The 576,716-nt window shown below is 37.8% G+C and overlaps 1 protein-coding gene, 1 non-coding gene and 1 pseudogene across 3 annotated transcripts; all 3 read left to right on the top strand.

Annotated features, from left to right (window-relative positions):
• The first annotated feature begins 103,995 nt into the window (after window positions 1–103,995).
• On the top strand, window positions 103,996–553,614 carry TMTC2 (transmembrane O-mannosyltransferase targeting cadherins 2). Of its 2 annotated transcripts, XM_003259608.4 has the most exons (12): window positions 103,996–104,753; window positions 275,256–275,826; window positions 313,750–314,578; window positions 347,958–348,072; window positions 382,853–382,938; window positions 383,401–383,585; window positions 385,062–385,140; window positions 403,890–404,011; window positions 448,617–448,698; window positions 468,996–469,110; window positions 479,885–479,948; window positions 550,963–553,614. In XM_003259608.4, exons 1-12 carry the CDS (start codon window positions 104,671–104,673, stop codon window positions 551,140–551,142), a joined length of 2,511 nt encoding a protein of 836 aa, XP_003259656.1. In that variant the 5' UTR covers window positions 103,996–104,670; the 3' UTR covers window positions 551,143–553,614. The 2 variants fall into 2 exon arrangements, with proteins under 2 accessions (XP_003259656.1, XP_030675755.1); XM_030819895.1 differs by lacking the exon at window positions 275,256–275,826.
• On the top strand, window positions 439,741–439,843 carry LOC115837115. The gene has a single exon (XR_004032149.1). It is a non-coding gene; the product is annotated as a U6 spliceosomal RNA (small nuclear RNA).
• A 15,980-nt stretch (window positions 553,615–569,594) lies between the features above and the next one.
• On the top strand, window positions 569,595–570,449 carry LOC100581117 (annotated as a pseudogene).
• Window positions 570,450–576,716: the final 6,267 nt, after the last annotated feature.

The raw sequence follows: 576,716 nt of genomic DNA, 5'->3' as shown, positions 1-576,716 counted from the left end.
TTTGAATTGCTTTGAGGACAGTGGTAAGAAACTAGAAACAGAGAGGACAATTAGGACACCAAGAGAGGAACTGACAAGGTACTCTGGGCATTTTCATGGAAGATCTTTCATGAGAAAACTCTAAAAACAGAATGTGAGGGTGATAATATAGTGGATAATTTTAAGACTGTCTACACAGCATCCCTGTTCTGGGAATTTCTTCTCATCTCAGTCCATTTTGGTTAGCACAGGAGCTATTATGATTGTATTGTCTTTGAGTGCCTTAACTTTAAATTGTGAATCTTAAAACTTCTCAGTGCTCATGTTTCTAGCTACATGTGTAAAAACACAGACATAGCCAACTGATTGAGAGAGAAAGGCAAAGGCATAAAAATGTAAAAGAAAAGACATAGAAAATAGAGAGAGCCCTGAGCAATGGTATTCTGGAAAATATTTAACAAGCAGTTCTCCAGTTAAAAAAAAAAAAGATCTGATTGTTGCATTTGCCAATTTCTTTGGTGGAAGTTTTACTACCATGGCTAATTTGAAACTACTATCGTGATGTCACTGAACATAATTTGGGAAGAGATTCCCATTAGCACATCATTATATGGCATTGCCAACACACAAATGCAATAAATGTAAATAAATATGAAGAGCACAGAACACAGATAATAGTAAATATAAAATAGATAAGATTAACATTAGTAATAGGAAAATAATTAGGAAACAGTGAGCCTTGATTATTTAGTACCTAAATTTAGTACCTAAATAATATTATTTACTTAACTGTAAGTTTGTATGATTTAATTTTTAATAATGGCTGTGTCTTACAACCAGCTCACAAAATTTATTAATTTAACAAGTGACTCTGGTGAGCTGGTAAGGCTGGTTCTTGCATAACGATAGTCCTGATGGACTATCCATGCTTGGTTTTAGTTGCCTCTGAAGCTCAGCAACCCTATTTTTGTCCTTGGAATATTTGAATAGCTGAGTGTCTTTATAATAAATCCCTTTTTTCCTCTATCTCTCTGTATATATTCTTCTCCCACTCTCTCTTTCTCATTAAGTATGTAGTTTTTGTTAGATTTTGGTTATTAGTTACAGTTTTCTAGTAGGAGTTAATTCTCATTACAATTTTAGACATAGCAGGAGAAGAAAAATATACAGAAGAAATCATTAATAGAACTTTCCTTTAACCAATTCTTTGAGTAGAGTATTGTGGTTAATATTTTGATATAAACCAACTTCAGTTTCTTCATTTTTGCTTATATGGATTATTCATCTCACACCATCCAGGCAACCACAACAGTTCTGCTTATAAATGCCCTCAGAGCCAGAGAGAATACAACAGAGAAGAAGTCATTGCTTATCTTTGAGGTTCAAATTTGACTTTGACCAAGTCCATGGCATAAGAAATAGTCTTGAAAGCAAGGCTTCCCCAGTATATTAATAGAAGCCAGGCTTTTTTGAATGATAAAAGGTTTTAATGATCTCCAAAGTCTGCGATTCTTAAAGTTATCAGAGCACAGTATTTATTCATTAATCAGAAAACGAAGAAAATATATGATGATGTAAGAGCAATTTCCCATCTCAAAAAGATAGGAAAGTTTGACTATTACTAGTAAGGGAGAATCACTTTAAAGACATGGCTAGAGGCTTGACGAAGGCTGAAGGGTCCCACATTTCAGGAATGGGATGGTGGAGTGAGAAGCAGCACGATGTAAGCTGTCATAATTGGGGCCGGGTGCAGTGGCTCACGCCTGTAGTCCCAGCACTTTGGGAGGCCGAGGTGGGTGGATCACCTGAGGTCAGGAGTTTGAGACCAGCCTGGCCAACATGGTGAAACCCCATCTCTACTAAAAATACAAAAATTAGCCAGCCGTGGTGGCACGTGCCTGTAATCCCAGCTACTCGGGAGGCTAAGGTGGGAGAATTGCTTGAACCCAGCAGGCGGAGGTTGCAGTGAGTGGAGATCCCGCCACTGCACTCCACACTCCAGCCCGGGCCACAGAGAGAGACTGTGTCTCAAACAAAACAAAACAAAACAAAACAAAACAAAACAAAAACCTGTAATAGAAACCCAACAAATATTTGGGAGTCTCTTAGAATAGAAAAGACCACAAGCTTCTTCAAGGTACTACTGGAAGTTTTGAACATAATCCCTGAGCAGTACGGCAGAATGATTGAGGAAACCGTACCAATGGCTGGATCTAAGAACATCCTCATAGATTGTTGAGCCTCAAGAAGACAGGAAATGTCAAAGACTGCAGACCAGAAGAAGCCTAGTAGTAGGGAAAAAAGATTCAAGATTTATATTCTTATCAAACAGAGGCTACTGCAGTGCTGAGAATCTGTTAGACACATTGACGTACACCCAGAGGTGCACAGGAAGAACAGAAGGTGAGACTTGGGGGCAGGGTACAGTGGCTCACACCTGTAATCCCAACACTCTGGGAGGCTGAGGTGGGAGGATCACCTGAGGTCAGGAGTTTGAGACCAGCCTGGGCAACATAGGGAGACCCTGTCTATACCAAAAAAAAAAAAAAAAAATTAGCCAGACATGAAGGCATGTGCCTGTGGTTCCAGCTATTTGGGAGGCTTAGGTGGGAGGATCACTTGGATCTGGGAAGTTGAGGCTACAGTGAGCCATGATTGTGACACTGCACTCCAGACTGGTCAATAGAGTGAGATCCTGTCTCAAAAAAAAAAAAGATGAGACGTGGATCAGGGATGCTAACTTGCTAGTACTGTCATTGCTACTATAAATAAGCTGTCAGGAAATTAAGTACCTCTACAGAGACCAGGAGAAGAGAATAGAGGTGAGAAACAAAGTCTGAATTGACTGTGTAACCTCAAGGTAACATTTCACAGTGATTGAGTTCTCCTGAATTGGCAAGATTTTATTATCTACCTTTAGCAGACACAGGTCTTATTAACAAAGTTGCATTGTGTTGTGTATAGAGAAACTTTAAAAGATTTCCTTCTCACACCTGAATTTTTTCCAAAATAATTTAAGTACTTCCCACTGGGAATTCTTGTTCTAGTTTCAGGTTAGAAACAGGAGTATAATAATTTGAGATTTGTAGCCTAACTATTCCTTGCCCCATTTTCTAGCCTGAAGTCTAAGATAAAAAGTAAAGTCAGAACATGACCAAAGTACATTGATTAGTTTGTCCATGGGATTTACCAGTTCCTGTGGGGCAATATTCTTTTCATATAAATATATAAGACCCATAAATAGTTGTCATGACAACAGTTTTTTATTTCCAATTCTGATATATTCAGCAGCACTTGAAGATTAAGTTTAAAGTGAATTTTAGATTTTGTACATTCTAAACATCGTAATCTGAATCAACAGGTGTCGTTTAATAAAAAATGCAGCAATTGTTAACATTTTTAAAGGAAATAAATAAAGGAGAAAAGAATCACCTATGGAGCTTATGAAAATCAAGGTTTCTGGACTTCATCCTCAAAGATTCAGAATCAGTGAGTCTAGGATGACCTCAGGAATGTTTATATTAAAAAGTAGCTGTCTCAGGTAGTAGTTTTACAAAGAAAGGAACCAACTCTACCAATCTAAGCACAAAAAGAGTTTTAGACAGATTGGAAATAGTTCATAGAATTTTTAAATAAACTGAAGGAGTAGATTGTATAAAGGACAAGCACTAATAAATTCAGGTGATCTAAGTATCAGGAATTAGTTTAGAAAATTAAATTACACTTTTATTCAGTCTTGTCTCAGTTTCTGAAGATTCATGCTCCAGGAAGATAGCATCTGATAGACAAAATTTGGGTCATATGCCAGAAGAAGCCAAGACAACAGACTTGACTGGCAGCCCCATAAAAGGGGAAAGGTAGCTCCCCAAACTAAAAGTAAGAGCTATTACCAGATAAATGAAGATTTGATGATAGGGAAGAAAAACCACAGTTGTTCATCACAGTATCTGGGTAACTCAGATGCGATAATGATAATAACATGATCAGAAATTGCCACGAGAGATTTAACGATGATGTCTGTACTGGCTTCTGAGGGCTGCCATGACAAGTGACTGCAAAGTAGATGCTTAGAACAACAGAAATTACTCTCTCATGGTTCTGGAAGCCAGGAGTCTGAAATCAAGATATAGGCAGGGCTGTGCTTCCTCCAAAGCCTCTAGGGAAGAATCCCTCCTTACCTCTTCCAGCTCCTAGGGGCCAGAGGCCTTCTTTCATGTAGGACTGCATAACTCCAATCTCTGGCTCCATCACGCATGACCTTCTCCCCTGCTTCCCTGTGTCTCTATCTCAAATCCCCCTCTGATTTTCTCTTATAAGAGCACTTGTCATTGGACTGAGGGTGAACCCTAAATCCAGAGTGATCTCATCTTGAGATCCTTAATTATATCAGAAAGGTTATTTTTTCAAACTAAGGCCACATTCACAGTTTCCAGAGATTAGGACAAGGATTTATCTTTCTGGGTCCACCATTCAACCCACTATCATGTCCTTAAAGACTTTTAAGTTTATATAATAGGTTTCAAGGGTGATATAATACATAACACGTTAAATATGAAATCAAGGTAAATTGTAATAAGTACTAAATAACATTTTTAAAGGATTTTTAAAAATATGTATGTGTGTGTGTATATGTGTGTGTGTGTGTGTGTGTGTGTGTGTACACATATACATTTATAAGTACTTCCCACTGGAAATTCTTGTTCCAGTTTCAGGTTAGAAACAGGGGTTTCTAACTAATGTGATTTCATACACATTAGAAACACACACACACACACACAAAAAAAAACTTTGGAAGCTGGAAAGTGGCAAATATGATCAATCAATTAGGTTGGTGTAAATATTTTAGCTGAAGGAAACACAAACACTGGATAATCTGATCAGAAAATTAATTATTAAAGGATATTGAGTAGTTTATACAGTCTCCAGAAAGACGGAGAGTGAGACTCAGAAACCAGCATCAACAACATGCCATGGAACTGATCTCATGAGCAAACCATGTCCCCATCCACCTCTATTCCGCAATTGGGCACAGGTGGCCATGCCTTATTGGGCATTGTCCCCACAAACTTTTTTTTGAAGCATCAATGATTTCGCCATTTTTCCACCCAAGCTTCACCACAAATTGGTTGTTTGTTCTTGCTTCAACTTTAGCAGAATAGAATAGAGGCTATTTTCAAACTGATGTTTTATCCTTCTTAGTACCTCAAACTAGACATTGCTCAGACATCTTATAACATGTTCGTACAAGTTTATTTTAGTATAAAACAATTTTGAAATCCATGTGTAGTTGTTTTTAAAATATATTTTCCATGAACTTTTTGAAGGCCCCTCAAATGGATATCAATAGCCTCTGAGTTTGTTTTATTGTTATAGCAGCAATGAAAAATGTATACAGCCAGCTTCAAGAACATTTCATTAGATCATGGAACTGAGCTCAGAATCTCTCAGCATCCTATTTCGTTGGAGTCTGTATTAATCCGTTTTCATGCTGCTGATAAAGACACACCTGACACTGGGCAATTTACAAGAGAAAGAGGTTTAATGGACTTACAGTCCCACGTGGCTGAGGAGGCCTCACAGTATGGTGGGAGGCAAGGAGGGCAAGTCACGTTTTACATGAATGGCAGGAGGCAAAGAGCTTGTGCAGGGGAACTTCTTTTTATAAAACCATCAGATCTTGTGATACTTACTATCATAAGAACAGCCTGGGAAAGACCTGGCCCCATGACTCAATTACTTCTCACTGGGTTCTGCCCACAACATGGGAATTCAAGATGAAATTTGGATGGGGACACAGCCAAACCATACCAGAGTCTGTCTCTTCCTACAGACAGATTATGCAGTGAGGTTCCACTTGCAGCAATAAAGCCAGGTCCCTTCTCTGTTCCCACTCTGGATTTCTTGCTTCACTCCCTCTGACTCTCTTTCCCATGTACCTGACAAAATAATGAGTGGAAAGGTAGTTTATTCTATGCTACGAAGTCATGAGATGGACTGGCCAGAATTTTGAGGCTCTGACTGGAAAGTGAAAAGATGTGACTGCTCACTTTCTCAACCAAAGTCTTGAACCTCTTAAGAAATAAAGAATTGGGGACAGGTGCAGTGGCTCACACCTGCAATCCCAGCACTTTGGGAGGCCGAGGTGGGTGGATCACGTGAGGTCGGGAGTTCGAGACCAGCCTGACCAACATGGAGAAACCCTGACGCTACTAAAAATACAAAATTAGCTGGGCATGGTGGTGCATGCCTGTAATCCCAGCTTCTCGGGAGGCTGAGGCAGGAGAATTGCTTGAACCCAAGAGGCGGAGGTTGCAGTGAACCAAGATTGCGACATTGCACTCCAGCCTGGGCAATGAGAGCGAAACTCTGACTCAAAAAAAATAAAAATAAAAAATAAAATAAACAATTGGCAGATAAAGAAAATAGATGTCTCCTTTATTCAGAAGTGAGATTCAAAATATTTAATAATCTCTATCATGATATAAATTAATTTATAAGTCAATGTTTAAAATAGCACTTCTTACATTTTCTAAATAAACAATATGTTGTAAAATGCTAAATAATGATAACCTGTAATGCAAATCATTAATCAAATAATTCTAATAATTTCCAAATTATAGTTTGTTTTTTATAAATTGTTGATGTAATCTTTTGTTTAACAGAGTTGTAAAAAGCTAAGTATTTAAGCTTAGCATCTAAGCTATAATCTTGGAGTGCCATCAACCTCTTTGATTTCTCTATTGAAGTTACATTCAATAGGTGAAATGTAATTTAATAAGTAGAAAGTATCTCTTAATATCTATTACATTTTTCATGGTACTGCTCTGTCGGATTCTCTTGTTGAAATAATTGCCATTAATTTTTTACAAAATTTTGGTCTCTGGATGCTGTGAAAAGCTTTAAATAATCTGTATGTAAATATAAATTAATATATAAATAAATATGAAAGTATATTCCCTTTATTATGTGAATTTATCTGAAAGTTTTATATATACAATATCTATTATTGGCTGAGTCACAAAATAATTTATTAAGATATTTATTTAGTAGGGTTAATTTTATTGATTTTTTTTCCATATCAATCCAAAGAGTTTTGCAAAATTTATGTGGATAATTTTTAGGATTAAATAAATTAAAAGTCTTGTTTTTCTTTAGTTATAAAAATAACAGTTGTATTTTCATTTATGGACATTACTAATCTCTATTAAGATGATAGTTTTTATTTCAAGTAGTATAATTTTTTATATTTTTATATCATTGGCTTCACTTTCAGTTTTCTGTATTTAGTTTTATATTTTCATCATTTTTATTATCAGTCAGCTTTTATAACTCTAATGTATTTTTTCTTGTAAAAAATCACACTGGATATTTACACAACAGATCACACTGGATTTCTGTTAGACTATCATTTATTAAAGCCAAATCCTTATAAACATTTTATTTTACAAATTTTCAAACAGTCGCATTTCACAATTTCCAATAAATAAATAAATAAATAAATAAATAAATAAATAAATAAATCACATTTTTGCAGCCTCAGCACCAAACATTGCCTACTGAAGTCCAAATATTCTTCCAATTTTCATTATTTTAACTCCAGGAATTTTTCTCCAAAGTTTATTATATATATGGGAGCAAATAAAAGCTTATAAAGAAAATACTCAGTGATTTGTATCATCCAGTGATAATTGAATACAGCGACTGACACAGTGCTAAGTTAAAACATCTGGGAATGTTTCTAAAATTTTGCCTGAAATGCTCAGATTTCTCTGTAGTATTCTTCTAACATTATCTGCACAAAATCCAGTGAGATTTTTCTGTAAGTTTTCTAATCGAAACTATTTTTCTCAAACAATAGCAATAAAATCAGATGTGTTATTTTAGTTGTTGTTCTTTATAGCTCTATTAGATCAACAAATACAGAATGATCTAATTCATAAATCTTAAACTTTAATTAAACTAGTAAAAGTTTTATTTATAATAGTTTAAACTTCCTTACTAATTCCAGAATTTTATAACTTTATTGCCTTAATATATGTTTTTTGAAAAGTATTAACTCATTTCTATAGATGAATGTTTTGTACCCAGAGAGACCATAAACCTAGATTGCAATCTTAAGCTCTGTTTGAAATTTTTCTTTCCACAAAGTTATATTAAATAGTTTATTTTTTTTTTATTTCAATAGTTTGGGGAACAGGTGGTGTTTGGTTACATGTATAAGTTCTTTAGTGGTGATTTCTGAGATTTTGGTACACTCGTCACCCAAGCATTGTACACTGTACCCAATGTATAGTCTTTTATCCCTCACCCTCCTCCTACCCTTCCCCCAAATCCCCAGAGTCCGTTGTATCATTCTTACGCTTTTGTGCCCTCATAGCTTAGCTCTGACTTAGAAGTGAGAACATACGATGTTTGGTTTTCCATTCCTGAGTTACTTTACTTAGAATGATTGTCTCCGACTACATGCAGTTGCTGCAAATGCCATTATTTCATTCTTTTTTATGGCTGAGTAGTATTCCATGGTATATATGTATGTGTGCGTGTATATATATATATATATATATATATATATATACACACACATATATGTATGTATGTGTGTGTGTATATATATATGTATGTGTGTGTATATATATAGATAGATATATATATAGATATATAGATATATCACATTTTCTTTATCCACCCATTGATGGGCATTTGGGTTGGTTCCATATTTTTGCAGTTATGAATCGTGAATTGTGCTGCTCTAAACATGCATGTGCAAGTGTCTTTTTCATATAATGACTCTTTTCCTCTGGGTAGATACCCAGTAGTGAGATTGCTGGATCAAATGGTAGTTCTACTTTTAGTTTTTTAAGGAGTCTCCATACTGTTTTCCATAGAGGTTGTACCAGTTTACATTCCCACTAGCAGTGTAAAAGTGTTCCCTTTTCACCACATCCATGCCAACATCATCAGTAGTTTATATCTGAAAATATTTGACTTTTTAAACTATGTAGTAGATGGTGTTAAAAATTCTTATGACACTTTCCAAGATTTTTCATTTTCTTTTTTGATACTATTTGACAAAGTTTCTGCAGTTTGTTTTTCAGTATTTCAAATGTTTTATTTTGTGAAACTCATGTGCATTTCAATGTTATCTTTATAGATAATTGCAAGTTTAAGTTTCTTTATTTGAATCAGAAGCTTTAGCCAAATATGAATATGGTTTTTGAGAAATGTAGTATTGAACACTTTTAACTGGAATAACACAATCTTGACCACAATTTGCCTCAAAATTTACATCACTAACAATAATTTAAAAGCAAATTGTTTTTTTTCCATTGGGTATGTATATTATTTGCTTAATTTTGTACTACTTCTTACATAGTATTAAAGATATTCCAGGGTGTTCTAATTTTTGTAGTTTCAGGTTGTGATTCAATATTAATGTCATTTCTTCTTGACTATTCTACAGATTCGAGAATGTAGGTTTATAAAAGATAAAATTTGCATTAAGAAGTTTAAACTTCGGGATCTCTTAAATTTTGGTGTTCACTTAAATTATTTTATTGCAGATTCTTGAATCTCAGTATCTCAAAATGCTACACACTTTCTACTTACATTAGAATTGCAACACAATAACAATAAAACCAAAGTAAAAATTAGACTATTTGGAAGCAGTAGCAATTAATGTAAAGACAATGAAAACTGATACAGAGTACCTTGTGAAGATTTTGCAACACAGCCGCAATGCCTACTCTCACTTGGGCTGAACTGGCTACAAAGAATTTTCAGATATCACTATGAAAGAAGCATGACTCATCAGCTTGAATTATTGAGTTCATCATTTTATTTATATTATTAATATCTCAACTTATTGTAGTTACCACTATACTGTTTACAAAACATATACACAAGTATTTTGTTATTTTAATAACTGTTATAGTCATACCAGTGTGTTTCTGCTGAATACCCACCCAGTGTTTCTTACTGATAAAGGTGACATTGGAGAATATGGCATAGGTTTGTTGCAAAAAACCTTACATGGAACATCACACTTAGACAAACTTAGCCAACCAGACACTGCCAGTATGTGAACACTGCAGGCCACCCATAGAGGGTTTGTGGGGATTTCTGAAGTTAACTTTAAGAAACTCAATGTGTGTAGGAGACAGCATAAGAGCACCCAGCTCCTAGGAAGAAGACAGAAAGAGAATGAGATACAAATCCTAATCCCAAATTATCAATTTACCTGGTCACTTCACCTCCACTGTGGAAGAATGAACCACAGCATGGAAAGCTGTCACACATGTTACACTAATGGATGTCCCTCCTCTTAGAGGGATACAAGAGGGAAGGGGCAAGAAATATTTCCCTTGCAATGTTGCTCAGAATTGTGTGCTCTCCTCCATTTGCATGGAGCCTATGACCAAGTAGTAGTGTCTGTATTTCCCACAGGGGACAAATTTATCCAGAAAGTCCTGTTCTCAATTTCAAGTGACCACTGTCTTAATAGCACCACTGCTCCTTGGAGTGACCACTAGGAATGCTGGTAGCCAAAGTATATTTGGTCCTTCGATGTTCTGAAATTTTTCAGAACAATATATTAATTCAATAACTCCAAGGACATTCTCCCCCAAGGGCGGAAATGTATTTTCTTTTATTATTATTATTATTATTTTACTTTAAGTTCTAGGGTACATGTGCACAGTGTGCAGGTTTGTTACATATGTATACATGTGCCATGTTGGTGTGCTGCACCCATTAACTCGTCATTTACATTAGGTATAACTCCTAATCCTCCCCCCACCCCCCACTCCATGACAGGCCCTGGGGTGTGATGTTCCCCTTCCTGAGTCCAAGTGTTCTCATTGTTCAATTCCCACCTATGAGTGAGAACATGAAATGTTTGATTTTCTGTCATTGCGATAGTTTGCTCAGAATGATGGTTTCCCAAATTTGGGGAAGAGGATAGACATCCAGATTCAAGAAGTGCAAGAGGTCCCAAATAGGTTGAACATAAAGAGGTCTACACTGAGACACATTATAATTAAATTATCAAAAATTAAAGGCAAAGAAAGAATTTTGAAGGGAACAAGAGAAAAGCAACGCATCATATTTAAGGGGAAACCCATAAGACTATCAACAGATTTCTCAGCAGAAATCTCACAGGCAAAGAGAAGGTAAGATGATATATTCAAAGTACTAAAAGCAAAAATTACCAAACAAGAACGCTATACTCAGCAAAACTATCTTTTAAAAATTAAGGAGAAATAAATTTTTTTTCCATACAAACAAAACCTGAACAAATTAATCACCACTAAACGTGCCTTACAAAAAATGCTTTAAAAAGTTTTTCAGGTTGAAATGAAAATACACTGAACAGCAATATAAAAGCATAAATCTCCTGGTAAAGGTAAATATATGGACAAATTAAGCATAATGTAACAATGTAATGGTAGTGTGTAATTTATTTTTTATCCTAATATAGATAAAAGTTTGGTACTGGATAAACAATATAAAAAGATGCAAACTCAGACTACAAGAACACAAAACAAGGGAGTAAAAGTACAGAGATTTTGTTTGAGATTAAAGGAAGCTGTTACCAACTTAAAATATATGGCAATAACTTTAACATATTTTATGCAATCCTCAAGGCATCTACAAAGAAAAAGTTATAATAGATACACAAAATATAATGAGAAAAGCAGCAGAACAAATCACTACAACAATTTCAGATAGCAAAGGAAGACAGTAAGAGAGGAAGAGAGAGGAAGAAAACCACAAAGCCAACAGAAAATCATTAAGATGGCAATAGTAAATCCTTGTCTATCAATAATTACTTTAAATGTAAATATATTAAACTCCCCAATCAAAAGACATAAAATGGCTGAATGGATTTTAAAAGAACAAGATTCAGCAATGTACTGTTTATAAGAGACTTACCTTAGGTCTAAGAACTCACGTAGTCTGAAAATGGAAGGATGGGAAACATATTCCACGCAAATGGCAACCAAAGAAAGCAGAGGCAGCTACACTTATATTAGACAATGTAGACTTTAAGTTAAAAACTGTCTCTAGGGACAAAGAAGACATAACAATTACAAATATATTTATGTATATTTGAGAGCATGAGAGCACCTAAAAACATGAAGCAAATATTTACAGATCTGAAGGAAAATTGACAGCCATAAAGTAATAGTAAGAAACTTTAATACATCATTTTTAATAATTGATAGAATGTTCAGAAAAAAATAACAGACTTGAATAATTCTATAGACCAAATGGGCCTAACAAACATACACAGAACTTCCCACCCAATAGCAGAAGAATGCACATTATTCTAAAGCGAACATGGAACATTCTCTAGGCTAGAGCACAGGTTAGGTCACAAAATAAGTTGTATAACAAATTTAAGAAGATCAAAATCATTCCAAGTATCTTTTCTGACCACAATGGAATGAAACTAGCAAACAATCATAGGAAGAAAATCAGAAAATTCACAAGTAACTGGAAACTAAACAACATATTCTTTAGCAACCATTGGGTCAAGAAGATCAAAAAGAAAATCAAAAGGAAATTTTTTTTCCAGATAAAATATAGTATTTTTCTTTTCTTTTCTTTTATTATTATTATACTTTAAGTTTTAGGGTACATGTGCACAATGTGCAGGTTTGTTACATATGTATCCATGTGCCATGTTGGTGTGCTGCACCCGTTAACTCGTCATTTAGCATTAGGTATATCTCCTAATGCTGTCCCTCCCCCCTCCCCCCACCCCACAACAGTCCCCGGAGTGTGATGTTCCCCTTCCTGTGTCCATGAGTTCTCATTGTTCAATTCCCACCTATGAGTGAGAACATGCGGTGTTTGGTTTTTTGTCCTTGCGATAGTTTACTGAGAATGATGCTTTCCAGTTTCATCCATGTCCCTACAAAGGACATGAACTCATCATTTTTTATGGCTGCATAGTATTCCATGGTGTATATGTGCCACATTTTCTTAATCCAGTCTATCGTTGTTGGACATTTGGGTTGGTTCCAAGTCTTTGCTATTGTGAATAGTGCCACAATAAACATACGTGTGCATGTGTCTTTATAGCAGCATGATTTATAGTCCTTTGGGTATATACCCAGTAATGGGATGGCTGGGCCAAATGGTATTTGTAGTTCTAGATCCCTGAGGAATCACCACACTGACTTCCACAATGGTTGAACTAGTTTATAGTCCCACCAACAGTGTAAAAGTGTTCCTATTTCTCCACATCCTCTCCAGCACGTGTTGTTTCCTGACTTTTTAATGATCGCCATTCTAACTGGTGTGAGATGGTATCTCATTGTAGTTTTGATTTGCATTTCTCTGATGGCCAGTGATGATGAGCATTTTTTCATGTGTTTTTTGCTGCATAAATGTCTTCTTTTGAGAAGTGTCTGTTCGTGTCCTTTGCCCACTTTTTGATGGGGTTGTCTGTTTTTTTCTTGTAAATTTGTTTGAGTTCATTGTAGATTCTGGATAATAGCCCTTTGTCAGATGAATAGGTTGAGAAAATTTTCTCCCGTTTTGTAGGTTGCCTGTTCACTCTGATGGTAGTTTCTTTTGCTGTGCAGAGGCTCTTTAGTTTAATTAGATCCCATTTGTCAATTTTGGCTTTTGTTGCCATTGTGAAAAATGGCTAAGTAACTTCCCCAGGATCATATAGCTGGTAAATAACAACCAGAATTTAAATCCAGTGCAGCAGTATTCAAAACACCATGAACTTACAACTAAGCCCTAGTAATATAATGGTAGATCTACAGGTATTTAAGTAATATTTATTTTAATTTTGCAGTTTATTTTCATATTTTGGAGCTGATGCATTTTTTCAAGCATTAAAATGTTTCATAGTCCCTTATATGACAGCATATAGTTCATTTGTTCTGTTCCCAGAGCCCCTAGTAAGTAAAACAATAAATACATCATGTTATTTTTACTTACCTGTTTCCCTTTCTAGACTGTCAGTTTTATGTCTCTCAAAGTAGTCAAATGCTTTACACAGAGAAGCACTCATAAGTGTTTAACAAGGTCAATCTGAAGAGCAGTGGTAGACGGGAGAATAACTTCAACTGAATCAGTTGTTAAAGACAATGATGCAATGATGGTACAGCCTGATATTTAGAAGAGGGAAGTGTAGTAAAGAAATGGCCAATTAATTAATCATGCAGTGATAAGAAAGGAGTGTGGTTATAAAGCCAATGGCAGGGACATGCCATTTGGAGATGCTCCAAAATCAGACCTAGACATTCAATGGCAGGGCTATATTTAATATTTTCCTAGAGAAATTCAGGAAAAGAACAGATAATTTCAAAGGATTACCAACAGGCAGATGATCATAATTAACATCTCTCAAAAGGTTATATATCCCTAACATTTTATTGTCACATCACATGCTTTAAAATTTATATTATTTTTAAAATTTACTGAAATTTTAGTTCATAATTGTATCATGTTAATTATAAGTGTTTCATTGACCCCATGAAATGTTATAAATTAGACTATGGTCTTTTCATGTATTTGAAGCCACATCTTATATCTTCTTAAAAATGTTTTCTCTAGAAGTATCTTTGTGGTGTTCTCTGTATTTCCTGAATTTGAATGTTGGCCTGTCTTGCTAGGTTGGGGAAGTTCTCCTGGATAATATCCTGAAGAATATTTTCCAGCTTGGTTTCATTCTCCCTGTCACCTTCAGGTACACCAATCAAGCATAGAGAATACCACAAAGATACTCCTCAAGAAGAGCAACCCCAAAACACATAATTGTCAGATTCAACAAGGTTGAAATGAAGGAAAAATTGTTCAGGGCAGCCAGAGAGAGAGGTTGGGTTACCCACAAAGGGAAGTGCATCAGACTAACAGAAGATATCTCAGATAAAACCCTACAAGCCAGAAGAAAGTGGGGGTCAATATTCAACATTTTTAAAGAAAAGAATTTTCAACCCAGAATTTTATATCCAGCCAAGCTAAGCTTCATAAGCAAAGGATAAATAAAATCTTTTACAGACAAGCAAATGCTGAGAGATTTTGCCACCACCAGGCCTGCCTTACAAGAGCTCCTGAAGGAAGCACTAAACATGGAAAGGAACAACCAATACCAGCCACTGCAAAAACATACCGAATTGCAAAGATCATCGACACAATGAAGAAACTGCATTAACTAACGGGCAAAATGACAAGCTAACATCATAATGGCAGGATCAAATTCACATATAACAATACTAACCTTAAATGTAAATGGACTAAATGCCCCCAATTAAGAGACACAGACTGGCAAATTGGATAAAGAGTCAAGACCTATTGGTGTGATGTATTCAGGAGAAACATCTCACATGCAAAGATACACATAAGCTCAAAATAAAGGGATGGAGGAATATTTGCCAAGCAAATGGAAAGCAAAAAGAAAAAGCAGGGGTCAGAATCCTACTCTCTGATAAAACAGACTTTAAGCCAAGAAAGATCAAAAGAGACAAAGTAGGGCATTACATAATGGTAAAGGGATCAATGCAAAAAGAAGAGTTAACTATTTTAAATATACATGCACCCAATACAGGAGCACCACATTCATAAAGAAAGTTCTTAAAGACCTACAAAGAAACTTAAACTCCCACACAATAATAGTGGGAGACTTTAACACCCCACTGTCAATACTAGACAGATCAACGAGACAGAAAATTAACAAGGATACCCAAGACTTGAATTCAGCTCTGGATGAAGCAGACCTAACAGACATCTACAGAACTCTCCATCCCAAATCAACAGAATATACATTCTTCTCAGCACCACATCGTACTTATTCTAAAATTGACCACATAATTGGAAGTAAAATACTCCTCAGCAAATGCAAAAGAATGGATATCATAACAAACAGTCTCTCAGACCACAGTGCAATCAAATTAGAACTCAGGATTAAGAAACTCACTCAAAACCACACAACTATGTGGAAACTGAACAACCTGCTCCTAAATGACTACTGGGTAAATAACGAAATGAAGGCAGAAATAAAGATGTTCTTTGAAACAAATGAGAACAAAGACACAATGTACCAGAATCTCTGGGACATATTTAAAGCAGTGTGTAGAGGAAATGTATAGCACTAAATGCCCACAAGAGAAAGCGGAAAAGATCTAAAATCGACACCCTATCATCATAATTAAAAGAACTAGAGAAGCAAGATAAAACAAATTCAAGAGCTAGCAGAAGACAAGAAATAACTAAGATTTGGGCAAAACTGAAGGAGATAGAAACATGCAAAACCCTTCAAAAAATCAATGAATCCAGGAGCTGGCTTTTTGAAAAGATCAACAAAATACATAGACCTCCAGCCAGACTAATAAAGAAGAAAAGAGAGAAGAATCAAATAGACACAATAAAAAATGATAAAGGGGATATCACCACTAATCCCACAGAAATACAAACTACCAACAGAGAATACTATATGCAACACCTCTGTACAAATAAACTAGAATACCTCTATGCAAATAAACTAGCAAATCTAGAAGAAATGAATAAGTTCCTGGACACATACACCCTCCCAAGACTAAACCAGGAAGAAGTCGAATCCCTGAATAGACCAATCACAAATTCTGAAATTGAGGGAGCGATGAATAGCCTACCAACCAAAACAAGTTCAGGACCAGACAGATTCACATCCGATTTCTACCAGAAGTACAAAGAGGAGCTGGTACCATTCCTTCTGAAACTATTCCAAACAATAGAAAAAGAGGGAATCCTCCCTGACTCATTTTATGAGGCCAGCATCATCCTGATACTAAAACCTAGCAGAGAAACAACAAAAAAAGAAAATTTTTGGCCAATATCCCTGATGAACATCAATGCAAAAATCCTCAATAAAATACTGACGAAACAAATCCAGCAGCATATCAAATATCTTATTCACCACGATTAAATCGGCTTCTTCCCTGGGATGCAAGGCTCGTTCAACATATGCAAATCAAAAAACGTAATCCATCACATAAACAGAAACAATGACAAAAACCACATGTTTCTCTCAATAGCTGCAGAAAAGGCCTTGGACAAAATTCAACACTGCTTCATGCTAAAAACTCTCAATAAACTATGTATTGATGGAACCTATCTCAAAACAATAAGCGCTATTTATGACAAACCCACAGCAAATATCATACTGAATGAGCAAAAACTGGAAACATTCCCTTTGAAAAATGGCACTAGACAAGGATGCCCTTTCAACACACCTATTCAACATAGCATTGGAAGTTCTGGCCAGGGCAATCAGGCAAGAGAAAGAAACAAAGGGGATTCAATTAGGAAAAGAGGGAGTCAAATTGTCTCTGTTTGAAGATGAAATGATTGTACTTTTACAAAACCCCATCATCTCAGCCCCAAATCTCTTTAAGCTGATAAGAAACTTCAGCATAGTGTCAGGATACAAAATCAATGTGCAAATATCACAAACATTCCTATGGACCAATAGCAGATAGCCAAATCATGAGTGAACTCCCATTCACAATTGCTACGAAGAGAATAAAATACCTAGGAATACAACTTACAAGGGATGTGAAGGACCTCTTCAAGGAGAACTACAAACCACTGCTCAAGGAAATAAGAGAGGACACAAACAAAGGAAAAACATTCCATGCTCAGGGATAGGAAGAATCAATATCATGACAATGGCCATACTGCCCAAAGTAATTTATAGATTCAATGCTATCCTTATGAAGCTACCATTGACTTTCTTCACAGAATTAGAAAGGTACTTTACATTTCATATGGAACCAAAAAAGAGCCCACGTAGCCAAGACAATCCTAAGCCAAAAGAACAAAGCTGGAGGCATCTCACTACCTGACTTCAAACTATACTACAAGGCAACAGTAACCAGAACAGTGTGGTGCTGGTACCAAAACAGATATATAGACCCATGGAACAGAACAGAGGTCTCAGAAATAACACCACACATCTATAACCATCCTACCTTTGACAAATCTGACAAAAACAAGCAACAGGGAAAGGATTCCCTATTTAATAAATCGTGTTGAGAAAACTGGCTAACCATATGCAGAAAGCTGAAACTATATCCCTTCCTTACACCTTATACAAAAATTAACTCAAGATGGATTAAAGACTTAAATGTTAGACCTAAAACCATAAAAACCCTTCTAGAAAACCTACCCATACCATTCAGGACATAGGCATGGGCAAGGACTTCATGACTAAAACACCAAAAGCAATGGCAACAAAAGCCAAAATTGACAAATGGGATCTACTTAAACTAAAGAGCTTCTGCACAGCAAAAGAAGCTATCATCAGAGTAAACAGGAAACCTACAGAATGGGAGAAAATTTTTGCAATCTATCCATCTGACAAAGAGCTAATATCCAGTATCTACAAAGAACTTAAACAAATTTACAAGAAATAAAACAACCACATCAAAAAGTTGGCAAAGGATAATAACAGACACTTCTCAAAAGAAGACATTTACGCAGCCAACAAACTATGAAAAAATCTCATCATCAGTGGTCATCAGAGAAATGCAAATCAAAACCACAATGAGATACCATCTCATGCCAGTTAGAATGGTGATCGTTAAAAAGTGAGGAAACAACAGATGCTGGAGAGGATGTGGAGAAATAGGAATGCTTTTACACTGTTGGCAGGCATGTAAATTAGTTCAACCATTGTGGAAGACAGTATGGCATTTCCTCAAGGATTTAGAATTAGAAATACCATTTGACCCAGCAATCCCATTACTGGGTATAGACTGAAAGGATTATAATCATTCTGTAAAGATACATGCACATGTATGTTTATTGTGGCACCGTTCACAGTAGCAAAGACTTGGAACCAGTCCAAATGCCCATCAGTGATAGACTGGATAAAGAAAATGTGGCACATATATACCCTGGAATACTATGCAGCCACAGAAAAGGATGAGTTAATGTCCTTTGCAGGGACATGGATGAAGCTGGAAACCATCATTCTCTTGTGTTAGAACAGAAAACCGAACACCACATGTTATCACTCATAAGTGGGAGTTAAACAATAAGAATACATGGACTCAGGGAGGGGAACATCACACACTGGGACCTGTTGGGGGTGGAGGGCTACAGGAAGGATAGCATTAGGAGAAATACCTAATCTAAATGATGGGTTGATGGGTGCAGCAAACCAAACCACCATGGCACGTGTATACCTATGTAACAAACCTGCACGTTCTGCACATGTACCCCAGAACTTAAAGTATAATAATAAAAAAAAAGGCTGAGTGCAGTGGCTCACGCCTGTACTCCTAGCACTTTGGGAGGCCAAGACCAGCAGATCACGACGTCAGGAGATCAAGATCATCCTGGCTAACATGGTGAAACCCCGTCTCTACTAAAAATACAAAAAAATTAGCTGGGCATAGTGGCGGGCATCTATAGTCCCAGCTACTCAGGAGGCTGAGGCAGGAGAATGGTATAAACCCAGGAGGTGGAGCTTGCAGTGAGCCGAGATCATGCCATGCCCTCCAGCCTGTGCAACTGAGCGAGACTCCATCTCCAAATAATAATAATAATAATAAAAGAACCATGCAGACATATTGCCTGGATTTTCACCACCCAACACAAATGTGCTCACCTTCCCTTGGGTGAGACCACGCAGGCACAACATGCAGCTCAGGATAAGTTTTATTGAACTTTTACAGAGCTAGTTAATTAATTTATTTTAAAAAATGAGCCTGAAAACTTTAATTTTATGTTATGCAGTCATTAAAATCATTTTTTAAAAGTTGATCTTATAGACGTAGAGAGAACAGTGGCCACCAGAGGCTGGGAAAGTAGAGTGGAGTGGGAAAGAGAAGAGGTTGGTCAATGGGCACAAAGCTACATCTAGGTAGGAGGAACAAGCTCTGGAGCTCTGCTGCACAGCGTGGAGAGCATAGTCAAAGACAGTGTACCATACGCTTCAGAGTAGACAGAAAAGAGGACCCTGAATGCTCTTAGCACAAAGAAAGGATAAGGTAATGGACATGAGGCAATGGACATGCCAGTCACCCCAATCTGGTCACCATACAATGTATACATGGATTGAAACGCCACATGGCACTCCATGAGCATGTACAATTTTTTGCTTGTATTTTTAATTGATAGATAATAATTGTACATTTAATTGTATGGAGCACAGCCTGATAATACATACAACATGCAATGACCAACTCTAGGCAACCAGCACATTCATCACCCCAATCCCCTCTCATCTCCCCATGTTGGGTATACCCAAAATCTGTTCCCCCATCCTCTGGAAAATACATGGTAAAATGTCATTAACTATAGTCAACCCACAGTGCCATAGAACACCAGAACCCATTCCTCCCATCCAGCTGCAACCCTGCATCTACCAGCCAAACTCTGACCACCTCTCTTTCCCCTTTACCACCTCTCCTTCCTCCCTACCCATCCCATCCTCTAGCAACCACTATTCTACTCTCTACTTCTATGAGATGAACCCCTTTAGCTTCCATATATGAGTGAGAACATGTGGTATTTGTCTTTCTATGCCTGGCTTATTTCAGCTCCAAGCTCATCCATGTTGCCTCAAATGACAGAATTTCATTCTTTTTTATGGCTGAATACTATTCCGTTACCTATATCTTTTGAATTTAAAAGGTAATGTTAGAAATATTTTGGTTACTTTGTTAGAGGAGCCAGTGAAATTCAATAACTAAATCAATTCAAAAAATATTTACTAAGCTATAACTATGTGCTTATCATTAGCACAGAAGTAGGGAAATATACTTCTTACTATTTCAATGGGTGAAAATAAATGTATATTCCATTTAGTAAAATAGCAACGTTGAGCAACATACTGTTACTACTTATATGAGTGATATAGAAAATAAGGACCATAAAAGAATGATTATCAGTCTGGAGTGAAATTATTAAGAAAGATTCCCCTGGACAGAGCAACTTTTAAGTATTTTTAAGCATGTCAATTTTAAAGCCCTAAAGACCTGGATTCACACCAATACCGGCCATCTATTTTCTTTGTGAGTTTGTGACAGTTACTTCGTATCTCAAACCTCAGTTTCCTCACCCATGAAAGAAAAATGATAGTCACTTTTTGAGTTATGGTGAAGATTCAAATGAGAAAATTATTGCAGAGCAACCAATACAGGGTCAGTCTCATTCTAACTTATCTAACTCATTAATGATGTTGTCATAAGAGTCAAAGTAGTAATCATTGGTGTAGTCACAATCTTAGTTGTAGTACGAGTCATGGTACTCTTAACAGTAATTGCCGGAGTTGTGGTACAGGTATCAACAAAGTGTAGAGGAGAGAATACTCTAATGGTGGCAACAGAATGAACAGAGATTAGGAAACAATTACGAGTGTTTTGTTTTTAGATCAATGAGATTACCTAGTTAAAGTGTTTAAATGATTGGAGACTAGTGGGAAATAAAACTGTATAAGTAATTAAGGATAAATTGCAAATTATTAAGGCCCGTAATGTTTTTCTTTGTTGGGATGAGAGTGAGTGAGTAATCACCCATTACCCTTAACAATTTTTGGTTGACATTGTGATGCACATACCTGGCTGGATAAGATAGAGTGTAGGATATTATCTTGAATTGAATAAAAGGAATAGAGTATTGGGGTGTATTTTTTGTTCTCTGTCATTAAGTACTCAAAAGAATAAGAAATAACCCAAAGTAATTTAGGCTTAGTATGCAGGGATACTCTCAACCCTTTGAAAGGGCCTTGGCAAGTATTTCCTCTTATTATTCATGATATCTCCAAATCTCCTTTGGTTCAAAAAGGTTTCTGAGGGGGAAAATAATCTGTAAAAAAGCAAGGTTCACAGGGAGCTGAAAGTGTCTAGCCTAGTTAACAAGTAACTTTATGCAAAATAACTTTCACACTAATAAGGAGCTTTCAGATGCAGCCAGCAGTGGTTGCCATGCTACCAAAAGTAAGCTCTAGTGTGTTTTCAGTTATTTTTGCTTTGGGAGTATTTTGTGCCATGTGTGCCCCAAGGAAGAACCAGGCAGTCAAGCCTGGGCTGGGTTGTTTAGTTCTCTGGGAAAAGAAGAAATGAGCAGATCACTGCCCAGGGCAACAGGGCTCATTAGGAGACAAAGTTGACAGGTGTTTGCTCTCTGAAAAGAGCAGTAGCTGTAGAAAAACTCAGCCGTGGTGGTTTTCAATAACATAAAAGCTGTTAGTGCAAGGAAGAGGAGGGGGAGACAGAGCAGGCTGAGAAGGCAGCATACAAATAGGATATCCAAATATGCCTATTTGTCTAGGACTAAAGGTTTCTAGGCACGTGGGACTTTCAGTTTTAAATCTGGGACAGTCCTGAACAAATTGGGATAGTGGTCATCCTAAGAACAAAGTCAGCCTATTTTCTGTGCAGACTAAAAGGCCATATACAACTGTTTACTAGACATAAAAGTACCAGCAGAGTACAGACACAATGCACCAACCTTGTGCTTAAATCACAAGCCATCAATGTGTAAAATCATAAATGGTCCATCCAAAGTCCCCAGTTGCTTCCTGCAAGTGAATAGAAAGATATTTATTATTTAACAAATATATACTGATGAGTAGTAATGAAGCTAAGACAATATTCAAGAACATAACAATGTTTGGTCTTAGAATGTTCTTGATCTTAACAAAATTGCCCTCAATCACTGCTTCCCAAGTTACTGAGAGTGACTCAGTTTTCCTTTTTCCTTTCTCAACAGTAAAGCTACCCCTCCTTCAGCAGGACTATGAAAGCAGTGCTTTATTTGCTAAACTAGGAAGCTGCCCTACAGTTGTCGCCTTCAGAACCAGCCACTTCTGCCATGTTCTATACCTTCAAAGTGGCTATTTCCAAATTGCTTCTCTTTTCATAGAACACATTCCTGACTCAAAGTTTTGCTTGAGATCGTCTAGTTGGTGAAACTTCAATCATATATGAAATCCTAACTGCAAGGTAGTCTAAGAAATGTGTAAGCTTTCTGCACGTTCTTTGGGGTTGGAAAGCATTTCAGTTGAGCCAATCCACAGCTTGCACCACTGACTGCCTTTACTTCAGTTTTCCATAGTTACGCACATGGTCAAAAACATGCATTGTAATTTGAGTAGATCCATTTTGAGATAATAGAATCCTCAGGTCATTTTATTTAAATAAGAGAGGTTCTTATCCTGAGCATATTCTAAAATAATTCTTTTGCTTGGTGCTAGTGTGTTCTCATGAGTTGTGAGGGGTAGAAGCAGCTAAAATTCTCCCTCTATGATATATTACGCATTTGGTGACTTCAATGATCATCTTCCCCCTCTCTATTTGGTTGAACTTTGGATATGTCAAATCCAAATTTAGGTAGAGATCAGGCCTTCTGGAACACAATAACACATTCCTAGTAACCATAGACATTTGCTACTGGTAAGCAAAAACTCAAGAAAAGAAAACACAATTGTCTGTGGTTAAGTGGAAAGTTTTCACATTGTCCAAAGAGCTTTGCAATTCTTTGACTAGGCAATTGCCTTGTTAGAGGCATCGCTCTAAAGAAAGAACAGAATGATTTCTTTTTTTTTTTTTCTGAGAATATGAAGACCATCATGGTGATGGAGAAAATACATATATATTTAAGTTGATTGACAGTTTTCATTTTGAGCAGGAACATACATTTGAATGACATCTTAAATCAGGGTTAAACTTGACAATGAATAGGATTAATTAGGCATCTCCAGTCAAAAAACACAGGAAGTCAAAAATTTTTTAAGTTATGCATATCTTCCAGGTAATGAATTTCGATGTAATGTATTATCAATTTAATTATGTGCTCACGCATTTTTTTCCTTAAATTCAAAGGAGTTCAGCATTTAGGAATAATGATTCTACAATGCAATGGCTCTTGACTGCATGTAAATGATATATGATTGTTCCATAAGACCCTCATACCAGGTGCAAATGACAGACACAACAGGCATGATGACAGACAGAGGGTTCTTATAAATAGCAACACAAGGGTTAATGTATTAAGGGTTTCAGCATCCACAGCTGTTTCCCTTCAGCTGATATGACTGAGCTGCTTTGTTAATAGACCCTATAATACCATCTCTGATTATGTTACTTTGTTTCTCTACTGCATTTTTTAGAATCAGGTTGATCTAGCAAGGAAAAAGGGCTGTAAAAGACTCTGATGAAACCTAGAAAGATGTCAGATTCAATGGCGTTTGCTAGGTGCTGTGCTTTTCACTTATGGTTGCTTTAATCTAAATGATTCTGCCTGATGAACACAAAGTTCCCCAAGTGTTATTTTTGCTGTGGAGTGAATGAATTTTTATTTCAGACCTGCAAAACATATGCTTCAATTGAATTTTTCAGTGGCACAGGCTTTGTTCAGGGATTTGAGCCAGATCATTTTCATCAGACTGATTGTACTTATGACAGATTATTTGAGTCTATTCATGTTCCACTATTTGATACCATGCATGCTGATGTGATCTCTAGGTGGGCAATTCTATGGCCATAGAAACCTGGGTCAACAGTCTAACAATAGCATACTTCTCTCTGGGTGCATAGCTGAAGTGTGTTGATTCACCACCACCAGCTGGTAGAAGCTCTTTACATACCTAGGAAAGCACTCTTGTATTCACAATGGCATAAAATACAGAATCAACTTCAAAATTTAAAAGCTGCATTTATTGTCAGCTAGTTAGTAGAAAAAAAAGCCTAATATATCACAAGTTGACTAAAGTAAATTATAATACGACCTACTAGATGTTGATGATTCAATGACATTTCCCATTAACTGGTGATGAGCTCTTTCTTACTAGTTTTATCAAGGTAATATAATGAGGAGGATGAATCCCTCTGAGATAAGGCTTTGTGAAGGTAAGCAAAAAAAAAAAACTACATTCTGAAATCTTATAAGCACATTTATTATTCTTTCCTCAATCAATTATATGTTTAAATTAATGAAAACACCCAAAAATATTGTGCTAGAGTTTATGATGTAGGATTCATTTCAATAATCTGAATTCCAATAAAAATTAAAATTTGAGCTCAGGAATTTTGAAATATTAAGAAATTGTATGTTCAGTGGTACCTGTGGGATGGCTGATGAATTGAAGATCTGTGAGGATATCTGTTTCCAATTATAGAATCTTAGTGGCTGGAATTATGCCAATTGAAACTAAGTTTAAATAGTTACTTTGCATCACACCAAAATATGCATTTAGTATTTTTAGGAGTTATGAGGAAATTTGAACTTCTGGTTTACACTAAACTCAGAAAGAATTAATCTAAGATAATAATTTCAGTTTTACAAAACCATTTGACCCACTGTAGTCGGTTTGTTCCTAATAGTTAGCTTCTTTATCTGCAAATCTCTTCATGACCAGTAGAGTACCAACCTACACTAAGATTTTTTTACTAACTTCAACCTGTCAAAATCAGAACTCATTATCTTCCTCTCTAAAGAGCATTCACACCCTGAATTCCCTAGCCTGGTGAAAGCTGTCCAAGTCAGAAACCAGAATGTTGTCTCTGATCTCTCCCTTGAATTCCTCTGCCACCTACAATCTATCACAAAGTCCTATCCATTCTACTTCTTAAAGATACCTTTTTAGTCTACACATTTCTCTTGAAACCAGTGCCTCCACTCTAGTTCACCAACATGTGCTGCTGAATTTGAGTCACAACCGCTTTATGTGTTTCCTTGCTTCCAGTATTTATTTTATCCACTTGATTTTCCATACCCCAACCAAAGGAACTTTTGCAAAATTCAGATCTGCTACTGTTCTATTTAAATCCCTTCACCAACTTCCCATTTTTTTTAGGACAGGGTCTGAAGTCATTGTAGAACGAAAGACCTCCATCCTAACCTTCTATCTTTCCTTTTCCTACATGTACTGTGAATGTAAACTTTGGCCTCCAGAGTTTTGTCCAAACAATTCCATCTACACAGAACAGTCTTCTCCTCCCCTAGAATAACTTCCACTGGTTCTTCAGGGCTTTCAGGTATTTGGTTTATTATTTTTCTAAGAATTCATTTGTAACTCTTCTTCAAGCCCCAAGTCTAGGTCATAATGTGTCCTTCAATTGTATATCCACAGTTCTCTGTACATATTGCTCTGAAGACACTTATCACTCTGTATAGTAATTACCTATTTATCTGTCTGTCTTTGTCTATTTGATATAATCTGTCCAAGGAGAAAAACTTTATCTCCTTCTCTGTATAGCTCCAGGGCCTAAATATATCTCATACATAATAGATGTTTAATCAACATTTTTGCAATGAATTAATGGTGTGAAAATTGAATTGAAGCAATTTGCAGTATCTGATAATCTAAACTTCTTTAAAAGGCACTGTTTACACATAAAAGAGCAGAGCAATATAGATCCTTTGTACAAAGGATCTAGGAATAAATAGTGTCTACCTCTAAAAGTTTCCAATCTAAAATGAGACTGATTGCTAGGCATCCAAAATTTCGTACTTGATGACAATGACATCTATGAAAGAAAGATATATAAAATGAAGTTAAATATATCTAACCAACAGGTAGCATGAAGCTCAGAAGGAGACCAATAAGAACGTTATTAGATAATAACATCAGGGCAATCTGAGTTCATGTCTGGGGCTCTGTAATTTACTAGGCATGTGACCTTAAGCAAATTATTTAATCTCTCTTCTCATAAAACTATAATGGTTCCTACTTCATGGGTTATAGTTAGAATTAGCATCAATAATATGTATGCAGTATTCTCAATGTCTATCAAAATTCTCAATAAGTGGTATTTACATTATATCACTCTAATTCTAGTACCTAGCACATAATAGGTGTCCATTAAACCTTGAATAAACGTTTAAGAAGAATGATTAAGACAAAGTGTTGGCCAGGTGTGGTGGCTCACGCCTGTAATCCCAGCTCTTTGGGAGGCTGAGGCTGGTGGATGACCTGAGGTCAGGAGTTAGAGACCAGCCTGACATGGTCTCTAACTCCTGGAGTTAGTAGAGATGGAGAAACCCCATCTCTACTAAAAATACAAAATTAGCCGGGCATGGTGGCACATGCTTGTAATCCCAGCTACTCAGGAGGCTGAGGCAGGAGAATCACTTGAACCTAGGAGGCAGAGGTTGTGGTGAGCTGAGATTGCATGCTCCAGCCTGGGTAACAAGAGCAAAATTCCATCTCAAAATATATATATATAGGCTTGCACAGAATGATAAAGTTGGTATAACACGACAAGATGGTGAGCAATCACTTAATAACGTCCTTTAGAGAAAGACAAGCCTCTATTCTGGGCAATGTCTTATGATGACTGAGAGTAAAGCATTTTTTCGGATCTCCACATAAAATTGCAAAAGTTATCAATATGTTTACCATTAATATCAATGGGCATATTTGAAATTCTCATTTTAAAACATTTTCCAACAATTTTTCATAATTCAAAAGTGTGAAAATCAGAGAAAATTTTAAATACAATAGAGTGCCTAAATAATTCTGGAGTTGAAGGAAAGGAATACACCCAAGAGTCTAACCATATAATACACAAATTTCTCATAAAAGAAATATACTCCTTTCTTAAAATATACTCAGCAAACTCTCTGTACTTCCATTCAGTCCCAGACATTGCATGGGTATTAAGAACATAAAAAGGTACACTAAACTTTCTTCTTTGCAGCAACTAACAATTACTTCTCAGAGATGGACAGATATGCTGAGAAGCAATGCAATGGTAATGAATTCCATCATATAATTTTATACAGGTGAGCTGTGCTATAATGGAGGTTTGTGTCCCTTGAAAATTCATACGTTGAAACATAATCCTCAATCTGTTGGTATTAAGAGGTGGAGCCATTAGCAGGTGATAAATTATGAGGGCTCTCTTGAATAGGGTTAGTGCCCTTATAAAAGAGGCTTAAGAGAGCTTGTTCATCCTTCAGTCATGTGGGGACACATAGAGGGTACCATCTTTGAGGAATGGGGTCTCACCAGATGTAAATCCACGCATTTGCATTGATGCATTGATCTTGAACTTCCTAACCACTAAAACTGTAAGAAATAAATTTTTGTTATTTTTAAGCCACCCAACTTATGGTATTTTTGTTATAGCATCCCGAACAGACAAAGACAAGCTGAGACAACCATAGGGAAGAGTTAGGAAAGACTTTCCTTAGCAGATTACTCCTTAGTGGAGTCATAATGTTATACAATGTTGTGAATGCATCTGAAGTAAAGGTACTGTAGGCAGAAGAAAGATGAAAATAGTATAGTGTGTATGAGTGCTACAAACTGTATAATGTTGATGGAGTGGCAAGAGATGAGGCTAGAGAACAGGCAGAGGCTAAAGCCTGGAAACCCTCAAATGGCATGTTAAGAATCCCTGACTTTATTCTGAAAGCAATAGAGAGCAATGAAGTGTTTTTTGCATGGGAAGGATGCCAAGAACATATGTGCATCTTAGATAGAGCATGTGTTTTCTATACTAAATACAGAAGAGGTTAGAAGCTTCCTCCTCTCCATTCCAATAGGAATTTATACATAACTCTTATTCACATTGTTAAAATGTTTTGCGACTATAATTGCATGTCTTTCTTTTGTTAGATAAGTGGTCCCCAAAACTGAGTGTGGAAGAGAATCACCTACACTGGAAGAGCTGTTAAAACACATATTATTGGGCGAAATGGGAAGCCTGAGAATTTGCATTTCTAACAAGTTCTAGGCTGATGCTAATGATATTTGTCCTTGACCACCTTATAAAAACAACTGCTTTAGACTATGATTTTGTCTTATTTATCTTTGTTTCCCAAACATCTAGTTTAATGTCTGGTATTTAGTAGGTACTCATTAACTATTTTCAAACAAAAGAATAGAGGAATGAGAAAATTCCAAGTACAGGGGAAATAAATGCATTAATCCAAATGATTCTTTCTCCTCTTTTTTTTTCTTCTTCTTCTTCTTATTATACTTTACATTTTAGGGTACATGTGCACAATGTGCAGGTTTGTTACATATGTATCCATGTGCCTTGTTGGTGTGCTGCACCCATTAACTCGTCATTTAGCATTAAGTGTATCTCCTAATGCTGTCCCTACCCCCTCCCCCCAGCCCACAACAGTCCCCAGAGTGTGATGTTCCCCTTCCTGTGTCCATGTGTTCTCATTGTTCAATTCCCACCTATGAGTGAGAACATGCGGTGTTTGGTTTTTTGTCCTTGCGATAGTTTACTGAGAATGATGGTTTCCAGTTTCATCCATGTCCCTACAAAGGACATGAACTCATCATTTCTTATGGCTGAATAGTATTCCATGGTGTATATGTGCCACATTTTCTTAATCTAGTCTATCATTGTTGGACATTTGGGTTGGTTCCAAGTCTTTGCTATTGTGAATAGTGCCGCAATAAACATACGTGTGCATGTGTCTTTATAGCAGCATGATTTATAGTCCTTTGGGTATATACCCAGTAATGGGATGGCTGGGTCAAATGGTATTTCTAGTTCTAGATCCCTGAGGAATCGCCACACTGACTTCCACAATGGTTGAACTAGTTTACAGTCCCACCAACAGTGTAAAAGTGTTCCTATTTCTCCACATCCTCTCCAGCACCTGTTGTTTCCTGACTTTTTAATGATCACCATTCTAACTGGTGTGAGATGGTATCTCATTGTGGTTTTGATTTGCATTTCTCTGATGGCCAGTGAGTATGAGCATTTTTTCATGTGTTTTTTGGCTGCATAAATGTCTTCTTTTGAGAAGTGTCTGTTCATGTCCTTTGCCCACTTTTTGATGGGGTTGTTTGTTTTTTTCTTGTAAATTTGTTTGAGTTCATTGTAGATTCTGGATATTAGCCCTTTGTCAGATGAGTAGGTTGTGAAAATTTTCTCCCATTCTGTAGGTTGCCTGTTCACTCTGATGGTAGTTTCTTTTGCTGTGCAGAAGCTCTTTAGTTTAATTAGATCCCATTTGTCAATTTTGGCTTTTGTTGCCATTGCTTTTGATGTTTTAGACATGAAGTCCTTGCCCATGCCTATGTCCTGAATGGTATTGCCTAGGTTTTCTTCTAGGGTTTCTATGGTTTTAGGTCTAACACGTAAGTCTTTAATCCATCTTGAATTAATTTTTGTATAAGGTGTAAGGAAGGGATCCAATTTCAGCTTTCTACATATGGCTAGCCAGTTTTCCCAGCACCATTTATTAAATAGGGAATCCTTTCCCCATTTCTTGTTTTTGTAAGGTTTGTCAAAGATCAGATAGTTGTAGATATGCGGCATTATTTCTGAGGGCTCTGTTCTGTTCCATTGATCCATGTCTCTGTTTTGGTACCAGTACCATGCTGTTTTGGTTACTGTAGCCTTGTAGTATAGTTTGAAGTCAGGTAGCGTGATGCCTCCAGCTTTGTTCTTTTGGCTTAGGGGATTGACTTGGCAATGCGGGCTCTTTTTGGTTCCATATGAACTTTAAAGCAGTTTTTTCCAATTCTGTGAAGAAAGTCATTGGTAGCTTGATGGGGATGGCATTGAATCTATAAATTACCTTGGGCAGTACGGCCATTTTCATGATATTGATTCTTCCAACCCATGAGCATGGAATGTTCTTCCATTTGTGTGTATCCTCTTTTATTTCATTGAGCAGTGGTTTGTAGTTCTCCTTGAAGAGGTCATTTACATCCCTGTAAGTTGGATTCCTAGGTATTTTATTCTCTTTGAAGCAATTGCTAATGGGAGTTCACTCATGATTTGGCTCTCTGTTTGTCTGTGATTGGTGTACAAGAATGCTTGTGATTTTTGTACATTGATTTTGTATCCTGAGAGTTTGCTGAAGTTGCTAATCAGCTTAAGGAGATTTTGGGCTGAGACAATGGGGTTTTCTAGATATACAATCATGTCATCTGCAAACAGGGACAGTTTGACTTCCTCTTTTCCTAATTGAATACCCTTTATTTCCTTCTCCTGCCTGATTGCCCTGGCCAGAACTTCCAACACTATGTTGAATAGGAGTGGTGAGAGAGGGCATCCCTCTCTTGTGCCAGTTTTCAAAGGGAATGCTTCCAATTTTTGCCCATTCAGTATGATATTGGCTGTGGGTTTGTCATTGATAGCTCTTATTATTTTGAGATACATCCCATCAATACCTAATTTATTGAGAGTTTTTATCATGAAGGGTTGTTGAATTTTGTCAAAGGCCTTTTCTGCATCTATTGAGATAATCATGTGGTTTTTGTCTTTGGTTCTGTTTATATGCTGGATTACATTTATTGATTTGCATATGTTGAACCAGCCTTGCATCCCAGGGATGAAGCCCACTTGACTGTGGTGGATAAGCTTTTTGATGTGCTGCTGGATTCGGTTTGCCAGTATTTTATTGAGGATATTTGCCACAATGTTCATCAAGGATATTGGTCTGAAATTCTCTTTTTTGGTTGTGTCTCTGCCAGGCTTTGGTATCAGGATGATGCTGGCCTCATAAAATGTGTTATGGAGGATTCCCTCTTTTTCTATTGATTGGAATAGTTTCAGAAGGAATGGTACTAGTTCCTCCTTGTACCTCTGGTAGAATTCGGCTGTGAATCCATTGAGTCCTGGACTCTTTTTGGTTGGTAAGCTATTGATTATTGCCACATTTCAGAGCCTGTTATTGGTCTATTCAGAGATTCAACTTCTGCCTGGTTTAGTCTTTAGAGTATGTATTTGTCAAGGAATATATCCATTTCTTCTAGATTTTCTAGTTTATTTGCGTAGAGGTGATTGTAGTATTCTCTGATGGTAGATTGTATTTCTGTGGGATTGGTGGTGATATCCCCTTTATCATTTTTTATTGCGTCTATTTGATTCTTCTCTCTTTTCTTCTTTGTTAGTCTTGCTAGCAGTCTATAAAATAAAGGGATGGAGGAAGATCTACCAAGCAAGTGGAAAACAAAAAAAGGCAGGGGTTGCAATCCTAGTCTCTGAAAAAATAGACTTTAAACCAACAAAGATCAAAAGAGACAAAGAAGGCCATTACATAATGGTAAAGGGATCAATTCAACAAGAAGAGCTAACTATCCTAAATATACATACACCCAATACTGGAGCACCCGGATTCAAAAAGCAAGTCCTGAGTGACCTACAAAGAGCCTTAGATTCCCACACAATAATAATGGGAGATTTTAAGAACCCGCTGTCAACATTCGACAGATCAACGAGACAGAAAGTTAACAAGGATATCCAGGAATTGAACTCAGCTCTGCACCAAGCAGACCTAATAGACATCTACAGAACTCTCCACCCCAAATCAACAGAATGTACATTTTTTTCAGCACCACACCACACCTATTCCAAAATTGACCACATAGTTGGAAGTAAAGCTCTCCTCAGCAAATGTGAAAGAACAGAAATTATAACAAACTGTCTCTCAGACCGCAGTGCAATCAAACTAGAACTCAGGATTAAGAAACTCACTCAAAACCACTCAACTACATGGAAACTGAACAACCTGCTCCTGAATGACTACTGGGTACATAACAAAATGAAGGCAGAAATAAAGATGTTCTTTGAAACCAATGAGAACAAAGACACAACATACCACAATCTCTGGGACACATTCAAAGCAGTGTGTAGAGGGAAATTTATAGCACTAAATGCCCACAAGAGAAAGCAGGAAAGATCCAAAATTGACACCCTAACATCACAATTAAAAGAACTAGAAAAGCAAGAGCAAACACATTCAAAAGCTAGCAGAAGGCTAGAAATAACTAAAATCAGAGGAGAACTGAAGGAAATAGAGACACAAAAAACCCTTCAAAAAAATCAATGAATCCAGGAGCTGGTTTTTTGAAAAGATCAACAAAATTGATAGACCGCTAGCAAGACTAATAAAGAAGAAAAGAGAGAAGAATCTTTCTCCTCTTAAATAGACATTACCCAAGATGATAAAAGTATATATGTTAGTAAAATTGGGGAAGAAAACATAAAGAGGAATAATAATCATGGTAGAGAGCTCAGTGAGGATACTTAAGACTTCCATTTTCTTTCCATTGCTTATGTAAATAGAATAGCTTTGCACACACCATTTTACTTCCCATAATGCTTTATCTGTGCCTTAGTTGGATGATTAAGTGACCATTAGCAATACTTCATTGAATAGGCCCTTTGAAAAATGTCTTAGAAATAACTTATTTGTATAAAGCCTATTAAATTTAACTTTGATATAAATTGAATACTGCAAATGGAATAAAAGTTACAAATGCACTACAGCAAAAATTCACTTGCATCATGCCTGTAAATTCTTTTCTATTTGATAAATTATCTTACAAAGAAACTCTATATTCATTGTGCACTGACAATGCTATGCTTCATATATAAATGCTTCACAGATTGCACTTCACATGGATGGATTCTCTTCTGTTTCAAAGGGTGAAGGACCCATGCTTGGAGTTTCTTCTTCCAGGAAGGGTCATGTTTATATCAAGCTATGTACCTTTATTTTCTCACATTATACACAGTGTCTGAAGTTTCAAGAAGACACGACTGCTTCTTTGTTGCTATATGTAGTTGGAATTTGTGACTTGGTTAAGGATAAAACCTGATTACCCTCTAGTATATTATAACTACCTAAAATCAATGCAGAGATACAATGCCATCTCTAAATTAAAATATTTCTTAGCAAAAATTTAAATATCCTATTAGTTATTGGTATACATTTGCCTATAACATTAGAATTCAGGAAAAAAAACTGCCTGAAATTTGATCTGCTCAATATGTACCCATCCTAGTAACAGAAAGTCCAACTCAGTTTGTTTCCAAAAGATGCTTCCTGTTTCCTCAAGATTATTAAAGAACACAGGAGCTTGTAAAATACAGAAAAAAGGAAGACTTTCAGTCTTTAGTCCATCCTATGGTTTGAATGATTATGTCTCCCTCCAAAATTCATACTGAAACTTTATTTCCAATGCAATAGTATTAAGAGGCAGGGCTGTTAGGAGGTGGTTAGACCATGAGGGCTTTTTGCTTGTGAATAGGATTGAGGCCTTTATAAAAGAGGACTCACATTCCACTTAAGAACTGGGACAAGACAAGGATATCCACTCTTACCATTCCTATTCAGTATAGTACTGAAAGTGCTAGCCAGAGGAATTAGGCAAGAAAAAGAAATAAAAGGCATTCAAACAGGAGAAGGAGAAGTCAAACTATCTCTCTTCACTGACTATATGATTCTATACTAAGAAAACCCTAAACACTCTGACAAAAGACTGTTAGAACTGAAATAATTTCAGCAAGATTTCAGCATACAAAATAAATTTACAAAAATCACTCGCATTTCTATACATCAATAACATTCATGTTGAGAGCCAAATCAAGAATGCAATCCCATTTACAAATAGCTACAAAAAATAATCCTACAAATATGTCCAACCAAGGAGCTGAATGATCTCTACAAGCAGAACTACAAAACATTGCTAAAAGAAATCACAGATAACACAAACAAATGGAAAAAACATTCTATGCTCATGCATTGGAAGAATCAATATTGTTAAAATGGACAAACTGCCCAAAGCAATCTATAGATTCAATGCTACTCCTATTAAACTACCAATGTCATTTTTCTCAGAATTGTAAAAAAATTATTGTAAAATTCAGCCAGGTGCGGTGGCTCATGCCTATAATCCCAGCACTTTGGGAGGCCAAGGCAGGTGGATCATGAGGTCTGGAGATGGAGACCATCCTGACCAACATGGTGAAATCCTGTTTCTACTGAAAATACAAAAATTAGCTGGGTGTGGTGGTGTGCACCTGTAGTCCTGGCTACTCGGGAGGCTGAGGCAGGACAATCGCTTGAACCTGGGAGGCAGAGGTTACAGTGAACCAAGATCATGCACTGCACTCCAGCGTTGTGACAGAGCAAGACTCCATCTCAAAAAAAAAATTATTCTAAAATTCATATGGAGCCAAAAGAGAGCCAAACCACAAAGCAATCCTAAACGAAAAGAACAAAGCCAGAAGAATCACATTAGTTGGCTTCAAACTCAAAGGTTACAGTAACCAAAACACAGCATGGTACTAGTACAAAAACAGACATGCACACCACTGGAACAGAATAGAGAACACAGAAATAAAGCCACACACTCACAACCATCTGATCTTCAACAAAGTCAACAAAAATAATTCAGTAAATGGTGCTAGGACAGCTGGCAAGACATATGCAGAAGAATGAAACTGTACTCCTACCTTTCACTATATACAAAATAAACTCAAGATGGATTAAAGATTTAAATGTAAGATCTCAAACTATAAGAAACTGAAAAGAAAACCTAGGAGACACCATTCTAGACATCAGCCTTGGGAAATAAACAGCTTACAGAATGGCAGAAATAAACAGCCTACATAATGATAGAAAATATTCACAAAATATGCATCCAACAGAGGTCTAAAATCTAGAATCTACGAGGAACTTAAACAATTGAACAGGCAAAAAATAAACCCCATTTAAAAAATAGGCAAAAGACATGAACAGACACTTCTCAAAAGAAGACATGCAAGTGGCCAACAAACATATGAAAAAGTGTTTCACATCACAAATCACCAGAGAAATGCAAATCAAAACCACAATGAGATACCATCTCACACTCGTCAAAATGACTATTATTAAAAAGTCCAAAAACAACAGATGTTGATGCAGCTACAGAGAAAAGGGAACACTTATATGCAGTTGGTGGGAATGTAAATTAGTTCAGCTGCTGTGGAAGGTGGTTTGGAGGTATCTCAAATAACTTAAAACAGAAATACCATTCAACAAAGCAATCCCATTACTGGGTATATACCCAAAAGAAAACAAATCATTCTACCAAAAAGATATATGCACTCACGTGTTCATCACAACACTATTCACAATAGCAAAGACATGGAATCAACCTAGGTGCCCATCCATGGTGAACTGAATAAAGAAAATGTGGCATATATACACTGCAGAATTCCATTCTGCTATGTTTAAAAAGAGAAATCATGTCCTTTGCTGCAATATGGATGCAGCTGGATGCCATTATCCTAATCAAATTAACACACAAGCAGAAAACCAAATACTGCATATTCTTACCTATAAGTGGAGGCTAAACATTGGGTACTCACGGCCATAAAGATGGCAACAATAGACATCGGGAACTACTAGAGGAGGCAGGAAGGGAGGGAGTAAAGGGTTGAAAAACTAACTCTGGGTACTATGCTCAGTGCCTGGGTGACAGAATCATTCATACTCCAAACCTCAGCATAATGCAATATACCCAGGCAAAAAAACTGCACATGTACTCCCTGAATATAAAACAAAAGTTGAAAATAATGAGTAAAATAAAATAAAAGGATTCACACAGCCTTTGGCACTTTTGCCCTTTTACCTTCTGCCACATGAGGACACGGCATTCAAGGTGCCACCTTGGAAGCAGAGACCTGGCTGTCAGGCACCAGACCTGCTGGCACCTTGATCTTGGGCTTCCCAACCTCCAGAACTGTGAGAAATAAATTTCCATGACTTACAAATTACCCAATCTCAAGTATTTGTTATAGCAGCACAAACAAAACTAAGACAGTCCATAATGTGTATCACTGAAATGCTTATTTTCCAAGTCACTCAAGAGGAGCGAAAAACCATCTCCCCCTAACAGCATCCAAATATGCCAAGCACAATCACAGACCCTGAGCATCTGTGGCACTGTCCTTCCATTTCCATTCTGAGGTTCTAATACTGCCATCACCAAACTGACCCCCAACTACATCCCTTAAGTCCAAGGGAATACATTCTACCTCCTTAGGTTGTATTACTCACTTCTTCCCCTGCTAGAATCACCAGCTTTAATCCAACTCTCTACCTAATCACCCCAGGTTATTTCTTTGATGGGCGTAACTCTCTATAACAAAGTTTAATTTGTCATCTAGTTAGTTTTCCTTTCTCAGCCAAGACTTTCAACATATCTACATCAAACTTACTTCAACCTGGATTAGTGCAATGGTCTCCTAATAGCTTTCCTTACTGCCTCTTTCCTTTCAGTGATTCTTTCACATTTTCTAGCTAATCTTCTGGAAACATGTAACTGATTATTTTAGAACAGAGTAAGCAAACTATGACAAGATGCACAGGCCAAATATGACCCATTTCCTCTTTTTTTTTTTTTTTTTTTTTTTTTTGAGACAGAGTCTCGCTCTGTCACCCAGGCTGGAGTTCAGTGGCGTGATCTTGGCTCACTGCAAGCTCTGCCTCCCGGGTTCAAGCCATTCTTCTGCCTCAGCCTCCTGAGTAGCTGGGACTACAGGCACCCGCCACCAGGCCCAGCTAATTTTTTGTATTTTTAGTAGAGACGGGGTTTCACCGTGGTCTCAATCTCCTGACCTCATGATCCACCCGCCTCGGCCTCCCAAAGTACTGGGATTACAGGTGTGAGCCAACATGCCCAGCCCATTTCCTCTTTTTTTAAACCACTCTCAAACCCAGAATTGTTTTTACATTTTCAATGATTGCAAAAATCAAAAAAGAATATTTCCTGAGATGTGAAAAATGTGAAATTAAAATTTCAGCATCTATAAATACAGTTTTATTGGAATACAGCCATACTCATTTATTTATATATCATCTGTGGCTGTTTTTGTACTACAATGGCAGAGTTGAGTAGTAGAGACCATATGGCCTGCAAAACCTAATATATTTACTATCTGGCCTTGTATGAAAAAGGTGTGCCAACTCTTACCTTACAGCACTGTTGGAAAAACATCAATGAACCATAATAGATAGTTTGAAGTGGAGATCTTCCCCATGAAGTGACCTTATTATTACTATATATTTTAAAATCTACTGAACTATTATTAAGCTACTTTAATAATAGGGTTTAACAATCCTATCAGATTAAATAATCTTATTATTAACATTTATTTATTCATCCCTACCTTTACCTTTCCTCTGGCTTTCACACATCCTCAATACCCAATTCTCTGGTCACTAGTCCTTACCACTACAAAAATTATCCACTTTGTTTTTCTTTTTTGACATTTATTTTAGAATCAGCTCCAGTTTTTAAATTTTTACCACTGCTGTTTATTTTTATTCTCCCACTTGTCTGTCTTATTTTCATTTATCTTTTAGTTGCAATATTTGTTTTCATCACCTAAGTTCCGTTCCTTCCTCATTTGACACTAGGATCCCAATTTTGGTTTCTCCATTTACACTTATTTGGCATGAGTGCTAACTCCACCACCTGTAGGCTCCAAGGCTAGAGCACCTGCTTTAGGCTAATTCAATCTGTGCATTCTATCCCCTTAGTCATAGTGAGTGCTTCATCGATGATTACACTCAAGCCAGGCAAATCAGAATCAATAAGTTTCAATTCCAGAACTTTTGTCCTTATTTGATGTTAGTTTCTCTTAACCTCTCACCTGGAGGATAAAGTAGAACCAAATGTAAATATGAAATCGCTAGGAGAGGCCAGGCGCGGTGGCTCAAGCCTGTAATCCAAGCAGTTTGGGAGGCCGAGGCGGGTGGATTGCTTGAGGTCTGGAGTTCAAGACCAGCCTGACCATCATGGTGAAACCCTGTCTCTACTAAAAATACAAAAATTAGCCAGGCATGGTGGCAGGTGCCTGTAATCCCAGCTACTCAGGAGGCTGAGGCAGGAGAATCACTTGAACCCGGGAGGCAGACGTTGCAGCCTGGGCAACAGAGTGAGATTCCATCTCAAAAAAAGAAAGAAAAGAAAAAAATCGCTAGGGGCTGGACTTAGGTGACTTTCTAGTGGCATTGAGTTTCAACTCAAGCCATGCCTGAAACTGGATGGCCCCTTGAACATCCCTGTTATTTCAGTTAAGATCTCAATATCATCACTTTTTGCTTGAACTGGTTTGGGTCAAGTATTCCACTACTTGGAACCAAAGGAATCCTAACTGATATCATATCTCGTTTTTCTCTAAGACTCATTACTATATCCCTGGAACATGCCTCTCTCCTAGCACATACGATGCACTCAATGTTTTTAAAGTTAATTAATTTTGTCTTCTTATGTTTCTTACCGGCTTAGATGTCAGATGTAAATGTCCCATCTCTTAAAGTTACTTTCCCACGGTACCTTCACTTCACCATGTTTTCCATTTCTGTGTTTTTGCCTTTTTGTTTGCCTTTGTGTTTTTGCCTGGCTTTGGGTGACTGACCATTTCCTGAATGCTTCCTTTCCCTGAACTTGATCTGTGATTGGTTCACCCTTAGTGATGGACGCACAAGGTTCTAGATGCTTTTTCTTTCAAACATGATTTTTTCATGTCTAGTGTCAGTGTTACATTCCTATTAAAGCTGTAAGATCCCTAATGTAAGAGCATGGACTTTGAAGTTAGGCAGCCCTAGATTAGAATCTTAGACTACAGCATAACACTCATTAGGCCTTAGCTAATCACAACTTCTCCTTCTAAATTGAAGGAGACTGTATCTATCTCAAGATGTAACAATGAAGGGAATATTGGTACAGATACTAGCATAATCACTGGTACATAGAAAGAACTCATATATAGTTTTATTATTGTGGTAAGAGATAAGCACTGCTTCATGTCTTGGATGCAAAATTATATTATGCATTTCAAATTTTGCAAAGAACTGGATTTTTTTTCTTAGAGAAGTGAGTGTTTTTAATTATTAAGAATGATTTTGAAAAGGAAAGTCTGATTCATTTCAGTTTCATTGTATCCACTCACTCTGGGTCATTTTGACATTGAGGATGATTAATGCACTTATACATGTAAATTAATATTTCAGGCTCTTGTGTGATATTGTAGGCTCTCAGATTCAAATAAGTTTCTACAAATATAAATAATATCATAAATTGAGCCTCAAATTATATAGATCTATATATGATTGATGCCTTATGAAAATACCTAGAAAAGTTTATTGCATTGGATACATTTCATGACTTTGGGTCCTCTTTTTCTTGCCTCTCGTCCCATACTTTCTTCTTTCTTCCTTTCTATAAACAATTTGAGGAAGCAGGCCTGGCAAATGCGTGACACAGAAATATTAGTTAAATTGCTTAGAAATGTAAAACATTCAGTAGTATTACTAAAACTTAAGAAATACTCTGCAGACCAGATCCAGCAAAAATTGAGCCTCAAAATTAATTCCCTGGGAATAAGGTTACCATTACTTCTGATCTGGAGCACCTATTCCACTGCTATATTTGTGGAAGACCAGATCAGCCATCCCAAACCACCTTTTCTTTCCAGCCACCATAGCGGAGATGAAGTTATGAGTCTTCTCCTTATGCCCATATCCAGCTGGATGTAAATATATGTAATATACAAATATTCCAAAACTAAAAGTTTCTATAGAAATTCTATTTTAAAGGAGACCACTTAAACATTTGCCTTTGAGGGTAATAAGTCTTACCAAATCGCTTGGCCAACTTGCATTAAAGCATATTTGTTATGTTTTTATGTATTATTCTTGCACTGTCTAATACTTGAAATGAAATCTGGATTCCTACCGAGGACTGTAGGAAAGGGCATATCCTGGTAACAAGACAGAGAACTGTTTTGGGGCTATGATGGTAGGGACTAGATAAAGTGCAGGAATATATTATTTATCATAAAGGGATCACTATCCCATTCACAAGGTTTCCTTCTGAACCAGGAACTAGCAAAAAGCAGACTGTAGAAAAGAGTGAAAATAGTTTAGTATTCAAGTAATCAATAGTCACCCTCAAGTACAGAAATGCCAAAGCTGACCAAAGTAGAAGTTAAATGCTATTTTCCATGAAATTTGCTGTGAAAATGATTTAGAAAATTGTGCAAATTATAGTTTGTACCCGTCGTTTATCTGCACTGCTATTTATATACCATTCTAAGACCAAATTATATTCCCTCTTACATCAACTCATTGATGTTTACACTCTCAAATAAGTGCTGGCTTCAAAAACCGCAAAGTTTAGCTTTGATTGTAAAAGAGCTGAGCTGTCTAAGAATGCTCTGTGTATGATGCATTCCTGAAATTCTCTATGATTTATTTGCTCTTACTTTATCCCAGTGACTGAATATTCTCTTCCTACTGGAGATACAACTGAAGTAGATATGATTTTTCTTTTACATGAGTAACTGTAACGATTATTCTCTACCAGTAGCTCAATCTCAAAATAATTGTATCCGGGTAATTGAGAATTGGCAAAGAATAAAGGAAATAGGAAGCTTTCAAAGGAAAAATAGATTTAAAAATCCCAGAATGTTTCTGGTTCTCTATTTTCACTTTGGATCCAATACAGAAATAAGATCCAGAATCCTATAAATGTTAGAACCCAGAAAATATTCATGGGCTCTGAACTTAAATCCTTTGACCTATTTCAAAAATAAATTTATACTCAATTTCATAAAGGATCAGACTGAGCTTGTTTAAAAAAAATCTCTGGAAAACTAAACATGAACTGGCCTTGGGAAAGTCAAGCCTCTCTAGGGCTTCACCACACTTCACGCAAGGTATTTTATTGACATACACACCTGTGTTTACTTCTCTTTCTCCCATATACTTTTTTTCCAAGCCAGATCTTTGTGCCAGCTTGCCAGAAAGGAGGTTTGTGTTAGAGGACAAAAAACAAAAGTTGCTTACAGACAACCTGGTTTCTGGCCTGTGGTTTTCTGGGGGAAAATATATTGAAGGAAGAGAGAAGTGGAGAGTGCTTTTGGTATACAAAGAGGAGAAGGAAAGAGAGTAAAGAGGGACAGAGAAAGTAAGAGCCAGTGTCAGGGATGATTGCAGTTAACAAGACCTAAAAGGGGAAGGGCTACGGAGCAGACTTGGAGAAGCTGTTCCTTGGGCCTGTGACACAAAGCATCAGCAAACTCATCAATGCTCGAACTTAGCATTGGAGCCACAGAGTCACCTGCCTCCAAATGTCCATACGAGCCTGCATGGTGATGTCCAACTCATTGAGTGTCCCTAGTCCCTGGAAAAATGCCTGCCCATTACTGAGTTCAATATTTGTTGAATGGATGAATATAAGCAGTGGAGAATGTGACGAACTGAAGCAGACCCTTTCATTTTGGGGATATTATATAAATTTATTGAAGTTTTGTGGATCCCAAGAAAGAGAAGCTCTACTCCACCTCAACCCCAAAATTAATAGTGATTTGCACTCCTGACCATTCTGGCAGGACAGAGTTTCAGAATGAAATTTAATTCGGTTTCTTTCACACTGAAAGTTTTGTAGTAAAATGCTTACCCATACAATGTATCTATGGAATATTCATGTCTATCCAGTATCCAGGAAAAGGTGATAGAAGGAAGGGTTCGCTGCAAGAAAGTCCCCAGAGACCCTTAACCTCCCTGGTAGTGGCAGCTCCAGAAATTTTATTGAGTCTTAGGGTTGTCCATCTACCTGGAGAAAGAGGTGAGATGGAATGTAAAGCTGCATTTGTATGGAATTTCTTGTAAGACTGAGAAAACATCTATTATGCATATAAAAATGTACAGAAGGGTTTGATGGACATGCGGAAGCGAGGTAAAATTCTCTCACGCCAAGCTTTGTGCCATCAGTGTTCCATTCTACATCAGGGAAGAGAGCACACACATCCTCAAACACAATCATAACCACAGTCATACACACTCAGGCATGTACAATGGAGTATAAACACTTTTATCCTGGATTTCTCATATTCTGTTATTTCAATGAAGCCCTGCTGAATTGGACTAATTAAGATTAAAACAATGTAAATTAGCTCATAGCTACTTTGAAGATATTTCTCAGGCTCCATCCATGGGTGGATAAGAATAAAAATAGAGTCCCCAAAATAGCTATGAATGACCACTTCTCAAGTATTTGAAATGTTTTATTCAACTGAATATATTACAAAATTTATCTCCACACTTATGAAATATTTTTATTGATAGGTAGCTCAAGTCATCATCTTAATAACCACAAATTCTTAACCTGAAATAAGTAAATGAATTTTCACGTGCACTACAATGTACAGAATAGCAAATGAAGGACTGAGAGTCAGCAAGTTCTAGAACCAAATATGACAATCTTCAACTTTTACTGTGATGTCAAATTCCTCAAATATCTATTGGAAAGTGTGTTTTTACATAGTTCATTAATAAAATCCACACTTTACCACACACATTCTGTTTAATTGAAAAATCCCAAAACCACTGAAAGAATTTATTTTATGCTATGCTCTTAGGTGATCTTCACTAAATTTAGGATCTCAGAATAAAATAGGGTAGCACCAGATAGAGAAAGCTAAGATTGCTGCACCACTGTCTCATAATCTCGGCTAATCTGTGGCTCTCTCTATCATATTAGGTAATAATTATGGGATGACAATTCATTGACATACATGTGTGCAAGCAATAGATAGGTATATTACATATGCTTGGGTTCAAAGGATGGAGAAAAGCCAAAGCTAGGGTATGAATCTGATATTTTCAAATAGCAATAACAAAAATTCAAAAGGGACATGCAATGGTATCTGCTTAAAATATATAGCCAAGTTTAGACATTCTGTAGTAGATCATACATACTTTTATGTGATATTTCGTTTCATAAAAAGAAATCTAAAACTCATTATAAATAGGAAGAAAAAGAAAAAAAGTGGCACGTGTAGCCCTACCAATCTAAATTCAAAGTTAATGTTTTGATGAATTTTCTTTGCATTTATATTCACAGTGTTTTTGACACGTTTGTACTTTATATATAATTACATTTTGTTTTTTTCATTTTCCACAATATTATAATCATTTTTGGTATTATTTATGCTTTTCATCACAGTTAATGGTTGAGTAATATTCCATTTATTTGATGTACTTTATACAACTATTCTCCTACAGTCATTCATAAAGATTGTTTATAATCTTTCACTGTCAAACAAAACTGAGATGGACAGCTTTGTGCATACATTTTTTTCCATTTTTAGGAATATTTCTTTAGAATTAATGACCAGTAATAAAATTATTAATCTAAAGGGCATGACCATTTGAAAACACTTGAGTCATACAAGGAAACTAATTTAAAAACAGTATAACCCAGGTTATATTGGGTTATATGACCCATGTTATATTGAAATTAGTTCTGAAATCAATTCCAGCTATGTGACATGGGCAAATTACTTAACCACTCTAAGAAAGGTTTCTCCCAAGGACTGGGAGGATTACATGCAATAACATTTATAAATCCACATAAAGACCACTGTATGATAACCACTCAAGAAATAAAAACTGTTATATTATACTTATAGGATTGTTTGGGAGGTCCTTTTTCACCTGGAACTAGGTATTATAATTCAAAAAAAATCTAATTTATTACATGATAGTAGTATGTCATCAAATTATCTTAAATATTTACTTTACAATTGTCTATTACCTACTGTGTTTTTCTGAATAACATCTACTCAGGTAAATTTATTCTAATTCTTTTATCAATTTTAATATTTTTAGACTTAAAAAAATACTTTTCCTCTGTCACATTTGTCAAAAATATTTTTTATTTTGGCTTTCATTTTAGTTTTAGTTTTTAACACACAATCTATTATTTTATTATTCTATTAAATTATTGTTTTCTTTGTTTTTTAAATTGCTTGTAACTTAGAAAAGCTTCCTACTCCACTCAAAGATTTGATATATATTCAATTGTTTGATTTCTTTTTTAGTGTAACATTTTAAAAAATCAATTACTATTAATTCACCTGGAATTTACATTGGTATGTATTATGGGGTGATTTAAAACATTTTATCAAAAATGTACATAAAATATTAATTGAAATACTATTGTTCTTGTTTATTTATGGGACCTATTTCATTGTATATTTATTTCTTATATAATAGTTTGTTAAACCAGGGGTCCCAAAACCCCAGGCCACTAACTGGTATGGGTCTATGGCCTGTTAGGAACCAGGCCACACAGCACGGGGTGAATGCTGGGAAAGTGAAAGAAGCTTCATCTGTATTTACAGCCACTCCCCATCACTTGCATGCGCTGAGATCTGCCTCCTGTCAGATCAGTGGTGGCATTAGCTTCTCATAGGAGCATGAACCCTATTGTAAACTGCATATGCAAAGGATCTAGGTTGCACACTCCTTATGAGAATCTAATGTCTGATGATCTGTCACTGTCTCTCATCACCCCCACATAGGACAATCTAGTTGCAGGAAAACAAGCTCAGGGCTTCCACTGATTCTACATTATGGTGAATTGTATAATTATTTCATTATATATCACAATGTAATAATAATAGAAATAAAGTGCACAATAAATGTAATCATCATGTAACCATTCCCCGCTTCCTATTTCATGGAAAAATTGTCTTCCACGACAGTGGTCTCTGGTGCCAAAAAGGTTGGGATTGCTGCTTTAGACTGTCTCTTCTCATATCGGCATTATTCTGTTTCACTTATTTTGGTTTTGAATGTACTCTACTGTCTGTTGAACTTAGATACCATGATGGTTAGTTCTTTTTTTCTTCATTTTTTAGCTATGTCCTCCCCACCTATTTCCCATGTGAACTTTATAAAACATTTAACAACTTCTAGAAATATAAATCCTTGGAATATTAAATGGATTTGTATTATATAATTATTTTGAAAAAAGATATCTTTATATCATTCAGTCTTTGCCTTTCAGTTTATGATGTCTTCACATTTATTCAAGTATTTAGCACTCCATAAACCTTATAGAGTTCTTTAAGTCATATATGTGTCATATTAAGATAATTTCTTCTTTCCCTTTCCAGCTCCCCTCTTTATTGTATTAACAGTAAATTAAATTTTGTCCTATTTTTGTTGTCTGCATTTTAGTTTTCTGATTTGTAAAATGCAAAGGGAAGGATGAGTCCTCTTGGATAAGAGCTTAATGAATCTCAGCACATAATAGGAGTTCACTAAAAACTGTTAAATAAATAGTTGAGTGAAAAGGAAATTCCTATTGAGTTTTAATTGTTGGAATGAGGAGAGAAAGGGAGGAACAGCCTATTATATAATTCCATTATTTCCACCTTGACTCCATCCCAACCTTACCTCTGTTGCCTAACGTGACCCCATCCCATCTTTGTACTCACCTCTACTTTCTGTCTTCACTTTGGATTTTAGATATATCAAAGAGGATCCCTCCAGTATTCACATGCTCAGAAACTATGTAGAATGAATATTGTCCATCCCCTTAACAATGAGCCAGATTATATCTTTTCCCTTTCCTCCTACTTGAAATTGAAATTCCATTACTTTCTCACTGTAGGAAGAATGTACAGCTTTCTACTAATTGTTCTGTGCTCCACAAACTAAAATATCAAAGGTTACTTTGATCCAGGCTACATTTCTCCTAACAAGACATTAGACAGGTGAATTGAGCTATTATTCTTAGTCCATAACAAATGTTTCATCACAGTTGCAGCTTTCCCCCTTCTTACATTGTTAAATTATAGCTCAGAATCCCCAGCTTTATAAGAGTCACGTATATCATAATAAGCTCTTGTATGAAAAATGTGCCATGACCTCTACTATTATGTTATGACTTCTAGAAAATTCTTGTGTAGGAATTGGGCAATCTTTCAAGATGAATTTCCTTATTATCCTATAGCTAGAAAATGTAATCAGTTAGCAGAGGCCTGGTGTCATCTGACCATTAAAATGTGATGCCTGAGGCTTTTAGCTTTGCTCATTGTCATCTTTTGATTCCTTTGTTAATACAGTTTGCCATTCAGGCTGCTTTGCTAATTATTGCAGACCATATTCCACTCCTACAAGATGAGTAAATATGCAATGCTTCACGGTGAAATGAAAAAAAAAAGAGCAAATTTGACCTTTCAACATTAGGATAAAATTGGAACAGATGACACAATAGGTCACTTCCAGCACAGGGACTGTACAGAGCCACAGGTACTGCACACCTATCCCTTTGTATAGGCTGCTATTTCTAAGGATCAACTATCACAGAATCCTAGGGTGCTTTGAATAGTGTACAGTTGACACCTGCAACACTGACTTCCTGAATGAATCTCTAGGACTGAATTTTGCCACTCTGCATTTAAAACAAACAAACACACAAACAACAACAAAAAAACCTCAAATGATTCTTATGAACATAAAGAAGGAATAACCACAGGTAAATATCATAACCTTACAGGTTCTTTTAAAAAGCTTTGTTAAAGGTCTTTGTTTTGTCTACATAACTTTTTGATCAAAAATGTTTGAAGATCACAATCTTATTTTTAGATTCAATTTATTGTTAACTCATTGATGATTTTCCTAACCTAGAAGGCAAGTATTTGTGCCATTCTACTTCTGTTAAAATTAATGGAATTTATTCACAAGCCTAACAAACAAATATTTAAAATATCATCGAATGCTAAGAGAAGAAAAATGCAATGTATTCCTTCTGTAACATACTTTCATGTCATGTGACCTCAGCCGGGATCTGACAATAGCTCAGCAATCTATTCATTTATTTGAAAGATGATCTAGTTCATTCTCCACAGCTGTTTCTGCAAACTGTTCCTTATGTCACTGAGCATCTGTTTCCTACTCCTATAGATCTGTGAAGACGATGGCTTTATAACATTAGTGCTTTCAACTTCTCGCTACCTCAATATTCTCTATATCATTGCATCTCCGTACATTGTGTGCATGAAAAAAAGGTGTCTTTCTTCTTTTCTAAGGGTGACCTGCCAAAATACCAAAACTTTGAGTCTTTTCTGACTTTTAAGAGAAGAATATGTGGGTTCCAGAAAGAATGATTCCCACTGCCCATAGGTAGATGGAGACAAGAGAGAGATGATAGGGAGTCCTAAGAATACTTGTAGGGTTGAAGGGTTGAAATGTCAAAGGAGTTCAGGCAAAAGGACAGGTGTGGATGAAAGGATTCCTAGAGATAAAGATGAATCACAAGATCCGGTATGTCAAGATTTGAAAGATTGAGACGACACCAAAGCCTGAAGCCATGGCATGAGAACAAAGCTGCAGTAGCTGAATTTGTAGACAAATGGTAAGAAATAGAAAATCAAGGATGTAAATAAATTTCAGTGAGAGAGCTACAGGAATCAAAGATGCTCAGTGTAAATTTTGCTGAAAGCTTTGTTGTTGTTGTTGTTGTTATTGTGACCAATAAGTTGTAGCTTCACTGTTTTTGGTTTTCTTTAGTGATTCCTGTTTTCATGTGATTGAAGAGTTATTTACATCTTACAAAATCTTTCTATCGACACCCTTGATCTCATCCTCTTCTGTCATTTCCAGGATGCTGCATCACATATATTTGCAAAATGTGAAGAGGATATTTATATAGGGGATATCTTCCTTTTGCCTTTTTTGGTATTGCATCCTAACTTTCCCTTGTACAATCTCTGACCCTGTCAATGTGGTTTGAACAAAATTGATCTCCATTCCTGGCTCCCAGGATGAGATTGTAACTTGAGGGTGGCCAAAGTGCCATATCACTCTGATCTAGTGATTGGTTCAAAAATGGTGCATTACTCAATTTGTGACAGTCAAAAAATCACAAGCTTCTGCACCAGGACTCTTTGAAGTCAATACAGACAAAGTAGAGCTGAAATATGGAGAGACAGAAACAAGATCCAATGACAATGTTTGACGCCTACACCTAGTTCTGTCTGAAACCTAGCCCTAACTTTTCTGTTACATGAGCTAATAAATTCCCTCCTTCATTTCGGCAAGTTTTTGGTGGGTTCATTAAAGTTTCAATAGAACATAATCTGACTAATGAAAATTAAAGTATGGTATAATCTCAATAAATAATCATGTGGCTACAGGGGATATATAGAGTCAAACCCCTTACAATAATATTATGATTCTGTGATTAGATTATTCTGGATTATGTAATGATCAAACCTCTGTCATTCAACCCGCACTTTTTTTGGCTTAAAATGCTTTTTCCTTCCTCTGATTGATACGTAGACTTTGCATAATTCTAGTTTTGATGCCATACCATTCATGAGAGACAACCTAACCTATATGGTTGTATCCTAAACTTTTTATTGATGCTCAATGTCTCTTATTGGAATTATTCTTCTCTCATTCTTTGTCCAGTTAGTGTGGGCAGTGTTGACCATACCCCAAACTCCAGGTTTGTGGAGTACATGACACAGACTAGGCCAATTGGAGATTACCCTGGAACTTGTGCCAGAGTTTTTTTAAAGAAGTGTCACTCCATTCTCTGGGATTTCTAGCTGTAAGTATATGCAAGTATAAAGTTGCCAGTGCATATTTTGAGGATGCTAAAGGCCTATATGAGATTGAGGTCATTATGGAGAAAAGCAAAACTGAAAGATGGAGGAAAGGGAGTAGTTTTATGGAGACATCTTTAAAGGATCCACTAAAGCCATCCTCATCTCTTAGATTCTCCAGCCACATGAACCAACAAATTTACTTTCTTTGCCTTAAACTGGCTTGAGTTGTTTTGTTTCTATTTTTGAGATGGAGTCTCACTCTGTTAACAGGCTGGATTGCAGTGGTGCCATCTCAGCTCACTGCAACCTCCGCCTCCTGGGTTCAAGCAATTCTCGTGCCTCAACCTCCCCCAGTAGCTGGGATTACAGGCACATGCCACCACACCCAGCTAATTTTTGTATTTTTAGTAGAGACAGGGTTTCACCACGTTGGCCAGGATGGTCTCGATCTCCTGACCTTGTGATCCACCCGCCTCAGCCTCCCAAAGTACAGGGATTACAGGCGTGAGCCACTGCACCCAGTCTGAGTTGGGTTTTTGATACGTGGAACCAAAATCTTGACTAACCATACATTGGCACGAAGATGTTGGTACTTACGGGTTAGTGTCAGCTGTCACAGATTCTGAAATCCCATCTCTCAAAATTAGCTGAGAAGATGTTAGTGACTGGCTGACTTCTCTGAAAATACCCTTGGTTGTCATGGTGATGGGGAGCAGATACTGAGAAGATTCTGAAATATGTTCATATAAAATCTGAGCTATGGTGGAAATGTATTTAACTCAGCTGTGGGAATGCTGCATTCATAGAACCCACTAAGATTCATGGAGATACACTAGTCTCAGATTGTTCACGTTGTTCAAGGAATCTAAAGGGACAGTGTTATTTAAAGAAGATGATAGACAAATTGGAACTTATGTCTCTGCTAATACTCAGTGCTTGGTGTCAAGTTTGGATACCCTCTCCACCCTAAATCTGAGACCAGTGTATCTCAGAGATCATACACATATTCTTTATGGTTTTTCCCCAACTTTGTAAATGAAAAGGCATAATACATAAGTAATAAGACTTGGCTTTTCGTAAGATTTCTTTCACATAGCTATCTATAGAACTCTTATTTAAAAGCTCAAAAGATGGATAATGGAGCAAGATGGCTGAATAGAAACTCCACCATTTGTTCCCCCAATGAGGACACTAACTTAACAACTATCTACACAAAAAAAGTACCTTCGTAAGAACCAAAAATCAGATAAGCACTCAGAGTACCTGGTTTTAACTTTGTATTACTTAAAGAGACACTGAAAAGGTAGAACAAACAGTCTTGAACCACTGATGCTACCCATCCTCCATCCCCTGGCAGCAATGGTGTAGTATGGAGAGTGATTTTGTGTGCTGGAGAGAGAGAAAGGAGGCAGTGCCAAAAATTGGGAGGCAATGAACTCAGGGCTGTCCTCTTATAGCAGAAAGTAAAGCCAGACCAAACTCAGCTGACATTCCCCATGAAGGGAGCATTTAAATCAGCCCTAGCCAGAAGTGAATTGCCAATCCCAGCTGTCAGAATTTGAGTTCCCACAAACATCACCACCATGGACTAAAAGGCTGTGGGGCTCTAAATAAACTTGAAATGTACTGTAGTCTCAAGGACTCTTACGCGAGTCTTAGTGCCGAACTCGGCCAGAGACAGTGGACTGCTGGCTACGTGACCCACAAAGACACCAGTTGGGGTGGGTAAGGGAGTGCTGGCATCACGCCTCCCCTAACAAGGCTGTCTAGCTCATGGCTCCAAAAGAGACTCTTTCCTTTCCATTGAGGACAGGAGAGGGAAGAGGAAAGAGGGCTTTTGATATAGTTTGGCTGTGTCCCCACCCAAGTCTCATCTTGAATTATAACTCCCACGATTCCCACATGTCATTGGAAGAACCCAGAGGGAGGTGATTGAATTATGGGGGTGGGTCTTTCCTGTGATAGTTCTTGTGATAGTGAATGAGTCTGATGAGATCTGATGGTTTTAAAAAGAGGAGTTCCCCTGCAGAAGTTCGCTTTGCCTGCCACCATCCATGTAAGATGTGACTTGCTCTTCCCTGCCTTCTGCCAGGGTTGTGAGGCTTCCCCAGCCATGTGGAATTTTAAGTCCAATTAAACCTTTCTTTTGTAAATTGCCCAGTCTTGGGTATGTCTTTATCAGCAGTGTGAAAACTGACTAATACAATTTTGTATTTCATATTGGATACCAGCTCAGCCACAGCAGGATAGGACATTGGTCAGAACTGTAAGGCCCCTGTTCCAGGCCCTACCTCCTAGACCACATTTCTAGACACACCCTGAGCCAGAAGTGAGTCAGCTACCTTAAAGGGAAGGACCCAGTCCTGGCAGGATTCATCACCTGCTAACTGAAGAGCCCTTGGCCCCTGAATAACCAATAGCAATACCCAGGTATTATGTCAAGGACCTTGGGTGAGACTCTAAGACTTGCTGGCTTCAAGTAAGACTCAGCACATTCCCAGATGTGGTGGCTATGGGGTGAGACTCCTGCTTGAAAACAACAAAGAGAAAAGTGAAAGGGACTGTCTTGTACCTTAGGTGCCAGCTCAGCCACAGGGGAGTAGGGCACTGAGTGTTCTCCTGGGTTCCCCAATTCCAGGACTTGACTGTTGGATGGCATTTCTGGACCTGCCGGCAGAGGAGCCCACTGCCCTGAAGGGTGAGATACAGGCCAGGCAGCATTCACCACAAGCTGACTAAAGAGCACTTAGGCCTTAAGAAAACATCGGCAGTAGTCTGGCAGTATTCCCCACGGGCCTGTAGTGGCAGTGGCAATGGGGTGAGCCTCGTCTGCCTTTGGAAAGGGGAGGAAAGAGTGAGAAAAACTGAATATTGTGGATTAAGTGCCAGCTCAGCCACAGTACAGCAGAACACCAGATAGACTTCTAAGGTTTTTGACTCTAGGCCCCAATTCCCAGATAGCACCTTAGGACACACTTGGGGCCTGGGGGAGCTTGCCACCCTGAAGGGAAGGACATAGGCCTGGCTGGCTTTGCTGTCTGCTGACTGTAGAGCCCCAGGCCTTGAACAAACACAGGCAGTAGCTAGGGAGTCATTACAGCAGGCCTTGGATGAGACCCAGTGTTGTGCTGCCTTCAGGTCTGACACAATGCAGTCACAGTGTTGGTGGCCATGGGGGTGCTTCTGTCACTCCATCCCTAGCTTCAGGGGGCTCATAACAGAGGAAGACTCTGTTTGTTTGGGGGAAAGTAAAGAAATAAAATAAGAGTTTCTGCCTGGTAATACAGAGAATTCTTCCAGATCTTGTCCAAGACCATCAAGGCAGTACCTCTACAAGTCTGAAAGACTTGGTTTTTCACTTGGCTGACACTATAGTGTTACTGGGCATAAGGTGCCCCCTAAAGCAGATACAGCTAGGATCACAATGCTCAAGTCCTTCTGATTATCTGGAAAGTCTTCCCAAGAAGGATGGGTGCAAGCAAGCCCAAACTGCAAAGACTACAATAAATACCTAACTCTTCGATACCCAGACACCAAAGAACATTGTGTTAGTTCTTTTTCATGCTGCTATGAAGAAAAAGCTGAGACTGAGTAATTTATAAAAGAAAGAGGTTTAATTGATTCACAGTTCTGCATGGCTGGGGAGGCCTCTAGAAACTTACGATCATGGTGGAAGGGGAAGCAAATACATCCTTCTTCACATGGCAGCAGGAGAGAGAAGTGCCAAGCAAAGCAGGAAAAGCCCCTTATAAAACCATCAGATCTCATGAGAAACTCACTCACTATCACGAGAACTGCATGGGGGTAACTGCCCCCATGACTCAATTGCCTCCCACAAGGTCTTTCCCGTGACACATGAGGATTATGAGAACTACAATTCAAGATGAGGTTTGGGTGGGAACACAGAACCTAACCATATCAAGAATCTACTAGCATCAATACCATCCAGGAAAACATGACCTCACCAAATGAACAAAGTAAGTCACCAAGGACCAATCCTGGGGAAACAGATATGTGACCTTTCAGACAGATAATTCAAAATAGTTGTGTTGAGGAAATTCCGAAAAATTCAAGAGGACCAATATATGACTTGGAGAAACAGATATGTGACCTTTCAGACAGAGAATTCAAAATAATGTGTTGAGGAAATTCAGAGAAATTAAAGAGAACACAGAGAAGGAATTCAGAATTCTATCTGATAAATTTAACAAAAAGATAGAAATAATTAAAAAGAATCAAGCAGAAATTCTGGAGCTAAAATGCAACTGGCATACTGAAGAACACATCAGTCTTAATTAGCAGAATTGATCAAGCAGAAGAAAGAATTGTTGAGCATGAAGACAGGCTGTTTGAAAACACACAGTCAGAGGAGATGAAACCAAAAAGAATAAAAAACAATGAAGTACATCTACAGGATCTAGAAAATAGCCTGGAAAGGTCAAATCTAAGAGTAATTTGCCTTACAGAGGCAGTAGAGAAAGATATAGGGGCAGAAAGTTTATTCAAAGAGATAATGACAGAGAAGTTCCCAAACCTAGAAAAGATATCAATATCCAAGTAGAAGAAGGCCATAGAACACCAAACAGATTCAGACCAAAGAAGCCAACCTCAAGGCATTTAATAATCAAACTCCCAAAGGTCAAGGGTAAATAAAGAATCCTAAAAGTAGCAAGAGAAAAGAAGCAAACAACATACAATGGAACGCCAATACGTCTGACAACAGACTTTTCAGTGGAAACCTTATAGGCCAGGAGAGAGTGATATGGCATATTTAAAGTACTGGAGAAAAAGCTTTTACCCTAGAAGAGTACACACAGTGAAAATATTCTTCAAACATGAAGGAGAAATAAAGACTTTCCCAGACTCCCCGCCACCCCACCACACACACACACAATGCTGTGGGATTTTATCAACAGCAGACTTGTTCTACAAGAAATACTAAAGGAAACACTTCAATATCAAAAAGAAGAGGACATTAATAAGGAATAAGTAATCATTTGCATTATTCTAACTAAAGTAAAGTAACCCAGTAATCAAAAACCAAACACCATATGTTCTCACTTATAAGGGGGAACTAACCTATGGGTATGCAAAGGCATACAGAGTGGTATAATGAAGACTCAGAAGTGGGGAAGGTGAGGAGGGAGTGAAAGATTTAAAAATACTATATATTGGCTACAATTTCCACTACTTGAGTGACGGGTGCACTAAAATCTCTGATGTCACCATTTTATGATTCATCTGTGTAGCCAAAAACCACTTGTTCCCCTAAAGCTATTGAAATAAAAAATAAAAACAAATTTATCCTAGTTCCCTAAAAATGCCCAACAATGATACTTTGAAATGAATATGAAATATCATTTGTGAAAACTCTGAGCTTCTATAGGGTTTAAATGTTGCCAAATTTCTTTGAACACCCAGACTGCTCATCTCATCTCTTTCATGTAAGAACACATCTAAGATGGTTTGTTTCTCTGTTAATCGCCTATTCAAATCAGTACTTACAACGAAAGCAATCATGATAAACTCTGAAATGTCATATATTTAGCAGGTAAATTTTTATGATATTATGATACAGAGGTATATTTTCATCATTTCCCCCTTTTTAAAGGAGTTTTTTAAAAATAACACTTCATCTTTTATAAAACAGCAATTATTAGGTTGGTGCAAAAATAATTGCTCTTTTTGCCATTACTTTTATTAGTAATGGCAAAGACTACAATTACTTCTGCACCAACGTAATATATCAGGAATTAAAGGACAAGTTTTGCTCTGGTTCTGCCACCAGGTAAATTTGGAGGAGTTACTTTACCTCTATGAGCCAGTATTTGCAGATACCAAGTACAGGAATTCAACAAGATGAGCTCTCAGGCCTTTTCCAAGTTTGAATCTATGCTTTCATGTAGTACAAATAATGCTTACAAAAGGAATTAGTAGATGATTAAATATTTTCCATATGCCATAGTAACAAAGATTAGCGTTCTAAAGCCACAAGGCAATCAAGTTATCAAAGCAAATGTTTTACTAGAGGAAAGATGTGAAAGAAAGTCTAAATTTACTTTGCTGGATGTTACATAAGCTACTTCTGGTAGATGTTTTTAATTCCTGGATTTGATAACACCACTAGAGGAATGGGTTTCTCAGCTACGTTTCTGCCAATAAAGCCTGACACAGACTTCACCACCACCCATGGTGGGCATAGTGAGACACTGTCCAGTTCCTCCCCAAGGAAGAACTTGCTGCCCAGCTGAGAAAAAGGAAGTCAGCTGCATGAAGACACCTTGCCTGAGTCACACCCTTTCTGTGGATAGTCTGCATTCCATGAAAAAGTAGGAGTCTGAAGGACCCTATAGGACCCTACAAAGACATTACATGTCCCAGAGCTCTCTGCTGAGTTGGTTCAGGCATTTTCTGGGCCTGTACTACAGTTTGACTTCTCTTTCTGCACAACACTGCTTTCTCACCTTTCTCTTGTCATGTGTTGATTCCTTATAATTACCTTGTACCCTAAACTCCATCTTAACATCTGCTTCCTTGGAACCCAGACTTGGACACATGTAATTATTTTAGAAATAATAAGTTAATGCTTATTTCTTTTAGCCATATGAAGAGAAAAATATGGGGAATAATGCCTACTTTAATATTTATAATGGGTTTTTTTCTGTAGTGGGTTTTTTTGTGTTTTATTTGGAGCTGGAGTCTCGCTCTGTTGCCCAGGCTGGAGTGCAGTGGCGCAATCTCGGCTCACTGCAAGCTCCGCCTCCCAGGCTCACGCCATTCTCCCCTCTCAGCCTCCCCAGTTACTGGGACTACAGGCGCCTGCCACCGCGCCCAGCTAATTTTTTTTGTATTTTTAGTAGAGACGGGGTTTCACGGTGTTAGCCAGGATGGTCTCGATCTCCCGACTGCATGATCCACCCGCCTCGGCCTCCCAAAGTGCTGGGATTACAGGCGTTAAGCCACCGCGCCCGGCCTGTAGTGGGATTTTTTTAAACTTTCCTGTATTTTTCTGTTTTGCTTTAATGTTTCAAAAACGACGAGCAAGCATAATTTTTTACCAAGAAATAAAGTCATCGAAAAATAAAAATAATAAATACAATATTGATAACATGATGGGGCAGGGAAGATAAGGGATGAAGATGTAAAAAGGGAATCAGCAGTAGATTTTAAATCAGAATTAAGCTGTATTTATTTCTGAATATAATTGCAACAGGAAACTTTTTAAGATTGCTGTCAGTTCTTCCCAATATTTTTATATCATGTTAGTTTACCTAATACTAAAGTACTTTGAAAAGTTACATGCACTGAAACAATTTACCAAAGTGTTAGATAATCACACACACAATGTTGCTATGGATTTGAAGATTTTAAAGTTTGACAAAATAGAAATTATTTCCTTTGTTTACAAATCAAATTTTGCCTGTGTTTGGAGAGGGCTCAGGTTGATAACTAGGCATATTCTACCCGTTGTGCCTACTAGTGTTCATTATACTGCACAGCAATAACTTACAGGACCTTATTTATCTCCTACATTTTACGGAAAGAGTTTCACAGAAGTAGACATTGGGATTATGTAGAACCTGCAGAAGTTTTCCTTAGACACATTTCAGGTGATGAAAGTGTTAGGATCGTTAGGATCATGTGTGATAACTGATAGTCAAAGGGGCTTCGAGGCCATGATCATGGTTTCTGTAGCATTCTTGTGCCCTGGATTTCCAGAATCTTCGCAGATTGGTGAAGTCTCAATCGACCCGGACCCATGTTCAGTATAGCGTCTTCTGAGGGGCTCTTCACTTGCCAAGCCATACATCGCCATTGGCAAATAAAATCCTTTGGTCTTAGATGGGAGTAAGAAGTGAAAATATCTCCTCAGTGCTATAGTGTAGAACTCCAGAGATAGTCATGTAAACAGCCCATCATCCAAACTTTTCTTTCCCGTTTCTTCACAGACATAATTATCAATGTAACCTTTCCCCTCTCTCCCTCTCTACAGAATGTCAAGGGCCATTTATAAATCAGATTCCCTCATGATGAAAACTTCTGTTCAAAACAACAAGAAACCAAAACAAACAAACAAACTTGTTCGAAATAACAGTTGATACATGGACATTCCTACTACAAATAAAGAATGCAAGTCATTCTTCATCTTCATTGTTATAGAATTTTTAGCTGCTCATTAAAAACAGACCAAGTTAGAAATTAAAGAAGACAAAACTAAATCTCACTAATTGAAATGGATAGCCCAGGGCAAGCATCCATGGTTAGAAACAGTTCACCTAAAAGCAGGATTTGTTAGTGTCCCACTGTAGCCGCATTTGCCAGGCTACAGCATTTATGGAACAGCTTCCTATCCTTACAAAAGTTAGATCCAAAATGTGCCTGGTGAGAAGGAATAGCAATAGCTCCAAGAAGTAGCATTCCAGAGCTCTGGAGTGTGTTTGAGATTTCAATTAAAAGTCCCTACGTGCCAGTGGATTTCTTCCAAGCACTGCCCTCTGGGCCCTTGCGCTATCCCAAACCAAGATAATGACCAGCCATCTATAGGGCTTTGTTTTCCGGGTGTGTTGTGAGACAATGGTATAATGAATGGCAAACTCAGCTGGTGCCAGAGCTCTGTCACACAAGCCTGGCATTTGGGAATCTGGTGTATTTACTCAGAGCAGCTGTGAAAGTTTGGAAAGACGTTCCAGTTTGAAGATCCATTAACCTCTGTGAAGAGCCACATTTTAGCAGCAACATTTAAGGGATAAATAGATGTTGAATCCTGTTGAGCCCAAGCCCAGATTGTGCTGGAAAGGAGTTGTGCTAAATAATATTCAAGGTCTCACAGATTCATGTGCTTCGAAGCTCACATTTTGAGAGGTGTTGGTAGTTATTGTGATAATGTCGTTAGAATGATTTTCTAATGCAGCACTTTGTTCTGTTATATATTTGGAGGAGACATTTTAAAAATGCCCTTCACTTAGTAGGTGCCTGATTTTTATATAAATGAGCAATTAGTTTTATAGTTATTGTGAACTATGATACAAAGACTGTGCCCCATTAATTTATATAACAAATACTTATTGGGCGCATATTATGCCAAGCAGCACATTGCGAGTCACTACAGATTTGGCAGTAAACAAAACAAAATCCCTGTTATCGTATTGTTGCACATAAACTGAAGTGTACTTCTATATAAGTTATAAGCCATGGGTATGTGAAAAATAGAAACTAGGATTTTTTAAATATTACTTAAACCCTTCATTTATTCGGACCCAGCCTATTCTAGCTTTTTCTTCTGGTATTCCAGTCAAACTAGACATTTCAATATAAAAAGTAAATTTCTCCTCTTTTCACTACTGAAATTTTACGCCTGTTCTTTCTTACTTCCAGAATATCATTATCTTCATCTTTAAATGTTCAAGATTTAGTCAACTATCAAGGCCTTATTGAAAACTGCCTGCTCTGTGTTTACCATCCCAATATCTGAAGCTAAAATGTTGTCATCTTCCTCTGAGCCATTATAGCAACTTGTTTGGACCCATTCTAGGTAAGTTTTACTTATTTGTATATGTCTTTTTATCATTTTCTTCTTCCTATCCTCTCAAACACTTCCAAAACCTCACATGTACATAATCATTGAGACCCAATAGGGGTTATCTCATTCTTTTGATAGGGATATCAAAATCTTTATGTATTAGTCTGAATCCTATGCTATCTAATCATTATATAAAACTTTAATTATATTAAAATTTTGTGTCATGGTTTGAGCAGGATTTGGGACCCTATATGACCCATTATTTACTATTGTCAGTCAAGATCAATCAAGAAGGCAAAGCCCACATCAGATAGTTTAATAATGGATGTACGAAGAGAAGATCTGTAAGAGATAGTGAGGCAGCCTGAATATAGCAATGGCAGGAGGCCCAAGGGAGGAGGTAAGGTTGACGGAGCCCAAAGCCAATGCCTCCTTGTAAGAGGCTGTCCACCAGGAGTCAGGACCACAGAGGGAGTAGCTATCTGATGAAAGTTGGAAGTACAGAGACTATGTGATTATTGCCGGACTTGCTACCTGAAGTGGAAAGGAAGGAAGGGAAAGAAACCTAGTTTCTTCCTTTGTCCCACACTTCAGTCTAGCCAGTTCCTCACACTGGTAGAAAGGAACCAGAAGAAAAAGGCGAGGAAGTGGAGAGTTGGCATGGTACAGTTACCTGCAACACAGAGCGAAACGTAGGAAGAATGGATAATGGAAGTTGGAGCAGTTAAATCATCAACACAGTCTGCTTAATCTATGATTGTCTGAAGTGGTTCCTAAATGACAGTGAAGAAGCAAGCTGGCTTCACTTAACCTCACAGAAAACCAAAAACAAACGCAGTTCTAAGATTGTGACCAGCAATATCCCAGAACTCAAATATGAGGAGGAGGCCGTTCCCAGGGCCACAGAGAAGTGAACAAACTTGAAGGCGATAAGAGAAACAGATCTCCATATCCATGATGCCAATCTGCCTGGCACCAAGCACGTGGAAAACTGTCCGCTGACTCACAATTTCTACACTGGGAAAAGTAAGACCAAGGTGAACAACTAGCTTCCCCACCATCTTGGTTTCCCTGGCAGGAGACCTGTTTCTACTTCCACTCATGAGACGCATCAGGAATGCCTGAAGGGAGAAATATCTCTGAGAACAAGAGACAAAGCGGGGTGGTGGGAGTATTCTTCCCGGCCTGAAAACTCTGCTCTGTCACTTGGCCAAAGGAGATGCCAAATCAAAGTGGCTGTTCAGCAGCACCGCACTGTAGGTGGTTTGTTACACTGGTCCCCAGGGCACGAACCCCTAGCCAGCCTTTTCATACTACTGGGATGTTCTCCTTGGTATCTTCTCCATTCCAGACAGGCTGCAATTGTTTACTAGAACTGGGCAAACCTGGACTTAAGGTGCCATCTAGTGATCAAAAGGAGGCAGCAACCTAGTGGAAAAAAGAAAAAGAAAAATAATCAACGGGTAAATTGAAAGCAAACATATCAAATAAAAATCAATACAAGCCAGACAGAGAACACTGGAATAAATAATCCTTCAGTGCAAAGATATAGATATACATCCACAAGAAACAACAAGCAGGGAAACGTGACTCCCCAAATGGACAAAGCACGAAACAATCCTCTGAACCTAATGAGATAGCAGTATGTGAACTCTCTAAGAATTCAAAATAGCAGTGTTTTTTGTTTTTGTTTTTGTTTTGTTTTTATTATAGTTTAAGGTCTTAGGTACATGTGCAGAATGTGCACTTTTGTTACAGGGGTATGCACATGCCGTGGTGGTTTGCTGCACCCATCAACCCATCACCTACATTAGGTATATCTCCTAATGCTATCCCTCCCTTAGCCCTGCACGCCCCAGCAGGCCCCGGTGTGTGATGTTCCCCTCCTTGTCTCCATGTGTTCTCATTGTTCAACTCCCACTTATGAGTGAGAACATGCAGTATTTGGTTTTCTGTTCCTATGATAGTTTGTTGAGAATGATGGTTTCCGGCTTCATCCATGTCCCTGCAAAGGACATGAACTCATTTTTTTTATGGCTCCATAGTATTCTATGGTGTGCATGCACCACATTTTCTTTATCCAATCTATCATTGATGGATATTTGGGTTGGTTCCAAGTCTTTGCTACTGTGAATAGTGCCACTATAAACATATGTGTGTATGTGTCTTTATAGTAGAACGATTTATAATATTTGGGGTATATACCCAATAATGGGATTGCTGGGTCAAATGGTATTTCTATTTCTAGACCCTTGAGGAATTGCCACACTGTATTCCGCAATGGTGGAACTAATTTAGACTCCCACAAACAGTGTAAAAGCTTTCCTATTTCTCCACATCCTCTCCAGCATCTGTTGTTTCCTGACGTTTTAATGATCGCCATTCTAACTGGCGTGAGATGGTATCTCATTGTGGTTTTGATTTGCATTTCTCTAATGACCAGTGATGATGAGAATTTTTTTCACATATCTGTTAGCTGCATAAATGCCTTCTTTTGAGAAGTGTCTGTTCATATCCTTTGCCCACTTTTTGATGGGGTTGTTTGTTTTTTTCTTGTAAATTTGTTTAAGTTCTTTGTAGATTCTGGATATTAGCCGTTTGTCATATGGATAGATTGCAAAAATTTTCTCCCATTCTGTAGGTTTCCTGTTCACTCTGATGATAGTTTTTTTTGCTGTGCAAAAGCTCTTTAGTTGAATTAGATCCCATTTGTCAATTTTAGCTTTTGTTGCCATTGCTTTTGGTGTTTTAGTCATGAAGTCTTTGCACATGCCTATGTCCTGAATGATATTGCCTGGGTTTTCTTCTAGGATTTTTAGGGTTTTAGGTCTTATGTTTAAGTCTTTAATCCATCTTGAGTTGATTTTTGTATAAGGTGTAAGGAAGTGGTCCAGTTTCAGTTTTCTGCATATGGCTAGCCAGCTTTCCCAACATCATTTATTAAATAGGGAATCTTTTCTCCATTGCTTGTTTGTGTCAGGTTTGTCAAAGATCAGATGGTTGTAGATGTGCGGTGTTATTTCTGAGGTCTCTGTCCTATTCCACTGGTCTATATATCTGTTTTGATACCAGTACCATGCTGTTTTGGTTACTGTAGCCTTGTAGTATAGTTTGAATAGCGTGATGCCTCCAGCTTTGTTCTTTTTGCTTAGGGCTGTCTTGGCTATGTGTGCTCTTTTTCGGTTCCATATGAAGTTTAAAGTAGTATTTTCCAATTCTGTGAAGAAAGTCAATGGTAGCCTGATGGGGATAGCATTGATTCTATAAATTACTTTAGGCAGTATGGCCATTTTCATTATATTGATTCTTCCTATGCATGAGCATGGAATGTTTTTCCATTTGTTTGTGTCCTCTTTTATTTCCTTGAGCAGTGGTTTGTATTTCTCCTTGAAGAGGTCCTTCCCATCCTTTGTAAGTTGTATTCCTAGGTATTTTATTCTCTTTGTAGCAATTGTGAATGGGAGTTCACTCATGATTTGGCTCTCTCTTTGTCTGTTATTGGTGTATAGAAATGTCTGTGATTTTTGCACGTTGATTTTGTATCCTGAGGCTTTGCTGAAGTTGCTTATTAGCTTAAGGAGATTTTGGGTGGAGACGATGGGGTCTCCTAAATATACAATCATGTCATCTGCAAACAGGGACAATTTGACTTCCCCTCTTCCTATTTGAATACCCTTCATTTCTTTCTCTTGCCTGATCGTCCTGGCCAGAACCTCCAATACTATGTTGAATAGGAGTGGTGAGAAAGGGCATCCTTGTCTTGTGCCGGTTTTCAAGGGAATACTTCCAGTTTTTACCCATTCAGTACGATATTGCCTGTGGGTTTGTCATAAATAGCTCTTATTATTTTCAGATACGTTCCATCAATACCTAGTTTATTGAGAGTTTTTAGCATGAAGCGGTGTAGAATTTTGTCAAAGGCCTTTTCTGCATCTACTGAGATAATCATGTGGTTTTTGTCACTGGTTGTTTATGCGATGGATTACATTTATTGATTTGCATAAGTTGAACCAGCCTTGCATCCCAGGGATGAAGCCAACTTAATCATGGTGAATAAGCTATTTGATGTGCTGCTAGATTCAGTTTGCCAGTGTTTTATTGAGGATTTTCGCCTCAATGTTCATCAGGGATATTGGCCTAAAATTTTCTTTTTTTGTTGTGTCTCTGTCAGGTTTTGGTATCAGGATGATGCTGGCCTCATAAAATGAGTTAGGGAGGATTCCCTCTTTTTCTATTGTTTGGAATAGTTTCAGAAGAAATGATACCAGCTCCTCTTTGTACTTCTAGTAGAATTCGGCTGTGAATCCGTCTGGTCCTGGACTTTTTTTGTTGGTAGGCTATTAGTTACTGCCTCAATTTAAGAACTTGTTACTGCTGTATTCATGGATTTGACTTTTTCCTGGTTTGGACTTCATAGGGTGTATGCGTCCAGGAATTTATTCATTTCTTTTGGATTTTCTAGTTTATCTGCATAGAGGTGTTTATAGTATTATCTGATGGTAGTTTGTATTACTATGGGATCAGTGGTGATATCCCCTATACCATTTTTTTATTGCATCTATTTGATTCTTCTCTCTTTTCTTCTTTATTTGTCTGGCCAGAGATCTATCTCTTTTGCTCATCTTTTCAAAAAACCAGCTGCTGGATTCATTGATTTTTTTGAAGGGTTTTTTCTGTCTCTATCTCCTTCAGTTCTGCTCTGATCTTAGTTATTTCTTGCCTTCTGCTAGCTTTTGAATTTGTTTGCTGTTGCTTCTCTAGTTCTTTTAATTTTGATGTTAGGGTGTCGATTGTAGATCTTTCCTGCTTTCTCTTGTGAGCATTTAGTGCTATAAATTTTCCTGTACTGCTTTAAATGTGTCCCAGAGATTCTGCTACATTGTGTCTTTGTTATCATTGGTTTCAAAGAACATCTTTATTTCTGCCTTCATTTCGTTATTTACCCAGTAGTCATTCAGGAGCAGGTTGTTCAGCTTCCATGCAGTTGTGTGGTTTTGAGTGAGTTTCTTAATCCTGAGATTTAATTTGATTGTACTGTGGTCTGAGAGACTGTTTGTTATGATATCCGTTCTTTTGCATTTGCTGAGGAGTGTTTTACTTCAAATTATGTGGTCAATTTTAGTATAAGTATGATGAGGTGCTGAGAAGAATGTATATTCTGTTGATTGGGGTGGAGAGTTCTGTACATGTCTATTAGTTCCACTTGGTCCAGAGCTGAGTTCAAATCCTGGATATCCTTGTTAATTTTCTGTCTTGTTGATCTGTCTAATATTGACAGTGGGGTGTTAAAGTCTCCCACTATTATTGTGTGGGAGTCTAAGTCTCTTTGTAGGTCTCTAAGAACTTGCGTTATGAATCTGGGTGCTCCTGTATTGGGTGCATATATGTTTAGGATAGTTAGCTCTTCTTGTTGCATTGATCGCTTTACCGTTATGTAATGCCTTTCTTTGTCTCTTTTGATCTTTGTTGGTTTAAAGTCTGTTTTATCAGAGACTAGGATTGCAACTCCTGCTTTTTTTTGCTTTCCATTTGCTTGGTAGATCTTCCTCCATCCCTTTATTTTGAGCCTATGTGTGCCTTTGCATGTAAGATGAGACTACTGAATACAGCACACTGATGGGTCTTGATGCTTTATCCAATTTGCCAGTCTGTGTCTTTTAATTGGAGCATTTAGCCCATTTATATTTAAGGTTAATATTGTTATGTGTGAATTTGATCATGCCATTATGATGCTAGCTGGTTATTTTGCCCGTTAGGTGATGCAGTTTCTTCATAGTGTCGATAATCTTTACAATTTGGTATGTTTTTGCAGTGGCTGGTACTGGTTGTTCCTTTCCACATTTAGTGCTTCCTTCGGGAGCTCCTATAAGGCAGGCCTGGTGATGACAAAATCTCTCAGCATTTTCTTGTCTGTAAAGGATTTTATTTCTCCTTCACTTATGAAGCTTACTTTGGCTGGATATGAAATTCTGGGTTATGAATGTTGAATATTGACCCCCACTCTCTTCTGGCTTGTAGAGTTTCTGCTGAGAGATCCACTTATAGTCTGATGGGCTTTCCTTTGTGGGCAACCCGACATTTCTCTCTGGCTCTCTTAACATTTTTTCTTTCATTTCAACCTTGGTGAATCTGACAATTATGTGTTTTGGGGTTGCTCTTTTTGAGGAGTATCTTTGTGATGTTCTCTGTATTTTCTGAATTTGAATGTTGGCCTGCCTTGCTAGGTTGGGGAAGTTCTCCTGGATAATACCCTGAAGAGTGTTTTACAACATGGTTCCATTCTCCCCGTCGCTTTCAGGTACACCAATCAAACATAGATTTGGTCTTTTCTCATAGTCCTATATTTCTTGGAGGCTTTTTTTTCATTCCTTTTTATTCTTTTTTCTCTAATCTTGTCTTCTCATTTTATTTCATTAAGTTGATCTTCAATCTCTGATATCGTTCTGCTTGATCGATTTGGCTATTGATACTTGCGTATGCTTCACTAAGTTCTTGTGCTATGTTTTTCAGCTCCATCAGGTCATTTATGTTCTTCTCTAAACTGGTTATTCTAGCAAGCAATTCATCTAACCTTTCTTCAGGTTGTTAGCCTCCTTGCATTGGGTTAGAACATGCCCCTTTAGCTCAGAGGAGTTTGTTATTACCCACCTTCTGAAGCCTACTGCTGTCAATTCGTCAAACTCATTCTCCATCCAGTTTTGTTCCCTTGCTGGCCAGGAGTTGTGATCCTTTGGAGGAGAAGTGGCATTCTGGTTTTTGGAATTTTCAGCCTTTTGTGCTGGTTTCTCCCCATCTTTGTGGATTTATCTACCTTGGTCTTTAATAATGGTGACCTTCGGTGGGGTCTTTGAGTGGACATGCTGTTCCTTTCTGTTTGTTAGTTTTCCTTCTAACAGGCCCCTCTGCTGCAGGTTCTGCTGGAGTTTTCTGGAGGTCCACTCCAGACCCTGTTTGCCTGAGTATCACCAGCGGAGGCTGCAGAACACCATAAATAGTGATGCAACTTCACCATAGTCTCTTGGACTATTTGTTATGAAGGTACCAACTGTCATACACTATAATGACACTCAAGCAGCCCCAGGACCCATATGGAAAGGCTGAAGCCCTGGGCCAACAGCCAACACTGACTTGCTAACCATGAAAATGAATAACCTTGACAATGAATCCTCCAGCACCAGTCAAGCCTCAGGGTGACTGAAGTGCCAGCAAAAAACTGACTAAGCAGGAGAAATCATTAGTGAGAAGAACCTGGCTGATCCCTTCCCAGATTTCTGATCCTCCAATTTCATAAGCATAATAACATTTGGGGACAATGATTATACACCATTACATAACTTGTGACTTGATTACTATTCTCATAATATTACTTAAAAGAGGAGTTTTTGAAGTTGATGTCTTAATAATGCTCATAACCCCCAACTCTAAGTACTTTGTAAGTGGCACACTACATTTCTTTCAAACAAATTACATTCTTTCTTATTATATACTTGAGAGGTGGGCATGGAAGGGCTTTTTAAATGAATTTTATTTTAAATTTGAAGAAATTAATGCTTAGAGTTTAAACAACAAGCCCAATTTTCCTTAGCTGGTTAGCAGCAAATCCAGGATCAAAACCCATGTCTTCCAGTGCAATCACTCCTGCTGCACATCGCCAGGAATTTTCAGCACTACATCAAGGCAAGAATAGAGACTTGGGGTCAGAGCTTTCTGTTGATCCTCAAAGTGTAGCATGTGTGTACCTGGATAATCCACATTTGTAAGTAAAGGATCAAATGAGACAACACAAGGTGCAGCTGTTGAAGCAGACCTATGGTAGATAACCAGGCAGGAGTCAGCTAAGGTTGTTACTATAAAAACAGAATACTACATACAACCACTTTTGTTCACTTCTCTGTCTACTAATACTTTCCAGACTCCAAAATTTAGACATCTTGAAAATCCAGCTGCAGCTTTTCCTTTCCAAGGATTTGGTCAAGATTATAGACATATGTGCTTGGAACGTCCTAATTCTGTGTGTTATAATGTGTTTTCCATTTTTGTTTTCACTGAAGACTCCTAATATCTAGAACAGTCCCACAGACTCCAAGACACTTAACACCAAGTCCTATTTGATAATAATGACATTCTTTTTCTCTGACAGGCCAAAATAAAAGTACACACCAAGATTTTTTGTTGGTTATTCATTTATTTTGCAAAAATGGAAATTTGCAATCTTTTCAATACATTTATTTTCATGTCCTCTATCACTCTCCAACTTATGTCCTGATTTGTTCCAAGTTCAACACTTTGGATTTCCCACCAGGTTGTGAAGTCCAGTGTAAATGATACACTCCTATTCCATTGCTTCTTCCTCCAAGGCCCTGAACCCTTTAATTATAGGAATAAATAGCAAGGCTAGCATTGGAGAGGGAAAAGTCATGAAATGATAGCTTGAAATGGTTTTTAAAAAGAGTAAGCCTTGGCCCAACCCCTTTACTTGGGAGAGTCAGCCTTTTTTTTTTTTTTTTGTCTAGAACAGTGATTCACCTCCTTACCTGCATATTAGAATCATTGTACAAGCACCAACTAATGTCCTGGGGTTCACCCTAGAGCAATGAAATTAATGGGATGGCATTAAGATATTCAACCAGTTCTCCAGGTAATTTTAAGATACAGCTAGAGTAGGGAGCATAAGTCTAAGGTATGGTTTTGGGGTTGCTTGAAAATGACAGAGATTCCTCATTTTCCTTCACCAGCTTGCTTTCTAATCATGATCTGCCTCTGACAATAAAAGGCACTATACTTTTAGATGACCAGGTCAGCCTCCTATGTATGCTTCATGGTCGGATCAGTACTGAGCAAGAGATAATCTTACATTTTCTACCTGGCCCTGAGGAATCTTGATCGTAAATGTTAGGACACTGTACAAATTTTACTGACTGTTTTTGCCTTCGTTTACCCCAGGTCTTGAGAGTAAAATTACCCAGCGAACACAGTATGTCTCATTCAACAGGCTGAGTGCAATGATGATAATAGCCCTACCCTATGTTAGTTGTAGCCACATTTTAGAAGTAATTGTCTTTAATGCTGCCCATGTTTTAACAATAGACAAGATATCATTATAAATGAAGTGCATTGTTGCTTTTAAATGGCTCCCATGTGCACGCTCTTGCTCCATCCTACTTACTTAATCCTGCCACTTACATGCCTGTATAGATCACTTTCTTATAGAAACTCCATATTCTCATAAAATTTCCTCTCCTGTGAGAAAGGCTTTAGGCCTTCTCCTAATCATCACATAAGTCATCAAAGCATTCACAGATCTATGTCATCATCCCGTTTGACTTGAAGCTCTGAAAGTAGTGATCTGTTTTTCATAACTCTCTGTATTCAAGTGACCATTACAGTAATCTGGGTGTAGTACATTTATTTTCATGTCCAGTAATCTGGACATGAAAATAAATGTATTGAAAAGATTGCAAATTTCCATTTTTGCAAAATAAATGAATACAATAATGGATGTTTCACAGGTGCATAAAATAAATGCATGCAAATGTCCTCTGTTTAATTTCCTCCTGTAAATGGGCAGTATTTCTCTATGCTGGAAAAAAGAAAGTCTGGATATAGAATGGCAAGACTATACAACAGATCCTTTTAGATATTGTGCCATTTTACAGAATTCAGGAGTAATGAACAGTAAAACTCCTTGAACTTTAAAATTATATAAGCTTCAGCTTCTAAATAAGTCAAAAGCATGAGAATGACAGAACTTTAAATGTAGCTGCCTTGAGAGTGCTATATTTACATGGTGGGCAAAGGTAGTTAACCTTGGCTTGTATGCCAGATTTCTTGGGTGAATTTAATATCTTGTATTGCCTATATTCATTTTGTTTTCCAATTTGTGTACATTGGATATATATTAGAATTAGGAATTTAAGTTATAAATATTTCTAATGATATCTGTTTTCTCTCTAAAAAATTACCTTACCTTTCATTTTTTTACATTTCATTCCACCCACATGTTCTGTGATGCTCAGAATAAATAGAGGTACTAATAGAGATCAAGCAGTGATTTATTATCTTATGTGTAGTTTCCCCTTAATATATTAAATTGAACCTCTTGGCAAATAATTATCAATTACTTTATTTGCTATGCCCATCAAAATCTCACTCGACCTGTTTAACAAACATAATAGAAAATTGATTTTTCTTTTTTATGAAAAAAAGATCAATAAAGATTAAATACAGGCTAAATAGATTGAATAATGATATTTGACTAACAGATACTAACTACTGAGAAAATGAATATGATATAGAGAGTTGTATAATGTAATAAAGATATCCCCAAATCCCTCCATATTTTGGCAATAATGATACTATTACAGAAAGCATAAATTCCCAACTAAAGGAAGACAACAGATGAAAAACTCTTTGTGCATTATGGTTAGTAGGATTATTTTTGTATACCTGTTCAAGGAAAACCCATTTTTTTCTGACAATAATCTGTTTAAACTGGATTTCTACAAAAAAATACTTTTTTTGTATTTCAGTAATGGAGAAAAAAAAGGCATGACCTTAGAACTTCTGTGGTTCTATGAAAAAGCTTATGAAAAAATCAATGGCTTTTCTTGTGCCTAGACAATAACACAGATTAATTTTTGTTTTAAATAGAGAATATCACACACACACACCATATTTTATTTTGCTTAAGGTATCCCTACAAATTTATTGAGTACTTATTGAGCAAGGGATTGGAGACAGTCAAAACACAAATAAGGTCTCCGCTCTCATAAATATATGTTCTATCTAGAGGAGGCAGAAAATAGACAAGTAATCAATTTGTAAATGAAATAATATTGCATGGCAGTGGGAGTTAAAACTAAAGTAAAAGCACAGAGTGTTGGGCAAAGGAATGCTATTTTAGATAAAATGTGAAATATTTTAAGGGGCTAGCATATAGGCAGAAACTAGAATGTTGACAAGAAGCTGGCCATGTAAAACTTGATGCAAAAGAAGCTTGCTTCAAGCAGGGGAACAGTGAATGTGAGAGCCAGCAGGGGGCTGGCTGGTTCACCACACAAATTATTGTTTATGATGTCTGTTTGAATGCCTTTTTGAATTAAAAAAGGAAATTACTGCTATAATCATCAAAGCATGACTTACTGACTAAATCAGTGAGTACCTGTCCTGAGAACAGTGACGATTTACATTTATTTGGCCACTTTAATTTTCATACACTTTAATTCAGCAGACAATTTGCAATTTTGTGTCTGACAAAATCTCCCCACAAAAAGTAGTATACAGATGAGGAAAAGCTTCTGATTTATCATTCAAGTCATTCAGGATCCAAATCACAATCTCCTCCCCTCCCAATAAAATAATATAACCACTTCACTGCACCGGCTGAGGGCTTTTCAGGACTGAGTCCATCTTACAATTGCCCATTTCAACAAGATTTGGCTGCCCACCATCTGCAGTACGCATTTTGTCATGAAAACAATGCCAATTGCACAACATCAAACAACATAACCGTGACAGTCATGGAAGGGAGGCCATATCCCCAACAACTACTAATAGAGCTTTTGTGCTGCTGTTAGAATTTTTCTTAAGGAAGATCACTTTCTAACATTAGAGCTGGAGACCATAACTCATTAACAAAATAAGAGATTCATTTGGTTTTGGTTAAAAATGAGATGAGAATGTGTTTTGAAGACATGAAAGGCTAAATTAGAAGGGGGAAAATGCAAATAACAACTGAAACCTACCTTCAAAAATAGTAGGCGAGCTGTCTCAGCAGGAAAATGGAAAACAACCAAGAACTAAGAATCAAAAGTTTTAGCACGGTTTCTGCTATTTACTCATTAATGTTTGTGCTTCTTTTAGATAGTAATACAAATGCAGAGATTATGGCATATTTCCTAGACAATAAGTGTGTTGTGACACACAAATAATGAATAGTAAAATGTGACTGAAACCTTCCTAAAACAGGAGAGCATCTGCACACCTTGATATTTCTGAATGGCTCAATTAATGAAAAGCAATTAATGGATATCTATATAAAGACACAGATTTATTATTTTAAAGAGGATACTTTCCCTTACTGTAATGAAAAACAAAGTTACTCTTCCCAGCAGAGGTCCTGCAAGGGTCTATAATTAAGGAGTGTTTGTAATTAGGACGATTGCATATGTGAAAAGTATTGTAGAGTAATTATAAACATTTAATTTTTTAAATGCATTCAATGTTTCCTTTATAATCTTTTAACACATTTGGTTTTGCATTTGGATACATTTAGCATCATACAAAAATAAACCCCAATGCCCATATTTTATCATTTTTGATCTTACCAATTTAAAAATGTCAAACACCATCAACATTTAGAATGGCTATATTTTAAGAACTAAAACTAGAAAGAATATAAGAATTATAAATATTGGAATTTCGAGGACTTTAAAATAATTCTTAAGGAGTATTCTTCTTAATGGCACTTAGTTCTCCTTAATTATCTCCTTAGTAGGCTCGACTATTGAACAAGACTCTCCAGCACATCCCAGGACACATAATGGCCACACTTATATTTTAGTTGTTATGGCTTTGACCTGCACATTCAAATTGCAGCCATGTTGGTGATACGGTTTGACTCTGTGTCTCCACCCAAATCTCATCTCAAATTATAATCCCCACATGTTGAAGGAGGGACCTGGTGGGAGGTGATTGGATCATGGAGGTGGTTTCCCCCATGCTGTTCTCATGATAGTGAGTGAGTTCTCCCAAGAGCTGATGCTTTTAAAGTATGGCACTTCCTCTCTCACTCACTCTCTCTCCTGCCACCTTGTGAAGGTGCTTGCTTCCCCTTCCCCTTCTGCCATGAGTGTAAGTTTCCTGAGGCCTCTTCAGCCATGCAGAAATGTGAGTCAATTAAACCTCTTTTGTTTATAAATTGTATCTTTATAGCAGTGTGAGAATGGACAAATAATAATTGGCATGCCCTTTCATAAATTTATATTTTTGCATATCCTGGTCCTTCTCTCTAGCCTACACTCTTAACTTCTTCATGTAGGGAATTCCTCTTCATTCTCTATGTCCCAACTTAAATAGTAACCATTTCTATATATTAAAATTAGCTTCTATCGAGTAGCTAATAAGTGCCAGGAATTAGGCTAAGCACTGTCCAAACATCATCTCATTTATTATTTACAATAAATCTGTGACATTTTCTAGATATGAAACTTCAATAAAGAGGTTAACACAAGTGCTTTCAAGCTATTTATAATAAAGGACCATTATTTTTATTTTTAATCTGTCATTGACTAAAACTTTTCTAAAATGTAGTAAAAATAAATAGCTAAAATCATGAAATTTAAAAGGCTATAAAAATACAAATTCAATTTATTATTAGCTTAAATAAACATAAAATTAATCAATCGGTTCTAAAGGTTTCTAGCTTTACATTTCTGTACTTTGTCATCACTGACTGATGGCAGACTTCTTTTATCAGCTCATAGCATACTTCTTTCACCTGCTCTTATCCGGGAACTATACTTTGAGTAGCACTGTTTAGCAACTTGTTACTCAGGTAGCAGATCAACATTATTTTGACTGCAAGGTTTTGTTCTGCACTTTTAATCACCAAGGCTTCTTTGTACATTTTAGGAACCTAAACCAGATTATCAATAGGCCCAAGCAAGAAATGCCTTTCTCAGACACCTTTTCACACTAAGGCTTACCTCATTTCCTGTCCTCAATCTGACCTTTCTGTGTATGACTGACAGTGGAAACACTAATGAATTATCAAGGAAACCCCACCCATCAGGGCGCGGTCCTATGACTCACCAGAACAAAGTAGTCCACTGTGCCTGCAGTGAAGTTATTCAATCTTAGATAATGCCACACGTGGAGCGTCAGGTTCCTCTCGTCAGGCCTCCTCCAGGGAGCTTTATGCCTACCAGTGTTTCCAGAATTCTTGATGATCTTCTTTTCAGATTTCCTGCAATCAGTGGCCTGAAAGTTTTACACCCACAACTCTGAGAATAAGCAATAATCTATAGCACTGGGCAGTTTTGAAAAAGGAACATTTCTCCCAAAGACAACCAAATCCACAGAGGCCAGGTTCTGCTAAAACGGACTCAATTAACATTTCCCAACAGAACAAATAACTTCTTAGACCGGAAACATCTGCATGCAAGTAATATCCCTGTCTTTCTTCAGCATAATGTGGGGACGTAGTTTTACAATTTCATCCCTTAAAGACTCATTGTGGTGTGTGTTTTTCCTCAAAAAATAAATGGGTGGTCTAGCTTAAAAGTAAATACGAGTGTCTAAAATTCAGACAACAAAAAATGTATGACACCATTTACTTTTTTTTTCCAAGTCATACTCACAGTTTAGAAAAATGCTAGTCCTGTTTCAGTCAGTCATTTTAATTCATAATTCAATATACACAGTCTATTTCAGAATTTTATAACTTGCTGTGAATACCAATTGCCCCTTCCCTTGAAATACCCCAAACCTAAAATAAACACTGGAATATATTTCTGATACATTTAACAGCGTGAGGAAGATTCATTGTAAGTTACATAGCTGAATATTATCACAGGAGAAAAGGTAAGTGAACAGATGCACCTAATCTGATGTGAGTCACTCGACCTGGCACTTCACAGAACCCTAAGTACATGTACTGAATGCTGCCCTCACCTCCCCAGTCATGACACATTTGCAGTGATGCAACGAGAAGGTTTATTCTAAAGTCAACTTCAAAATGCCTTAGGCTGGCAACAAATTATCATGTTGGTGGTTTCGGTAAGTGTGTAATATTTTAAACATTACATGTGTAGAGACCACCAACATGAAAATTTCTAAATGTTCTAGAATATTCTTCGTTGTTATTTTAATTACTTATTCCACTACCCAATTATGCCCAAATTGTTAGCCTAAACTTTTGCTTTTCTTCTTTTCTCTCCAGACAACTACCTCATGAGACCTAAATAATTCACTCTATTCATAAGAGGTCATTTCTCTGTTACCTGAGATGGATTTTCTAATTTGCAGGTTATCCATTCTTTATATTTTTCTCTTCTGCTTTGTGCCCTTTGCCATTTCAGTAATTGACTAATGTTTGCAAAGATCTAGAGGGAAGTGGGGAGAAAATGAAATCAATTGTGCTGTTTATTAGGGACCACGATAAAAGTTACTACTGAGGACAAAGGCTAAAGTAAGATTTTTCTATGCAATGCCTCCACGACACGAGCTATCTGAACACTGATAAACAGCACAGCAGTTTAGAATTGTCCTGAGGCAATTTTCAATTTTCTGGTTCTTTATAAGTAACTCTCTTTTCTATAGATATGCTTATTTAGGTATTTCTCTTGCATTTTCCCCTTTCAAGAGAGCAGACTTTCATTATTTTGTAGCAAAGATTTTTCGGTATTGATTCTAAACATTTTACCAGGACCTCACAAAACTTGTGTCTATATTGGATTACTTTGGACTTTCTAGTTGCAAATAATAAAATTTAACTTGTTAATTCAAGGTACGTATATTTATACACGTAGCTATATTTTATTTCTAAATATCTTAGTTGTAAGGCGTACTGAAGTGACCAAGATTTAATTCACCATAAAGGATACATGCAGCTTTCAGACCTTGCCCACAAATCTCCCCATGTGCTGCTCCAAGCTCTTTCCCCTCTACTGGCCTGATGTAGACAATGACAGGGGGAGGGGACCCAGAGATGGACAGAGTCCAGAGGAGAGTTATTTGGCTACTTGAGCAGCCTTCCTGGACAGTACCATGGGACTTCAATATCTATTTGCTACTACAGTCAAACTAATGGATGATATTGGAGATTTACTTTATAATTTATAATTAATTATATAAATATATGCAGTTATTCTTGTTACAAGCAATAAATCAGCAATAATAAATTGATCAATTTTAAAATAGGATATTGTCCAGCTGATTTCTAGTAGTTGTGCTCTACAAGCAGGGGAAAAATGTTTTAAATGACTTTTCTATAATTCATCCAGCTAAACTTTTAGGGAAGTTTCCTGCAATTAATTATCTTTAAGAATCGGACTCCCACATAATAAAACACAAATCTTAGACTTAAAATATTTGTTTTTTGAGGGGGAGCTGAGTCATACTTTAGCTTTCTTCCCAATAGTAGGACTTTAGCCCCTATTTTACGCACAAGGAGACTGTTTGTTTTCTGTTGCCACTGCAAAAAATTGCCATGCACTGAGTGTCTTAACATTACAGAACTGTATGATCTCACAGTTCTGTAGGTCAGAAGTCTGACCTGGGTCTCACTGAGCTAAATCAATGCATCCGCAGGCCTGCCTTCCTTTCTAGAGGCTCTATTGGAGAATCCATTTCCTTTGCTTTTCCAGCTTCTAGAGGCTGCCCATATTCCTTGGTTCATAACTCTCTTTCTCCAGCTTCAAAACTTGTAAAAGCAGCTTTGAAGTCCTCCTTATATAGCCTAACTCTGACCTTCTTTTCCACTTTTAAGTAGATTAAAATGTAGATAGTATGTCCAGAGTTTGTTCCTTCAGATGTTCAGATGTGTCCGGAGTTTCTTCCTTCTGGTGGGTTCATGGTCTCACTGAATTCAGGAGTGAAGCTGCAGACCTTCGCAGTGAGCGTTACAGCTCTTAAAGGTGGCACGTCTGGACTTGTTCATTCCTTCCGGTGGGTTCGTGGTCTCACTGGCCTCAGGAGTGAAGCTGCACACCTTTGCGGTGAGTGTTACAGTTCATAAACGTGGCACTTCCGGAGCTGTTCGTTCCTCCTGTCCAGAGTTGTTCGTCCCTCCCTGTGGGTTCATGGTCTCGCTAGCTTCAGGAGTGAAGCTGCAGACCTTCGCTGTGAGTGTTACAGCTCACAAAGGCAGCACAGACCCAAAGAGTAAGCAGCAGCAAGATTTATCATGAAGAGAAAAGAAAAAAACTTCCACAGCGTGGAAGGGGACCCGAAGGGGTTGCAGCTGCTAGCTTGGGTGGCCTGCTTTTATTCCCTTATCTGGCCCCACCCACATCCTACTAATTGGTCCATTTTACAGAGAGCCGATTGGTCCATTTTACAGAGAGCTGATTGGTCCATTTTGACAGAGTGCTGATTGGTGCGTTTACAAACCTTTAGCTAGACACAGAGTGCTGATTGGTGCCTTTACAATCCTTTAGCTAGACACAAAAGTTCACCAAGTCCCCACCTGCTTAGCTACACACAGAGTGCTGATTGGTGCATTTACAAACCTTTAACTAGACCCAGAGTGCTGATTGGTGCATTTACAATCCTTTAGCTAGACAGAAAAGTTCTCCAAGTCCCCACCTATCCCAGAAGCCCAGCTGGCTTCACCTCTCACTGGCACTCGCCATGGGACTTTGCGGCACCTAGCCTGGGCACTCCGGCAGCCTAGAGGGAGCTCATCCCCGATCAAGCCTAGCAGGCAGTGGCCAGCTTCGCAGAGTGCAGGGCCTCCGAGCCCACGCCCACCCGGAGCCCACTGTGGCGCAGTCCCAGCTCCCGCCTGCCCCTCTCCCTCCACACCTCCCAGCGAGCAGAGGGAGCTGGCTCCAGCCTTGGCCAGCCCCAGAGAGGGGCCCCCACAGCGCAGCAGCGGGCTGAAGGATTTCTTGAGCGTGGCCAGAGTGGACGCCGAGGCTGAGGAGGCGCAAAGAGCGAGCAAGGGCTGCTAGCACGTTGTCACCTCTCAGTAAGTCATAAGGAGCTGTCAGAGCTGGAGTTCTAATTAGTGTCTGTCCTAGCAATGTGCCAGCACACAGGGGAGGTGTTGGAGGTCATCTGAGCTGGTAGGATAAAAACAAGTATAACTCTCAGGGGGTATCTGCAAGAGAGCCCATGTCTTTGCAGCCACACAAAGGCAGTAAGAGCCATGGGCACACAAATAACAGGGAGTGTTTGTTTAAGAAGTTATGGGGCATGCAAAGTAAAGCAAAGAGGCAGACTTACCCCTGAGGTGGACAGTCCAGCAGGTGTGCAAGACCATTTCAGAACACACAGGGAAAAACAGGAGAATAGGCAGTGTGTGTTCTTGGGAAAGAGCCAATTTTAGTTGAAAAAGCAGAGGAAACCCCAGGCATTGCACAGTTTTAAGCTTTAGCATTACCATTCTCACAAGCCTTCTGTTTAGGAGGGCCTTTATCGCCTCAGTTTTACTTGGTGAGGACCCCAAGGTCCTTTCCACCCCCATGAGCCATCCATCAGGGTGACCTGTGAGATTAGCTTGAAGGAGCAGAGAAGAATCATTCTGGGAGTTGGTTAGTAAGCAGGAGAGTAAAAGGGGAGAAGAAAACCATGTATAGGGGAGTTAAATGCCTCCAGCCAAGGCAAGTGAAATGTAGAGGTGCCTTACCACTGGAGAACGTATCCTAGTCATATAGCACCAAAGTGTGTTAGTGTTGGAAGTTACCCGAGTCATACAGCACCAAAGTATGTTACTGGCGATGAATCCATATGGGTCTGCAGCAACCTCAATTCTTGCTTCCTCAGAAGAAAGAATTCAACTGAGGGGCATAAGGCACAGTTGAGAGACTGAGGCAAGTTTTAGAGCAGGAGTGAAAGTTTATTAAAAAGCTTTGAAGTAGGAAGAAAAGGAAGTTATTCCCAACAAAAGGAACTTGGAAGAGGGCCAAGCGGGCAACTGAAGAGATCAGATCCATGGTTTGACCTTTTGACTTGGGGTTTTACATGTTGACATTCTTCTGGGATCTGCATTACTTCTCCCCTGATTTTTTTTTTTCCCTTGGAGTGGGCTGCGCACGTGCACAGTGGCCTGCCAGCACTTGGAAGGGGAGCATGTGCAGTGTTTCTTGAAGTTGTACTGATGCATATTTGAGGTATTCTTCCTTTACCAGTTGAGTGTCCCTAGGAAGTATACCAGTTAAACTCCACCATTTTGCATCTTACTGCACATGCTTGAGCCCACTTGCTCAACTCCTGAGATCTTATCAGGAAGCTGCAAGTCACCAGTTTCAGGTTTTTTCCTGTCTACTGAAAGACTGGCTTTTCCTGGCGCTGGCTGCTACCAATTATTATTTTAGAGAGATATTAACAACTACCTGACCACCACCTGATGGTCACCTGACATTTCTGGTTGGTGGGGTGGGGGGGACCCTCTCCTGCCCTGCTCTTGCCTGACTAACTACCTACTGTAAGAGTGATAACTTTCCACTGTTACTGGTCTCTGGTCCTTCATCGTCCCTTGTTTGTTCTCCTCATTTGCTCCATACTTCTATTGAAGTTTTTCAACAAGTCTCTTCATTTGAAACAATCCTGTTTTCTGCTGGAATTCTGACAAACTATCGGGAAACAAATTTCTCAAAAAAAGAATTTTTATGTTTTGTTAGTGATAAACAGATCTCCAGTATAGGGTCTTTCTGTACTTTCATGTTTTTTTTTTTCTCTTCCTCTTATATTTTGTAGATTCCTCATAGAGATCAGAATTGTTGGTTCATTCATTCATTATTCAATATTTATTTGGAATGAAACAGGGATTTTGTTATATTGATGTGCAAAACAAACAATACTGGAGCTATTGCAATGGAGGTGGAGGGAGAGTCCTCAAATAATAACAAACTATGAAATTACAATCTGTCTTATCTGACGTATATGTATAAAGTAGAACATATTCCTCCTATCTAGTTGTAATTTTGTATCCATTAACCAATATCTAGTTATCCTCCTCTCCCACTCTTCCTCTATTCTATAAATATGTATTATCATATGTCAATTAAAGTAATAAATTTTAAAAGTAGAGGGAGCTGTGAGCATGAAAAGAGGGTGACTAACTGACTTTGGGGGAGAGGTTGATGGAAACTTCCTCCTGTGGTGATATACGTGCTGAGAGCAGAGTGGAGTGGGGAAAGAGAAAGCAGGTAGTGTGGTTAGATGAAAGATTCAAGCACTGTGCAGAATGTGCAAGGCCTTAAGCTAGATGGCTGAGAGCAAGGAGAATGGTAAAAGGTACTATGGCGAACAAGTCAGGAGCCAATTAACTAAAGATTTTGCATCTATGTCAAATACAATAAATATTTTGGTCATTGTATTAAGAGCTACTGGAGGCCATTGAATGACTTTAAGCATATGATTGACTTAAAAAAAAACTTGTGTTTTTAAATAATAACTGGCTGCCATGGAAAGGATGGTTTGTGAGAAAGCAGTAAGATATGAATCTAACAGGGTGGAAGATTTCTCATTCAGGCAAGTGATGAGGGTAGCCCGGACCAGGATGGACATAGTGGAGACAGACAAAAAGGGACAAATTTGGGAGTTTAAAATTGCCAGGACTTTATGAAAAACAGGATAAGAAAGAGGGAAATATCAAGAATGAGTTCTAAACTTCCAGCTTGGGCAACTGGATGAGGCCTTTCTGAGACAGAGACCATTGGAGGAAGTCCAGGTTTTGAGGGAGGGATGGCATATGTTTACTGTAAGATGTGCAGCATTGAAATAACTTTTAGGCTGGACACTCAAGTAGTTGAATCTCATAGACAGAGGCAGAAAGTTTCTGGCTGACATCTTGAGTGACAAGGAGGGAGAAAAGAATGAGATTGAAAGAGGATTTTTAAGAGGTTTAGAGTGTAATCGAAGTGGGCGTTGTGATTAATCCACGGGGCTTTGGATGAAATACGTCATGCGTTTTGAAACATTTATCAAAGGTTTTAAGAGCCCTTGAATCTCTGCTGCCCATTCCTTCACCTAAGTTGTGGTTATACTACCGTTTTCTAAAAGGAAATATTCTACTTCTCTTTTTCTGTTCCTATCTTGTTGAAAGAAATTAAGCAAAAAACGTCTTAATTTTTTTCTCATACTCCAAATAAAATATATTTCCATTTTTTAGTAATTGGTTATGAATTTAGTTATACAAATGATAGATTTTATTTATAAAATTTTTGAATAGAGGTTTTTTTTGTGGTGGCTCTTAATTTTGAGATGTCATGAATCTTTGAGAATCAGATGAAATAATGGACTCTAGTCTCAGAAGAAGGTAAATATGCCCACATGCAAAATTTTGGAACCAAAGTCATGAAGCCAGAGACCCCCCTTGAAGTCCATCATCTATCCAAAGATTCCCTAGAGATGGGAAAGTAAATCCTCTTACTTTAAAGGATCACAGAAAACGTGTTTGCTATTTTTATCTTAATTTTGGTAATACAGCAAATGGCTTTGATTTTGGATGCATTAGGTATTTTTTTAAAGACTTGAATTCCTGATATTTTACATATGTTTTGTTTCAGAACTCATGGCTTCTAATGGTTATATATTTTGATACTTTTCATGACATTGAGCTTCTCCACAAATGACACAATGGAAGATCAAAGAAGTTTTGAAGAGGGGAAAAAAGCAACGCTTGATTTCACAGTAACTATCTCTAGAGAGTAACTTTCAACCTGATAAATTTTTCCTTTGGCAACCAAATTATTTTTTCCTTGTGCACAAACACATTTATTTGATTTCCCCTTACTGTTTTCCCCAGGAGGAATACACTGAAACTAAGCTGCATAGGAAGTATGAGAAATCTTTTCTAGCCCTTTATCTAAAACATAACAGATTGTAAACACAGTAATGTAAGACATGCAAAATTAATGTCTCTACTTTTCCCATAATTTTTTAATAGCAACAATTCTTCCTTCTGACAGTCCCTTACTGAAAGTGCGAAGCCACTTTTTTTTATTGTGGGTTTTAGTTTTTGGCAGCCCATTTTATAGCAATATACTGAATGTATGCTAGCTTTCTAGCTGGAACGTTGTTGTATATATAGAAGATTCTTCAAAATGTGCATGTAGTCAGATTTGTTTTATTTAAAGTCAGTCATTTGGCTGTTCTGGCCGCTGATCCCAGGCCCCTGAGAATGGAGAAATTGATTACTGTGACCCATGCCTGGCACGCTGCAGGCCCTCATAAGTAATTGCTGCCACGAAGCAAGCCAAGCACGACACAGTGCTGGTAGAAAATCTAACTCCGCATTGCAGCAGCACCCCTGCTCTCACCCAATGTGAAGGGCAGCAGTCCGAGAAGCATCAGGTTGGTGAGACCGGCCTGCTTTGTAAACATTTCGTTAGAGGAAAGAAAAAAAAAATGAAGAGAGCAATATTTCCAACCCAAAAGCTGGGCAAAAAGGGTGGGAGAGGCTATCACAGAGTTGCCAAGCCAAGAGCTCACAATGATAGTAATAAAGGTAGTGGTTCACAGCGTGAAAGAGAAAACACAATAAACAGGACACAATGCTCCTGATGACATGCCAAGGATGTGCCAGATTCTAAATTTACCACCTAGATATGATAACCCAAAAGGAAGGACAAGGCTGAAGATTGTTAAATAGGTTTATAGTTTAAGTTTTTCTCAAATACGTGTTTTTGAAATCCTATGAGAGGAACATGCACAATGTTATTTCATTTTTTACATCTTTAGAATTGTCAGCAAGACAACTGCGGTTTTCTCGCACATGACAGTGGCAAGTATCAAATACAGATCCAAAACCATTTTCCTCTGTGGTTAGTTCTGAGGGATTATCACAAGGTAGTGGTCCCTGAGAATTTAAATATTAGGGAATTTTGAGACCAACACTTAGCACATCTAGGCATAGATATGCAAAGTTGCCTAAAGCAGTCTATTGCTCCAAGGTACAGATAGTGAGCAGGGAGGAAGGGATTCCCTCTGGGGATGCTGACATTAAACACTAATATTTCTGCAATACTACAGAGATAATTCAATTAGACCAGGGAGCCACTGATCAGACCTACAAGAACAGCAATAAAGAAAGAAACACGGCCAGGCGCAGTGGCTCATGCCTATAATCCCAACACTTTGGGAGGCCAAGGCGGGCAGATCACCTGAGGTCAGGAGTTCAAGACCAGCTTGGCCAACATGATGAAATCCCATCTCTACTAAAAATACAAAAATTAGCTGGGCATCCTGGCAGGCACCTGTAATCCCATCTACTCAGGAGACTGAGGCAAGAGACTCCCTGGAACCCATGAAGGGAATGTTGCAGTGAGCCGAGATCATGCCACTGCACTCCAGCCTGGGAGACAGAGCAAGACTGTCTAAAAAAAAAAAAGAAAAGAAAGAAAGAAGCCTATAATATTAACAATAGCTCATATTTATTGAGAATTTAACGTATGGAGCCTCAGTACTATTCAATCATCATACTTATCCAATTTTGTAAGTATCAGCATTTTTCCTATTTTACACATGAGAAGATTGAGACTTAGAGAAAATAAATAACTTGCTCTGTTCACACAAAGTAATAAAGTATGAGTTCTAATCCAGACTGTCTGGCTACAGGGTCCATTCAGATGTTGACACCGCACCGTGGAACCAGGAACAAAGACATCTGACTTCCAGCATTCCGTTCCTAATGCCTGCCCATTGTTACAAGGAGAGATACGCTTCAGGCAATCTTATCCTGGTGCCATGGTATCACAGTATATATTTCACTCATTATTTTTTGTTTACTGTTTTGACAAATACTGTTGCATACCTATTATGGGCAAAGCTGTGCAAAGCATTAGGATGCAAGAATGATGAGTAAAAATGATACAATTTTTTTCTGTCATGGAGCTTACAAATATAAAATGGCAATGGTGAGTCATGTTGTGAAGGATAGGTAAATGGGACTGTAAGAACCTAGACAGGGCAATTTGTCCAAGTCAGTGTGGCCCACAAAGGGTTCATTGAAGCAGCACTATTTGAACCAGATCTGAAAGATGTGCAGCAGCCAATTCCTTGAAGAGGAGATGGGTATGAGAGTATGATAGACAGGAGGAACATTATATACCAAGTTCTGTGCCTCTGCAGGTGCAGCAGATAAGAGAGGCTGAAACACCAGGTGGCTGGAGCTGTGGGGGTGCAGGGCTGCAGAGGAAGATAAAGCTGGAGAGGGGTACTCAGACCATGCAGAACCTCAAATGGCATTTAGAAGATTTGAATTCACTTATCCTAATAGCAGTGGGAAATCATTGCTGGTGGGTTCTGGGTGTATTAAATGTGAAGTGTTTTAAATGAAACATTATGGTTAAAATATGAAGAAAGAATTGGAAAATGAAAGCTTGGAGATCATTTAGAGGCATTTCTCATCAGTTGAGAGATGAGGGTGATTTGAACATGGTTATGTTGATGGTGATGGATGGAGGTGTAGAGGTTGGTGAGAGGTTTTAAAAGCTAGAATCAACAGAACTTGGAGAAGAATCAGCTAAAAGGGTAATAAGGGAGAAGACATCAAAGATGGCCTATAGGAGTCTATCTTATTTAGCCATACGAATGCAGTGCCATTTACTGAGACTGAGAACACTAGGAGAGATGGCTTTGAGGGGAAAGCTCCTGAGTTGGTTTGGGGGAAATATTTATTTTGAGATGCGTTTGAGACATTTAAGTGGAAATGTCAAATAGGTAGATGTATGGGATGAAACCCGGGGCAGAGGTTGGGGCTGGGGGATTCAAATTTGTGAGTCATCTGCTTCTATTCAGTGAGGTAAATTAAGTGTGTGGGTGAAATAGCCCGGGGAAAGCTACAGAGCGAGAAGAAGAGGGCCCAGGAGGAAATCTGGAGATTCATCTATTCCAACCCCGCTCTCTTTGATTCCTGCTTTCCAAGCACCTTCAGGTTCCAGGGCGATCTGATTGCAGGGAGAGAAAGCACACGTTCTGCAGATATCAGGTGTCCTTGTTCCTGTGGCAACCCACTCACAAAGGAGTTTCACAAGTTATTTCTGATAATGATGTAGATTCTTATGTACAGGTTCACATGAGGAGAGAGTGTGTGGATCGTGTGAATGAGACAGTTATATTTGGTGTTTTAAATGAATAGATTGGCATTCTGCTGCTGTCTCACTTTCATGCATTTCAGGTACAGTGAGTCAGTCTCTCAGAACTACGCAGGACAGTCTTGGTATCTTTTTTTCTCTCTCAGGGGGCCATATCCAGCCTGACTCTCCCTCCTACAGACACCACTTTTAGCCTCCATGCAATTTAGTTATTTTCATTTCTCAACTTTCAATCTCCATGAAACTAAAAGCAAGGTCCTGCTATCAAGTGGTTCCAAAGAGACTGGGACCTTGAGGAGGATGGGAATGGTTGGAAAGAGGCATTATGTGGTGTTCTAGGGAATCAACGTGGTTCGAATTAATAATTCGCAGTAAAGACCCAATTTAAGGTAGAGATTCTGAATTTTTAGAAAACCTGAACTGTACTGTTACATGACTTTCTTCCTCAAAACCAGGCAGTCAAGCCTTAATTTCTTATGCTCTCTAGATGCTCTTTTTGAGTGAAAAGCAGTTTATAGTTTAACACCTAACAGTGATTAATGTTTACAGTAGGAAAGCATAATGGAAAAATGTATGATATTTTGGTTCATACTTTTATTATTAAAGGCATTTTGGTTGCTAGTAAATGAACATGTGTTCACATCTCCATAATTATGTTCATATTTGGCGCATTTTGCTTTTCAGACCTTTTGTTTTGCTGTCATGTAATCAAATTATGTCTTATAAATAAAGTATAAATATAATAAGAGCAAATTTAGACAGGTTACTTAACCTTTTTGTGCCTCAATTTCCTCATCTCTCAAACAAGGACAATAATACCTAGAGAAGGGAGAAAACAATTTTCTCTCATTTTTTTTCACTCTCCTCACTTTTCTGCCTCAAAACAGACACTTCTCCCTCTTAGAGATTTTAGATTAAACCTTTCAGTTCTATTTTTCCCCCTTCTCACTGGCTTGTCCCCACAGGATGATAGCAATTTATATATTCTTACATTCAAACAGTGCCTGGCATTGTGCCTGGTACATGCTAGAAACAGGATTGAAGTACCAAATATATTAGGTTTTCTAGTTATTATCCTCAACTTGGTGCCTTAATTTTTTGTTTGTGTTTTGTTTTGTCTTTAACCATAACACACTGCCATTCTAGTCTCATTTATAGGTCTACAACATGTTCCATCAGGATGCTTAATTTTTAAATTTGAATTTAACATCACAGATTGTTCATAGATGATTCCTCACTTGGCCTCCATTACTTCCTTTTCTCTTTCTTTCTTTCTTTCTTTCTTTCTCTCTTTTTCTTTCTTTTCTTTCTTTCTTTCTTTCTTTCTTTCTTTCTGTCTGTCTGTCTGTCTTTCTTTCTTTCTCTTTCTCTCTGTCTTTCTTTCTCTCTCTCTTTCTTTTCCTTTCTTTCTGTCTCTTTCTTTCTTTCTCTCTCCCGCCCTCTTTCTTTCTTTTCCCCTTCCTTCCTTCCCTCCTTCCCTCCCTCCTTCCTTCCTTCCTTGGTTCCTTTCTTCTTCCTCCCTCCCTCTCTTCTCCCCTCCTTCCCCCCATCGCCTCTTTGGCTCTTTCTTTCTCTCTCTCTTCTCTCTCTCTCTTTTGTGACAGGGGCTTACTCTGTCACCCAGGCTGCTCTGCCACCAAGGCTACAGTGCAGTGGTGCATTAATGGTTCACTGCAGCCTCCAACTCCTGAGTAGCTTGGACCACAGGTGCGCACAACCATGCCTGGCTAATTTTTGTATTTTTTATAGAGACAGGGTTTCACTATGTTGCCCAGGATAGTTTCGAACTCCTGGGCTCAAGCAATCTGCCTGCCTCAGCCTCAAAAAGTGCTGGGATTACAGGAGTTCCATTTATTTCTTAGTTGATATTCAGCCTCGCTTAGAGAATACCTCTTGTGTCTTTAGTAGCCTGGAAACACTGACACAGATTTTTAAAGTTCTACTCATTCTGCTGAAAACCACCGTATCTTTAGATCATCCAGGGAAACATATGACTGTCTTCTGTGTCAATACTTCTGATGCTCTGACTGTCCTACCTGATCTCCTCCCCGCATGAAATCAAATCCTCATTATTCTGCCCACAGATTCTCTTGCTGATTTCCTGAGGATATCCCAACCAGCTCATTGGCTTAATTAATCACCACCAAACATTGGTCCCTGATATGGTTAGCTTTGTGTCCCCACCCAAATCTCATTTTGAATTATAATCCCCGTAATCCCCAGGTGTCGAAAGAGAGACCAGGTGGAGGTAATTGGATCATGAGGGCAGCCCCCTACCCCATGCTGTTCTCATGATAGTGAGTGAGTTCTCACAAGATCTGATGGTCTTATAAGGCTGGGCACTTCTCCTTCCTGCCCCTTGTGAAGAAGGTGCCTTTCTTCTCCCTCACCTTTCAACATGATTGTAAGTTTCCTGAGGCGGCCTCAGCCATGCTGAACTGTGAGTCAATTAAACCTCTTTCCCTTATACATTACCCAGTCTCAGGCAGTTTTTTTTATAGCAGTATGAAAACGGACTAATATAATCACCATGGATGTGTAGCTTGTGGAGCCATATGTTAACAGAATGATCTAAATCTCTTACATTTACACAGTGCTTCCAACTTCACAAAATAGTTTATCATCCATTATCTCATTTAATATCCAAATAAGCTCTGTGAGCAATTAACTCAGTTTCAAAATAAGCAAAGTAGGAATTTAAGAAGGTAAGCAACTTCTTCAAGATCGTCCACTTTGTAGGAGTTTGGGTGGCAACTCAGAAGTCCTGGTCCTATATAACAGCAGTCCCCAACTTTTTTGGCACAAGGGACCAGTGTTGTGGAAGACAAATTTTCCACAGACCAGTCAGGGCTGAGGGGGGATGGTTTTGGGCTAAAATTGTTCCATATCAGATCACCAAGCATTAGATTCTCATAAGGGGCAAGCAACCTAGATCCCTTGCATGTGCAGTTCACGATGGGGTTCACACTCCTATGAAAATCGAATGCCTCCACTGATCTGACAGTAGGCGGAGCTCAGGTAGTAATGCTTGCTAGCCTGCTGTGCAGCCCTGTTCCTAACAGGCCAAGGTACCAATCCATGGCCTGGGGGTTGAGGACCTCTGTTTTATAGAACGTTTATTTCCATTTAAGCCACATTTTCTTTGAAATTATTAAACAGACACATTTTCAAATCTTAGCTTTACTATTCTATTTACTTTTTCTGCCCTACAGTTTCTTCAACGCTGAGACAGGATTAATAGTATTGACCTCTCAGGATTTCTATCAATCAACCTGGCCCCCGGCAAGCATTTAATTATGTTAAAAGAAAGAACAAGAGACCAGAAGTAGAGGATTAAACTTCAGAGAGAGAAATGAAATGACTCTGAGATACTATCTTATGTTTTATTCTGGGTAATTTTTCATCCCAACCCTAGATCTAAGAAGGTTTCTAGGGCATTTGGCTGCCTTAAGAGGAGTTTGTAGATCGCCACTAAAACAAAAGTACCTGAAGACCACCAGCTCTACATGTGTAAACTCATAGATTAGAATAGGTCTGGTATCTCTAAGATTACAGGCCCATGGGATTAGTGGGGATTCTCAGTCATTTTCAACCCACTCTCTTGTAGTACCTGAAGGAAGTGATCTTAGAAAGATCTGAGAAAAAAATTGGTGGATTTGGAAGTTCAAACACTTGACTCTGAGATTTTGGCACCAATAAGATTCTTAGGCCCCAATCATGGTAGAAGGGCTGCCAACCTTCAAGAACTCATGACAGGATAAACCTGAAGCGCTCCACTTCCATTTTAGTGAGCCACATAAGATACTAGATTCTCAACAGGGGCCAGGAAAAGAGAGCAGGTTCCCACCATATAATTGAGTTTTAATCTCTAAACATTGCAGTGTGACAGTAACTGCTGCGGTTAGCTTTCTTTAAATTAATTAATGTAAAACAATGTGATGTTCCCTACACACCTTCTTTGGAGTACTACGATTCACATCCATTAAAGTGGCATCAGAGTGAGAGGGGAGAAAGGGAAGAGAGATTAATGCTAGTGATAAACCATAAAAAAAGGGGAGAAATCTGCGTATGAGAGACGGAAACAATGCCAAAATATGGCTGTAGAGTAAGAGGAACAGTTAAATGCCAATGGGAAAAATTTATAAATTTCCATTAATCTTGTTGCTATGGACTGAATATTTGTGTCTCCCCAAGATTCATTTGAAGTCCTAACCCCAAGGTTAAGAGTATTAGGAGGTAGGACTTTTGGAAAGCAATTAGGTCATGAGGACTCTGCCCTCATGAATATGATTAGTGCCCTTATAAAGGAGGCCCAAGGGGGCTGTCTTGCCCCTTCCATTACGTGAGGACCTGGGATCTATGAACCTGGAATGGGGCCTTCACAAAACGCTGAATCTGCTAGAGCCTTAGTCTTGAACTTCCCAGCCTCCAGAACTGAGAGGAATAAATTTTTGTTGTTGATAAGCCACTTAGCCTATAATGTGTTATAGCAGCCCAAACAAACTAAGACACTTGTTAACTCTCCTGAGGAATGGCATTATAACTTTCTGCATAATAGTCACCTACTGGACAACTATTGACAAAGTACCTTTGTTCTTAGAAGCTTGACTTAAGTGGTGCCATCCATCCATGGCAGAATGCCAGAGGGAAAATGATATTTACCTCATTCCTGTGTTCCTTAGTGATAGGAACCTTGTTATTTACTTACTGTTACACCCCCAACATCTTGCAAATAGAAAGTACTCAATAAACCTTCCCTGAACATAGGTTGGACCGAATAATTGAATGAATTCCGCTTTATAAAACCTTTGGAACTTCTCCTATAGATATTTCACTATTCACTAAACAGAGGTCCAGTTACTTCCACCAAGGTTTGTCTAAGAGAAATAAATGGGCCTAACCTCCCAATATCAATTTATATCTGTAATAATCAGATATTTCTGAAGCTGCATCTTACTCATTCTAAGTGATCATTGTTTACAAATCAAAACTCAGAAAATACAGATGAACTTTTATTTGCTTTAAAACAGTCAGCAGGACATAGAACACATAATCACTCTCCATGTGTTTCTTGATGATCGCATGTGAAATAACAAGGATCCTCCTTGTAAGCAATAGTTCAATTGTGTGCATCTGGTGGTAGAGAGAAAGAATGCATTGCCCTCTGGCTTATGGTTCCATTTTAGTAACTAAAAAATATATATAAAAATAGGAAGACTGTGTATAAATAAGTAACTGTAGCATATTTCTCTCTGCTGTTGGTACTCATCACTTTCTAATAGAGTTGACGATTTAACATATGGTGTTAAGTTGGACTTCATCATAGAAGCCAAGGTTTTCTTAAAAAAATCAATATTGAAATCTATTTTGTACTTTAAACTGACTCCTAGAAATAAATGCAGAAAAAGGAAGCAATAATTCAGTCCAGTAAGCACTAACTATGCAACCACTGTGTGCCTGCACTGTTTGGGGAATTTGTCTTTAACCATAAAAGGCAAAATTTTGTGTTTTTTTATCCCATTCAATCTATTTGAAAATTTTCAGGCTATTGGAAGTTTTAAAAATCTTGATGCTCAGTGTGGAAGTGGAGAAAAACGTCAAGCAATATGTGTAGCTTAAGTGGGGGCAAAACGCAGTTCTTATTTCTTCTCTGCCTGGGAATGGGAAAATAGACATAGATCATGTTATTATTTTTAAAAAAGGTAAAGATTATTTTGTGATCAGCATATTTATATGGAAGCAAATTTTTGGGTGTTTTACAAGGCAAGAATATGTATTAGGCAAAATAGCATCATGCTAACAAAAAGTGTTCAATATGTGGCTTTTGTGGTGCTGATTTTTAGATACACAGTACAACTGACAAAAGTAATCTCTTTTGTATTATCACCAAGAAGAGTAGGTCAGTCTATTCTAATTGGAATGTCTGGAAAATCTTAAAAACTCAAAATAAGTGTAATCAAGTTGCTTTTTGGCCAATTAATAGACAAGTTGAGGGAATATATTAAAATAAATGAAGAGCAGTTGAAAATACTTCAAAACGATGTGATCTCTCTCCTCTTCTCCTCCACCTTCCTCCTCCTCCTCCTCCTCCTCCTCCTCCTCCTCCTCCTCCTCCTCCTCCTCCTCCTCCTCCTCTTCTTCTTCTTCTTCTTCTTCTTCTTCTTCTTCTTCTTCTTCTTCTTCTTCTTCTTCTTCTTCTTTCTTCTTCTTCTTCCCCTCTCTCTCTCTCTCTCTCTCTCCCCCTCTCCCTCCCTCCCTCTCTCGTCTCTCCTGGTCACTGGGCTTTCAATTCTAACTCCGACATTGGTGATGGATAAGAGAGTGACTTTTCGTAGTTTCTCATGCATCAGAAGCAACAGCTGTTTTAACTGGCACATCAACGCGACCATTCCTGACAGGAAGTGCACTAGGACAATGAATGTAATCGAAGCTGCAGAATTTAGGGAGGCAGCATACCATTGACCAACTTGGAATGTGGCCAGATTTTTGCAGCTAATACTTCTTTCCAGAGAAAGGAACTCACTGCACAAAGTCATAACTTCATCTGGACTGAAGGCCTTTTCTCTCTGGCAGTTCTATCCCTCTCCTCTTAATGATATGCCATAGTTTAGAATTATTTTTTAAAGAAGTATCCAGCATGATATGTGAATGCCAACTTCTTTAAATGTATGTTTTGCTATTTTTACAGTTTATCAAACCAGATTTACACAAAATACCGAGGGAAAAATAAATAACAGAACAGATAAGGTAGTTGGGTAATGGTATGGTGAAAGGATTAAATAAACTGTTTTTATTTTACACATTAAAATTCTAAAACAGATCACTTGAGAACTGGACGACTTACAATTCCACTCGAGTGATGTGCATTTATGGAGCAGGTGTTATGAAAAGGACTGGAGCACGAAAGGAATGAAGCTGTCTTTCAACATTTTAATCTCAAGGGAAATCTTACAGAACCAACAGCATAGATGGATACTGAGTGAACAGATGACAAGTGGGGTTGCTCCATTCTCTGGAAAATATGATGATAAGAAACAGATTTCAGCTGTTCCTTAAATTTTTCCTCTACTGGATGACAAAGCTGCCAAGAAATGAGAATACACAGATTATGACACAAAAATAACTCCTCCACCTGTATCACATCCTGACAAGTCACAGCATTTCTTTGATTCAAGTGTAGGAGACCTACTCATGAAGAGAAATTATCTTCTCATATGAAATATTGTATTCCACAAAGGAATAAAGCAAAACAAATGAGTATTTCTGTGACATTCTTTAGCAATCAGTTTAAAATACCTCTTAACATCTGTAATCAGGGGTTCACATAAACACTAGCATAGAAGGTGGAATCCCACTTTCAAACAACACCACCATCACAACACAGACAGCAACAGCCAAAGCTAGGAGAAATTAAAGGCAAAGTTCTAATTACTTGAATTAAATACATATTATTTACTCTAATTTAAATACACATTATTTTTCAGCTCTTGTGATGCAAAATGGAACTTATGCCTGCTCCTAACATTTGTGGAGGCCAAGGCAACAATATAAAAGCAGGCCTATATAGTACCACATATCTTTTAAATTAAGTAAACAGATCTTTCCATTTAATGTGACAAATACACTTTCACAGCAAATCAGACAAAATCAGAAAGTATGTGTAAAGCTGTGTGTTTTACATGACTTAAATTTGGCAAAATACCAAAGCTGAATGAATTTAACGACTATTGCTTGTATTGGGTGTTTAGTTGATGGGCAAATGATGTCTTGATTAATCATACAGTTAACAACCATAATAAATATATTATTATATGTTACGGCTAATGATGTCTTGATAAATTATACAATTAACAATCATAGGCCGGGCGCAGTGGCTCACGCTTGTAATCCCAGCACTTTGGGAGGCCGAGGCGGGCGGATCATGAGGTCAGGAGATCGAGACCACGGTGAAACCCCGTCTCTACTAAAAAAAAAAATATAAAAAATCAGCCGGGCGTGGTGGCGGGCGCCTGTAGTCCCAGCTACTCGGAGAGGCTGAGGCAGGAGAATGGCGTGAACCCGGGAGGCGGAGCTTGCAGTGAGCCGAGATCGCGCCACTGCACTCCAGCCTGAGGGACAGAGCGAGACTCCGCCTCAAAAAAAAAAAAAAAAAAAAAAAAATCATAATAAATATATTATTATATGTTTTCTATAAAATTTATTTTCTTCATTTCAGCAAACTCATTAAATAGGTTTTTGAAATCAAGACTTTTACATATGTAATTTGTTTTCTTATAACATTAATGATCTAAAGAACTAAATATGTAATTATATTCAAAGTATACAGAATTTGAATATATTTTCATCAATAATAAATGTATGTAAAATGAAAACATTTTAATTATTTTGTTATCAAACAAAATTATGTCTTCTAAAATATTCATTAAAAGGTAGAATTCAAATTATAATTATTAAACGTAAGTACTTTAAAAAATTACTTAAATCTTATTAAATAATTTTATTAAAATAAATCAATTTATAGCTCTACTATTCAAGGTTCATGCAGTTGCCAATGTAAAGAATCAGTATCACACATTTTATTACTAGACCTACAAATACAAAGTTAAAAGAATGTCCTTCAGCTGCCATGTGTAACAGTTGAGAATAGCGTACTAAATCTGCAAGTACAGACAGAATCACGAATGGGGAACATATAAAGAAGAAAGGCACATTGGGACCTAAGCAGTACAATGTGGTTGAAGGTGCTGAAAAAATAGTTGCTGTGGAAGGAAAACCTACCCCAGCTGTTGGGTGACTTCATGAGGGAACTCTCTTGCAGTCCAGCATACAGAGTCCAAAGATGCCTGATGAAGTTGGGCTGATTCCAGCAGGTATGGCTATCCAAGGAGATGCAATCTGCTGGGTGGGAATACAGCCAAAGGAGCCCATAGGCATCAGGCTGTACTAGAAGTAAAGAGATGGATGGAACTGTGGTTTGAAGTGATATACAGCAGAACCTCCTCAAGTAGTCGGAGGGTCCAGGTAACAGAGCTCTACCTCCATAGACAAGCCTGTCAAAGCTAGGCAGGATGTCAGGGCCCCAGCCAAGTGGGCTTGGGTGCAGGGAAAAGCTCTGTATCCAGATGGCTTTGAAATAATTAGAGAAAACCAAAGCAGATGTCTGGATGTATACATAGATTCGCTCCATACAACTAGGGTGAGAGGAAAGCAATGATTCAGCAGGCAAATGATGGGGGTGAAACAGGAAGCATATGGACCCCTGGTCCCCTCCACTTGCTGATGGTGCAGATTTTAGGCTCTGGTGAAAACTGTTTCTGGTTTGGGTTGAGGTTGACTCTATATAGAAAGGTCATTAATTATTATAGGTGAGTGAAGCTAAGGAAGACATTGGCTGAACAATATTAAAATAGTTCCATGAGAGGGCAAATATTTTTAAAGTGTACATATGGGATTGGTAGGGAAATTATTTATTATTGGTTTAATCCATAGGTCCAACATATTGGTGAAAGCTAATTTAACTTTTGCTATGATGACATTTTGACCCAATATATATGGGTAAATTTGGCATTAAAGCATTATACAAGTTTTCATTGTTAATATCAGGTGAAAGGATATATAAAATCAATTTTGGAAAATATTTATCATACATATTAAGACTCTCGAAACTGCTATTTTCTATGAGTCAAAATGGGGCCCTGTGACTCTGCAATTACCTTAGTATGGACAGTTTTTGTGACAATGCTGAATGACTGAAATTGAGTATCACTTTTTAGTATCCAGTATAAAATAGATCTCTATTATGAGACTAAGCTGATCCATGGATCAGCTGTGTCTGTGAAAATGCAAATTTTTGAACACAAGATTTTAGAGGAAATATGAAGTATATTCTTTCAAGTCCAAAAAAGTATTCTAGATTAATTTTACATTCTGAAGATGACTTTCAATGCTTTCAGTAATACTGACATTGTACAGGATTTCAAAGAAAATTTTAGATTTGGAACATGGGCTTCAAGCGGCTGGCAAGCAACATGCAGCATTTGCTTGTCCTTACTGGCTTTTAAAATTCCAGATCAACAACTTTGTCTTTTTATGACACAAGAGACTCATAATCAAAGAGCCGAGACCACGGTGAAACCCCGTCTCTACTAAAAATACAAAAAATTAGCCGGGCGTGGTGGCGGGCGCCTGTAGTCCCAGCTACTCGGAGAGGCTGAGGCAGGAGAATGGCGTGAACCCGGGAGGCGGAGCTTGCAGTGAGCCGAGATTGCGCCGCTGCACTCCAGCCTGGGCGACAGAGCGAGACTCCGTCTCAAAAAAAAAAAAAAAAAAAAAGAACCGAGTAGTCATTTAGACTTGGGGGTCTGCACTTTATAAAATGGTAATAAGTGAATCAAAGGAAATCGAAATAATTTGTATTGATGTTTTTCCTAAAAAAGATCCTATTTTAAATAATATTTTAGCTCCCCTGACTGATCTAAACTAGGAAATCACTTAGGTGGAAGAATTTATTTTGCTGATATTCAGGAAAACACTTTGCTTTTAACTGTAGTTTAATATTATTTCCTGCTTACCTCCTTTAGATAAGAGCCAACATATCAGTCTCCCTTTAAAAACATATTCCTATTTCATTTAAATTATTCCCCCACTGGTCAGCTTATTGAAATAAGGGTTGGCATTACAGACATAAGCTGTAGTGTGTATTTTAAAAATATATTTAGTAGGGTTAACCAAAAAATACACAAAAATATTAATACTTAAGTCCAATGATATCTAAAAAAGACTGATAATGAAATGACATGAGTGTGTGCTCTGCCAGTACTTATTCATAGTCACCTAAAGTGATCTCCTAGCATCACTTTTTTTATTGCGGTAACAAAAATAACACATAAGATGAAATCTACCTTCTTAACAAAGTTTAAAGCATACTGTACAGAATTGTTAACTAATATACACATTGTTACACAGCAGATTTCTAGGAGTTTTTCCTTCCTGTGTGACTGAAATTCCGTACTCATTGACAGCACCTCCTCATTTCCCCTCCTTCCAGACCCCTGGCAACACTTCCAGTTGCCACTTTTAATGAATGATCCTTTATTTAATAGTCTGCATTTCTAGAATTCTTCATAAGTACCTATTCCCATTGTTATGAATTTTTGTTTTGAGTTGTTTTTACTAAATGATTGTTTCCAGAATCTTCAAAAGCTTTCCACGGATGACTAGCCATTTTTTTACTTCTTTGTTATCTGGTGTTTCTGTTATAAAACATAATTCTTAATTAGAAATTTTAATAAGATGAAGTGACAGAAAATGTAATTGGTACATCTTTGTGTATACATTGCATTCTTTAATCTCTGCATCTGACCTCAGGGTAAAAGGCTAATTTTATTCTGTCTACAAAATAGTCTGATAAGGTATTCCTTGATGTCTATCTGTGCATAATGGTGTCATCCCCCAGTTGGCTCTGAATACTAGTTTGTGAGTTAAGACTTCTAATAGTAGTAGTCCATTCCCTACCTGAATCTTAGCTTCTTAGTATTCTCTACAGGAATTTGCCACCACTAGTATGTATATCTTTTCTATTCCAAATTCTTTATATCCTGCCAAAACTCTAGACTTTGCCTTCATTTTTGTTTATGCAAAATCTAAACATGATTGTGTTTTTATGGTACACAGGTCTGTCTACTTCCATTCCATTTTCTCACAAAAAGCTCACCAGAGCAAAGAAGACCATTGACATTCTCCCAAAAGCTGTTCCCTCACCATATTACAAAGGGTTTAAAGAAGGAGAAAGCTACCATATCAAATCTTAAATTACCCTATCCTAAAAATGGTTCTCAATACTGTTAATAAGATGGACACTGTAAAAGACCTAAAAGGCTTTTGGAACAGGCAGACGTAATATAGAATCCTGGGTCATCGTTTGGTCATCGTGCAGTCAAGTTACATACTATTCTTGACTTTCAATTTTGTCATTTTAGACAAAACAATAATAATATCAATCTGAGCAATACTATCAATTCTCTATTGCGAGAATTAAGTTACATGCATATTTAAAGTACCTGACATGGTGCCTGTGCAGAGTAAGTGCTGAACACATATAAAGATCTTTCCTTTTGTGTTCTTACTTCAGAATCCTGACTTGTTTTAGCAGTGGCTAAGAGAGACTGTTAAGGAGATGAAGAGATTAGAAAAGACATTGCGTTCAAACAAGGTCTACATGTGGGCAGCCTGAGTGCTTAGCTTTAAGTAGAATTATTTGGGCAGATATTGACACGTGTACCCAGAGCCAGGTTAAAGGATGGGTCAGCTGATCTATTAGAGATACCAAGTCACCACTGGAATTAATTAGAGATATGGTGCATATGTGAATCCTTTTATGAGTGGCAAAGTGTAAAAATGATCGATCCCTTGAATTGCAACTCAGAACTACTCTGGGTCAGAATCAACCTATCTCCACAAGCTATTCTGAAGTATGCCCCTGTAAGTACATGGCCCCGTAAGTACTGCTCCTGCCACCAACCCTGAGACTACAGTCTGTAGTTGCTGTCAGCTGAAATGTTAAAACTGACTACAACACATGGTATATGATATTTGTCGAGAATCACTGATTTATATCTGAAGTTTAAACACTGATATGTTTCCGAAGATACTGTCTGGTTCTGAAACATTACAAAAGTAAAACTGAAGATAGAACATAAACCACAGAAAAATGAAAAATGTTTCGTAGGTATTAATATGCAAGAGATAGAGAAAGAGAGAGAAGAAAAAAATTAAGTGCTAGAAACTTGTAACTATATCCATTAAAATCACTTATCACTTGTGAATGCTGGTGACTAGTGCTGTCCACGTGACAGTACAGATATGAGTGATAATTTCAGATAAGTTAAAATATTATATTGCTTTTAATGCATATCATAAATTCCTCATTTTGAATATAAAGAGAAATACGTGTGGAACAAATACTTTAAGAATATTGATGAGAAGGGATGACACTCACATATTTGAATCCTACCCAGCCTGTTTTGCTAGTGGATATTTTAGACCATAGATATTTATTCTACTTTTTGTACAAAGAAACTCAGAGAACAGACATAATCACATTCATATATCTAAATGCCTACATACACATAATCACATACCTCCATATAAATATACTCAAGATATAAATAAATAAGAAAACAAGAGCCAAATGATAGGGACTTATAATAGCAAATGGAAATAAAATTTTAAGTGTTATAATTAAACAGCGTTTGGAAACAATTTTCAAAAAGAACAAAATTGTAGAAATTATACTACCCAACTTCAACACTTATAAAGGTGCAGTAATCAAGACAGTTTGATATTGGCATAAAAATAGACAAAATAATCAATAGACAGTATATATGCACAGAAATAGACCTACACAAACACACACACACACATACACACATACACATATATATACCTACATATGATATATATATATATATATATATATATATATATCAATTGACAAAGATGCAAAGGCAATTCAGTGGAGAAAACAGACTTTTTTAACAAATTGTGCTGGAACAAATGAATATCCAAGGATGAAAATTGACAAGCCTTTGAGCCTAGCAGTGGCATGTGATTAATGCAGGGAGCGGGTTGTAGAGGATGAGAGCTTCTGACACAGGTTCCCATTTGTGCTCAGCTTGGGACTGATGAATTCAATGTCTTCTTCATCATTTGTCCACTTCAATCCAAGGACTGACTCTGTGGAACTGACTACCAAGAAATAAATGTCTTTGCTTCAAATCAATCATTGCAGACAATCTATTTTATTAGTTTGTATATCTCAGGACAGATCTTTACAACACATATGAAGGTGACTTTGTGGTTTTGTGCATTAAGTTTTAAATGCTTTTGTAGAGCAAAATATGGAAAACTGAAAGAATAGGTTAGAAAGGACCAAAAAGGATGAAAGGAAGGACATTTGGAAAGAGAAACACAGGGCGGTGGAAGTCTATATGTAAGGCTACAAATATGCAATTCACTTATAATTACAAAAGAAAGTAATAATATTACAAATAATTTTTAATGAGGAACTTCATTAAATCTATCGCAAAAGATTTAAATACATTGATTTTGTCACCTATTATTAGATTAATAGGTCAAATTGCAAACAGACTTTCTAGTCATTTCAGAGGAATAATAAGTGGATTAAACATGTGAGGTGTGAATTTGTAGTGGGGTTTTTAACATGATAATATTTACTTCTGCAAATCTTTTATTTGGTTTTCCAAATTGTAATTTACATTAATACTTTCATTTTTTTGTTGGAGTGTGGATTAGGTTATTTATCCTTTTTTTTTTTTTTTTTTTTTGAGATGGAGTCTCCCAGGCTGGAGTTCAGTGGGGCGATCTCGGCTCACTGCAACCTCTGCCTCACAGGTTCAAGCGATTATCCTGCCTCAGCCTCCCGAGTAGCTGGGATTACAGGCGTATGCCACCACACCAGGCTAATTTTTGTGTTTTTAGTAGAGACGAGGTTTCACCATGTTGGTTAGGCTGATCTCAAACTCCTGACCTCCTGATCTGCCCGCTCTGGCCTCCCAAAGTGCTGGGATTACAGGCGTAAGCCACTGCGCCTCACCTATCCTATTTTTTGTATAATGGATACAGTGTATTGTATTAGAAAAAAATGTATATACATGAGTTGAATATATTTGTTATTAAAACTGTGTGCGTGTATATTTTATGGGGGAGAGTTTTTGTTATACGTAAGCATATAGTCTTTGCAGGTTTCTACACCAGATAGGGAAAAAATCAGGCAAAAGTGGTAGACCAAAAAGGCTTCCACAATATTCTATCCAAAATGATTTGAGGGAGCGTAGAGGAGAAAGATTAATTTAACCAAAGCATCGTGGCTGTACCCAGGAATTCTTGCTCCTGAGGTAGATCCTAAGTGGGATGAGGCCTTTTTGAATGGAAAAATAAGGAACAAGACTACTGGGTAGTGGTTGAAGCACAGACTTTTGGAATAAAAGACATAAGTTCAAATATTAGCACCACCACTGAGAGGCTGTTCGGACCATGAGCAATTTACTAAACTTCTCTGTGTCTCCTTTTCCTTATCTGCAAAATACAGATAGTAATGGTACCTACCTCCCTGTGCTGTTATGAGGATTAAATGAGATAATAAATATAAGGGGCTTAGTATGATGCCTAATACCTAGAAAAATGCTCAATAGCTGGTAGCCATTTTATAAATAAAAGCAGGTCACTCATGGGGAGCACAGAAGTTCATATCAAATGATTCAGGGCTAAAGCTTTGATCTGTGGGAGGATGCTGACAACTAACTGGCTGTTATATGAAATCCACCGTAAAACACAAGTGGTGTTGGTCAGCTGACAGCTTATGCTATTCTGTCTAATAAATTAGCCACTAGCCACATGTCACTAAATTTAAATTAATTGAAATTAAACAAAATTAAAAATGCAGTTCCTCAGTCACAGTAGCCACATTTCAATTGCTCAATGGCCACATGTAACTAATGAACAGTGCAACAGAAAATCACCTCTGCAGCAAGTTCTGCTGTCCAACACTGGCTTAAAAGTTTCATATGGGTTAAACATCAAGGCAACATTCATGAATAGCTGGTGAATTTAACTAATGTCCACATCAAAATTAATTTTCCTTAAAGAAACTGAGGCTTATCAAAATTTGGTTTCCCGATAGTCAGTGCAATTTTTCAAGCTGTTAGAGCATTCTTGATCACTGTTTATATCAGTGCATGTGAAGGCATTCAGAGAGATTCTATAAAGGAGGCTGTCCTTGCTTTTCTTGATTGAGTTTTTGAATTCTATCATTAGCCTTAACATCTCTGCAATTATTCATATCTGGTTATTAACATGTTATTTCTACACTCCTCCTCCTCCTTGTCTCCTCCCTCACCCCCACATTCTCAGACTTGGAAGCTGGGGAGACTGTGAGATTCTTAAAGTGATCATTATTTTCCTAGCAGCTGGTTCTTAACAGTCCCTGTTTTGAGACATAGGTGACAAGATCTGTTTCCGTGGCTGCCTTGTTCTACTTCTATTCCTAATGGATCACAAGTCTTGGGATAAAGTGATGTTATACATTGTAGTGTCTGCAGGGCAGCACTTTATGGTATGCTGGGAAGAATCTAAATGTAACATGTGTAGCCAATGCATTTACAGTCATTAGTTAACCAAGGCGCTCATGTGCCTGTTTCAGCTCCCTGACCCACATTTCATCCATGCTCTGCTGTTTTTCTCCTGCAGGGTTATTTCCTGAGTAAATCCCAGAGCTTATGAGTCCCCCAGCAGAGAGTTCTGTTCTGACCTCCCTAAACAGGCAGTTTCACCTGCTGGGCTAGTGTTTTTCTGCTTCTTAGTCAATCTGTTAAAATTTTAGCAGGAGATACTTGGATATCTTTTCAGAAAACATATGGAAGATTGTAATTATTTTGGCCCAGTACAGTTTTAGAATTGAGAGAGCAAGGAAGAGGCACAAATCTCCTGCTCATAAATAACCAAATCTGTGGGCACTTTAAAAAGCATTCTGTGCAGCAAGAGAATTTACGTGCCACATTTCACCCTTGGCACACTTTCTAAATGAATTGTTCAAAGAGAAGTTATATTAGGACAAATAGAAATGATGACCAGGACCAGATGTGGATTTTTCGTTAATATTTATGCAACACCCAAAGGGAAGATAGTATTGCACAATAAACTAAAAATGTCTTAGGCAAATAAGGAAATCTTTACCCTGAGGAACTGGCACTGCAAAGGTATGAATTATACAACAAAGGACTGAGAATGCAGAACAAATGCAGGGTAGGTCGGGGCTACTATAAAAAGGAATTCATTGAGGAAGTGGTGAGGTAGCAGATGTGTGGAGCCTACTTCAGGAAAATAAGGGCTTAGCGCTTTTTTGGCCAGTATTGTGTCTAAGGTAAAAAATTCAAGTCAGCCATCCTAATTTCCTTCATCTGTGGAGAGCAACAGTAGCTTTCAATAGAACATACACATATTCAGAACTGATGCTGCAACCTTACATCAAATAAGTACACCTTGATAAACTAAAAAGCTATGTCCTCAGATTTTAAATGATATCCAACAATAGTGATGACATCTTTAATCTGATTTTCCTCCTAAAGTTGTTCCAGGAAGGTAGAAAATTCAGGAATTGGCTGCTTCTCAGCCCTTGGAGAGCAATCTAAAAGAGACCATGGCTTAATGCTCTGGAAGGATATTGAAACCTACATTAAATTATAATAGAAAAATTAGTTAAAAGCAACTGGATTTCTCGAACACAGCTAGGTTTTCAGCGTTCCATTTATCAGGAAGGCAAGATGTGCCACTTTACAGCACATCTCCCAGTCACCTAGGCTTCCAATTCAGAGGTATTGGGAGTTGGGGAAAGGAGAAAAGGAGGAGATGGAGGAGTGTATAAAATTTATTTAAAACTATTGGAACCATGGCTGGGCGCAGTGGCTCATGCCTGTAATCCCAGCACTTTGGGAGGCCAAGGCAAGTGGATCACTTGAGGTCAGGAGTTCAAGACCAGCGTGGGCAACATGGTAAAACCCCTGTCTCTATTAAAAATACAAAAATTAGTCAGGCTTGATAGCACACACCTACAATCCCAGCTACTGGGGATGCTGAGGCAGGAGAATCGCTTGAGCCCAGGAGGCAGAGGTTGCAGTGAGCCAAGATCGGGCCACTGCACTCCAGCTTGGGTGACAGAGTGAGATTCTGTCTCAAAAAAAAAAAAAAAAATTAAAAAAAATTTAACTATTGGAACCTTAAAAATGAACACAGCTGTGGAAAAGGCTTACAAGCTTTTAGCATGTGGAACCCAAAGCTCTCTAATATTTTTACATATCTGAGTCCTCTTAATAACTGAAGAGAGCTGCCCATGTGACTCCCCATCACGGGTATTCCTGCAGACTTGATCTATTCTGAAAAATTGTGAACCTGCTCCCTTCCTCTCTCCTTGGTTAATACTTCACGATCTTTAACACTAACAACAAACAATAAATCAGTGATGAAAATTTTTGGATTTTCCAGCTGTTACATAGTTTCTCCTAAGCACATTTATTTTGTTCATTTATTAACAATCTTTTTAAAGTTTCTTCTCCATGTCCAGATGTTATAGGCTCTGGGTTGTATGTGGAAAACAAGACTGATGGGATCCCTGACTTCATGGAGCTTCCATTCAGTGGTGCTTCCAGATACTAATACATACTATGAAGAAACTAATACATGGTAGTTGGATACAGATTGATGGGGGAGAGCCTACTTTATTTCTGAGGTTATGCCATTTGAGCTAAGACCTGAATGGTGAGAAGGAGCTACAGAAGGTTTGAGGAGAAGAACCTCATGCAGCAGGAAGAGAAAGTGGTTAGTTCCTGAGAAAGTTGTCTATGTTGTACACATATGAACACAACATGTAGCGGGAGGGGTAGTCTGGGCTAAATGAAGGCTTGGCTGGCCATGGTAAGAATTAGTTTTATTAGCTGTACAACAGGAAGTTGTTGGACATTTAAAAATACAACAGGAAGTTGTGGAACATTTAAAAGTTGGGAATGTATAGGTTTTCAAAGGAAACTTCTGCCTAAAGTTAAAATCGGGGAAGGGAGGCATTGCAGCGGTAGAAGTATGGGGACCACTTAGAGGGCTACTGCATTTGTCCATGCAGGAGATGAGGGTAGCTGGGCTGTGGACTCAATTAGTAAAGATGTCATAGGATGTGTTTTGGAGGTAAATGTCCAGGTTTTTGTTAAGAAGTAAAATGAAACGAGGAAGCTAGAAAGCATAGTAATAATGATATACTAGCTAATACTTCTGTTGCACTTTCCTGGTCCCTTTTAGCTATTTTACATAGGTTAACTACTTTAATACTCATAATAACAGTACTCATAAGTACTATTATTATCACTGTTTCATAGATGAGAAAACAGAGTCACAAAGAGGTTGAGTGACTGGCCAAAGATCGCCCAAATAGTAATAGCAGAGTATGCACTCAAACTTAAACATCTGATCCCACAGTATGTGTTCTTCCTTCAGTGTTCTAGGACACCATATACATATTTTATATATACTATATATATCTCAGAATGTAAATGCATTGGGGAGACACAGAGCATCAGGATGGACTAACTGATATGATTTTCAAAATTTTCAAGTGAGCAAAGGTTATGGAGGAAAAGGGTAAAATATCAGTCCCTACCTGTAAAGATATAATTCTTTTTATTTTTGTTTACATATATTTGTCCAGGGCACAAAAAATGTGCTACTGCGGATGGCATAATAGGTATAATATTAATAAATATTCATCATTTTATCTGTGTGTATCCAATACAGATTTCTCAGATTTCCTTGTGAAATCAGGGAAATATGTAGCTTTGTTCTACAGAAGCCCAAACCACGGTATTTTCTTTCCAGGCCACTGCTAGACACCCAGGGGGCTCAATTTCTTGCCACAGTTTCCGGAGAGCTTGCTGGTTACGTGCTGCTCTTCGTTGGAACCAGTCGGCCCGCATGGAAAACAGACCTGTCTTCCACACTTTGTGGTTACTATGCAGCAGGGGGCGCTGCAGTAGTGTACATCGCGGTGCACCGGAGCCACTCTCCTGGCCAGAAAGGCGACAAGCCAGGAAGAGGCGTGTCAGGCAGCCCTGGGTCCTCTTTGGGCTTGCAACTTTAGTACCCAGAGCTTGTTCTACACAGACCATTCTACACCATATTTCACCATGTTGGATGCTTTCCATCCAGTCCTGCCTCCGAGCGGAAAGGAAAGGGCATTAGCTTCCCGCCTTACTAGGTTTAAGCATAGTACTGTACCGGCTTGCACTAGAGGTTTCTCTCCTGTGTTCTCAGGGTCAACCCGACAGTACCCCTGAAACCACGAAGGGGTCCCCGGGCAGTTGCTGCGGGTGTGTGTGTGTGTCTTTCTTTCCCTTTTTGGGGTCCTTTCTTTTTAACCTTACTGAAGGAGGAAACGTTTCTCTCCCTACACGTCTTTCCATTGACACTGGGGCCAACCGTAGGCTAAGAGCTGAAATCTCTCCTTCCGAAGTTGCCTCCAAGCTCCCCAATACTACCTCCTCCCGCCCCATCCAGTCTCACACACCGTGTGCGTGAGAGATCGCCCGTGTGTTTGTGACAACCGAAGCTGCAGCGGTCGCCAAACCTGTCCTTCCTCTCCGGGCTCAGAAGTCTCTCCAGCTGACCGGACTTACGCCTGGCAGCTCTTGGCACACACAGCGCTGTGGCTGAGATTTAGCCGTGCCAGGCGCTGCCAGGCAGCAGTGGGGCGACCGACCACCTCCTCGGCCTCCTTTCTCCCGGCTTCCCCTCCCAGGGCGCACTGTAGCTACTCCTTTGGGCTGTCTTCCAGCCGTCGCCCTTGGGTCCCGGGGGCTTTCCAGAGTGAAATCGAAGGTGAAAGAAACAAGAGGGCGGGAGGCTGGTAGGAGGAGCCTTCAGGCCGGGGAGGGTGGGAGGAGCCTCCAGCCAGCGAGGCAGGGTAGGAGGAGCCTTCCGGGAGGATCTGGGTGGAGAAAGGGGCTGGGCCAAGCCGGGATGGAGGGTTGGTCACGCAGGCGCGGGGGGCCGCGTCGAGAACCCCACGCGGGAGCTTCAGGAGTCTCCAGCCACCGCTTCTCACTTCACTGGAGAAGGGAGCTGGGGCTGGGGCTGGGGCCGGGAGGGAGCTAATAAACAGTGAATGTGCAGCAGCCGCCTTGGCGGCCGGAGTCCGCCCGAGCGACACCGGAGCAGTGCGCTCGGGAGGCGGCGAGGGGAGGCGGTTCGCCTTGTCCCTCCCACCCGCGCCTCTTTCTCTCTCTTCCTCCAGCTGGTCCCAGAGCCCGGCTTGGTCCGGTCCCTCTGCCCCTATCCCGCACCCTTCCACCTCCTCCGAGTCCCACTCCTCACCTAGGACGCCCCAAACTGCCATGGGTTAGGGTGGGGATCGCGACCCGCGCGAAAGACCAGCTCTGCGCTTCCGCCGGGGGACGCGGAGCCCAAACGCCGCTCACCGCTTGCGGGCGCCGGGCATGGGGTGTGTGGTGTGAGCCCGCACCCTGGGAGGACGCAGGAGCTGCGGAGCCGGGCGCGAGGAGGAGGAGAGGAGTCGTGGATTGGAAGGACCCGAGGGAGGGAGGGTGGGGAAGCGAGGGAAAAGTGAAGCTGGGAGGAGAAGGCGGCGGAAGGTGGAGATTGATGCTTCTGTTTTTTGTTGCCGCTGCTGCCCTCGCGCTGGGATCCGAGCCGGAGGGAAGGCGGTGGAGAGATGATTGCAGAGTTGGTGAGCAGCGCTCTGGGGCTCGCCTTGTATCTCAACACCCTGAGTGCGGATTTCTGCTATGATGACAGGTAAGGGGCCGAGAGGAAGGGGCGATGGGCTGCAGGGGGCACACTCCGCGGTGGCTCTGAAGCTTCCCTCTTTAAGGCTCAAAGTGCGTCTTGGAGGAACTGGTTCAGCACCTGACGGTTTAGTCGACACGTAAACATTAACACCTAAATCAAACACCGGGGACGTGAGCGCGCTGGGCGGGCCGAGGGAGTTTCCGCTCCTAGTTTGCAGCAGGTTCTCTCCCTTGCTTCTCGGCTGTTGGCAGACGCTTGAGTTTCTTAGCGGAAATCCCGGCAATTTGGGAAACTGTTTAATGAACGTATTAAATTAAAGTCTTAGGTATTCCTTGATGCAACAAAAGCACATTAAGTGATTTTACATCTGGGTTGGGAGGAAGCCGCTCCTCGATCCCTGATAGATCCTCCCTGTCCCGTTTCCTTTTATTGATGGGACACTTTTATTTCCCGAAGTTAAAACACACGTTTGATAGTTGCCAAAATTGTGCAAAGAGAGATCGTTCTCTGCTTTAACTTTCCCTTTTAACGTGTACAGACTTTTACTTTGAGCCAAAATAATGCTGCTGATGGTATCTCCCGCCGCCCTAGCCTCCTTCACCAATCCATTGGGCAGCACTTTATAAAAGCCTCGGCTTTCTCATTTCTGTTTGGGAGTTGTACATTAGACGTTAGTGGTTCTTTTGTACTAATTGGAGAAGAAGACGCCCCTAGAGACTGAAGTTGTCTTCTGCACTTCGGTTAGTTTGGGTGGCTAATGAGACCTGAACTGTGTTGTCAAAGAAACTGTATCGATTTCTGGAAAATGTCACCGTTGTGTTGGTGTCTTTACCTATCTTTTAAACGTTATTAGTGTTCAGAAAGTGATGAAAAGCCCCTATATCCATTAGGGAAAATTCCAATTTGTGTCCTTCCAGTGCCTTAATCTGATTACAATTAAAACAGATGCATAATTAAAATATATTAGGGATAACAGCACGCCTGGCTAAACTTATTAACCGTCCTGGGGTGTTTCATGCTCCATTGAAATTAAACCATCCAAAAAGTGAGCACAGATTTACTTTGACAGCTTTTCAGCAGCCTCTCTGGGCTATGGAAAGTGAATGGATCCCCAGGGTTAGGGCGAGGCAGTGAGTGCACTTAAGCAAAGTGGTTGACAGTGAGGGGAGGTGAAGGCAGAATCTTCTTCTCGTCGTAATTAGCCACATTCTGTATTCTCTGGTGTGCCCATTCTCCTGCTAAAAGCATCTTCACATCTCTGTTAAGAAATCACCTGATAATAGGTGCCAGAACATCCAGCAAACCTGTCTTAATGCATTTTATGTAGTGCCTATCAGAGGCTAGTTGATAGGGAACCACTGTTAGACATACATTTTTTCTTAACTTTTACGCAGCATACTGATTTTAGCAACTACACAGCATGCTCTGAGAAATGGTCTGTAGGAGTGAGGTAAATTTCTGGTCTCTCCAGTTTTGTGTAATGGTGCACCTGCTATTTCTGGCATATACGTGGAAAAAGCCCTTGTTTCCAAAGATGGGTTACTTTTCACTAAAACCAACTTGGGTCAGTGTGGGCAGTTACTGGCTCTGTTGGGGGCAGTTTGAACGGTAAGCATTTAAACCAAGAATATAGAGTTTATTTAAAAAAAGAAACTTACTATAATAATGCAACCTGTTGTAGAACACTGTGATAAATCAAGTATTCCTATTGTATGCCCTTGTTAATTGCTGTCTAATCCTTAAGAAAATACATATGAGAAGTAGCCATTCTTTAAAAATTAAAGTTAAATTTGGATATGCATTTTTCTATAGGTATAATTGTTCTGTGCTCTTGAGTCATCAGAAGTGTTAGGACTGGACTTTGTAACTTGGAAGAATGGTGTGAGTGTGATGATAAATTAGTTGTGCTTTGATGGTTGGCAGTTGTAAGTTTTTCAGATGCAGTAGGTCTAATGGAGTGTTAAAATTCATGACTTCTATCTTGTAGCTACATAGGTGAATTTAGTATGATTATTTGCCCATATCATTTTATTGATAGCATGCTCAATATGATGTCTAGATAGTATATACTGATATAATATTGAGGGCCTATAAGTGTGAATTATACTTTGCTACAATTTGAAAAGTGTATTTTACACCGATTTCTTAGCAGAACTGCATATGCCATCACATATTCTTAGAATGTGAAATCTTAAGAGCAGCAAACTTTGTTTTTATGTATCCTAGAAATTATGAGACACAAATAGGAGCACTGAACTTATTTGTTGTATGCACAGCCTGTTCAAGTGATTCATTGTGAAGTTACACTATAAATTGTGGCTTTTCTGATATATTTTCTATCTAACTACTGTAACTCACTGGTGTGTGAAGGGGAAGGAGAGCTGGGGAGCCAAGTGCAAACTGTAGGATGATGATAATTTGTTTATTTCCACTACTACATTTCAGATGCAAAGATTCATGTTTAAAACACTGCTTAAACTAGACCTATGGATTCTGCTGCCCTCCAGGAACTTTTGTGAAATACAGTTCTGTAAGGAGAGGCCAGTGCCGGAAGGGAAGGGAGAAGTGCTCAAGGGAGATGGCTATTATTCCTGACTTGCTTAACTAAATCATTATTGCTGTGGTACTTCTCAAAGTTATCATTTCTTTTAAATATAGTGATCGTTTACTTTATAAACTATATATAATTTCTTTCCATGTTTGATGTAGCTTGGTTGAAATTAAATGGTAACATGAAGCTTTCTTATAGCACAGTCAATTTCTCTATGGTAAAATTTAATATTTTGCAAGTGTTTCTGTGCTAAATTTAAGAATATGCCTCTGATGTGATGAAACAAACAGTGGAGGAGAAGAATTCACAGTATCTGATGAAAAAGGGTATGTGGTTTCAGCTTCATCCTCCCTCCCCTTGCTTTCAATCTAGTATTGAATCTTAAGTTGTGGTTAGAGGAAAACTGAAATTGACAATATGCAGTCTTTGCCAAATTTTAAGTTATGTTGTATGTGATTCCTTAAAGAATTTTCTCTTATTTTCTGGAGAAATTTGGTGTTTAGGTCAGTGGTAAAACTTCTCTGACCCAAAATTCTCTGCATTCTTACACATTTGTTGAGGATGACGTGGCATCATTTTTTTCTTATCCTTTTTAATAATACTGTTATGAATTTCTTATGGAGATAACACCATGAGAAGAGTCAGTTTACTTCAAAGCAGACAAAGGTAAACAAACCATAACTGTTCTAAACTTTAGAAGTCTGATTTCACTTAGCACATATCTTCTAATTGGTGACATGCCCTTTTTATACATAGACAAGTAAATAAGGTAATGCAACTTTTACATGCTTTAAATTCTCATATGAGTAAAATAATTTATTAGTTTGCAAAGACAATTTGCAGGTTTGGAAGTAGAAAATATATTTGTGATTCCTCTGAAAATTTATTTTCTTATTGCCCCTTTTGCATTTGTTAAACCCAACCAGAATCATTAATGTTACCTGTAGATCTCTTAGCTATTCCACTATGCAGTAATTTTTTGAAACTTGGAGAAACAACTACACAGCAGAAGTTTCTACTATGGAATTAAAATTACATCAAGCTCTTAATTCACTCCTAGTTAGCTTGTCATTTGGGTATAAATGGAAATCTCAGTTTTTATAAACACGAGTTAAATTTTTCTTTATAATGATTTTGATTAATATTATTTAAAATGAAGGAATGGAATTTAAGGCATATTAACAGTTTTCTTAAAACCTGCATTCTTTCTAAAGATATTGAACTATTATTTCTGCTTGATCTTTTAATGTTATTGTTAGTTTGGGTTTTTTGACCTGGTATGATAGGAATCCCTCGTGAAATAATCACTCTGTTAACTTATCTTTAAAAAGTTCTCTCTAATAGACTTGTCTTTGACCAATCTGAGATTGTTATCTTAAGATTCCAGCATGTGTAACTAGTGAAGGCAGGCCTGGTATTTAGTAAAAAGCATGTTTAGAAAGAATTACTGTATAATTAAGTAAGGGAGAAGCTCTCTTTGTATCAGTGGTTGTCTTATCAAGTTATTATAAGAAGCCACTGTAGACAGAACTATGGTCTTACTCTTCAGTTTCCTTCCCAGTTTTCACTGGAATACAAGTTAGAGTTTATAAATTATTTTAGGTGGCATTTTATTTTCTAGCTACGTTTTGATTGTTTAAACAAACCTATTTGGAAAAAGTTCGTTTTGCTCTTTTGAATAAGTATATCTTATCAGTAAATTAAAATTAGGTGAAGTCAGTATGAACTGCTTTACCTCCATTGAGCCTGTCACATGATGTTTATCATAGTAATTGACCCACATACAGGCATTGAATGGACATGTGCAAATGCCACAGGGAAAATTGCCATCTGTCTCTTAGTTGTTTTCATACACACATATACACACACACACATGCACGATGATTACGTTTACATTGGTGATTCTATGGGCTGTTGTTTTGTCATCTGCACTTAGTTCTTCAGTGTTAATGTGCCCCTGTTGTTAATACTGAATTCTCTTCTGCTATAATTTTGAAATAGCAACAACCTTTTGCATTCCAGCATGCATTAGGAGCATAGTTTGTCTTTCTAATCGTTTTGTTGCTGCTCAGCACACTAAAAGCACTTTTCAAAAACATGCCTCTGGTGGTACAACTTTTTTTCGTAGGCTAAAGGTGCGTTGTCTCTAAAGCAGGAACCTTTGTAATATTAGGAAAGGACGAAGTTTACCCTTAAGGCTCTTTGAAAAATCTGTGGCTGACAAATCTACTTTCTTATAACTTTATTATACTCATCTAAAGTGCTTTTAACACAGTAACTTTCATCTGTTAACCTTTCTGGTTCTCTCTTAGCAGTAGAGTATTGTATCAGCTTTGGATACTTGTTTTAATGGCTTCACAAAAGTGACAAGTGTGGCAGCCTCCAAGGAAAGGAACAGTGGGTTATTGAATGTAAAGACCTCTCCTCTATAAATAGCTGTCCTCATTTAGGAGCTCAGGTTTTTAAAAAAGTGGAGGGATATTTCAGCAGGACTGCATACCTTCTGTTTTTTGTTGGGTGAAAAAGGCATAATATTTTGAATAATTGCTGGTGTAATTACATACAGTACTAAATGATTTCTTTGAAGTTATGATTTGTATGTGCTTTTGAGGAATAAACTGTTACATTCAATAATTCACAAATTATGAATATTACTGCATATGAGCTTCTTTGTATATGTAGTGCATAGTACAACTACAGCACTGCTTACCTTGTTAACAAGCATCCCACAAAACATTGTGCTTTCTTACCTGTACTTTAGCAGGTACCATAAAGGGTTTGAATCAGAGCGTCTAATGATAGATCTATACAAATGCTGATAGGTTGACCTCTGGCAGGTGGAATTCCACTTGAATTTATCACTTTATTGTTACCTTTTAATTTTTTTACTCATGTTTATTTTTATTGATACTCATATTTAAAAACTTTCACTGGGACTCTGTTAGCTTCTTTTCCAAAACACTCACTCCTAAGATAAATGATTGGTACTTTGGCCTGGCCTTATTTCGGGTCTGTAGTTACTGGTGCTTCATTCATACATGTGGAAGCTTTGGAATGCCTCTTCCAAATGTCTCTTTCCTACTTGTTCGGGACAGTTGTTTTTCTTGGATGTCTGAACTCTTTGAGTTGACTAGATTTGCCTCAAATTGTCATAGGGATTCAAGATTTTTGCCTCAGAGGTTTTTGGCCATATTTTCAAGGCAGTTAGTTCCAAAAAGATGCAGTTCTTCTAAATTTCTGTCTCACCCTCTTCCTCTCTTTTTCTCCTCTCCGTTTACCTTTCCAGTTACATTTGTCAGGTTTTTTGATACTCAGGGTTTCTAGAACAAAAGGTGTGGCTGGGCGCGGTGGCTCACGCCTGTAATCCCAGCACTTTGGGAGGCCAAGGCAGGTGGATCGTGAGTTCAGGAGTTGGAGACCAGCCTGGCCAATATGGTGAAACCTCGTTTCTACTAAAAATACAAAAATTAGCCAGGCATGGTGGCGGGTGCCTGTAATCCCTGCTACTCAGGAGGCTGAAGCAGGAAAATCTCTTGAAACTGGAAGGTGGAGGTTGCAGTGAGCCAAGATTGCGCCACTGTACTCTAGCCTGGCCAACAAGAGTGAAACTCCATCTCAAAAAAAAAAAAAAAAAAGGTGTAAATGTTTGGGAGAAGCATTTTGGGATTGGTTTTTTGGGTTTATAACTTTGACTTTTTTTTATACAGGGAAATGGGAAACAAGTAAACCTATCTGTGTAAACCAGAGAATTTTGAGAAAGGCGAGAGGACCGAAATGATTGTTTTCAAGATTCCACATTAAAAGTTGATAGCATTTTTTAGAGTAGTTTATTTTATTTAAGGACATTTCATAAGTTCCGTTAATTTGAAAAACTAGAGATAATTGTTTTAAAGATGAGATAGAGAGGTTTTGATTTATTCATGTCTAAAAAAATTTATATGGAAAAAAGGTGAGAATTGAAAATATGAACTCTGGATTTAGATTCCATTTTATTGTGGAATTAAATGGAATTAAACATATATTTACTTTCCTTGAAGGTTATTCCTGTACCACATTGCTTGAGGGCAGTGCCACTGTATCCGTTTTAGAAGTACCTTAGTATTTGGCAGAGGAGATGCTGTTTGCTTATGATGATTCAATAAAAGCTTTTGTTTCTTGATTTCTTTGCAGGGGCATTTTGTGATGTTGCAGTGAGACATGGTATGAAGTGTGGCACAGCATGTAGTTATAGTCAAGGTGACTGGCTAAATTACATAATTTCTGAAATGAAACACACATTAGTGCCCTTGGAATAGCAGCTGTGTGCTAGGTATTATCAAATAAAATGTTTCTGTGAGGTCTTTGTCTTTGATGATTAATCATCATTTTTGTGAAATTTATTATAAAACTGTAATTATTCCACAGGAGGTTTAAGTTAAAATAAAAAACAGGTTCACTATAGCGATGTGATCATAGTTTGTTTAATTAGGAAACTATAAAAAATTGCCTTGCAGTAATGGAATTGATTGAGATTTGAAACTGAAAAGTTCACGACTTTTGATAATGAAAGTGCCTTTTTCCTAATTGTGATTCCAGAGATTATTGATTTCCTTAGAAGTAGAAAATTTTGACTGTACCAGCCTAGGAATTCTCACTTGACATCATTTAGAAGTATTTTAACTTCAAAGGATGTGTTATTTGCTGAAGAGTGGCCACTGGGGCGCAATATGGCTCTTGACATTTTGAACAGTGTTAAATGATGGGACTGAAGTATTTCAAACAGCCATGTTTCAACATTGTTTAAAAATCCGGTGGGAAGAATGGCAGTCCATATAACCCTGCATACTTGGAATTCTTTGGTTATTAATTTGAAGTGCAGTTCACAAATTTATTTCTTACATAATAAGTTTTTAAGATGAATAAGGCTAATAAAATTTTTACAGCTGTGTCTTGCGAAATTCTGTTTTCTTTTTTTGGTTGCTTATATGTATTCTATAAAGACACTGAAAGGATGCAAACTATTCTCTTGCTTTTTTTGTTTTTACGTTAACCTGTTAGGTCATAGATCTGTGTTAAGATCATTGTTATAAAGCATATTGTTACTGAGTTCTATCGTAAACCCAAAATTATAAACTGGTATGTTTTGAGAGAGGTAGATAAGTCAAAATACTTTGTGAAAAGTAAACATCTTGTTTTTGTTAATTTCCAGTTTGTTCCACAATGAAAGCATGTCTACCCAGTTTTCTTTTCTGTTAGTTGTGTCTCTTGGATTAAATGTGAGTCAATAAACTCTGGAGTAAGGCCGCTCCAGAGGGAACAAGGACTTACTGGTTGTCAGTGCATGTAGAAGTGACATCCCTGCAAATTGTGTCCTCTGTGGGGGGTGCTTTAGGTGGTGGCTATAGAGATTACATTCATAGGCTTGACTGCTTTTCTGTTTGGGGAGGATACTTGTCATTACAGAACCATTCCGAAGAAGGGGTTCTCAAAGTATGGCTGGCAGCTGCAATTAGCCTCTAGTGGCTCCTCTGGGACATTTCTCATGGTTTTGTAAATTGGTTTTTGGCTACTTCTGCCTTCCCATCTTCAGCTTTAAGAAAGTAAGCCTGTTGCCTTCAACTGTAAAATGTCTCAAGGTAGAATAGTTGGGTTCAAATGTTTTTTCAAGTATATTTCCTTTAGAACAAGTTCCTCCTCTCCTGCCCCAAATAATTAACTATACGACTGTTCTCCCAAAGCAATGGAAAAGATCTCATTTTGACAAAGCAAGCTGTTTATGACACATTTTCCAACTAGAAATTTGCAGAAGAAAAGTTCTCAAATGATGAAGAAGCTTAATCAGGCAAAAAGACATTTTTATTTGCAGAAATAGGCCCTTTAGAGGGAGGCAATTATTTATAGCTGATAGGAAAAACTGGTATACCTGAATTCGTTGGTAAACTTAAAATAGGAAGGTTATTCTTGTTATTCTAGTGAAAGAAAAAAAAATATGGTACTGACTTATGTCACAGATTTATATTAAAGAAACAAAGTTTTATACATTAAACCATTTTACAGGGATATATACTGATTTAACCAAAGAAAATGAATTTGAGATCTAATAAAAATCTTTTAAAGATACCAGTGTGCAGTTTGAAATCAACTATAGTGTAGCATGAATATCTATTTGAAATACCCAATTGAAATGACCACATTAATATTGCTTCCTTTCACCTCTATATTTAAGTTTAAATTTACTTTTTTTCTTTTATAAACAGTGGTGTTTTTTGGCTTTTGTTCCATATTGAACAGAGGATGAAATCAGTATTTCAAAACGTCTTGTATGTCATCAGGATAAATAATGTACTATTTCTAGGAGGGAATTACTGGTTGACCACTTTTCAATACACTCCTGGCATGATGTTGAGGATGCCTGTGGCTGGCAAGGAGTTTTAGACCTCGCCCTCTGCTAACTTGCCTCCCTGCTTTCATATGGACAATTGACTTTTTAAAAGTCTTTTTAAGTGCAGTTCAAATTCAAATTCCCAGTTGTTTGGAGCTAGAAGCATCTCCCTAAAGGGATGCTGAGGTGGCTTCTTGCCAGCTCTCTTTCTACTTACATATACACACACACACACACACACACATATATACATATATATACATATATGTATGTTTCCATTAATAGATCAGTGCTACCCAAACTTCAGCCTCTGTGGGAAACACATATGGGCTTGTTAAAAATGCAGATTTTGGCCGGGCGCAGTGGCACATGCCTGTAATCCCAGTACTTTGGGAGGCCGAAGCGGGTGGATCATGAGGTCAGGAGATTGAGACCATCCTGGTCAACATGGTGAAACCCCGTCTCTACTAAAATACAAAGAATGAACTGGGTGCGTCCCTGTAGTCCCAGCTACTCAGGAGGCCGAGGCAGGGGAATCGCTTGAACCTGGAGGGCAGAGGATGCAGTAAGCCAAGATCGCGCCACTGCACTGCACTCCAGCCTGGTGACAGCCTGTCTCAAAAAAAAAAAAAAAAAAAAAAAATGCAGATTTTGCATTACTGTTATTCCCACGTACAGCAGATGCTGCAAATTCACTGACCACACTTAGGGTAATAAGGCTGTAGTTCATTTAAATGTATTACAGATAAGCTATCTAAATTCCTGGATTAAAAATGGTTGAGTATAAGGTGTGCTTGTTATGGATATGACTTTAGCCAGTTTATTTAATCTATGTTTCATTTGTCTTATTTGTTCAACAATGGCATCTTTAAGTTGATCCTATGAGTTTGAGGTATTCAGATTTTGAAAAGATAGCTTGTTGAAATTCTAGGCGATGATCTCTATTTAAATAATGTCACCATCATATAAAACAATGTTATCTTCTTTGTAATATGACTGTGGGGACAGATATTGGATTCTCATTTTGACAAATAAACTGATACGCAGTTGCCTAGGGCTTATGCTCGAGTAGGTACTGATGCCTAAATGGAATCTCTAGAGTCAAGTGTCTTTATTGGTTTGTGCTTTTGTTGAACAACCCATTTTGAGGAAATGTGGTTTGCATTGCATGAAGACTTTATAGACTTCAGGCAAGCAGCAAAAATGAGGGTTTAGGCAGCTGAAAGTAGGAAAGATAAAAATTTGTTATTGATTATTATTAGTGACATTCAGGCACCAAGTGATGCTCTTCAGTGAAGGTATCTAAATAAGATTAGAAATGCTTCGGCCTGTATGACTTTTTAACCTGGTACACTTAAACCTTAGCTTTAAGGCACCTTGGGGGATTTCTGAATAGGTGAATGCACTATATCTGAAGTTTTAAAGTCCTGGTTAATAAAAACCTTTTTAAGGAACTTGTTGTAAAATGAGTTATACTTTTTCCTTTCTTTTTAAGATACTATATGTACTGTGTAGTAGAGGCAGGGTTGTGAACGAATGCTGGACTAAGATAAAAGATTACAGTTTTAGTCTTGGAATACCACTGTACTAGCTAAGTACTTGAGCTGCTCAGCTCTCATGAACTCAGTATTTTAATTGGTCAGGAAACAAAAATAATAATAGTAACTGCCAACCACAGAGTGAGACTCAAATGAAATAATATGATGAACGTTCTCTGGTTTTAAAAAGCTGCATGGTTATATACTTAGCTGTAGAGTGGTTGGACAAGGGGGCCGAATGACTTGGTTGATCACTGTACATTAAGTATAGCTGTCCCCGCTTATCCTTGGGGGATTTATTCCAAAAACCCCAGTGTATGCTTGAAACTGAGGACAGTACCAAACCCTGTATATAGTATAGTATGTTTTCCTCCATACATACATACCTATGATAAAGTTTAATTTATAATATAAAGTAGGCACAGTAAGAGATTAATAATAATAACTAATAACAAAATAGAACAGTTATAATATACAAGCACCACTGCTCTTGTGCTTGGAGTCCATATTAAATAAAATAAAGGTCGCTTGAACACAAGCACTGTGATACCTCATCAATTGGTCTGATTAACTGAGAGCTATTAAGTGATGAATGAGCAGGTAGTGTAGACTGTTGGATACACTGCATCAAAGGCTGATTCACATCCGGGGTGGGATAGGGCAGGATGGCATGCAATTTCATCATGCTACTCAGAACAATGTGCCCTTTACAACTTATGAATTGTTTATTCCTGGAATTTTCCTTTAATATTTTTGGACCATAGTTGACCATGGGTAACTGAAACCATGGATAAGGGGGAACTACTGTATCTCACACTCATCTCCCGTGAGAACAGAGCTATGCCCTACTTTGATGTTGTTGCTGGCTTTTTCACTTGGAGTCTGGTTGAGCCCCTGCCATCTGAGCTACTATTGCATGGCCTGCTCCATCCCCCATACACTGTTTCTGCTTTTACTCTCTATCCACTCTTGTGGCCGGCAGTTTCCAGTCTCATTACAAAAGCAGCTTTTGTTGTCTTCTATTTCTTTTCTGTTGCTTTTCCTATGTTTCTAGTCATTGTACACGAAGGCTTATTTTGAATAGGCATTCTGGCCAATCTGAGTACTTCTTTCCTTCTGCAGAGTAAACCGACCAATTACAGTGCATCTGGTATAAATAGTCTTTGGTACTTTGGTTCTGCTTGGCAGAGCATATTGTTACTGGGTACTCATGGTCTCTCTCTTCATTGACGACCCTTTTTCTTTTTGGAGTACGCTCATATTCAGAGTAGTTCTGGCAGTGTGGCGATTAGGAAAACTGTTTGTCGGATGAGTTGCAGTTTTCCTGCACCGATGTGTTTGCGTCAATCAGTTTTGTGTATCAAGAATTTGCAGTGAGTTTTGTTTAACACAGGTGCAGGGTGGCAACATGTAATAAATTAGCCTGGTGGTACATTTTGGATAACAATTATAAAAAATGTCTTTCAGAGTTTTTCAAACAACAAGGAGGCAAAGAGTAAAGATCACAGAATTTTGGAATCAGAGGTCCAGTGATCTAATCCCAGAACTATTAGAGCCAGCCCTCCACATACCTGGGTTCTGCATCCGTGGATTCAACCAACCATGGAGTGACAATATTTGAAAAACAAAAATTGTGTCTGTACTGAACATGTACAGATTTTCTATTGTCATAATTTTCTAAATATAGGATGACTATATTTATATAGTACTTATATTGTATTAGGTGTTGTAATCTAGAAATGATTTAAAGTATATGGGAGGATGTGCATAGGTTATATGCAAATGTGACACCAGTTTATATAAGGTCCTTGAGCATTGTGGATTTTGGTATCTGAGGAGGTCCTAGAACCAAGCTCCCCACTGATACCAAGGGGTGACTGTACGTGCTAATGGTGTTATTTTGATTGTGTTACTAAAACTCCTTTATCCTCTGTTCTCTCTTATATAGAATAAGAATAGCAATACTTGCTTAATAGAGTTGTTGGGAGAATTTAATGAGATAAGTTATGTAAAGTACTTGTAACCATACTAGTGTCTAGGATACTTACTAAATATTTCTTTTAAATTATTCATTAATGGTATTGTTGAATAGTTTAAAAATCACTATATAATAACGTCTGAAACTATTATAGGGCATTTAAAGATTTTTCATAAAAGCCAATATCCAAAATTTAAACTTACTTTTGATAATAACTTAGTATTTTGGGTAGATTTAGGGTAACTGAAAAGATTTCAGTGAGCTATAATAATTAGGTAATGATTTTGTCATTGAAATTTTATCCTGAATTTTAAGTTTGGAGAAGTGATGTTGAGGTTTTACCATTATACACACACACACACAGGCACCCATACAAGCATGCATGTACATATATGCAAATTTTGCCAATAAAGTATTTGCAGTGTATAGTTAATGAAATGTACATATGAAAAACATTGTTAGATGACTTCCATATTCTTTACCATGATTGACTTTCTTCTTTTAAATTAGATGATATTGTACCTAGGAGTATGTATTAGTCCATTTTCATGCTGCCATATAGAAATACCTGAAACTGAGTATTTTATAAAGAAAAAGAGGTTTAATGGACTCACAGTTCAACATGGCTGGGGAGGCCTCACAATCATGGCAGAAGGTGAAGGAGGAGCAAAGGCACGGCTTACATGGAGGCAGGCAAGAGAGTATGTGCAGGGGAGCTGCCCTTTATAGAACCATCAGATCTCGTGAGACTTTCACTATCATGCGAACAGCATGGGAAAAACCTGCCCCCATGATTCAATTACTTCCCACTGGGTCTCTTCCATGATAAGTGGGGATTATGGGAGCTACAATTCTAGATGAAATTTGTGTGGGGACACAGTCATACCATGTGAGAGTATATGCAAAGTTATGATTTTTTACCATATTGTAAGAATGATTCTATTCTACAGTATATATCTTAGGAAATGACATATCTTAAAAAATGAAAATACAGACTTAGTTTACAGACTTGGTTTGTATTGGAAAAGATTGTGCTAAATTGACAGCCCAAATCTCAGGAATACTTTTATGTACAGCTTGTTTTACAGTGAGCAGCACTGAATATAAAAGCTCTGTTTGAATCCTTTTCTGGGAAGCTCGTTTTCACTCATTCCTTCATACTCTCACCAGGACCTACAACTTGTATTACTTTATTTATAAGTAATTCTGCACTTACGAATATTAATCTTGGCCAGGCACCGTGGCTTACGCCTGTAATCCCAGCACTTTGGGAGGCCGAGGCGGGCAGATCACCTGAGGTTGGGAGTTTGAGACCAGCCTGACCAACATGGAGAAACCCCGTCTTTACTAAAAAAAAAAAAAAAAAATTATCTGGGTGTGGAGGCGCAAGCCTATAACCTCAGCTACTCGGAAGGCTGAGGCAAGAGAATCTCTTGAACCTGGGAGGCAGAGGTTGCAGTGAGCCAACATCGTGCCATTGTGCTTCAGCCTGGGCAACAAGAGCAAAACTCCATCTCAAAAAAAAAAAAAAAAAAAAAAGAGAAAAAGAATATTAATCTCTCTCCTAATTAAAACAGATCTTTTACATATTTAACATTTTTCTAGGGATTCCCTATATAAAGAAAATATGTATTAAACTGTTAACAATTTTTTCTTTCCTCTTCGCCCCCGTTTCCTTGAAAGAGATTTTTAACTCCCCAAAAAAACCTAAACATGCTGAAGGTGATCTACTACCGGAGGCAATAAGGCTTTCTCTTTAAAGTCAATGTGGTTCTGATTTCCCCTGCCCCCACCCCAGTCCCTTCTAGATTAAAACAGGTCACAGTTTTTTAACGATGGGTTTGGGTGTATTTGCTTAAGAAATACAGTTGAAATTAGCCATTTTGGAGTAATTCATAACGTTTGGAGTAAAACATTAGTGATATTGCCACACTTACAGTGGAAAATGAGCAAGTGAATACAATAAACCATATCAAACAAAGATATTTTACCTCAGCCACTATCATTATTCATTTCTTGTATGTTAACCTTATTCTCACTTGGAATGTTTACTCTGTTCCTACTGATAACTGAAGTCTAACAGCAGCAAGTGGAAAGCTCCTAGAAAGAACACTTTTGGTTCTTGTTGGATAGCAGCCTAGTTTTCTCTAATCCACATCTGTTCTCTGGAATATTTTTAGACTGTTCAGGTGAAAATTTACCCCATATCTTAATAAACCAAATTCTGTTACTGATGGGTTAAAAAAAATCAGTCATACTATTTTTAAGTTGTTAATGGGAAAACAAGTCAATTTTGCAGGATGGCTCTCAAGTCTATGGAATTAATTTATATTGGTGCAAGAAACCAACTGTTCAAGACTTTATTAAACATGCTTTCACCAGATGACTTTTAGAACTAAACAGAAGCAGCCAGGTGTGGTGGCTCACACATGTAATCTCATCACTTCAAGAGGCTAAGGGAGCAGGATTGCTTAAGCCCAGCAGTTTGAGACTGGCCTGGGCAACATAGTGAGATTCCATCTCTACAAAAAATAAAATAGCTGAGGCAGAAGGATCACTTGAACCTAGGAGTTCAAGACTAGCCTGGGCAACACAGGGAGACCCTGTCTCTATAAAAAATAAAAATTAGTTGGGCAGGGTGGTGCACGCCTATGGTACCAGATACTCGGGAGGCTGAGATTGGAGGATCACTTGGGCCTGGGAGATCGAGGCTGCAGTGAGCTGTGATTGCGCCACTGCACTTCAGCCTGGGTGACAGAGTGAGATTCTGTCTCAAAATAAATAAATAAAATAAAATAAAATAAAATAAAATAAAATAAAATAAAATAATAATTAGCTGGGCTTGGTGGCAGGTGCCTGTAGTCCTGGCTACTTTGGAGGCTGAGTGGGAGGGTCACTTGAGCCCAGGAGTTTGAGGTTACAGTGATAGTGAGCAATGATCGTACCACTGCACTCCAGTCTGGGCCAACAGAGTGAGACCCTGTCTCCAGAAAAGAAAAGAACTAACACAAGACTAGTAATTGGATTTTTCCACTTTGGAGTTGGATGGGAAGGTGTAGTTATCTATTATGAGGGGAGAAGTTTCGGTATGACATCTCTATAAATTAACTTTGGTGATACTGAGAGAAGTGGACTTGAAGAGGATTTTGCCTCTTCCTTGCTGATGATACAGTGCTTTCCTATTATGATATAGAGGAGGGATGATTCTAGGGAAAATTGGATTAACTTTTTCTTTGTGGGGAGAAAAAAGATGCACTGTAATGGAAGACAGATAGTTTCTTTCCTTTTTTTTTTTTTTTTTTTTTTGAGACAGAGTCTCGCTCTGTCGCCCAGGCTGGAGTGCAGTGTCGCGATCTCGGCTCACTGCAAGCTCCACATCCCGGGTTCACGCCATTCTCCTGCCTCAGCCTCCCAAGTAGCTGGGACTACAGGCGCCCGCCACCGCGCCCAGCTAATTTTTTGTATTTTTAGTAGAGACGGGGTTTCACCTTGGTCTCCATCTCCTGACCTCGTGATCCGCCCGCCTCGGCCCCCCAAAGTGCTGGGATTACAGGCGTGAGCCACCGCGCCCGGCCAACGATAGATAGTTTCAATGAGTATCTTTGTGAATTGGAACCAGAGCATCAAATAAGCTTTTGAGGTGACATTAAGACATGTTAGAATGGAAGTTCTCCAGATTCAACTGTCTATAGAAGTAGCTCTGTGGTATTTAGCCTCTAGGATATATTTTGATTATGTGCTGAATTTTTGGCATGTGTTATAAAATAGTGGCTTGTTTGTATTTTTTAAAATGGTATAATCATAGTAAATACCTTTATGTTTATCTTTATGTACTTAGTATTTGAGTTCAGATAATTTATTTTTTTATGGGAGGTGGGGTGGTTTATTTTTTAAATTGCAGTCCAAAGGAGTAATTTTGATGTTACATTGGACAGTTTATTCAGATACCACAAACTTTACAGATTTAATTAGATAGATAATGGATGATGTTAAAAACTAAGCAGCATCTTAAGTTTAAATTTTTATTTTTATTTCTTTTTCTGTCATCATTATTTAGGAAAACTGGTTGAAAATGAAGTTAAAAGATATTCTGTAAATCACAAGATTGGACAGAAATATTATTTACCTTAAAACTTTTTCTGAATAAAAATGTAAACATAAACCAGAACTCAGCCTGAATTTTTTTTTAAAGCATCTTTGGAAGCACATAAAAAAGTAGAGTAAATACATCGAATGTAGCTTACCTACTGCATTTGAAGAAAATCTTTTGTGTGTGTCTGTAAGCTATTTGTGTGTTTTGAAACAGTTTACCAGGATAGACTGAAATTGGTAGAAACAGGCATAAGTAACTCTGCAGTGGTAGTTGTATTGAAAACTGGAATGGTAGTCTCTTTCAAAATCTTGAAGAGATGGAAACTAATGAATCTTTTTTTTTTTTGTATAGTAGTATTTTTTTTGTTCACTTAAATAAAATTATTTGTACTTTAAGTTTTGTTCCAGGAAATTACTTCAGTTGTAGCTAATTTACTGGTATCTTTTACTAACAAATTTCTGTTCTGTATTAAGATTAGTATTAGAACGAAAAGGAGATGTATGGAAATTAAGAAAGCAACAAAAATTATAAGAAGATAATTGCCTTTATAAAGAAGTCATTATATGAAAAAGATACTTGCACACGCATGTTTATAGCGGCACAATTTGCAATGGCAAAAATATGTAACCAACCCAAATACCCATCAATCAACGAGTTAATAAAGAAACTGTGGCATATGCATATGATGGAATACTACTCAGCCATAAAAAGGAATGAATTAATGGCATTCGCAGTGACCTGGATGAGAATGGAGACTGTTATTCTGAGTGAAGTAACTCGGGAATGGAAAACCAAACGTCGTATGTTCTCACTCATAAGTGGGAGCTAAACCCACGAGTATGTAAAGGCATAAGAATGACACAATGGACTTTGGGAATTCAAGGGGAGAGGATGGGTAGAGGGTGAGGGATAAAAGATGTTGGGTGCAATGTATACTGCTCAGGTGATGAGTACATCAAAATCTCACACATCACCACTAAAGAACTCACTTGTGACCAAACACCATCTGTTCCCCAATAACCTACGGAGATAAAACAATTCAAAAAAAGAAAATTGTCCTTATATGCATGTCAAACAAAAGATTTAATTATATTTGGTAAGAACACTGTAGATTGTTTTGTAGTGTATTCTGAGAACTTATGTCAGAGGCCAGAAATGGCCATTGTTACCAGAAGTAATGGAAGGAAAGGAAAAGTAAGGATATGCTTACCATTTTAGGTAATCTGATTTCTGCATATTATAGTGTAAAAATATGATAATTCTATTCAAAATTTTGGAGAAACATTTGAACTTGGTTTATTTTAAATTAGGAAGTCAGCTTAAATAGGCATTGGCCTTTAATTTAAGAGTGTTAAGTCATTCTCATGTAGAAATGTGCTATCTCCCGAGAAAGCATCAATGTGGGATGCCTTCAGCTCATGTCATCCCCTCTTCCATTAGGAAGCATTTGTAAATGCTCAGCCGTGTTAGGAATCATGTTAGATATTGGGGGCAGTGACTCTGAAGAGGATGTGCGATATAATCTCAAAGAGCTTAGGGTCTGGTAGGGAGACAACCAAGCAAACAGATAGCTACTCTAAAATAGAGACATGCTTATGGCTTGAGTGAGTACATAAGAGGGGCACCCGACCCAGACTGGGAGGGAAGGAGGCGCTTGTGAGATGCTTATGCTTGAACTGACTCCTGAAGAACAAATAAGAATAGATTAATAAAGATGAGAGAGAAGGCTGGTGAGGTGGCTCCTGCCTGTATTCCCAGCACCCTGGGAGGCCGAGGTGGGTAGATCACCTGAGGTCAGGAGTTCAAGACCAGCCTGGCCAACATGGTGAAACCTTCTCTCTACTAAAAGTACAAAAATTAGCTGGGCTTGGTGGTACACGCCTGTAATCCTAGCCACTAGGGAGGCTGAGGCAGGAGAATCGCTTGAACCTGGGAACCTGGGAGGCGGAGGTTACAGTGAGCTGAGATTGTGCTACTGCACTCCAGCCTGGACAACAGACAACAGAGCAAGACTCCATCTGAAAAAAAAAAAAAAAAAAAAAAGATGAGAGAGAGGAATATTTGAGGAGAAATATGTAGGGAGAGAAAAGCTTGATGTCCAAGAAAAGGGAATAAAGCTGGAGGATAGGATGGAGGGAGGGAGAGAAGAGAGATGAGTTGATAGGAGCCAGATCACCAAGGGCCTTGGGTTCTCTGATAACATTTAAACAATTGTCTGAAGTGGGATAAAATCCAACACAGAAAAACAGGTAGCTATTATAGGATTATATTGGCTATATAGGATTATATAGGCTGTATCGGATTATATTGGAGGATTTGTATTGCCAGTGGTGATTAGTATTTTAAAAAGTTAAGAACAAAGATGAAAATAAATTTGGATATAGTAGAAATGAAAAGGTGGAGAAAACTTGACTTTATTTGGTAATTAGCTGAATGTGGAGGGTTAAGGGGAAAGAGAGGTTTAAGACTATTCTCAGATTTCTGTTGGACATGTGAGTAAAAAAGAAACACATATGTAGATCACTTTTGGGTGAAGGGAGATGGAAAAACATGCCTGCTTTCCTTAATGAGTGAGAGGAGAGGTGAGATGTCAGAACATCTCTGCTCACAAATGTGTGTTGTGTGGATGCTTCGGAGTTTGGCATGCCTACATTTGCTACTTTCAATTGGTGCTAAAACTTCGTCATTGCACCTTTATTTTTGCTGGCATATTATTTATTTTGATAATAAAGACTTGGTTATAAGTGATTGTCTCAATACCTTTGAGCTACTATTGTGTCCGGAATTAGTGGGTTCTTGGTCTCACTGACTTCAAGAATGAAGCTGCGGACCCTCACGGTGAGTGTTACAGCTCTTAAGGTGGCGCGTCTGGAGTTTGTTCCTTCTGATGTTCGGATGTGTTTGGAGTTTCTTCCTTCTGGTGGGTTCGTGGTCTCGCTGGCTCACGAGTGAAACTGCAGACCTTCGCGGTGAGTGTTACAGCTCTTAAGGCGGTGCGTCCGGAGTTATTCGTTCCTCCTGGTGGGCTCCTGGTCTCGCTGGCTCAGGAGTGAAGCTGCAGACCTTCGCGGTGAGTGTTACAGCTCATAAAAGCAGTGTGGACCCAAAGAGTAAGCAGTAGCAAGATGTATTGCAAAGAGCGAAAGAACAAAGCTTCCACAGTGTGGAAGGGGACCCGAGCAGGTTGCCACTGCTGGCTCGGGCAGCCTGCTTTTATTCTCTTATATAGCCCCACCCACATCCTGCTGATTGGTAGAGCCCAGTGGTCTGTTTTGACAGGGCGCTGATTGGTGCGTTTACCATCCCTGAGCTAGACATAAAAGTCCTCCACGTCCCCATCAGATCAGTTAGATACAGAGTATCCACACGAAGGTTCTACAAGGCCCCACCAAGCAGCTAGATACAGAGTGTTGATTGGTGCACTCACAAACCTTGAGCTAGACACGGTGCTGATTGGTGTATTTACAATCCCTGAACTAGACATAAAGGTTCTCCACGTCTCCACCAGACCCAGGAGCCCAGCTGGCTTCACCCAGTGAATCCTGCACCGGGGCTGCAGGTGGAGCTGCCTGCCAGTCCCGCGCCATGTACTCACACTCCTCAGCCCTTGGGTGGTCGATGGGACTGGGCACCGTGGAGCAGGGGGTGGCACTTGTCGGGGAGGCTCCAGCCGCACAGGAGCCCATGGAGGGGGTGGGAGGCTCAGGCATGGCGGGCTGCAGGTCTCGAGCCCTGCCCCGCGGGAAGGCAGCTAAGGTCTGGTGAGAAATCGAGCGCAGTGCCAGTGCGTTGGCACTGCTGGGGGACCCAGTACACCCTCCGCAGCCCCTGACCTGGGTGCTAAGCCCCTCCTCATTGCCCAGGGCCTGCAGGGCCGGCCGGCTGCTCCGAGTAGGGGGCCTGCCAAGCCCACGCCCACCCGGAACTCCAGCTGGCCCGCAAGCGCTGCTCGCAGCCCCAGTTCCCGCTCACGCCTCTCCCTCCACACCTCCCTGCAAGCTGAGGGAGCCGGCTCCCGCCTTGGCCAGCCCAGAAAGGGGCCCCCACAGTGCAGGGGTGGGCTGAAGGGCTCCTCAAGTGCCACCAAAGTGGGAGCCCAAGCAGAGGAGGCGCTGAGAGCGAGCGAGGGCTGTGAGGACTACCAGCACGCTGTCACCTCTCACTATAACAATATACCATAAACTAGGCAGCTTATAAGCAACAGGAATTCATTTCTCACAGTTTTGAAAGCTGGGAGGTCCAAGATCAAGGTGCTAGCAGATCTGGTGCCTGTAGAGGCCCCACTTCCTGGTTCATAGTGGCTTTCTTTTTGCTGTGTTGTTATGTGGAGGTCGGGGCAAGGGAATTCTCTGGGGCCTGTTTTCTAAGGGCATGAATCCCTTTAATGAGGATTTCATTCGGATGACCTAATCACCTCCCAAATGCCTCACCTCCAGATACCATCACATTGGGCATTAGGATTTAACATAGGAATTTTCAAGGACACACACATTGTGTTCTTGTCATTAGCAGTGACATGAGCACAATTGAGGAAAGGTGGAGCCTCTTGCTTGTCTGAACCAAAGAGCTCTAATGAGGCCATGAGGACTCTGTTTCTTTCTTCATCTCTTGATCCGGCTATGGTGATCTTCATGACCATTGGCAACCTAGAGTTTTCTCCCTAATTCTCTCTGAAGTGCTCTGTGGAGGACTTTAGGTATCCTGACTTGGGGAATGGTAGGGATACTTTGTCTAGGCCAAGGCCTTGTGCCTGCACTTACAGTCTGGCATATGAGTGGAAAGGAGGCAGGATTGTCTGTGTGACACTATAATGGAATAGGTTCACCACCAGGAAACGCACTCTGTTAGAAGGAAGGGCAAGGTATTCTTGGAAGAGGGGAGGATCACAGAGGTCCGTGAAACCTATGAAGTCCTCTTCTGTTCTACTCTCATTACCCTTGGCAATTTAAGTAGTATTCTTGGTTTCAACTCCATCATAAATGCAATATTTGAAATCATGTAGGCCCACAGAATTATGAGGTGGTCACCTATAGGAGATAGTTGATTCATATAGATATGCGTGCACACGCATGTGTTTGTGTTGGCTTATTATCTGTCTCGAGGGTGAGCATCTTGTGGGGCAAACTCACCCTGCAGTCTGTGTTTTTAAACCAGCCACACCCATTCATTTATGTGTTGTCTGTGTCTGCTTTCTCTCTACAATGTCAGGGTTTAGTAGTTGTGACAGAGACCTTGGGGCTTGCAAAGCCTAAAATATTTACTATCTGGCCCTTAACCGAAAAAGTTTGCCAACCCCTGATCTAAATGGAAACACATAATTTTAAAACTCTTCTGGCAAACTTACTGATCCCTGAGAGCACATCTGGACATTCTCAGGGGTTCTCCTACCACAGTTGAGAAACATAGGTCTACGATGTAATTGTTAGGAGTGAAAGCTCAAGGTCAGACTTAGAGATGTAAAACTTTACGGACTTCCCTTTCCCTGAGACCACACTACAGTGAGCACTGTGACTTTTGCAGAACTTGGCAAGCATGCTGCCTAGGAGACTATACTAGCAGTAAGTGACTAGATGGCATGGACCCCATGCTACTATAATCGTTACAGGTTTTGTCCCAACTAATCCTATCTGAGTGTGCTGGCGAGCAGTGATTTTCATGCAACTGTAAGTCTTTGTGTGCTGGTCCCATCAGCCCCCCGTCACGTGGTCCTGGCAGTCCTGTTTGGCCTGCAGGAAGTGCCTGCTGTTTCATCTCAGAATGGCTGCCTCTAGGATGCTCGAGTTGCTATTTGTTAACCTGGGCCCCCTCTGCCTCCTTAGCTGCAAGCCTGTGTTTCCAAGCAGTTGTTTCCCAGCTGTCTGTTGCTTTGTTACATTGTTTCAGGCTGTGCTTCAATGTGCTCTCCAAGTGTTTTGCTTGACCTCCCCATGGGTATCTGCCTTACTTTAGCTCAGTGCTAAGCAGCTCTTTGGTATTCTTCTGGTATCCATTTTTCTCATGTGGTCAGCCTACTGGTCCTGATTTTCTGTGATTGAGGTTTTGACACTTTTAAAGTGACTCTGCATCATTGCTTGGTTGTTGACAGCCTCGTCTTCATGCTTTTTTGTTCTTTGGGCTACCCAGGAGGCACCTTTGATAAAATGTCAGTAACAGACTGCTGTGATAGTTTTTTGTTTTTTTTTTTTTTCTTATTGGCAAGAAAAAGCCATGTTTTTGCCGTGATCTGGATTGCTATCTTCTGTACTTTTTGAGACTCCCCATTTGTCAAATGGTTGCAGTTTGAATGTGGTTGTCCTCAGGTAGGAAAGTCAGTGTCAGGACCCAGGATTGCCTACTGCAGAGTTATATCTGATTCTTACGTTTTTCAGGAATGTTGTTAATTTATGTAGCTAGAAATGTGAATTTTACAAAATAGTAACAATTGGCTTTTCAAAATCTGTAGCTGAAATGTTGGTTTGCAGATTTAAAATAATACATGGATTAATTGAGTGGAAAATGCTGCCTTGGATATGATTTTTAATAGTGAATTTGAAAAATGACTAATTTTATATGCATGTGAAATGAAATTGTAAGTCCTGACAAGTAAATGGAGTATGTTTTAGGCAACAGCTACCTGTACTTAAAAGCAAAACCCCAAAAACCTGCTCATTTGATTTTCAGTAAGAGTCTATTAAAAATTCTTAAATCAGAAGCCAGGTAGTAAACAATTTCTGTAAAAGCTGATTTTCAAGTGGAGACATTTTGACCTGGAGCTAGTGAATTCAATGAAAAAAACAAAAAACAAAAAAAGCTAAGAGAGACACATTATATCCAACGTATATTATAATACTTATTTAAAGGGTATCATAATATTCTGAGTTTGGGGAAAGTTCAATCCTAACGTTAATGTTCATGAGGAAATGTGTAATATTCATGCATTTCTATGCAATTCTCTACTTGCCACAAGCCAAAGAAGAAACAATCAATTTACAAATAACACAGAGGCAGTAAATTTGTTGGTGGTGATGCTAGCTAGGCCTATTGTAATTCCATAGTTCTGTAGTTTTTTTTTTCAACCTGCAAGTGGTGAATTGCTAATGTTGCTGGGAGCCAAAGATATGGTGATATGTGAAAGTGTCCAGGCAGCGCTTACATTGTGTAAGGCTTGGAGATATTTTGATGTCAGTAAAATACTTTATGGGAGTAATAGGAAAATGTGTACCGTCGAAATCATATCCAGAAAATTCAGAGGTTATGTTGAAGTTTACTTCCCAACTCACACTTGAGGTTTACAGGTTTTGCTTAGTGTGCTTAATCGAGACACAGTTCCTCTCTGGTGGGGGTTCATGTCTGTGTCCAGACATCTTGTTGGCTGTGCTCTAATCACAGTGATCATTTTGAGCTGTTGTTAAGAAAAACATGGCTTCCAACATAGATGCCTTGTTTTCTCCAACAAATATTTAAGCTATATTGCCACCTCCATTTTAGTTGTTTCTCTTTAGATCTGGCTGTCATAATTTACCTGTTTCGCTTCATCCAAGATGATTGCTGTAAACAGGCATAGGGTGCTGTCTTCCCTTCTAGGCAGCCCAGTAATTCCATCTCAGATCATTTCTAGTTACCTGTTGGATACTTACGTGAAGGTCTGAATAAATTATGATCATTATGAACATGATACATGAATAATGAATTAAAAGAAATATTTAAAAGTTTTATATTTTAACTCTCCAGAGAATAAGGCATTGAGAAAATGGGGTAAATATTTCTTGTTGAAGAGAAATGAAATATGGGTGAATCATTGACTACTGGGAGTCCTTGGGTTTATTCTCAAATCTTTCACTTTTTGGCAGTATTCTGGAAGCAAGTTAGTGACTTAACTGAAGCTCAGTTTGCACATATGTGAAGAGGACAGTAATTTCTGGTCTCATAGGTTGTTAAGAGCACGGAATGGAATCCAGTTCGGCTTCATCTATCTTTATTTTTCATGTAATCTGTCAGGCACCATGTTAACGGAATGTCGTGTGAATAATGAATCATATAGCCTCTGGGCTCAAGGATCTGACAAACCTACTGGACAGATATTACGTATTTTGGTTTCCTACATGACGTCCAAGTTTATGAATCTTTTGAATTCTTTCCACACAACCCAGGATGCAAACTTCTGATAAGACAAATGGATATTTACTAAGATCCTGTAAGAAACAAGGCAGAAAATTAAAGTCATTAGGAGTATAGAAATGAAAGATTTCTTGGGCTTTCACCTCTGTAAACTTGAGGAGTTTGGCTAAGTCAGTAGTTGGAAGTGTAGTAAGGTCAGAAGTCACCGTCAACTTCCATTAAATCCCAAAGCTTACAATTATTTAGTAGAGGATCACCTACGCTTAACAGAATGTTGGGATTTTGTTTGTTTGGGGTTTTGGTAAATAATTATATATATTCAGGGGTCTTAGTACTGGGTGGCTTATATAAGTCCAAAAATATGATTGTTAGCCTTGCCTTTTGATTAATAAAATGGGGGAAATATGTTGTTAAAAAAATGAAAAAGGGCAAGAAACTATTTGAAAACCAGGCATTGGGTTGAATTGGAAGTGAATACACTTCAAAAGGTCTGGGGAGAAAATATTAGAAACCACTGATTTGGATAATCTCTAATAGCTCTTTTAACTCTTACTCTTTTACCTAAATATCCTTGATATTTACAGCATATTAAAATAAATCTAATTTTCCAAGGATTCTGATGAAAGAAAAGAAAAAAAATGAAAACAGATGGACAATCTGAGAAGTAACTAGTGATTGATGGTAAATGTGGACAGTGCTTCAGAAAGGAAATGAAATGTTGTCTGCAGCAGGTAGAAGTGTGTAAATTTTTCCTTGACTTCAGAGCTAGAATCACTATGAGTGGTAGCATTTCAGAATCAGAAGAATGGAAAGCTCAATTGATTATCATCACACATAGGAGTAAAAGGAAAGGTTCACATTTTTATTGACAGCTCATTGAAAAGACAGCTCCTCTTAGAGAGAAGTGAGTTCTCCTCCTTCTTGTCGTTTCTCCTGCCACCTTTGCCCTCATAGAGCACGCTCTATCTTTATCTTCTTCCCTTTTCCCTCCTCCTTTCCTGCCTTTTCCTATCCTCCTTCTCCATTCTCTCCCCATTTCCTTTCTGTGCTCCCCCTCCTTTCTGCACTCACCTCCTTCACCTTTCACCTGTAGGTGACACCGAACTGGGGTTTAAGAAGAGCCACCTTGGCTGGGTGCAATGGCTCACGCCTGTAATCCCAGCATTTTGGGAGGCTGAGGCAAGTGGATCACAAGGCCAGGAGTTCGAGACCAGCCTAGCCAATGTGGTGAAACCCCGTCTCTACTAAAAATTCAAAAATTAGCTGGGCGTGGTGGCACGTGCCTGTAATCCCAGCTACTCGGGAGGCTGAGGTAGAAGAATTGCTTGAAACCAGAAGGTGGAGGTTGCAGTGAGCCGAGATCGCGCCACTGCACTCCAGCCTGGGCAAAAGAGTGAAACTTCGTCTCAAAAAAAAAAAAAAAAAGCCACCTCACAGAGTTGATGGCAGTGTAAAAAAGTAAAAGGATTTCAAATTGGAATTGTTGTATTTAATTTTAGGTATTTTCAGTGGATTATAATAGAAAAATGCTCTTAAATGTAGTAGAGTGCTTCATTATCAGAAAGGTACCCTGAAATTTGTGCCTGTCCTTTTTTTTTTTTTTTTCCTTTTTAAAAAACAAATGGTATTTGGGTCGTTTATTTCTATGCCAGTCTTTCAGATGTTTGTTGATTACTACCTATGAAGCATTTTCCTGTTACTTTTTGGAACCTGCTGTTCCTGATCTCCTTCAGGATAATGTGCTAGATAGCTAAGCTGGCTTCCACCTCCCTCATTTTCCTTCGCTTCCTCTCTTCCTGCTGAATTCAGGAATTGTGTTAGGGACTGTGAATTTTTTTTAAAAGGATAATTAAAATGTTGTCACATAACTCACATTCTAAAATTAGATATTAAAAAAAGTCAGTGGGGCTTTCCTCATAGAGACAAGGGAAGACCTTTACTGAGATTGCTTCTCAGTTTATTGGTCTTGATTTGTTTTTTGGCTCATGGGACTTGAACATAGGTAGGGTACAACTTCATTTACATAGAAGCCAAGAGAAAACTTCCTCTTGCTATCTCTAGGTTTGCTGAAAATCAGCTGACAAAAGGCAGATTAATAGAAAAGGCATACAAATCTGCCGGGCGTGGTGGCTCACGCCTGTAATCCCAGCACTTTAGGAGGCCGAGGCGGCTGGATCATGAGGTCAGGAGTTCGAGACCAGCCTGGCCAAGATGGTGAAACCCTGTCTCTACTAAAAATACAAAAAGTTAACCAGGCATGGTGGTGGGTGCCTGTAATCCCAGTTACTCAGGAGGCTGAGGGAGAGAATTGCTTGAACCCGAGAGGCGGAGGTTGCAGTGAGCCGAGACGAGATCACGCCACTGCACTCCGGCCTGGGGAACAGAACGAGACTCCATTTCAAAAAAAAAAAAAAGAAAAGGCATACAAATCTTTTAACATGCATAAGGGGAAAATCAGAGTGATTACACCGCCATGCAATGAGGTATGGATGTTTGTATCCCCTTTTTCTTAGGGGAAAAGGAGATGGGGAAGTGTGGATGATTTTAGGGGGATAGGAAATGATTTTTAGGGGAGTTCAGTGGGCTTGAAAAATATTCAGTGGTCTGGAACAAAGTCTGTTGGCCACGCAGAGCACACAGTGGTTTGCGACAAGTCTGTCCAGGTGTATTGACAGACTTCAGACTTTCTTCCTGCAATAAGAGTTCAGTGAATGAAAACTCAGAGAAGCAACCAGAGGTAGTTCTTTTCTTTGTTGGGTCTGGACTTTAGGCAGATAAGGAAACTTTAAAGAAGGACTTCATCTTCTGCCTTGGAAGAGAGAGAATTGAGAGACAGGATGGTGTGGGGTGGGATGGTGGGGATGGGGTAGGTATGTCAACCTTGAAGCTGCCTCTTCAGTTCAGCATGTCAAAGAACCATTTGGGATATTGGTTTCTGAGCTCTAACATTTAGAATATTTCACATTTTACAGTAGCTGCTGTAAAAGGTTCCCTGTGACTGTATCAGCCATGAGTCCTGTAGAAATCAGGTAATGACAACAGAAGCAATTACTTCCTTCTCCCCTCCGCTCATATTATCATCATCTACTTCTGTTATTTTCATTAGGAAGTAGTATATTAGATCATCCAATGTTATGTGAAATTGAAGAGGGATAAGAGGTGTTTTGATTCTTTTGCTTGGTTTTGGAAAACTTGTTGTCTAAATTGTTTCTTCTTTTTTGGGGTCAAATGAATCTAATTTTGAATGCAATCGGGAATTTTTCGATACATTTTTGATATATGGGCAAATGGCAACTTGATATGCTAGTTTAAATATTGTGTTCTAAAGAGCAAGCTTTTTATTTCTAGACATCTAGTCTTATTTGTGCCATCAGAGAGCTTGCTGGTAGCAGAATTAAAAATAATTATGCTATTACCAGTCAGTGGACACTTGTTAAGAGTTAGTGGTACATTCACATTAGTATGCTTGTCTGGTACATTGTTGCTGAGTGCCAGTTAAATGTAGGGGTGGACATATTGTCAGGTGCAGGGACTTATCACCAAATCTAAGTAATGTGTGTTTAAGATTGCACTATAGTCTACTATGTGTTACATCATTCACTAATAGAAAATGATAACATTGACACAGAAAGCCAAGACTTAGGGTTAGTGAAATGCTTATAAGCCTCTTCTGCTTCTAACATATAAGTACTGTATTGCTCTTTCTGCAATTTGTTGATACAGGGCTCTGCAGTGAGAAAGAAAAGTATATATAGAAGAGATAATACTTACCTGGTCCTGTAGAAATAAAACAGAAATAAAAACCTCCACATGTAAAGCATCACAAATCTTAAGGGTGGAAGCTGATAGGGTGATTTAGGGATGTTTGTACCAATGAGGAATATAAATCACCTCTGTCTTTGTGTGCCCAGAAGTTGAGGTCCTTCAAGCAGTTCTGTGATAGAATTCTTTCTCACATTCTGAACCTACTTCCAAGACAAATGTATTATCTGTTTGCTGATTTTACTTTTCAGGCAAAAGGTACTTTTTTTTTTTTTTTTTTAATCCTGGAGACAGAGTTTTGCGCTTGCCGCCCAGGCTGGAGTGCAGTGGTGCGATCTCATCTCACCACAACCTCCACCTGCTGGGTTCAAGCGATTCTCCTGCCTCAGCCTCCCAAATAGGTGGAATTACAGGTGCTCACCACCATGCCCGGCTAAGTTTTTATTTTTATTTTTTTAGTAGAGATGGGGTTTTACCATGTTCGCCAGGCTGGTCTTGAATTCCTTACTTCAGGTGATCCACCTGCCTCAGCCTCCCAAAGTGCTGGCATTACAGGTGTGAGCTACTGCACCCAGCCCGGCAAAAGGTATTTTTTATTTTTTGTACTGTAAGCGTCTTATCTTAGGCACTTAACTTGAACAAATAAAAACCAGCTCTTTAAAATATTCTAAACATTTGACAAATGCAAAGCAGGAAATCAATTATACAATATACTTTAAATTTTCAAGTTACCTCTATTATTTATCCAGAAGACATTCATTTAGTAAATTGTTTAGCACTGAGAATGGGTCAGGAATTTTGCTAGGTTTGAAGTTACAAATTGTTAGCTCAGTTTTTTATTTAGCTTCAATTATGTTGTAAAAAACCAAAGCAAAGCAAAACAGAACAAAATAAAGTCGCCAACAAATTAGTAGCCTAATTTCCTGTAATCAGGAAATTATTCCCTGACTCATATTTCCAGCTTTCTTAATTAAAAAAATTAAAAAGGAGTTGGCAACAGTGGTCTTATATTCATGAAACCAAGTAGCAGGAGCAAAAGAGTGCCTGCCCTCTCATTACCAGTTTTATAAATGAGAATCCATTTATGCCTGGTGTTCCATTATTGGAACACTAAGCTTATGGGAATTATTTATATCCTACTGCTCAAGGTCATTGCCAAGGTCTGATTTTTTACACACACAAAAATTGCAACCTCTGGCATAAATGGGTTAAGGAACACAGAATTAGGCAGTATCCACAAAGGCACAAAACTGGTTATTGGAGCTTGATTTGAAACTTCATCTAATCCAATTAAAAAGCAAAAACCAAAAAACTGCTCCATCTATTCTTTCACATGGCAGGGTATTGTGGAAGTTGCAAAACTAAGCAAGGCATGAACTAATATTAACTACATATGGAAATGCTAGAAATCAGTTAAACCTGAATTATACCTGTAGATCCTCATATCACCGTTGTAAATCCAGGCAGGGGTTTTAATTCCCAGGTTTCAGAAAGGGAAGCTGCAGAAGCCCAGAACATAATGTATTCATGGCCACAAATCTATTAAGTGACGAAGTCCATATTTGAACCCTGGGCCCCTGTGCCCTGGTGTTGGAGCTTTTGGGATACTGTGAACGTCAAGGGTTGGCTCACCATCTGAATACTAAGCCTGAACTCAGAAGATGTGTTTTTCTTATGTGTAGGTTGAAGCACATGACAGGGCCATTTTTGCCCATTAAGAATGAGCAAAAATTCATATGGTTCAATGGGTACTTCTAAAACATACCTATGCCCTATTATTTCTGATATGTTTTACTTTTATGTTTGTGGAAATTTAACTCCTCATAGGAAAATGGAAGTTGGTAGTATATTCTGTAAAATTCTAGGAAGTTTTAGGCAAGTTTATTAAGATTCATATAGAAATTGTGGATCCAAATAAACAGATTAGACATATGGACTTAGGATTTAGCCCTACAGATACCACATTCATGCCCATTCTATAATCTGTAGAGTTTAATTAATCCTATTGATTATAAAAATGAAGCAGTACTTTTCCCTTTTAACATATATATTCAGAAAACTGGGTGCTAGTATATAGAGCTTAATACAATTCTACAGCTTTAGATGATTATATATATAATATATAAAACATATTATATATAAAATATAAAATATATTATATATATTTACATATTTTTATATACATATAAATATATATATATATATTTCTTGAGACAGAGTCTCGTTCTGTCACCCAGGCTAGAGTGCAGAGGCACGATCTCAGCTCACTGCAACCTCCGCCTCCCAGATTCAAGCGATTCTCTTGCCTCAACCTCCCAAGTAGCTGGGATTACAGGTGCACACCACCACACCCAGCTAATTTTTGTACTTTTAGTACAGACGGGGTTTCACCATATTGGCCAGGCTGGTCTCTAACTCCTGACCTTGTGATCCACCCGCTTTGGCCTCCCAAAGTGCTGGGATTACAGCCAAGCCACCATGCCCAGCCTGGATGATTATATTTTAAATAAGCCTGAATCATTAAGCGCAGTTACAAAATAAGCAAAGACTGAAAATCAATAAAATATTCACTTAAAAATTTTAGTGACTCTTACTTTGCAGATGGTAGACTCTTGGGAAATAGTTATTAGTGAATAAGTGAAAATATCATGCAATACAGGTACAACTGTGAGCAAATGCCTTTTCTTTTTTTATACCTAATTACTCATGTAGCAATTTCCTTTGGGCATATGCCTGATTGAGGAAACATGATTCTATGTCTCTCTCTTTTTTTTTTTCATAATGTCATAGTGTAGGTGAAAGAGCACAGTTTTGGCCCCAAGTAACCTTGGATACATGTTCTGATTTCCTTGGTTTTCTAACTGTTGTGACCACAGGCAAGTTATGCATTCTCATAGATTCTTACTTAACTGCATAATGGAAATGTTTTCTGTATGCCATGAGAGTTTGAGATGAAATGTAAGTTCATGGCAAATAGTACAGGCTAGGCAAACAGTAGTCTTTACTAATTTATTTGTTTGTTGAAACTATTTTTATAATTAAATATTTGCAATTAAAGTGATTCCAATTTTGAAGTGTAATTATTCATTTAACTGATCTCTACACTTGCATATTTTCTGTTTTTTTGTTTCTCAGGAGGAGGAACAGGTTTATTGATACATAATTCACATATATACATTTCACCCATGTAAACTCTAAAACTCAATGGTTTTTAGTATATTCACAGGTCTCTGTGACTGTCTCTACAATGATTAGGATATTATAATCACTTCTAAAAGAAACCCTGTATCTTTTAGCTATCACCCACCTATACCTTCATGCCCCCAACCCCAGCCCTCTGCAACCACTAATATACTGTCTATATAAGTTCTCATGTTTTAGAATATTTTTGTAAATCGAATTATATGTGGTCTTTCATAACTGGTCTCTTTTACTTAGCAAAATATTTTTAAGGTTTATCATGTTGTAGCATGCATCAGTAGTTCATACCTTTTTATAGCCAAATACGATTCCATTGTATGAATATTAAACATTTTGTTTATCCATTCATCAGCTGATGGCCATTTGAGTTGTTTCCACCTGTTGGTGATTGTGGATGAATAGTACTGCCTTGAACAATATTTTACAAGTTTTTGCTTGAATACCTGTTTTTAATTCTTTTGGGTATATATGTAGCAGTGGAACTGCAGATAATATGATCATTATCTGTTTAACCATTTGAGGAGCTGCTGCACTGTTTTCCAAAGTGACTGCCTTATTTTACATTCCCATCAGCAGTGTTTGATGTCACCAACACTTGTTGTTATCTGTCTTTTTGATTCTAGTGAGTATGAAATGGTATCTCGTTTTATGTTTTCTTGATGATTAGTACTTTTGAACGTCTTTTCACATGTTTTCTTGTCATGTAGTTATGAATCTTGAATAAAGCAAAAAGCTCTAGATTTTGGCTTGTTTGTCTTGTCCAATTCTCAATGGCCAGGTTGAAAAAACATTTTATTTGGGTCTAGAAGACTCAGCAAAGAATGATGTCACAGATGTTTCTCACCTCTGCTGTGTTTTAGCTGTAAGTAGATCAAAAAAGGAAAGCAAGACTAGAACTAATTGCTCATCAAGAAAGGATTTACAAATGTAAGTGGTTCTGATACACATTTAAATTAGATTACATTTAACGATAGATTTTGTAAATGAAGTTAATTTGAAAGGGCACACAGTCATTGGGTTTAATCTGTGTACCTTCTAGTAAACAGCTATCATCCTTCCTCCCCCATCCAGTTTCTGGTAAATAAAAGTTATTCTTCTAGAAGAGTATTTACTTCCATGTTGCCCATACTGTCTGTCAGTGGCAGCTGTTGGGTAGGTTTATAAGGGGATGCTACCTGGTTAGGGACGAAGCTCACATTTATGCAATTTTCCTATGGACCAGAAAATATTGACAAAGGAGAAGGAAAAGTTAAGATTTTCTGCTTGTTTTTGCCCTTATAATAGTTTAATTTTTTTTTTAATTTTGCTTTTTTCTTTCTGAATTAAATTATGTTTTAGCCACTTGAAATACTAAAATTAAAAAATAAAACTAGAAATAAGACTTCTTTATTATAGTTGCTACTGAATAGAAACTGTCTCCCATTATGCAGTGAACCTATTGTCTGAAAAAGACCCACTACATCCAACCGTTAACTGAGATAATTTCTAAAAATAATGGAGTAAGAGCATAACTGACTAATTTAGCAAACTCCTTGACAAAAATTCCAAGTTCATTTTGGTGAGAGAAGGCAAAAATAGAGATTAAAATATGCACGCTATTTAAATATTTATGGAAAAGTCAGCGTCTTGCCCCGACTAAATTTCTGAGATTTCTGTAATAATATGTGTGACTATTTACGTAGCATGTAACCTTTTATTCTAAGTGTTTTTCCATTCACAATTGTGTTTGCCTCTTCGTGAGAACTATGTGATATAAATAGGGCAAGCAATATTATCTTCACTTTAGAAATGAAGAAATTGAGATCCTGAGATGACAGTGACCTACCTGAATCTGTCCTCTAGCAAGAATTAGAATCTGGGTCTTCTGACATCATCAGGGATTTTTCTCGCATACTCTGTGGACGTTTCACTTTTGTTGGATTGCTTCTGGAAGAACCGTAAGGTTTTTTTCTGTGTGTATTTTGTAAATTGTTCACCAGCTCTCCCATTTCTGCCATTATAAAGACATTCCTGATGAATTACGCATCAGCTTTTGACTTGAAAAATCAAAGGACTTGGATTTAAGTAGTATTTTCACACAGAAACATACTACTTCTTACTTGCCTTTCTTTTCCCCTAAAATTGTTTATGAAAGAATGATTTAAATACTAATGTGAGGTGGGCGTGGTGGCTCACTCCTGTAATTCCAGCACTTTGGGAGGCCAAGGCAGGCGGATCATGTGGTCCGGAGATCGAGACCATCCTGGCCAACACGGTGAAGCCCTGTCTCTACTAAAAATAAAAATAAATAATTAAAAAAAAAATTAGCTGGGTGTGGTGGCGGGCGCCTGTAGTCTCGCTACTTGGGAGGCTGAGGCAGGAGAATGGTGTGAACCTGGGAGGCGGAGCTTGCAGTGAGCGGAGATCCTGCCACTGCACTCCAGCCTGGGCCACAGAGTGAGACTCCATCTCAAAAAAAAAAAAAACAAAAAAAAAATTAGCCGGGCATGGTGGTGCACGCCTGTGATCCCGGCTACACGGGAGGCTGAGAAAGGAGAATCACTTGAACCTGGGAGGTGGAGGCTGCAGTGAGTTGAGATCATGCCACTGCATTTCTGCCTGGCAATGAAGCAAGACTGCCTCTCAACAACAACAACAACAAAATAAATACAAACATGAAATCTCAGAATGCTGCCACCTCAAGAATGCCTGATTTACTAAACAGAGAAATAGAGATAGTTTTAAAGAAAAAGTAGCTTCATTAACATTAAAAAATTCTGAGTCTTTCCCGTTGATTTTACTCAGTGTCAGTAAAATCTCTTAAGAAACAAAGTGGATTTCAACCTTTCTGCCTCAAGTTATCATCATTGGGATTTAACATGTTCCATCCAACTTTTCTGTGAAACTGTAGTTTTTTCATGGAAAAAATGTTTATTCATAGCTTCATAGTACCTAGCACAGAGCCTGACACATAGTAGGCACTCATTAATTACATTTATGCCACATCAATAAATTAGGATTCAGTTGATCATCATTTGACATAAAAGAGAAACATAATCACACAAGTAAAGAGACAATTTTAACTATAGTAATTATTGGCCCTCAGGCTCATAGTTCGGTGCCGGAGAGGGTTTGATCATGAGAGTGGTGCAATAAACCTACTCAAAACCAGGGACTCTCCTAGTGGGTGGAAAGCTTGAAGTGTAACAGTTTCTATTTCTTTTGATTTAGGAGCTCCAACTGCAGCTTTCTGAGCCCTGTTAGTTATGGTTATGCAAGGCCTCCTGAGACCTTGAGATCTTAAGATCTAATAAAGGTTTATTATCTCTCCCTTACCTGAAATGCTTGGAACTAAAAATATTTAGATTTTGGATTTTTTTGGATTTTGGAATATTTGCACATACATCATGAGATACTGGGGATGGGACCTATGTCTAAACATGAAATTCATTTATGTTTCATGTACACCTCATATACGTAGATTGAAAGTAATTTTATTTTTCTCTTGGGGATACTGAATAAACTGTACCTGCATTTTGACTATGACCTGTCACATGAGGTCAGGTGTGGAATCTTACACTTGTGGCATCATGTTGGCACTCAAAAATTTCAGATTTTGGAGCATATTGGATTTTAGATCTTCAGATTTGGTATGCTCAACCTATATGGCCTTTCCTGCATTTCCAAACCAAAGCATAGGCTAGAGTACATTCCAAAGCATCTAGGACTTCTGAAAACACACCTAGCCTGCTCTGTGTACTACAGGGCTGCTGGTGTGAGCAGAGTGTTGGCTTTCTAGCTAAAGAACCACCTGAGTTCCAGCCCCACTTTGTCAAAAGAACCACCTGAGATTCAGCCCCACTTTGTCACTTAATTTTTCTGACTTCTGATTTCATTGTCAGTAAAATTGGGGATACAAAGAACTTCTGGATTTGTTTGAAGAGTTAGTAATAATATATGCAAAATGCCCTGGGGAAAGAAATTTTGTCTGGTTTCTTTCTGACACAGCTCACGTTTGAGCATAGGACATTGAGACTGTGCAAGGCAAACTAGAAATTCAGAAACAATCATTTATTAACTTTGGAGCCCTAGATGTGAGTACCATGGCATGCATTAAGAATCTTTCATTACATTATGAGGAATGAAGGGAGATGTTGGTTTTAAATAGGAGGAACATAACAATTAATGCTGCTTATTAGACTTGTGATATAGTTTGGCTCTCTGTCCCCACTCAAATCTCATCTTGAATTGTAATCCCCACGTGTTGAGAGAGGAACCTGGTGGGAGATGATTGGATCATGGGGACTGTTTCCCCCATGCTGTTCTAGTGATAGTCAGTGAGTTCTCATGAGATCTGATGGTTTAAAAGTGGCAGTTCCCCTGATCTCTCTCTCTGTCTCTCCTACTGCCTTGTGAAGAAGGTGCTTGCCTCTTCACCTTCCACCGTGATTGTAAGTTTCCTGAGGCCTCCCCAAGCTTGAGGAACTGTGAGTCGATTAAACTTCTTTGTTTAAAAATTACCCAGTCTCAGGTAGTTCTTTATAGATGTGTGAAAACGGAGTAATACAAATTGGAAATGTGGAAAGAGACTTATAACCAGTTGTCAGGTTTATTCTCCATCATTCCGTCTTCTCAAAATAGGTTGGTGTGATTCTCTGAAAACATGGCCATTATTGAATAGTGTTATTGTCTTACATTTTGTTTCTTGTAGATAGCAATGTCAGTATACTTTTCTATAGAAAATATTATGTGACTTCATGACCTTGGTGACAATTTTACGTTTGTACAATAAACACATTTCTGCTGTGATGGATGATATGTGCAAACTGTAGGGCATCAGGCGATCAGGGGATGTGAATGTAATTGTAGGGATCACTGTAGGCTGATCACCTCACATTTTTGAGAGCTTTTCCTATTAATTTTCCAAAATTTCTGAGCATTCTTTTCTAGTGGTAGGAGAGTAAGATATTATAAATTTGATTTAGATTAAGAGGCCTTTCTCCTTTTTCAACAGTGTTGATTTTTAAAAAGTCTTAAAAAAAAAAAGTATCAGTAGAGAATATTTTTAGAAGACATCCAGATATCCAGGTTAGGAAGTGGAGGGTTAGGAGATACTTTTTTTTTCCTCCAAAAAGACCTTGCTAATCTGTATAATCAAAGTAAGTTTTCTTTTCACCCAGTCACCTTTCTAGACTTATTTTATATTTTCTGTCAGCTTCCTAATGCCTAAAGGAGTTTTTGTTAGATGTGAATTTATTTTTAATATTCATTTTTTATTGGACAGGTTGCTTTAGAAAATTGAAATTACAGTTTATAAATCACATTTTGGGATGGATAGTCTACAAGATTCTTATTTCCATTAATATTTTGATATCATAAAAAGAAAAATAAAATCCCAATTGATAATGGTGCACACTATCAACAAAGAGTCAAATTCTGTAAAATATTTGAAGGATTTATTCTGAGCCAAATATGAGTGACCATGGCCCATGACACAGCACACAGTCCTGAGAACATGTGACCAAGGTGGTTGGGGTGCAGCTTGGTTTTATACATATTAGAGAGGCATGAGATGTCAATCAAATACACTTGATAAATACATTGGTTTGGTCCAGAAATGTGGGACAGTTCGAAGCCAGGGGTGGGTGGGGCATCCAGGTAATAGGTAAATTTAAACATTTTCTAGTTTACAATGGGTGGGTTTGTCTAAAGACCTGGGATTAATAGAAAGGAAATGTTCGGGTTAAGATAAAAGACTGGAGACCAAGATTCTTTTGCAGCCTCATAGTGGCTGCCCTTAGAGAGGAGATGACAAATGTTTCCCTTTCACACCTTTAAAAGGTGCTAGACTCTCAGTTAATCTCTTCAAGATTGAGAGAGCTTGGAAGAAAATGATCTACTTATGTTAATAGACATTCTTTACAGATGCAAATTTTCGCCCCCGCAAAGGACCCCTTTGCAGGGCCATTTCAAAATAAGGCAAAGAAACGTGTTTTGGGGTAAAATATTTTGATTTTTTCTTTGTCACGTAATGTTATTCTAGAGTCAGACTGGAAAGTAAGCCGTGATATATAGGGTTAAATAAACCCATCTGATGAGAATTTATGATTTGTAGGGCATGACTCCCTTAGACCCCTCAGATAGGAATTTGGGCAAACTAAAAAAAATCAGAGTTTAGTTCTCAACACAGATTAAGATTAAAGACACAGGGTACATAATAGATGACTGAATAGTATGCATGAAGCATACCTACCAGATGATAATGAGATGGTAATGACACTTGTGGTTCTTTTTCCTAGCAAAAAGACATTCTTTGTGTTTTTCATATGTGCTAGGTATCAGGCTAGACACTTTACATATACTTTCTCCACCAGAGACTTTTCAGTGATGCTGGTAGGAAGGTTATGTTATTTGCTTATTTTACAAATAGGGAAATTGAAGCTTGGAGAAGTTAGAGATTTTCCTTTTGGTCACATAGCTGGAAAGTGGCAAAGCCAAGTCAGGTGCGGTGGCTCACGCCTGTAATCCTAGCACTTTGGGAGGCCGTGGCGGGTGGATCACAAGGTCAAGAGATCAAGACCATCTGGGCTAACATGGTGAAACCCCGTCTCTACTAAAAATACAAAAAATTAGCCGGGCGTGGTGGTGGGTGCCTGTAGTCGCAGCTACTTGGGAGGCTGAGGAAGGAGAATGGCGTGAACCCAGGCGGCGGAGCTTGCAGTGAGCCGAGATGGCGCCACTGCACTCCAGCCTGGGTGAGAGTGCGAGACTCCATCTCAAAAAAAAAAAAAAAAAAAAAAAAAATAAGAAAGTGGCAAAGCCAAGCTTGGAGCCGGAATAGAGTACTCTTAACCAATTCTACTATACTACCTTTGAATTGCTGTGTATCCTTAGAAAAGCCCCTTTTTTTTCCTGAGCCACAGTTGAGTGACCTGTTAAATAAGGAAAACTAGATGTTTTCTTTGTTCCCCTTCTAATTCTTATCTTTTGTGTTGGAACTTTAAAACTAATTGAAAAAAAAAAAAACAAAAACCAGAAAACTTATAACGTTTATTTTATTCTTTCTCCCATTATAGAAAATAGAAAAGAAGGAGAATTAAACCGTAATTCTACCACCTCAGTATAGAATCAGTCTTAACCTTTCTTCTAGTCTTTTTTCCTTTTCCGTGTATGTATCGATATATTTATTTTACTGAGATTAAAATTACATCACTTATATAACCATTTGTATTCTGCTTGTTGTCGGATTTTCATTATGATTCTCTGTTATTGGTGTGACTGAATCTTTTCCAGAGCTACCCTGACCCCTGACTGGAAAGGTTGGGATCATTCCCAAGACTAGAGGATTCATAACTTAAAATTTTCTTTTTTTTTAAGGCTGGGCATGGGGGCTCACGGTGGAGGGCGGATCACCTGAGGTCAGGAGGTTAAGACCAGCCTGGCCAACATGGTGAAACCCCATCTCTAATAAAGATACAAAAATTAGCCAGGCATGATGGCGTGGGCCTGTAATCCCAGCTACTCGGGAGGCTGAGCCAGGAGAATCACTTGAACCCAGGAGGTGGAGGGTGTAGTTAGCTGAGATTGCGCCATTGCACTCCAGCATGGGCAACAGAGTGAAACTGTCTCAAAAAAAAAAAAAAAATTCTTTTAAAATCCAACTTTCACTGGGAAACCCAGGTGTAGGGAAAGAGACCACTCCGTTATACAACTCCACTAGAAAGTACTACCAATTGAAGGATAGTCTAAGAAAGGCCAAAAAAAAAAAAAAAGAGAGAGAGGAGAAAAGGAAATGGCAGGTACTAGATAGCTGAACAGGTTATATCTGGTAAGCACTTTCATGTCTGTTATTTTGGTGTCTCCTTTTAACACTCTTGAGGTATAGTTTTGAGAGGGTAAGTCAAGGATATGAGTTTCCTTACATGGTGGCAGAGCCATGGCTGAATATGCAGTCTACCTCTCTTACACTGTTCTTCCTGTGGTACCAGGCAGTTTCAAGCATTTGCAATGCACGCATTAGAATTGCACGCATTAGAATAGCTGGGAATGGCAGGCCCCACTGCTGTTCCCCAACCACTGCTTACTTGGCTAGGTAGGGTGCCTGGTTCTCTGCTGGCCCTCTGCTTGTGAGAGCTTTGGTAATAGAGCTGAGTCCTATTCCGTTTTTTATTTTTGGTACCCCAGAGCCTGGTATACAAGAGGAGGAACTCGGTTACTTAAAATTAATTTATGATTATTTAAATTTCTTAGTTTTTATAAAAAGGTGTTTTTTTTGTTTTGTTTTGTTTTGTTTAATTGATGTTTCTCATTTGAAAAATCAAAAGTACCAGAAGGCTTTTAATGGAAAACAGCAGACCCATGCTGGGCGCAGTGGCTCACTCCTGTAATCCCAGCACTTTGGGAGGCCGAGGTGGGCGGATCACCTGAGGTCAGGAGTTTGAGACCAGCCTGGCCAACATGGTGAAATCCTGTCTCTACTAAAAATACGGAAATTAGCTGGGCATGGTGGCACGTGCCTGGAGTCCCAGTTATTCAGGAGGCTGAGGCAGGAGAATCGCTTGAACCCAAGAGGCAGAGGTTGCAGTGAGCCAAGATTGCGCCACTGCACTCCAGCCTGGGCAACAGAGCAAAACTCTGTCTCAAAAAATAAAAAAAAACAAAAAACAGCAGACCCTACCTCATCCACTCCGTATCTTATATAAAACATCCACTTTAATCTCTTGGGCTTTTCTTCTGCTATTGGAATAATAATAATAAGAGTGTGGTCTGGGGGTCACCCAGACTTGAGTTCTAGCTTTGGCACTTACCAGTATGTGCACTTCAAAAAGAAGTGGAGGTGCACATGCTTCTCTGTCCACGTTAAACAACATTGACTCTATTTAGACAGATTTGTGGGTGCTTTGTGACTACTGAGCATTCTGTTGAATCCATGCAGAGATTAGCACTTTTAGCACATTGTTTTGTACAGTTGTGTATCACATATTCTTTTTATTGAAGACACTAGTTTAAGAGTGAGGTAGTTAAGTAATCTCCAAATCAGATATAGTGGAATGAGAAAATAGGTTTGATGGAGCCATCTTGGAAAGAAAGTTGTGGCCGTACATCAATAACCTCTGCCTTATTGTGGGCTCCTGTCCTTTCGAATTCCAGTGGACACACTAGCAAGGCAGGATCTACTTGGAAATTGTGAGATACAATTTTCTAGAGAGGTAAAATCAAACAGGTATATGGATAGCTATTCTGCTTTTTCAAGTATGTAAGTCGTTTTGATTAATGTGTTTGCACATGGAAAACTATTGCATTCAGAGTAGCTAGCAGCTATTTCTAGTAGCTTGTGGAAAAGCAGACATCTTCAATAAGGTAATTATTTTAAATGCATCTGTAGCTATGTAATGTGCACATGTGTTTGTAATTACAGTTGGAGAATTTAGAATCAAGTGCCAGACTTACCGGTGTTTATACATTCAACAAATGAAAAAAAAATCGAGTATTGGCTGCTACCTTTACAAATGTGCATTGTCTTAGAGTCTGCAAAGCATACCACTTGATAGTTGTCACAACTTAAATTTGCTGCGTAATGTGTAGCACAAAAGGCTGTGCTGCATAACCTAACAGGCTTATCGCTGAACTGAGCAAATGTTTCTGCGTAGGTTGCCAACGTGGGGCTCCAGAGCGTCTGGCCCTGTGGTGGTAAGATTTGGCAAGTATGAATTTAGAGTTTTTTCTCATCTTTTAAAGAAAGAAAATTATACGTTAGTGAGTACAGTAATATTTTCAGTAAGTAGAAATAACATGCTGTCATGACATAATTTATGAGAAGTATTTAGTAGGCCATATACAAATTTTAGACCAGTGGGAATTTTTGGCTAGGAATTTATAGCTGTTTGTTCTTAACAAAACTGTAGGCATCAGAAAGCCGACATAGAAATACTTGATAGTTTACTTATCAATTTATTGAAAGTTTTAGGCTATTACTATAAATAATAGGCTTTATTTTAGGCAAAGTGAAGAAAAATACGGGATACAGCAAAAGTAATGTCTTCAATATACAGTCTAGTTATGTGTGTGTACTGCAATTAAACTGCTGTGTAATCAGCAACTAGTAAACCAAGTAAGTGTTTAGCTGACAAGGTTCAATTTTACATGGAATGGTTTGTGTGATAATTGACTAAATGGCTCTGACTTCAGTTCTTGGATCATGGTAATATATGCAAAAATAATATAGAGCCAATTCTTGATTAATAGGAAGTTTATCTAATTTGTAAGTCATGAGGGCTTTCCCTTTTCTTTCTCCTTGCTTGTTGTCTCTTTACCTGGCTTTGCTCACTTTCCTGTTAACGAGGGATGATGCTTAGACAAGGGAGAGTGATGGGAATTTATTTGGTCTAGATTTTGGCTAACATTTTTGGAAACTAAGAATTGTTAAAATGTTTTACAGGTATTATATTTCAAACAGAAGTAAGTACTTACGTATTTAAAAATTATTTAGCCTTCTTTACCAATTTCAAGTTGACTCCTGCCGTGTAATACCAGTTTTGGAAGTTTAAAATTCTGCGTCATACTTTATTGATTGATCTTCATACAGATTCTTATCAAAGTAAATGTCTCAGTGGGCTTATTTTACTCTGGCTACTGTTTTATTGAAGAATAGGATAACCTTTTTGCATTTTGGTTCTCATCATCTTTTTTTTTTTTTCTTTTTTTTGAGACGGAGTCTTGCCCTGTCGCCCGGGCTGGAGTGCAGTGGCGCGATCTCCGCTCACTGCAAGCTCCTCCTCCCGGGTTCACGCCATTCTCCTGCCTCAGCCTCCTGAATAGCTGGGACTACAGGCACCCGCCACCACGCCTGGCTAATTTTTTGTATTTTTAGTAGAGATGGGGTTTCACTGTGTTAGTCTCGATCTCCTGACCTCGTGATCCGCCCGCCTCAGCCTCCCAAAGTGCTGGGATTACAGGCGTGAGCCACCGCGCCCAGCTGGTTCTCATCATCTTTAAGGCTAAGGGAATGACTGAATATGGTAGCTATAGAAAGACAGATGAGGACTAATTTTGGTTTCCAGCTGTGTGGAAGTGTGGTTTAATCTGTATTTCTGTAGGTCACACAATTAAGTAATTTTATAGTTCTAATTTGAAACATCCTGGCATCTACCTAAAACACTGTTAGCTGGAGCTTAGAATATGATAAAGCACTGATTTCTCTTGGATGCTATCCAAATAAGGTTAATTGCCTTAAAAGGACCTTGTCGTAAGGGAGTTCCAAAGCTTGGAAACTAATACCAGCCTCATTGTTGGATGTTAGTGGGCTATATTTACATAATTACAACAATTATAGGCATTGACTAATATATAAGACATCTTTTTAAAGGTTTTTGATTTTGATTGTTCTTAGAGGGAAGATCTCTTTATTTTTTTCAAAATGTTTCATTTGTGAAATCCTTTCTCTATTCATAATGCATACGTAAATACTGGTAAGAAAGTCAGTTGAATAATAGAAATGATGCAATTAAGGAAAGCTGAATATTGGAAAAGATCATTTATTTTAAACCAGCTCAGTTATAAATAATTCATTGCTGTGAGGTGAGGGTATCGTATGTGTTTAAGGACATCAAAAATCATTACAGATTTTACTGCTATTTCAGTTCAGCAACATGCATTGAGTACCTGCTAGGTTACCAGGTATTGTGATAAATGTTTGGGATTCAAAGATAAATAAATACATAACATGCACACTAGCTCCTTTTTCTTGCAGTATTTAGGGCCCTATAGATGGTCAGCATTAAGCAGCTAATTCATGTAGTGTGATTTCAGTCTTTCGTGAATGTGTAGGGAGGGTGGGGGATCTTTCCTTCTGAGAACTACTTATGAACAGGCAGTCTAGATGATTAATTTTACTTCATTATCTTTCTTCTGTAAATGACATGCCTTTGACAGTATCCTTTGTAGAAGATAGAATTAGTTTCTAGTGGAAAGTTTCAGAGACTATGGTTTCTGTTGTTAAGCCAGCAGCAAAGGAAAAACTGGAAAACAGGACAATTGGAGTGAAGAGAAGTAAGGTACGTGGTGACACTGGAGATATTTTATCTAATATCTTTGTGGAGGATATAATGCTATCCTGTATCGAAATTTGTGTACTTCTCTATAGATTATAGAAAGATGGAGCATATTCCAGTAAATATCATATATTTACATAGCTGTGGAACTGGTCTTAGGAAATGTGTGTTCTTTCATCTGTGTGCCAGGATACAAAAAAGCAAGATTTAGTTCACAAATATTAATTGAGAGCCCATGGTAGGTGCAGGTCACTTCATTTTCATTATCATTGCTGTCAGTACTTTAAACCTTTGTTGAAGAACTAGTATGTGAATTCATTCATCTCTTCAGTGTCAACTCTGTGTTTATAATGTGCCTGGCCTTGGACAGATCACATCAGGGTATGTGAGTAAATCTCTAGGCCTTGGTAATAAGAAGCTTAGATGAAAAGATAATCGCCATGTTTGTGATATGATGAGGTTATACGTCGGTTGATGTATTAGTTTTCTATTGCTGCTTTAAAAAATTACCACAAGAGCGAGCAGGCTTGGCTGTATTCTCTGCTCAGGGTCTAATAGGGCTAAAGTCAAGGTGTTTACTGCTTCTTCTCTGGAGACCCTGGGAAAGGTCGGTTTCCAAGCTTTTCCAGGTTGTTGGCTGAATCTAGTTCCTTGTGATTGTAGGAGTGAGGTTCCTGTGTTCTTGCTGGCCATCACCAGAGGCCATGCTCTGTTATCAGAGACCATTCACATTCCTACTCACGTGCCAACCCTCCCCCCACCTTCAAACTAGCAGTGGTGTACATCCTTCTCTTGCTTTGAATCTCTCTGACATCTCTTCTGCCACCTGCCTAAGAAATTCTTTCCTTTGGAAGGGTTCATGGGGACCCTTTTGCCATAATCATAGGAGTAATACCAGGAGATGGAGATAATAAGGGTCATCTTAATATTATGCCTACCACAGTTGCTATTGGAAACAAGACAAGCACCAAAATCCAACTTGAGAGGTTTAAAAGTGAGATCCTGGAGGATGAAGTCCCTGAGATGCCGGGACATGTACTTGAATTAAAGTCTAGGTCTCTACTTACTTTCTTTGTTATTATTATCCAACCAATATTTACTGAGAACTTGTATTGGGGCCAAGTCACTGCACTGTCAGAAATTAAATTTCCGTAGTGATAATGTTGGGATGGTTACATATTTTTTTTGAAGATCTCTTATGAGAATTAGAAATAATAATGAAAGGGTCTAACAAAGAAGGGTGCTCAGTTAATACAGTTTGTATCAAGAGAGCCCACGTGGTATATTGGGAATAGTCTGAGATTTATTGCAGGTTAATTCACACATTCTATTCCTTATTCCACAGATACTTATTGAATTCTAAACCACAGGGCTGAGACTCAAATGAAGTGAGAGAGATACTTGCCTTGAGCACAGAATTTCAGGATGTGCCCCTCAAAACATCTATGTTTAAATCAAATCAATCATATGATAAAATAATATAAAGTTAATTTAGAAATCTACTATCAAATGCCAAAATAAACCAAATATCACAGTACAGAATCAGTAGCCACTTATGCTGAGCCATATTAGAGTCCGAGGGAAAAGGAAAAGTCAGTGATACTGATCTCATCTGTCTTTAATAGTTTTATACATTAATTTTGATTTTTCTTTTTTTTGAGACAGAATCTCGCTCTGTTGCCCAGGCTGGAGTGCAGTGGCATGATCTAGGCTCACTGCAAGCTCCGCCTCCCGGGTTCACGCCATTCTCCAGCCTCAGCCTCCTGAGTAGCTGGGACTACAGGCACCTGCCACCACACCCGGCTAATTTTTTGTATTTTTAGTAGAGACGAAGTTTCACCGTGTTAGCCAGGATGGTCTCCATCTCCTGACCTTGTGATCCACCCACCTCGGCCTCCCAAAGTGCTGGGATTAAAGGCGTGAGCCACTGTGCCCAGCCCCCCTAATTTTGATTTTTTAAAGATGTATTCATTTATCTTGGCCGGGTGCGGTGTCTCACAACTGTAATCTCAGCACCTTGGGAGCCTGAGTCAGGCGGATCATGAGGTCAGGAGTTCAAGACCAGCCTGGCCAACATAGTGAAACCCCGTCTGTATTAAAAATACAAAAAATAAAAAAAAAATAAAAAAATTAGCCTGGCGTGGTGGTAGGTGCCTGTAATGCCAGCTACTTGGGAGGCTGAGGCAGGAGAACCGCTTGAACCTGGGAGGCATAGGTTGCAGTGAGCCAAGTTCATGCCATTGCACTGCAGCCTAGGTGACAGTGCGAGACTCCGTCACACACACACACACACACACACACACACACTTATCTTGATTAATGAGTTTTAAATTTTGCTCCGGAGATGAATGCCTCCCTGACCTCATCCTACTCTTGTCCTGCTTACTTGATAGAAGACTTTGCTTTTTCCATTTAGGGACCATAGGAAGTGAGCAATAGGATAAAGAAGTTAAATAAACGGTACAGAAAATGTAATCAGAGTTGAATTTTGCTTGTAATATTATTTTGACTACATCTAAGTATTATTTTAGGTTGACATCCTAGCATTCTTCTCAATAGTTCTTCAGATTCCTCAGTTATTAAAATAATTATTAGCAATTTTCAAGATGATTAACTTTAAAAAAAAACAACATGTCCTATATTTAAAGTACAGAATTTCTTTTTATTTGGGAGTTACTTTAAACATCTTCCAGTATTCGTAAAGTCCCATTATCGTGTTCATGTAATAACACATCTGTCAGTTTTTACTTTTTTGTTTGATTCCGTTGTGATTTCAGTAGCTTTGTAATCATTCTTTTTAGCTATTGCATTCTATTATGCATGCTTTCCAGTAATGTAAGTGGTTAGGGTAATTGCAACCTAATATCGGAATGACTTTTTCATTTCAAACCTTTACTAAGTTGTGTTTTCCTTCCACAGCCTTGTCAGAGAGGGCTAAAATTTTCTATGGTCTGGGCATTATTCCCATGATGGATATCTAGTCCCATGATTGCTATATTATTGCTAGCATTTTAACATTTCTGAGAAGTACAAACCAAGATTGCCACTTGCTATTTTGAATGTATTTCAAATAATAGTCTTTATCTGAGAACAGATAGTTAGAAAAGGAAAATATTGGAAGCTTCTAGTTAATCAGAGGTGAAATGAAATCTCTAACATTAATGAATATCCCAGTTATAGAGCTTTTAAGACATAGTAGGTAAACTTAATCCTTTTCTTCCACCTTACAAACTGCTTCTTCTAACAAATGCCCTATTTGTATAAACTAATGTACCCATGATTCTTAAATCACATAAAATGTAAGCAACTAAAGATCAGTTAGAATTTATGACCAGTAAAATAAAAAGTCCATGAGGGAGATAGTGTTAATCAATCTGAGGGAATTATACTTCCATTTAGAAATTGTTATGAATAACTATAAGCATTAAATGACTAATGCCATGAGTGCTTTTCTTTTTTTTTTTGGAGGCGGAGTCTCGCTCTGTCACCCAGGCTGGAGTGCAGTGGCGCTATCTCGGCTCACTGCAATCTCCGCCTCCAGGGTTTACGCCATTCTCCTGCCTCAGCCTCTCCGAGTAGCTGGGACTACAGGCGCCCACCACCACGCCCGGCTAATTTTTTGTATTTTTAGTAGAGACGGGGTTTCACCATGGTCTCGATCTCCTGACCTCGTGATCCGCCCGCCTCGGCCTCCCAAAGTGCTGGGATTACAAGTGTGAGGAACCGCGCCCGGCCGAGTGCTTTTCTTTATACAATTTTAACTAGAATTATAAAATTGTGGTATCGTTTAAACTCTTTATCCTCAAACTTTCATCACATTGATGTAATTTAAATACCAGTTAGGTTTAGCAGTAATTTAGCCAAATGATTAATTCCATCCTACATTATGTTCAGCTAAACAGTCTTAACACTTTTTTTTTTTTTTTTAAATATCAGGTCTAAAGTGACACCACTGTGAGAGTAACGGTAATAATTAAAACTGTTACGTGCAGCACTGTTTAGAAATGAATTTGAACCTATATTCAAAGCATCTGCCTTGTGAGACTCAACAGTTCTGTTTACTGCTTTAAAGCAGCCACTCTGTGGGAAACTTTTAAAAATAGCCGCATTATTAATATATTTATTTAAAATGGCAGCCATCTCTATCAACCCCAGGAAGGGAGCAGGAAGTAGATGCCAGTATAAGCAACATAATAGGCTTGCAGTTTGGTTTTGTTTGTATACATTTTGTAAATAGTTCAGGAAATATAAATGAATAAGTAATCAGAAGTCAAAGAGTAAAATAACACAAAGCTTTCCCAGCTACAGGTTTGATTGTTTATACAGGAATTTGAGGTTGACTTAAATCTGTAATGCTCAAGCTTAACAATAGTAAGTCACAAACACCCCATTGAGCTTTGTTACATGCTTTTAAAAAGGAGAATATTTTATCTTTCTAATGCTGTTTCTAATGCCTAAATACCAGTGCCCAAAGGGAGACAGTTCCCTGATGTTGTTCTTCCAAGGACCACATTCTAAAGAAAGCTTTTTGGGCAGTGATATGGAATAATAAACGTATGCTGGGAGAAGGTAAGAGAGTCCATTGGGGTGGAAAAAAACTAAATTCTCTCTCAACTTTCTCATTAGTAATTTACTGGGCAGCATTGAGTTGCTATGGTACTTTTATTGTTGTCTCCCTTAGAAATTTCCAGTTGTTCCAAGGTAAACAAGATAGTGTAAGTCCTTTGGTCTAGTATAATTAGGCAATTTTTTTATTCTGTTCATTTGCAAGTTTGAAAAGGACCACTGGCAGAAACTAGGTGCTCCCTTAAATGACTATGCCAGGGCACCAATGTATATTTTATCTTCATTGTTCATAAAAGTGCATCTTTACTGATGATGAGTTGGGGATGTCATGAAGGATTGATTTGTATCCTGTAGTTTCAGCTACTTGATCAGACCTCTCTTCCTTCTGGTTAGCTAATTATTAGGACATTTCTTATTATTTTGATTATATAAGAAGAGTGATCTAGTGCCTTTTAAATTTTGTGATCACTTAATGACAGGGACATTTACATTCTAAATGAATGCACCAAGAGTTTAATAGTTACTTATACCTTAAAGAGACACAAATAATAGGTTGGCTCACATGTGTTCATTTTGGTTTTATAGTATTATTCAGGTGTTAGTGCTGTGTATGAGCTTAAGAACAGGAAACGTTCTCCTCTGAATCACTTGGAATAGATTGTCTTTGAACTAGTAAGAAAACGTGATAGTTAAAAATGCTGTCATTCATATGGAATGAGAATTCTAAATCGTTTGCCACCAAATATTTAAAAATTTTGAGGCAATAGTGGCAAACCAGAACCAAGTATAATTATTAGTTATTTTAATATCAACGGTAGTCATTTTTATCAGTGATGAAAAAAATTAATAAAATGTTATTTAATAATAATTCTTTCTAGTTAATGAAAAATGATACGTGGCTGGGTGTGATGGCTTACGTTTGTAATCCCAGCACTTTGGGAGGCCAAGGCAGGTGGATCACTTGAGGTCAGCAGTTCGAGACCAGCCTGGCCAACATGATGAAAGCCTATCTCTACTAAAAATACAAAAATTAGCCAGGTGTGGTGGCGCACACCTGTAATCCCAGCTACTCGGGAGGCTGAGGCAGGAGAATCACTTGAACATGGGAGGTAGAGGTTGCAGTGAGCTGAGATCATGCCACTGCATTCTAGCTTGGGCGACAGAGTGAGACTCTGTCTTAAAAAAGATACATAGAAAGATGTTTGATACATTCTTATTGTATGAATGAATGTGGCAGTGATTGTGAATATCATACTGCCAAACATTTTAAACAGTGCCAGAAAATGTGTTGGACACTTGAAGTTGAATAAGACACATCTCTAACCTATATAAGAGCTCAGATTTTCCAGCGTCTTTGTGAGCAGTTGTGGCCATATGATTTCGTTCTGGCTGGAGAAGAGATATATGTAACTTGATTGCTGTTGTTTCTTTTCCTGTTTCCCACTGGCTGAAATGCCAATATGATGGCTGGACCTAGATGGGCCAAAAAGCAGATGCGATGAGTTAAATACAGCAGAGCAACAAGGTACGTGGAGTATGGGTGCCTTATAATTAGGACTTGCCATTTCTAACACTGGACTATATATTTATGTAGATTGATGAAATTCCATCGTGTTTAAGTCACTTTTTGGAATTTCTATTTATTTTTATTTCTATTTATTTCTATAAGACATGTTACAATCATTGGTCAATAAACCAGACGTCTAAGTGAGTTGAATAATGAAAGAAAAGGCCATCTGTTAGGAATAGCTGGGTTGTAATTAAGGCAAGGGTTCAAGTTTATCTACCTTTATGTGGGTAGAACATGCTAGATAGGAACCCAGAAAGACTTTCAGATATAAATTTAGAGGAAAACAGAGTATTCTGGAGTTGACTATAGAACCAGTATTGTTGTTTACTACTCCATAAGCCCTAGTTTCTTAAACTATGAAAGTGTGATTGTTATAAAGATGAAATGGAACATGTATGGTAAATTGCTTTGCAAACCATACTCTGGGTAGTCAGTACGTTTGAACATATACATGTAATGGATGAAAGGAAAATGCAAATTTAAATTGCACTTCCTACTATCAATTGAATATGTATTCAGATGGGAAAGTTTATCCTCTGCTATTAATGAAAATTCTAGCAGATCCTCTGATTTTTCTGTTACTAGAAATCCTTATAATCCCTTTAAATTACAAATACAGTCTCATTTGGGAAATAAATCTTTGCCTCTGGTGTGCCTTGCTGTAGAAGGGAATCTGCATTCTGGAAAAGTGGGGTGTGATAGGTTTTCATTTGTTGAGCAAATATTTATTGAATACCTACTATGTAGCAGGCATAGTTCTAGGCTGGGAAACAATACAGCAAGTGACAAAACAGATAAATCCCTGCCTCTTGGAACATACTATCTAATGGCTACTTATTTCTTCCCGATCATTCCTTCTTCCATTTATTGGCTCCTGTCATGGACTCTTCAGAAATATAAGAATGGTGTGAAGGATCCGCAGGGAAGGTCTGTGTGTGTGTGTTGTGGATTTAAACTGATGTTATGTACTCTGACCCTAGCACATATCCAGAGCTGACTCATTTTCTTATGGGTGTGTCTCAAATTCATTAGAGCCTTCCCTGCTGGGATTCTCACCACAGCTCCCCTGAAGTATTTTGCTTTTCCCTCTGGCTAACACTTTCCCCTCAGCCCTTGGTTTTTTGGTTGTCTATGCCACAGACTTTCTCTATCTGTGACCCTCCCTCTCAGGAAGGATTCACAATGGCTCCATACCGGCTCTTCTTTCTGCCAAGTCTGTGAGTCCATGGAGAACAGTCGCCTACCTTTCTTTGACCTGCTCTCAGAAGGGGAAGCTAAAAGGCCTCTTTCATGCTGCCCAAGCAATCTGGTATTTCTCAGGTTAGAGATACCAGAAAAAGGTGTCTTCCAAACTCAAGCACAACATAGCCAGCTCTTGACATGGCCTCGAGCTCTCTGTCTTGACGTGAAGGAGGTGGCACTCATACCCCAGCGCTCCTCAGCCTTTATTACCTGTGACTTGTATACCCACTATATCAACAAGGGGTCATGTACTTTAGTGATACCCACTTTGAAATTTGCATTTTGGTTTGCACTTCCCTGTGAGTCTGACACTCGTCTCCTGAGGCCTCAGCCTAAACTCTTATTTTAGTATCTAGTTACACATACTTTTCAAATATAAAAGTTATTTGTATTTCATCCCAAGAGTGCTTTCCTGAGGTGGTTTGTTTGTCTGTTTTTTGTTGTTGTTGTTAAATACTTGACTAAGTTTCCCACAGCTCAGATGGTAGAGAAAAAGTCGGAGCTTTTTAGCCTTTTTTTTTTTTTTGTAGACAGAATCTCGCTCTGTCGCCCAGGTTGGAGTGCAGTGGCGTGATCTTGACTCAGTGCAACCTCCACCTCCCAGGTACAAGCAATTCTCCTGCCTTAGCTTCCTGAGTAGCTGGGATTACAGGCACGCGCCACCACGCCCGGCTAAGTTTTGTATTTTTAGTAGAGATGGGGTTTTACCATGTTGGTCAGGCTGGTCTTGAACTCCTGACCTCGTGATCAGCCCACCTTGGACTCCCAAAGTGCTGGGATTACAGGCATGAGCCACCACACGCAGCTGGTGCTTTTTAGCTTTTCAATTTACCAATCTGACCTTCTTTACCTACTAGATAGTAGTGAAGGAAACCAATGTGTAATCAAATAGAAGAAATTTCATCCACGACATGATTTAAATTGTAATTTGATGTAAAGTGTGGAGGCTGTAGTGTTTATCCTCCTGTCTGCTCTCCTTTAAGATGTCATGTATATGGGAGAGGAAGTGGGACACTGGATAGTGGGGAAGAGTGGTCCTTAGATCTATATGGAGTCCTTGGGATTCTTATTTGTTCCTGTGTCTGGCATTACTGGTATTACAGTGATCAAGAAGAGCAATGGCCAAGATGCAAGGAGTTCTGCTTTTTCCGTTGAGGAAATCTGGACACATTTCTTTGTTTGGATCCCAGTGCCCTTCTCCAAGTCATCATGTATATTTCTCAGCGTGAATGTCCTCTACCGGAGCCCATAAAAATTCTATGTTCACTGCGTACCATGTGGAGGCCTAGTATGGCCCAGGATAGTTGTCAGTGCCCTAATGCTTTGGGGCTTCTCCTAAGGCACATCCCTACTTATTGACTGCAGTACCATGGAATGTGACCTCAAGACCCTCCTGTGTCTGCATCCTTATGACCCAAATCCTTCAAGACAAACGGAGGCATGTCTTCATTTATTTCTTCCTGAAACTTTCCCTAGGTCATGCCATTCTTTTTTATGTCTTTAGCCTTGGAGCTAAGCTAAGAGACCTAAATGACAAAGGGGCCTAAATGAAGAAGTTTAAAAAAAAATGCTGTGTTATCTACAACATTTACATTATATGCCACCACTATATGGTAGCTAGGAACAGGTAGTAACTGTATAGTGTTCAAATGAGAGTAAATAAGAATTTAGTAGTTGCCTTCTAAACGAGGTGACTTCCCACTATATCCTGTATATTCTTTTTTTCTTTTTTTTTTTTTTTTAAGGTGCAGTTTCACTCTTGTCGCCCAGGCTGGAGTGCAATGGCGCATTCTTGGCTCACCGTGACCTCTGCCTCTCAGGTTCAATTGATTCTCCTGCCTCAGCCTCCCTAGTAGCTGGGATTATAGGCACATGCCATCACGCCCGGCTAATTTTTTTTTTTTGTATTTTTAGTAGGGACAGGGTTTCACCATGTTGCCCAGGCTGGTCTCGAACTCCTGACCTCAGGTGATCTGCCCTCCTCAGCCTCCCAAAGTGCTGGGATTATAGGCGTGAGCCACTGCTCCTGGCTATGTCCTGTATATTCTTCATTCCCTAGATCCAGTTCATTTTTATTAACACCACTTCACCGTCTCACCAAGATCGTATGATTTCATTGACTCAAGTTTTTAGCCACTCTAGTGCATCATGATTGTTTTCTACGTAGACAGTTGCCTTTCTGTGACAATTTTCATTGTGTTTATCTTATTTGCTGTCTTTGTTAGGAAATTTTTTCTGCAGTTGCAATAGTAGCTGTGTGGCTTTAGACATTGTTACTTATTTTCTGAGCTTTGATTTACCTTTTGGTAAATGAGGGTAATAATACCTGCATCACACAGTTATGAAGATTTAAATGAAAAAGCAGATATAGCTGGGCGCGGTGGCTCAGGCCTGTAATCCCAGCACTTTGGGAGGCCAAGGTGGGTGGATCACGAGGTCAGGAGTTCAAGACCAGCCTGGCTAACATGGTGAAACCCCATCTCTACTAAAAATACAAAAATTAGCTGGAAATGGTGGTGCGTTCCTGTAATCCGAGCTACTCGGGAGGCTGAGGCAGGAGAATTGCTTGAACTGGGACCTGGGAGGCAGAGGTTGCAGTGAGCCAGTATCACACCACTGCACTCCAACCTGGGCTACAGAGTGAGACTCCGTCTCAAAAAAAAAAAAAAAAAAAGAGCAGATATATGGCATTTAGTACTGTGTTAGAGAAGAACTGTCAAGTACTCAATAAATAATTTATTATTATTATTATTATTCCTTTTCATTGTTTCCCACAACCCACCTAACCTTTCAACCAGGCTGGTGGTGTTACTTTCCTTAACATTCCATGTCCAATTTTGATCTTGGTTCTCAGATTTGGCTTTTATACTATAATTTTTTGAGTGCCCTTCTTCCTCCTCTTTGGTTATTTAATTACTACCCATCCTTTCGAATCTAATGCAAGCCCTGTTTAACAAATAAATGCCTTTCTGATAGCTTTATTTTAAACTAATCTGCTCTTTCTTTTAGCTCCCTTAATACTACAGAAAATATGACTCTGTTGTCATAATGCATTGTGACTTATCTATTCTAGGGATATATTATATTTTGCACTTTTTCTCATTGTTTTCTATAGTTTTTCTGTGTTTTAATTTTTGCATGATGGTTGGTTGCTATACTTCTAAATGTCAGGTACAGGTTTCGGTCAGAAAGGAGTGGGAGTGCTGGGCGTGGTTGCTCGCACCTTTAATCCCTGTGCTCTGGGAGGCCAGGCAGGAGGATCGCTCGAAGCCAGGAGTTTAAGACTAGCCTGCGTAACAAAACGAGACCACAAGAAAAGTCTCTGAAATATATATTTTTAAAAATTAGCAGCTGGGCGCGGTGGCTCATGCCTGTAATCCTAGCACTTTGGGAGGCCAAGGCGGGTGGGTCGCGAGGTCTAGAGATGGAGACCATTCTCGCTAACCAACATGGTGAAACTCTGTCTCTATTAAAAGTACAAAAATTAGCTGGGCGTAGTGGCGCATGCCTGTAGTCCCAGCTACTCGGGAGGCTGAGGCAGGAGAATCGCTTGAACCCGGGAGGCGGTGGTTGCAGTCAGCTGAGATTGCACCACTGCACTCCAGCCCGGTTGACAGAGCGAGACTCTGTCTCAAACAAACAAACAAAAAACATTAGCTGGGCATGGTGGCACACGGCTGTTGTCCTAGCTATGTGCCAAGACATAACTGAGGGGCTGAAGCAGAGGATCACATGTTCAGGGCTGCAGTGGGCTGTGATTATACGACTGCACTCCAGCCTGGGTGACAGAGTGAGACTCTGATTCTAATAAAAAAAAAAAAAAGGGTGAAGGTGGCAAGGGGTGGACAGGGACACATCTGCCAGTTTTTTAAAAAATATTTTTATTTATAGAAATAACGTAAAGTTTTATGGACCTCTGGCCAGAAACCCTCCACTTAGATTTCTTTGCATGGAATTATGTCACATGTTGACCCCTCTCTGAAAGTTGCCTCTAGCAGGGGCTAGCAGAAGGTTGCTGCAGACAACCAACAGTATCCCACATACATAGTAAGCAAAAGCTTAAATAGCTACTTTCCCTATGGAAACTTCACTCTGAAAAAGCCCTCTACGTGTATCTTTCAGAAAATAACTTTTCAAGCTAATGAAACTACTAATTTAATTTCTAAAGGGAAGTTAATAGTTTTATTTGGGGGGAGGATTTTGATGCTTATTGGCTTTTCTTTGTTGTCAAAGAATGTATACAAAAGATATTGCTATTTCAGGTCTGGATTGAAGAACTCCTCAGAATATAAATCCTTGTTTTATTGCTGGAAGGAAAAAAGCAGAATAAGGCACCAGTTAGCATCTTGAAAGACACAACAAGGATTTATTTTCCCTTCTCTTCGTGAGTGTGCCCTTTGATTTTTTCATTCCTCAAGCAGAGCTCAGGCAACCCCAAATTAAAGCAGTTCAGGCCGTACAGCACATGATTACATCGTATCTGGCTGTTCTGGAGATGGACAGATAACAGTTGTTATAGAAAACCTTTTGTAGTGTCTGAAAAGACAACTGTCACAAAGAATGCTGTAACTCCCCTGTGTTACAAGGTAAAGTTAAATTAGATCAGCTGAGGTTCTTTACAGGTAGTGATCTCTTTAGTGGTATTTGAAATGTGTTGACTGAACAGAACTAGAGTGTCCTAAGTGAAGTTTCATTATCCCTGGGAGCCTGTTGTAAATGCCACAGTGTTGTGATGTATGTTTAACTAATTTCATGTTCTTTTGAAGCTGCTGTTCAGTAGCTTAAAATGTTCATTACCAGTAAACATTGTACATTAACAGACAAGAGCCAAGAGAAAACACCACTTACCCTTTGGTAATGGACAAATAGATAATAGTGGAAGATGATAATTTATTGTCTTTATGCAGGTGTCACATCAGCCTGCAATAGAACAGGATTATTTATGCTTTCAAAAAAATACCATTGTGCTTTTATGAGATACAGAGCAGGCAAATAGCTGCTAAAGAATAAATTATTTGAATTGGTATTAATGTGGTGACTTAATTCAGAGCATCTAGGGATATAATGCACATTTCTAACACCCCTCCCCTTTTTCTTAAATTCAAGAAGTACTGCAAAATGATTGAGACTTCAGAATTAGAAACTGTAGCAGAACGATTTGTTCTTTTATCCTGCTTTTTACATGGGCAGTTTGTTTGCTTATCAGCACTCTTCAAGGTGCTGATCCTAAATTGTCAGACCTATTGGTCCTGGCTGGAGAGAGCATTGTTTGCCTTATTTTGAGGGTGAAAGCATTATGGAATGCATTTAACAATTTTTATATAGAGGCCTTCATTTGTCTTAGAATTATTCAGTGATACAAAGAGCTTTCATAGCTGTTACTGGACACTAGAATACTAAGAACTGCATGTATATTTAAAAAATATTTTTGCCCATTTGCTCACTTACTCAGCTTTTGATTTGCATCTGGCATTTTTATATTGAAACAACTAATATCAACATCTGGTCCATAGGTTTAATAAAGCATGTCTTTTGAGTTAGGTATATATTTCATTTCTATCTCGAGTGCCAGGGCTCAATTAATAGTAGTATTTGGCACTGTGCATGCTTTTGTCTACTGGGAAGTATTTCATTTAACTGAACAGATATTTATGGGATGCATCATATTTCAGCACTTGTGTGTATAATGGGATACAAAGAAGACTATGGCTTTGAGCTTTGTGAGGGACACACACCCACATGAACCCTCGTTTCTCTGCCCCCCAACCCCCTCCAAAACACATTGTAGGCAGAATTCTAAAGAAGAGAACCTAGGGTCTTGTCCCCTGGCTGTTCAAACCTGAATCCAGGCGCTATTGCAAAGGGACTTTGTAGATATAATTAAAGTCCCAAATCAGTTGGCCTTAAGATATGGTGATTGTCCAAATGGGCATGACCCAGATGGATAAGCAAACCCTTCAGAGAGTTTTCTCTAGCAAAGGCAGAACAGGAAGCCAGTGATATGCAAAGCCTGAGAAGGACTCTACTCACTCTGCTATTGCCGGTTTGAAGACAGAGGAGGGCCAAATGAAAAGGAAATGTGGACAGCCTCTAGAAGCTGAGAGTGGCTCCTGGATGGCAGCCAGTAAGGAAATAAGGACATCAGTCTTGGAATAGCAAGGAAACGGAATTTGTCCAACAACTGGAATGAACATGGAAGTAGATTCTTCCTTAAAGCTTCCAGATAAGAACCCAGTCTGGCCATTACCTTGATTTTGGCTTTATGAGGCTCTAAGCAAGAGAACCCACCTGAGTTATTGCTGAGTTTCTGACCTACAGAACTGTGAGCCAGTGAGTTTGTTTTGTCCTAAGCCTCTACCATTGTGGGGACTTGTTATACAACGATGGCAAACTAATACACACACACACAGAGTGATCATTTCCTTTATACCAGGATATATGAGAGGTGCTAATTAATTTCAGTTTTCACGACCAAAAAGAAAAGGTTTAGATAACATTAACAGAATTTTAAATTTACTACAAATATCTTCGTTTTATACATGAGAAAATAGAAGTTCAGAGAAGTTAAGGTTTTGTCCAAGATTTTAGATCTGGCTGGTGGCAGAGCTGGGATAGAAGCTTGTCTCCTGATTCAAGGTTCAGCATTTTTGTAATTGTATCTCACTATGGTGCATAATGACTTCCAGCTTTAAATTGGAACCAAAGTGTAAAAAAGCTAAATAATGGTAATTTTTCTGTCATAGTGCCAAGTGTAATGAAGGAAAGAAATGGAAGAAAAAGGTAATTTCAGGAAAGCATTATTATTTTTTGTCTAAAGATTTTAGAGCATGGAATAGAGTGCATTGCTTTGACTTACTCATTAGGCAATATAGAAGCATTCATACCTTAAATGGAGTATTGTTCCTTCTAACAATATCGACTCACTGCTGAATTCTTCTAATGATGTTGCTATTATTTGGCGTATCATGGGAGTAGCTTTTTTACTTAAATACATTTAGCACTTTCTTTTTAGCACCCTCAGTGATAGCAACTATTTGATTGGGAGGATTAATATGATATTGTTTTCAATAGCTTATAGATAGTTCTAATGTGAAGAATCAGATTTGGTGATCATCCTGAATAATATAATAAACACCAGTTGGGCTAGTAGATAAGAAAATTGGGCTAGGTAATATAATCAAAAGAAAATACTGGTGTTGAGTATTAAGTTGGACTTTCTTATTTGTTTTCTAAATTCAATCTAATTAACCATAGTTTTTAAAAAAAGTTTAGGCCAGACGTGGTGGCTCACGCCTGTGATCCCAGCTCTTTGGGAGGCCGAGGCGGGTGGATCACGAGGTCAGGAGATGGAGACCATCCTGGCTAACAGGGTGAAACCCTGTCTCTCCTAAAAATACAAAAAATTAGCCAGGTGTGGTGGCACGCGCCTGTAGTCCCAGCTACTCGGGAGGCTGAAGCAGGAGAATTGCTTGAACCCAGGAGGCCGAGGTTGCAGTGAGCCGAGATCGTACCACTGCACTCCAGCGTGGGTGACAGAGTGAGACTGTCTCAAAAAAAAAAAAAAAAAAAAAGTTTAGAAGTCATTTTGGAGCAATGTTGGCATGACTGGAGTGAGTATCCCATCTCTTCTGGAGGTAGTTAAATACAATATGTGCTTTGGAGGGAATTGAATTCCAGCTTGGCAACTTACTAATGGTACGATTGTGTACAAATTACTTAATCTCTGCAGACCCCAGTTTCTTCATGTGTAACATAGAGACTAATAGTATTAACTTTATGCCTGTCACATAAGAGGTACTCCCTAAGCAAATGAACTGAGTGGATTAAATATATTAGTGGGGGCCGTATGCAGTGGCTCACGCCTGTAATTCCAGCCTGTAATTCTGGAGGCCAAGGTGGGTGGATCACCTGAGATCAGAAGTTAAAGACCAGCCTGATGAACATGGTGAAACCCCATCTCTACTAAAAATATAAAAAATTAGCAGAGTGTGGTGGCGCATGCCGGTTATCCCAGCTACTTGTGAGGCTGAGGCAGGAGAATCGCTTGAACCCGGGAGGCAGAGGTTGCAGTAAGCCAAGATCACGCCACTGCACACCAGCTTGGGCAACAAGAGCAAAACTCCGTCACAAAAAGAATCACACACACACACACACACACGTATGTATGTGTATATATGTATGTGTATATCTATATATATGTGGGTAAGCTTCTTAAATATAAGCCTAATATACATAGTTTGTGCTACGCATTGTCTGTCTCTTAAAATGTTATTTTTAGTGGTAGTTAAATGATATGTTCAGGTTTGATGAATGCGGGTAGCTTCTTGTTTTACTTGAACCCAATAAATAGAATTCCCCAGTGAATCTTATCCTTTGCTTATTTCACATTAAATCTGTGCATAGCACCTCTTTGACGGTGGCTCAGAGTATTTTTGCTGACAACTAGAGGAGTTAAAGTGGGTGGTTCTCTGTTTTTATAACCTTCTTTTCCTGCCTTGGGGACCCATGTTACACAGAATCACACTGGCTTCTCCTGAGTGTGCTGAACTCTTTTAATTTAGACTGCTTCTACTTTAGAAACTAATACTCACGCATTTGTATTTACACTGTGAGAAAACAAAATCCTTGCCCTCGTACACATACATTCTCATGGAAGACCTGGGCAGCAAACAATTTTTTTACTTGGTTGGTTCTCTCACCTGAGTTTAAAAATCTGGACACAGCTCCACTTTGTAGATTTGATGCTTTTTTTTTTTTAAATTTGGTATAAAAGCTGAACTGTGATTGTGAGACACAGCCTCAGCACAAAGAACTGAATGTCTTCATCCCTATTGGTCCAGGTGGACTCCTGTTCTCTTGGTCTCTTGCAGCCTTACTTGTTCTCTGGCTCCTCAGAGCAGATATAAGCAGCAGCAATGCTAGTGCTTCAGGAACAAGGGTAAAGATTGTGTTAACAGAGAGAAACTGTTTGTTTTTCTTTTCTTTTCTTTTCTTTTCTTTTCTTTTCTTTTCTTTTCTTTTCTTTTCTTTTCTTTTCTTTCTTTCTTTCTTTCTTTCTTTCTTTCTTTCTTTCTTTCTTTCTTTCTTCTTTCTTTTCTTTCTTTTCTTTCTTTCTTTCCTTTTTTTGAGGCGGAGTCTTGTTTTGTTGCCTGGGCTGGAGTGCAGTGGTGCCATCTCAGCTCACTGCAACCTCCGCCTCCCAGGTTCAAGCAATTCTCCTGCCTCCGCCTCCCGGGTAGCTGGGATTACAGGCATGCACCACCACCACACCCGCCTAATTTTTGCATTTTTCGTGGAGATGGGCTTTCTCCATGTTGGTCAGGCTGGTCTCGAACTCCTGACCTCAGGTGATCCGCCTGCCCCGGCCTCCCAAAGTGCTGGGATTACAGGCATGAGCCACTGTTCCCAGCCCATGAAACTTTGTTTTTCAATCCTGTTTTAAAGATGGAAGAGAAGGGTTCTCACAGAAAAAACATACAGTAGCCAATTCGGATATTTCTGTGATGGCTCAGTACATACTTATTTGTAGTTTTTTTTTCTCATTCCTTTAATTGTATTTAATTCAAATTTTGACGTTCCTCTTTTGTTTTATACCACTGGACTCTGAAAGTTTAATCTTTTTTTTTTAAATACAAAGAATGATTGATTTTAAATACTTTCTACAATGCTGACCAACTCAAGCAGCTTTCTATAGAAACTAGCATGCTTGTTTAAGATGAAGAGAAGAGATGGCCCTGGATATCTTTTCCTCATGTTTTTGAGAAGTGACCTCGGGTTTGGCATTTCTTAAGGGGCTTAAAGGATCTTGTTGGCAGTTGGCATTCTGCACTCTGTTCTCCCCACCCAGTACCTCCAGGGGATAGAGATTGCATCAGAAATAATCAAGTTGATTATTTGATGATAATAGCTGATGTGCAGAGACTTTTTTAAAAAACCTAACAGTGCTTTGTACGAACTGGCTCATTTAATTTTCACAATACTGTGAGGTAATAATAGCTATCGTCAGTCCTGTGAGCTATTATTATTAATCCTGACTTTATGTCTATTGTCTCTCCTTGTTTCAGACACTATACAAAGTGCTTTATAGGTATTATTTTTCTAATTCCTCACCAAAGTCTTCTGAAATACCCCACTAGAATATAAGCTGTATGAGTGTTATGACTTTTTCTTCTTCTTCTGGGCTAAATTCTGGGAGAGGATTTAGTATAATACCTACTGCAGGATAGGTGCTTAGTAAATAGTTATTGATTGAACAAATTCCAGTTTTTTTGAATGAGGAAACTGTTAAGAGAAGTTAAATAACTTGCCCAAGTTCAAGTGATGAAGCCGGGAATTACATCCAGGCAAGCGTGACTTCAGAGCCTGCAATCTTTATCTTTGTGTTATGAGAGTTATTTTTTCTTTGTTAACAAATTTCTGGGATAATGTTGAATTCTGAGGCAGAATGATGTGTTAAACTAGGTTTCTAAAATTAAATATATAAAGTTATTTTGGAAACTTCAAATTTTTGAAACTTGTAAATTGTCATTTAATGGGAAAGGTTTTAAGGTTTAAAATGGCTAATATTAAAGAAATCATGGGTAATGGTAATGTTGCTGGTTTATGGGAGGATTTGAAGGTATATGAGTATATTAACATTCATATGAATGTATGTGAATATTAAGATTCTCTGATACATTCAATGTTTGTAGTCTTTTTAAAGAAGGAAAATAGTGTGGAAAAAGTATCTGGAATTGTATGTTTTGTGGAATCTGAAATATTTTTTCCATATTTACGTATTTTGGATGGTTCTAGTTAAACAGTTTTGTGTTAAAGGATGAACAAAATGCCAAAGTATTTATAAAAGGAGTGTGTCAATTTATACTGCCTCTCGATCATTGTGAACATGTACTTTATTCGGACCAATATTACTGGCTAGTAGTATTCAAACGCATTGACATTTTTATAGGGGAAAAATGGCATTCCATTAGTAATTTGCAGTCTGTATTTAACATCTTCCCAAATAGTTGTTAAATAGATACATTATCCCTCTCCCCCATAGACTGTCAACTATGTTTTTATATTTATTGGAAGCTCCATTTTTTTTTTTTTTTTTTTTCTGAAGGCTTTCTCGTTACTTATAAGACTCTCAGGCTGGGTGCGGTGACTCACGCCTGTAATCCCAGCACTTTGGGAGGCCAAGGAGGGCAGATCACCTGAGGTCAGGAGTTTGAGACAGCCTGGCTAACATGGCAAAACCCTGACTCTACTAAAAATACAAAAAATTAGCCAGGTCTGGTGGCTGGCGCCTGTAATTCCAGCTACTTGGGAGGCTGAGGCAGGAGAATCACTTGAACTCGGGAGGCAGAGCTTGCAGTGAGCCGAGATCATGCCATTGCACTTCAGCCTGGGCAACAGAGCGAGACTCCATCTCAAAAACAAAACAAAACAAAACAAAAGAATCTCAGGGCTGGAGTTACCCTGAGTGACGATAGGGGCGCTGTTTATAGTCTTGGGAGCATAAACTGGGGAGTGGCGATTCTTTTGGTAAATTGGTTTAGAGACTTCATAAAGATCAACTACCACCTCCAGCAAATTAATCTTAAAATAGGCATGTATAGCTGCATAACATCATCATGTATCTTAGTGGACATGAGTAAACATCTAGGATGCAGAACTTTAAAGACAAGTGTGTGCTATATTTGGGGTTTGCTTTAAATAGGGACAATGAACTTCATAAATAATAATCAAGATTTTTAGGGAGCTAGGTTTAGCAACACATTGAGTCACATCTCTTCTGTCTTCTATTTATCCCTGCTCAGCTGTGCCATGGAGTAGCACAGCTGGCTTTAAAATATCCAACATCAGGTGTCACTGTCTTGCTTTTATTAGACCCCTAGGCTAAAATCACCTTGATCACTTGTTCCTGCTGTTCTCGAGGGCTGCTACAGTGAGAATTTCTCTCTCCTGGTCTTTTCATCATCTTTTTGAATGAGCACAGCTCTCTTAAGCCAATAAGATAGAAGTATACCCTGTTGACCTTGTGGCTTTTCTTTTCTGTTAAAGAAGCATTCAGGCAGATACCAGATATAGAAGGGGTACTTTCAGCTGCTCATCTTTTCCACTCATCACTTTTGCCCTCCTACCCTTAGGAGCCAGGTCATTCTCCGTAGGTGAGCTGTGTGAAATCTATTTTATAGACGTATACAAGGAGAAAATAATTTATTTCTGCAGTCTTCATATTGTCATGCCAGTATGCTAGCTGAAAACAAAATGGCTTTTTTTTTCTTTTTTTTTTTTTGAGGAAGAAGTTTTTTGGTTTTTTAGCAAAAGAGACTGACCATGTATAAACATTCTTTAAACTGTTTCCTCACTGTGGTTTTACTGTGTGGAGGGCTAAATTTTAAAAGTAAATATAATGTTATTATAACAATTTGCTTATTACCAGCAAGTTTTTAATATTGACCAATGTTTTATATATTGGATGGCTTAATGATTTTAACTGGAGAAAACTGATTAGAAAAATAGTTATTCACTTCTGTTTGCTGAACTGGAAAGAAGTCATAAAAAAAGAAAACTTCAGAAGCTGATTTTTTTCAAGGAAGATATGAGAATTTTAGATATGACTTGTGAAATTTAGGTCTCTCTCATGAGATTGCCAAAGGCACAGTTAAATTCTCTGGGAGGCCCAATTGATTATTGTGTAAAGCTGTTTAAATTTTCAAGGATCTTCTAAAATGCATTTCTAGTTTTTGATACAAAAGTTAATTGATTTCAAATGTCAGCTTGTGTCTTATGGTGATGAAAGTGGTTGACCCTCTTGGGGAAATACAGGTAAAAATAAAGCGTACTATATTAATTGGAAAACATTGATGGAGTTAGAGCTGTCATTGAGTGGATTCTCTACGGAGTCTTAGTAGGTCATGTTTTTCCAGGCATTGGAGCATTCTGGGATCCAACAGTTACATCTGTGAAGGGACAAATAAAGATGTCACCAGAATCAGGAGACTGAGATTTATGCCCAAAATTCCAGATGCTTTCTTGGGAGATACCCCAAAGAAATGATATCTACTAACATTTCTGCCTTTAGTTTATCAGAAAGAAGTCGAGAGAAGATCAGGAATAAGGCATTTCTTATAATAAGAGTAACTGTATTGTTTTTAAAGGCACTCCTTTCTTAGTGGCTTCTAGAAATATGTCATTGATTTTTCATACCAATAGTTTAATTCACTGAGTTAAGAAAACTGTTATTTTTAAAAAAACAAAACAAAACAAAACACAAAGAAAAACCCATGGGGTTTTGGGGCTTAAAAACTTTGTGTTATAAGAAGTATAATAGCTATGTTCTGCTGATTTATTTATATAACAAAACTTTTTAAATTAAATATTTGGATCGTAGGAGAGGTACTTGCCTTTAAAAAGTACTTCAGGCCGGGTGCGGTGGCTCGTTCCTGTAATCCCAGCACTTTGGTAGGCCGAGGCGGGCAGATCACTTGAGGTCAGGAGTTCAAGACCAGCCTGTTCGATGTGGTGAAACCCTGTCTCTACTAAAGAAGTACAAAAATTAGCCAGGTGTGGTGCTGGGCATCTGTAATCCCAGCTACTTGGGGGGCTGAGGTGAGAGAATCGCTTGAACCTGTGAGGCAGAGGTTGCAGTGAGCTGATATTGTGCCACTACACTCCAGCCTGGGGGACAGACCAAGACTCCATCTCAAAAAAATAAAAATAAATAAATAAAAAGTACTTCAGCTGAGGCAGTTCATGCAGTAGTGTATCTTTGGAATATGGGTAAGCACCCCTGAATTTACATGGCCTGGAAATTTTTTATATTTGATTTTCTCAAAGCACAGTACAACTGTACTCATCTCCTTGTGAAGAAATGTTTGAGGATGGGTTAAATGAACTGTAGAAAGCATCTCAGAAAAAGGTGTTATGCAAGGCATAATTATTTTCCCAGTGCTATCTGTGAGCAGCTTTCACCAATCAAAGCTTCCTTGAAATAGAGACTACAATCAAAGTTCATCTGTATACTATTGTATTTGGAGTACATGCCAACATTCCAACTTGAAGTCACTTTGAGGGAAAAGTTCTTCAAATTCATCAGTGTTGTGGGGAAATGTGATTTAAATTCTGATTACTGGAAGCGTTATTACAGAGGAGGTGGCAAGCAAGTGAGTTGAGCTGTTCCGGATGTCTGTTTCTTATTTGTTCTTTTAAGGTATTGCAAAGAAACTGATTGTGGTGTCTATCTGTTGCTAGTTCCTCTCCGGCATCAATTCCCATTTTCTTCTTATATTATAGTCTGGAATTTCCTTTGGGAAACCTCCTATATTCTCTGTCTGTGTAGTTCAAGAGGCACTGCTCACACCCCAACCCCTGCTGTAATCAAAAAGGGGTTCACCTGCTGCTCACAGTGACTAGGTGATGATTAATTAATCAAAATTGTTCAAATGAAATTCAGTTCCTGGCATTTTTGTTGAAATTATTTGAAAGAAGACTTTACTTTTTTCCCCTGGAGTTTTTTAGCCAATAATAAGCAAGATCGCTCATGTTTGAGAGGAAGCTTGGAGCTGGAGTTACAGAATCCTGAGGACCTAGTCTGAATACCCGATCAGTTAGGCAAGCCAGTGAACTCTTCTGCTTTGTGTAAACCGGTTTGAGTTAGATTTCTATCACTTGTAACTGAAATAGACGTGATTGACACACCTTTGTAAGTTTAGTGTCGGATCTGCTTTCACCCCAAGAGCTAACTTTTATTATATATATATCATTGATTTTTGTTGTGGTGGTGGTGGTTAGTATTTTTCTTAAAAAATAAAATAGGGGTTTTTATCATAATAAAAATAGAAATTACTAAATATAAAATGCTGTACTAGGAAAAAAAACCCCTCATATTTGTGCTCAAAGGTGACATCAGATGCCTGTGTCTAGTTTGGGAGTCAAGGTGACAGTACCTCATAAAATAAGTTGAAGGAACATTTCTTCTTTTTCTATTTTGTTGAATAATTTGTAATTACCTGTTCTTTGAATGTGTCATAAAATTATCTGTAAAACTATCTAATCATAGCTTGATTATCTCCTTAGTTTTTATTTGGGTATGTTCTACTTTGTTTTTCTAACTTCTTGAGTTGGATACTTAGTATATTCTCTTTGTTTACTAAAAAGCTTGTAAAATTATTTTAAAAAATCCTTGTCTCACAATTCTCCTCCTATCAATAATGATTTGAAAATTTTCCATGTATATGAAACACCTCCAAGGACAGATAATGTCCTTGATTAGCAGAGTAGCTGGGTTATTAACAGTCTGTTTCAAAGAGTTGAAGGGAAAAGCCTACATATTCTTTACAAAAAGAGAGGTTAGATGTGCTTGGGAGCAATCATCCTGCCAGTAAAGCTGCGTGAGGGTTTTACCTTACTGATGTGGCCTCCCTGCATTGGCAGGTATTACTGCTTCCAGATTTGGTCACAGCACGGGACAAAGAAATATACAGACCTCCTTCCTGCCTTTGAATAATTAGCATCAGCAGAGTATCCTGAATAGTGATCAGATATAAACAAAGCAAACAGATAGAAAACCTGGAGAGAGTTAGCTTTTAGGAATGCTTTAGAAATGATCACCAACTCTGTCAAATGTGGAGGCATTTGTGGATTTTGATAGTATTTATTTATTTATTTTGGCCTAGCAGCATTTACTTTTTTTGGAAGACATCCGCCCTGTACCACAAGTGATGTCCCTACTGGCTGTATATACAGATGGGCAACTACGATTCCAAATATCACACAGCTACAGTAGGGTTCACCCAAATGGAGCCCTTTGCCTCCAGGGTCTTTTTCTTCCTGTGAAGAAAATTTGAATCAGTGCTCTAGCAGTAATAATACAAATATTGCTATGTTAGAAGTACTTAAACCTCTATATTTTCTTATTCCAGGTGGTTTTCCTGAAATCAAACTCTGATTTCCAGGGATAAAAAGACAACACGTGAAAAACCCCTGTTATTCTCAGATTTGACATGACTTTCACTGTATAGATGGCTTTAACTCTATTTAATAGAATGTTCCTGTAAAGCTGAAAAGTAAGTGGATCCTGTTTTTGACATAGTGGTAGAACTTGCAGTTTAAATAATTCCACTGGGAATCTATTAGGAAGCAAATGAGAGCCTCCTCCAGAGACCTTTGAGACAGGCTTAAGGAAGCATTCCTCTGTTATTTGTTGTGCTTTGTTCGTCTGGTTCTAAGTCAAGATAAATATTGCTTCATTTGTATAGTTGTTTTCTTTTGCAATTTGCTCATGAGTGAAATCTCTTTAAAACGTTAACATTTGATTAAATATACTTGAATGCTTACAAAGAGTTTTTCATATAATTTATCTTGTTTATCTTTATAGCAACATTAAGGGGCCGGTAGATATTTATGTTCCTCTTGGTGAGTTCATTGAAGAGCAATCTGAGGCTTTATATAGGTTAGGAAATACACTTTTTATATTTTGGGAATCCAGCCTGTACAGTGCTTATTATCACCATTTCTACAGTTATGAGGTTACTCTTGAAGACAAGAAAATATTTATTAATGAATTTTCAAGTTACTCCTTATTTGTATATTTCTCTCTGCTTAATGCTACCAACATTTCCACTCTTTGGCATCAAGTGTTGATAATTCTTTTACTGTCTTCTGTGAATATCTCAAAACCACATGCAAATGCATGGTAAAATGCACATTTTGCATCTTGCAAAGGATGCAGGATTCCATGAAGTCAGGGAAAGTGGCTCAGTAAGATCTGCATTAACATATAAACCCCTAGGCAAATTGGTATGGCAGGATTGGATCAGGCAATTATCACCATAGATAATGACAAGAGAAGCCCTTCAAAAGAGTCTGATTGAAATATCAAAGGATTACATGAGACTCTTGGGAAATCAAAACCCTTGACTATTTTTGGCAGAAACAGTGTTTTTGTTCAGATTTTACTGTAAGTTGTATGAAGTAAGATTTGTGTGGTCCTGTTATCACTTAAGAAATATAAATTTTACCTTACATTTATAAAAGAATATGAATAACCTGAATATCTGTATACTTCTTCCAGATGTCATATTTCTGTCTCTACTATGAAAATCTGGAATTCTGTGTTTATTCCCCAGTTTTTTAAAAAGTAGTTTTACCCTATATGTATATATTCCTTTATTTAGATATGCATGGTTTTGAGCTTTATAAAAATGTTATTGATCTCTATAAAGCCTTCTATCATTTGCTTTTTAAAACTCAATATAATGTTTTAAAAAGTTATCTTTGTTGTAGTATGTAGCTCTGTTATATTCATTTGTACTGCTGTATAACATTCTACAATATGACTCACAATATCAAAAAATGGTGTGGATTCATGGAGTTTCTTATGTATTGCTGGTATGAGGGTAAGTTGGTATAAAACTTTGAAGAACAACTTGGCATTCACTTCTAAAGCCGTTTCTGCACTTCCATTCCTAGGCATAGATCCTGTATCTAGAGTTATCAATCTGAATTATAAATTTTGTAAAGTTATTCACAAAAGCACTTATTTTATAAGTGTAGTGTAGAATGTTAGATGTATGACCTATAATTAATTCCACTAATCCTCAGATAAAACTGTGGAATCATTTTCCTTTCAAACAGCAGTTTAAATTCAAACTGTATTATCCATTAGCATAAGAATAGCTTTTAACAATAATTAAAATCCTAATGGTATCATGAAATAATTTTAGTTTAGTTATCCTTTTGATGTAAATATTTATCCAGTGGGATAACCTGATTTGTTAAACATTTTATATGAATTTGATTTGAGAAATGCACAGCACCGTATAAATATATCACTGTAGGAGGCAGTGTAGCCATAAGGAAAACATACCAGATTGAGTGTCAAGAACTGGTGTCTATACGGTGCTTTACTGCACAAGCTTCATATGACCTTAATTTCTGAGCATCAGTTTCATCATTGGTTGAAAAAAAAAGAGATGACGGTATCAGACTTGCCTCACGGCTGTCTGTCAATTAAGTGAATTAGAAAATTATTTTCAATTATATAGTGCTGGGCAAGGTGAATGATTGCTATTATTGTTGTCATCACTGTTGTTTGAAGCACTGTGCTTTGGGAAGCAAATCTGGTTCGCATCTTTTGAACATTTAAATGAAGAGAATGTGTCTCAGTTCTCTAGTGTGTATTAAAACAGCCTTTTAATAAGAATGTTTTGAACCCTGCTCAATACCTGCACATGCTTTTGTTAATACATAAAATGACCAAGAAGCTGTCATAAGAATTTAAAGTAACATTTACCCCCATCTTTAAAATTTATCTTAAAAGAGTGATAAGATTCTAATTACAAATTTTGAACAGTTTATTTTCTCTCTATGAAAAATTTCCAAGAATGATACAAAAGCACTTTTATGTGAAGAGGATACACTGGAACATCGAGGTCTTGATCTCATTTTAGTAACTCTCTGATGTGATTAATTCATAAGCACTGAGTTGTAGCTCATTCCTTCTGGCAAAATTCCAGCACTTGATTGTTACCTTATAAACTTTTAATATGAGTAATTTTAAAAACTGCACTTGACTCTTGCTTTATGAAAAGCTGGAAATGTAAAAAGTTAAAAATGCTTGACAATTTTTCTGAGCTCTAGTAAGAAACAGTGGCTATGCCCTTTTATAGATGACAGCCCAAAGGCGAGTTTGTAAAACTATAAATAAATTGTAAAGATCTATGGAGCGCCAACTTGGATGGGTTAACGCCTATGGGTTAGAAACCCAGGAGTTAATGTTTAAAGTGATTTGGATAAATGTGAACATGTTTAAATCTTTAGTATTATTCCTTTAAGCCAAATGTGAACGACAGTATTTTAACAAAGTTTGGGTTACCTCAATAGCCTGATTTTTACAGACGTACTGTGTATCTCAAATTGTTAACTGATGAATGGATGGTGCTGCTGGATTATTTCCTGTGTTTCGTGTTTTCATTATTTTTAATTTCTTTGTTATTCAAGTTATACTATCACTTCTGTCCAAAGTTGGGTCTCAGGATTAGATTAATAAACTAACCAAGTAAATTTGGGAAGTATGACTAACTTACATAAAGAAAATAATTGGGGTTATTTTTTTTTTGTATTATTATTTTAAAATATGTAATCAGCACTTTTGAGAAGCTCTCATTTTGTTGAATCTCTAGGCAGACCTTTGTGGTTTCGCATCATCCTGGAAATTTTTTCTGGCAGTCATTTGACCAGGTCTTTCTATTTATACTCAGTGTCAAAACAACAACAACAAAAATGCATATGTATCCTCAGGTTTTTATTCAATGAATTATATTTTCTTAGTTTTAGGAGAATATTAAATTGTCTACTAAAATTATGCTTATTTGGCTTGCACTGTGCCCAGGGTTTTGTTTTGTTTTTTTTTTTTCTTAAAAGCTGTCAGTGGCAGATTTGTAGTTAGAAGCTAAGCATTTCACCAGAGAAAGACACATTTTAGCTTGAGAATGCAGTAAAGCAGGGGTCCCTAACCCCCAGGTCATGGACCAGTACGGGTCCATGGCCTGTTAGAAACTGGGCCACACAGCAAGAGGTGAACGGCAGGTGAGCCAGCGAAGCTTCATCTGTATTTATAGCCACTCGCCATTGCTCGTATTGCCCCCTGAGCTTGCCTTCCTGTGAGATCAGTGGTGGCATTAGATTCTCATAGGAGCGCAAACCCTGCTGTGAACTGTGCATGTGAGGGATCTAGGTTTCACACTTGTTATGAGAATCTAATGCCTGATGATCTGTCATTGTCTCCCCTCACCCCCAGATGGAACCATCTAGTTGCAGGAAAACAAGCTCAGGACTCAGGACTCCCACTGATTCTACATTATAGTGAATTGTATAATTATTTTATTATATATTACAATGTAATAATAATAAAGTACACAATATGTGTAATGCACTTGAATCATCCTGAAACCATTCCATGCTCCCAAGCTTGTGGAAAAATTGTCTCCCATGAAACTGGTCCCTTGTACCAAAAAGGCTGGGGACTGCTGCAGTAGAGAAAACAGTAAGGAGTGTGGGGTTTACTCTCAGATTTTGGTTTTTATTCTTGCTACTCAGGAGCAATGTGATCTTGATCAAGTTTGTTAACTTCTGAGTCTGCATTTTCTCACTCTGAAACCACAAAGTACCTCTTTCATTGGACTAAATGTTAAAGGAGATATGGATATAACATGCTTATTACCATTCAGCCCGGTATGTTACGATGCTTACTAATGGTTTGTTCTTAAGAGGCTTGTGGCTGGTCGGATAAGTGAAACTGCAGAGCAATGAGGGTGGGGATGAGTATAGTGTCAGTTGGGATGGAGATGGCTCATCAGGGAGACTCATATAATTCACGCCCACGGCCATCCAGTCCTCACAGATTCAAACAAGTATTTGCTTAAATTCCTGTCCCACGTATGGTGGGATTCTCTGTGGCCTTACCATCTATAGGGGTGCACACAAAACTCACATTTCTCTTAGCCACTGCCTACTATAAGTTTTTGCTGAGGTCTTGATCACTCTTACCCTTTGTGTCTCCTCCTAATGGTGTCTCTTTTCCACCCCTGGAACCCTGCTTGGCAGAAGTGACCTCCTTATTTCCAGGAGTCCCATTAATGCTGGTGCTGTGTACCCAGATTTCATGAAGGTTTTATGTCAGTGAGGGGTTTGCAGTGCAACCCAGCAATAACTTTAAACAGACCCTTAGAAATCTCACCTTCTTACAGCCGCTTAGCTATTGCTACTCTGGAAAATATTCATTGACTGTTTCTCTTTCTCTCCTTTCTTCCTTCCTTCTTTCCTTCCTTTCTCTCTCTCTCTCTCCTTCCTTCCTTCCTTCCTTCCTTCCTTCCTTCCTTCCTTCCTTCCTTCCTTCCCCTTTCCCTTTCCCTTTCCCTTTCCCTTTCCTCTTTTTTTTTTTTTTTTCCCACCAAGTCATGCTCTGTTGCCCAGGCTGGGGTGCAGTGGTGTGATCTCAGCTCACTGAAACCTCTGCCTCCTGGGTTCAAGTGATTCTCCTGCCTCAGCCTCCTGAGTAACTGGAATTACAGGCACATGCCACCACGCAAGGCTAATTTTTGTATTTTTTAGTAGAGGTGGGGTTTCACCATGTTAGCTGGGCTGATCTCAAACTCTTCAACTCGTGATCCACCCACCTCGGCCTCCCAAAGTGCTGGGATTACAGGTGTGAGCCACCACGCATGGCCGACTGTTTCCTTCTACTCTATCTGGAACCAGTTTTCTGGCACATTGCTGGGCATCATGTCTCCTCCTTAACTCACTCATCCCCTACCCCTCCAATGCTCATGCAGTTCTATTGTAGGGCCATTTATGTGTCTTTTCCCAATGCATCCTGTCGTCTACCATGTACATAATGCCAGCCTTGCCACCAAACAATTCTCTTCCTGAGAGAAATGCCATGGCCGCTTAACCTCTTTTTCCCCTTCCCTGTTATTCAAGTTATTTCCTTTGATGAGACTTTAGAGATCGAATATAAGAGATAAAGAAGAGAGAGTCAGCTGGATGCAGTGGCTCACGCCTGTAATCCCAGCACTTTGGGAGGCTGAGGTGGGTGGATCACAAGGTCAGGAGTTTGAGACCAGCCTGACCAATATGGTGAAACCCCATCTCTACTAAAAATACACACAAAAAAATTAGCTGGGTGTGGTGGCGCGCACCTGTAGTCCCAGCTACTTGGGAGGCTGAGGTAGAAGAATTGCTTGAACCTGGGAGGCAGAGGTTGCAGTGAGCCGAGATCATGCCACTGCACTTCAGTCTGCAGTCTGGGTGACAGAGCGAGACTCCATCTTAAAAAAAAAAAAAAAAATCAACAATGATACCAGAATTTCTAGACTGAGAGATTAGAAGAATAGTATTGCCTAAAATATAAGTGGGATGTTTATTCAAGGAGACTGACATGGTATACAGGGGACAGTAATCTGAATATTCTGAATCTCTGCCATATTTGGCATTTTCATGAGACTTGATCTAGAATAATCATCTTCATAAGATGTAGGTTAAAAAATGCAACTATGGAAGGGCAGATAAAATCCATTTGCTATTAATTGTGATTCCTCTAAGAAAGAGGAAGTGAAGTGAAGAAGCTAAGACAAAACAGTGTGCCTCTAGTGATCAATCATCAGGCAGATGTTTGTCAACTCTTCCAGGCTTCGGGAAGGATCATTTCAGGGGAGACACTTAGTCAATACCATTTTCTTTCTTTGGGGCATTTAGTTCATGAAAAACAGGAACCTGGGGGAGACACAGTAACTCTGTGCCTTTGCTATGTTCCAGGAAGCCTACAGTGGAAAGTGCATAGCCCATAGTGAGAAGGAGAGGGCCAAGTAAAATTTGAAGCATACTCTGCCCTGGGGTGATATTGGACATAGGTAGAAATTTGGAGCTTTTTAAGTATTAGCACTGAAAGCCCAGACACAGAGAAACTTCCAAGCCTTTAGGATCCAAAGCAGTCCTTTAACTGTGAAGCTGTCATGGGATCCTAGACCAGCAGAGCCCGGGCCGGGACTGGAACCTGTTTTATCTTGGCTTAAAATGGCAATACACGTTTTGGGCCTCACCCCAAAGAAGCCAGGTATGGTTAGAAATAAATGATGTTGAAACCCACTGAGTTTGTGAACATTTTTCAGTGTTTTCAGTGAAAACTCTTGTTTGATCATCTATCCCCAGCCCCTTTTAAAAAGTATTGTCTTTTAATACATAGATTCTTTATTCTTTTTCTTCTTTTCTTTTTTTGACAAATACTTTTTGAGCCCCAGTGATATGACTGGGTGAGAGAATGATGAATATGATAGCAAAGTACCTGTTTTTTTCTTTTTTTTTTTTTTTTTTTTGAGATGGAGTTTCACTCTTGTTGCCAAGGCTGGAGTGCAATGGTGCAATCTTGGCTCACCTCAACCTCTGCCTCCTGGGTTCAAGTGATTCTCCTGCCTCAGCCTCCTGAGTAGCTAGGATTACAGACATGTGCCACCACACCCAGCTAATTTTGTATTTTTAGTAGAGACAGGGTTTCTTGATGTTGATCAGGCTGGTCTCAAACTCCCAACCTCAGGTGATCCGCCCGCCTCGGACTCCCAAAGTGCTGGGATTACAGGCATGAGCCACCGCGCCCAGCCAGCAAGGCACCTGTTTTTGGGGAGTCATTAGTCTATTTGGGGGAAGGATAGAAATTGAGAACACCCAACATACTATCTGACATAGACTAAACACTTGATAGATATTTATTGAATGGATGATAGAGTAATATGTTACAGAAAGGTGCTTTGAAATGTGAAAGGAAATTAAATCTTGGGACCCCCAAACTCATTAAGCCAAAGGGAAATGTCAAGCTGAGAACTGGGTCACGCAAACCTGCCTCCCCTTTTTTGGTTCCTAAATAATGTGGCTGCAAGACTAAAACCTACATGCCTCCCCCATATTTTGCCCACAAGGAAATGCCTAGTGAGCTGCAAGATCTTTAAGGTGTTTCTGTTAAAATTTCACCATGGCAATGTAAATTGATAGCTTATCTTTACAGGTGCAGCCCCCACCCCCTCCACCCACCAGACACAAATGCGTATGATTGTTCCCCTGGCCTATTTTGTCTGTGTTATCTTATGTAAAATGCAGATTCCCTGCATTTTTCCTGTGCCCTATTTGTCTATGTCATCTTATGTAAAAAAAAAAAAAAAAAAATGCAGATTCATTTAGCCAGACAAAGCCATGAATGAGTATTTTTCCCTACCCCTCTCTTACATGAAAATTGTGTACTTTTAAATATCTCACCTTTTCCCCTTTAAAATTGGAGCCCTGAAAATCATCTTCAGAGAAAGGCATAGACCTGTCTCCCGGCGTGGTGTCCTTAACTTTGGCAAATAAACCTCCTAAAATGATTGAGACTTGTCTCATCATTTTTCTCGATTGACAGAGCTTAAGGGCAAAATGTGGTCTTTTAATAAAGTATCTTTAAGCATTTATGCTCCTGTAAAAGATTCCTCCATTGATATATCTGTTGGATTTTGTGAGAGAGCAGAGGCAAAGTCATATTTTCACTCTCTGCTGCCTTTAACAGAAAGCCTCCATTGAAAAAAGTGTATAGGCCAGGCATGGTGGCTCACACCTCTAATCCCAGCACTTTGGGAGGCCGAAGCTGGTGGAGTACCTGAGGTCAGGAGTTCGAGACAAGCCTGGCCAACATAGTGAGACCCTGTCTCTACCAAAAATACAAAAATTATCCGGGTGTGGTGGTGCATGCCTATAATCTCAGCTACTCCAGAGGTTGAGGCAGAAGAATCGCTTGAACCTGGGAGGCGGAGGTTGCAGTGACCCGAGATTGTGCCACTGCACTCCAGCCTGAGTGACACAGTGAGACTCCATCTCAAAAAAAAGTGTGTATGTGTGTGTATATGTATATCTGTATAGTTACCCATATGTTTTCTGCTTTCCCATGTTGATGTAAAGAATTCTGCTAATAATTTTCCTATAACTAAATGAATATTGCACCAGAGAATAAAACCAACATAAATACAGTATGATACATTAATATTCACCTAGAGTCTTTTGCAAGTAGTTTATTTTTGTACCTGTATTCATGAGTGAGATTGGGCTGTGGTTTTCTTTTTTTAAGCTGTATTTTTCAGGATTATGCTAGCATCATAAAATGATTTGAGAAGCTTTTATGTTCTCTGAAACATTTTCCATGACAGGAGTATTTGTCCCTTGGGTTTCTGTGAATTTATCTATGTAACCGTATTAGCTTGTTTCTCTTTAAAAGGTACTTCATTGACAACTTTCTATTGCTTTTGTGGCTACTGATCTGTTTAGCTTTATTTTTCTTCTTAAGTCATGTTTTTCTTTTTCTTTGGAGAGTCATTCATATCTTTGAGTGGTTAGAATTTATTAGGATAAAACAGTAGATAATGTTTTCTTACAACGTGAAAAGCCTTTGACATATTTTTGTTTGCGTCTCCTTTTATTATCAAGTTCTTCAGTTTATTTACTTCTCTTTAAAAGACCAGAGCTGGGTATGAAACATTTTCTCAAATTTTCGAAGGGTTATTGTTGTCAGGCTGTAGGCATCACAACCACTGGGGTGGCTGGTTTTAGGTGGTCAGTCCTGGATAGCACTCTTCCCGCTTGAGTCAGCACATTTTAATAATTCCCCCAAGTGGCCTTTCAGTACAGGAAATTCTGAGAACTGATCTAGAGGGTTCTATTTTTTGTAACACTTTTTCTTGGATGTATTAATCAGTTAGTTCTACCATGTTACTTTCTGTCTTTCTGTCTTCTATTCAGTTTGTGGCTCAGATTTTATATCTTAATTATTTTTTTCTTGTTTTTTTTCTAGCTTCTATGCTTGAATATCTGTTTAACTTTGTCTGCTTTACACTGTTTAGGGATGAAAGCATTTTGTTTTAAATTTGTGTCTTAATATTACTTGGCATAAAATATAGTCACTTTTAAAAAACTAACTATTATACTACTTGGCACAAAATATTGTCACATTTTTAAAAAATTAATTAACTAATTATTTATCTGTGGTTCTGACCTGTCAGCAACATAGGTGTTAATTTTATCATTTTTTTTTAGTATTCTGTATTTTTAGTTTTGACGTATTCACTTTTATCACTTAATAAAGTGATATTTAATTTCCCAATTTTTTGTTTGTACATTTTAAGTTAATTTACAGTTTTGATTCATTGTGATAAAAGAACAGCTTTCTTTTTAAAATATGCTGAAGGTTTTTCTGTTGTAATACATAATTATGTCTCCATAACACTAAAAGGAATATTAATTGTAATATTCAGATTTTCTGTATATCTATTTCTTTTATCTGTTTGAATGGACAAAGAATGAGTTATGTTAATATTTCCTACCCTGTTATGTTTCTTCATTTATTTATCTTTCATTGTATATGTTAATACTTTTTTTTTTCCCCCCGAGATGGAGTCTCTGTCTGTTGCCCAGGCTGGAGTGCAGTGGCATGACCTCAGCTCACTGCAACCTCTGCCTCCTGGGTTCAAGTGATTCTCCTGTGTCAGCCTCCTGAGTAGCTGGGATTACAGGTGCCCACCACCACACCTGGCTAATTTTTTTGTATTTTTAGTAGAGATGGGGTTAACCATGTTGGCCAGGCTGGTCTCGAACTCCTGACCTCAAGTGTTCTGCTTGCCTCTGCCTTCCAAAGTGCTAGATTACAGGCATGAGCCACCGCACCTGGCTGTTAGTACTTCTTTTTTTGCTACATGAAACCTCTCTAATTTGCAGGTTTTTCATTTATAATTTAAGGGTAATGCTTACTCCACAGATTTTAGTAATGCTGAGATGTCATGACAGAGTCATTCTTGACAGCCCTTGCATTTGCTCAGTAGAAAAGGGTGTATATATGTATGTGTTTCCCTCTTTCCTTCCTTTTTATCCCTCACCACCTCATATAGTTTGGCTCTATCCCCACCCAAATCTCATCTTGAATTGTTGCTCCCATAATCCGCATATGCCATGAGATGGACCCAGTGGGAGGTAATTGAATCATGGGGGCAGGCTTTTTCCCTTGCTGTTCTGGTGATAGTGAATAAATCTTCATGAGAACTGATGGTTTTATAAAAGGGCGGTTCCCCTGCACACAGTCTCTGGCCTGCTGCCATGTAAGACCTGTCTTTGCTCCTCCTTTGCCTTCTACCATGATTGTGAGGCCTCCCCAGCCATGTGGAACTGTGAGTTCATTAAACCTCTTTTTCTTTATAAATTACCCAGTCTTGGGTGTTTCTTCATAGCAGTATGAAAATGGACTAATACACTACCCATATACATTCTCTCATGTAGTTTTATGCTTTTGATGGATTTTTCCTTTTTTAAGTTATTTGAGAGGAATGCATCTTTTTTTTGTTTCACTAGTATCTACCTTAAATTTTTAAAAAACATAAACATACATTTTTCTATTCAATAATTTGTTTTTATAAGAAAAAGTACATTGATACCCACTTTTAAAATTCACAGTATTTACTCAATTTTGTTTCCTTTGATCACCATTCTCCCTGTGTTTTTATTTGGCATGTTATTATTTCCTTTTATGTTTACATATTTCTCTACTTATTTTTTTTATAAATTACTGGTACCATTTGCATTCTCTTTTATGACAGGATTGACAGTAGCTTTTTTTTTTTCATCTTGGTATTGGCTCTGTATGTGAAGGAATACTGTCTTTTTGTACAAACATGTGAGGGCTCTTTCATACCTGTCACTGTTCTCTATTTTAAATCATGAGTGAACAACTTGTGTGGTTATGTAATTCTTGAATTACAGTATTGCTTCCTTTTGGAAGGTTTGAAGCCAGTCTGATATTGCTCCCCATACTTTGTAGCTTTTTAATTTCTCTTTTTTGCTGCTTTTGAGATTATTTCTTAACTTCTTACACTTTAAAGTTGAACTAGGGTATGAATGGACACTGTGGCTTATGCCTGTAATCCCAGCACTTTGAGAGGCCAAGGCTAAGGATTGCTTGAGTCCAGGCATTTGAGACCAGCGTGGGCAACATAGTGAGACCCTGTGTTTACAAAAATAAAAAATAAAATTAGCTGGGCGTGGTGGCACACACCTGTGATCCCAGCTACTTGGGAGGCTGAGGTGGGAGGATCACTTGACCCAGGAAGTCCAGGCTGCAGTGAGCTGTGATCACACCACTGCTCTCCAGCCTGGGCAATGGAGTGAGACTCTGTCTCAAACAAAAAAAAAAGTTGAACTAGGATACGGCTGGATGTTGGTCAGTTTTTATTAATTTTGTTCTTTACTGAGTATTGGTTTCTCATCTTTCTACTCCATACATAGCTTTTCCTCCTTCTTCATCTGTTTTTGTCTTTTCTTTGGTACACCGGAGGTTTGTATTCTACCGATTGGTTCTGTTGTTTATTTCTTCTTACGAAAATTGAAATTCTGCTATTCTGAAATTTTCAACTTCAGTAAACCATTTCCTTAAAGAAGCCCAGCACCCTTAAATCCTGCTCCCTCCTCAGGTGATCCTCCTGTGCTCGTTTACAAAATCCTATTCTATTCTGTCGTGTCTCTTGTTCCATAGAGAAACAAAGATGAATTTAAGAATGTGCCATGGAATACTATGCAGCCATAAAAAATGATGAGTTCATGTCCTTTGTAGGGACATGGATGAAACTGGAAAACATCATTCTCAGTAAACTATCGCAGGGACAAAAAACCAAACACCGCATGTTCTCACTCATAGGTGGGAATTGGACAATGAGAACTCATGGACACAGGAAGGGGAACATCACACTCCAGGGACTGTTGTGGGGTGGGGGGAGGGGGGAGGGACAGCATTAGGAGATATACCCAATGCTAAATGACGAGTTAATGGGTGCAGGAAAACAACATGGCACATGGATACATATGTAACAAACCTGCACATTGTGCACATGTACCCTAAAACCTAAAGTATAATGATAAAATAAGAAAAAAATAAAAAAAAGAATGTGCTTCCTGAAACAATTCCTTTCAAAAGTGTTTGTTTTTCTCCATATTACTTTGTGTTTTAAACTTACTTATTTTTTTCCTGCTAACTCATCTTTGCCTATCAAGAGGTCTGCTCAGAGCAGTTTATCTCCCTTTCCTACAGGATAGCCAGGGGGCTTCTCCTCTCAGAAATTTACTGGAGCACTAATTGATAGACACCAACGCTACAGGTGAAAGATGCTAGAAGTTAAAAGGGAATCAGAACAGAAGATGGAGCTGCACAGAATCCAGCACAAGAGTTTGTGTCTGCTGTCGCACCCTCTGCGGTTGCATCTGTAGTGCCAGAGCTAATGTGGAGTGTCTGTGTTTTTGCTTTGACCATAACACCTGGTTTGTGCAATAGCTGTGTCTAATGCACGTTCTTATACTTCAGCATTTGACAGAAAGAAGAGGCCCTAAAACACTTCTGATTTTCTGCTTGTAAAAGAGGCTCTGTGAATGGTGGGCCTTCTAGCACAGCTGCTCTGAGTTATGCTAAATAGTGTGCGTCCCATCTTCCATGGCCTGTCCGCACTTCCAGCTCTCAGCCCTGCAAATTAAGATGCATTAGTGGAATTTTGCCAAACACCTTTTATTTACATCCCACAATGCTGGGGAGTTTTCTGGCAGTGAGTCTGGTTTTTTCGACTCTTCGTGTCTTTTAAAATTAGGTTCCATATTCAATATATACAGGAGAAATTCCTCAAGGTTTCTGGCATCTTGGTGGTGTGCTTCCTTAGTTTATAGTGTCGATGCAGGATTTTCTACAGCTGTATACTTATTGGTCATTACAGTTGGGGTTCCGAGAACCTATAGTGTTTTTTTCAGTTAAGGCAGAACCAAGTGAGAGGGAGATACAAGAATGATAGGGATCACACACTGCTTAATTATGATAAAGCTGTTTTGACTGTGGCAAGATTGTGACAATTGAGCATGCTAATGCTTTTTCCTTAATGAGGCTTCCACACCCAGTCGTAAGCAGTGTGGCTGCAGTCCTCTCCCAAAGAGAGAGCCTGTCTAGCTGCTATGTGGCCAAGACAGCATACCAAAACACACACTGTCTGCAGGCAAGCAAATCCCAAAGAGTGTCAAGGGCTAAGCCACATGCCTAGCTTAAGCCCCAGCTCACACATCTAGTATGTCTCTCCTTTTCCCTCAGGCGCATCAATTCAGTGGCTACGAGAATATAGCAATATTACTTTAAGAGCACCTTAAGATGTAAGTGGTAGGCCAGTCATGGTGGCTCACTCCTTTAATCCCAGCACTTTAGGAGGCCGAGGTGGGTGAATCACCTTAGGTCAGGAGTTTGAGACCAGCTTGGCCAACATAGTGAAACCCCCGTCTCTACTAAAAAAATGCAAAAATTAGCCAGGCGTGGTGGCAGGTGCCTGTAGTCCCAGAGACTCAGGAGGCTGAGGCAGGAGAATCGCTTGAGCCTGGGAGGCAGAGGTTGCAGTAAGCTGAGATCGTGCCACTGTACTCCAGCCTGGGTGACAGAGTGAGACTCTGTCTCAAACCAAAAAAAAAAAAAAAAAAAAAAAAGAAGATGTAAGGGGTAACTGCTGAACAATTATGACAACAAGCCACCAAGCTGTGTTCAAGCCATTATCTTGTCTGATGTTTCTGGACCATAAAAGTCAGAAGTGATGTTAAAGACACTTATTATTTTTATTTTGAAATGGAGTCTTGCTCTGTCGCCCAGGCTGGAGTGCAGTGGCACCATCTCGGCTCACTGTAGTTTCCACCTCCTGGGTTCAAGTGATTCTCCTGCCTCAGCCTCCTGTGTAGCTGGGATTACAGGTGTGTACCACCATGCCCAGCTAATTTTTGTATTTTTAGTCGTGACAGGGTTTCGCCATGTTTGCCAGGCTGGTCTTGAACTCCTGACCTCAGTGATCCACCTGCCTCGGCCTCCCAAAGTGCTGGGATTACAGGCATGAGCCACCATGCCCGGCCAAGACACTTATTTTTTATGGATATCTGAGTTTTGTTTTCTTTTAATATAGTTCTCTCACCCCTGAAAAACCAAGATGCCTATATTCTAAGTGACTTTTTATTGAAAATGATATATTTTACCTTAAGTATAAAACTCTACTACGAGAGTTTAATTTGTGTGTGGGTGCGAATCCCCATAGAATTTAAGTGTCTTTGAGTGATTTATTATGATACCCTTTATAAAATGTATAACTGCAAGTCAAACTGTGACTTTTACTTGAGTTTGCCTAGGAAACGATAAGCCTTCTAATCTGTGAATTTAGTATCCCATTTAATATAATATGACTGTGGTATATGGTTAGACAATTAAATTTCATAGACATGCATTGGATGATTCAATTTGCTTCTGGTCATTCTGAGTCTGTTGTTTATAAGAGTATCTCAAAGATTTAGGGTTTCAGATTTTCAAATATGTTTTACTCTGTTGCAGAAAATTAGAAGAACTGAGCACTCTATTTTATAGTTCAGTAGGATTTGTCCATCTATTTAAAGGTTCAGTAACTTTCTTAGAATCTAGCATGCCTAAGAAGATGCGTTGATTCTCAGAGCAAGTTAAATAGACTCAACCACTGACCTTACCCTGAGTAATCCTTCAGGTAATTTTATCTTTCATTTGTATAAGAAAAACCAGGGGGAAGATTGATTTGTCCCGAGCACTTAATCTCAATGAGTCTATCACTCTTTTATCACATAGCTCTACTTTATTTCATTGTGTGGATACAGGGTCTCCCTGTGTTGCCCAGGCCAGACAGGGACTTCTGGGCTCAAGTAGTCCTCCTTCTTCAGCCTCTGGAGTTGCTCGGATTACACGGTGTACTTAAAATATAACCTTTATGACTATCTAAAATTATCTTATTTAGTTGTTTCCTTGCTTATTATCTGTTTGCCCTATCAAAACTAAGTTCTCACAGAGCAAGTACCAAATGTCTCGATCAGCAAAATATTCCTAGCTAGGAACACAGTAAAGAGTTGTTGCAGGGTGCAGTGGCTCACGCCTGTAATTCCAGCACTTTGGGAGGCTGAGGTGGGCAGATCACGAGATCAGGAATTTGAGACCAGCCTCACCAACATGGTGAAACCCCGTCTCTACTAAAAGTACAAAAATTAGCCAGGCATGGCGGCGCTCACCTGTAATGCCAGCTACTCAGGAGGCTGAGGCAGGAGAATTGTTTGAACCTTGGAGGCAGAGGTTGCAGTGAGCCGAGATCACTCCATTGCACTTCAGCCTGGGCGACAGAGCAAGACTCTGTCTCAGGAGTTGTCAAATGCAAGCAAGTGAGTTTGCCTAGAGCCCTTATCCATTTGGGCAGAGGTCAGAAATCAGTCCCTTGCAGTATCTTACCAGAAAGCGTTTGTTTGATACCTTCAGTACCTTTTTTTTGTCTTTCAGTTAAATAAGAGAAACATTTATGAATTGTGTTTTAAATAATCACCTGAGATTCTGACTTCCCTTGAAAACTTAAGGCCTTATTACCATGTGGCACCATCAGCAGGAAGTAGATAATGCTGTCACTTATCAATTAAATGGGCCCCAGTTTTTTTTGTGTTTCTTTTAACTGCTTGGTCGCTGAAAGCTTTTGATTTGGTACCCTTGCTTTCAAACCAGTCCTTAATTTTATTATAACCAAGAATAAATAATGGTATAACTAGATGCAATCCTTTTAAATTTGATAACTATAATGTAAATTATATTGATATATGCATCAAAGTAATTCAGTAGGTCAGAAAGGTTATGCATAAATAACTAATGAACAATATAAAGAGATAAGTGCTATTTTAGTAGAATTCCATTTAACTTTTATGAATTTAAATATCTAGGATGTGTACCAAAGGGGTGGGGAGGGGAAGTAGGTAGGAAAGGAAGTAGGTAGATAGGAAGGAAAGTAGGTAATCAAGAAAGGAAAACAGTAGTGAGGGAGACAGGTGCCATTATATGGGTTCTGTCTATACCATGCCATATTTGCACTAGAATATGGGCAAATGAATCTTCTATTCTCATTAACTTTGTTCGTTAATGAGATCGTCTCATTAATCTTGTTCGTCTCATAGTAAGAGCACCTCCCTCTGATGCTGTCAGTTGGTTATTTAGATGTGTGTTGTTGTTTTTTTTCTTGTACCATGGCGCTTAACTGTAAATTTCCTGCTGCATTTGTTGTTTAACTGAATGAACAGGAATTTGTTTCCGGCTTGGGAGAAAAATGGGCTAGACTTAAGAGTTACTGTTTATCTTGATAAGGGATTCCAGAGAGTTATCTTGGCTAGACCAAAAGTTTGCCTTGCATGCTGAGCCAGCTTCATGCGTTTTATCTATGTGTACATTTAAATTGCTATGGCATACCAGAGGAAAAGGTTTTAACTTTTTTGTTTGTTTGTTTGTTTTTTTTGAGACGGAGTCTCGCTCTGTCGCCCAGGCTGGAGTGCAGTGGAGCAATCTCGGCTCACTGCAAGCTCCGCCTCCCGGGTTCACGCCATTCTCCTGCCTCAGCCTCTCCGAGTAGCTGGGACTACAGGCGCCCGCCACCACGCCCGGCTAATTTTTTGTATTTTTAGTAGAGACGGGGTTTCACCGTGGTCTCGATCTCCTGACCTCGTGATCCGCCCGCCTTGGCCTCCCAAAGTGCTGGGATTACAAGCGTGAGCCACCGCGCCCGGCAAGGTTTTAACTTTTAAGCTGCAGGATCTGGGACTGCTTTATAGAGGAGACAGCATTTTCAGTGGAGCCTTGAAAGACTGTGGAAGTACTGTTCTGTCTAATATTGTAGCCAGTAGCCACATGTGACAATTAAAATTAATGAAAAATTTTTTTATAATTCTATCTTCACTTACACTAACTACATTTCAAGAACCCAGTCAACTCTTGTGAGTAGTGGCAACGAATTTGGAAACTGTAAAACATTTCCATTATTGCAGAAAGTTCTACTGACAGCGCTGGTAGACATAGCAGTCTGCATCACAGCAGCAGGTAGAAAAAATGTTGGTTTCTGTAAAGGGGAGTAGTGAGTAGTTACCTTCTTAGAGTTAAGTATCCCTGTCTCTCTTCCTGGTCCACCATCCACCCCCTGGAATAAATTTAATTCTTTTTTTTCCCCTGGAACCAAAAGCTAAGCCAAATAATGCTACTTTCCCAAGAAAATTCTGGAATTTTACACCTATTTAAATTCTATGCTGGGTGCTTTTTTTAGCTAATGAACTGTGGAAATTATTTTGGTGTTGACACAAATGGGAAAGTAGCGTTGGAGTCGGGGGAGAGAGCTCTGTTTCCTAGGTATAAACGAAAAACGGATAATCATTAATTACTTTAGGAAATTGTCTTTCTACTTCCTTATTTACAAAGGTTTGAAAGGTATTTTTTGTGCTTAAATATGGTTTGGTATTTTGATGAATATGTAGTTTACAGTTTTTCTTCATAAAATTTATATGCCATGTTGTTTTTTTGATGGAAAATGGAGCCCAAGTGAAAATGTTATATGTTGCTTTGCTGCTTCTAAACTTTCTCCCGCCACTCTTCTTCTCACTGTTATTCCTGAGTTAATTATATTGGTTGTCACCAGTGACTACAGCTTCTATGTCTTTTTGGCAGTTTGAGAGTCTTGTTTCAAATTGTATATAGTCAAAAGCTTGGCAGTGATTTATTACTGCTCAACCTAATGTTCTTTTGATTGTATTGCAGTTTGTGATAAAATATGTGTTGATTTGTGATAAATAATTAATATTACTCAGACTGTTGGAGTTTCCTAGGTAGTGGTTTGTGTCCTGAGGACTAAAGAAAATTTGTCTAGCATGTAATTTATCCACAGCAAAATGAGAAATGATATTTCTCGCTCTGTCACCCAGGCTGGAGTGCAGTGGCGTGATCTCGGCTCGCTGCAACCTCTGCCTCCTGGGTTCGAGTGATTCTCCTGCCTCAGCCTCCTGAGTAGCTGGGATTACAGGCATGTGCCACCAGGCCTGGCCAGTTGTTGTATTTTTAGTAGAGACAGGGTTTCACCATGTTGGTCAGGCTGGTCTCGAACTCTTGACCTTGTGATCCACCTGCGTTGGCCTCCAAAAGTGCTGGAATTACAGGCATGAGCCACCACACCTAGCCAGTGATACTTCTTTAGCCAGGATATTAATGCTTGAGCCCTAAAGTGACTCCAGGAGCCCTTCCCCAACCATTTTCTTAAAGCAGAGGTAACTTTTTATTTTTTTCTTTTTTCTTTTCATTCTGGCAGTCCAGAGATGAGAACTTTAGGGAAGATTTTTTCTGTGTTGGAATGAAAAGAATAATCCCTCATTGTGGTATAAGCTATGTGTATGTATTTTTAAAATGTAATAATTTGATATAGTTTAGAATTGATATTGCCCTGCCAGTGGTCAGGAAGAATACTCATTCAAGATGTTTTAACTTTTTTCCCTCTATTATTTAAGAAATGAAGAACAATGAAGAGAAATAAAGAAAAGCTAATTTATTCAGCAGTTTACAGGTTGATGCTGTTACGTGTATGTATACATATGTATAGATATACGCACATATATACACACGTGTGTATATATGTACACGTGTACACAAATGTATCTGTGTATATATGTACGTATGTGTATCTGTGTGTATCTGTGTATATATGTACGTATGTGTATATGTGCGTATGTATCTGTGTATATATGTACGTATGTGTATATGTGCGTATGTATATATATGGTGCCAAAATAACAGTGACGTCAATGTGATAGAAGTTTATTTCTTGCTTATAAAATTTTTGTCTAATGTCCAGGTGTGGTGGCTCACACCTATAATCCCAGCACTTTGGGAGGCCGAGGAGGGTGGATCACCTGAGGTCAGGAGTTTGAGGCCAGCCTGGCCAACATGGTGAAACCCTGTCTCTACTAAAAATGCAAAAATTAGCTGGGCATGGTGGCATGCACTGTAATCCCAGCTACTCAGGAGGCTGAGGCAGGAGAGTTGCTTGAACTGGGGAGGTGGAGGTTGCAGTGAGCCGAGATTGCGCCACTGCACTCCAGCCTGGGTGAAAGGGTGAGACTCTGTCTCAAAAAAAAAAGAACAATTTTTTTTTTTTTTGTCTGGAGATGATAAAGTTCCTTTGAGCCATCCTTAAGAGCAGGCTTTCATCTCATATCTTAGATGCCTGCCATGCCTTCCAGCATGTCTCCAGTCTGGGCAATACAGAGGTGATGGGAGTGGTGGCACCCGCTTTTCTCTAAGGGCAAAACCTGAAAGCTGTGTTTATTACTTCTGCTGTCTCTCATTTGCTGCAGTTTGCTCACATGGCCACAACCAGCTGACAGGGAGGGTGAGAAACAGTCTTTAGGTATTCATGTCCTCAGCCCCAACTGAACATTGTATTCTAAAGGAATAAGGGGAAAAATCTATCAGGGACAAGTTGCTTCTGCCACAGATCAACTAATTGTGAGTGTTGCCATTGGTAAGATACCAAAATGTCATTAGTAAACCAGGGTTGATTTTACTATTAGTAACACAATTTAACCACAATGAAAAAAATTAAAGCAGGGGCTGCCTACTTTTTAGGTCCTTTGTGAAATAAAGATAGAAACAAGATTCCCGGCCAAGCACAGTGACTCACACCTGTAATCCCTGCACTTGGAGACCGAGGCAGAAGGACTGCTTGAGCCTAGGAGTTTGCAACTGGCCTGGACAACATAGCGAGACCTTGTCTTTATAAAAAATGAAAAAAAAATAGCCAGGCATGGTGTTGTGTGCCTGTGGTCTCAGCTATTTGGGAGGCTAAGGTGGGAGGATTGTTTGAGCCTGGGAGATAGAGGCTGCATTGAACTATGATTGCACCACTGCACACCAGCCTGGGGCAACAGAGTGAGACCCTGTCTCGGGGAGGGCGAGGGGAAGAGAAACAAGATTTCCATACTCAGCAATCAGGAGTGAAGCATATAGAGAGGAAACTATGTGAGACATGCAAATGGAAGTTAGGAGAGGGCATGTAAAGTAAGTAGAGCTGATTTTAGGCCTCATGAAATACATAGAGTTCTAAGTAACGAATAATGGTCACTGAAATTTTTCACAATCTCAAAAAGAAAAATATTTTTACTGGAGAATAAAAATGTTCTGCTTGAGGCCAGCCTTGGTCTCTAGTAGCAATAAAACCTGTGATATACAATGATGCTCATATTTCTTCCATTTTCAATAGCACTGTGGTAGGGAAAGTAAATGTACCAACTCATATCTAGTGAAAGGAGACAAAATTCTGCTCAGTTTCCTTTTATGCTTCGTTTGATTTTTTCTCTGACACATTTATAATTTTTTAGTTTCTTTAGTCTCTAGTTGAGGGCTTGGCAGATTTTCATTTTTTGAGAGGATCGTGTTCTTTCATTTTGAGAGGAAACATAATTTCCTCTCAAAGTTGTGCATGCATGGCTTGCCTGTGTGTGCACCCGTAAAACCCAATTTCTGGTTTTACCAAGAAAATCAGTTATGTATATGTATAGAGTGTCCCATTGAATTGAACCGTTATTGAGTTTCCGGTGATACCTACATAAATATTAATATTAGCTAACATATCTTAGGACTTTCTTGGCTTATTCATGTTAGCATTTTTGAAACTGCTTGCTTTATGTTTAGGTCACTTTTTTCAACATACATATGCTAAATGTAATGTAGCATGAACTAAAGAGAGGAAAAGGCCAACCTAGGCCTTCCTGATGGTTCCTAGATGTTACCAGCTGGTGTAGTGCTATAAGTAGTCCCCAGGGAATGGCAGACAAACATCCTGTGTCCACTCTGGGTATATGCCGGACTTTAGATTACCTGTGCATTTTATTTCCTGCTTGGTATTTAGTTTGGACACCAAAATCTACTAGGTAAATGAGTATCATACTAAACAAGCTTTAAAAGGTATACTTGGTCAGCCATGGTGGCTCTTCAGTGTAATCTCAGCACTTTGAGAGGCTGAGGTGGGAGAATCACTTGAACCCAGGTGTTTGAGACCATGCTGGGCAACAGAAAGATGTTGTCTCTAATGAAAAAAAGAATCTGGGTGTTGTGGCACGTGCCTCTAGTCCCAGCTACTTAGGAGGCTGAGGTGGGAGAATTGCTTGAGCCCTGTAGTGAGCTGTGATCACACCAGTGCACTCCATTCTGGGCAACAGAGTGAGAGCCTGTCTCAAAACAAAAATATTACTTTAGCTAGTGGTTGTGGCTCGCACCTGTAGTCCCAGCTACATGGGAGAATAAACTGGGAGGATTGCTTAAGCCCAGGATTTTGAGGCTGCCACAAGCCATGATCATGCCACTGTACTACAACCTGGGTGACACAGACCCCATCTCTAATAAATAAATAAATAAATAAATAAATAAATAAATAAATGAAGGTGTACCTTAAACTGCCCTGAAAAAGAAGCCAGCCAACACACTTTGATCTACCTGGTGCCCTGTTTGTCTGAGTTGCACAGCTCTAGGGGATACCATATTCATAGATTTTATTTACAGTGAAATCTGTGAAACCCCCATGGAGTTGAACATGAAGTCTCTGGTCACACCCTTGAATTTGCTATGTTAGTTATAGTATGCTATAGCTAGGATGACTTTATCATTTATTGTCCAAGCCAGAACACTTTTTAGAGTGAAAGGGGATAGATTTTGTAACCATAGTAGAATAGCGGGCATGAACTTGGACTCTTTTGGGAATATAGACATTTATAGTTCTTCTACTTATTGCAATCAATACAGGACTGGTTGGTTATTAAGATAGGTTAAATATGCTTTTCTCCTTAAAACATTTCTATTGGTATAGCAAGGGAGTAGAACAAATAGAATAAAAATGAAATATGCTAATAATGATTCTCTCTTTCCATATTGTTTAATTTCTAAAAGAAATCTTTAGAGGATGCGTTTCTTTTTCAGGGTATTTTTTGGCCATCTTTACAGAGGATTCAAAATGTTCCACTCTTTTATGTGTCCAAATCTAAGTTCCTCCAGCTGCTAAACTGTTAAACTTATATTGAATTCTAGTGAGGTTTTCCTAATAAAATGTTCTGGAGAGTATTAAATGTCTTTTAAAAATTCTTTAAATTTGAGGTTGCCTTGCTCACAAACTGCCAGTAGCAAACGTTTATATACCATCTCATTCCAAATGCCTATTCTTGGCTTTCCGTCTCTCTTTATACTAGCTCCATTTGCCATTCCTCAGCTGAAATTTTTGCTCTTGCAGATTCATCTCTTCAATGGCTCCTAAATTGTTGATGTTCATGCTTTGTTTCCATTGGTTTTCACCATGATTTGCCATTTTCTCTCTTTCTGCCTGCCCAGATGCCTCCCTTTCTTCCAAGGCCCCTGTCCTCTGCCTGCCCTCTTTGTGGGGGCCGTACCCCATAATCTAGTGACTCAATTTTATTTTCAGCAATTTGGGTATGTTATGAAACGTTTTTTTCACCCAGATACAAGGATTAAATTTGGTCATATATAAAGATTACTCTTTGAATTGTAAAATACTATGTAGATATTCTTCAGTATTACTCTAGTCTTTTATTTTTGCTCAGATTTTATTAGGGTCTGCTAATTATTTTATGTACAATAGTCTCACCTCTCCAACAATATCATATATAGCTTAAGGGCAGAGACCATATCTAAAGTTTCATTATTCTCCAATCATGACTAGAGATGTGATGAACATGGAGAAGCAAATAATTTATTTATTTAAATATTGAACATTTTATGTCTGTCCCCCATCTTCCCTGTTCTTCAATTTCATTCTTCTGACAAAGTTTGAAATAAGATTTGCTAAGTATTAAACTGGAAAGTTCTTTTTATTGTGGTTGTCAGTCAATTAAGAATTCTCATGGCTGGGCCCAGTGGCTCACACCTGTAATCCCAGCACTTTGGGCAGGCCAAGGCAAGCAGATCACAAGGTCAGTAGATCAGGACCATCCTGGCTAACACAGTGAAACCGCATCTCTACTAAAAATGCAAAAAATCAGTCGGACGTGGTGGCATGCACCTGTAGTCCCAGCTACTTAAGAGGCTGAGGCAGGAAAATTGCTTGACCCAGGAGGCAGAGGTTGCAGTGAGCCAAGATCGCACCACTGCACTCCAACCTGGGCGATAGAGCGAGACTCCGTCTCAAAAAAAAAAAAAAAAGGCTCGCACAGCCTGAAACTTAAAGGCTGAGTAGCTTTCTGGGCAAACAATAGTGGCAGAGGAGGGCATTCCAGACAGAGCATAACATATGCAAAGGCAAGGAATCCCAACGTCATGGCAGGGTAGAAAGTGTAAGGAAGTCTGAAATGGTTGAATGCGTGCTAGGTGATGATATCTAATGGTGGGGTCTGAAGTGGGAAAAGTTGGTGAGGGCAGAGGCTGATGGGCTTGCTGATGGAGAGAACTGAAGGATTTAGGCAGGGGATGTCAGGATATATTAAATAAATCATTCTGATGTCACTCATATAAGATAGCAAATAAGAATGTTTCATGCGATAAGCCTTTCAGGTGTAACTCACATTTATTGTAACTAGAAACTTGGGGCACAGCTGTACATTGTAAAACCTACCAAGATAAATTTATGATTAATATTTCTCTTATTGTATGATCAGCAAGTATAGATTAAACTGTAACCAAGAATAGTAAAGATGTGATAGTAGATGGCGTCTTTTCACAATTTAACTTAGTGTAGCTATTAAACAAAATAACTGTAGTTCTAGGCTGGGTGTGGTGGCGCATGCCTATGATCCCAGCACTTTGGGAGGCCAAGGTGGAGGTCAGGAGTTCAAGACCAGCCTGACCAGTATGGTGAAACCCTGTCTCTACTAAAAACTACAAAAATTAGCTGGGTGTGGTGGCACGCTCCTGTAGTCCCAGCTACTCGGCAGGCTGAGACAGGAGAATTGCTTGAACCAAGAGGCGGAGGATGCAGTGAGTCAAGATCGTGCCACTGCACTCCAGCCTGGGCAACAGAGCGAGACTCTGTCTCAAAAAAAAAAAAAAAAAATAGCCATAGTTCTCATGATGTTACATGCTAGAGTTATGGCATTGAGACTCATCCATTCGATTGCTACTTCAAGAGTAGGGGCTGTCCCTTTAAAGATGGATATTTTGTAGATTCCTTTTTGTACCATTTATTTGTAAATATTTAATTGCAGGAAAGATTATATTTTTACTAATTATCTGTTCTCAGTCTTTTCTATTTGCCTTTTAGCACGTCCACATCAGTTGTATAATTCAGTTGTTAATGCATTGAACAAAGCACAATATAAGATTTTTGCCAATATTTAATGCAAACTTGCATGCCTGCCGTGGATAATGTTACAGTGAATGAAAATACCTGGCTCATTTTCCTTATTAAATGAGGTTAACTGACCATTCTGATATCTAAGAAAAATAGCTTTCTCCAGCTTCAAATAGCAATAGCATACTTTATTTTTTCCCTTTTGCGAGAAACATGGAATAGATAACTTTCGGATAACTTCCCTAAAATATCAGAGCCATTGCTTCATTTTCACAACAGTAACCAGTTTTTTTTTTTTTTGGTTGAGTGTTTATGTTATGCAGACCTGATTAAACACATGCTATAAAATGTATCATACTGATACCTTGTGGTGTGAATATATTAAAAGCACAAGTAATATCATACAAGAGAAGTTCACAAAGTTAGTTTGCATGCTTCTTTGCTTCTTATGTCAAATGAAAAGAAAGATTAGGAAATGTGCTTTAAAAAGTCTCTTCATAAGCAATAACAAAAAAATGTTTGTGTCATGAGAAATTTGAACTAACACTTTGTTTGGTGGTAAAAATGTGTTTGTATTCTCAGAGGCAAATCTTAAAGAAGGCATGTGACACAAAATGTCAATTGTGTATTTAAATAAAAATGTCCTATATATTTTTACGATTGATTTCTCAACATGTAAGAAGTTTTTTGTTTTTTTTTTTTAATTTGGCTTAATGGGCTTTCTGGTTGCAAATATTTTTTGTTTTCTAGTTGCAGTGTGGTGTGGAAGAGTTTTTTTAATAGGGTTATGTCTCATGTTTTCGTTACAAAGACAACTTTTTATTTTAGAAAGCAGGGCTAGAATAATGAATGTTAGCTTTTATTTTGAGTTTTCTAAACTACAGTTTCTTTTTGAGTTATCTTGGAAAAATGTTGCTTTTGCAATTTTAGATATTTTTTGACCTAAACTGCATTGCTGATATAATAAAATCTCTTCCCATTCAGAGTAGCTGAAACTTTTTCCAAGATGGATTTGAGCAAAAGCAGGATTAAAAACAAGACAACAAACAAAATAGGACATGAGAGTATCGTTGATGAGTAGATCAAAATTAATAGGGGTCAAAATGCTGAAAATATATCTCTCAAACTTTTCAAAATCAAATTTCTGCAATTATCTTGCAGTAATTTGAAGAAGGAAGAATTTTTATTGCTAGGAGAATGGAAAAACCAACAGTCCTATAGTACATTTTAAGAAAAGGGTTCTTTGTCACATTTGAATAGAGTATGTGTGTGGAGTTTGCGCTTTTTTTTTTTTTTTTTTTTTTTTAGCAGAAAAAAATCTACAAGTTGGCAGTTGGTTGTACAGATTTCCTCTTTGTGGTGGAAATACTGGGATGTTGTGGGAGAAAACCGCTGCCCATCTTAACACAGATGCTAATTGTATTCTGTAATTCTTCTTGGTTGCCATTGCGATGTTCTTAGCTGCCTGTTATTTGTTGTTTCTCCAGGACAGAAGTGATTACTAATTACGTATCGTGCTACACTGAAGAAGTAGGCCATTTGGTTTTCTTTTCTTTTTCTTTCTTTCCTCTGTTATTGTTATTATTATTATTATTTTTTTTTTGGAGAGGAAAGTGAAAGGCAGCTTAGAGGTTTTAATGCTGCTGCTCATCTCTACATGCCTAGGCTGCTTCTCTAATTTGCATGGGTACCGTGGGCATTGTCCTGAGGGGCTGGGGTAGTTTGACCTCCTCTTTAGTTTAGTGACCCTTGTCATCTTGCTGTTCATTCCTGGGGCCTGTTTAATGCTAATTAGACCTTCAACCAGTTGCCGTTTACAACTGTGTGCTTTAGAAAGCAGGGCCTTCTCCAGAGACCACATTGGTGGTCTTAAGCTAAATTGGTAGAATTGAAGACCTCCCCCATCCCCAGAGAAAAGCCTCTTAACACTTCTATTTATTTAGAAATATGTAACAGTCACACCATTAACATAAATAAATAAACAATGAAGGACTGAATATTTGACTCTGATGCTTCCTAATGATGGCTGGATGCTCCTTAGGAAAACCTAACTTTGAAGACCTAAAAAAAGAGATCATCTCAGCCTCTCCTCCCACTGTGAACACTGGATAAAGATAGGGCAAGAGTGTTTAAAAAGAGAGGACAGTTAAATGGTCCCAGGTTAAGAAATATTTATATTATGTTTATGTACTGTTTGATTAAACTGATTGAACAAAAGGAAAAAAATCAGTGGACTCTATGTATGATATGTATCTGATTGTGCTAAATATAGGTCTCAGAATTGATTAGAGGCTTTATTCAGTAGACATTTTATCTTCATTTCAGCTGAGAGCTTTGCTGGCCTTCCTAGTGTTTGGATAAAGGAAGGAACAGGGACTCTAAACAGAGCTCTTTGGCCAATACTGTCTCTGATACTCCTCCTGCCTAATTTTATGGAAGTATTAACTGATGTTTGTACAAGTCAAAGATCTCACTCATGATCACTTTGGAGAGCTGATTACAAAGGCACATTCTGAAACAGAACTTTTGAGATCAGCGATTGGCATAGTCATTGAACCACTCTATCTCCAAGAAGAGGATAATGAAAATAAATCTGTGTCCTATGGACATTGATATTTTCTACCCTTTCTAGACTGAGTACAATGTGGATGGCTATTTGTGGCGTTATGTTTCAAGGCTTGTGTGATGCACAGTGCCTTTGAGTTACTTCTGAGTAGCCTCTTTATTTCTAATTTTGATAATGTGACATTTATTGCAATGAAATTAACAAAAATTATTGAATGTTCCTTTTGCACAGACGAGATACAGAGTTTATAGAGGGAAATGCCTTCATTTAGTCTTTCATGGGTATAATAAATATAATGTTGACAAGCTACTTTGCTTGATAAACTTGTTTATGTAGTTTCTTTCACAATGAAAACAGGGTACATTAGAATTTTTGATTAGAAATGCTTCAATTAAGGGCAAATGAGCTTGGATGCTAAATGGGTTTGAATAATCTCCTGGACTTTGAGGGAAATTCATAGGTATTAAAAAAAGCAAGTAGGGCTGGCCATTTAAATAGAAGTCCTCAGAACAATTCATAGTATTAGAAGATAAACGTATTTTTGTGTTGGTGCTGGGTAGGTTTTCAGCCTTTAAGTAATTTTTTTGTAGCTGTTTTTACAAGAAGGTATATGCCTGTGTGTGTGTGTCTCTGTGTGTGTCTGTGTGTGTCTGTGTGTGTGTGTGTCTGAGAGAGAGAGGTGGGGGGAGGCAGACAGAGTGCTTCTAAGCCTTCCTGAAGATCCTCCCTTGCCTCTTGTCTCCTTCTCATATAAAAAGGGGTTGGCTGGAGGCAAACCTTCCCTTTTGTTGCCATTGATCTGACACTAGGATATTTTGTAGTCCAGTGAGTAGAAATGTGTCCCAGCTGTAAGATTCTGATTGTGGATTTTTCTTCAGTAGGTTACTGATTTTTCTTTATGCCTAAATTCACATTCTTCTAAGTGGAGGATTTACATTTATGATTTCATCTGGGTTTAAAATCTAGCTGGAAGTATGGTTATGTGTTTAATGCAAATCCGGGGGAAGAGTGCTTCCTACTAAGTTGTCATTTCATGAAGAATTTAGCTTACTTATTTTCTCCACCATTTGAAGGATCCTCAAGGGGATGATTTTTTTCTCAAGGGTACAAGCTTCTGCAGTAAATGAAGCGAAGGAATGGAGGAGCAACTGGAGAGGGTGGGGAGGAGGAGGATCAAAGCAGCAATCAACCTCAAATGGTTCTCTCCTAGTGTTGGTTTGCTCAATTGTTGAAATATGGGATTGCACCTCTCTCTGCCTGCCATGTCCAAGATTGTGATACATGAGAATGTTTATAACAATACTCTACAAGTTGTAGAATGGAGTACACGGATGATGAGAATTCTGATTATAGCTATATTTTCCATTAATTATTAGCAGACATGAATATGTAGAGTGGGCCTGCTGTAAACTGGAGTAGTTTTTTTTTTTTTAACCAGTTCACATCATCATTCCAAAACACATGTATACTACATATATATTTAAAAATATACACAAATAATACTTGAATAATACATTTTGAATATTATAAGTCTAAAATAAATGGAAACCCAAATAATGTGACAGAAATAGAAGTTCCAGATATTTCTCCTATACCCCAGTTAATTATTTTGTGCAACTCTTTACTTTTTTGGTGTGTGGAAGCCCCTTTGAAAGGCATTGGCTAGGGGACTGTATCTTAGAGAAGGTGTGTTGGGAGAACCTGCATATTAAGTAGAAAGGATACATGAAATTGACATGGTGTATTATGGTTAAGTATATCTCCTACATGGAGTTGGGTATTAGGTCTCATGTAATTACTGTGATCTCATGGCCTGATACATCGGTGTTTCCTCCTACCTAGTAGAAAATAGAGGGGTACAATTTGATACTGGGGCCTGGTTTCCTGCTTTACTGCCAGTGGGAAAGCTGAAGTTGTGAACATTAAAAGGAAGCAAGACTTCTAGCTTTTCTCTTTCTCATTCACCTTAAAGCCACCTCTATTTGTAGGCGAAGTCTAACTTCCTTTTAACATCCGTCTTGAAGTCTGAAAGTAGTTGGGAAATGTGGGGTTAGTGTGTTGTCAGAGTAATTCCATACTTCATTTTCGTATTTGGGGGTTTTAATTTTTCCAGCGTATTTTCAACTGGAGTTAACAGCATATTAATTTTTTGGTGGAGAACAGTGGTTTTATTACAGAATTCTGCCCTGCAGCTTTCTGAGTTTCACTGATTTCCTTGCGTGTCTGTCTGTTTTTTGTTTGTTTTATTTTTGTTTGTTTGTTTGGTTTTGGTTCCAGCCATTTTAGAATTTTCAGAAAATAGCTTAGTTTACAATTTCTGTGTCTTTTTGTTCAGTTTCCAATTGGGAATAATAAGAGTGAACAACTGAAGGCTATTACCTGGCACAGAAGGGAAGAGACTTTTCTTAATAGTTTTTGCTTCTCTTAAAGATGTAGTCATGTATAGGATTCATAGAGATCCATGCCAATGGAAAAGAACTCAGTTTTACTTTGAGGCCTCTCTTTAGACCCGGAAGCTGCTGGGAATCTCTTGAGCCCTAAAACATTAGATGAGAAAGACTTAGAGGGAAAACTCCATTTTGCTTTGATACCAAAGGGATTGAGAAATGCAGTCGGGAAGGAATTTCCCTACCCTGTGCTTAATCCTGAGCCCTCTTATTCTTTCTGGTTTCAGCTATTTTAATTTTTAATCCAAAATAAACAACCCCCACCCCCCACAAAACAAACAAATCACAAAATAAAAACAAACCAGGGCATATTATTAGAGCACTGGAATGTGAGAATGTAACTTTTTCTTTTCTGTGTATCACATGACTTTTATTTAGTTTACCAAGTTGCTGGCAGTAAAGCTCTTTGTTTTCAAACAGGAAAATATATTTAGCAAAATGTATGTCCATTCATATTTGTCTGCCTGTTGTTGGACTGCATAATTTAAGCAGACTTCACAAGATAGGGCAGCAGCAAAAGGAATGGTTTATTACCACATTCATTCTCAAATCCCAAATGCCCTAAATAAAATAATGATATTGAAGGTTAAAATGGCAGTCTTTCACTATCTAACCTGATTTACAACCCTGAAACATGGTTCCCTTTGTCACTTTGGAATTCTCTAGTCTCCTTGATTCTAGGGACCATGATTCAGAGATTATCGTTGTTCATTAAAGGATTTCGTTCATTTCTGCAGATATTTGTTAAATAGCTGCTAAATGGGTGAAAGGCACTGGGTAGAAGTTTATGTCACCATCTCGATTTAAGTATGTTGAAATTCTAAGTGTGGCAAGACTACTTTGTTTTGTGTCCTTTTTTGATTTTTAGATTTCTTCCCATGTTCTGGCTGCTGCAGGGGCTACAGTCTTTTAAGTGTTTTTCATTGCCTGTCGAACAATACAGAAAGTTAACTGGCTCTGATTACCTGCTTTAAGTTTTGCTGATGTCTTTCTTTTCTTGATCTCCCTGTGTGCTATTGCCTTAGATTTCCTTTCCATTAAGAAGCCATAGAGAAAATCATCTAATATGTATCTGCATGGGTGCAAAGTGTTAGAAAAAAAAATGCAAGGAAACATCTTACTTTCTAGCTTCCTTCTTCAAAGGAATTATAATCTAGTTGAGAAATGATTGACACACACACCTGAAAAGATAAATGATTAGTCTCCCCTCCCCCAGTTTAAATAATGGTATAAGGCGATAATGGAAAGGTATCAAAAGGTATAGTACATTATATGTTGCCCAATAAATTACAATGGCTCTCACTGTTCAGAAGTGATTCTTTGTATTGTAGTCATTTTATTCACGTAGACATAGAGATCAGTGGTGCTGACTTAATTTTCTCCAATTTGTACTTTGAAAATTACTTCTCCAGCTGGTATTTTTTGATAGTGAAAAAATATATTTGATTAAATTGGGGGTAAAAAAATGAGCATCTGCCATTATTTTGAAGTAACACTGATGAATTAGTGTTAAATGTTTACTTTTTAGACTCTTATTACTGGGAATTCCTTGATTAGAACACTGCTTGGTACATCTCTTGCCTTTGTCTCCACAGTGATCTGGGCCTGGCGTCTTTGTAGAAAGTGTCTCCAGCTCCTTAGAGCTCTTAACAAGAGATTTTCCTTAGTCTTTGTTGGGGTACTGTGAAGTGGGAACCACTCCATGTACTAGGGGTCTTACAATAAAAGTTTTTGTTTTTGTTAGAACATTTTTACTCCTCAGCTATGCTGTAGTTGATTTATGTATATGGCATTTTAAAATAAATTCCTCATGCATACCTACTTTCTTATTACAAGCTAGAGAAAATGAAAAGTGTTTAATTATAGGAGCCTATATAACCATACAGTTTGTATTTAGCCCTAACACTATTTTGTTTGTTCAGAGAGCTTTGTCAGGCTGTTTCTCTCAAATACTATGTTTTGGTTGGGGGCTAGGTTTATATATTATAATTATCATACCCAATATGGAAACTGGTGAAACTTTTTCATATTTATATTTTCACTATCTACTAGACAAAGCAGTTTTTATCATTTTCTATCTTTCACGTTTTTTCTCCCAGAGTTAATTTTAGATGGTGTGAGTCTAATGAGGTGGCTAAGGGACATTATTTATGAAATGTCATTGGACTTATTTTCTGCGCTGAATTCCATTTTACATGTGGGATAGCTTGTTTGTTTTAACTATTTCTGAGTTGGAAAGGGGATATTTAAGGAATTGTTTGTAATGAGGTTTAGACTTTATTCTTGAAGGATTTGAAAAAAATATAGAACGTAGTTATATGTAAATGAATTTATATTTTTCCCTGAAATGTTTGCTAAATTTTTTCAGACAGTTGCTTAAGTTAGATTTACTTCTTAAAATCTTAATCCATTAAAATTATCTTTGACCTAATTCATTTTATGATGTCAGTATGGATTTGTATTTCTGTAATACTCTTAGCAGATTAAAAACAGGTATTAGAAATTAAATGTCCTGGCCAGACGCCATTGCTCACGCCTGTAATCCCGGCATTTTGGGAAGCTGAGGTGGGTGGATCACACAAGGTCAGGAGTTTGAGACCAGCCTGGCCAGCATGGCGAAACCACGTCTTTACTAAAAATGCAAAAAAAATTAGCCAGGCGTGGTGGTGTGTGCCTTTAGTCCCAGCTACTTGGGAGGCTGAGGCAGGAGAATCGCTTGAACCTGGGAGGCGGAGGTAGCAGTGAACCAAGCTATCACGCCATTGCACTCCAGCCTGGGTGACAGCGCAAGACTCCGTCTCAAATAATAATAATAATAATTTTAAAAAAGTAAATGTCCTTAGACCAACAGTAGGCTAAAATTTTCCTTCCTTACTTCATCTTGAGAATGTATGTCCTCTTTTAAGAACGTAGTTATGTGGTTTCCAAAAGTGGTATTTTGGTGTGAGATGAGAATAGACTTTCCAGTGTCCTTACATTTAAATGATTTCCTTACAAAACGTCTGTTAAGGATTTTCTTTAAAAAAGTCAGATCTGCTACCATATTTTAAATATGACTTAATAAAAGTATGTATTATTTTGGAAACATCTTTTAGGTAAAGTGCTTTTTATTTTGGGGGTAAGTTATAGCAATGCTATTTGAGTACAGAGATGATATTACAATACACCTTCTGACCCTTTATATAAATATTTAGAGTAAGGGAAATAAGTATTTTTCTACCAATGCAATGGAAATATTCAAAATTCTTACATCATTGCAACTATTGGTAACTACTAGTGAAGTTGAATTTAGATGGCACAAATTGAATTTTCATGGGCACATGATTTTTAACTTTTTACTGCAAGGTTTGGTAGCCTAGGAACAGCAATAAGAGCACAGTGGGGTTGCTTGAGTGGTGGGTTAGCAATGCTGGGTAAATATGTCTCTTCTCCCCACTTATATTTTGCATGTCTCTTTACCTTATTAAATTTGTTTAGTTACAATCTCCTAGAAGGATAAGAAAAAACTTACTACCTTACTTACCTTCCTCTCCCTCATAGCCTTCCCAGATCTTTTTCATGTTCAGGAGCTAATGTCCTGGTCTTTTCATCTCTGGAGAATGTATAATCACATCCTTAACATCTCCTTGCACTCACCTTAAGCACTGCCCTGCTCTTAGGTTCTTGGCCTACTCTGCTTTTCTTCTCTTTCCAGGGTGCTGAAGTTCTAAACTCCTGCAGCTTTTCTCTCTCTTCACTTTCAGAACCAAGAAGTTCTGAATGGACTTTTACAGGAAAGCCTGGCCTGGCGCAGTGGCTCAGGCCTGTCATCTCAGCAATTTGGGAGGCCAAGGCAGAGGACCACTTGAGCCCAAGAGTTTCAGAACAGCTCAGGCAACATAGGGAGACTCTGCCTCAAAAAATAAATAAATAAAAGAAAGGAAAACCTGTTACCTACTTCTGTCTGTCACCAGCTCCTCCTAACTCATTTAGGGGTGCTTCTTTGAGGTAATGCTTTTTAGAGGTGATTTGGCTTCCTTTTGCCAAATGGCTTCCTCAAGTCTCCAGATTCACCCTTTTGTCTTTTTGAAACCAGTGTCTGATATGTATGATAAAGTTAAATGGGTTTTCTAATCCTGTGAATTGCAGGTGTAGGAGGTGGAGCTTTGCCAAGCAATCATGACCATCTAGAACTGTGTCAGGGGTAAAAAGAGAATTGCAACCTGTGGGCTCTAATTGTGTGTATGCTGAATTTTAGAGGTTGTTAATAAACAGGGAGGAACAAATAGGCTTAAGTATACTATAATGGTTAAGAAACATTTAAAACAATATAAGCAGACACACGGATTGATGGGTTCTATAAATTAATATTACTGTGATGAATTAGCAACATGAACAATGGAAAGATTCATTAAACGAAGTTTGTCCTTTCATCTGGTATGATTAATATTTATTTGAAGTAAAATGCCACCCCTGATTTAAATTATATAGAAATATAGACTAATCCAGGCTCACTACTGGAATATGCAAACAATTCTGATTCATGTTCACCCCTGATGAAACAGTGAACTGTGAATAAAGGCAGAGAATCTAAAGAAACTTGTGTTATTAGTAATTTAGGAAGAATCCTAACTTATGGACATTTGGTTCATCTTCCCTCTTTGAATGTAACCTTGAATCTAGTGTAAGATCATGATAGGAATACATAGACTAAGAGTGTGCTTCATGCCCTTGGTTTGCCTTCTGTGTTCTATTATATTTGCTTTTCACATCTAACTGGTGAAGTAGGCAAGACAAGTACTATTATTGTTATCTTTCATTTTACAGAGGAGGAAGCGGCTCAGTAAAGATGAGTAAGCTATCTTGGCACAGTGGCTCATGCCTGTAATCCAATCACTTTGGAAGGCCAAGATAGGATGATTCCTTGAGGCAAGGAGTTGGGGCAACATAGTGAGACCTCATCTCTACAAAAACAAAAAATTAGCTGGGTGTGGTGGTGTGTGCCTGTGGTCTCAGTTACTTATGAGGCTGAGGAGGTAGGATGAGTTGAGCTCACAGGTTCCTTGCACCACACACTCTAGCTTGGGTGAGACCTTGTCTCTTCAAAAAAAAAAAAAAAAAAGATGGGTAAACTGTCCATGGCCATGTTGTCATGGACAGTCTTGTGCTTTCAGATGCTGAGCCCAGGGCTTTGAACCAAGGATTTCATTGCTGTAATTGTGAGGGGGTAGATTCGGCCTGTAGGAGTTGGTTCTCTCTGTTTACAGTTTACTGTCCCTCTTTGAGAGACTCAATATTTGAAATTTCTCACAATGCCAGTAATTTGTTTGACTTTGGTTTGGAATGTCATTTGATAGCATTTAAAAAAAAATTATTCTTATGAATTCTCTTCACAAGAAGAGGATATTGATTTTCCTGGGAAGAAGTGAATTGCTGGACCACACTCAATGCGTTTGAAAAATTTCTTCTTATGGCCGGGCGCAGTGGCTCACGCCTGTAATCCCAGCACTCTGGGAGGCCAAGGTGGGCGGATCGCCTGAGGTCAGGAGTTCAAGACCAGCCTGGCCATGGTGAAACCCCGTCTCTACTAAAAATACAAAAAATTAACCGGGCGTGGTGGTGTGTGCCTGTAATCCCAGCTACTCGGGAGGCTGAGGCAGGAGAATCACTTGAACCCGGGAGGTGGAGGTTGCAGTGAGCCGAGATCACGCCTTTGCACTCCAGCCTGGGCAATAAGGGTGAAACTGTGTCTCAAAAAAAAAAATGAAAAAAAGAAAAATTTCTTCTTTTGCTTACCTCCCTGCCTCTTTCCCTTTGAAAAAGAAATATTCAAACAGAATGTCGTAATTGCTGGGATGCTGTTGTGCCACTTTACCCCTGTTTAGGGGAGCCAGTTGAGTGAGCTCATCCATACCTTGAGTGACCTGGATGGGGGTGAGCATCATCTCTGGGCTTCTGTATTGTAGGACCAGATGCTTCTCCTTTCTGCTTTTCCATCATGGAAACATAGCTTATCTTTGACTATTCTTTCTACATGACTTCTCCTCTAATTAGTCACTACTTCGAGAAAAAGTATATTCCCATACCATGTAATTCCAATTCTTGAGCTTTTTTATCTTTCTATATTACTAAGATTTTCTATTTTTACTCATATAGCTGTAGGTCGTGACATCCCTACCTCCAAACCCTATTTTTGTTATCCTAGTTTTTTTTATTTATTTATTTTTACTTTGGACATTGCAGTAATCTCGTCTGTATTCTCTGCTACCAGTCCTAAATAAAATGTTATATATATTTCTAAAAGTTATGGAATGAATGGTGAAATTAAGGCAGGCAGATAGTCTCAGATATAAGAATCAGACCTAGCACTAACACAAGTGAGAGCTATGCTCTTTGTCACAGAAAAAGTGGTACAAAGGCTTTTCCTTCGGATAAATACCAACTTCAGAAGGGAAGGGATTTAGTAACACCACTGCAAGATAACTTTTCCATATATAATGTTATATATATTCATAAAATTATGTTGCTTTTCTACTTAAAAACCTCTGATTATTCTATAGGCCAGAAGTTCCTAAGTTATAGTCACTGAACCAGCAGCATCAACATCATTGGTAAATTTTTAGTAATGTAAATTCTCAGACACTACCCTAGACAAAGTGAATCAGAAATCTGTACTTTAGGAAACCTCCCAGTGATTTTGAGACACTTTTTGAGAATTACTGCTGTAGGTAACAAGACAAAGCATAGAGGACCTTGGGTAAGCTTTACCTCCACAGCCACTGCTTACGCTTTATCTTCATTGCTCTCCTGCCCCAACTGTTACCGTTCTAAGCTTCTTATCATTTTCAGAACATGACATGACATATACTTCCCTGCTCCGTGCTTTGCTGAGCTGTTCTGATTTAATCAAGAGTGTTTTTTTTTCTTACCCACCTGCTTGGGAAATTCCCACAGAAGCAAGAAGCAGCAAGGTAGAGGGGAAAGAGTGTGAACAGCCTTGAGTTAAAATCTGTTGACTGCGGTGTTGGGATGTGCCCACTTTTGCTTGGTTTTTCTTATCTGAATATGGGGCTAATGATACATTAGCATTATTATCAAGACTGAAAACAAAATGCTCTGTATAAAGCACCTATCTTTCTATCAATTAGAGTTCAGTACTGTAATTTTTTTTGAGGTGAAATTCACATAACATAAAATTTACCATTTTAAAGTGTATGTACATTCATGATGTTGAGCAACCATCACCTCTATCTATTTGCAAAACATGTCAACACCTCCAGAGGAGACTCTGTACCCATTAAACAGTCACTTTCTATTCCCTCTGCTCTCCTCATTGGGTTTTTTGTTTGTTTGTTTGTTTGTTTTAAATTGACAGAGTCTCGCTCTATCACTCAGGATGGAGTGCAGTAATGTGATCATGGCTCACTGCAGCCTCAACTTCCTGGGGTCAAGCAATTCTCCCATTTCAGCTCCCTGAGTAGCTGGGACAACAGACATGCATCACCACACCCAGCTATGTTTTATTTTTTTCCATTTTTTGTAGAGATGGAGGTCTTGCTATGTTGCTTCTGCTCGTCTTGAACTCCTGGCCTCAAATGATCCTCCCACCTTAGCCTCTCAAAGTGCTGGGATTCTAGGCCTGAGACACTGCACCTGGCCTCTCTGGATGTTACTTTACATTTTATTTTCACATGATACAGATTCTGGAGATGAATATTCTCATATTCATCTTTTATTTTTTTGAAGATATATAGTACTTGCCATCTAGTATGTGTACAGTTCTAGCTTAATTATGGTAAATTAAAATGTGCTGAAGATCTAAATCAGACCACAAAATGTGATTAATTTTTGCCAAAGAAAATTAATACATGTTGTCCAGGCATTCCTCTGAGATTTCTTAAAGTGTGCTATATTTTTATGTTTACTTTGTAAGGGCACCTTTTGATAGAATGAATACACACATATGCGCATAACCACTGCAGGGTTTAATTACACAATGGTAGTATGGCTATTTATTCAGAATTGTTTCCACAGTGTCCTCACTACCTATTTACACAAAGCTAACTGTTGCTGATGCAAGGGATAGAACATTATTTCCTTTTTTAGTACCTTTTGGTTCTTGGGTTCTTAAGATCTCAAAATAATATTTAACATTTTTAAAGGACTTAATACTTTTCGTCATGCTTTCATTTACATGTCCCATTTCATCTTTTTCTCAGGATAAGAAATCAAAATCAATTGACTCAGTCTTTTTTATTTTTTTCAAAATTAGAATAAATCTTCAGTTCTAAATGTAGGGACAGATTTACTTTGAAAATAGTAAGTTCTAAGAAGCATTATTTAATTAATGTTCATTGAGTTTTCCAATGACAAAATGCAAATATAATATTTCCCTAATATTTTATATGTGGAAGAACATGCTTTCATTATAAATGACTAGTGTTACTCTGTCAAATGACACTTGATTTAATTTTAAAAGTATTAGCTGTAATAAAAAATTAACAGCATGAGGAGTTGAAGAATTTTTAAATGCCTTCTTCCTGTGCTGTTAGAAATGACTTAGAAGCTATATAGTGTGGGGGTGGGAAGGGGAGTTTTCAAGTTGGAACACTGCAGCTCATTAGCATCTTTCAAACCCTAATGCTGTTTTGTTTCAGACAGATTTATTACACTGTCTTTTTCCCCAATTCACTGCAGCATGTGAAGGCTCAGTTGGAACAAACAAAAGAGATATATAACCTCTGAACCAATTAGCATAGCTTACAATGTTCTTAATAGGCTTATCTACTGTATATGCGACTTGAGAAAATGACTTAACTTTTATGCTTTCTTGATCCCTAGGGACGTTTTTCAGTATCAACTGCTTTGTGGCCCCAGTATGTGATTTTCAGCTTTCTGATAGAAGCCCTTCTTTACAATTTGATGGCTCCAGGGTGCTTCAGTCACTCACTTGTGACTGTTCACTTATTTGCACAGGCTCTGTTGATGCGTGAGAAGAGGGCACATGTGACTTGGTCCCGGGGCAGCCCGCTGGCCTCAGCCGGCATGTGGGACAGGGCGCAGGCCCGCAATTTGTTCAGCTAGTGTTGACTCCGGGGGTGCCCTCCTCTCTCACTCCTCCCCTCATCCTTTGTCCTCCCTCTTTTTACTGCTTGTCATTGGAATTTGGTTCGTCTTTTGTTCTTGAAAGGTATAAATGATGCATGTTTCCCCTCTTCCCCATCTACCAACTCACACAGAGAAAAAGGGCCTGTGTTGGGGGAAACACAAATTGAAGTATATTGTTAGTGACATTTCATAGAGCAGGCCAAGCTCTGCCCTGCATATTTATAGAATTTTGATTCCACAAACAAGTGAAGGACTCTAAATCTTGTGAATTTTGCTGGTTGTGTGTGTGTGTGTGTGTGTGTGTGTGTGTGTTTTATTTTTTAAAAGCATCTATGGTTCTATTTTGTGTTAGGTCAAATGAGGTATTTGCATTACCACCTCTTAAAAGGCTTCTATTATAAGCATATTAAAATGGTCATTACTCCAATTACCATAATCAATGATTTTCCAATTTGAGAAGGTGAATTTAACCACATCTTGAAAGTATATTTATTAAGAGAATAGAGTGTGAACCCGGAGAGACATGCCTTAGCTATTGACTGTTTGACTTTGGGAATGTTATCCAACTGATGTAAGTTGCAGTTTTGCCATTTGCAGAAAAGAAGTAGTTAGTTATCATGGGATCCTTGTGAATATTTATATAAATCTACCAATAGTCTCTGCCTTGTAATAACCACTCAAGAAAAGGTAGCAGTGATGCTAATAGAAATCCTTTGGAAAAATAAATAAAAGGAGGCTGGGATTCTAAGAGAGGTAAGCCAACATAGAAGAGTTCATCTGTGAATCACTTGAATCCGAAGTTGAGAAAATTGGCCCAGATGGTGGCTCATGCCTGTAATCCCAGCACTTTGGGAGGCTGAGGCAGGTGGATCACTTGAGGTCAGGAGTTCGAGACCAGCATGGCCAACATGGTGAAACCCCGTCTCTACTAAAAATACAAAAATTAGCTGGGCTTGGTGGCACGTGTCTGTAATCCCAGCTACTCGGGAGGCTGAGGTGGGCAAATCGCTTGAACCTGGGAGGCAGAGTTTGCAGTGAGCCGAGATCGTGCCACTGCACTCTAGCCTCCAGCCTGGGCAACAGAGTGAGATTCCATCCCAAAAAAAAAAAAAGAAGTTAAAAAAATTATATGATAAGACATCCTGTATATTCTGTATGTTATATCCACTATAGAAAACTCTCAGTCATATGTTGATATCATGGTCCTGTATTTAACCTAGTATTTGCATCTGAAGGGTAGAGATAGGTTTGCCTTAAAAGAACATTGGTTTCCACAGGTGCTATGGTTTGTTCACATGCCTTCCAAAATTCAGGTGTTAACAATATGATGTCAACTAGTATGATGACAATATGGTACTAAGAGGTGGGCCCCTTAAGAGGTAATTAGGCCGTGAAAGTTCTTCCCTGGTGAATTGGGATTATGACCCTTAAAAAAAAAAAAAGGCTTCAAGAGCACTCAACTAGATTGCCCTTCTGCCTTCCACCATGTGGAGACATGATGTTTCTCCCTTTCTGGGGATGCAGCAACAAGGCGTCATCTTGGAAGCAGAGAGCAGCCCTCACCAGACAACCACACCTGCCGGGACCTTGATCTTGGACTTCCTAGCTTGCAGAAGTGTGAGAAAATACATTTTTCTGTAAGTTATCCAGTCAGTCTCCAGTGTTTGGTTACAGAAGGACAAAGCAAACTAAGATAACAGTGGAGAACATGATTAAGTGATTTCCACTGCTTTGCTTTTATATGTTGTAGATTTAGGTTTATGAGTTATCAGCTCTTTTGGCTTTTCAGAGGTAGTAAGATGGGTTAGAATACCAGAACACCAGAAACTTAGAACAGGGCCAGCCACATAGATGGCACTCAGTGTGTGTATCTGAAGTGAGTATGAGCGGCCTCCCATGGGCCTTTTGAGTTGCTGGATTTTAATAAGATTGGGGTTGAGGTGGGGGTGGAGTTTTGGGAGGAGACTATTTGTAGCCAGGACGACCTGGCTGAATTCATTGCAGTCCTGTATTTCAGTGAAAGCACTGAGAACTACTGAGGGAAAAACATAGAGCTGGTTACTAAGGTATCTTGAAACAAGGCTGAAGAATGATTTGTATTTGCTGTAAAAATTAGTTCTGTAATAGACTGATACCCCAGCTGAAGGCTCTCATGGTAAATTGAGCCCTTTGGCTTCTTGTTTTAGTAGTGAAAAATTTCAAGAAAAGCTAGTGGCATTTACTCCAAAACAAATGAGTAATTATTTACAGTCTTTTACATGCATTTTAACTTACGCAACAGCCTCCTTTACGTTTTGGTGAAAATAATAAAAATAACTTTAGCCTATTCCAGCAGTTTAATGTAAGTAGTTGGTCTAAGAATAACTTCGTTATGGTGGTAAGCTTAGGGGAAAAGTATATATAGTGCATAACATATTTAATAAAGTTGTTCTAAGTGACAGCCTCCTCTTCAGCAGGAGGAGGCTTTGGCTGAACTGTGGTCGAAACTTCTGCCCGAGCCTGTTTCTTCTCAGGCTGGTTCTATTAAGCAGAGTGGTCTAGAGACCAAGAGCAGGTTGTATTGGGAGTCTGACTGGGATATAAGTGCAGTTCTGCAACTTACCAGCCACTGGTTATAACCTTGGTCAGGTCACTCAACCCCTCTAAGCCTCAGTTTCCCCAACTTTAAAATGGGGATATAAAAGTTCCTACTTCATATTTTTGTGAAGTTTTATTGAATTCATCTCATGAATAGATATAATGAGCTCAAAATAAAAGTTGGCTATAATAACAATTATTTAAGATATGTTTGTATAATATAAGACTAAATGTTGGTTCCTGCTGTGATTTATGTCAGAGGATCTGAAGTTTTTAGTTGCCTTTCCAATGCAGACTGTATTGTTCATACTTTACATTGTTTGTAGTATCATTATCTTTCCTGCCTTGCTTTCTGCGACACTGATTGCCATTTTAAAAAACATAATGGGTGTTCCACAAGTGATCTTGAAATTTTTATTTATACCACTGGAAAATGATTTGAAATATTTCCCATATAGCCTAGGTGTTACTGTTGTGAAGCAGTGTGTTGCTAATTACAATTTTAATAAAACTTGTGGGAGGCTGTCTTCACATTGTTTTATTCACAAGACAATTGTTACACTTCTGTAGCATAATGAATTGGACAATCACTGTTATGTACTTCAGAGAAATAGGCTTCCTTGTTGCTAAAGTGAATAGGCTGGCTGAATTTTACAGAGAAATGACCATGTAGCAGCACCTCTGGTATGGTCTCCTGACACATGGTGTTTTAGGAAGCACTGTTTTCTTCAAGTATCACAACATATGTTGGCTGCTGTGTATAATAAGGTCTAGGCAGACAAAAAAAGAGTCACTTCAAAAGCATATAAAAAAAACAGTATCTATTTTCTGAATTCTGAATTAGATGCTAAATCAATTTTAAAGATAATAGGCGCTGGTTTATCAAGCTTTCAATTATCTGACGGTGGTTTTCTGGCTTACTCATATATTCACTGCATGTTTTTGAAGGATTTTAGGTAGACAGAACCAGGACAGTATTAAGTCATTTTAGGCTCATGTGGGAAGATTAGATCATGCAATTTATATAAAATACTCTAAATCTTATAATTCCTAGGTACCACAAATGGCTCTAAAATTGCTTACAGAGCAGGTATTGTTTTGCTTTTATAGAGTAGTAATTTTTAATATAACCACCCTTATTTATTTATGTATTTACTTATTGAGACCAGTCCCACATCTGTCAACTGAAGGTAATAATAGTGTCTCTCTCACAGAGGATTGCTTGCAGAATAAATGAGACATTACTCTTAAAACCTTAACTGTAGTGCCTGGCCTAGAGGGTGAGCATATGAAATGACAGCCAGCAAGAAGGCAAACAAAAAGGTCCTGCTGCCTCTTGCAGATATTGGGAAACAGGCCTATTCCAGGGCTGAGGAAGACATTTGGCTCGTTACCTTGCAGTGTGGCTCACCTCTGCTAAAAGTCCTACTCTGTCATGATTCCTGCTCTATTCAGCTTGTGTGTCTGGACAGTTGTTCTCAGCACTGGGCACCCAGCTGGACACCAGACTGCTTTCTTCTCTTTCAAGCTGTTGCATTTATTGTGTTTTCAGAGCAGGACTCATATTTTTCTCATTAAAGTACATTATTGGAGGAAAGGGAGAAAAAGGTAAATGTCAGAATTTACTTAAGCTCCTGAGGTAGTAAATGCTATTTAACATCCTCCCACCACCAAAATTTGAGTTTTAGTGTTTCCACACTTAAGAGCTTGGAAATGTATGACTTACTGTCATTGATGAGATAATACAAATGACACCTCCACACTTTTTTTGCAGAGAGTAGGGAGACAATAGGGTTTGTCCTTGTCGATTTTTAACTGGTAGAGTCAAATCCTATAGAAACACACTTTTCCTGTTAGCATTTATTTGGAAATATGAAATGTGTTTGTGTGTGGCTTAGAGCTGTCTCTGTTGGTTGTACTTCATTATTAAACAACAAAGGGGGTTAAATCAGAAACACACATTGGCATGCTTAGTAAACATGTTAATGGAAGTTCAGAATACTAGCCTATAGTTTTGTAACTTTTATGTATTTGTTTCTCAACAGTATTTATTTATAACTTTTAAAAAGAAGGCAAGGGTTTTGACAACTTCCAAAATACTTGGCCATCATTTTTAAGGATCTCCTATATTCAAACTTATATAATAGGCCCCATGGGAGGATTTCAGGCATGGAATAAGGATGAGAGAAGCTTCTGTGTCTGGAATTGGTGGGTTCTTGGTCTTACTGACTTCAAGAATGAAGCCAAGGACCCTCCCGGTGAGTATCACAGTTTTTAAAGGTGGCGTGTCCGGGGTTTGTTCATTCCTCCCTGTGGGTTCATGGTCTCGCTGGCTCAGGTGTGAAGCTGCAGACCTTCGCAGTGAGTGTTACAGCTCGTAAAGACAGTGTGGACCCAAAGAGTGAGCAGCATAAAGTTATTGCAAAGAGTGAAAGAACAAAGCTCCCACAGCTTAGAAGCGGATCTGAGCGGGTTGCCTCTGCAGGCTCCGGCAGCCTGCTTTTATTCTCTTATCTGGCCCCACCCACATCCTGCTGATTGGTCCATTTTACAGAGAGCCAATTGGTCTGTTTCACAGAGAGCTGATTGGTCCGTTTTGACAGGGTGCTGATTGGTGCGTTTACAATCCCTGAGCTAGACATAAAGGTTCTCCCAAGTCCCCACCAGATCAGCTAGACACAGAGTGCAGATTGGTGTACCTACAAACCTTGAGCTAGACACAGGGTGCTGATTGGTGCATCTACAAACCTTGGACTAGACACAGAGTGCTGATTGGTGTATTCACAGTCCCTTAGCTAGACATAAAGATTCTCCAAGTCCCCACCAGATTAGCTAGATATGGAGTGTAGATTGGTGCATTGACAAACCCTGAGCTAGACACAGGGTGCTGATTGGTGTGTTTACAAACCTTGAGCTAGATACAGAGTGCTGATTGGTGCATTTACAATCCCTTAGCTAGACATAAAGATTCTCCAAGTCCCCACCAGACTCAGGAGCCCAGCTGGCTTCACCCAGTGGATCCCGCACGGGGGCGCAGATGGAGCTGCCTGCCAGTCCCACGCCATGCGCCCACACTCCTCAGCCCTTGGGTGGTCAGTGGGACTGGGCGCCGTGGAGCAGGGGGCGGTGCTCATAGGGGAGGCTCCGTGGGAGCTGGGGAGGGAAGTGGGGAAGGGGAGGGGGGAGGGGGGAGGGGGGAGTGGGAGGGATGGGGGGGCAGGGAAGGCTTAGGCATGGTGGGCTGCAGGTCCTGAGCCCTGCCCCATGGGGAGGCAGCTAAGGCCCTGTGAGAAATCGAGCACAGCAGCTGCTGGCCCAGGTGCTAAGCCCCTCACTGCCTGGATCCGCAGGGCCTGCTGGCCGTTCAGAGTGTGGGCCGCTGAGCCCACACCCACCCGGAACTGGCGCTGGCCCGCAAGCCCCATGCGCAGCCCTTGTTCCCGCCAGCGCCTCTCTCTCCATATCTCCCCGCAAGCTGAGGGAGCTGGCTCCAGCCTTGGCCAGCCCAGAAAGGGGCTCCCACAGTGCAACGGCAGGCTGAAGGGCTCCTCAAGCGTGGCCAGAGTGGGCGCCAAGGCTGAGGCGGCGCCGAGAGCGAGCGAGGACTAGGAGGGCTGCCAGCACGCTGTCACCTCTCACTTCCACTATAATAAGGGACATAAGACAATTGGGTAAAGACATTTGCCGGAATAGAACTAATTTCTAATTGGATAATTCAAGAAAACTTTTAGTTTTCATCCTTGAAAGATGAAATTGATTTTGACAAAATAGGGTAAAGGAGGAAGAATTCCAAGGAAAAGGCATGAGATATACAAAAGTGAATTGCTGGTTTGAAGAATTAAGTATAGGGATAATGTTGGAAAGACAAGAAAAGAACCGGTTGTAGAAGGTTGATGATAGCACACTAAGGAGTTTAGACTTTGTGGTAGAAAATTAAGAGTAACTCCTTTGAACAGGCTCTGCAGAAGAAAAGGCTAGTCTGGTAGCGTAGGATACTTAGAGATGCTCTGGTGATGGAGACACATTCAAGGAGCTTCTGTAGTATTCCTGGTTTGTAGTCGTGAGGGCTTGAATGTTATTAATGAAAGTCGGAATGTAGAGAGAATGACAAGATGTGTGACATTGTAAAAGTGTTATCACCAGGACTTAATGCATGTTAGAATATGAGAAGGAATCAAAGATGACTCCCATGTTTTGATCCAGGGTGTCTAGGAACACTGGGAGGCAAATGTAAAGAATACAAGAGGATGTTAAATTTTGGCTATGTCATCCTTAAGTGGCCGGTATGATATTGTATCCAGATGAATGCCTCACAAGGCAGCTGGAAATGTGAAAGACTTGGTGAGAGGAACAAATATTGGACTCATTCTCATTGACAAGACATCAAGACAGCTGAGTTTGTTACAGTAAGTAGCTAGCCAGGCAGGAGCTGGGCTAGAGGAGGCTCCCCACTCTCCACCCACCAGGAATATCAGGCGATCATCAGGTGATGGGTTCAGCAGTTATCACAAGGCCTCTCTAAAAATGAGGGTTGGCAGCCAGCACCAGGGAGAGGCAGTTTCCTGATGGGTCACAGTTGTTACATGAAAGTGATAATTGATCTCAGGTGCCAGGGAGAGAGGAGTTTCACAATAGATAAAAATACTTGAAATTGGTAATTGACAGCTCGGAAATTGGATGAGTGGGCTTGGGCATGCGCATTAAGAGACAAAATGGCAAGAGTATCACCTTCCAGAGGCATTCCACTGGAAAAGGGAAAAACGCTTCGGTTGAGCATGCATACACCTCCAGTAAACACACTGTGCATGCTCACCTCCCAAATGTTAGCAGGCCACCTGGCATGCAGGCAGCCCACCCCAAGGAAAGGATCACGGTAAAAGGGGCGCAAGACACCGGAGGTTATACCAACATATAAAACCCCAAATCAGAAGGTCAGACGCCGCACTTGACCTCCAAAGTTCTCGCTTGGGTCTCTTCCAAGTGTATGGTCTTTTGTTTCCTGTCTTAAAGCTTTTTAATAAACTTCCACTCCTACTCTGAAACTTGCCTTGGTGTCTTTTTCTGCCTTATGCCCTTCAGTGGAATTCTTTCTTCTGAAGAGGCAAGAATTGAGGTTGCTGCAGACCCCTATGGATTCATCTCCGGCAGTTCAGATATTCATCGCATCCCTAACAAGTTCAGTAACATGAATGCTATTTCAAAGAAAATAGGGTTAAAAACTTCAGGCTCTGGAGGAAGAACTGAAAAGAAGAGAGTAATGAGCTTCAGCGAGCAGAACGAGAAGTGCAGCGTCACAGAGTAGTACAGGAGAGAGCACGAAGAAGGCAATGCAGTAGTCAATAGCATGAAATGTTTTTGTGAGATTAAGGAGGTTGGTCACCTTTCAGAAAGAGAGGTTTTGGCTAAGAGTTTAGCGGCCTAGATCAAAGTAAATGGAGTTAAGGCATCTGTAAGTGTTCAGAAAGTGGAAACTGCTTTTATTGACTTCCTCTGAAAATTTCTAGAATTTCTTTGAAAAATCATGGTGTATTATTTCTGTTACCTAGAAACTTTTTCTGAAAGATAAATCTTGGGGCTTTTAACGGAAGAGGTGTTATGTCTTCACTTTTGGACTTTTTAAAGCAATGATGATTACATTTTTGTTTTAATAACAAAGGGTGGGCTTTGCAATAGGTGCTTAGATAAATATTTTTTTAATTGCTCTTTTGAAGCACCTTATCTCTTCTTAAATAGAAAAGGGCTTTCTACAAAAGCCTCAAGTGATTATTGACCAACTGATACCAATTTAAAATTGACATGTCAGTTTTCAGAAGGAGTAACTTTTTCCAGTATTGAATAGTGCAATGAGGCTTTGTTGCCCAGAAATTTCAAGTAACACTCAGTTTTCATAAGAAATCTTGCATTTGAAGTGACTGGAAGTTGATTTCCGTCACAACCATTAGCATATAACAGGCAGACCTAACTAAGACTGTACATGGGCCCTACGTAAACACAGTGGATTGCCCCTGTTAGAAATGCTTGTTCCCTGGTGCCATAAAGAAATAGCACTTGAACATAAATTTAATTTCCTCAGCAAGGCCATTTTTACTTTCTGTAGAAAGGGTACAATCTCTAGCAGTTTTGCCATGAGAGTACACTGAACAAAGGAGACAGGGTCATTTATAACATGACGGGTCCACCCTACTGCTGTGTCTGGGTTCCATTGGCTGGAACTGGACCTCACATTCTATATTTGTCCCTGTTGGCTAGCAACTTAGAACTTTTAAAAACAGGCAAAGGTAGAGGAGAACAAAGGAAGGAGGAAGTAACTTGTGGAATGCTGAGAAAGGTAAAAACACCTTCAAATAAGGAAGAGGAGCAAGCTATGACCTAATGCTTGCTTGGACCAGTATAAGCATGCCAGGACAAATATTTACGCGAAATTGTGGGAGCTAAGAACATAAAGTACATTGATTTATTTATTACGGGTAGCAGATATTTAAGAATGTTAGCACAGGTCTTTGAATAAATTTTGCTTCTAAGAGAAGTTATTATTTATTTCTAATTAGATGGGAGGAAAGTCTTTGAAGAGGAACCTCTACTTTTTACACCACTTAGTAAGTTTGCTCCCCTCCCCCTACTTTTTTTTTTTTTTTGAGACGGAGTCTCGCTCTGTCACCCAGGCTGGAGTGCAGTGGCGCGATCTCGGCTCGCTGTAAGCTCTGTCTCCCGAGTTCACGCCATTCTCCTGCCTCAGCCTCCCTAGTAGTTGGGACTATAGGCGCCTGGCACCACGCCCAGCTGTTTTTGTATTTTTAGTGGAGACGGGGTTTCACCCTGTTAGCCAGGATGGTCTTGATCTCCTGACCTTGTGATCCGCCTGCCTCGACCTCCCAAAGTGCTGGGATTACAAGCATGAGCCACCGCACCCAGCTGGCTTTTCCACTTTCTGAAAAAGCCCTTGGCCTTTCATTGCTGTCATCAGTGGTGCTATGTAAAATTTTTATTTTTTTAATTAACTCACCAAGTCTTTATTGAACATCTAGTTGGTGCTAGACACTCTACTCGTTCTGGGAATACTGAGATGAATGATACAGCTTTTATCCTTGATGATACAGCTCATATCCTTGAGGCATATGCAGTTTAGTAGGGGAGGCAGAGAAGCAGATAAATCAAAATTCAGACAGTGTGGGATATGACCAAGGTGCTGTGAAAGCATCTAGAGGGGAGGGAAGCACTGAGAGGAATTGGAAGGAAATCTTTTATTTTGTGGGTTGAGTTAAACATTGTTAGATGGCAGCAATCTAAGTGGTTCACAACTGACAAATGGTTCAGGAAATTTGTTTTCTTTACTGTTTTCTGCCAACTCTGACAGCATTTTTTTAAGACAAGAAAAAAAAAAATGGCTCAGTCACACAAGTACAGTAAACTTGAAATTACTTAAGTAGTAAGGAGTTATGACTGATACTCCATGGCAAACATAGTCAAATTTCTCCAACTTGCCCACAAGGACCAAAAAAGAATCAGATATGTTATTTGGCATTGTATTTATTTTATCCTTGGTATTTGGCATTTTTGTTTATTATCCAGTGGGGATAGATACGGAACGTGGATATACAGTTGACCTTTGAATAATGCACAGATTAAGGGCACCAAGCCCAGTGCAGTCGAAAATGTGCATATAATTTTTGACTCCCCAAAAACTTCATTACTGATACTATTGACTAGAAGCCTTACCGATAAGTTAATAAACACTTTTGGTATATGTATTATATACTGTTTTCTTAAAGTAAGTTAGAGAAAAATATTAACGGGAATATCTTAAGAGAGAAAAAAATATATTCATTGTTCATTAAATGGAAGTGGATCATCATAAAAGTCTCCATCCTTGTCTTCACATTGAGTAGGCTTCAGAGGAGGAAGAAGAGGAGGGGTTGGTCTTGCTGTGTTAGATGGTAAAGGCAAAAGAAAATCTGTATAAGTGGGTCCACACAGTTCAAACGTTTGTTGTTCAGGGTCAGCTGTATATACACCATTCTTAAGTACATGGATTGTGTACATATTTTGTCCAAGAAAATCTACCCGTGATTTTATGACTCCTAGCACAGAACCCTGTTGAGTTCAAAACAAGCTCCTAACATGTATGACTGACAGCTGTTTGAAGCAAACAGGAATTGATATGTTGATCTTTAAATTCTAACATTAATGGAAATATTCAGAAATATTCGGAGATATTAATGTGCTGTTCATTCAATATGACTTTTAAACCTGTGAGACATATATAAGGAAGTGCTTGTGTTCATTGTCAAATGATTTTTCACTTTATAAAGGGATTTACCCAGGGTTCCTTTAATTAGATAGTTTCACCCAGTGCATTTAATTGTTAGTTTCCAAACCATTAATTCCTTGACAGAAGACTGGAGAGGCAGACAGCTTAAACCAGAGTGTGAGGAACAAGCCTCTAAATTTTATTGTTTGAAATGGAGCAAAAAGAAGGGTAACTAGTTCCCTTGCATTCAGTGTCAGTTGTTGGGGAAATATTTCATTTTCATATCCTGTGTGAGTGCTACCTCTAGGAGATAAAGTAGGTATTTCAGTTTAAGTTTCTTCTGTGACTTACTGCACCAAATATGGATTTAGAAGCATCAGAGACAATGCATGACAGAGACAATGCGTGTTTCTAATGACTGATGGAAATAAGATCCCATAAATCTGTTTCTGTATCTTAGGTGAATTATATATGGTCTTTGAATGTGGGGCCAAATTGAATGAGGAAGCATCATGTGAGGTAGAATGTATCTGTACAGAAAGAGCTAACAAATAACAAAATATCCAGACTCATTTATTCTGGGATAGCATAAGTAGACCAGTGATCTAATACTACTACAATAGGTGATGCAGCCATCCTAATAGATAGATTTGAGATTTAGACTGGAAAGGAATAGTCTGAACAAGAGAGAGTTTATGAATTTAATTAATGTAGAACTTTAAGAAAATTAGATGGATGATTAGAAACAGAATCATCCAATTTATATTTGTAGCTACCTAAAAATTATTAGGCCTTTCTTATAATGGGCTTTAAAAATTTTTAGGTTTTGAGACTGTTTAATAATGATTTGGACAAATTTTAATTGGATGCAGAAATTGGCATCTCTAGATTCAGTTTTTAAAAAACTGAATCTTAAAAATCTTAAAAAAACTATTTAAAAAACAGTGGCTGCATCTCGGGGGATTAAAAAGCAATAGAGAATATTAATATAAGTTGAACCAAAATGTCATTAAAATTACAATTACCTCACAGTAAAAATTATTAGCTAAATTACCCAAAAACAACATGAATTTTTTTAAATGTTTCAGAAAAAGAAATATGGTGATATAATTAATGTACATGTATATTAAACTTTTTTCTTGAAGTTTTGTTATGCTGGCTTAAAAAATAGGAAACAGTATAATTTTATTGCTATATCGAATATAAGAAGGTGGTATGTTAACTACAATCAAATAACTTTTATTTATATAGTGCTTTGTAATTTTAAATGTTCTTTTATGTATATCATCTTATTTAATCTTTAACCAAGTAGTGAAGGAATTATTGCTGTCAGTTCGTAGGTATGGAAACTGAGCTGAAACATTAAATAAATTAATCATCAAGGATTATAAACCCTTAACACCTTTCATTTCTTCATCTGTTTATTATTCAGACATATATTGATCACCATTATATGCCAGGAGGCCCTCTATTGGTATTGGAAGCAAAATTTGTACTTGGATCTTTTGGTATCTACTCCAGTATTCTCCTGTCACTACTAGCTGCATCTCAAATGCAGTTCAGAATTATAGTTTAAGTGATAAGCCTTTTTACTGGACAGAGTTTGGGATTAGTTTTTATTTTGTAATAGATAAATAATATTTTTCTATTCTAACATTTTAATGTGTAGATTTTCTATAATCAGCCTTTTGTTTAAAGTATAAATTTGTATTGGCCAAAAGTTTTGTCCATTACTATATAAAATTACAATTAAATTCTTATATAATCTCTTTTTCCACTTGATATGGAAAAGATTCCTCTTTCAAGATTTCTTAGGCTTCTAAATCCATTGTTTGATTTTTTTTTTCTAGGAAAGAAGCTATCTCAATTGACTTTTTATTCTGAGTGAATGAAAATAAGATTCAGAAATTATTTATATAATCATATATTATTTATGTATCTATAGTATTTAGAAATAGTAAATAAAAACACTCATGGCAAAGAAACAAAGGATATTACCTCTAGTCACCAATAATATGCATTAGTCATAGGAAGAATATTCCAAATCTAGTTTAATAAATTGTTGTTGGTTATATACTGAGACTTATGCTAGGTTCTTCGTAAGATTTTTTTATAGAGAAAAATCTACAGATCTTGCATTGCATGTGATTATAACCTGGTTAGGAAGAGATACTAATAGCTCCATTACAAATTGGAGTGAAATATGTGTAACCAATTTCCTTGACTATACAGAAGACTGAATGCTTAAGTCCTCCGGGTACAGTTTTGTAGGGTAAAGGAGACAGTTGTATTGGGACTCATTTTAAAGGATGAGCAGATTTCTGCAGGGGAGATGGATATTTTGAGATTGCACACCAGAATTTTAAAAAGTGTTTAAACATACAGTATATAAGTATGTCTACAAATTGGATTTTTAAAAACCTTATTGGTGTTAGATATTCTCACAAATACTTAAGTCATTCATAATTTTCTCCTACTATTTACCTATCCTCCCTGGGATTGAGTACGTATTGGAGGCAGGAGCAGATTCTGTGTATGCAATAAGTCATTGCCAGTTGCCTGGAGCACAGTAGTTTTGGGACTAGAGTGTGAATGTGAGTTGGGATTCATATCAGGAATTACTAACGTACAAGAAATAATTATTTCTTACCATCTTCCCTTGACTAACGACTCTGAAAAGAAACATAGAAGAAACATCGTATTTGATACGTCCAGTATTTCATTAGCCGTTTTTTATTTGAAGGAAATACTTACGGTATGGGGTCATACACTTCGAATATTCTCCAAATTAGGCTGGTCCTTTCTGTATATAACATCTTAATCTCTCTTCATTTTAGAGGAGCTGAAATGCTGAGAATTTATATGCAGAATCTTTTTGTGGAGAAATTTAGATTGTTCTGGTCATGCATAATGATACTATTGTTTTGGATATGGAGAGAAAATGTTCATGATTAGAATCTATACATGCTTAATGAGAGAGAAGACTGAATTATAATCAGTTGCTTTTGCATACCAGTTTCTTTAAAAGCATAGAAAAAGTGGACTTTTTCTTTGCTGTGGTCAAAGGAAGCTTATACTGATTATTGTCAAATGTTAGATTTTGATTTTCTTTAAAACATAGTGGATGAGATTTTAATTTGCTTTTCTTGTAAAAGGCAAGGGTGCAGTGTTTATTTGAATTCCACATTACAAACTTTTATTTTTAAACAACAGAATTTTTAACAGAATTATTTTTATTTTTTATTATTTTTAAAATTATATTTAAAATTAAAATAATTTTATTATTTTTAACAGAATTATTAGAAAACAAAACAAACATTTTACATACAAAACTTTGACCCCAAAATTGGTTCTGTAAGATCCTCTTTCAAGTATGGGAAGTTTTGTATTTTCCAGCAAGGTTTTTATAAAACAGAAATTAACTGTTTTTCATTCACTTTATGCAGGAAATAGTTATTGTGCAGTGATATGGTTAAGCTCTGTGTCCTCACCCAAATCTCATCTCGAATTGTAATCCCCATAGTCCCCACATGTCAAGGGAGAGACCAGATGGAGGTAATTGAATTATGGGGGCTGTTTCCCTCATGCTGTTTCCATGACAGTGAGGGAGTCCTCACAATATCTGATGGTTTATTAAGGTGCTCTTCCCCCTTAGCTGGGCACTTCTCTTACCTGCTACCTTATGAAGAAGGTGTGTTGCTTCCCCTTCACCTTCCCTCACGATTGTAAGTTTCCCCAGTGATGCTGAACTATAAGTCAGTTAAATCTCCTTCTTTTGGCCAGGTGCAGTGGCTCACGCCTGTAATCCCAGCACTTTGGGAGGCTGAGGCAGGAGGATCATGAGTTCAGGAGATCGAGACCATCCTGGCTAACACAGTGAAACCCTATCTCTACTAAAAATATAAAAAAAATTAGCCAGGCGTGGTGGTCTGTAATCCCAGCTACTCATGAGGCTGAGGCAGGAGAATCACTTGAACCTGGGAGGCACAGGTTGCAGTGAGCCAAGATCGAGCCACTGCACTCCAGCCTGGGCAACAGAGCGAGACTCTGTCTCAAAAATAAATAAATAAAATAAAATCTCCTTCTTTTATAAATTACCCAGTCTTGGGCAGTTCTTTATAGCAGTATGAAAACATACTAATACAAGCACCTATTTTGTATTAGGCATTTTTCTAGTAATTGTGCTGCAGAAAGATCTGCCCTTGTAGAAATTTTATTCTCATTAATTAATTAGGTTTTGGCCAATTTCTTTTATATTTTACAATAATAGTATTAATTTAATTGCTCACCATACATACTTCTTAAGCCAATATTATGTGTAAATTCTAAGTAGTGTTGTCACAGAAAGAAATGGAAAAATCAGTACAAATGTATGTACAAGGAACATTGGGGAAAATTGTTTAAAGCTTTAGTATTTTCAAAGGATGGATCTGAAGTTTCATATATTTGCAAATCATTTTAGAAACTTAAATATAATTTAAATTACAACGATAAGAGCTGGTATAAGTTTTTCTGAATGAATGAGCCGTTTATACTATGAAAAGTATTTTTTAATATTAGATCCCTGCTTATAGGTAAAATTACTTTGTACATTTTTCAAGATTTATTTGAAGTTTTCTTTTCCATGCTCTCTTTCTTTTTTTGTTCTGAGATGGAGTCTCGCTCTGTCGCCCAGGCTGGAGTGCAGTGGCGTGATCTCAGCTCACTGCAACCTCACCTCCTGGGTTCAAGCAATTCTCCTGCTTCAGTCCCCTGAGCAGCTGGGATTATAGGCACCTGTCACCACACCTGGCTAATTTTTGTAATTTTAGTAGAGACATGGTTTCGCTATGTTGGCCAGGCTGGTCTCGAACTCCTGACCTCAGGTGATCCACCTGCCTCAGCCTCCCAAGGTGCTGGGATTACAGGCATGAGCCACATCTCCTTCTGAAGATATCTTAACACATCTGAAACTTTAAGAGAATGCTAGTACCATAATTTTTCTTTTTCAGTACTACTTTTCACTTACTGATACTTATTAGAAGTAAAATCAGTTATTGCAGTTGTCTCAGACTGTCACTGCATGTAATTTCAAATGCATGTAATGCAGTCACTGCATGTAATTTCAACTGTTTCTCTCTGTTATAGTGGTTGTATTGAATTGATTCATGAAAGCTTAAGTTCCTTGGGAATTAAAAAAAAAAATCCCATAAGAAGTAAGAAGTTTATTTTAAAGTAATGGCCCAACTGGAAATCTGCATGTCATAAAATTTGTCCATTTAATGGTAATGGAAGGCGTCAACTGACTTAGCCAACTTTTTTGAGTGGAAGGGTTATTTAAGGTGACATCTAATCAGTTTGAAATGTATATAGATCCAAAATGAAATGGAATTTTATTACATTAAACTGTTGGATATTTTCTGTATCATGTGGAATAGCTATAATAAAGACAGTTAAGATAGAATTATGGAAAGCATCTTTTACATGTGATAAAAGATGGTTTCTGTAGGTTTATTGAAATAATTGAGCACATTAGATTTTTATTTTTGACTAACTCGGTTTGTTTCTCTCCCTCTTCCATTTTCTTTTGCTCTTATTTTTTTTATGAAAATCTTGTAAGCTTATAGAAAAATATTGATAATTAACTATTTTTTAATGTAAGAAATATGACTGACCTTCAAACATGATTTGTAGGATTAAAAACAAATTTTTAAAAATCATAAAATCACTTAGAACAACCTCTATCCCTATAATAGCAACTTTCACTTTTGATTGTTAGATTTAACTGGTATATGTAATTTAGTTTTTTGCTGTCACACTGTGAATCCAGTTTTTAACAGTGATGAATTTTCAGAAATATATCAGACTAGTACTTTATATATGTATATATGGATCATTATGTTTATATAAATATTCCCCAACCTCACTCTAATAGTGTTTATCAGTATCTTTTTCTTTTAATATGTGTGAACTCAGCTATGTAATACTTATGCCAATATGTATAGTTTTAAATATTCTAGCATCTCTGGCAGATACTATTTTCTACTTGAATGCTTATGTTTATTTGGAACTCACTACTCTGTAACAGCAGCTGGTTATGTTCCTGGGCAGGTTTAATAGTCATTTTGTCATATTCAGTCAAAATGTTCTTCCTTTTACATTTTTCGTTAAGTCTTGCGAAGCCACACAGAAGTCAACTACTCTCTTTACCAAGTGCTAACCTTTTATATACTTTATGGGAATGATTCTATCCCTAAAGGTTTTCTCTTCTCAGGTTAAATATTCCATTTCCTTTGTTCAGGATTTTCTTATTTGGCCTTCTTTCTAAACCCTTAACCACTCTGCTCATTCTCTTCTTGGCACATGCTATTTAATCAAGGTGACATTTAAAATATGGTCCTCCACAGAGCACCACTATGAGTCTCCTACCTCCCTTGATCTATAAACTATATTTTTACAGTTTTGTAAGCTTTTTTGGCAGTCAGTTTATGATACTGGCGTGGGAAATTTCTTGCCTACCCTCCCTATCCTTTTAATCTGTATTTCCTTTATCTGTTTTATATATAGCAATATTTTTAACCAAAAACTTAAGACTGAGTTTTATATGTACTTATTGATTTCATGTTTATGGACTCATTCGTTTATGGTTAATTTCAACGAATACTTACTGAACTCCCATGTGCCAGATATTCTAGTAGGTGCTGGTAGAAAGTGGTAATCAAAGTATAGTACCAAACTTTTAAATTTCCTCTGGTTTTAATGTTATGTTTATGATACCCTCAGAGGGAACAGGGAATAATAATGAAGATGATAATGATAGCCAGAGATTATAGCGTGCTTAACAGGTGCTGGCATATTTACCTCTCACAACAATCCTTAAGTCGCAAGTACTATTCATTATTCCCATTTTGCAGATGAAGAAACCATGGCTTACTGAGATGAAGATACTTGCTCATGGTGAGGTCATGGATGGCAGAGCTAGCATTAGGTTCCAGTTAATCTGCCTGCAAAGTAAATTTTATTAACCACTCTGTTAAGTAAGAAACAAAGTGTTACTGAATTTGAAGTAAGGGAAAAAATTTGTTTTTCAGATGAATGACAAAGACTTCCTGGAGGAAATGGGCTTTGAAGAAGGGGAACTATCCATTCAAAAGAAACTCTCACCAGGAAGAGGCATAAAAGAATGAGGTGGAAAAGAACAAAGCACTAAGGGAGAATACTATTCGTGTAGTTTGGCTACATGGGGACAGACACATAAGGCATGTTGAGGAATACAAGATAGGAAAAAGATTAGAGACAGATTGTGGCGGACATCAAGTGCCATGACAAAATGAATGTATGTTGTTGGTTTTTGAGCAAGAATGTTGAGCATGGTCATCTCCTGCCTTAAAATTGTTATCTTGCAGTAGTATTCATGGAGGATTATAAAGGAAGCAGGTAGATAAGAGAGAAAAAGAACCAGAATTACCAATCATGATTAGAAGGAACAAAAAGGATAGATACAAAAGACAGGGTGTTGCTTAAATTGTTTGACTTTAAAACCAAATGAATATTGGAATAAGAAAGAAGTGGTAACTGAAAATCAAGACACTGGCAACAGAAATAGTCAGATGTGGTTGAGGAACATTATTTTAGGAAGATGAGGAATTGACCTTTACGCTGAGTTTGAAATACTACTGTGGAATCCAGATGGAATTATCTAATGAGCAGTTTGAGAATCAGTGCTGTAGCTCAGGGGAAAGTTGAAAATGGAGAAATAGACCTGATTTTAGCTGTGTAGACGGGAAAACTGAGATACATATGGAAGTAAACATACAGGTGCTAAAGAGGATGAGCGGGTGTAAACCATATGACATCAGGACATTGGAGGTACTGCTTCTAGGCTTGGAGATGACCAGTGGCATTTTCTGACAGTAGTGTGTGACAAACATCAGCTTGACTGTTTTCTTAAGGACTTTGTGTACAGTTTTCATGTAAGCTCCTGGTTCATGCATTTCTTTTTTTTTTTTTTTTTTTTTTTGGAGACAGAGTCTAGCTCTGTGGCCCAGGCTGGAGTACATTGGCACGATCTTGGCTCACTGCAAGCTCCGCCTCCCGGGTTCACGCCATTCTCCTGCACATTTATTTTTTTTTAATTTGTATGTATGTATGTATTTATTTATTTATTTATTTATTTAGAGACGGAGTCTTGCTCTGTCACCCCGGCTGGAGTGCAGTGGCGCGATCTCAGCTCGCTGCAAGCTCCGCCTCCTGGGTTCACGCTATTCTGCTGTTTCAGCCTCCCCAGCAGCTGCGACTACAGGCGCCCGCCCCCACGCCCGGCTAATTTTTTTGTATTTTTTAGTAGAGACTGGGTTTCACCGTGTTAACCAGGATGGTCTCTATCTCTTGACCTCGGCCTCCCAAAGTGCTGGGATTACAGGCATGAGCCACCGCCCCCGGCCTCTCCTGCCCATTTCTGAAATGTTTATACTTCATTCCTTGAGTAGGTCAACCTCAGACACTTCATTCCTAAAATCAGATGCTAATTCCATTATCCCTGCCAAAGTTTCAGATTTACTGTAACAACCAGGTCTTTGCCTTATTTTCATTCCCCTCATCACTCGGTTTAAATGCTTCATGGTCATTTCTTTGAACTCCTTTTTTTTTTTTTTTTTTTTGGTCAATCTGAAATACAAGTTTTACTGGCTCTCCTGATGCATATTTTTAAAGTTCTTTATCTCATTAGCATTTAGTGGCTCACAATTCTATGTATGCTTCACTGTCTGGTACCTCTACTACTGAGTTCATTGAGGTTGCTGTAAAGCAGTGCAATTTATCAGTTGTTGCAAAATGTAGCTTGACTTACATTATTTGGTAATGATTTTTGGGGGTTTCCTGTGTGATCTTCAGAGTCTTAGAAACCCATAGCCTAATATGCCTCTGGCAACCAAATTTGTACTGATTAGTGGTCAGATCATTATATTTAAAGGTAATCAGTATCATCTTCTTTTAAATAACCATGCTTTTAATTTTTACAAATTTTAAAGCAACAAATAAGGATTCCCTTGGGGCTTGATCTGACCTTACATTTAACATTTGAGGGGCAAGTATAGCTCCTCAGACATTTAGGGTCAATAACTGAATTCTCTATTATCCTTGAATTTTAAGGGAATTATAGCAGTCAATCCCATTGTGGTGTATTCGTGGAAATCCTTCCTTCAAGGTTTTTTTTTTTTTCTTTGAGGTGGAGTCTCGCTCTGTCGCCCAGGCTGGAGTGCAATGGCGCTATCTAGGCTCACTGCAAGCTCCACCTCCTGGGTTCACGCCATTCTCCTGCCTCAGCCTCCGGAGTAGCTGGGACTACAGGTGCCCGCCACCACGCCCAGCTAATTTTTTTTGTATTTTTAGTAGAGACGGGGTTTCACTGTGTTAGCCAGTATGGTCTCGATCTCCTGACCTCGTGATCCACCCACCTCGGCCTCCCAAAGTGCTGGGATTACAGGCGTCCTTCAAGGGTTATTGATGTTGGCATCTGCTCTACTGAAGATAAATACAGATTTTTTTATTCTTTTTTTTTTCTCCTTATTTTATCCCAGCAAGAAGTAGGAATGAAAGTTTGTAGGCCAAAACATTAACTGTCCAGTGAAGGTGTGACCCAGCAAATCTAAAGAACTCAATAAACTTCAGATTAACATGTTGAATCAATCTGAAAGATAATACTGTCCATTCTCTGGAAGGAATAATGGGCTTCCTTAACTTGTGTTACAAAGGATAAATCTTCACAGGTACATGGGTTGAGGGTAGAGTGGGACTGGTTTAGTCTGAGAAAGTCGTCTTTTTCCTCCCTCTATTTTGTAATGCTTCTAATAGACCTATTTAGCTTCACATCTCTCCTATAAGCAGATTATGTTTATCTTTGTATTTCTGTGATGGAGCATAGTACTTGATATAGTAGTGGGTATGTATTAAATAATATATAAAGGCATGAATGAGCAAACTTTGTCTAAAAAGAAGTTAAGGCCATTAACAAATTTTTGTTGAGTTGAATGTACTATTTTTTTTTCTAATTCTTCAGTTTAGAAATGAACAGTGAAGGTTCCTATTTAGAGAATGCTCTAAATAGTTCTCTAAATGTGTAGACCTCAGGATATTAGGAAAACCTAAATCATTTCAAAATGAACGTATATAATATTACCTAAAATTCATTCAGCAAAATTAAGCTTCACTTGTGAAAAATTCATTTAAAATTGAAGACATCCATTTGATACATACGTACAATACCACATATGTCCCTCACCCTAGAAATGGGCTCCGTTAACACTTGTTAATTCTTTGGGGGGCCACAGAGTTTTTAGGAGACTGCCAGGAAGTCTCCAAAAAAACTCAGAATTGGATTGTAACAGTGGTGATATTTTTGAAATGTTGTGGCCTTTGAGACGTAGCATGAGTTTGTAATAAGATAGAATATGTGTTTGCTATATCAGACTTCTATTATCTTCCCAAATGCATATGGAAGGTGTCTCCTTTACCTTGGGACCCACCAAAAACCTGCTGTTTTTACATCAAATAATATTAGGCAAAGATTATGAAGAGAGGAATTTTTTGGCCTATAGTGCTCTCTGAAAATGGAAAGGGCAGGCTTACAAGATAATAAACTTCCAATTACTGGAAATATTTATTAGAGATTGGAAAAATTCAAAAAGATTCTACATTAGAAGGAATATTGGATAAAATTTGTGTAAGCAAATAAAATTTCTGCTTATTCCAGTCTGCACTGTAGAAATAGTTTAGGCTGAATTGGTGAAAGAGAATATAGCACAGTATATGAACATAGGAACAAAACTCATAAAAGTCAGGAATTTTTCTTTCTTTCCTTTTTTTTTGAGATGGAGTTTCACTCTTGTCACCCAGGCTGGAGTGCCATGGCACGATCTCGGCTCACCGTAACCTTCGCCTCCTGGGTTCAAGTGATTCTCCTGCCTCAGCCTCACGAGTAGCTGGAATTACAGGTGCCCGCCACCACACCCTTGCTAATTTTTGTATTTTTAGGAGAGATGGGGTTTCACCATGTTGGCCAGACTTATCTCGAACTCCTGACCTCAGTTGATCCACCTACCTCAGCCTGCCAAAGTGCTGGGATTACAGGCATGAGCCACAGCACCCGGCTAGAATTTTTCTTTATTCTGTGAAAGTCTATTGGTTTTTGTTTTTGTTTTTTTTTTTACTTTTAACCTAGTATCTAAGAATTTTTCTACTTTTTCCTAAAGCCATTTTGTGTTTATTTTATTGTTATATAGTATTCTTCAGGAGTTCAGCCTATAGTTCAGTTGTTCTTTTTGGTACAGTTTGACCTATATCCTGTAATAATTCTTGAATGTTTTTCTGTAAGTGGAGTGACAGAAGGCCATTTCTGCTGTTAAAATCTGTTGCCCTTGGCAAAGGAATAAAAGGATCACTTTGTGTGTGTGTGTGTGTCAGTGTTTACTGCTGGGGCCTTGTTTGAATCATCTCCTTCAATGTTATTCATTAGGTCATTTGTCTTTAGTCATTAAACTTTGTCTTATTCCTCAGTAAGAGAAAGCACAGTGAGACCATAAAAGATGAACTGGCACTTCATTTACTCCATAATATGGAATTCACTGCTTCCAAAATGAAACCAAGTTGATTAGATGACCTTGATAACTGTTATCTTTTTAAATGTTGGATCAGTTGCCTTTTGCGTCTCTTCATTTTATCACCAGAAGGCTCAAGCTTGGTGGCACACACAATTTATTCTTGGCTGTGTATGTTGACCTTTGAGATAATGGAAAATTATTTTAGGGCTCTAGTTTCTATCTATCTCCTCTATCTTGGGTGGCATTTTCTGTATAGTACCAGGCAGCACCTTTTACTTTACACTTTAAAGGAAAGAATGAGCTACAGCTATGATTTTAAGATGGGAGTAAAATCTCTGTTCTTTCCCCCTGTATCTTATCATTTAGTGCTATATCTCATCTTTTCTACATGAAAATAGTTTTGCATTTTTGGACATGGAGCCTTACCATTTGGACTTCCCAGATCTATTTTTATTTCTTATTGCAGTACTTGCTGTGGAGCTGCTGACTGGTTATATATATTTTTATATTTTATCTATGGAAAAGCAGAATTCCAAATACTTCCAGATAATGCATATTATAAAAGAGTAATTTCTTTTGTCCTTGCTAATATTGTGTTATTTTCTTCTCAATATAAATTTTCCATGGTAAGTCTTTGCAAAATTAAAACTGTTTATTACTTATGGGAAGTCCAAAAAATGATGGATGGCTCAACTTTAATGCCTGCATGCTTCTCAAGCACATAACATTTTTGCCTGACTCTTTCCATGCACTTGACCACATGCCCTAGACCATGATTCAATAGAAAGGTTAATTGCAAGATTCTCTAGGTCATTGGTAGCAGTGAACATGGCTGTAGGTGAAGTATTTGTGTTTATTTCCCGTGTAAATGTAAAGGCATCCCCTCGTTTGATTGTGGAGATGACGAAGACTCTCTGAATCTCTCAAATACCTCGTATGGGAGTGCCTACTAATAGTTGCTTAATGAATACTCAACGATGTTAAATAGTTTTCTAGCATTTTCAGCCATCACATACTTACTTTCTCATGTTCAACCTATTAAAATTTTATGTTGACATGGGGCTTGTTCTGGAAACAGATCTGTTTTGAACCTTACTGACTACAAGCTAATTACAAGTTAATGTAATGTGAAAATAAAAAGTAGGTCACTTGAAGGCCAGATGGGCAGTGATAGACTTCATCTCTAATCCAAAATACTTGTAGTGGATAAGCTTTCTTAGCGCTATTGTGTATTTTTTTTCTGTTTTTAAATTTTGGTGTGAAAAGATAACTTATGGACTACATTTACAGTAGGTACAAAGTAAGGCCTACCTTTTCCTAATAATTAGTCCAGTGGGAATTCTACAGGGTTTAAGTAGATTTCACATAGATTTTAGAATTGTTTATATACATCCTAGATGAGAAGAAAATTCTAGATTGACAGCATCTGCAGTGTGGCTTAGAAATGACCATCTAGCCTCTGTTTCAATGTTTTCTTTGAAACGAAGGCTACTATTAGGACACAATTTCTGTCATTCTTGAACAGTTTTAATTTTTAGAAAACTTTTCTTTCAACTGAAAGATAATTTTTTGTTACTTCAACTCAAATTGCTCTTATAATGTTAACTTTTTATCAGATCAAACATTTCTAATTTTATAACTGTTTAGATAACATGGCTCTGAGATTCTTTTTTCTCTGGCATACTCACAGATAATCTCCAGTTTATCATGGCTCCTCTTGAAATGGGATATTCAGAACTAGACACTGTTCATGATCTCATAGTACTTTTTCTTTCTTTTTTTTTTCTTTTCTTTCCTTTTTTTTTTTTTTTTTTTTTTGAGACGGAGTTTTGCTCTTGTTGCCCAGGCTGGAGTGCAATGGCACGATCTCAGCTCATTGCAGCCTCTACCTCCCAGGTCCAAGCGATTCTCCTGCCTCAGCCTCTTGAGTAGCTGGGATTACAGGTGCCTGCCACCACACCCAGCTAATTTTCTGTATTTTTAGTAGAGACGGGGTTTCACCATGTTGGCCAGGCTGGTCTCAAACTCCTGAACTCAGTTGATTCACCTGCCTCGGCTTCCCAAAGTACTGGGATTACAGGTGTCCTGAACCACCGTGCCCAGCCCCTCATAGTACTTTGTAAGTGTATTAGTCAGGGTTCTCTACAGAGACAGAACTAATAGGATAGATGTGTATATAAAGGAGAGTTTATTAAGGAGTTTGACTCACACAATCACAAGGTGAGGTCCCACGATAGACCATCTGCAAACTGAGGAGCAAGGAAGCTAGTCCAAGTCCCAAAACCTCAAAAGTGGGGAAGCCGACAGTGTAGTCTTTAGTCTGTGGTCAAAGGACCAAGAGTCCCAAAGCTGAAGAACTTGGAGTCTGATGTTTGAGGGCAGGAAGCATCCAGCACAGGTGAGAGATGTAGGCTGGGAGAATAAGCCAGTCTAGTCTTTCCATGTTCTTCTGCCTGCTTTTATTCTGGCTGTGCTGGCAGCTGATTGGATTGTGCCCAGCCAGATTGAGGGTGAGTCTGCCTTTCCCAGTCCACTGACTCAAATGTTAATCTCCTTTGCCAACACCTTGCATCCTTCAGTGCAATCAAGTTGACATTCAAATATTAACCATCACACTGAGGAAACTATATTTCTTTCTTTCTTTTTCTTTTCTTTTTTTTTTTTTTTTTTTTTTTTTTTTTTTTTTTTTTTTTTTTTTTTTTTTTTTGAGACAGAGTCTTGCTACAACGCCCAGGCTGGAGTGCAATGGAGTGATCTCGGCTCACTGCAACCTCCTCCACCTCCTGGCTTCAAGCGATTCTCTTGCCCCAGCCTCCCGAGTAGCTGGGACTACAGGTGTATGCCACCACGCCCGGCTAATTTTTGTATTTTTAGTAGAGACAGGGTTTCACCATATTGGTCAGGCTGGTCTTGAACTCCTGACCTCAGGTGATCTGCCCGCCTCAGCCTCCCGAAGTTCTGGGATTATAGGCATGAGCCATTGTGCCCAGCCAGGAAACTATATTTCTGTGTTATATTTTTATTCACTCTAAGTTTGTATTAACTTTTACAAACGTACTATTGATCCTTAATTACCTTGCAAATAATTAAAACATTCACGTTTTTTTCCATTAACCCAGAAGTCCCTCATTCATTACTGGTGCAATTAATTTGTGGACCTGGATTCTATGTTTTCACAAAAAATTTCAAAAAATGAATTATGACTATTCTTTACAGGCAGGGTCTCCCTCTGTTGCCTAGGCTGAGTGCAGTGGTGGGAAGAACTCCTAGGCTCAAGCGATCTTCCTGCCTCCACTTCTGGAGTAGCTAGGACTATAGGTGCATGCCATTGTGCCTAGATAATTTTATTTATTTATATTTTTGGTAGAGAAAGAGTCTTGTGATGTTGTTAAGGCTGGTCTTGAGCTCCTGACCTCAAGCCATCCTCTTGCCTTGGTCTCACAAAATGCTAGGATTATAGGTATGAACCACAGTGCCTGGCCAATTCTAGGTTTTTATGATCAAGTACATTGAATATCACCTCATTTGTTTTGATCCTTTTTACTAGTCTGTTGAAAACTTTTTGAATCCTGACAAAGCAAATAGGGGAGTACCTTCTTAAATTTTATGCCATAAGCATCTCACGAAAGTCCTGGCCTAACCTTCTTTCTTTCTTTACCATTTAATTTTTCCGGAACTAAAAGATTCATGATGCCAAGTTTGTAAATACTGTTTTAATTATCAACTCATGTTGGTAATGACTAATGATAACATCTGCCTTTAAAATACGGTCTTCTATTTCTCATATGTTATTATGAGGAAGATGTTAACCTCATTTTACAGATAAGGAAAATGAGGCTTAGAAAGATTAAGTAACTTCATTTATATTTTCATTTGTTCAATAATATATTCATTCCAAATTACTGGATTCCCGCTATGTGATAGGTGCATAGGAGTTTATAATCCCAGCACTTTAGGAGGCCGAGGCGGGTGGATCACGAGGTCAGGAGTTCAAGACCAGGCTGGCCAAGATGGTGAAACCCCATCTCTACTAAAAATACAAAAAAAATTAGCTGGGCACGGTGACATGTGTCTGTAATTCCAGCTACTCTGGAGGCTGAGGCAGATAAGTGCTTAAACCTGGGAGGCGGAGGTTGCAGTGAGCCGAGATCACGCCACTACGCTCCAGCTGCCTGGGCGACAGAGCAAGACTCCATCTCAAAAAAAAAAAAAAAAAAAAAAAAGGGTAGGTGTGTCCTCTGCCTTGTATCTCTTGCAAGCTACTGTAAAAAAGCACTCCTTTACAATGGAGTATTATTCAGTGCTACAAAGAAATGAGCTATCAAGTGATAAGAAGACATGGAGGAACCTTAAATGCATATTACTAAATGAAAGAAGCCAATCTGAAATGACTACATATTGTATAATTCTAACTGTATGACGTTCTGGAAAAGGGAAAACTATGGAGGCAGTAAAAGATCAATGGTTGCTGTGAAGGAGGGAGGGATGAAAAGGCAGGGCACAGAGGATTTTTAGGGCAGTGGAACTACTCTGTGTGATATGTAATGGTGGATACATTTGCCCAAATCCATAGAATGTACAAGAATGAACTGTAAGGTAAACTATGGACTTTTGTGTAATAATGATGTGTGACTTCAGGTTCATCAGTTTTAACAAATGTACCACTATAGCCAGGATGATCATAGTGGGAAGCTTGTACATGTGAGGGGCAGGGAGTACATGGGAGCTCTCTGTTGAGTTTTGCTTTCTGCTAAAAGAAAGCAAAACTTTCTGCTGAGTTTTGCTGTCAACCTCATAGCTCTCTAAAAAATAAGTTATATTTTAAAAAGAATACCCTTATATAGCCTATATTTCTCCCCTTTTTTGGGGTGTGAGAAGGTTTACAAAGATTGAGGGCTTTATGAAATACCACACTAAAACTCGAATGCCTATAAGAAGGTGTCCCTTGCTATACAGGTCTTACTTAGCTTATCAGCCTGTGAAACCAAGTAAAATGTTCTTTTAGTGATTTTGTGGCAAACCTGATTTTCATTGAACATTTTTTTCAAATTCCCAGTAGCAAATGGAGATTTTGACAATGGTACTAAAAATAGGTGATATTTTCCTGAAATCATTTGATAAAAATACCTGTGACCATCTTGCTCTGGTGTAGTCATTTTGTGCTTCATATAGCTGGGCACGCTGCAGTACGTAGTATTCTCCACTTTCCACGTGGTAGATGGTAGTTTAGTCTGATGAAACAAATTTTCCTCCTCATCTCTTCACAGCCTGGGACTGAGCCACAGTCTGGCGGCAGGTATGGGAGAAAATGCTAGATAAGATGAAAAAGAGGATGGAGGGCATTTAAAAAAGCTTCTTTGAAAAGGTGTTAAGAGAAAGTGCTCGTATTCTGAGCACTTTTAACTTTCACTTTAGGATTCTTTAATGAGACTGAAATTAACCTGTGGTACTTCCTCTTCTGTTGTTTCTGGGAAGTGATGCAGTTCATAAATCAGTTCTATTATTAATATTATATGCTGAAACATTCATAAGTCAGTGGGAAATCTTTCTAAAACTTATTCCATATTTACCTTCATAATTGAAGTATATTGGATTTATCCTTTCACAGAACTTGGGACCACCATGATGGTCATTCAGTATTATATTTTGTGCTAATATGTACACACATTCAGGAGCTTGTATATGGATAGGAAATTTTTTCTCTACACAAAATGGCCCCAGAATGTTAGTTGTATGTTTAAAAAATATATTTAATTTTTTTCTTTCATAATTCACCTGCCAGGTGTTACTTTTGCTATTTATATGAGTACTGTGCTAGGCTTTTGCCCATTTCCTGATTTGTTAAATCTAATTTGCTATGGAATTAAAAATCAAAGTGTTTAGCTTGTTAGTATTTCTAAGTGTTAGTAGACAATTATTAGCATAGATGTTTTCTTTAGCTCAAAGAAGGACAGGTAAAAATCTATAATTAGGGAATATAAAATTAATTTAGGATTTGGACCTCTTTCTAATCCTTAGTTCACATATTGGCGGTCATTGATTATTTTTACAGAAAAACCCCACATAACCCTGTTCTTGAGAAAGGGAATGAATAGATATTATTTTATTCTTGTGTTCTAGTCCTAAATCTCTTCTGTACTTTTCTCTACCTTCTGTTCACCCCCTCCACCACAAAAAAATACAGACAGACAGGAAGAATAATGTGTATTAATTCCTTGTTGCTGGCCATTATTCCATTTTTTTTTTTTTTTTTTTTTTTTTGAGATGGAGTCTCGCTCTATCACCCATGCTAGAGTGCAGTGGTGCAATCTCGACTCATTGCAACCTCTGCTTCCCAGGTTCAAGTGATTCTCGTGCCTCAGCCTCTCAAGTAGCTGGGATTGCAGGCACCTACCACCAGGCCCAGCTAATTTTTGTATTTTTAGTAAAGACAGGGTTTCACCATGTTGGCCAGGCTGGTCTCGAACTCCTGACTTCAAGTGATCCACCCTCCTTGGCCTCCCAAAGTGCTGGGATTATAGGCTGAGCCACCGCGCCTGGCCTATTCCATTTCTTAAATAACATATATTTTGTATGGATCTTATAATGTATATTATAGAGACTTGAACTTTGAAGAAAGGGAACACAGTAATTTACCCAACAGCATAAACAGAGCATCAGCCCTCTTTGGCTGATGTGGTTTGGTGGTCAGGCTAATCAGAATGGGACCTTGCTATGCTAATAAAAATTTACACCATTCATTACAATAATTTGGTTCAGGATTATTATCTGTTCTTTTACCTACTGAAGTATCTGGCACTTAGCAGGTGCTTAGGTAAAAATGCGTTTAAATAAATAGAAATGAAATGCAATTTAGGCTGTTCAGATGAAAAATAATTTATATCACATTGTCAATATATGCAGAAAAGGTGTGATGCCAATATTTCATGTAAGAAAAAGATACAGAAGTTAACAGGAATTATATGCCTGTAACATTTAGTAAAATTAAATGGCCTGAGAAATTGCTGTTTAGTAGGATGTTAGAAATAAATGCTGTAGATGTGATGATTTGTAATCATGGAAATTAGCATTTGAATTTTAAGCTTTCTAGTTAAGTAAGGGGGAGGCTAATTTTCCATGGGAGTATTTTCAGGAAAGTCATCTATTAAACATATACATAGGCTGGGCACAGTGGCTTACGCGTGTAATGCACTTTGGGAGTCCGAGGCAGGCAGATGACCTGAGGAGTTCGAGACCAGCTTGGCCAACATAGTGAAACCCCATATCTACTAAAATTACAAAAACTAGCCTGGCATGGTGGCACGTGCCTGTAATCCCAGCTACTTGGGAGCCTGAGGCAGGGGAATCACTTGAACCCGGAAGTTGGAGGTTGCAGTGATCCGAGATCGTGCCACAGCACTCCAGTCTGAGTGACAGAATGAGACTCCGACTCAAAAAAAAAAGAAAAAAAAAGACATATGAGCAGATCAGAAGGCACTGTATGTTTTGTTGTGATTTAGGTCTTCCTTCCACAGAAGAGGTGACAAACTAAGAGGACTTCCTTAAATTGATTCCAAGTTGACATCCACAGTAAGTTTTATTTGAAAAAACATTTTTTGAGCTATGAGTACCACTGGAAATACAAAGTATTTATAATGGGACAAAAGCTGTTGGGAATGTGAGATGGAGTATCTGATGTTTTTATTTTCCTGCTGAACATGAATGGGAGAGCATGCAGGACTTCCAGATTCAGTCAGCCACAGGACTGGAGAGGATGAGCCAGTGCAGGGCCACGAGACACAGGGAACGATGAGGCTGTTTGTAAAATCGCTTTAGTTTCTCAATTCAGCCAAGTGTTTTCAGTTTTTTTGTAGAAGTTTTCCTTGTCACTGGAGCTTCCTTTTCTGCTTTTCACGTATTTTATAGGTAATTGCTTCCTTTTCTAATCTCTTCTCCTGTAGGCAGTATGTCTATTATTTCCGCAATGTGGTAGGGTGATGGAAAAACACCCTATCATAATGTAAAATAAAAAATCTCTCCCAAATATGTGTATGTATTTACATATGCCATATAAACATAATTATTGAAATAATCAAATGGGATACTTTTTAGAAGACTTAACTTTAAGAAACAAATTTTCCTGTAGTAAGAAGTTGCTTTTTCTATTTATGTGAGGTTTGACAGTTTTTTTTTTACTTTTCCTTTATGTCTTCTCAATGTGTTCACTCTGATAGGGAAAACACACCCACACACAGTGTCAGATTGCTGGAGATTAACTGAGTTCCTTCAATACCAGTAAACAAGAGAGTACACAAATTATTGCGAATGGAAAGTTTTACCATAGTTTCAAAAACTTATTTCAGAATGATGGTTGTAGTAAATTAAGGGGAGAGAGCAGGTGATGCTAGACTTGGATAAATTTATGCATATCAAGCTGATTTCCCAACTTCATGTTTAAAAAAGAATGTTTAAGTAAACTTACTAATCTATTCCAAAATATAATTTAAATGTCTTCATCCAGTGAAAGAAATTGGTAAAGGAGCACATATTTCTTTGTGGTTTGAGCTTTGACAACAGTATGTATATCTGGTACTCATCCTAGTGTATCTTTCCTTCTTATGGCGAGTTTAGATTAAAAGGGCAGTTACCACATAGAGGGGTATGTGGGAGCATACTGATGTGTGGTGTTCCTAGGTTAGAACCCATGAATACCATGTTGATATTCCAATAATGGCTTCACTATATGTGTAGTCTTTTGATTTTTAACTTTATGCTACTTTTTCATCTTTTATACTCTATGCCTCTGAAGATTCTTCTTGTTCCCTGCTAAGTTTAGAGTCCAAAGTATAATTTTAATGGTGTGCTTAAAAAAAAGATATTTTTAATTTTGCATTTCATTTTGAATCATCTACTCACATAAAAGGACTTGCAGAGATGGAGAGCCTCAATTATGTTCGTAAGTAATTATGCAGCAACATTTGCTTCAAATCATTACACATCTTCAGTGGGGGTAGAAAGTCTTTCTTAATTACTGGCTGGACTGATTTTTTCCCCCCTTGTTGAATGTATGTGGTCTCCCTGATGAGCTGTTTGAAATTCTGTGTGACATGAGTATGTAGCAGTCACTGTTGCTAACTGAGGATTGGAATGTCCTGTTGGTGACCAAATCTGTGAGACGCTTTCCAGCCCAATGCCTGGAGCCCTATCCATATTTGTGAAATATTAGTGTCTGAAATTTGTTCTTGTTTTCTCTTAAAATGTACTTATTAGATCAACATATTAAATCATGAATTTTATGTATCTATTTTAAAGCTTGAGTACATTTTAGAGAGCTCTGATTCTCTTACTGATTGGAAGGTAATGAGGATAAATGATTTGCACCAAGTATTTCTTAAAATTGCTGTTATTTTGACTTGAATTTGGCTCCCTGTAATTTTATTATGTGGAGAAATTATAATATGGGTAGGTCTAATATAAATAAATCATCATAAGGAATACAAGGAGTAAGATGTAAAACAAAGACATTGAAAGTGAGCTAACTATGATATCTGAATTAAGTAACTATGGTAAGCTGGTTTTGTTTTGTGTAGAGCTCAAAACCTCAAAGGTGCAATACCTACTTTTTCCTTCTCTCATGTAAGTGGAACAAGAGAAAAGTAAGTCACATCAGCCAAGCACCTACTCTTTGACAAGCAGTTGAGGAAAATTGGAAGAAGTTAAGGAAATGACCTGAGTTCATACAATTAGTAGGGGCCCAAGCTGAGAAAGGACTCATTCTTGCTGGCATTCAAGACTTTTATTGTTCTTTGCGTCAAATTATTACGGCCTAAGGGGGGAACATCTCTACAAGTTCTGTGAGTTTGAATAACCCAGGTTAAATTGTATCCTCGTATATTGTGAAAGAGTAGATCGAAGATCTAGAGTTTTGAAGAAGCTTCTTATGGGCCAGGATCAGCTAGTAATGATGTCTATGCTCAGTATGAGGATGAACATCTTCTCTCTTTTTTCTTTTCTTTTCTTTCTTTCTTTCTCAGAATCTCTCTCTGTTGCCCAGGCTGGAATGTGGTGGCATGATCAGGGCTCACTGCAGCAGCCTTGACCTCCTAGGCTTAAGTGATCCTCCCACTTCAGCCTCCCACGTTGTTGGGACTGTGGATGCCTGCCACCAAGCCCAGCTTATTTTTTTTTCTTTTTCTTTTTTCACTTTCTTTTCTTTTCTTTTCTTTTTTTTTGAGACAGAGTCTCGCTCTGTCACCTGAGCTGGAGTGCAGTGGCGCGATCTCGGCTCACTGCAACCTCCGCGTCCCGAGTTTAAGCAATTCTCCTGTCTCCGCCTCCTAAGTAGCTGGAATTACAGGCATGCGCCACCATGGCCAGCTAATTTTTGTATTTTTAGTAGAGCCTGGGTTTCACGGTATTGGTCAGGCTGTTCTCGAACTCCTGAACTCAGGTGATCCACCCGCCTCAGCCTCCCGAAGTGCTGGGATTACAGGAGTGAGCCACCGTGCCTGGCCCTTTTTCTTTTTTCTTTGGCTTTTTTTTTTTTTTTTTCTGAGGCAGAGTCTCACTCTGTCACCCAGGCTGGATTACAGTGGCGTGATCTCGGCTCACTGCAACCTCTGCCTCCTGGGTTCAAGCAATTATCCTGCCTCATCCTTCCAATTAGCTGGAACCACAGGCATGTACCACCATTCCTGGCTATGTAAAGATGGGGTTTCGCCAGGTGGGCCAGACTGGTCTTGAACTCCTGGCCTCAAGTGATGTGCCCACCTCAGTCCCCCAAAGTGCTGGGATTACAGGCATGAGCCACTGTACCCAGCCAGGATGAATATTTGAAATGCTCTTTGTTCTGTATGGCCTTCATAAACTCTTGAAAGAGATATTCTTTGTAAAATAGTCAAATAGTTAAGCCTTTCATGTGAGTGATAGACTTTGCTAGGTTGTTTAGAGGAAAAGAAACATCATAAAAGGTTTCTGTCCTTAAAATTTTTTTAATTAATTGGGGCATACTGGTAGCACTCATACTGTTAGCACTTGGACCATACACATAGTACCCAAATAATTACTAAATTGGGTCATGCACAGCACAGATTATAGGTGTGTGACTTAAGGGAAAAACCTATTTCGATATTAATGTAATAAAAGGAAATTCAAGAACTAATTATTTTCAGGGGCAATAACTTGGAAAGTTATGTATTGCTTAATATAGTGATTAAAATACAAGCAGAAGTGTTATTTATTGAAAAGTAGTAGTGCTCTTAGTACCCTTAACATGAAAATGGAAAAGGTAACTCGACACTGTTATAGAACTGAATTATAATAATGTGAGTATTTTGACTAATAAAGTGTTTAATGTGCAGACTGAAGTAACTAATGATGTTTTTCTAGTAGGTAGCAGCATTGTCCGTGTTAGGCAGTAAATCTTAAAACACTTTTAATTTCCTGAGTACGCTAAGGTTTTATCAGTCACCTTTAGTTTTTGTTGTTTTGTTTTGTTTACAACTGAGGAACCAGAAACATAATTGATTTACAAAGCTTTTCAGAGTCCTCACGAAAATTTATAATTGGAACTAAACCTACGTCCTAGTGCTTGAGTTACTTTCATGGTAACAATGTAGAAACATAGAGTACTGAAATTTGAAGAGGATTCAAAATCAGTTGTCCTTACCTCTCTATAATTTTATAGACAAAGCAAGGTCTTTTCTTACACAGCTTGTGAGTAGCGAATCCAGGATTATCTGTTAAGGTTTTGTTTGTTTGAATTTTGTTTTTAGAGTGGCTTTTCATTTTCATTTAAAAGAGAATTTACACCATCGAAATTGTTGGTTTTTGTGAATATCTTAAAAATATTTACAGTGAAGAGATCATTGACTTTAAGAAAAGAGGCATCAAAGTAATCCCACCTCTCTGATAGATACTAGTACCAATAAACATGCTATTAGCTAATTTTGGCAAATGTCACCCTTGATTAATCCATATTACTGTAAAAAGTTATATGTATACAATGTAATGCTGTTTATATATCATCATTCTTGCTGTGATAGGTGCTATAAGGGTAAACCAAGGAGACCTCATCTACTCATAAATGTCAGAGGGCTTCTGAAGTCAACTTGAAGCTAAACTTTGAAGGACCAGAGGGAGTCAACTAGGTGAAGGTGGGTGGGGTTGATAGGCAAGGATTAGCTCTAGAGGGTTTTTACAAAGGTACAGAGGGAGGTAAGAGCTCCTTAGCCTTGTGGGGAAAGATGAAAGTCATGTGTGGCTGGAGGTTCGATATTACGGGAAACGTAGTCTCAGATGTAGCCAGAAAGGTGAGCAGAGGCCAGATAATCCTGAACTATGTAGAGAATATTAAAGGTTCTCCTTTTTGTCCCAAGGGCAACAGGATGCACTTAAAAACCTTTTAAAGAATGGAATTACAAGATGAGGTTTGCCAGTGCCCTGAGAAAGCAAGCTTACATTTTTTTTTCTTTAAGGGGAATTTGTTTGGATTTTAAATGTTAAATTTAAATGTTAAATGCAAAATTGGAAAATTTGAAATGACATTTTCACAAATTAAACTGCATTGTCTCAAATTGAATTCTATTGTGTTTTTATAATTGTACCTTTGTGTTTCTGCCCAGCATAGTAGCCCTTAAAATGTTTATTGATCCTTGAACAAATCCTTAGTCCTTCCTTAGCCCACTCTTTCAGTGTCTCTGCAATGCAGGCGTAGCTGTTTTAGGGCCCCATTGGTGCACACTGTATCTTGCTGTTTAGTGTGAGAATAGTTTATTGGTGATACTGACACTAGTTTACAGATAGCTGGATACAATATTAGTAGAACATCAGCTATCAGTGGATTTTTCCCTGCAGAGCAATATGTCCTAGAAGCCTTTTCTTCTTACCATGACATCTTACCTGTCCTAATGGTCTCTTGAAGATATACTGTATGTCTTCAGTTTTGTTTTTCTGTTTAGTATATTTGGAAGACCAAACAATAGCTGTTAGTTTTATGCATTAAAAATACATGTGAAGTAAAAAATTATAAACAATCTAAATGTCAGGGCAATGGATTATGGAATCTTCATTCATTGGATTACTCTATAGTAGTTAATGAAAAAGTTACATAAATATAGATAAATCTTAGAAACCTATTGAGTAAAAATGCAAGTTTCAGAATGCTGCTTAGCTTATGTTTCAGTTAAGTTTTAAATGTATACCAAACAATACCATATATTTTACATGGAAAAATATTTAAGGAGTAAAAATATGAAATCACAGGTGGATAGTCCATATCAACTTCAAGATGGTGGTAACTTCTGCAAGGGAAGGTGAGGGAATAGATTTAGAGGTAGTTTAAAACGATATTCTCACTTCTAAAAGACAAAACATAGTTGAAATAAGTAACATGAAAATGGATATTTGTTCTGGGTGATAGGAGGTGTATGAGAAATATCAAATAAGTTTAACAAAACCCAGGATATTGCCATTGCTTTGACTTTGATGGCAAATGACAGCTAAAAATGGTTTAAACTATAATAAAGTTACTATATATCTAGAGAAAGGTGGCCTTCTGCCTTTCTTCTCACCTAACCATGATACCATGAGCTCCTCCTATGCGTCAGCAGTTTCTCTCCTATTTTCAAGGTGGCTGCAGCTGCAAACACCAAATTCTCAAAGCAGGTCACCCAAAATGGGAAGGGGAAAGAATGAGAGCCCTTTTTTCTCTTATTGGTGAGAAAGTATTTTGCAAAAGAGTACGTTATGTCTCATTGATCAGAGCTTCAGAGCATGGGCCAACTTTAATTATAACATACGGCCTGGCAGATCATAAGTAGTAAATAAATATTTGTTGAATGGGTCTGTCTTTAGCAAAGAGGAATGGGATTGCCATGATTGTTTTGGGAGGTTTCTTCTTGTGGGTGATCTTCATCTTTAGGCCAAACTCTTTGTTGATGCTGTTGTATTTTTCCTGAAATGGTCTCTAATACTTCGGGTAGACATCAGATTATTGGTGGTGGTGGTGGTGGTGTTTTAAAAAAGAGAGAGCTCAGAAATTATCAATGTCAATCCTTTAATTTTTCCCATATGTGAAAGTAGATGTTCAAACAGATTGTGGCACTGCTGACACTGGAACTCTGTCCTTGATTTCTGCTCCAGGGCTGGCTCTATGTATGTACATTCCTTTTCAAAGACTACAGAAAAATCACCAGTGCAGTGAATCTCGTTCAGGATTGTACGAAGAACTTTTGATGAGGCCGAAAAATGTGCTAAGAAAAGGTTTTGAGTAGTATAGAAGTCTTCTTTGCATTCCTTAGGATTATGTCGCTGACTAAAACCGGACTCATGGCTAGGTCTTGCCTTGACAGTTGATAGAAAGTGGGTTATACAGAACGTTTTATCTGTGAAATAGCCAACCATTACCATTTTGAAGTGATCTGAACATCTGTGTGAGCTTCTCAGGCTAGATAGTCAGGTTAGTAACCATTTCTTTTCATGGAATCAAACATGCTAGGTTTCTCTGATGATTTCCTTTTCCTGGCCTTCTAGCTGAATTCATTTGGCTGTGAAGTTAAAAAAAAAAAAATCCTTAAAATATAACTCTGCAAGCTAGTGGCTACTTAGTGAGATTTCTTGCTGAACTTGCTTCCTCATTCTCCCTTCCCTTCCACAGCTAGACTTTATGGACAAGTTTTTTTTTTTTTTTTTTGACATAAAGTTCCCGTTTTTAATTATGTGTGTAATTTCTTAAATAAAAGGAAACTTACAGTACACATTTTCAGACTGAATAAATATTATACTATTGTACACTGTTTCATCAAGTAATTATATTGTAAATCAGTATCTGAGTGAGGAGCATGGAGTACCTCTATGTTTTGTCCTGTGTAATAATTTGTCCTGCATTATTGTCTGGAGTGTATCTTCCATAATTCAAAAAAATTTCTTTGCAAAGCAGTGGTGACGTTTTATTAAACTCTTATTAATTTATAAGGCTTAGCCAAAAAACAAACACTGGAAGTCACAAATCTTCACTACAAATAAATTATGTGCCAGTGGCGACTACTAATTCAAAGCAGCTTTTGAATTCTAGCAGAAAGTTCTAAACTTCTCTGCATTATAGCCTTAACTTAATTTGTCATCCCAAGAAATAGCTGTTTTTTTTTTTTGTTTTTTTTTTTTGTTTTTTTTTTTTGAGATGGAGTCTCGCTGTCGCCTAGGCTGGAGTGCAGAGGCGCGATCTCGGCTCACTGCAGGCTGCGCCCCCGGCGTTCACGCCATTCTCCTGCCTCAGCCTCCTGAGTAGCTGGCACTACAGGCGCCCACCACCTCGCCCGGCTAATTTTTTGTATTTTTAGTAGAGACGGGGTTTCACTGTGTTAGCCAGGATGGTCTTGATCTCCTGACCTCGTGATCTGCCCGCCTCGGCCTCCCAAAGTGCTGGGATTACAGGCGTGAGCCACTGCGCCCGGCCAAGAAATAGCTTTTTTAAAAGGAGGAAAAAGGGACGGAAGACAGAGGGAAATGTAAAATAGATTAGTTTTGGGAAGCAAATATTTTAGATCCAGTTTTGCAGTCCCAGTTCCCTGTTGGTCCCACTTGCCATGGAAATTTAATGTAAAACTTAGGCCATGCCCATGAAAGGCACCATGCAAGAGATTTAGTACTACCCAAGTTCTATCCACGATGGTGTCAGACTAGCACAAAAATCAGTCTAATTGTAGTTAGGCATGGCTGCTTTCTCTCAGTGGAGAGTTTCTTTCTCCCTATGCATTTTTGTCGTCTTTTCCAAAATGTCAATAAACTTTATGGAGTAGAACATCTAATGTTGCCATACATTCTGGAGTGTTTTTTAATGACAAAGTTGTTTATTTTTTAAGGTAGCAAGATGGAAAATATTTTGTTTTACCATAGCATAATAAACCAATAAAACCAGCTGGACAAACATTTATCAACTGAAGTAGGTGCTAAAGCCAGGCGAGAATCCCAGTATGAAGCTCAATCATGTGTTAAGAGCCTTATTGCAGTTTATGGCAGAAATTTTCAGAATTACTTGTGAGGCTATAGAGAAGTATCAACTAAAACTAAGTCAAATAAAAAAGCTTCTATGTTTTAAAATTTCAGCAGTTTGGGCTCTGACAAGTCTATGCTCTTCAGGTTCTTTCTTGAAGAGATTGTGGAAGAAAAGCAATTAAACATATCTATTTCTTTTTCTCAAAATGCTTTATTCATTCAGTTGATTCATGCTCACAAAATGTGTAGTACATTGCCAAACAAGTCTGCAAGGAAAATAAAAATCCTAAATAAATCTGCCAAATATACAGCTGTTAATCTGTTAGCTAATTGGAATATTGACAAATGCAGTAATGCATTCAAGATTTTTTAGCTCAACTTTAAGAAACTATAATGTTGACCAGAGCACTATCTTGACACTCAAGGCTGTTATCCATTACATGAATAATTGGTTTCCAAAACGTGAGGCAAATATAGCCAAGTAAGTAGGAGGCCTGGGGAATGTTTTTCCATGGTCTTCTCTTAAACAAAACAAATAAACATAGCAATACCAGAACTGTACCAACATATGATAATTACCCAGTAGATCTCTTTAAAATGATTTTCAAAACTTAGAGATTTGAGAAAAAAATATCTAATTTAAAAACTTGTAGACTTTGGTAATTAAGAAGTTATAACTGTTTAAAGTGTGGCATGTGTGCTGTTGATTTTAAGGGATATATATATAACCATTTTAATATTTAAGAATTACTACTAGAAATATAATTAGCATGTCAGATTGCCCATGGATATTATTGCTAAGAACAAGGCAAAACATATTAACAATAAGGAAGTAAAAATGAGACAACTTACAGCAAGATATTAATTAGTAATACAATTGTTACATGAATGTGACAGATATCATAGAGGTTCTATATAGATGACTAGTATTTGGGGAACACTGGATTGTGATTATCCATCTTAGAGGTGCTGTCCTACAGAGAGAGAAAAAGGTCGAATCTTAAGAGTTAAGTGCCCTTGAAATTTGTCTATTGTAGCCCTTGTAACTCTATAACCTCTGTTTCTGAATATCCAGTAATGGAGAATTCGCTAAATTCCGACTTGGCAGCCTCCATCATCAGATATATCTCACAGCTATAGTTCCTTCAACATCTAGCTTTTAGTAATTCCCAGATCTCAGTCTTACCTAATGATAGGCAATGATAGGTACAGAATAATCCCTCTTCGCTGGATGGAATTTAGTAATTTAAAGACATTTATCATCCTCCTTTGTCCAAGTCACTGTTTACTGGATAAATGAGCCTCTCTTCTTCAGTAGTTCTCAAAATGACATAATTCCAAAGTGTCTGTGTCATCTTGGTTGCTATTTTGAATGCCTCCTTATTTTAAGGTATCTTTCCCAACGGTTCCCTAATCTTGGATGATTTACTTAATCATTCTGAAAAGAAGGATAGTAATTTAATTCCACAAACACTATGAGATGGAGAACTTGAGTTCTTCTGTAATAAATTATGTCACATAAACTGTAATTCATAGATATTTATCATCATTTTATTTTATTTTATTTTTTTGAGATCCAGTCTTGCCCTATCACCCAGGCTGGAGTGCAGTGGCGCTATCTCGGCTCACTGCAACCTCTGTCTCCCGAGTTCAAACAATTTTCCTGCTTCAGCCTCCTGAGTAGCTGGGATTACCGGTGTGTACCACCACGTCCAGCTAATTTTTGTATTTTTAGTAGAGACAGGGTTTTGCCATGTCACCCAGGCTGGTCTCAAACCCCTGAGCTCAGATTGATTCCCCAACCTTGGCCTCCCAAAGTGCAGGGATTACAGGCGTGAGCCACCACACCTGGCCTATTGTCATCATTTTAACTCGTAGCTGTTGTCACTATTAGCACTGATTATTATGTATGCTAAATAGAATACATAACAATACTGAGAAAATAAGGGTATAATATCTAATTGTAGACACTATAGCTTTTTGATTATCTATTGTATTTGTTTTCATGATGTCTAAGTTTGCACTGCATTTTGTTGTTGTTCTTGGTGACATCTCACTGACTCATTGACTCTTCCTTTCTCCTAAAATGTCCCAGTATTTTCCCATGCAAATGCTACTGACTCACATCTTCCTATCCTGTAGCTGCTAGATTTGGATCCAATTTTAGGTCTTAGGATCTAATCCTATTCCTATTAAACTTAGCTTTGTTTACTTCAGTTGGTCATTTAATTCCTTCAGGATCTTTTTAGATACTGGACCCTGTTAACCTAATCATTCCTCCCTGCTTAGAATAGAATCAACATTTTTTTCTTAAATTAGGCATTCTTTGCAATCTAATTTTTATTTACCTGATTATGAATGTGATGCATACTCCCTACGGAAATTGTTGGTCACTTGCTGGAGTTCTGTTGGAAACGCAATATTTAGGCAGTTCGCATTGATATGGACATTGCAGTTGGTAAATCGCTGTTGCTCCTTGCCCCTTGAGACTTTCCTCTTCCTTGACCCCCTTATGCCCTCACTTGACGTCACATAAACCTCCGCATGGTCCAGCTCATGGAAGTTTAATGCTGCGCATAGCAGAGGCCCTGTAAAGCCCTTCTCCAGTGCTGTGGCCAGTACCCGTTCTCTACTAGTTGTTAATATTTTGAATATCACCCCTGGGTATAACATTATATGAGTAAAATACAGTGTATGTGGGGCTCTAGCACCATGTTTCATGTTTTCCTTTGATAATCTAGCAGAAAATAAGAAATAGCAGTAATTTTTATTTACTTATATGCATATATAAAATAGTTGAAACTTCGTAACGCCTCTGGAGAATGGAGTAGCTTGTATATGTTAGTCAGGAAATGATTTTGATAATACTTTTAATGGGCTTGGTTAAGCCTAGCTAAGTGAGACACTTAGTGGCTTTCCAAAGATATCCACATCCTTATCCTCAGCACCTGTCAATGTGCTAACTTACATGACAAGAGCAACTTACAGATATGATTAAGAACCTTAAAATGGAAGATTATCCTGGATTATCTGGTTGGACCCAGCGCATTCACAAAGATCCTTATAAGGGAAAGAAGGAGGCTGGAGAGTCAGGGCCAAAGGAGGAGATGGGACAAGGGAAGTCCTGGTTGGAATGATGTAATCAATTTCTGGCTTCTAAGATGGAAAAATGGGCCCTGAGTGAAGGGATGCATGTGGCATCTATAAGCTGGAAAAGGCAAGGAACTAGATTCTCCCTTAGAGCCTCCAGAAGGAACACAGTCCTGCAAATGCCTTGATTTCAGACCACTGAAACCCATTTTGGACTTATGACCTCCAGAATAGAAGGATAATAACTTTGTGTTTGTTTATCACTAAGTGGATGGTAATTCATTACAGTAACAATAGGAAACTAACATAGATCAGTATCCATTTTGGGGGTCATAATTTAGCCCCTTTGCTAATAATTAAGATTATCTAGCTTTCATTCTTTTAACAAGAACTACAAGTAACAGGATAGAAAAAAAAAAAAAACAATTTGACCAGCCTTCATTCCTTCATCATTGCTGAGACAGGAAGATTTAGGACTTTGTGTAGTAGGTTGTTCTTTCTCCCAAGCCTACTCAAAATATTTTACTGCTAGTCTGCCATCACTTTTTTCCTTTTCATCCTCGAATTCATTTAGTTTCTAATTAGTATAGTATGGATATTAGTTATCAAGGACAAAATAAGACCATGTTAGATTAAAAATAGAAGTCCAGTTTTCCGAATGATATTTTGACAAAAACTCTGAAGCCTATTCTTGGAGCCTCTTATTGAGATATGATTTGGACATATGGTCTACTTTGTCATAACAGCAGCTTTTGTTCTTCACATGAATTATACTAGAAGCTGGCTTGCCATGGGTTTAACCATCTACTGAGGACCAGTTGATGCAAAACAATTACTAAGGCTGAAGTTCAGGAAATAAGATTGGATTTACAAATTAAATGATTTGATTCAATAAATGTGTACAATGGCTGGGCATGGTGACGTACATCTGTAGTCCCGGATACTTGGGAGGCTGAGGCTGGATGATCCCTGGAGCCCAGGCATTCAAATCTAGCCTGGGTAACATAATGAGACCCTGTCTCTGAAAAAAAAAAAAAAAAAAAAAGGTTACAATGATGACCTCTCAGGAGACTTAAAATATTCAATTAACTGTCTGTCATCCCAGAGTTGAATTCTGAAAGTAGAAAAATTATAAAGATTAATTTGGCATTATTGTAATTGTCTGTTTTTGAAGTTGCTATTTAAAGACTGTAAAGGCTTTTGGTCGATAGAAAAGTCAATAAATGCAGACTGCTCCATGATGAAATCTCTTCCATTGTGACAGCTTTCCAGTATGTTGTACTAATTTTGCATCATTTAGACCTTTTTAATATCAGTAGCTGCCAAAGAAATGGACCAAGGTGAATTGACTAAAACAAAGTTGTGCTGCTTTATTGTGTATTATTCTTTTAGGATTATCCATTTAATTATTTTAAATCAGTAAATTATACATGGGGGCAAATGGCTTCCCTAGTGCAGGGATCTTATGTTTGGAGATTATAGAGTAACAGAAGCAGCACTAGAACAGTAGTTCGAAGATGCAGTTTTTTCATAATTTTGCTACTTGCTATGAAATCTTGGTTGAAAGTCTTTATTTACATCACAGAAAAGATGGGAGAAAGCATTTGTGAGAACACATAATGTATATAAAAAAATACTTTGAAATCTAGAAAGTTCTTCACATACATTAAGTAATGGTAGTTGTTCTGCAAACTACCCTATCCTTCTTCTCCCCTCCCTTAGCCATTTTTGGGGTCCAGATGGGATCACAAGATAAGGCAGGCTGGTGCAACCAGTGCTCACTTATTGTGGGGACAGCATCAGTGTCATGTCATCAACACCCTGTGACAACTGTGGCTTTGTTATTCTGATGTTGAATTACTCTCCTATCATTTCCCTCCCTCAAAATGACTAATGCACCATAATCAATGTAAAAACAATGTTAGTCCCAGAATAGTTGTTTGTGAGCATAATGAGGATAATGAAACTCTTGTTTTGCTTGAAAGTTAGGCTTTTAGTTGAGTGCACTCCCTACTATGATGATCGTTTTCAGCATGTGGATCCCATTAAGCAGTGTTGGAGCTGGATTCACAGTTTAATGTGCTAACACTGCATCTGTTTCTACCGTGATGATAACACCTGGATCAGTTTATAACTTATGTAGAAGTTTAAGATGTGGTGTAGTTAATTTCTAAAACAACTGTTGATCTTTATATGTGTGAACCCCATGGTCTTTTACATTCCAGATGAATCCATTGCCATTTGAACATGTTTATACCTGTGTGTGCTTTCAGAGTGGGAAGTAAAAACACATGTCCTCTCTAGGGGCTTTATTTTCACTTAAATTCTTCTGCAGGGTGACAGTGATGAGCTTATTAATATTTTTTGTTGTTTTTTTTTGGAGATGAATAGGACGATGCCTTTATGGTGTACTTTTGTAACCTTTATTAAATCTTCATCTAAAATGAATTGCTGATGGATGATTTCCTTCCTGCTTTGTCAAAACACATGTATGTTCTCAGTCCAAGCCATTTATGATGCCATAAGTAAGTTATTGATTCCTCTTGGGAGCTGTGAAATGCCTGGGCATTAAAAATTAAAGAAAGGTGATTCTGTTACTGAGGCTGCATGCCTTATCTCTGTGGCTAGCTAAAAGCAGAGTGCCAGTTCACTGGAGCTTTGAAAAATGACTTTTCCCAATGACCTGCTGCCTTTTAAAGACAGCAGAGTTTGGAGTTCCTTTTTAAAGTGGTAAATGCCCTTAGAGAGTTGTAGTACAGTTTTATTCCCATTAGAAAGATTGAACTTCTCCCCAGGATGCCCTCAGAGGGGAAACCATTAGAAGATAGGACCACTATAACATTTGGGCATCCTATTCTGTTATTCTCCCCAAGGCAACTTTTAATGTTTTTCAATGTGAGAATCTATCTATTCTGAGTAGAGTGACCATAGTAAAGTGCAAGACATTCCCCTTTTTTCACAGGTGATCAGATTTCTGATCTTAGACTCTTCTAGGTTGTATTTTAGGCCATCATAAATTATAGCCAATTTACTCCCCACCTGTGTAGGGTTGACTTATATGAAGGGTGTATAGAGGGTACTTTCAAGTATTATGTTGACCTTTATTTTTATTAACAAAGATACAAGAGGTCTAACATTGTCCTGTTGTTTAGAAGTGGCCATCTTTAAAAACATAATAAAGTGTATAATTGGAAATGCCTGGCTAGTTCTTTTCCTAATTTGTGCAAGAAAAAATAGGCAGAAGACATTATGGTTGTTTTATTAGAATCGATTATCTTTAGTCAAGAAGATGTATCCAAGGTCAGCTTCTTTGGTAGTGTGCAACTGTCATCCTTCTGATGAGTCTGCTTCCCAAAATATCTTAATTAGGCTGTGAACAGTGATATAAGTCCTGTGACTTGTTTTTATTTTATGCTTATTGATCACCTCACTTAACCTTGCTGTCATCCATCTTTCCAGCTGAGTTTGGCTGCTGTGAACATCAGTCTTGTGCTCTTAGATTGGCTATTGGGCTTAATTTATGATTTATGCAAGCAAAATTTCAGATGGCTGCAGCGTGGGAGAGAGGAGCAAAGTCCTAGAGAATATGCAAAGAGAAAAGATAAATGATACCAGTTACTGCATGCTATATATAGGGGTATTGACCAACATTTCAGGAAAAAGTGCTCGCCTACAGCATCCAGGAAGGAGAGGCAGGTGCATCACTGTAACTGAAGCAGTCATTTGTGAAGCCCCTACTGTGCGTCATGCACTGTGCTTTGGAGTTAACCTAGTTACCTTATTTACTGCTCACCATAAACAACATTTTTTAGAAGAAAACCTGAATCCTAACAGCTAGTAAGTCCAAGAGGAATGATTTCAATCAAAATTTGGGAAACTCTAAAGTGTGTGTGTATGTGTGTTTAACACAATGTGGATTTGGGGAGTTGCTTCAGATAAGAGATGAATGTAGACTTTTGTTTTCTTCACATATTGGAGTAAAAAGTTAGACTGGTTGTTCTTAGATTTCTCTGAATGCCATCTTCCATTTTTATATTTAAATTTTACTTGTTCATGTTATGCCTTGTGAATTTATTTAATTAGCATGGTTACTTGTACGTAGAAAAAATATTATTTTATTGGCAGTGGCCAGGGTGACAGAAATTATGTTTATTGTGATGGTCACAATTGACTAAAAATGATCTCATGGTCCTGATTTTGGGATTTCTAGTCTTTGCAGAGGTTATCTGACGTAGTAGTCATAGACATGGAGAGCTAAAAAGGCACTGCGCATATACACCTGTTCCAAGTATATGAATTTGGGGTCAGCAAAAGGCTAAACTGTACCATTACTTGAGATTTTACTTTTGTTTTGTTTTGGTTTGTTTTGTTTTTCTTTGAGGTGGAGTCTTGCTCCGTTGCCCAGGCTGGAGTACAGTGGTGTGATCTTGGCTCACTTCAGCCTCCACATTCCAGGTTCAAGCAATTCTCCTGCCACATCCTCCTGGGTAGCCAGGATTACAGGTGCCCGCCACCACGCCTGGCTAATTTTTGTATTTTAAGTAAAGACGGGATTTCACTATGTTGGCCAGGCTGGTCTCAAACACCTGACCTCAGGTGATCCACCCGCCTCAGCCTCCCAAAATGCTAGGATTACAGGTATAAGCCACCATACCTGGCCAAGATTTTACTGTTCTTAAAGGGACATGCTGGTGCTTCCTAATTTATCTGTTCATAACTGAGATCTGAAAGAGCTGGTAGTTTTCACATAACATTTATCATATATGTGTATATATCAAGTGCCTGCTATGTGATTTATTTAAAGGGCTACAGAATAAAACATATTAGAGCTCCCTGAAATCTAATTTATTTCTTGATTATTAAAGTTTGGTCAAGAAATGATATCAAGATTAGAAAGTCCTACAGTATATATTAGGATGTCAGTAAATTTTAATGCTGGAGTTAATATCCCTCTCTCTCCCCTCATTCTTGGATGAAATATCTCTTGCCTTCCATGACAAATTAGAGAGTTGCTGGTGGTTTGCGGACCAAATGTTTGAGTACTTTGTGTAGGCTCATCTGTGTTAGTTTTAAATTAGAGTGTTTTCCTCCTTGCCTATCTGTTTTTCATCAGCGCTCGTATATCCGCGTGTCCGAAAAAACTCTGATTTAGCTGTGAGGCTGATTTTAATGTAGGGATGTCTGTGTACCCTGTCATCACTGGCAGCCCTGGTGAAACTTCCCATGTTTTGCATGTGTGTTGCTACAATATGTTCAAAGTCTGATCTTTCTCAGATGTATGTGTGTGTGTAACTATTTTATAGCTGAAAAGGGATGCAGGCAGCAAAGTCTCTGCCAGAATATGTTTTCTATTAAATTTTGTAATATGAAATTATAGGTTAGCGTTTGGCTCTCATAAAGCTGCCTTTTCTACCCGTCACTGCAAGACGACTAACACCTTCTTTTGACTCACGTTTTCCAAGATTCCTTGGTGTTAAAAGAAGACTTTCTTTTTGAAATGCAGAAATTAAAAGAATATGGTACAAAAGTGTTTTTTATAGCTTTATTGAGTCTTGAGGGCAGATATATGGATTCCAGACAAAATGCAATAATAGACTGGGATTTTACTTTCAAATCGTCTTGCAAACACTTCTCACTGGAGATTTATTGTACATGTGGAGGAACACAGGCTGCTTTGAAGGTTAAATGGAGTAGTTTGGAGAATGGTGTTCAAGTCCTTTCTGCCTCTTATTAAGTGTATGCACTTCTTTAATTAACTTAACCCCTCCAGCTTCAGTTTTCTAGTTTATAGCATTATTGAGGATAAATTGAGATAATGTGTGTGCTTTGTAAACTTTGTCAATCCCAATGTAAATATGATGTGGCACTAGTGTTTTATTGTGTCTGTTTAGTTAGCATTAATGCCTTGTTGTTGTATTGGCCCCATTGCGTGACTAAAAATTTTTTTTCCTCTGGTAGAGAATCTATACAAATTCTGGCAGAACTGGGAATAAGATACCTCTTAAAACCCTATTTACAATCACAAAGCAGTTCAACAAGTCATCAAAAACAGCACCAGACCTAGTATATATTGTAGAAATCAACAAAATTGATAGACCACTAGCAAGACTAATAAAGAAGAAAAGAGAGAAGAAACAAATAGACGCAATAAAAAATGAAAAAGGGGATATCACCACCAATTCCACAGAAATACAATTTACCATCAGAGAATACTACAAACACCTCTACGCAAATAAACTAGAAAATCTAGAAGAAATGGATAAATTCCTCGACAAATACACCCTCCCAAGACTAAACCAGGAAGAAGTTGAATCTCTGAATAGACCAATAACAGGCTCTGAAATTGTGGCAATAATCAATAGCTTACCAACCAAAAAGAGTCCAGGACCTGATGGATTCACAGCCGAATTCTACCAGAGGTACAAGGAGGAACTGGTACCATTCCTTCTGAAACTATTCCAATGGATAGAAAAAGAGGGAATCCTCCCTAACACATTTTATGAGGCCAGCATTGTCCTGATACCAAAGCCTGGCAGAGACTTAACCAAAAAAGAGAATTTCAGACCAATATCCTTGATGAACATTGATGCAAAAATCCTCAATAAAATACTGGCAAACCGAATCCAGCAGCACATCAAAAAGCTTATACACCATGATCAAGTGGGCTTCATCCCTGGGATGCAAGGCTGGTTCAACATACGCAAATCAATAAATGTAATCCAGCATATAAACAGAACCAAAGACAAAAACCACATGATTATCTCAATAGATGGAGAAAAGGCCTTTGACAAAATTCAACAACCCTTCATGCTAAAAACTCTCAGTAAATTAGGTATTGGTGGGACGTATCTCAAAATAGTAAGAGCTATCTATGACAAACCCACAGCCAATATCATAGTGAATGGGCAAAAACTGGAAGCATTCCCTTTGAAAACTGGCACAAGACAGGGATGCCCTCTCTCACCACTCCTATTTAACATAGTGCTGGAAATTCTGGCCAGGGAAATCAGGCAGGAGAAGGAAATAAAGGGTGTTCAATTAGGAAAAGAGGAAGTCAAATTGTCCCTGTTTGCAGATGACATGATTGTATATCTAGAAAACCCCATTGTCTCAGCCCAAAATCTCCTTAAGCTGATTAGCAACTTCAGCAAAGTCTCAGGATACAAAATCAGTGTACAAAAATCACAAGCATTCTTGTACACCAATCACAGACAAACAGAGAGCCAAATTATGAGAGAACTCCCATTCACAATTGCTTCAAAGAGTATTAAAATACCTAGGAATCCAACTTACAAGGGATGTGAAGGACCTCTTCAAGGAGAACTGCAAACCACTGCTCAATGAAATAAAAGAGGATACAAACAAATGGAAGAACATTCCATGCTCATGGGTTGGAAGAATCAATATCATGAAAATGGCCATACTGCCCAAGGTAATTTATAGATTCAATGCCATCCCCATCAAGCTACCAATGACTTTCTTCACAGAATTGGAAAAAACTACTTTAAAGTTCATATGGAACCAAAAAAGAGCCCGCATCGCCAAGTCAATCCTAAGCCAAAAGAACAAAGCTGGAGGCATCATGCTACCTGACTTCAAACTATACTACAAGGCTACAGTAACCAAAACAGCATGGTACTGGTACCACAACAGAGACATAGATCAATGGAACAGAACAGAGCCCTCAGAAATAATGCTGCATATCTACAACTATCTGATCTTTGACAAACCTGACAAAAACAAGCAATGGGGAAAGGATTCCCTATTTAATAAATGGTGCTGGGAAAACTGGCTAGCCATATGTAGAAAGCTGAAACTGGATCCCTTCCTTACACCTTATACAAAAATTAATTCTAGATGGATTAAAGACTTACATGTTAGACCTAAAACCGTAAAAACCCTAGAAGAAAACCCAGGCAATACCATTCAGGACATAGGCATGGGCAAGGACTTCATGTCTAAAACACCAAAAGCAATGGCAACAAAAGCCAAAATTGACAAATGGGATCTAATTAAACTAAAGAGCTTCTGCACAGCAAAAGAAACTACCATCAGAGTGAACAGGCAACCTACAGAATGGGAGAAAATTTTTGCAACCTACTCATCTGACAAAGGGCTAATATCCAGAATCTACAATGAACTCACACAAATTTACAAGAAAAAAACAAACAACCCCATCAAAAAGTGGGCAAAGGACATGAACAGACACTTCTCAAAAGAAGACATTTATGCAGCCAAAAAACACATGAAAAAATGCTCATCATCACTGGCCATCAGAGAAATGCAAATCAAAACCACAGTGAGATACCATCTCACACCAGTTAGAATGGCCATCATTAAAAAGTCAGGAAACAACAGGTGCTGGAGAGGATGTGGAGAAATATGAAGACTTACACTGTTGGTGGGACTGTAAACTAGTTCAACCATTGTGGAAGTCAGTGTGGCGATTCCTCAGGGATCTATAACTAGAAATAGCATTTGACCCAGCCATCCCATTACTGGGTATATACCCAAAGGACTATAAATCATGCTGCTATAAAGACACATGCACACGTATGTTTATTGGGGCACTATTCACAATAGCAAAGACTTGGAACCAACCCAAATGTCCATCAATGATAGACTGGATTAAGAAAATGTGGCACATATACACCATGGAATACTATGCAGCCATAAAAAATGATGAGTTCATGTCCTTTGTAGGGACATGGACGAAACTGGAAAACATCATTCTCAGTAAACTATCGCAAGGACAAAAAACCAAACACTGCATGTTCTCACTCATAGGTGGGAATTGAACAATGAGAACACATGGACACAGGAACGGGAACATCACACTCCGGGGACTGTTGTGGGGTTGGGGGAGGGGGGAGGGACAGCATTAGGAGATATACCTAATGCTAAATGACGAGTTAATGGGTGCAGCAAACCAACATGGCACATGGATACGTATGTAACAAACCTTCACATTGTGCACATGTACCCTAAAACCTAAAGTATAATAATAAAATAAAATAAAATGAAAATAATAATAAATGTTATAGGAAAAATAAGTTTGCAAAAAAAAAAAAAAAGAAATATGGCTTGTATGTGAAATATAGTTTTCCTGAAACTGAAAGATAAACAGTAGATAGCATATGTAGTAATATGGTACTGTCTGTATGGTATAGTAGGGCTTATTATTTTTCTAGGGCTGCCATAACAAACCACCACAGACTGGGTAGGATAAACAACGGAATCTTATGTTCTCACAGTTCTAGACTTTAGAAATCAAGATCACAGTGTCAGCAGGTTTGGTTTCTCCTGTGGCCTCACTCCTTGGCTTGCACATGGCCACATTCTTGCTGTGTCCTAGCATGGTCTTTCTTTTCTTGTGTGCAACTCTGGTGTCTCTGTGTGTGTCCAATTTTTTTTTCTTGGACACCAGTCCTATTGGATTAGGACCCACCCGAAATGCCTCATTTTAGCTTAACCACCTCTTTAAAGATCCTGTCTACAAATACAGTCACATTCTGAGGTACTGGGGATTAGGAGTTCAACATATGAATTTGGGGGTGGCAAGGCGGGACATGATACAGTGTGTGTGGCACATAACAGGGAGAGCAGTAGACAAAGAGCAGTGACAAAGAGTTAACTTCTTGTGTGTGCCGCTCTCATGTTTACTGACCCTAATAGTCTCGAGCAGAACTCTTATTTTCTTTCTTTTTTTTTGAGTCTCGCAGTGGCACGATCTCGGCTCACTGCAGTCTCTGCCTCGCGGGTTCAAGCGATTCTCCTGCCTCAGCTTCCCGAGTAGCTAGGATTACAGGTGCCCGCCACCACGCCCAGCTAATTTTTCTATTTTTAGTAGAGACGGGGTTTCACCATGTTGGCCAGGCTGATCTCGAACTCCTGACTTCAAGTGATCCGCCTGCCCTGACCTCCCAAAGTGCTGGGATTACAGGCATGAGCCACCGTGCCCGGCAGGACTCTTACTTTTAATGTCCACATCCATATCCACTTACAGTCATGATGAGGCTTGAAGAAGATCATGAACCTGAGTACATTTTATAAAATGTAAAAGGGTGATACAAATACAAGGTAGTATTATAACAGGAATACCTGTGAGGGATATATTGGCAACATGTAGAATATTTTAAGTACAAAAGGGTAAGGATTATTGCAAACATTTGGGTAAAATAAGTTTCTTGGCTATTCTGTATGGCTGCAGGAGTTCTGGGTAAAGAAAGGTGATTTGGGCCAGGCGTGGTGGCTCACGCCTGTAATCCCAGCACTTTGGGAGTCCGAGGCGGGTGGATCACTTGAGGTCTGGAGTTCAAGACCAGTCTGGCCAACATGGTGAAACCCCGTCTCTACTAAAAATACAAAAATTAGACGGGTCTGGTGGCAGGCGCCTGTAGTGCCAGCTACTTGGTAGGCTGATGTACGAGAATCGCTTAAACCCAGGAGGCGGAGGATGCAGTGAGCCATGATCACACGTCTGCTCTCCAGCCTGGGCGACAGAGGGAGACTCGGTCTCGGGGGGAAAAAAAAGTTGATGTGGTTAAGACTCAATTCAGAGAAGACAGGAAAGTATTAGGTGAGCAGATAAGCTAAACATCTGGATAATGCATCATGAATGTCTTTCCACTCCCAAGACTTCTTTTCATAGAGCCTGTTAGTTTCTCCTTTTAAAACTTTTTCCCCTTTTACTTTCCTGGTCTGGTAGTTTTCAGGCTGAGGAGTCAGTGGATTCACAAGCAGGTTCATAGCCAGAGGGTACTTTTCCTATTTACCCTAGGTGAAGATTATGACCCCTCAGGATGTGAATTTTTTTAAAGTAATATTTGAATAGTTGGAGGAAAATTGCCATGTGCTTTATCTGTTCTGAAATGTGTACAGCACATGCGTAAAGGCAAGTATTTTAACTGGGTGTATTCTTAGCTTGCCATGCCTGCATTCTTAGAGAGTACATTTGGATAATCAAATCCCTAGGCACAAAGATTATACCTTTTGTTCTGCAAAAGCACATAGACCAAGACCATGCACAAAATAGGTGTATGGGATCTGATGGTTATAGTTATGTTCTCTCTTTTAGAATCTAGTGTTCCAGCCCGGCACGGTGGCTCATGCTTGTAATCCCAGCACTTTGGGTGGCCAAGGCAGGCAGATCACGAAGTCAGGAGATCGAGACCATCCTGGCTAACACAGAGAAACCCCGTCACTACTAAAAAATACAAAAAATTAGCTGCACTTGGTGGCAGGCGCCTGTAGTCCCAGCTACATGGGAGGCTGAGGCAGGAGAATGGCTTGAGCCCAGGAGGCGGAACTTGCAGTGAGCCGAGATCGCGTCACTGCACTCCAGCCTGGGCAACAGAGTGAGACTCCGTCTCAAAAAAAAAAAAGAAAAAAAAAGAATCTAGTGTTCCATAGAGCTCATTCATTTTTGAAAGCATCAAACTTCATAAAAAAATGTATAATCTCATATTCATTCCATCCCTCAAAGTCAAACAGTAATCATGTTTTTAATATAGAAAAACTGTAAGGGGCCGGGTGCGGTGGCTCACACCTGTAATCCCAGCACTTTGGGAGGCTGAGGTGGGTGGATCACTTGAGGTCAGGAGTTCAAGACCAGCCTGGCCAACATGGTGAAACCCCATTTCTACTAAAAATACAAAAAGTTAGCTGGGAGTGGTGGTAGGCACCTGTAATCCTAGCTACTTGGGAGGCTGAGACAGGAGAATCGCTTGAACCTGGGAGGCAGAGGTTGCAGTGAGCCAAGATCATGCCACTGCTCTCCAGCCTGGGTGACAGAGCATGACTGTCTCTAAAATATATATATATATATATATATATATATATATATATATATAGAACTAGTCACACATTGCAACATACCACAAATCCTCAAGACCTTATTGTAGGGGAAACATAGTATTAGATGTAAAAATTTTAAAAATGAACTTTTTAATGTAGCTATGAGTTGATGAAAACCTACAAAATTGAAATTCATAAATTATGTAAACAGATGCGCTAAAGTGGTTCATGTATAGTACCTGATTTAACTTTTAGGTGTGAGAAAGCTTCACAATATCCCTTCTAGTTGTTTCTAATTTCAAATCTGGAAAATTAGAAAAAAGTTATTTTCATTAAGCTTTTAAATTGAGGCTCTGATACAGTGTAGTACAGTGAGAAGGAGGTGAGGTGTACTGAATTATTTTATGTTAGGATGTTCTGATATAGATATAGTGACCAAGTGATTATGTGAAAAATATTTATACTGTTTTTCATCATGCAAATTGCAAGTCTGTGAAAAGTAGCTCAAGTTGTTTCACTCATTATTTTAATCAGTGAAATTAAGTGCTTAGAGTGTGGTATTTCTGATATTTTTATGTTATATTAGTTTTTGCTTTAATTTCGCAAAATGCTTTTCATATAATAACATTTAAAAACATCACTAGGTAACTAAAGTTTTAATTATATGTGATAAACATTCTTTTAAATGGTTTATTAGTTTTCAGGGTCCCCTGTTTTTTGTGTTTTTTTTTTTTTTTTTGATATTTCCTGTAGAAATTGTGAAAATGACAGCATTGCTTTATCTGGGGAACTAAAGATATTTTTTAAAATATTTAGCCAACATTCTACTTCCTCATTTTCTCTTACTAAGAGAAAAGAGTGCTGGTGCTGTGGCTCACGCCTGTAATCCCAGCACTTTGGGAGGCCGAGGCAGGCCGATCACTTGAGGTCAGGAGTTCGAGACCAGCCTGGCCAACATGGTGAAACCCCATCTCTACTAAAAATACAAAAATTAGCCAGCATTGTGGCGCACACCTATAGTCCCAGCTACTTGGGAGGCTGAGGCAGGAGAATCGCTTGAACCTAGGAGGCGGAGGTTGCAGTGAGCTGAGATCATGCGACTGCACTCCAGCCTGGGCAACAGAACGAGACTCTGTCTTAAAAAAAAATAAAAATAAAAAAATAAGAAAGATTGTCTAGCTAAACTTCTTGACTTGAGATGAGAAGGAGCTTCCTCATCCATGGAAGCTCTATGAAAACAAATCTCCAACAGCTTGGGGGCTGAGTTTAGCTGCAGCTGGGGCCATTTTTAATCACAAGTTGACTTTTCTTTTTTCTTAGGGGCCTAGGGTTAGGGAGGGTTGCTGTGCATATATAGCTCATAAAATACCTTTATTGCTTATCGGAAAAACTCCTAAAGGGATGGAAGCGGGATCCTCTAAGAATATTCCTTTAGTTGGAAGCCTTAGCATTCGTAGAATTTTCTCAAAACCAGCAGTTATTCGGGGTCCCTGACCATTGGGTGCCTGACAACAGGCTCTTTAATGACTTCCTGTATTCTCTTTTCATTCAATATATGTGTGGTAACAATTTATTAAGTGCCAGCATTTATTAATGCTTACAAAGTCATCATTTTTGTCCATGAAAGTTTTACAATCTAGTAGGAAGAGATCAAGATAAAAACAAGCAAATCTGGAAGAGCGTTACCAGTGTAATGATAAACGCTTGTCCAAAGCATAGTGCCTTCCTTTACCCTAGGCACCTAGAAACCTAACACTGCCCCTAACAACCCAGCACCCCGCACTGTAATTTATTTGCCCTACCTTAATTTCCTACAGGAATCTGAAATACAGTGCTTATCCCCAAAGTAAGATGAGCTTTAGATGCATAGTATTTCTCTCATTCTCTTACCCTATTAGCCAAGTATTGCCATATTAACTGGAGCTTTCTAAATATAATGGCTTATCCCTAAAGAGGTACTCTGACGAAGGGATTATAGGTTAAGTGGCAAATGAGTGCCAAAGACATGTGGCTAAGCCAGTTAACCTGATGGTTTTTCACAGTTAATTATCATTGAGTGAGTAGAGGTTAGTGGCCTGAGTGAACCACTTTTAGATGAAAGTGATAATTCTCTACATACTTAAAACAATCTAGAATTTTCCAAAACAGTAAATGCAGTTTATCAGTACCAATCATCTCTAATTAGAATTTAATTTATTAACCCAGCAATCCCATTACTGGGTATATACCCAAAGGATTATAAATCATGTTACTATAAAGACACATGCACACGTATGTTTATTGCGGCACTATTCACAACAGCAAAGACTTGGAACCAACCCAAATGCCCATCAGTGATAAACTGGATTAAGAAAATGTGGCACATATACACGATGGAATACTATGCAGCCATAAAAAAGGATGAGTTCATGTCCTTTGCTGGAAACCATCATTCTCAGCAAACTATTGCAAGGACAGAAAACCAAATACCGCATGTTCTTACTCATAGGTGAGAATTGAACAATGAGATCACTTGGACACAGGGCAGGGAACATCACACAATGGGGCCTGTCAGGGGGTGTGGGACTGGGGGGAGGGATAGCATTAGGAGAAATACCTAATGTAAATGACGAGTTGATGGGTGCAGCAAACCAACATGGCACATGTATACCTATGTATCAAGCCTGCATGTTGTGTACATGTACCCTAGAACTTAAAGTATAATAATAAATTAAAAAATTTAGTTTATTAGATACATATTCAGTACTATGTATGTTAGGCTCCAAAAGATAAATAAGATGCCTTTTCAACTTCTGAGGAGTTAGCAATATATTGGGGAGATGAAGTTTCAAGACAATAAATGAATCAAACCTGAAGATAATTGAGAGATTCATGTCCAGCCAAATTCCTGTCCATCCCATGAAGAAGAATCATACATGACAGCGTACTGCCAGTTTTTCCTGCTGCTCCATCCTTCAAGCTTCATTCCATCCATACTTACTGTATTTTCAGATCTCAGACTTGCCACACTCTGTCCTGTCCCAGAGTCTTTGAAAATATTGACTGTTGGCCTGGAAGCATCGCCACAGTTTCCTTTCTCCTTCATTGAACTTTTTACATGTATGCAGATATGCTTTCCTCCTGGAAACTTTTGACCCTCTAAGACATTGGGCATCTGTTTTGTGTTCTCCCATACCAGTCATTATTTGTATTAGATAGTATTTATCATACTATAGGGAAACTCCTTGTACAATTATTTGCCTTGTCTACTTGGCTGAATATTTAATGTTAGGGGCTCTATTTTGCTCACCATTCCATTTGCAGTGTTCTTCACGGTGCCTTGCTTATAAATGAATGAATGAATAAAGGAATGAGTGAGTGATTTTCTTTGGACAGACGTTCCATTTTATTGGGCAGTGATTTTCAATAGAGACAGAAGAGGGAACGTTAAGATCACCTGTGTGCCATTTTCAAGGCATACATTTCTTCCCACTCCCGAAATATCTCCCATATATCATCCCATTTAAGATGCCTGATATTTGTAGCAAGCAGTCAGTGTTGTTAATGGGAGTGTGTCAATATTCAAAGTCAAAAGCCAGCATATTCTGCCACAATAACTAGGAAGGCTTTGAGAGGACAGTGGCTTTGCAAATGAGTATTGGTGGTTGAAGCATATTTGGAAAGATGTAATGGTAGAAGGAGAGTAATCCAGGTAGAGGGGGAAAATAAATGGCTTGAGTGGCAGCATAGAGGAAGGGAAGTTTGGCTGAAATTAGCATGCGTATGGAGAAGTGATGGGAGATTGGCCTTGAGGTCCTCAAGAGGAAGGCTGTGAATGCTGAGCTGTGAAGGCCGTTTATTATGGTAAGAAATAGGGCATAATGAGGGACCTTTGTGGAGAGGAGTGCTGGTGTTAGAGTTACATTTCAGGAAGTTTTTCTATCCATAGCATGCATAATGGATCAAAGTGGAAATGAAGGCAGGCAGGGATAGCTATTTAGTTCAGTTTAACAATATTTGTTGCATGCCTAAGGTGTGTTGGACACGGGGAGAAAAGACATAATTCCTTTCCAGAGGTGACCTATAGCCTAATGAAAGAAAGAGAAAAAATGATCAGGCAATTTTAATAAGCATGCTAAGCAATGCAGTCAAAAAATAAAGCAGGCCTGAATGAGGGTAAGAGAAAAGGTAAGTTAGAGGCAGATTCAAGGGAAACTTCTGAATTGAATTTTCTCTGAGGTCCTGAACAGCTTGAAAATATCCTTAACCAATTTAAAAATAGATATAGGAGCAAAACCATAAGAAGCTGTCATGTACAACCTTAATTTCACTGATGGAAGAATGATGATATTCAATGATGAGACTGTATGAAAAAGAGATGGTTTGTGGGGAAAATTAGTTTGGATTCAGACTTACTAAGCTTAAGGTACTGAAACTACCAATGTTACATGGGAATTACACAGTGCCATACTATTTAATACGCTTTTGGTTGCAGATGTCAGAATAGCAACTCAAGCTACTTTATGACTAAGAGGCATTTATTGGCTTATTTGACAGTATAGTACTGGCTTCAGGTATGAGTGGATCCCACTACACTAGGAATTGCCTTTATCTCCTTGATTTTGGTTCTTTTATCTTGGCTTCACCCTCAGGCTGACCCTGTCTTCAGGAAATTCTCAAGAAGCTCTAGGATTTTTAAAATCTCATTCTTAAAAGAAGATGCCTTTTCCTAGTAGATAGTTGGTACCATATTGACTCCTGCTGCCCTTGCTTGAACCTAAGTCAATTGTGTGGCCAGTGATGGAGGTGGGGAGATACAGTACATTAACCTTTCATCTGGGGGTAAGGGCAGTGTCATCCCACCCAGGTGGACTGAGAATAGATGTGGGCTATTCTTAAAAAGAAAACCAAGACACTGTTACTAAAATGAGGGGGTCTGCAAAAACATGTAGTGTCCATTGCACAATGCTATATAAATTCCAAGCATTTTAAGTTAACATTGCCTTGTTTGATTTTTAACATGACATTTTGTGAAAAGCGTCCTTAACATTATCTGCAAACCATAGGTATGGAAATGGAGCTTTAGAGAGGCTAACTCGCAAAGGCAGCACACCTAGTGTTAATAGAGGACCCTGGATTCCATTAATCTTTCTTCCATTCGAATGTGGATATCAAATGGACGGTTGGAAGTGTAGGCTCATGAGCAACACCCAGGCTAGAGTGGGTGGAGTCATATAATGGAGAAGTCATCCCTTGAGTTGCAGTTGTTGGATATGACCACCAAAGAGGTGGAAATTGTAGAGAAAAAGAAGGTCAGGGGATGGGACCAGGAGAGAAACAGCCACATTTGGGAGGATTAGAACAAGGTCCTCAAAAAGATAGGAAGAGAATGAGAAAAGTAATGAGAAGAGTAATGTGCTAAAGACTACCGTTATCACTTCATAAATGCTTATTGTCTTTTTCAAAGTACCAGGAAACTTAAAGGAATTTTTAGTGAAATATTCATGACCATGATCCACTGATTTTTGAATGCTATAAACATGATGAAAACAACACTGTGGGCCAGGCACAGTGGCTCAAGCTTGTAATCCCAGCACTTAGGGAGGCTGAGGTGGGCGGATCATGAGATCAAGAGATGGAGACCATCCTGGCCAACATGGTTAAATCCCATCTCTACTAAAAATACAAAAATTAGCTGGGCGTGGTGGCGTGCTCCTGTAGTCCCAGCTACTCAGGAGGTTGAGGCAGGAGAATCGCTTGAACTCGGGAGGCAGAGGTTGCAGTGAGCTGAAATTGCGCCACTGCACTCCAGCCTGAGTGACAGAGCGAGACTCCATCTCAGAAAAAAAAGAAAACAACATTGTGTTTGCGTTGATGGCTAGCGTCAGTTGTTTGGTGTTGATGATAATAATAATAGCTAACATGTGACCAGGTGCTGTGACTCACGCCTGTAATCCCAGCACTTTGGGAGGCCGAGGTGGGCAGATCACCTGAGGTCAGGAGTTCCAGACCAGTCTGGCCAACATGGTGAAACCCCATCTCTACTAAAAATACAAAAATTAGCCAGGTGTGGTGGTAGGCACCTGTAATCCCAGCTACTTGGGAGGCTGAGGCGGGAGAATCACTTGAACCCAGGAGGTGAAGGTTGCAGTGAACTGGGATCATGCCACTGCACTCCAGCCTGGGTGACAGAGTGAGACTCTGTCTCCAAGAAAAAAAAAAATAGCTAACACGTGTTACCTATGTTACATACTCACATTATATTGCATGTAATCATTTACTCTTCACAATGATCCTATAAGGCAAGTATAGTGCTCTCTAGTTTACAGTTGAGGAAACTAAGGTACAGAGAGGTAAAATAACTGTGTCTGCTGTCTCACAACTTTAGTGTATCCAGTTGACTACACAGTGGATTTTCTTAACTGCTGCATTGCCCTGGGCAGCACTGAAGCGGGGTGGGTTAACAAAGGCCAGTCTTTTTTCTTATCTTTCTTGCAAAGAACATTTCAACGTACTATTAATTTTTTTTTTTTTTTAATTTAAGTTTGGCCTTTGCTTTCTTTCACGTAGAACAATTGAAAGCATGTCAGAACAGCGCCATTTGATGTTGGAAGAATCTAAGTGTCATTCCTGCTCTGAAGGACTAATGGTCATCATTTACATGGGTGCTTATGACTGAAAAGGTCACGAGACAGAAAAAAAAAAAACAGCTGTGAGAGAAAGACACACAAGGACAGTTTAGGTGGCAGTGTCACATCATTCATCAGTTTTATAATAGCGTTGGCCTTTGTCAACATTTTCTAAAGGAAAAATCATAAGGCAACAAAAACAAAGAGCCACAAATGAACAAAACTGGACGCAGGTTAAGACTTCCTTGAAGACTTGAGAGACTATCTTTTTGCTTCAAAAAGACAGTTTCTTAGTCCTGTGTTCTCTAGGGAATTCTGCCAACAATTTTTTTTTTTCCCATATCTGCTGCTCTGAGTTCTTCCACCTTTCCTAGAGTGGAAAATATCCCGATTCCTTAGTGCCTTTCTGAATTTTCAACACCATTTCACGGAAGCAACCTCAGAAATTATATCAGCATGAAATTGTGTTTTGAGTCAAGGTGTTTCATTAGCTGTGAAATAGCAGAAGAGGTTTTACTATTTCTATTTTGGACTCATAGAAGAAAATGCAGATGGATCAAAATCTATTATGCTTAGGTTTGAATGACTCCCTTTTTCTTATTTTGCTGGAGGATTACTCAGATTCTATTAAGGCCACGTTGGTCTGTATCTTTCTTAATAGGATGTTGAGGTGGCGTAATGCATCCCTTATCACTGACTTGCATGTGTGACATGACTTGTATATTAAAGCCCAGTACGTTTTAGTCTCCCATATTTTTTATCATAATATTCACTGATTAAATAAAATCCTACTTAAGCAGATAACACACATCGGAGAATTTTATCATACTAATGTCTTCCTTAGTATAGTATGTTTTTCACATGGATGAGATATTCTTCTGCTCCTTCATTTTTGTTTTATTAACTATGTTTGTCTTTTTTTTTTTCCCCCATGTAAATTTAGGGCTGTGTTTCAAAGTTTTTTTTCTGTTTTTTTTTTGAGACGGAGTCTCGCTCTGTTGCCAAGACTGGAGTGCAGTGGCACGATCTCAGCTCACTGCAACCTCCACCTCTCGGGTTCAAGCAATTCTCCTGCCTCAGGCTCTCGAATAGCTGGGATTATAGGTGCCTGCCACCATGCCTGGCTAATTTTTGTATTTTTAGTAGAGATGGGGTTTCACCATGTTGGTCAGGCTGGTCTCAAACTCCTGACCACAGGTGATCCACTTGCCTCGAACTTCCAAAATGCTGGGATTACAGGCATGAGCCACCATGCCTGGCCTCAAAGTTTTTTTTCTCACAGTAAAATTATGAGATGTGTTAATTTTGTTCTTTGTGTTGAAACCCTCTTTGGTGGAGGGTCTTTGGATATAGTATATCTCGTGGCTGCTGTAGGCTGCTAGATTTATTGCTATAAAGATAAATTCCAGCAGCTTTGAACAGATTTTTTAATGGGTGTATTTTTTGTCAAAAAGCCTTTACAGAGTTGGTTATGGCATGGAACTAATAGCATGTAGAAATCCAGGTTTGGAAAAGATGATTCTTCATTCTTTGGGATCTGCTACAGAAAGGATGGAGTATTATTCTAAACAAAGTGTGCATCACAGTTTTTCTCACTGCCTCGACAAAGCCTTATCCCAGAATGCCTTGCCTTTGAGCTCTCCACTGCCCTGGCCTTGATGGTATGAGGGTTTCTGGATTGATATTAGAGAGATTTACATCAATATCTAGGTTAATGTCTAGGTGAAGCCTGGGTTTCATTCTGTATTGCTTGAAATAAGCTCTTTCTGAAAACACTCTTTGGCAGTTTGGCAGTTTTTTTTTTTTTTTTTTTTCATATTTCTTTTAAATTTTAATTATAACCCATCAAGTCTTAAGCAATTACTTCTGGGTAGACTCTTGATGAATGTCATAGCAGGGTGTTTTAATTTAATAGATCCAGAATAACATCTGGTTCTAATATTTTAAAAGCCAATTTATATGGAAATTTATTTAATACACAGTCAATACATGGAGACTTGCAAAAATCCAAATCAAAATGGAAAATCTATCTACTGTTCTGTAATAGGTCTTCTGTTAATAAAGGATTTTGCTTATGACTGGGTTCAACTGTTACTAGTTAACACTCAAAATATCAGTTTGGAAAAGGTAGCAACTTATTTCTCATACTGAAGAAATAGGAGGTAGTTAGCCCAGGGTCACTATGGTCTTTTGTAACAGAGACTAAGTTTCCCTCAATCTTACTGCTCTGCTCTCTGCATAATTTCTATTCCTAAGGACACCTTGTGGGCCAAGATGGCTGCTGGAACTCCAACCATTACATATGTGCTCCATTCAGCAGGAAGGAGGAGGGTAGGGGTGGAGGGGAAGAAGGCTAAGCTTTTCCTTTTAAGGACACTTTCTGGAGGTAGTAGACAAAAATTCGTCATATGATCATATTTAGTATGAAGGGAAGATAGGGAAATAAATTTTTTTCTAAATGACCACATGCCCAACTAAAAATTAAAGTTCATTTGTATGGAAAAGAGAGAGAATAGATATTGGGAGACAGTGAACCATCCCGGCCACATGGAGTAATTGAAGATTTTCACAGATCTTTTGCCTTTTTATTGAACATTTAGAAAAGTCAACTAGTTCTTATTAGTAGATAATATATGTATTATTATATGGATTAGCATGGTATTTGGCACATTGTATATAATCATCAACTTCTGATTGGCCTATTTTAATTCTAACCCCAAAATGCACCTAATTTCCTAGGTTATGGGTTAGGAAGACTTTAATAAGGGACTTTTCATAGATTGTATCCTAGTCTTTATATAATAATAACAGCAGCAGCTACCAGGGCAGAGAGATCATTTGCACTAGGGTGTCCAGAACACTCATGTATTTGTAAAGCACTATTCTCTGCATCTCTATATAGAAGATAAATGAACAATTATACATGTTTACTAAATGATTTCAAGGTAAAACTATTATCACAGAAACTGAAGCTCAGAGAAGTTAATTGGGAAGCAATCTAGAGAAGCAGTTGAAAACTATCATGCCTAGTCATTTGAACTCAACTAGAATACTAACTCAGTTATTTCCACTGGTGAGATCACCTTAGATGGGTTTCTTAATCTGTTGAATCTCCGTGATAGTTTGTTTTTGCAGTCAGGCAGCGAATGAAGGAGTTAGGACTCAGGAACGTTTTCCCTGAATCCAGGGTTTTTCCAACCTGCTTTTCGGTAATACTCGTGTGGAAATTTCTCTGATCACACCTGCCTCACAAGAGAAGGCAGAACTGGTGGAGGGTCTAGAGTTGAACATCATTAAGACAGTCTCCCACCACATAGTCTTTATCCACACAGATGCCCACAGCTCCTTAAAAAGCCCTGATATCAGACTAGGCAAGAGTTTTCTAGCTCTGGAGGTTCTCATTCCTGTGCCCTTACTAACTCATGTGTCTCTTATATGTTCTGTAAACACAGAGATAGGTTCACTAGGGATACAAAAAGACTCCAAATGCCACTCTGTTCTCTGGGAGGATAGTGGCACAGAGCCAGGATGTTCCAAACTGAATAATTTAATGCCACCTTCAATGTTTGTACCTTATCCACATATGTCAGTACTTTTGAGTCTTTAATCCGTTTCTTTATATTCACTTTTTAATTTTCAACAGCTTTATTCTGAGCCAGATAGCTAGGAAATCTAGCTTTGATATGGTAATGAAATTTACTTTCAAATAACCTTAACACAAATATAACCATTACAGTTTTTACAAAGTGCAGACATCTTTTTACATGTCCCCAGTAGTAGAGGGATCATATTTTGGGAAACCCAGAATAGTGGAAAGGGAATTAGCCATGAAGCTCTGTGTTACTGTTCTCAAGTTGTGTGACTCTGGGCCAGTTATTAATTAATCTTTCTGAACCACAAACTTTCTCACTTGAGAGATGTAGAGAATAATATCTACCTCATCAGTGTTGCTCTAAAGATTAAATGAGAAGATGTAGCCAAGGAGACCAGCATGGTGTTTGGCAGTATATCAGTTGTTTAGCAATTAGTAGGTCCTTCCTTCTTGAAGTCTGTTTGAAAATATCAGGCATGCAAATGGAAACCACCCTCAAAAGCAAGAAACAGTGAAGCACCATGAAGATTTCTATAGAGGATAGTAAGTCTCATGAAAGCTAAGAAGTGGGAAAGGCTGAAGTTTATTAGAATGCAGTAGGAAGGGAAACACTGGATAGGTGGAAAGCCATTCTTCCTAGTCTTTCCAGTTATCTGGGTCCTTATACTCAACACGTGGTCCAAGGACCATCAACATCAGCATCACCTGAGAGCTTATTGGAACGTGGAATCTCTCTCTGGCTTCTCCCCAGGCCTACTGAATCAGAATCTGCCGTTTAACAGGGTCGTCAGCTGATTTGTATGTATGAGAAGCACTGGGCACTGATATTCCCTGTAAAATTTATTAATTTATTTCTAGTAGGAGGCTAGTCCTTGCATCACCTGGGACTTGCTTCTTAATGCAGATTCTCAGGCCCAGCCTCGATCTGGAATATTCATTTTTAGCCAGTATGTCACATGATTTTCAGGGCAGTTGTTTGGCAGACTGCTACATTAAGGCTTAAACCAGTTGAAGAACTTTATTCTTCAAAGATATTTGCATTTCAACAAGGAAGGAAGCTCTTAAGGAAGAGAAAAACCAACGCTCACTGTGGTTTTAGTAAGCATTAAGGGGAGGACGTGAATTCATGTCCTGGAATTATATGTGCCTGGAATCCCATCACAAAGCCACATAGTAACAAAGCTTCTGAGAAAGGCAGTATCTTATCAATGTCATATTTTTTCTTTTTTTTTTGTATTTTACATTTGATTTTTTTTAACATTTTGTTTTTTAGCCGTGCTATCAAGACTAATCAGGACCTTCTCCCAGAAACTCCATGGACGCACATTTTCTACAATGATTTTTGGGGGACTCTTCTAACCCACAGTGGCAGCCACAAGTCCTACCGGCCACTCTGCACTCTTTCTTTTCGCCTGAACCATGCCATTGGAGGGTTGAATCCCTGGAGCTACCATCTTGTCAATGTCCTGTTGCATGCAGCAGTCACTGGTCTCTTCACAAGCTTCTCCAAGATCCTCCTTGGTGATGGATACTGGACATTCATGGCTGGCTTGATGTTTGCTTCTCACCCCATTCACACGGAGGCAGTGGCAGGAATCGTGGGACGAGCCGATGTCGGGGCCAGTCTTTTCTTTCTCCTCTCCTTGCTCTGCTACATTAAACACTGTTCTACAAGAGGCTATTCAGCCAGAACCTGGGGCTGGTTCCTGGGGACAGGACTGTGCGCAGGATGCAGCATGTTGTGGAAGGAACAAGGAGTGACTGTTCTCGCAGTTTCAGCAGTTTACGATGTCTTTGTCTTTCACAGGCTGAAAATAAAACAGATATTACCTACCATTTACAAAGTAAGTGATTGTTGGCTCTTGAATATTGGATTACTGAGTAATCTACTTGCTTACTCCTTTGCCACCATTTAAAAAGCAAATTTGTTCCTCTGCAAGCAGAATTTAAAATAAGTTCCTTTTTGATCTTCCGTAAGTGGAAGTGTCCTTTTGACCTTTGTACGAAGCAGGGTTTTAGTCACTGATTGTTTTACTTCTCTGGTTTCTTACTTTCATGATTTCAAGGTGGTAGAAGAATAATTTTGCCTTGTAAAGAATATGCACCTTTATTATTTATTGAGTTTTTATTTCTATATTTCTGCACAAATTGTCTATAACCTGATAAATTGTCTATAATGTGTATTTGTAAAAAATAACACGGCTGATAATAGAGCTTGATGCTAGACTTTACAGGGGAAATCCTCTGCCATTTGTTAATATTACTTTTCCTGAGTTGACTTTGGAAAACAATCCTTCCCTTTAGTGCACTGGGAAGTCAAATTCTTAAACAATGAATCATACTCACCTTTTCCTCGTGGTAGTGCATAAGAATAGAAGAGTCAAAACAGTAAACGGTTATGATTGAGTTTCTCCCTGTGGCCAATTAAGACCGTTGCCTTAGGGCATATTTGTTCTCCCGTATTACCTTAGTGGTATCCAGTACAAAGTTGTTTGAAGGCCACAGAAGCATTTTAGGATCCCCATACACTTGAAGAGACTGAGCAGTTTTCTAATAGAGCATTAAGGAGAGGGATTGAGGGGACGAGGCATCTTGAGAAACTGTCTGCCTTCCCATCTCCCCATCCTCCTTCACTCAGAATAAATTCACTGTTGCTTAGACTTTGGCGTGAAGACTGAACTGGGCCAGGGTTTGCAAACTTTGGTCATGTTTTAGGCAGGCTCCCGCCTATCTTTTGGATACAAGTGAGGAATTAAGGTTTTGGATACTTTGCTTTGAGAAAACTGTCAAGTTTTCCTAGTTTTGACCACTTTTTCACCATTGATTTCTAATTTTATTTAAAATTGAATTGAGAAGAAATTTAAAAACAAATTGAGGTAAGTGGATTTTGAAACATTTATTTTTTTTTAAATGCCCCCTTTTTTTTTCCACTTAAGAGGCAAGTGATCTCTGCTGTGCTTTTTCTCAGCTGGAAACCTAACCTTTTCACTTAGAGTATTAAGGGCTTAATGAAGTTCTTTTGTGATTTCAATTAAATGCTGAAACTTTAAAAGAAACTGGTTAGAATTTGATGCTTGAAAACTACATATGGTTTGAAAGTCAAGCTCTTAATTTCAAATCAATTTTAATTCTTTCAAAGAGATTTAGAGAGAGTAATTGTTTTCATCTAACACAATGTCATTGACAATAGCAAACTTTGTTTTATTAGAAATACAACTAAGAGAAGTGTAATTCATGCTCTTTGTCCTTAGGGAGGTTATGATGTATTTGAGGATGCAGGCTCAGTGCTGGCTGTTTCAGGACCTTGCATTAGTTGCCTGTGAAATATGGTGATTTCTTTTTCTTTTTGACATGGAGTCTCACACTGTCGCCAGGCTGGAGTGCAGTGGCGTGATCTCAGCTCACTGCTTCCTCTGCCTCCCAGGTTCAAGCGATTCTCCTGCCTCAGCCTCCCAAGTAGCTGGGACTACAGGCGCGTGCCACCATGCCCAGCTAATTTTTGTATTTTTAGTAGAGATGGGGTTTTACCATATTGGCCAGGATGGTCTAGATCTCTTGACCTCGTGATCTGCCCGCCTTGGCCTCCCAAAGTGCTGGGATTACAGGTGTGAACCACCGCACCCGGTTGTGATTTCTTTTACAGAATTTCCATCTTACCATCTCATAAGTTAGGGAATTATTTGGCTATGATGATTCAGGATTTGCTTGTAGGACCTTATGAAGTTCTCTGAGAAATTTACAGTCCTCTAAGCATATTTTCAAGGGCAGAGTTGCCCACTGCAGTACTCCTTCCTAGAAATATGTTCTATACAGTATTTGGGACATACTTATAATAGAAAATTAATCTTCGTTTCTCTGAAATTGAAATTTATCTGGGCATCCTGTATTTTATTTGTCAACCTCAATCATGTAACAGCTGCTTCAAAAATAAGAAATGCCACTAGCAAGGAACTCTTGAGACTAAAGAGTGTGAGGTTCCTCATGTTAAGAGAAAGGACTTAATACTGTTGAAGGTTCAGTGTCCTGAGAAGTTTTCAGATGGCTCTTTGCCCAGACTCTCTTGGCGACCACCGCTTGCAGGGCTAGGCAATGGCAGCAGCAAGGGTAGTGGTCGGGGCAGCAAGACTTTGTCTGATATTTTGCTATTCTATCGTAGCTCTTTCTGTCATTCTTAGGTTTGGGGCCAATGAGCTTAATAAGAACATTGGGGATAACACATTTTATAGATTTTTGTTGTTGTTGTTTTAAGACCGAATCTTGCCCTGTCGCCTAGGCTGGAGTGCAGTGGCATGATCTCAGCTCACTGCAACCTCTGCCTCCGGGGTTCAAGCGACTCTTCTGCCCCAGCCTCCTGAGTATCTGAGATTACAGGCATGCGCCACCAGGCCTGGCTAATTTTTGTATTTTTAGTAGAGACCGGGTTTCACCATGTTGGCCAGGATGGTCTTGATCTCCTGACCTCATGATCCGCACGCCTCAGCCTCCCAAAGTGCTGGGATTACAGGTGTGAGCTACCACGTCCAGCCCATTTTATAGATTTTTAAGGACCTGTAGGATCATCTTTGCCACTCCCTTCATTTCCACCTGGGGTGTGGAGAGCCAGAGATGTGTAGGTAACACAGAAAATGATGGAATCACTAGGACTGAAGCACACATCTCTGACTATCTAGTGATATCTTTACTACACTCTGATAGTTTGAGGAACAAATATAGGTAAAGTCAATTGACTGCCCAGTAGAAAGGAAACTAATATGGAATAGAATCTTAACTCACTTGGGCTGATTCCATGATCTGTTTCTTCATCTGGAAATGAAGGCAGCTGTAGTTCTCTCCTAGAGTTGTGAGGATTATTTGAAATTGTGGGGGTGTTCAGTGTGAGCTGAAGTGTCCAGTATTTGGATGATACCTAATACATATTAGTTGAAGTGAAAGAAGAAATGTCGATGGAAATTTTGATTCTTTATCTTTTGGCCTCTGCCTTCTTAAGATAAACTGCTAGTAGTCTTTATACATACAGTTGTTTGACAGCATGTGAAATAAGGACTGCTTAGTAATCGACCAAAGCTGAAGTAAGCAGATTTAAGCACAAACTTTCATCTAAAATCTCATGCTTGTGAGGCTTGTAAACACTGACATAGAATCCATATGAAAGTTATAGAAAATTCCATATTCTGTCTATAAAATATATAGATTTCTATGCCTGGGGTGAGTTAGAGGAGATTCTTTCTGAAGGAAGTAGTCTGAAAGGCTTTAGAAGATCCATTCAACCTTAAAAAATAATCATCTTAAATATCTTACCAATTAACTCTGCATGCTAGTTATCATGGTTTGCCAGATGAGATAAACTTCCTTGCCCTGTTAAAACATAACTTATATACAAATGGAAAAATGCGGTATACAAATGTTTAACCCTGTTACTCAAATTAGAGAGCAAGCTAAGTAATGAAAACCTAAAAATGGTGGCCCACTTAAAGCTGGAAATTATTAGGGCCAGAGGGGCAAGGCTCTTGGCTAAATCTGGCCAGTTTTGATTCCAGTTTACCTTTGTCTTAGGTGTTGCTTAAATTTGATTCTACATCCGCATGTAGTGATCAGACCAAAACTAACAACTCCATACTTCCAAACCATTTACGGAATTTGTCTTGAGAATGATTTCTGAGAATGGGAGTTTATATTCTGTTAAAGAATTTTGGTTCATCACCAAAAATGTTAGAAGACTCATGCAAATGATGTGCATGTCATCAGCCTTTTGCAATTTTACAAAGGAAATATGAAAGTTATATTTTCTTGATAAAATATATGGGAAACAGTAAGTTGTTGGCATGTAGTAGATATTTTATTTAGTATTTAATAAACAGTGTTTATATCTGCCAAGCAGTATTCTTAGTGTGCTAAAAATGTTAACACATTTAGCTTATGTAACAAATGCTCATTGAGATAAGTAATATGACTTACAAAATGATATGGTTGAATGCTGACAAACTATAATTTTGTCAGTGGTTAATTTTGTCAGAAAACATTAAGTATAAAATCTTCAGAAGTATGAATAAAAATCAGTGTTTTAGAATAGTCTTAGTTCTTAGCTTCAGGATTTAGTTTAATATATTTCTTACATTATCCTTGTCCTTCACCATACATCTGGCTTATAGTAGAAACTTAGTAAATTATTGAATTCACACAGTATTTACCTTTTAAAAATATGTGACTGAAATGTTAAAGTGAAGTCCTGTACTCTCCCCTTTATACAATGAGAATTTCATTCCTGAGTTAGTGGGGTCTGGAAGGTAGGGTTGGAAGACATGTATGTCAGAAAAATAAATTTTCTTGACCTCTCACTAAATGATTGTTTTAGCATTACTTAGATTACTTTCACTCACTTAGTTTTATGTGGTCAAAAAATAAGGGGGGAAAAGCCCTTGAAATACACTTAGCCTTGCAAATAAATACTAGACTTTTATCTGCCCACAAAATTTTTTACAAGCCTCTCATGACCGCAGGAGGTACATGGGTAATAAAATCAGTAAAAGCAACATTTTTCTTACCCAACATCAGTCATTGCTTGCCTAGTGGCCATTTTCTGTGCTTATTTAACATCTGTTAACTGTTTTAATGTGGAAACATCTCTTTCCCCTTTATTAGCCTCATAATCGCTTATTCAGTTACAGGTGGAAAATTTTAAAAACCTGAAAGTCAATGTAGCAATACTAATACTAGCCCAAGATAGTTTAGAAAAATGAAGCCCTTTTAGTTTGATGTCTTTAAAATTTCTCTAAAGATGATTACCTTGGTTTTGTTAAAGTTTATGTAGTTGGTTCCAAGATGTGCATTATCTAGGTAATCTCCTTTTCTTAAAATTAATTTTGTGACTCTGTTTCAATAAATAATATTGTTATATGGGAAAATTGGAGACACTGAGATTTTCCAGTCATCTCTTTCTAGAAATAATTTTCTTGTTTTAATGCTAAGCAGAATGTGAATGATGGAGGTTGCACATGGGCAATGAAGTTTACTTTTGTCTTATGTGTTGCTTAACTTGATTCTACATCCAGATAATAGTGTTCAGATCAAAACTAACAATCCCATATTTCCAAATCATTTATAGTAGGGTTTATCTTGAGAATAATTTCTGAGGGTGGGAGTTTATATTCTGTGAAAGATTTTTGGTTCATCACTGTCTGAACACTAAAGGTATTAAGTGTAGTGTTTCTGTACTTGTATTTTGTGTGGCTCTCTCTATAGAGAAGAGCATGCAAATAGAGATGCATAGCCTGCAGGTGTTTGCATATTGAATCCACGTGTGCTTTTTCAATTAGTTGCTGGGAATGGCTTTGATGGAACCTGTTATCATTTATGGCATTGTCCCTTTCGTTTTTAGACTAGGTTGTGGTTTTGCCTAAGTTGTGACCCCGCCATATCAATTGCATTGAATGAAATATGGTATATTTACTGTTTGTGATTTTCCATAGTCAACACCTGTGCCACTCTCCTCCAAGTAGTATTCCCACTTTTATGACCCCCTTTCCTTTCATTTGCCTTACACTTGACTTTGTGAGAATCCAGATATAGCAAGATGCTCTGATTCTGATCACAATATTTCTTAGCTTTATTGAAACTGTAGGGCTGTTTGTTAGGCACTTATGAATGAATTTGGATTTCCTCCCAGTAAACTTGTGGCATTTAATATTCATGACCTGTAGTACTATAAAACTTTGAACAGCTGCCAACTCTGCTAACCAGATAATACCACAAATAAAGTCAAGGTTCAAAAATATTTTACGATTCAAAAAGCAAAGATTAATAAGATATTGTATTCCTGCAGGCTGGCTCCCTTGTTCAGCTGATTTAAGGAGATTCTGTATTCCAGTTGCAGTTTAAGTTCAAGTTAAGTAATTTAAATTTGGGAATCTGACTACCATTGCAAGCATCTATAATGCTTGCATTACACACTGTTAATACTTGGAACAACAATCTATTCACAAATTTCATTAAAAAAATTCATCTTTGTGCCAAGCACTATATTAGGCGATGTGGGGATTCAAAGAGGAATCGAAAGGAACATGCCAGTATGCCAGGACTTTATAGAGTAGTATGAAGTCGAGAATAGTGCATGTAAATATAGAACTGAAATTCAAGCCGGGGAGTGGTGAGGGTTATAAGGGAGCCATTGAGAGTGGTGGGGGAGTTGAGAGGAAGGGGAGGTTACTTTTGGTTGAGGGGATCAAGAAATGCCTTCTGGAGCAGAGACGTTTGAGTAGAACCTTGCAGGGTAAAGATACAGGCATTTATAACTGGAGAGGTGAGGAAGAGTAAAGGGTACAGCATGAGCATTACAGAGAAGAAAACTCACAGAAAATTACTGGGTACCATGGAGCAGTTGTTTTGGCAGATACACAGAGGACATGGTTGATAGAGGAAAATGAGTCAGGAAAGGTAGATTGAGACCACCTGGTATGTATAGTGATATAGGGGCCTTCTGTGGTATATTGTGGCTCCCAAAATGTTGGGAAACAATGCATGGTTTCAAAATGTGCTCCTACATGTGCTTCCATGGCTTGTCCATGGAAGGAGCCTAGGGATATATGCAGGTCAGCTCCATGTGGCCACTCGGGGGTGGGGGGAGGGGGGAGAACTGTCCCATCTGTCTCCTAAACCTGAGGGAGGGTTCCTTTGGTGATGAGAATGAAAATTCTCCTGAAAGCTAGAGTTGAAGTTTTATATCTCATTCATATCAGTGTATGTCACATTCTTTTTTTTTTTTTTTTTTTTTTGAGACGAAGTCTTGTTCTGTCACCAGGCTGGAGTGCAGTGGCGCAATCTTGGCTCACTGCAACCTCTGCCTCCCGGGTTCCAGTGATTCTCCTACCTCAGCCTCCTGAGTAGCTGGGACTACAGGCACACACCACCACGCCCAACTAATTTTTTGTATTTTTAGTAGAGATGGGGTTTCACCATGTTGGCCAGGATGGTCTTGATCTCTTGACCTCGTGATCTGCCTGCCTTGGCCTCCCAAAGTGCTGGGATTACAGGCGGGAGCCACTGTGCCCAGCCTACATTTTTTATCATTAAATAAAAAATATTTATTTTCAGAAGACTAGTATTTTTATACTTTTTAACTGAATAATGTTTGGCATATTATTCTACAGTCCTCATAAGAGAAATGGAGGTCTTTGAAAGCTTTCTCAGCTGGGTACAGTGGCTCACGCCTGTAATCCCAGCACTTTGGGAGGCCGAGGCAGGCAGATCACGAGATTAGGAGATTGAGACCAGCCTGGCCAACATGGTGAAACCCCATCTCTACTAAAAATACAAAAAAAAAAAAAAAAAAAAAAGCCAGACGAGGTGGAGGGTGCCTGTAATCCCAGCTACTCAGGAGGCTGAGGCAGGAGAATTGCTTGGACCCAGGAAGGCAGAGGTGGCAGTGAGCCGAGATCACGTCACTGCACCCCAGTCTGGGCAACAAGGGCAAGACTCCGATAAAGAGTCAAGACCCATCAGTGTGGCCAGGCACTGTGGCTCATGCCTGTAATCCCAGCACTTTGGGAGGCCGAGGCAGGCGGTTCACAAGGTCAGGAAATCAAGACCATCCTGGCTAACATGGTGAAACCCCGTCTCTACTAAAAATACAAAAAAATTAGCTGGGCGTGGTGGCGTGCGCCTGTAGTCTCAGCTACTGGGGAGGCTGAGGCAGGAGGATGGTGTGAACCCAGGAGGCGGAGCCTGCAGTGAGCTGAGATTGTGCCACTGCACTCCAACCTGGGTGACAGAACGAGACTCTGTTTCAAAAAAAAAAAGACCCATCAGTGTGCTGTATTCAGGAGACCCATCTCACATGCAGAGACACACATAGGCTCAAAATAAAGGGATGGAGGAAGATCTACCAAGCAAATGGAAAACAAAAAAAGGCAGGGGTTGCAATCCTAGTCTCTGATAAAATAGACTTTAAACCAACAAAGATCAAAAGAGACAAAGAAGGCCATTACATAATGGTAAAGGGATCAATTCAACAAGAAGAGCTAACTATCCTAAATATATATGCACCCCATACAGGAGCACCCAGATTCATAAAGCAAGTCCTTAGAGACCTACAAAGAGACTTAGACTCCCACACAATAATAATGGGAGACTTTAACACCCCACTGTTGACATTAGACAGATCAATGAGACAGAAAGTTAACAAGGATATCCAGGAATTGAACTCAGCTCTGCACCAAGCGGACCTAATAGACATCTGCAGAATTCTCCACCCCAAATCAACAGAATATACATTCTTCTCAGCACCACACCACACCTATTCCAAAACTGACCACATAGTTGGAAGTAAAGCTCTCCTCAGCAAATGTAAAAGAACAGAAATTATAACAAACTGTCTCTCAGACCACAGTGCAATCAAACTAGAACTCAGGATTAAGAAACTCACTCAAAATCACTCAACTACATGGAAACTGAACAACCTGCTCCTGAATGACTACTGGGTACACAACGAAATGAAGGCAGAAATAAAGATGTTCTTTGAAACCAATGAGAACAAAGACACGGCATACCAGAATCTCTGGGACACATTTAAAGCAGTGTGTAGAGGGAAATTTATAGCACTAAATGCCCACAAGAGAAAGCAGGAAAGATCTAAAGTTGACACCCTAACATCACAATTAAAAGAACTAGAAAAGCAAGAGCAAACACATTCAAAAGCTAGCAGAAGGCAAGAAATAACTAAGATCAGAGCAGAACTGAATGAGATAGAGACACAAAAAACCCTTCAAAAAATCAATGAATCCAGGAGCTGGTTTTTTGAAAAGATCAAAAAAAAAAAAAGCTTTCTCCTGTGTCCCTTCTCCCAACCTTGATGAACAATGTTCAGATATTACTGTGAATGGCTACAAGTACAAAATACCTCTTTGTTTTGGACTGTTCCATACAGGAAGATAGAAAAAGAAAAACATTTTTAAAGGGTCCTTTTTACAGTACAGAATGAAATACTCTATCAGCACTGAATTTCAACCAGTTAACTCAATACTCCGTCAGTGAAAATGACACGCAAATTGGATCTTGTGATGAATAAATAATGAATCTCATTGAAATCTTGTATGCTCTTCTCATAACACTGTGTCTGGGATGCATATTACATCACTCAGCTCAATTTTCGATACCTGCTGCCTGGGGGAATCAAATTGACTGAGGGGGATCTGATGGGTATCAGGTTACTCATACTCAAGCCGGAATTTTCAATTCACAGAAAATGATGTGGTTTGCACAAATTTGAAATCCATTGTCATTACCTAGAAGTTCAGTTCCTGTCTTAAACGCTTAGAATGGTGGAAATGATAACTTAGTGTTGATTTATCAAATGAAATTTTATAGAAAGCCAGATTCCGTGAGTACATTAGAGATTCCTTAAAAGGCATGAATGGGGTGGGGTAGACAAAACTGACTTATGTCAAATGCATTGATGGTTCAAATACATTTGAAAGGTGATACTATGGTAAGTTTGCATAGGATTATAAGTTTTATTTTATTTTAAACAATCAGATTTTGTACTTAATCGTCATAGTATTTCTTTCTTCAAAAAGGATAATAAGAAATCAAAAGGGAAGAATAGCATCTTCGAAGTCAGTGATGATTTGGTGGTAGGAAGGTCAGTGTGCCCTTGTTCTCTGGGTTTGTCTTTACAATGCTGTAGTACCCAGATGGCTCCTGTATGCTCTGTTGGTCTGATTATAACTCTTGCATCAAGAGAAATAGCATGAATTCAGAATTTAATACATGTTTCTTCAGTAATTATGGTCTTGATTAGTGAAGTCAGTTTCTGTTCCAAAGGACAATTTCTTTCTTTCTCTATGTGTTGATTCATTTAATTTCAGGAATCAAATCAAATGCAGAGATCGTAATATTTCTCTTTGTTGTGATGGGGGATCTGTGTTGCCTATGTTTTGGTATGTTGTCAATTTTGCTTTTGATTACTGTAAATTAAAGAAAACAGTATGGATAACATGGGGAAAATGAAGGACACTTAAAAAGTAAATGACTTAGTTCTTACTTAAGGGAAGACATGGAAAATATATTCTGAATTCCCATCAAACTATTGCTAAATATAAAGTACAAATAAGTACTTTTAATATAGAGACCTTGATTTTATGCAGTATCATTTGTGGATATTTAAACATAATTCAATTTTCTGTATTTAAGAACTGATAAAAGATTATACCACGGTTTCACATGAATGATTTGAATACATTTCCATAACTTTTATAAAATGGAAAACTCAAAGTTACATGAAAACCTTATTTCTCCTAATTTCAAGATTCAAGTAAAAATTTGCCCATTTATGTGATCCACTATGTGTAGTTTCTTCTTAAGCTCTCATGACATATTGTAATAAAAGCTAAATATATTTAATATTGTGAAAAGAACTGCTGTTTACTTTGAATGACCATTTGGTATTTGGCTAATCTTTTCATGCAGAGATGCTTATAAGGCTATTGGGGAAAGGCCACTGGACTGGTGCCTGCAGATTTAGATTTAAATAGAAACTCGGTCATTTTCTAGCTGTGTGACCTTGGGGAAATTTATAAACTTCTTTGAACATCAGTTAAATGCCCTGTAAAATCAGGGATATAATATCTTCGCTGTTTTGTGTTAGGTATGAATATAGTAAATGTGTACTCTTTTGTCACGTCCCTGTCTTATAGCAGGTATCATCGTCAGCATTCTACTGCATTTTTGCAGCATTTTCAGTAATAGTGAGCTTTTTATCTGTCATTTTATGGAGCACTCAATTAGCATGGCTGCGGCTATTCTAGAACCATATAGACTAGTTAATGGAATGCATACTGAAATGTCAATCAGCAAAGAATGGAATGCTTGCTATCCTGTTCACCAGTGCTGATAATTGAAAGAAAGCTGAGGAAAAGCCTTTTTCAAGGTTAATTCTTCTGAACAACATGATTTAATAATTTATCTTTTGTTTGATTGAGATTGATAACAAGTACATATGCCAATTTTCCTCCATTGATAATATCTTGCCATCATCATCATCTCATACTTTCAGAGCCTGCTTTCTTTTCCCCTTTGGGCTCGGGAGGGTGCTGTTGCTTATATATCTGAAAATGGAGGGGAGACAGGTTTTTCTGTTTTCCTCCCCAAACCACCCTGTTTCCCATATATTTTCTTTTAGCAAGGTTTATTGTAGGGAGCAGTAGTTCAGTAACTGCAATAGCTTGCAGGGTTCAAGTCGCTCTTTTTTTTTTTTTTTTTTTTTAAAAAAAAGGAGGCACTGTTATCATCTGAAGGTTATTCTTCCCCAACCTGGCAGGCAATATTGTTGCAGCTGATCCCAGAATCTCTATATAATAAACCTTTTCAGGGAAACGTTGAGTCTGGCTTTGTTGTTGTTGTTCAGTGGTTTATTTTCCCACCTCCTGGAGCGACAACAGAAGGCAGAAAGTTTTGTCTTTAAAGCAATACTGTTTTCTGGCTCCCAAAAATATTTTGTGAACTATTTTGGACAACTTAATAACACTCAGACCAAATTATTTTTCAGAATCCTATATCTTGGTAACTTTGGCTTACTGAGACAAATCTATAGATAAAATTGGTTTTGGATTTCAGAAAATTCAATACATAAAAATATGATTTACTTGACAGATGATACATGGGGCGAGTGGCTGGGGTGACCATTTACTTTAAGAAGACTTGAGGATTCATCATGAGTTTTCTTTGAGTACACCAAACTTGGATGATCATCAGCTGCTCGTGGGGAAATTATTTTAGACTAGAGATGACAGCAGAAAACTGGAAGCTACCGAATAAGAATTTTTTGGTCTACTTACTTTTGTTTGTTTTTAAGGACTTGAGGGGAGAATTTGTGGAGAGGTGGCAGGAGGGAGACATTTTTAAAAAGCTCTCCCAGTGATTTTGATGAATAACTAGGTTTGGAACCCACTGATGTACATTGAGAATCTGATTCCCTCCTATAATGACATTAAATATTATAAAAATTTCACAAAAACACCAATATTTTTATAGCTGGAATGGTATACTAGAAACCATTTGTCCCATCACCACAGCACCCCCCTCTTAAAAGAATTTGAGGCCGGGCATGGTGACTCACACTTGTAATGCCAGCACTTTGGGAGGCCGAGGTGGGTGGATCGTGTGAGCCAGGATTTCGAGACCAGCCTGAGCAACATGGTGAGACCCCATCTTTACAATAAATATAAAAATTAGCAGCATGCAGTGGTGTGCACCTGTAATTCCAGCTACTTGAAAGGCTGAGGCAGGAGGATCACTTCAGTCCAGGAAGTGGAGGCCGCAGTGAGCCATGATTGCACCACTGTACTCCAGCCTTGGTTACAGAGTGAGACCCTGTCTCAAAAAAAAAAAAAAAAAGATTTTGAGGCCCACAAAAATTAGGCCCACGATCAGTTGAGAGGAGAGACAACGGTATATTCTAGGCTCTCCCAACCAGGTTGAATGCTTTTGTCACTGTAAACATATTTCTCTTTTAATGCTTAAAAAATTAGTTTATGGACATTTTCAGTTGGCCATTTGCACTTCAATTAGACTGGAGACTAGTATTGGACTTCCATGTACCTGTCACTCAAATTCATCATTAATTAATTACAATTCTGCTTTTTATTTCACCCTGGGTTCTTTTTTTCCTTTGTTAATAATTCCAAGCTTCCTCTTGAAATTGAGCTGTTGGTAGTTGTTTTTTGTTCCCTTCCTCCCAGGTTCCTCCTTCCTTCCCACCTCAAATAGCATCAGATAGGGTCTCCTTATTTGCATTTGTCATCCTAGTGCTCCAGCTTGATTTCAGCTCACATTCAAATGGAATGTTTGCTTCTGCAAATAACACAAGCTTAATGCAAAGAGACTAAAATCACAGTGTATTTTTCTTTCTAATTTGGTTAATTTCCTTTACTAACATGGTGTTACTGTTTGAAATAGTTTATCCCTCAGTAGAGGTCTCTTCTCTTCGATGCCAAACTTAAGATGGGTTTAGAAGTGGAGAATTAAAAGTAGGGCAGCTCGATCTCCACCTTCTATCAACTCTACACAGCACCACTGCACAAACTCAGGAGCAACATTTTAGTCATTAGCATTGGGCATATCATCTGTGTGTGTAGACATTCATCCTGTTACTTGTAACTCCAGAAATGCGGTGGGATTTTTAAAAAGGCCACTACTAGAGTCTTAAAGTTTCTTTGACCACAGAATATGACTTTAGTTTCTTGCTGTCTTGTGAATACTTGAATTGCTGGCAACCCTAATGTAAAAGTGAAAATGACTCCAAAACTGAACATATTTCAGAGGTAAAATAGCAAGAAAGGAGAAAATGTGGGGATGCCAATTGAAAAATGGGCTGGCTGAGTGAGAAAAGGGCTGAATTTAAGTTGTCAAAGCAGCAGCCTGAAGTTTCTGGTTCTTGGACAGGATAATTTGTAGTCTTTGATTCTCTTTCATTCTGCAGTATAATCTTCTCCCTGGCTGCTCTGACTTCCATATTGTTCAAGAGGAAGAGAAATAACCCATCTGAATTCACTAGCTTTCATTTGCATATACACACAGCTGGTGGTAATGAGAACCACCATTTATCAAGGCTTAGTGTGTGCTAGCAATGTGTCTTCTGTGCAATATTTTGTTCTGTTCTATGAAAGCATTAACCTCATCTACAGATGAGATACAGATAATATAAACTGAGGCTTATCAAGTGAAATAATTTGCCTAAGGATTCATAGATAGTATGCAGCAGAGAGAGAATCTCATCTCAAATATCTGACTCCAAAGCTCATGGTCTTCCTGTTATACTGTTTTTGTGCAATTTTAGTGAAAATGAAAGATCCAAGTAGTATTACAAAAGAAACAATGATTTTTTTTTTCACATTACTTGGCTTTGGGACCAATGCTCATTATCTACAGTAGCTTTGAATACAAGTAATCTGTACTTCCAGGTGCAAAAGCTAATTTTATGAGTGCTAAAAACACAATGATGGATATTTTCTCTCTGCCCCTAGCAAGTAGCAGACATGTATACAGTAACTGTGTAACTCTGTGCCAAGTGCTAATATAATTCCTTATGAAATGCTGGAGAAGCACAAGTGTCAGAAAAATTAATTTAGCCTGGTTAGGGAAGAGTCAGAGAGTGACAAAGTAGTGGTGTCTAAGTAGCTCTGCTCATCCGTGTGTGTGTGTGTGTGTGTGTGTTTAAGACCATTTCATGCATGTGTGTTTCATTTAGGTTTAGAATTGGTGTCCATTTTTTTTCTCCTCAGTGCCTCTCATGTGAGGAGAAATTTGTTATATTCATATTTATTTATTAATACATATGTACTGTTTTCTAAGTACCGACCTAGATGTTGAGGATAAAGTAGTGAAGAAAATAGACAAACACGTGCTGTCTCAGGATTTACATTTGTGTGGTAACCATTCTCCAGATAATATGTGCGGTAGCCATTCTCCAGATAATTTGTGCATTTATTATTTTTACTCCATATTACAAAAAAGTTGAACAACCCCCCCCAACACCCCGCAGTTGCCTAGTACTGCGTTTCAAAGGAAAAAAATAGCCAGATAATTAGAACATTAGATGAGTAATACTGATGGATGTGTGAATGTGTCTAGGCTCTAATTGGTTTGGAAGCCTCCCTGAGACCAGGGACTGGGCAGTCTTTTTCTTTGACATGCCTCTGTCCCAGAAGGGAAACAGGCATTGAGATCTTGGTATGCTGAGCTTGAACATCACATTGGCCTACAGGGGCATATCATTTCTACTGTGGCCTTGCCCTACATTTAACAGACTAAAAGGGGAGAGGCTTTGTGCATATACCCTGGAGGTTGGTCTTGACTAAGTTGACCTCTTATGTGCCCATGCATTTCACCTACTCTGCGTGGTGTTTCTCAAAAGCATGCAAGCAAGAATTATTTGGATTCAATTGACATTGAAGCATTTGGTTTGTTTCTGAATTTCATATTGCTGCATCATTGCTAATCAACCATATTATTTATGTGTTCTTGACAGGCATTGCTAATACAGGAAAATATTTCCCGCATTGCTTTATATGGGAAATAATGAGTCTGCATTACGGAGGTTCCTTGTAATTCAGATAAAATTTTTTCCTGCAAATTTCATAAAAAGTACAAAATTGCTTAGACTAATTAGCAATATTTTGATGTCCAGGAGTGTCCATGTGTCTAATGGTGTCCTAAATTGTGCAGACTCTCTTGTGTGGGTTGTAAAGATCATAAAGACTTTTGATATCTGAGCTTTCCTCTATTTATACAAAAAAGGCCTACATGTTCCCTGATTCAATATCCAAAACCATGAGGCCAGTCAGGTATGATTTTGATTTTTAAAAAATTACTATTCAAAGACAAAGTGCATAAACCCAGCATTAAATAACACTCCCAACATGGCAACACTTCACAATAAGAAACACTTAGTATTTCTGCAGGAAAATATATGAATATTTACAGTAACTGGAATAAATAAAAACTATAAATTGCCTCATGTCAGTTCAGGTCAGGCTTTTAGTTTTTAATACTTTTATTGAGATGTAATACACGTATCATAAAATTGACTCATTTAAAGAATGCAGTGTATTGATTTTGAGTGTATTCAAAGAACTTTTTTTTTTTTTTTTTTTGAGACGGAGTCTTGCTCTGTCACCCAGGCTGGAGTGCAGTGGCGCGATCTCGGCTCACTGCAAGCTCCGCCTCCCGGGTTCACGCCATTCTCCTGCCTCAGCCTCTCCGAGTAGCTGGGACTACAGGCGCCTGCCACCACGCCCGGCTAATTTTTTTGTATTTTTAGTAGAGACGGGGTTTCACTGTGGTCTCGATCTCCTGCCCTCGTGATCCGCCCGCCTCGGCCTCCCAAAGTGCTGGGATTACAAGCGTGAGCCACCGCCCCCGGCCAAGAACTTTTAACTATCACCATCAATCTTAATTTTATATTTTGGAATGGAATTAAGGATAGGGATTTTGGCCCTGTTTCAAAGATGTAGTGTGTATGTGTGTGTATTGTGTGTGTGTGTATGTAACTTTCCAAGTTTAACAGGATCTGTAGTGAAAAGTTTTGACCTTGAACCGTGTGGGTCAGTAAACCTGGTTAAAGTCTTGTGAAGACCCTGTTTTTTCACTTGTGCCTTTAATCCACTTAGCTGTCTATTTACTGTTCAACAAATTGGCACTGAAGTTTGAGTAATCAGGATATCTTCTTTGGGGTTGCGTGTGGGTCAGAATGGTTGGATTCTTAATTTGTTTTTTCAAAACTATGATAAATTGTAGGTCCCTACATAAATGCAATTTTCTGGAGTAAGAGTCTTACATTAGCATTTGATTGCTTTCTTGGCTGTATATTTGGTACATACGGCCCTTGATTTCTGAGTAACAGTGGTTTACAGTATAAATATGAATCTGGGTGCTTCTTTTTCTTTCCCATTTACTTGCCTAAGTGATGTTTTACAAATGCCTTGCATATGCAGCAGGAATTAGGTTGTATTTAAAATACAAAATTGTCTTGTTTCTAGCTTTGATGTGGAGTTTTATCAAATTATAAAGGTGACTGTAAAATTTGGGGTAAACCCAGTTTCCATTCTGTTACCTATTTGAAAAAGGAATCATTTTCAGACAAACCAAACATTTAAAGCAGGGAATGAATTTGGAATTTTTTTTATCCCTTTAAATAAATGGCCATCCTAAAATATGCCCAGCTTATTGCTTCCTAGAGGCAAATTCGCTACTGAACAACTTTAAAAGAGCAATCACATAAAGTTAATTATGGGAGAACGATTCTATAAAAATTTAATATGCTATTAAGACATTTGCTGATTTACATCAGATTTATATAAAAGTTGTTTGAAACTGCACCTTTGCGTCCAGCTGGTAGCCTTTTTCTAGATTAATTAAGTGAAAGCCTCTGAAAAATGTTAGACATTTGAGAGAAGTTGTGATTTCGGAGATAAAGGGAACATGCTGTGAAAAGTATGGCCATATGGCGTAATGACATAAACCCTGCAGTTCTAATCAGGAGGCCTGAGTTCTCACACAGGTTTTGCCACTACCTAGTTGTGTAATTGTGAACAACTCATTTAACCTCTCCAGGAGATTTTCCTAATATGGGCATTTCTGAGGATGCTTCAGGACCAAATTGCATTCTACTTGAATCATAATTTAAAAAATAATTTTACTGCTAAGCCGTTTTTGGGTAAAATCATAATTTCCTCTCTTTGAAATAATCTGATTGGAAAGATGGGTTTCTTGTGCAGATACTATGTTTTTCACTCATTTCTAAGAACAAAAGATTAAGTTCCAAAGTGCTTATGTGTTTTTGAAGGCCAGGTAATTTATTGCAAATTGTAATGGGCTATACGTTTTGTGTTTCACCTTTCAGAAGAATCTATTTACATTTAAAATAATATCTCCCTTTCTCCCTTTTATCATGAAGTTGTCTTTTCCATTCTTTTAAACTTAAATACAGTTAATACTTGATTATCTAAAATGCAGCCTCTCATGAGTCAATCCCACTTTCTAATTCTTAACAAATATAGAATAAAATAGGGAATTATGCCATTTTTACATTACCTGTATAATCATTTTATGCATATAATTAGAAATTGACTCTGATTCATTGTTCCGTGCAAGAAAAATAATGCTTTTTAAATACTGAAATTAATTTGACAAATAATTTGAAATTAATTTTTTTAATTATAGAGAAATTAAAAGAAAACCTAAAAAAAAATTGTTAAGTGCCATGCTTGATCCTCAATCTCAGAGGTCTGATACTTTCTCTGTAAAGGCCAGATAGTAAATGTTTTTTGCTGTGAGGGCCATATGGAGTTTACAACAATTACTGAGCTCTGCTGTTTATACTGCAGACAAAGAGTGTGGTTATGTGTTCTGGGCTGTAGTTTGCTGACTCCTGATCTTTCTAATAACTTACTTGCTGAACTCATGTGTGAGTAATTCAGGCTCTCCAAAGAGATTATGTTTAGGACAATGTATTTGTAGTAATATGAATCATTCCATTTCATACAAGTTGCATGCATTTTACAAAGGACTTTTATGTTCATTTTTACTTTTATCTGACTCTTTAACACTTCTGTCATGAGGATATTAATCTTTTACTTTAAAAATTATTGAATTAAATCATATGTGTGTGTATATATATATATAACTTTTACGGCTGAGGAAACAAATACTTAGAGCAGTATGATTTGCCCAGGCTGAGCCTGAGCGTGCAAGACCTTTACTCATTTTTCCTGCTCCATACTGTATCAGAGTACTAGTGAGCACATTGAGCAGGTATCTTTGATCCCACTTTGTGTCAGTGAAACTCCTTTACCCTAAAATTTTGAAAATGAGCTAAGTCAGAATTTAGCATTATGGCTATTCTCTGGATACTGAATTCATTCAAAATAATCAGACAAAGTAAACTTTGGTAACAATTACCCAATAAAGGAAGCCCAAGTTAAGCAGAAGGTGATTTCCAAGAATAACCACCTCTAGAAGTTCACAGCAGCTGTGAAAATATATCTTCAGTTGAAATTTAGCTTGTAGTGTTAGGGCACTTGAATTTTTTTAATCCTCTTTTTTACACACCAAATTATTTAGATATATTGAGCAGATTTATTTATTGCTCTTAGTAGAAAAGTTAAGCACTTCTATCATGAAGGAGAGCTCACACTAAAAAAAAAAAACAAAAACAGAAAACTGAGAAGTAAATCTTGTAGCAGTTTAGTATCTTTTTTCTTGACCAGGATTGTTGTTGGTGGTGTTGGTATTGGTAATGGTGGTGGTGGTGGTGGTAGTAGTGGTGGTGGTGGCAATGGTGCTTAGTATTCGTAATGGTGGTGGTGGTGGTGGTATTAGTAGTGGTGGTGGTATTAGTAGTGGTGGTGGTATTGGTAATGGTGGTGGTGGTGGTGGTGCTGGTGATGCTTAGTATTTGTAATGGTGGTGGCGGTGGTGGTGGTGCTGGTGATGCTTAGTATTTGTAGTGGTGGTGGTATTGGTAATGGTGGTGGTGGTGGTGGTGCTGGTGATGCTTAGTATTTGTAATGGTGGTGGTGGTGGTGGTGGTATTGGTAATGGTGGTGGTGGTAGTGGTGGTAGTGGTGTTGATGGGGTGGTAGTGTGTTTCTCACAGTGTTTACCTTCCTGGTGGATATGAAGTTATTGACTTTGGCAGTGAGTTCTGTGTTTTGTTTTAAGTCTTGGTGAGAAGTGCATTAGTGGTTGTGACGTATTTCAGCTGAGAGATAATAGAAAGTTTAATGATGTTAATATCTCTCTTCATGTCTGTCTGAAAATGGGCCATGTTTTTTCCATCCAAATGAAGAACACGTAGGGTGGTTGAATACCATTGGCTTTATTGGTTCAGAATTAAGAAAATGCTGGGTAATGAAATCTGAAAAGCTCAATGTGAATTTGACATTTTTTCCCTGTTTTTTAAACTCATCAGACCAAAATCTTAAATCCTAAATATTCCATAAATACATTCTAATAAGTATTGTTTAATTAGTCTTTTTAAGTATAACTTTATAATTGACGTTTTTCAAGGTTATTTCAGGTATTTTTCATTTTGTTTTGTTTTTTTTGCAACGATTTGTCATATTTACTTCTTTTTCTTGATCAGGCTGCTGGCTCTATGAGGCAGTATAATGCCTGCTGCTTTAACAGCAGTGTGACCTGGGAATCCTCATTTTACTTCTTCGTTTCCCCAATGTCCACGTCTCATACCTAGAGTTTTCTGATGATTAAATGCATTAATACATAGACATCTCTAAGTGCCCAACAGTCATCAGTTAATGTGAGCCTTTTTAAATAATTATCTGTTTTAAGAATGCTTTCCTTCTCTCCAAATTGGCCAATTTAAAAATATGTCATAAAGATCATATGTTTGGCTGTACCTGTGGTTACTAATTTTTTTTTAAATATCAAAGTTCATTGGAGAAATTGTAATGAAAGTGAATACTGTAATGCTGTTGTGTAATATTGCAAAGATATATTAGTCCATTTTTGCGTTGATCAAAGTTAAATTTTGTTATTTACTACAACAGTAAACTAGGAAGTGGCTGGATTCTTGAGAGATATTTAAAAATTAGATTAAAAATAACTTTCTCTCTGAAACCACATTCTTAAGTCACAGATTTCTATGCGATTATATAGGAGTTTCTCAAATCCCACAATTGCATCCTTTCCAAGTTACTGACAGTTGCTGTTTCAGGAATATCCTGTCTCTCATATCAGTAACCCCTTTGTTTACAAGTTATCCTAACACTTCAGCTTACCTCCTAAAGACCCCAGGAAGTGAAGTAGATATTTTAAGACCTTTCATTTAGAGCTGGAGATGCCCAGAGGAATTATGTAATTTTATTACTGTCATCTTGTTGTGGGCAACGTGCAAGTCTAATGATTCAAAATCTAGTCTTCCTGTCTCCTCTTTCTCCCTCTCTCATTTCCTCCCCTTACCTGTCCCTCTTTTTCTTCTGTCCTTCCTTAAAACACTATATTCTTCTCCTGTTCTTCATTGATTAAAAAGTGCCTTAAGGATAAGGAACTTGCCTTGGCTTCATAGTTCATGTATATTTAAAATATATTTGAAATTATTTCTACAGTAAAGGATGGTCCTTACTTGCCAAAGGAGCTTTAAATGTTTTACCATTGTTTTAATGCCCCAGTTAATACAGTACCCAGTGGAAGAAAAAACAAAATCAAACTATTAAAGAAACGAGGGACACCGACATAAAATGTGTAAGTTAAAGAAATGGAGAGCTACAATATCACCTAGACATGTATACTTTTAAAAATCCCAGAGTAAAGAACCCCCACTCTATATTGTTTTGTATAAGTACACAGACTACACAGATGAGATTGGGCTATTTGATCAACGTATTAAGATTCTGGTGTATCTAAAATTGCCCCCAGCCACTTTCAAGACTGTTCTCTTGGTTCATTGTTCTTTTGGTCATTCATTCAGTCATTTGCTCAATCATTCATATACCCATTCACCCATATGACATGATGCGTCTCTTCTGTGCCAGGTGCTGGTCTAGTTGCTATGGATAGTAAGTCAGTGAACAAAACATAGATAAATCCTTGCCTTTTCAGAACTGGTATTCTTGTGGGAGCAGTGAAACTCACTTCTGTAAGTGTGAGATAAGAAGATTAAGACTGTATGCTTAGTGTCACTTCGGGCCTCAACAACTTCAGATTTGACCTTTACAGTAGTTGATGTCTTTCATATGTGATACAAGTTATAAGACTGGTGAGCTTGGAGAAAGCAGGGATTAATGTAACCTGGAGAAACTGAATTGTTGTTGCAAGTCTTGCAGAGAAAATAGGATTGAAGCTGGAGGTAAAGAACATTTAAAATTGTGGCACTATTACGTGGATGGACGGGAGTTTGGTTTACAAATAGAATGATAAAGGGGGCAGTACCACGAGAGGATTTTGAAACAGTAAAGATATCAATGTCATTTAGGGAAATTCGAAGTTTAGATTGTAAAGATGGGCCAGATTTTGGACAGTTTTGAATACCCAGTTGAGGCCATTGGAATCTAAATGTTCTTGCTTTAGAGATTTATCATAGATTCTTGAAGAAGAGTAGTAATTAAAAATATAAATGAATGATCCAGGTGTGGTGCCATGTTCTTGTAGTCCCAGTTACTCGGGAGGCTGAAGGAGGAGGATCTCTTGACCTAGGAGTTCAAGGCTGGTCTGGGTAACATAGCAAGGCCCTGTCTCTAAAAATAAATAGATAATGAAAAATTAGAAACAAATGAACAAAGTGCCATTCCATGAGCACAAAGGAACATGGAATTTCTAGTCCTAGCTGTGATTGAATTGCTGTCTCTTGGCGAACACTTGCAACACATATAGACATCAATTTCCTCACTGCAGAATAAACATTGAGGAGATGTTCTCCAGCGTTCTGGATTTTATAGATACAAATTTTTGACCTCTTTGTCTCCTAGCATTGACCAATCTGTGGCTGTATGAACTTTTCCAGCAGGAGTTAATGGTCTCTTATATCAGTTATCACCTTGAAGTCAGGGTGAGAGCACTTTGATGAACAGAGGCCTGTTGAAGAACTGGACTTGGTGGGTATGAAGTGGGTATTGTAGGGTTTAGTGTGGTTTAAAGCAGTGGTCCCCAACCTTTTTGGCCATTTCGTGGAAGACAATTTTTCCACGGACTGGGCGGTGATAGTTTCCGGATGAAACTGTTCCACCTTAAATCATCAGGCATTAGATTTGCATAAGGAACACACAACCTAGATCCCTCACATGTGCAATTCACAATAGGGTTCCAGCTGCTGTGAGAATCTAATGCTGCTCCTTATCTGACAGGAGGCAGAACTCAGGTGGTAATGCCTGCTCACTGCTGACCTCCTGCTGTGTGGCTCAGTTCCTAACAGGCCATGGAGCAGGACTGGTCCATAGCCCAGGAGTTGGGGACCGCAGGTTTACACCATAGAACCCTGGACTTACAATCAAAGGACATAGCTTTTGGGTCCTAATTCTTCTACCCATTGGGTGGTGAGATTCTGAGTAACAACCTAGCCTTTCTGAATTCTACCTGCGTTTTTGTAAAACACGAATTCACAAAGTTTACAAACGTCACAATGTTTTAGAAAGGGCTACTTGAGATAATACATGTAAGGCACTCTGTAAAATGTTTAATAAACATTCATAATTAGCGTTGCCACTAGTAAACAATTTTCTCCACATCACATCCCAAAGTGAAATATAATAAGAGAACAGAATGTTTTCTAGGCACTGCTCTCCTTACTAGATGCCAGGACTTCATCTGGGAGGAATAAAGTGATGTAACAGGTGTTTAAATTCATTAGGCAATTATACACAGACCTCTTTCCTCATAATATCTGGTCTCTCACAGAAAAATATAATGGAACTTAATGTATCATTTGGATGACCTGCATTTGTTTAGATTGTTGAAGGAGCAAGAGACATGGGTTGATTTGAGATATAGATTCAGAATAGAACAAAACTGGATTTATTAAGAAATATGATCCTTACTGTAAAATTTCTGGTGTGTTTCATTTAGGAGTTGTTACAGAAACCTATTCAAGAGTGGAATTTCCTGATATTACATAAAAGGTAGTGTTTGAGTTAGAAGCTAAATAAAGCCTCTAGTACATCCTGTAATTTTTATTACTATCTGGTAATCAACATTTATAGCACAATGTTAAGACTTTTTATCCTTTGCTTTTATTAAGATTTGACTGGCCCATGGCATGAAGTTGCATGTGTCTTCTGCACTTCTGAATGTTGCTGGAGTTCACTGTTGCACTGAATGTGCCTAGCAGGGCACCATACAAGGGGACAAAGACAGCCAGTGCATTTGAACGAGGGCATGTTTAAGTAGGGAGTAAGAAGCCGGAGATTCCAGTCAGTTAACCGATCCCTTCCACTTCTTATTCCCCTTTGCTTAATCCGAATTTACTGAGTGCCAGACATGCATCTGGCAAAAACTTTTTGCTTGTCTCCCTGCAGGGTTCCAAGGGCCCTGAGCCAGTCAAAAAATGATCGACAGTTCAGTTAGGGAGAGTTCAGTAAACTACTAAACTACAACTGTTAAAGCAGACAGAATTCCCATTAGAAGAATGCTTTTTGGACCTAATCCAATGATAATAATCCATTAAAACAAGTTGTCTAATCTTATGAGTTAACATGAAAAGAGAAGTGGATGCAGGGTGAATTGCAAAATGTTTGCACGTGTAAGTTCAGTTTATTTAATTTTAAATAATTAGAGCATGGCAATGATTAGTGCTAATTGGAGCTGTGTCAGGCTGAAAGAATTATCCAAGTGTGTTTTGAAGACTCATGAGAGATTTTTACAGTAAATCTTATTTAACTCTAGAGTTTGTTTTATTGATAATGCTAAAACTCAAAGATATACATCTTAATGAAAAAAATACGAGATTTTAACACAACCTGAAATAATTTGAAAGTAGTACTATAATGATAGCTACAAAGGCTAGGCATGCTTTAAAAGATTAATGGGGAGTGTTTTAATGGCCATCAAAATAGGTATTTAGTAAATGTAAAATTCTGTTTTAAGTGACTTGAAGTAAGATCAAACTTTTGGGTTGTATTGAAGTCTTATTCAAATGGAGAATGAATACTGCAATGATTATATGGGTTTCATAGTTTGAGTACTTTTCTGTTTCAAAATCTTACTGTGAATTTGCGTATTAACTTTCCGACATTGTAATTTCCATTGACGATTTTAAAAGTCAGTATATGATCAAAATTTAATTTCAAATTTCACATTAAAAGACGGAAAGAAATAAATTAGAGCGATTACAATTACACAAAGATTTCATCTATTTAGATTGGTCACCACCAACAGGCTCCAAAAATTGCATATTTTCAAGTTGTTTTTGGCAAGAAGACGTTTTTAGAGAGTTATCGGAATAGAACCTGAATGAATTGAAAAACTTCTTAATATTTTCCTTCGTTCCCCAACATCTGATAGATTGCCACTTCACAGCCACGTTACTAATTTCTATGTCAACATAACATGAAATACTCCACTAGCTTATTACCTGTAAAGTTAGTATAATTTGAAAGTCACACTTTTGATGATTAATTCCAACTAATAAAGTGTGCATTTAAGAAGTGCTTAAGGGCCGGGCGCGGTGGCTCACGCTTGTAATCCCAGCACTTCGGGAGGCCAAGGCGGGCGGATCACGAGGTCAGGAGATCGAGACCACGGTGAAACCCCGTCTCTACTACAAATACAAAAAATTAGCCGGGCGTGGTGGCGGGCGCCTGTAGTCCCAGCTACTCGGAGAGGCTGAGGCAGGAGAATGGCGTGAACCTGGGAGGCGGAGCTTGCAGTGAGCGGAGATTGCGCCACTGCGCTCCAGCCTGGGCGACAGAGCGAGACTCCGTCTCAAAAAAAAAACAAAAAACAAAAAAAAAGAAGTGCTTATTTGATTGTACCAATATTAATTTGTGCTTTTAGAAAAGTTATTCCATTTATTTATAACAAGTATTGTTTCTAAGCCTACTATTTTACTTTTCAAGAAGATATTAACCGTCAGAGTAGTAAGATACATAGGTCTGAAAAATGACTCTTCATGAAAACTCAGATTATATTTTTCACCTTTTCCCACGTTACCCATCCCCAGACTCAATTTTTGTTTTTAAGATGTTTTTAAATAACTAGCCTTCGGGTACTGTTGATATCAGTACTTTACCCCTTCTCACATATCTTTCTATATTAAAGGGAGCAAACGAAATAGTACAAACCAAGAAAAATTTGGGATTAGAATTTTTTTTTCTATGATTCTACTAACCATAACTCGATCTGTTACTCTGATGTATCTGAAAATTTATAATGGCCTTTCGCTTATTCTGTTTTCTTTCATATGGGGGTGAGGGGAAGGGGATGACCCTCTTGCTTGCTTAGTAAACCCAGAATGTTCAACTCAGCTGGCCTTTTAAGGATTCTAATTCTGCTTGGTTTTGCTCTGAATTACTAACAGTTATGAAGCCCAAGTAAGTGCCACAGTGCTGTCTGGAAATTGCTGAATAGTTTAAAATCACTGGATATTGAAAGAAGAATTGTGAAACTGATGGATGCTTTCCTATGTGAAAACTTTAGTTTAAAAACTATAGTCTAGGATGCGTGCAGTGGCTCATGCAAGTAATCCCAGCACTTTGGGAGGCCGAGGCGGGCAGATCACAAGGTCAGGAGTTCGAGACCAGCCTGATCAACATCGTGAAACCCCGTCTCTACTAAAAGTACAAAAATTACCTGGGCGTGGTGGTACATGCCTGTGATCCCAGCTACTTAGGAGGCTGAGGCAGGAGAATCGCTTGAACCTGGGAGGTAGAGGTTGCAGTGAGTCAAGATTGCGTCACTGCACTCCAGATTGGGCGACAGAATGAAACTTGGTCTCAAAAAACAAAAAAAACAAAAAAAACTTACAGTGGCCTCAGTTGCCCAGTCAAGAAAATGAGCATTTTCTGAGTCAGTGTGGCATTTTGAGAAAAAAAGACAGTGTATGTGAGTTATGCCCAGATAAATGGCTGCATTTTTACCTGTGAGAAACAGTAAATAATAATTTGTCCATTTGACATTGAATTTACTATTTAAATTTAGTAGAAGACATAGTGTAATTATAGAGTTGGAGTATATTTCCATATAACAACGTTAAGCATTGAAATTATATGCTTATTAATGAACATCTATAAGACATGTATGTTTATTAAATTCTATTTGTATATATAATATAAAATCTTTTTCTTGCTGGTGTCTTTTGTGTTTTCATAGAAAAACTCCCACACTCATTAAATAGCTGTCTATTATGATATCTTTGAGAGAAGGCGGCTGTATCTTAGCCTCCCCACTGAGTGAAGTCTCATTATAATTTGTCTCTTTATGTTTCCAAAATGCTGGGCTCACATGCTTAACTCATTAATGAGACTGGAACGCATCTCATAATGGCTGGTTTGTCGCACTAAAGCCACACAGAGTTTAAAGAATGTTGCAGTTTAATCCATTGGCGCAGGAAATGCATTTGCAATGTAGTTGGCCAATTGGGGCAAGATTGATAAAAGAAAGTTCCTTTTCTAAATTCAGTTAATTTTGAGCTCACTTAATTTTACTTCTCCTCTCATTAGTTGTCTTCTTCTTAAAGAACAAGGAAAGGAGTTTCATAAAAAACAAAGTGTTTTCATAGTCAAGAGAAGTATCTTCTTTACTTTTGTTTAAAGCTTTTTTTGTTGTTGTTTCTCAGGTCACAAAGGATATTTTCTTCACATATTTTCTTCATAAAGCCTGGATTGTTTTGTGGCTAACCTGATTTGACCATAGCGCACTGCCTGGTGGGAAGTGTTAAACCTCTCATTCTAAGCTAAACAAGATTACTCTGAAAGCTGGCATTCAGGGGCTTGTTTTTAGCGTAATGGGTTAGGGGCTATGGCACACCCCTTGCAGTTCCACTAATTGAACTCTTTGGGTACTTCAGTTTCTAATAGTTAGCTCTAGAAGGGGCTTGCCATGGGTACGCAAGAAATTGCTCACTGCTTGATTTCCCCATGTTAGTTTAATGAGGAAGAATGGGTCACCATGCCAACCAAAACACCATAGCAATGGGTTTAGAGGCATCCTTCCTTGATACTTGCTTCCTATTTAGGGGTTTCTAATATACTGCAAATGCTATAGAGTGTCAGACAAAAACCAAATAGAATTTGAAATCAATGTGTCCTCTCGTACAATACATGTAAGTGACTATGTTGAGTTATCCTGAATTTTACTTCATTGTGTATTCAGACTTTTTTTGATTAATTTAGAAGGTAGCCAGGCACTTATGTTGGTCTTAATTTTCAGTTGTTAATTTTTCTTTGCTAGCAGTTTTCAGCTATTGATCTATCAAAGCTCATCTACATTTAATTTCATTTGGTTTCTAAGAGCTTTTATTCTACTGTAGTAACAACCATTTAAAAATTTATTTTTAGAATAGTTTTAGGTTTATATAAAAATTCAGAAAATAAGGCAAAGTTCTCATACACCCAGTTTCCCCTATTATTAGCGTCCTGCATTAGTATTGTGCATTTGTTGCAATTAATGAGTCAGAGCTGATACATTATTATATCAATAGTTATTCAGATTTTTTTAGTTTTTACCTAATGTCATTTTTCAGTTCCATGATGCCAGCTGGGATGGCACATTTATTTGTCATGTCTCCTTAGACTCTTGCATGTGACAGTTTTTCAGGCTTTTTTTGTTTATTTTCTGATTGAGACAGGGTCTTGCTCTGTTACCCACACAGGAGTGCAGTTGCACAATCACGGCTCACAGCAGCCTCAACCTCCCAGACTCAAGCAATCCTCCTTCCTCAGCCTCTCTTGTAGCTGGGACTACAAGCGCAAGCCACCACACCTGGCTGATTTTTGTACTTTTTTTTTTTTGTAGAGGTGGGCTCTTACTTTGTTGTCCAGGATGGTCTTGAACTGCTGAAGTCAAGTAATCCTCCCACCTTGGTGTCCCAAAGTGCTGGGATTGCAGGCGTCAGCTACCACGCCCAGCCAGACTTTGTTTTTGATGACTTTGACAGTTTTGAGGATTCCCAATTATATATTTAGCAATATGTCTTAACATTGGAATTTGTCTGATTTTTGTTTAAATGATTAATCAGGGAATAAGTTTTTTTATTTTTTTATTTGTTTTCTTTTTTTAGTTTTTTTTTTTTCTAATTTTCTTAAGTTTTTGTTTGTTGTTTTTGAGACAGAGACACTCTGACACCCATGCTTGAGTGCAGTGAGTACGGTGTCACTCACTGTAGTCTTGATTTCCTGGGCTCAAGCAATCCTCCTACCTCAGCCTCCTAAGTAGGTGGGAATACAGATGTATGCCACCATGTCTGGCTAAATTTTTTTTTTTTTTTTTCTGTAGAGATAGGATTTTATTATGTTGCCCGAGCGGGTCCTGAACTTTTGGCCTTGAGTGATTCCTCCCACCTTTGCCTCTTAAAGTGCTGAGATTACAGGTGTGAGCCATTGCTCCTGGCTGGGTATATGGGTTTTGAGAGGAAGAACATAGATGTAAAATAACATTTTCATCACATCATAACAAGGGTACATACTGTCAACACAACTTACCACTATAAAGCTGAACTTCATCACCTGCCGGTGATAGTGTTTTTCAGGTTTCTCCACTGTAAAGTTACTTTCTCTTCACATCTTCCCACCCACCCAGTTCATACTGTGCCTTTTGGACGGAAGTCACTATGCACAGACCACATCTAGGGAATGGGAATTATGCTCCCCTTTTTTGAGATTAGAGAATATATATAAATTATTTGGAATTCTTCTGCAAAGAAGTTTTGTTTCTTCTCTCATTTATTTATTTTTTGTTATCACTTATCAATATGGACTCATGAATATTTATTTTATACTTTGGGTTATAATCCAATACCACTTGACTTTTTTTGATGCTCAAATTCTTCCAGCTTTGGCCATTGGGAGCTCTTTAAGTGGGTTCCTGTGTCTCTTTCACACTTGGACATATCTGTATCAGTGTACTTTTACGTGTGTTTTGAGCACTTTCTCCCTTTCTGGCACTACAAGTTGCTTTAAGCTCATCTCGTATATTTTCTGTTCCAGTCCTAACATCAATCCATTTATCCAAGGAGCCCTGATACACTTTATTGGAAAATGGTAACAACCATTGAAGGAATAAATACAAAAAAATTTAAGTAAAATTCAGGAAAATATCTTTCAAGTATGATTAAATGAGAGACTAGATGATCATCTTAAGCTGTTATATGTTTAGCTGGAGATGTACTAATGCTTTCTGATGGATGCTTGAACTCAATGGGAAACATGATGGTGTACTATGGGTTTAAGTGGACAGAAGAACTCCTGATAATCTGAAATACTGAATATCTTAACATACTTTTTTATGCCCCTTAATCTTTAAATTTTTTCCTCACAAAGTCTGGATATGCCCACTCATTGAACCTCTCTTAATATCTTTTGAAATACCAAACATTATAAAACTCTTTAATCTTGTCTGTTAGTTGATGTGGGGGAAAAAACAAGTGTTTCTAATCTTGTAGACAGGATGATTATTAATAAGGAAACCCATTTGTCTTTTAAATGGAAACAGAACAACTATGACAACTTGATTATGATGAAACTTTGATTAATCACATGGATATTTTCTAGAAACAATTCCTAACCATACTTTCAGCCATGCATTCCTTCTTGTCACATGTTCAGAAATTATGCCTTTGAGGGGAGTATCCAGTGATAACTATTTTGGGAAGGAGGAGAGCTAAGAGAAATCCTATTTTACTGACATAAGAAAAGTGATGGATGGTGAATAGAAAATAGAAGGTGCTAGATTTTTGTTATGTCTGGATAGCCTTTTCTCTGTCTTATAACTTTCAGAAACTGATTTTTATCTACTTTATTATTACAACTACTATCATTGCCAAGGGCTTAATTTGGAATTAAATGAGCCTTATGCTTAAGTAATTTATTCTCGTTAGTTTGCCAAAATGTAGGTCTCATGATGGTTTTAATATTCTACAGCAGGATGTTTACATTTTGCTTTCATTGAGACTAAAATATTCCTTTTCAGTTTCATTTATGTCCCAGAAAATCTGAGGTCAGAAGACAATATCGAAGCTGCTGTTATTAATGACAGTTTTTCTTGCATAATAGAGAGGGGAGCTGTTATAGTTGAATTTTACTTTACTCTTATTTTTATTTATTTAGTCAAAGACCCCCATAGAAGGGAATAATTCACTACAGGCCTTCTGTAGAGCTATCACCACTAACTAATATAGTAGAGTCTTCTCATTGGCCTCTCCCTCATATTTCAGGTGATGTGTGGGGACGATTTTGATGTTTTCTGATAAATTTCACATTATTCACTCATTAAGCTATAGTTATGTACTTTCATTCCATTAGTGTGTCAAAAAACTAAGTTGTCAACCAGGAACCTTATACTGGCTGACTTTAATTCTATGATTTTCTATGTATGGCAGTTTCAGGACAAACCCTCTAAAAATTTTATAATTAGAAATATCTATTTTTGTTTATCAGAAAAGTGGGAATTAGAGCTGATTTCCTTTTTTATGTTAAATAACTTTAAAAATGAACATATTCGAATATCTTAAAAATTAGACTTTCGTGGTGGCTCATGCCTGTAGTCTCAGCACTTTGGGAGGCTGAGGCGGGCGGATCACCTGAGGTTGGGAGTTCGAGACCAGCCTGACCAACATGGAGACACCCCGTCTCTACTGAAAGTACAAAATTAGCCTGGTGTGGTGGTGCATGCCTGTAATTCCATCTACTCAGGAGTCTAAGCTAGGAGAATTGCTTGATCCCAGGAGGTAGAGGTTGCAGTGAGCCGAAATCGCACCATTGCACTCCAGTCTGGGTAACGAGCGAAACTCTGTCTCAAAAAAAAAAAAAAAAAATCATAAAATAAAAAATACAAAATTACACTTTCATAAGGCAGACCTATAATGTTTTGTGAACAACTAGGTGAATTAAAACATGAAGAAACCCTGTCCATACTGGTGTGAAATGTATCTGTAAATTTTTTGTTTGTACAGATGCAGTAATTTTCCCATTTATATTTATACTTTTACAACAAAGTTGTAGTTAGCAAAATGTTCCTCCAGAACATATGCTACTACTATAATGTGTGCTTTTCATGGAGAGAGGGAAACAGGCAGAAAATATGATGACATAAAGGTGAAAAGATCAAGTTTCTGTATGTAGTGACAACAAACTGCTTGAAAATGGTGACTCGGAGTTGTGTGGAATACTTTTGACTTTTTTTTTTAAGAGATGAGGTCTCGCTATGTTGCCAAGGCTGATCTTGAACTCTTGGGCTCAGGGCATCTTCCTACCTCAGCCTCCTGAGTAGTTGGGACTACAGGCTACTGTGCACAGCCAATTCTGTTAACTTTATGAGCCTTTGTGTGGGATATTGGGAGCTAGGACTTAGCATAATGGTATAAAATGTGTGAGAGAGAGATAGAAACTGACTTTTAAAAGTTTGAGGGTCAGACTTAGTTTAAGAATCATTTATTTGAATTCCTACAAATGTCAGACTCTGTGTTACCCTCTTGGGAGAGATGTGTCAGTTACAGCTTAGCTCTAGAAGAGAGTGTTTTGATATTGTATATCCCACTGCTGTACATTTTGTTTTTATATTATTTCCCATTGAATTTAAGAGATTTTCTCATAAAATTAAGGTAACAATTGCAAGATAAGTATATTAGAGCATGGAAAAATATTTTTAATCTTGAGAAGCAATTATAAAATAATAGCTTCAATAAATAACAAATACAGAAAAGTGTAGGAACTGGCCGTGCACGGTGGCTCACACCTGTAATCCCAGAACTTTGAGAGGCTGAGGTGGGCAAATCACGAGTTCAGGAGTTCGAGACCAGCCTGACCAACATGGTGAAACCCCTACTAAAAATACAAAAATTAGCCGGGCGTGGTGGCACACGCCTGTAATCCCAGCTATTGGAGAGGCTGAGGCAGGAGAATCACTTGAATGTGGGAGGCAGAGGCTGCAGTTAGCCGAGATCGTACCACTGCACTCCAGCCTGGGTGACAGAGTCTCCAAAAAAAGAAAAAAGTGTAGGAAATACCACATCAGTTATCTACTTGCCTATAACCAAAATTTAGATTTGTTAATATATTAATTGCATATTTTTAAAATCTAGTCAGTGTAAGTTTAGGTATGTCAAGTTGTCAAGCCTTTTAGTTTTTTTCAAATAAGCTTTTCAAATAAAGGGGAACCACACACAGATTTGAAGCCATCTTTTCTGTTATTCATGTACTTATCTCCCTACACTAGAGGTTTCCTCGTCTTGTGTTTGGTATAAATATTTCTAGACTTAAATAAAAAATCAAAGGCCTTTTGTACATATGTAAGCATTTGTGAAAATTTTCACAAAAATATTTTTAGAAAAATCCTTTTCTAATGCTCCCTGTCAAAGATCATACTTAGCTAATGTTAAGTACAATGATAATTAAACTAATGTTTAAATATCTCACACTTTGAAGTCTTATTTTCTTTGTATGAATTTTGCTAGTTTTAGCTTGCAAGTCTTTTGCATTGGGAGATTCATGCCTTATCTATACTTGCATCTGAGAAATACAAGTGTTAGGTCAGTTTGATACACCAAGCTGCAGATACAGAAATGCTAAAGTAAATTGTAGGGTCCCTTGACTCCGACTCCTAGTAGTAGCTTAGTAAAAATTTGCTAATTTGATTTAATCCATAAACCATAGCACAGGGACTAAATTAGAAATGAAAACCTTTTCCATGCTTTCTTTTATCTTGTTTTAAGGCCATCTCCACAAGAACAGTTGAGATGTTTTATTAAAAATTGGATTTGAAGAGATACTTGTTTTTTTATCAGAAGCTCATTTATATAGTTGATTTTTTTGAGACCAAGTTTGGCTCTTGTTGCCCAGGCTGGAGTGTAATGACGGGGCCTCGGCTCACTGCAAACTCTGCCTCCTGGGTTCAAGCGATTCTGCTGCCTCAGCCTTCTGAGTAGCTGGGATTACAGGCATGCACCACTACGCCTGGCTAATTTTGTATTTTTAGTAGAGATGGGGTTTCTCCATGTTGGTCAGGCTGGTCTCGAGCTCCCAGCTTCAGGTGATCCACCTGCCTTGGCCTCCCAACGTGCTGGGATTACAGGCGTGAGCCACCACGCCCAGCCTAGTTGACAATTTTTAATAAAATTTTATGAGAAAGCATCAGAGACACTTGAAAATTGCAGTTTCATACTTTGGCTTCTACTTTTTTTAATTTTTATTTTTATTTTAAGTTCCTGAGTATATGTGCAGGATGTACAGGTTTGTTACATAGGTGAATGTGTGTTTTGGCCGGTACTTTAAAAGTCATAGCAAATCACAACACTTTAGAAACTCTTCTACTTTAAACATTTTAAAATCAGCTTTACCTATTGGTTTAGTTTCCCTTTAAGAGTGTCACTCATCGGCCTGGGTAACATGGCAAAACACCATCTACAAAAAAATACACATGCACACGCCTGTGGTCTCAGCTATTCGAGAGGCTGAGGTGGGAGGGTTGCTTGAGCCCAAGAGGTTGAGGCTGCAGTAAGCCATGATTGTACCACTGCACTCCAGCCTGGGTGAGAGAGCAAGACCCTGTCTCGAAAATAAATAAATAAAAGAGTGAGTCATTTATTTCGTCCTTACAGAACTCACCATTAAGTTAGAATAAGTATATGAAAGCATTTCACTTCAGAACCGTAGTATCTTTTGATCTTAGTGACTGTCAGTTGTTCAAATGAGGGATTATATATGAAGATACTTTAAATGTGAAGTGCTACATAAATTAATGTTTGTTAGCATTTTATTACTTATGTTTTCTTGTTTTTATGTCATTTTCATTTTCTCAATACTTAGACATATAATATTTAACACTGAATAGTTTTCATTATTCATATCTTTATAATCCATTGTATTTAAATTTTCTTTTAGCATAATAAATGCAATAATATGACCACATCTGGAATCTCAATTTTATTTTGATAATTATTAAGATATAACAAATTATTAGAGATATTTCTACGAAAAATTAAAGAATAAAGTAGTTTTGCCTTGTTATGACATTTCTGTCTTTAGAAATAAAATAGAATTACGTCATTGTTAAGGCTAACTACTTCTGGAGTTTAATGACTAGCAAAGAAATCTGACCATGTTTCCTCCTTCGTGTGGCTCTCCTGTCCCTTGGCTTCTCTTCTTGCCTGATTACAGCTGTTTTTGTAATGCTTTCTGTCTCCCTCTCTACATCCCCAGTCACTTCCATCACAAGATATTGTAATAGAATGGTCTTAGGCACATTTTAAAAATGGGCTTTTGGTGCAAATTCAGAATTCAGTTGTCTTTCAAGAGCAGTCTTCTTTATCCATGATATCTTGTCTCCTTTATCTTTGCCAAATGGTGTTTCTCACTTGTATAATCTAAGAGTATGCAATTATGTGATTGATCGATCAAGTTATTACAAGTTCTTAAGCATAGTTTTGTGGTATTTTTCTTTCTAAAATCAAGAAATTTTAGAATTATTGCTGGGTAGAATTTCAGAGGAACAATGGAATGGTTTGCAAAAGTTATTCTTAGATGATAATGAGGCTTTGAAATATTTCACCAGTTTAAAAGTTAGATTGGTGGGCCAGTCACGGTGGCTCATGCCTGTAATCCCAGCACTTTGGGAGGCTGAGGCAGGCAGATCACAAGGTCAAGAGATCGAGACCATCCTGGCCAACATGGTGCAACCCCATCTCTATTAAAAACACAAAGAATTAGCCGGGCGTGGTGGCACGCGCCTGTATTCCCAGCTACTCAAGAAGCTGAGGCAGGAGGATCGCTTGAACCCGGGAGGCAGAGGTTACAGTGAGACGAGATCACACCACTGCACTTCAGCCTAGCGACAGAGCAAGACTCTATCTCAAAAAAAAAAAAAAGAAAAAGAAAAGAAAAAAGAGATTGGTGAGGCAGAATGTGATATTTCTCCCTCTACTATTAAAAATTCCATACAGCATTACGTGAATTAATCTTTTTTTTTTTTTTTTTTTGAGACGGAGTCTCGCTCTGTTGCCCAGGCTGGAGTGCAGTGGCACGATCTTGGCTCACTGCAACCTCTGCCTCCCAGGTTCAAGCGATTCTCCTGCCTCAGCCTCCCGAATAGCTGGGACTACAGGCACACGCCACCATGCCCAACTAATTTTTGTATTTTTAGTAGAGACGGGGTTTCACCATGTTGGCCAGGATGGTCTCGATCTCATGACCTCGTGATCCGCCCGCCTCGGCCTCCCAAAGTGCTGGAATTACAGGCGTGAGCCACCGTGTCCAGCCTACGTGAATTAATCTTAATCCAACATTTGACAAGGATGTTTTTAAAAACAAGTTAATGCTGTGAATTTGGCACTACTGTATCTGATATTAATGAATAATTCCACCTCTTAAAATTGTCTAATTTCCATCTGGTTGCTGTTTCTCATTTTCCTTATTTTACATGTTTAACTTCTAACCACCTATTCTTTTGCTTCTCTTATTTTATACTCAGAATTACCCCCTTTTAGATTTAAAAAAAAAAAAAAACTTTCATACTTTTGAAATGTAAAAATGGACATATCACCAAAAAGTGAGAAGGGAACCTTAAATGAATTACAAACTTTTTGTTTTGTTAGAGATATAAAAACTTCTAAGATCTTAAAAGTAAGATCTGAGTTTAAAATGAGGGAATAAAATAATTTGTGTTAAGAAGGACAGGGTCACCAGTTAGGAGGAGATTATTGTAGGAATCCCAGTGTTGGCACTTGGGACTAGTGATGACAGAAGAGATGGAGAGAAAAAGGACCGATTCAGGATATATTTGGATGTGAAAGTTGTGAAGACTTGATAATGAGTGGAATGTGGAGGGAAGGAAAGAGGCTATGAGGAAGAAACTGGTTACGTAGTATTACTATTTCCTGATGGTGACGATGATTGGAGGAGGAACTGTTTTATTTCCGTTGGGGAAGTATGAAGTCAGGAGTTCTACGTTGGGTATTTAGAGTTTGAGGTACCTAAGTGAATATGCCCAGTAGGCAACTGAATAATTGCCTATGGAGGTGAGGGAGGGTGAAGATACAGTCATTAGCATACATTAAGGACGTTTAAAATCATGAACCTTGTTGAGGATCATTAGGTTGAAGGTAGAGTGGAAAAGAGCATTCATAATTAGTTCTGTGGCTTCCAGCAATCAGGGTTGGTGTGGAGGAGGAGTCTGAGGAGCAGAGTCCAGTGTGGCAGTTGTATACAGTATGTAGACATTTTTTTCATAGAAGTTGTTCATGCTTAAGGTATATTGCTCTTTGTGGGTTGTTTTTAAAACTAAATATTTGGTGTATCCTTTGTAAGATTCTAAACTCCCTTCTGAATGTCATTGAGTAAGACAATTCTATACAACACCAGGATGTTTGCTGTAAAGAATGGCTTTACCATTGAACCATTAAGGTTGGGATATGGTGCCCATTTTAACCCTCCCCACTCTGCCTCTTTAGGACTTAGATTTTTAGATGTAACCTAAGTTTCCTTTTGGGGGAGAAGGACTTTGCCAGAAAATTAGCATTAACATGATGTCCTTTGACCCTCCTCACAATTTTTTGTTATTCTCTTGAAATAAGTTAGTTCATTATTAAAGAATTCATTTTTTTTTTATTTTTTATTTGAGTCAGAGTCTCACTCTATTGCCCAAGCTGGAGTACAGTGGTGCAATCTCAGCTCACTGCAACGTCTTTCTCCTAGGTTCAAGCTATGGTCCTGCCTCAGCCTCCTGAGTAGCTGGGGCTACAGGTGCACACCACCATGCTCAGCAATTTTTTTTTTTTTTTTTTTTTTTTTTTAGTAGAGATGGGGAGATGGGGTTTCACCACATTTGCCAGACTGGCTTCGAACTCCTGGCCCCAAGTGATCCACCCACCTCAGCCTCCCAAAGTTCTGGGATTACAGGGGTGAGCCACTGTGCTCGGCCTTAAAGTAATTTTATTTTTAAAAGCTGTCATCAACGTGAAAAATTTGGGATTCATGAGGAGTGTTTTTGAATGTCGGATGTCACTGATATGAGTGACAATATGGGGCAGCAGATAAAAGCCTGGTTTATAAATTCTTCAAGGACGGAATTCTTTAAGACAATGAAATGTGGACTGGCTTAGACATAGCTGCATGCCTTTACTCCCTTAGAGACAAGCACAAGAGTCCTGCCATACCACATATTTTTTGATATGACTGCTTTTTGTTTTTCTTCAAAATCTAAACCACGATAAAATGAAAGACAACAGTTATTAGGTGCCTTTATCTTATGCAGAGTGCTAAGTACTTTACATTGTGGTCCCCTTGTGACCTGACACGAATTCTGAGAGGGAAATAAATATATTGAACCCACTTTGTAGAGGTCACAAAATTGAAGCTTTGATTATTGGTATTTTAGAGAGAAAAAATAAGAAGAGATAATCAAAAAATATATACAAACTACGATTCCACATTCAGGTTTTTTTTGAGATTAAAATTTCTCTAGGCCTGCTTGAAAGGTGATGGACATCAAGTCATGTTTTGGAGACATCATGCTGTGTTTTTAACGGTCCATTTAAAAATGTATTTTATCTCTAAGTGTTAAGTGTTCCCATGCTGTACTGATAATGATCTTAATTTTTCCCTTCTCTCTTTTGGTTTCAGAGGAAGAACTTGTCGCTTTTCCTCAGCATTAGTTTGTTAATTTTCTGGGGGTCCTCCCTTTTGGGTGCCCGGTTATACTGGATGGGAAACAGACCACCAAGCTTTTCCAACTCGGACAACCCCGCTGCTGATTCGGACAGCCTCCTCACCCGCACGCTCACCTTCTTCTACTTGCCAACCAAGAACCTCTGGCTGTTGCTATGTCCGGATACCCTCAGTTTTGATTGGTCAATGGATGCTGTGCCTCTGCTCAAAACAGTTTGTGACTGGAGAAACCTACACACTGTGGCCTTCTATACTGGACTCCTCCTCCTTGCCTACTATGGTTTGAAGAGCCCGAGCGTAGACAGAGAATGCAATGGGAAAACTGTAACAAATGGCAAGCAGAATGCAAATGGACATAGCTGCCTTTCAGATGTGGAGTACCAGAACTCAGAGACTAAGTCCAGCTTTGCATCCAAAGTAGAAAATGGCATTAAAAACGATATATCACAGAGAACCCAGCTTCCTTCTACGGAGAACATTGTTGTTCTGTCTTTATCTTTGTTAATCATACCCTTCGTTCCTGCCACGAACCTGTTTTTCTATGTCGGCTTTGTAATTGCAGAGCGAGTATTATATATTCCTAGTATGGGCTTCTGCCTACTGATTACAGTGGGTGCTAGAGCCCTTTATGTCAAAGTCCAAAAGCGGTTCCTCAAGAGCTTGATTTTTTATGCTACAGCTACACTAATTGTTTTTTATGGACTCAAGACTGCGATCAGGAATGGAGACTGGCAGAATGAGGAAATGCTGTATAGATCAGGGATAAAAGTAAACCCAGCTAAAGGTAATCTTTTATTTTATGCTTTTGTCTGGATAGTTTACCCTTTCAGCCTTTTTATATCTTTGCTTCTTGTCTTAAAACACAGTATTAAGGAGGAAGAGGTCCTTTTATGCAGTACCTGTATCTTTCATTCTTTCTATTTTTTTAAAGAGATATGCCATATAACCAATTTAGAGACATATCCAATATTCCTTACTTGGAATAAGAAAATATTTTCCTGTGTTTCTGACTATGTTTTTCCAGAAGAATTAGAGCTCCTGTTGTGTAAACAATATTGACTATTCCAAGAATTTAGAAAAGAGCTTGGTTTTCACATTTGAAAATACTGATAGGGACAACTCTTTTATCATACAATAAAAGGCTATCCCACTTAAGTATACTTCAGCTCTTCTATTTTCCAAGCATCGCCTGAGGAAATACAAGGCTTTCATTGAAACCTTTAAAAGATTTGGAGATTTCACTGCCTCTGAATCCTGAAAGTATGTCTCTAGATGTCAGTGTGTACACATTCAGGTATGAGTCACCTTTGGCTGTGCAGAGGCTGAGTTATCTGAGTGTTGCCAAGCAGTTAGCAAGTTTTTACTTGAGTTCTTAAGTCACTTAGAGAAACACACTTTTCACTACATAATGAGAGTTTTGATTATACCATTCATGATTGCTTTTGATTTAGAAAATTACTTGAGCAATCTCAGAATTGATAGAGTAGAAAGTAGTTTCCTTTAAAATAAAAAAGTCAAAAGCTATGACAATGGATGACTCTTGATTAGGCAATTAAATGTATTGGAAGCTAGAGGACAATTACATAAAAATAGATGTAAATTTTTAGTGCAGGAATATATCATAGTAAATAGTACTAAAGAGTCTTGTTCTTCATAAGCCATTTTTATTCTTTTTTGAGACCGGGTCTTGCTCTGTCGCCCAGGCTGGAGTGCAATGGCATGATCTCGACTTACTGCAACCTCCACCTCCTGGGTTCAAGCGATTCTCCTGCCCCAGACTCCAGAGGCACTGAGATTACAGGCGCCCGCCACCACACCTGGCTAATTTTTGTATTTTTAGTAGAGATGGGGTTTCACCACATTAGCCAGGCTGGTCTCAATTCCTGACCTTAGGTGATCTGCCTGCCTCGGCCACCTAAAGTGCTAGGATTACAGGTGTGAGCCACCACGCCTGGCCTATTTTTATTCTTTAAATTATGTTTGCTTGCTTATATAGCATTTGAACTGGCACTTTTCTACTCTATCCAACACAATTCTATATCAGGATTAAAAGAAGGTGTAAAACTGTTCCCTGCTAATAGGTGTATATATATATATATATATATATAAAGACCTAGATATATATATATATATATATATATATAAAGACCTAGATACTCCAGAAGCTACTTTGGCATGCTTGTCTGATGAGCACAAATTAAGTCAAGAATTCAGTGAGCAACTACACATTTCTTTAAGGAACTAATTGCTGGTACTTACACTGTTTAATAAATTGCAGGGATTTTAACGGGAAGTTGAAGCATTAAAGTCGAGCTTCTGCATAGCATGTAATTTCTCAATTCTCTGTGAAAAATCATTACCATGTGACTTTTCCTAGGTGGCGAGTACTTCACAGTTTATGGAATGCCTGGACTCAAATCTTGTAAAAATTGTTACAATTAGTTTTTGCAGAATACTCATCAGCTAGTTTTTCTGCACTGGTAGATGTAAGGATATAGAATAAGGCTATGTTGCCAATTTATTTTCCTGCTGTTTAAAACATATAGGGAATTGAAAAAAATTCTTGGCATATTATTTGCATCACGGTGTTGTTCTGAGGGTTTATTAAATTTATTAAGTTTCAGGCTAAGCTGCTGTTACAAAAAGCCAAGACAAAACTGGCTTAAGTAAGATAGAAGCTTTATTCTTTCATGTAATAATCTAAGTATGTGAAAACACAGAGCTGATAAGATGTGGCGCCATGGGTTTTCAGGATCCAAGCTCTTTTTTTATTCCCTTGCCATCTCAGTGGTGTCACCCTGTCCTTATGGTCCAAGATGGCTCATTATCACATCAGCACTTTAGCTGACAGGAAGAGAGGGAGAAAGGGCAAATGGTGGGTGTACCCAATCTTAGAGCATATTGCAGAAATTGCACACACCATGCTTGTTCACAGACCATTGGGCACACCTACCTACAAGGAAGGCTGGGAAATGTTATCTTTATTCTGGGAAGCCAAGTACCCAGCCAAATTTTATTACACTGCAAAAAGGAGAGGGCAAATACTCAGATGCTAGGGTATAAGTAGCAGTCAGAATAAATGAAAATGTTTTGTAATGCTTAGGTATTTTCCAGCATTAGCTGGTATTTTTGCCGACAGTTATGATTCTAAATAGGATATTTTGGTACATAGTTAGAATGTTTGATCATTTCTTTATTTTTCCATTCACTAAGTAAAACAATTATTAAACATTTCCTTGGTTTCCAACATTTTCAGGTGTCCATCCAAATACTTAGGAAGTGCTGCAGAATTTAGGCACTCCAAAATATTATTAGCTAAATAAATGTACAGCTGACCACTACCATGGTACGTTCTCTCAGACATCAAACACTGAATTCCTGAAACAACCCACCCCACTCATGGCCCAGTCAACTGCTTTACTTGCAGGCTTTACCATCTCAGTTGATGGAATCTCCATTTCCCCAGCAACTCTGGCCGAGAATTCTGAAGTCATCCCTGCCTCCTCTTTTCCCTTCACAGCTGACCTCTTTTCCCTTCATAGCTGATATCCACTCCATCAGCAGATCCTCTCTGCTCTGTTTGTGAAAATACATCCAGAGCTTGGCCACTTTTTACCACCATCACTGTTGGCATCATGGCCCAGGTGACCACCATCTTTTATCTGGAATATATATATATATATCTATATCTGGAATATATATATATGGAATATATCTATATGTGGAATATATATATGGAATATATATATCTGGAATATATATATATATTTCTGGAATATATATATCTGGAATATATATATATATATTTTTTTTTTTGAGACAGAGTCTCACTCTGTTGCCCAGGCTGGAGTGCAGTGGTGCAATCTTGGTTCACCACAACCTCCGACTCCCGGGTTCAAGCAATTCACCGGCCTCAGCATCCCAAGTAGCTAGGACTACAGGCATGTGCCACCATGCCCAGCTAATTTTTGTATTTTTAGTAGAGTCGGGCTTCACTATATTGGCCAGGCTGGTCTCAAACTCCTGACCTCGTGATCCACCCGCCTCGGCCTCCCAAAGTGCTGGGATTACAGGCCTTATCTGTAATATTAGTAAAAGACTCTAGCCTCACCTCCCAGCTTGTATTTCTTGTCTTTTAGCATGTCTTGTACTTTTTTCTTTCAAGTCAGCCATGATGTATTGGGTAATAAGAAATGAGGTGAATAGGCTTTATTGTGAGATTTTATGTAAATCTGGCTAGGAGTTGGACTGTATTTTGCTATAGCCGTGGGTGCCAGAGATGTCACATTCCTCTGGTGGCCTTGTTTTTGGTCTTCCCAGTTGTCTGTGGGCTTTCCCACGGACTCAGTTTGCTTTGCATCTATTTCAGCTGTAATCAACTATTATTATACTGCAGCTCTGTTGGTATCGGGGAGGAAAAATGTTCTATTATTTTATGACTAAATCTTTGCCTCTCTGGGCTACTACCTTCGCAAGTGTTTCTTATCTTTCCTTGTGTCCCACTCCAGTTAAGACAGGAAGGCTAGAGGGGGCTGAGTTGAGAGGAATGGCTTTCCCCCACAGCTCTGGGACAAGGCTGAGATCTTTCCCTTATGGAGTTAGTGGTCTTTTGTCATGACAGATGCTCTGGGTATTTTTCATAAGGTTTATTCTTCTCCCACTGCCAGAGCCAGGAGAACATCTTTCTTGGCTCTTCCCGATGAGACTCTTTTGGGGTCCCGGGAGGGAAAACCCCCAAAAGTATGGGAGTCCCCTAAGACTGCCACCCTCAGGAGTTTCTGATTCTAAAACTAGTTCATGCTTAGCCTCCAGCAACTTGTCAAAATGAGTAGTCAATTGTTTCTAACAGTTTCTGTCTCCAGCAGCTTCTGCTCCAGGTGAGCTCTCCTGTGCTGTGTCTCTGGATTTGTCTTTCTCTAGATTTCAGGGTGGTGGCTGGCCCTGCGACCCCAATTCACTGATGGTTCCAAGACAAGTTATTGATTTTCAGTCTGTTTAGCTTTTTCTTTTTGTAATGATGTGAGTGACAACTTCACATTCTTTAATGTCTGAGCTGAACTCCTGCTTCTATTCACCTTCAAAGTCTATGCTTAACCAGCAGCCCTGGTGACCTTTTGGAAACACAAGTCAGAGCATGGTGTTCCACTGTCCCCAATTATTCTCTGGCTGCCAGTTTCTCTCTAATTGAAGGCACATAACGGTGGCAGCGAGGGAGGGAGAGAGTCAAGGGTTCAAAAACTATTTACTGAGTACTATGCTCGCTTCCTGGGTGATAGGTTCAGTTGTGCTCCAGGCCTCAGCCTCATGTAATATGCCTTTGTAACAAACCTGAACTTATAGCCTTGGAATCTAAAATAAAAGTTGAAAAAATAAAAATAAATAAAATTAGAACAGTTCTGTACTTTATAAAAACTCTAGCTAGATAGATTATAGATATGATAGATATAGATGCACACAGTCTCAGGACCCTGTGTATACTCACCAGCCTTTCCTTCCCTTACTCCACTCCAGCCCTGCTGGCCTCTTCGATGTGCCTTTTATATGCCAGGTAAGCTCCTGCCGCAGAGCTTTTACCCTTGTCATTGCTTCTTCCTGCAATGTGTTTTGCTGGTTATTCTCACTGGGGTCTCCCTTACCTCCTTTAAGTCTCTGACCAGTTGTTGCATTATCAGTAAGGTGCTTTATGTAAAATTGACTGCCCTACCATAAATTACAGCCACCCCCCACCTCTGTCTTACCGAGCATTTCCTATCCTCTTTCCATGCTTCATTTTTCTCTTCGCACTTATCACTATTTGACAATCTTTTCTATAATTATGTGTTCATGGTATGAACATGTTGTCAGCATACACTAGAATGTACAACACAAGAAGGGAGATTTTTTTTTTTTTTTTTTTTTGACGGAGTCTCTCTCTTTCACCCAGGCTGGAGTGCAGTGGTGCAATCTCGGCTCACTGCAAGCTCCGCCTCCTGGTTCACGCCATTCTGCTGCCTCAACCTCCCGAGTAGCTGGGCTTACAGGCACCCGCCACCGCGCCCGGCTAATTTTTTTTTTTGTATTTTTAGTAGAGACGGGGTTTCACCGTGTTAGACAGGATGGTCTCGATCTCCTGACCTCGTGATCCACCCGCCTGGCCTCCCAAAGTGCCAGGATTACAGGCGTGAGCCACCGCGCCCTGCCGAGATTTTTACATTGTACAAAATGCCATAGATGCTGCACCGAGGACTGTGCCTGGTAAAGCAAAGGCATTCAGTAATGGATATGTTCAGTATCATTACAGTCATAGTCCTTCTCTTTAAGGAGTTCATGATCTGTTTACAAATAGAATGTACATGCATAAAATAAGGCAAAAGTGTGAAATATTATGAGTTTGATATGCCAGGTAGTGAGGGATGCTTTATCACGAGAGGGTTAGAATCGGGAGTGGAGTTAGTTTCGGATTGTGTGACTGCATCTGTATGTGACATATACTTCCATTTTGATACAAGGCAAAACTCTTCCAATCCAGGTTTCTTACATTTTTTTCTGTTTATAAGATGTTAATAATAATTCTGGCTACAGTTACTTCCTTAGCAATTATGAGACTGGCAGTAATCTTCCTTAAGACAGATTTTCTTAGTCTAATACATTATTTGAACCTAAGTAAAAGATTAGAAACCCTATAAAGCTAGTCTTGTGTATGGTTTTCTGAGATTACAGATGGAGTTAGGATTTTTTTTTCCTTCCTTTGAAAGCCTTTGCAAATTCTGGAATACTTCAGTCTACCATGTGCTTTAATGGAATATAATTTTAAGCCTCATGAAGCAGTATGCATTAAAACTGCTGCCTTCAGTAATGGGTCCCGTAGACAGCTGCCAGTCATTAACTGATTGGATGCAAATGACGATGAGTAAACCCTGTCAGAGTGACTGTGCTGCTAATTTATGGTTTAAATCTGGATAGTGGAGAAATGATAGCTGATTTGGACTATGTAAACCACAAGTCCTGTCTCATTATGTAGTTGATAATGTCAGGAAAATACTAGACATAGTTGATTACTGTAGTTTGCTGATTTCACAATGACTCTTTGCATTTCTGTGCTTAGGAAAAAGCAAATTTTCTCTGATGACGCCTTAATGAGCAAGCCACATTATATCTGAAAGGGTTTCCCCCGCCTGCCTTTAAAGCAACTCATTTTTAAAGCCATATTGATTAGTATTTGCTTAAAGAAAGAATTTCTTGATTCATTACAAAGCAGTTAAATGTGTGGTCACCCTTTTTGCTGTGGCCTCCTCTAAATCCCCGTGTGACTCTAGTCTCTGTAGAATTTGGCACCATTGATCTCTTACCATAGCTTTTAAGCCACTGCTTGGTTTTGACTATCTTTCTCCAATTTCCCACAGCTTTCTCTCTTCTATGATTTTTGCTTCCTCCCTAAACTAATCCATTCTTCAAGTTTTTTGTTGTTTCTTTTTGTTTTGTTTTGTTTTTTTTTCCCTAAAACCTGCCTTTATTTTCCCTTCCCTATAGTATCTAGAACATTTCTTGGTATATAGCAGGGATCAATAAATATACAATTGAATTTCTAAGTTATGTTCTTCGTGACCGCCTATCTATGAGGAACTTTTCCACCTGGGTGATCTGCCGGCATCTCAAACTGGTCACCTCTCTTCCCTAAAATCAGCTTCTTGCAAACTTCCTTATTAATTAACGTCGTAATCCTAGGCTAACAAAGTTATAGATAAGCAGATCAGTGAGCACATAAACATAAAATAATTGTAGTATATATGGCAGCACATCTGGCTTGCTAAAGGCATTTTAAAATTAGGTTATAGATTCAAAATCAAATAGGTTCTGAGAATGGTTTATTAACTATGTCAATTTGATTTAAAAAAATATGACTATGGTGGTTAATTGTTTGAAAGCAATTTCTTAAATAGTTAAGAACAATAAAGAGTGAATCTGCACTTTGGGAGGCCGAGGCGGGCAGATCACGAGGTCAGGAGATTGAGACCATCGTGGCTAACATGGTGAAACCCCATCTCTACTAAAAATACAAAAAATTAGCCGGGCGCGGTGGCAGGCGCCTGTAGTCCCAGCTACTCAGGAGGCTGAGGCAGGAGAATGGTGTGAACCCGGGAGGCGGAGCTTGCAGTGAGCCGAGATAGCGCCACTGCACTCCAGCCTGGGCGAAAGAGCAAGACTCCCTCTCAAAACAAAACAAAACAAAACAAAGTGAATCTGAGGAAAACTTAAGAGCTAAAGGTTGTTTTTATGCCCATTTTTAATGTAAATATGTGAAAAGATAAATACAAAGGATATATGTAAAATGATATACATATTTGGAACTTTCAAGGTGATTATCCTAGCAGTCTGCATTCACTCCCCCAGTGCAAATGACAAACATTACATTACCTTTTTAGATATAGAAAAACACAGTTGGCCAGGCGCTGTGGCTCACGCCTGCAATCCCAGCACTTTGGGAGGCCGAGGCGGGTGGATCACCTGAGGTCAGGAGTTCGAGACCATTCTGGTCAACATGGTGAAAGCCTGTCTCTACTAAAAATACAAAAATTAGCCGGGCATGGTGGCGGGCACCTGTATTCCCAGCTACTCAGGAGGCTGAGGCAGGAGAATCGCTTGAATCCAGGAGGCAGAGGTTGCAGTGAGCGGAGATCACGTCATTGCACCCCAGCCTGGGCAACAAGAGCGAAACTCTGTCTCAAAAAAAAAAAAAAAAAAGAAAAAGAGAGTCAAAATTGTTTCAGTTTTGCAGCGTTTGACAATTTTTTTTCTTTCATAGATTGCTGCGAAATTGGTGGTTCTATTTCAGTTTAACACGGCATCAAATTTTAAGAAACAAGTATGTTGTAAGAATATCATTTAGGAAATAACTCACAATTTAAGTGAAACCCAAGCCTCTAAGCCATGTAAAAATTGACTATTTCCTTGTGGATTTTATAGTCTAAGCTTTTGTTTACCTCGAATTGAGTGTCTTTAACTATGATGAGTTGTAATTAACCAGCTAGCTTTGAAATGGTGTAACAAATTCTATTATTATATTTCACCAATACTTTGTCATGATATGTCCAAGGGAAGATAAAAATTTTTCAACAGAGGTTCAGATTTTTATAAAACATGAAATTTACCAGTTAAGGCCAGACACAGTGGCTCAAATCTGTAATCCCAGCACTTTGTGAGGCCAAGGCAGGCAGATCACATGAGGTCAGGAGTTCGAGACCAGCCTGGCCCACATGGTGAAACCCCATCTCTACTAAAAATACAAAAATTAGCCGGGCATGGTGGCAGACGTCTGTAATCCCAGCTACTCGGGAGGCTGAGGCAGGAGAATTGCTTGAACCCAGGAAGCAGAGGTTACAATGAGCTGAGATTGCACCATTGCATTCTAGCCTGGGCAACAAGAGCGAAACTCTGTCTCAAAAAAAAAAAAGAAAAAGAGAGTCAAAATTGTTTCAGTTTTGCAGCGTTTGACAATTTTTTTTCTTTCATAGATTGCTGCAAAATTGGTGGTTCTATTTTAATTTAACATGGCATCAAATTTTAAGAAACAAGTATGTTGTAGGAATATCATTTAGGAAATAACTCACAATTTAAGTGAAACCCAAGCCTCTAAGCCATGTAAAAATTGACTATTTCCTTGTGGATTTTATAGTCTAAGCTTTTGTTTACCTCGAATTGAGTGTCTTTAACTATGATGAGTTGTAATTAACCAGCTAGCTTTGAAATGGTGTAACAAATTCTATTATTATATTTCACCAATAATTTGTCATGATATGTCCAAGGGAAGATAAAAATTTTTCAACAGAGGTTCAGATTTTTATAAAACATGAAATTTACCAGTTAAGGCCAGACACGGTGGCTCAAGTCTGTAATCCCAGCACTTTGTGAGGCCAAGGCAGGCAGATCACATGAGGTCAGGAGTTCGAGACCAGCCTGGCCCACATGGTGAAACCCCTCATCTCTACTAAAAATACAAAAATTAGCCAGGTTTGGTGGTGAGCACCTGTAATCCCAGCTACTCGGGAGGCTGAGGCAGGAGAATTGCTTGAACACGGGAGGCGGAGGTTGCAGTGAGTGGAGATCATGCCATTGCACTCCAGCCTGGGGGCAAGAGCGAGACTTTGTCTCAAAAAACAAACAAACAAAACAAGAAAAAAGAAATTTGCTAGTTAAATCAAGGAGGAAAACCACTATAGTATTTTGTTGAAACTGACTGGCCTGAGTTGTGCTGTAAAACACAGCTTTTCATTTTTACCAGAGAGCCTTGGTAAGAGAAACTAGCTAAAAGCATCCCACCAATAAAGGCTGATTGAGAGATAAATAGCAGGAAGTTAAATCTGGTTTCCATAAGGAAATTATGTGTTTTGTCTTCTCAGTCCATCTCTTCTCTATTGAGTAGAAAAAAATAGATAAACAACAGGGCTGGCAAGAATAAAAGGAAGGTATCTCATTGGCTGAACTAGACTGAAATATTTTTTAAAGCAGATTTACATTTACTAAATTGTTAAATTAAGGCCCATTTTAAATATTTGACTCTTGAAGAAATCAAGTATGGTTGTTGTCCATTTGGGATGGGGGAGTTGCAGAAGTTCAGATGCCTTTAAGAATGAATTGGGGCCGGGTGTGGTGGCTCATGCCTGTAATCTCAGCACTTTGGGAGGCCAAGTTGGGTGAATCATGAGGTCAGGAGTTCGAGACCAGCCTGGCTAGCATGGTGAAACCCTGTGTCTACTAAAAATACAAAAAATTAGCTGGGTATGGTGATGTGCGCCTGTAGTCCCAGCTACTCGGGAGTCTCAGGCAGGATAATTGCCTGAACTGGGCAGGTGGAGGTTGCAGTTAGTTGAGATTGTGCTACTGCACTCCAGCCTGGGTGACAGAGTGAGACTCCTTCTCAACTCCATCTCAAAAAAAAAAAAAGAATGAATTGGCACAGAAATGTTTTCCTGTTGTCTAGCTCTAATGATTTCAAGTACAGTTTTGTGGGGCAGGAAAAAAAAATCCAGACCTCAACAGACTCAGTGCAAATGGTCCTATGATGTATTATAGATGAAGTGGGTGCCATATTGCTGACCCTTAAGATTTTGAAATTACCCACAACAAAACTTTTAGAATCTTTATGGGCTTTTGCAAACCTTCAAACCTTAAAATTAGAGTTACTTTAGATTATATTTATCAGGGTTTATATGCTAAAATACCTGAGACTAGCATATGATTAAGCATGAAGTTAAATTTTTCTGATTTCCATAGTTTTGTGTTTCTAAAAAATGTCCTAGGCCAGGCACGGTGGCTCACGCCTGTAATCCCAGCACTTTGGGAGGCCAAGGTGGGCGGATCACAAGGTCAAGAGGTAAGACCCCGTTTCTACTAAAAATAAAAAAAATTAGATGGGCGTGGTGGCACACGCCTGTAGTCCCATCGGGAGGCTGAGGCAGGAGAATCTCTTGAACCCAGGAGGTGGAGGTTGCAGTGAGCCGAGATGGCGCCACTGCACTCTAGCCTAGGTGACAGAGTGAGACTCCTTCTCCAAAAACAAAAAAAAAAGCCCTAGGCCGGGCGCAGTGGCTTACGCCTGTAATCCCAGCACTCCGGGAGGCCGAGGTGGGCAGATCACGAGGTCAGGAGTTCGAGACCAGCCTGGCCAATACGATGAAATCCCATGTGTACTAAAAATACAAAAATTAGCTGGGCACGGTGGCAGGCACCTGTAATCCCAGCTACTCAGGAGCCTGAGGCAGAAGAATTGCTTGAACCCAGGAGGCAGAGGTTGCAGTGAGCTGAGACTATGCCACTGCACTCCAGCCTAGGCAACAGAGTGAGACTCCTCCTCAAAAAAAAAAAAAAGCCCTAACATTTCTTTACTTTTATTAAATATATATGAAATATATCATTCATAGTCATATGAGTATACATATACATCGTATTTGTATAGTTTAAGGAATACTACTAAAATATCTATTCTGTAGCTTATTAAAGGAATATTACCAGTGTCTTTGAGGACCTTTTCCTATTCTCCTTATTTCTTGTTTAAAAAATGGTTTTTGATTTTTTCACCATTGATTTTGTGTACTTACAGATTTTTCTGTAGGTAACTTTTATCAGTAGAGTTTTCCTCATTTCTAGTTTAAGAACTATTTTATGAATTAATATTGATGATGATAGGTTTTCCTCACTTAGTCTCTTACTTTGATGAATTATATTAATAGATTTTCTAATGTTGAACCTGTTTTGCATTCCTAGATTAAGCCCAGGAATTGGTTATAATGTATTATCATTCTCATTTGCTTCTACATTTGTTTTTCATCTGTATTTCTGATTGTCAGTTTCTCTCTTGTGGTGTCATATTCTGGCTTTAAAATCAATGATCTTAACCTTATAGAATCAGGTTAGGAGGATTACTTCTTTTTCATTCCCTCAAAGATTTTATGTAAAATTAGAATTATTTTTTTCTTCTATATTAGGTAGAATATACCTGCAAAACTAGCTAGGCATAATGTTTTGGTTATAGATGACTTTTTTTTTTCCTGTTGATTTAATTTCTTTCATAGTTTTGGAAAGAGCCAAATTTGCTTTTGGGTCAGTTTTAGTAACTTTTTTCTCTGGGTTTTGTTCAATTGGTACAATGTTACACATAATATTCTTGTAATATCTTTCTAAAAATCTCTGCTACAATTGTAGTTTTAAAAGTGTTTTTGCTTGGATACTCTTTAGGCAACAGATGTAGTATTGCCCCAAACTTTGTGAAGGTGGACCTACGCATAAGAATTCCCAAGGAATATTTTTTCCTATTTTCTGTTTGTCCAAATAGGCCAGACAGTCACCCATCTTTTCATTCTCTAAGCTTTTTAAATTTGTTTGTCGCTAGTTAACAGAGGAAGGCTGTTTCCTTTCAGGCAGATCACAGTTTATGTGGCTTCTGCAGTGTGACCTCCCGCTTGAAGTTCATTAAAGCCTAAACTTAGGTTTATCTGTTTGACAGATCTAGTGTATACAAGGTGAATACCATCTTCACAGCTAGTTTACTTTTCTGGAGTCCTGCATTCATGAAGCTTTTTTTGTTGTTGTTTGTTTGTTTGTTTTTGAGATGGAATCTCACTCTGTCGCCCAGGCTGGAGTATAGTGGTGCGATCTCGGATCACTGCAACCTCCGCCTCCCGGGTTCAAGTGATTCTCCTCCTTCAGCCTCCCAAGTAGCTGGGATTACAGGCAGGTGCCACCACACCCTGCCAATTTTTTTGTATTTTTAGTAGAGATGGGGTTTCACCATGTTAGCCAGGATAGTCTGATTCTCCTGACCTTGTGATCCACCCGCCTCAGCCTCCCAAAGTGCTGGGATTACAGGCATGAGCCACCGTGCCTGGCCTCATGAAGTTTTTAGACTTCAGGTTCGCCCTTACTTTCCAACCAATTGATACATTCATTTGCAAATATTTTTATTTTTAATGTAGCACTTTTATTGCTTCTGTACAAGTTGTGATTCTCTGAACATGGAGCTTCACTATACTGTCAGAAAATGACACCTACGAAATATCTTCAAATCTGACACCTATTAAGGAATGATTACCTATGTTAGAAGTTCTATTTGAGAATAGAGTTGTTTAAGATCAGAGCTACTATTTTTTAAATGTTTAATTCTCTTTCAGCAAAAGAAAACTTAAAGGAAGCTAAAAATATGTGTAAAAGCACTATCAAATTACAGGTATTTTAACCCTCTAAAGCAGGGTAAAATATGTTCCTTCCTTTCTGTAATATAAATACAATTGCTGATATTGTTAAAGAGCAGATTTTCAAGAGGACAAACACCTGTCTTAGTTTTAGCCTTATCACGCACTCGTGCCTATTTCTGGTGATCATGGATTTTAAAGAGAATTCCAGATAAGTCTCAAGGAATTATGGAAAAAATTGAGATGTTCAAGTCATATAATTATTGTAAAAGGGTTTGATGTAGAGGAAGTGTGAGCCTTATTTTAATTTTTATGCATGTGGGCATTAAATTAGAAATCTTTCTGAAATGGGAAAATTTCCCCTGTCCCCCTCACAGGGCGTGCGAAGGGGGTGTGGCTCGCTTCTGATCAAACCTCTATGGGAACATACGGACAGGCAGGCTCCAACCGCACGGCAGTGCCCAGGGGGTGAATGTTTACAGCTACTGAAGCCCCAGTGGGCATGTTACAGTATGCTGTTTTAGTTTAGTGTCTATAGGCGGCTTGTGTTAGCTCAATTAGACCCCCTTCCTTATCACAAGGACAGAGGGATTTCTGTATCCCAGGGTTTCTTACCTTGGTGTATCAGAAGAATCGGATTACATGTGGGCTTGGAGAATGAGTGGAAGGTTTGATTAAGAAGAAGCTCTTAGCAGATGGTGGGGCCGGAAGGGAGATGGGTTTCCCATGGAGTCAGGCTGCTCCCCAGCTTGGGCTCTCCTCTGATTGCTCCGGCCAAACTCCGCCTCATTCTGCTGGTGGATGTCCTTCCAGTGTGCCGCTGTCTGTATTCTTCCACAGGCATGTTCCCCTGGACATCCTCTAGATGTCCAGCCTCTTGTCGTCTTCTGCAGATGTGTTCCTCTTGCCAGCAGCAGCTTCTGTGTGTCTGCCTGCTAGGGTCTCTGGGTTGTTTTTTTTTTTTTTTTTTTTTGAGACAGAGACAGAGTCTCGCTCTGTCGCCCAGGCTGGAGTGCAGTGGCGCGATCTTGACTCACTGCAACCTCCGCCTCCCAGTTTCACGCCATTCTCCTGCCTCAGCCTCCCCAGTAGCTGGGACTACAGGCGCCCACCACCACACCCGGCTAATTTTTTATATTTTTAGTAGAGACGGGGTTTCACCGTGTTAGCCAGGATGGTCTCGATCTCCTGACCTTGTGAGCCACCCACCTCGGCCTCCCAAAGTATTGGGATTACAGGTGTGAGCCACTGCGCCCGACAGGTCTCGGGTTTTTACAGCCCCAGGGTTTGGGTGTGGGGGGCCAGAGTGGTCTTGGAAAATGCAACATTTGGGCAGGAAGGCAGGAGTGCCTGTCCTCACCTAGGTCTGTTGCAGGGAGCCCTAGCCAGGAACCACGGCCTCCTCTACCCAGCCCTTCCCCCCACCCCCGCCTGCCTCCTGCCTCTGTGTCATTTAAAGGGACCACTCTCTTCCCTTCCCAGCACTCCGTTATCATCATCACTTGACCATGGCTTCTCAGTGTAAATTTCTTTGGAGTTTTAACATTATCATCCAAGGGGACCTAGGAGGGACATAAATATCATGTGCTTAACTCAAAATGAAATAATGATCAAACATATTAGATGTTCTTTTTTAAAGAATGATAATATTGTTTTCTAAGTATAAGCCGTATTCGTATTTGTTTTTTTCTTTTCTTTTTCTGAGATGGCGTACAGTGGCACGATCTTGGCTCACTGCAACCTCTGCCTCCCAGTGCAAGTGATTCGTGTGCCTCAGCCTCCCCAGTAGCTGGAATTACAGGTGTGCGCCTGTAATTACCCAGGCCTGGCTAATTTTTGTATTTTTAGTAGAGATGGGGTTTTGCCATGTTTGCTAGGCTGGTCTCAAACTCCTGTCCTCAAGTGATCTGACCGCATAGGCCTCCCAAAGTGCTGGGACTTCAGGTGTGAACCACCTCGCCCAGCCCATACTCGGATTTGGTTAGACAGTACCTAGAAACAAATTTAGAACAACAACAAAAACATCATCTTGAGAGCAGAACTGTATTGGAGGTTTTATTTTGTCTTGTATTTAAGGATTCTAATTCCCAATAATACCAGCTGCCTCTCAGCCCATTCTTTCAGTGATCTTAAACAGCATAATTCAGTTCCTTTGTGCAAAACACCATAAGATATTAAAATATCAGCATTAATATTTTTTTGGAAGCACATTAAGCATATGTTTTAATTATGAAAAATTTCTCTGTAGACATTTTAAGTATTATAGAAAGAAGGAACTGGGTTAGAAATGTAATATATCAGCTCAGAGTCAAGTTTTGACAAGAACAGATTACCCAGGTGTCAAAGCATGGCGTTTTCTTCTTAAGATGCCTGGAATAGCAGAGGAAACTTACAATCGTTTAATGTTTGGGGCTCTGTGTAGGAACTTGGAAGTCAGATCGTAAAGAAATGTGATCATTTTTTTTTCTGCTCTTCTTACCTTTCCTTGCTTAGGATAAGAGAGTAAATATCTCAACTTGTATTTCATGAGACTACCAGCAAAGACCACAAGGTCGAAGGTATTTTGAAATGTTTTCCTTTTTCACCAAGTCAGTTGACTTAATCTCTTTGAGATTTACAAACAAGTTTTGATGGTTTGCAGTACTGGTGTTGAATAATCTGAATGTTTTCCATAGATGATGGCATCATGTTACCTTCACAATTATGGTTATGAATGAATGGTGGTTGGGTGCAGTGGTTCTCGCCTACAACTCTAGCACTTTAGGAGGCAGAGATGGGTGGATTACTTGAGCCCAGGAGTTTGAGACCTGCCTGGGCAACATGGTGAAACACTGTCTCCACAAAAAATTCAAAAAATAGCTGAGTATGGTGGTGCATACCTGTAGTTGCAGCTACTTGGGAGGCCGAGGTGGGAGGATCACCTGATCCTGGGGAGGTCGAAGCTGCAGTGCACTATGGTCACGCCACTGCACTCCAGCCTGGGTGACAGAGTTGAGACCTTGTCTAAAAAAAAAAGAAGAATGAGTGGTAATTCATTCATTCATGTAAATATTTGCAATAATTTTAAGTTAGAAAGGAGTTTCTGTGCTTGTATAATGAAAATATTAGCATATTACTATTACTGTACATAACCATGTATTCTGCATTTTTCTTATTTCTGATCACAGTGATAAATTTAAAATTACTTTTTATTCTTGAAATGCTATTATTTGGAAGCAACAGTACAGAATTTTACAATTTCTTTTGTTATTACACTTTAGCACGGTGATTTTGAGATAGTTTTTGAGGGCAGTTGATGAAGTCACTGAAGTCCTAATGCCATGCTTGTGTTCTCTGTGGTACCATTCCAGAAGCAAGAGGCTGTGCACTGCTTTGGGCAGAGGACCATCATACTTTGGTTTTGGCTATTGCTGGTTCTCAGCTCATTCTCACATTGAGCCTGGAGCAGATATTTACTTTTGAGGTTTTAAGTTAAAAATTAGGGGTTTAAAGAAGTATATCCTAAGACCCAATTCTGATTATTTGAAAGGAAAATGTGGCTTCTCTGTGAGTTTTAATCATCCTGACATGTCAATAATCTGACAACATTATTTAAAACTCATGAATAGAATATATGGCTTTATATCTAAGACCACACATCTAGTCATATTTTTTAATTGGTAATATTCATTAATCACTGGTTTTGACATATTTCCTGATTTTTCTTCTATCTTACTTAACCCTCTGGGTACTAGCTTCTTTTTAATACATGGAAGTATAACTTTCTGAATTGTAGTTTCAAGACTTTTATATGTATAACAGCATTCTCTATTTCAATATCATGTTTTTCAGTTCATACAAAAATGCCTCATACTCAAGTAACGTTGTCCCTTGATGTATGTGGAGGATTGGTTCCAAGACCACACACTTATAAACAAATCCCTGCATACTCAATTCCCACAGTTGGCCCTGCAGAACCCGAATATAGGAAAAGTCAGTACTGTCTATACATGGGTTTCACATCCCACAAATACTGTATTTTCAGTCTGTGTTTGGTTGAAAAAAAAATCCACATATAAGTAGAACCAGGCAGTTCAAACCTCTGTTGTTCAAGGGTGACATGTATTTGCACAGTCTTCAGAATTCTTGTCTACTTGTCCTGTACCAGCAAAGAAGGCAAATAAAATTAACTTCCCATTCTTTTCTGTTGTTAAATCAACTGAAAGTACAGAAGAAATGCTTTAAAATGATATGTGCCCAAGATTTTTGCATATAGCAAAGATAATTGATATTTTATTTTAGAGATCTCAGTTATTTACAAATAATTGTCCTCATTAGCACATGTAAATATTTTTCTACTCACATAAATATTTTATTTGCATTTTTTACTCATCATTTCTTTTTTTAAAAAAATTCTCCTTTCTCTAGTATTTACTTTTGCCCTGTTCAACACTAGCTACTGGATTGATCACAGTGAATGCCAAAAATTAACATACAGAAGTTAACACATGGAATGTTCTCCCTGATGTACTATATTTGAGATGTACTATATTTATAACTTAGAAGCAGATTTTTAAAATAAGATGCAATCTTGAGGATTTTCATTATTTTTTAAATCTTAAAATTGACCTTTAGAGTATTCAATATTGCTTTTAGTTGTGTTTTTGTTGCCCTGGGTTTGGTTGGCAATGTGATTCTCAGTAGCATGAGCATAGATAATGAATAGGGCAGATTTACTATAAAAGCATATATCGAATTGGTTATGCTTTTAGTATATAATAATCTATTAATGAAATATACCATCTCCATAATAATGTGCTTTCCAAAGAGTTACACATCTATGTTAATTTAATATGTGACTCATAGTTTAGTTTAGGCAAGCATTATTACAACTCATATTTTTTTTGTTTTGTTTTGTTTGAGACGGAGTTTCGCTCTTGTTGCCCAGGCTGGAGTGCAATAGTGCGATCTTGGCTCACTGCAACCTCTGCTTCCTAGGTTCAAGTGATTCTGCTTCCTCAGCCTCCCGAGTAGGTGGGATTACAGGCATGCACCACCACGCCTGACTAATTTTGTATTTTTAGTAGAGATGGTGTTTCTCCATGTTGGTCAGGCTGGTCTCGAACTCCCGACCTCAGGTGATCTGCCCACCTCAGCCTCCCAAAGTGCTGCGATTACAGGCATGAGCCACTGCGCTCGGCCTTACAATTCTTTTACAGATGAGAAACTAAGAGAGGCAGGATGCTTAAGGAGCATGGTTAAAGTTTCAAAACTTTGCAGTAAGGTAGATGTGGGCATTGATTATAACTCATTTTTAGTGGTTATTGTTCTCCTTATTAGTGTTATCATCTATAGAGTGGGTATAGCAATACCATCTTGTGGGTATGCATAGCATACCTAGCCCAGGGTTTGTCCCACATTACATATTTACTAAATTATTGCTTTTACTATGAAATAGGAAGTAGAAGAGTTAAGTAATTTACTTGGGTGTACCCAAATCTGATTGGTAACAGGGCTAGTACTACAACCTAGATTTTGGACATTTCGTTTTATGTTTCTGTATCAAAGTTCCTTTAGTGACTTACAGTAGGAAACTAACCTCGGGCCATTAGGTGGCAGGAACATACCTGATGACTGGATCCACTGTGAGATAAAACAGATGTGGTTTGGGCGATAAAATTAAAAAGGGAATTTAAGGGAGAAAATGGATTCTTTTTGTTTCCCCTGAAGTTATTTGGAAATCGTAATTTTGTACAAGTCGTCTAAGAACTCTTGGTCTTTCTAAGGGTTCGTCATCTTTTATACCTGAACCAAACTCAAATGATGCCAATTGTGTTAGAAGCAAGCTGTAAGGGCTGCTTGGAGACAATTCTATCCCTGATACAAACTCAGAGGCAACTTGTACTCTTTAGGAATTACCATAAATCAAAAGGAACTGGTATTTTAATGGAAGACAAAATCTATCATTGTTAATAATCAAGACTGCATACAGCAGCTCAACGTCTGTCATCCCAGCTCTTTGGGAGGCCAAGGCAGGAGGATTGTTTGAGGCCAGAAGTTCCAGACCAGCTTGGTCAACATAGAAAGACCCAGTCTTTATGGAGAAAAAATTTAAAACAGAAAAATAATAATTGAAAAAGGTACTGGTTGGATGACTGCATGGGCTATGCGATCAGCCATATATGAGGAATTTCTAAAAAGCCTTTACTGAATTGGTATAGTTGTTACTTAAACAGGACCACTATTTATGACATTCTAGTGTATATATTCCCCAAGTGTTCCATTAACTACTTTTGACAGTGTGATAGGCAAAATGGGTTTGTTGCCTGTAATTTGAGGAGAGTCTCAAGGCTTGTTGCTCCCAAATTCTCTCCCTTTAGCCAGTCATTATATTTGAAAATGCAGTTATATTAATTGTCTTTACATATAATACCATGTGCTAGTTTGTCAGAAACTGTATAGAGCACATTGTTATTAGGGACATAGGGCAGTTAAGTTTTGATTGAGAAGCCATGGGAAAAATTTTGCATAGAGAAGAAATGGATGGAAGACAAGTGCACACAAACCCCAAAATCAAACACCATGAGTGGTACTGGCAGCACTCAGTGTGAGGATGGCTCACAGTCAAATTCAGGAATATGGTAGAGATTGCAGATGGTAAAATGCCAAGGAACAACCCTAGATATACTAAAACAAAACAAACGTGGGTGCTGGATTATACATGTGGATATTACAGTATGCACGTAGATGTTTTAGTGACAAATAATGCTGTCAAGACTAAGTGTTAATATATTATTGAAGTACTAAATTTTTATGTTTACAGTAAAAGTTTTTTCTTATTGGGAATACATTTAGTTTCAGATCTATCTGAAGTAACTACAGATAGGGGAATGAGAAATAATTGTATCTTGTAAAATTCCTGTAATTAGAATTACATATAAGTATATAGGATATGTGTTGTGATAACATATGAATCATGATCTTTAAATCATAGCCACTTCTTCTACTTAATATTTTAACTATATCTGTTTTATTTACCTACTTACTATTATGTTCTTTTCTGTAATAATCCGAGGTATAATTACTTCAGAAAAAATAAATTCCTGTAGGCTTACAAAGGCTCTTATTTCCCTGGAGTCACAAAAAGTGACTATCATACAATTAGTAAAATGCTCAGTCTACAAATGTTGCCCCCCGCCCCCCACAGTCTTTGCTAATAGTTGGAGTGGGAAGACAGGCTACTTTAAAAAACAGCAGCAACACATTCATGCTCATTTTCAGTTCCATGCAGTTAAATGGCTCTTTTTCCCTTCCCTTTGTTTTCTTTTTTTCCTTTTTTTCTCTCTCCATTGACATTAGAAAGTTTAACATAATTAACATTTATATTTTAAAATAATATTTATTTAAACTGTAGCTAGTATGACCATTCATGGGGCACATCCAAAGTCCAAGACTTCCATTATGGTTAAAGGCAAGGACTTTGGAAGCAGACAGGCACATCTTTTGGTTCTCTTATCTTTTTGAGTGTCACTTCTGTGTGGCATGGTTTCTTCTTCTATTAATAGTACAAATTGGATGATAATATAAGCTCATTTGTTATGAGGATTAGGAGAGATCACATATGCATACACAAGTCTAGCTTAAAATTGGCTTTTATTTATTTTATTTATTTATTTATTTATTTATTTATTTATTTATTTACTTTGAGACAGAGTCTCACTCTGTCACCCAGGCTGGAGTGCAGTGGCACCATCTTGGCTCACTGCAAGCTGTGCCTCCAGGGTTCATGCCATTCTTCTGCCTCAGCCTCCCCAGTAGCTGGGACTACAGGTGCCCACCACCACGCCCGGCTAATTTTTTTGTGTTTTTAATAGAGACGGGATTTCACCGTGTTAGCCAGGATGGTCTTGATCTCCTGATGTCTTGATCTGCCCGCCTTGGCCTCCCAAAGTGCTGGGATTACAGGCGTGAGCCACTGCGCCCGGCCAGCTTTTATTTTTTTGTGACAGGGTCTCACTCTGTCACCCAGGCTAGAGTGCAGTGGTGCCGTCACAAATCACTGTAGCCTTAACTTCCCAGGCTGAAGGCATTCTCCCACCTCAGCCTTGACCTCCTAGGCTCTAGCGATTCCCTCACCCCAGTCTACAGCGTGCATCACCATGCCTGGCTAAGTTTTGTACTTGTTGGGGTTTCACCCTGTTGCCCAGGCTGGTCTTGAACTCCTGGACTCAAGCAATCCACCCAGCTTGGCCTCCCAAAGTACTAGATTATAGGTATGAGCCACTGGGCCTGGCCAAAATTGGCTTTTAATCTGAATAAAAACAATTCTTAGTAGATATATTAAGCACTACTATATTAAGTGCAAATAAGTTATTTTCTTTTGCAGATGGTTTGTGATAGATAACTGGCAAAATTGCAATTTTTACCTCCTCATGGAAGTAACACTTTGATTTCAGACAAGAAACTCAGCGTTGGTGGAAGCAAAATTTAGGATTTATCCCCTTTTTAATGCAGTTAAATACTTCAATTTTGGCAGATCCTTACATAGAACTCAAGATTTTTGGATAGGGACTAAAGACATATGTTAAATTTGTAAGGTTTAAAATGAATTATAACTGAAGCAAGAAACAAGAATGAGAGTCCTTACCACATTTAGTGACTGTGCAGTGTGTTAGTAAAATGAAAATGCTGAGATGATAACCCAAAGAGGCATGATTACTTATGTAGACCTGAATGTTAAATAGGTAAAAATTAAATATTAAGAAATTCATTTATTTTTTTCCCTTTCTTTTCTTTTCTCTCTCTCTCTCCCTGTCTCTCTCTCTCTCTCTCTTTCTCTCCCTTTCTCTCTCTCTCTCTCTTTTTGAGACAGAGTCTTGCTCTGTTGCTCAGGCTGGAGTGCAGTGGTGCGGTCTCAGCTCACTGCAATCTCTACCACCCGGGTTCAAGTGATTCTTCTGCCTCAGCCTCCTGAGTAGCTGGGGCTACAGGTGCCTGCCACCACGCCTGGCTAATTTTTTGTCTTTTCAGTAGAGATGGGGTTTCACCACGTTGGCCAGGCTGGTCTTGAACTCCTGACCTTGTGATCCGACAGCCTTGGCTTCCCAGAGTGCTGGGATTACAGGTGTAAGCCACCATACCCAGCCTCTTTTTTTTAACAAAACAAAACAACACAAAGACATGTATTTGGCTCATAGTTTTAGAGACTGGGAAGTCCAAGAGTATTGTGCTGGCATCTGGCAAGGGTTGAACTGTAACAGAAGGCAGAAGAGAAAGAGAGCAGATATGAGAGAAAAAGCATGAGGGGCTGGGCTTGCTTTTATAACAATTTACTCTGGTGAAAACTGACCCACTCCTGTATTAACATTAATGCATCCATGAGGGCTTCACCCTCATGACCCAGTCATTTCTTATTAGGACCTACCTCCCAATGCAGTTACATTGGGAATTAAGTTTACAGCATGCTGAGTTTTCAGGGCACATGCAAACCATAGCATTTTGTACCAGGCACCCAAAATTTATGTCCTTCTTATAATGCAAAAATACATTCATTTCATCCCCAAAGTCCCAAAAGCCTTAACTTGTTTCCATCAACTCAAAAATCCAAAGTCCAGAGTCTCATCTAAATGAGATATGGTTGATACTCAAGGCATGATCTGTATAGAGGCAAATTCCTTCCAGATGTGAGCCTGTAACATCAAAGCAAGTTATCTACTTCCAAAATACAACAGTGAAACAGGCATAGGGTAGCCATTCTCGTTCTAAAAGAGAGAAAGAGGAAAGAAGAAAAGGGTAACTGGTCCCTACTAAATCCATAACCCAGTAGGGAAAACAATATGAAGTCTTAAAACTGGAGAATAATCTCCTTTGATTCCATGTCCCATGTCCTGAGCACACTGATAGAGGGGTTGGGCTCTCAAGACACTGAGAACTGCCACGCCCATGGCTTTGCTGGGCTCAGCCCACATTTCCGCTCTCTCAGATTGGCGTTGTACACCGGTAGCTCTACACTTCTGTGTAGAGGTCTTCTGAGCCCTCCCATGGCAATATAGGCTTTTTCTAGCCTGATTCTCCAAATTTCCAACCATCTCCCGTTATCCAGTTCCAAAGCTGCTTCCATATTTTCAGGTGTTGGTATAGCAACACCCCTGCTCTAAGTATCAATTTTCTCTCTTAGTCTGTTTTCTGCTCTTCTAGCTATTTTTTCAAAGTGTATGCCAAATTGTGAAAAACTTATTATAACTTCTTTTATAATTAATGAATATATATAATTTCTTCAAATTACTAACATAAGAAAAAATCTTTAAAAACTTTCTCAGATCTCCCTGTATTGATTTTGTGAAGTATATCGAGACGTGAAATTGCAATAGTTACTTCAGAGTAAGTTTGAATGTACTCTATAAACTTAAAACTACCATGTATTTGAAATTAGAACTTTGAAAAAAATTTAGAGGTATTTATTGTAGCAGATCACAGCATTTCTAGAGGGACCTCACATTTGATTTTCTCTTTAGAAAAACTTCAGCAAGATGGGAATATTTAATTGTTCTTCTGCCTTTCAAAGAACATCAAATAAACCATGGCACACTGTGGACTAAGTACAAGAGAAGCTTTCATTGTGAATTAAGATCAAGTTTCTTAGTAAATGGATACCTTTTAGAGGTAGTTTAATATCAATGTGAAGGGCCCTTGAGGTATAAGAGTTATTCCTACTTCTTCACTTCTTGATTTTTTTAGCAGAAGAATTTTTTATTTTTGAATATAAAATAACTCTACAGATCATATTTTTGAGAGCTTATCCAGTGATATTTAGAAGTGTCTGTTTGCCTTCCCTTAATATACTAATTATATATGCTTAGTCTTAGGATTGAAGTTTCTTACTTATTAAACAATGCTTATGAAATCTCTGTCACATGTAAAGTATCTTCAGGGCACTAAGAAGAATTGATAAATATACCAAAGTTCCCAGCTGGCATCTTTGAGCAACAACCATTCGTTTACGTAGGCAGGATATGTTCAGTTCCAATATGTTAACAGGAAAATATGACATGTAAAATTATACTCCCAAAGAAATGTAAAACATTTGATGTACTACTTGGCATTAATTTTTCTCTGGTCTGAAAAATATATTATGAAATATGGATACCAGATAGTTTTATTTTGTTACTACTGAGGGTTTTTTTCCCCCCTTAGCAGTTCTGAGAGGATAACTCATTTGGATAATTTTGTTTTCATATTTATGCTATAGCCCCTAAATTAAAATTATTAAAACATATTAAGTACCATCTTATGATATTCTACCTTCTATTCAAGCTCAGTATTGAGAAGGTGAAATAGCCTTGCCTCTGACCACATTTGGATGCCTGGAAACATATCTGAATCTCCCTTGTTATTATGTCTGCTACTTAGGAGGCTCAACCTCAGTTTTCTCATCTGTGAAATGGGGATAGTAATACTATAGACCCCAAATGTTTTTATTAGGTTAAATGAATTGAGGAGACTACCAAGGATGTAGTAATTGTTAAATAAATGTAAATACTATTATTATTGTTGTTTTTATTATAATTTTTAAAATTTCTTCTTCATCTCCTCTTCTCCCCTTCCCATTCTTTTGCTCTCTTTAGGCTGTCACAGTGCTGCAATGCAGGCCCTTGAGATGGGGCAGTAGCCCTTCCAAGTTAGAGCAGTTTCATATGAAGTTTATTTTGTTTAAAACAGGAATGAAATGAATACTCTGAATATTTGGAAACTTCATTGGGAAAAAATTTTTCAAAATTAGATTGGGATTTTGGAACAACAACTATATTTTTTGAAATTCAGATAAATGCTTTATTATTATTATATCCAGGGTTGAAAGTGTGATTTGCATTCATCTGTACACATCCTCTGTTAAAATGTGGACTTTTAGGCTGGGTGCAGTGGCTCATTCCTGTAATCCCAGCACATTGCAAGGCCAAAGTTGGAGGATCGCTTGAGTCCAGGAGTTTTTGACCAGCCTGGGCAACATAGTGAGACCCACCTCTACAAAAATTAAAATTAAAAAATGGCCAGTCTTGGTGGTGCACATTTGTAGTCTCAGCTACTCGGGAGGCTGAGGTGGGAGGATTGCTCAAGCCCAAGAGGTTGAGGCTGCACTGAGCCATGATCATGCCATTGCACTCCAGCCTGGGCAACAGGAAAAAATAAATGTGGACTTTTAAAGCATTTGTAACTGTTATTTACACTTCATCACACTTCACTGAAAGAACCTGGATAATTTTATTTCAATAAAATTGCACTTTTAAAAGATTATATGAAATGAATACACCAATAAAATATACAGGCTTAAACATGTAAAAAATGCACATTATATTAAATGTTAATGAAAATACAAGGTCTTTGAGTGGTCCAAAGAATAAGTACCAAAGTGAAAATTTGAAGATAATCCCAAACATCTGTTTTGAATTATCTTCCTAAAACAAAGGTTAAGTGTATGTTAAAAGCTTTTATTCCTTAAGTAGGATATAGCATAACCGCATCTCTATTTTAAAAGAAGATGATGTGTGACCTTAATTTTATTTTGTTTCCTTTCCTTTCCTACCTTCCTTTTCCTTCTCTTTCTCTCTTTTTCCTTTCACTGCAGTTTCAGGTTAATCCCTGTAAGTTTCCTCTATTTTATTCATGTATTAATCACCTTTTATCTGTATTCTTAACTTCATTTTCTCTTTGCAGCATAGACAGCTGATCTAACATTTGATTTGTATGTAATGTATTTGATTTAAAATATACCTTTGATTTAATTGTAATATACACTATGTTAAAAACACAGTGATACTTTGGGCATGAATCAATTTTTAATATTTATCATTGTTATGACAATGCATTCCTTTTTTAATATTCTCTGTAGGCTGTTATGGTCCATTCATGTAACAGTATTTACATGGTATTAATTGTTCCTAATGCTGCATAGGAGTGTGTAAAGTGAATGACCCACATTGTACTCCCATGAGGGACATATTTTTACTACCCACTATCAGCCAACACTAAGACACTTGAATTTAAACATTCTCTTACATGCTTTCTAAGGTGAGAATTTATGTGGGAGTGGGATTGCTAGACAGAGGTCCATTTTGACTTAGTCACTTACATTTGTTCATTTGACTGAGTACTGTCAGATGGCATAACAGAATGTCTGCCCTGGGCCACAGTGCCACCAGCTGTGCACAGGATTCTTCCCCAACATCCCTACCAGTAGTTGGCCTTACCCATTTTTGTATTTTTTTGCCAGTCTAGGTATAAAAGATATCTCATTGTTATAATTTGCGTTTCAGGGGGTTACTAAGAAATTTGAGTGTTAGTTTAAATGCTTGGTATTTATTTTGGTTTTCCTTTTTGTAGAATCCTATTCATGTCCTTTGCCTATTTTTCCTCTATTGGATTTCTTATTTTTTTGTTGTTGCTTTGCAGGAGTTCCTTCTAGTTGCCAAGCACAGACACTTCTTTGTTTAGATGTTTGAAATATCTTCTCCCAGTATATTATGCATTTTGACTTCTTCATAATGTTCTTCACTAAATAGAAGTCCTTTTTGAAGTACCCAAATCCATTAATTTTTTTTTTTTTTTTTTACATTTCAAATGATATTTGGGGCTCTTTTTAAGAAGTTCTTTTCCATTCCACAGATTTATTCTTCTACATATTCTTCTGTTAGCTTTACTTTTTCACATTTAACTTTTTAAGCTATCTGGGGTTTATCTTTGTATTTCATGAACACGGTATAAAAATCGGTTTTCATTGTTCTCTTATATATTATGGCTAAAATATACTTTTTGAGTTTCTTAATAAATGATGCTAAAATATTGATTGGATTTACATAGGATTCATAGATTAATTTGGGGAGAACTGACATCTTTATAATGTTAAATTGCCCCATCCATGAGCCTTGGAATAGTCCTCCATTTCTTTTAGGATTTGGTTTGCATACTTCCAGGTAGTCAGCAAGGTCAGATTTAAAAATTGACATGATATTAAAAAGTTGACTGGGTTAATATGATCAAATTTCTTGAAGAATTAACTCATAGAATCAGCTATGAAGAGTTATGGCAGCTCTTCAAAAACCTAAAATCTATTTTGATAAACACAGCATTGTGGATCAATAATTTAAGGAAGATACCATTTGAGAAGGTATCATTTTTATATTTGAGTATGATGAAATCCTCTGTCAGTGTCCTTCAGCCAAAGACCACTAGGGCCACACCTGAAGTAAAAGTTGGCTTAACTACTTCTCACACTGAGAGAGAACAGCTACACCGTGGAGAACTCTCGGGCATCTCATTATATGTCCTGTTATAGGATTTTGACTTTGGTTGGGTGATTTGGAAGAGAATCTAAGGAAGTGAGGGTTTTATTTTGATTGGATACCAGGACAATTCTATGTCTGGATAAAGAAATCATTCATATAGCAAGAGAGGAGGATGTTTGGTAGTTTGTGGGTTATACAGTGACGTTTTCCTTTTTTTGTGTTTATACAAAATTATGAGGTGGTCTTTATTTGTTTTGCTTTATCATGGTCTCAGAGTAACCTTGTCTGAAGCTGGTAATTGTGTATGATTGTGTGTGTACAACAGGAAAACAAGACTTTTGCAGGCATCTAGGGCAATTACTTAATCATAAGAAATATGAGAGATTTTCATTTGAATAAAGATAGGAAACCTAGTTTCAGATTGTGACTTTGCCTCAGTTAACCTTGTTGATGATTTTTAATTTCTAAGTTGTTTTCTCACTTTGAAATAGCCATCTCTGCTGCTCATCTGTCCTGTTGGAAACCACTGTAATTTTGCCATCTAGATTACCGCAGTTACCTTCCAGCCAGTCCCCCTGTTGCTCCTTTAGTTCTCTTGCAGTGAGTACCTTCTCCACAGAGGAGTCAAGAGTGACATTTCGAAAATGAAAGTCAAATCACAAAATCTCTCACTGAATATTTCCCCCCAAACATCGCAAATAAAATAACCCCCAGGCTTCTTATTGTGACACATGAAACCCTATGTGATTGGACCCTTGCCTATCTCTGTGACTTCACCTTGACTTTCCCTCTCATTTTGCAGCCACTGACCTGACTGGTGATGTTTCTGGGAAACATCAAGTTCATTCTTGCCTTAGGTCCTTTGCTGTATTTCCCTTATGTGGCATCAGCAGTCCTTGCCAGGCTTGCTCCTTATCCCTTACACCTATTTTCCTAAATCTGTGATATCCATACCTAAATTATCCTCATCCATACCACGTTACTTTATTTTACATTATTTGTAACACTTACCACTATCTGAAGTTAATTCATTTATTTTATTGTATGGATCCCACCCTCCCTCCACTACCTCCATTCCCCACTTCTAGCATAAGCTCACATGGGTGGGAATTGACTATTTTGAACAGTACTGAGTGTCCAGCTCCTAATGAAGTTCCTGGCACAATAGGTGCTTAACGAATATCTAATGAATGAATAAATATTTAATACATTAATGAATGGATAAATGAACAGTCAACCAAATGAGTGAACATGTATTCTAGGTATAGCGACAGGCATACCTTATTTTCTTGTATTTTATTTTATTGTGCTTCTCGGATATTGCATTTTTTTTTTTTTTTTTTTTAACAAACTGAATGTGGCAACTGCATAAACCAAGCCGGTCAGTGCCATTTTTCCAACAGCAAGTGCTGACTTCATGTTTCTGTCATATTTTGGCAATTCTCACAATATATTAATTTATTTATTATTATATCTGTTATGGTGATCTGTGATGTCTGATGTTAACATTGTGACTATGCCCATATAAAATGGTAAACTTAATAAATGTGGTACATGTTCTGTTTCATTGATCAGCCCTTCCCCAATTTCTTTCCCTTTCCATGGGCAACCCTCTTCCTTGAGACAAAAAATATTGAAATTAGGCTAATTTTCCAATGGCCTTGAAGTGAAAGTAAGAGTAGCATGTTCTCACTTTACATCAAAATTTAGAAATGATTAAACTTAGTGAGGAACACATTTCAAATACATGAATGATAAGAAAGTGGAAGAGACTTATTGCTGATTCGGAGAAAGTTTTTTTTTTTTTTTTTGACAGAGTCTCACTCTGTCGCCAAGCTGGAGTGCAGTGGTGTGATCTCGGCTCACTGCAACCCCTGCCTCCCGGGTTCAAGCGATTCCCCTGCCTCACCTCCCAAGTAGCTGGGACTACAGGCGTGTGCCACCACACCCAGCTAATTTTTTTGTATTTTAGTAGAGATGGGGTTTCACCATGTTGGCCAGGATGACCTCAATTTCCTGACCTCGTGATCCGCCTGCCTCAGCCTCCCAAAGTGCTGGGATTACAGGCGTTCGCCACCACGCCCGGCGGTGGGAAAGTTTTATTGGCCCGGATAAAAGATCCAACCAGCCATAACATTCCATTAGGCCAAAACCTAACCCAGAACAAGTTCCTTAACTCTCTTCAGTTATATGAAGGCTAAGAGAAGTGAGGAAGCTGTGGAAGAAAAGTTTGAAGCTAACAGAGATTGCTTCATTAGGTTGAAGGAAAGAAGCCAGCTCTGTAACATATTAAGTACAAGGTGAAGCAGTAAGTACTGATGGAGAAGCTGCAGTAAATTATGCAGAAAATATAGCTAAGATAATTGATTAATGTAGCTACAACTAAACAATAGGTTTTCAGTGTATACAAAACAGATTTCTATTGGAAGAAGATATCATATAAGACTTTCATAGCTAGAGAGATGTTAGTGCCTGGCTTCATATTTTCAAAGGACAGGCTGACTGTTATTTTTATGGGCTAATATAACTGGTAACCTTCAGTGGAAGCCATTGATCAATTAACATTCAAAAAATCCTAGGGCCCTTAAGAATAATGCTAAATCTACTCTGTTTATGCTCTATAAGTGGAACTGTATTTCCGAGATGACAACAGATCTGTTTACAGCATGGCTTACTGAATATATTAAGCTTAATATTGAGTCCTACTGCTCAGAAAGAAATTGTTTTCAAAAGATTATCATTGCCAGTGCACCTCGTCACCCAAGAACTCTGACAGAAATGCACAAGGAGATTAATGCTGTTTTCATGCATAGTAACACAGTATTTGTTCTGTAGCCCATGGATCGATCAAGGAATTATTTTGACTTTCAAGTCTTCTAATTTAAGAATTAACTTCTTGTAAGGATGTAGCTTCCTTAGACAGTGATTCCCTGGATTAGTCTGGGTAAAGTAAATGGAAAACTTTTGGAAAGGATTTGCCATTCTAGATGCCATTTAGAACATTTGCGATTCACGGAATGAGGTCAGAATATCAACATTAGCAGGAATTTGGAAGAAGCTGATTCCAATCCTTATGGATACCTTTGAGGGGCTCAAGACTGCAGTGGAGGAACGAACTGCAGAGGTCGTGGAGAGAGCAAGAGAACTAGAATTAGAAGTGGGCCTAAAGATGTGACTGAATTGCTGTAATCGCATGATAACATATTTACAGGTGAGGAGTTGCTTCTTATGGATGAGCAAAGAAAGTGGTTTCTTGAGGTGCAGTCTACTCCTGGTAACCATGCTGTGAACATTGCTGAAATGACAGCAAAGCACTTAGAATATTATATGATCTTAGTTGATAAAGCGGTTGCAGGGTTTGAAAGCATTGAGACTAATTCTGAAAGAAGTTCTATTATGGATAAAATGCTATCAAATAACATCACCTGTTACAGAGAAGTATTTCATGAAAGGAAGAGTTCATTGATATGGCAGACTTTATGTTGTCTTATTTTAAGAAATTGTCACAGCCACTCCAACCTTCAGCAACCATCACCCTTACCAGTCAGCAGCCATCAGTGTTGAGGCAAGATCCTCCACCAGCACGAAGATTAAGACTCACCAAGGGCTCAGGTGATTGTTAGCATTTTTTAGCAATAAGGTATTTTTTAATTAAGGTATGCCATTGTTTTTTAGGCATCATGCTATTGCAAACTTATTAGACAACATTATTGTGTAAATATAACTTTATACACACTAGAAAACCAAAAAAAATTATGTGACTCACTTCATTGTGATATTCACTTTATTGTGGTGGTCTGGGCCTAAACCCACAATATCTCCAAGGTATTCCTGTATATGTCTGTTGCCAACAAGAGAAGCACTTATTAGTTTATTATTTATTTGAGATAAAAGTATCTAAAGAAATCAATTTATTTCACTGGAAATAATGCCTTAAAATATTCAAAGGTATGTCTTTGCTGTTAGTTTTTTTTTTTAATCATCTATATTCTAGGACTACTATCAAAATGGGATACCATTATAATGAGGATTTCCTGGTGCTTAAATTAACATTTGAATGCATTTCTCAGAGAGATTCCAATGTAAATATATTCTCATTTAGTAATCACACAATCAGAGCAGAACTTTGGGAGGAATAGGGGTTTAAAAATTGCATAATTATTAGAAATTTCCATAGAGGGATATCTTATTAATTTGTGGTAGATAATAGAATACCTATGATATTACATCTATTAATGTTTGGAGATAATTATAATTTATTTTACTAGTAGTTTTATTTTACTAGTAGTTTTAGTAGTTTAATTTGACAATATTTTACACTGTTTTGTCTTTTAAACGATACAATTTTTTATGGACTCATAATGCCAAGGCCTGTGTGAATGCTGGTTTGCAGTGAAAGATGAAATGTGGTATGAAAATGTTAGGCAGAGGGGAGAAAAAGTTTGGAAACAGCCAGTGTCGGATTAGAGTTTTGCTCTAACACTTCAGTATTAACTTTACAAATTCTTTAGTGCCTCTGTTTCCTCATCTGGGGAATGGGCACTTATGTACGGAACTGTGTTGAGAGCTTGGTGAGATGATATATGTCAAGTGTGTGGCATGGTACATGGCACTATTAGCTGTTGCATAATTGTGAGTTCAATGCCTTTCCCCTGTTTTCCATCAGAAGCAAGGAAGGTATATGACTTTGCAAACATGAAGGATTAGTGTTCTCTGTAGATAACATAAGGGCATAAAGTGCATTGTATTTAATGTTATTTACGTAAGAAATGCTTAACTATTGTAAATTGTAAAGAGTATCAACCACAATAATATTAATGATAATAGCAATATTTATTGAGTGTTTACCGTGTTTCAGGCACTGTGTTTGTTTTTTTATTTTGTTTTGTTTTATTTTTTTGAGAGAGGGACTCACTCTGTCACCCAGGCTTGGGTGCAGTGGTGTGATCATGGCTCACTGTAGCCTCGACTCTGTGGGCTCAACTCTGTGGGCTCAAGCGATCATGAAATCTAACATGCCAAGCTAATTTTTGTTTTTTTTTTTGAGACGAGGTTTCACCATGTTGCCCAGGCTGGTCTCAAACTCCTCCTGAGCTCAAACAATCCACTCGCCTCATCGGCCTCCCAAAATGCTAGTACAGGTGCAAGCCATCGTGCCCAGCCTCAGACACTGTCTTAAATAGCTTGTATATATTAACACACTTCATCTTCATCATGAAACAGATGAAACACTATTTTCCCACTTTACAGATAAAGTAAACTGAAGCACAGGAGTTTTAAATTTCTTAGAGGCACACAGGTAAATCTGAGATTGAAAGATTCTGTGCTCTTTTTTTGCATTAAAATTGATAACTCAAAACCCTTTGATTTTTCAGGTAGTCAGTAGTCACCCAACTAAATATATCTCAACACACAAGACCCTTCTTGTCATCCTCATCATTTGCTAGGGGACTCTGCTTTCAGGACTCAATACCCCATCTCCTTTTGGGGAAGTAAGAAGGCAAGAGAAGCAGCCAAGGTTGAGGGCAAAGTTCATTGGAGAGCCGTACTATGGGGGCAATTATTGGTACTGTGCCTTTTGCTATTTTTAATGTTGAAAAATTACTGTTATTTGGGGAGAACAAAGAGGGTACACAGAAAATATATTTAATTTTCAACATGATTAAGTGTAGAAATAGCGATTTTCAGGGAAGTGAGCTCATAAGCAGAAAGAGTATAAAAGAACATTATATCTATGTTTTATTGATGTATTCTGATGTCTGGTAAGCTTTTTTATAGCTTTGATCTTGTTTAGTTTTTTTGCTTTTCATCTCCAGATCTTCTATGCCATTTATCAGTTTTTTCATACTTGAATGAAATATTTGTTTATTTTAAGATCATTTCTTGCAGTTTCTGGCCCAGTAAGTATACAATAATTTCAGACCATGAAGACCCCTACTGAAATCTGGAAGAGCATGAAGCCTTTGTATGTGATCTTAAGATAACATTGTTCTTGGCCTTATGATGAACTGTATATGTATATCTGCTTTGAGACATAATAATTACTTTAATTTTTTAAGACTTTGATTATATTTAATGTCCTGGCTTGATGAAATGTTAGAGTATAAAGGAAATACATTTTCCTTCTTAAAAATGTTTTATGATGATTTTCTCTCCCTGTGGTACTTCCTGATGGCCTGATATTATGTCACGTATAATTGGATTGATGCTCAGTCTGAAAATTTCTTTTTCTTCTTGGCAGCATGGGGTAACCTTGGAAATGTTCTGAAGAGTCAGAGCAAAATTTCTGAAGCGGAAAGCGCCTACAGAAATGCTTTGTACTACCGCAGCAACATGGCTGACATGCTTTATAATTTGTGAGTATGCCTTGCTTTCTCTGGTTTGGTTCGTCTTTGAAACCTGCAGTGAGAGGGACTATTGATTTAACTGCTGGAAATGGAGATGATGATAGCTATTGTACTGAAATAGTCTTTTTGTTAATCATGCCTCTGAGACTACTAGGTGGATGGTGGTTGTGATTTCTTTGTTTCGGGCCACATCATCAATATTCATGTGTACTTATATGTTATGCCTGAATTTTTTGGAAGTAGTATGCCATGTAACATAAATATTGGTTTAAATATTTTTTAGTTCTTAAAATGTTTGTTCCATTAATACTTAGATGAGTTCATAAAATAAGCCTGTTATGTATGAGAGTTATGCAAATCATGTGTTGATTATTAGCATTATTATTTTTTTGAGACAGTATCTCACTCTGCAGCCTGGGCTAGAGTGCAGAGGCACTGTCATAGCTTGCTGCAGCCTCAAACTCCTGAGCTCAAGCAATCCTTCTGCTTCGGCCTCCCAAATAGCTAAGGCTGCAGGTGCCTGTCACCATGCCTGGCTAATTTTTAAATTTTTTTGTAGAGATGGGGACTCACTATATTGCCCAGACTGGTGCCTAACTCCCAGCCTGAAGCAATTCTCTTGCCTCACCCTGCAAAGTGCTGGGATTATAGGTGTGAACCACTGTTCCCAGCCTTGATTATTAATGATAGATTTTGTCTTCCATTTAAAAAAAAATTGCTGTATCAAAGTATATATAGAATATGTGCTACACCAGAAAAGTGAGCGAGTAAGGTTATGGTTCTTTTTTGTTTTCCGCTCCATAGGCACTGATGATTATCAGTGAGGTTGGGATAGTTTAGAATGTTCTTGTATGTTGGGTGAGAAAAATCCCTAGGGGAAAAACTGGTTTTGTTCTTTGAGTGGACAGTCCTAGCTGGTACAATGACATGTGAGTAGATAAATGCAAACCAAACTCAGATCTCTTCTTTGTCTCTTATATTTATGAGAACATTTTGTTTATAAGTAACAGAAATCCAGTTTAAGCTTGCTTGAAGACACCAGAGAATGTATAAACTCCCCTAACTGGAAATTCCTGGGTTGACTAGATGCAGGCCTAGTTAGATCTAGTGCCTGATTTTGTTTCAGGAATGTTTCTCCATTTTGTGGCTCTGGTTTCTTCTGGGTTTGCTCCATTTTCTGTGGTACTCTATAACAATGGGAAAGATGACTCCTGTACCTTTATAAACATAGATAGCATCCTTACTCTTCTCAATCTCAGAAGGAAAGAGAACTGTTTTGTCTCAGTGTCTGTATTAATCCCGGAAAAAGTTGTTGGACTGACCCTCCTGCAGTCCTGTGCCTTCTCTTGGTTGAAACACTGAGTGATGTGGGAGGGGCAACGAGTCATTCCCATTGACAGCACCTCCAGAGTTGGAATGGAATGGAGGAAAAACAGTTCTCTATAGGAAGATGACTGATCCTAGGAAAAATAAGATGCTTGCTGCTTGTGTTTAATGAACGCTGTGTGATATTGACAGTATCAAACTAATCTGTAAACTTTTAAAATATGTATTTATGCTCTGGTTAGCTGAATCTTTTGTATTGGCTAAGTCTAAAGGCACAGATACTTAAAAAAAACTAAAAATAAACAGAAAAAATCTAGATATTTAAGGGAAAGCAGACAGGATGAGCTCAGTTTAATTTTTTGTTCATACGTTGAGCTCGTGTTTAACCTCGTAGGCTTTAACACTGGGATCTCAATCTAGCGGCCTATGGTCTGAATTAGGTCAGCAGATATGTTCTGTGTCGGCTTTCACAGTGTGTAATTTTTTTCTTTGTCACCTGGAATTCTTTCACATGAAGCACACCTGCTCCAGACCACTGTTCCTTCTACCTACTCCTCTTCTGTGTCCTGCTTCACCATGTATCTTACCATCTTCTTTGCTGAACTAATTTGAATTTGTATCTTTTTCTTTTCTTGAATGAAAATACATATCTAGGTAGTCCTACAAAGGCCCAAGTCCTCTTCATCTAAATAGTGTTATATTACTATATTGTTATTATTATTATTTTTATTTTATGAAAAAGAATCTTATGAGTTTAATATATTCATACATATGTTCTTTACACTTGGTGCATCTGAAAGTGATGTCAAAGGGGGCCTCTTGCCTTGCAGTATGGGATATTACTTTTCTGGTTCCGATCCTTCATATATTTTTGGAAGAAAAGTAAGCTGAACAACGAACACCTCTTCATTGAAATGTTTCTGTCTGTCTTATCCATAGTCCCTGGTTAAAACGTTGCCCACCTCTTTGTGATACCTGTTGGACAAGGTTTCAGAGTGTTTATCCAGGCTTATTCTTTACTGAGAAGAGAAATGTATTCAATTAGAAAATTTCACTTGACATGTAATTTTAAAATTACATCTTAAGACTGTCTGTCTGTGGATGCATATGTAAATCATGACAGCGTATGAATTGACCTTCCCAAACCCTAGTGAAAAATCTTTGCTGGAAAAGTGGTTATTGACAAGATCAGTGTTTCCCCCTAATTGTTGGAAATAGGTTATGTCATAAGTGCCAAATATAGTTCCACAATATTTTTTACTAATATGATGGGTCTTTAAACCACACTTATCTGTTACCCTAAATGGAGAAGCTTAAATTCCACAATAAATATTGGCAATGATTTGGAAGTATTGGCTTTGACAGAATTCTGATATCAATAATTCTATTTTAAAATAGGTAAATTTTTCAGTGATTTTAAATCAAATATTTTAAAAATACACCAAGATAGATCCTTGGCAATATATAATATTATAAATATGTCTGGTATCATATTTATAGGAACAAACATTTTTTCTTCTTATTTGCATAGGTAGAAAAAAGAAAAGTTTTCTCATAGAAAGTTTAGAGACTGTTAAATAGTAAATTTTAGTTTTGAGATGTACATAATTTTCTCTGGTGTACAGAAGTTACTCCTTGTTCTATCTTAACTCCTAAAAGAGAAGGAAATTGCTTTGCTCAGTCTTTCTAGGACACATAACGTGATAATACCCCTTTGAGATAATAGCATGCATTAATCACTTGTCCTATCATCAGTCATCAGTTACAGTTACGTCTCTTAAAGATGTTTATGACAGGGGCCTAGAACAAACCTATTTGTATTAATTGGCATGGAATACCTACATTTGTTCATGCATTTTAGAAGGTTTAGGGAATCGTAAGCTTCTGTTAGGCCCTCAACATAACTTCTACATCTAAGTAGCACACAGGAATATTGTTATAGGTAAAGATAGAGGAAAAATAGGAATGATCTTGGAAAATATAAAGTAAGCAATAGTATGAGAGATGTAGATTTATATCTGAAATTTAAGGAACATTACCTTATAAGATCATAAATATTTGAGGACAGCTTTTCTCAGGAATGAAATCAAATTATATCCAAGAGGTACACACAAAGAGTTATACTCCATGTTTGTAAAATGATGGGATAATTTTAATTTTTTTTCTTTAGTAGCAGTAGCTTCAATTACCTCTGTGTGCTAAATGTGCTTCTTAGTTCTTTACATATGTTATCATAGCTTTTCTTCAAAGGAAGTCTATAACACAAGGAAGCTGAGACTCAGGTAATGTGTCTAAGGTCACACAGAAAGTAAATAGAGGAGCCAATATATGAACCTAAGACATTCTGATTGTGTATCTGTGCAACACTTGTATTTCTTTTTTAATTTTTAAAATTATACTTTAAGTTCTGGGATACATGTGCAAAACGTGCAGGTTTGTTACATAGGTATATGCACGTGCCATGGTGGTTTGCTGCACCCATCAACCCGTCATCTATATTAGGTATTTCTCCTAATGCTATCCCTCCCCTAGCCCCCCACCCCTTGACAGGCCCTGGTGTGTGATATTCCTCTCCCTGTGTCCATGTGTTCTCATAGTTCAACTCCCACTTATGAGTGAGAACATGTGGTGTTTGGTTTTCTGTTCCTGTGTTAGTCTGCTATCAATTATGGTTTCCAGCTTCATCCATGTCTCTGCAAAGGATGTGAACTCATCCTTTTTTATGGCTGTATAGTATTCTGTAGTGTATATGTGCCACATTTTCTTTATCCAGTCTATCATTGATGGGCATTTGGGATTGTTCCAAGTCTTTGCTGTTGTGAAAACTGCTGCAATAAACATACTTGTGCATGTGTCTTTATAGTAGAATGATTTATAATCCTTTGGGTATATACCTAGTAATGGGATTGCTGGGTCAAATGGTATTTCTGGTTCTAGATCCTTGAGGAATCGCCACACTGTCTTCAACAGTGTTTGAACTAATTTAGACTCCACCAACAGTGTAAAAGCGTTGCTATTTCTCCATATCCTTTCCAGCATCTGTTGTTTCCTGACTTTTTAATGATCGCCATTTTAACTGGCGTGAGATGGTATCTCATTGTGGTATTTCTTTAGGCAGAAATAAACCAAAGTTTTGGGAAAAAAAGCCTCAATATATATGTTTCAAATTTAGAAAAAATAACCTTTACATATAGAAATAAAATATTTATAATTAAATCTATCAGAGAATATAAGGTTTTAGTAACTGTTATTGAGTTTACTTAACTCATGGTATAGAATTTTGGTAAAAAAATTTTCACTGGGTTTGCATACCTGTGCTAAGAGCTGCCTTCAAGAAGCAAGTGCTACAGAAGGCATTTTTAATTCTAAATCTGTTAATTATAATGTCATTTGATATCATTTGAATCCGTGTTTACAGACAGTAGTTATATAATATGAAATTTAAACAGTATTTAATTCTATTCTTAATAACAATAGATATCATGCATTTATTGTACAGCCTTCTATTTAGCCTTTTATTCATATTGTCAAATTTACTAAAATCTGATATTTCATACAAGAAATTATTAAGACCAGGTTTAACAGATTTACATTATGATGTTGATTTGTCTTTTCATGTATAATACATTTGCAGAGACAAAGCAGATGAATCATGGCTCAGTGATTTACAGTCAAATTTTATGAATACAGAGTTCACTTTCAACCTCTTCACTAAACCACTCACTGCAATGTGAAATGTAATAGATTTTTAGACTAAGAAATAGTCAATGTCCTTTTGTTGTTGTTATGAATTTGTTTTGGTCTGTTCCAAATGATATTTAAAAAGGTAATTCAATAGAACATTAAATATTGTATTAGGAATTAGATTTCAGAATGCAGATGAATTTAACATGCTATAATCAATTCTTGATTATCTTACCTAATGGAAGAATTATGTCTGTTGATGATAGAGATTTTGCTACTATAAGTTTAGTTGTCATTTTGTTCTGTGTTGTAAGAATCTTAGTAAATATCCAATCCGAGAAGCTAAGAAATGAGCAAGAAAATAAACTAAAAATTTAAGAGAAGAGAAAATATAAATAAATCAGAATGCAGAGAAACAATAGGAAGCAATGTATAATCCAAGATCTTGTTCTCTGGAAGATCAGCAGCTTTGGGTAAGGGTAATGTAGGGCAAAATAAAAAATATCAAATTACAATTCCAAGAATGAGAAAAGAGTTATAACTGGATATATGCTTAAAATAATAAAACACTAATAATACATATGAAAATCATACTAATATATACACTTCTTCTTGGAAAATATTAATGGTCAATATTGGCCCAAGAAGAGATAGGCAATCTCAATCAAAAACCTTGGAAAACTTTGGAAACAATATTAAGGAATTATCTCGACAAGGAACTAAGTCAAGGCGTTTCATAAGTGAATTCTGTCAAATCTTCGATGAAGTGATATTTCATGCAGTAATTAGACTACTTATGTATTTTTTATGAAGCTAGATAAAACTGATTGCAATGTATCTGACTAAATTTAACACACACACATACAAGTACAACAACAACAACAAAACAAAACAAAAAGCAAATAAACAAGAACCATACAACCCACAAAAGGCCAGTTACACAACAAATATCAACGTATATACATGTCTTAAAATTAATGTAATGGATGTAGCACATATTAAAGATTTAAACACCATTATCAGATAGGCTTTAGTCTAAGATTTGTGGTGGGATATTTAATATTACAATTAAATTACTATACCCTTTCTATTTAAAAAGTCAGAGGATGAAAAAAATATCATCTCTAGAAATGCCAAGAAGGCATTTGATCAGCAGCTGCCTTGGAAAGCAAACTTATAAATAAACTAGGAATAAATAAATAATTCTATATCATAATAAATATGTCAAAAGTTAGTAGTAATTACTACATTTAATGTTGAAGCATAGTGGTCATTTCTATTAATATTCAGCTTCTTGGGGTAGTGACATTTTCTTATTCATTATTGTATCCCCCATTCCTAGAGAATCTCCAATTGCACTGATTTTTTAAATAAGTTATGAAATCCATATCAGAGCAGAAAATATCCCGTTTTTCAATAAGTGATAAGACTAGTAATGAGTATTAGGATAACCACATTCTTTGAACTATGTAAGTATATTTTTATCATTATCACTATATCTGGCTTATAAAGAGCTTTCTTGAATTGGACATTTGTTGTTTCATTTTCTTGCAGTTTCAGAAACAAACATTTATATTAGGGTTGACTCCTGTATTAGTTTCCTAGGACTGCTATAACAAAAATACTACAAGGTACATAGCTTAAAATAGAAATTTATCATTTCACAGATCTGAAGACTAGAAATTCAAAGTCAAGGTGTTGGCAGGGCCATGCTCCCTCTGAAACCTGTAAAATAATCCTTCCTTGCCTTTTTTTTGTGGTTTCTTGGCAATCTTTAGCATTTCTTGGCTTGCAGCTGCGTAATTCCAATCTCTGACTTCGTTGTCACATGATGTTGTCTTGTGTATTTCTATCTTCACATGGCCATCTTCTTAAAAGGACATCAGTCATATGGGATTGGGGCCTACCCATAATAATGAATTACATCTGTAATGATCCTGTTTCCAAATAAGGTCACATTCTGAAGTAGTGGAGGTTAGGACTTCAACATATCTTTTGAGGGGTTGAGAGGGACATAATTCAACCCATCACATTTCCTTACCTCCCTGTTTGTAGCTTCAGTGTAAAAGAGATAGGGCCCAGCCAGTAATTTTTAATGGGGAGAGTGAAAGAGTGAGACAGGTAAGACTCCTTTAAAAAGCTAACATTTTGAACAAATGTCAGTGGCGTGTGTGTGTGTATGTGGATGTATGTGTGTGTATCCATATACATATATATAAAATGATGCCAAGAAATATCATGGGGAGAGGTAGTTTAGGTTGAGACAGCAATGAAAGAAAGATGGGGTGAAGAATTGACACCATAGATTCAATCCTTTTTTTTTTTTTTTTTTTTTTTTTTTGAGACAGTCTTACGCTGTCCCCCAGGCTGGAGTGCAGTGACGTGATCTCAGCTCACTGCAACCTCCACCTCCCAGGTTCAAGCGATTTTCCTGCCTCAGCCTCCTGAGTAGCTGGGATACAGACACCCACCACCACACCCGGCTAATTTTTATATTTTTAGTAGAGACGGGGTTTCGCCATGTTGGCCAGGCTGGTCTCGAACTCCTGACCTGAGGTGATCCACCCACCTCAGCCTCCTAAAGTACTGGGATTACAGGCATGAGTCACTGTGCCCGACCTTTTTAGATTCAATCCTAATAAGGGTATGAGGGATGTTCTTGAAAATTCAGGGCCAGGTTTTGAGAATATTTGAGAGGTTAGAATGGTCAGAGATTGCAGAATGCAATTGGTGAGACTACTTGACGTAGAGTTTAAAAACAGAGTTTGGCCTCTGAGAAGTGAGGACTGGTGGAAATGTAAGGAAAAGTAATACTTCAGGACGGGGTTTCCTACCAAGCTCCATAGTAGGGAGTATGTGTTGGGGATAGAGGGAGGTGTCTAGGTGATGCCAGGTAAGCCGATTGGTCTCCCAAAATAGGTAATTTCAGAGAGATTATCAAGCAGGAGTGCCCAGAAGTGTTGGGCATGTCTGACAGAGCGAATGAGACTGAGAGATTTTGTTATAATGCTGTTGGCTTGAGGTCACCAGTGCTCTTGGTGTACAACTCAGCTGGCCCTTTACTAATTCCTGGAATGAAGTGGGGCAGCTTGCAGGTACCTGTGTTTTCATGTGGCAAGAGCAGGGCCTAACGCCTAGTACATAACGTTCATTTTGTTTTAATTGGTAAATATCAACTAATACACAAATATGCTCTTGTGAAACATTCAAATAATAATACTGAAGAATATGGAGTAAAACATAGAAGTCCCTATTATTGCATTCCTCATATCCTTTTCCTCCTCTAATATAGATCTTACCATGTTTTTGGTAAGCATTTATACATGTGGTTATGTATACACTTTCAAGTTTTTTCCCCTGCATATATGAATCATTATTAGTTTTTGACTTTTTTATGTGTGTGCAGATATGTCAGAATTCGTATAATTGTCTTCATTTTAAGTTGTTTATATTGGAGGTGTTAAGATCAACAACATTAATGAATGCTCAGTGGGATGATTTCAAAACTATATTGCTTCATTTTCCATTTTTCTAATTACAAGTGGAGTTGAGTAATTTTTCTTATGTTAATTGGCTCTTTGTAATTTTCCTGAGGATTTATTGTTCATATTTCTTGCCTAATTTTCTATTGTGTAGGCTTTTTTCTTTGTCTTACTGAGTCGTAGGGTTGAAAACTTATGTGTAAGCACACACACCTGTTTTACATATATTTTCAACTAATTTTTAACATATCATTTTTACTTACAGCATTTAGTGTATGTAACTTTAATTTCTATACAGAAGAAATCCCTAAGTTCTCTAATTTAAACCCTCTGTATTTTGTGTCTCTCTGAAAATGACCATTTGTAGCCTAATATGCTTTTAAATTTGATATTTTTGGGGTAGTCTGAAAGTTATTTTTGCTTTTTTGTTTAGATCATCAGTCTACTCTGGATTTATTATTTTTTGTATTAAGGTATAATTTTTTCCAGTGAAAACTAAAATTCTCATTATAATTTATTGGATACTTACCTATCGCCTAGAATAAATTTACCTAAATTGGATGAGTTTACCTATCCAATTTATTGGATAGCTACCTATCACTTAGAGTAAATCCCTATATAAACACAGTTCATTGCTATGGGCTCTATTCTGTTCTGTTGGTAACCCCTGTCAAGATCAAGTTGTTTTACCTACTATAATTTGTAGGAAATTTATATTTTAAAAGGCAAACCTCTCATCCTTGTTATTTGTTTCCCACACTTCTTGATTATTCCTGTGTGTTTTATCTTCAATGTGAACTTGACCCATAGACTTCTTAAGTTAACTGAAAGTCCAGTTAGGGTTTTCATTGGTTTTGCAGTGATTGTATATTAAAGTGAGGAGAGCTGATATTATTATGCTCTTGAATTTTCTCTTCCAGATACATGTATTTCTTTTTCTTTCTTTTCTTTTCTTTTCTTTTTTTTTTTTTTTTTTTTTTGTTATGAGATGGAGTTTCGCTCTTGTTGCCCAGGCTGGAGTGCAGTGGTGCGATCTCGGCTCACAGCAACCTCTGCCTCCCGTGTTCAAGCCATTCTGCCTCAGCCTCCGGAGTAGCTGGGATTATAGGCATGCGCCACCAAGCCCGGCTAATTTTGTATTTTTAGTAGAGATGGGGTTTCTTCATGTTGGTCAGGCTGGTCTCAAACTCCGGACCTCAGGTGATCCTCCTGCCTTGGCCTCCCAAAGTGCTGGGATTACAGGTGTGAACCACCGCGCCCGGCCAGATACATTTATTTCTACATTTCTTTCAATTTTCAAGATTTATTAAAATTTTGTATTTGGTTCTCAAAGGTCTCACATATTTGAGGTTAATTTATTCTTAGTTTTTTAGAAATTATTTTTAATAATGAGAATTAGATTTTTTTCTCTCTATTCTAAATTGGTCATTCCTGGTTATTTAGATGTTTTTCTAGATATGCCTAATTTCAATTTTTTGCTGTTGTTTCTGTATCATAAATCTTACTTTCATTAGAAGGTTCTTTCTTGGAATTTTCCCAAATATGTTTTCCTTTTTTTTTTCCTCTGGTGGGGCCTCTGCACATACTATTTGTGCTGCCTGCAACATTCTGTCTCTTTCCTTCCCCTTCTGACCTCTTTCCACCCCTTATGACATCTTTCTATCCTACGCCCCACCTTTTTTCGCATAATACCTATACATCTTTTTTTTTTTCTCAGCTTAAGCAACACTTTCTGGGGGAGGTTTCTGGATACCTCTCCCACTTTCAGATGTGAAAGCCTCCTAGATCTCACAAAGCCACTAATACTTGGCTCTTTTTAATCTGGATTATGTTAACATTTGTGATAGTATGTGCCTCTTTATATAAAGGAACATAGTATCACAAATGTTAACATGATCCAGATTATAAAGAGCCAAGTATTTATGGTATTTGTGATACCATGTCCTATACCATATAAAGGAACATGGTATCACAAAATACCATAATGGAGAATACATAAATACGATATAAAGGGAACATGATGTCATATATATAAAGGGGAACATGGTATCACAAATGTTAATATCTAGATTAAAAAGAGCCAGGTGTTAGTTGCATTGTGATATTTAGGAGGGAGATCTATCTTTCTTCCATTTTTTTAAAAGATGGGATCTCACTGTGTTGCCAGGCTAGATTTGAACTGCTGGGCTCAAGTGATCTTCCTGCCTCAGCCTCCCAAGTAGCTGGGACTATAGGCACATGACACCACACCTGGCTCAGTGCCCACGTACCATTTTCCCTTAGCACTGAGCACAATACCAGGCACATAGGCTTCAAACTGTGTATATGTTAATAAACTAACGAATGAATTAATAAGCTAATGAGTTAAATCATGCATATGTTGATTAATAACCTAATGGGCTAATTAATGAGATAATTAAACTAATGAGTAATCTAATAACTGGATATAAATCAACAAAGTTCAAGTTTGCTGACCCCTTCTCCTGTCCTTGACACCTGTCTGACCCACTTCTTTTCTAGCTTGCATTACTGGCCATGTGTTCTTATCTGATTCTGAATGTTGATTGATTCCACAACTTTTATCTATTATATATGTCTTTGAAACAATCATTGTCCACAAAGCATAAAAGCAGTAAAATTTTCTCCCTGAGACCATTGTTACTGTATACCTGCTGATGTGGGATAATGATTTTTTGTTGTTGTTTTTGTTTTGTTTTGTTTTTTGAGATGGAGTCACACTCTGTTGCCCAGGCTGGAGTGCAGTGTCACGATCTTGGCTCACTGCAACCTGTGCTTCCCAGGTTCAAGCAATTCTCCTGAGTAGCTGGGATTACAGATATGCGACACCATGCCTGACTAATTTTTGTATTTTTTGTAAAGATGGGTTTTCACCGTGTTGGCCAGGCTGGCCTTGAACTCCTGACTTCAAGTGATCCGCCTGCCTCAGTCTCCCAAAGTGCTGAGATTACAGGCATGAGCCACCGCACCGGCTGGGATAATGATTTTGAAATATAGTCTTACAAACTCTATTATTAAGGATTGAGTTCTCTTTTCTTTCTTCCTACCAAACCCTGGATATATTTTCTTTATTGAATACACATTGAAAACATATTTTAATTCAGAATTGATAAGAGAATATAATGAATATGTTGCTTAAATGGATAACCAGCCAAGGGATGTTTCAGCAAAATACATTTCAATAGCTCCATTTGTTAATCAGAAAAAATTAAATAGTAAATAGTGAAGTATATACTTGTATTCTGATTTATTATTAATAGCATAAGATGTTTCATGGTTCTTAAAATATCAATCTCTCCTTTAAAGGGCTACTTGGGGTATAAGTGGCTATATAACTGACTTTTGTTCATGGAAACATATTGTTTAAATTTGTCTTTTAGTTTTTCAATTCCAATTTGTAGAGTTACTATAATATTTTTCTATAGGAAAAACATAAGAATATAAATAGCCTTTTGAAAAAAATTTTGAAAGTAAAAACAGTAATTATTTGAAACTAGGGCAAATTGACGATGTTTAATGATTTCATCAACCAGCTATACATTTGTGAATGTAAATTCTTGAATATATTTTAACATTAAATTATCCATTCTTGAGTTTTGGCCAAGACATACTATATTCAAGAAATTTAGCTAAGTCGTTCTTGTCAAGATGCCAGACATGGATTAAGACAAGAATTACTACATGATGACCTGGACGTCTGCAGGATGGTAAAGGAGAAGTCAGAAAGGATTTTATGGAGAAGCTAGAGTTAAAATACATCTAGCTTAATTTTTTATTTAGAGAAAAAAAAACAAAAAACAAAAGATGAAACATTTTCTATTGCAGGTTTTATGCTATTTAGAATCATGTGTGATTATTAGTTAAAATTATAAATTGTATATAACATAAAATTTTATCCTGCAGCATTCATTGGTTTTCAGTAAGTTGCTGCAAGTGGTCTTAGGAAAGAAGCTGATCTGTTCAGGTGCCTGGTGCTTAGTTGCCTGGGGTGATTCGTCCTGGAGAGAGCTACTTATATAAACAAAGCATGCTGAAGGCTAAGAAAGTCCCTCTATGTCAGTGTTTTTAAGAGATTTCGTGTATTATATTGTCATAGGTACTAGAATGACTCAAAATCTGAGCAAGTCTATATGGGAATCACAAGTTTGTTTAACAAGCTTGTCTCTCAATGTGTTGAAAACATTTAATTTGTAACAGCATCAATCCAAGTAGTATTGGATGAATAAATTTATAATGACATTCGTCGAAGACAGCTTGATGCTATGAAACCTCTTGGCTGCAGCTCCTCCTTTCCTAGAAAGTGCTGAGACAATTGTTATTGGCATTTGACTCTAAATTTACTTTTCCAGAGCTTTCAAAGTTTCATCACCTCCTGCTCCCTACACACTTTTACATTTTGTACTCAGTTGTTGCACTAATATGGTCAGACAGTTACACTTCATACCTGCTAGTTTTGGAGGTATCTTTTTTGTCCACAGTTGATTTTGCACCCCTGTTCTCTGATTCATTGTAATTGATTTTACAGTTTAGCTCTCAGGGTGAAATTTATCTTCCTGCCACTCAAAATCCACAATTCTTATAGTACCTATTTCAAACATCAATAGTTTTCACATGATTCTGAGAAAGAATGAACAATTCTAAAGTTCAGTCAAGACTGATTATGTCTTTTGAGTATATTTATAAATATGAATTTACATTTTGGAAATAAGGATCCATTAATTTAGTCAATGGAGTACCTTCAGAGTGATAGACGTATTAAAAGCTGGGAATAAGCTGAGAAAGTGTAGTTTCTACTCTCAAGTAACTTGAAGTCTGGATGTAAAAATAGAATGTTAAGTAATAAAGTGAAATCTTTTTGGAGTGATATGCTTATATTATCGTGACAAGGTATACAAAGAAACGTAAATCAGCCTGAAGGAAAGAGAAATGAAAAAGAAAAGAATAGAGGAGTCATAGTAGAAAGACAGGTAAGTAAGGTGGTTTTGGGGAATTACTTTTCAGATTTGGCTAAGTTTGAGATGACTATTGAACATCCACTGGGCAACTGGAATGTGTTCCCATAGTTCATGAGGGCATTTTGAGCTAAAGGGTATAGATTTTGGTGTCATAATTATGTAAATTAAAACTGAAAATAAGTAATGTGTGTGTGAATAATATGCATAAGAATAAATGGAAGAACCATGGGTGGAATCCTAGGGAATACCGATATTTAAGGAGATCGATAGAAAAAGTAGAACCCTGGCTGGGCATGGTGGCTCACACCTGTAATCTCAGCACTTTGGGAGGCCGAGGCAGGTGGATCACGAGGTCAGGAGATCGAGACCATCCTGGCTAACACGGTGAAACCCCACCTCTACTAAAAATACAAAAAATTAGCTGGGCGTGGTGGTGGGCGCCGGTAGTCCCAGCGACTCAGGAGGCTGAGGCAGGAGAAAGGTGTGAACCCGGGAGGTGGAGCTTGCAGTGAGCCGAGATTGCCCCACTGCACTCCAGCCTGGGTGACAGTCTCACAAAAAAAAAAAAAAAGGAAAAGGAGAAAGTAGAACCCTAAAGTTGGCTTAAGGAGTACAGTAAAAGACTAAGTTGTGTGATGTCATTGAAGCTGTTGGTTAGGACAGTAAGATGGGAGAAAATGGCCAAAACCATGTACTACAGAGGAGTTAAATATTTCTATGGACTTTTTTGTGTCCCCATGGGAAAAAAAGATAGTGACATCAGTCCTAGGTGTAGAAACTTAAACATGTTATTCACTTCTCCTCCATGTGGTATTCAGAGAACAGCATGTTGCTATCACCAAACTACAGGATATCATTCAGAGAGTGAATTTATCTTATGAAATATATGGACACAAAGACCAAAGAACTGAGATTCACACCAGGAGGTCCTTGATGGCTGGAGTTGTAAATTAATATGTATTTGTTTCTATCACATAGTGAGGTCTTCAGTGCTTCCTTGGTTCTTAAATGCTTTCAAATCGAATTGAATCAAACAACCGATTTGACACTCATTCCTTTTATAGCAATGGAAATTGGTGTCTAGAATTGCCTGCTGAACTAACTATTAAGCCTTGCACTCCCCACTCTACCCCAAAGCAGAATTGGGGGAAATCAGAATCCTTTTAGAAATTGGAGCCTGGCAAAAGAAAGATTGACTCATTCCTATGCTCATTTGTATTAAAGGTTTTCTCTTACAAATGTAGCTGCAAGATGGTATTAAGTAGAAATATTCATTCAAGAGTGTAGAGTGAGTTAAACTATTTTCCATATTGGAAAAATGGTGAAAGACATTTTTCTGCAATCTCATTAAAAGGCCTTTAATTTTATAGTCATTTTCATCCAGGACACTGTAGGTAAATTTGAGGACATATATTAGAAAACCCATAAAAGAGGTTCATAAAGAAGTTCATAATCACATCCTGTTTTAATGCCTTTTGTTTGGTTTAACTTTAAAACTGATTGAAAGTTGCTTAAATGGCCAGAAGCTTTCTGTTGTTCCTAAAATTACGCTAACATGGAAAGTGCAGGCTGATGTGCAGCAGAATTTCAAGTAAATTAATTTCAATTTTCTCAGAAGGAGGTTTTGCATTATGAAAAAAGTTTCTTATTTTTCTGCTCCTGAAGAAAAATGAACAGATGTAAATTTATTTGTGTAGTTGCAATCAGTCCTCTGCAGATTTCCAATTACTGTGAGTTAAGAATTATTTCCTAGACAACCAGGAAATACAGTAATATTGTCTTTCACTTAATTTACTTTGTTTCTTGTACAAAACCTAACTGTGGTTTCCACTATATGATGGAAAAGTTGCTTAAAGTATAATTGAAGTTTGAAGACATCTGGATATTTAGATGATAATGAATTTAAAAAATGAATGTGTCATCTGCTGCTTATTTTTTCTTATATATTATTTCTACTAAATACTATATTATTTCTATAGCTAAATTATATCACTCATTTCTTTCAATTCTTTGCTTCAATGTTACTCTCTGAATGAGGCCTCCTAGCCAATTCTATTTAAATTAGCAACCCCTCTACCTCTCTCACACTTCTGCTCCCCTATACTTTATTCTTTAAAACATTGCATGTATTACCTTCTAGTGAACTATATAATTTACTACCTATAATGACAAATAATGATATTAAACTAAATGTAAGCCTACTTTACTTTGTATATTCCTAAAATGCAAGCTTCACGAAAGCATTGTTTTTGTATATATTCTTAGTGTCTACGATAGTGCTTAGCATATGTGTTCAATAAATATTAGTTGCATGCACATTGATTTAGGTACATACATTTTCCTTAAATTCCTCATGTGTGAAGGGTGTACATAGATTACTTTAGAATCTTTCCTTCTCTCTTTCTCCCTTCTTCTCTCCCATTTACCCCTGCAGAATTAAAGAATACCTAAGGATGCCCTTTTTGCTTCACATCTCCATTGCTTTTAATCACTGTGCCTCTCATTTCATTTTTCCCCTCACGACCCTTATTGTTACAGATGATAAGCTGAGGGTGTTTCATGGCACAGGGTTTGGGTAAAAGTGATGCCATCTTGCTATTCTGATGATAAGGAGGACAGTGTGAGGAAATGTCCACCAGCCATCTAGCAATAGCCAGATGGAGCCTTGTTCTAGAAACTACATCTCATCATCAGACTCAGAAGTAGGCATGCACTTTTTTTTTTTTTTATTATTTGAAACGGAGTCTTGCTCTGTTGCCCAGGGTAGAGTGCAGTGGTGCCATCTCGGCTCACTGCAAGCTCCACCTCCTGGGTTCGTGCCATTCTCCTGCCTCAGCCTCCGAAGTAGCTGGGACTACAGGTGCCCGCCACCACGCCCGGCTAATTTTTTGTATTTTTTAGTAGAGACGGGGTTTCACCATGTTAGCCAGGATGGTCTCGATCTCCTGACCTCGTGATCTGCCCGCCTCGGCCTCCCAAAGTGCTGGGATTACAGGCGTGAGCCACCATGCCCGGCCCAGGCATGCACTTTCTTTAACAACAGAAATTTCTGGTTAGAAGAACAATCCAAGCTGTCTTAAGTCTACAGGGTGACTGGGTTTTAACTCCATTGTTATTCTAAGGACAGCCTTTAAAAGATGGTATTGTGTTTGAGTGTGTCCCCTGTATATTTGCCCGTTTGAAATAAAATTTCGTTAGAAAAAAATCTCTAAATCTTCAAAGACCAACTTTAGTGTTAGGTGCAAACCTGGGCTGCAAAGTGTGTATCCAGTCTCCTGAAACTGGGTGTTGGAGCAGAGTGCAATTTTTTTTTTTTTTTGAGACGGAGTCTGGCTCTGTCTCCCAGGCTGGAGTGCAGTGGCGCGATCTCGGCTCACTGCAAGCTCCGCCTTCCGGATTCACGGCATTCTCCTGCCTCAGCCTCCCGAGTAGCTGGGACTACAGGCGCCCGCCACCATGCCCAGCTTATTTTTTGTATTTTTAGTAGAGATGGGGTTTCACCGTGGTCTCGATCTCCTGACCTCGTGATCCGCCTGCCTCGGCCTCCCAAAGTGCTGGGATTACAGGCATTAGCCACTGCGCCCGGCCTCAGAGTGCAATTTTTAATCAAAAGCAACAATCGATGACTTGGAAAAACAAGCAAGTTGGCCATTTTTACGCCCCGTTTTTTTGTTGTTTTGTTTTGTTTTAAAGAATAGTCAAGGGAAATAAGACCAGTAGCCTTATTAAATACAAGGGTAGAATGAATAGAAAAGAGAATAGAAACAAGTGCTGCTGAGTGTATTTGCCAGTTTTCTCTTAATTTGGCACCTTGATCCCCAAACCTCCATCATTCTGTCCACGTCTCTCAGCCCTTTTTCTCCATTCTTCAGCCTTATCTACCAGTTTGGCTCCTGCTTCCGTGACTAAAGCCACTAAATGATGCCTATGGCAATGAATTGCTCCTCATTCTCTGTGACCCCTGAGTTCAGTGAAGGGGGCCATTCTTTTTCTGCACCAAAATTAAATCAACAAATGCAACTTTAGAAAGATTGTTACAGGCCAAGCTCAGTGGCTCACATCTGTAATCCAGCACTTTGGGAGGCCAAGGCAGAAGGGTCACTTGAGCCCAAAAGTTCAAGACCAGCCTGGGCAATATAGTGAGACCTTGTTTCTATTTAAAAAACAAAAATAGCCAGGCCTGGTGGCAAATGCCTATAGTCCCAGCTACTTGGGAGGCTGAGGTGGGAGAATTTCTTAAGCCCAAGAGATTCAGGCTGCAGTGAGCCATGCTTGTACCACTGCACTCCAGCCTGGACAACAGACGGAAACCCTATCTTAATTAAAAAAAAAAAAAAAAGATTGTCATGAATAGTGTTTTTCTTCTGATTCTGAAGTATTCAGGATAAACCTGCAAGTGAATTATTGCTAAGTTGAAAAATCTATTCCAAGCAAAATATGTATATATAGCTTCAGACTTTCGTTTTTGGAACTCATCTTCCTTATTTTTAAGTTAGAAACTGCTTGTATGACCTAACACCTATTCCTGCTGGTCCATAAGATACATGATACCTTTTCCCCTTTCATAATTTATTGCTTTAACAGCAGACTTTCGTTAGTGCACTGCTGTTAAGGGACATAGAAAACACCCACTTTGTTGAACATTTATGTTTAAAGTGAGTACATTGCACTAAATCACTGTGTGCCCATGGGGACATCTCTAACCCAAATTATAACCATATCTGCGATGGAATCTTGCCGTGAAGCTTTTTTTTCTTTTTGTAATTTTTTTGAGTGTGTTGATTTCTGTAGAATTCTCAAAAGCTATTTTTTTTTTCCTTTTTTCTCCCCTCTGCCTGAACAAACTTGTTTAAGTTAGGTTTTCTTGCCGTGGACTTCCATAGTGTATCATACTATACCAAAGCATCCTCAACTCAGCATTGGTGCTGCTTTTTAAATAATTTATCTTTTATACTCATCATTAAACCTCCATAATGGTACTTTCAAAATATGTTTTGAATGAATAAACAAGTCAATCTAATTACATTGAGTTTTACTGAGCAAGAAAGGTTTTGGCTATGCTTGTATTCCAGCGTAGGAGTGCCTCTGCAGTGATTACACACTCTCCAACTGATAGGTGTTTCTTCTCCAAGAAATTACATAAAGATTAGACATCCATGTTGGATAGCACCTATAACTAGCAAAGAATAGATAGTAAATCACTATATAGGTTTAAAGTTAAATCATTTCTGGTTAGTGCCTTTAACTTGTGTTAGATGCTTTTCATTTCTTAATTTTGTTTGTTTTAAATCAAAATTCTCCCAGAGGATGAAGGAAATACTTGAAAGAGATTTGACTGTGATTCCAGAAGATATATATGGACTTACCAGAGTCATATTTGTTTTCATGGGAAGGGTAATGGGGAAAGGGGAAAAGTTTTTTTTTTTTTATTTTTTTAATTAAATTATCTGGCAACCTTGTACTTTGGAGGCAGCTCAGTGAAATACTTCAGAGCATGTCTTTGGCTTTAAACAGACTTGGCTTCAAATCATTCATGTATTGGTCTTGTGTCTGACCTTAGGCAAATTGTTTAATCCTTGTTCCTCATCTGCAACATTGGGTTGAGTTGCATTATATAATATAAAATACATTAATATAATGTCTAGAAATTTGATATAATTGTATGATAATAAAATCTGAAGAGTTTGTTAGCTGGTAATTTTATTCTATTTCTTAATGTTCCCTGGCTGTGCCATTTTGGGACTACGTCTTAACTCACTGGCAACCACTTCCCTGAAGAGGATTGAGTCCAAAGCACAAGAATAACTCAAGGAAACCCCTTTATAAGTGTATTGGTCGTGATGCATTTCTTGGTAAAATAGAGGTTGACTGTCATTGGGAGGCTGCAGTTTATCACACGATGCAAATTCAAGATACTTACATGTTGGGAAGTGCATGTATAAATAAGAAAAGAAGAGAAATTTGTTGACTCAGATAATGAAGAAGCAGTGTGTATATGAACCAGAGAGAAAGGGCGGGTATTAATACTTAAGCTAAAAGCAGGCACCTATTCCCAGTGTTGGTGATTTGAAGCCTGATGCCTCTGAATTTGAATCTCATCTTGAGTCTTGCCAGCTACATTATCATGGACAAATTATTTAAATTCTCCCCCTTCATTTTTAGACTCTAAAGTAAAAAGAATAATAATTTCTATTGCTAATTGCAAGGGTGGAAAGAAATAATATGAAAAACTTAAACCGCAAGTATTAATCTTTATTCCTGTTGAGTACTGTTTTTAAACTAGGAAACTATATTCACACCTATTATTTTAACATGTGGAAGAAAATGTAGTCTTAGTTATATATTCAAAAGATAGATACAAAGTAAATTATGCATATATTAATATACAATGTAGTTCTCTGAATCCTAGATCCAACAATAACAACTAGCTGCATAGATTTAAGTTGCTTAACCATTCTGATCTTTGAACCTTTCATTTTAAGATAAGGTTGTTACCTTTATGGGTTCATTGTGAGAAATACATAATAGTTGTAAAGCATCTTGTTCACCACCTGTCACAAAGGTAGTAATGGACTAATATGAAACATAAAGGCTTATTTAGATGTCATCGTCCACGTTCAATCTCAGGAGAAGCACCTTTGTAATGAATACTCCATTTAATCAAGACTTCACAAATTTTTAAACAAATGATACTGTAGTGAGGATATGTTTCTCTTTCTTTAGACTCTAAGGAAAAATTCATATAACATTATTTTCAAAAGCTGCAACATGTTATTTCTCTAGTAATGTTAAAGAATGATGTTTTTGGCAATCCAACAGAAATACTTAAAAAGTCATTTAGATTGAATGCCTACTGTTTCATATTTAACAGGTTAGAATTTAAAAAAAGAACTTCTTTATGAAAGGGTGGCATTATTATACTTTATTTAGTTGTCCAAGTCTAAACAAAATTCAATTTAGAACAAATAATCAGGTCTGTGTCAAAAGAAAGATAACAGAGAGAGGGCTTAACTGTATTTTCTGACACCTACTTGGCAGTTTTGTGACACAAGTGACACACTCTGAAACAGATTTCAGCTTTGGGGACCTATGTAATAGAATCATGTGCCTTCATTTGCCTAGCTTATGTGTGACATGGTGGTGGTTTTTCTGTCCATCTCCTTTTTTCCATTTTTCTTAGTTCAATGAAAGTATAGAGCAGGGAAACAACTAGCTCAATACCCAGTGGAATTTAACTTTTTTTTTTTGAAACGGAGTCTCGCTCTGTCGCCAGGCTGGAGTATAGTGGCACAATCTTGGCTCACTGCAACCTCCGCTTCCCGGGTTCAAGCAGTTCTCCTGCCTCAGCCTCCTGAGTAGCTGGGACTACAGGCACACGCCGCCATGCCCACCTATTTTTTGTTGTTTTTGTATTTTAGTAGAGACGGGGTTTCACCATGTTGCCTAGGCTAGTCTTGAACTCCTAAGCTCAGGTAATCCTACTGCCTTGGCCTCCCAAAGTGCTATGATTACAGATGTGAGCCACCACGCCCAGCTGGAATTTAACCTTTTAAAGAAGGGTACGTCTTTTAATTTTGCTCACAATACATATGGTATGCAAAAATCACATGGAATAATGTGGCAGTATTTTAAAATATGTATTCAATTATGTCTTTCATAGCAAGTGTGTTAAGCATTTTTCGAAATGTACGTGTTTTAAAGAAAGTCGGTCATTGACATTTGCATCCTCTATTAGTGCTTTTCTATCCAAAACAATCTTAGTTAAAATGTCATTTTTAACCAGTATTTAACACAGTTTAATTAAGGAAAAGAGAAAGGGAGAGAAATAGAGTATATGATTTGAGAAAAAGAAATATATGAGTAATGAGAATTCTTTTGCTTGGTACTTGAATACAAAGTCTGTTATCCTAAGATAACCTAAAAGTCACAGAAGTGCCTCATGAGACCGGAAACTATAGCTTTGTCTCTGGTATCTCCCATGGAGCTCAAATTCAATAACTTATATCTCAATGAACTTTTTTTTTCTGAGATGAAAATCCTACCTATTGCTATTCTACTTAATAATTTCTGAGTTCCCCTCTTTCTAGTATTTGGATATTAAGAGGATTCATATGCCTTAAAAAAATACTACTAATGTCATTATTCTTTTGGGCAAACAGTGATATCTGTGACCACTCTGATGTCTAGGAGCTTAATTTAAGAGTTCCAATTTCATACACCTATTACATTCTTAAATTATTTAATTTTAATTAAATATTTTAATTCCAAGTTTTATTCTTGGCAGTTGTCTAATCTGGTTATCACTCAAAACCAGACAACTTATACTTTGTATTTATTCAAATGTAATTAAATGAAGTTTTTATTAAAATTTCTCTATGAGAGCTATATTTGATGTTACGTATTTTATAACTTTATATATACACAGACACACACACACACACACACACACACACACACACATATGTATATATGGTTTGTTTGTTTGAGATAGAGTCTTGCTCTGTTGCCCAGACTCAAGTGCAGTGGTGCGATCTCGGCTCACTGCAGCCTCTGCCTCCTGGGTTCAAATGATTCTCCTGCCTTAGCCTCCCTAGTAGCTGGAACTACAAGCGCATGCCACCATGCCCTGCTAATTTTTGTGTGTGGTGTTTTTTTGTTTGTTTGTTTGTTTGTTTTTGAGAAGGAGTCTCGCTCTGTCGCCCAGGCTGGAGTGCAGCGGCGCAATCTCGGCTCACTGCAAGCTCCGCCTCCCGGGTTCACGCCATTCTCCTGCCTCAGCCTCTCCGAGTAGCTGGGACTACAGGCGCCCGCCACCACGCCCAGCTAATTTTTTTGTATTTTTAGTAGAGACGGGGTTTCACCGTGGTCTCGATCTCCTGACCTCGTGATCCGCCTGCCTCGGCCTCCCAAAGTGCTGGGATTACAAGTGTGAGCCACCGCGCCCGGCTTGTTTGTTTTTTAGTAGAGACGAGGTTTCACCACTTTGGCCAGGCTGGTCTCAAACTCCTGACCTCAGGTGATCCACCTACCTCGGCCTCCCAAAGTGCTGGGATTACAGCCATGAGCCACCACGCCCGGCAGCATTATACGTTTTTAAAAACACGAATAATGCATATGGCATTTTGTCAGTTGGGAAGAGGTTGGTTGGCAAGTGATAAGAAACCCAAAATAACAGTAGCTTAAACCAGTTACACATTTTTTTAATCTGTCTTATAAAAAGGGAGTCCAGAGATGTGCAGTCCCTGCTGGTTGGACAGTTTTATAAAGGGCTTAGTGTCCAGGGCTTTTGTTAGTTTTGGTTTGACCTCTACCTCCCTCAACACAGGACTTCTTCTGCCTTACAGCTAGCAGCAAAGAGGTGGGGTAAGGGAGGAAATGCTCTCACTCCTTTCAGGTGATTTCCTAAAGCAACGCAGGATTCTTGTGCTGCTGGTCACATGAACAAACCTGGCTGCATGTTTGATCATGGTTCTTTTTAGGTTTTCAGTTCCAACACAGTGGCTAGTGCTTATTAGGTACTTAATTCCTAAGCTGTTGTGTCTCTCTAAATTTTGGAATTACTGTAATTGATTCAAGTAGTAGCGACTTATTTACAGTAAGTGAATTTAAAAAGGATTTTAAATTTAATTCCATTTATTGCCAGTGTAGTCACTTGAGAATTTTGCCTCATATCTATTTTATCAAACAAGATTTGGGAGCATTTGTGTTTTATGAGTGTACCGTGCTATTAAATTATCAGTTCTGTTGAATGATAGGGATTAAAGATTTATTTTTCCAAGTGTCATATTATAAACGTTGCTTAAAACTAAGCATAATTCTTGGAAAAAAAAGTGAGCAAATGCATCTGTAATCACATTTAACAATTAAGTTATGTAAAATCTCATTACTAAAGCCATTACCTAAATAAGCAAATTTGATTAGGAAATTTGGATTAATGCAAAGTTCAAATATGACTGCAACCAATGTTGGTTCATTTCAGTCTGCAAATTTCAAATGCATAAATAACCTTAGGAAAAAGGTGAAATATCTAAAATTTATGTTTTATCTCTGAGAAAAAAAAAAAACACCTTAGTTTCACAGTCCTTATGTGTGTTAAAGGACAATCAAATGAAATGAAATTCAGAAACATCTTTTAGTTTAAAATGAACATACTTTTTAAATAACTGGGCATTAAAAATATTTTGTGAATCATTGCCTATAAACATTGTTATCTGACTTATTTTGATTGTTAAGGATTTTTTTTGTCCAGGGAATAGCAAGACTGTTTATTACTGAAACTCATTCTTGGTAATATAGTCCTAATTTTCGGTTGTCTTAGTTTTTTAGTTTCCCAGATGCTTCCTACATGGATTTTGTCATTTTATTTTCATGAAGCCTGTTATTATTGCTATTGTTAGGTGAAAAATGCTATCCTCTGTAACTCTTGAGTTTTCGTACACATGGCTTGATCTGTCTGGAATGCTTTTGTCTGCATTCCTGACTTGGTCCTTTTTTTTCTCATCTTCTCCAGGAACTTCACCTCACCTGTTCTCTTGGGTAGGTGTTCCTTTCATGGCTTCCCAAAACACCTTACATTTTATCATGACCCTCTTTACACACTATTGTGATTGTTTGCTTGTCTGTCTTCACCGTGAGACAATTCACTGAAAAATTATTTATTCATTATTTGGTAAGCTCATTGTCAATGCTTAATGTATTGTAAGAGTGCCACACATTACACTTTAATGAAATCAAAGCAAGAAAGAAACTATTTATCCTTCAGTATTTCCCTGGTTTTAAAGATACGTGATTCCATGTTAAGCAGGATCCTGTTTCCCTTGCGTGTTGCAGGGGCATCAGCTTTGTTACTGAAATATGTACTCTTGAAAAGCATACTTTCATCTCCTAATGTGCTTTGTTCTTACCCACACTTGAATCTCTCAGATTTCAACCACTTTTTAAGACCTTTGTTAGAACAAGAGGCAAAAGGCCACTTTACTTAAGGATTTGGATGTTTTTATAGTTCTATCTAGAGGGCAGTCTTACTACAGAGACACTGAGAATTTGGTCAGATGTATTGTCAGAAGTAGGAAAGGGTGTGCTTTTCTTTTTAATTTTTCGAAAATTTCATTTTTCTTTTACCTTTGTGAAAATAGTAGAAATGGTAGGTTAGACTGTTTAATGAAAAATAATGTAATCCTTTTAATTTGCTTTCCTGTAGTCTATCTTCTTGTATAGTTGGTGTGTGTGATTAGAAGAGACACAGGGCTTTATTTTCTGAAGAAATGTATTGTAGTTAGTTGATAAGAAATTCTAATCAGGGTTTTTCAACTTTAGTGCTGTTGACATTTTGGGCTAGGTTTTTCTTTGCTGTGGAAGGCTGTTCTATGTCTTGTAAGATGTTTAAAAGCATTCCTGGACTGTACCCACTAAATGCCAGTTACATTCCCCAAGTTGTGACAAGCATAAATGTCTCCAGACATTGCCAAATATCCCCTGGGGTGGGAGGAAGTCAGTCCTGATTGAGAATCACTGTGCTAAATAAATGTTGCTCTTCTTTCTCTGTCAATGTTTAGGATCACCTAGGGACCCATATGCCTATTTACATTTAATGTTTGCGTTCAACTCTGTCCAGTCCACTGTTATTGTGGGTTTGACTGTTCTTCATTAATCAAGTGTCCAGATTATTGTGATTTCATAAAATATTATCTTAGACAAAGACAGGGTTGTTAGGGGAGATGGGAAAAAAGATGGGCAAAATGTTCCTAGGGAAAAGAAATACTACACATGCAGTATTACTAGAACATGTGATTATGATCAGGGGAAAAAAAGAGATAAAAGGATTTAAAAGAGAACATTTTGTTGTTTTTTTTTTAAGTAACATGATTTTCTAGAATTTAGGTCTTAGAAATAGTAGTAGTTCATATCTCCAGGTATATTTTCTTTCTTTGACCAAAACAAATACTGATTCTTTCTCTTTCCTCAATAATTTTTTTTCATCACTGGCTGCTTAATTTCATTGTCTGTTGTTCTAAAAGATAAATCATTAGAGGAGAAATCTGAGAAGTAAAATATTCTTTTAAAAATACTGTAATAATATCCACCTACACATAGATACATAAAATTGACCTTATTACTTATAATTTAGGAGACTGGAAATATTTTTTTTTCAATTTCTCCCCCAAAACCCCAAAAGGCACTTTAAATTCACATTAATATATAGCATGGGCAGTTTTCTTAATTTTCAGGCAACTCCGTATGATGTGGACTTACTGCCACATTAAAATATGTTCTTCCACTATATCAACCTTATGTGAAATCCTTGAGTTCTAAACATGGAAACAAAATAATGATACCTGCTACCACAAAAACACACAAGCATATAGCCCACAGACTGTATAAAACAACCACACAATAGAAACTACAAAGCAACAAACTAATAACTTCATGATAGGATCAAAACCTCACATATTAATATTAATAATTAATGTAAGTGGTCTAAACCCTCCACTTAGGCACAGAGTAGCAAGTGGAATGAAAAAAAATACATATATATATATATATATATATATATATATATATATATATATGTCTGCTATCTTCAAGAGAAACATCTCACACATAATATGACACCCACAGGCTCATAGTAAAGGGTTGGAGAAAGATGTAATATGCAGACAGAAAACAAAAAAGAGCAAGAGTCACTATTCTTCTATCAGATAAAACAGACTTACTTTATTTATTTCTTTGAGACAGAGTCGATGTCACCCAGGCTAGAGTACAGCAGTATGATCTCAGCTCACTGCAACCTCCATCTCCCAGGTTCAAGTGATTCTCTTGCCTCAGCCTCCCTCCCACGTAGCTGGGATTACAGGCGCCCACCACCATGCCTCGCTAATTTTTGTATTTTTAGTAGAGATGGAGTTTAACCATGTTGACCAGACTGGTCTTGAACTCCTGACCTCAGGTGATCCACCCGCCTTTGCCTCCCAAAATACTAGGATTACAGGCATGAGCCACTGCGCCTGGCCAGATAAAACAGACTTTAAATGAGCATAGTAAAAAAAAGTACAAAGAAGCGCATTCCATAATGATAAAGTGTTCAACAAGAAGACTTAACTATCCTAAATATGTATGCATTCCACATTGGAGCACCCACATTCATGAAACAAGTACTTTTAGACCTACAAAAAGACATAGCCACACAATAATAGTGGGGGACTTCAACACCCCACTGACAATGTTAGACAGATCATTGAGGCAGAAAACTAATAAATTCTGGACTTAGACCAACTGGACTGATAGATATGTATAGAATACGCTACCAATAAACCACCCAATATACATTCTTCTGATCTGTACATGGAACATCACCCAAGATCGAGTACATGCTTGGCCATAAAGCAAATCTCACTAAATTAAAGACAAAACTGAAATCATGCCACCCACACTCTTGGACCACTCTTGGAATAAAAATAAAATCATTACCTAGGATATCTCTCAAAACCACAATATTACGTGGAAATTAAGCAACTTGCTCCTGAATGACTTTTGGGTAAACAACGAAATTAAAACAGAAATCAAAATATTTTAAGTAAATGAAAACAAAGATGCAACATACTAAAGTCTCTGGGATACAGCAAAAGCAGTGTTAAGAGAAAGTTCATAGTCCCAAATGCCTACCTCAAAAGGCTAGGAAGATTTTAAATTAATGATCTAACATCACACCTAAACTAGAAAAACATGAGCAAGCTAACTGCAAAGGCAGAAGAAGAAAGGAAATAACAAAAGTCAAAACAGAACTGAATGAATTTGAGACCCCAAAATCTAAAAGAATCAATGAACCCAAAAGTTGGTTTTTTTAAAGGATAAAGAAGATCTATAGACCACTAGCAAGATTAACAAAGAAAAAAAGAGGGATGATACTAGGTTGGTGCAGAATACAAATAAGTACAAAGAAATATAAAAGATCCTCAGAGACTATTATGAACACTTCTATGCAAGCAAACTAGAAAATCCAGAGGAAATGGATAAATTCCTGGAAACACACAGTTTCACAAAATTGAAACTGGAAGAAATAAAAACCTGAACAGACAAATACTGACTTTGGAAACTGAGTCAGTAATTAAAAAAAAGAAAAACACAAAAACCAAAAACTTAGCTACCAAATAGATCTGGACCAAATAGAGTCACAGCTGAATTCTACCAGATGTACAAAGAACTGGTACCAATTCTGCTAAAACTATCCCAAAAAATCAAGGAGGTCGGACTCCTCCCTGACTCGTTCTATGAAGCCACCATCACCCTGATACCAAAACCTGGCAAAGACACAAGGAAGAAAACCAGGCTGGGCACAACGGCTCATGCCTGTAATCCCAATACATTGGCAAGCCAAGGTGAGAGGATCGCTTGCCCTCAGTTGTTCAAGACAAGCCTGAACAATACAGCAAGACCTCGTCTCTACTAAAAATCAAAAAGTTTACCCAGGTGTGGTAGCGCACACCTGTAGCCCCAGCTACTGAGGCAGGAGAATCTCTTGAGCCTGGAAAATCAAGGCTTCTGTGAGTTATGATCACACCACTATACTCCAGCCTGGGTGACAGAGGAAGAGTCTGTCTCAAAAAAAAAACAAAAAACAAAAAACAAACTACTGACCAATATCCCTAATGAACATAGACACAAAAATCTTCAGTAAAATATGAGTAAACTGAATTGTGTAGTACATTAAAAAGGTAACTCACCATGATCAAGTAGGCTTCATTCCTGGGATGCAAGGTTGGTTCAACATGTGCAAATCAAAAAAATGTGATTCACCACATAAGTATAATTAAAAACAAAAATTATATGATTATCTCAGTATATGCAGAAAAAACTTTCAATAAAATTTATCAGCCCTTTATAATAAAACCCTCAAGAAACTAGACATTGAGGGAACAAACCTCAACATATTAAGAGCCATCTTTGACACACCCACAGCCAACATCATACTAAATGGACAAAAACTGGAAGCATTCTCTTTGAGAACTGGAATAAGAAAAGATGCTGACTCTCACCACTCCTATTCAACATAGTACTGGCACTCCTAACCAGACCAATCAGGCAAGAGAAAGAAATAAAAGGCCTCCAAGTAGGAAAAGAAGTCAAACTAACTCTTTACTGATAGTATTAATCTATACTCAGAAAACCCTAAAGACTCTGCCAAAAGGCTACTGGAACTGATAAATGACTTCAATAAAGTTTCATGATACAAAGATTGATGTAAAACAGTCAGTAGCATTTCTGTACATGAATAATATTCAAGCTGAGAGGGAAATAAAGAATGCAATCCCATTTACAATAGCCATATACACACAAAAAAATAGGAATATTTCTAACCAAGGGGGTGAAAGATCTCTACAAGTAAAACTACAAAACACTGCTGAAGGAAATCACAGATAACACAAACTATGGAAAAACATTCCGTGCCCATGAGTTGGAAGAATCAATATCATTAAAATGGCCATACTGCCCAAAGCAGTTTACAGATTCAGTGCTATTTCTATCAAACTACCAATGTCAGTTTTCACAGAATTAGAAAAACACTATTCTAATATATGGAACCAAAAAAGAGCCTGAATAGCCAAAGTAATTCTAAACAAAAAGAACAAACCCAGAGGCATTGCATTATTCAACCTGAAACTCTACTATAAGGCTGCCATAACCAAAACAGCATGGTACTCATACAAAATCAGACACATAGACCAGTGGAACAGAATCTGGAATCCAGAAATAAAGTCTCACATCTACAGCCATCTGACCTTCGACAAATTTGACCAAAATAAGCAATGAGAAAAGGATTTGCTGTTGAATAAATAATGCTGGGATAGCTGGCTAGCCATATGCATGAAATCAAATTGGATCCCTCCTTTTCACCATATATAAAAAATTAACTCAAGATGGATTAAAGATTTAAGTGTAAGTCGTCAAACTATAAGAATCCTAGAAGGAAACCTAAGAGACACCATTCTGGCCATAAGCCTTGGGAAAGAATTTCTGACCAAGTCCTCAGAAGACATTGCAACAAGAACAAAAATTAACAAGCAGCACCTAATTACAGTAAAGAGCTTCAGCACAGCAAAAGAAACTATCAACAGAGTAAACAGACGGCCTACAAAATGAGAGAAGATGTTTGCACACTATGCATCCAACAGAGGTCTCATATCCAGAATCTATGAGGAATGTCAATAATTGAACAAGCAAAAGACAACACCATTAAAAACAACAAAAAAAGAAAGATATGAGCAGACACTTCAAAAGAAGACATGAAAGCTGCCAACAAACATAAAAAATGCTCAACATCACTCATCATCAGAGAAATGCAAATCAAAACCAGTGAGATACCATCTCACACCAGTCAGAATGGCTATTATTTAAAAAGTCAAAAGAAACAATAGATGCTGGTGAGACAATGAAGAAAAGAGAATACTTAAAAAAAAAGTATGGAGATTTCTCAAAGAACTTAAAACAGAACTACCATTGACCCAGCAGTCCTGTTACTGGGTATATACCCAAAGGAAAATAACTCATTCTATCAAAAAGACACATGCACTCGCATGTTCATTGCAACACTAGTCAAAATAACAAAGCTGTGGAATCAATCTAGGTTCTGTTAATGGTGGACTGGGTAAAGAAAAGGGGGTAAATCACCAAGGAATACTACACAGCCATAAAAAGTATATAATTACGTATTTTGCCATAACATGACCACAGCTGGAGGCCATTATCCTAAGGAGGTTAATGCAGGAACAGAAAACCAAATACTGCATGTTCTTACTTGGAAGTGGCAGCTAAATATTGGATACTCATGGCCATAAGATGGCAATAAAAGACACTGGGGATTACTAGAGCAGAGAGGGAAGGAGGAAGGGAGGGAGGGGAGCAATGGTTGAAAAATTAACTAATTGGTACTATGCTCAGTACCTGGGTGATGGGATCAGTTGTACCCGAAACCACAGCATCATGCAATATATGCATGTAACAAAGCTGTACATGAACCCCTTGAATCTAAATTAAAATTTTAACAAATATATGGGTATCTGTTTTTTTTAATTTAAAAAAAATGTTTAATGTGTTCCTGTTTTTCATATACATAGAAACCAGAAGATTTGGACATGATCTGCATTTAAACAGACTATGTCATTTTTAATCAGTCATGAAAAGTCATAAAAAGCCTTCAGTATGAATGATTTATTAAATTACAGGTCCTCATGTATATCCAGGCTATTAGGCTTGAATTTTGGGACCTTCTTACCTGTTGTTTGACCTTAGGTATGTTACTTAACTTTTTCTTGCCCTAGGTTCATTATGTGCAAAATGAAGAAAATAATAATATCCTACCTCTTAAGATTATTGTTGAATAATAAAGTAATATATGTAAAATGCTCCATACATTCTAAGTGCTGAATAAGTTTCTCTGCCACTATGGTTATTATTATTATTGTAACTATTGTAACATGAAGGATTTCTACCTGTCTATCATGTTATCAGTAAAATAAAAAAGGATTTTATCAATCTGGAAAACAACACTAACAGAACCCTAGTCATAACAGTGCTAGAATTGGCCCAAATTTATCCAGAACTTCCAAAATGGCACTTGACTCCTTTTCAGTGTATCAACGCAAATTAACATTATATAAAATTTGGAAAGTTTTACAGCAAAAAGAAACATAACCGAGCACACGTGTACCTGGAATTGAACTATTTCATCTCTTTTCTCTTTTCCTTCTAGAAAGAGCATGAGATTTAGTATCGGAAACTGTTCTAATTCTGGCTTTGCCTCTTATTAATCATAATAACTAGAGAGAGTTGGTTAATTCTGGGAGCCTCTCTTTCTCCCTTTGTAATGTGGAGCTGATAACTCTTTTTACTGTGGGGTGCTTTCAGCATCTGCCAGTATTATTTGGACTCCAGACCTTTCCTTGTCCATTCCTGGGCTGGGTAATGTTGGTCCTCTGTCCTCCAGTACAGTAATTTTCTACACCATTTGTTTTCTTATTTGTCTCCCTCAGTAGATTTTGCATCCATAGGTGAGTGCAACTCTGTCTTGTTCACATTCGCAGCATCCGTTCTTGGGCATAGTTAATGTTCAATTAAATCCTTAGCCCATAAGAAATCAGTCACATTACTCATCTATCTTAGACTCACTCCATTGCTAACTTTATTCAGATTATGTAGAGGATGATGATATTCTAATTCAAAGACTCACAGTATGTGTGTATGTATGTGTATATATATATATATATATATATATACGTATATATATATATACGTATATATATGTATATATATATGTATGTATATATATATATACGTATATATATATATATATATATATATTCCTGGAAATGACTTGCTGAATTCCTCTGAGTGACTAGGATCCGCCCCCTTCCCACAAGAATAAGGCAGGCAGAACAGGGTTGTCCTAGTGTGGTTATTATACTATTTATCATTTTTTTCTTCTTTGTATATTTTATGAATTGGATAATGACAGGAATATAGTCTGTCAGCATGGGGAATCCCATGAGGCTAAGTACATCAGTTTTCAATGTTTATGGGCTTTGGATACATTGTCAGAGATATGTGCTCATTCCCTTCATGTTCATTCCATCTACCCTAATAGCATATTTGCCCTTTAGGAATGAAATTAGGTGGAGACTAATTAGTGGGCTATTGCCATTATTCAAGTGACAGAAAAGATAAAAAGGGCTCTGACAGAGGCATAAAGACAAACCTTGAGGGGCAAAGTAAAGAGTCTTAGAAAATAAGAATAGGTGGGCTTAGGAGGCAAAACGGAATTGTGAAGATAAGTGAAGACCTAAGAGTGATAATCATGTTTCTCATTTTAGCAACTGGAGTGAATGATTGTGTTAATTACAAAGGTTTTTTCCCTATTTTATTTATTTCATTTATTTATTTTTAGGTGGGAGATACTGATTTCATATTTTGGATGTATTGATTTTGAAATTTCAGTGAGCCTCTGTCTTCATGTGGCTCAGTCAGCTTTCGAAAGAAGATCTGGATGTCAGGAGGGAGATCATTTTTTCAAAATTGTGAGCAGTCAGCATGTACATGAGCCACATTTATGCATGATGTCATGCAGACTGTAGTTATCCATTGAGACTGTATTTATTCCTAGAGACAAGTACAAAATCCTGTAAAACACCAGCTCCTTTTAAAGGAGTTCATGAATAAAGAGACATTTTCTTTTTCATTCTGTGTAGGAAGGTCTCAAGAAGAGACTGGTCTCCCAGGAGCCCAGGAAATACAGAGCTTCAGGACAGAAGGTGAATTGAGTAGTCTGAGGTGTAGTAGTTGAGTGGAGTTTCACATAAGTGCACTATTTTGGGGGTTTGATAATTGGTAGAAATTTAATAGGACATTTCAGGGGAATTTGGGAAGAGAATCTAAACAGGATTTAGGGGTAAATGGGATTGGGGCATTGGTCATATACACTACAGACCATTCTTAAAGAAAATACGGCTTTGAAGGGAAGAACAATCATAAGCAGTAGTTAGAGGTGGATACAAGAATGAATAAAGGTTATAGGGGTGTTTTCTTCTCCTATGTCTAAGAGGTACATGGACATTTTTGTAGTCTTAAGAAAAGAAAACTGTATGGTAAAAGCAGCTGAAGATATTGGACAAAGAGGGGTTGATTGAAGGATTTTAATTTCTAAAGAAGCTAGAAAAAATAGAATTAAATATCTAGATGGTATTTCTCCCCTGGTGTCCTTACCCTTCTATCAAAGGAGATACACCTCTTTATCTGAAATTTTTTTTCTTTATCTGAATTTTAAAGCAAAGCCATGAAGACATTTAAGGTTGTAGATAAGTTTCAGAAGTTAGCTAATATGTATGAGTTTAATTAATGGGAAAGCATTATGTCAATAAAATTATTGTCATAAATAGTGTTATTCCTTTTTAAAAATTTGTTCATCCTCTTTATCAATTTTACCTATGTTTGAATGAAACTGACCATTTCCACAAATGCTTAACTACTGCAGGAAGCTTTATTCTCTCTTGTTCCTAGCAGCACGTAAGAACACTTGACAGCACAGCATGTTAATTTCATGATCAAATTAACTGTTGTCCAAATTTTTATATATATATATATATATATATATATATATATATATATGAAAGTGATCTTAATGTGTTTGGGAATTCTTTTTCAGATGACTTTTTATCAACTATGAGAAATAATGAAGTTGTTAACGTATGCTTTTGACAAAAGTGAGCATTCTTTAATTTTAAATATTTTCCCAAGATGCTCATTAAATAATATATTTTAAAATGCTTAACAGAATAAATTTTTATTAGTAGCCTTCTCTTTTCTCTGACCTCCATTTTACCAGCCTTTCACAGACCTCAGCAGTTGCCAAGTTGAGTCTGCAATTTGAGATGATAACAGCGGTATTCAGGCTCAATAGATGTGCGGAATGTCTGTAAGATACTTACTGACTACAAGAGAATGGGGATAGGCCAAAAAGCCCTCTGTGCGAGCTTTTTGAACTTAGTTCAATTCTCCAACACCTTGTTTTCATAGACATGCCTGTAATTGATTTCATTCGGTCATGAGGGTGGGTTCTGGCATGGCTGAGATATTACATGCAGTTACTACCTTAGAGCCTTCTAGGGAAGCCTATGGAATCTTGGGTTCTGCAGAGAAAGATGTTTTTCACAACAGTGAACTGAAATTTGCACAGTGTTCTGAAATCCAGTCTTATTCAACTAAATCCAAATATCAAGAAAAGGGTGATGTTGATAGCCTTCAGTCTTTTTTGTTGTTGTTCTTTTTTTGGCATCTGATTAGACTCTGACTCTCTTTTTGCTGTCGAGCCAGACTACCTTTTGCCTTTCAGGCAGCCAAGCACCAATATTTCCCAAGCAACACAGCTAGTGAGAGAGGCATCTCATGTTTCCATATATACATATCTCACTGCCTTAGGCAAGCTTCATTTCCGAAGTGATGGGAAAATGTGCATGCTCCAAGAAGAAATCCAGGTGGTTAGTAATTCTAGTGGGAGAGAAAAGACAGCTAGAAAAGGGGAAAGTTCAGTGGTGGTAAAAGGCTTTTAGAAAATACCTCCTAATACTTTCTAATGCAGCACAAATGCAACTGATACCTATCCAGTATTTTCCCTCCTGAGGAATCATTTCCTTATATTTAGAATTTATTTTTATACTACCAGGTTAGCATTTTTACTGCGTTGTTAACAGTTTTTATTTTTGGAACATAAAATAAAAATTTGTGGTTTTATATATAATAATACAGTCCTTTCTCTAAATTTCTGTTTTCCTCATGCAGAGGGCTACTTCTCCAGGAGAACAGCAGGTTTGCAGAAGCACTACATTATTATAAATTGGCCATTGGGAGCAGGCCTACTCTGGCTTGTAAGTAATACTCAAGATCTTATTTTTTTATACCTCTTTCCATATTTGAAAATTATAACTCTTAATTTACAGCCCCACTGAGAAAACACTTGGTGCTCTTATTTCTGAATACTTGCTAATCAAATTATGAACCTCTAACAATTACATCTCTTTCAAAGGCATCATACTTTAATGTCATTTAAAAAGTTGATCATTTAAAAAATTATGATAGCTGTAACTTTTACTCAACTATATTTTAAGCTTAAAATATTTGGAATTTCTTGCTGGCAGACACTATTTCATATGTTTTGCAGTGATATTTGCAGTTTCACTACCATGGATCCCATGAGTATTTGTGTCATAAGTATTTTTTTCTTTTTTAATGAGCACTAAACCACAGAAACCAAATTGAAACAAAGAAAACTTTATTTTATTCCAGTGCATATCTCTTCTCACACTTTTTTTTCCACTTTTCCCCCTCAGCTGCATATTTAAATACCGGTATTATTCTAATGAACCAAGGAAGGACGGAAGAAGCCCGACGGACATTCTTAAAGTGTTCGGAGATCCCAGATGAAAACCTAAAGGACCCTCATGCACACAAGAGCTCTGTTACCAGTTGTTTGTACAACCTGGGAAAGCTGTATCATGAGCAGGGACACTATGAGGTCTGGCCAATGCCTCTCTATCCTTTTCCCTCCCCCTTGTTCTGATCTAGTCTCAGTGTTTTCTAACCTGCAGCCTCCTTTGAGCCTATGTCCTTTGAACAACTAATGTGTATACACGTTAAATTATTGTCCTTTGAGAAACTAATACATGATGACATTAGAAGGGTTTTTTGATCAAATTTGTTTAGAAAAAGCTTCTGCTAAATAAAAATTGAATAGATTTCTTTTCTGTGAGTTTCTCAGAGCAATTATGGTATGTCAGTATGTATTGTGACTATTCAAGAATGGAGAAATAACGTGTAATGTTTCTCGAGCTTCTTTGCTCACCATTTCTTCGGTTTGATGATCCAAGACACAGTTTCTAGAATTGTTACCCTATGCCCAGTGTTTGATATTTTAAGAAATATATTCTTCGTACTTTTAATATTAGGGAAGTGATTTGATATAAATGCCACCCATTTCTCTTAATTCTTTAAAAAACTATTATGAAATAAAATTTAATTTTATTATTTCTTAACTGAGGGAAAAGAAACAGTGGTGTATCAGGATGGTGCACAGTAAGTTAGGAGGTGACCCAGACTGGTCCTCCCTTCCCCTGACAGGAAGCCTGCTTGCATGAGTTCCTTATTGCCCCTCTCTCTCCTTCAAACTGCTTTCCCCTGCCCTCCCACTCACGTACTCTTACACAATGTATTAAAACTATACTATAAGGATGAAGATACACTTTTAAAATAATTGCATTTAGTAATTTCAGTGGGTCTCAAGAGCTGGAAGATTTGTTAGCTGACATTATATTAGATCCTACCAGGTTTCCTGACTTAAAGTAGTTAGGCACTTTGGATGACTAATGGGTGACTTTCGAATATATATATAGTTTTTTTGGTTTTTTAGTTGAGTAATCCATATGAACTAGAAAATTTGTATTAAAAGAGCATTGCTAACATTCGATGCCTCGTTAAGCTATGGCATTCTTCACTGACTGGGCTGAGTGTTTTCCTTTTTTTTTTTTTTTGAGACGGAGTCTCGCTCTGTCACCCAGGCTGGAGTGCAGTGGCACAATCTCGGCTCACTGCAAGCTCCGCCTCCCGGGTTCACGCCATTCTCCTGCCTCAGCCTCTCCGAGTAGCTGGGACTACAGGCGCCCGCCACCACGCCCGGCTAATTTTTTTTGTATTTTTAGTAGAGACGGGGTTTCACCGTGGTCTCGATCTCCTGACCTCGTGATCCGCCTGCCTCGGCCTCCCAAAGTGCTGGGATTACAAGCGTGAGCCACCGCGCCCGGCCTAGGCTGAATGTTTTCATTGGTGGAATTGAGATAGTATGCCACAAAAGGACAGTTCAATTATTTTCCTCTAGTGAACCATTTAGAAATAGCAGTGGATGGTTTTAACTTTGGAAGAAACTTATTATCTTATTCTCAATGACGATCCCTGCACTTTAGTGATGATTTATCTCTTTTTTTGTTTTATAAATTAGGAAGCCCTTAGTGTATACAAGGAAGCAATTCAGAAAATGCCAAGGCAGTTTGCCCCACAGAGCTTGTACAACATGATGGGTAAGTAAAACATTAACGCTTTTAAATTGATATTTCAGGGACCTGTGGAGAAACAGGAACCCATGTTTGTGTTTAGTGGAATTCTAATAAATCATATTAATCCTCACAAAAGAAACGTTCACAATCTGGCATCATACTCAAATTCTGACAGAGCATGTTTATTCTGACATGACAAATAAATGTATTAAAGCAGCGATTCCCAACACCTTGGTCGTATCCCAGAATTATTGCAAGGGACTCTCAAAAACATCTGGGTATGGAATATTAGCTAGACGCTAGAGACTGTAGAAATAAATCAGCTATATATGTGTAATTTTTCAATAATAGTAATAAAGTATACATTAATTTTAGGAAGTTTATCGAATTCATAATTTTTATTAAAATTTAATTTTAAATTCAGAGTAATATCAATAATAAAAACAAGATTATGCAGACAATAGTTGTGCTACAACAATTATTCGATGTTTTCTGCTGAATAATTGCCTAATTCTTATTAATCAGAAAGTGTGTAAATCTAGGCCATGGATTTTTCTGAGTATAAGAGGTCAAGAATGAGAAATTATAATAAAATATCTATCATCTGTGATTGATCCTTGTCTGCCTTGTAGTTACTACAGCTGTTTGATGATGGTTCCAACTGCAAATCACATATTCAGCATATGACACTTGGAAAAAAATCCCTAAAGTAGAGTGGCCTAATGATTAATTAATATTGCTGCTTGGAGATAATAAAGAGAAGAGAAGCATTTTGTCCTCAAATCAAATATTTCTTTTATTCCAAAGCATAAATTGCAAAGTCAGATTTTCCCTTTTCATTAAACCTGCTTAAGTTGTTTAATATTTCTAGTCCTCTCTCATGCATATAAAATAAATGAGATTAGACTATATAATCTCCAGGATTATTGTACACTTCTACATTCTATATTTGAGGAATTTAATAGTAGCTATATGTCTTGAGTGCAGAAAAAAATCCCAAACCTCTCCCAAACTACAAAATACACACCTGGCAAGAACACTCACATTCTCTTTTTTACAAAGGACAGAACATTTAGAAATAGTTTAGAGATAGGCTGGAGTACTGGACAGTAAACAGAAAAACAAAATTATTTGGAAGAGGTTAAAATATTTATTCCATGTCTCTGGGAATCTCACCGCCAGTTTGCCTGTGGAGTGATTGAATATCATATTAAACAGCACACTGGAATGTTTTTTAATTGTCACTTTTCTCCTCTTTGGTATAATTACTAAAAGGTAAAATTTAGCTTCATTAAATATATTCTTGCCATTAAATTTTTATAAATTAAAACAATGCCTTTTACTATTCAGCGTTTCACCATCAATCTATCTATATGAATGAAATATACGTGTCCATAAAGCATGTGCTTAGGATATGTAGATTTATGAGTTGGATTAACTTTTTTATTTTAATGGTAGATGTTTTTGTGTCAAAATAAATGCTGAAAGAATTGCTTTCTCTAGCTTTGGTTTTAGCTTATTATTTTATTCTTAGTTCTAGTGCTTCCAAGGCCTTATTCCCAGTTTTCCTCAGTTATCAAATGAGACATTTTTCTTCAAATTAGGATAAGTGTCTAAGATTCTTGGCAACAGACCGCATGTAGTATTTTGTTGTTGCTGTTGTTAATGGAAAGTGGTGATGATGTTCACTAGAGTTAGCTATTTCAGAAATTCATTCAATTATTTTATGTGAATAAATTTGAAAATTCAGCCAGTACCTTGGGATCTGTCTCTCATATGGTTACACAGATGCTCAGCCCACACAGGCAGCAAAAGATAAGTGTGTCCCTGGGGGTTATTGCTTAATCTTTTGTCTCATTTTCCGTTAGAGAAGGAGATGATTGCTTCATCCAGAATCTGAAAAGCACCCTAACAATTTTTAAAGGGAGGGTCTTAATATTTAACATTCCAGATTTTTTCTACGATTATGGTGGCTGCCTTCTATTTAATTTTATGTGAAGGTCTGTTAGCCAATCAGGTTTTATAGTTTCAGTTGTTCAGGAAACTATAATTTTCTCAGAGAGTGAATTCACCTCCTAATCAAAATGGGTTAAATCCCCCAAGTGTTGGCTCTAGCTCCTGATACATTTTGATTAGCATCCATTTGACAAGAAAAAAAATGACCCAGGAGATAAGCTGCCCTATCAGTTCATCAGTTTCATTAGTCTGTCAGCCTGTGCTGATTATCCTATCAAGTTTATCAACAGCCTTGAATGTGTTTTCTAATTCACACATTTACATATTATTAGTGCCCTTTAGGGATCAGTGAAGGATTATAATGTCTGGCTAGATTTAGCCTGTAAGTGTTCATTTTTCTCATGTGTCATTTACCCCTTCATAACCACTACCCCCAAGCACTTGTGTATAGATATACAAGGATTATATTTTTTCCCATTCGATTTTTTTCTTTTGTTTAGAGGTTAGGAGAAATAAAGGAGTGTGTGTGAAAAAATACAATTATATTTTAATGTGATTATTAGTGTAATACTAAATTCACTGCAGTTGCTTTTGTTAAAAAACACTCTAGTCCTTTGATTTTAATCTCCCCTTGAACATTTTATGAAAAACATACTACATACCGTATGCCACATGCCAATCGACTTATCCTGAATGCCAAGTGAATGTGTTTTTCCTATTTCTGTATTCACAGAAAATAACAAGTTTGATTAATTCCCCAACTTAAATTTTCCATATTTTAAAACTAATCATTTATTTTATTATGGCAGCTTATAAGTAATTTTTTTAAATGTTTAAAAGCCTATTCCCATTTATCCTCTTCAATTTTATGGGACCAAGATGTTTGAGTAACAATAATTGAGAACACCTCCCCATCTTGAATTAGGTGAATTACAAACATACATAAAAAACATAAACAGATAATAAATAGTATTTTATAAACAAAAGCTAAAATTTTCCTTAGGTGCATATAATTAGGAAGATATGAGAATACATGAAATATTAAGAGAACAAATCACAAAATATGTGTTAAATTGCTCCTAGCCAGTTGTGTGACTTAATTCTGTGGACCTCATTTCCTCTTGAGAAAACAGGTTAGATTAAATTGAGATTCACCATATCCCTGAAGTCAGATATCCTCGGTTCAAATTATGGCTTTGATACTTTCTCCCTGAGCATCCTTGGGCAAATTACTTAAAAGAAGCCTCAGTTTCCCTTTTATAAGATTTTGGTAATAGTAGTATCAGTTTGAGGATTGATTAAAATGATAAAAAAGGTAAAACATATTGGTCCAACTACCTAACCTAGTAAGTGTTTTATAACAGGACTTTCCATTGTAATTATCATCATTTCCTTAGGCTTTTAAACTCTGAAAGTTGATTGTATTCTCTGTCACTGTTTTTGTATTTAGCAATGTGAATATGACTACTTCATAGAGAAGATTTTTGTCATCATTATGGCCTCGGTAGTCACCACAGTTCAGTGGAGATTCTGTTTAGTTCTATCCTATTTGGAATTACTGTATTTTCTCTCCAGGCTCATTTCCCTTTTTCTCTCAGTAATTACAGTCAAAATCCTTCTCTTACCATTAGCTATATTAACCAAAAGTAAAAGAGTGTATTTTGTTATTGCCAGTTAACTTGGTTTCATTAATAGAGTGCTTCCTCCAAATTAAGATTGTCTTATGTAGGTTAGAGTTTTTTTCTTTTTCTGTCATGTTTTATTTTTCATCTAGACCTAACCAAAATTATTCTGTATTCTATTGCTCAGAGGCATTTATTGCACCGCAATTTCTCTTCTTCTGAAGTTACAGATTTATTTTAGAATCATAGAATGTTAAAGATGGAAGACTCATATCTTAAAAGCCTTTATAAAATAATCTCTTTTGTAAGAAAAAAATTAACACTCCCCCAAATCTTATAAAGTTCAGATTTACAGTTTGTATTAAAACCAGGAGTATAGTTTCCTGACTTAAATCCAAATGCTTTTTCTGCTTAGTCCTTCTGTGTTACCTAAACTCATATTTTTTACTATGTCAAAATAGTTTTCCTTTGAACTTAAAAATTAGCAAAAATTAAATATATAAAAACCTCTACAGTTTTACTATAAAGAATAAAACAGCTACAAAGTACATTGAATATAGTAGATATTTAAAAATTTTTTAATGCAGGATAATTTCTGAACACCCTCAGTTTCTCTTTTCTTTCTTTACAATTGTTTCTTTCTCCTATTATCTGTACTTAAGCATTGCTTTTGAATAATCCTAAGGGATTATAGGAAACTAAATTAGGCTGCAGTGTCCAATTATTTTTATCTGTTTGAGCTCTTCCAATCCCAGAGGTCGTTTTAAGCCTATTTACTATTTAAAATAAAATGACTTGGCTTTCTCAATGCAGAGTAATTGTTGGGTTTAATTATACAAGCAATTTACATCATTTCATCATGGTAATATATCTCGAGAACAAAAGGGCATAATGTATTATACGGAGTAAGAGAGAGCCTAGGGTAACCGTCTTGTCATTTCAGTCTATAATAACTGTTTAGAATAACCTCTGTATGCAAAAAAAAAAAAACATTAAGTCACAAGTGCTGGGACAGCACAGAGGCAGCAGACATATGAAATGTAAATAGTTAATCTAGTTCCTTCTCTCAAAGAACTTTCTGGGAGATTTCACAGTTGGTCCAGAGGTCTTTAGGGCCTCTCTGTAATAATTAAATGCCTATAAATAAAATGGAATACTATTACTCTAACCTTGAAAATATTTTGTCTGTAGCTATGTAGGCTGTGCTGTGTTGACTAGACCAAAGAAAACAAACAAGAGAAACTCAAGCTTTTTAATTTCTTATGTGATACTTAAGAAATACATATTCATAATTTCCTGTTCTCTAAAAAGTGTTTATGATGAGCAATATGCATTTATCTTAGGGAGAGATTCTTTTTTCCAGGAGAAATGTGTGATAATGGCCCATTGCTTTTTATTATCTTATTTGCCTTTATTTTCATTGTACTGTTCTGATTCTCTTATGATAATCTCTTGTTTTATATATCCCTTTTAGTTTTTAGTCCCAGCTCGATATTGGAAAATGTATTTTCCTCCGTCATCCTTTATTTAATAAACCTTTTACTTATACAGATTTGAAATTGAAAAAATGTTTTCTCCCCATATCTTCAATAAAGAGGAACATTTTGATTTAATTTTTAATTCTTTACAGCGACTCTTTAATTATGAGATATTTTCCCAAGTTTATTGGGCCATTCACAGAGAACGAGGAAGAAAAACAATGAATAGGAAACAAAAATGAATTTATTAGAGCAATTTTTTGTATAAAAAGCTTGTGTGAATTTTAGAATTGTATTTTTGAGAAAGAAACTTGTGGTATGAAAGAGTTAAGTGTCATAAATAGCTACAAGTCATGTTTAGTTTTTTAAACTATTATTTAGGTGAGAAGAACTGACAAATCACCTTCTGAAAACAATGCAAACATTCTCGCTTGTAAATTCAAATTCTACTTTAGGTCTGTACATTATGTTCTGAGTTCAGTCAGCAGAAGGAGTATAAAGGAAGTCTGTTTCTTTCTCAGCCTTCTGTGTGGCTTGTGTCTAACTGAATCATTTATTTTTGTTGGATTCTTCTGTGTTTGTATGTGTGTGTGTGTTTACCTCACCTTGTTTCGGAATATATTTAAAGTGGGGATATTCAGAGTAAATTTTTGACATGATGGTTTACATGCTTAATGTTTTCTCCTGTGTTTAGTTGTTCTTAAGTGGATTGCTCAAGGCATTTAGCATGCTGACTGTGAAAGAGATGGTTTTTAACTGTGTGAGTTTTGAACTTTCACATCTTTCAAGTGTGGAAGCATTAACACTCCAGTAGCGTTAAGCTTTTTATACCACCTGCTTCCCCTATTTTGAGTTCTGGTGATTTTCCTATGATTGCTTCCACTGGCGCTCTTGAAAATCAATGAGGCAATCCTACAAATATGAATATGACCATATAACTGGATTAGTCATTAATCTATGAAATCCGAAAACAATATGAACCTCTGATTTTTAAGATAAGTCTCTTTATTTCATTTCATTTTTCCATTATCAGAAAGGATACAACCAGGAGACCAATGCCTGGTATATAGAGTTTGCCAGTCCAGAAAGGCAAAATATAGACTTGAGAGATTTTAGAAGTATACTCTGAAGATTATATAGTTAACAAGATAAGGAAATCATGAATGTTTGCCTATGTATCAAAAATAATGAATATATACAATTTATGAGCAAAAATCTATAATTTTTTCTCCTAAAAGTTTATTTCTCATTAAAAAGTGCAGTTTTTAAAATATATTTTTCTTCATTTTACACTATATATAAACTCTACATTATGTACTATGGTTACAGATGCTAATTTGCTAGGCATTAGTCTGTACACTACAAAGGCTAGCATCCAGTTCAGCTGCATTAAGTAGGTAATATATTTTGTTTAAAGTTTCAATTAAACCCAGGGCCAGAAGATATATAGCCCCTACGGGGAGTTTGAACACTTTAATGCCTATAGTAGGATTGCCTAAGGATCATGTGTAGGTCTAAATGTCACTTGCTTTCCTGGAAATATGATATGAGACAGTTGATTATATTTCATTGCTATTAAAACCACAAGAGCCCACCTGTTACATTAATTCATCCTCCTGCCAGTTTTGTGGTAAAGAAAAAGATCAAAGCTTAAAAACTTTATATTTAAATTGAATTATAAGGGTACGAATATACTCAAATTAATACCTAATTATATCCTCCTTATTCTCTGATTCCCAATAGTTTCAATGTGTTCTGCTCAAAAAAATCTGTTTTAAGGCTGGGCACGGTGGCTCATGCCTGTAATCCCAGCACCATGGGAGGCTGAGGTGAGAGGATTGCTTGAGCCCAGGAGTTGGAGACCAGCCTGGTCAACATGGAGAGACTCCATCTCTACACACCCACACCCATGGACACACACAAATGTTTTCTGAGACTTTAATATAAATAAATGAAAAAAAAGTATGTATTGTAATCTTTAATTGGGACAATACATGTGGAGTAAAATTTTTACTCAGTAGCAAATATAGGTTGGATTTTATTTAGAAAATTGTGATTTTATGTTACACCTGGAAAATTCCTTAACTGGATTTCAAAATCTTAACATTCTAAATGATGCTGACAATGACATCAGTTAGATGAAATAGACATAGTCATGTGGAAGAAGATAAGTTTGTGTGAAGGATACAATCTTGAAAATCAATGTCAAGGAAATGAGAAGATAGTCTTGCACATATTTAGAATAGGCAACTGTAGGGGTAGAAAGATGTGATACCTATCCTCAGTCATCATAAGGGTCATGGCCAAGACTCCTATAACAAGACAGGTTAACTTGACAAAAGCATAATGAATTTATTTAATCAAAGTTTTACATGATAGAGGAGGCTTCAGAAATGAAGATGAAAGACCTAGAGAAAACCATCTATTTCATGCATAGGTTTGATGAAGCATGGACAGCCTTGTAGAAATGTGATTGGACAAAAGGGTATGATCTAGTGTAATCCACTGAGTGGCGAACCCCAGCAAGATCTGTCTGTTCAGATTCTTTTCGGCCTCTCTTTGTAGCATTCCTTCCCTCAAGGTATGGTGCAGCACCCCTTTGGAATGAGGATCTTCAAGGGAGACAGGAGAGAGAAAGAGTGACCTTTCTAGATTTTATGCCCTGCTGTGGCGGAGAAGAGTTCTAATTTCTGTGATTGACTTAGGGGAAGAGTATCTATCTATGACTTGTTTCAGGGAAGACAGAGACATGGGAGACAGGAGGACAGGAGGAATTCAGAAAGGCTTTGTTTCCATGGTAGATACTAGAAGGCTTTGTCGGCCTAATATCTTTTAGTTCAAAGCATTTAGCATGCCAAAGTGCCATATTTTGGGGCATTGTGTTGAGAGCCTTAACACATGAAATATAAATTAGGTTGAAAATTCAATACATTAGTAATTGTACGTATTTTGCTGTGTACTCAAGTCTGATTTTCCTAATGAGTAAGGGAAAATTGTTTTCTACATAAAAATCTCATTTAACTCTTCCAAAGAGCTGTCATTTAGTTTTAATTTTATCTACACTGATAGAAGCCATCACCATATTCACTTGCTCTTAGCCAGAAGGCTGAGAAGCAATAACCGTTGCTGTATTCAAATTAAACAAAGAATGAAAATAGAACATGCAGAGTTTTGTTCTGGAATGCATCATTTTTGCCAACATGTTAATTATGGGAATGGAATTTTTGTGGATTATTCTAGAATCTTATTTTCAAGTATTCATTAAAAGTTGGATGAATTTTTCAATGTGTGCTATGCCTTAGTAATTAACATTAATATAGCAATTTATAATATAAATAAATTATTCATTGCCTATTATGGAGATACAGTGCTTGACTCAGGAGTACACATGGAATGTATTCCTAAAAAGATCTGTGTGGAGTTGAAAAGCCTTCCATTATACTCTTTTGACTCATAGGAGAGTGCTTTTTCTTTTATTGTTTTCCTGCAACTATACAATTCCTGTTTCTCTGAATACTATTTTCATTTGTTCCTTCCAGGCTAGTACAGTATTCACGCATTCTTTTTTCCTTTCTCTGGTATAAACCTTTCTTTTTTAAAAAATAATAATGCAATTTAGCTCTTCTTTGCATGTTTCTAGTGTTTACTAATTATCTCAGTTTTATTAAGCCATTTTATTTACTCCATTTTAATTTTCCTGAAGATAGTATTATATTTTTGGGGAAAAGATCCTTGCCTCTCCCAACATACTCGTGAAGAATCACACACACCACACTCACACATGCGCATGCGCACACACAATCTCACTCTATACTTTTTGAAAATTCTGAGCATTTAATAGAATTGGCTTTGACATTTGTGGATTGATTATTTTAGTGATTTATTTCCTTGAAAATATAAAGGAAATTGATTAGTCTGGAGAACTTCAGGATCCCTAGTTGCAAATAGAGAAATATGTACACAGACAGAATTCTGGCTTTTTTTCAAGTTGAAGTTTGATGGAACATCTGATGTTTCCAGTATATGACCTTATATTAGAAATTAGGAACTTGTAAAAGTTTCACTGAAGTTTAACCTACTTCTTAACAATTGGTGTTATTCCTTAATGAAACATGTATTTTTTACCCTATATTTCCCGTGTTTGGTTTAAAGCCACACTTTCAGACTTCAAGAGTTTCCCCTTAAGTTTAATGCTATAGGACTTGAAGAGTTGTATATTGAACCTTTTCCTAACTTTTCTCAACTTAAGACTCAGATAATATTACATTTTACTTTCAATACTACTGTACCGTAGCCGCCAAAGGATTTCCAATCAGAAGCAGTGTATCTGGGGCAACTAGAGGGTGTTATTTTTATAAGAATAAGATGACAAAAGTACTAGGATGGAGATACAAAAGATTCACGAAATTTGACTGCTAAAAGTTACATCAGGTTTGTGGCATAAATACATTTTAAAAAGGCAGACTCGCTAATGTTTCTAGTAGTGTTTCTAATGCTTCTAAACACTGTGAAGTAAAAAATGATGATTAAAATTACAGCAAGTTAAACTCTTAATATGATCACCCTTATGTCCTATGGCTCCATCAGACTGCAGGTTCTAGAAAAAAAGAATTATCTGGAAATTTCTCTTCAAGGGCATACTTAGTAAAAAAAAAAAAAACATCTAAATTCAAGTAGATACATAATGTGATCAATTATTTGTCAGCTATTTATCGAGGACTCTGTGGAGCCAAAGCTTTCTGGGCTTAAGGTGGAAGACAGAAAAATATATAAAAGATTTTGTGTCTGCTTCCATGCATCTCATAGTGTAGTTTTGTAGCAGAAAGATTCTAATTGCTTACCTAGCTAGGTTCCACAGTACATAAAAAGTGGGAGAGGGAGTTTGAATAAATCAAGAATTGAATACTATTCTCGAATGGGGAAACTCAATTTTGTAAAAATTGTCTTTTTCTCAAATTTATTCATAGATTTTAATTTAATAGCAATAAACATTCTGAAAAGAATTTTATCAAAAACTTGACAAAATGATTCTCCAACAGTAAAATATAGCCAAGAAAGTCTTAATGAAGAGTAAAGGGTGAGACTTGTTTGTTCTACTAGATACTCAAATATTAGATGAAGTGATTAGAGCAATATTGTACCCATGAGAAAAGAAAACCAGACCAATAGGACAAAGTGGAGACCCTGGAAATAATATCAAATTATTTAAGGTTGTTGTAGATAATAAATGTGAAATTAAATATTGGTCAGGGAAGGAAATTTGTGTAATAGTCAATCTAGACAATTGAGTAAATGTTTGGGAAAGAATAACATCAGATACTTGTCTCATACCACATAGCAAGGTATATTTCATGTGGAATACATAATTCATTTTAATAACGAAACTATATAATTAGAAAATATACATATCTCCATGATATAGAAAGGAATGTTTTGTGTATAAAAGATACTTTACTAGTATTTTGTGTAAAAGATAGTCCAAGAATTCTTCTATACATTTATTTTGAGGTTATAATAAGAGATGTGTTTTAAAAAGATAATTAAAAAATACAATGATAATTGTGGAAGTGCAGTACTTACATAAAATATTGGGAGGGGAATTTGAATAGACAACAAACTGAATACTGATTTTGAATGAGAAAACTGAATTTTGGGAAAATTGGCATAGTTTTATTTAAAATAACAAAACACTGGAAGGAACCTAGATGCTTAAAACTAGCAAAATATTTTGCTATATAATTGATTTTTTTCAATATGTAATTCAAATTCTTGGAAAACACATCAAAATTTGCCAGTGGCTATCTATGGGTGATATAATTCTTTCAGTCTTATAAAATTATGATCTTTCAGGCTTTCTTCAATGAACAGGTATAATGTTTACAATTAGAAAACAGAATTATAACTATTAAATGGAATAACCAAGACTTGATCTAGATGCAGCCAATCTTGAATAGATCAACTAAAAATTAAGAATGAGATGGGATATTTTAAACCAACTAGGATATTTTTACCTCTTTATGAAATGAATGTATATAAATATCTGAGCACTGGTGAACCTACAAATGATTATCCATTTTGGAGATTATGGAGTTATTTATTCTTAGCCCTTCATGTTGTAAATGATAAAAGTGAGGACCTGTGAAATCACTTATTTTTCTAAAACATACAGCTATTAATGGCAAAATAAGAATTCAAAACCAAGCCATCTAAAATACTATTTTGGTATGTATGTTTAATTTCCGTGTGTGTGTGTGTGTATGTGTGTGTGTGTGTGTGTGTGTGTGATTTTCAAAATTTCTCTCATTATTGATTTCTAGTTTTATTCCATTGTGATCAGAGAATATACTTGATATAATTTAAGGTTTTTTTAGTTTTTCTAAGACTGCTTTGTGGCATAATATATGGTCTATTCTTGAAAATGATCCATGTACTGAGGTGAAAAATGTGTATTCTGCAGCCATTGGAAGAAATGTTCTGTAAATATCTATTAGATCCATTTGCTCTATAGTGCCAATTAAGTCGTCTTTCTTTGTTGACTTTCTATTTGGATGATCTGCCCAATGCAGAAAATTAGGTTTGAAGCCTTCAGCTATTATTGTATTGGGGTCTATCTCTCTAGCCCTAATAATACTTGGTTTATATATCTGGGTTCTCCAGAGTTGGGTGCGTATATATTTACAATTGTTATATCCTCTTGCTGAATTGACACATGTATCATTATATAATGACCCTCCTTGTCTCTTTTTATAGTTTTTGTCTTGAAATCTGTTTTGTCTAGTGTAAGTATAGCTGCTCCTGCTCTTTTTTGCTTTCCATTTGCATGGAGTACTTTTTCCATCCCTTTAGTTTCAGTCTGTGTGTGTCTTTATAGGTAAAGTGTGTTTCTTGTATGCAACAGATTGTTAGGTCTTTTTTTTTTCTTTTTATTCAGCCACTCAGTGTTTTTATTGGAGAATTTAGTCCATTTGTATTCAATATTATTATTTATAAATAATGACTTACTCTTGCCATTTTGTTGTTTGCTGGTCATTTTGTGGTCTTCTTTTTTTACTTCCTTCCTGTCTTTTAGTGAAGGTGATTTTCTCTGGTTGTATGTTTTAATTTCTTGCTTTTTATTTTTTGTATATCTTTTATATGATTTTAGTTTGAGGTTACAATGAAGCTTGCAAATAATAGTTCATAACCCATTATTTTAAACTGATGACAACTTATCACTGAGAGAGAAAGATTAATAAACAAGAAACTAGAAAATGAATAACTCTACACCTTAAATTTCACCCTCCTGCTTTTTAACTTTTAATTCTTTCTGTTTATGTCTTATACTGTGTATGTCTTGAATAGTTGTTGTAGTTATCTGTTTCGATTGGTTCATTTTTCAATCTTTCAACTCAAGATATGAGTAATTATGTACCACCTAATTATGTATCACAATTGCAATTTTATAATATTCTGTGTTTTTCTTCATACTTACTACTACCAGTGAGTTTTGTACTTTCAAATGATTTCTTATTGCTTATAAAGGTCATTTTTCTTTCAGATTGAAGGACTCCCTTTAGCATTTCTTATAGGACAAGTCTGGTATTGATTAAATGCCTCAGCTTTTGTCTGGGACAGTCTATTTCTCCTTCATGTTTGAAGGATATTTTCACTGGGTCTACTATTCTAGGATACAAATTTGTTTGTTTGTTTTCCTTCAGCACTTTAAATATGTCATGCCACTCCCAGCCTCCACTGAAAAGTCTGCTGCCTCACATATTAGAGCTCCATTGTATGTTATTTGTTTATTTTCTCTTGCTGCTTTTAGGATCCTTTCTTTATCTTTGACCTTTGAGAATTTGATTAGGACATGTCTTGAGGTAGTCTTATTTGAGTTAAATCTTCTTGATGTTCTATAACCGTCTTGTTATTTTGGTATGTAATTCATAACTCAGTGCTGGATCATAATTATGAATAATTTCAATAGGTAGATAAACCAAGTTCATCAATTAATTAATTAAAGTGAACTTATTTTATTTTAAAATTATGTTGCCAAATTAGTTCCTAAGGAACAAATTAATAGTAACCTATAAAAGGGAACTTATCATAGCAAACCTTAAAATTGCTAAAAGTGCTCATTAAAAGAAAAATGACCAGCACATAAAATAAATTCATTATAAAAACCACCAAAAATAAACCTGATATCTTAGAAGGAAAATAAGAATTACTTAAAAATGGAATGAATACCTTAGCAACCAGCTAAGTTCTCAAACTCCGTGGAGAGACTAGAAATTAGGTAGATTAAGGTAAAAATGCCTGCTTTTCTAGCAAAGCATCCTAAAATTAGCAGTACTGGCAATGAGATGCTTTCAGTGTATTAGGGGCTGGAAGCCTGCTAGAAATCAGTTGGGACCATTTTGTAAATGTCCCTGTTCTTTAGAGACTAGAACAAAAAATTGTAATTTGTGTGAGTCCTTTAGAAAAATAGGCTTTTCCCCCCATGAGCTTATCTGGCAGCTTTTTAATAAAGAAAGTTATAAAACTTATATAATTTTTTGAGTTATAGCTTGGTGTATGCAATTGGTTGTTGTCCTCATGTCAGTCACGTACGCATCACTCTATCAGTGTCATAATTTTGCCCGTAGCCACTTACTATCTGAGGTATCACTCACTTAATATTTTTCTTCATTCCGAAGCACGATGTCTGTGTTACCACATTTTTAACACAGATTAAATCAAATTCATACATACCACATTTTTCAAAAGGTTTTTGTTGTTTTTGTTTCATTTGCACCTACAAGCAAACTTTGGGGAACACCGATAAATTATTTCTTTGTCACTAGATTGTAAGTAGGAACAAATGATAATCTACTTAACCTTTATGTATACCATCATATGCATTATTCATGTTCATTAACCTGGATTGATGTGCAAGATATATGTTCAAAAGTTTTTTAAGAAGGCATTTAACAATTACTGTAGGAGTTGAGGAAGGGATAATTACTTTTCTTAACAGTGGTCACATAAGTTTCTTTAAAAATTAGGAAATCTATACCGTCTTAATAATAATTCCCACTACGTGCTCTATTCTTTATCTGCAAGCAGGAGCTGTCCAGTAATTTGAAACATAAGAGTCAGTGAGATGTAGACTATTACATCATCAACAACCCAACATTCTTTCCTTAAGGAGTTAGCCTTTGCCTGGGTTATTTAGACCTGGGGCTTTTTAGGGAGAGAGAGTGACATTATTTGTTCTACATCTGAAACCGGTTTATGTCTGTCTGAAGCCAACCTGGAGACATCCAAATTCCTTTTGTCTGTGAGTGAATTGGAAATAAATATGGATGATGAACCTGATCATTCTATCATCGCACAGCAAATCTCCTCATTCTTATGAAAGTACCTTTATTATGTCATTTCTTACAGAATGAGAAAGGAAAATAGTCATCGTTGTTTCTTTCCTCCTGGGCACCATAAACATTTTTTTCTATTATTGTAAGTTAAGAAAAATTACGGTACCAGAGAATATGACTTAACCCTTATCCCCTGTCCTATTCTCGACCAAGTATCTTTGTTTCCTTCCTTATTGAATTTATTGAACTTTCTTTTCCTGTGGCCATTTCCTTTATGGAATTTTTATGATTTCAGCACTTTAACCAAGCTTGTAGGATCCCATATGTACCACTCTGTCCTAAAACTAAATGCACTGATGGTACTTTTTGCAGTTATTAAATATTTTATTCCCTCTCTGAAGACTTTTGATAGTATTTGTGTAGAATGGTATGGTGGAAAGAGCCAGAGAAAACTCTAATCTGAATCCTGAATTTGACATTTGCTTTTTTTTTTAAATCTTGAGTGAGTTTGTTAAGCTCTCTGAAGTATAGTTCATTTGTAAAATGAGACTGATAATAACAGTGTAGGGATAATGTAAAGGTAGAAAATATTATATTTAAGATATTAGTAGGTACTCAGTAAATAATAAATTTTATATGGCAGGCAGCTTGATGCAATGGGAAGCTATTTAATCATTTTAGGATAGGATTATTAACTGTCCTTCTGCAAGTCACTGATCATTCCTGAGCCTTTGCCTTCATTCATAAAATGGGTATTCCACCCTCTAACGAGGATTGGAAATGAGAAATGTAAAGCTCTTAACCTTGCCAGTGTCAGGGATATTCCAAGTACTTGTTCTTAATAGTGTTTGTTGCTTAAATCTTTATTGAGTTACCTTTTTTAACATATTTAAGTTATCCACAATCATTTTTTTTTGCATTTTAGGTTTTGCATCTTGATTTTATTAACATTTATAAGCACCCTTTTTGTGTTAAGTTAGCCTTAGAACTAAAGTACATATTCTAGACTTAGAACTAAAGTGTCACATATTTCCCTCTTAAGAATTGAATTACATATGCGTAGAAAGCAGTTTTAAAGGTCAGTCATAGATTACCATTGCTCTTCCTTATTCTCTTAATTCAATAGATAAGCCCAAGGCAAAGTGAAATGAATGGGCTGGCTGATGTATCACAAGCTAGAAAATAATTTTCTATGAGTGAGAAACAGCATAATTCTCACTTGAGCTGGGGATTTGGAAAGTTTATGACTATTTTCTATTAGCTGGTGAAGGCAATGAGTTAAGGTCGGGTAGTCCTGAGTTTAAATTGCAGTTTCACCATGTTACATATTCATGATTTTGAGTGTATAATTTAGCCACACTGCTTCTCAATTTTTTCCATCTATAAAATCCAAATAGTGACATTCCTTGGTAAGCAATGAGAGATGTTTATAAAGCAACTATTATATATATTAAATTGAAAAACTGTTTCATCTTGCAAACCTACTTTGATCAATTGGTAGTGATTGAGTGGGGCAATGTGTTAAGGCCACTTTGGGAGGCTAAGTGAGAAAAAATTCTACATGCCCGAACATGTGGAGTAAGAGGAGTGGGTGAACATAAGTCAGACATTTGTCACCTGTAACTTGTTACTGTAATCCATAGTAAACACTCAATTATTATTATCATAGTCATCATTGTTATTATTAAGACACAATGAATGGTTACATGAAGTTCTTCAAAGTTGTAATAAGTGGTACCAGAGTAGGCTATTTATCAGTTTTCATATACTTGCGAAGATGCATGATATATTACATTACTCATTTATAGCCCTTTAATATTTTCTTATCTCAAAGCTTTACAAATTATTAAGTCACTTAGGAGTTCTTACTGAAAAAAATGGACCAGTCATTAATTATTGAGCAAAGTAATAATATTTCATTTAAAATAGATTTTAATAATGATAGCTTTCTGACTTGGAAAAAAAGCAAGTATACTTTCTGAAATAAATTTTAGATATTAACAAAATAATGAAGATTTCTGTTTCAAAAGTGCTCAGGAATTGGGGTTATCTTCACATGCTTTTTCTGTACGGAAGACCTACTGTTATTCTAAAACTCAATTAAATTTTTATATGAAAAGTAGAAGCTATATTAAATACAATGGTTGTACAACTTTTTTAAACTGGCCTATAAGCACTTGAAGAGCCAAAGTGAATTTCAGGTTGATTTTGTATGGGACCTGTAATTTAGGCCCATATTCCATCTGGCTTTATAATCCATTTAAGAGATAAATATATAGATATGTTTTATCATTAATTGCTTTACATTTTTCAGTATTTTAGGGTTTGTGTACCTTTTCTGTTATATAAATTATATATAGTGTTGTTTTAATATGAAGTGATTCACTTTTCCTAATAAAAATTATTATTTCCTTTATTTGGAAACATTTGTTAGTTCAATATGGCAAGAAAAAATCCATCTGACAGCGTGTTAGTTTTTATAGAGATATGAAAATAAAAACAATAAAATTATAGAAATTTATGGAAATTAAAAAAACAATTTCTAATCTATCATTTTAACAACTACAAGCATTTTTGTGTATTTTATTCCAGTCTTTCATCTTTGCTTCAGTATTTCTTTTGTCTTTCCTTAGACATATAATTTAATTTCACCAACTGCTTAAGTGCAGATATGTTTTAAATTTTCAGGGAAAAAAATCAAACATTTTTCAATTATCATTTTTATGATAATAGAGTTTAAGGATTGTTCATTGAACTAGAAACACATAGATATGTGTGAGTGGGTAAAAATGTATATTTTTATGCATACTATGTATTATTTGTCACCAATATTTTTCACTATCCAGCAAAGCAAAGGGCATTCAAAAGATCAAGAGACTCAAACCAATTCACTTCATCAAACATATTCATATTTACAATACCATAGTAATACAAGTTGAATATGATTAAAACAAAAAGGAATGAGTTCTTCCTTTGAAGCAAAAAATGTACATCCAATGTAGGTAATTCATTTACAAAAAGCCTCTGATTACGCCTCTAAAAGAAAAAGCTGTCATGATTATGATTACTTATGCTTATATATAAAGGTCTGTCTGGAAAATAATGCAAGTTACCAGTTTACTGCTTGGTCTCAGAAACTGAGTAGTGTCTCTACATTTGCAGTGCTTAGTAAAACTACAATATTTAACTTAAATATATAAATTATCTTAAAATACAATTTTTGCATCAGTTGAATATTTTGTTCACTATATAATCATATAAGGGAAAGGGGAATGATAATTCATAGGCAGCTTGTATACTTTTGGCTTTATTTCCAACTTCTTTATCCTGCTTTGCTGTTAGTTAAATGCTCTTTGGTAGCTAAAATATATATTAGAGCAATGACTCGTGGCCAAAATGCCTCACACTCATGTTGTGTGTAGTGCTGGGCATGCTTGATAATTGTCATCTGTTTATTGGATTTTCCAAATGAAACTGGTAAATTTTATTTACTTAGTTAATTTTATTAATCATAATTTTAATTATTTAAATAAAATATTTTTATTGTTTGAGGCAGGGTCTCACTCTTTCACCCAGGCTTGAGTGCAGTAGTGCTATCAGGGTTCACCGTAGCCTTGATCTCCCCCACTCAGGTGATCCTCCTGCCTCAGCCTCCTGAGTAGCTGAGTCTACAGGTGCATGACACCACACCCACCTAATTTTTTTTCAGAGATGGAGTTTCACCATGTTGCCCAGGCTGGTCTCCAACTCCTAGACTCAAGCTATCCGCCTGCCTTGGCCTCCCAAAGTGCTGGGATTACAGGCATGAGCCCCCTATCCTGGCCTTCATTTACTTGTTAACATATAAAATTCAAATAGTTTCTTTAAAAAAATCAGCAGCAGTGTTTAATCTAAATATATTTTTAACTCTTTCAATTACTCTTTCTCAAAAAGGTAAGTCATTTGTGGATAGGATCTCACACTTTTTTCTTATAGTTCCTTTATAAGGCTTTCCACTTGATTATTCTATAAATACTTGAATTTCTAAAGGAATAAATGAATATGAATAAAAAAACAAAAGAATACAGAACAAACAGCTCTCAAAAAGGAAAAGAAATGATGATAAAGGACATATATCTGGGAATCAGATGTTCTATGTTAAAAATCAAAGCTTTACTACTTACTAAATTTTTTACTTGAGCCATTTTACTTCATTTTCCAAACACATGATTTTTCATCTGTAAAATGGGAATCATGATGACTTCTTTGGGAATCAGATGAGAACATGAATGAAAGTACTTCCCACAGCATCTGAAATTCCACGCAGTATGATAATGATGATGCTGTTGCAAATAATGTGGAAAAGCTGTATCCTCCCTTTGATCTTCATGATTAATTCTCTTTCCCAGGTGAAGCATATATGCGTTTAAGCAAACTCCCTGAAGCAGAGCATTGGTATATGGAATCACTGAGATCCAAGACTGATCACATCCCTGCTCATCTCACCTATGGGAAGCTGCTAGCTCTAACAGTGAGTAACTGCCTTCCTTGGTCTTTAAAACTTGGTTTTCTCCACGAAGGCTGGGACAGATGAGGTTTGAGGTACTGTTTTACAGCCAGTTATCTCAGCTATTAGGGATGTAATGGTGGTGATACTAACTTTGAACCCTGTACAGAAAATATAGAAAAATGTGTTACTTTGCCTATGAGGTTTGGTCTAGATAAGATGTGAGATGTCCGTATCATCCCTGTATCAAAACATCTCCTGTATCCCATAAATATATACACCTATTATGCACCTATAGAAAATTTTTAAAAGAATTAAAAAATTAAAAAAACAAACAGATGTGAGGTGCCGTGATCCTTGATGTAACTTTGAAAAATATAAATGGAGAATCCCAAATATGGAATTACATAATGAATTTGTTCTAATAATGATATTTGCATAAATATTATGTTCTACAAACCAGTGTTAGCCCCAAATTGGCTATACTTAGAACTAAATCTGATTCTTGTAAATAGCCAACATTGTATAAAATTCTGTGTGCTGAAATTCCTTCTAATTGAAATCATTCTGTAAGAGAAGTGAGGCTATCCGATGGCCTCTTACTATGTGACAAGCACCCTTGGAGCCCACCATTCCATGAAAGTGACATGAGTATGGAGCATAAAAAATTACTAGTATTGTACCACTATGACCTATAAAAATGGTAATTTCATATATTTCAAAGTAATAGTAATGTCTTTATTTTACACAATAGTGAATTGTTTAAAAGTTTAAGTAAGTTTTCTGAGCTCACATAGACAATAAGTGATAGAACTAGGCTTCAATCCTAGTCTGAATCAAATATCTGTATTATTTTAGTTATAGTACCTAATTTCTCTTCAATATTCATAAAAATAAATGAGTATTCGAAAAACATAGAGCAAATGATCAGGACGGTGATTCCTAAGTGAATTCATTGAAAAGTATTTTTGTATTACTTCAAAAATAATAACATTCTACTTTCCACAGAAGATAACACTTACAGTTGTCAAATATCCATTCTAAAATACCACTAAAATACTCTTCAAGAAATCATGTAACACTTTAGGAGGCCAAGGCAAGCAGATCACCTGAGGTCAGGAGTTCAAGACCAGCCTGGCCAACACGGCAAAGCTCCATCTCTACTAAAAATACAAAAATTAGCCAAGGGTGGTAATGCGTCCCTGTTATCCCAGCTACTCAGGAGGCTGAGGCAGGAAAATCACTTGAACCCAGAAGGCCAAGGTTGCAGTGAGCTGAGATCATGCCACTACACTCCAGCCTGGGCAACAGAGTGAGACTCCATCTCAAAAAAAAAAAAAAAAAGAAATCATATAGGTAGACTAAGTAACCAGAAAACATCCCACCAAAAATATTTAGATCTACTTAATAAAATATAGCAGATATGTTTTTAACACTAAACTGAGCATGAGTAGTAAGATAAGTTCCTAGGAGCTAGAAATGAAGTGGTAACTGAATACCAGAGCAGTGAACAGCAGGCTGATCCTGCAGCTCATCTGGAATTATTTACTGATTGTGGAAACCAGTGAGAAGGTGGTTTTTGTTTGTTTGTTTTCATTATTTCTAGAATAGGAAACAACACTTTGGACCAATGGAAGAGCAGGAATTAAATGCTAAATAAGGCAGGGAAATTCATACCTGCCTTGAAAGGACAACATAAGTTTGTCCACAAGTATAAGAAGGCAGCGTGAATGTTTGCCTATCTCAGAATGGGATCTGGATGGAGAGTGAACAAAGTATCTGCTGGGAATTTGTTGCTCCTGTCCTTTCTTTACCAAGCTTTGGGTTTTGAATTTACCTACGTGACCCTGGAATTCCCAAGCCAATAAATTAAATAAAATTTAGTCTACTAAAAACTTTTGCTGAAGAAGTTACTGGAGATGTTCTTCAAAAGAACACAAATCTAGAAGGAATGCTGGAGTGAGGTGCATAAAAGTACTGGGCAAAGAAATTGGTGATCATGTGGGCAAATCAGACTAAGCTTTTAATGAATAAAATATTAAGGGAATACTATAAAGGAACAATAGGAATGGGAAGAGAGATTTCAGTGGATAAGAGATTACAGCTGATTTTTGCAACTCAGAAAGCAGTTGAAAGTATATAACTGACTTGCCTGGGAGAAGGAAATGAAAATCTAAACTTTGGAATGGGATAACAATGAAAAGAAATCTGGCTTACGTCAAAGAAACCTGGAGAGGCTCAAGACATGGAGGCAGCTGACACAGAAGAGTCAGTTAAGGGACATAAAATGGGATAGTAAATTGCAGCCAATGAATGGAGTATTCAGGTCTCTCCCCTTTGCCCACAAATGCCAGCAACTAGGCACCTGCCTTCGAGGCAAGGGAAAGGGGCCCTTAAGAGGTAGAACAAGTAAATAAAGAGAAGTTCAGGATTCAAGAACAGCTTGCACAGTTGAAGGCAGAATGAGGAGGGGAGTGAAAAGAGGACTGACTGAGGGTCTTCCCATGGAGTACTCAGATCCTTAATACCCCTCTCCTATCCCATGCAGAATACCAGCAGCACAGGGTTTACCCCATTTCCTTCAGCCCACCCTTTTTGCTTACACCTTACCTCTCAAGAAATTGTTGAAATCTGATCCAGGGAAACTAAATCACAGTAAGGAAAAGATTTTCAAATACCTACATTTAGAGGTCCCCTGTAAATGACTGGCTCCCAAACCAGACACAGCACAGTGAATCTATTCCATCTGGAATGCCTGTCTGTGTCTTAGGAATTCGATTCAGCTTTTATTAATTAACTCATTCTTAAACATCAATGGGTAACCAAGGATCATCAATCATATCAGGAAAGACACAAATTAAAAAGACTGGAACTAAAACAAATTATTAGGAGAAGGAACTCTAAGGAAATGAAGAAATCTTTAAAAGAATAATAATCCTTAGAAAGAGATAGAAATATATAGCATTTTATGAAGCAGGATGCCATGAAAAGAAGAAACCAAAAAAAGCAAGAAAGAGCTTATAGAGTTTAAAGATATGATAGCAACACGATTTTCATTTGGAAGATAGGAAAATGAAGGTAATGAAATCTTCTTATATGCGAACAGAAAATGAGGACATAAAAGAATGTAGAAGAGGGAATTATGAAAGAAATCAATGTGGGGTCCAAATGGCAGAGAAGGAACAAAGGAAGGGAAAGAACAATAACTAAGAATTGAAGATTACTGTCTTTATTTCTGCTATTTACAGATATTTCTAGTTTAATCACCTGGGAAAAGTTGTTTTACCCTAAGAAAACCTTTTCCCATTTCTGTACTGATGATTCTTTTTGATGTGTGGTGATTCACACAACTCCACATAAGTATTAAATTAATATACCTAAACTAGATTGATAAATGGCGACCTTTAAAAAAAAATCTAAAAGTTTCAGATGTCTGGTTCATTGCCCACCCGCACCCCCCCAAAAAAAAGTTAGAAAAGAAAAAAAAATTAAACTTAAATTTCCATGATTCTTTATATGCTTAGACCATGGCACTGGATATAGAAACCATGTGACCTTTCTAAAAAAATTTTTCAAGCCTGAATACTTAGGCTTCCTGTACCAAAAATATGATTTTAAAGGCTGTTTTATTCTTTTCAGGAGGCTTTTTTTTTTTTCAGATTTAGAAGTTTTAATTTACCAAACCATATGGAAGGAAAGGAAAGACTCCTATACTACAATCCAAATTTTTAATCCCCCCTACCAAGACTTTTATAGTTTCCGACTTGCTGATTAGATGAAATACAAACCCTATTATGGAATGGCTGAAACTCACAGTGCCAAAACCCCACAACCATCTTTAACAGCTTCTTTCTAAATTATGACATTTGGCAAATTTCTGATCCCTATGGATAGCTTTTGTCTAATTTGGGGTTTCTTGGCCTGGTAACAGCCCACTGGCTTAACATAGAATTTGCAAAGGTAGAAAATACCACACATTTTGACTTCTGAATGCTTTAAATATATTATAAAATGGAATTGGCTGCTAGTCTAAAGAGAAGAGGAATCGAAATTGAGTGGTGTTTTCACTCTTTCATCAAAACTGGCCAAAGGCAAAATATGTAAAAATGAAATGCAACTATATTAGACTTAGACTGGAGAGTAGGATTTTATATAAGACTTATATGTTTACAAGATATATTAGAAAAATATTGATTATTAGTACTTTTATTACAGTCAGTGAAATGATTCACTCAGTACTTTTTTTAAAGTTTTTCTTTAAGAATTTGTGTAATATTTGCAGTATTTAGAAAAGTTCAAACGGATTTAAGGTTTCCCAGAATGCTTTGGCACATTCTATAGATCAAATCCTCTTTTATTTTTCTGCCAAAAATGTCCTTTTCCTCTCTTTGCCTGTTCAGATTTTACTTCTTCTGTGAAGTCTTGCCTGACTTTCTTAAGCAGTTACTTTTTTGTTTTTTTCTCTATACTTCATTAGTACCAGTCTCAGTATCTTCATAATAGGGCACTTCCAAATAGAATGACACATACATATGTGTCTGTCTTTTGACACTAGATACGGGGCAGGGGGTGAGTTTTTACTTTTTATTTCTTCAGTACCTGCCATTTCAATGTATTGGTTACTATCCCTGTACCTATGTGCCTTTTCCTTTATAAGTTATTTAAGGGCTGGGGACATGGCTTTTAAATGTTTTTGTTCCCTCCCTCCCCGCCAGTACTCATTCCCTCATTAATCCCTTCATTTGGTCAACACATATATTGAGACTTATTTCTTCAAGCTAGGTATTGCTTTAATCCTCAGTGATCTGTGCTGAAAAAAAAATGAATGAGGGTGGCATGATTATAGAGTGAATACACAGTAATCTTCCAAAATCCTAGATGGGGAGATGGGCACAAGAGGGGCGTGCGTCTCTTCAGTGCCTGTGCTTGACATGTGATATTTAATAGAAGCTTGATAACAACCCTTAGGGAGTATTATCCCCTTTTTATAAACGAAGATTCTGAGCTTCAAAGGTTTGAGGAACATCCCCAAAAGTCATTTCACTACTAAACGGTAGAATTGAATATAACTTCAAGGTTTTCTGAACTGTCATTAATTTTCTGTCCACATTAAATAATTTTAAGTGTGGAGTTTTTTCCCATTTGGTGTATGTGATTAAACTGATTGGAGATTGGAAAAGTAACTTGACTACTTAGTTACCTAGTAAGTTACAAGTTATTTAGTTACTCAATAACTACTTATCCCCCCATCCTCTTTTTATAACTTATTTTTAGAAACTATCTTTGGATACTAGTTTAATTTTAGTGCTTAAACAGAATTTTATTATTAGGCATGATAGGTCATGAACAGAAGACTTCAGTTTTAGGCTACTGACAGTTTTAGATCCTACATTATACTTCTAATACAAAAATTTCGGGGTATCCTGGGGAATAGTTTTGTATTAGAGTCATTGTAGCCTCCATGTTTAAATATAGTTGGACCCAAGTGACATCTCTTTAAAATATATGGAAATTTCATACCAATGTCATGTCCAATTAAAATACTAAACACAAGATGAGTTTGAATTGCTCTGCTTAAAATTGTGATTTATTCCTTGTTTGAACTTTGTTACCTAGGGCAAATGCCATGAATTTAAAATTGGGCATGCATTAAGAGAGAAAAGAAGGAATAACATTTCCATTAATATGGTATTTCAGATGGTTTTATAGCTGTTTCTAAAGTTGTGTGGGTTCTATAGTTGTGTGCACATGCTTATTTCGTTTCTTTTTGTCCTTTTTATTTAAGCCAAATATTTTTCAGTTTTGTGAGCCAATGAAATTAATATTGACTTAAATTGTAGTAAAAGTTACTTGGCTGTTAGCTTATTTTCCAGATTCAGGTTAGTAGGAGAGAAGGAAGGATATTGGAGCCTCTGACAGTAATTCTTGATACAGAAAACCTTTATTTTGGCTACGGCATGAGAGCACTGAGCCAGACTTCTGTGTCTAGCCAAAGTTAATTAGGCTACATAAAACTCCAGTTGTGGAAGTAGTGGAGGTTCCACAGAAAAAGTCCCATACCCTAGGCTAAATGATGTCAGTGTAGTTTATCTGGAAATGTAATGCAGTGTGTTTCCATGGGCCTTTTGCTATTATTATTTAGAGCTAAGACTTCTTTTTCATTCATTTGACCTTCTCCAGAGAAGAGTTACTTCCATTTTGGAAGCTGACCAATATTTGGGTTTTTTTGTTTGTTTGTTTGTTTATTATAATTACTGCACAGGCATGTTTAGGTTGGAGCTAGTTCGGAACAAATGGTAATTTTTCCTGTTAATCTGATTGAATAATTATTATGGATATATATATAATGCAAGTTGCTAAATTTGTTCTATGACAAAGGGAAGACATAATACCACATATATCATGCTACTGAAATATTGGATGAAAATATAGAAGGAAGTTTAATCACTACCATATATTCAGCTAAGCCTTTATATGAAGTTGCTGTACCTAAACGTTATGATTTATCAGTCTGGAGCTAATAGTTATCATTGTATTATTTTTACTCTGAAGCATAATGAATCTGATAGTTCATTTTTAAGGATCTCCCTTCCACTCCAAATATGCATTTGTTTTCTAGTACCAGTCTTATGATTATTCTACTTGCTGTCACTAAGTGGCACAGGAATCTCCAAAATCTCTCAGGCTTTTATTCTACTTTTGTATGTCACTTAGTAGAAATCATCATTAGAGCTATTTGTTTTGCCTGATAGTCTCAGGAGCAATAAAAATTAAAATACTCAAATTCTTTGGCATTAAAGGCCACGTGAGATAATTTCAGCTATATCTACATATATGTGCTGCTTTGCTTTTTTATTATTTATTTATTATTTTTGAGATGGAGTCTCGCTCTGTCACCCAGGCTGGAGTGCAGTGGCGCAATCTCGGCTCACTGCAACCTCCGCCTTCTGGATTCAAGCAATTGTTCTGCCTCAGCCTCCCGAATACCTGAGACTACAGGTGCGTGCCACCACGCCTGGCTAATTTTTGTATTTTCCGTAGAGATGGGGTTTCACCATATTGCCCAGGCTGGTCTCGAATTCCTGACCTCATGACCCACCTGCCTCGGGCTCCCAAAGTGCTGGGGTTATAGGCGTGAGCCTCCGCGCCGGGCCAGCTTTTTATTTATTTATTTCGAAATAAATAAGATTAGTTGACCCTTGAACAACACAAGTTTGAACTGTGCAGGTCTACTCATACACAGTTTTTTTTTTTTTCAATAAATTGGAAAAATTTTTGGAGATTTGCAACAATTTAAAAAAAAACATGCAGACAAACTTCATAGCCTGGATATATTGAATAACTTTTTTTTAAGTTAGATGTGTCATAAATACATAAAATATATGTAAATACTAGTCCATCATTTACTGCCATAAGTTATACACAAGTTTATTATAAAAAGTTAAAATTTATCAAAATTTATGCACACAAACACGGGCTATTAGTAGTTAAGTTTTGGAGGAGTCAAAAGTTATATGTACATACAAAAGTTATATGTACAACCCTGCATGAGGGTTGGCCCCTCTAACCCTCACATTGTTCAAGGGTCAATTGTATATTGCTTTTAAGGTAACTTACATTTTGTCATAGTCAACGACTCTCTGAGGCTGGCTTGCGGGTGGTAAAGGAATTTACCAAGACATTAATGAGTTTAGAAAGGCAGCTTTATTTAGAGAAACGAGGGAGATACATTGCAAGGGAGCAATGGGCAAGACAGCGGAGGGAAGGCTGTCTGCCGTTTGCAAAGAGGCAGGGGCTAGAGGGGAGTTTTACAAGGTTGTGCTGCTTTAGGCTGAATGCAGACAGGATGCTTGGGTGCAGGGGGTGCTGTGAGCAGCATGTTTGTAACAGGATACTTGGGTGCTAGTGAGCCGTTTGGAGTTGACCCCATTTCTCGTAACATTTGCCCTCTACCCCTGTTTCCTTTCCTGCTAGCTAAGCCCATTTGTAATTTTTTATTAACTCCCCAGGGGTCCACACATTTTTAAAATTTTATTTTTTATATATTTTTGAGACAAGAGTCTCGCTCTATCGCCCCAGGCTGGAGTGCAGTGGCACAATCTTGGCTCACTGGAACCTCCGCCTGTCGGGTTGAAGCAATTCTAGTGCCTCAGCCTCTGAAGTAGCTGGGACTAGGGGTGTCCGCTACCACGCCCGGATAATTTTAGTAAAGCTATGGTTCCGCCATGTTGGCCAGGCTGGTCTCAAGTCATCTGCCCATCTCGGCCTCCCAAAGTGCTAAGATTACCACAGGCGTGAGCTACCGTGCCCGTCTCACACATTTTATTGTTGTTGTTTAACTTGTCTGTTTGGTTTCTGTATTTGATCTATCATCGTCATTTAATGCAATTTAAATAGCTGGCTCAAGTCCTCATAATCCCTAGTACACTGATATTCCATATTACTGGAGGCATATAGATGGAGAAGTGACATGTTTTTTAAATATAGCTTGGCTTTCTTACAGAACTAAAAATAAAATTAAAAAAAAAGCAGTTCTGTGTAAAGACTTGCACTGGATACACATTTTTGTTGAGCCTGAACTTTGTCTCTTTCTATCTAATAAGCAGTGGTGATACAAAGACTAACAGCATTTCCTTAGCGTCTGTGTATTTAATTTCGGTGAAATTCACAATAAAAGTCAGTCTACCATACTAGTGACTGGTGGAAGTCGTTTTTGTTTCAGAAAGCACAATTATGTAGGTACATTCATTGTATTACCTTACCCTTTAATTTTTATTATAGGCACAGGATTCTATACCTCTTGGAAGATTCCACCCCCCACCCCCCATTTTATAGCTTTTATTTGTTAAATAAGCCCCACTGATACTCTGTGATACTTGACTTCATAGCTTCCAGCTTGTTATTCTTTCTGCTACATCATATTGACTCTCTTATCACATAATAAAGCATAAAAACATTTTAACATGAGTTAAACTGTTTTTAATTTATGCTTTATGTTTTCCTTGCTTAGTTATTTTTTGTCTAGTAATATATCAAGTAGAACATTTTGAGTATCACTCCTTGTTAAAACAGCATCTGGTCTAAGCCTGTGTTTACTCTTAGGAGTGATGGTACAGACAATATACATTTTTAGAAACAAACATATTTCTTCTCAAGTAGTTGGGCCAACGCTTTTACAAAAGGAAATTGTATTTTTTCCTTGTGGCATTTGGTTATACACACACACACACACACACACACACATGCACATAAACGATGCCACATCTGTTATAAGATGTGAAAGTCTTCATTTTTGCAGACTCATAAATAGGTTCAAAACCTGCCTGGCCATGAACGTGTTCACAAGTTCATAAGGTTTTTGTGATTTCCCCTTATGTTTACCTATATTACATTTGAGGCCCATGAGGCTCAGCAACCTGAAGCATGAAGCCTGTAGAGCCATAGAGTGTATCCTTAGTTTTTAGTAAAATTGTACTTGCTTTAGTAAAATTGTAAAATTAGTTAATTCTGGGGTCAGCTTCACATTTTTCCCAAGTTCTGAGCTTCTTATTCATTTCATATATCTCTTGATATATTAAATAAATCCTCATCTCTTGTTTTCTTCACCTTATGAAGAATTAAATATTACTTATAAGGTGGATTGTTTTGTGAGGTGGCTCCCTCCTGTTTTCTGAAAGCAGTACTATTTAAATTGCTTTGTTTGTTTGTTTTTGAGACAGGGTCTTGCTCTGTCACCGGAGCTGGAGTGTAGTGGTCCACACCTCCTTGGCTCAAGCTGTCCTCCTTCCTTGAATCCCCCAAGGCACTGGTATTACAGTTGTGAGCCACCACACCAGCCCCTTAAAATTGCTCTTTAGCTTTTTGGCTATTATGCTAAAATATATATATGTGGTACCTCATGTACATAAATGCCTGACTTCAAAATGCATAAAAACATTTTCAAAAGAAACCTTCATTCAGTTTTTAGATTTTTCTTCTAATACAGTTCTGAAACGAAATTGCATTTTCCGTGTATATTTTTAAAAGAAAAGAATTTTAACATAGCTACTGGTAAAAAAGATTTAAGTATTTGTATATGTGATAGAAAATAGTGATAGTGGAGTTTACAGCTGAGTTTTTAATTTAAATGTGATGTATATAGTTTTCCTCAAATGTGAAGTTTTGAAGGAACCATTATGATACTCCACACTGAAAGGGGTGAGGGTGAAGTGCATGGGAGACCTGAGTGAATTGGCTTGACCTTTATCTGGTAAACATTTAACTGGTAGAATGTTGGATTGAAGCCAGAGCACCTGAGCACTTACCTGCCTAGTAATTGATTTCTTCTCACAGTGGAAGGCACAATTCTTTTAAAAGGCTTAAAATTGCAGGACTCTCATTTGTACAACATAATTGAGGCTCTTTGTCAAAAGTGACAGGATGAGGTACATTCTTGAGCATATACTGTAATTCAGTCTGCATGGCAATAACAGTACCTGTGGTGTAGAGGACCTCAATATGCAGAATGACTCACGTATAAGTAGGACTCTTTTGTCAGTTTGACATTAGCTGTATGGCATAGAGTTTACATTGGGCACTGACTGTTGTATAAAGCCATATATAATGATGTCATATAATGGAGAAATAAGTATTGTGGTTTTTAGATGTAACATCACCAAGAAATTTTTGTCTCTGAAAGATGAAACCTGAAGATATCATCTATTTTATAGGTTTTTCTATTTCTCATCTTTTGAGATGAAATAGCAATAGCTGAAAGAGAAATAGACTTTCTGTCTGCTTGAATCAGAAATTTACCCACTTAAAGCAGAAAATTACTTGATCAGAATTGCAAGATTTCCTTGTATACCTCAAAGAGGTTAGTTACATCAGCAGAAGTAAAGGATTAAGTTTCAATCTATTGCTTTGGCTCAAGATGTTTTCCTGAGGGTGTCTGTCTTCCCCTTTTCTACCTAGGGTACACATTTGCCAAAGTGGTCATCACTCCACTCTATTTCTGCTGATATGGAAGAGGACTGTTCCATCCTGACTCCTTCACCATCTTGATACTTCTCTCTCTCTCTCCCACTCTCTCTCCCTCTCCCTCTCTCTCTCTCTATATATATATCTATAGATATCTCTCTATAGATATCTATAGATATATATATATAGAGAGAGTTATATATAGTTATATATGTCTATATGTATATAGGCATATATAGCTATGCCTTTATACATTTGCCTTGACTGTGCGTGTGTGTATATACATATATATGTACATATACATATATATATAGAAAGAGAGAACTATAATACTTTTATATACAGTTATATATGTCTATATTTATGTAGGCATATGTAATTGCATTTTTGCCTTTATACATTTGCTTCGACTGTAAACATTAGCAAAGCTGACTCAACAAGTAATGCTACACAGCAAGGATTGCTTTTAAGTAAGAATAAAAAGAAGAATTTCAAATATGCTGAAATTTAAGAATGCCAAGAAGATTTTACTACTGCCATTATTTTACTACTGCCATTATTGCTTTGATAGGAATTATCAAAGCAATATTCCTAAAATGTACAAAATCCATTTCCATAATGTATTCCACATAATATGATACTTCTAGATGTCCTTTGAAAAAAAAATCCAGTAGTCAAATTAGTGTGAGGAAAGATACATACTATATTTCTTTCTTAAAATATGTATATATTGTATCCATTAAAGGCTCTGAAAGTTTTCTTTGTATTTAAAGCCCTATTTAGCTTATTCGTCATATGGTACAGGTTTTTTCAAGTTGAATCCATTTATCCCAAGATAACAGTATTCTGCCAGATGTACTTTGGAGAATTTTATAAGATACCAGACTGAAAGGGAGCAGTCATGCAGAATACAAAAGTTTTAGAAATAAACATAAGTGAAAGAAACTACTATTTACCTGGTAAACTGGTAGACCTTGAGTTGGTGACAGAACACCTGAGCTGTTGCTCACTCAGTAATTTATTATGTCAAGTGTGCTGTCAGTGTTTAGCATTGGAAAATTTACTTAAAAAGAGTGTGATTCATTGCTCTTCTCTATGATTGGTATGATGGGTGGACGGAGATCCAGGAAATCAGGATGGAAGTGCCAATGAGGTCAACATTTTGAAAGAGAAAGATTTCTTAATTAACATTGAGGCTAGAGCTATGCAGAAAATAGCCATTTGTCTAGATGAATCCGAAAGAAAAGAGTTGAACTACCAGTTGATAATGTTATAATGCATTTAAAGATGTGTATGTAATTTTCAGAATACTAGTTAAAAAAAACAAAAACAACTTTTTTCATGCTTACAAAACTTCAGCCATAAGTTTGAAAGAGGAAATTGACTTTATTAATTTGTGATCTTAAGCAAATTGTAATTATTTTCCATTTCTCAAATAGAAACAGCATTTGGTGATTCCAGTATTTAAAATCTTTTCCTCACATATCTCTGGCAAATGTTGTTACTTCTATCCTATACAGAATAATACATCAGAGGAAGCAGTTATGACTTTGAGATTTTTCCTTTAACTGGAATGCTCTCACCCTCCACATTTAGCAGTTTGAGTCATAATCTTTTTTTGAGTTTTATCTTATGAATTTACTTGTGTTGCAAACTATTCCAACATGAAAAAAATATGAGGCACCTATGTATTTTTAACTCAGATAAAACAAAGGCTATAATTTTATGGCACTTCTGATAGACTTTTTAATGCAATTAATTTTTAATAAATATTTATTTTAGAATAGTTTGATTACAGAATTGAAGTTAGTACAGAGAGTTCTCATATACCCACACTCAGTTGCCCCTATTATTAATATAATACATTAGTATGATACAGTTGTCACAATTAATGTGCCAACATAGATATATTGTTATTAACTAAAGTCTATATTTTATCCAGATTTCTTCAGTTTTTCCTTAATGTCCTTCTGTTGTTCCAGGATCCCATTTAGGAAACCACGTTACATTTAGTAATCACGTCTCCTTAGGCTCCTCTTGCTGTGACAGTTTCTCAGACTTATTTTTATTATGATGACCTTGACAATTTTGAAGAGTAAAGGTCATATATTTTGTAGAATGTTCCTCAGTTGGTATTTGGCTGATATTTTGTCATGATTAGACTTAGATTATGGGGTTTGGGAGGAAAACCACCAGAGGTAAATTATCATCCTCATCATATCAAGGATATCTATTAGCGATGTGACTTATCATTCTTTATGCTAATCTTGATAACCTGGCTTGAGGTAGTTTTTGTCAGAGTTCCCCATTGTAAAGACACTCAGTGTATTAATCCGTTTTCACGCTGCTGATAAAGACATTACCAAGACTGTGCAATTTATAAAAGAAAGAGGTTTAATGGACTTACAGTTCCACATGGCTGGGGAGACCACAAAATCATGGCAGAAGACAAAGAGGAGCAAGTCACATCTTACATAGATGTCAGCAGGCAAACAGAGAGACAGACAGAGCGCTTGTGCAGGGAAACTCCCATTTTTAAAACCATTGTATCTAATGAGACTTACCTACCATCATGAGAACAGCATGGGAAAGACCCACCAACATGATTCAGTTATCTCTCACCAGGTCCCTTCCACAATATGTGGGAATTATGGGAGCTACAAGATGAGATTTGGGTGGGGACGCAGAGCCAAACCATATCATTCTGCCCCTGGCCCCTCCCAAATCTCATGTCTTCACATTTCGAAACCAATCATGCCTTCCCAACAGTCTCCCAAAGTCTTAACTCATTTCAGCATTAACTTAAAAGTTCACAGTCCAAAGTCACATCTGAGACAAGGCACGTCCCTTCTACCTATGAGCCTTTAAAATCAAAAGCAAGTTAGTTACTACCTAGATAAAATGAGGATACAGGCATTAGGTAAATACAGCCATTCCAAATGGGAGAAATTGTCCAAAACAAAGTGGCTACAGGCCCATGCAAGTCCAAAATCCAGTGGGGCGGTCAACTTTTTTTTTTTTTTGGGACAGAGTCTTGCTCTGTCACCCAGGCTGGAGTGCAGTGGCATGATCTTGGCTCACTGCAACCTCCACCTCCCTAGTTCAAGCAATTCTCCTGCCTCAGCCTCCCAAGTAGCTGGGAGTACAGGCATATACCACCATGCCCAGCAAATTTTTTGTATTTTTAGTAGAGATGGCGTTTCACTGTGTTAGCCAGGATGGTCTCAATCTCCTGAGCCCGTGATCTGCCCTCCTCAGCCTCCCAAAGTGCTGGGATTACAGGCATGAGCCACCATGCCCTGCCGGGGCAGTCAAATCCTAAAGCTCCATAATGATCTCCTTTGAATCTGTGTCTCACATCCAGGTCATGCTGATGCAAGATGTAGGTTCCTGTGGTCTTGGGCAGCTCCACCCCTGTGACTTTGCAGGGTATAGCCCTCCTCTTGGCTGCTTTCATGGGCTGCTGTTGTGTGTCTGTGGCCTTTCCAGGTGCACGGTGCAAGCTGTCAGTGGATCTACCATTCTTGGGTCTGGAGGACTGTGGCCCTCTTCTCACAGCTCCAGGTGGAGCCCCAGTGGGGACTCTGTATGGGGACTCTGACCCCACATTTCTCTTCTGCACTGCCCTAGCAGAGGTCCTTCATGAGGGCTCCACCCATGCAACAAACTTTTGCCTGGTCATCCAGGCATTTACATACATCTTCTGAAATCTAGATGTAGGTTCCCAAACCTTAATTCTTGACTTCTGTGCACCTGCAGGCTCAACACCACATGGAAGCTGCCAAAGCATGGGGCTTCCACCCACTGAAGCAACAGCCTCCAGCTGTACCTTGGCTTGTTTTAGTCATGGCTGGAGGGGCTAGGACATAGGACACCAACTTCCTAGGCTGCACACAGCACAGGGACCCTGGGCCGGACTCACAAAACCACTTTTTCTTTCTAAACCTCCAGGCCTGTGATGGGAGGGGCTGCCACAAAAGTCTCTGACATGCCCTGGAGACATTTTTCCCATTGTCTTGGTGATTAACATTCGGCTCCTCGTTACTTATGCCAATTCCTGGAGCAGGCTTTAATTTCTCCTCAGAAAATAGGATTTTCTTTTCTATTGCATTGTTAGCTCGCAAATTTTCCAAACTTTTATGCTCTGCTTCCCTTATAAAACTGAATGTCTTTAACAGCACCCAAGTCACCTCTTTAATGCTTTGCTGCTTAGAAATGTCTTCCACCTTAGGGCCCGGCATGGTGGCTAATGCCTGTAATCGTAGCACTTTGGGAGGCTGAGGTGGGTGGGTCACCTCAGGTTGGGAGTTCAAGACCAGCCTGACCAACATGGAGAAACCCCATCTCTACTAAAAATACAAAATTAGCTGGGCTTGGTGGCACATGCCCATAATCTCAGCTACTCGGGAGGCTGAGGCAGAAGAATCGCTTGAACCCAGGAGGCAGAGGTTGCCGTGAGCCGAGATCACGCCATTGCACTCCAACCTGGGCAACAAGAACAAAACTCTGTCTCAAAAAAAAAAAAAAAGAAAAAGTAATGTCTTCCGCTAGATACCCGAAATCATCTCTCTCAAGTTCAAAGTTCCACAGATCTCTAGGGCAGGGGCAAAATACCACCAGTCTCTTTGCTGAAACTTAACAAGAGCCACCTTTATTCCAGTTCCCAACAAGTTCCTCATCTCCATCTGAGACCACCTCAGCCTTAATTTCATTATTCATATCACTATTAGAATAAACAAAGTTGATAGATCGTAGCTAGATTAACAAAGAAAAAAAGACAGAGTTTTGAGCATTATTGGCCTAAAGTTTTCTTTTTTGTTGTGTCTCTGCCTGCTTTTGGTATCAGAATGATGCTGGTTTCATAGAATGAGTTAGGAAGGAATTCTTTCTCCTCAATTTTTTGGGATAGATTCAGTAGAATTGGTACCAGCTTTTCTTTGTACATCCAATAGAATTGTCTGTGAATCCATCCAGTGGAAATCTTTTTTGGTGGGTAGGTTTTTTATTACTGATTCAGTTTCAAAACTCATTGATCTCTTCAGATTTTCAATTTCTTCATGGTTTAATCTTGAAAATTGTGTGTCTCCAGGAATTTATCCATTTCCTCTAGATTTCATAGTAATTTTGAAGGATCTTTCCTATTTCTGTGGGATTGGTTGTAATGTCATCTTTGTTATGTCTGATTATGCTTATTTGGATCTTCTCTTTTTTTCTTTGTTAATCTAGCTACGATCTATTAACTTTGTTTATTCTTCCAAAAAAACAGTTGTTTGTTTCACTGATAATTCATATGGATTTTTGTGACTCAGTTTCATTCAGTTCTGCTCTGATTTTGGTTATTTCTTTTCTCCTGCTAGCTTTGTGGTTGGTTTCTTCCTTCTTTTCCAGTTCCTCTAGGTGCGATGTTAGATTTTGAATTTGACATCTTTCTACCTTCTCGATATAGGCATTTAGCACTGTAAACTTTCCTCTTAACATTGCTTTTTCACCCCAAAAATTATGGTATGCTGCATCTGTTGTCATTTATTCCAATTTTTTTATTTCTGTCTTAATTTTGTTGTTTACCCAAAAGTCATTCAGAAACAAGTTATTTAATTTCCGTGTAATTGATTGGTTTTGAGCAACCTTCTTGGTATTGATTTCTATTTTTATTGCACTGTGGTCTGAGAGTGTGTTCGGTAAGATTTTGATTTTTTTTTAAATTTATTGCGACTTGTGTATGGCTGTGCATCTGGTCGCTTAGAGTATGTTCTATGTGCAGATGAGAAGATTATATGTTCTGTGGTTGTTGGGTGGAATATTATACAGATGTCTATTAGATCCAGTTACAGAAGTGTCAAGTTGAGCTCTAGGTTTTTTTGTTTTGTTTTGTTTTGTTTTTTAGTTTTCTGCTTTAATGATCTGTCTAACGCTGTCAGTGGGGAGTTGAAGCCTCCCACTGTCACTATATGGATGCCTTAAGTCTTTTCATCACTGCAGAAGGACTTGCATTATAAATCTGTGTGCGCTAATATTTGCTATGTATATATTTAGGAAAGTTAAGTCTTTTTGTTTAATTGAAACTTTCATCATCATATAATACCCTTCCTTGTCCTTTTTTGGCTGTTGTTGGTTTAACGTCTATTTTATCTGATATGAGAATAATGATCTCATCTCTTTTTTTTCCTATCCCTTCGTCTGACAGGTCTTTCTTGATCCCTTTACTTTGAGCCTGTGGGTGTTGATACCTGTGAAACAGATCTCTTGAAAACAGCAATTGGGTCTTGATTTTTTAATCTAACTTGCCATTCTGTGCCTCTTACGTGGGGTGTTTAGATCATTTACATTCAGGATTGATATTCATATGTGAGATTTTAGTCCTGTTATTGTGTTATTAGCTGTTTTTATGTAGACTTGATTGTGTAGTTGTTATATCGTGTCTGTGGGCTATGTGCTTAAGAGAGTTTTTATGGCAACAGGTATTGTTCTTCCATCTCCATATTTAGTACTCCCTTAGAGACCTCTTTTAATGCTGGTCTAGTGGTAATGAATTCCCTTAGTATTTACATGGCTGAGAAGGATTTTATTTCTCCTCCACTTATGAAGTTTAGTTTGGTGGGACATGAAATTCTTGTTTGGAATTTCATTTCTTTAAGGATGCTGAAAATAGGTCCCCAATCTCTTCTGGCTTGTAATGTTACTGCTGAGAAGTCCAGTGCTAGCCTGATAGAGTTTCCATTGTAAGTAACCTGGCCCTTCTCTCCAGTTGCCTTTAAGATGTTTTCTTTTTCATTGACCTTGTAGAACCTGATGACTATATGTCTTAGGGGTGGTTGTTTTTTTATATTATCTTGCAGGAATTCTCTGATTTTCTTGAATTTGCATGTTGGCCTCTCTAGTAAGATTGGGAAAATTTGTGTGAACTATTATATATCCTCAAATATGTTTTCCAAGTTGCTTACCCTCTCTCCTTCTCTCTCAGGAATGCCAGTGAATTGTAGTTTTGATCTCTTTACATAATCCCATATAGCTTGGAGATTTAATCATTTTTCTTATTCTTTATTCTCTTTTTTGTCTTGCTGCATGGATTCAGATAAATAGTCTTTGAGCTCTGAGATTCTTTGCTCAGCTTGCCCTGTTGTGTTGTTAATGCCTCCAACCGTATTATGACATTCCTTTTGAATTTTTCACTTCCAGAACTTTTCCAGTCTTTTGGTTTAGTTCTTTCTTAAAATGGCTGTTGCATCTTTCAATTCTTGGATCATTTTACCGGATTCCCTGGATTCTTTGGATTGTGTTGTGACTTTCTTCTAGATCTCATTGAGTTTCCTTGCCATCCAAATTTCTAAATTGTACGTCTGTCATTTCAGCCGTGTCAATCTGGCTAAGAAGCATTTCTGGGAAACTAGTGAGATCATTTGGAGGTAAGGAGACACTTAGACTTTTTGAATTACCAGAGTTCTTGTGCTGATTCTTTCTCATCTGAGAGGACTGGTGTTCCTTTATCTGTTTTAGAATTTGCTGTCATTTAGGTGGGACTTTTTATTTTTATATTCATTATTTATCTTAAGGATTTGACTGTGAGATATATATCTGTTCGTTTGGCTTCAATTCTGGGTCCTAACAGAAGGCCATAGCTCTGCACGGGATCTTTATTTCTGGAAAGATTCCTGCATTTTGTTTCACAGGCAGTGTATACTGGCCGATTTTTTTTTTTTTTTTTTTTTTTTTGAGTAGGGGTAGGGCAGTGTAATTCAAGTTCCCATCCAGTAGATGGTGCTTAAGAGTCATGGCTGGCAGGCGCGAAGCAGGGAGTGGTGGCTCACCCCTGTAATTCCAGCACTTTGGGAGGCCAAGGGGGGCAGATCAATTTGGGAAGCCGAGGAGGGCGGATCACTTGAGCTCAGGAGTTCGTGACTAGCCTGGCCAACATAGTAAAACACTGTCTCTACTAAAAATACAAAAAATAGCCGAGTGGCCAATATGGTAAAACACTGTTTCTACTAAAAATACAAAAATTAGCCGAGTATGGTGGCGTGCGCCTGTAATCCCAGCTACTCCAGAGGCTGTGGCAGGAGAATCACTTGAACCCAGGAGGCGGAGGTTGCAGTGAGCCCAGATCGCGCCACTGCACTCAGGCCTGGGCGATAGAGCTAGACTCTGTCTTAAAAAAAAAAGAGAGAGAGAGAGAAAAGAAAAAGAGCCTAGGAGACAGAGAATGCAGGGATCCTAGATTGCACCACCGCACTCCAGCCTGGGAAACGCAAGGAGACTCCGGTCTCCAAAAAAAAAAAAAGTAATGGCTGGCAGATTGGCTCTTAGCCTAGCACGTCTTTTGTAATTCAGCACCTTTGCAGTAGTGCTCTGTGATGGGGGAGATGGGAGAGAAGAGATGACCCCCTTACCGTATACGTTCTTGGATCTTAGGGGAGCCTCCTGCAATCACTGGTGCCGTGCCCTTGAACCCCTGCCTCACTCTTCCTCATGCTGAGAGTGAGGGCTCTTCCCCTGCTCCAACCACAAATCTCAGCTCTGCATTCTGGAGCTACGTGCTCTTACCCTGGGGACTTGGGACCTACTGGGCTAGCAGCCTTGTCCTCTGACCTTTTGAGATCGAGCACCAGCTGTGCTTGGTGGGGGCAGGGGGATTTGGCAGGGGAATTGCCCCAGGCCACTAGCAAAGCACTCAAAGCAGTATGCCTGCTCCTGTGCAAGCAGCCAGGCAGGGAACTCCAAGAGGGGTCAGTGCACAGGCAGATGTGCAGATCTGACACACCTTGATATCTCAGGAAAGACAGCCTTGTTCTCTCCCAGTCCAGTCAGCAAAGTCAAGAGCCATGCAGAGGAACATGGAGAACCCTTGGATATGGATGCCTATTACCGTATTTTGTTGCAGCTGTCGCCATGCAAAACCCCCTGGGCTTTACACATGCTCAAGCTTGGTCTCTGTCTACTCTCTGGGCAGTCCCCCCTACCAGCTCAACTGTCTGTAGGGGTGGTGGCATCTCGTGCAGCCAGGATCCCAGAAGTCCATGGTAAGAGTGGGTTTCTCCACAGGTTCTTCACTTATTACCACTTCCTTAGGAGCCATTCAGGGCCAAGGAGTCCTTCCTATATAGTTCGGCCATCCCATGCAGTGCTCTTGGTTTCCTCTCTCTTTAGCCCTGGTGCCTGCATTCCTCTCCGTCAACTCTCAGTGTTTTCTCCCAAAATATCTGTTTTGAAGTATGTTGATTTACTCCATATTTTGGTCTCACTTTCTTGGAGAGGCTCTTCCTGGGTGTGTCTATTTGGCCCTCTTTTCCCACCTCTTCTTAGGATACTTTTTATTTCTTTGCTATCGGTTGTAATGTTTCCTCTTTCATTTCTGATTTTTGTTATTCGAATCTTCTTTCTTTTTTCTTAGTCTGGCTAAGAATTTGCTGACTTTACCTTTAAAAAACCGAACTCTCCGTTGTGGAAGACAGTGTGGCGATTCCTCAGGGATCTAGAACTAGAAATACCATTTGACCCAGCAATCCCATTACTGGGTATATACCCAAAGGATTATAAATCATGCTGCTATAAAGACACATGCACACATATGTTTATTGTGGCACTATTCACAGTAGCAAAGACTTGGAACCAACCCAAATGTCCATCAATGATAGACTGGATTAAGAAAATGTGGCACATATACACCATTGGAATACTATGCAGCCATAAAAAGGATGAGTTCATGTCCTTTGCAGGGATATGGATAAAACTGGAAATCATCATTCTAAGCAAACTGTCACAAGGACAGAAAACCAAACACCACATGTTCTCACTCATAGGTGGGAATTGAACAATGAGAACACATGGACACAGGAAGGGGAACATCACACATCAGGGCCTGTTGTGGGGTGAGGGGCTGGGGGAGTTATAGCATTAAGAGAAATACCTAATGTAAATGATGAGTTGATGGGTGCCGCAAACCACCATGGCACATGTATACATATGTAACAAACCTGCACGTTGTGCACATGTACCCTAGAACTTAAAGTATAATAGAAAAAAAAAAGAAAATTTAGACTTGAAAAAAGAAATCCGAACTCTCAGTGTTGTTATTTTTCTGTTGTTTTTCTATTCTCTCATTTATTTCTGTTCTAATCTTTATTGTTTCCTTCCTTCTGCTGACTTTGGACTTACTTTTTTCTTCTTTATCTAATTCCTTGAGGTATAAAGGTAGGTTGTTGATATGAGCTCTTTGTTCTTTTGTAATGTACACACTTACCACTTAAACTTCAGTCTTAGGACTGCTTTTGCTGCATTGTATTTCGTTCTTCTTACGTTTTAATTGAGCATTTAATATGATTTTATTTCTTCTCCTAGTGTATCAATTTTATTTCTTTAAACATTTTCGTGGTGGTTGCCCTGGAATTTGTGATGTGCACTTTATACTAAGTATACCTTTAAGTGACATTAAACTGCTTGATGTGCATACAGTTACTTTGTGGAGTATTCACAATTCCTCCCTCCTGTCCCTTATGACATCTCTGTCACTCATTCTACTTACCTATATGCTGTAATCATCTAATAAATTATTACTATTGTTACATTAAACAGTTACTTAGATAAGCTAAGAAAAAGGCAAATATTTTATTTACTTTCATTTATTCTTTCTATAACCCTCTTCATTTTTTAATATAGATCCAAGTCTCTGATACAATTTTCCTTCTGCCTGAAGAAGATCTTTTAAGATTTCTTATGGGAAAGTCTGCTCATAATAAATTCCCTCAGGTTTTGTATCTAGAAAGTTTATAGTTCTGCTTCATTTTTAAAGGATAGTTTCACCAGATATAAAATTCTAGATTTGTGCGGTTGTTTTTCAGTGATTTGAATATTTTACTCTACTCTCTTCTTGCTTGATGGTTTCTGATCAGAATTCCACTGTAATTCGCAACCTTATTCATCTATAGGTAAGGTGATTTTTTTCCACCTCTTTGGACTTCTTTCAAGATTTTCTCCTTGTCTTCCTACAAGTTTGAATATATTAGGTTGGAGCAAAAGTAATTGCAGATTTGCCATTGAAAGTAATGGCAAGAACCACAGTTGCTTTTGTACCAACCTAATAATATGCCTAGGTTTAGTATTTTTGGAATGTATCTTATTGGTGGCCTTTGAGTTTTTTGAATCTCTGGTTTTGTATCTTTCATTAGTTTGGGAACGCCCTCAGTCATTGTAACATTAGCTCTATTTTTCTTCTCCTTCTGATATTCCAATTGCCCATATGTCACATATATTGAAATTTTTGCACAGTTCTTTGATATTCTGTACTTTTCGTTCCTTTATTCATTGCACGTCCATTTGGAAGTTTCTGTTGACCCTTCATCAAGCTCACTGATTCTTTCCTTGGCCGTCCTGGGTCTTCTAATGAGCCCATCAAAGGCACCCCCCTTTACTTTTGTTAGAGTGGTTCTAAGAACATGCATCTGTTCTTGCATGTTGTCTACTTTTTCCATTAGAACCCTTAACGTAGTAATTAGTTATTGTAAGTTCTCTGTCCATTCCAAAATTTGTTTCATATTCCAACATGTAAGTCTGGTTTTGATGCTTGCTTTGTGTCTTTGGACTTTGTTTTTCCATCTTTTGCCATGTCTCATGTTTTTTTGATGAATGCAGGACATGTTGAATTGGGTGGTAGAAAATGAAATAAATAGCCTCTAATGTGAGAACTGGTATAATCTGGCTGTGAACTGGGCCTTGTTTAGTGTTTGTTGTAGCTACAGCTGCTAGAGGCTTCAAATTTCTCTTCCGTTCTGATTGTCTTCTCTCTTGCCCTTAGGTTTCCCTTAGTACTCTTTCTCTGAGAGATGCTGTCTTGAGACTCTTTCACTTGTAGTCCACTATTATACAGGAGGCCAGCTGTTGTGGTGGTGAAGTATGAGGGGGGAGGAACATTCTGTCATTAGCCAGTCACATCTCAGTCTTTGAATGGGCCTGTGTCTGTGTCCTGTGACCTTCATGAGTTATTCTGCTTGTGTAACTCCTAACATTAGGTGAGACAAAGTGGATAGAGGTTAATTGAGGGGAGTGTCTTTACCCAAAGCTCTGGGGAAGGCTCTGGTAACATCTTTCGTCCTGGAGAATAGGCCTCTGTTATTAAGGAAGCTCTAGATGTGTTTCACAGGGATGAGTCTTCTACTTCTCCTGCCATCATCAGGAGAGTGGGGGATCTTTTTTTGTTCTTCACTATGAAAACGTGGTCCGGTTCCTGAAAGGTAAAGGTTGAGTACCCCCTAAGACTGTGGTCCTCAGGGTTTCTCTTTCTCTTGATAGTCTACCTTCAGCCTCCAGCAAGTTGTCAAAATTACCGTGTAAGTGTGCCTATGAGATTTTTGGCTCGATTGGCTTCTGCATCAGAAAAGCAGGTCTCCACTGTGATTCTCTAGAATCTCCTGTCTTTCCACATTGTAGGATGGTGGCTCACCTTTCAAACTCAGTTCTCTGAGATCTCAGAAAAATGATTGATTTCCAGTTTGTCTAGTTCTTTCTTGTAAAAATAGGAGTGATGGAATTTTTATGACAATTTACATTTCCTTTTTTCCCCAAAAAAACACTGAGAACTAATCTCTGCCTTCTTTATACTCTTGAGACACTTTCAACCCCTCTTATAGTACTTACTGTAGGTTGTCTAATATAACAGTGGCCCCCATCCTTTTTGGCACCAGGGACCAGTTTGATGGAAGACAGTGTTTCCATGGACTGGGTAGAAGATGGGACTTGGGAGGGACGATTTTGGGATTAGACTCTTCCACCTCAGATAAACAAGCATTAGATTTTCATAAGGAGTACACAACCTAGATCCCTCACAGTGCAGTTCACAACAGGGTTTTGTGTTCCTGTGAGAATCTGATGCTGCCACTGATCTGACAGGAGATGGAGCTCAGGTAGTAATGTGAGCAATGGGGAGCAGCTGTAAATACAGATGAAGTTTCGCTCATTCACAGACCACTCACCTCCTACTGTGCAGCCTGGTTCCAAGCAGGCCATGAACTGGGACCTGTCCACAGCCTGGGGGTTGGGGACTCTTGTAATACAACATTGGAGCTGCTAATATTGTGCAAACATACTCTCTCTATTTCTATTTTTTTCTCAATCTGAAACCAGCTCAATTGTCCCATACATCTGATATTTATGATTTCGTTTGAATAAACATAGAAATGGACCCTCCCATTCTTAAAACTTGTTTATCTTGTCTGAGTTCCTTTCTCAAGAAACCAACCATCAGGCCTCCCAGATAGTATCAAGGAACTGAAACTCACCACATCATCTCATCTGATCAGTGAGACACCAGACCTCTCACCCATCATGATTGCCTGAGCAACAACCTGCTTGCTGTTGACCAGCTCTCTTCTTCCTTAGCCCTCCCACATTCCTGTTTTCCTGCATGTAGTTACATTTCTTCCCTGCTATATAAACACCTGATTTTAGTTGGTCAGGGAGATGAATTTGAGACTAATCTCCCATCTCCTCAGCTACAGCACCCAAATAAAGCCTTCTTCCCTGGTGATAGTCCTTGTCTCAGTAATTGGCTTGCTGTGCATCAAACAACAGGATCTAGACCAAACCCCTGTCATTTCAGTAAGAAATCTATGTCTGTGTCTAAATCTGTATCTTAATATATCAGGAACCACCGATATTCATGAGATATGCCATATATGTTTATTTTCCCATTGCACAAGCATAATGTGTATTGTATGTGGTAAACGCTTGATTGATGTTTTATTGTTTATTTATTTATTTAGAAACGGAGTTTCGCTCTTGTCGCCCAGGCTGGAGTGCAATGGTGCCATCTCAGCTCACTGCAACCTCCACCTTCGGGGTTCAAGCGATTATCCCGTCTCAGCCTCCTGAGTAGCTGGGATTACAGACGTGTGCCTCCAGGCCCAGCTAATTTTTGTGTTTTTAGTAGAGATGGGGTTTTGCCATGTTGGCCAGGCTGATCTTGAACTCCTGACCTCAGGTGATCCACCCACGTCGGCATCCCAAAGTGATTACAGGCTTGAGCTACTATGCCCGGCCTGATGATGTCTTAATATTTCAAAAGTATAGAATTAGTTGTTTATAAAAATATATTTGATCATAAAGCATGACTTCCTTTTCCATTAGGACTCCATCATTTTAGGGTGGCTGCACTTATATGAACACTGGTTCTAGATTGCCTGGCTTGTTCAACTACTTACTATGTTCTGTGATTTGGGGCAAGTTATTTAACTTCTCTTTATCTCATCCTTTTTGTCTGTAAAATGAGGGAAAAAGCATTTTCTTGTTGAGCAGTTAAATGAGTCCATACATGAATGTAAGGCACTTAGAACAATGTCTGGTCAGCATATTTTAAGGACTTGATAGTTGTTAACTGTTAGCGGTAAGAATGATATTATTGTTATCATTGTTATTTATGTCTTTGTATGACATGGAACATTGCTAATTATTTGACCATAACTGTACTTGTTCAGCTTCATCAACCATCATTGCCCACAGTATTAAACTTACGGTAACTCCCTAAGTATGTTCCATTCACTCATTCTTTGTCTTTTCCAAACTTGGTGCTGCCTTGGTCTATAATATCTTTTTCTTGCCTCTCCACTTAGCAAAGTCCCACCGATCTATACAACTTAATCTAAAACACTTTCTCTTTCATAAAATAGTTCCTCATTCTTCCAGGTAGCCTTCAAATTCTTCCAGGCTTCTTATTGCTTATGAATAACTGCATGATACTGAATCCTAATACATTAATAAATATTGCTTTTTTTTTTAGATAATGAAAGTAGATACCTTGTTCATTATTGTTACTAGCTTGGTTTTTAGTGCATAATTGTTCAACAAATATTTGTTGAATGAATGCAGGTGAAATGACTCTAAAGCAGGGATTGGCCCAATTCACATAGAAGCTTTCAGTCAGGCCGTAACACTCACTGACACATCACTGTCCTTCCCTAAGTTAATTTTTCTGTTATCTGTGCTCTCACGAGAGTAAATAGGTCACCTACTCTCTCTTATTATTAACTATTATCATGTCTATCTTACCCACTAGACTGAAAGCTAGTCCAGTGTATCAGCTTGGTCTTACTTATTTTTTATGCTGAGAGGGGACCTTAAGTAGCAATAAGTATTTGTTGAACAAAGTATGTCATTTTAGTGTTACATGGTGGACAAAAAAAATGAGAGAAGAAAAAAATTAATATTGAAAGTTTGAAGGGATAAATGGCAAAGGTGAAGTTTTACACAACTAATTAGACAAAAAGAGAAAAAATGATGCTTTAAGTGGGTTAAAGTAAATAGAGTCTGAGAAGATTTCTTTTTATTTCATTATGTTGGTTAAAGTCTGTTGGCAGAAGTCCTCAGCAGTAAGAAGGGATTGAAGGCTGAATTTAAAGAGTCAAATAGTTGGATAACAACATGCTTACCTGTAAAATAATTTCTTTCTTATCTTTGTCTCAGTAAAATAATATGGTAGTCCTATGAATATAGAAACAATTATTTTGGGAATATAGGCATGAAAAACACAAAATTTGTTACATTCACTTTTTATTCACTTGATAACATAGAAGAGTATGATCTTCTGGCCATGTGTTTTGCTCTGATAGCCTTGGAATGGGAATCTCAGCAAAGTGTGTAATATAAGCCATTCACTTCAGAGGGAATTTGTAGAATTTCATGAACAGTGGCCGTGATGTTAATGAGTATGTACAGTATTCTTCTGACAGGTATAACAGAATACAGATAATCCTCTGTTGTTTTATTAGGGATGAAGTATGGCAGCTAGAAATAATGTGTTCATTTATAGGAATTATAATATTTATGTATTTCAGCTGAAGAATCGGCTTTACATAAATGTGACAGGATGGAGATCAATGTGAAATATTTTCCACAGGAAGTGATTAGGTTGAATTTACACTAAAAAAGATTATAGAAGAAGCAAGCTTTTCCTTTTAGAGTTTTGCTATAGTTTTGCTGAAGTTCATTCTGATCTTAGAAATTACTAACTTCAGCTTAACATAATATCACTTAATTTGTAATACTAATTCTTACAAATATTAAAATAACTACTGTAGGAAAAGACATTTGAGAAATCTTTATTTGGAAATGTGAGGATTTTTTTATAATGATATTGTAGATATCCAAACATTTATGAAATGAATAGATTAGTTATTATTATTTGAAAGCATCCAAATCTGAAATGACATTCTCCAAAAGAATGAGTATGTACACTTAATACGAAATCTTTTTTAGATGATTTATTTAAGTGGCCCTTCTTTAGGCACATAGCTTCTTCTACTCATATTTTTCTAACTTCATTTGATCATTAATCCACCTAGTCTAGCAATACTTAAAACTGTCTTTTCTACTCTTTCTTGCTTATCCTTCAATACAGAAGCTATCTGCTGGATATGATGCCTTCTTTGCATGTTTTGTGGACTTCATTTTTCCCTCCATTGCCTATTCAGTACTTTTTATTGTATTGTTATATTCCTAAAAACAAAATAAGGAAATGTTAACATACTCATCTGTAGCCATTTAATTTGAGGAAAGAGATGTGAAATATGACTGATTTGAATAAAATAGTGTTTTGAGTAACACAATTTTGCTTCTGTGAAATAGCAGGTATTTGTATACTGCAATATTCAAAGTCAACTAAAATTCTCCAACTTCCTTATAATTTTGAGATTCATAGCAGCTTGAACCCTGCTGAGTATTTCAACCTGAGCTTGCCAAATCATGTCAGTATTTCAAAGAGACAGTGGACCTTTTGGAAAATACATATTTCTAGGGAGAGGTGGGCGATGTATTCTTAAACTATCTCCAATATATACATGACTTTTCCAGTTTGATCAAAAAAGCCCTACATTCTTCTAATTGTAACTTCAGTGTTGAGCATTGGTCTCTGTTTTGTCTTTTCTTCAAATTCACTGAACCCTAAGGCAAATTTTGCCTACGTTTTTTTAAGACATTCCAGAACAAGTGACACTTTGGTTGATAATGAAGTTTCTTTTAGATTACAAAATTATTTGTGTAGAAGCATTATAAGAATACTATTTTTTTATTTTGTTTTATTATTATTATTGAGGCAGCATCTGGCTCTGTCACCCAGGCTGGAGTGCAGAGGCTCCATCTCCTCTCACCATAACTTCCGCCTTCCGCACTCAAGTGATTCTCCCACTCCAGTCTCCTGAGTAGCTGGGAAAACAGGCATCTGCCACCATGCCCAGCTGATTTTTATTTTTTGGTTTTTCTTTGTTTTGAGATGGAGTTTTGCTCTTGTTGCCAGGCTGGAGTGCAGTGGCGTGATCTCAGCTCATGCAACCTCCGCCTCCCCAGTTCAAGTGATTCTCCTGCCTCAGCCTCCCGAGTAGCTGGGACTACAGGCGTCCGCCACCACACCCGGCTAATTTTTGTATTTTTAGTAGAGACAGGGTTTCACCTTGTTGCCCAGGCTGGTCCCAAACTCCTGGGTTCAAGTGATCCGCCCCCCTCAGCCACCCAAAGTTCTGGTTTTACAGGCATGAGCCAGTCCTGGCCAAGAATGCTATTTTAAATACAATGAAAATAACCATGTACAACTGTGATTTGCCTCTGGATAAATAGATTTAGGTATAAAAGGTCTAGTTAAGAAGAGAACTTTTATTTTTTGAGTGCTCACAACGTATTATTGTACTGTACTTCTTAAATATATGTTACCTTATTTAATCTCTTAAGATTTAGCTACTGCTATCCCTATTACACAAAGATCATAATAGCTAACATTTATTGAGCACTTACTCTGTAACATGCACTGTTGTAAGAGCTTTATGTGTGCTATCTTTGTTACAATCTCATTGAGAGGTATGATATTATCCCTGTAAAGAATTGAATTTCTGGAGATTTTAAGTAACTTGCCCAAGTAGTCCTGCTTTTCTAGGGATCAACCTTCACGATATAATCAAGCTCATGTCTGATTCGCAAGGCCGTATTCTTTCCTCTATGTGACTGCTTCTCTTTTTATAACATATCAATGCTTGTTTTAAAATAGAAATTACTTTAGATAATTTAATAATTTAGTATCATAGGTAATCTCTCAACTCTTCAAAGCTCCATGTTGGGGTTTTCCATGGCATGACACTACATACCCCAATGTGTACATGAATTCCATTTTGAGAAGCTGAGCAGGTCAACGTATTTCTTCCAAAGCTTGCACTATATTTATAGCAGTTGTGCAAGGAATGATGTCAAATTGATTAAACTGCCATCCTATATACCCTTGAATTGCTTTGGTGAAAATTCTCTAATGACTGGGAGTGTCTGTTTAGTCCCTCTTGCGTCTCAAAGATAAACCTGCCAACTCAGGTGACAATTAATCTGCACAATGTGATGAAGAGAATTCAGGAGGTTGATGTTTAGCGAGTCCTGTGCAGCTCACATCACACATTTTTTCTTCTAAGGTCAAGAGTGTCTTTGATGTTGACAGTGGTAATTTAGCTCTGAGCTGAACTACTATTAAATTGTCTATATAGAGGCAAAGAAGTTCAGACTTTCTGTTCTACATCACCGTGTCACCTCTGTACTCCATGTTTTCCTGTAAGTGGCCCACATTTTCTTGTGAAATTACACATTTTCTCTCACTGTCAAAAAGAGAGAAAGAGAATTTCATTTTGTAATAATGCCAAAACACATGTGTGTGCTTCCACTAGCACACTGTAATGCTGGGACTTGGGAATGGTCCAGTCCGGCGATACGCTTGTCGCTTGTATTTATACATACAGACTTGTTCTGCTGGTCATGTGCCAGGTTCTGGCCATTTGTGCGTGTTTTCCCCTTTCCACCTAGTTTAAAGGTTTCTGTAATCTTAATATGCACCACTGCTAGTCACTTCACACTCTAGAAGCGAAAGTGAATGAGTATTGCTTACTACATATTGCTGTTTTCTATGGATCTTTATTTGTAAGTCACAGAAAATTGGTGTTCACAGAAGGTGACTCAAGAATCTTTAGCCTGGCAGGAAGTAGAAATCTGATAAAGTTTAGTTGTTACATAACCCTGTTTGGTCAAAAAATGTGTTTTGAGTTGATTGGTATCAAATTAACATTTGTAAGCTGCTGGCCCTTTTAACTAGTGTTAAATTAAGAAAAATTTTCCATTAAGCAGAATTTCTAAATAATTTTCTTAATTTGGATCTTCTAAAGAGAAATTTTAAGCCACCAGCACTTGGACTGACTAGATAGCCCTTTGCTTTGATGCCTGGCCAATTTTTCCTCCATCTGTGAGTCAGCTTAAGTATGCCTACTCTTTTTTCAAACCTCCCCTGACTCGCTCGTGCAGAATAGAAGTCCTGCTTTCTGTTTTCTCCTTATGTACTTACTGTGCACATGTGTAACAAGAGCCGTTTTAAGTATAATCTTCAATTTGATAAGGGCCTACCTCTGGAGTTGGCATGATGTTACACTGTGTGTAAGAGTAGGAATTACCCCAGTTTATCTTTTCCTATCCAGTGCTGCACACAATGCCAGGCATATAGTCGGTACTCTCTAAATACATGAAAAGGAATGGGTGGATGCATGACTTTGTCTTTAAGCTATAAAGTTAGTTTTTAAATAACATAATGATTCCTGGTAGTGAACTTCTAGAACATGCCTACAATGTAATAGCATGAACTGTGAAGCCAGATAGTTTCTGTGTGAATCCCAGCTCTGCCAAATCAAGCTTCTGTACCTGGGCAAGATACTTAACCTCTCTGTGCCTTGCTTTCTTCTTTTGTAAAACCAGGATTATAATAGTATTTTAGGGCTTTTTATGAGGATGTAATGTGACCATACATCTAAAGTGCTTAGAATAGCGCCTGATGCATAGTAAGCTGCTTTATAATATTTCTGTTCTTACTATATAACCTCCAAGGAAAAAGTAGAATTGCAGAGTGCTGTGACAACAGGCCCCTGGAAAAATGTGTTTTGGTAAGTGGAGAAGATGAATGGAAACTTAATTATGCCTAGCAAATTCCCCTGGTCTTCTGCTCTGAAAGGATGTCTTTGTTAATGCTCTCTTTGTTAAGAGTGTCTTAGGGAATGGAAAGCTGAGGTCACAGTAAGACCTCACTGATGTTGCTAATGGAGCCTAGTGGTTTCATCTTGTGGGACATGGCAGTGTCATGGAACCATCATTTGACTCATCTAATTGTGAATTATTGTGAGAGAGAAACAGGAATTAGGGTAACTGTGGACTTTTGTCCAAACCAGGAAGGTGGTGCTGTTATAAATACATTGAAACAGTGGGCATAGACAGAGCAGTTTCAGGCAAACCAGAATTACTTAGAAGAACAATGTAGACTTTCATACACAGGTGGCCTAGTTCACTTAAGAACCTTTCTGAGATACACTACCTTTGATGTGCACCATTACCTTGAAATTGCTTTCAGAAGATAAATGTGTAATTTATCCCTCCTCTGTTTAATTTCATTCATTAGTACAGAATGTGAACTACACAGTTGATTTTAGGTCTCACTGCTTTCCCCAGTCTTAGTGTCCGCTGAGTGGGCCTGGGAAGAAGAGCTGATTCCTTTACCGCATGGTAGACTGGAAAGCAGTGGAAGCAAGAGAGGATGACATGAATTAAGAAGTTATTTTTTCTTTAATCTAAATGTTTAACCACCTCCCCTGAATTGAATTCCATTTTTGAATTGCAACCAGTCTTGTTCAGTTAACCCAGATCCTTGGATTTATAACTGAAAAAAAAAAAAAAAAAAAAAAAAAAGAACTTATTCAGATCAGCGGCTTTTCATGGCTGTTTATCTTTACGGTGTCAGAACTGGACTAGAACTTAGGTTTCTGTTATTAAATCCAATGCTGTCTTCAGTACACTGGTAAATCATCAGAGAATTTAGTGTCTAAATAAATTAAACCTCTATGTTCTTTATAGCTGAAGCTTCCTCCTATATATATATGTAGTATATATATTGTGTGTGTGTGTGTATATATATATAGATATATAATTAGAGAATTATTTACATCTGGTTTTATCCTCCTACAAGAGCATTTGGATTTGAGAGCAGCAAGTGGCACCATGCCAGTGACAAATGGAGGCACTGTGGTTGCCTTCCCATCATCCGCTACCTTTTATGGTGTCAAGGGATTTCTAGCTCTCCTTCGTGACCCAGCTGCAAAACAGCTGTCGTTTAGGCTCCTGCCTTTGCACTCTCACAAGACAGCTTTCCTTACCATCCCCACAGGGTTTAAACTTCTGCAGTACAAGTGTCAACTCCGTTCTGTGAGCTCAGGCCTCCCGTTTGGGAGCCAAACAGCATAGCACTTCTCATGCTATCGCCAAGCAGTTTGGAAGGAATTATCTAGTGAATGCTTATAGTGCTGGTGATAACAAATGAGAAACACCCATTGTAGTTACAGCTACACTGAATGATTGGAGTCATGGCTAATAGCTAATATTTCAGGATTTTCTATTGCACTAATTCCCTAAATGGAGATCACATTGATCACTTTATCCATTTAAAGTAAAGTTCCCTATTGGAAACCAGTTTTTCATGAACTTTTGGTGTCATCTTATGCATCACAGAATGCTAATAAAATTTGCGGGTTTTTTTTTTGTTGTTTTCCTTATGAGGAGGAGGTATTACCAATTATGGCAATGGCATGAAGCTCTGAGTATCACTCAGGTCTCAAGATTTAGTCAGATTTACCACGGAAACTATGCCATCCATCATTTAGGCAACAACACTTCATAAGGAGAGTATGCATTTAAGAAAAATGTTTTGAGTGTTTGCTTTTGCAAGATGTTTAGCATTCTTCGTGCATCTTTGACCACCTACTACGCATCTGGTCCTTGGATAAGTGTTGATTAAACAATTCTACTAAATTGGTTTACAATGAGCAAAAGAGATTACAAATGGTAATTAGAGTACATATGGTAAGTGTCACAACAAAAGTAGGAATCAAGTGTTGTTAGAGCACCCAGGAGGAAAAAGACTCAGCTTAAAGAATTCTGGGCACGCTTAATTTGGTCATGGCCATAGTTGGCAGGTTATCTAAGACAAATAGATTTTGGGGTTATTTCCTCTTCTAATTTTAAACTAACGAAAAAAAAATACACATTAATTTTTATGCCCCCTTGTCATTTATGTTTTATGTTCTTTTAAGAAAAACCTTCATTGTGTCTCCTCTCCTTCCGCTGACACTGCTGCTCCTCTTTCCTTCACAGCCAGGTTTGTTGGCAGTTGTCTGTAATTGTTCTATCCATTTTCTTACCCACCGCTCCCCAAATAACACCCACTTCTTCTGGCTTCCATACCTGTTGAACATACCTTCCTGCAGTTACCAGTGATCATGTTATGAAATCTAGTGGATGTTTTTCAGTATTAGACACAATCAACTACTGCTATTTTCTTGAGACCCTGTTTCACTTTACCATCAACCTCTTGATTCAGCCTAGTAAACCACACCATTGACATCTCAGATATCTCAAAAGTAGGCCAATCTCAACAATTCTCAAAACTAAGCTTATAATGCTACCCACTAAACTTGGCTTTCTTCCATTATTTACTATCTTCCCTTCGGTTTCGGTCAAAAACTTTAGGGTCACCCTTGCTACTCCATCCCCCTCATTGCATTATCTCTGTTCTATCCATGTTATTCTGTTTGAATTTATACAGATAAATTTCTCTCATGTCAGTCCACTAATCTTCCTTTCATTGTCACCTCTCTACTTGCCTTCTGCTCCCATTCCACTCTGTTATCCTCAGTACCCTCAGAGTGATATTCATAGAACAGCGGCTAACATCTTAGTATGACTGATAAGCCAGGTGTGCCCTGCTCTTCCCTGCATTTTCACTTTTTGTATGGTTTACCTTCACTCCTCTCTGCCTCACTCACCCTGGGCTTCACACAGTGTTTTTGTTTTTCTGCCACAGATATTTTACCTTTGCTGTGCCTCTACTTAGAATACTTTTGTTTCTGCTTCAATTAGTTAATCATAGAAATATTTTGATTTTTAGATCAAGCATCAATTCTTTTGGAAACCTTCCTTGAGTACTTCCACTAAATCAGACCAACTGTTACAGGTCAAATGGCCATCGATTGTGTTTGTCATACTCTTAGCACCTGAAGTTTTTCGTGCTTTGTCAGGGCAGGAGTTGTGTCTGCTCCTAATCACCATTGTCATTCTAGGGCTCAACACAGCACTAGGCACATGGTAGGTGCCCAACAAATATTCATCGGAATAAAAGGAATCAATGAAATACATTTAATGTATTGTGGAAATTTCATTGTTTTAATTAAAAGCAGACACTTTGGTTTGTAATTCAGAGGTAAATTATATGCATAATTCTAAAGTCTGAAAACAGCACATTTTAATATCTAAAATGATTTACATAATTTAAAAATAAAATTTTAGGATATACTTGTGTTTACCTGTAACTTTATTGTAAATTTAATTCAAACATAATTTCTACTTGCTTCACCTTAGCTTCCTCAGATGTTGTAATGAAATGTCTGAATACTGTTTTCATCAGCTTTGATTATGGATGGATAACCCTTATGATAAGATGTTGGTTTTACCTCTACTTTGAGCTTAGTGTCATGACACAATATAGCAACCTAAGTAATTTTCTCAGGTGGAGCTTATGATGTGATTGTAACCTATCAAATTATCTCCACTGAAATGTTACTACAGTATGTGTGAGTGACCCCTTTAAGTTAGAAGGGAAAATATACAAGTGAACAGATGTAGAAAGGAAATTAAAATGGTAACATTACAGGAAATCTGAGTAAGCTAAACACCTTCATTTATGTAATATTCATAGAAGTCAATCATGTTGTGTTTATACCTTAAAATCTATCTTTTTTTACTCATAATGTCAAAGCTGTGTAGAAAGCAACAGTTCGGCTTGAATTATAAGAATCTCAGATATTTAAATATATATTTATGAAAGGTCAGTTACTTATAATTTGAAATGGTTATTTAAAATGGTCCTGTATGTTTACTTTTTATAATGCTTTTTATTATATTTTTTAATTGAAAGCATCATTAGAATGTAAGTAGGTGAGTTTTTTGCTGTTGCGTTTCCCATTTTCCCCCCTTCTTGGCATTCTTGCAAGTCTTCTTCTTTTACTTTCTTCTCATTGCAAGGTGTCAGATTTCCAGTATTCTTATGTCTTGCCAATTCTCGGTCTATGGCACCCTATCTAGTCGGTGTTTCTGAATTTCTTCCACACTCTTTTATCCTAGCATCTCAATCACACAGAACTCTATCACTCCACTACATATGCACCTTCCTATCAACACTTGCTTTCATACAGTCTTTCCCATGTGAATAAATGATACCTGCATTCACCCATGTACAGCAAGTGAAAATTTGTGAAGTCAGACTAGATGGGCATAGTGGTGTGCACCTGTAGTCCAATCGACTTGGGAAGCCGAGTCGGGAAGGTCACTTGAACCCTGGATTTTAAGGTTGCAGTGAGCTATGATCATGCCACTACACTCCAGCCTAGGCAACAGATTGAGACCCCATCTATACATTTTTTTTTTTTTTTTAAATGTGGAGTCATCTTTGACTCTTCTTTTTCCATTATATCCACACCTGATCCACTGGCCACTTGTCTTTGAAAGAGATCCTGAATCTACTCATTTCTCATTACTTCCACTGCTGTCACTTTTGTTTAAGCTGTGCAGTATTAGCCTTCTAAGAGGTCTCCCTACAGACAGTTTTCCACCCAAAATTTAGAGTGTTTTCTAAAATTTATAAGTGAGATGATATTGTACCTCTATTTCAAATCCTCCATGATGTTCCTTCCTCATCAAAAGACACTCCAGGGCTCAATTCAGCAGCATATACACTAAAAGGGAAAGGACACAGAGATTTCATTGCTCCTGTACAAGGACGTCACATAAATTCATGAAGTGTTCCATATTTGCACAATTTCCAGAGGCCGTTCGACCCTTTCCTGGTTAACACCTAAGAAAACAATATGAGTAAAAGTAACATGTGGCATTCAAATTGAAACGAATTTTCACTACCAAAAAGAAAAGAAAAAAGACAAATTTCATGCTCCTTACGGAACCCACTAGGCCCTGCACAGTCTGGTCCCTCCTGTCATACTCCCGACTCACCATTTTTAATGGGATTTGCTCAACTGCTGCCATGATGTTTTCCTTGATAGGCCTAAAAACTCCCAACATGTCAGATCTTTGCCTGCCCTGCCTACTCCCTTAGGTCACTCTTCAAATATCACTAAAGGCCTTCCTTTGTCACTTTATCACACATAACCCTCCTCCCTCCCCCCACCCCAGTTGTGCATTGCTCTCTTCCACATTATTTTTCACAAAGCACTGAAGACTGACAGTGTTACCTACGCATGTGTAAACTAAGGATTCCACCACTAAAATGTGAGCTGCACCAGGGAAGGAACTTTGTCTTGATTACCAAGGCCTGGAACCGAGCCTATCACATAGCAGAAACTTAATCCATTTTTATAGAGTGAAACATCACATCTCTGAAGCCTTCTCTTTCATTTTTCCATACTTAGTTGTACTGTGGTTTTGAGGTACTTATTTTGACCACTAGTGTAGTATATTTTTTTTTAACAGTCTACACTAGATGTCTTCTTCTCTTCTTGTCAGTCTCGAAAGATCCAGTGACTAATCTTTTTATCCACCTTTGAAATCCCTACAGTAAAATGAGCCAATTATACAGACGGTGCAATTAAGAAAATGTTATTAGGTTTTAAACTATAATTTACAGCCTGCTTATTTCATTTAGCACTGGATCTTGAAGAACTTTTGTGGTTTAGATAATTTTCTACACAATCATTTTAGTAGAAACATTATATTTCATTGAAATGATTTTTGGCTAATCAAGTTCATGCTAATGGACATTGAGTTTGTATGAACAATATTATAATAAAAATGAATAGCAACTTCTTTGTATTTAAAGGTATTTTCTTAGGACAAATACATAGAAATAGAATCAGTTGGCTAGTGTGTCTGTGATTTAATGCTTTTCATATGTGTCAAATTTCCCCCAGGATGTTTTTGTTACATATTACCGTATTTTAGTAACGTGTCGTATGAACACCTGTTTTTATGAACCCTCAGGAATATTGAATTCTCTCTTTATTTGGGAAATTTTTTGATAGATGAATAATATCTCCTTGTATCAATTTGTATTTTAGGTAAACCAAATACATGTTTCTTTAGAAATTCTGACCATTATTTTTTGGTATTTGCAAAGTATTCCTATGTGCCCTTTGCTCATGTAACGTATCTGGCTCTCAGGCCGGAAAGGCAGCTGAGTGTGATGATCCACTTCTTTATCTTGGAGTGAAACTCAGTCTGTTGCAGTCTTTTATTCCCACTTGGTCAGCCATTTAACTTCAGCCAGTTTTGTGACCTCCTCCTTTCCCAGGGGTCAACCTAAATCTGGGAGGCATAATTGTGCTCACAAAGCTGGGAAGGAGGCTATCCTGGCCATCTGATCTGAGCTGACACCACCTTAAAGCCTGATGGCTCTCCAGTGGGACTGGGGATGGGCTTCAGGGAAGCTTTGCTCAGGATGACAGTTCTGGCTCTGGAGTCCAGCCTTGTCCTGGGCATACCACAGAACCATTCCTCCCTTGTGAGGTCTCTTCGCCTATTCTGGATGTTGTCCTTGAACAGTGTGAAGCACTCACTTTGACCTCTAGCTGCCCTTGGTGTCACTTGATACAATTTTTCAATGAGCTTAGGTCCTATGACACTATAAGTATCTTTCAGCCAGCCTCTGCTTTTAGGACATTTAGGAAAAGAGGGCACAGAAGACCAGATATTTATGGAAAGTGGGACTTGGATGACAATTCAGGGAGGACAAACATTAATATCAGTTAACTGTTCAGCCAGATCATTTCTGTATCAGGTAGCTTTATTCTGTAATTTCTATTTATGATGTTGTAATGTTCTATAGCAGAATATGGTGACGGTACTTAACACCAATGTATTGTGTAGTTCAAAAGAGCTAGAAGAGAAGATTTGAAATGTTTTCAGCATATAGAAATGGTGAATATTAATACTCAAGGTAATGGACACCCCACCTCAACACACTCTGACTTGGTCATTATATGGAATATCACATGTAACAGAATGTCACATGTAACACATAAATATGGACAAATATTTGTATCAATAAATTTTTTAAAAAAACATTCAAAACTATCAAATAATGTTCCTTTTATTTGTAAATGATGGTCATCACAAATTACCTTTTACACTCTTTTAACTATAATGCATGGTTAAACAACATATTTTCCAAACTACACATAAGCTTTCGGACCTGTTTTATCAGCTGCTTCCCTTTCATATTTGTTATTGGTATAGAGATAACATTTGAATGTGAAATGAAAATGTGATTTGCATTGGTTGTGAAAAACAACAGACACTCATAATTGTAAGAAATTCCCAAAGAGTAAACACCAGACATACGGAAGTGGCTGCTAGAACACACTACTTAAGAGACTGTTCCTTCCCCAGACTTGAAGCAGCCTCTAAATAAAGAGTAGGGCCACTGAAATGAAGTTCTCTGGTTTGTTCTTGATTTTGTTCTAGTTGATATTCCTACTGATGCTGAAGGTATAGGTAATCACCAGTTAAGATATAAATATTTGTTGGAGAATGGGAGCTAGTTCAGAAGAACTATTTTTATCATTTTAGAAACCTTAGCTGGTATGACATTTTCCAGATATGAAATGGAGAAGTTACTACTTTGTTCACAGCTCTGTAATTTACTAATAACATGTAAATAAGTAACTGAGTAGTAACTTTAAGCTATTAAGTTATATAAAGAAAATAAAGCCATGCATGGTGGCCCACACCTGTAATCCCACCACTTTGAGAGGCCATGGCAGCTGGATCACTTGAGGCCAGGAGTTCGAGACTAGCCTGGCCAACAGGGTGAAACCCCATGTCTACTAAAAAATACAAAAATTAGCTGGGTGTGGTGGTGCATGCTGTAGTCACAGCTTCTCCAGAGGCTGAAGCATGAGAATGGCTTGAACCCAGGAGACAGAGGTTGCAGTAAGCTGAGATCGCACCACTGCATTCCAGCCTGGGTGACAGAGTGAGACTCTTGGAACTCTGTCTCAAAAAAAAAAAAAAAAAAGAAAAGAAAAGAAATCATAGTAGCCTATTTATATATTGACTGGTTATTGTATTTATGGAATACTTGGATGGCTATAGAAGAAAAGGTAAAGATTTGTGTTAGTTTATAGAACAAGATTAACGCACTATTTACATTAGGGGAAAAAGTGTATATATACATATATTTGTACATAAATGTATTAATATATTTACATATAAATGTATTATATATTTATATTTATATATAGTAGAAAAACATCATTTTCTCCTATTGTACTCTCAACCTAGAACATTTCTGACACAACTCTCAGTGCGGGAATTCCCCACAAACCAATCATTAAAGTTACCACAAACCAAGCCGTTGCCCAGCAGACACCAACAGGATGCTCTGCTATTAAATTCTGACACTAACCAGAGTTAGTGCAGACCTCACAGGTTAAGGACTCAGTCTCACAAAGCTGCTGCCCCACTTTAGGTGCCAATCCAAGTTGTAGGTTTCCAGGTTACTCACAACTTCTATACAAGATGACTACAAATTGGAGATTCCCATGACCCTCTTTCCCGGGTCCAGTTTGCTAGTGTGACTCACAGAACCCAGGAAAACAGATGACTTACTATTGCCAAATTATTACAAAGGATATTTTAAAGGATACAACTGAACAGCCAGATAAAGAGATACACATGGGGAGGTTTGGAAACATCCTCAGCATAGGAACTTCTGTCCTGCTGAAATTGAGGTGTGCCACCCTACTGGAGTATAGACATGTTGTTATTCACCAATGCAGAAGCTTTCCAAATCCTGTAATTCAGGGATATTTATGGAGGCTTCTTCATGTAGGCCTAATCAATTATTAACTCAGCCTCCATCCCTTCTCCTCTTCCCGGAGAATAGTGGGAAGGGGTGGAGCTGAAAATTCCAAGTTTCTAATCATGGCTTGATCTTCCTGGTGCCCAGCTCCCATCTGGGAGCCTATGAAGATTTGCCTCATAAGAACAAAGGACACTCCTGTTCCCTAGGAAATTTCGAAGAATTAGAAGCTATGTATCAGGAACCCAGGGTAAAAGACCAAATATTAGAGCAGAAGTCTCCTAGCACCCGTATAGTTCAAGAAATTGCAAGGATTTTAGAAGTTCTCTACCAGGAACTGGGGATGAAGACCAAAATACACATATTTCTTATTATAAATTGAAATATTAAAATTTACATATTTAAATATATAAAAATATATATATTTACATAAACACTCAAAGTCATGATGCAATGCAACAATGTGAGGGCTTGGTGCCTTCAGGTGTCATTTAGTAAAGTATTTCTGAGTTGTGGTTATCAAGACACACTACAGAGTTGGGTAGTTGATGTAATAAATAATTTGGCACTAAAGATAAGGGACAAATGTTTGAGTATAGTTTACTTTTTAAAAATAAAACAATTTAAGCTGAAGCCATAATAGTCTAATTATCTCTTATATTTAATATTCCTGCTTGCTTTAAGGGGAGTTCTAGAAATGATTGATGGAGTGTATGTGTGTGTGTGTGTGTGAAAATATGTGTGTATTTTTATATTTGTGTACTTTGTGGTTAGATAAACCATTGATCGGTCATTGGGAGAGATGCTGCTTGCCTTGTACATCCACTCAGCCATGCACCTGAGCTGAACAGTGGTAGTGGCATCCAGTTTAGCTAAGAAAACAAAATGAATTAGCTTAATACCGATCCCATGATATAGATTAGGCTGAACAAATTTTACTGAATATTTCTCTTACATTTATATGTTTTATTGATGCCAATCAGTGTCGACCTTACCAGGCACTCTCCTAATTGGGATGGTGTTTTTTTTTTCATGAGTTTAATAAATATTTGTTGTTTTTAATACTCAATACAGTCCATTTTTCTTCATTTCTGAACCAGTACATGTATTCAGACATGTCAACCAGTAAACAAAATGAGGAATAATGCTTGTTTGTGCCGAATGCTGACATAATATAAAAGACACCAGGAAAAATCTGCTGAGAAATGACTTTTTCTTCACTTTAACTGCCAACCCTCTAGAACAGTAACAGTTGAAATAGTAAATTTGATTAAACATCATATTACCTCTTCTTTCTCATGCTTCCCTCCTACAAACCAGCAACCTTTATCCCTGGTTAGCTAAAGAATTTGGTTGACTTTTCATTTTATATACAGCAAGTCATCACTTAACGTAGTTGATAGATTCTTAGATACTACAACTTTAATAAAGCAAAAGGATGTACAGCAGGTCCTTGAAATAACATTGTTTTGTTTGATGTTGTGTTGTTATAATGCTGATGAGGAAAAAAAATGATTTCATCATATGTCATTTCACTTGAAGTTGCTGTTTCCAAGAACCGATTGACCACATTAAGTGATGGCTTACTGTACTCTCCTGAGAACTGTCTTTTCCTCTTTACCATTTGGCACTTGACTAAATAAATAGTGGTCAAAGCAGAAAGATGGGTTTTGTGTGATGGTACAGTGTCTCCCCCTAGAAAGAATGTTCTCACCTTCAATGTGTTTATTTTGCATCTAGGAAAGCATGAGACTTACTGCATTTAAAAATTTGGTCCACTGAGCAACAAGAGGGTACTGTCCTTTGAGTTTTGCTGCATGTTTTTAAAATTTCATAATATTGTTTTGCCAATGGACTATACAGAGAGATTTTACTACCCTGTTTACTGTGACATTGATAAAAGAGCCAGTTCCTTCTCTTCTGTTCTTAAAACTTAAGTGGAAGCTTCCTTTTTAAATCTTTGCATATGACATTTGTATAGACAGTGCTTTACTGATGATAGCTTTCATTTTACATCTTTTTTCTTAAAGTATCATTTTTTGCAAGTTCTTTGTATATTGCTTTCCAGTGATGATTTTGTCAGATGACCATGTGTTTTGCGGGGCTCTGTATAAAACAAAATATTTGTCATTTATAACTCTGCATTTTTTGTATACTATCAAATATATATATATGTGTGTGTGTATATACATATAAAGTAACAGTTAACATTTATTACAAACATATACGTAGGTAGTATAATAGTTAACTTACATGTATCATATCAGATAAATCAGAAATCTTAGGAGATAGGTTTTGTTATTATCCTTTTTAAAAATTAAGACTATTTTAGAGTAGTTTTAGGTTATTAAAAATTGAGCAGAAAGTACAGTGTTCCCATAAACCTCCTCATCTTCCCACAACCCCAGATACACAGTTTCCCCTATTATGATCAGCTTACTATGGTGTCGTAGATTTGTTACAGTTGATGAGTGAATTAAAGTCTATAGTTTATATTGCAGTTCGCTCTTTGTGTTGTGCGTTCTATGAATTTGGGCAAGTGCTTAATGGCACGTATCCACCATTATAGTATCAGATGAAATAGTTGCATTGCCCTAAAAATCACATGCTCTGCCTGTCCTCTTTTTTTTTGTATTAAAGAAATTATAGTTAAGAGATGAAATAATTTTCCAAGGGTCACATAGCTAAACAAGTATGGGAGCTGTTCTGCTTCCCTAGAATCTGTACTCCTAATTCATACATTGGGCTGCCTGATTTGTTACAATTACTATATCATTTAGGGAAACCTAATTGGTAAGATTCTTGCTAATTCTTCTTATTTTTAACTTTATCAAAGTATATGTGTAGGAAACATTCTGTGTGTGCTTTCCTTTGAAGTTAAAATGTTGTGGGAAACATTGCAGGGAATTTAAAATTTTTAATTATTGGTATTTGACAAGACTTGTGATTTAAGGAGGAGTTACTGAATAGAGTAGCATTACTAAATTGATAGAAGAAATGAGGAAGTCAGTTGTCTGATCATTTGCTTATCACTAGCTATAGGTAGTAGAGACATTAGGCTATGTCCTAGCTACTAGAATAATGAGTTAATGAAGGATGTAGCAACAGTGAGGTTTTTTTTCTCTTTTTTTTTTTTTTTAATGAGGGAATGAACAAAAGGAGAGGGAGTATGGAGAAAAGAGTCAAAGCTGCATAGCATGTAGCACAAGTTGTCCAACCCGCAGCCTGCAGGCAGCATGCGGCCCAGGACAGCTTTGAATGCAGCCCAACACAAATTCGTAAGCTTTCATAAAACATTATGACAGTTATGCATGAACCTTTTTTTTTAAAAAAAAACTGATCCGCTATCATTACTGTTAGTGTATTTTATGTGTGGCCCAAGACAATTCTTCTTCCAATGTGGCCCAGGGAAGCCAAAAGATTAGACACCCCTAATGTAGCAAATTAGGTTAATTATATACCTCTAACTTTAGAAAATTGATCTTCATAACAATAGTTTTAAAAATATACTCAAAGTAAGAAAAAAACATTGCCTGAAGTTTATGTGGGTAGAGAGTATATAAATTAGGAGCAGGCAGATAAGGTCATTTGTCTTTACCATGGTCTGTGGCTTTGGGCACCACCCAGTGCCTTACTACCCTTCACAGTCACCGTACATCTTCATCCCAACCATGCCAAACAAGACAGCACTGCTCCAGGCAAGTGCTTCTTAGGGTTGTTCTCCTATCTTGTGCCATCCCTCCTTGTTTCAATGGAGGTAACTATGGTTCAGACGCAATAACTAGGTGAAGAAGGTATACTTTTAGAATCTGTTTGGACTGTGGTATTCTTTAATGAAAAATCAATTTGTTGTATGTAAACGTTCACCCCTGTTTTTTGCTTATTTTCCTTGTGCGTATGATGGTAATATTTACTTATAACTACAACAAAGAAGGTGACCTAGCTTTAGATTAAATCCTGGATTAGCAGAATTTTTGTCCTGAGTGATTGCAGCAAGGATAAATGGTAGCCGCTTGAGATTCACCAAATTGTGACTTCTTTTTTTCATAAATGGCCTGTAATGGCTTGTAAATATTTGGCCTGTAAATGCCAAATATTGAGGCCAAGGATAAGCTGTAAAGGGTGCAAAGGATGGCTGGCTCATTTCGTTTAGCCTTGGCCTTAATCAGTCTAGAATGAGGTTATGCAACAATTCTATCACACTCTTCTTAGTACCCTTAGATTGTTTTAAGTATTTTTGGCCCACATACATTATAAGAAGTATTTTATTTTCTAAAGGAGGAATGACTGTATAATTCAATATAATTTTATGAAATATAATGTTAGGTATTTTGAGGTGCCTGTCATCTCAAAATTTAAAATGGCCACAGTTCTTTACAAGGAAAAAGAAGGAATGAAGAGGAAACAAATCAAAGGGAGAAAATAAAATAGAAAATGACAATAATGTTTCTTTAAAACTGTCTTGTCTTTCTGGTTTCTGTGAAACCTTTTTTTTTTTTCAACCTTGTCTCTTGCATTCCTGGCCTGATGTTTTTGGTGCGCCATTCTCATCTTCTGTTACATATTCTTCATGCCTTCCAGGGTTCAGACCTCAGTGTTCTCTCTCAACACTTTTTCCTTGATCATCCTCACATAGATAAAAACAAAATGTTTTTTTTTTTTCCTTTCCTGTGATGATTACCAAGTAGACATTTGGCTACTTCAGTTAGGCCCAGGCAGTGAAGAATCCCTCATGATCTGTTGCTGAATCATCCATTTTCTCTGTTTTTCAAGGGTCGTAAGAGTGAGGCTGAAAAGCTCTTCTTGAAGGCTATTGAGCTGGATCCCACCAAAGGAAACTGTTACATGCATTATGGTGAGTGGTTGATAGTTTTTTTCCATGTCCCCCACATTTACTATTAATGTCGATATGAGATCTAGGCTTTGCTGGCAAAGAACATTTTAAGAGGAGATGGACTTTGTTATTGCAGATTTAGCCTCATGCTATATTCCTACCTTCTCATTCAAAACAGTCCTATTAAAGGGGCTGTGCATGATATTTCCTTTAGTAATTTTAATAGGATTTTAACAGGGATGGCATTGCGCAGTTGTTTTTTTCAAGTTCAGTGTGGAGTTTAAATGAGATCTCATCAGGAAAGCATCTAGCTCCTTGCCTTATGCATACTTTATCATAAAACATTTGCTTCTTTTCATTCTAAATGATAACGTATTGCTCATTGAGCATGTCATTTTGAAGTTTTAGAAGTTTACATTTTGGCCTCAAACATCTTGCTTTCTGGAAGATATGGATATACACCAGCCTGTAAATGCCAAATACTGAGGCCAAGGATAAGCTGTAAAGGGTGCAAAGGATGGCTGTCTCATTTCGTTTAGCCTTGGCCTTAATCAGTCTAGAATGAGGTTACATAACAACTCTGTCACACTCTGCTCTGTCATTAGTAGTGAGTCATGTGTTTAGTGAGGCAAAGTATATAGCTGGTTTGATATTGTGTAAGATGTGCTTATTTCTACCAGATTTGCTGTTGGAATTTCTTTTAGGGAGCCAAAAAGCATTTACTTTGGCTGATCCCTTGGGGGGAATAAGTGGTTTTTTGATCACTGTTGGCTTTGATGTATTAATGACTATCAAGTAGTAAACTTAAAAGTGGACAGAAATTAAATATAAGGAAATAAAACTAATATACTAGTAGAATATTTAATTCCTTCTCCCAGTTTCCAGCTAGTAAAAATAAATCAGTGACAGGCGGCGAGTGTAGAAGAATGGAAATAATAAAGTAATGGAGATACTCAACCACAAATCCATTTTTTAATTTATGTTATTGTGTGTCTATGTTTACAAACCTAGGGTTGCAGTGCATTATCTTCCCAGCATTAATGCAGGATGGTACAACTCCTGATTTTGTTTCACAATGCAGCTGTAATGCCATGTTAAATTAGTAGTCAACTAATTTAAGTTTGCTACAGAATTTACTTTTATTTTTATAGGTTTTCCTATATGAAGTACTTCAGGATTTTCTCATGCCTAGTATTTTTGGGTACCTCAACTGTCCATGAAAGTCGTTCCATGGTGATTTTCCCTGAGTGCTAAAGGGCTGCCTTTCATTGCATGTTATAAAATAGGAGTTTTTTCCCCCCATCTGCTGTCTGCATTTCATTTGCCTCATACTAATTCTACTTACTGTATCTTCTAAACTTGTTTCCTGTAATATTATAGAGAATACTATATATATATATATATATATATATATATATATATATATATATATATATAGGTTTTTCACAATCCATTTCTTTAAACAGTATCATTGCTCCTTTTGAACTGCAGTTTCACTATTTTATTAATTTTAAAAGTTGGCCCCCTTATTAATCTGGTTATATCCATCTTCTACTTATAAAAAAAAGTATTGTGAGTTTTACATTACATCATTCTCCTAAAATATTTTTTTCCAGTGGTGATAGTAGCAGGTATTTCTCCCATGAGAAATTTTTGTATTAAACAGAAAGTGCTACAAACTTTTTTTTTTTTTTTTTTTTTTTAATTTTTGAGATGGAGTTTCACTCTTGTTGCCCAGGCTGGTGTGCAGTGGCGCCATCTCGGCTCACTGCAACCTCCACCTCCTAGGTTCAAGCGATTGTCCTGCCTCAGCCTCCTGAGTAGCTGGGATTACAGGCGCCCACCACCATGCCCAGCTAATTTTTTTTTTTTTTTTTTGTATTTTTAGTAGAGATAGGGTTTCACCATGTTGGCCAGGCTGGTCTCAAACTCCTGACCTCAGGTGATCCACCTGCTTTGGCCTCCCAAAGTGCTGGGGTTAGAGGCGTGAGCCACCGCGCCCGGCCTACAAACTTTTTATTTTATATGGTATTTGGAAAGCAGTGATAACAAATGTCTTTAAATGCATGTGTAAAAACTGATTCTTCTTAGAACCCTTGGATTGTTTTAAGTATTTTTGGGATACATACATTATAAGAAGTATTTTATTTTCTACAAGAGGAATGACTGTATAATTAAATATAATTTTATGAAACATAATGTTAGGTATTTTATGAAATTTTATAAGTTTCAATATTTTTTCCTACTTTGGAGCTGGTAATAGAAAGAACTCAAAATGAGATTCCAAAAGGGAGTAGTAGTTAGGGCAAAATAATCTACGAACAGATGAGAAGGCCATAATTGAGTGCATGAGATTCTTTGCTCACTGTGCTCAGATTATAAAACATGACAATTTAAGAGGATCTTAATGATTTTCATTTAGAGGGATATATTTCAAAGGATTGAATTTTGGAACTGGAACTGTGAAGTTCTGTTAAAATTATGTAATATAACCTGTCTGTTGAACAAATAAGATTGAAGCCTAGAAAAATGAAGTTGACTTGCGCAAGTTAATTACAGGTAAGTTCTGGATTCCTTGATTACTGTCATGCTTTTTCTTCCATAAAATATATTCTGAGTTGGGGCGCGGTGGCTCATGCCTGCAATCCAGGCACTTTGGGAGGCCGAGGCGGGCAGATCACTAGGTCAGGAGTTTGAGACCAGCCTGACCAACATGGAGAAACCCCCTCTCTACTAAAAATACAAAAATTAGCTAGGTGTGGTGGCACATGCCTGTAATCCCAGCTACTCAGGAGGCTGAGGCAGGAGAATCACTTGAACCCGGGAGGTGGAAGTTGCGGTGAGCCAAGATCACACTGCCGCACTCCAGCCTGGGTGAGAGAGCAAGACTCTGTCTCAAAAAAATAAATAAATAAACAAAAAAACCATGTAAATATATATATACATATATATGTATGTGTGTGTATGTGTATGTATGTGTGCCTGTGTGTGTGTGTGTGTGTATATATATATATATATAGATATATATATATATTCTGTTTGGGGTTTTTGTGGTTTTATTTTTGGGGGTTTGCTTTTTTTTTCCCAAAATATTGGCAAATAGAGACATAGGTAGATATTTTCAATCAGTAGGCCCTGCTGTGCACAGTTGTAGAACTCAAATTCATGTCATGACTTAGCTTAAAGTTCATAGAGAATGTTTTTTAGTAATTTTAATATTTATATGGTATGTCTACTAGGTGCAGCCACACTGTTCTGTGTTCAGAAAGTAATGCTGTATAGGAAATAAACAGGATGATGTCATCTTTAGAAGGTGATGAGGTAGGAAGTTGGATACTCCTTGAAACAAGGTAGTCAGATAAAGCATCTTTGAGAATATGATATTTGAAATCTCTATGTTAATCCAACTATTAAACAGCTAGGTTCATACAGAAGAAAGAGAAAGTTCAAAGGTCCAAGACAATATTAAGCTTGTGTTCACAGCAGAGAAAAAAAAACCTAATGTGACTGGATCACATTGAACCAGGTAGGAAAATGGGAGGAAGGGAGGCCACAGAGGAACCAGAGGTAGAGCCCATAGGGACTTGGAGACTGAGCTAAGGAGTTTTGCATTTTATTCTAAGTGTACTGGAAGGAACCATGTGGAGAAGACAGGACTAGAGAAAGGTCAGAATAGAACAAGGGAAACTCTGTAGATAGTTGTTGCAGTGTTTTCATCAAGAGATGATGGTGGTTTGGACTTGGAAGTAGTTGTGGGAATGTAAATATTTATACTGAAATTATATGTTTACTTCCTTTAGAAGATTCTAACGTAAGAGTAGGGACGGTGTGTTTTCCATTTTTGTATCATCAGTATATCTACTATATTGCTGTTTACACAGTAATCTGCAATGTATATTGAGCTCAGTTAGGAATATCCTCCATTCTGGAACTAGATCTGGATTACAAAATTGCCTGAAAGGATGTTCTATTTGAATTTTTATTTCTTGTTTAAGAAAATACGTACTATGATTCTCGTATCAGTTCCTTGCCAAGTTGCTGGTTGTAGATATTCTTAGATTGTTATGCCAACAGATTGAATGAATAATAACACTTCCTCAGCTTAAAAATAAATGTTTAAATGAAATATATGTGTTTTGAGTCTTTTTAAAATGCTTTTGCAAATGCCAGTGAAAGTGCCAGAGTGAGTGAGTTTTGTATGGGAAATCCACTCTCTTGTGTGATTTTGTGCTTCTGATTTGCTTGTTAGTGAACTTCCAAGTGACTTGGAAAATACCATCCAGTTGGGATTAGACAGAAGGAATTATATTAATTTATATTTGCTGCAATGGTGATTAGAAGGCAATATTTTAAAATGCTATCAGTTACTTGTATTTTTGTATACACTAGTTTTGTTTGGGGGAAGAGATTGCATTGCATATTGCCTTTTTTTAAAATTTTTTTCAGATTGGCTTGCAAGAAAGAAAGCAAGCTAGGCAGGTTTATACAGCTCAGTTAGTTGGTTGTGCTGTGTGGCACCTTTAGTCTCTGGGATTCAGATTTCTCATCTGTAAAGTGAAAGATTGACATGGGCTCCAAAAATGTTTTCTAGTACTCCGATTTCTTGTTGTTTGTAACATGTACCCAATTTCTCACAGCTATTTTATCAAAATTTTAAGGAATGCATAGAAAATAGGTTTCAAACTATAGTATAAGTAATAATACAACATGGTGTATTTGTATGTTGTCAAGTATTCCATGTCCGTGTGAAGCAAATAATATAAAGTCTTTATTGAATTCAGTTTATAAATCTCAAAGGTGAGGATTTGGTGCCTTGGTGTCTCATGTGGGCCTGTAATTCAAGGGATTCTCTGTGAATTCCCCTGTGCCCTCCAAAAGAATGAAGGTCAAGACGAGAAGTCTCTCTTTAAAAATTACTAGAAAAACCATTGTTTCAGATAGAATACGTTATAAATCTTTTCTGTAGGTGCATAGTAGTAAATTTGGTGTCGATCGAAACAATTTAAATCAATGAACATTTGTTATGAGGTACCTACTGTATATAAATTTTGGCACATGGAATTCATGAAATATTAAGGACTGATGTGTGAAAAGTTAAAAGGGAGGAGATTGTAATGCTACTGAAAAAAGTACTCTTATATACAGCTCGGACAGTTTCTTCTTTTCCTGTCTTCCTATTAACAGTGAGTTTCTAAAAAGCTATGGCCCCATTATATTTGTTATTGATAATTGTGACGTATTTCATTTCCAAGTGTTCAGCTGTGTAGTGATGAGTCCTGAGCCTCTTGCTTTTAGCCTCCTGCTCGGTATTTATCCAGCACTGTACTAGATATAGGGACACAGTAGAGAATAAGACTGGTTCTAGCAAATCTTACAAACTGGGAAGGAGGCACAAATTGTAAAAATAATAGTTTAATTAGTTTAAAAAATCCATCATTCTTGTTTGTGAGCTAATAGAAAACGATAGATTTTTTAAAATTATAATTATCTGTATTATTATTTGGCTCTATTGTCAGTTTTAGAATGCTACTATTGTACATTTATTAAGCACTTTGCCATCTATCTTACGTTTTCTTGTCCCTGAGTCTTTTTTTTTTTTTTTTTTTTGCTTCGTCATCCAACCCTTGTGAGGTAGGAATGGATCCTAATTACATTTGTCTGAGAAAATGGAAGTTCAGAATTTTTAAGTGACTTCCTATTTCAGAAATGTTCAATGTGTTTAGTGGAGGAAGAACTTGAAAAGCCCAGCTCTTTCAACTTTTAAATCCAGAACTTTCTACTGTTGTTATTATTATACTGTGTTTTTCTCTACGATGGTGTCCTAGTCCATTTTGTGTTGCTATAACAGGATACCTGAGACTGGGTAATTTATGAAGAAAAGAGGTTTATTTATGTCTGCAGGCTGGAAAATTCAAGGGCATTGCCTTTGCTTCTGGTGAGGGCTTTTTGCTACCTCATAACTTGGTGGAAGAAGGTCAAAGGGGAAGAAGAGACATGAAAAGAGAGAGAACCCAAGGTTCATCCAGGCTTTATAAGAACTCACTCTCATGGGAACTAATCCATAGTCATAAGAACTAATCCAGTCTCACCAGAGAACTCACTACCAACTATAAGGGCACCAAGCCATTCAGGAGGGGTCCACCCTCATGACCCAGACACCTTCCTGTAGGCCCCACCTACCATCATCACCATATTGAGGATCAAATTTCAACACGAGCTTTGGTAGGAACAGACAAACCATATCCAAACCGTAGCAGATAGTTCATATATTATTTGTTTCACTTTTAAAAGCAGGCTCTGGAGGACAGTGTTAAAATAATAGGCTTGGTCTTTCAACACTGAGCACTGAAAGGAGAGGCTTGAAATATGTAATGAGTTGAATTGGTGAGTGGCCTGTATTATTTTTTATTATTCATAACTAAAGCTACTTAGAAGATGGTAATGGACTGAGGCTATGTTTTATCCTTTCATTTTCAGTCACTTTGAAAACAGCAAGAGGAATTTTTTAATTAAATAATGAACCAAATAACAATATTGCCTTAATTAAAAATGAAAATAGATTTTGAGTCTTTGCAAAATTACACTGAGATTACAATTACGTTTAATACTTAAGACCAAACCATCTTTTTTTAAAAAATCAATGTTTATGTGTCCCTTTAATGCTCTAAGAAGAGCATCAGCAATTCACAGATATGTAATTAGATTAAGGTTTTCCTAAAGGTTGTTCCAAACTATTTCATTTCTCACCTGTGATTTTTTATTCCTAAACCCCTTATTATTAAAATGTATCTAATAAATTAATACAATTTAATCTTCATACCTTCGTGTATTTTACATAAGATACTTTCCAAAGCCTTTTATAATTAAAACTTTCCCATAACTAAAATGGGAACAGGAAATGGTTTTAGCTTAAAAGCAAAGAATTAAGGAAAAATTAAAGCACTAATGTGTTTCTGAAAAGTAATATGATAAAAAGGCAAACAATAAACCGTTGAAGAATAATTTCTGTAAAGGCAAAAAATAAAAGGTCAATCTACTTGGGAGATGAGAAACTATACAACTACAAGGAAAATAGAATATAAAGAACAAGGCATAGGAACAAATGATACAACTGGTTTTAAAAGTTAGGTAACCATCATTCTCAGCAAACTATCGCAAGGACAAAAAACCAAACACCGCACGTTCTTACTCATAGGTGGGAATTGAACAATGAGAACACATGGACACAGGAGGGGGAACATCACACACCGGGGCCTGCTGTGGGGTGGGGGGAGAGGGGAGGGATAGCATTAGGGAGATATACCTAATGTTAAATGACAAGTTAATGGGTGCAGCACACCAACATGGCACATGTATACATATGTAACAAACCTGCACGTTGTGCACATGTACCCTAGAACTTAAAGTATAATAAATATATATATATATATATATACTCAAAAAAAAGTTAGGTAAACATACAATCTCATTGGAAATCAAAGGAATTAAAATATAAATTATAATGAATTCCCTCAATCTGCTCTAACACATATTCTCAATAATTCTCTCTTGATAATATATCGTAAGGAAATAAAGTTTTTTTAATGTTTAAGATTATCAGCAAAGATAGTAATTGAGCCTTGACTTTGCTATTTGTTATAGGTAAAAATGGGAAGGCATACATCTGAAATATCTGATCTAAATATCTGAAAAAGGGAGATAGCTCAATCAAGTGAGATTATTTCCATTTGATGAAATCTTATAAATCCTAAATTAAGGTTATGAAAGAAACATAATAATGAGACAACTTCCCATGTTATTATGTTAGGTGAAAAAAGAATAAAAATTATACATGGAGTATGAATAAATTCTACAAAATAACTATGTCATTAGCAAAACAAACTTTTTAAAATATCAGAATGTTTAGAATGGATGTATTAGCTTTTTAGACATGCACCCTTTTGTTTTCCTTTGTTCAGAAGGCTTAATGTTTTCTATTTTAAATTTTCTATAATGAGCACATTACTTTTATGAAGGACAAATACTTTAATAAAATAGAAAAGCACCTTGTTTTTTTTTTGAGATGGAGTCTCACTCTTGTCACATAGGCTGGAGTACAGTGGCACGATCTCAGCTCTCTGCAACCTCTGCTCCCTGGGTTCAAGCAATTCTCCAGCCTCAGCTTCCCGAATAGCCGGTATTATAGGCACCCACCACCATGCCCGGCTAATTTTTGTATTTTTAGTAGAGACAGGGTTTTGCCATGTTTGGCCAGGCTGGTCTCGAACTCCTGACCTCAGGTGATCCGCCTGCCTTGGCCTCCCAAAGTGCTAGGATTACAGGCGTAAGCCACCACTCCTGGCCAAGAACAAGCATCTTAATCTATTGTTCAAGTAGATAGCAGGATAATTATGGTAACCAACCAATTATCCAAAATTACTGAATGGAACTCAACATGTAAACTTTTAAGACTTAAAACTTAAGCAAGAAAGGAAAAAAAAGTAGAGAAAGACCACTTGCATGGAGTCTATTAAATATAATATTTCCATTATGAAATCTTCAAATATTGTATTTGATGAATATATTATATATTTGATAAATATATATAATACATTTGATGAATTCATAATATAATAGTACATTTACTGAGTACTTTTGTGGCCTGAGAAATTCACATATGGCATCTCATTTAATTCCCACAGCGAGAAGGGGAGGGTACATGACTATGTTTATTTTACAGATGAGGAGAGTGATATCATCAAGCAATGACTTTGGAGTATACTCCCCAAGGTTTCAATGCCAGTTAATAGTAGATAAATTCTTTACAGGGCCATTTGTGCTATACTGCAATGTTATCATCTCGTATGTCAGCGTATAGAATTATAAGACCATGCTAAGATGGTATGATGACATTCTATGGTGATGTCATTTCTCACCCACAAAGTTTCATTATAGCTCTTCCAAAAAACGAGAAAGAAATGAAACTGTGTTGTAAAGTATACTATAGGATTGCAAAATGCTTCACAATATTAGGACGATTAAATCAATTCAAGTAATATGGTGTGTCCTTACTCCAGAGTTATGAAAATTTGCAGAAAATAAAGAGCTTGGCGTCATGCTGGGCACATATGTGCTCATTAAGGCTAGTGCTGTTATTACTGAAGCTCAGTGTTTAACAATTACATTCCTGACCAAGCACTGGGCACTTTTCTGCATATTTTTGTCAGTTCCTGAGTCCTGTTCAGAAATAACATTACCCCTATTTTACAAATATAGGATTTAAGGTTCCAATAGTTTAAGTGGCACATTGAAGTCCCTATGACTAGTAAGTTGGCAGAGCAAGAATTTGAGCCTCTTCTGACACCCTAGCTCACAATATGTTTATGGTTTTCCTTGTTCTTTCAAAGATATGCTCTTACTAAATGTGAGCCTTGTGGGTCCCCAATGGTGACACAGACCCAGAGCCAGATTGCTGATATTATGGAGGACTGCTGGTGAAGAAACCCAGGGAGCTCCGATCATTGTGTTCTTGAAGGCCCTAGGGAGGAAGGGCAGCTTGAGAACCGGAAAGGAGCTCATGGAGAAGTTAGTAAAAAGAAAAGGGGGAGGCAAGGCACCAGACCTCACCCTACATGGTGTTATTTACACTGTCTCACTTGTTCCTTCTAATAACTCAGTGAGATTATACCGATGTGAAAATTGAAGAAACTGTAACTCAAAACCAAAGAATCAAGACAATAACCAGAGTGGCCTTGCTGCAGGGGTTCCAGCCCTGACCACAGTGCTTCACCTAGGAAGGTTGGTCAATCAACTTTTTTTCTTTCCTTTTCTTTTCTTTCTTTTTTGTCTTTTGAGACAGAGTCTCACTCGGTCGCCCAGGCTGGAGTGCAGTGGCACTATCTCTGCTCACTGCAAGCTCTGCCTCCCGGGTTCATGCCATTCTCATGCCTCAGTCTCCTGAGTAGCTGGGACTACAGGTGCCCACCACCATGCCCAGCTAATTTTTTTGTAATTTAGTACAGACAGGGGTTCACCGTGTTAGCCAGGATGGTCTCCATCTCTTGACCTCGTGATCTGCCTGCCTTAGCCTCCCAAAGTGCTGGGATTACAGGCATGAGCCACCGCACCAGGTCATCAACATTTTTCAGTACAAAAATGAATAAAGAAGGGTAGACTGGCCTTTGGTTAGTTTTCAACTTCCCTTTTCTCATCTGTGCCCCCTTTTTGTGTGTATGGAAATAGAATCCACTTTAAAAACAAGTATTTATAACTAGGTCATGCTTTGCTAAGGTGACATACAGTTATATAAAATTAGCATACATTCTTTTGAATCTGTCTCTGTATAGGACTCTAGAAGCCACAAAAGCAAGATGATAAGAACTGAATTAAGACGTAGATGTAGGGAGTAGACAGAGCAACAGATTTTAAACAGTGACATGGATTTGGAACAAGGCACACCCAGCCCTACTGCAGATTATCTCCTTGAGCATGAGGTGACTTGTGCTGCACTCTCTGCTCCTCAGTGTCATAATCTAGAGAGGATTACTATGGCCTAAAGTTGTAAGGATTTATTTACAATTTTATAAAGTAACTAGCACATAATAAATGCTCAGTGAATTGTGACAATAGGCATTTATTATTTTAAAATTATAATAAAAAAAGTATCCTGGAGAATGATGAAAAAAATTTTGAATAAGGTGTATAAATAAAGGGACAAATTAAGGGAAGAAGAGACACAGTAAAAACCTAGGATTAAGAAAAAGAGGACTGTAAACCTCTTTCCATGTAAACAAAAAGATCAGAGAAAGGGGATAATTGCAGGAGGACGGAAGATTATAAGTAACCTTACGAATAAGAGAGTAGACATTGTGCTCAACAGTCTAAACAGTTCTTTAAGGGAAAAATAATGGATTGTTTCCATTATTCCATTATTTCCATAAGTACATGCTCACTTAACTGGGTAAATCACAGGGACTTTTCTCTGTAGCTACAAATCTCAACATGGCTCATCTTGGAGAACTCTGTAGTGTCTATGAAGTTTGTGTTGTGTGAAGATAAATTGAATACACACACACAAACACATTGGTGGGGCAGGGAGAGAAACAGTTTTTCCAGTCTTATTTGACTCAGCAAGCAAATCCACTTTGAGGTTCTTGTTTGCAATTTATTCTTCAGCCTTAATTAAAACAATTGCTCTCAAAGCTTGTGTGCTCTGCTATTAACTATTATGTGCTTTGCTTGACACATCTTGAAATGAATATCTCAGAAAAGCCCATTGAGATGGTGTGTGAGCACACTGAGAAGACCCGGAGCTCTCCTAGGAAAAGGATGTTTGGGCTCTTTGAGCTGCCTCTCTCCATTCTCATTACTGCCCTAACTTAGTCTCAGAAACGGGCTCCTTTCTTTAGTTACTCAGAAAATGTGTTTGAGGCCGGGCGCGGTGGCTCACGCTTGTAATCCCAGCACTTTAGGAGGCCGAGGTGGGCGGATCACGAGGTCAGGAGATCGAGACCACGGTGAAACCCCGTCTCTACTAAAAAATACAAAAAATTAGCCGGGCGTGGTGGCGGGCGCCTGTAGTCCCAGCTACTCGGAGAGGCTGAGGCAGGAGAATGGCATGAACCCGGGAGGCGGAGCTTGCAGTGAGCCGAGATTGCGCCACTGCACTCCAGCCTGGGCAACAGAGCAAGACTCCATCTCAAAAAAAAAAAAAAAAAAAAATGTGTTTGAGTCCTCTTGTCTACCTCATCTCTTTCCTTACAACTCCCTAGTGTAAGAATGCACCCCATCATCCTATAAATGAGGCTGCTCACCTCTGGGTCTCTGATGAGGTTGTATTCCTCGTCTAGTTGCATCCTTCTCTTCCTCTTTAAGTGATAAAACCCTGAAGATAGTTTGAAGCCCATCATGAACTTATTTTCTCTTTTGAAGCATTCTTGATCCCTGTTGAATCTGTATGTTACTTAAACCTATGATGAAATTGTGTTACCTTCCATTCCTTGTCCCTCCTCCGATTCCTTCTCTCTCCCTTATAGCTTCTTGCCTCCTCCCCAGTCTCCCCGCTTTTTCTTAGCCTGCAGAAATTCCCACACCCTGTCAAGACAGTCATCATAACTCCCTCAATGGTTTTCTGGCATTTCATAAACCTTTTGCAAAGAGTCAGGGGAGAAATAAATTCAGTAAAGTACTTGTAACCTTCCTGACCTCCTTTCCAGTTGAGTGCAGGGCCCTGGCCTTCTGTTTCTCTAATCTTCTTCGCACTAGACACCTTCCTTGCCACCTGTCCAAATCAGGACAAATTCTTGGTCTCATGTTCACTTAGGAACAAATCCAGGGCCTCCCAGTCTCACAATAAGCAGTCCAGATTGATCTCTTGGGTATCTTTTCCTTGTTCACCAGGCCACCTGTTTTCTTGGCCGGTAACTGTGGCACATTTATCACATTAGGCCTGTCTCACGAAAACCAGCATTTACTAACTTAGGCTGCCAAGGACATAAAAACACAAAGCAACAAAACGAATAAAGGGAAGGCTAGAGAGATTAGTCTGAAAGAGCGAAAGCATATTTGAAATGCCATGGTGACTCAGAAAAAGACACTCAGCAAGGCTCCTTTCAGAGAGGCAAAAAGAGAAGAGCCCCCTCTGTATTTTTAATTATCTCAGAGAATTAGCGTTAACAAGCTACCACTCTTTGGCAGTATCCCCTACTTACAGCCAGTCTAAAGCCTGACTGCTGTGTTATCATCAACCTTCTCTTACTAGGAGTGTGTTACTACCCTCTTCTAGTAGAAACACCCCATAAATGACTTGCTTCAATTCCCTTTTATGCACTCATCTTGTTACCACTAGATGTGACTAAAACCAGGTAGCCCAATTACTTCCATCTTGGCTTTTCCCCATTTCTAATCATCGGAATCTTTGAAAAAGTCCCTAGGTACAGATAGTTGCTTCCAGGATGCTGGCAATGTTCTGTTTCATGATCCAGCTGCTGGTGGAACAAAACCAAACCAAAATTACCTCCATTCAGAAATAAAAATGATGCATTCAGCCTGTGATATGTCACACCTCCTTTTCAAGTTTATATGAGTTTTGGTGTTAAACTATCTCTGTAATCTCCTCTGTCCTCTAATAAAATGGAACTTCTTCAAGGATAAATATTGTGTTTATCTTTGTATGCCCACTGCAAGTACTACCATATTTTGTGTATAGTAGGCACAATATTAATTTGGGGGGTATATTAACCTATGAAAGAAACTATCTTCTGTTTTCAGATTATTTCCTCTTCTGTTCCCAGTCTAATTTATTTCACAATACAATAGCATATAATAGGTATTAGACAAATTGCATAGTTTGAATTGTTCTGAAATTAAAATATATTTGAAGGTATGATTGATATCTGGATTTTTTTGTGTGTTCCAAGGGAAATTCAGAGTCCTAATATCAGAGCCACCATGTTGCTCAAGTCCAGAAACCACCATTCATAGAAACTTCACTGTGAATGGCACCTTTGGGAAGCATGTTTGGCCATTTACTGCAGCTCTGCCTAAAATCACTGCAAGAAATGGAAATATGAATAGGAAAATTTCTGGTGATAAATTCTGGATAGGTTTTAGCTTGCTCTTGAAGATGAGCGCCACATAGAGATATTATTAATATTAGTTGGTTCAGTCTTTTCATTGAACATGCATTTATTAAATCTCCGAAGTTTGCCAATAAGTAAGAGAGAAGACCACTGGGATATCTGGGGAAAGAACATTGCAGGTAGAGGGAATAGTGAGTGAAAAGACCCTGAACCAGGAGCCATTGTTCCTCTGATGTATTACAGGAACTGTAAGAGAGGGCGGGGAAGAACGTTTGCTGACCATAGCAAGCTGTGTAGGCCAGTGTAAGGGTTCTCAAATCAGCTGTAGAATAACAATCCGATTTCCATTTTACCAAGGTGACTGAGACTGCCATTTTGAGAATACCCTCTAGATAGAAGTATGGGGACTATTTAGGAGGTTATTGCTGTCATCCAGGGTGATGTGGTGACTTGAGACAGAGTGGTATCAGTAGAGTTCAGATGATTCTGGACACATTTCTGTGATCAAATGTCATCTTCCAAGGACAACCACTTTAATGCAAATGCTGTTTTCTAGTTGTTTTATAAAAAAGATTTTTATTTGATTTTGAACATTTTTAAAGCTACATATGAATGATTTTTTTCTAAAGAGAATTGTATCATAACACCTATTACAGATTGTTTTAGCTCTTTAGTTGCATTGATCCTGAGTGAATTTTTATAATATTTTAGGAAAAAATGCCAGTCACAATTAGTCTAGGGAGTTTATATGTAGAAGTTTTACAAAGCAGGATTTGAGCCTATGGCTTAAGGCCAGCTTACATTTTTTATGGATTTCTACATTGCAGACAGCTTTTTAAATCCAGGAATTAATGAAAGATTGGTCTTCACAAGCTTGTCATATTGAAATGTTGGTAAAAATCTACTAAGTACTTTAAATGGTTCGGTGAGAGAATTGTCCAGAGAAGAAATGGTATGACTCTGATGTTGAAACAGTTCAATACAAAACAATTGCTGTTTCCCTTTTCCCACTTTAGCCCATGAGGAGATTTTATGCTCTTTGTCTCTGGATCTCTAGAGAATGCTTCCTTATTTCATATCATCTGTTTTTCCCTACTCAAATTACTTTAAAAAATAATTTCTCATCTCATTTTTTTCTCCCTGTAATTTGTGATAATTAAGATGATAATAAGCTTGGGTAAGACAAATTACAACCAAAGAAATAAAGTGTAGTAGCAACAGTACACACATGAGAACAAAATAAACTTTACTTATGCTGTGTGTGCTTTTTTTATTTGTAATTCGACTCAATTATCAAATCATAGAATGTGTTTGCTGTATATGAAAAAGAAGTGGTTTCTCAGAAATCTTTTGTTCCCTGTGAAGGATAAAACTTTTACCTTTCCTTATTTTTATGACTTTTAGAAAATAAACTGATATTCAATGAATATGTCTTATTTATATACATATATCTATCTATACACATATGTGTAAACTAGTCATTATGCCCCATAATTAGGGAAGACAATGCTGTTATAGATAGCTAGTCGCTTATGAATAGGGCAGGAAAGGGCTCCTTCCCACACACACACACACACCAGGAGTGTCTGGCGACCATCAGGTGATGGTCAGGCAGTTTTTAACTGTTTCTCTAAAGTAGTAATTGTTCACAGCTGGCACGAGGGAACGCTGGCTCCTAATAGATAGAAAACACCTGAAAGTGATGATCAGCACCTTCCTGATAAGATTTCAGGAGTTTTGCAAGTGGGGAGAAGTAATACATCACCCCGGAAGTATGCTAACCTATAAAACCCCAAGTCAAAAGGTCAAGCCTCACACTTGCCTTTTAAGTCACCCACTTAGCCCTCTCCCAAGTGTACTTTCCTTCCTTTTATTACTGTTCTAAAGGTTTTTATTAAACTGTCACTTCTGCTCTAAAACATGCCTCGGTATCTCCCTCTGCCTTATCCCCCTCTGTCGAATTCATTCTTCTCAGGAGGCAAGAACTGAGGTTGCTGTAGACCCATACGAATTCGCCACAATGCCAGATGCAAATGATTACCAGAAGAGCTCAGCCTGCTAGCTAATCCCAGATGTCATCAGAGTCCAGAGTATGGTGAAAAACATTTATTTTGTTTTTCCCGTAAGACACGGATTCTCAAAGTGTGGACACTGAACTGGCAGCATCAGCATCACCAGGGAACTTGTTAAAAATGCAAATCTCAGGCGCTATCCCGAACCCACTGAATCTGAAATTCTGCGGATGGTGCCTTGCTCTCTATTTTAGTTCAAGTCCTCCAGGTCATTCTGATGTGCTCTAAAGCTAGAGACTAATGAAAAAGGTAACCTTGCAGGCCCTGTAGAATCCATCAGTGTAGACAGACTCTCCAAAGTGCCTGCTTTAATCGAGTTTCTCTTTCCTTTAGTCTTGGCTGTACCTTGTAGTATACCTGCACTACCTGAGCCTCATTAGCTGTTCCTACTCACCGAAACTTGCGGCTTGTCTCAGTCTTGATGGGCTTAACAGTAATTCTTCAGGGAAGAGCACCTGTCTTTCTTGCCGTATTTATTACTTCTGCTAGCAGCCATTCAATGCCTTATTGTACAAATAGTTCAGTTCCCAGTAGTGATGAAGATGAGAGGACTGAGATCCACGTTCTGCCACATGTGCTGAAAGTGGGGTGGCCATATTGGGACAATTCTGATTTCCACCCTTGCTTCAGCATAATTAATACTCCCTTTTACTCTTCTAGGTGCTCTAATTTAGTTGGTAAATTACATTACAGTGAACCTAAATCATAAGCAATCCTAACATTGTTGGAAACTGGTCTAAGAAGGCGTCACTAAGAAGGAAATGTTTTGGGCATAAAAATGAAAGCTATCTTTTTACAATAAGTAGGCCAGACCGAACTGGAGATTGGGATGGGACAAACTTAGAGGCTGAGAGATCTTAGTGCCTGCAAGTTCCAAAGATGGGAAGCAGTAGGTTTCACTATGGGAAGCCCAATTAATAGTTTGAAGGGGCTAGTGTCTGGTGGAAGTGGTAACAGTTAAAGCTGATGGGAGAGGGGTGACGTGAGGTAAAGTCTTCCAGAAGGGGCAAGGGAAAATTTTGTTTCTTATTGTTGCCCCAATAACATATCACTTTAGGTTCTTTGAGTAGTTCTTAGGAAGAAACCTACTATTCTTGGTTTCCCTGTGCAAACAGTTCCTGTACAAACACAAGTTCTATGTGTTCGAAATGTTTATTGTTCTATTTTCCATCAGTTCTCGGCTATATTTCAATGTAATGTAGCAGAATACTAATTTACTTTCACTTTTGTTTGAAATATTCAAATTCGGTTTAAAAAATACCAGCCAGATGATTCACATTCCATAATATTCTGTGCCTTTATCACATAGCAGAACACTAATGTGGGACTATTGAGATTTGTGGCCTGTCGAGAACAGAATAGAGGAAAATATCCAGATACCTAATTGATGTATTGTGATATTGTTTTTCTGAATATTAATATGGTGAATGAATTTTGCAGTTAGAAAATGATCATATGGGAATTTTTTTCTGTCACCATTTACCCTACTAAAAATTATATGTCCCATGTAGTTTTTGGAAATTGTTTACAAAGCACATGTTGCATATGTTGCATAGCAAAGCTAATTTAAAGCATAAAGAAATATTATTAAATGATGATAAAAATAGTTAATTTGATTTTACAAAATTAATGATATTTCCTTTTCTGTTGTTGAACAGCAAAGATGCATTTGGCATTGCTAAAGCTTCAAAGGCTTTGCCCTGGACATTGCTTGTAAAGGGACCCCTTTTTATGGGTATCATTACTTAATTGTTACATCTTTCTAACTATTAATATAGATTACATTTCAGAGTTAATAGCTGCCTGTCAAGGAAAAGAACAATTAACAATTTCCTACATTTTCCTTTGTTTGAATACCACATAATGTATTTATTAATGCATTTGCTTAGTTAAATATTATGTTTTGAATACAAGTAGTAATTAATATTGTGTTTTAATTTAAAAAGCAGTCTATAATAACTATAACTAACTGAAGGATGGGGTTAGCCTGGCAACCTTTATGAAGCTATATATGAGGAGATAATAATATTTCAGTATGCCACAGATTATCTGATTCTTATTTTACTGTTATATAAAAAAGCACCATATATTTAAATTTCATTTCTTATCTGTATCTGTAGAGTTAGCATATACAAGTATTTCATAAGTAATGTGGTTTTTGTTTATAAATGTAACTTATTTATAATTGTTTGCTTAATTTTCTCATCCAAGAATTCATGTTTATTTGTTCTGGGAGATAAGAAAGGCACAGAATGTTAGGCGACAAACTAAGAAAGTGATGTGAAACTTCTTGTAGAAATAGATGAGTGATCTCCAAGTCCTAGTCTTAAAATTTTGTCACTTGCTTTTGAAAAACACAAAGTCTTTATAATCGTAGGCTTACCTTTACTCACCATTGTTTACTAACTGAAGTTTAGAAATACTTAAATGCAAGCAGTGGCATTTATTTATTTATTTATTTAGGAATGAATTGCAGGGTTTCCCTCTGTCACCCAGGCTGAAGTGCAGTGGCACAATCTCGGCTCACTGCAACCTCCGCCTCCTGGGTTCAAGCAATTCTCCTGCCTCGGACACTCTAGTAGCTGGGACTACAGGCACCCACCACTATGCCTGGCTAATTTTTGTATTTTTAATAGAGACTGGCTTTCACCATGTTGGCCAGGCTGGTCTCGAACTCCAGACCTCTGGTGATCCACCTGCCTTGGCCTCCCAAAGTGCTGGGATTACAGGCGTGAGCCACTGCGTCCAGCCAGCTATGGTTTATTATAAATCCTTAAAATAAAGGTATTTCTTTTTTATTTAAGAAATGGTCTTTTGCGTTAGAAGACAATTTGTAGTATTCATTAAATAAACAGTAAATAATGGGCTCTTTAGCCACCAGAGAGCATTTAGCATTTTTATTTTTTTTGTTTTTATCTTTCCCTTTTATTTGAGGTTCACGTAGAGGTTACACATGCACGGTACACGCGTGGGATACACGTGCAGGTTTGCTATGTAGGTAAATTGTGTGTCACAAGGGCTTGGTGGACAGATTATTTCATCACTCTAGTAATAAGTATAGTACCCAAGGGGCAGTTTTTTGATCTCCCTCCTCCCAACCTCCACCCTCAAGTAGCTCCTTGTGTCCATTGTTCCCTTTTTGTGTCCACGTGTACTCAATGTTTAGCTCCCACTTATAAGTGAGAATATGGTGGTGTTTGGTTTTCTGTTCCTGTGTTAGTTTGCTTCAGATTATGGCCTCCAGCTGCACCCAGGTTACTGCAGAGGACATGATCTCATTCTTTTTTGTGGCTGCATAGTATTCCATGGTGTGTATGTACTGTATTTTCCTTATCCAGTCTACCGTTGATGAGCATTCAGGTTACTTCCATATCTTTGCTATTGTGAATACTGTTAACAATGAACGTATACATGCACGTGTCTATGATAGAACGATTTCTCTTATTTTGTGTATGTACACAATAATGGGATTGCTGTGTAAAATGGTAATTCTGTTTTAAGTTCTTTGAGAAATCAGCATACTGCTTTCCACAGAAGCTGAACTAGTTTACATTCCCACCAGTAGGGTATAAGCCTTCCCTTTTCTCTGCAACCTTGCCAGCATCTGTTATTTTTTGACTTTTTAATAATAGCCATTCTGACTGGTGTGAGATGGTATCTCATTGTGGTTTTGATTTGCATTTCTCTAATGATTAGGGATATTGAGCATTTTTTCACATGCTTATTGGCTGTGTATGTGTCTTCTTGACATTTTCAAAGTTTTATGTTTTTGTGTGCAACTCAGAACTTAATCATTTTTATAACTATTTTTAGTACTTTTGAATTCTTGAACTTTAAACAAACATGAAACCTCAAACAGGAAGAGATAATAATTATACCACAACTTGAAAAACCTGGCAACTATATGGATGGCTTCAGCGTATGTTTGTCATCCTTTAATCTGGTTTTTATTTGAATATCCATATCAGATAAGGCTTAGCATTAGTACCATTACTGTTCAATCTCTATTTAAAAAGTGGCCTGTTGTCTCTGTCTGTATATTTATGGCATTAAAATTGGGCCTAACTTTTGTTTTCTTTACCCTCACAATATGTTTCTGGGATAGCATTATATAATAATTTTTGAGGTACAGTTGGAAGAGTTCTGTGACTCTGTCTGCAGTAATTCGAACCTTGTAAAGCTAACCTGAAAGTAATCTCACAAATCTGAACTTGTTAATATTTATTCCATAATTATTATTAAATCTAATTGAGTAAATTAATGCTTAACCTACCTTCCTATGTTTATCAGTAATTTAATATTAAATATGAGAAATGCATATTTGTCAATATGAATATACCTGTTGGTACATATGCATCAGAGACAGGAGCTGTTTTAATGTACTAACAATGGAAATCAGCTCAACGCATATTTGTAATATAGCTTTAAATTTATTCATCTTATATCTTGCTGAATAGTCTGTAGACAATTCCTTTTTAAGAAAAAAAAAGGTTTAACTTAGCAAATAGAAACCTTGAAATGTCCCATAATTAAGCAAAAAGCGTATAAATAATCTCTAAATAATGAGTATGTTATTAAACCTTAGCTTCAAATCACCTTTACCACTGTACTTATTTTTCTTTAATAACAGCTTTATTGTTTCATGGGATTTTCTGAGTTGAAGCTCACTGGTTTTTATACTTTTCAGGTCAGTTTCTTCTGGAAGAAGCTCGTCTCATAGAAGCAGCTGAGATGGCAAAAAAAGCAGCTGAACTAGACAGCACAGAGTTTGATGTTGTCTTCAATGCTGCCCACATGCTCAGGTTAGTTTTTGCGGCTGTGCCTCAAAGCCTAGGCTTTGAGAAGGTAATTAATTATACAAATTTTCCTATCATACCACCTTATTCCACATTCTCAATGTGAATCAATCATGCTGCTTAACTATGTAAAAAATTAGAAATATTGTATTCATTATAGGCTATTCAGGCTTATCCAGCCCGTGGCCCATGGGCCACATATGACCCAGGACAGCTTTGAATGCATTGCAATGCAAATTCATAAACTTTCTTTAAACATTATTATGAGGTTTTTTGCTTTTTCTTTTTTTTTTAAGCTCATCAGCTATTATTAGTGTTAACTGTATTTTATGTGTGGCCGCAAGACAATTCTTCTTCTTCCAATGTGGCCCAGGGAAGCCAAAAGATTGCACTCCCCTGGTCTGTGTGCACCATGTGTAGGGCATATGAGTTTTTAGGACTTTCTGAAAATTACCGCGACCTCCTTTCCCTTCCCTCTAAAAATTACTAGTCATAAAACACAAAAAGGAAACTGCAAAATTGAATGTAATACATGTCTAATTAAATGTCTCCAAAGCAAAACATTATGTCAGTAAACTGCATTTCAGTATTTGTGTTTTTATGTTAATTATATTGACTGTGGCATGTGGATACATTTTAATGTTTAATGGTGGAGAGGATTATCAAATACAAGTAACTTAAGGCCCATGAAATTCTCAAAATAGCCCTGTAATCAACACTATTGCTTTGTCCTGAAACAATACATTTATTTTTAACTTTTAATTCTTCTGTTTTCAGAAGACTATTACAGAGGCTAATTACAATGAGAGCAAAAAAACTAAAATATAAGGCCAGATTATCAGGTTTTTTTGTGTGTGAATATAAAGAAAGTCAGTACATCCATAAATGGTTCTTTAGATTAAAGGAGGATGTTTTTAACTGTTTTTAATCAAATGATTTATATCATTGTTTAAAAAGCATTATTTGTCATGCTAGTTTTATATATATATATATATGTACATATAACTCCTCCCATATTTTTACTTGAATATCACTTCATTAAATCCCTACTTAAATGCTTCATTAAATGACTTCTATACTGTGGTCCCTGTGCTTGGCTTCCAGGGATAGATTTGTAATTACGTAGATTACTCTTACAAGGGAAGAATAATAACAGAGAAGTTGGTTCACAATTGGATGGTTTTAAAATGAGGACATTTGAAAAAAGTAGAAGGACTATTTTTTTAGCTTTTAAGATGATTGTAGATTCACCTGTAGTTATAAAAAATAATAGAGACATTTTAGTTGAATGTCCTCATTCAACATTAATGTTAGCATCCCTAAAGTACTTGTTTTGTGATGAACTCAAGAAAGCTGACACCTACAAAGGGAAATCAGGATTCAATTGACTATTGGTATATTTATAAAATAAACTGTAACCAATCCGCAAGAGCCTTCAATGCAGAGATATTTTTTAAAAGACACCTCAATTTGTGTGACAAGGTTAGGTACTGTTACAGAGATAAGGACTTTTTGTTCCTCATGAATAAAACACTATGCTTTCAGCCACAATAAACAATTTGCAAGAATGGGAAAGCACAAATACACACAGGCAAATTCATCTTGATAATAACAGATACTTTTATCAACAAGGCATTTTGCTACATATTAAATCCATGTCTGAAATTCAAGGTCTACCAATAGAAACCCATTATAAGTGTATTACAAAAAAAAGTCCTTGTTAAAGACATCACTTACGATTTTTTCTTAGTTGCCTTAGTGCTAGAAACCAGTGGAAAGTTTTTGTTATATACTGGTAGTGAGGAAATCTTTAGGATTTATTTTCAGAACCTCCTCTCCAGCTTTCTCTAGTCTGCATCCGTCATTAAGTTGCAGTCAGTCGGTGCCCTTCTATATTGACTGCAAGAGTGACCACAGCAGCCTGACTTTCTCCTACTCAACTGGATGGCAGTCTTCATGAATGTTTTTACTTAGCTTTTCTGTTTTTCACCTCTGTCAAATTCAAGCATTTCTGGAGTGCTTGCTGTCAAGCTGAATACCACCAGTCTGTTTTCTTATCAGTTGAGAACATTCAGGGCTTTGTTTGCCTAAAGGAGTAAGAAAGGTTATTGGTTTCCCCTTGAATATACTTTTGTCAAAATGGTTAGTTATCAAAATTTTGCTTATTTAATGTTACATGTAAATTTTCCCCTGGGGGCGATGCCACATAATTCTAAATTAAGTTTGATATTCTTTTCTCAGGAACTGTGTTCTTTTGAGAGATATTTAGGAGACAAAATTGACAGGGTTTGGTGTCCATTTGGGTGTGAGAGAGAGTGGGTGTCTCCTGGTTGTGTCTCACTTGGTTATTTACCCACTATCCCAAATCAGCAATTTAGGGAAAAGTTATAGTTCAAGATAAGGTTTGAACATACTGATTTAACTTCCCTTTTCTTGGCAAATTTCTAATGTAATGACCAAAAGAATCTATAAATGGGGGGACGGGGAGCAGGAGCTGCTCATTACAAATGTAGCAAAAAGAAAAAAATTGTCATTCCATCTGAATGAGATTAGATTGGAAGAAGTGAGATCCTGAGGCCAGCCATCAAGGGGCAAATCTTTATCTTACTGAAGACCTTCAAGAGGTGTGAAATTTGAGAAATTTCCAATAGACCCATTCCAGCTACCAGAAGTGGACAAAGATCTTTCTCTGTAGAATAAGCTAATACAAAGTTTTGAAACATATTGTTCAATCTGGCAGTTCAGGTAAGAATGACAAGTCAGAGGTATCAAAATAAAGGCCTCCGTGAAGCAGGTTTACATTAAAAACATAAGAGCCTCTTAGAGGGTCTCTAAATTCTTGTCATCAAAGTGCTTCACAAGAACACTCTGCGGTGGAAGGAGTATTAATGTCATTCCGCAGGTTTGCTTGGCCCTTTGTTTTAGAGAACCACAGTAGGATTGCACTTTCCTGCCTTCCTTGAATCTGAAGTCCTGCGTGCCTCTTATTTGTCAATGAATGTGTGTGAATGTGATGTATGGCACTTTTGAGCCAAAGCTCTAAGACTGAGTGCTTTTCCCTGTCTCTGACTTAGAAATTGTGGAAACGTAGATCCCTAAGTGACAAAAGAGAGACAAACCTCCCTCCTCATCTGCGTTGGATAGGTTCAATGATTGAGAAGTAAACTTTGTTGTCTTAATTCAGTGAGACTTAGAAGGTGTTTATTCCCAGAGTATAACCTAACTTAGCTGATACAAAATATGTCTGTGCAAAGAAATAGGTAAGTAGAAAGAGGAACATTATAGTGTCAGGAAAAGATTACTAGGGTCTCTGAATGTATAACAGCAATGGAGGTAGTGTACAATTAATGGGCTAATAATTTAACTAGAAGCTATAATTATTTAACTAATAATTTAACTAGAAGCTATAAATATTTCCCCAGAAATTGATGCAAAATACCAAAAACATGAAAGTGGTGACTGAATAAAAGATTGGAGGATAGATTGGGAACTCGCATAATTATAAGTAATTACACTTGTAATTATATATATATATATGTTTGTATAGTTCTACATACTATATATGCTCATAATTATATATGTGTATATAATTATATGCCATTTATATATATAGCATACATAATATAGTTTTATTTATGTATAAATATGCATCTATAATATAGTTTTATGTATAAATATGCATATATAATAATATACTGTATATTTGTGCATGTCATTTTATATAGCATATATGCTATATATGATTTTATTTGTGTATATGTAAATGTTAATAAGAACAGAAATTTCTGAAAAAGAGCATGGAGTAGATAAAGAATTATCCAGAGATAGAGAAAATTTCCAAAATAGGATGATCTTCATTCATCATAATGAAGGTAAAATCAATGAAAATAGGTTTGTTTCTAAGCTGTTTTCATGTAGAGACCAGCTTTTAGTTGTGTACCAAAGAATCATTCTTGCTAGTTTGTGCAGCAACAAGATTTTTTAAAGAGTGTTCTGTAACCTACAGACTCTACAAGTGGGGTTGGGAGCTCTACTCTACACAGCTAGGAATAATTCCCAACCACTCAGAATTCCCTTGGGCTCAGCAGTTTTTACAGTTCAGGAGCTGTGCCACCATCACCCACAAGGAACCCAGCAGAGTGTGCATCACATTTATTAGAAGAAGATTCTCCTGGGCCTAGCTGCTTCCCATTATGCTTACCTCTGAATTCCATTCTCTTGAGATTGCATCTGATGAGTGGAAACTGAGTCCTGTGCTAAACGAAAGTTAGAAGATCCGTGAATTTCTGGTTTCTGGCTTGCTTGAGAATGTGGGATCTTTGTTCTGGCTGATTACCAAGTGTATTCATAGGGAAGGTGATCACAGATGTTGAGTGGCCTCTCATAAAGAATGTTGACAATACATGGTGACATATTTAGTACTTCAAACAAAATGAAAAGTTACTAGATGCTTCCAGATGAGAGCATAAAAAGCAGACTGATTATCATTAAAGGAAAATAAAGGAATTTAAAATGCTAGAACACAGTAGAGTTATATCTATAGCGTTATGAGAAGAAACTATTGAATCATTTATTCTATTAGAAACATTTTCTGTGAATGGATTTATTCAGCTTTTCTGAAGAACTGAAAGCTGCAGAGTACATGAAGATATTTGATATTTGAGAGGAAATATAGAGGCACTAAAAACAAACTTTACATGGTTTACAGCATTCATAGGCTCTAGTGGAAGGGGTGTGTGTGTGTGTGTGTGTGTGTGTGTGTGTATGTGTGTGTGTTTAATCTACTTACAGGGTAAGGGATAAAAGTAGCATTTGTTCAAACATCTTCTGTCTGCCTGGCACTATACTTTGCATTTTATGTCTGTCACTCTGTTACCTCTGAGTGTACATCTGTGAAGTAAACGTTATAAATCTTCCCATCTCATAGATGAGCATACTGAGACTCAAAGTCAATACTCTTCTGTGTATTTACCATTGGTAAAGCAGGGGTTAAGGCTTAATGTAGTATGATACTGTTTTCACTTTGTCACATTGGCTGCCTCATATTTTACACCTGACTGATGGCTTACATGCCATGACTCTTGACTTTATTGATAGAGAAAACAATTTACAGAGTAACAGATTGTCAAATGTGTAAATAAATGCTCAGTAGTGAGGGCTTTCCAATATTATTAAATCATACTTTTATAATAAATTTTATAAAGTAGACAGAGTCATTGGAGAGAGAACTCCAACTTTGTATTCTCAAAGAGATATTACATTTTTAGAAGTATCATCATGATTTAGTCTCTGATGTGGGTCACGCATGCAGCTGAGATGTTTCTAGGCCTAAGTGTGGAAACTATCACTGTTCCCCAAAGGTAGTAAAAATAGCAAAACTCTACCATACCAACTGGTTCTAATTTCTTCCCTAATTTCTAGAGAGCAGAGTGAATATGTGAGAAAGAATCATTATCTTTTAATTTTTATATTCAAATCACACAATATTATGTAATCGATATATTGAAAACATAAAATTTAGAAATGCTAACATCTTTATACATTCTACTGGAAATCACATAAAATTTAAATTCTTAAATGAGAAAAAAACAGAATCAAATTGTTTTTGCAAATCAGATTGTGTGTGCTTATGTGTGTGTGTATCTTGGGGATATGTGTATATAGTTCCAGCACCCTCTGGACCATACATTTTCTTCCTTAACACTTCCAAACTTACCAAAACCACTCGAAAGTCACTGGATTTTTCAATTATAAGTTATATTTTACTTCCAGTTTACAATCACAAGGCTCTTATTTCAACCATGCTGTAATGGACCATAGGGTCTTCAGAGCAAAGTAGGGTGGCAGATGAGGTTGAAGGTGGGCGTCTTTCAACCCTGTGCCTTTCCAGTATGAATGTGCAAGTGAACATCTGGGGATATTGTTAAAATGCATGCTATGATTTAGTAGGTTGGGGTAGTACTTGTGATTTTATGCTTCTAGCAAATCCCAGGAGAAGCTTAGAACGTTGATTCTTGGACCACCACTACAGGCAAGTTCTTTCCTGCCGTTTCTCTTTCACCCGTCTCAATTCCTTCTCCTCATCCAAACATTACACCTTGAACCTAACTGGTAATTTACTACATGTGAATGTAACAGTTGACATTGCCGATACACATACCCTCTCTTTTAATTTTTTCCACTACACATAATTATATAATCTTTCTAGATATGGGTTTTAACTCTGCCCTTAGCAGCCCCTGAACAGTTTGAGGCCATGAAAGAATAGTCTTAAACTGTCATGGGGCATCAAGGAATTTTGCAGAGGGACCTTTTTAAAAATTATATTGTCAGCATAGTTTTTTCCTCTTATTGCTACATTTTTTCTTTACCACCCTAGTCTTTTGCTTTAGAATTCAGGTGGAGATACTTACAGGTCATGAAGCCATTTTCAGTGTCTTGACAGAGAAGTTTTCATCTAAGAAGGCTTAATGGTTTCATTGCAAGGATCTTTTCTGCTCCATTGTTTTTACATATATATGACTCTGGTTTCACTATTTTTAGATCTTCTGCACATTTTTATGTCTTTGATTATTTCAGTTCTACTTCTGTTCCTACTGTATAACATATCAACTAGAATTAAAATTTAGTGCTGCTTTGAGTAACGTAAAACTAAGTATCAAGAGCCTGGCAAGAATCCAGGAAAACCCAGCTATTTTCCTCTATTTTTATGTTACATGAACAACAGTCTCTCTCCAGTTAAAAAAAAAAATGCTCATAAGCTATTCTTGAAAATAATTACCAAGACTTTACTGAAATACTATCTTTTGTATGTATCCGTGGTTTTTATATTAATTTTTAATTCAAATTGACAGTTCACAACTATTAATAGTTGTAGTTAGTTTTACTTCTAAATGCCACTAGAGTTTTTATTATTTATATTTCTAAAGAAGAAATTTTAAATTTAGCAATTTTATAATTCTCACAGAATACATAAAAATGTGGGTAATTGTAAGTGGTTCTTTTAATCAGATTTGCTTCAGACATTTCATAGGGTATATTAAGTTGTTATTCTATTATATTATTGATTCCCAACTTTCTCTTTACATCTTTCTTTAGAAGACTATTGGGCCATAAACATGTGTTCCAAAATATACTTTTCTAAAATAACGCCAGGGAGTGGAATTAGATATAAGAAATATATATATTTAACAGATGCAAATTTTATAGCCCCATGTACAAAAATGGAATTCTGCAATACGCAAATGATGAAATTTGTTTATGAGTTTTGTTACTGTCTGTTTGCTTTCCATCTGAGAGTATATTTTCACTGATGGCAAAAAAACAAAACCAACCAACAAAACAAAAAACCCTGAATCTAAAGACTTAAAATATAATCAACTCACTCCAGTGATTTCTTGGGAATTCAGGGTTTACTTCCTAGTCCAATTCACAAATCCTATGTGGACTTCTTTCTTCTTCCTTACCCTTCCTGGCCCTGAGAGACCAGAGGTAATGTGAAGAGTGGGAGGTCCCAACAGCTGTGATAGGTAGGAGTTGGTAATGAGAAAGGAGCCTCTGTCTGAGTCTCCAGTTGTTGTCTATTATTGGCATAGGGATTAAATCTTTAATGCTCTAGATATGTGACATAACAATGTTGCCTCCTAGGGTGGCATGTTAAATGGAGCAAGTTGCCCTTCTGGATCCGTTGTGGCTTCCTGGTATGAGTGATTTTTCCTTCTCAACACCTCGTTCCTGGCTTTGTAAAGTGGGTTTTGATCAGAATGCAAAGTTGTTTACATCTGGCCAGCAAGATTTCTTGCAGAGCCACTGCTTTCCTCTTCACCCACCTTCAAAGCCTTCTCTTAATACTTGGACACTTGGGAAAAGTTTCCACTATATCTAATTTTGAGCTTTTAAAAATGAGATGTTTCAGGAAGTAAGAAAGTGAGCATCTGGCACTGTTTTTGCATTATCCTCATCTTTAAAATGTGGTTAATAATAATAATTGCTTCATGGTGGTATTGTAACTGGTAAATGAAATAATTCCTGGATAGAGGATTTAGACATTTTCTGTCCCGAAAAAGAAATAGGGAAGGAAGAAGGGATACGAGTATGCAGGAAGTGTTATTTTATCGTCTGCTTTAATAGTCTTGGGAACCTGAGTCCTGCGATCAGTCCCTAACAATCTTATGGTTGAAGTTCTTGACAATATTTAGCAGAATCTCTAAGCAACTGGCAGAATACTGCTAAATTCTTTACTTTTCAAATATTGATTAATGATTTAACCATCTCTACAATTAAGATTTATTAAGTGCTCCCAGGATGCTCTGTGCAGAGCCATGTATGAAATACAGCAAACACTGTAAAGTGGACATTGGACACTTCCTCATGAGTTATTCTCTTTTGTCTAGAGAATAAAATGGGGATACAAATGAGCATTCTGTGGGTGCAACTGACATATTCTTTTCCCTACAGTTTTCCATGTTCTGCCATAAACACATGCTGATTAGTAGTTTATAAAGACTATTTAATATCAGAAGCAAGATCCTAGAGTGAAAATTAATTTGCATAGTTATATGACATATATAATAAATCCTAGTGGGTTTTTTTTCTTACCTCATCAGAATTTCACCAATTCTACTTCTAGCTTAAGAAATTAAGCTTTCTAACCTAGATATTTCCTTTGAGAACTAAAGCACTGAATACTGTGAACACTTTAAAAACTAATAACCATTTTGGGGGGCAGTAAAACCTTTCAAAAATTGAGTTTATTATTATTTTCAAGGCATTTTATCTGATGGATTCCCCAGTTTCTCTTTTGATCCTTATCTACCTCATGATTAAATGTCCATAAAGATGAATATTAATGGTAGCTATACTTTCCATGTTGGGCATCTATTGGTTGATCTCACTTCAAAGTAACTGACTTCTTTGTAGTATTGAGTTACTGCAATTTCCTACCTGCACGCCTTTTATTTTCCTCAGGAGGAAACCTTTCCAGGGCATGACCTAATGAATTCTGGTTCAGATTTCCAAATGAATCTGTACCAAATTGATTCTATAATTTGGTGGAGGGAACCTTTATTAAATACCCTAGTGAGGGAATTTTTACTGTTTCATACCAAACTAAAGTACTTCTCTTGACATATTGAAATTGAGCTTTAACATTTATGAGAATATAAATTGCAACAGCACATTGTAACATGTCACGGGTCCAGTAGAGCCTTAGGTCAAGGGTTTTTACTTTCTTTATAACCTCTATTAAAAATAGCAGTGTTTTTAATTATTTTTCATTGAAAAATTAGAAAAATATGTCCTACTCTCCAGAGAGATGTTATCTTCAGTTATTTCCATAATTTATATGGTTGCATGGGGTATGTTTTTATAGTTTGTATTTGGCTTGACCAAAGTGCAAATCCACTTTTATAGATATGGCTAGTTAACCTTCTCTTTTAAAACTTGAATATGTTTTTCTAATTGAGAAAGTTAATTTTTGTGTTCTCTTCATCCTTGTCCTGTCATCTTCTTGTCTCAATAGCTTCTTTACATCACAGCTTCAAGAGAGCACGACTCCATTTTAACTGCAGGACCCCCAGCCATTTACTATTATTGTCACATCATAGATATGCTATATACATCATCTGAAATTGAATTTGGCATTTTCTTGTAGCATTTTTTCTGTACCCTTCAAATATTGCCACCAGATTCCATCTCAACCTCCACAAGCTTCTTAGATCTTATTACCTGCCATCTTAGAAGGTCTTCTAAAGCAGCATGATATGATCAAAAAATATATTGTATATTAAAGAACGACTGGCTGGACTTCCTTAGAACCCTGCTTCTGGTAATGACTCGGGTGAACCTAGGTCTTTTCTGTGAATCGCAGAAATAGGCAGTGAACAAATCTATCTGTAAATTTCAGTGCACATCTTATTTGTACAAGTCAATTGCACTACTTACAGGATTTGGCTGTGAGCAAGAGAAACTGACTGTAGCTATTTGAAGGCTATGGGAGCTACAGAATTCACTGTAGGCAGGAAGGCTTAAATCGGCAGGAAACAAGGTAGCCTCAGTGGCCCAGAAGTGAGATATACAAAAGCAGTTCTTTACAGGAAGAGTCTGGCTAGTAAATAGTCCCATTGCTACTACCATTGCGAATGAATTCTGGCCATCCTTTCATCTTTCTGTCACTTAGGAATGAAAGTCCTAAGTAACGAGAACATCCAGTTAGCTGAGGTTAAGTCATGTGCTATAACCCTGGTGTCCAAAGTCCAAGGGGAGATATAATCTGGACTTTTTATTTTTTCTGTTAACTACACACCATGGAAAGTTCCCTCCATACTGGAAAGAAAGTGTCTTTCTAGACAGATGTGGAATTTTGAAAGTCCTGAAGATCTTTACTGTTTTCATAAAACGAAAGCAGTAATTACTAATTTTGACAATTTATTTTTAAAATTGAGATTTTTCTGGGGTATCATGTTGATACTGGAGAACCCCACCACTATAATATATTACCTAGTTTTGCATGGAAAAGTAGGATAGCTTTTCTAATTCCTAATATGTAAATGTGAAATAACACCCGCTGAATAGGATTATGCTAAGATACTATTTATAATGCCTTAAATACAATAACAAGTGCAATGCAAACACTCAATTTTTAAGTCTTTTTCTGCTTGGGCAATTTACTGTTTGGTGTGACCAGAATTTTTTTAAAAGTTAACATTATTTTGCTGCACAGTGATCCTATTTGTAATTCTAAAATAAATAATATAGTTTTATTTTATTTTTTCTTTTACAGACAGGCTAGCCTCAATGAAGCAGCCGAGAAGTATTATGATCTGGCAGCCAGGCTGAGGCCTAATGTAAGTACTTTCCTAGCGAGAAACATTTTCAGAGGGACAGACTCAAAGCATATGATAGGTGTAAGACATAGAAGCGTCGTGATATTGGTTTTTTGTTGTTTTTGTTTTGTTTTGTTTTGTTTTTTCTTTCTCCCTTTCTCTCTCTCAGCTCTTATTTTGAATACCTACTAAACAGCTAATTCAACGGTAAAATCTGCCAGCCTCAAGCTTCTTTTTCTAGAGGTAGATTTGCTGTCTTCTAGCCTGTATAAAGCAACATAAGATTTTTATCACTTGAACACCGGCTTTAGCATTACTAAATACTTTGTATTTGGATAACTTTTAAAATCAACTCCTTGAAGGTTTTTTTGGCTGTGGCATTAAATACCTATTATTTTTTGATTCTCATATATAGTCAGACCTCAAGCTGTATGCCTCTTTTCTATTCCAAAGACCTCATTTCTAATAACTGTGCTTTTCAACTTTATCAAGAATGTTTTTATTACAATTTTTCTCTGGGTAATCATGCTTCTATAAAGTAAGATGGATATAAATTAGATCTCTTCTATTGAAGTAGAGTAACCATTTATGAGAAAATAAGAACTGGTTTTGCCTCGGTCTTCTAAGCACATTTTATTTGCAACACATCTCTGAACTCCAACATATTGCTTTTATTTTCATATACCTTCTGCATCTCTCACCAATGCTAAAATCTTCTACCCTCTTCTTCACATCAAGACCATCTATTGGGAAATGTAATTTTGAAACAGTAATGAAAGTGCACATGTGATGTGAGTGCAAATAATGGGATCAGTCTCATTTCTTTATAGTAACTCATCCATTGGGCAAGCGTCTATAGAGTGCCTGCTTTGTAGTAGAATACAGAGATTTCGTATCTTAAAGGACCACACAGTGTAGCAGACAAGACTGAACACAATCAACTAATTGAAATACAGTGTGTTGATTCTTCTACAGAGGTATATACAGTCTTCTGGGAGCACAAAAGAGGAGGATTAATGTTCCCTGAAAGAGACCTATGTGGGAGGTAGCTATTTTTCTTTTCAGGAGATTCATCCACTTGCAACCTTAGCGCTGAATCTCAGCGCCTCCGAGTTTTATTTGTAGGAGCAAAAAAAATATACCTTTTTCTTAAGCATCCTAAGGTTCATGGCTGAGACCCCTAAAACAAAAGAGAGATTAACAATAGAAAAGCATACAAATGTATTTAATATACATTTTACCTGATACGGGAATAGCCTTCAGAAATGATGACCCAGGAAAATATTTTTATAGACATCATGCAGAAGTATGATTAGAAGACAAAAGGTTATGATCTCATGGTAATAAATTGGGAGAAACTTAGAAAGTCCTGTTTGTTCTTCCCTTTTTCCCTGTGTATTCAGAGATAAAGTGTTAATGAGGGTCTTATTACCTACTACAGGGGAAAAGGGAGGGAGAAAGTCATAAAATGACCCTCCTTCTTCTGCAGTTTTGTTTTTTTCAGCTTAAAATACAAGGATTACAAGGAACCGTACTTTGGGTGGCCATTCTGAACCCTGTCACATTAATTATGAGATGTTTCAAGAATTGATAGGCAGTTTGCAACAGAAGAAAATAACTTAATAATCATATGGTAAGAACAATGACAGCTAAAATTTATTGAGCACTTATTATTATGTGCCAAGCACTGTGCTAAGTACTTCATTCATTTCTCACAGCAACGCACAGATACCTTTGTGATCCCTGTTCTGTGGAAGGACTGAGAAGTTAGTAACTCACCCACCATCAAAACTAAATGGAATCACACTGTAATCCAGGCCACTGAATGCATAAGAGAAAGCTTGGTGGAAAAAAATGCAGCCATATCTTAGAGAGGAAAGGCAAGCCAGAAATTTGGAAAACCTAAATAATGATAGTCATTTTATTTATTCAGTAATATTTACAGAGTACATGGTATTACTTTAGGCAGTGGCCATACAGCAGTGAACAAAATGGTTAGGAGCTCACAATGTAGTCTGAAGAGAAGGAGCTAGTATGTCAGACAGTGATAAGTGCTTTGGAGAAAGCTGGAGAAGCACAAGTGGGTTAAGAGTTACAGCAGGGAAGGAGGTGGCATGCACTAGGCAAGGTTTTGTAAATGCCCTAGTCGGGCAGCTTTGTGCAGTATTTCCAGGAAAAGGGTTGAATTTGAAGTCTTATTATTACAACTTCATGAAAGGCAGAGATCAGAGTTTTTGTTTTTCTTTTTTTATTGCCTTCACATTAATAGAATGCTGTGAGTATACATAATGCATGATAGTTAAATGCAATTGTATTTTGAGTACTAGTCACTTGAGTATCATGTTGATTTTTGGTCAAGTGGTTGGTCAAATGATCATCTTCAGCCTATTATAATGGATTCTTGAGAGACGAGATACCTGAGCTATCTGACCTGAACTAAAAAATGAAAGACACTTGGATATTACAAGATTTGAGTCTGATTTGTGAAATGGTTAATTTTAAAAGACTAACCAAATCATAAAATCAGTATTTAATCTCCAATTCAAAGCCATTTTTTTCTGAACCCTCAAAATGTTTCTTCATAAACTCCCTGCAGACTGCCTTTGAAAATATGTTTTTTCAAATGATACTTTCCTTATCTGGCAACAATACTTTTTAAATGGACGGGATAGAATAAAATGTTCATATTTAACAGTAAATAAATGATGTTACAACTGATGGATCAACAGATATGGTTTTTTCCTAATCTATTTTCAGAATTGTGCTTTGACTTACAGTATGTGGTCTAGGTGAGTAAAACACCACAGCACAGAAGAAACAGTGATAAAATACAAACCATGGCAGTAATATAAATTTCTCCCATCTAAGTACTAACCAGGCCCGACCCTGCTGAGCTTCCAAGATCATACAAGATAGTAATAATAAATTTCTGTTCTGAAATGAAGAGACCTATTTAAACAGTAACCGTGTAATGATTTATTAGCAATGACACATCTGATCTGAATTAAAACATTCATTTAACATTTATCCTGTTAATAGCTGTTTATTACCTTTGTTCATAAAAAACATTCTTTGTTATTTCTCTGCTTTTAACTTAATTTGTTACCTGCCTATATGATAGCATAGCGAACAGAATTCAACTCCAGTCTTCTATTTAAATAGTTCCATTGTCTTTTCTAGTTTTCCTCCCTACACAGTAATCTAATCTTACTCTTACTTTTTCTTCTAAAGCATTTTCTTCTATTTTTAAGTACCCCTGAGAAGGTAAAAATCTGTAGCTGTATGTGAAAGACTCTGTGAATGTTTCAGCAATGTTCATGTCAGGTCACTACTATGCAAAGTAAAATATGAAGCTGCAACCTTCATTACAGTCATATTAAAAAGCTTGCTGGTTGTCTGTGGGATAGTCTTTCTTAATAAAATACCTATTCCATTTCTTCAATATGTCCCATGATGAATTTCTTTATTTTTTCTATGATATGAAAGCCATATTTTCCACATAATTTACTTTGAAATTCTTAATTGTATTTTTGCATCATTTTATATATGAAGAATTCCGGTGATCAAATACTGAAATAATGAAAGATGTCTAAATTAACAGGCACAAAATAAGTTTTAGGTTCTGATATTGTCTCTTTATCAGAGATGTTTAATACCTTGTCGTTTACCAAAATACATAGTTAGAGAAGTCTATTTATTACAAAATGACACCATTACCATTTTAAAATTTTATTTACTTGATTTTTGGGGCTGATTTTCCTAAAGTTAAACCTTATAATACATTAAAACATGTTTCTATAATAGGAAAACTCCTTACCGAAATTGCCATTTTAAGTTTTTTTAGTTTTAATTTTTGTTTTGTTTTGTTTTAAATAAATTGATCTTTCTTTGGAGGTTACTTTAAATAGACAACAGTCTTCTCTGTCTTCTCTCTCACTAATGGGCATTAAAAAATGCTGACTCTCAAGGACTAGAGGGGATATTAAATGAAACTGCTTTGTTCTTCCTGTGGGAATTAAGCCAAATTCTGCATTAACTTATGGATTTTTAAAAAATGGTTAATGTGAAGAATGGGAAATTTGCATAGTACAAAGTCACCTGATTTTACTTGGATTTTAGTAAACTCTGGAGTTAGAAGAGGGTAATTAGCAATGATAGATCTGTACATCTTGTATTTTGGGGAATGTAATTGTTTTTAGTATGAATTTATTCAATTTATTTTTTATCAAGTTCCAGCTTTATGTAAGACTGTGCCAAATGCAGTAGGATTTGAAAGTTATGAAAAATTAACCTTGTCCTTAAGAAATGTACAATCTAATGTGAGGAGGGAGTAGAGGAGAGAACACCGGAATCTCAATCCTCAATCAGGGCAGTAAATAATGGCATGTAATAAGTGCTTTGTGAGACACATGAGCTAGGTGTAAGCAAAGTGCACAGGAGAGAGAAATGACATTCAGCTGAAATGAGCTGAAGAGGCACTGAGTCACAGTTGACAAGCTAAGAGAAGGTCAAAATGATAGGATGCTTATAAGTAAGGATTTTAGCAAGAACAAGGAGAGAATTCTGGCAGGGAGAACTATACACATGAACGAGGGCAAGGGGCAGGGTACAGAAAGGAAGGGTATAGGGGAAGATAGAAATGGAAACTAGCATAAAACTACGTGAGAGGTAGTGGATACCATACTAAAAATGTGGAGTTTGTATTTTAAAATGTTATTAAGCAAAGTGACGTAATGAAAATAGTAATTTAGGATGGCCATTTATATGATGAAATGAAAAATGTCGGTTGTGTTTGAGGAAATAGAGTTGGGAGATACAGCCTTGGGAAAACTAAATAAAAGGTCATGGTAATAGTATAGGCATAAGGTAGTGAAACTAAAGTACAGAAATTGAGAGGAATGGAAAAGAACATAAGGATAAATTAAGCAATAGATTATTTCAAAAGATGTGAATAAGATAATTAGTTGGCCACCATATATGTTCCAAAATTTTGATTTTAGGTAATCTGGAAGAAAAGAAATACCACAAATATAAAAAATTGTAATCAGAGGGCTTTATTTATTCTAAGAACAAAATGTTTAGACTGAGCAAATTCTGAGTGAGAGAATTTGCTTACTCTAATTTTCTCATGGGGCATTCCTATCAAGGAAGGAGTTAGAAGAAAGGCCGTAGTTAGGGATAGAGATGTGGGAGTCATTTGCAAAAAGGAAATGGTACCAAATAAGTGGGTAACATCACCAAAGGAGGGAATGTACAAAAGAGAAGAGAGTCAATTTCAGGCATTTGGGAAATTCTATATTTCAAATTTAGAATAAGGAAAGGCAGCCAAGACAGTGATAGGGCATAGAAAGCAAAGTTGATGAGCAGGGAACACTGCTGCAAAAAGGTAAAGAAAAATAAGTACAGAAAAAGTCCATCGACTTAAGAGAGTAAGGATATTTGTGCCCTTTGGGAGTGCAGTTTCACGTAAGTGATGTGAGCAGTTAAGGAAGTGGAGAATTGGAAGTGGGTGGTGTAAGACTTACTCAGTAATGATGTTTGGAAATAAATATTCAGTTTGAATTTATTACAAATTAAAGATAGATGTTGAGATGTTTGTGTCTGTGTGTTAAACAGGATACTAAAAATGTGTGTATGCATGTGAATATGAGACTGAAAATGTGTCCAAGGTGAGGGGGGGAGCAAAGGAAATATCAGAGATATTTAAGGATTGCTTCCTCCCCGGTGACTGAAGAAGAAAAAGGAGACTGAAGATACAGAGGGGAAAACAAAACTAGAAATAGAGGGGAGATAACTTTAGGTAGTAAATTATTTCAGTTATGCTCATTTGGTTATCTGCTAATCCTGTGGGGGAAGAAAGGATAGAATTTTATGTTAAAGACTCATGGACAACTACATGTTCTGAGGAGCACAGTAGGTAATATTTGATGCAGGCCTGTCCTATCTACGTGGAATAAATAAGTACCAATGAGGACACATTTTTTTGGTGATCACTGGTAGATTACTTCTAGTTTGGACTCAGCTCTCTGATTTATATGCTAACTGTTGTGTTTGCATTTTGCATTTCTAATATGTAGAATATTTTATAAATATTCCATGTGTATTTAGTATATATGAATTAAAAGGTGAATATCTTTCAAGGATTATATTATCAATAGAGAACTTCACATATGCATTATATCTTTCCCAGGTACTTAGAACATATATTATTTCAGAACGTTATTATAAAATCAAGGCCAGTGTTACCCATTTGGGCTCTTTAGCAATGATTATATGTCAAAAGATTAAACTGAGAAACATGGGAAGAGAAGATTCAAATAAATGAGCTTATTGACAAAGTGCAGCTGTGTTATGAGGTAGTTCACATATTCTGTAATATATTACTTTCAATTTGACTATCGTTTTTATAGTGAATATGGTGGTAGGGAAATGACTGTGGAGTGGAAATAACCACTAATACTGAGCTCTGGGGGAAAAGATTAATTATTTAATTGAGCTATTATTAATTGAAAGGGATATAAAATTTCCCACCTATATATGTATGTTCTAATGGAGAAGATATTGTTCAACCCTAATTAGAACAAAAAAACATAAAACCAAGTTTAATGGAACAGATTCAGATTTTAACATATAAAGGATTATTATGTTGTTGGAAAAAAATGGCAAGGTTAATAATAATTTGTCTGGGAAGCAGTTAAACCACATTTCTGCTTGTAAATGGGGGAGGAACCACATGGTCTCTCCCAAAACTTTCTACAAGCTTCTGTGATGTGGGAATACTACATACCACGTGTCTCTTGACTTTTAGGCATTGATTTTATGTGGATCCCAGAATCACCAGATTGACTTTATGAGTAAAATATGTTTTAATACTGTACATATATATTTCACCTTGACTGGTTTTTTCAGTTACAAATACATCCATATATTTTATTTATTTTTTTATTTATTATTTATTTTTCCATAAGTTGGGGTACAGGTGGTATTTGGTTACATGAGTACTTTAGTGGTGATTTGTGAGATTTTGGTGCACCCATCACCCGAGCAGTGTACACTGCACCATATTTGTAGTCTTTTATCCCTCGCCCCCCCGCCCACTCTTCCCCGCAAGTCCCCAAGGTCCATTGTATCATCCTTTGCGTCCTCATAACTTAGCTCCCGCATATCATTGAGAACATACGATGTTTGGTTTTCCATTCCTGAGTTACTTCACTTAGAATAACAGTCTCCAATCTCATCCAGGTCACTGCAAATGCTGTTGATTCATTTGTTTTTATGGCTGTGTAGTATTCCATCATATACATATACCACAGTTTCTTTATCTACTCGTTGATTGATGGGCATTTGGGTTGGTTCCAAAATTTTGCTATTGTGAATTGTGCCGCTATAAACATACCTTTTTCAGATAATGACTTACTGTACTCTGGGTAGATACCCAGTAGTGGGATTGCTGGATCAAATGGTAGTTCTACTTTTAGTTCTTTAAGGACGCTCCACACTGTTTTCCGTAGTAGTTGTACTAGTTACATTCCCACCAGCAGTGTAGAAATGTTCCCTGTTCATCACATCCATGCCAACATCTACTATATTTTGATTTCTTGATTATGGCCATTCTTGCAGGAGTAAGGTGGTGTTGCAGTATGGTTTTGATTGCATTTTCCTGATCATTAATGATGAGCATTTTTTCATATGTTTGTTGGCCATTTGTATAACTTCTTTTGAGAACTGTCTATTCATGTCCTTAGCCCATTTTTTGATGGGATTGTTTGTTTTTTTCTTACTGATTTGAGTTTGTTGTAGATTCTGGATATTAGTCCTTGGTGAGATGTATAGATTGTGCAGATTTTCTCCCACTCTGTGGATCATCTGTTTACTCTGCTGACTGTTCCTTTTGCTGTGCAAAAAAGCTCTTTAGTTTAATTAGGTCCCAGCTATTTATCTTTATTTTTATTGCATTTGCTCTTGGGTTGTTGGTCATGAAATCCTTGCCTAGAAGGGTTTTTTTTTTTCAATATTATCTTTTAGGATTTTTTATAGTTTCAGGTCTTAGGTTTAAGTCCTTAATCCATCTTGAGTAGATTTTTGTATAAGGTGAGAGATAAGGATCCAGTTTCATTCTCCCACATGTGGCTAGCCAATTATCCCAGCAGCATTTGTTGAAAAGGGTGTCCTTTTCCCACTTTATGTTTTTGTTTGCTTTGTCGAAGATCAGTTGGCTGTGTTTGGGTTTATTTTTGGGTTCTCTATTCTGTTCCATTGGTCTATGTGCCTATTTTTATACCACTACCAGGCTGTTTTGGTGTCTATGGCCTTAGAGTATAGTTTGAAATCAGGTAGTATAATGCCTCTAGGTTTGTTCTTTCTACTTAGTCTTGCTTTGGCTATGCAGGCTCTTTTTTGGTTCCCTGTGAATTTTAAAATTGTTTCTTTCTAATTCTGTGAAGAATGATGGTGGTATTTTGATGGGGATTGCATTTAATTTTTTGATTGCTTTTGGCAGTATGGTCATTTTCACAATATTGATTCTACCCATCCATGAGCATGGAATGTGTTTCCATTTGTTTGTTTCATCTGTGATTTCTTTCAGCAGTGTTTTGTAGTTTTCCTTTAGAGGTCTTTTAACTCTTTGGTTAGATGTATTCCTAAGTATTTTATTATTTTTTTTTTTTTGCAGCTGTTGTAAAAGGAGTTGAGTTCTTGATTTGATTCTTTGCTTGGTTGCTGTTGGTGTATAGAAGAGCTACTAATTTTTGTACATTAATTTTATATCCAGAAACTTTGCTGAATTGTTTTATCAGTTCTAGGAGCTTTCCAGAGGAGTCCTTAGGGTTTTCAAAGTAAATGATTATAACATCAGCAAACAGTGACAGTTTGACTTCCTCTTTACCGATTTGGATGCTCTTTATTTCTTTCTCTTGTCTGATTGTTATGGCTGGGACTTCCAGTACTGTGTTGAAGAGCAGTGGTGAGAGTGGGCATCCTTGTCTTGTTCCAGTTCTCAGAGGGAATGTTTTAACTTTTCCCCATTCAGTGTTATGTTGGCTGTAGGTTTGTCATAGATGGCTTTTATTACACAGGGTATGTCCCTTGTATGCCGATTTGCCGAGAGTTTTAATCATAAAGTGATGCTGGATTTTGTCGTATGCTTTTTCGGCATCTATTGAGATAATCATGTGATTTTTGTTTTTAATTCTGTTTATGTGGTGTATTACATTTATTGACTTATGTATGTTAAACTATTCCTGCATCCCTGCTATGAAACTGACTTGATCATGGTGGTTTATCTTTTTTATATGTTGTTGGATTCAGTTAGCTAGTATTTTGTTAAAGATTTTCATATCAATAGTCTTCAAGGATATTGGTCTGTAGTTTTCTTTTTTTTTTTTTTTTTTTTTGAGATGGAGTCTCACTCTGTCACCCAGACTGGAGTGCAGTGGTGCTATCTCGGCTCACTGCAAGCTCCACCTCCCAAGTTCACGCCATTCTCCTTCCTCAGCCTCCCAAGTAGCTGGGACCACAGGCGACTGCCCCCATGCCTGGTTAATTTTTTTTTGTATTTTTTAGTGGAGACAGGGTTTCACTGTGTTAGCCAGGATGGTCTCAATCTCCTGACCTCATGATCCACCTGCCTTGGCCTCCCAAAGTGCTGGGATTACAGGCATGAGCCACCGCGCCCAGCCTGGTCTGTACTTTTCTTCTCTGGTTATGTTCTTTCCTGGTTTTGGTATTAGGGTTATGCTGGCTTCATAAGGGTTCCTTCTTTACCTGACTTGTAGAATAGTTTCAAAAGGATTGGTACCAATTCTTCTTTTCTAGTAGAATTCTGCTATGAATCTGTCTGGTCCTGGATTTTTTTGTTGTTGTTTTTGGTAATTTTTTAATTACCATTTTAATCTCGCTGCTTGTTATTGGTCTGTGTAGGGTATCTAATTCTTCCTGATTTAAGCTAGGATGGTTGTATCTTTCCCAGAATTTATCCATCTCTTCTAGGTTTTCTAATTTATGTGTGTCAAGGTGTTCATAGTAGCCTTGTCTGATCTTTTGTATTTTCAGTGGTATCAGTTGTAATAGCTCCTGTTTCATTTTCTTAGTGAGGTTATTTGGATTTTCTCTGTTCTTTTCTTGGTTAATCTTGCTAAAGGTCTATCAATTGTATTTATCTTTTCAAAGAACCAGCATTCTGTTTCATTTATCTTTTCTATTGTTTTATTGTTTCACTTTCATTTAGTTCAGCTCTGATCTTGGTAATTTCCTTTCTTCTGCTGGGTTTAGATTTGGTTTGTTCTTGTTTCTCTAGTTCCTTGAGGTGTGACCTTAGATTGTCAATTTGTGCTCTTTCATTCTCTTTGATGTAGGTACTTAGGGCTATGAACTTTCCTCTTAGCACTGCTTTTGCTGTATCCCTGAGGTTTTGATAGGTTGTCATTATTGTCGTTCAGTTCAAAGAATTTTTAAATTTCCATCTTGATTTCGTTTTTGACCCAGTGCTCATTCAGGAGCAGGTTATTTAATTTCTATATTTGCATGGTTCTGAAGATTCCTTTTGGAGTTGATTTCCAGCTTTATTCCACTATGGTATGAGAGAGGGCTTGATATAATTTCAGTTTTCTTAAATTTCTTGAGGCTCGTTTTATGGCCTATCATATGGTCTATTTTGGAGAAAGTTCCATGAGCTGTTGAATAGAATGTGTATTCTACAGTTGTTGAATGTAATGTTCTGTATATATCTGTTAAGTCCATTTGTTTCAATGTAGAGTTTAAATGCATTGTTTCTTTGTTGACTTTCTGTCTTGATGATCTGTCTAGTGCTGTCAGTGGAGTATTGAAGTCCCCCACTATTACTATGTTATTGTCTGATTTCTTAGTCTATTAGTAATTGTTTTATAAATTTGGGAGCTCCAGTGTTAGGTGTGTGTATGTTTAGGATTGTGATATTTTCCTGGTGGACAAGGCCTTTTGCCATTATATGATGTCCCTCTTTGTCTCTTTTAACTGCTATTGCTTTAAAATTTGTTTTGTCTGATGTAAATGTAGCTACCCCTGCTCATTTTTTGTTGCCCATTCTCATGAAATGCCTTTTTCCTCCCCTTAAGTTTATGTGAGTCCTTATATGTTAAGTAGTCTCCTGAGGCAGCAGATGGTTGGTGAGTTCTTATCCATTCTGCGGTTCTGTGTCTTTAAGGAGAGCATTTAGGTCATTTACATTCGATGTTAATGTTGAAATGTGAGGTACCATTGCATTCATAGTGCTCTTTGTTGCCTGTGTACTTTGTTTTTTTGTTTGTTTGTTTTTTTGTTTTTGCTTTTCAACATGTATTTTTGTTTCATAGATCCTGTGTTTTGATGTGTTTCCAGGATTCTTTTCAAGATTTAGAGCTCCTTTTAGCAGTTCTTGTAATGGTAGCTTAGTAATGTGTATTATCTCAGCATTTGTTTGTCTGAAAAAGACTATCTTTCCTTCACATGATGCTTAGTTTTGCTGGATACAAAATTCTTGGCTGATAATTGTTTTGTTTGAGGCGGCTGAAGATAGGGCCCCAAGCCCTTCTAGCTTGTAGGGTTTCTGCCCAGAAATCTGCTGTTAATCTGATAAGCTTTCCTTTATAGGTTACCTGGTGCTTCTGTCTCATGGCACTTAAGAATCTTTCCTTTGTCTTAACTTTGGATAACCTGATGACAATGTGTCTAGGTGGAGATCTTTTTGCAATGAATTTTCCAGGTATTCTTTGTGTTTCTTGTATTTGAATGTCTAGGTCTCTAGCAAGGCCAGGGAAGTTTTCCTCGATTATTCCCCCAAATATGTTTTCCAAGCTTTTAGAATTGTCTTCTTCGCCAGGAACACCAACTATTCTTAAGTTTGGTCATTTAACATAATCCCAGACTTATTGGAGCCTTTGTTCATATTTTTTTATTCCTTTTTCTTTGTCTTTGATTGGGTTAATTTGAAGACCTTGTCTTTGAGCTCTGAATTTCCTTCTTCTACTTGTTCAATTTTATTGTTGAGAATTTCCAGAGCATTTTTCCTTTCTAAAAGTATGTCCATAATTTCCTGAGTTTTTTGTTGTTTTTTCTTTCTGCTGTTCTGTTTACTTGAATATTTCTCCTTTCACTTCTTATATCAGTTTTTGGATTTCCTTGCATTGTGCTTCGTCTTTCTCTGGTGCGTCCCTGATTGGCTTAATAACTAACCTCCTGGATTCTTTTTCAGGTAAATCAGGGATTTCTTCTTGGTTTGGATCCATTGCTGGTGAACTAGTGTGATTTTTGAGGGGTGTTTAGGAGCCTTGTTTTGGCATATTACCGGGGTTGATTGTTGGTTCCTTCTCATTTGGGTATGGTCTGTGACAGGGAATGTCTAGAGCTAAAGGCTGTTCAGATTCTTTTGTACCACGTGGTGTTCCCTTGATGTAGTACTCTCCCCTTTTTCCTACGGATGTGGCTTCCTGGGAGCCAAACTGCAGTGATTGTTGTCTCTCTTCAGGATCTAGCCACCCAGCAAGTCTACCAGGCTCCATGCTGGTACTGGGGGTTGTCTGCACAGCGTCATATGATGTGAACCATCTGTGGGTCTCTCAGCCATGGATACCAGCACCTGTTCTGGTGGAGGTGAAATGGACTCTTTGAGGGTTCTTAGCTTTGGTGGTTAAATGCTCTCTTTTTGTACTGGTTGGCCTCCTGCTGGGATGTGGTGCTTTCCAGAGAGCATCAGCTGTGGTAGTATGGGGAGGAACAGGTGGTAGGCAGGGCCCTAGAACTCTCAAGAGTATATGCCCTTTGTCTTCAGTCACTAGGGTGGACAGGGAAGGACCATCAAGTGGGGGCAGGGCTAGGCATGTCTGAGCCCAGACTCTCCTTGGATGGGTCTTGCTGCAGCTGCTCTGGGGGATGGGGTTAGAGTCCCACGTCCCTGGAGTTGTGCACCTAGGAGGATCATGGCTGCCTTTGCTGAGTCATGTGATTGTCAGGGAATTGGAGGAAAGCCAGCAGTCACAGGCTTCACCCAGGTCCCATACAAACCAAAGGGCTCGTCTCACTTCCATCATGCCCCCCACCTACCCACCCATCCACGCTAAACAGCCCAGAGTCTGTCTGTTTCCAGGTGGAGGGCGTGAGGTCTTGAAAACTTGCCCCAGGCTACCCACCTCCCAGCTGTGAAGGAAAAGGTTTGGTTCTTCCCCCGCCTGTGTAGTCTGCACACTGGATTTGCGCTCTCCCCTAAGCTCCCCGCTAAGTTCAGGCCAGGAGGCTTCACGCCCCATTCAGGTAGTTATAAAGTTCAGCTAGAGATTTCCTTCTCCCTGTGGAGTTTTACCCCCTCCTCCTCTGGCCACCCTCCTGATGGATCCCTGTGGTGTCAGGCAGGCATGGCCTGCTTGGGGACCCAGCAAGCTCCCAGGGCCTTTCTGCTGCTTCCCCTACCCCTGTATTTCACTCGGCTCTCTAAATTGACTCAGTTCCAGGTAAAGCCAGAAATTCCTCCCGCTTTCAGCTTCTCCAATGGGGGTGTGTGTCAGGAGAGGAGGGTCTCCTTTTCCTGCTTCCACAGTTAGGGCACTCACAGTATTTGGGGTGTCTCCCGGGTCCTTCAGGAGCAGTCCACTTCCTTCAAAGTGTCTGTGGGTCCTCTCAGGATTGCTGGATTGTTCTTGGAGTTGATCTGGAGCTAAAATTCACAGCGCAAACCTCCGCAAGCTGCTCTGTCTGGAGCTGCAATCTAGTCCTGCCTCCCGTCCCCCATGACGATCTCTTGTCCATCTGTATATTTTATAGTTAGCAAATGATGTGAGGTAAATTGACAGACACACGCCTCCCCCAAAAATAGGTTTCAATCAAGAGAAGTTATTCATTTTCCCCCACATTTTATCTATTTTTATTAATTGCAACCAGGTATCATTGAAACAAGACCTTTGATCTTAGGTTTATTCACACTTACCCAAATTAGCTCCTCAAATACGTATTCTACTTCAGTTCATAGACAGGCTTCATCACATTGTTATTACTTATATTTTTTGCCATGTCAGTAGAAATTAAGTACCTAATTCCAGCAAGATAGATGTTCATTTCCCTGACAGCTTCAGTTAGGTCAGGATCAATTTTGGTCCCATCCTGCCCACATCTGTCTTCAAACTCCTTTCTACTCTAGATCTCTTTTCCAAATTATGTTCATGCTGCAGTTATTTTCTTCTGACAGGTTACAAGTCTAGTTTCTGGTGCATTTATTTCTCCCTGCTGACATTTTAATTGCTTTGTATTGTACTTCTGTTTTGCAAATTGACAAATCAGAAAAAAATGTATTTCTGAAACGTTTACTGCTTTTCTTCTCTTTCTCAAATTGTGTAAGTTTCCATGCTTAGAAGACAAGGATAGTGAATACAACCCCCTTGTTTACTAACTGTTGGTGTGGGCAAGTTGCAACCTAGACTGGGGTCAGATTGTCACACTGACCTAAACTGAATTTACAGTTTTTCCAGCCTTGGGGTATTGCTATTCATCACAATCTACATGCAATCATTTTTAAACAATATTTTTTCAATATATACTTGTGTACTCTCTGTATATATGTGTGTTTTAGATTCACAACCAGAAAGATCAAGGGAGTTGAGGCATAGCAGGAACGTCAGTAGCTCTTGGCTATGAAGAAAATCAGCTTCAGTATTGTAGTTTGGGGAACATCAAAACCTTTGGGAAATTTCAGTTAATTATATTCTCTGATTCCAACATATTTCTTTTTACTCACATTTCTTTGTGGGGGTATCTTTTGCATGGAGTTATAGCTATAATTGTTCAAACTGGGACCACACACTAAAATTACAGTTAGTCTCTACTCCAAAGAAACCAGACTCCTGATTTCTTTGAAATTCCAGCTGATGTAACCACACTGACCCACATTCCTACCTGGGAGTATCAGTTTGGGTGCCTAGTGGCTGTCAACTTCAGAGGGCTATGCCCTTCCCCCATCGCCAGTCACCACATTCCTTATAATTCTCCTTGGTTGTTCCCATAGCCAACTTCTTCTGTTTCTATTATTTTACAGGTATTTATCTTTTCTAAATATACACTGAAACATTAAACTAAAGTTGCTTACATGTGTAAGTCTTTGTTCTCTCCCTCCTGCTTCTAATTCTCCCTGTAACAACCTCTTTTTCTGCTTCTTTACCTTTCCTGTACTCATAACTCCTTATTAACTATCTGAATTCCAATATATATTTACAGATAAATCATATTATACTTTATCTTAAAGACAAATAAACATTAGGCACATCATAAAAATTAATAGATTGATAGATTAATTTCTACTGAAAGTTCCATGTCCTTGTTAAAGAAGAAATATTCTAAGACTTTTTAAATGGAAAGGAGATTTTATTAAAGACTATTATGAGAGGGGTCAAGATTATTGTGATGGGGAGAGAGATTAGGCTCAACTCTATAGCAAAGACAGCTGGGAATTTATAGTGAAAGAGTTCAGAAAATGCTACCCCAAAATATGCTATCTTGGCATATTGACATTGTTTAAGCTGAAGGAATTTGAGAAATGGCATGTGCAGGAAGGACTGTCTAAACTTCCACTGCGGCAGCCATAAGACACTCATAGGAGGGGTGCCCGTGCTATGCCTGGAGGATAGGCGCTTTCTTATCTCCAAAGGTGAAGTGAAACCAAGAGGAACCTGAACAAACAGACATTGCCCAGTTCTCCCCTAGTGTCTTACACTTAGCTCATATCCCTTTGTCCTATACTATTTCTCTACAACTTTCTAATTTTCATCAAACCTACCATAGAACACACTCAGGTTTATAAGGATGTCTTCAATTCTTTAGGAAGCCTGTCATATTATGTAAAACTTATGGTAAATTTGTATGTGTGTTATGAATTATTACCTAATTTTTTTACCTTGTTAATATGTCTTTATTTTATTTTATTTTATTTGAAACAGAGTCTCACTGTTGCCTAGGCTGGAGTGCAGTGGCGCCATCTCGGTTCACTGCATCCTCTGCCTCCCGAGTTCAAGCGATTCTCCTGCCTCAGCCTCCCAAGTAGCTGGTACTACCAGCACACGCCACCATGCCCAGCTAATTTTTGTATTTTTAGTAGAGACAGGGTTTCACCACGTTGGCCAGGATGATCTTGATCTCTTTACCTCGTGATCCGCCTACCTCAGCCTCCCAAAATGCTGGGATTACAGGTGTGAGCCACCATGCCCAGCCAGTCTGTCTTTGTTTTTTTTTTTTTTTTTTTAACAGGGGCCTCAGCCAATGAACCTAAGATGGGTGGAAGGAAAATATATTTTTCCTCCCCCCTTCAATACCTAACTAGCATGGTGAGCGAGATCAGTGAATGGAAAATTTCTAAGGGACGACATCAAGGGTAGGAGAATTATTGCTGAACTGACTTAGGAGGGCTCTCACTGAAGGTAGGCCAGGTGATCAGATATCAAATGGTGGGGGATGAGAAATTTGATAAGACAAACAAAGGTGATCAGATATCGAGGGTGGGGGGATTCTTGCTAAACTGACTTAGCATAATATTTGCGGCAACTGAACTAGCCAGACTGATGACAAGACTCAAGGATGAGGTCTAGTCCTCTGTATAAAGGCTTAGAGGAGCCTGTCTAAAGTTTGGTCAAGGAGAGACTTTGTCATCCTGGCTGACATTAATTTTCTGAGACTGGGTTGTTATACTGTTAAGCTCCTTATTCCTTGGAAAATGTAAGAATCAACAGCTGCTCTTTATCCCTTGAGAAGGATTTGATTAAATACATTGCCGTAACATCATGTTTGATAAGCCTGAGAAGAGAACCGAGAAGACTGACATCATCAAGAGGGAAAAAATATGTGCTGCAAAATTTTCCAGTTTTTGTCGTATAAACAGCTATTATTTTCTTAGATATCAAATGCCAACAAATATCTGCTGTGGAGCAGTATTCATAGTTTTGTAAGTAATAGTGAACCTGCATTTTTGGTGATACCAAAGGAGTAAAACTATAGAGAATTCAGTTTCTTAACTATATATAATTCTATGTTTTAAGTATTCTTAATTTATATTTACATTTATGTTTGACCAGCTCTCGTGTGGTTTTTATCTTCACTCTTTTATTCTGTCACTTTCTTTAATGATTTATACTGAAATGACTCTGAGATGCTGCTTTACAACATATTTACGTTTCCTTTTTGAAGAGTAAATAACAGGCTAAGGAGGGCAAATACAGTGACATTAGAGACCTTGTAATAGGAAAGAATTAGAAATGATCATTTACTCTACATTAGTTTTATTTGGAAAGTAAATTGTTCAGCTTAGGAATGCTGACTTTTAAAGAGAGAAACAATTTTGAAAAAAAATCAGCATGATTTACAAAATATATATGTATAAGCTACTAATACAATCAATAACTACAAAAAATTAATTGCTTAAATCACAGGAAGAGATGAGAACAGGTCTCAACAAGTTCTAGAATGGATACATTTAAAACATTACTGCTACTTCTATCAGTTATTTTTTTTTTCTTATTCATCACTCCAAGTTGCTCTATCATTATCTACTTAAGTGTTTAATCATGTAAGAGATAGCACATCTTCCCCTATGGAACCTACGCTCGTACTACAGTTTATTTCTTGATTATATTTATAATTTTCACTGGTTGTTTATAGCATAAGGTTTCGAATAAAACTCACTAAAACAAACCTAATAATTCTCCCAATATGAGAATTTAGTTTTCCTGAGACAAATTATTTCTTTTAAATAGATAGTGCATTTTCCACTATAATTCCAGGAACCAATGGCTGCTTTCCCTTTTTCTCAACAGAGTTCAAGTATCATTTCCCAAATTGTTAAACCATTTATTGTATTTTTGTTGTAATAGATTTTACCTTCTACAACTGTCTTTGCTTTTACTTGTAACCACAGGTATACTATGAAACTATCAACAAATTAGACCAGCAATAACAAATAAATATATCATAGGCATTCATACTTCCTCACTCATGATTGGGTACACTTTAAAATAATACCAGAAGTTATAGAAACTGTATTTGGAAAGTGTCAATATGCAAATATTGAAAGACCAAAAAGGTTTTAAAATGCATTTCTGTAGGTCACTGTACTTAAACAACAAATCCAAAATACATGGACATGTATCTTAATTTATTGTTTTCTTAACAGAAAAGAGATTATTTAGAATTTATAATTTCTTACCTATATTGAGTTACCATTCTGTATATTACTGCCTAATTTTTTATATAGTTCTTCAGGCTAAAATTGAGAGAAATAGATTCCTCAGGCCTTGAGGATGGAATTATTTTGCTACCGAAGGAAGATTCTGTACTTTAATTAGCCTTGGAAAATTTTACTAGAAACGTGTGTATGCTTAGTTTTCCCTTCATTGCATAGTACAACATTATCATTTTATTTTCCAGTATACTGATTGACGCAGTAACTCCCAACAATTTTCTATAGCTAGGGAACTTTAATGAAGAACAGATGATGGATTATACCCTCAGCACTATAGTACCACATCATTACTTTAAACCTATTATGATTACACTTGAATTTGTATAAACTGTATCTCCATGTTTAAAAGTTAGGAATCTTTTTTACACAGTGATATATAAACAAATGTTCACTTAAATGGGAATCATAGTATTGAGAGGGTCAAAACTGATAATGTGTATTCAAACCACTACTACGGGTTCACCTTCCTCTCTCTCTCTCTCTCTCTCTCTGTGTGTGTGTGTGTGTGTGTGTGTGTGTGTAATGATTAGCTAAGATTTTTATATCTGTAATTTGTAGAATAAACATGATAATGTTGGATACCATAAAATTGTCATTTAAAAAATTACGAAGTGTCAGCCTAACAGCATCTGCACTGATTAAACATTAAAAGTCTCCCCAGTTTTTATAGATGGAGAAACAGGTAATGCAGTTTGCCACAGCTAGTGGCGGAAACAGAATGCAAACCCCAGGCAGCCGGGTTTTTGAACCTGTGTCTAAACTCCCTACTTCATATGTAACATTACCTACCAAAAGTACAATCACCATTATAAATAAAACCTGGGGCACTGAGATCACTGGACAGTTCTTGTCTAAAATATAGTGATCCAAACTGTCCAGAGTATCTAATCATTAATAAATCATCAGAGTGGAGAAGTGCTGTTCGTTAAAATTGACAAATTCTTGAGGTTAATTCGCGGACCCTTGAATATATGCCTATAACCCACCCCAAACCACATGGTCTATGGATTCCAGTTGGAGAAACACTGGAAAAGTGAAATGACACAGACTTTAAAGCCACACAAGCAGAGTGTCAAATATATGTCGGTTTCTAAAATAGGCCCTGTGGATATAATGAGAAATAGTAGTGTTGTGGTCCCTATCCTCTCAGAGACAATAAATGGGCTTATATCATGACCAAAAGTCTTAGCCTTTAATTGTTACATCATTTTTATGAGTATTTTATCAAGATTATAAGTCTGTAAAGTTTGCATCTTCAACAGCTTATGCAACAATGAAAATGCAAGAACTCAGTCACCTTCTCATGTTGTATCTTCAAAGACTATTTATGAACTTCAAGAAACGTACCAAAGAGTAAAATTACTATTTCTTATTGCATGTAACATATTGATTACTTTGCTCTGGCCTGACTCATTATTATGCTAAACATACTTGTCACATTTTTATAAAAATAATTTATTTCCTTTTCTTTAACAAGCCCTCAGCAAAACTGAAGCAAGCTAAATGATGTAGTGAAATGTTGGCTTGCGATTTGGAAGCCAGATACTTTCGATAGTAGATTCTCACTCACTTGCCTGGCCGTTTGTTTGGGAAGCCTTTTTATTACCAAATAAAATGAGAGATGAGAGAATGATCTGGATGTATCACATCAGATTTTATTTCTACTATATATGTTTATTTTGATAAATCTGGAGAGATAGTTGAGAAAAAGTTCATATATTACAGCTTTGGTGATTTCAAATCTGGTACAAAATGTTTAAATACACAGGAATCTAAAATTCCCCTACAGACAGATAAAGCAACATACATTCACCTTTAAGAAAATTCCCTGAGAAGGAAAAAAAATAATCTACTTAGAAATATGCTAAATTGGGCTGGGCGCAGTGGCTCATGCCTATAATCCTAGCACTTTGGGAGGCCGAGGCAGGAGCATCACTGGGGTCCAACGATTCGAGACCATCCTGGGCAATGTAACAAGACCCTGTTGTTACAAAAAATTAAAAAAATAGCCAGGCGTGGTGATGTAGTTAGAGGGTACAGTGAACTATGATCACACCACTGTACTCCATCCTGGGCAACAGAGTGAGACCCTATCTCTAAAAACAATGTAAATGGCTTTAATGAAATTTTATTATTAGAGTATTATAACAAAAAGCTTTTACTGGGTAATTCAGAATTTATAATATTTACTTTTAGTCCTTAATATTAATTTGTTCGATTGTAGTACTTTCATCTACATTGAAGCCGCTGAATATGATGAAGATGTTTATGTAGTAGCAACTATAGCGTGAAGATATCATATGATTCAATTCTTTTTAAAACATCATTTGAATTTTCAGCTCTGCTTTAATGCAAATTTGTTGCCTCCCCAAACATGTGTGCTGTATCATTTAAAGTGTGCTAACACATGCTAGGCTCTGGGAAGAACCAAAACTCTGCCAGATGGGTATTTGTGATGTTCTTAGACAAGTCAGAGTCCCTTAAGGAAGGAGCATAGGATTAATCCATACAAAACGTTATGATACACACTGTCCCTAAAATTTGACAAGCAAAGTGCAAGTCCTTAAAGCCCATTTTGAACTAAATGTTTTGATAAAGTACTCGTGCAGAGAGTTATACTATCCTTGACAATATAGACTGTGCCTTCAGGTATATATCAAGTTTTTTATTTAATACTATGTTTTCAGTAATAACCATAGGTTAGCCTGTGTATGCTGTATCTCAAAAGTATAAATCTTAATCATGAAAAGTATTCTATGTACAATAACAGCATCAAATTTATTAAATAAGCATGTACGGTATTCTGTTCATGATGTGGCAGCATATAAAAAAGCCGTTCACTCCCAGCATAACACTTCACAAAGAAACTGGGTTTTTGGGTTTTGCCTTCCTAAATTTATAGAGACATGTGGAGCACATAGGATTTGTCTGTTTACTTGGTGTTGCTATAAATAGCATGCCTCAATGACATACCTGTTTGGAAGAGCATTTTATGCAGTGAACTTCCAGTGGAATTATGTCATATTCACATGTCCTGGTAGGCAATACCGCTTAGCAGTTTAGGCTGTGGAATCAAAAGGGTTAAACAGTAAATGGGTCTTCATCTACTTCTGGCTCTGGGATCTTCTGCCTGTGCATAACATTCCTAGACTTCATTCATCCACTCTAAAAGGAGGTGGTAATATAATAATTAACTCAGAGGGCTTTTTATGGGAATTAGTAATCCATAGAAAGCATTTAGAATGCTGCCTGGCCCATAGGAAGTGAAGTGCTAAATTATTTACATTACAGGAATGTGTCTGTATATTACTCAAACAGAATGAATTTTAAAGAAGTCAGTTCCACCTGCTAAGCTACATAGACAATGAGCAGATTGGCATTATCTGTCTCTGGTTTGAACATACTTCTTCCTTAGGGCATTTATACTTGCTTTTTCTAAAATTGCCATGCTTTTCCTCCAAGAAACAGCATGGCTTGCTTGGGCACTAAATTAAATACCTGCTCAAATAGCATCTCCTATCAGTGAGACTTTGCATCCCCAACACTCCCTGTCTTTTTCTGCTGTACTTTTTCTCCCTGGTGCTTATTCCCATCTACGGTCTGTGTATTTCTTTATATATTTGTGTTATCTGCCTCCCCTCTGTAGAATGTGAACTCTGTGATGGCAGGTACTTAGTTCTTCTCACCTTGCTTTCCCGAGCGCGTAGACTGGTGCCTGAAGGCTCTCAGTCAATATTGTGAAGGAATTTGTATGAAGCTGTTGTCCTCTCCATGCCAACTTCTTGTGCTTTCATAGGATGGACATCTTGCAGCACTGAGTGTGGTTCTAACATTTTAAACATGTTTAAATTACATCCTCCACTCCCCTCAATAAAACTAGGGCTCTAAATGCAAGCCAACCACAACACGGGATGCTCAGCACAAGACAGCAGTCTTTTACAGTGTTGGAAATAAAATCAAAACACAACAAAACTGACTGCCAAGAGCACATTGAGAGGCTGTACTTCAAGATTTATTTCAAGGGAAATTCAAGTGATTTTTAAGAGATTTTCAAAGATAATGTCGACTTTTAACTCTTGCTGAATGGAGAACCTAGAAATCTTCTCTTTTTGCCCCCCACACGTATCCTCTGGGTCTTTTTGTTCTCTCCATCTCTCTGTGTGAGTATGAGGAGATGGTCACAGTGAACTAGGAGCTCTGTTTAATTTTGAATGAATTCATACTCCTGAAATTCAGAATCACTCCGATAGTTTGGGCTCCTGTTAAGTGTTTATAAATTCAGATTCTGAAACACAGCCCGTAGTAGAAGTGACAACACATGTAATAGAATACATGGATACGAATCTTTGGGACAGCTATTATAGAGTTTTATATGCTAAATAGAATGCACATATGATATAGAAAAGCTGTATAACCCTTTAACTTTGCTTGGCCTAATGGCATACATATTTTTTAGCCCCCCTATTATATTACTTTTAAAAACATAACTTACTTAATAAAGGTAGAAGCTTTTTATTTCCCTCAGTTTTTATTAAAAACTTGCCAGTCGTTTTCAAAGAAAACCCCAAAAGAACATCTCTCTCACTCAACAGGTGATTTGTCCTATACAAGATTTCTTTAAAAAAAGAAAAATAATAATGATGATGGAAACATTTCAATGCTGAAAACAAAGGTATGTGAAAAATTTTAGGATATGAATAATGAGCCAGAAAGTTTTCCTATCATTAGTCAATTTTATAAGAAGAGAAAAAAAGACTAGAATTCGTAACATGTTTTCCTGTGCTATTGTCTATGGATGACCTACTTGATATTTGGAGCCAAAATAAGAGGAAAACACCAGTGGAGGAGGAAATGACAAATATTACTGGCAAGGTACCTACACTGAGGGGGACAGTGTGCCAAGCACCTAATAGGACAAGGCACAACTCTAAATCAGTGATTTTGTGTCAACCATAAGACTAAGAGAAAGGCATCGTCTCTAAAAGAGAAATGCCCTGCACTTTTGGAAATCTGACTATCTTGGAGGAATAATTTTAAAGATGTGAATAACAAATTGGCTAAGCCTGCATGCTTTCTGGGGAGAGTATTTTTTCCAGAACTTGTGCTGTCAGTGCGGCTAGCCTAGTCGTGGATCTATTGGGTAAGTAAAGCAAGGTCCAGAGTGTTGACTGCACCTCTTATGTAGGGGTTGGTTGTGATTTTTATCTTTAATGGGGTCATTGAATCCCCTCCATCATGAGTGAAGAGCTCTCTATTTTAATCCTCTCTGCAATTTCTATTTGCTGTTTGTTCTGTGAGTCCCTTTGGTTGAAGAATTTTAAAATAAGGGGGGAAATATCAAAGAGTTTGGTTACATTTTGCTAACTATGCCTTTGAGAAAAGGTGTTGATGAAATCAATGTTTGTTCTGACTTCCCTTGACAGATAAGACTTACCAAGCATTACCCTTTAACCGTCTTACCTTTTTCTCATAGCCTTTTTATTTGCCCCAGAGAGAAAGGGCATAGTTTTTTAATTGCAGTCAGAGACAGTTTCCATCATGCTACAAACCATTTTACATCCAAGATTTTTCTTTCGGATTTCATTTGTTTTTGAAACTCAACTTATAAAATGGGGAAATAGTGGTGTATATTCACTTGTATGGAGTGTAATATTTCTTTTGCCTTGAAAACATTGCCCTATGTGCTATCAAAAATAAAGTGCCATGAAAAATAGTACCCACAGAAAAATATTGACATTTGAGAATTAACCATCTGAGCTCAATTTCTTACAGATCTTTTAAGGCCTTTCCCAACATGGTATTCTTGAACTGTATGTGGAAATAATAGGGTGAATTTACTATCCAATTAAGACTGATAAGAAAGTCAGATTTGACATTCATTAAATAAACTCAAGGCTACATCCACTCTGGGACTCTTTGTTTTCAGTTATCTATAATTTTCTTGCTTACAATCAATGCTAATAAATTTCCTACCACAGCAAAGGCAATAGTTGTATAGTTCTATTATTTACTGCTGATTTTTAAATCTACCTCCTGTCATGGACCTTGATCACAAACGTTATTTGTTGGGAATATAAATAGTAGTCTTGCCTTTGTGTAATAAAGTGGTTCTCAACCTTGGCTACACATCAGGAATTGCCTAGGGAACTTTTTGCCTATTGAGACCTAAGACTTACCAGACATTCTGATTTTTTCTTTTCTTTTTTTTTAATTTAAAAGTAAACTTGACTGTCGAAAATGCCAACTTGGAGAGGGTAGAAAGATCACACACAAGGCTGCCACTTCACACCCGGAGGGTTGCACGGTGGCCGGGCAGAGGTGTTCCTCACTTCCCAGACAGTGGGGCGGCCGGGCAGAGGCACTCCTCACTTCCCGTATGGAGACACTTTGATTTTAATTGGTCAAAGACAGAGCCCAGGATTCTCGTTGTAAAGCTCTTCAGGTGATTCTAATGTGCAGTTAAGATTGAGGACCTCTGGTTTAATGCACAGCATTCTGTTCTTGATGGGCGTTGGTTCTATCACCCAGTTCCAGACAAACTGCTGTGTGACCTTGGGCATCTACTTAGCCTCTCTGTGTTTCAGTTTCCTCATCTGTCCAGTGAGATATTAATTAACGGCATAAAAATGCCTCAAAGATATGGCAAGTTCAGTTTCAGACCACTGCAGTACAGCAAATGTCACAATAGAGTCACACAAGTGTTTCGATTTCCCAGTGCATATAAAACTTATGTATGTTTATACCATACAGTCATCTATTAAGTGTTGAATAAACATGATGTTTAAGAAAACAATATACATACCTTAAATAAAAAACATTTTATCACTAAAAAATGCTAATGGTTATCTGAGCTTTCAGATAGTACTAATCTCTTTTTGCTGGTAGAGCATCTTGGCTCACTTTAGTAGGTGCTTGACCCATCGTGGTGATATTTGCTAAAGGCTGGGCTGGCTGTGGCAGTTTCTTCAAATAAGACAACAATGAAGTTTGCTGCATGGATTGATTCTTCCTTTCACAAAAGATTTCTCTGTAGCATGCAATGCTGTCTGATAGCATTTTACCAACAGTAGAACTTCATTTAATATTTGAGTCAGTCCTCTTAAACTGCTCTATTGCTTTGTCAAATAAATTTATGTTATATTCTAAGTCCTTTGTTGTCATATCAGCAGTGTTTATAGCATCTTCCCCAGGAATAGATTTCATGTCAAGAAACCACTTTATTTGCTCATCCATCAGAAGCAACTCCTCATCCATTCAAGTTTTTTCCTGAGCTTATAATAATTCAATTACATCTTCAGTTCTAATTCTAATTCTCTTGTTCTTTTACCATTTCTGCAGTTCTTCCTCCACTGAAATTTTGACCCCTCGAAGTCATCCATGAGGGTTGGAATTAACTTCTTCCTAACTCTTGTTAAGGTTGATATTTTGACCTCTTCCCATGAATCATGAATGTTGTGAATGGCATCTTGAATGGTGAATCCTTTCCAGAAGGTTTTACTTTGCCCAGATCCATCAGAGGAATCACTGTCTATAGTAGCTATAGCCTTAAAAATGTATTTCTTAAGTAATAACACTTGAAATTTGAAATTGCTCTTCAATCCATGGCTGCAGAATGGATATTGTGTTAGCAGAAATGTAAGCAACATTAATTTCCTTGTGCATCTTCATTGGAGCTCTTGGGTGGCCAGGTGCGTTGTCAGTGAGCTGTAATATTTTGAAAGAAATCTTTTTATCTGAGCAGTAGGTCTCAACAGTGCACTTAAAATATTCTGTAGGCCATAGTGTAAACAGATGTGCTGTCACCACCAGATTTTGTTATTCCGTTTATAGAGCACAAGAAGAGGAGATGTAGTGTAATTTGTAAGGGCCCTAGGAGTTTTGGAATAATCAGTGAGTACTGGCATCAACTTAAGGTCACCAGTTGCATTAGCCCCTCACAAGACACACAGTCTGTCCTTGAAGCTTTGAAGCCAGGCAATGACTTCTCTCTGGCTATGAAAGTCCTAGATGGAGTCTCCTTCCAATAGAAGGCTATTTCATTTACACAGAAAATTTGTTTAGTACAGCCACATCCATCAATGATCTTAGCTAGATCTTCAAGATAACTTGCTGCAGCTTCTGTATCAGCACTAGAAGCCTCACGTGGCATTTTTATATTATAGAGATGAACCTTTCTTTAAATTCCATGAACAAACCTCTGCTAGCTTCAAACTTTTCTTCTGTAGCTTTCTTATCTTTTAGCCTTCATAGAATTAAAGAGAGTTAGGGGCTTGTTCTTGATTAAGCTTTGGCTTAAGGGAATTTTCCAGCTGGTTTGATCTTCTGTCCAGACAATTACATCTTTTTTTGTATTAGCAATAAGGCTGTTTCACTTCCTTATCATTTGTGTGTTCACTGGAGTTTCCTTTGCATTTACAACTTTGCTAACTATTTGATACAGGATACAGAGCTTTTGGCCTGTCTTGCCTTTTGACAGGCCTTCCTCACAGCCTAATTATTTCCAGCTTTTCTTTTATAATGAGAGATGTGCAACTCTTCTTTTTACTTGAACACTTAGAGACTAAAAGAGGATTATTAATTGGCCTAATTTCAATATTATTGTGTCTCTAGGAATGGGGAGGCCTGAGGAGAGGGAGAAAGATGGAGTAACAGCCAGTCTATTGAGCAGTCAGAACACACACAACATTTATGGAATATATTTACTCTGTTATATGGGCACCCCAAAGGAATTACAATAATAGCATCAAAGATCACTGACCACAGATCATCAGAACAGATATAGTAATAATAAAAGCATTTGAAATGGCAAGACTTCTGTTCCAGGTTGAGCAGGTATATACACACCTATGCCCAAAAGCCAAGGGAGCTGAGGGGCTGAAGAAAGTGGCTGATGAGTCCAGTTTCTCAGAAAGAGATATTTATTAGGGACTTACAAACAGAAGCAGTATCTCAGGCATCCATGAGATACAGGATGCATGAACCCATCCTCCAGAAAATACCTTTTTAGTTAGCAAGCATTTAGGGCAAAGGCTTGCGCAGCTGGTCATATCTCATACTTCCTTGCCAAAATCGTGACCACAGGGGAGACTAAATAAGCACCTTTATAAACTATGCTACCAGCATTGTTTAAAGACCTTGCTGCAGAACACTTTAGTTTGTAGGAGTCAAATATCAGTCATCATGGTGGTTTCACTTCAAGATGGCATCACCCTTGCCAGCAGTAGGCTGTTTTCCTACAACTTCCTAACTTATGCTCTTTTGGAGCATCTGTTCACTTGTACTATTTTATAAAACTCTGTAAAATGTTTGCTTTTATTCTGCTATAGCAACTTAAGTGTTATTTTACACAAATTAACTTGATTTATTGATTATATCCATTGCATAGGGTTGGTGTGAGAATTATTCAAGAAAACTGTATGGCGCATAGTAAACACTCAATAAATGTCACTATAATTATTGCACTTATTAGCTTTATGCTACTATGGCTATTACTAGTTTTACGGTGTTTCAGGTGTTAACTAATTCACAATACAGTACACACATTTTTATATTTTTTATGCACCTTTACACAAACTAAGTAGTCACCAGGGTACCGTAAGTACCCCGAAACGAAGCCAAACAAATAGTAATAGCCTGCTCTTTAGCCAGCATGAGGCCTAGGTAGGGAGTGTAAGAACAAAAACGTAAGCCATGTACTAATCTTTAGAATATTTATAGTCTCATGGAGAGAACTTCAGTTTGAAGCACTGGACAGTGGTGAGCAACAGGAGATTCTCAAAGCTCCAAATGTGGATCACCCATAAGCCATGCCCTTTTTGCAGAGAGTGCTGACTCAGGGTCTTCAGTCACGTACATTGGCTTGATAATAGCAAAAAAAAAAAACTATTTTAATCTCATTTTTGTCCTTCACATGCTCTTTGTACTCCTTATATTTTGCAGAATTCAGTGCATATATCCTATAATTGCATTTTGCAGGAGCTTTTGGGCTCCGACTTGAGTCGTAACAGCAGATAGAAAAGGCAAGTGTCTTCCAGTTCCCACATTTAACATTTTTTCTATTTTTATTTTCACACCAAATCCTTAATAATGAGGTCAGAAAGGATAGGGACAGTCATAATATTCCATGAGATTGTTACTGTAGTTTGGATGTTTTAAGTGTGGCATTAAGATACCTAATTTTCAGAAGCTTTAGAAAGGGAAGATTAGATGTAGATATACTTTCCTAGATTTAGTTTGTGTCTTGAAGACGTTACTTAAATCCATGTGCTGAGTGAGGGAGAAAAGAAAGAAACCAATTACAGTTAGAGAAATCAAATGAAATGTAATCACTAAAGTACTCTATTTTAACATCATATCCTGCTAAGAGTGTCACATTCATGCCCTTTAGAGAGAAAACTCATTTGCTGTAATTTAATATTGAAGGTTCTGTTTCCATTGTTACGCATTTAGAGTCATGCAGCTGACATATCACAAGTCTCTGCATAAAGTTAACCTTTTTGGTTAACATGATTTTCTATCATCAGCTCTTTCTCCTGAATTCTGAGAATTTATGAATGGCACCATATCTGCCCAGACACTGAAGCAAGAGACTTAAAAAGCAGCCCTAAGTCCTTCATTTTGCTAGGCACTCTACCTCTCATTTCTCAGATCTGTCTTCCCCCTCCTCATCTTTGCTGCATTGCCTTTGTATTGGCCCTTTCCATGCTCCTACCATTGCACAGTTGCCTGCTTCCTTCTTAGATCCATTTCCTGGGTTGCTGCACAGTGATATTTCTGAAATGTAATTCTAGCTACATCACTCTCCTGAATTAAGTTCACACTTGTCAGATTCCTCTTACACCAGCACTCCAGACGTTGAACTGTTCATAAATCAACAAATACATCCGTCCATATCAGACATAAATGAGATAGCCCAGGACCTTAACATACTGTGACTGTCAATATATTGCTTTCAATATATAAATTTCAATAGCTGAACATTACCACTACATAATTTTAGGGTATCCATAAAAAATAGCTATATGTTCTACTTAAGTGTCTGGGTGGTTTGTTAATCACTGCAACGAGCCTTCCTCTGTCTAAACGTGCTTTGTTCCAAAGCCCAGCACGTCATACTTTGCCCTCACTTCATGCTGTTCTCCTCCTGTGCTTTGCCCCCAAATCCCCTTCTTTAACTCCCTTTTGCACAGGTGACAGTAGTCTTTGGCATTGAACTAAACATTTTAAGATGCTGAAGCATAACCAAAGATGATTTCGAAGAAGAAAAAAACTTACCCAAGATATTATCACCATTTTGTCAAATTTTACTCTATAAATATTTATTTCATCTATTTCTGTTTTTTCCCCAAACTACTGTTGTAAACAGTGCTGCAGAAAGTCTCCTCCTTTTGCATATTTCCTTACATACTTTTTTACTTCTCTAAGATAAATTTCCAAAATTATGATTGGTGAGTCAAAGATGAACATTTTACAATCTTAATAGTTGCTATACTGCCAGATTATTTTCCAAAAAGCATAGCAGTTCACATTCTCACTGGCACAACTGATGAATTTGAATAATGTCCATCTTTTATGTTATTATTGACCTGAAGAATTAAAGTTGCTATCTTATTGTTTCAAGTTACATCTTTTTGGCTACTGCTGTGGTAATAACAGGTATTTTCATTTATGTATGTATTATTGTTTGTCATCTTCTGTGAGACTTGATTTTCATATCTTTTGCACATTTTTTAGTGAGTTTTGTTACTGTGTTAAGATCTCTATCTTTTCCACTATGGCATTTGTGTTACCTGTCTTGTTTAAGAAGTCCTCCCTCACACTGAGATTTTGTTTTTTAAGTTAGATTTTTAATTCATATGTAATTTATTCTTTTATGGTTTCCAGATGGAGTCCATATCGAGATCGTGGCACAGCTATTAAGAAGCACTAACTCTTCTTTTAAGCTTTCATCTGGAAATAGATATGTGATTAGTGAAAATGCAAGTTGTAGATTTATCCCTGTAGTTAAACACAACTGGTATATATGCACAAAGAGGAAGGGGGCGAGAGAGTAAGTACCAGTGTGTACATATCATGTTTCAGGGGAAGGGAGAAATGGAAACTATTAACATTCTTCTGAAATATATATTTGTGTGCTTCTTCTCACTGGGTATCCCTAACTGGCCTCTTACTCTGTTCCTGGCCTCCAGGATGCCATTGTGTTAGGGAGATAATCCTGCCTTCTCCCAAAAGGTGTGCTTTTGCAGTGTTCCTCCCACACAAAGGCTAGGCCCAACAGCTCCCAGCCTCACATAGAGCTTAAAGATCTCCTCCTACCATGTTGGGATCCTGCCCCCCTTAGAGCATTGGCCTCTTCTGCATGGTCACAGCTGATTGCATGCATGTCTCTGTCCCAGTGTGTTGCAGAACAACAGAAAGGAAGTTCAGGGTAAGAGTTTCCTTTTATGGAAGGTACACATATCCATTCAGGTCACGTTTCATTGGTGAGAATATAATTATGCCCCTGAATCTAGCCTCAAGAGACACTAGGAAATATTGCATCTAGCTGGCAGCCATGTACCCAGAAAGAAAAGGAAACCAGATTGTATTGGGGGACCAATCAGCAGTCTCCACCATATTATCTATATTATTCTTATTATTTATTCTTACCTTTCTAAATACAAGTTTCTGTGTATAATAGATTGTTTTGCATAGTTCAATCAAATAGAAATACCATCTATGTTCTTGCTGCTTCCATGACTAAAGGGGAATGTTTTATCATTTGTTTCTTATCAGGCACCCCTCTAGCAAATAGTGTCAAGTTAGATTTACCACAGCTGTAAAGAGACACATGCAAATTATTGGGTGTCCTTTGTCTTGAGAAATAAACCAGCGGCAAAGCTGAACAAAAGCAGGAAGGATTCTTCCCTCTATGGTTAAGCAAATAGGTATTCGAAAGCTGTCTTGAAATTTACTGATAGTAATGTAGCCACATGTTTGAGACGTGTGTTCAGTATTTAAATATCACAGTGTGTCAAAGGGCTCTCTCTCCAATGGTTTTTCTCTGAAAGATCCCCACATTCTCCCTTGCAGGATATGCAAATAATTCTATGGCCCATTTAGGACGCCACTCTGTGTGTGTGTGCATGCACACATCCACATGTTTCCCTGTCAGTGTCTCTCCTCCCTTAGAAGCATGTGGACTAGTCTACAACATAAAGAATAATGAAACACTAGAAAATTCTTTCACACATAAGATGCATAGCAATATTTCTTGTCACCAAGTCTATAAAGTAGTATTTTAAAAATTATATTTTTACGTGTTCTGCCCTTGTCTGAACTTGACCAAAAAAGAAAAAAGAACAAAGTGAGGGAGAAAAAGGTAAAACACAACCCTCCAGATGTTTCTAGACTTTTCCATTTCTTTTGTGTCCAAAAGCTGAAACTGCTGGTTTCAGTGATTGAAACAGCACTGTGAATGAATTTCCCAAATGTATTGTACAAAACAGGCAATAAAAGGCACTAATTCTTATTTCACACGTTTTTCTGTGTTAAGTAAGTTGTCAGCTTATTGTTGGGTTTGTTTCTGGGAGAGTCTAGAGCAATACCTAGTATGGTAATCCCCTGCTGAATCTGTACAGGGGAAGCTTTCCTTGTGGGCTCTTCTCTTGAACAGCACAGGAAGTAAACTAAGGTCTAGGAAATGAAGAGAGCTTGTAAGCTACCTAAATCCAACAGCAGAGAGAAGAGAACAGAACCGTCTTATGTTTCAAAGACGAAGATGAATTTTTTTTCCTCTGTTCAATCAATAAATACTGGGTACCAATTATGAGCCATACATTCTTCTAGGAAATGGGACTTTAAGAGTTAAAGAAGTCCTACTTGCCTTCATGGACTTTTGAACCTAGTGACAGGGAAAGAGACAATAATTAATAATCACAGAAATATGAACCATACTGAGGGCTAAAAACATGTGTACATATTGCTATGAGAATGTTGAATGGAGGGAACTAATGTAGACTTGGCTGTTCAGTAAATGAGTGTGCCAGTGCCAGGCACCATTCAGGGAAAATGGGGTGTCTTGATAGAAGAGCTGTGGTGTCTGCCTTTGAGGAGCACACGGTTTTGTGAAAGGGAAAAACATTTCTTTACATAGAAGTAGACAATGCAGTCCTGTAGATCCAGGCACCGAATATGGTTAGGCCAGTCAGTTGAGAAGGTTGAAAAGGCCAGAGAAGATGTCCTAGGAGAGAATTGCCTTGGCTTAGCCTTGGAAGAGGAATAGGATTTAACCAAGCAATACCTGCTCTGGGGAGCATTTTCACTTTTGAAGGAAGATGTAGACAATACTGTGGTGTGTTCAGGAAATGACAGCCACTCTATATTTTCAGAATGTAAATCTTGAGATCTGTAGTGATAGGTGAAGAGGCTAAACCATGCAAATCAGTGGCGAGATTATCAAAAGCCCCACCTGCCACACTAAGGGGATCCTTTCATGGTTAGAAAGAAAGTAATACAATTGAGAGATATTTGTTCCATTTGCATTGTAGAGGATGAATTTTGTGGACACGGGTTGGGTGAAGAAAGACCAATACTACTTCAGTATTCCAGGTGAAAAAAGACTTGAACTAGGGCAGTAGTAAGTACAGGAGGGAAGAAAAGGTATATTTGAAAAGTATTTAGGAGATAAAGTAGACAGTGCTTGGTAATTCCTTAACAGGGACAAGGAAGTGAGGAAGAGAGAGAAGTTTCTAGCTTGGGCGACTAAGTAGGTTCTGGTACTAGTTATTTAGATTAGGAATCTTGGAGGTCAAACATATCTGATGGGAAAGATAATGTGTCAAAGTTGATTATTGGATATCTTAGAAGCCTGTCGTGCAACTGAAGATTAGAGGAGGGTTCGGGGATGGAGATACAAAGAAAGCCTACTTTTTAAAGTCACTGGATAGAACTCAGAACACTTAAAATAGATGCTCTAAACATAAAGTTCATAAAGAGATACTAGGAAATTCTGTGATCTACAAACATTTAAAACACTTGACACATTAGTGCCAGTTGGGGAAGATTACAAGGGAATTATTCAAGAGGTTGGAGAATTGTGTGTGTGCACGTGTCCGTGTGTTTGAGCTGGAGCCTGCAGTATTGGCTGACGAAAATTTGATGTGGGATATGAGGGAAAGAAAAGCCAAAATTTCAGGTTTATTTATTTATTTTTTTTGAGATGGAGTCTCGCTCTGTCGCCCAGGCTGGAGTGCAGTGGTGCAATCTCGGCTCACTGCAAGCCTCGCCTCCCAGGTTCACGCCATTCTCCTGCCTCAGCCTCCTGAGTAGCTGGGACTAAGGTGCCTGCCACCATGCCCAGCTAATTTTTTGTATTTTTATTAGAGATGGTGTTTCACTGTGTTAGCCAGGATGGTCTTAGTCTCCTGACCTCGTGATCCATCCACCTCGGCCTCCCAAAGTGCTGGGATTACAGGCGTGAGCCACCACAAAATTTTTTGGTTTTTTGGCCTGAGCAACTTTCAGAAGGATAGAGTTGCTATATCCCGAGATGGGGAAAGACTCTCAAGGAGCAGGTTTGTTGAGTGAGTGAAAGAATGAATTAATAAACTATAGCTTTACCAGTTTATCACAGTGAGTTACCTAATGATAACATGTTTCTGAGCCTTACTAGATCACTGTAATGAACAAACTAATTTATATTTAGTAACTTCCATTTGCATGTAAGCCATCTATTATAAAGTAGTTGGCCCTGTAATTAGGTTAAATATGCCTCCAAGGCCTCCGGGAAACCCTCTTTACAATATTAATTTGCTTAACAAGATCTTTTATCTTCAGCATTAGAAATGGAAGTTTAAGCTCAGATGAGGAAGACTGCTTCTAGATCTGAAGTCAGAACTTGTAGTTTCTTACTTACTATTATAAAAATTTGACATCGTGAGCATGTATGTGAATAGGAGAAACTCCTTGCAGATGTAAAAGATTTACCCTTTTGAACCAATGCAAACATAGATTACTTGAATTCAATTCACTTTACAGGCATTTCACAGATTATTCAAATATGCCTTCTACATATCTGGCAGAGTGTATCGTTTGTTTATAGTTTCTAGAGCCACAGTTTGAAATATGTTTTCTGCCACATTCAGGAAGTTTGCCGTAATCATACACCAAAACATATGTGGTATTATCAATGTGAGAAATATGAAGCTACCAGTGAATGGCAGCATGTAGGGTCTCCTTCATTCACTGAAGTCCTTCACTTGGCCTTTAGGCCCTGCATGATCTGGTCTTAGCTGATCTTTGCCATCACATCTCACATGTCTGTTTCCTTTATTCTGTTATCACTCATCAGCATGGTTTTCTATCCATCTTGGACATTGTATTAGTGTGTTTTCATGCTGCTTATAAAGACATACCTTAGACAGGGTAATTTATAAAAAAAAGGAGCTTTCATGGACAGTTAATCTGGACAGTTCCACATGGCTGGGAGGCTTCACAATCATGGCAGAAGGCGAAAGGCACGTCTTACATGGTGGCAGACAAGAGAGAAGTGAGAGATCATGTGCAGGGGAACTCCTCTTTATAAAACCATCAGATCTCATGAGACCTATTCACTATCACGAGAACAGCAGGAGAAAGACTCAGTTACCTCCCACCAGGACTCCTCCCACAACACAAGGGAGTTATGGGAGCTACAATTCCAGATGAGATTTGGGTGGGGACACAGCTAAACCATATCAAACATGCCATGCTCAGTTCCAACTCAGGACTTTGAACCCTTACTTCTCTGCCTTCCTCATCTATTAGTTCCTACTCATTCATCTGATCTCAACAATTATTTTCTAGGGAAGTCTTCCCTCAATTCTAGTTGCACCCTACACTTTGCCTTACATTCATAGTTCTTATCATAATTAATCTTTATATATTTGTATGATTATTTGATTATTCATTACTCTCACAAGAGCTTCATGAGGGTAGAGTCCATGTTTATCTGTTTCAGCATTACATACTTTACATGTGGTCCAGTGTCTGTCCATGGTAAGTGCTGAATAAATACTTGTTGAGTGAATATGTGAAGCTAGATGATCTTCCTGAAGTCACACAACTAACAAGTGGCAGAACTAGGGTCTCAGTTCAGGCTGCTTTTCATCTAGAGATCAAGGAGAGATGGGTTTTAGTTTGCATCTGTGTCCTGAAAAGGATATAATGAAGTTATTTGCAAGTAATCATTAAGGGAAAATTGTTCTTCTCAAACATATGCACACACACAAAAGCACACACTCACACATGCAAACACAAATGAAAGCTGAACCTGTAAGCCATAAATCAGTCATAGTTCAACTGTACCTAATTTCTTTAACTCTTTTCTCCAGGCTTTATTTTTCCCTTGGGCTCACAACTGCTTCCTAGCTATTTGCACATTGTTGTACCACGGGCCACTTCAAACACAAGATGTATTCTTTCATTTAACAAATATTTATTGAATACCTGTTCACTGTCAACACTGCCCTAGGTGTTAGGAATGAGCAGTAAAAAAGTAAGTAAAGTCCCTTCTATTTATTAAAAAGGATTTTTATTCTGAGGGTAGAGAGACAATAAATATAAAATATAATCAAATGATGCATGCTCTATTTATAAGACATAAGAAAATAAAACATAAAGAGGGAGGCATACTTTATGATGTATAATCACTCTTTAGCTCCTCTAAATGACGAGATTTAATCTGGAACAGAAAAAGATTCAGCCATGCAAATGTATGTGCATGCACAGGAAGAACAGCGTGTATAAAGGCCTAAAGACAAGATGGAAAGAAGCCTGGAGCAGACAGAATGCCAGTGTTGGAAGTAGCATGTGAGAGAGAGAGGGAGGTGCAGGAGCTGAGGCTGGAGAGATTGGCAGTGGTAGATGGGATTCACTTTGGATTTTATTTTAAGTGCAGAGGGAAGCCTCTTAGATAATATGAACATGAGAGTAAAATACTTTAATTTACATTTTACAAAGATGTCGAGGGCTACTCTTTGGAGAATGGATTTGTGGGACAAACTGGAAGCAGGGAAACAGAGACAGTTAATGAGCTGTTGGAGTAGTTCATGCTGTAGAGGGGATGGTTTGGTCCTACACACAGATGGGAAGAAATGGACATATTCAGAAGAACTGACTCCAGCCTATCATCCCAGCACATCTCTGCCTTGTGAGCTCTTCATATTAGTTATTACATTTACTTTTCCCTCCAGCAGCTATGCTAGTAATCTGTTACCTTCAACTTTTTTTCTCTTCCCTCACTGTCAATCAGCAGTTCATCAAATTATCAGATAAACAAAACAAAATGGCTTGTGACAGTGTTTCCTCTTCATCTCTCTTTTCACTGCTTTAGCTTAGGATTTCGTAAATCCTTGAGTGAAATTTTGTAAGAGATCCCTAACTGCTCTCTTTGCCTCAAGTCTCCAGTCCTTCAAATCTATTCTTCAGTCCTGTCACAAAAGCTGTATCTTTCCAAAACACATCTTTTGTCAAATTCCTGTTAAAAATACTCTTTGACATAGCATTGCTAACAATTCTTTTCACGCTTTTTTGTGTGCCAGAAACAAAGCCATGTTTCTAACACAAGTTTTATCGGAAACCAAATATGTAGATGAGCTCTTAAGCAAGCTCGAGCAAGGGGACCCGACCCCCACCTTCATGCCCATACACTGCGACTCTCATTACATCCTGACCTCCCAGCATCTCTTGCCATCCATGCTGAGTGCAACATGCTTCTATTCCTTTGAAATTCTCCTCCTGCCCATATGTTCTGCTGTTCTCCCTGGCCCCATGAATCTGTCCTTGAAAATCGGTATTAAATACCATCTGTGTGTGCTTCTGTTTTTCTAATGGCAAAGAAAATAGAAACAACTGAATATCCACTGAGAAGACTTTTTTTAAGATAAATTTGGATATGTCATAGCCTTTTAATGAAATACTAGGCTACATGAGAGAGAGAGAAAGAGATATCCATTTCTATTGCTGGGAAATAATGCTTTTTCTTCATAATCATCAGATTTTCTGAATGCCAATATTCTGTAAAGATTCAACATTTTTCAGAGTTTTCTGCTTTTCAAATGAATGAAATATAAGGTAATCTCCTTTTTCAGCTATTTCCCAGGGAGCTCCTAACTTCTTGACTAAAAGCCTAATTTCCTTCATACACAGTAGGTGTTACTCTTTGGCATTTAGGATAAAGATTTATAACAGTAATGAAAATTTACAAACTAAATAGAAACAACCCATAGGCAAACAAATGAGTAACATTTAATTTTTTTGTATGATAAAATTCTTACTGTGCACAACATCTTCTCTGTCTCCTCACTTTGCATTTTAAGTGTACACTTGTGATTTAGAGCCAAAGTTTAAGCATATGCTGTTTTGAATCTTCTCGGGCTATTATTAATATATTTACTTTTCTAAAGTCTAAATTTGTCCAGCATTAGGAAGGAAATTTTAGTGTGTAAGCCAGATTTTCAGTTTTGTGCTTAAGAAATATATTTGTATATGTGTTACATGCAAGGATGTTTATGTCTCCTGAGATGCCTCCTGAGAAGAAGCCAAATTAAGAGATTCTTTAAGGCCTATTCTTGTTCTTCATCACTTGAAAAAAATCACAAAACAGAACTTATGTTTTACCCTTTTTTTTTTAACGTTGCTTTTCTTCCAATTTTGGGTAACCTTACCCTTGTAAATAATGTATTCTCACTCTTTATCTAGTTTTATTCCAGTAAAGAAGTACCATCTGGAAGTTTGCACATTACTGCTGAATTATTATAGCTTTTATTTTCACAATATGCTATAAGATAATATCTTACATCTCTGTAAAGTTTTATAATTTTTTTTTTTTTTTTGAGATGGAGTCTCTCTCCGTCGCCCAGGCTAGATGTAGTACAGTGGCGCAATCTCGGCTCACTGCAACCTCCATCCCCCAGGTTCAAGTGATTCTCCTGTCTCAGCCTCCCGAGTAGCTGGGATTCCAGGCACCCACCACCATGCTTGGCTAATTTTTGTATTTTTAGTAGAGATGGGGTTTCACCATGTTGGTCAGGCTGGTCTTGAACTCCTGACCTCAGATGATCTGCCCGCCTCTGCTTCCCTAAGTGCTGGGATTATAGGTGTAAGCCATCACCCCCGGCCTTCTCGGAGTTTTTCAACCCGCGAGTGCATCACTGGGTCACCTTCAAGTTTTATAATTTTTTAAGCTTTTTCTGTACCACCTCTATTACTTATTCCTCATAATACCCAATCAGGGAGGTTGGACCACTATTTTCACAGTTTGTTATTTGTTTGTTTGTGGTTTTTTTTGTTTTTGTTTTTGTTTTTTGTTTTTTTAATTTAGAAAAGTGACTTGGTAATGTTAGATAATTTTTCCAAAGTCACAGAGGTAGAAAATGGTAAAGTGGGGATTAAAATTCAGATCTTCCTATCCCAATCCAGAATTATTCCCATTTGCCATTTTGGACATACATATATGGTTTTGAAATATGTCTTTGAAATATTATCATTTGATAATAAGTCTATCAATATCCTTATAATCTGAGATTTTTTTTTTTTCAGCAGAAATGATCTGTGTGAGCAACGTAAAATTAGGTAGATAGAACAGCTGGGGAGAAATCTTGTTGCAATGCTTTCTAAACTAAAGAATGTATGTGGGCCTATTCTCTCTTTTACTTATCTGAGATACTATTTTTGTCATTAACAAATACTAACAAAACTGAGCTGAATTAAGATAATCTTTCCATTTATAAGACCTGATAAACACTGAAATAGCTATTAACGAAGCCTCTGGAACCTTCTTTCAGAAAGTAAGCATGGCACTAACAACACATCCTAAATGCTTCTTATTAACACATTTATTTATTATTGGGTTGTGTTAGCAGCATTCCAGTTCATCTTTTATGGTCTTTGTTTTCTTCATGTTTCAGCAGCTAGCTTTAAACAATATTGATCACATTTTAAATGTCTTCACTCAATAGAACTTGATAAATGAGAAATAAATTTCTAAATTAAGTAAATTACAGTAACAAACATTTAGCATGATTGCTTGTGACATTATTTTGCATTTAAAGACAAAATTTCAATTGAGCACTTGATGGGCTTCTTGGACTACTAATGTTTTGTTTTTCAATATCTTAAGCATTACAATTTTAACCCTACTGTTTGTAAGCAATGGGCCAATTGCAAAGCTATAAATTTTGTGTTTCTTCAAGTAAGTATTGATTTATTTTCCTTCTTAAAATGCATAAAGCAAGAACTAAAGGCTAAACTGAGAATGATTTCATAGACCCCAAATACTTTTTAATATATGTCAGAAAAATCAGAAAGTTCATGTTGGTGCAAATAGGTTTTGAGCATCTCTCAATAACTCTGTCTGCCTTTCTTTCTGTCTTTCAGTTAGCATTATTCCCCTAAATTATAGTTGTAGAATATTATCAATCCAGTCTATCCAAATACTTGTGATCAACATTGTGAATCACCACCAATGTTTATCAAAATGAAAACTACTACTGTATCACCATCATAATACATTGGAATCATAGCGTGGAAAGGGTAAAGGAAACAGTGGGAAGAATTGGGTTTGGGACCGAGCAGTACTGCTTAACTGGCTTTGTCACCTTGAAGAACTAACTTACTTAATTCTTCAGGGTCCAGATCTCTCTGGGTCAATACAGGGATCAGTTAAGATCATATAAGTATATATGCTTCAAAAAATGTGAAAGTAGTAAACAAATGTAAGGTACCTGTCAAATAATTAATGGAAGACAGACTTTCTGACCCACTAAGATAGAGGAAGATCTAGGGGCTTTGTATGCAATGCATATTGGACAGATAATTGCATGAGAATAAAAATGACTTGTCTAGCTTAAAGATTAACAGCCGACTGTTTTCACTAGGGAAATTGCATGGGGAAAGCAGGTAATAAATTAACATTATGAAGATAATTCCAAAATATTGCAATGGACAGTAATACATGTGACTAGTTTAGAGATTGGCATTATCTCCTTGGAATTGGGTAGATTTTTGTCAATTTCAGACCCGTAAGGTGCAAATATGCCTGGGAATGCATTTGCCCCCACATCGGAAAAAGTTTCGTTTTGGATAGATAGCAAGAAAAGTCGACACATGCGTCCTTTATTCATCCTGTGAATATCAGTACTGGCAGCAAGGAAGATATGCTATTTTTTTACTCTTTCTATAAGTGAAGAAAGGAACAAATATATTTAGTCTGTGAAGTAGTGGTGCTTGTGCTCAAATAGAGCTGTATAATTTGCTGCTTAATGATAAAGGGAGAGGATAGTCAAAGGAAGGCAAATTCCTTCCTTCTCATTTTGTGAGGATGAAATTAGACTTTATCTTGGCAAGAGGTAGAATTGCTATGCTGAAAACACAGTATCAAAATGAAATTTCCCTGTATTATCAGAAAGGGATTATATCAAAATGCAAAACAGTCATGCATGTGATAAGTGTTCTTTATAGTAAAAAATAAACTGTGGTTTGATACTTCTGATAAATAAACTGTGGGTTGTATAGTGGTTCTCAATTGTAAGCTAAACAAAGTGGAGTATTTCCAACAGTGGATAGCATTGCAGAAGGATGTCAAAGTGCTTCATAGCTGTCTGTGTTTTGTTTATGTTGCTTGTCTGTATGTGTCACTTCCTCTTTTCTCTTGAGTTTGAAAACATTTTGAGAGTAAGACCTATTCTCCTTTTTACTCCCAGTAACTTAGAACTGTGATGTACTCAGGATGCAGTTCTGTAATTGTCATTGACCAACCTTAGGTTAATAGACTAACCTAAACTATTCCAAAGCCAACTCTTAAAATCGTCAGAATTTCAATGATTTTTATAATTACTTCTGTCAGTACAGAATACACAATACACAAAGATACTCTCCCCTAGATTCTTTCCTCTGGTAGAGGATAGAATAATGTTCTGAAATGCTGTTGGGCTTTCAAGAGAGAGATAAGAAGTACCCTTCCAAAGGCAAGGAAGAGGGGGTTGGCAGCATTAGGGAAGGAAAAGAAAAAAGAACAACTGAAAAGTAGAGTTTGGGATCTAAGTGGTGGGTCACTTGTAGAAGTAACCTGAAGATGGAGTTCCAATATCCTGAGGATGGAGTCCAATAGCAGCCCTGCTTGCTGGCTAATAACTTTGTGCCTGCAAAGTTAGTGAAGCAGAACCTGTAACTCCCAATATTGAGCCAAGACCCAGTATAGGAATTTCAGGTGTGTGTTAGGCTGGTCTTGCATTGCTGCTATAACGAAATGCCTGAGGCTGGATAATTTATAAAGAAAAGAGGTTTAATTGGCTCATAGTTCTGCAGGCTGTACAGGAAGCATGGCACCAAAATCTGCTCAGCTTCTCAGGAGGCCTCAAGGTGCTTTTTCTGATGGCGGAAGGTAAAGCAGGAGCAGGAGAGAGTGAGAGTGAGGGAGGAGATGCCTCACACTTAAACAGCCGGGTGTCACAAGTACACACGATTGCAGGGACAGCACCAAGCCATGAGGGATCCACCCCCATTTCCCAAACACCTCCCAACAAGCCCCACTTCCAACATTGGGGATTACATTTCAACATGAGGTTTGTGTGGGACAAATATCCAAACACTAGTATTCTGCCTCTGGGTCCCCCAAATTTCATGTCCTTCTCACACTGCAAAACATAATCATGCCTTCTCAACAGTCCCCCAAAACCTTAACTCATTCCAGCTTAACTCAAAAGTCTACAGTTCATAATCTCATCTGACGTAAGTCAAATCTCTTCCGCCAATAAGCCTGTAAAGTAAAAAACAAGCTAGTTACTTCCAGGTAAAATAAAAAACAAGTAGTTACTCCCTTGTATAGTTTTCTGTACAAAGGAGGTATAGGCATTGCGTAAACATTCCCATTCCAAAAAAAGAGAAATCAGTCAAAGAATGGGACTACAGGCCCCATGCAAGTTCAGACCCCAGCAGGGCAGTGATCAAATCTTAAAGCTCCAAAATAATCTCCTTTGACTGCCTGTCCCACATCCAGGGCATGCTGGTGCAAGGGATTAGTTCCCAAGGCCTGGTGCAGCTCCGCCCCTGTGGCTTTGCAGGGTTCAGCCCCAGAGGCTGCTCTCACAGGTCTTTGAGTCCCTTTGCCTTTCTGAGGCCCAGAATGCAATCTCCTGGTGGATCTACCATTCTGGGGTCTAGAGGCCAATGATCTCTGTCCCATAGCTCCACTAGGCAGTGCCCTGTGGGGGATTCTATGTGGAGGCTCCAACCCCACTTTTCCCCTTGCTACTTCTCTAGTAGAGGTTCTCTGTAAGGACCCCACCCCTGCAGCAGGCTTCTGCCTGGGCACCCAGGCTTTCTCACACGTCCTCTGAAATCTAGGTGTAGGCTGCCAAGCTTTCCCTCCTGAACTCTGCTTCCCTGCAGGCTTAACATTATGTGGAAGCTGCCAAAACTTACAGCTTGCATTCGCCAAAGTAGGAGCTTAAGCTGTACCTGGGCCCCTTTAAGTAATGGCTGGAGCCAGAGCAGCCAGGATGCAAGGAGCGGTCTCCCAAGGCTGCTCAGGACAATGGAGTCCTGGGCATGGCTCTTGAACCCATTCCTTCTTCCTAGAATTATGAGCCTGTGATGAGAGGAGCTGCTGTGAAGGTCTCTTTTCCCCATTATCTTGGATATTAGCATTTGGCTCCCTTTTGGTTCTGCAGGTACCTCTAGCAAGTGGTTGCTCCACAGTCTGCTTGAATTTCTCTCCCAAAAAAGCTTTTTCTTTTTCTTTCTCTGCCACATGGCCAGACTACAGAATGTCCAAACTTTCATGCTCTGCTTCCTCTTTAAATGTAACTTCCAACTTTATGTCATTTCTTCACTCCTGTGTCAGGGAGTAGGCTGTTAGAAGCAGCCAGACCACTGCTTGAACACTTTACTGCTTAGAAATTTCTTCTGCCAGATACCCTAGGTCGTCATTCTGAAGTTCAAATTTCACAGATCTCTAGTACATGGACACACTACCATCATAACAATAGTGACCTTTGCTCCAGTTCCCAATAAGTTCCTCATTTGCATCTGAGACCTCAGCAGCCTGGACTTCACGGTCCGTATTACTATCAGCACTTTGGTCACAACCATTTAACCAGTTTCTAAGTAATTCCCAACTTTCCTTTATCTTCCTGTCTTTTTCTGAGTCCTCCAAACTCTTCTAACCTCTGCCCATTACCAAGTTTCAAAGCTGCTTCCACATTTTCAGGTACCTTTATAGCAGTGCCCCATTCCTTATTACCAATTTTCTGTGTTAGGCCATTCTTGCATTGCTATAAAGAAATACCTGAGGCCGGGCGCGGTGGCTCACGCTTGTAATCCCAGCACTTTGGGAGGCTGAGGCAGGCGGATCATGAGGTCAGGAGATCGAGACCACGGTGAAAGCCCGTCTCTACTAAAAATACAAAAAAATTAGCCAGGTGTAGTGGCGGGCGCCTGTAGTCCCAGCTACTCGGAGAGGCTGAGGCAGGAGAATGGCGTGAACCCGGGAGGCGGAGCTTGCAGTGAGCCGAGATCGCGCCACTGCACTCCAGCCTGGGCGACAGAGCGAGACCCCATCTCAAAAAAAAAAAAAAAGAAATACCTGAGACTGGCTAATTCATAAATAAGAGATTTCATTGGCTCACAGTTCTGCAGGCTGTATGGAAGCATGGTGCCGGCATCTGCTCAGCTTCTTGGGAGGTCTCCAGGAACTTTTTCTCATAGCAGAAGATGAAGCAAGAGTTGGCACTTCGCATGGTGAAAGCAGGAGGAGGAAAGAGTGAGGGGGAGGTGCCACCCACTTAAGCAGATCTTGCAAGTACTCACTATTGCAAGGACACCACCAAGCCATGAGGGATCCTTCCCACGACCCAAACACCACCTATCAGGCCCCACCTCTAACACTGGGGATTACATTTCAACATGAGATTTGGGTGGGGACAGATATCCAAACTATATCCAGGTGATAGTACTCTCTGGCTTTTTGCAAAGGCGGATGCAAATCCTACTAAGAGAAAAGTACTCACAATTTAAACCTGCTGAATTCCTTAGAGTAAGATCAAGCAGTTTGTTAAAGAAAACACGGACATCACAAGACCCCAAGGAAGTAATCACCGTGAGTGGGAATCAGCAGAAATAAAGTTTAAACCTCTAAAGCCTACAGATACTGAAATTATCAGAAACAGAATATAGAATAGCATTGTATGAAATATTTAAGATATATATAATAGAATTATCTTCAAAGAAAAAATACTGTTGAAATCAAAACTCAGTGATTATATTAAATAGGTAAGTCACAAATGAGAATATCAGATATATGTGAGTAAATTTCTTAGGAGGCCACACAGCAGAGGAAAATCAGGAAAAATCAGGAATATGAAAGAGAAGTTAAGGAAACAATGTAAAAAGATCTAATGTCTATTTACAGCCACAAAGTATAAAATAGTGACTATCTCGGAATTGTCTAGGGTAGTTAAAAGATACACAGCTTGGGAGGCCAAGGCCGGCAGATCACCTGAGGTCAGGCGTTCGAGACCAGCCTGACCAACGTGGTGAAACCCAATCTCTACTAAAAATACAAAATTAGTTGGGTGTGGTGGTGCATACCTGTAATCCCAGCTACTTGGAAGGCTGAGGCAGGAGAATCATTTGAACCCAGGAGGTGGAGGTTGCAGTGAGCCGAGATCACGCCATTGCACTCCAGCCTGGACAACAAGAGCAAAACTCTGTCTCCAAAAAAAAAAAAAAAAAATGCACAGTACACACACATAAAAGATACACACCAAATTGAATAAATACATAGAAATATCTTGGCCTACCATGAATTACTGTTTGTCAACTGCAATACCAAAGACAAAGATGATAACCTAAAACCAGCCAGAGAGAAAAGAAAACTTGCCTATGAAGACATGCAGGTCAAGCAAGAGCACATTAAGTGCACAACAGTGAAAGATAGAAGACAATAGGATAATCACTTTAAGCTGTTAAGAAAAATATCTGTAATACTGTCTTGTTGTTTAAAATTATCTTTCAAAATGATGGTGAAATAAGGACTTTTTAGATAATCAAAAACTGAAAAATATTGCCACTGGCAGCCTTTTACTGAAGAAATCCCTAAAGCATATACTTTGGATAGAGTAAAAATAACTCCAGAAGGGGAATCTAAGATGTGACAAGAAATGGTGTGCAAACAAAACAGTAAATTAATGATAGAAATGTAAATAAACCTTGTATAATCTGATGACAAGGATAATGTTTTGTGTGGTTAATGTTAGGGCAGAGGATGATATAGGCATCTTGCCAGAAATACACAGTGTTTATGTATTGACCGAGGATGTATGGTTCAGGGGAACATTTTCTCTGAGCATGTGGGACTTTGGACTCATACTGACAGGGAAGCTCAGTGGAAGTATGATCTTACAACAGAATATTTGTAAATGTAAATCTTTGTGATATCAAATATATCTAACTCGTACAGTAACATATGCCTTAGTCCATTTTCTGTTGCTATTACAGGATACCACAACCTGGGTAATTTATAAAGAAAAGAGATTTATTTCTTAGAGTTCTGGAAGTTGAGAAGTCCAAGGGCATGGTGCTGGTATCTGCTCGGCTTCTGGTGAAGGTCTTCTTGCTGCATCATAACATGGCAGGGGTATCACTTGGTGAGACAGAGGAAATGTGCTAGCTCAAGTCACTTTTCTTCCCTTTAAAAAGCCATTAATCCCCTCATGGGAGCCCCACCTTGATTCAGACCTTATCTAATCTCAGTTACCTCCCAAAGACCCCACCTCCAATCAACATATTAGTTTGGAGATTTAGTTTCCAGCACATGAAATTTAGAGGACACTTTCAACCCACAGCAACAGTGCTGTATGTAAGTAAAGGTGGATAATAAAAAATCATAAAGTTCATACCTGTGAACATATGATGTGACTCCAAAACTAATCATTGTTGAGAACTTCCATCTACCTATGCACATCTTTTTCTGTCCTATCCTTATGAGCCCCCATGCCCACACGAGATTATCACTATTTAAACCACCACGCTGAATTTTGAAGTTTAGTCTTTGATATGATTTGGATTGGTGTCCCTGCCCAAATCTTATGTTGAATTGGAATTCCCAATGTTGGAGGAGGGGCCCAGTGGGAGGTGATTGAATCAAGGGGGTGGATTTCCCCCCTTGCTGTTCCTGTGATAGTCAGGAGATATGGTTGTTTAAAAGTGTGTAGAACCTCCCACTTCTCTTCTTCCTCCTGCTCTGGCCATGTAAGAGATACCTGCTTCCCCTTCGCCTTCTTGCCATGATTGTGTTTCCTGAGGCCTCCCCAGCCATTCTTTTTATACAGCCTGTAGAACCATGAGCCAATTAAGCCTCTGTTCTTTATAAATCGCCCAGTCTCAATTCTTCGTAGCAATGGGAGAATGGACTAATACAGTTTTTAAATGAAAAGTAATACTACTAATCATTAATTATATAATTCAATTTACTTGATTTATATATTAATTTTTTATTTATTAAATTCTACTGAATAGACACCAAGTAAAAAATGTGATCAATATTATTTTTAGCTAGCCACCAAAGTACAGGGAAAATTGACATTATAAAACGTGAATTTTAGGAGGTCGAGGTGGGCAGATCACAAGGTCAAGAGATCAAGACCATCCTGGCCAACATGTCGAAACCTCGTCTCTACTAAAAATACAAAAATTAGCTGGGCATGGTGGCACACGCCTGTAGTCCCGGCTGCTTGGGAGGCTGAGGCAGGAGAATCACTTGAACCCGGGAGGCGGAGGTTGCAGTGAGCCGAGATCACGCCACTGCACTCCAGCCTGGGTGACAGAGCTAGACTCCATCTCAAAAAAAAAAAAAAAAAAAAAAGTGAACTACAAGACCACTAAGACCACTGGAGCAATCCAATAATAACATTAATAAGTGTGTTACTCAATTATTAGAAACATCTTAGGATGTGCTGTTGGTGCCGTGTTTGCTTTCTTGGTGAAGGTCCCCGAACTATAAGCAACAGCTGCTTCAGCGATTAAAGTTAGGTGCTAACAAGTGAAGATTGTCTTTCAAAGTTAACTTTACTAAAAAAGTTATTTTAGCTAAAGTTTATTCTTATTAATATGTTAATGAAATTGTATTATTTTCTTCTTTGGTACGATGAGGACAAATATCAGTCATTTTCTTTATTCATTTCATTTCTGCTCATGTAAGATCCATTAGATCCATTTTTTCTCCCCAAAAGGCCAAGTTCTCTCAGATAATCTCTCATTCCCCAGAATCTAATGCCCAAAAGACTCTAGCTCTCTTTTCTCTGCATCACCAGTGTATTAGGTCGTTGTTGCATTAGTATAAAGAAATACCTGAGATTGTGTAATTTGTAAAGAAAAGAGGTTTAATTGGCTCACAGTTTCACAGGCCATACAGGAAGCATGTTGGCATCTGCTCAGCTTCTGGGGAGGCCTCAGGAAACCTTCAATTATGGCAGAAGGTGAAGAGAGAGAGGGAGAGGTGCCACATACTTTTAAACACACCAGATTTCACGAGAACACGCTCACTATTTTGACAGAGTACCATGGAGAAAATCAGCCCCTATGATCCAGTCACCTACCAGGCCCTACCTCCAACACTGGGAATTACAATTTGACATGGGATCTGGGTAGGAACACAGATCCAAACCATATCAACCAGTCACTCCCCAATTCTTGAAATATTTCACTAAGTTTGGTCTCTCCAGAAAGCTCTCTTACCAGGTTTTCTCTTCTACAACACCTCTGTAATCTCATTTCAAACATCCCTTCCTTGACTACTATCTCCACCTCTAGTACCAACTTCCCAAATGCATCAGCCACACCCAGGACTTACAGTCTATGGAAATCACTAGTGTTTCATTAAAACATTATGACTCACACCCCTTTTTAGATTAAATTCTAAGCTCCATCATTATAATTGCTCTCTTACCTATATAACCTCTACTCCTTTGCCTCTTTTTGCCTTATCATATATACTTGGCAAAAATCAACACCCAGTTAAATCCATCTCTGCCTATTCCATGCCTGCATCTTGAAGCTAAACATGAATAAAGAAAAACACAACTCACTTTAAATCCGTATCAGTAACCTCAAGTGAGTCCTCAAAGATGGATGACAATTGTACTGTAGTTTTCTAAACTGTTGTATCTCAACAATTTTCTAGACATTTATTCACACCTTACTCTCAACTCTTAAAGTTCTAGTATATCTTCACCTGTCAGTATACTCAGCCGATGACCTCGCTTTTCCGTCACTGTGGATATAGAAGTAATCACGGAGAACTTCCACTCACTTCCATCATCACGTCTAACCACCTATTAACATCTGAAATGTTACCTTTCCTTCTGTTATTCTTGATAAATTATTCGTGCTTCTAATTCAAGCCAACCTCTTCATTTCTTCACTAGATGCCTTTGGTCTTGACTACTATAGGACACTACTCCAGCAGTTACACTTCCTCTCTTTCTGTCACTGTCTTTCTCCTGTATTAACAAATGTTTCCTCTCTGCCAGTTTTTCCCATCAGCATTTAAATATATTATTTCTATTAAAATTGAAAAGCAAAAAACTTCTCAAGCTAATTCCTCCCTCTAGATACCCCTCCATTTCTCTCCTTCTCTTTATAGCTTTCCATTTTCATTTCAACCCACTCAGATGTGTTATGTCACCAAAACTTCTCTTATCAAACTTACTAGACTTTGACTAGTAAGTACAACACTCAGCATCGTTAGATTAATTTGTTCTCAGTTCTAATTTTATTTGTCCTGTCAGCAGCATTTGACACAGATGCTTACTCATTCCTCCTGGAAACATTTTTTTCCTTTAGTTTCCAGAAACTTCCCTCCTTTGCGACCACCTAACTCCGGTACCTCTTGTGGTTTACCCCATTTGGTTGGTTCTTCTCCATCAATTCAATGTCTTTAACCTGGGAATTCTCTTTAACCCACTCTCAGGGATCTTGCCCTCTCTCATGGCATTAAATGACATTGAGACACTGATGACTTTCAGTTTTATCCCCCACCCAGATCTTTTTCTTGGAATCCAAACTCATCTACCCAATGCCTGCTTAGTGTCTCCACATGTAGAGGCCTGTCAAGCTACTAAACTGAATTCCTGATCATCCTCCCACACCTTCCCTTGCCATGGTCCTTCCCATTGCAATAAATGGCTTCATTCTTCCAGTCTTATAAACCAACTTCCACTGCTACTATCCTGGTCAAAAGATATTACCATCACCACTGACCTATAATACTGAAATTTACTCCTTCTTCATTAATGTGCTTTTAACACATCCCTCAAAGTGACCCTTTTAAGGCATGACTGATGATGCACTTTGTGCAACTCACTTTCTCACTTCTTCACTCAAAGGCCATCTTCTCCTAAGACCTTTCTAGATCTTCCCATTTAATTTGGTAAACTAGGGTCCAGCAAAGTTTTGTTATAATGGGCCACATGGTAAATATTTCAAGCTTTGTAGCCATAAGATCTCTGTTGCAGCTGTTCAGCTCTGCTTTTGTAGCATAAAACTAGTCATAGACAGTACATATATGATCAAGTGTGGTTATGCTCCAACCTTTATGGCCACTTAAATTTGAATATAATGCAATTTTCATGTGTTATGATGTATTCTTCTTTTGACGGTTTTCACTCAAAAGAGTCAGCAGGAGGCCAGATGTGACCCACAAACTAGTTTGCTGACTTCTCCCATACCTTCTGCAAACCCCTCCTTTGTTTTATTGTTTTTACGTTAGAATGTATCACAATATAAAATGTCACATATTTCACTTCTTTTTGTTTCTTATCTATGTCTTACAAATATAAGCTCCATGAGACTAGAGTTTTTGACTCTATTACATACTGCTGGATCAATAGATACTGAGTAATTACATCATGAATGAATGAGTGAACAAATTACATTTAAAAAGGAAAAAATAAGAATATTGGGTGTAATTGATGGGACAAACTCTATTTTATTTAAAAAATTATAATCAGAGAACCATAGGAGAGATACCATTTTAACTATTTACAGTCTACAAAAGGCTCCTTCAAGCCTGGGAAACATGGCAAAACCTCGTCTCTACAAAAAACAAAAACAAAAAAATCCAGGTATGATGGCACATGCCAGTGGTCCCAGCTACTCAGGATGCTGCGGGAGGAGGATTGCTTGAGCCCAGGAGGAGGAGGTTGCAGTGAGCCAAGATCACACCACTGCACTCCAGCCTAGGTAACAAAGTGAGACCCTGTCTTAAAAAAAAAAAAAAGGGCTCCTTCAGTGAGTTTCTTATTAAAATTTTCATCTTACTTGATTTTTATTCCATTTTTATAAATTTCTTTTTCGGCTCCCCTAAATCCTATTTATTCTGAAGTAAGAGGTACCTCAATGTATCAATCCATTGCTTCCTCTCCCCTCCCCCATGGACAGGTTTTGGAGTTGAATAGACCTGAAGACTAGCCACATGCACCCCTGCATCTCTGCTGGAGGTTGCTGCTACAAGAAAGCATGCTCATTTAGCATCCAAGACCTCATTTTCCAAGAAATTATTTAATTTCTACATCTCTTAGATGAACCAAAGAAGTTAACAAAGTTTTTAAACTTCTATCTTTGACTGAAGTAAATAGAAGTGTCAAATTATAGGCATTAGAGCATAGCTTAATTTCCATCAGCCATTTCAAGGCACTGCAATTGGATTTCAGTATTATATGCAATGGACATTAAACATTTATGAGATAAATGGCCTATAGTTTAATTAGATAGTTAGCAAAGTATTCATAAGATACTTTATTTTAAGAATAACTAATGTGTAATAGCAGAAAAGGATCTTGCCTCTGGTTTCTTACATAAAATAATTGAAAAGATGTCCCTTTGTACTTCTAGAGAAGTGGTTTTTGTTCTGCTTGTTCAGATGTGAATCGTAGGCAGAGGGGACATGTGGCCAAGCTTTAGTATAGTCAAATATTAGATCACTATTTCAAGGTTGTTGCATTGCCAGTACAAAAGTATGTTTTATGAGTAGGTAAAAACATCATTTTGTGATTTTGTAAACGTATTTGCCACATACCATATAATCATTATGATCCCCCAACTTGGTATTACAGATGAGTCTGAAAGAAATCAGAGTGGCATCTGAGAATTAATCATTGGGCTTGAAATAATTTACTTTGTTCTGCCTTCTTTTTCAAGTTTGGTTTTGGTTGTTATTTGTGAGTATGGTTGAATAAGTATGCGATAAATACATTCGAGGCCAACAGTTGCTTGGGCTCTAGATCTGTGTGATTGCTTTATTGATTGCTTTATTGATTGCTTGCTTCCTTTTTTATATTAACAGGGTAGAACAAGGAAGGGAGACAGGAAGGTAAGGACATAAGGTTTTCAAAAATAGGGCTGCTCAGAGAAGAGAAAAGACATTGCTAGATTAGGTAAAAAACTATGTAAATTCAGAATTATATAAAAATTTGGAAGCTATTACTCAGAAAATGTCATTGAGCCAGTCTTTAAAACCTTACAGATAAAAATGTGCTTCTTATCGATAAAAACTCTAACTTAGGAGATGCTAGATGCAGTCCGATTGTGGCAATTTCAGATATTCTCAGAAATAAAGGCAAAATGTACAGTAGAATGGAGAGATCTTGAGGGTGATATGTGAACCTTTACTATGTGAGCACCAGAAGTTCTACCATTAAACCTGTCTTGATTTGCCACCAGCTTAGAGACACACAAGCTGTGTTTATTTATTTTTGCATTTTCAGCAGGCATAACACCTTGGCAAGTGTCATGGCTTAGAGTACAGCGTGGCTTCACCTTGATTGGTGTGTCCTGATGGAATATCTTATGAAATTATTATGTGTGAAGACCTCGCATCATTATTTTTCCAGGCATGTATCAACGAAGTCTTGGCCCTATAAAAGTGCAAAGAGAATGCCATAAATCAGTCAGTGTGTTTACATTTTACTTTTAGTCCCTGGAAAGATTATAGTTTCTGGAGAAATTGCTGTGCTCCTGCCCGTTATGTTTGACCTGGTCATCCTAACTCAGAGCATTCAAAATACTTTCCACTTGCTGTGTGCATGAAGGCTGTGGTGAATTCACTCAGTGAAACATACTTCTTCATATTCATTCTGTGAATGGACAGTTGCTGCTTTGTACTGTCAGGGTGAAATGTGATTACTCTGAATGAAACTGTCACTCCTGCATTAATCCTGCTTGTTCATGCCATAGTCCCCATCTGCTTTGGAAGATGAAAAAAAAAAATGTCTCACACATCTGCTATGGACTGAATGTTTGTGTCCCTCCAGAATTCATACACTGAAACCCTAATCCCTAATGTGATGGTATTTGGAGGTGGGGCCTTTGGGAGGTAATTAGAGTAGGTTAGGTCATGAGGGTGGAGTGCTCAAGATGCGAGTAAATCCCTTATTAAAAAAAAATAGTAAGAGGAGACACAGGGAGTCTTTCTCTGCCTGCACACACCAAGGAAGGCCATGTGAAAACATAGGAAGAAGATCCTCACCAAGAACCAGACTATGCTAGCAGCCTGATCTCAGACTTCCAGACTCCAGGAACTGTGAGAAATACATGTTTGTTGTTTAAGCCACCCAGTTTTGCATCTCTGTTATAGCAGCCAGAACTGACTGGGAAACCACCTTTAGAATATGTATGCCTAACCCTAAATTTTCATTTAAATCTACTATTCGATGTCTCTGATATCCTCATTTCCATGATTTTTAAAACTGAGTATTTTTAATAAATCCTATTTAGGAAAAGCTGTAATTTCCACAATATATAAACTATTATCTCTCGGTTGATCTCCATCAGACAACTATTTATTGGCAAACATAGACATTAATTAGAAAAGTGATATACATAGGTTAAAGACATTCTTCTGAATTTGATTGTTGTGGCATCTGTTGAGTCTTTACCCCAGTATGTCTTTGCTTATGTCCACATACACTGTAGTATGTCTATACCCCTTGCCGTCTTCATTCGTATATATATATATACACACACACACACACACACACACACACACATACATATATATCTGATATATGTGTGTATATATGTATATGTGTGTATATTTATATATGTAAAAATATGTACACATATATATATCAGATCCATTTGTGTAGCAAAATCTAGGGGAAAAAATGAGTCTCCGCTTGTGTCTTCCATGACAATTAAGATTTTAAATATTGTAAGGACAAATCTCAAATTTCAACATATCTCTGAAATATATTTTAGCAACAACATGATTATTCCAGTGATAGGTTCCAATTCCTTGGGAGGAGCAGTCATGTATTACATATTTTTAAACTCATGCCTCACACATACACAGTTGGATGGGCTGTACAGCTGGAATCCTTCTGTGTAATATGATTATGATTGAGAAAGCATGCACATGTTCCTCCTTCCCCTTCATGCTAAAAACAAACAAAGTGTAGAATGAGTTACGTTGCTTAAATCATATTTCAAATAGAAACAGGCAAGGAATTTGGTTCAAAGGAAAAGAAAAAAAGATACTGTATGATTTTGTAGCGGCTATCTAGATTAGTAAGGGCAGACAGCTCTTGGTGTTTTAGAGAGAAAGATGATGCTTGCCTGCTGTGCATATTCTTTTCTAAATTTCATAAATTCTACTTATTTTTATCCTTTTTGTATTCTATATGTACTTTGAGACGTCAGATATTTTCTTATATAGAACTTTTATTTAGCAGTTTTACTTCAAATGATGAGCTGCATGCTTATTGCAAATTAAGATGGAGTACTGACTGCATATTATCAAAACTGAGTGAAACTTAGGTGGCCTTGGATCTAGGTTTTCCTTTTTTTTATTTATTTTTTTCAATTTCTATAGGTTATTGAGGAACGGGTGGTGTTTGGTTACATGAGTAAGTTTTTTAGTGGTGATTTGTGAGATTTTGGTGCAACCATCACCTGGGCACTATACACTGTACCCTATTGTAGTTTCTGTTGTTGTTGTTGTTGTTGTTTTGTTGTTGTTGTTTTGTTGTTGTTGTTGTTGTTGTTGTTGTTTGAGACAAGTCTCACTCTGTTGCCCAAGCTGGAGTGCAGTCGCACGAGCTCGGCTCACTGCAACTTCTACCTCCCGGGTTCAAGCAATTACCCTGCCTCAGCCTCCCGAGTAGCTGGGAGTACAGGCACGTGCCACTATGCCTGGCTAATTTTTGTATTTTTAGTAGAAACGGGATTTCAATGTGTTTGCCAGGCTGGTCTCAAACTCCTGACCTCGTGATGTGCCTGCCTCAGTCTTCCTATTTATAATCTTTTATTCTTCACCACCTTCCCACCCTTTCCTCCTGAGTCCCTGAAGTCCATTGTGTCATTCTTACGCCTTTGCATCCTCATAGCTTAGCTCCCACTTAGGAGTGAGACATACGATGTTTGGTTTTCCATTCCTGAGTTACTTCACTTAGAATAATAGTCTCCAGTCTCATCCAGGTTGTGGCAAATGCCATTAATTCATTCCTTTTCATGGCTGAGTAGTATTCCATTGTATATATATACCACAGTTTCTTTATCCACCCGTTGACTGATGGGCATTTGGGTTGGTTCCATGTTTTTGCAATTGCAAATTGTGCTGCTTAAACATGCATGTGCAAGTATCTTTTCCATATAATGATTTCTTTTCCTCTGGGTAGATACCCAGTAGTGGGATTGCTGGATCAAATGGTAGATGTACTTTTAGTTCTTTAAGAAATCTCTACACTGTTTTCCATAGTAGTTGTACTAGTTTACATTCTCACCAGCAGTGTAGAAGTGTTCCCCGTTCATCACATCCATGCCAACATCTACTATTTTTTTATTTTTTGACTATGGCCATTCTTGCAGGAGTAAGGTGGTATCTCATTGTGGCTTTGATTTGCATTTCCCTGAACATTAGTGATGTTGAGCATTTTTTCATGTTTGTGGGCCATTTGTGTATCTTCTTTTGAGAATTGTCTATTCATGTCCTTAGCCCACTTTTTGATGGGATTTTTTTTTCTTACTTGTTTGACTTCATTGTAGAGTCTGGATATTGGTCCTTTGTCAGATGTATAGATTGTGAAGATTTCCACTCTGTGTGTTGTCCGTTTACTCTGCTGTTACTTTTGCTGTGCAAAAGCGCTTTAGTTTAATTAAAAGTTCCAGCTATTTATCTTTGTTTTTATTGCATTTGCTTTTGGGCTCTTGGTCATGAAATCCTTGCCTCAACCAATGTCTAGAAGGGTTTTCCTGGTGTTCTCGTCTAGAATTTTTATAGTTTCAGGTCTTAGGCTGAAGTCCTTATCCATGTTGAGTTGATTTTTGTGTCAGGTGAGAGATGAGGATCCAGTTTTATTCTCTTACGTGTGGCTAGCCAATTATCCCAGCACCATTTGTTGAACAGGGTGTTCTTTCCCCACTGTGTTTTTGTTTGCTTTGTCTGTTTCATTGACACAAGATAGAGAAAGAGGGAACCCTCCCTAATTCATTCTATAAAACCATCATCACCCTAATACCAAAACCAGGAAAGGACATAACCAAAAAAGAAAACTACAGACTGATATCCCTGATGAACACAGATGCTAAAATCCTTAACGAAATACTAGCTAACCAAATCCAACAACATATCGAAAAGATAGTTCACTATGATCAAGTGGGTTTCATTTCAGGGATGCAGGGATGGTTTAACATATGCAAGTCAATAACTTTATTGATTTATTCTGTTTCATTGATCTATGTGCCTATTTTTATACCAGTACCACACTATTTTGGTGACTATGGCCTTATAGTATAGTTTGAAATCAGGCAATGTGATGCCTTCAGATTTGTTCTTTTTGCTTAGTCTCGCTTTGGCTATGCGGGCACCTTTTTGGTTCCCTATGAATTTTAGATTTGTTTTTTCTAATTCTGTGAAGAATGATGGTGGTATTTTGATGGGGTTGCATTGAATTTGTAGATTGCTTTTGTCAGTATGGTCATTTTCACAATATTGATTCTACCCATCCATGAGCATAAGATGTATTTCCATTTGTTTGTGTCGTCTATGATTTCTGTCAGCAGTGTTTGTAGTTTTCTTTGTAGAGGTCCTTCTCCTCCTTGGTTAGGTGTATTCCTAAGTATTTTATTTATTTATTTATTTTGTAAAAGGGGTTGAGTTCTTGATTTGATTCTCAGCTTGGTCACTCTTGGTGTAAAGAAGAGCTACTGATTTGTGTACATTAATTTTGTATCCAGAAACTTTGCTGAATTATTTTATCAGTTTTAGGAGCTTTCCAGAGGAGTCTTTAGGGTTTTCTAGGTATGCTGTCATACCATCAGCAAACAGCGACAGTTTGACTTCCTCTTTACCGATTTGGATGCCCTTTATTTCCTTCTCTTGTCTGATTGCTCTGGCTAGGACTTCCAGTACTGTGTTAAAGAGGAGCAGTGAGAGTTGGCGTCCTTGTCTTGTTCCAGTTCTCAGAGGGAATGCTTTCAACTTTTCCCCATTCAATATTATGTTGCCTGTAGGTTTGTCATAGATGGCTTTTACTACATTGAGGTATGTCCTTTGTATGCCGATTTTGCTTAGGGTTTTAATCATACAGTGATGCTGGATTTTGTTGAATGCTTTTTCAGCATCTATTAAGATGATCATGTGATTTTTGTTTTTAATTCTGTATGTGGTGTGTCACATTTATTGACTTGCCTATGTTAAACCATCCCTGCATCCCTGAAATGAAATCCACTTGATCATAGTGAATTATCTTTTTGCTATGTTGTTGGATTCGGTTAGCTAGTATTTTGTTAAGGATTTTAGCATCTATGTTCATCAGGGATATCGGTCTGTAGTTTTCTTTTTTGGTTATATCCTTTCGTGGTTTTGGTATTAGAGTGATACTGGCTTCGTAGAATGAATCAGGGAGTGTTCCCTCTTTCTCTATCTTGTGTCAATAGGATTGGTACCAAACCTTCTTTCAACGTCTGGTAGAATTCTGATGTGAATTCATCTGGACCTGGACTTTTTTTGTTGGTAATTAATTACCATTTCAATCTCACTGCTTGTTATTGGTCTGTTCAGGGTGTCTAATTCGTCCTGATTTAAGCTAGGAGGGCTGTATCTTTCCAGGAATTTATCCATCTCTTCTAGGTTTTCTAGTTTATGTACATAAAGGTGTTCATAGTAGCACTGAATGATCTTTTGTATTTCTGTAGTGTCAATTGTAATATCTTCTGTTTCATTTCTTATTGAGCCTATTTGGATTTTCTCTTTTCTTGGTTAACCTTGTTAATGGTCTATCAATTTTATATATCTTCTCAAAGAACCAGTGTTCTGTTTCATTTATCTTTTGTATTTTTTTGTTTCAATTTCATTTAGTTCTGCTCTGGGCTTGGTTATTTCTTCTACTGGGTTTGGGTTTGGTTTGTCCTTGTTTCTCTAGTTCCTTGGGGTGTGACCTTAGATTGTCTGCCTGTGCTCTTTCAGAGCTGTTGATATAGCTGTTTAGGGATATGAACTTTCCTCTTAGCAGCACCTTTGCTGTATCCCAGAGGTTTTGACAGGTTGTGTCACTATTGTTGTTCAGTTTGAAGAATTTTTAAGTTTTTATCTTGATTTCATTTTTAACTCAATCATCATTCAGGATCAGGTTATTTAATTTCCATGTATTTGCATGGTTCTGAAGGTTCCTTTTGGAGTTGATTTCCAGCTTTATTCCACTGTGGTGTGAGAGAGTGCTTGATATAATTTCAGTTTTCTTAAATTTATTCTGGCTCATTTTGTGGGCTATCATATGGTCTGTCTTGGAGAAAGTTCCATGTGCTGTTGAATACAATGTATTCTGTGGTTGTTGGATGGAATGTTCTGTATGTATCTGTTAAGTCCATTTGTTCCAGGGTATAGTTTAAATCCATTGTTTCTTCATTGACTTTCTGTCTTGATGACCTGTCTAGTGCTGTCAGTGGAGTATAGAAGTCCCCCACTATTACTGTGTTACTGTCTATCTCATTTCTCAGGTCTAGTAGTTGTTTTATAAATTTGGGAGCTCCAGCGTAAGTGCATATATGTTTAGGATTGTGATATTTTTCTGTCGGACAAGGCTTTTTATCATTATGTAATGCCCCTCTTTGTATTATTTAACTGCTGTTCTTTAAAGTTTGTTTTGTCTAAGAATAGCCCCTCCTGCTCACTTTTGGTGTCCATTTGCTTAAAATGTCTTTTTCTACTCTTTTACCTTATGTGAGTCTTTGTGTGTTACATGAGTCTCTTGAAGACAGCAGATAGTTGGCTGGTGAATTCTTAAACATTCTGCAATTCTGTATCTTTTAAGTGGAGCATTTAGGCCATTTACATTCAATATTAGTATTGAGACGTGAGGTACCATTCCATTCATCGTGCTGTTTGTTGCCTGCATACTTTGTTTTTGTTTTTCGTTTTTGCTGTTTAACTTGTATTTTTGTTTTATAGGTTCTGTGAGATTTATGCATTAAAGAGGTTCTGTTTCGGTGTGCTTTCAGCGTTGGTTTCAAGATTTAGATCTCCCTTTAGCAGTTCTTGTACTGGTGGCTTGGTAGTGGTGAATTCTCTCAGCATTTGTTTGTCTGAAAAAGACTGTATCTTTCCTTCATAGATGAATCTTTGTTTCGCTAGATACAAAATTCTTAGCTGAGAATTGTTTTGTTTGAGGAGGCTAAAGCTAGGGCCCCAAGCCCTTCTAGCTTGTAGGATTTCTGCTGAGAAATCTGCTGTTACTCTGATAGGTTTTCCTTTATAGGTTACCTGGTACATTTGCCTCACAGCTCTTAAGATTTTCTTTCCTTCCTTTAACTTTGGATAACCTAATGACAATGTGCCTAGGTGATGATCTGTTTGCAGTGTATTTCCCAGGTGTTATGCTTCTTGTATTTGGTTGTCTAGGGTCTCTAGCAAGGCCAGGGAAGTTTTCCTCGATTATTCCCCCAAATATGTTTTCCCAACTTTTAGATTTATCTTCTTCCTCAAAAACGCTGATTATTCTTAGGTTTCGCTGTTTACCATAATCCCAGACTTCTTGGAGGCTTTGTTCATATTTTCTTATTCTTTTTTCTTTGTCTTTGTTGGATTAGGTTAATTTGAAGGCCTTGTCTTCGAGCTCTGAATTTCTTTCTTCTACTTGTTCAGTTCTATTGCTGAGACTTTCCAGAGCATTTTGCATTTCTATAAGTATGTCCATTGTTTCCTGAAGTTTTTACCGTTCTTTATTTATGCTATTTCAGTGAATATTTCTCCCTTCACTTCTTGTATCATTTTTGTTAATTTCCTTACTTTGGACTTCGTTTTTTCTGGTGCCTCCCTGATTAGCTTAATAACTAACCTCCTGAATTCTTTTGCAGGTAAATCAGGGATTTCTTCTTGGTTTGGATCCATTGCTGGTAAACTAGTGTGATTTTTGGGAGTGTGTTAAAGAACCTTGTTTTGTCATATTACCAGAATTGGTTTTCTGGTTCCTTCTCATTTGAGTAGGCTCTATTAGGGGGAAGGTCTAGGGCTTAAGGCTGTTGTTCAGATTCTTTTGTCCCATGGTGTGTTCCCTTGATGTAATACTCTCCCCCTTTTCCTATAGATGTGGCTTCCTGTTAGCCAAGCTGTAGTGATTGTTACCTCTTTTCTGGATCTAGCCACCCAGCAAGTCTACCAGGCTCTGTGCTGGTACTGAGGGCTATCTGCACGGCATCCTACGATGTGCACCATCTGTGGGTCTCTCAGCTGTGGAAACCAGCACCTGTTCTGGTGGAGGTGGCAGGGGGGTGAAATGGACTCTTTGAGGGTTCTTAGCTTTGGTGGTTTAATGCACTCTTTTTGTGCTGGTTGGCCTCCTGCTGGGATGTGGCACTTTCCAGAGAGGATCAGCTGTGGTAGTATGGGGAGGAACAGGTGGTGGGTGGGGCCCTAGAACTCTTAAGAGTATATACCCTTCGTCTTCAGTTACCAGGGTGGGTAGGGAAGGACCATTGGTTGGGGGCAGGGCAAGGCGTGTCTGAGCTCACTCTCCTTGGGCAGGTATTGCTGCGACTGCTGTTGGAGATAGGGATGAGGTTCCCAGGTCAATGGAGTTATGTTCTTAGGAGGATTATGGGTGTCCCTGCTGTGTCATGCAGGTTGTCAGGGAAGTGGGGGAAAGCTGGCAGTCCCAGGCCTCACCCAGCTCCCACACGATCCGAAGGGCCGGTCTCACTCCCACCATACCCCCACCAACAGCACCGAGTCTGTTTCCAGGCAGTGGGCCAGCAGGCCTGAGAACTTACCCCATGCTACCCGCTTCCCAGCTATGAAAGCAAGTGTCGCTGAGTCTGTTTTCAGGCAGTGGGCAAGCGGGGCTGAGAACTTACCCCACGCTACCCGCTTCCCAGCTATGAAAGCAAGTGTCACTGAGTGTTTTCAGGCAGTGGGCAAGCGGGGCTGAGAACTTATCCCATGCTACCCGCTTCCCAGCTATGAAAGCAAGTTTCGCCGAGTCTGTTTCCAGGCAGTGGGCAGGCAGGGCCGAGAGCTTACCCCATGCTACCCACCTCCCAGCTATGAAAGCAAGTGTCGCTTTCCTTCTTCCCCCGCCTGTGGAGTCTGCACACCAGATTCATGTCCTCCCCCAGTTCTGGCCAGGAGACTTCCTGATCAGTTCAAATTCTTACAAAGTTCAGCTGGAGATTTCCTTCTCCCTGGGGCCTTTTCCCAGTGCCTCTGGCCACCCTCCTGAAGGGCCCCTGTGAGGCCAGGCAGAGATGGCTTGCTACAGAACCCAGCGAGTGCACAGAGCTTTTTTCCGCTGCTTCCTCTAGTCCTGTATTTCGCTCAGCTTTCTAAATTGACTCAGCTCCAGGCAAGGTCACAATCTTCTCCCATAATCTAGATTTTCATTTTCGCCAGTGGGGGTGTGTGTTCGGGGGCGGATGACCTCCTTTTCCCACTTCCACAGTTTGGGCACTCACAGTATTTGAGGTGTCTCCCGTGTCCTGCGGGAGCATTCCCCTTCCTTCAGAGGGTATGTGGGTCCTCTCAGATTTCCTGATTTATTCCTGCAGTTGTTCTGGAGCAAAAATTCAGCATGGAGCCTCCACATGCTGCTCTGTCTGTCCAAGTCAGAGCTGCAATCTAGTCCTGCCTCCCGTCTGCCATGATCTCTCACAGTTCTCTAGGTTTTGCATTTGAGTCATGTGAAAGATGTTCCTGTGACATTAAAGACATCAAGAAACCCAGCTTTGAAAATAGGATCATCTTTACTAAAGAATAATTTCTGGGGTAATATTCTTAAGTTAGTAGATGCACTTTAAAGTCTGTTAGAAATAACTACCACCTTTGAAATCGCTCTGTTACAATCACTGTTTGCTCTTCCCCCAAACCAAAACTGTTGGCATTTTGATAGCCATAGAAATGTATAACACCCAACACTGACAATCACACCCATCATAAAAGTTAAATGAACATTCTTGTAACACCCACTGGGACGAGGCAGATGTAGGAGGGAAGGATTGAGCACACAGGATAAAATGTGTCTCTGACAAATTGAAAGTACTCCCTTTATACAGCATTGTTGTCTTAGTTGTCATCTGTGTCTGTTTTGTTTTATTCAAAGCCATTTCAAAAGCACAAATACTGTGTTGAGAATCAAAATGAATCATTTCTATGATCTGTCAGAATTTGCCTTGCCATTGCTAGATTTTCTGTGTTGTTTTCCTTTGCTATGTCTCCAATTTTGTAAATCTTTTTTTATTTATTCAAAATATGACTGTAGTCAAAATAATACTACAAAGAACTATCATTTCTGAATTGGAAGTGTTGCATTGCTTATGGGGTTTTGTTTTATGATAGCCTTTTGTGAAGATCGTTTGTTTAATTGTATTAATCTTGCATTTTAAGTAAGGATTTATTTTTTCATTTTGCTTGGTGCCAGAAGGGTTAACGTCATGATTATCACTGCTGACAGCTTAATCCCCAAATTAATTGAAATTCAGACTCCCCTCTAGTGGGGCGACTCTTCACTCCTGGCTCTGCTCTCAGCAGTCTGCTAAAAATGTTTTTTAAAGTAACAAATTGATTTTGATGCTACCCACCAATTTCAAAAGTTCATGTCATATTCTCATTCTGAGAGTCTAAGAGACCTGAAGCAACCTGACAATTCATGTTGTCTAATATTCTCATACCCATAAGGAAATAATATCCCCTCTCCCCCACAGCTCAGTCTTAGTATCTCCTTTGTAGACACACCTGATTCTTCCTTTGAAGTAGTAGAATTTGTCTTCACGCACTGGACTGTAAACTCCTTGAAGGCAGTGAATCCGTCCTCTCTGCAGTCCTCTTCTATACTGCTTACATCAATACGTGGATAACGGTTTCAACTCCCTCTTTCGTTCTGAAGGGCGTAAATGAGACAATGAAGTTACACCTAATAGGTTGTAGTAAATGCCAAGTATGCACTTAAAATCACTTCACGCTACATACAGACTAAAAATATATATTGCTTTTGTTCTCTGCATATCCACTGTCTGGCAGAGCACATATAATAAGCGGTCAATAAATATTTGTTAAATTACACTGAGATTGGTATAGAATTTACCTCTCCTACATCAGGTTTTTCTGCTAGCACATACAAATTTGTCTTCTTTCAGCAAACATTCATTGAGAGTTTATTTTATACGCCAAAGCTTAGCACTAGCAGTATAAAGACAATTAGGATAAATTCACTGGCTTTTTCATCTTCCAGCAAAGAAGACAGACACTTATAACAAGTAGCTGTAATTCACTCTGGTAAGTAAGTGTAGCAATTAATACATGTAGACAGTACTATGGGAACATAAAGAAGTAAGCTCTGAATAAGAAACTGTTAAAATCTTTTTTTTTTTTTTAAATGAGCAGAAGTTTGTCAGAGAGGGTGGAAGAAGGACTTTGTCAGCAGAGCAGTCTACGATAAGGAATGAATGCTCAAAAGAGCCCATGACAGAAATAGAAGTTTCAGGTGGCTCAGGCACTATGTACATTGAGAGAATGTTTTGGATGTCGGGTAAAAATGGGGCTTCTTAGTACTGGCTGAAGAATTTGGATCCTTTTCTATAGGCATAAATCAAAATCTCTGAAACATGATTTGCATTTTAGAAAGACAAATAATAGGTGGGAGATAGATTGGAATAAAAAGAAACTGAAGATAGGGAAATTACAGGAGGCTGATGGAGGTTAAGGAGCGGGGTGAGATGCTAAATTTACCTGGTGCCAGTAGAAATGGAGGGTAGTAAAGAGAGGTGAAATATGAAACATATTGTTCATCTTAAATTTTTTTGTTGTCCCTGGAAAAGGAACTAAGAAGAAAACAAGGATTCTGGATTCAGAAAGGCGATAAAGGTTATTCTGCATGCTGGCCAGCTAGGAGCTGCTGTCCCCCCATATTCATTCATCCAGGATTTCCCATGGTTAACGTTGAGACATCATGGAGATCCCACTGCCTCTCCCAGAGGTCTACTGTCTGGCTGTCCAGATTTCTATCATTACCTTGAGTGAACTTATATCAAAGATTCTCTGTTTTGTTTATAATAGATTTTTCATTTTAGAAGCAGTGGCTATCTGGTTCCCAATGTTGGGAAGCAACAAGGCAGGCAGTCCTATTTAGGACCACTTTTGAGGTAGTTGGGGCTCTGTGTTCCTACCTTTCAAATATTACTATGTAGGTGATATTTTGTACGATGTTACGTTATTATCTTCCTTTATATAAATGTTAAGAACAGGTGGGTCACCAAAGAGGAAATATAAAAAGCTTATAACCTTATGAAAATGTTTTTAACCTCTCTAGTAATCAGGGAAAATAAATTAAGTGCATAGAAAGATACAGATTGAGTATTCCACGTCCAAAATGTTTGGGACCAGAAATCCCAATCTCAGATTTTAGCTTTTTCACATTTTGGAATATCTGCATTATACTTTTACCAGGTGAGAATCGAAAATCCGAAATTTGAAATGCATTTTCTTTGAGCATTATGTCTGCATTCAAACAGTTTTAGATTTTGAAGGATTTCAGATTGCAGATTTTCAGATTTGGGGTAGCCATTTCACACTATTTTGCAACTTTCAATTCAAGAAAACTTTAAAAATTAGACAATACCAAGTGTTATTAAGGATATAGAATACAGGGACTCCTGTTATATTAATGCATTTTGATACAACCACTTTGAAAAGCAATTTGGTAATAGCTAGCAAAGTCAAAGATCCCCTGTGACCCCACAATTCTTTTCCTAGAAACTCTTCCCTAAGTATATGTAGACATATGCACAAGAATTGATGGCAGCCCTCTTTTAAAGAATCTGTATTCCATCATTAAGAGAATATATTCAGTGTAATTAATGTGAAGGAACAAATCTTACATATATCAAGATGTCTAAGTCTGAAAAATAAAATGTTGAACAAAATTTCAAGTTTCAAATGGGTGTTTGGCAAGATGGCATTCCAGAATGGATGATGCCTAATATATAAAATTAAAACTTATAAATAATATTTACATTTGCTATGGGTACACAAAGAGTAAAAGTGTGAAAAGTGTACTGGACTGTTAAGTACCAATTTCAGGATTGTAGTTTTCTCCTGGGGATGATCAGGAATAGGATAGGGAGAGAGATTTAGGGGCTTCAGTTGTATTTATAAAGTTATATTTGTTAGGCAAGTATACAATGTTTGTTGTAGTCTGTGAAATTTTTTATGCCTAAAATATAATTTAAAAACCTGCATATGGCTCTAGTCATATGTTTCTTTATTCATTTTGTCAATCAGCCATCAATCTATACAGCTACCTATTTGTTTATTCTTTTATTTCTGTCAGAATTATTTTATTTTAGTAATCCAAAAAAGGATGATAAGGGCCTGAACCAAGTTGGAAAAAAGGGGTAGGATATAATTTGAAGACAGAGCGAACAGCGATTTGGGGGTAAAGTTATCAAGACTTAACAATTGGATGTGAGTATGTATATGGTTGGGGGGGGCAAGGAATCCAAAATAATTTATGTAGTTTCTAGCTTGCATCAAACCATTAAGCATGCCAATGAAACAAAGGAGGAGAGTGATGTTGAAAGTGAAAGCAATGAGGTATTTAACATTCTTTTTTTTTTTTTCCTGAAGCTTAACAGGTTATCTTAAAAACTTTAATTTGGTAATTATTTATTAAATATCTGCCATGTATAAGGCACAAATAAATATAAAGAGATCCATTAAATGTATGCATAAATGCCTTTTCATTAATATGTTTCTTAAAATGTTTATACTATTCATTTTTAAGCATCATGGTACAGTTGCTGCTTCAGTAAATTCAATTGGGCAAGCAATTTCAACTGAATACAGTTGAATGCCAGTATGCAGCCTTCATTAAGTTATTTGACAGCTACTTTAAAAAGAGTGAGAATCCATCAAAAAGTTCAGACTGCAAACTCATTTAAGTTTGCAAATTATATTCATAAGGACAGTCGAAGGTAGTTATCTTGAAAATATCCCAAAGATGTGTTGTATATTAATTGAGTAATGACTAGGTAAGGCTAACCTCAGTCACTCTTTTTAAAAAAGTTATTTAGTTTACACAACAGTAAATATGCAAGTCAGGATAATTTTAGAAACATGAGTAAATCCTTTGAATGGAGATAAATTTATTTAAGCAATTAGAAATATTGGTCTGTTATCTCTGTCTTCATCTTTCTCATAACTCTTCTTGCCTGTTGATTATCCTTCATAAAAGGGAAATGGCCACAGAGACCAATGGGATACAGGAGAGCCCAATACTGCAGGGGTATCCAACACCTGACTAAATAGAATATCTCAACCAAACCCTTTTCTCTTTTGTTTTCTTCAGAGACCCACTCAGTTCGTCTATTCAGAGTTCTGCAGTACTCCTGCTCCCAATAGAAACATGTATTCCCGACCCTAAATCCACATATAGTCTTACTATTCCTCCTCTGTCATTTTCTTTCCAATCCTACATGATAAGCTTAGGCCAGAACAATGATTTTGTTTTCCAATCCTGTGTGTTCACGATACCGTGTGAGCTCAGCTGCATTCCTTGAGAGTCTCAAGGGCCTTAAACTAGAATCAGACCTCCATCATCTTGCCTTTGCTCTACCCACCACAATATACATTCATTATTTTAAATTTTGCATATTTCCTCCACAGTTGAAGAAATAATCCAAAGACCACAGTAAAATAACAAGGCAGAAATCCCTAGCGACTTAAAAAAATGTATCATTTTCTGTTTCAGTATGGCTGCCAGTCAGCCCCTTTGATGTAAAGCATCTGTCCTCTTCAAGGAAACAAAGAATGTCTGGTTCTCCTTTCTAGCCTGTGAAGTAGGACATGGTGTCATTTGTTGTACAGAACCAGGAGCCCCATGTTACTGAGCTGCAAGCTACTGACTGCTTTGGTTAACATACTGAAAATTGGCCGGGCGCGGTGGCTCAAGCCTGTAATCCCAGCACTTTGGGAGGCCGAGGCGGGCGGATCACGAGGTCAGGAGATCGAGACCATCCTGGCTAACACGGTGAAACCCCGTCTCTACTAAAAATACAAAAAAATTAGCTGGGCGTGGTGGCGGGTGCCTGTAGTCCCAGCTACTCAGGAGGCTGAGGCAGGAGAATGGTGTGAACCCGGGAGGCGGAGCTTGCAGTGAGCCGAGATCGCGCCACTGCAGTCCAGCCTGGGCGACAGGGCAAGACTCTGTCTCAAAAAAAAAAAAAAACCATACTGAAAATTTCATCAGTTGTCTTTAATAAAAGACCATGTGCATAGGGAAAGACCTGAGCAGTTGTCATTGAGTTTCTCTTCCCCAGCCCATGAGCTACAGCTGGCAGAGAACAACGACACCACTATGTAATCAGCCAGTTACCTGAAATTTTTGCATTTCAGTATTAGAGTTAGGTAGACTTTGAGTCTGTTTAGAAAACTTCATGTGTTCTTATTTGGTTATCAAAAGGCTTTTCATACCTTCTCCTTCTGTCTAATAACGTTTAGTCATTTATGGCTTCTGCTTAAAAAAAAAAAAAAAAGATTATTTGAACATTTGCTAACTTAAATAATTGAATGACCAAGAGAAGAATTCTATTTTGGGGGAGGGTAGGTGTTCTATCCTCTGACATACTTTGTTCTATACGTTAGAACCTCTTATAGGAAATTTAATCACAGAAGCTATGAAATGGTATAATCTATGATCTAGAAATTACCTCTGGAACAGTGCTTATCAAATTTTAATGAGCATACAAGGCACCTGGGTTTTCTTGTTAAAATTCAAATTCTGATTCAGTAGATGGGGCCTGAAATTCTGCATTTCTGTCAAGCTGCCAGGTAATGCTGATGCAACTCCCTGAACTATAGTGCTCAGCTAGAAGAACTGAAGGAATTCAGTCCAGTGGGCATCCATTAAACTTCCCTAGCACAGATGTAGAGGGGAGACATGACAGGCTTAAAAGATAAAGCCCCTGTCTTTGAAGAGAGAAAACAACCATGTTGTAAAAAGTAGAGTCTATACCCCGTCTTATTCATCGATTTTTAATAAACACATGAAATTTTTTATGTCAGAATAGACGTTGACACTTTCAAAGCAGTTATCTAGGGCAGTGATACTTATTACATATGTCACATCTTAGCATATCTGTATAAATTTCATGTTTCCTTCACTCAAGAAGTTATTGTGATGTTTTATGCATTACATAATGCACATTTGTAGGTTTTTGAAATAAATTTTATTTTACTAAAATAGCCATTTACATTCACACCAAAATGTTATAGCTGAACCTGAAATGTATAGCTGCTTAAATATATTGAATAATATTCTTAAATATTCACATTTTTAGTCTCCATATATTTTTAGTCATTAGGGGAAGCAATTAATGAGTATACGTGGGCTTTCCTGAGAGCTGTTATCCCATGGTAACTGATTATTTTTGTTTAATGAGTAACACACTGGTGTGGATAATGCAAAATTAAAGTTATTAACAAAAACCCCATTACAATTAGCATTTAGAACTCATTCATCAGAACAGATTTAACTTCCTAGATGAATTTTCTTAGACTAATATTAAAATACAAGATTTGTTTCATCATTTGATGGCGGGTAGGTAACTCCATAAGTGTTTGAAGGACAGAGAAGCCTCAGGCTGCAATTTAGTAATAATAGTAAGGTCCATTTATGTGGCATGATCGACTTTACCATCCATTTTCGCATCTACCTTTTACAGGTTTAACCTTAAAAAGGCTAGAAAGCTAGTAAACATGAAGCCAGTTCAGAAATCCTCAGTTTTTAGATTCAGTGGTTGTTCAGGCACACTAACAAGGAGGTTCTACTTTGTGTTTTTGAAATGACAAGGAAAAGGAAAGGAAAACGACAATAATGTGGGTATTCTCATATGATATTTACAGCAACAAAATGCTGGCATCCCATTTGTAAAGGAAACTGAGATTACAAGCCCTCACCCAACTTGTTCAAGTGCCCACATCTCTGTGGTAGAGCTGGTATTTGAACCTAAGCAGTCTGACTCCATAACCTCTGAGTGTTTTTAATAATCCCTTTGAGTTGAAATAATAGATACAGACACTATAGGTGCAGACACTTTGGTAATAAAGTGATTCAAGAAATAATGACTATCCCACAGAGCCATCTGTTTTCTCTCAACCTCATCACTGGTCCTCTTCCATTTCTGGTTGGTAAGGAATGGTCTCCAACAGTGGTTCTCCCTCCCTATTTCCACTCTTCCCACTCAGGATAGCAGGAATCTGAACATTGTATCTACTTAGCATCTTTAGTAATTTAGGCTGTGAGCACACTTCACCATCAGTTTAGTGGCTGTTTATTGATAGTTTTGCTAAGCACTGTGAGGGGACATAATTCAGAAATGTGTCCAAGCTGCAAGGAACTCAGGATAATAACAGTGGTGTGATAACGAAGTTCTTTTAGGAAGACAGAGTAGGTGGTGTTATTTTCAGTTTCCAATGTGGAGCTTTTCACTGCACATGTCATTTAGAGCTATGTTTATTTGGATTGGTGTTTAAAATTAGAAATTGACCATCTGTATTTTTCTTGATAAGTATGGAGTCATCCTGACCAAAAAGGTTTTTGAAGGTCAGGAATAGCTTATATTTGCAGCATTACTTTTGTAAAAGAGAAAATGATATAGAAAGGTTTAAAAATAATGCCCAGTAGTTGAAGATTTAAGGGAATTTTAGTATCTATATCCAGAGACATATGTAGCCATTGAAATCAAAATTTTAAAGACTGCCCAACAACATAAAAATCACAAACATGTATGTGCTAGACTTCAAGAAAAATGAGATAAGGAAAAGTGATCATGATATTTGTAGTGTGTCTAATTTATACCTGCACTCTGCTATGTGTATTTGTTTAATTTTTTCATTGTATCTTTCTAACAGCATGCAAAGAAGTTGATATTATTTCAGTATTTCACAAATGAAGGAAGGGCACAGATGTGTTAGGGGATTTCACCATGGTCATTGACAGTGGTTAAACAGGAACTCAAACCTAGATCTCTTAAAAATCCAAATCCCCCAAGTCAATTTATTCTAAGCTATCCTACCCTCCCCTGTAAACTTGCTTTTGGTTCAGAAATAATTAATTTTACAGTAAAGAGTAGAGTCACATGAATTCAGCTGAAAAGTGCATGTCTTGTGAAAACACCAGATCTTAAAAATAATTGTGATTTTGGACTTTAGCACAGAATTGAAGGACAATTAATAGTTGACATGATCTACAAAATGAAAATGTAATCATAGCATAAACACTTTAATTTTATCTGATATTTGAAATATGCATTTGTGTAACTGCCAAGATATTATCTGCTTTCTGTTAGCCAGAATGTTCCAGGGACAGGAGCAGAACAGCCTTATTTATATAGAGCAAGCAAAATATATTTTCCTTTGGGAGGGACTTTTGCTGTTGTTAACTAATGTCTGAGAATTTGGGGATGAAAACCTTTGTATTAAACTGGTGCAACATAACTCATGCCATGTAAAAAACATTTTTAACCTTTTTTCCCCATGCGATAGCTTTGTATTGCAATTATTATGCATTACTGAAAATTCTATGAGAATTACTTAACTACTTTTTAATAAGTAATGTAAAATTTTTCTTAGAAAGCTTTCATTTTTCTCTGCCATATTTTATCTGTTTGGATTTTTTACTTCACTCTATGGTAAACATTCATCATTAGAGGTTAAACACTGTTTGGCTTTTAAAAATAAAGACTTTGTCTTCTTAAACTACTCAGGTTTGAAAAGGGCTTTAGTGGTTGCATTTTAATTTTTTTCAGGATTTTTATCCAAAAACATCCGTAAAATTTCATAGTTTAATTGTTTTGTGTTAAAAGCCTGGGATATTGCTAAGAAGAGAAAACAAAGAATGAGTGGATATAGATTTGTCAACTTTACCCACTTATTTTTTATTTCTTGTCATTGAGTTGAAATTTTTATAAATTCTTTCCATCTGAAATTGTATCACTTTTAAAGGTTTTTTTCTCAAATAGTACCATCTGATTAGGCTTTTAGATCTTCATATGTTACCTCTGCCTTCTCATTAAAGAAAAAATACTATTTCTCTAGAAGCCTGTCCTTTTTAAAGCACAAAGTAACAGCAGGTGTTTGAAAACTTTCCATCTTCCTAATTATCTTTATCTGTTTGTATAAATTGCTAAATTGCTTTCACAAAATGCCTCTAGACATGAGGGAATCATTTGCATAAGTGGATGAAGATTTTTGTTTTCCATGAAGGAAAGCTTGAAACGGCCTCCTAATTGTTTTCCTTCTTTCTCTTGTTGCAGTATCCGGCTGCTCTGATGAACCTAGGAGCCATTCTGCACCTCAATGGCAGACTCCAGAAGGCAGAGGCCAACTACCTGCGGGCCCTGCAGCTCAAGCCAGACGATGTCATCACACAGTCCAATCTCCGCAAACTGTGGAACATCATGGAAAAACAAGGCTTAAAGACTTCTAAGACCTGACACAGGAGGCAGAAGCCCGTCCTCCTCCATTTTTAAAAGCTGGCTTCCTTAGCAGACAGAACTTCCCAGCAGTGCTATGACAAGAGCTGGTGTTAGACTTCAAGACCAGGGCAGAGGTCATTGAGGTCACTACCACTTCTGGAAGAATCTACTTTGCTGTCAGCACAGCTGTTAACACCAAAAAGGGGAAGGCCGGAAACCTCCTGGAGGATGTCATTGTTACCCATAGACTGTAAACCAGAGCACTTAAAACAGAATCTTTTGGCATTCTTAAAAGGGAGGGGTGGGTGTATAAGTCACAGATTTTGTTCATTTTCTGAAAGCTAATTTCAAAATTATCTTGTTCCTTAAACACTGTGAGAGGAAGTCAGAGTGTCCATTCAGCCATGGCAAACAGTTAGGGTTAAGTGTTACTAGGGAGTGATAAACGCGTAGTGTGAGTCCCAGTGAGCCGCCGGTTGTCCTAACGCTGCTGTCTTCCCTCTTTGGGACAGCCTTCTTATCAATTTCTGAAGCTTAGAACAGTTTTTTTAATACTGTGTCAAGATCTGTCAGAATCTGCTATGTTTCTTGACCAGTGCACATAATGTTTTATGATTTGGATGTCAGAGGCTTCATTCTTTTGGACATCGTTTGCTTTTTATGTTCTGAAAAGGGTATGGAGAGTAGAGCTAACCATACTTCACACTTGAGTTGTATGAGGGACTGCGGAGGCCTTATATGTGTCAGGCAGGCATTTTTTAGATTTTAATACGGCCAATATTTCCCCCAAACTGCCCAGTAGAATTCATTGTATTCTTTTGAAATTACCTTTAAAAATGGCTATTCCTGGAGAATGTGCAAGCTCATATAAGGATAAAGGACAGGGGAGGAGTTTGTAAGCCTTGCAGTTCCAATAACTAACCAACAGGTTATTAGACAAAAGGCAAGGTGTTTTGTGCTTCTCAGATGTTGCTGGTTTAGGAGTGTATGATGATGCTTGCCAGTGATTTTGTATTTTGGAAAGGGTAGGTATCAAATGTTAATCACTTTTTAATAGGTACCTAAACAGCAATGCTGATAAATGTTCAAGGAATTATTTTCATCTTATTTTGCTCTTCTCAAAAGGCATCAAAAACAACTTATTTGAAGCTGCAAGAGAGTGTAGCATTAGCCTGCATGTTTCTAGGTCTTCTCAAGTGCTTTTCTCAGTTGAAAACTATTTTTCACTAGCAAATTTGGTATTTTATTTCATTACCTGTTAGTAACCACTTCAATGATCATTTCCCAAGAAAAAGACTACAAATTAGGTAGAGAACAACATTTTTATTGAACATTTTTTGGCTTGCAATCAAACTTTGCCACTAAAAATTAACTTCATAAAACACTGGTCCATTATCAACTTCTTCACAGAGAAAGTAGCTATACTATACCCTACATATTTATTTATTTATTATTCTACCATAGCAGAATAACAAAACTTGATGCATTAAGCCAGTTCTTTGCAACTGAAAATTACCTGTTTCTCCTTCCCTTTTACACTCCATGTATATATGATCAGCTTCTCCATTAAAAAGAAGCTGGACATGCAAATACATCATATTATGTTTTCTCCATATTTTATGTTTTTCTATGTATCTGAATACAGTGGGATAAATAATTGAAAGTAGTGTTCCTATGGCATTAGTGTTTTTGTGAGAAGGGTAAATGTAGCGAGAAAGGTTTTTTCATGGCATTAATAAGAAAGCCCTTCTGTAATATATATATTATTTTGTAAACATTTCACTGAAGGGCCAAAAGTTAAATTATAACTAAATCACTGTGTTTTCAGAATGATATTTAACAACAAACCCATGGTCAAACCAAAATAGTGGGTTGAAGTGTATTATTCATCTTTTAGTGCATTGGCAATTGCAAAAAAAAAAAGGAATTTAATATAAGGCTATAGAGATTAATTCAGTGTCTAACATTTGTATTTATTTAAATAGTTATTGACCTATGATGACTTTCTAGTCTTAACATTTTATCTTTTTATTGTTGTTGTTCTTCCTTTCAAAGACGTGGTTCTTAATAGGTTCACTGAATGCACAGTTGAGGCACTTCTTGTGACACCAGTGCCCAAGTAGCGTTAATAATTGGGCCTGTGTCATAAAATGCACGGATCATTAATAACTAAATGTCCCTGACACTTTTCACTACAGGGCTGGACTTAGTAACTGACCAACTTCGGGGGGAGGGTTGGGGGCGAGGGGGGGTGGGCGTTAGAACATGATCAAAAAATGTCTCCGCTCAGGGATTTATGGTGGATTATTGCAGACAGTGCTAAAAATATAGAGCACAAGACAAGTTTACTAAATTAAAATTTTATTTTTTGAGAAACTGTTATTTGTATAAATTATCAAGATTTGTAGGCTTTCCTTTTGTAGAAATAATTGTTTTATGTGCCAGAGAATTTCAATTTTGTTTTCAACAATAAAGCATTGATAAGAAATATATTGTGTAAGCCGTTTTTAAATCTTCTACAGCAACAACACTTAAACTCTGAAGTTTTAACGAAACTAAGTAAGAGATTAAAAAGAGTAGAGGTTGAGCATCGAATAGAGACACATTGTGGTTAATGTATAATTAATAATCATCATTTTTTAAAGTTATTGTAATGCAAGTAAGCATTGCCAATATCACCCTGTTTACCATACTTAGAAAAGATGACAAAGTTTGTTTTGTTTTCTTTGGTTGATGAACTATGGGAAAAGATGCTATGAAGTAATCCAAGAAGGGCAAATTTATAAGTTTCTGGCTTCAGTAGATTGTTTGGTAAAAATCGCCATGTTTAGAAGACCTTGAATCTCTAGTTCTGGTCTTGGATGTAAGCACACCCCTATTCTGCTGAGAAATGTGAGTGCAGTGCATTCAGGAGTCAGTTATAAGGAAAGGTTGGGTCCTAGACATGGTGCACAGTGACAGAGAATTCAGCACTCTTGTTAAAATTGTTATGTCACATGATTATATATTGCCTGTTTCCTCTATTATGGGATAAAAGTTAGCTGTGAGGACTTTCATGTTAAACATCCTATGGATGTGTGAGGTTATTTTCCACTTTTACAGATAAGGAAACTAAGACTCAGAGGTATGAAACAACCTACCCAATGTCACTAAGGTAGCAAGCAGCAAGCCTGTCCCCAAGTTGTCTGATGATGTGTCCTGAGTCATGTGGGCACTCAATCATTGAACAAGAGGTCTGGGTATCAGCCCTCTTGGCATTTCTCTAGTGACTTCATTTCCACAAATCACATTCTCTACCTCTCGGCAGACAATCGTGAGGATTAAAGGAGGTAATTCATTAAAAAATCTTTAAGATTTAGAATGTAACAGTCAAAAAAAAAAGACTTCAGTGTTCATGTAGTTAAATCCATTTACCTTCCACCTGAGGAGTATTAAGCCTTGCAAGTTAAGTGATGTAACAAAGATCTCAAAACTGGATAGTGGCAGCACACACCAGGCTAAAGAAATTTGTTAAAAGTTATTGCTATATGAGGAATTGTATAATTGATTTTTTTAATGAAGGTATAGTTTGAAGTTGGATTGGAGCACTGTCACTATACTTGGAAACCAATGAAGGCAGGGACCATATTTTTGGGGGGGACTTTATTCTCCAGCCCAGCAATTGTTGAGAAGAAGACTCTAAAATATACCATAAATGAAAACTCTATCTGTCATATGCCCATGAGATATGATTTTTTTTAAGTCATTTTCTAAAACAGTTGAGATTTGGGGATTTGCTGATTTACTATTTTCACCTGAGTGATACTAGTTTTTCACATAGTATATTTTTCCAGTAAAAAGAAAGAAAATACCTTTAAATCTTGGCTGTTCTTTCTATTACAAGGAAAGGAATTGGGTTTCCATAAATAATTTAAGAATTAGGATAATTTCAATTTATTTGTACGTACCTTTGTAATATGATTTCTCAATTTAAATGTTATTTTCAGTACTACAGAATGTGCTTCCTACTATTCAAAACTCAACTTGCATTGGAACTATTACACACTGTAAAGCTAGAGCAAGCTGCATGGTAATGCGGTTGTGCTATTATGCTTGGTTTTGCAGTAGAAAAAGATGCGTGTGTACTAAGACTTTAACTTGCTGTGTCATTTTGGGTGGTCTTCCTGCAGGATGCAATCAGAGAGGCCTTAAGAGTCAGCTTTCATTCCATCTGCCGCTTCACCGCATATTGGCCTTTTGTTGTTGTTGTTCTATAGAGATTTGAGATGTATTTTTTCTCCCTGGAGGACTGCTGGGTTTAAGTTTCTTGTTAACTTGAAATTCCTGTGAAGTTTTTCTTCTACGTTTCCCAAAACCTTCCCCCAACTTCTTACAGCTGCTCTCTGATGTTATTGTGCTATTTAATTGTCTGCTTCCAGAGAGTGGAGAGATATACTAACAACTTTTTTAGCTAGAAAATTCGCAGATCAAATGAGAAAGTTATAAACCTATGAGACAATGTGGTGAGATCATTTAAAAATACCTATAGGAATCTAAGTTAATGTAGTATCTAAAATGGTGTTTGGGAAAAGTTTCTGGAGGTTCCCAAAAGGAGAGAGGCAAGATGGAGAGAGAAGGGATAGACACATGGAAAATTGACTGTTAATTGTCCTTAATAATTATTAAGCTTTTGTTGGAGAGGTAGAGGATTTGATAGAACAGTTTGAGACTGTCTGTGTTCTTTTTGGTTGGCCAGTAATCTACCAAGATAGGGTCGCTGTACTGGAAAAGAAAGTGTAACAAGTGAGTGAATAATACAACCACAGGAGAGGCTGGAAAAATGTGCAACCAATTTGAAGTCTAGACTAGAACTAGCTATCTGTTCTGATAGGAAATAGATTTAATTTTTCTCCTACCTTTTTTGGATTTGACAGGTTTATCACTTATTCAAGGCAAAGCTATCAACCATTCTCTAGTCAGATGGAGTGAATAGATTTCTATATTTCGAGTAATAGCTCAGGACTTGTAGAAACACTTTTTCTAATAATTTTCTGTCATGTCTCTTTCCTTTCCATCCTAGTAGACTCAAAATAAAATAACTCCTGAGTCCTTTGTCTTGGCAATATCATTGAACAACTAGAGACTATAATACAAGTTTTCAAAAATGTATTGAGGGAGAAATCAAGCAATTTAATTTGTTTTCAAAAATACTTAAAATACCCTAAAGGAATTAAAGTGTCTTTTTTGCAGCTGGATATTTCTCTCATATAATATAAAGGACAATTTCATACCAGAAAATCAGAACTGATGAGGGATGAGGGGGCAAGTGTATGTGTGTAGGGTGTGGAAATAGTGCTTACCTTTGATTTTAATGTGGGCCCTTTTTATAATTTCATTTAGCATGTAATGGCTAAATCACAATTAGCTTTTTCTTTCTGAAGACAACTTATTAAGTAGTTAGAACCAATTAGTAATCTCAATAGATTTTTTTATTCTTTTTTGTGCTATTTTAAATATGTTGTTATGCTTAATGTCTGTGGACATTTTATGCTTCCTTTACAATGATGACTTACTATTCTATAAATGTGCCTTTGCCAATAGTATAATAATGATAATTTGGGAAATTTCACTGGAATTATGTTTCAGGGTATGTTTTTTTAAAACTGTCCTATGCCAATAAATATTTTGATGTTACTACATACTATTCTATTAAAATTTTATGATTTTGCATATATTATATGGAAAAGTATAACAATATTTTGTTGTATTTGAACCCCTTGATGATATTTATCATCATTACCCATTACCCTGTTGATGATATTTATAAAATGTAACAAAGCATACGTTTTCCTATAAAATTAGTTAAGGAAGTTTCTTGGTTAATTTGTTCTCATTTCTGTTTATAGAACCAATTATTGTTTGAAGGCCTATTTCAAATTTTTGCTTTTTGAGTAATGATGAGGATGAGTTAATCTGTTGCTATTTCTCAAGTAGCCAAAAAGTAATAACTCTTAGAAATCAATCACAATATGAGAGAGCAAGAGAAAACAGATTTGGTCTAGGCACCATACAAACAAAGAAGGTGTGGCTTGGGGCAGTTAATTGATATGGCTAAACTTACTCATTCACAGTAGAGCCAATGTAACACATAAAATGTTGAGGTAATAGCTGCAGGTTGTATCCTGCAAAGCCCAGTGCTAACTGGAACTTGTGAAATCATCTCTTCTTTAGAGGGAAAACACACAGCTCCAACTAAGTTCATTTTGGGTCCCTGGTTTTAGTCAGAAAATCTTAATTTTAGGACAAATTTATGAATCATACCTAACCAAACAAAGCTGGTCTAAGTAAAAGTGGAGCATAGAAGCAATAAGATATATTAAACCATTTCCAAAGATCCAAAACACTGCTTGGGTATATCTTCTAAGCTGTCTGTGATGCATCAGTGGTCCAAGTTTCATTTGCCTATTACAGACTGGTGCAATGTGCAAGATCCCACCAGACATAACAAGTCGGATGTGATCCTTCATGATGAAATAAATTACTTTTTTTTTCTTTTTTTAGGCTATGTTTTTGTAAAATTAAAGGTTTTTGGAGCATACTAGCTGGATGAAAGCTCTTTATAGGCCAGAGGATAATTGTAAAATATGAACAGCATGTCACTTTTCTATTGCAGTGTAACAGTAAATACATTTGCTACAAGTATTTATGATTATTAGCTAATCTATTTGATTCCCTTTCATCAACTTTGTCCACTTTCTCTGTTATATGTACATGTACACACACACACAAACACTTAAAAAAATCTACTGCATGCCTGGGAAGTCCATAGCTAAACCAATCTTAAGTATCTGTACATTTGATCCTCCAGGAGAGAAAGTCATTATGAGGAATGAGACATAATTTGAAATGTCTTGATTAAAAGAGGAAATAAAGTGTGATCAATCCTTTGTCCTTGGGTGAATGATTTAGATCCAGACAAGCAAGGGTCAGAAGGAGATGAGGGCAGACATTTCTTAAGATACTGTTGTAAATATCTTGGCACATTTCTTTTTACGTTGTCCTACACTGTCACAATCAAGCTGCTGCTGTGATTCACCAAATCAACTCTTTATATAGGGCAATTTTCTGTCCTTATTCTAGGAAAGAAATACCACTTGGAGAAAGAGGAGATAAGACAAATGTAGATTTATACTTCGTCATTTTCCAGATAAGAAAAATCACCAAGTTGACCTTTAAATATCTTGGTTTTAGATGTATTTTGTCTTGGGGACATTAGCCAATGATCAAACAATATACATTATTGAATATAGGAAGCAACACACTCAGTAATTCTGAATACTGATGAATACCCCACTGGAAGACCCCAATTATATTGAGAGGTGACAACGTGCTAGCAGCCCTCGCTCGCTCTCGGCACCTCCTCGGCCTCGGTGTCCACTCTGGCCACACTTGAGGAGCCTTTCAGTGCGCCTCTGCATTATGGGAGCCCCTCTCTGGGCTGGAGGAGGCCAGAGCCGGCTCGCCCTGCTTGGGGGCAGGTGTGGAGGGAGAGGCGCGGGCGGGAACCGGGGCTGCAAGGCCAGCCTGAGTTCCGGGTGGGCGTGGGCTTGGCAGGCCCTGCACTAGGAGCAGCCAGCTGGCACCACCCAGGCACTGAGGAGCTTAGCACCCCGGCCAGGAGCTGCAGAGGGGGCATGGAGTCAGCCAGCACTGCCAGCCCGCCCACGCCGCACTTGAATTCTTGCCGAGCCTCAGCCACCCCCCACCGTGGGCTCCCAGACGGCCTGAGCCTCCCGGATGGGTGCTGACCCCTGCTCCACCACACCCGGTCCCACCGACTGCCCAAGGGCTGAGGAGTGCTGGCCGGCGGTGGGACTGGGCATCTCCGCCCATGGCCCTGGCAAGGGATCCACTAGGCGAAGCCAGCTGGGATTCTCAGTCAGGTAGAGATTTGGAGAACTTTTATTATCTCGTGGGAAGATTGTATATGCACCAATCAGCACTCCATCTAGCTCAGGGTTTGTAAATGCACCAATCAGCAACCTGTGTCTAGCTCAAGGTTTGTAAACGCACCAGTTAGTGCTCTGTGTCTAGCTAATCTAGTGGGGACTTGGAGAACTTTTGTGTCTAGCTAAAGGATTGTAAATGCACCAATCAGCTCTCTGTAAAACAGACCAATCAGCTCTCTGTAAAATGGACGAATCAGCTCTCTGTAAAATGGACCAATCAGCTCTCTGTAAAATGGGTCAATCAGCAGGATGTGGGTGGGGGTGCTGGTGGGGTGGGGGTGGGGGTGGGGGTGGGGGTGGTGGGGCGGCGGGGGGGGTGTGGTGGGCGGGGGGGGGGTGTGGTGGGCGCGGGGGGGGTGGGTGTGGTGGGCGGGCAGATAAGGGAATAAAAGCAGGCTGCCCGAGCCAGCAGTGGCAACCAGCTCTAGATCCCTTTCTACGTTGGAAGCTTTGTTCCTTCGCTCTTTGCAATAAGTCTTGCTGCTGCTCACTCTTTGGGTTGGTACCGCCCTTAAGAGCTGTAACACCGCGAAGGTCTGCATCTTTACTCCAGAAGCCAGCGAGGCCACGAACCCAGCAGGAGAGGAGGAAGAAACTCCAAAGGCATCGGAACACCAGAAGGAATGGACAACTCCAGACCCACCGCCTTTAAGAACTGTAGCACTTACCGTGAGGCTCCACGGCTTCTTTCTTTAAGTCAGCGAGACCAAGAACCCGCCGATTCTGGACACGGTATCAGCTTTCTTTTTTGGTTTTAGCTCTTCAGGTGACTTTTTATCCCCTGACATGGCATCTTCATTCAACTTGCTTTTTGGAATTTCAGCGCAGTGGGGCCCTTCCCATAGATATAAATCTGAATGAATAGGGTTTTAGTGATTTCATTCCTTCGCTCTCAAGAAAATGTTTTTCTGTTGTAATTATATTTTTTACATGCAAAGTGTTTACAGTTCTGAAAGGATTTCATCTTTTCTATTTATCTCTTTAAAACAATCTGGCAAAATAGACAGGAGAAACATAATAATGCTCAAATCAAGCTGTAGGTGATGATTCAGAAGCTCAGAATGACTGTATGACTTGCCCAAGGTTTACATTCAGTGTGAAAACACATCTTCTGTCTCCTAATCTCACAGCTTTGATCTAAACCTAGAGCAAGTATTGAGGGGTATGAGCAAGATCAGTACATCAGGGGAGTCCTGCCTCCTTTCTTACTCCCTTAGCCTTTGAAGTTCAGATGTGATGCAAAAGTGTTTCTATGTGAAAAACTTTTATTCATAACTGGAGACTGTTTCCAACTACATCCGTATATGGTGAGAGGGTTGAGGAAGGAGGCGAGTATCACTGTAATTAAGGATACATGTGCTTACAAAAATAATTTCACTTTTGTCCTATCACCGTACTTTTGTTTACCAGTGTCTTAGGGGTTTAAATTTCTTCTATTTAAAATGTACCTATTGAAGCTTTCTCTTACAATCTAGGTATCAAAGGTGCTTGGCCTGATTTGGGCCATTCCATGTTTCTATAGGATGTCTGGTACTATTTTCCAGTTTTGGTGAATATCGGGCTCTTGCATTCTGAAACTCTTGAGTCTCTTCTAAGGATCTCTTCTGGCTTTTTCTTCTTTGTATTCTTCCATTCACCAATTGAGTAACATAGACTTTTTTCCGATTTCCCTGAAATCATTGGCACAGGCCGACGTTAAGGGTTTGTAGTGACAGAGTGGTTTTAATCAAATAACTTAAATTGAATATTGAACAAACTGGTTCTTGATATTTCTCTAGCTGCCAACGATAACTTCCCATTGGTTGCCCATTGCCATGGGTTTTATGCCCCTAGAAGACAGGGTTCTCTCCCATGCTCACTTCAATCTCAGAACTGCTATTACCTTCTTACACAAAGGTCTCCAGACCCATCCTACTATACAGAAAGCGATTTTCCAAGTGTTTTCCTGAAGCAGAGTTTAAAAACCTGCAGCCGGCTGGGCGCAGTGGCTCATGCCTGTAATCCCAGTACTTTGAGAGGCTGAGGCTGGGGGACCACTAGGTCAGGAGATCGAGACCATCCTGGCTAACATGGTGAAACCCCGTCTCTGCAAAACATACCCAGGCGTGGTGGAGGGCGCCTGTAGTCCCGGCTACTCGGGAGGCTGAGGCAGGAGAATGGCGTGAACCCGGGAGACGGAGCTTGCAGTGAGCCTAGATCATGCCACTGCACTCCAGCCTGGACGACAGAGTGAGACTCCGTCTCAAAAAAATACAAAAACAAACAAGCAAAAAAACCCTGCAGCCTACAGACTAGATGTAGCCTCTGCAAGTTTTGAAAAATGTAAGCATACATTTAGAAATTTGGAGGGTTTTTTTTTTTTTTTTGGTTTGGTTTGGTTTTCTAATCTGGGTTTCTGGCTTTTCTTAACATACAAAATATCCCTGGCAACGTGGCGGGGGGCGTGAGGGGAGCGCGTCTCAACATGGCAACAGTGAGAGTTAGCGGACTAGCTGCTATTCCATTTAGATGGGACTTAAATCTCACGTGTCACTGTCCCGAATACCTCTGCTTCTACCTGGCCTCCAGAGGCATTTGAGTATAAGATTCCTCTTATCAAAGACAATTCCTCCCTTAATAGGTGACTTTGGCGTCTGCTGTTAACGTGTCTGTTTTTTCTGTACTACATGGTCTTGTAAAGATGCATTGGAAATGTTCAAAAATGATTGTTACCTAAAGTTTTTTAAATATTTGACCATTTCTTTAGGATTAAAAATTCCATCATACCAATGTATGATGTATGTAATTTTTATTTTAATAACAATAAAGTCTGCAGATGAATTGGAGAAATAAGAGGCAATATTGTGAAACATTTCTTTCTTTTTCTCTCAAAAAACAAATTCAGATATAGTCTGGCTCATAAAACTTAGTTACTCATTGGTGTTTGGCTAATGGCTTTTTGCAATTCATCAGGCTAAAAAAAAAGACCTCCTTCTTATGCACTGTATTTCTGAAAATAGAGTTATTTTTCATATCCCTTATCTTGCAACCTTATACTATTCAGCTGCATTTATACAAATAGCTTTAAATGCCTTCTATTGCAGAATTTAATTCCGATTGATGGAAACCCAGACTTAAACCTACAAAGAGTGTGCTGCTGTGGTAACAAGAAAAAGAGACAGATGTTTAAGAACGTACATATCCTACTGAACTTTTTTAACTTTACTGGAAATAATGGATGAACACCAATAAAATAGCCCCTATGCAAGAATTTTGCTCTTGAATTTGGTGCATTTGGTAGGTGGGAGGAGAGGTCAATTAATCAGAAAAAGTAACCTTTGAATTCATAAATACCTGATATATGTAAATTGTGAGGTGAATAAAGTTGGTTTACTTAATCACCTTCTGTTCAGAAGTCTATGCCAAACCCTATTCAAAGCTCCATCAGTTTATGAATTTCTTATCTGGAGGGTCTGTTTGCCCTCTCTCTCCCGAAAATTGTCTTCAATAGAGTGAACTTGATTAATGGGCTGTTTCATTTTTCAGGATAAAGCTAACATTTTCCTTTTCCCAGAAACACTAGCAAATTACTTGATTAATATCAAAAAGCTCTCATTCGCACATAACCTTTGAATAAACAAGTTGTGATACTGTTGGCAACATGCTAAGAGGTATTCCTGTAAGTAGGCTATAAAGGAAATTGCCTTTGTAATTAAATGTATAAAGAGGGAACCTGTTTTTGCTTGCTCAAATCTATTTTTTTTCTCTTGTAAGTGAAGAATATATAATGAGGATGGACCAAAGCAGAATGCAAAAATTCTTTTTCTATGCTAAGGTTTTATTTGCATTTCCCTCACCTCTGGAAGCCCAGGAGGAAAACTGTGAAACATTTGTGAAACTTGAAACTTGAATGGAGTTTCTAATTCTTAATTTTAAGGATTTCCAACTTTTTCATTTTTTTTTTTTTTTTTTTTTTTTTGAGACAGAGTCTCGCTCTGTCACCCAGGCTGAAATGAAGTGGTGCGATCTTGGTTCACTGCAACCTTGGCCTCCTAAGTTCAAGCGATTCTCGTGCCTCTGGCTCCCGAGTAGCTGGGATTACAAATGTATGCCACTATGCCTAATTTTTGTATTTTTAATAGAGATGGAGTTTCACCATGTTGGCCAGGCTGGTCTCAAACTCCTGGCCTCAAGTGATCTACCCGTCTTGGCCTCCCAAAGTGCTGGGATTACAGGCATGAGCCACTGCGCCTGGTCTCTAGCTTTCTCTTAAAGTTTGACAATAAGAGGTAGTCAATCTCATGTTGATTGAAAAATACGTACACCTCCAAAAGACTTTCCTAATAATTAATTACCTGAAAATCAGAGTTGGAATATAAGGTGTACTAATGTGGCAGCAAAGAAAGGCCTTTGAGTCAGAAAAGATTCTATACTAAAATGCAGGAAGGAGAAATGAACTAAAATATTATGCCCTGATCATATACCAAATACTATATAAAGGTCTTATTTCATGTAGAAAATTAAACTACCGTTCACTACAAATTAATTGCTTATCTACGATTCATTTCTCCCCTACAGATAACTGCTGAATCCCCACATATAATAGCACTTTGCCCAGATCCAGTCAATGGGCTGTCATTAGTCCAAGCCAGAGGCTGGCAAACTATGGGCTTGTAGGCTAAATCAGGCCCACCATTTATGAGCTAAGATTGGTTTGTACATTGCTGAATGGTTGAAGAAAATCAAAAGAGGAATATTTCATAATACGTGAAAGTTATATTAAATTTCATTGTCCATAAAATTTATAAGAACACAGCCACACTCAATCGTTAACGTATTGACTATGGCTGTTTTTGTGCTACAATGGCAGGATTGGGTGATTACAACAGAGACTGGCCATATGGTCTGCAAAGCTTACAATATTTACTATCTAGCCTGTTACCAAAAAAAGTTTGTCGACCCCTGGTCTAAGCCAATTGTGATACTCTTGTATCTTGCTTTTCCAGGCTCCAATCCAGCTGGCAGTGCCCATGTGATAATGAAACACAAGCAGAGGTCTGCCAGAAGGAATTCTGGAAAAGCTTGGCTTTCTTCATGTAAGGCTGGCATCTTAACTCCCCTTCCGGCCTTGAATTTGAAAGTAAAATCTGGATGTCAGAACAGCCATCTTGCAACCATGGGGTGATGAATATAAGAGTAAAAGCCAGCACCAGGAGGGGTAAGTAACTTAGTCCCTGATAGGATTGTTGAGCAGCTGAACCAAGGCCAATACCTGCTTACTGCCAGACTTCCTCTCATGTGAGAAAAATTAACCCCTCTCTGTAAGACATTCTTCAGTGGGCATGCATTGAGTCACTTACAGGCTAATGTCTTCCTTACTGACCTTACCTCCTCTTTCTTTCCTTTAGGCACAACCTATTTGGTCTTAATTTTTATAAAGAGAGTTGTGGGGGCCAGAGGACCCATCCTGATATTCTTTCACTACACAGTGATTAGGTAGCTATCTAATATCTCAACAGCCAAAGCCACACTTGAGTTTCCTTATCAGTAAAAAAAAAACTAGTATCCCCAGCAGCATTATTTTGTGTTTGGGGGAATGGCTATGAGAACAGTCTATTTCTCTTTGTTACTATAAATAGCTCATGGCAGAAGGACATCTACATTGTTCCTCCCACATCCTCTCCACTCAAGTTAGATGTCCCATCCTCTGTTCTCTCATAATGTTTAGGTCACGATGCTATAACACTCATTACACTCTATTTTAGGTATTATGTTAGATTATGCACTCAACTGTGGATGCCTTACAGACCTCGACCATGTCTTACTCATCTCTGTCACTCGCATCTAGCACAGTGCCAGAGATATTACAGATGGTGAAGGAAAGAAGGCAGCACAGTTGTCATATAAAAGAATACAACGTGGAAGACAACAAATATATTCGTTAATTTATCTGACATTTGTTGAGTACTTAGTATATGCCTTTTTCTAGGTGATGGAGATAAAGTGATGAATAAAATCAGTATCATAATAAAAGCAAGCATTTATTGAATACTTCCTAAAATCCAAGATAGAATTCTAAGCACTTTATATATATTGACTTAATTAATCTTCGCAGTACTCTGTCATTCCCATTTCAGAGATGAAAAACCTGACGCACAGAGAAGTTAAGTAACTTGCCCAAGATTACACAGCTAAAAGTGATAGAGTTGGATCTCTATCCATATTCAAATGTGTAATTCCAGGGTATTTACTATCATACTTTCAAGCTGCTTCTCTGATGCATTAGGTGCAGGGAATACAATATGAAGAAAAAAAATGGTCCTCCATTATGGGATTCCAAAGCTGAATAAGGTAAGACACAGTTTGCATATTGGAGGAGAGCACAAGTCTAGGGTCAGTCCACTGGGTTTCAGTTTCTGGCTGCAGCAGATACTGTGTACTTCGCAGTATGTTACACAACCCTTCTGTGTCTGTTTCCTTATAAATGAATTGGAATTATAATATCTAACTCAGAGTGGTTATAAGGATTGCATGCATTAATATATGTAAAGTACTTAAAACAATGCCTGGAATATTTTAAGTTTAAATCAAGGGTTGAGTAGTATTATTACTATTGTTGTGGATGGTTTTATAATTATTATAGTACATAATAATAACAATAGCTATTACCATTATCCTTATATGTACAGGACACGTAGTCAGATCATAAATGGTGTAACAAAAATTATATAATGACAAACAGTGATTGAATGTTAAACAGGTTTATCAGTCAGCGTTCTCCAGAGAAACAAGCAATAGGATTTGTGTGTGAGTGTTTTTGTATGAGTTTGTGTGTGTGTATGTATGTATTTTCAGTGTGTGTGTGTGTGTGTGTGTGTGTGTATTTGTTATAAGGAATTGGCAATTATAGAGGCTAAGAAATCTCAAGAGGTCTGCAGTTGGCAAACTGGAAACCCAAGAGAGCCAATGGTATAGTTCCAGTCTGACACAGTAGCTCCCTTGTTTGTCTGTTGATTCAGAGGCATGAGAAGACTAAAGTGGCCGGATGGCCATCTTAGCTTCCAGTAATGGAATCATTGTTTTGTCTCTTGATGGAAGCATTCCTCCCTTTGGACTTAGGCCAGCAGAGCATAAGGCCGTGGGAACAGGAAGCAAAAATTTTGCTAGTGGGTTATTAGGAGTAATAACGAATGCTGCAACTCTGATTTCCAACCCTGGATTTCTGGACCTGTAAATCTTGGCTTTAGATAAACATCACCATATATTGTATTGGATTCTGATTCGGCACATATATAGCCTTCAGGAGAACCTTGCCCCAGCCCTGCAAGGTATAGCCGCCAAGCTGTCACTGTAACTGAGTCTTCAAAAGTCTATTCCACCATTCTGTCAAGCTAGCTGCTTCATGATGGTGGGAGAGATGGTAAGACCAGTGAATTCTATGAGCATAGACCCATTGCCACGTTTATTTTGCTATGAAGTGAGTTCCTTGATCCAAGCCATGCTGTGTGGAATACCATGACAGCAGACGAGGCATTCTGTAAGTCTATGGGTGGTAGTTTCAGCAGTTTTCTCTATGAATTCAAGATGGTCTCTGATACTGAGTCATCAAGTGCTTAGCCATGTCTATTGTGCGCATGTTAAAGTTATTGCTTATATAAAAAAGACTTTTACTTTATGACTACATTCTTGATCCTCTGACTTCGTGGATTTTAGAAAGTTTTATATTGTGTTGTGTTAATGTTTGCTGCCATGAAGAAGCAATGTGATGCTGAAAAGACAGGGATAAAACTATCACCACCACAGGGGAATATGTGTGATTAAACAGGGAGAACAGTCTTATCTTGAGCAGTTTTTCAATGGACAGAAAGCAGGAGTTTGAGACCTGGAACCAGGAGAGAAATGGGCCTTGAAGGAGGAAGAGGCGAAGACTCCAGTGGTGTGTGCCTCAGACTAGGCCTGGGAAAACTGGGAGGACTTAAGCTCAGAGAAACAACCTTACTAGGCCATTAAGTATAAGCACTGGAGGTGAAATCAAAAGTGAGGAAAAAGGGCCCTGAATCAGAAGCTGGATCCAGCCATGCAGTGAGTAAAAATGCGAGGGCAAATGAAGGTAGTGTAAGCAACTGTTGTAAAAGTACCCAGAGTGCCCTGGGTTCCTCCTGTGGGCCACAACCTTATAGTACCTTTCCGAAGACTCAGTGGCCTACGTTGCTTTAAAGTAAAGAGTAAAATGTAGGGTGTAGAGGATAAGTAGCATCATCTGATGTTCAAAACACCAGTTTTTATAACCCTAAATTTTTTCAGGTTGATTGTGCTTTCTTCATTTCTCTACAGAACTATTCCTTTGTTAATTCCTTGCTCATTTCATAATGAATGGAGGAGATTTAAAATGCCCTATGTAATAAAAATAAGTTACACAATGGGAATAGAAGTGGAGAATTATAAAAAAGAAAATATGAATCTAAATGGGATATTGAGACAAAGTATATAGAAGACAGGGGACAATGTTTTTGTTTAATTCTTCAATGTTAAGTGAAAACCTCAGTTAAAATATAACAGCAGCCCATCTTACAATATATTACTATGCAATAAAGTCAAAATGAAGACCAAACTGGGTTTGCATGAGTGCAGTTGTCTCATTCCAGTCCTGTCACTATATAGCTGCATCATCCTTGGCTTTCTTTTTTTCTTTTTTTTGAGATGGAGTCCCGCTCTGTCGCCTAGTCTGGAGTGCAGTGGCGCGATCTCAGCTCACTGCAAGCTCCGCCTCCCAGGTTCACGCCATTCTCCTGCTTCAGCCTCCCGAGTAGCTGGGATTACAGACGCCCGCCACCATGCCAGGCTAATTTTTTGTATTTTTAGTAGAGAGGAGGTGAATTTCACCATGTTAGCCAGGATGGCCTAGATCTCCTTACCTCATGATCCGCCCGCCTCGGCCTCCCAAAGTGCTGGGATTACAGGAGTAAGCCATCAGGCCCAGCCTGCATTATCCTTTTCGAACCGATTAGGAGTCCTTCGTCTCAGCTTCCTCTTACATAAAACAACACATCATTGCTTAGTGTAAAGAACCAAAGCTAAGTATCAGCAGTCTCTAGGTCTTCCTCCAACCCTTGACCTTGGAAAACAGATCTTCATTTTTTTCCTCTGTTAAGTGTAGATAATATGGAAATTAAACATATCATATGTCTGGTGCACTTAGCAGAACTCCATGGCATTTGAAAATATTCTATAATGGTGGTTGTTTAAAAATAAAGTGTTGAAGTAAGTGATCTTTAAGGTCTCATGTAGTCCAAAAATTCTTATTCTTTGAAGTGACTCATTTTTCATGTGAAGTTTCAATAAGCATTACTCTTTTATCAGAGTTTGCTGGAAGAATGTATCTCTAAATCACATAACTGATTGTATATTTGGCAAAACCACTAGGGAACCCAAGTAAAAGAAATGCAAATCGACAGCAAAACTGACTGTGAAAGTTTGTAAATCCTTGTAAAAGAATGAATTACAGATGAAAAGCTTTGCCTTGGTTTCATAGGAAACTTAGATTGAGACAAACACTTAAACCAAAATACTACAGTGTAAAGGAAAAGTACATAAGCTCTCTCTAGCTCTCTCTCCCCCTCATTCTGTTTTGCAAAACACAATAATAATTCTAATAAGAAATCAATTGGAAAGTTACATTGGATCACAAGAGGACACATACAAGAGAGTGTGAAAAAAGACGACTTTTCAAATGAGTCTCTTTGAAGTTTATAGGAAGAAAAGCAGAAAACTTTTTCTAGGGGAAGTGTTGTTCTTGTGGGGGTGGTTGGGGAGTACTGTTTCTGTGTGGGTGGAGTCTGTCATGGAGGATCCTGATAGCTTCTTGGCTGCAGCCAAAGGGAAGAAGAAGAATTGGGGATGGGATAGAGGCAGGAATCACCTTCTACTGATGGCCCAGTAAGTAATCAAAACTATGTCAGAAACTTCACTACGTTTTCTCACTTAATCCTTAATGTCCTGAAAGGCAGTTCCATTCTTTCAAATTTAGCAGATGGAAACCAAGATTACAAGAATTGCAAGAATTGAGTAACTGCCCAGGATTCAACTATTTATAGATAAGCAGGTATATGGTGATTAGAAAATGAGTTTATCTGACTGTCACTTATGCTTCCTGCCAGGCTCAGAGAGCTTTTGTCTTGTGTTGCCAGTTGCATACCTACCTCAGCCAGGCTTAGCTGATATGTATCACAACCATGGTAGCTGCCATCATCATGATTGGGATACAAGGCTTTTAGCTGACCTTGCAGAGGGAGGAGTGTACTTTTATCTCTTTGCAGGGGGTTTGGGGAAGGGAGTGCCAAGGTGGGAAACAATATGGTGAAAATAGCCTGAGGCAGGGCAGAAGAATGCCTGCAGATGGCATCTTGTCACTCCTTTCTCAACTTTCCTGAAGAGAAGGAAGAGGTTACTGACAATAACAATGTAAAAATACCTTGTACGCTGCTCTCTTTCCCATCTTGCAAGATGGCGGGTGAAAAGGTTGAGAAGCCGGATACTAAAGAGAAAAAACTCGAAGCCAAGAAGGCTGATGCTGGTGGCAAGGTGAAAAAGGATAACCTCAAGGCTAAAAAACCCCAGAAGAGAAAGACTCATTGCAGCCGCAATCCTGTCCTTGTCAGAGGAATTGGCAGATATTCCCGATATGCTGTGTATTCCAGAAAGGCCATGTAAAGAGGAAGAACTCAGCCACAAATCCAAGGTTAAAAAGAAAAAGGAGAAGGTTCTCGCAACTGTTACAAACCAGTTGGTGGTGAAAAGAACTGCAGTACCCGGGTGGTTAAACTTCGCAAAATGCCTAGATATTATCCTACTGAAGATGTGTCTCGAAAGCTGTTGAGCCATGGCAAAAAACCCTTCTGTCAGCACGTAGAAAACTGCGAGCCAGCATCACCCCTGGGACCATTCGACCATCCTCACTGGACACCACAGGGGCAAGAGGGTGGTTTTCCTGAAGCAGCTGGCTAGTGGCTTGTTACTTGTGACTGGACCTCTGGTCCTCAACGAGTTCCTCTACGAAAAACACACCAGAAATCTGTCATTGCCACCTCAACCAAAATTGATATCAGCAATGTAAAAATCTCAAAACATCTTACTGATGCTTACTTCAAGAAGAAGCTGCAGAAGCCCAGACACCAGGAAGGTGAGATCTTCGACACAGAAAAAGAGAAATATGAGATTATAGAGCGTCACAAGATTGATCAGAAAGCTGTGGACTCACAAATTTTACTCAAAATCAAAGCTATTCCTCAGCTCCAGGGCTACCTGCGATCTGTGCTTGCCCTGATGAATGGAATTTATCCTCATAAATTGGTGTTCTAAATGTCTTAAGAACTTAAATAGCTGACTACAAAAAAAATACCTTGTACACAAACACTATTTTTATAATTTATAGAGAACCTCTATGTATATTATATATATAAACATATTATTCTATTAATCTTCATGGCCATAATTTGTGGTTTTGAAAAGGATACTAAAATGCAGGGACCTAAAGTACTAGCCAGTGGCAGACACATTCACAAACCCAGATCTCCTAACTACTTTGCATTATAATCCCAACATTCTCTAAAAGATGTCGGTTGGTTTTCATATAACTTTCCAGCTTCACAGGGGAATTGCAAAGCTTACTTCCTATTTGAAATTAAGATCCTTACTCTCTCAGAAGAAAGCTTCTAAATACAAAACATAATGGCATAGTAATGAGCTTTCCTGACTAAATCAACCATCTCTCATACCCTCAAATATTACCCTCCCTTTGCTTTCCCGCAGTGTCCAAAGTAAGTTCAACTCGAACTGTAGGAGGTTGCAGGGCATAGAAATTGGAAGTTGAAAGAGGTTGAATAACATATAAGAATGAGCCCTTATGAATAGTGAAATCTTGGTTTAGAAAAACTACCTTTTTGGAAGAACCCCCAGGGTGAGGAGAAGTGACCCTGTTACTTAGAAACAGATCTGGAACTATGAACAATCTCTTTTTTTGGTTTCTTGTCTTTCAAAATGCATGATCCTAGTAAAACCATTCTTAGCCAATTGAATATCCATTGAACAAAAGACATAGATGGCATTCTGAGTAGGTAGGAGATTCTGAGAATTTTTTTAGATACGGCCTCTCTGTTTCTTGCTAATTACATTTGATCACTGATATCTTGAGATTAGTGCGAGTTTGTCACTGCAGGTGGAATTAATATGTACCAAAAGTTTGGTGTAAGAAATAATTTCTGTGCACCTTGTATTGGCTGACAACAGATGAGAAACAGTGCTGTGCAAATATAATAAGAAAACCTCTTTTGAGACTCTTGCAGAATCATGTGGCAAAGAATGGGATTTGGGTACAACGATTTATTCACCTTTATTTCTTTATTGAAGAACATCAAGAGCTAAGAAAATGGAAGACCAACTCAGTTCATCACAGATATTCAAAACTATAGAAGTAGAGAAAAGAAAACACTTATGGCAATGATTCTGAACTAATACTGAAACTGAAACATTACTTGATCTCAAATTACTTCTTTTAAGTCAACTTGGGAAATGACATAACCATATTTAATTCCTCTGAGAAGAATTGTACAGTTCCAACCATCTGCTAAATTAAGCAGCAGTGATTATAATGAACATTTACAACAGACCTGATACAAAAGGGGATAATAACTTTATACATAAAACAAAGTCCTAGGAAGCTGTTGCAAACTCCAAGCTGAAGCTCAAAATTAGGAGAACAGATTTTTCAGTGAACTCAAACTGTAATGATAGTGAAGGTCAAAGTGTAATAGCACATTTCTTTAAATTATGTGTTTATTTATTTTAGGAAAACAACCACCAAATATGATCAAACTGATAGTTGTCCAGATTCTTTCTTTTACATATCTCACCAGACCTCTGGTTGTCTTTATCTTTTCTTTTTTCTCGTGATCATGTAAATTTTGTTTCTGATTTATTTCCCCCCTCTCTGTACAGGTGAAAGAATCCTCAGCATAACCTCTAACAGATAGAACAAGACCCAACAAATTACAATAGCTAGTCTCCTAAGTACCAGTAACCTTGAGAGATAATTATTAGTCTAGTGGTTTTCTTCTTTGGTATTGAAAAAGTGTTCCATATTTCCACAGTTTTCTGAGAGTGTTTATATATGTGCACAGGTCCACATACTTTTTCCCCAGACTGCACATAAAATGATATCAATAATAATAATAATAAAGTGTTTGGCCTTAGAGGTCCTAGAATGTTGTCTCTGTCCATTCTTTAACCAGGAAACATATTGTCAATGCATAGCGTTATATTATTAAATACAAGCAGAGATTCATCATCAAAAAAGGAAAGAAATTTGTGTTTATGTGTAGCCTCAAATTCATAGAATATAAAATGCCTTAGAAGTTTCTTTTTCCTCCAAATGCCAACAAGGCTAATATTCTAGTGGCACTAAGGCATCTGAGAGAGAACTAATTTATGTTTTAGATTTTCAAAGACATAGTTCTGATTATATTGCTGCCCTACTGAAAGAATATGAAAGCCTGGTAACAGGGTGACCTCCCTGTCCTTCCTTATGCGCATGCCTGGCACTACAGAAGATACCATTTATTGAATAGGAGTGGTGAGAGAGGGCATTTTTGTCTTGTGCCTGTTTTTAGGGGGAATGCTTCCAGCTTTTGCCCATTCAGTATTATATTGGCTGTGGGTTTGTTATATATGGCTCTTATTATTTTGAAGTATGTTCCTTCAATACCTAGTTTTATGAGAGTTCTTAACATGAAAGGATATTGAATTTTATTGAAGGCCTTTTCTGCATCTAGGTATTAAGCCCACCATCCATTAGCTATTTCTCCTCATAGCTATAGCTATAGTAGTCCATGGTGAATGTGTACCACATTGAGATAATTATGTGTGTTGTTTTCATTTCATTTGTTCATATGGAACAAAAAAATAGTCCAAATAGCCAAAACAATCCTAAGCCAAAAGAACAAAGCTGGAGGCATCATGCTACCCAACTTCAAACTGTACTACAAGGCTTCAGTAACCAAAACAGCATGGTACTGGTACAAGAACAGACATATAGACCAATGGAATAGAATAGAGAACTCATAAATAAGACTGCATATCTACAACCCTCAGATATTCAACAAACCTGATGAAAACAGGCAATGAGGAAAGGACTCCCTATTTAAAGAATGGTGCTGGGAGACCTGGCTAGCCGTATGCAGAAAATTGAAACTGGACCCCTTTCTTACACCATTTACAAAAATTAACTCAAAATGGATTAAAGACTTAAGTGTAAAACCCCAAAATGTAAAAATCCTAGAAGAAAATCTAGGCAGTACCATTCAAGACAGAGGCATGGGCAAAGATTTCATGATGACAACACCAAAAGCAATTGCAACACAAGCAAAAATTGACAAATGAGATCTAATTAAACTAAAGACCCTCTGCACAGCAAGAAAAACTATCATCAGAGTGAACAGACAGCCTACGGAATGGGAGGAAATTTTTGAAATCCATCCATCTGACAAAGGTGTAATATCCAGAATCTACAAAGAACTTAAACAAATTTACAAGAAAAAACAAACCCCATTAAAAAGTGGGCAAAAGACACGAACAGACAATTCTCAAAAGAAGACTTACATGCAGCCAACAAAGTTACGAAAAAAAGCTCAACATCACTGATCATTAGAGAAATGCAAATCAAAACCATGATGAGATACTATCTCCTGCCAGTCAGAATGGCTATTATTAAAAAGTCAAAAAACAACAGCTGCTAGCAAGGTCACGAAGAAAAAGGAATACTTTTCTACCGTTTGTAGGAGTGTAAATTAGTTCAACTATTGTGGAAATCAGTGTGGCAATTCCTCAAAGACCTAGAGGCAGAAACACAATTTGATCCAGCAATCTCATTATTGGGTATATACCCAAAGGAATATAAATTATTCTATTATAAAGATACATGCATACATATGTTTATTGCAGCACTATTCACAATAGCAGAGACATGGAATCAACCTAAATGTCCATCAATGATAGACTGAATTAAGAAAATGTGGTACACATTCACCATGGACTACTATAGCTATAGCTATGAGGAGAAATAGCTAATGGATGGTGGGCTTAATACCTAGGTGATGGGATGATCTGTGCAACAAACCATCATGGCACACATTTACCTATGTAGCAAACCTGCGCATCCTGCACATGTACCCATGAACTTAAAATAACAGTTGAAGAAATTAAAAATATATTATTTATAAGATTCTTCATAATAGCCACACTCATGAAATGCCTTAACTGCATCTTACAATCTATAGAACTAAGAGGTATAGAAATTTATTAAAAGCCCTAATTATTGAGATGTGATTGGGAGGGCAAATTGCAGTGAAAACCCAAATAGTGTTTACTAATCTAGCAATGTGTTCACTGTTAATTTACAGTATTCAAATGTTAAAGATTACATAATGCAAAAAATATTCAGATGAGAATTCCTAGTGAGTTAAATAAATATGTATCTCCTAAAAGTCATTCTTTCCTGTTATATCACTAACTGTACCTGGTGGAATCAAAGTGGAGGTTTAATAAGGATTTTTTATTAGCATATATACTTAGGCCATTTTGAAGGGATATTGGGATGGTTCATTTCAAATAATATTGAACTTTGTAGACCCAAAGACCACGAGAAAGTATTTGCCTATCACCCACCCATTCATCCACTAAACATTTATTTTTTCAACAAATATTTCTTAAATACTACCATGTTCCAGGAACATAGTGGCCAAGAAAGATATGGTTTCTTTCTTCATGTGGCTTCTATTCAAAGTAGACCAGACAGAATATTGAAAAGAATGGTTGAGAAGGTACTTTTGACAAATGCCATGTCCAGTTCAGCAAAGTGGCAAAGGTTTCACTAGGGTGTGGCTTCTCATGATGCAGTATCCTGCACACAGAACCTCATAGCCTCTCTAAATGTCCTTACACTCTGGCTGGGACTGGCAGCAGAAGTCTTCAGACCCTAGGTACCACATTGGATGGTCCAATGTTCATCTTTGTGGTAGCCTGTGAGGGCAGACGCCAGAACTTAGACGATGGGGCAGCAGTGGCAAAAAGAGGAAAGTGGTGAAAATAGTTGTATGCCATCCTTACATGATGAATGTTCAAGTGAATGCAATTATATTTATTTGAATGACAGGTGATGGGGATTGTTACTTTCACTTTCAGTAAGGCTATACAAAGAAAAGGTGAATGCACATCAGCTGGAGAAGACGAAATAGGTCTAATACTGATCCTGGCCCTCCTTACTTCTCTAGAAGCAGTGCCCCTCTTTCCCGGGGACATTGCAAGTAACTGCGTGTAGGGCCCACCGGCTTTTATTCCTTCCCTGGTTTGGGGATTCTCTCTCTCCCTCTCCTGCCCTGTGGTTGCAAATGCGGGTCTGGAAGACAGCAAAGAATCTGCAAGCAAACAGGTATTTACAATCTACTTGAATGTTCATATACTAAATGTTTTCTTTCTGCCTCAGGTTTTCCAATAGTTGTTCCGTACTGAATTAGCTCTTCAATTTTGAGGCAATATTTGCACTGTCTTGAAGAAAGAACCAGGTTCTAGCTGAGCATATCTTCTGGAAATGAATGCATTCAATGAATTATTTTTGGAAACTCTTGGGGATATAACTGCTGCCTCGACAGTAAGTGAATTATCTTGAGTGGATTTTAGGCTCTAGGATATTGGCTCCAAGGAATGTCTGAGAAGGGCAAGCAAAGCAATATGTTTCATAACAGTACTGGAGTGAAAGATGTGAGGGAGTTCGTAGGTTTAAAAAACTGCCTCTTCAAACTGCTTATATTTTTATTATTTTTGCCAGCTCTATATACAAAAATGATATTCTGACCATGAAATAGTTAACAGAAAAACTGAACAACTAGCTGAAATGTGGGAGTTCAGTCAGTTCAGTGATTTAGGATCAGGGGGAGTAAATAACCCATTTTACTACAATCGATATTTAGGGGAAGAGATATTTCTAGATGTGTTTATTCAGCTCTGTGCACACACATAGCATAAACAAGTATTTCCTTAAGATGCAGATTATTTGCAGCAACTGCTAAGGTACAGACAAGGTTGAAGACAGATGTTTTTATTAAAATTCATAGATTGTTTGCAAAGCTTGATCTCTTTTTACCTTAGATCTGCCCTTATTTGAAGATCTGATACACCTCAAATTTGTGCATTTTAGATGAAACTAATAGTATATACCTCTGATTTCTAGTTTTGCCACCTCACACAGAATTGTGAAAATATTTTATTTATCTAACCTTTGTGATCCAGTGACAAAATATTCCAATATCTTTGTGATAAGGCAGCAATAAGAGTTACTGTTCTTGGACGGGCACAGTGGCTCTCGCCTGTAATCCCAGCACTTTGGTAGGCCGAGGAGGGAGGATCACATGAGGTCAGGAGTTCGAGACTAGCCTGACCAACATGGTGAAACCCCATCTCTTTTAAAGTACAAAAATTAGTCGAGTGTGGTAGCAGGTGCCTGTAATCCCAGCTACTCAGGAGGCTGAGGCAGGAGAAGCTTGAACCCAGGAGGCGGAGGTTGCAGTGAGCCGAGAT

This window comes from Nomascus leucogenys, chromosome 10, assembly GCF_006542625.1.
Source record: "Nomascus leucogenys isolate Asia chromosome 10, Asia_NLE_v1, whole genome shotgun sequence".
In the NCBI taxonomy this organism is placed as follows: domain Eukaryota; kingdom Metazoa; phylum Chordata; class Mammalia; order Primates; family Hylobatidae; genus Nomascus; species Nomascus leucogenys.
This window is presented reverse-complemented; position numbering and strand designations above follow the sequence as displayed.

Bases quoted from the DNA above. Each gene is read 5' to 3' on its own strand.
- TMTC2 (XM_003259608.4), top strand. From the start codon at position 104,671: ATGATTGCAGAGTTGGTGAGCAGCGCTCTGGGGCTCGCCTTGTATCTC. The intron at 104,754-275,255 runs GTAAGGGGCCGA...TTTGTTTTTTAG, and splicing joins GATTTCTGCTATGATGACAG to CCGTGCTATCAAGACTAATC. The intron at 404,012-448,616 runs GTGAGTAACTGC...CTGTTTTTCAAG, and splicing joins GGAAGCTGCTAGCTCTAACA to GGTCGTAAGAGTGAGGCTGA.